Source organism: Muntiacus reevesi, chromosome 8, assembly GCF_963930625.1.
Source record: "Muntiacus reevesi chromosome 8, mMunRee1.1, whole genome shotgun sequence".
NCBI classification, from domain to species: Eukaryota; Metazoa; Chordata; class Mammalia; order Artiodactyla; family Cervidae; genus Muntiacus; species Muntiacus reevesi.
The window spans coordinates 29,856,954-30,433,669 of record NC_089256.1 but is presented as its reverse complement, the minus strand read 5'-3'; the positions used below and the strand labels follow the sequence as shown (position 1 = coordinate 30,433,669).

General features: G+C 45.1%; 2 protein-coding genes and 2 non-coding genes across 10 annotated transcripts; 3 read left to right on the top strand and 1 right to left on the bottom strand.

Annotated features, from left to right (window-relative positions):
- The first annotated feature begins 145,418 nt into the window (after window positions 1–145,418).
- Window positions 145,419–462,946, top strand: ERG (ETS transcription factor ERG). 6 transcript variants are annotated; one of them, XM_065943100.1, is made up of 12 exons: window positions 145,419–145,517; window positions 225,560–225,662; window positions 239,368–239,455; window positions 391,730–391,947; window positions 413,010–413,161; window positions 437,755–437,958; window positions 438,786–438,866; window positions 440,825–440,896; window positions 449,517–449,585; window positions 450,243–450,299; window positions 450,955–451,002; window positions 460,297–462,942. In XM_065943100.1, the coding sequence occupies exons 3-12, from the start codon at window positions 239,417–239,419 to the stop codon at window positions 460,815–460,817; spliced, it is 1,461 nt and encodes a 486-aa protein (XP_065799172.1). In that variant the 5' UTR covers window positions 145,419–145,517; window positions 225,560–225,662; window positions 239,368–239,416; the 3' UTR covers window positions 460,818–462,942. The 6 variants fall into 6 exon arrangements, with proteins under 6 accessions (XP_065799172.1, XP_065799171.1, XP_065799175.1 ...); XM_065943099.1 differs by lacking the exon at window positions 145,419–145,517 and adding an exon at window positions 146,531–146,662; XM_065943103.1 differs by lacking the exons at window positions 145,419–145,517; window positions 440,825–440,896 and adding an exon at window positions 146,531–146,662 and having other exon boundaries at window positions 460,297–462,941.
- Window positions 197,830–197,901, top strand: TRNAC-GCA (transfer RNA cysteine (anticodon GCA)). Its single transcript has one exon. It is a non-coding gene; the product is annotated as a tRNA-Cys (tRNA).
- Window positions 462,947–493,663: 30,717 nt separating the features above from the next.
- On the top strand, window positions 493,664–493,735 carry TRNAC-GCA (transfer RNA cysteine (anticodon GCA)). The gene has a single exon. It is a non-coding gene; the product is annotated as a tRNA-Cys (tRNA).
- A 28,867-nt stretch (window positions 493,736–522,602) lies between these two features.
- KCNJ15 (potassium inwardly rectifying channel subfamily J member 15) lies at window positions 522,603–535,834 on the bottom strand. Of its 2 annotated transcripts, XM_065942697.1 has the most exons (4): window positions 535,659–535,834; window positions 532,963–533,067; window positions 531,460–531,503; window positions 522,603–530,468 (listed from the first exon to the last, which is right to left on the bottom strand). In XM_065942697.1, the coding sequence occupies exon 4, from the start codon at window positions 530,446–530,448 to the stop codon at window positions 529,321–529,323; it is 1,128 nt and encodes a 375-aa protein (XP_065798769.1). In that variant the 5' UTR covers window positions 530,449–530,468; window positions 531,460–531,503; window positions 532,963–533,067; window positions 535,659–535,834; the 3' UTR covers window positions 522,603–529,320. The 2 variants fall into 2 exon arrangements, with proteins under 2 accessions (XP_065798769.1, XP_065798768.1); XM_065942696.1 differs by lacking the exon at window positions 531,460–531,503 and having other exon boundaries at window positions 535,659–535,833.
- Window positions 535,835–576,716: the final 40,882 nt, after the last annotated feature.

Below are 576,716 nucleotides of genomic sequence, written 5' to 3'. Positions count from 1 at the left end.
ATATCCTAATGGCTTCGTTTCTCCAGAAAACCCTGACTACTACATGTATTATTTTGCTTGAGGTACCCAGAGTTGATTTTGCTACTGACAATCCTAGAATTTCAACTAACTTAGACTTTCCCCTCTGCTCGACCACTTAATAGGCAGATGACCCCATTGTTCAGTCACTAAGTGCCCGACTCTGCAGCCCCATGAACTGCAGCATGCCAGGCTTCCCTGTCCTTCACCATCTCCCAGAGTTTGCTCAGACTCGTGTCCCCTGAGTCGGTGATGCCATCCAACCATCTCACCCTCTGTTGTCCCCTTCCCCTCTTGTCCTCAATCTTTCCCAACATCAGGGTCTTTTCCAAAGAGTTGACTCTTTGCATCAGGTGGCCAAAGTACTGGAGCTTCAGCTTCAACATCAGTCCTTCCAATGAATATTTAGGGTTGCTAAGGAACCTAGCCTTTCTGAGCTTTACGTTTCTCATAAGAAGGACAATAATAAAAACAAAATGTAAACATGTTGAGAAGATTAAGTTAGATAACACATATAAGTATATGGAAGATCCTTCCTTATGTCTTTAAAGGGAGCTGTAGTTCAAAACAGCAGAGGAATAATTATTATTATGTAGAATGAGCACCATGATTCTAAGCTAGATTTCATGTTGAGTATCAACAAAAATAGCTGTCTGTACTTTCCTTCAGAATTGCCAGAAAGGAGAGACGACAACTTCTCCTGACATTAATTTGAGGAATTCACAACTTTTCTTCCTAGAAGCTAGATCATGTAACCCTCTTGTTATGACCTAATTCTCAAGAAAAACAAAGCAGTTAGTCACTGCTCCTACTGAGTCAAAATCCTGAATATATTTGAATACATGGGGAAAAAGTCCTTGTCTTCCTACGCTTGTTGCCGGGTTCTTTTTAAACTTCCCCTATGGGTTTCAGCCTGATGCTGCCATCTTTGTTAGCTATTCTCTTTGTATCAGTTGTCATAACCGTATTTGTTAGAACTTGATGGGAGGGGAATTCTGCTTCAGAATGTCACAGTTTATTAATAGGGTGATTCCTGTTGCTAGAACTGCTTTCTATATAATTGGTATTACTTTTCCTGTTAGTGTTGTTCCGGTGTTATTTCTAGCAGTTCCTTAGGTTTCTTAAAAAAAAAAGAAAAGAAACCCAAACAACAGCAATAATTTGTTTTCTAACAATTCTGAAGGCCAGAAGTCCAACATCAACGTGTTGGCAAGTTTGGTGTTTCCTGAGGTTGCCCTCCTTGGCTGGGAAATAGTTGTCTTCTTTCTGTATCTTCACCTGGTCACCTTTTCGGCTATGTGTCTGTGTACTAATCCCCTGTTCTTAAAAGGACACCAGCCAAGAAAATTACACTATATAAAATATAGATTTTATACATTATACACTTTCTGTGTAAAGTAATAAGCAGTATAGTGTGATCTGTCTGGACAACTTTTCCCAGGATAATTGTAAGTCAGCCGTACCGTAAGGTTTGGTTGACCTACTTAGAAATTCTGTTCTTCTAAACATGCATTAAACTTGCAAACTAAGTTAAGAAGGAAAAAGGACACCGGCCAAATTGAATTAAGGACCACCCTTATTTCCCTATTTTTAACTTTATTTTCAGTTGGAGGATAATCGCTTTACAGTGTCGTGTAATAGTTTGTTTCTGCTGTACAACAGTGTGAATCAGCCATGAGGATACATACACCCCCTCCCTCTTGAACCTCCAACTCTCTGCGACCCCGTAGACTGCAGCACGCCAGGCCTCCCTGTCCATCAGCAACTCCCAGACTTAACTCAAACTCAAGTTGGTGAATGTCCATCAAGTCGGAGATTCCATCCAACCACCTCATCCTCTGTTGTCCCCTTCTCCTCCTGCCTTCAATCTTTCCCAGCATCAGGGTCTTTTAAAAAATAATGACTCAGTTTTAACCCAATTACCTCTTTAAAGAATCTGTCTCCAAAATGAGGTACTAGAGGTTAGGGTTTCAACATATGAATTTAGAGGGACACAATTCAGCCCAGAGAGATGACCAGAAATTCCTTGCCATTTCTCCCAACCAGAGGTAGGGTCTGTGTCCCTTCCAGTGAATCTGGGAGGTCTCTGGGGCTGCTTTGAGCCACAGAATATGGCTGAGGTGGTGCTGTGCCAGATTCCAGGTCTGAATCTTAGACTGACAGCTTTCCTCCTCCTGGATCATTCTTTTCAGGAATCCTCAATCCATTTGAATTAGTCCAGACATCCCTAGAGTACTGTGTGACAGACGCCACATGTGGACACACCAGTCTCACCCTGAGCCTACACAGCCCTCTCAAGATGCAAAACATGTGAGGGAGGCTGTCTTGGACCCTCCAGATAAGTCCGTTTACCACCTGAATATCACCAGTTACCTCAGTCAACACTTAGGGGAGCAAAAGAGTCATCTAGCTGAAAGTTGCCCAAATTCATGACCCACAAACTCATGAGAGGAAATATAATGATTGCTGTTTTAAGCGACTAAATTTTTTTCAGTGCAGCAATAGATAACCAAATCAAAAGGTCAAAGAAGAAATCATAATGAAAGTTAGAAAATATTTGCAACTGAATGATGAGGAATATACTAAATATTAAAATATTGGGGATGCAGCTAAAGCAGAAGTTAGAAGTACAGTCATAGCTTTGGATGCTCGTATTTGAGGGGGGGGAAAGGCTGAAAATGAATGAATTAAATATCTATCTTAATATACAAGAGGAAAAACAGCAACATAAATAAACTTGGGATCCCAGTTGGCAGGTTAGATCTTAAAAGAAATCAGTGGGACCCCTGACATTGCAAAATTTTGTGTGCACATGGGAGAGAGTCCACATATCTCAACAGGTTCACAAATTTTCTCTGGCTGGTCACACAGATTTTTCAACTTTATTTAGTTTCCTTAATTGCTGCAGCCACTGTGGCTGTGACTATAGGGGTTACTGTTGCTTCTTTTATATTTGTCTGTGTTTTATTCATGTATATTTTGCAGTAAGACTGTTAATCTAATCATTAAAGTAATGTAGGAAGCCCATGGGGCTGCTCATTTTTCTCAGGTCTGTTCCCCAGTATGGGTTCTTGAACCTGGCCCTTCTTGGCCACCACTATTACCCAAGTCCCTAAAGGACCCTAATGACATGTCCTGGCCACGTTGTCCTTAAAACTCATCTAACCCTGGCTACCTGGCTTTGACTACCATCCTGACTTTGAGCATGCTCCAGGATCTGCCCCCCATCCACATTTGCCTGCTGCATTCAGGACACACCTGGACAGCTCAAATACTTGCCATTTTTTCCTTCCAGTCCTGCCCTGTGCATGACTCATGAGTTCCTCCCACGGTAATCTATCTCTTGTGTACTGATAAGAAAGAGTCTCAGGGGAGTGGAAGGGCAGGGGCCTTAGACTCAGGCTGATCCAATTTTAAATTACGGCCTTACGTCTTACTGGTGTGTCACCTTGGGCACGTGATCATACCTATTTCCAATTCTTCATATTGCCATTTGGAGAAGGCACTGGTGACCCACTCCAGTACTCTTGCCTGGAAAATCCTGTGGACGGGGGAGCCTGGTAGGCTACAGTCCATGGGGTCGCTAAGAGTCAGACACGACCGAGCGACTTCACTTTCACTTTTCACTTTCATACATTAGAGAAGGAAATGGCAACCCACCCCAGTGTTCTTGCCTGGAGAATCCCAGAGACGGGGGAGCCTGGTGGGCTGCCATCTATGGGGTCTCACAGAGTCAGACATGACTGACGCGATTTAGCAGCAACAGTAGCAGCATATTACTATTGTGAAGATGAAAGGCATCATTCTTCAAATGGTTAAATAAAGAGTTACTGTATTAACCAGCAATTCCACTCTTAGGCATGGACCCAGAGAAATGAAAATGTACGTCCACACAGAGACATGAACATGAATGTTTATAGCAACTTTACTCATCATAGTCAGAAGATGAAAACAACCCAAATGTCCATTAACAGATGATAAACAGATTGTGATGTATACACACAATGGAACATCATTCAGTCATAAAAAGGAATGAAGTACTACAATGTAGATGAACCTTGGAAATATTATGTTAAGTGAAAGAACCCGTTAATAAAGATCCCATACTGCATGATTTTATTTATATGAAATGTCCAGAATAGGCAATTGTATAGAGGCAGAATATAGACTAGTGGTTGCTTAAGACTGGGGGGACTGGAGGGATAATGAGGTGACAAATAATAGGAACCAAGTTTTGCTGAGGTGATGAAAATATAGTTGACCACTGAACAATGTGGAGAGTTAAAGGGGCTGACCCCCTGTGGACTTGAAAATTAAAGTGTAATTTATAGTTGGCCTTCTGTATGCGATGTTGTTCGTATCTATGTTTCCCTGTTACCCACGTTTCTACATCCATGGATTCAATTGACCAAGGATTTTTGGCACTCTCGTATTTATGATTGGAAAAAAACTTTTGGTATAATTGGACCTGCACAGTTCAAACCCATGTAGTTTTTATTGTAAAAGAGAAGCCAGACACAAAAGGTCACATATTGTATGATTTCATTCCTATGAAATGTCTAGAAGTAGCGAATGCAGAGAGAAAGAGAGCAATCAGTGGTTACTGGGTGGTGCGGGGAGGGGTGAAGGGGGAGTTATCATTTGATGGGGTATTTTTCTGGGGTGATGAGAAAGACTTGAAACTAGAGACAGGTGGTGGTAGCTCAACATTTAGTGAATGTATTCAACGCCACTGTGTTGTAGACTAAAATGGCTAATGTATGTTATGTGAATATCAAGTCACTTTTTTTAAAGATGAAAGGAACCGACGGTACATGATAAGTGGTGATTATTATTAATAATCATAGTTATTATTACAAGTCCTTATTCTGTTAGTCATGCTGTTATTCCTTTCTGCCCCATAACTAACAGATCTTTTTTTTGTTTGTTTTCTTTTACATTTATCTTTATTTTTTGTTAAAGTATACTTGATTTTCAGGTGCTCAGCAAAGTGATTCAGTTACATACACATACATACACACAACATATATGTATGTATTTATACATATATTCTTTTTCAGATTCTTTTCCATTATAGGCTATTATAAGGTATTGAATATAGTTCCCTGTGCCATACAGTAGGTCCTTGTTTATCTATCAGCAGACCTGTTTTAACAGTCTCCCTCCCTTTTGAAGAAACTGCAGTGCATTATATCATATGCTTTAAAATGCACCTATTTCCCATCTTAAATGTTTCTTGAATGTAAAATAACTTGAGAAGAATTTTTTAAAATAACACTACTTTCAAAATGAGTTGGCTACAAGTAGCTAATTTAATCTATTGTGCATACTTAAGAATTCTGGTAAACTGAGAAAATCAACCTTACAAATTGTTTTAAACATAGTGGAATTTGTACCTATTTAAAATTCAACAATTGGTGAATTGAGATAGATTACAGTTTGCAGTCGTTCAACAAAGACATTTTGATTTCCTAATTTGTCATCCAGGCTTTCAAACATTTTCACAGGCCCCTGTAAAAGTTATGGGCTAAATGTTCAAGCTCCAGATGCCTAGTGGATAAATCAGTCCTAGAGCCAAGTTCCCTATGGTTTCTGTTCTATTCTTTGCAAATAATCCTGACAGAGTCCAAGTGGTGTTTTTGATGGGTAAGGTCCAGTTTGGATGTCTACAAAGTTTTGGAGGTTTGGCAGGTATTTCAACCTGGGAGGAAGCTTCATTATGAAATAGGATCAGGAAATAATGGCTTAGGGTGAATATGAATGGCAAGATGAGGGTTTTAAAACAGGATACTCAAAAGAGCCTTGGAGAATAAATAATCATTGATACTATCTATTAAAGAGTTGAATAGTTTGATGTTTATTTAAATGGATTTTTCTGGGAAGCTCCAGATAAAGTTAGTAACTTTTACTTTCTAGGATACAATGGGATGGTATAGTCCTGTTAGGGAGGGCAGAAAAACATGTATCCATTCTCCCTCACACGCCCCTCTGATCCAGGCTGCCACGTATCATTGAACAGAGGCCAGTATGTTATACAGTAGGTCCTTGTTGGTTATCCATTTTAAATATAGCAGCATGTACATGTCCATCCCAAACTCCCTAAATATCTCCTCCCCCTGCCCCCTCCCTGGCAAGCATAAGCTCATTCTCTAAGTCTGCGAGTCTCTGAAAGAATTTAAATTTTATTTGAATGAAAACGACAGGACCAGAACTTGTACCGGAGGGTCAACATAGCTGCAGGTTGGATTGGAGACAAGGTCAAAGGCCAAGTGACTGCCGAGGTGGATGGTGAAATAGTTCAGGCGGGAGGGCATGAGAACTTCCTAGAGACTCTATAGCCTTTCTTATATATGTTGTCATCCACCCAGAAAACCCTGGGTTTCATTTGTGCGAAGGCCCTGTTCTCCACGCAGGGGTCCTTGGAGACCAGTACAGGCAAGGACCTGTTTTTGTGGTGCTTACAGAGACCTCCTGCGAGGTACATATGTAGGATAATGATGTCATACCTTCCAAGTCCAAGCCTCTGATTGTTTTCCAGGTTAAAGTGTCACCAGCCTCAGATTTAAAGTCCTGTGTATCCATTTCCTACAGCTAGTGTAAAAAATTACTGCAAAGTAAGTGGTTCAAAACAACACACATCTATTCTTTCACAGTTCCAGAGGTCAGAAGACCTAAAATCGAGGTGTCTGCAGGGCTGCCTTCCGAGTGGAGGCTTGAGCAGAGAATCTATCTCTTGGTTTTTTTTTTTCAGCTTCTATATGTTACCCACATTCCCTGGCTAGTGGCCCCTCCCCTGTTTTCAAGCAGAACACCTTGAATTCTCTTTCTCTGACCTGTCTCTTGCTATGATATGCCCTTCTCTGAGTCAGAGATTCCTGCCTACCTCTTACAAAGACTTCTGTGATTGCATTTAGATTCCACCTGGTTAATCTAGCATAATCTCTCCATTTCAAGGTCTTTAACTTAATCACTTTTATAAGAGTCCCTTTTGTAAGGTAGCATTCATAATTTTGGGGATTAGGACTTGGACACCCTTGAAGACATTACTTTGCTGACAAAGGTCCGTATAGTCAGGCTATGGTTTTTCCAGCCATCATGTATGGACGTGAGAGTTGGACCATAAAGAAGGCTGAGTGCCAAAGAATTTATGCTTTTGAACTGTGGTGCTGGAAAAGACTCTTGAGAGTCCCATGGACTACAAGGAGATCAAACCAGTCAATCCTTAAGGAAATCAATCCTGAATATTCAGTGGAGGGACTGATGCTAAAACTGAAGCTCCAATATTTTGGCCACCTGGTATGAGGAGCCAGCTTATTGGAAAAGACCCTGATGCTGGGAAAGATTGACAGCGGGAGGAGAAGGGGACGACAAAGGATGAGATGTTTGGATGGCATCACCAACTCAATGGACATGAGTTTGAGCAAGCTCTGGGAGATGGTGAAGGACAGGGAAGCCTGGCATGCTGTAGTCCATGGGGTCACAAAGAGTTAGACACAAATGAGCAACTGAACTACAACAATCCTTGGGAGGGCCATTTTTCTACCAACCACACCTTCCAAGACCAGATCTCATTTTTCTTTCCCTTGAGCCTCTTCCCTGCTAGTCCCCAATGCAAGTTTCCACTCCAGCTGAGCTGGGGTTCTCATAATCTCACCCCATGCTTACCCTGGCCTCCAAATTTTCTCATAACTTCCTTACCTATCTCTTGACTTTTCCATGTTTTCACCATCTTTTAGGGCCTCTGGAAGACCGCCTCTTTGGGGAAGGAGATTGTACCCCAACTCTTCTTCCCCATGAGTGGGGAGATCCCTCCCACTTATTGTTAACATAACGATGTTGCTGTTGTTCAGTCACTAAGTTGTGTCCAACTCTTTGTGACCCCATGGATTATAGCACACCAAGCTTCCCTGTCCTCCACTCTGTCCTGGAGTTTGTTAAAATTCATGTCCATTAAGTCGGTGATTCTATCTAACCATCTCATCCTCTGTCAACCCCTTCTCCTCCTGCCCTCAGTCTTTCCCAACATCAGGCTCTTTTCCAATGAGTCAGCTCTTCTCATTAGGTGGCCAAAGTTTTGGAGCTTCAGTTTCAGCATCAGTCCTTCCAATGAATATTCAGAGCTGAAAGAGGAGAGTGAAAAACCTGCTTAAAACTCGACATTCAGGAAACTAAGATCATGGCACCGGGTCCCATCACTTCATGGCAAACAGAAGGGGACAAAGTAGAAGCAGTGTCAGTAAGCATAATAAGACCCTGTCAGCTCTTTTATGCCCGTGTCTTATCTCCTTGAGGGCAGAGACTGAGGTTCAATCATTGGCTGGTTGGATTCAATAAATTTCAGACCAACACATTATTTTACCTAATGAGGAAGGAGCCACGAGGCATTCATGTGATGTCAGTAAGCAAAGAAATGAAGACATATAGTGTGGAAACTGACCAACAGGCTATCCCTCATTGAACAGAATGAATGGGAACAAGGCATGGCTGCCAAGAGGCTTGGGTTGGCTCTTAAAATGAACCCCTTGGTCCCCGAGTTTTGAGTCACCGAATTACTAGGGTGGGCTGTGGACTCTCAGGCTTGGCTTTCTTTAAGACTAGGTTAACAGACTGCCCCTCAAGGGTGACCAGGGTGTAGCTGTGCTTAGAATCAGGGAATGAACTGAATGACCCTTTTGTTCTAGGAATTTATGTGAATTGGGTCTGGAGTAAGCACCACCTCACTCCTTTCACTTCCCATTCTCTTCCTCTTCCCATATGGAATCCTTTGGGAATGAGTTGAACCACACGCCTGATCAGGAAAAAATCTAAAAAAGAAGTTACTTATAAGCACACTGCTTGGCAGCATCTATCTATGCTTCCTAGACCTAGATGCAAGCATCAGGATAATAAATGCTCTTAATGAATGCTAGCTGCTGCAAGCGTCTCCAAACCTCAGTGTCTTAACATCATAAAGATCTCTTTTCCCTCCTCCACAGTCAGATGCCACCTGCGAAGCTCTCCTGGGAGCTGCCTCGAAGTGGGAGCCCAGGGATCCAGTCTCCTTACATCCTGTGAAGCCAGCATCTTCACGCCTTACCTCCAGGGTCATGATGGAAAAGGAGTGTGCATCAGAGACCACGCAGGGAGTGTTATGGCCAAGCCCACAGGTAACTCCCAGACCTTCTGCCCACCTTCTGCTGGCCAGAACCTAGTAGAATGGCCAACCTGACTTCACAGGTGGCCGGGAAATGTGTCCTCCTGAGGACATGGATGTGAACGTCTCGCCTGGTCCATTCCTACTACAGCACGTCTGCACAGATCAGGCAGCACCTGTGGCCACATCTGAATGTTTGACTAGTATGACAGTTTATCCCAATACTCACAGATGTCTGGGGACAAGGAGACCAAACCTATAGGCCACTGACTGGTGATGGTACTGTATCAACACAGTAAAGATGTTCCTGCAACTCCCAACAATCTGTCCAGCCTGTGCACACAATCTAGAGGTAATTTTCTATAAATAATAATGCCTGGGCAAAGACCTAAGTAGACATTTCTCTAAAGAAGACATAGATAGCCAACAGACACACAAAAAGATGCTCAACATCATTAATTATCAGAGAATTACAAATCAAAAGTACAGTGAGGTATCACCTCACCCTGGTCAGAATGGCCATCATTCATAAGTTGACAAACAATAAACGCTGGAGAAGGTGTGGAGAAGAGGGAACCCTCCTACAATGTCAGTGGGAATCTAAATTGGTGCAGTCTCTATGAAAATAGAACTTAAAATAGAACCACCATAGGATCCAATAATCCTACTCTTGGGCATAGACCTGAACAAAATTCATTGCAGCACAACTGGAAATAGCCAAGGTATGAAAGCAACCTAACTGCCCATTGATAGAGGAATGGATAAAGAGAATGTGGTACATAGAAACAATGGAGGGTTTCCCAGGTGCCCCCAGTGGTGAAGAACCCGCTTGCCAATGCAGGAGACATGAAACATGGGTTCAGTCCCTGGGTCAGGAAGATCCCCTGGAGGAGGACATGGCAACCCACTCCAGCATTCTTGCCTGGAGAATCCCACGGACAGAGGAATCTGGTAGGCTACAGTCCGTACAGTCACAAAGAGTGAGACATACATATCCTAAGTATATGCGAGTTAGGATGGGTATACAATGGAGTGTTATAAATACAACGGAATATTACTCAGCCATAAAAAGAATAAAATAATGCCATTTGCAGCAACATGGATGGGCCTAGAGATTATCATACTAAGTAAGGTAAGTCAGAAAGAGAAACATGCCTCAGTTCAACTGAGTCACATTTGGTCTTTTTATTACTGAGTAATATTCCACTCTACATACGTACCACAACTTCTTTATCCATTCATAGGAAGGAGACTCAAGAGGGAAGATATATATATGTCTCATGGTTGATTCTGTTGTTGTATAGCAGAAACCAAGACAAGTTTATATAGAAATTATCCTCCAATTAAAAATAAATTAAAAAGACAAATATATGATATTACTTATAGGTGAAATCTAAAATATGATATAAATAAACTTGTATACAAAAGAAAAACAGGCTCACAGACATAGAAAGCAAACTTATGGTTACCAAAATGGAAGGAAGGGATGGATAACTTAAGAGTTTGGGACTGACATTTTACACATTACTATATATGAAATACATGACCAACAAGGACCTACTGTATAAAACAGGGAACTATATTCAATACCCTATAATAAGATGTAGTGGAAAAGAATCTGAAAAAGAATATCCATACCTACTAACTGGGACTTTGTTTTGTCTTTCTTTCCTTACAGTTTAACTAAGAACCAAGTTCCAGGTCATTTGGTTCCATGACAAAGGAAAAAAAGTGGGCCTTTTCTACCTTAAACCTCAGTCAGTCAGTGTGACCACACCTGAATGAGGTCAGCAAGGCTGCCAGACCCTCAAGGCACCAACCCTCCCTCCTGTGTCCACTGACTGGGCAGGGAGGGGATTGCCAAAGATGACCCGTGGGCAGCTTTCCAGGCAGTTTCACCCCCCGGCCCTCCCATCTCAGTGCTCAGTCCCCTACAAAGCAGTCACAGCTTCCTTCGGGGGGCGGGGGCGGGGGGGAGAGCTCCAAAGGCAACGATCTTTGCCACATGCTCCTGGAAGAAAGGGAAACTCCTTTGCAGAGTCCGATAGCATTTTTTTTTTAACCATATAAAGGGTAGTATGGTCAAAACCCACACTTGTCTCCATCTCTAATTCCTTCAGAGTCTTAAATGCTTTACTGCATCACTCACATTCAGCAAGGGAATGAATGCATGTGAAAATGCTTCCTAGCACCATGCCGGACACGCAAAAAATGTGAATTGCTCTATTTATAAATGACCTTTTCTGCCTGGTTTCAGTTGTCTTGACAGGCTCACTGAGACCATTCCTTCCCCACTGAAATGGGAATTTCTGTATCGGTGTCCCGATCTCGGGTTCTTGCTGAGAGAGAAGAGGCAGGCCTCTTCCCAGGGAGGACTGTGGTCCTATGGCTGCTCTGACTTCAGAAACCTAACTTCTTCCCCCACGGACATCAGCACGACTGACCCCCAAATTCCCAATGACTTATTCCCAATGCCTCCCGCTTAGTGCTCCCTGAAATAACACTCTGGGGCAGTCGGCGTCCAGGAGGCCTCTGGAATGTTCTTCAAGTAAATGAACGAATACCATGAGAATGTGTAAGAACTTACCAAGACACGGGCTATTGGACGCTGGTCTTGACTGTATGCTGTTCACACGTCTATTTCCATGGCACAGGACATAAGATTCTCTCTTCCATTCCTTTGCTGTCATAGATTCACCTATTGGGGGAAAGCAGATGGAAGCCAAGATGCCTTTGAACTTAACCGTTTTATGTGTTTTCTTAACATTTTGGGCTAGAACATCTGTCTTTGCTTAAAAGCACATCTATTTATATCAACAACCATTTACATTGAGTCCCGGGAGGCTGATTCACACAGATGTTGTATAATGTGGGTTTTTAAATACAATTCACTTTGGAAAAATGTGGCATTCATTTCTACTCCACTCCTTCCCCCAGTCAAGTTGAAGCCAAGAAATCTACAAACCTTAGCTTTCTGGGTAGGCAACGTACAACGTACGTCCTTTGGGCTTGCGTAATACGTGACTGGGGTTATTGCGTGATGGATGAATGGATGAATCAGTTTTGTAGGAGGAGGCCCGGAGGACAGTGCTTCTGGGGGAGCTGTCTTGCTTAGAAGACTGGAAACGGGATGACTCATTCAAACAGAGACCAGCGCGGAGGCTGGGAGCTGCACACCCAGTGATGTTTACACAGCCACTGCCCTGGCACGGAGCACGGGGCCTGGGCGGCTTGGAAGTGGGTGGGAAAGGCTGAGGCTGAGGGCAACAATGCCAAGTCAGAGGCTGATGGGGATCTGCAGGAGAGAACCAGGGTGAAACCACACTCCGCTCATTTGAAAGTTGTGCTCAGGCAGTGAGATTTCTTAGGCATAGTGAATTCTTCTGTCTCTTCTCCACAGGGCTGTGCGGGCTTCAGGAGGGGGGGCGGGGTGGGTGGGCGGTGGCGGGCAGTGGGGGCTGGGAGGGTGATTCCAGCTTTCAGGGGCATCAGGAGGTCTGCATTGCCTTTAGGGGAGCAGATTCACTAACAGAACCCTGTTCTGTTTGTCTATTTGATTCTCCTTCTTGCTGCCTTCTCTCTCTCTCTTTTCTTTTTAAAAGTATTTATTTATTTATTTTGTTGCACTCGGTCTTAGTTGTGGCATGCAAACTCTGGGCTGCAGCATGTGGGGTCTAGCTTCCTGACCGGGGATCAAACTCAGCCCCCTCCTGCATTAGGAGCCCAGAGTCTTAGCCACTGGACTACCAGGGAAGTCCATCCCTGCCTTCTCTTTATCTTGCCCCATATCCATCACATTCATCAGTGGCACACAGGAAATTTCATCCTATTCAACTCATATTTGCCTTGAATTTGTGCCTGCAGAGAGTTCTTACTGATGGGATAGAATTTGTGAAGCCATTTCTTCCTTATTCTGTGAAGTGAAATGTGTGAGCTTATATACATAATGGCTTCTTTTATTGAAGGATACTTTCTGCTGATTCAAGGCCACTTAAAATGAACTTAGGATGATGAACATAATTTCATAAAACCAATGGAAAAAAAGTGACAACTGGGACATCTGGACATTGAAAATAAAACTTTAGGGACTTCCCTGGAAGTCCAGTGGTTAAGACTTTCCCTGCAGGAGCTTGGGTTTGATCCCTGGCCAGGGAACTAAGAATCTGCAGCTGTGCAGTGCAGACTTTAAAAATATGATGAAAATAAATATTTGGGGTTTTTTTTTATTAATGCATTTTAAATTATAATTGCAGCACCAGCCTTCACTGCAGACGGGACGATTCTAGCAGTTCCTCAGTCATGGTCTTTCACATCAGGAAACCTGTTATTCCAGGCACGGTCTGAAGTTCCACTTTGTCATTGATTTGCATCGTTTTTGCACGTTGTTTTCCAATGGTTTCGCTGTTTGTCTGTTTATGAGACTGATGTAGACATTAGCCCAACTGTCTGCAATTAAGCCTGGAGTTGGGTGTGGAGGGGTTTGAGTGTCAGCTCCTTCTCTAAGTGGTGGGTCCTTTAGAGAATATTTAAGAAGTGTGGTTATTTTGGCCTTGCTATGCAATATTGTTATAAGTTCAGAAGGAATATCCTGATAAAAAGACCCCTCTTTTATACATACTAGTCTTTATTATGAGCAAGGCACTTTATTCCCATTAATTCATCTGAACCTCATAATGATTCAATAAGTTAACTGTGACTGTTAACTGTTGCATCCATTTTATAGATGCAAAAATCAGAGGCTCAGAGAGGTTAAGTAGTGTGCCTGATGTCACACAGTAGATACCGGAGGAGCGGAGATCCAAAATCAAGTGTGTCTGATTTCAACACAGGTGGTCCCAACCCCTCCGCACCCTTCATCCAGGTCAACCGTGCTGGGTGGCCAAACATCTAAGGGTCAAATCCACCCACCCACAGTAACCAGCCATCATTTTTCCAAATCTCTGACCTGGATTAAAAGGAACTCTCCCAATTCAATTGAAAGGTACAACCAGTGGCAGAAGCTGGGTTAAGCCAAACCTGAAACAGGACATCATCTTAATCCAATGGGTCTCTGTTATGAGTCACTCCAATCCTCTCACTGTCATGGAGCATCTGTCTGTACTTCAGAGCATCAGAAACACATTCCCACAAGGAATAACAGTTCAAGGACAACAGAAACCCTGCCTGGCAGTGACTGTCTCTATAGATCATGTACATCTTGTTGCTGAATTTGAGCAAGTTGATATCCCAAGTGGCACTAGTGGTAAAGAACTCACCTTCCAATGCAGAAGACATATGAGACGCAGGTTCAATCCCCTGAATTGGGAAGATCCCCTGGAGGAAAGCATGGCAACCCACTCCAGTGTTCTTGCCTGCAGAATTCTACGGACAGAGGAGCCTGGCGGGCTATAGTCCATAGAGTTGCAAAGAATCGGACATGACTAAAGCTACTTAGCATATATAGCTGAAGAAGGCACTGCAGGACCCTCATGGTTAGGATGGTTTTCTGGTGAACTTTCCAACAATATTTTTAAATTTTTTTTTATTTTTAATTGAAAGATACTTACTTTGCAATATTGTGTTGGTTTCTGCCATACATCAACATGAGTCAGCCAGAGGTATACCTATGTTCCCTCCCTCTTGAACCTCCCTCCCACCCTTCACCCCATCTCACCCCTCTAGGTTGACTAGAGCCCCAGTTTAAGTTCCCTGTGTCATATAGCAAATTCCCTCTGACTCTCTATTTTACATATGGTAGTGTATATTCCCAACCCACTCCAGTGTTCTTGCCTACAGAACCCTGTGGACGGAGGAGCCTGGTGGGCTGCCTTCTATGGGGTCGCACAGAGTCGGACAAGACTGAAGCGACTTAGCAGCAGCAGCAGTGTATATTCCAATGGTATTTTTGCAGAGTCTTTGCTGGGAACCAAGGGAACAGGCAGTCAGCAACCCGACACTGATGATTTATACTTGCTCTTACTGCGCTCTGGAAAAGACTCTGGTGAAAATGTCAGATCCTCCGTAGACGCTGAATGGATAACTCTGACTCTGGCAGGTGGAGGGGAGCTGAGTCATCTCACCGGGTGTTTGTTATGGTGGCCCCTGATTGGCTGCTGCGCTGGGGGCCCCGCCCACTGGGAGTGATGCTGAGTGAGGTGATGGTTCATAGCGCGGAGAGCAGGTCTCCAGGACAAATCGCATCTTTGCAGGTGAGCTCTCCAAGTAGTTGAACCTAACAGGCCAATGGGAGGAGATTTTGTGCTGGCTAAATCACCGTTCCCCTCTTTTGTTTCCTCACTTCTAACACGTTAAAAAAAAAAAAAAAAGCAACACCAGGGTTGATCCTGGAAATATTCTGAAATCAGATGAGATTTAAATGGATAAAGTTTGTGAGTGTGTTGTTAGCTGGAAAAGGTCGGTTTCTAGAGAAGGGCTGAAGAAGAGCGATCGCACTTTGTACAGAAAGTTAATTTTTTTTTCATTTAAGATTAGTGCTTGTTTAATGATAATATCATATTTGCCATGTTTGAAGACACTGTTTTGGAAGAAGACATCTGGGCATTCAAATCCAGAGAAAATCAAAACCAGCACATTTCAACGTAGCTCTTCAAGGAAACAAAGCTTGTGTGAACTTGACAACTGAGAATTGAACTTCTGAGGCTGATGCTAGACTGTATCCTAAACGACTCTCATAAACAACGCTCTCAGCATCATAGTTACCAGAAAGGTCATTTATATGATACATTTAAGTTTGAGATACAACCACCATCCCATTGCCAACCCCCATGTAATGAACTAGATTCCAGTCCCTGTTAATCATTTGTGTAGGGTGTATATTTGGATGTGATGTATCTGCAATTAGGCTTAATTAAAACCACCCACTTCGGGCATGCTGAAAGACCAGCATTTAAAAATAGGAGCTGAATAATTAGGGTCGTTAATAGGAACTGATTATTTAGTTTATGAGAGCTTAAACGTAAATAGAGATCAGCAGCCTTCTCATTTCTGATGGAAACACAGAGGGCAGAACAAAGCTACTTGGGAGGGAATCCCTGGTGATACGCTCAGGGATCTTTCTTGTCCTGCATTTTGCTCCACAGCATCTTAATCAGGCTGTACAAAGTCAAAACTGCACCCTGTGAAGTTAGAGGAAAATCCTGCTTCCTGGGGCCGAAGGAGGCCAGCCAGGTGGGGGCTGGAGTCAGGTTCCCTTGACCCCTGGACGGAGCCTTTGAGCTGGGTCTGCGTTCACCCCCCAGCCCTCATTCCTGCAGAGGCCTCGTGGAACTAATTCTCCCTCATCTGTGATACTGCGGTTACTGCATGGATGTCTCCAAGGCCACTGTGAACCTATAGATGAAACTCCTGGCTCACCCACAGTCTGTTACTCCCTGCCCTAAAGTAAACAGTTTATGTACACGACGGTGTGGCTGTCTGAGACATGCACATTCTTTTGCCTCGCTGGTGGGAGCTTCAGATGGCTTACTAAGACAATGGGGACTTGGAAAGTGGGTGTGAGGCAAGGAGATACTCAGCCTGCACCAGTGCCCAGAGTGACCTCAGGAGTACAAAATCCAGAGCTGAGCCTGGGTGGGGTGGGGGTGGAGTGGTAACAAGTTAAACTCACGCAGGGCACCAGAGACTCGTACCAGTTGGCTGGTACTCAGGGGAAACGGGAAGATTTTTTTTTTTCCTTGATTTTGTGGACTTTATTCACAGAAATCCGGAATAAGTGGGGTGTGTGTGTGTGTGTGTGTGTGTGTGTGTGTGTGTGTGTGTGTTGTTAAACTATCAACCACAGAATAAGCCAAGTTTCTCTTCCTTCCCTTTACTATGAAAATAAGTTTAAACCTTGTTGTCCAGGCTTGGAGAGTAGTTTCAAACTATGAGTAGGTTTATTGTGAGGGACCCAGATCAGCTTCATGAGAATCGGCCCTTCCCTCCTGTGTCTGAAGTCATGTCTGGCTTGTCTAGAAGTCTTGTTCTGTGTTTTGGGTATCACTGTTTAACTTTACTTCATAGTTTTTCAAGGGAGTATATCTCATTCAAAATTTTCATTCCAGCTTTTTTTGGGGGGAAGTTCAGTAGTTAAATTGAGATTGGTTTAGATTCACAAGAAAATCATATTGTTTTTGATGTGTTTTGAAATGAACATGTTTTTGATGTGTTTATGAATTTGGTTGAGTAGGATTTTATACCCATTATAAAACAAAAAGCAATCCCTTTAGAAAAAGTGTAACACAGGGCTTGTCCATCTCATCGGTTCTGACATTTTAGGCTGGGTGGTTTTTCATTGTTGGCGGCTGCCCTGTACTTTGGGGAATATTGAACAGCATCCCTGGCCTCCACCCATTAATACCAGTAGCACTGCCCGCCACCCCCACCCCAGGGTGACAGTCAGAGCTGTTTCCAGGGCTCCCCTCGTAGTTCAGTGGTAAAGAATCCACCTGCCAATGCAGGACTCACAGGTTCAATCCCTGGTCAGGGACGATCCCACAGGCCTCAGAGCTACTAAGCCCGTGTACCACAGCTACAGATCCTGAGTGCTAGAGTCCAGAAACTGCAACCACTGACCCACATGTCCTAGAGCCTGTCCTCTACAACAGGCCGCTGCAACAGAGGCCACTGCAGGGAGAAGCTGGCACACCCAAACAAGAGATGAGCCCGCACCCCCAACCACAACTAGGGAAAAGCTGGCGCAGCAGCAAAGACCCAGCACCATCAAACTTAAATAATTCTTTTTAAAGTTCTTTCCAGGCATTGCCACATGTCCCCTGGGGGCAGGGGGGCAAAATGCCCTAATTGAGAACCTAATATAATGTGATTTATCAGGATGAGTGAAGTTGCTCCGTCGTGTCCAACTCTTTGCAACCCATGAATTGTAGCCTACTGGGTCCTCCATCCACGGGATTTTCCAGGGAGGAGTACTGGAGTGGGTTGCCATTTCCTTCTCCAGGGGATTTATCAGGGTAGGGAAAATTCATTCCACCCTTCTCAATGTCTAAACTATCTTGAACTTTGTTTTTCTGTGGTGCTCAAGGAATTACTGAATCTCAAGATTGTTCATCTTCCTCAAGAAGATAACATCTTCTCCTTTCTTGAGGACTTTTTTGGGGTCCTGTATTTTTGTGCTTTTGCACTGTACTCTCCAGCTTTTTAAGATTTAGGGATGAAATTGTACATAAACTGTCCTTGCACTATGTAAGTTAGGTCTACCTTCTACTTGACCCAAGATTAAACACATATATGATTTCCCATGGCTTTTCCACTCCTTTCTATATACTGACAAAATGTCTAACCATCCATAACTGTTGACTCTTTCAGGAGCATCACTGGAGATCACTTTTTCCCAGCCATGGAAGAAAAGTGTGGCAGAAAGCCTTAGGGTTAACACTGGCTGGTGAATCTTTTTCCGCTTTTCCTCTTGATCGCCTTCAAATCTCTCTCCCCAGAATTTGTGATGTGCACACTCACGTGCTTCAGCTTACACCCACAGAGACACGTGGCATATTTCCTCAAGGCCCATCGTAGATTTATAATCACCCAGATATCTGACAGAGGTCCCCCAACCCCAATGCACAGTTCCTTTCTCAGATAAATCTCTCTTTACTCCTGTGGGAAGGTGAAGACAGCCTAGCAACCAGTGAAAAAGGAAGTTGTCAGATGCTGTGCTTTAAAAATAAAATGAAATGAAACAAACAGTGTGACAGTATGTCTGTATGGGCAAGGGAGATTCTTCCCTTGGGCAAATTCAACACATGTTATAGATGGTAGTTCCCAGGGAGGACAGGTTTGGGGAGAGAAAATCAAGGCAGAGGCGCTTCCGTTTTGACTTTATATACGCCTATGTAATCTTCGTGTTTTGAGTCACCATGCATTGACTTTACGACTGAAATCAGTGAAACACTTTCTCTTTCACTAGACAGGTGGCACTTTTGTGTTTTCACTTCTGGCCTTTGTTTCCTCAGTTATGATGTAATCTTTCAGTTGCCTTTGAGCATTTACACTCAGCCGCTCAGTCGTCTCTGACTCTTTGAGACCCCCCTGGGCTGTAGCCCGCCAGGCTCCTCCGTCCATGAGATTTTCCAAGCAAGAATACTGGAGCGGGTTGCCGTTTCCTCTTCCAGGAGATCCTCCTGACCCAAAGATCGAATCTGCGTTTCCTGCGTTGCAGGCGAGTTCTTTACCACTGAGCCCCCTGGGAAGCCCCGTTTTGAGTCAGGACATCATTTGTCATCAGCCAAGGATATCAGTCAAGGATACTGTACAGCCCAGGACATCATCAGTGAGCAGTTCCCTGGCCTTAGCTTACCCCGCCTGTGTAACGGCGTGCTGGGGATAGAATTTGCCATCATTTTCTAAATATGTCCAACGTGCCTTTGACACAGCAGCAGAGGCGTTGGGCTCAGCAGGTTTGGCAAGCCCTCCCTGCCACTTCCTTCCTGGCCCCCAGGACTCATGATCTTCAGAGCTAGAGACCCACAGTTAGATGGGTTAGATTGCCGTAGTTAGAGACCCCTGCAGAGCGCAGGTGGGCAGAGACAACTGACTAAAGCAAGTGGGGGTGTTTCTGCTGATGCTGAGTGAATGCACAAACACTCCCAATCAACTGGGCCTGAAAGCAGTTACGTTTCCTAAGATCAGCCTAAATAAGGGCAAGGAAAAAAAGCTGGAGTTGTAGCAGCAGCTAAACCTGAGCCTTACCGTTGTGACTTGGATACCGTACAAGTGTCCTGGTGCCGCAGTAACAAGCTTCCACAGACCAGGAATCTTAAACAACAGAAAGCTATTCTCAAAGTTTCAGAGGCCATCAATGAGTCAGCAGGGCCATGAGTAGTGCAAGTTGCTCAGTCGTGTCCGACTCTTTGTGACCCCATGGACTAAACAGTCCATGGAATTCTCCAGGCCAGAATAATGGAGTGGGTAGCCATTCCCTTCTCCAAGGAACGTTCCCAACGTTTCTATCCCAAGGGATAGAACCCAGGTCTCCTGCACTGTAGGTGGATTCTTTATCAGCTGAGCTACCGGGAAAGCCCAAGAATACTGGAGTGGGTAGCCTGCCTCTTCTCAAGGGGATCTTCTCGGCCCAGGAATCGAACCAGGGTCTCCAGCATTGCATGTGGATTCTTTACCAGCTGAGCCACCAGTGAAACCCCAGCAGGGGCCACGCTCCCTCTGAAACCTGTAGTAGAGGATCCTGCCTTGTGTCTTCTGCTTCTGATGATTTCTAGAAATCCTTCCCACTTCTTGGCTTGTACACACATCTCTTCAATCTCTGCCTCTGTCTTCACTCAGCCTTCTCCCCACATCTCCATCTTCGAACCTTCTCTCTTTAATAGGGATAGCAGTCCCATGGGATTAGGGAGGAGTCCACCCTAATCCAGTATGATCACACCTAAATTTAATTATAACTGCAAATCATCAGATCAGGTCATGGTCTAGGGCCAGGGTCCCCAACCTCTGGGATCTAATGCCTGATGATCTGAGGTGGAGCTGATGCAATAATAAAAGAAAGAAAGTGAAGTCGCTCACTTGTGTCTGACTCTTTGCAACCCCATGGACCCTACCAGGTTCCTCTGTCCATGGGATTTTCCAGGCACGAGTACTGGAGTGGGTTGCCATTTCCTTCTCTAGGAATGCAATCATAATAAAATGCATAATAAATGCAATGCGTTTGAATCATTCTAAAACCATCCCTCTCCTCCACCCCACTGCTCCATGCAGTCTGTGGGAAAATTGTCTTCCACGAGATTGGTCCCTGGTGCCAAAAAGTTTGGGGAATGCTGTTCTAGGGCACCAGGGGTTATGACTTCAGTACATTCTGGGGGGACAAAATTCAACCCATAACAGAGTCCTCCACAGGCTTTGTTTTTTGGACCAGGGTGGTTACCACATCCTCCTGATCAGACCTGGGTGTGGGAGTTGGGGAGGGTTCTGCATTCGTTTGCAAGTTTCCTTTCTGCTGGCATTTCACAGCCCCCTTCCTGGTCCCTGCTCAGCGCCTGAGCCGTCTTCTCCCACACCTTCCTCTGGTCCCGCAGAAGTGACACTGAGCCCATGACTCGCCTGCCGTACACTTGGGTTCCCACTTGGCCTCCTTGAGTTTCTCCAGAAGAAATATGAGGATGTTGGTCTAGAGAGTCTCCCACTTACCTTCCTGGATTTGTTAACAAGGGTGATTAATAGAAAAGCCTGCAATCCCTACCGATTATCTCTGGAAGCAGTTTAGCTATGAAGTGCCCTAGAGACGGCATTTCAACTGAAGAGGACAGAGAATCTGATACAACACCAGTCACGTATGATTTCAATTACGTGAAACGTTCCCAACAGACAAATTTAGAGACCCAGCAAGGAGATTAAGGGTTGTATAACTCAGTCACTATATTAAAAAACATACTTTAAAAGGATGCATTTTATGGTAAGTGGGTTATATCTCAACGAAAAAAAAAATCCTGGGAGAAACAGACTATGCCTACTGTTAACATCTTTAGAGAGATGAGAACATTTTCAACTATGAATCAAGAAAAGTAAAAGTGAAACTTAAACATAGCCTGCCAGGCTCCTATGTCTATGCAAGAATACTGCAGTGGGTAGTCATTCCCTTCTCCAGGGGATCTTCCTAATCCAGGGATGGAACCTGAGTCTCCTGCACTGCAGGCAGATTCTTTACCATCTGTGATACTATTAAAAAAAAAAAAAAAGTTCACCCAACATTTAAGAAACAACATCCCAAGGTGCTTTGGGAAAGTCACAACATGATGGCAGACATGGAAGCCCCAGGGGATGGATTGGAAAGTGTGGCTGAGAAACTCTATCAGAAAGGAGAGCAAAATGACCAAAAGTGAAGAAGGGGAGAAAATACAAGAAGCTGGAGGTCTGGTCGAGGAGGTACAGTATCCAGAAAGAAGGAATCCTAGGAGGGAACAGAGAAGATGTTGAGGAGTCTTTAAAACACACATTAAGAAACTTCTCCAGGAATGAAGGATGCCAGCCTGCAGGTTGAAAAGGCCCAGTGTGGTGGGAATAATTAGATCCACACTAAGACCGATTGCTGTGAAATTTCAGAACAACCAAGGCAAAAGAAGATCCTGCAAGCTTCCAGAGAGTGGAAAAAAAAAAAAAGGCACCCTATAAAGAATCGAGACTCAGAATGGCTTTAGCTTTCCCAGAAGCAACTCTGGAAATGAGAGATCATAGAATGTTCTGGAGGAAGGTGACTTTCAAGCTGGAATTCCATATCCATAGAAACTATCATTCAAGTGCAAAGGCAAAATAAAGTTACTTTCAGAAATTCGGGGCAGCAATTACAATTAATAAGTTAGATATTCATTCTGCCACAATGACTGAGCTTAAAAATAGTCCTAAGGGAAAAGAGTCAGAAACAGTGGGGTAAATAACACCAGGGCTTACAGAAAACACAGTGGCCACCCTGCAGATGGCTGGCAAAAGGGAAGCCTGGGGTGGCGCTGTGGTGTCTTCTTGAGACCGCTCTCCTTGGCCTGTGGATGGCTCTCTTCTTCCTGTGTCCACCCATGGTCTACCCTCTGTGTGCATCTGTATCCTCAGCTCTTCTTCCTATAAGGACACCAGTCATCTTGAATCAGGACCCACCCTGATGGCCACATTTTAACTTTTTCACATCTTTAATATAAACCCTATCTCCAGATAAAGTCCCATTCTAAGATACCAGGGCTTCCGTGGTGGCTCAGATGGTAAAGAATCTGCCTGCCATGCGGGAGACCCAGGCTCGATCCCTGGGTCAGGAAGATCCCCTGGAGAAGGGAATGGCAACCACTCCAGTGTTCCTGCCTGGAGAATTCCATGGACAGAGGAGTCTGGTGGGCTATAGTTCATGGATCACAAAGATTTAGTCATGACTGAGGGACTAGCACATACTGAGATACCAGGGGCTGGGGCTTCAGTGCACGAATTTGGGGAGATACATTTTAGGCCATAGCAGCTGGACAGACACCCTTCAGACATACAGTGTCCCCACCTCTAACATATACAGAATAACAGGGTCAAGCTCCTCAAGGTACCGGGGAATCTGCTGGATAAAGTGTGTAAGAGTACATTGTTCAGAGTTCAAGCAGCAAACACACCTCAATAATTATTTCTGCAGGTCAAGGACCCATGTTTACATGATGTTTAATCTTACCAAAGACAAGTTGCTAGAACTGTTCCTCTCTTGTCATCAGAAACCGCATTTGCGGGGTTTTATCTTAAAATGTTTTTCCATCATGTCATCTCATGGTTTGTTGCTTTGATCTGATAGAGACCCATCACTGGGATGGACAGTTTCTCTCTTGTCATTGGCTGGGAACTGAGCAAATCCAGCACAGGGTCAGAAGACGAAGATTGTCCCCACAGGTCTCATTACCTGCCTAAGAGTCTTTAGCTCCAGAAACGTGGGCTCTTTCTTTAGTATAAGCAGAAGCACAAATAAAGGTTTGAGGCTTTTTTGCAGTTTGGAAATAAGGCTCTTATTTATGTTTTTGCAAAACTTGGCATCTTCCTGTGGATGGTGAAGGGGCCCCTTTCTTCTCAGAAGCGAGGCGTCTTTGCTGCCTGGCCTCTAGGGCCTCCTGTGGAACACGGTGTTTAACGATGAGTTATGGGAGTCAGAAGCTTTTGTGGGACTGTGTGGGTGGAAATCGCCTTCTAATGAGAATAGAGTCCAAGTTTGTTGGCATTGCTGTGGGAGCTGTTTACATGCAAACCTGAAACCCAACCAAACTGACAGAGCGAAACCTTCCAGGTCCTAAAATGTCATTTTATAGCATCCAGCAAATACGAGATAAACACGAACAGCTGTAGGAAAGCCCCAGAGACTACCAGTCAGGCAGACAGAGGCTCCCAAACGGTATGTGTCATGTGTTATGGGGAGAGTGCTCCAGAAAATTCCAGAAACTTCCAGAAATTGCTAGTGGGTCAGGTTAAATGAACGGAAAATTCCTGAAAAGATTTTCTTTGGTTTAACAAAATTGTATCAATCACACCTAAGTGCTGTGTTAGGCCTTGTGGACATTCAAATGTGAGACAGATTCTGTTACTGTTGTCAATGGGTTGCCAATGCATGTGTGTGTGCACGTGCGCGTGCGCGTGCCTGTGTGTAGCATCAAGGACAAAGCACCGTAAAGTTGGCCCTTCTGATCATAAAACGGGGTAAGATGAAATCTATAATTCTGCTAAACATAATACTTCCCACCCCTTCCTCCTGGTCAGTCCTTATCAGGAAAGATTTGCTTTACCCTGTTATATTTTTCTGCAGAGCATATGAAACATGATGTGACCTTACACATTCATTTGTTTACCGTATTGGGTGTCTCCTTCCCTCCCCAGGCTGTTAATTCCACCAGGGCATGCACTTTCCTTTATTTCTACCACTTGGAACTACGCCCGACATATTTAGGTGCAATAAATTTGTGTTGAGTGAACACCTGCAAACCAGAAGGGCAAGCACAAGGTGAGAGGGAGGGACTGACTCCCTCTGAAGTCAGGGGACACAAATTTCGAGAGTTCTACCCCTACAAACATAGGGAAACTAAGGTTTCTAGTTCCACTAAATGGTGGAAAGCCTGGGCTAAGAAGTTGAAACTGTGTGCATCTTTATATCACTCTATAATAGATAGAACAGTGTATTATCCAAAGGTTGTTTTCCAAATCTTTCTTGGGTAAGTGATACAAGCACACAAAAACATATGTTGTTCATTCACTAAGTTGGGTCCAACTCACTGCAACCCCATGGACTGCAGTATGCCAGGCTTCCTTGTCTTTCACTGTCTCCTGGAGTCTGCTCAAAAGAAGAAATGAAACTAGTACCTAGTTTATGAGAAATAGTCCCCCTAGCAATTGAGGAAATGGAAATGTAAGGAAAAATCCCATTTTCAACCTATGAAATTCACAAGAAAACACATAAAATGTCATGCGATTCTCCTGTACTACCAAGGATAGGGTAGACAAAATATTCAAAGTTAGATAAGTTAATGTTGGTTGCTTTCTGATGGTGGAATTATTGGAAGTATTTCCCTTTGCTTAGCCTTTTAAAATTGTTTCATCTTATAGGCACACGCACATATTCACGAACACATACAGCTTATCACTGCCTTACAGGAAGTCTGATTTGGGCTATGGCAGGACTGAAGGTCTGCTCCCCACACCGGTGAACATAAATGCTTTACAGGAATTATGCTTTACAGGCACAAAAACATCAGAAACCTTCCTGACAACTTCAATCTCCTCCAAAGAAATGTGGTTAAGGGAAGGCAATGAAAGAATAAGACAGAAGATTTCTGTGGCTTGTGGAATCTGTCATTATTTTGTGGGAACTCTTGGGACATGTGCTTCTTAAATGTGTTCATGTACTTGTCAGAACATTCATGAAGAGAGATGTTATCACACCATGAAGAAAGACACCAAGAGAGCGCTTCCTGACAGTAACCTGGGCCTTAGGGAAAGCAGCGTGATGCCTATAAAAGCAGATAAAATGGTTAAAGGAGATCAGATCGTAAGAACAGAGCAGAAGAAGGCAGGCAGGGGGCAGGGAGGATGATGCACAGTGCTCACGTTTCTGGGTATTTGGGGAAATCTGTTTTCAGATTGGCCCCCAATTTGGAAGTAATTTTTTTTTTAAGCCCAAAGGGTGGACTCGACCACCTCCCTCCTGTTACTGAACTGTGAGAGAGATGAGGCTCAGAAGTCATCAACTGAAGGAGAAGCCCTTTCTCTCACTTGGTATTGAAAAGAACAAAGTTTTGTGAATGGAATTGATGAAGACTTCATCTTTGGAGTGAATTGCAAGCAATTATATTCAGTTCAGTTCAGTGGCTCAGTTGTGTCCGACTCTTTGCGACCCCATGAATCGCAGCATGCCAGGCCTCCCTGTCCAACCACCAACTCCTGGAGTTTACTCAAACCCATGTCCATCGAGTCAGTGATGCCATTCAACCATCTTATCCTCTGTCGACCCCTTCTCCTCGTGCCCCCAAACCCTCCCAGCATCAGGGTCTTTTCCAATGAGTCAACTCTTCGCATGAGGTGGCCAAAGTATTGGAGTTTCAGCATCAGTCCTTCCAATGAACACCCAGGACTAATCTCCTTTAGGATGGACTGGTTGGATCTCCTTGCAGTCCAAGGGAATCTCAAGAGTCTTCTCCCATACCACAGTTCAAAAGCATCAATTCTTCGGTGCTCAGCTTTCTTATTACCACAGTCTAAAAACAATCTATTAATAGTCAAGGCCCTAAAATAGAAATGTGAGCAATGGCATGCAGAGCAGAATGTGGAGGAAACAGGATAAAGCCAAAAAAGATAGAAATAGAGATCTTTATCACCTTGGAAAAAGCAGGATCTCAATTGGGCCAATTCTAGAACATTCTCATAATCTCACTAATGAAGAGTTCTTGTGAGTTCCTTAGAGAGCAGAACCTTGCAGGGTCTGCTTCAATCCAACAGTACGGCTTCACAGTTTTTGTACGTACTTATCTTCAAGTTGATGAACAGGAAAATGGACATAATTCTTACTTCCTAACATGGATTCTATCACTGACACATTCTTTGGCCACTAAAACAAGCATGCTTGCACACACACACAGGGCTTAAGTGTAAGGTAGGAATTTTTCTATTTTAACAGCTGACTAGGTAATTCAGGAAAGTCAGAAATTTTAGTGAAAATAATTTAAAATTTTTTCTTCCATTGACAGAGCAATGGATAAAGAAGATATGACACATAAACACAGTGGACTATTACTCAGCCACGAAAGGATGAAATAATGCCCTTTGCAGCAGCATGGAAGAACCTAGATATTGTTGCACTGAGTAATGTAGGTCAGACAGAGAATGACAAATATCATTTGTATTGCTTATATGTGGAATCTTAAAGAATGGTACACATGAACTTAAGTACAAAACAGAAATAAGAGTCAGAGATGTAGAACACAATCTTATGGTTGCTAGATGGGAGGAGGGATAAATTGGAAGACTAGGATTGACATACACATGCTGCTGCTGCTGCTGCTGCTGCTTCTAAGTCACATCAGTCGTGTCCAACTCTGTGCGCCCCCATAGACGGCAGCCCACCAGGCTCTCCCGTCCCTGGGATTCTCCAGGCAAGAATACTGGAGTGGGCTGCCATTTCCTTCTCCAATGCATGAAAGTGAAAAGTGAAAGTGAGGTCACTCAGTCGTGTTGGACTCTTCGAGATCCCATGGACGGTAGCCTACCAGGCTCCTCCAGCCATGGGATTTTCCAGGCAGGAGTACTGGAGTGGGGTGCCATTGTCTTCTCCATACACATGCTACTATACATAAAATTGACAACTGACAAGGACCAACTGTATAGCACAGGGAACTCTACCCAATGTTCTGTAACGATCTATGTAGAAAAGAATCTAAGAAAGAGAGGATGTGTGTGTATGTGTAATTGATTCACTTTACTGTGCCACAGAAAGTAACACAGCATTTTAAATCAGCTATATTCCAATAAAAATTTCTTTAAAATTCCCTGATATATATTTCTTGGAATTTCCTAATAAATAAAAGGACTAATACATCTGAAAAAACAATTTTTTTCTTGAGAGCATCAAAAAGTCAACAACTAAACAAAAACAAAAGCCAATAACCAAAAAAAAAAAAAAAAAGTAAAGACATACCCAGGCAGGATGCAAGGGAGGACAAAATTCGAAAATGGTAGTCTGGCTCTTAAGCTGATTTTTCTTCTGATTCCTGAAAAGGCAGCAGAAAGGTAGAGAGGATGAGCTTTATGGGGATGAAACTATGAAAGCCAGGGTTTGTCAAGAAAGGAAAGGAAATAGTAAAGATAAGGGCAGGAATGAATGAATCATAGCTCTATGTAACAGGCACTTAACAGAGCTAATTAGCAAAGCTAAATAAAATTAATTTCTTCTGAAAGATTCAAGAAATTTATAAATCTCTGGCAAGACAGATTAAGGGGAAAGAAAAGACAGAAGACACAAATAATCAGTACTAAGAATTAAAAGCAAGATAAAATTGCAATTTCTATGGTAACTGGGTATAATGGCTACCTTTGTGGCAAATCATTTAAAGCATTAAGATGATAACTGACAATTTCCTAGAAAAATTACAGCCTACCAAAGGAATGGACTTCCCTAGTAACTCAGATGTTAAAGCATCCGTTTGCAATGCAGGAGACTGGGATTTGATCCCTGGGTTGAGAAGATCCCCTGGAGAAAGAAATGGCAACCCACTCCAGTATTCTTGCCTGAAGAATTTCATGGGCAAAGGAGCCTGGCAGGCTATACAGTCCGTGGGTTCACAAAGAGTCAGACGTGACTGAGCAACTAACACACACACACCCCAAAGTAATATTTAAAGGAAAAATTAGAATAGTTCTACAACTATTAAGACAATTGAATCCACAATTTAACACTGGCTATTTAACCCTACCCCACCCCCCCACCAACCACAAACAGACAAATCTTTGGGATCAGAGGGGGCCTCACTGGCAAATCTAGCAAATATTTAAGGAAGGAATGCCACTAAAATTATACAGACTGCTCCACAGAGTAGAAAAAGGAGCCACTTCTCAACCGTTTATAAGAACATATCTCTGATACAAAAACCTGACAAAGACATCACAGGAAAGAAAAATTACAGGCCAGTCCTATGAATGCAATATAGATGAAAAAATCTGAAACCAAATCTTAACCGATCTAATCCAATGACATAGAAAATAGCACACAATGACCAAGTTGAGTTTAATCCCAAAATACAAGATGGGAAACATTTGGGGGGGAAAAATCATTGAAAATTTGCCATATTAACAGAATGAAAGAGAAAATAACAAGGTCTTCTCTGTAGGTGCAGGGAAAGCATCCTATAAAATTCAACATCCATGCATGAAAAAAAGTCTTAGCATATGAGGAATGGGTAGGAATTGGCTTGATTTGTCAACTGATATCTACAGGAAGCCTATAAAGAAATAGCATCCATTATGGTACAGTGTTGAAATGAGCAAAAAGGCAAGAACATTGAGCATTGTTACTTCTATTTTCCACTGCACTGGAGATCTTAGCCAGTGCAGTAAGACAAGAAAAAGGAATAAAAATAAGTGTGGTACATATATACAGAATTTAGAAAGATGGTAACGATGGCCCTACATGCAGGGCAGAAGAAGAGACGCAGAAGTACAGAACAGACTTTTGAACTCTGTGGGAGAAGGTGAGGGTGGGATGTTTCAAAAGAACAGCATGTATATTATCTGTGGTGAAACAGACCACCAGCCCAGGTGGGAAGCATGAGTCAAGTGCTCGGGCCTGGTGGGCTGGGAAGACCCAGAGGAATCGGGTGGAGAGGGAGGTGGGATGGGGGACCGGGAAGGGGAATACGTGTAACTCTATGGCTGATTCATATCAATGTAAGACAAAACCCACTGAAATAAATAAATAAATAAATAAGTGTGGTAAGACAAGAAACAGAAACACAGATATAAGGTTTGCAAAGGAATAAATAAAACGGTCGGTATTCCCAAATGATTTAATTATGCATATAGAGAACAAAAAAAAATGAGTTAGGATTCAGGTTAATTAGTCATATTAATAAGAAAGATTAGCAAGACTCTTTGTTATGAGGTGTATATACAAAACTTAAGTTATCCAATATCCTGAAGATGCTTGGCCAGGAAGGATATTCAAATGACTGATAAATATAGGGAAAGATGCTCAACTTCATTAATAATAGAAAAAAAATGCAGATTAAAAACACACGGAGATTCTACAACACATTCACCAGAGTAGCTAAAATTAAAGGGAGTGTCCACAATGAGGAGTGGTGAGGTGGGGAGCAATGGAAACTTTACCATGCACTGCAGTGCTAATAACTGATGGAAATAGCTTGGTGTGAGCTACTAAAGAGAATATGTGCATGCCTTCTTTCTTAGTAGTTGAACTCCTAGGTAGACACACAGAAAAAAGCGTGTCTGTGTTTCCCAAGGGGCGTCCCTAATGGCGTGACTGGTAAAGACTCCACCTGCAATGCAGAAGACACAAGAGATGTGGGTTCAATCCCTGGGCTGGGAAGATCTTATGGAGGAAGAAATTGGCAGCCCACTCCAGTAGTCTTGCCTGAAAAATCCTATGGACAGAGGAGCCTGGAGGGTGTTTACCAAGAGACTTAACAAGAATCTTCACAGCAGCATTATTTGTAGCATCTTTATACTGGACGCAACCTACCTGTCTATCAACAATGGAATCAACTTATGAAAATGTTTTCATATAATAAACTGCTCTACAGCAGTGAAAATAATTGAACTCTAGTCACATGAACATGAATGGCTCTCAAACATAATAATGAGCAAAAGAAGCCAGATACTCAAAAAAGTCCATGGTAGAACTCCATTGACACAGAGTTTTTAAAAAACAGTCAGAAGTTAATGGTGTTAAAGGGGCCCTGCTTAGGAGGTAAAACTATAGGAAAGCAAGAAAATGTTTAGCAAGAGTCAGGAAAGTGGTTTCCCTGGTGGCTTAGAAGGTAAGGAATCTGCCTGCAATGTGGGAGACCCTGGTTCAATCCCTGGGTTGGGACGATCCTCTGCAGAAGGGCTCGGTGACCCACTCCAGTGTTCTGACCTGGAAAGTTCCACAGACAGAGGAATCTGGTGGGCTACAGTCCCGGGGGTCACAAAAGAGTCCAACACGACTGAGTGACTGACACACACAGGAAAGTGTAATTTTATCTTTGGAGGTGGGAGGCTATAGTACCAGGAGGGTACACTAGGAGTCCCGGGTGCTCCCAGTGTTCTTTATCTTGACCTGCAGCACTATTACACCTCTGTGTGTGTGTGTGTGTGTGTGTGTGTGTGTGTGTGTGTGTGTGTGACAGAATGTTATTCATTGACCTCTTCATTTCTCTCTTGCACACTTTTCTGCATGTGATGTATACGTAACACAAGAAGTCATAGCACAACCTCTCTACACTTAAAAAAATACATAAAGTTACTTGGGTTTATCAATGATGTTTAGATGTTCATAGTGAGGAAAATCAGATAATCTATACTAGGGTGCCTTGATGAGTCTCGAGTCCACCTGTGTGTCTTAAAATTTACATAGCCAAGGTATGAAACACCACATTGGTCAGAATGGGGGAGAACACTAATCATTATGATTCTTACATATGCACAGCACTTCTGGGGGTATTAAATGGGAAAGGAAGGTCAGAGATAAATTTTTTTTCAACATGCTTTAAAATTTCACCCGGTCTAAGGAAAAAGCAGTGCCACTGAGAAAATAGGACGACAGCTGAGGGGGCCCGTGTGAGAACGTTTCGAGTTGTTGCCAAGGCTAGCACACAAAAGGCGCACATCACCTGAGTCACAGAATCCACACAGCAGGAGCCCAGCATACAACCACTGCGGCATACGGCGAGTCTAGATTCAAAGTAAATCTACACGGGGTTTTCTTGCACGTGGGAGGTCAACAGATCCCAGGAGAAAAAGTGCTCCTATTGCAGTTTTGGGGACGATAGATCACAATGACCAAGTTGACAAAAAGTGTAACCAGTGCAGTCCTCTGCCTCACAGGAGTCATGGGCCAAATGGTTCGTTAGGATAAGCTTTCATAAGAATAAGCTATGTGTGCGGTGCTTTGTAGTCTACAAAAGTTGTCTGTGTACATCAGTTTCATTTTCTTTTTAACTCTACAGAGTAGGAAACCAAGACTTGCAGAAATCACATGAGTTTGCTCAGGATTCCATAGCACATAATAGGATGAAGTCTTCAGCATTTCAACTTAACACTTGCCCCGTTGCCTCAGTGATTCGCTTAGGGATGGCCTTTGGAGTGACTCCTAGGAGTTCAGAAATCCATAACGGTGATAAAATAATAACTCATACACATATGCCATCGTTTTTTACATCTGTGTATTTATTGTGTGTGATAAAAAGACAAAATCTTTCAAGGCTGCTGATGAATTCACAGTTTTGTCATTAGAGTTCTTGGTTAATTAAGTAGCTCTACAAGCATTTATTGAGCACCTACTATGTGTCAGATGCTTTTCTAGAAACTGGGGATACAGAAGTGTACAAGACAGAAAAATTTCCTGTTTCCTTGAAGTTTATTTTCTTGTCAGGAAAGAAAGACCGTGCAAGAGTCACGGTCTTAATATAATATAAGTCACTTAATACTTGAGAGAGTATTAAGTGTTATGAAGAAAATAAAGCAGCTTAAGGGGAGAGTATGATTGTGGTAGATGTGAGATGGTGGGGGGGAGCGGAATACTCCCCTCCAGAAAGCTGAGAATACTCCAAAGTACAAAGTGAAGTCGCTCAGTCATGTCCGATTCTTTCTGATCCCATGGACCATAGCCAACCAGGTTCCTCTGTCCATGGAATTTTCCAGGCAAGTGTACTGGAATGGGTTGCCATTTCCTTCTCCAGGCGATCTTTCCAACCCAGGGATTAAACCTGGGTCTCCCACATTGCAGGCAGAGGCTTTATCATCTGAGCTACCAGGGAATACCCCAGTCCTCCACAAAGTCTGCTCCATCAGCATAGGATGCAGGAAGATCATTTTATAAAGTCAACATCCACTCATGAGATGTTGGACCTCTACAAGTACTGGCCGGCAGGAGGGAGGGGTCACTAGGGAAACAATTTTGTTAAAAGAAAGTGATTTTTAAAAAGCTACAAAAAGTATTTCTGTCCTTTGAGGGAACTGGAACATTTTTATAGCTTGAAGAGATTGGGGGCAAAGAAGGGGCAGTTTATGGCATAACATCACAATGCTTTTAAATCATAGAAGGCTCTCAGAAAGAATTAGCTTGGATGCTGTTAACGATGACTGATTTTAGGGACAAAATGTCATGGTTCTAAATTTAAGACTCTGCATGTGTTTTTTAAAAAAACAACCTACTTAACAAAACATCAGCACTTAAGATATCTGACTCTCTTGCCCAAGAAACTCTCACTTGGCCATCATCGTGATTATGCGTGTGACGCCCAACTTGGCAAGTTTCACATGGCAGGCTAAAAGAGGAACTATCTTCCACCAAGATATCATTGAAGCAATAGATACGTTTTCATTTTAAGAACAGTTAAGGACAGATCGTCTTGGCTTTCAGCTAAAGATTCCTCCTAGCCAGAATTTTCTCCAATTACAAGATAAATAACGGATGGCTCATACTTCAGATTATTTCCACATTTGTTGTACAAGCTATAGCTTGCTTTCAAACGTAAAGCACATTCATCTGTAAACTGGGAATGGAATGTTCTTAAGACTTGGAAACACTGTGTACTTTGCTTTCTTCTTTTTTTTTAAATATTATAGAGCTTGTATAAACAAATTTAGACCAGACTTTAACCAAACCTAGTTAGGACACGAAATGATAAGGTAGGTAAAACATTAAAAAGATTTGAGAAGGAGAGAGTCAAAGGGATGAGATAATATATTTATTGGAATATAGTTGGTTTACCATGTTGTGCCAGTTTCTGCTGTATAGCAAAGTAAATATAAAAAGAAAAAAAAGCAAAGTGAATATTATATATACATACATTTATCCACTCTTTTTTTCTGCTTTATTGACTATGCCAAAGCCTATGGTTGTGTGGACCACAACAAACTCTGGAAAATTCTTCAAGAGATGGAAATACCAGACCACCTGATCTGCCTCTTGAGAAACCTGTATGCAGGTCAGGAAGCAACAGTTAGAACTGGACATGGAGCAACAGACTGGTTCCAAATAGGAAAAGGAGTACATCAAGGCTGTATATTATCACCTTGCTTATTTAACTTATATGCAGAGTACATCGTGAGAAACATTGGGCTGGAAGAAGCACAAGCTGGAATCAAGATTGCTGGGAGAAATATCAATAATATCAGATATGCAGATGACATCACCCTTATGGCAGAAAGTGAAGAAGAACTAAGGAGACTCTTGATGAAAGTGAAAGAGGAGAGTGGAAAAGTTGGCTTAAAGCTCAACATTCAGAAAACTAAGATCATGACATCTGATCCCACCACTTCATGACAAATAGATGGGGAAACAGTGGAAACAGTGACAGACTTGATGTTCTTGGGCTCCAAAATCATTGCAGATGGTGATTGCAGCCATGAAATTAAAAGACGCTTGCTCCTTGGAAGAAAGGTTATGACCAACCTAGACAGCATATTAAAAAGCAGAGACATTATTTTGCCAACAAAGGGCCGTCTAGTCAAAGCTATGGTTTTTCCAGTGGTCTTGTATGGATGTGAGAGTTGGACTATAAAAAAAGCTGAGCGCCAAAGAATTGATGCTCTTGAACTGTGGTGTTGGAGAAGACTCTCAAGAGTCCCTTGGACTGCAAGGAGATCCAACCAGTCCATCCTAAAGGAGATTAGTCCTGGGTGTTCATTGGAAGGACTGATGCTGAAGCTGAAGCTCCAATATTTTGGCCACCTGATGGGAAGAGCTGACTCAATTGAAAAGACCCTGATGCTGGGAAAGATTGAAGGTGGGAGGAGAAAGGGATGACAGAGGATGAGATGGTTGGATGGACATGAGTTTGGGTAAACTCCAGGAGTTGGTGATGGACAGGGAGGCCTGGCATGCTGCAGTCCATGGGGTCACAAAGAGTCAGACACGACTGAGCTGAACCAAACTGAACTGTTTATTAGATTCTTTTTCCCTATAGGTCAGATTGCTGAGTAGCGTTCCCTGTAGTATACAGTAGGTTCTTATTGAAAAGTTTAAAGTGAGTGAAATGAAAGTGAAAGTCACTCAGTCTTGGACTCCTTGAGACACCACGAACTGTAGCCCGCCAGGCTCCTCTGTCCATGGGATTCTCCAGGCCAGAACACTGGAGTGGGTAGCCGTTCCCTTCTCCAAGGCATCTTCACAACTCAAGGATCAAACCCAGGCCTTCCACACTGCAGGCGGAGTCTTTACCATCTGAGCCATCAGGGAAGCCACAGGAAGAGTAATAGTTTCTTATTAGTGATCTATTTTAAGCCTAGTTGTGTATATATATTAATCTCAATCTCCCAGTTTATACCTCCCCTTCTTTCCCCCCGGCAACTGTTAGTTTTCTATATCAGTGACTCTATTTCTGTTTTGTAAAGAAGTTCATTTATATCATATTTTCCAGGTTCCACTCATAAACGATATCAGGTGTTGTTTGTCTTTCTCTGTCTGACTGACATCACTCAGCATGACTATGTCTAGGTCCAGCCATGTTACTGCAAGATATTACATCTTTTAGGAAAATCAACCTGATTTTTCCCACCAGAGCTTTCAGAAACTGTCAATGGCAGCAGAGGCAGAAACGAATAAGTCACCATCTCCGTTTCCTGAAGATGTGGCTGAGCTGCCTGTGTGACTGTGGGCTGCGGGCCCACCTCTCACCCACTTGCTCTCCACCCTCACTAGAGTACCACTGCCTGTCTCACTGCCATCAGCTTTTTCAAAAACGAATTCCACCCCCCCCCCCCCAAGAGACAGAAGCAGCAGAATAGCTGTAGGAAGCACCACCACATGGTGAGTTTTGCACGGTTTTCCGTTTTGCCCCTGTGGCCAGGTTGTCACTGGGGCCTCTGAGAAAGTGACTCCTCATCTGGAAGGTGGAGGTTTGCCCAGGCCCTGATCTCATGGCCACCTGATGCAAAAAGCTGACTCTTTTGAAAAGGCCCTGATGTTGGGAAAGATTGAAGGCAGGAGGAGAAGGGGACGACAGAGGATGAGATGGTTGGATGGCATCACCGACACAATGGACATGCGTTTGGGTAAACTCCGGGAGTTGGTGATGGACAGGGAGGCCTGGTGTGCTGCAGTTCATGGGGTCACAAAGAGTTGGACACAACTGAGCAACTGAACTGAACTGAACTGATCTCATGGATCAGCAGTGTCCTGTACTAGGAAATAGGGCCGATCTGTCCTTTCAGTCTTACTGGGGTGACAGCGGGGACCCAGAGGAGATGGTCCTGGAAGTAAGAAGGGGCACCTGGTGGAAGGTGCTTTTCCCTGCTGGCACCGGCCGGGGGGCTGGGAGGGCGTTCATCTGTGCAATACAGGAGGAAGCCCACCTAGGTTCTGTGGCAGGGGTGGGGCCGATGTGGCCTCCTGACTCCCGGGAGAGGTAGGAGATCCCAAAGAGGCTGTCAGTCCAAAGTCCTTGGGTCACTTACTCATGTGATGTCCTTTCCCCCTCCCTGTGACCCCACCACTGGGTCCAGCCACTGGAAGGTGTTGGAAAAGGCAAGTTCCAATCCTTCTCACCTTCCCTAAATACCCTTCTTTGGCTTGGTGGGGTCCGAAGTGGCTCACAACGGAGCACCTTTCTCTCCCCGACAAGAAAGGAGGCTGGAAATGCAAAGAACATGGCAACTTGATTCCTGCCAGGTGGTCAAATCTGGGAGCTTTCTCCCCAAGAGTCATTTTCAGGGATGCCTGAACAGGATGGAGAGATGCCTTTCTGTTCATGCGCAGGGCAGGGCTCAGTGGGGAGCAGGGGAAGCAGGCGCAGAGAGAACCTTGAGAGGCCAGGGGCACTGTCGGCTCCCACCTGCAACACACGGCCCTTCTCCGCCTGATCCTTGGGCACTGACTTTTGTTCTGAGACTTGGTCCAGGGAGGGATGCTGTGGGATGAGACGCCCATGTCCTGGAGGAGGCAGAAAAGCATGGTGTCTTTGTCCTGCCACTTCCACAGGTGAAAACTCCCTTCCTTGGCTTGTGTCTCCGTGGGTGTGCATTAGTGTCCAGACCTCCTTTGGGTCTTGCTGCTGCTGCTAAGTGGCTTCAGTCATGTTCGACTCTGGGACCCTATGGACAGCAGCCCACCAGGCTCCTCTGTCCACAGGATTCTCCAGGCAAGAGTGCTGGAGTGGGCTGCCATTTCCTTCTCCTTCGGGTCTTACAGTGGTTCCTTCCAGGGTCGGGGAGGGGTGTGAAGAGAAGGCATGAGAGGACATGACCGAGTAGAACTGAGTTTGGTTAACTGGAGGGAACTTGGAAAAGTGCAACAGAGCAAAGCAAGCTCCTAGTTCTAGGGTTCCCTCACCTGGTTCTTACCCATCCGGGGATCCCACCCTGCACTGAGTTCCTGTGCTTGTTAAGTCAGCAGATACAGAAGCTCACCATGTCCAATTGGCTCCTATAGGCACATGTTCTTGGACTCATTGCTCCATTGGTGCCCTTGTGGTTCCTCTGGGGGTTTGGGGGTCTGTCGGTCCTGTGTGATTCTGAGAGTCTTCCTTGGGGGTCCATCCAATGTTCTGTAAACAAGAGTTCCTGTTTTTTAACTCCCTGCTGTGTGACTCACCTACAGTAGTTCCTGACCCGAGCATCCAAGCACTCCATGTTCTTAGAGTGAATCTAATGTATTCTCCTCCGTGATGGGCTGGATCAGAGCCTCCCCTGCTCCCCACCCCCACCCACATGGTGAAGCTCTCACCTCCAGGCCAAGTATGACTGTATTTAGAGGCAAGTTCTTTAAAGAGGTACATGAGGTCATTACAGTGGGTCTGATCCAGTCTTCATAAAAAGAAGAGATGGAACAAATATGACTGTATTTAGAGGCAAGTTCTTTAAAGAGGTGCTTGAGGTCATTACAGTGGGTCTGATCCAGTCCTCATAAAAAGAAGAGATGGAACACACACACACACACACACACACACACACACACACACACACAGGAAAGACCATGTGAAGACACAGGAAGAAGAGACCATCTAAAAACCAATGCTGTGTGTATGCTAATCTCTCAGTCATGTCCGGCTCTTTGCAACCCCATGACTATAGCCTGTCGGGCTCCTCTCTCCAGGGGATTCTCCAAGCAAGGATACTGGAGTGGATTCCCATTCCCTTCTCCAGGGGATCCTCCCAACACAAGGACTGAACCCAGGTCTCCTGCATTGCAGGCAGGTTCTATACTGGCTAAGCCACCACGGAAGCCCATAGGGCCTCAAGGAAACCAATTCTGATGACATCTCGACCTGGGATTTCCAGCCACCATAGCTGTGAGAAGATAAATGTCTGCCGGGTAAGTCTCCCAGCTTGTGCTACCTGGACTGTTGAGACAGCCCCAGAGGACTAACGCAGCCACCTTCAGTTTGCCTCAGCTCCACTGGCTTCTTCGAGGCTCCACAGACAGAGGCAAGCACCTGCCTCAGGACCTTTGCACTGGCTGTTCTCTCTGCCTGGAATGCCCAGCCCCCAGACTCCTCACAGCTCACCTGCTTCAGGTCCCCTCAGAGGCCACCTTCCTTGACCTCTCTAATGAAAACTGGAAGCCCCCGCCTCTCCTGATGCCTTCCCCACTAACTTCTTTCCTTAGCACTGAGCACCCTAGCATGGTATCTCATCTTCTTCTCCTGCTTGTCCTCTGTCTCCCTAAGCAGAAGGAGGCTCCCTGAGGGCAGGGGGCTGCTATGTGCATTTCTCATATGAACGAATGTATTGCACATTCTCCGTGTGCCACATAGTAACTCCATCCTCACAAACAGCCCCTGTGTTTAGTCGTTCAGTCGTGTCTGACTCTTTGCAACCCCATGGACTGTAGCCCGCCAGGCTCCTCTGTCCATGGGGATTCTCCAAGCAAGAATACTGGAGTGGATTGCCTTGCCCTCTTCCAGGGGATCTTCCCAACCCAGAGATCGAACTCAGGCCTCTGGCATCAAAGGCGGGTTTTTTACCATCTGAGCCACCAGGGAAGACCAAACAGCCCCTAGAAGTAGGCTATTTGTCATCTTCAACTGAGAGCGTAAAGGTTAAGGGACACACCTGAGGTTGCATTCTGTGTCGGAAGGAGAATGGGGATGTGAACCCAGGCAGCCTGGCTCCAGTGTCTTGGACTTGAAACTTTTTGGCCTTAGACCAAATGTTGACTGCCCTGTGCAGAAGCACAGCTGGGGTCAGGGTGTGTGTTTGTCAGGGGGTGGGGGGTCCCAAGGGTGGAGCTGGAAATGCAGATCCAGGGCCTGGGTGCCGGGACCCATTTGGGACCATTTACAAATGAGTGATGTTTGAATCCCAGATCCAGGGTGAGACAAAACCATGTCGAGGTCTCGAGTTGTCCTTTTTTAAAGCCGGAGACCCCTGCCTACATCAAATCATACATTTTTTTTTCATTACTTTTTTTTTTTAATTTTTGGATTTTATTTTATTTATTTATTTATTTATTTTATTAGTTGGAGGCTAATTACTTCACAACATTGCAGTGGGTTTTGTCATACATTGACATGAATCAGCCATGGAGTTACATGTATTCCCCATCCCGATCCCCCCTCCCCCCTCCCTCTCCACCCGATTCCTCTGGGTCCTCCCAGTGCACCAGGCCCGAGCACTTGTCTCATGCATCCCACCTGGGCTGGTGATCTGTTTCACTATAGATAATATACAAGCTGTTCTCTCGAAACATCCCCCCCTCGCCTTCTCCCACAGAATCCAAAAGTCTGTTCTGTACATCTGTGTCTCTTTTTCTGTTTTGCATATAGGGTTATCATTACCATCTTTCTAAATTCCATATATATGTTTTAGTATGCTGTAATGTTCTTTATCTTTCTGGCTTACTTCACTCTGTATAATGGGCTCCAGTTTCATCCATCTCATTAGAACTGGTTCAAATGAATTCTTTTTAATGGCTGAGTAATATTCCATGATGTATATGTACCACAGCTTCCTTATCCATTCGTCTGCTGATGGGCATCTAGGTTGCTTCCTTGTCCTGGCTATTATAAACAGTGCTGCGATGAACACTGGGGTGCACGTGTCTCTTTCAGATCTGGTTTCCTCAGTGTGTATGCCCAGAAGTGGGATTGCTGGGTCATATGGCAGTTCTATTTCAAGTTTTTTAAGAAATCTCCACACTGTTCTCCATAGCGACTGTACTAGTTTGCATTCCCACCAACAGTGTAAGAGGGTTCCCTTTTCTCCACACCCTCTCCAGCATTTATTGCTTGTAGACTTTTGGATAGCAGCCATCCTGACTGGTGTGTAATGGTACCTCATTGTGGTTTTGATTTGCATTTCTCTGATAATGAGTGATGTTGAGCATCTTTTCATGTGTTTGTTAGCCATCTGTATGTCTTCTTTGGAGAAATGTCTGTTTAGTTCTTTGGCCCGTTTTTTGATTGGGTCATTTTTTTTCTGGAATTGAGCTTCAGGAGTTGCTTGTATATTTTTGAGATTAATCCTTTGTCTGTTGCTTCATTTGCTATTATTTTCTCCCAATCTGAGGGCTGTCTTTTCACCTTACTTATAGTTTCCTTTGTTGTGCAAAAGCTTTTAAGTTTAATTAGGTCCCATTTGTTTATTTTTGCTTTTATTTCCAATATTCTGGGAGGTAGGTCATAGAGGATCCTGCTGTGATTCATGTCGGAAAGTCATACATTTTAAAATGCAGTCACATCTCGATTCGCATACATATGCACTTGGCTATAAAACAGTTTGAAAGATTTTTTTATACATTTATTTTAAAAAATGAGTTGTTTTATGACTCATTGGAAAAGACCCTGATGCTGGGAAAGATTAAAGGCAGGAGGAGAAGGGGACGACAGATGATGCGATGGCTAGATTGCATCACCGACTCGATGGGCATGAGTTTGAGTAAACTCCAGGAATTGGTGATGGACAGGGAGGCCTGGAGTGCTGTGATTCATGGGGTCGCAAAGAGTTGGACATGACTGAGCAACTGAACTGAACTGAAGATGTCTAGGCAATCACTCTGTGTAGTTAGGGAAGCTTTCAAGTCATAAAATCAAACCTACACTTAAAAAAATACAATGTACTTTTTGAAAAGCAAATTTAGTTATTTTTAAAGTTGATAAATGCTGTGTTGTGTGCACAGTTAATTACGTGGATTGATTTTGGAAGAGGAGAGGGAGTGGAGTCAGGGGTAGGGGATTGGAGAGGGGTACCACAAGGGAGGAGATGTAGAAGGAAGAGCTTATGATACAGTGAGGATCTCTTCTGAAGATGGGACACAGTCCGAGGCGCACTGACAAGTGAAAACAACAAGGATGTGAAGAGTGTAGGAGGAACATGCTTTCATATAGCGCTGTGGTCCATTTGGGAAGAAATGAACCACTTCATGTGTATAGACATTTAACACATACAGCATTTGCACATTCCTTCAGGACCAGAAAAAACAATCACACACTTTAAAAAGCAATCTTAATAATCAACGGGGAGGATTTCAATTGTCCAATTTTGAACGATTTTATCAGCAATTAAAAGTTGTCTTAATATCAGTTATAAATATATAGGGAAACAAAAAATCGTGCAACTAATGTTTATTTCATGCATTGTAAACATCAGAAGCATGGAGAATCAGTGTGTTTTCTTTGTAAAGAACTCATGGAGAGTAGTTTGAATAGTACTTGTCTTCTCACCATAGAGTCTAGGATATTGAATGAGCAGCGTCCTTTTGCCTTGGAAAATTGCCATGTTCCATTCTAAATTTGGATCAGCTTCCCAGATTTTAGCTTTTGTGCTTTCGATGTTGTGAAATATCTATGGGTTCCTTCAATGACAAGATGTTTACTTCCTCTGGGACATCATCATCCTTTATACCACAACCACTTAGCTCATTCATGTCATTCAGCACCTTTCACTCGGTTCCTCTGGCTGCATGTTAGAAGTTTCTGGAACAGGGGCAGTGTTGACAGTCCACGATCAGCTCTTTCTTCGATAACTCCATGAACATTTAATTCAAATTTAACTTCAACATTGTTGATTTTCTTTTCCCTCTGATGTACCCTTTTGGGGCCAATTCCCTTTTTCAATTGTCCATTTTTGTAACATGTCATGTGAGCTTATCAGTGGGATACAAGGAAACAACACAGCTTCACACTTTGCTGCCTGTGTGTGAGCCGAATCACAGATGTGCAGTGACCAGTCAACAACAGACTGAAAGAAGTGACAGTATTATTATTTGGGCAGTGATTCGGGCTTCCCTGGTGGCTCAGATGGTAAAGACTGCCTGCAATGTGAGTCAGGAAGACCCACTGGAGAAGGGAATTGCAACCCACTTCAGTATTCTTACCTGGAGAATTCCATGGATAGAGGAGCCTGGTGGGCTACAGTCCATACGGTCACAAAGAGTCGGACACAACTGAGCAACTAACACATAATTGGGATGCTCCAAGGACCTAACATGTAAACTTCAGAAGGAAGCCTCATATGTTTAGGGTAGGGAGACTCAAGGGTCAAGATCAGGGTGTCTACCCATTTGTCGCTATTTCCCTGTTCCCTGTGAATGCTCAGTCATGTCATGTCCAGCTTGAGGAGTAAAGGGCCAGCATCAAGGTTTGTACTTTATGCAATTACTCATGGTTGCTGTACCCTGGAAGCCAAAATTTCAACCATGATGAGTGAAATTTGTATGAGACCACAGGCTTTAATTTTCTAACACCAATGACTCTGCTTTCTGAAATGTGATTTACTGGGGCTCCCAGGGCTGTTTCCTTGCCCTGGAGATTACCTTTCTTTTCTGCTGAAGATGATCTAGGTTCTGCAATGTGCTTCTGGAGTGAGGGATTTGTGCCCAGGTTACTTGTTGGCTGTATGACTGTGGTATGCCACCCAAACCCTCTGTGCTCTACACCCTCTGAGGGGATGGAATTAGTGACACCTCTGGGTGTGTGTGTGTGTGTGTGTGTGTGTGTGCATGATCAGTTGTGTCTGACTCTTTGCAAACCCATGGACTGTATCCTGTCATGTTCCTCTGTCCATGGGATTTTCCAGACAAGAATACTGGAGTAGGTTACCATTTCCTCCTCCAGGGGATCCCCCAACCTAGGGATCAAACCTGCATCTTCTGTGTCTCCTGAATCCCACGGAGCCACTAGGGAAGCCCTTAGTGACACCCATTTGCAAAGGGTCACAAAGAGACACAACTGAGCAAATGAGCAACTCACAAGGTAATTTTGAGGGTTAAAAAAGGTAACATGCATAAAACAATGACAACAGAACCCAGATCATACTATGAGTGTGAATTATTATTTTTATTCTTTAAAATGGCTAACACAGGGTCATTTCCTTAGTTCGGACGCAATGCTAAAAAAACCATGGGTATCGCCTTCTCACATCCCCATAATAGTACAGAAAGAAGGTTCCAGAATGCCCATTTTACAGATGAGGAGACTGAGGTTTTGAGAGATAATAACATTTTCATGGCCACATTGGACTCAAACTGTCCAACTCCAAAAGCAAAACTTATAGTCACTTTGTTATATCTCTTCAATCGTCAAAACTGTGATGATATCTGGTTCATGGCCTTTCTCATATACACAGTTAACATACACACACATTAAGTCAGTGTAGTGATCTAGTTTATTTATCAGTAAGGTCATATCCATACATGTACTTATCTTGTTATCAGGGTCACAAGGACTCTCTGTATCCTAAAAAATAGATTTCTGCCTGTTGGCTTATTCTTCAAGTTTTACATAAATTTAGGTCCTGGAATAGATCTACTTAGCCCGAAATTTGGGGCTCACCAACTAAAATGATGGAAATAACTTAGTTTTGTAATAATTTCCGGGCAACTTCAGATTAAATTTCTTTCAATCTACTTAGAGGTGTAAATATTTCTCCTGGGGAACAATTGGTTTTGGTTTTCTAATTTGATTCAGAAAAAAAGGAAGTGAAATCTCTCTGTTTTGCAGAGAGCAAGACATTTCAGTGCATTTGGGAGATGTTCAGATATCCGTGTAGGTGTTTTTAATAAGTTAGTTCACCTAATTGTATTTCCTCTCTACTAAAGAAGAAGCATCCTATCCTAATGGGTCTAATCTTCCTAAATTATTTTCTGGTTTTAATTGTGCTCTTTCCCACAAGCACCTAATTTCATTATAAGATTGTAATGCTTTGCTGTGAAAAGCTTGCTTACACATTAGGAATGCTGGGATTCAAATGTTTACAGGGGGATAAAAATGCAGACTTAATCACTTTCTCAAGAGGGAGCAGTAAAGTGCTTGAATACCCACCTGCCCCAGTCCTTGGGGTCTTTGGGAGGTGTGGAATGGGAGCGACCTGACTCGCTCAGAGGCTGAGAAAGATGCCCAACTTGTCTCAAGACAAGCTGGGTTGTCACTAAAGACTCACACTCAAAAGTCTGGGCTGATGGTCCACAGCCAGGAAGAACTTCACTTCTAAACCCATTTATAGATTTCCCTGGTGGTCCAGTGGCCCGAACTTTGCCTTCCAATTCCAGTGGGGGTCAGGGGGGAGGGCGGGGCATGTGGGTTCAACTCCTGGCTGTAGAGCTAGCATCCCACCTGCTTCACAGCCAAAAAGCCAAAACATAAAATAGAAGCGATACTGTAACAAACTCAGTACAGACTTTTAAGCAAAATCAAAAAACCATCTGCTTTCACTGAGATAGCAAAGTGACTACTGACCTATAGACTGACCTATAACCCAGCCAGGGGCTCAGAAAGTACATCTCAATGAAGAATTTGTGCCTGGAGTGAGAGTGAGCAGTTATCTCTGTAACATTGTTTTGAAAAATGTTAGGCCCCATGCCAAATAAAGGAAGAAGCAGAGGAGAAGGAAGCACCTTTTTGCAGGTGGGAGAATGCTGCATTTTATGAGCGCAAAGTCTTCAGCTGTAGGCTTTTCGTTTGTGAGATGCTGAATTGGCCCTATATTTGCAAAATCTATGAGTCCCCTTCCCAGCTTTATCTTCCCCCAAGGGCAGCAGGGTCCAGAAGGTTGTCCTCCTGCCCCAACACTCCAACTGTGAGCTTGAAAGAAACTGCCTAAGTTGCTCAAAGCTCAGATGAATTCTGGAGCCAGAGACAGGCTGGGGAGCAAAGCAGGTGATTAAGAGGGTACCCGTGGTGGCCAGCAGTGGCTGGCACTCTGGCCAATGCCCACCATGGGTCAAGAGTGAGAGAGCCACCCAGAGGAGATGGACACAAGGCCCCTTACTGATTCTGCCCCAGCGATTCCTACAGGTCTTGAGCCACTGAAGCAGCAGTGTGGAGCCAAGTACCCAGACACCAGTTCTATTTTTTTGGTAAACTACCTGCTATGCTGGAAGAAGGGGAAGAAGGAAGGATTATTTATAAATGTGGGATGTCAACCCTGCTGCTTTAATTGGGAAATTAATGGCCTAACAGCCCAGCCAAGGACAGGGATTGAACCCCATTCTGAGTTCAAAGCCCTGGCCTTTGCCTGGACCACAGAGCCTGTTAGAGACTAAGTGACGCCCCGCCCCCTTCCTGACTCCTATGTTGAAGTCCTGACCCTGATGTGACTGTTTTCAGAGATGGGGCCTTGAAAGTGGCAATTAAGATGAAATGAGGTCACAGGGGACCGGTGTCCTTAAAGGAAGAAGAAAAGACAAGAGGGAGATTTCTCTCTGCACCTTCAGAAGAAAGAATCTGTAAAGAATTTGCTGGCACCTTGATCTCAGACGTCTGGTCTCTAGAACCGTGAGTGAATAAATGCCTGCTGGTTAAGTCACTCTTCAGTTCAGTTCAGTTCAGTCGCTCAGTCGTGTCCGACTCTTCGAGATCCCATGGACTGTAGCACACCCAGCCTCCCTGTCCATCACCAACTCCCGGAGTTTACTCAAACTCATGTCCATTGAGTCGGTGACGCCATCCAACCACCTCATCCTCTGTCATCCCCTTCTCCTCCCGCTTTCAATCTTTCCCAGCATCAGAGTCTTTTCCAATGAATTGGTTCTTTGCATCAGATGGCCAAAGTATTGGAGTTTCAGCTTCAATATCAGTCCTTCCAATGAACACCCAGGACTGATTTCCTTTAGGATGGACTGGTTGGATCTCCTTGCAGTCCAAGGGACTCTCAAGAGTCTTCTCCAACACCACAGTTCAAAAGCATCAATTCTTCAGCACTCAGCTTTCTTTATAGTCCAACTCTCACATCCATACATGACTACTGGAAAAACCATAGACTTGACTGGACGGACCTTTCTTGGTAAAGTAATGTCTCTGCTTCTTAATATGCTATCTAGGTTGGTCATAACTTTCCTTCCAAGAAGTAAGCATCTTTTAGTTTCATGGCTGCAAACACCATCTGCAGTGGTTTTGGAGTCCAAAAACAATAAAGTCTGACACTGTTTCCACTGTTTCCCCATCTATTTACCATGAAGTCATGGGACCGGATGCCATGATCTTAGTTTTCTGAATGTTGAGCTTTAAGCCAACCTTTTCACTCTCCTCTTTCACTTTCATCAAGAGGCTCTTTAGTTCCTCTTCACTTTCTCCCATAAGGGTGGTGGTGTCATCTGCATATCTGAGGTTATTGATATTTCTCCCAGCAGTCTTGATTCCAGCTTATGCTTCTTCCAGCCCAGCATTTCTCATGATGTACTCTGCATATAAGTTAAATAAGCAGGGTGATAATACACAGCTTTGATGTACTCCTTTTCCTATTTGGAACCAGTCTGTTGTTCCATGTCTAGTTCTAACTGTTGCTTCCTGACCTGCATACAGGTTTCTCAAGAGGCAGATCAGGTGGTCTGGTATTCCCATCTCTTTCAGAATTTTCCACATTTTATTGTGATCCATGCAGTCAAAAGCTTTGGTGCAGTCAATGAAGCAGATGTTTTTCTGAAACTCTCTTGCTTTCTCAATGATCCAATGGATGTTGGCAATTTGATCTCTGGTTCCTCTGCCTTTTCTAAGCCAGTCAGTCTGTGGTATTTGGTTACGGTAGTCAAGGTACAGCTGGTCTTTAGGAACCGAGGGTCCATGGGGAAAGGCCCGGGTAGCTAAGAGATGAGGGGAGGGGCCAGGCGTGGCCATGTGCTTAGCTGCTCAGTTCATGTCCTCCTCTTTGTAACCTCCATGGACTGTAGCCCACCAGACTCCTCTGTCCGTGGGAGTCTCCAGGCAAGAATACTGGAGTGGGTTGCCATGTCCTTCTCCAGGGGATCTTCCTGACCCAGTGATCAAACCCACGTCTCTTTTGTCTCCTCCAATGGCAGGCAGATTCTTTACCACTGTACCACCTGGGAAGCATGGCCACTGGAGCCCCTTAAGGATAGTCCTGGAGAGAGAGGAATGACTAGCAAGGGAGGAAGTCCAGGAACCATGTTAAATGCCTCTTCCTTTAGTTATAAAGGGAAGAAGAGTCAAAAATCCTGTAAGGAAAGCCCAGGTAGATGAAAAATCATTGATTTCTGGCCATGATTGAGGAAGGAAAGTGGCGGAAGCCAGCACCACAGTCTCAAAACAATTCATCTCTTTGTGCTTCTGATTTCAACTGTAAGATGAGCTAGGGAGTGTACCCCAGTGGGATGTTATGAATCTTAATCAAGTTGGTATCTGTAAAGAGCTTTTAAAAATGTGCGTTTCTACAAACTCATAGACACAGAGAACAAACTTGTGGTTGCCAAGGGTGGATGAGGGTGGGACAGACTGGAGTTTTGGGTTTAGCAGATAGCACGCTATTATATATAGAATGGATAACTGAATCACTTTGCTGTATACCACACTAACACAATATTGTAAATCAACCATACCTCATTGTTACATAAAAATGTGTTTATGAAATAAAATAAGATACAATGCAATAAAATAGACAGGAGCTAGCATTTATTGAACATTTACTAGGTGTGGGCACCATGCAAGGCATTTTAGAAACCATGTCTCATTCAACAGTGTTAGGAAACTAACATTTCAGAGTTCCTGGTACAAGCTGTGACATATTTCAATTACATGCATGAAAAAGCACAGCTACAAGGTTGTAATATTAGCTTTATTTGTTAGCTTCGTTGCTAAAGACTTTCTCCCATAACAGCTCGAGGCCAAGGAGGTACATATTGAACAGATGTAAACACAAATCATATACATATTGATTCCACCAATAAAAGCCAATCAACACTTTTGGTTTCATAGAATTAAGAGAGATATACTGATATTGTCCATTTGGCTTTTCTAAGCAGTACAATTAGTCATCAAATCTCAAATCAGGAAAAATCAAGAGGCTTTGTTTCAGTTCAGTTCAGTTCTCAGTTGTGTCTGACTCTTTCTGGACTTCCAATGGACTACAGCACGCTTCCCTATCCATCACCAACTTCCGGAGTTTACTCAAACTCATGTCCATTGAGTCAGTGATGCCATTCAACCATTTCATCCTCTGTCGTCCCCTTCTCTCTCTGCCCTCAGTCTTTCCCAGCATCAGGGTCTTTTCAAATGAGTCAGCTCTTCAAATCAGATGGCCAAAGTACTGGAGTTTCAGCTTCAGCATCAGTCCTTCCAATGAATATTCAGGACTGATTTTCTTTAGGATGGACTGGTTGGATCTCCTTACTATCCCTGGGACTCTCAAGAGTCTTCTCCAACACCACTGGGAATACATATCTCAATCATCTCTCAACATCATCCATGGCTGTGACTTAGAAACCCCAAGGGATGCCTTCCTGGAGATGCAAAGGTCTTGATGTCATGATTTTTGTGGTTTAGAGAAATGCAAAGCAAAACTATAGTGAGGTACCAGCTCACACCGGTCTGAATGGTCATAACTAAAAGGACTATAAATAAATTATGGGAATAGTGTGGAGAAAATGGAATCCTGCTACACTGCTGGTGGGAATGTAATTGCTACAACCACTATGGAGCACAGTATGGAAGTTCTTTTAAAAAACTAAAAATAGAGCTACCAAATGATCCAGCAATCCCACTCCTGGACAATTATCTGGAGAAAACTAGAATTCAAAAAGGTATATGCACCAGATACATGTATATGTTTAGCTGATTCATCTTGCTGTGCAGTAGAAACTAACACAATATCATAAAGCAACTATATTCCAAGAAAAATTAATTTTAAAAAAGGTACATACACGCCAGTGTTCCTTGCTGTTGTTACTGTTGTTTTTCAGTTGCTAAGTCATGTCTGACTCTTTACGACCCCATGGACTGCAGTATGCCAGGCTTCCCTGTCTTTCACCATCTCCAGGAGTTTGCTTAAATTCATGTCCATTGAGTCAGCGATGCTAATCGTGCCTATGCTCATAGAGGCATGATTTACAATAGCCAAAGCAACCTAAATGAAAACAATCTAAATGTCCACTGACAGATGGATGGATAAAGAAGATGTGGTACGTGTACACAATGGAATGCAACTCAACTGTTTAAAAAATGATGAAATAATGCTGTTTGCAGCAACATGGATGACAGTAGGGATTATCAAACTAAGTGAAGTAAGTCAGACAGAGAAAGGCAAATACCATACAACATCACTTTTATGCAGAATCTAAAGAACAAAAAAACACAAATGAAATTACTTGCAAGATAGAAACAGACTCACAGACGTAGAACACAACCTTATTGTTACCAAATGTGAAAGAGGATGGAAGAGGGATAAATTGGGAGTTTGGTATTAGCAGATACAAAATATTATGTACAAAGTAGACTAACAACAAGGCACAGCACAAGGAACTATATTCAATATCCTGCAATAAACCACAGTGGAAAAGAATATGAAAGTATATATATATATATACACATATGTAGGTGTGTGCTTGCATATGCAAATCACTGAATCACCTTGCTATACACCAGAAACTAACACAACACTTTTAAAAAAGATTTATTTATTCATTTATGGCTATTCTGGGTCTTCCTTGCTGCTTGTGGGCCTTCTTCAGGTGTGGTGAGCAGGGGCTGCTCTCCAGTTGCAGTGCATGGGCCTCTCATGGTAGTGGTTTCTTCTGTTGTGGAACATGGGCTCTAGGTGCCTGGGCTTCAGGAGTTATTGCATGTGGGCCCACTAGTTGCAGCTCAAGGACTCTAGAGCACTGGCTCAGTAGTTGAGGACTGAGTGGTCCCACAATATGTGGCATCTTCCTGGACCAGGAATCAAACCCATGTCCTCTGCATTGGCAGAGGGGTCCTCTACCACTGAGCCACCAGGGAAGTTCCACTAACACAACATTTTAAATCAACATAGTTCAACAAAAAAGAAAAGAAAGGCAGAAGAAAAAGAAATGCCAAAATCTTAACTGTGATGGGATTACAATTTTTTTCTCTGAATTTTATAATTCTAAAATAAATTTTAATGATGATAGCCATGCATCATTGCGTATTGGCATGGGGGAGAGAGAGAGAGGATATATATAACAGAAAGATGGCTGTTTTGACTGATGATGATATTCTTAGTTGAAGTAAATTTTAGGCAGAGCAATTTCCTAAGAGAAAAAAAGCACAAGATACAAGAATGAATTCTGGGATCTTCCATAGCAGGTGAAAAAACCTGGGCAACATCATAGTTTTGCTATTTTTTCCTTAAAGCAGTGTTCTTGAGAACTTCCTAAAGGGTCTGTTCTTTAGGACAATTGTCTCAAGATGTGTTCCATGAAAAAGAAAAACAAAAGATTCCAGGGTTAGATGACTTCAGGAAGCAACTGTCTGTTGGCAAATTCTCTATTTACTTATTTAATATATATTTGTTGAGATCTTACTATGTTCGAGACATTGTCCAAGACACAGAATATTTAAGAAGACTCAGTCTTTGCCTTCCTGGTGCTTATACTGTAGACAAAGAAGGAGAGAGGGTACTCAGGGGTATGGCCAATGTAGCTGCTATTGACACAGACAGACACCCATTCCCGAGGTGCTAGATACAGGACTCTGACCCATTCTGTAGTCAAGAAGTATACTTCATTTCTCTTCATTCCATCTTGCCAAACTTTTCTGCATAACATGGTTTGGCATCTCTCTGAATATCCACAGCCCACACCTGGGGAAATTCTGCCCTTTAATAAACCCAATGATTCAGCTGAAGTTGACCTCCAACTTCTCTAAAATGACTACAAGGAAGCTCTTGTAATTGGACTGTTAGGGACCACAGTGGTTTTGCTTTTTTTTTTTTGCATAAATGAGGTAGAGCAGCTGGGGAAGCCATCCTATTTTCTCTTGGTCCCCCTTCCTTCCTCAGATGACTAGGATCTTGAACATTTATTGCAGAGACCAAACCTTCCTGTGCTACAGTGAAAAATAAGACATAAAGAACAAGTTGCAAATGTGACTGAGATACAAGCAATGTGAAATACATTCACCATATGAGTGGGAGATACTGGAAGTGGCACAGAGGGTGCATCTTTGTCTAGGGAAAAGGAGATGGATATGGTAGTAGGAGCGGGGTGCTGGGAGCCTCAGAGTTTGCAGATGGAAGTTGCACTAGACTTGCTTGCATGTGGTTGATGTTTGCACTCAGAACAAAACCCACACTGGCTGTGCACTGTCCAAGGCCATGCAGGAACTGACCCTTCCTCTCTCAGGATGTCATCCTGTGTTCATTCCGGCTAAGCTCCAACTGCACTGACCTTTCTAGTCTGGGACTTACAAGAAAGGCTCTCTGCGGCCTTGGCCATGCACCCTTACCCCTCAAGGTGGCTCCTTCACTCCCTCAGTCTCCTCCTTAATGTCCCCTCCCTGTAAGGTACCCCCTTTCATTTCCCCTAAGAGCACTCCCCTTTTCCTTCTTGGAACCAGGAGGATATGGAGCAATCTATGAGTCTGCATGCTCCCCCATTTCCTGTGCAATTCCTTCTTCAGAGTCACCTCATTGGGAGAACATTCTGCTTTGTTCCCACTGGACACTAAAGCTTCACAGGTCCAGCCACAGAAGACTAGGCTCTGAAATATTTGTTGGATGAATGAATGGCTCATTGACTTTCATCTGGTTGCTGGAAGGATGGAAGGATTGGCATATAATAGGTAGTATGAAATGTTTGGTCACTCATTCTCACTGTTGTTGTTCAGTCACTTGGTCGTGTACAACTCTTTGCAACCCCATGGACTGCAGCACACCAGGCTTTCTTGTCCTTCACCATCTACCATCACCATTTGAGTTTGCTCAAACTCACATCCATTGAGTCAGTCATGCCATCCAACCATCTTGTCCTCTGTCATACCCTTCTCCTCCTGCCTTCAATTTTCCCAGCATCAGGGTCTTTGCTAATGAATTGGCTCTTCTCATCAGGTGGACAAAATATTGGAATTTCAGCTTCAGCATCAGTCCTTCCATTGAATATTCAAAGTTGATTTCCTTGAAGATTGACTGGTTTGATCTCCTTGCAGTCCAAGGGAGTCACTTGGAGTCCCACTGGAGAAGAATCTTCTCCAATATCACAGTTAAAAGTATGAATTCTTCAGCATTCAGCTTTCTTTATGGTCCAACTCTCACATCCACATATGACTACTGGAAAAACCATAGCCTTGACTAGATGGACCTTTGTCAGCAATATTCAGTTCAGTTCAGTCACTCTGACTCTTTGCAACCCTATGGACTGCAGCATGCCAGGCTTCCCTGTCCATCACCAACTCCTGGAGCCTCCTCAAACTCATGCCCATCCAATTAGTGATGCCATCCAACCATCTCATCCTTTGCCATCCCCTTCTCTTCCTGCCCTCAATCTTTCCCAGCATCAGGGTCTTTTCAAATGAGTCAGCTCTTCGCACCAGGTGGCCAAAGTATTGGAGCTTCAGCTTCAGCATCAGTCCTCCCAATGACTATTCAGGACTGATTTCCTTTACGATGGACTGGTTGGACCTCCTTGCAGTCAAAGGGACTCCCAAGAGTCTTCTCCAACACCACAGTTCAAAAACATCTTCTTCAGTGCTCAGCTTCGTTTATAGTCCAACTCTCACATCCATACATGACTACTGGAAAAACCATAGCTTTGACTAGATGAACCTTTGTTGAGCTTTGACTAGATGAACCTTTGTTGACAAAGTAATGTCTTTGATTTTTAATATGCTGAAGCTTTTCTTTCAAGTATTTTAATTTCATGGCTGCAGTCACCATCTGCAGTGATTTTGGAGCCCAAGAAAATAAATTCTGACACTGGTTCCATTGTTTCCCCATCTATTTGCCATGAAGTGATGGGACCAGATGCCACGATTTTTGTTTTTGGAATGTTGAGTTTTAAGCCAGCTTTTTCACTCTCTTCTTTCACTTTCATCAGGAGGTTCTTCAGTTCCTCTTTGCTTTCTGCCATAAGGGTGATGTCACCTGCATATCTGAGGTTATTGATATTTCTCCTGGCAATCTTGATTCCAGCTTGTGCTTCATCCAACCAGGTATTTTGTATGATGTACTCTCCATATAAGTTAAATAAGCAGGGTGACAATATACAGCCTTGATGTACTCCTTTACCAATTTGGAACCAGTCTGTTGTTCCATGTCTGGTTTAACTGTTGCTTCTTGTCCTGCATACAGATTTCTCACGAGGTAGGTCAGGTGGTCTGGTATTCCTGTCTCTTTCAGAATTTTCCACAGTTTGTTGTTATCCACATAGTCAAAAGCTTTGGCATAGTCAATAAAGCAGAAATAGATGTTTTTCTCGAACTCCCTTGCTTTTTCTATGATCCAGTGGATGTTGGCAACTTGATTTCTGGTTCCTCTGCCTTTTCTAAATCCAGCTTGAACATCTGGAAGTTCTCAGTTCACAGACTGTTTAATCCTCACATGGAGAATTGTGAGCATTACTTTGCTAGCATGTGAGATGAGTGCAATTGTGCAGTAGTTTGAATATTTTTTGACATTGCCTTTCTTTGGGATTGGAATGAAAACTGACCTTTGCTGGTCCTGTGACCACTGCTGGGTTTTCCACATTGGCTGGCATATTGAGTGCAGCACTTTCACAGCATCATCTTTTAGGATTTGAAATAGCTTAGCTGGAATTCCATCGCCTTCACTAGCTTTGTTCGTAGTGATGCTTCCTAAGGCCCACTTGATTTTGGACTCCAGGATGTCTGGCTCTAGATGAGTTATCTGGGTTAATACCGTCATGGTTATCTGGGTCATTAAGATCTTTTTTGTATAGTTCTTCTGTGTATTCTTGCCACCTCTTCTTAATTTCTGCTTCTGTTAGGCCCGTATCATCTCTGTTCTTTATTGTGCCCATCTTTGCATGAAATGTTCCCTTGGTATCTCTAATTTTCTTGAAGAGATCTCTAGTCTTTCCCATTCTATTGTTTTCTTCAGCAATATTAGGTTCTTTGTATTCTTGTCTGGGACTCTAAGAGGATGCTGGAAAACCCCAAAAGAAGAGTCAGTGTTGGTGACGGCTGGTGGCTTCCAGTCCCACCCCTCAGGAGGGTAAGTTTGGCTCAAGCGTGATCAAGAAAAGCCCTGAGCAGAGACACCCAGAGAGTCCTTTAGAATCTGGTGGGGTGAGAAGGAGGAAGGTCTTCCACAGAGCCCAGTAAACTCCATGGAGAAAAATCATTTCACTGTCTCCTTGCATTTTACCATTCTTAGAACCACAATGTGAAAATAAGGAGGAGCCTTGGAGGGACTCTGGTTCAATCTCTCTTTTATTTCAGGTATGGAAACAAAGGCTTGAGAGGTGAAGGGTCCTCCTCCTTACCACCCGAGTTCAGGACCATGAACTTCCTTGAACCCTGAGATTCCAGGTCCCAGGGACACACCAGGGACACACTCTTTGCTTCTTGGGGTCTAGACACATCTAAAAGTTCTTTCTTAGACACAAATTGTGCTCAAACCTGTTGCAATATGTCAGTTTCAGTGTTATATCTTAAAAATAAAGAAAGACTTTTTCACATCTCATGACAACCACTTTTGATCTGCCAAACAGGAATATTTTAGAATTTAGGGGCCATTTCCTGGGCAGATCTCCATGTGCATACAGAGACATGAAGTTGTTCTATTTTCATATTTCCTGGTAAGACTGGGGGACAAAAGCCACCCCTTAGTTTAATTCTAAAGGCTAGAAGGAAGTCAGTTTTAAGGGTAAGAAATCTTCTTTGATTAACAGAAATGGAATGAACTCCAGTGGTTTCCTTTTAGAAATCACGATATTATGCAATTGTAGGATGGCCAGTGTAATTTGATTAAACAAACAGTAAAACAAAACAAAACAAAAAAAAAGGGAAAGCCAGGAGGACATGGTTTTATGCCAAATTTGAGTCAATGAGGGTGTGTCCTGCTTTAAAGTCTTATACAGTGTTTCAATTCTCCAAAGTTCACCGCTTCAATGATGCTGCTTGTTTTAGGTTTACTACTGGCTCATTGATGAATAAAGCTTTCCACGAACCTTTCATTAGTTCTGTTGCTTGTTTCCAACTTCCAGCATCATTCAAGCCCTTGTCTGCCGTTTTCATCATCTACCAACACACCTTCAAGGAGAAGTCTTTATGTTCACTTCTTTGAAAGGAAGCCTTGTCCAGAGTTGACAATGGATAGTTCAGCATATTCTTCATGTTTTGTTTCCTGAGATCCAAATGTCTGTAATTCTCTTCTTAACCTCAAACTCCTGGGCTGAGCAGGCATCTCAGAAGGATTTGCCAACTCTTCTAAATCTTAGAAATGTGGTTGGCACAATAGAAGATAGTCAATAAATATCTGTTGAGTGAAAACATTTGAATGTCAGTTAATGAGGTGAATGACCTTGGTCATTGTAATCTGCCACCTCCCATAATACTAGGATCTTGAATCCACAATTCTTTTTTTAAAGCTTCCCTTAAGATATTAAATTGAATGTATTTTTAAATGAAGAAGAAATATCTTCTTTTTAACTTTCACATTCAATTCTTTACCTTGATCCTCATGGAGGATACAAAACAAAATAAACATGGAATTTTGTGGAGGTTTATGATTCCATAATAAGTGGAAGTCAGTTTTTAGTTCCTGCTCACTCTGTAATTCTCTTTTCCAGATCCAAGTTGCAGAAAAATATTCTAAGATATCTCCAATTCAAATATGCTTCTAAAAACATGTGTTTTTTTAAAATAATACAGTAGTTATGTGTTTTTTTAGAGGAGAAATTTGAATTTGTATTTCTAGAAGTTACTTTCAACAAAGATATTGGAAAGAAATAACATTTTAGAAAAATCAAAACAACTCACACAAGTTTAGTATTTTTCAGATACTATTATATTTTGGACTGTATAAAGACCAAATCCATAATCTATATGAAGAATGTTTTGTAAACACCATATTTTGTTAAGATTTACTTTCTTATAAATAAAATTCTTTAAAAATGATCTCTTCCTCCTGATTTTCAAGTGATGAATACTGAAGAAGACAGGTAACTTGATTGTGTAGAGCACTGTGGAGTCAGAAGCCTGCTTTAGAATTCTGGCGTCCCCATTTAGTAGGAAGGAGTGTAGCCACAAGCAGTTTGTTTTATTCTGAGTATCCCTTGCTTTTTTCGCATCTGTAAAGTGGGACCAACAGTCCATCTAAGTAAAAAATTGTTGAGAGTAAATGACTTAATATACATTAAACACTTAGAGATGTACTTTGCACAAAGTAAGTGCTCATTTAACTTGGTGAAATTTTGGCAAATCTGAAAGAAACCCAGTGGAAAAAATAAAGCCACTCATTTTCCACCACTCACAGAACCAACTAAATAGCATTTGACTTTCAGTCCTTCCCTATCCATTTTATAACCTGTTTGAAAGTATACAATTCATGAAAATTCTCATGCCTTTGTTCCACTTAATGTGTCACCATCACTTATTTATACTATTTAAATTATTTGTAAGCATTTTGTGTCCCTTCCATAATTTTCTTAATTATTTCCTTATTGTTGAGTACTTAGGATGTTTCCCCTAAGTATTCCCCTAATATCAAAACACATTGAAGAAAAAAAAAAAAAACTTGAACTTAATTTTATTCTTATTATATAGAGCTATCTTTAAACTATAGAGCCGTTTAATGCTTTCTGTTAGTAAAGTAACATGCATTTTTGAAAATCTTACAAAACATGATGTATTAGACACAGGATTACTGAGACATGATGGAAATGAAGCCTTTTATCTCTGTGTTGGGAAATACATGTTTCCTATGAGAAATAGCAGTAGAGTAAAATTTATTGAGCACCTTAATATGTTCTTGCCCCAGAACCTATCTCAAATGCTTTACATGTATTAACTTGAACCTTGTAGCTATCTTAAGAATGGTGGTTATTTCCATTTAGCAGATGAAAACATGGAGGCATTGGAAGTTTAAATCACTTGTCTATGGGCACCACTCTAACAATCTGCAGACATGGAATTCCAATCCAGGAAATCTACCTCCAGAAATTGCATTCCCAGCCACTTAATCTTTTAATGTAGGGGTTTTATTCTGGATATTTAATCAAGAACTCTACTGCTGTTTCCCTTCCATTATTCTTTACCAGGAAGAAAAATAGGTCAAGGATATTTTGGTAAACTGATACTTTTTCTGAATATAGGGACCAAAGCTTAGACAAGCTTTCACATAATGAATTATTTAGGCATTTGGTTTTCTGAACTCTAATTTAGTACTGGATCAAAATATCAGTGGTTTCTTCCCATCTTACTTTAAATTGGGTTATGGTATAACTTTGAGAAAATGACTACATTGTTTTCAAATAAGCATTTCTCTTTTTTTACTGACCATGATCTTGTATTTCACAGAAGTGTACATCTCCTGTAAGGAATGTGTGCAGCTGGGAAAAACAGAGATTGGAGTGTCTTTTCTGTGCAGTCCTTATCCAATCAGCCACCCGGAAAATTTTGAACAACACATTTTCCATTTTTCTGTCTCCTCCAAATTGCACAATGAATAGCTCATAACCCAACATCTGCATACACTCTTGGGGGTTATACGAGAGTTGTTTGGGGAGAGAAACCACACGTACAGATATATTCAAAGGGTGTTTCCTGGGGGAAAGGAGTCTGCTTTTCATTCTTAGTTTTTCATATAGGGCTTGACTCCTCCCAGAACAGAGAGCCCTTGTGGATTTGAAAATAAAGTCACAGAGAATTTTCAAAAGACAAAATGAAACAGAAAACTAGGAAATGACACTGCAGAGGATCTTGTTCTCTTCTTTTACTGCGAAGTCTTTCTTGAACTTGAGTGTTTCTGGGTGAAGTATATGATATTCTACTCAATTTGCTTCATGATTCAGCCTCATAAAACGTGGTTCTTGCCCTAGAGGATGCTGGCTTTTTCTCGTTCTTTTCATTATTCTTCCGATTGCACCATTTTGAGCCACAGGGCTCTCTCTTTGTCCTTCCCCAAATTTTCAAGGAATGGAATGACAGACGTTCTTACAACTATGACTCCAATTAAAGATTATTTAGAATTTAGAAAGGAATCCAAATGAATATCTCCAGATACTTTATTTTATTCTTATAAAGGGCATATGTTTTGTTTATTGAAAAGACTAGAAAATGCTGGGCCATTTCATTTTAGAAGTCATCTCTTGAAAAAATGTGCAGACTTAAGCTAAATGTACAGTCCTAGCTTTTAGGAGCACTTCCTTCCTCAAATTGAACTTTTTGCCTATGTGCTCCAATTGTATTTTTTTAGGTTTGTTTAAATAGACAAGAATCACCCATACTTAAACAGCGATCTGAAGGACAGATCTTGTTACCGTACCTACAAAAGGCAGTCATAATTTTGCAAGGTAATAAGATACGGGGTAAAAACAATCACTTTGAATTCATTTGCAAGTGAAAGGAGAACAAACTGACTTGACAAGTCCTCGCATGACATCCGAAAAGCGGAAATGAGGGTTAATTCTGAAATGCTGAATCCCAGCAAGGCTCTCTAAGATTTGGTTTCGGTTCCTCACTGTTCCCTGCACAGCCCGGTTTAGGATGCATACCGGCCGAAGCTGCTGGGTACTGAAGATACCACGCCAAGCGACCTGTTCCTCGCACGGGAGGGCCTGGGGTTCCCGCCGCCGAGCGGCAGGGGTTTCCACACAATTCGTTTCTGTTCGCAGAGCTACACCAGGTGCTGCGAGGGGTCCAGGCTACTCCGGCGTCTCCCCTTACCCAGTGGCCAGATCTCCCTTTAGGCTTCCCCACGCCTTTTAGGTCTTTTTCTTCCGCTTTATGCAGAGCCATGTCTTCTGGGCACGGTTTCCAGACGCTTATCCCATTCACCCCAAAGCGATGTTTCCGACCATCTCCAGTCCACGCTCCGACGGTCACGTTTGGAAAGCACTTTCAGGATTAGCGCTTCCGGGCCAATTGAGAAGCACCGTTTGCCTCGAGCGTCACCACCTGGTAGAAATGGGAACGACCTCTGCTTGTTGCTGAGGATCAAAATGGAAAAGGACTGAGGTGGCATTTCTTGTTTCTGTATTCTAAACGTGGAAAATAAACCAAGATCATGGCACCTGGTCCCATCACTTCATGGCAAGTAGAAGGGGAAAATGTAGAAGCAGTGACAGATTCACTGCTGACAATGACTGCAGCCATGAAATTAAAAGACGTTTACTTCTTGGAAGGAAAGCTATGACAAACCCAGACAGCGTATTAAAAAGCAGAGCCATCACTTTGCCTATAAAGGTTCATGTAGTCAAAGCTATGGCTTTTCCAGGAGTCATGTATGGATGTGAGAATTGCACTGTTAAGAAGGCTGAGCACCAAAAAATTTGCTTTCAAACTGTGGTGTTAGAGAAGACTCTTGAGAGTCCCGTGGACTGCAAGACTGTATCAATCCATCCAAAAGGAAATCAACCCTGAATAGTCATCAGAACGACTGATGCTGAAGCTGAAGCTTCAAACCTTTGGACAGCTGATGTGAAGAGCCAGGTCTTTGGAAAAAACGCTGATGCTGGGAAAGATTGAAGGCAGAAGGAGAAGGAGATGACAGAGGATGAGATGGTTGGATGACATCATCAATCCAATGGACATGAACTTGAGCAAGCTCCAGGAGATAGTGAAGGACAGGGAAGCCTGACATGCTGCAGTCCATGGGGTCACAAAAAGTTAGACACGACTAAGCAACTGAACAACAACAAATTTACACGATATTAAGAGTGCAAGTTAAGAAATGATTTACTGGAGACTTCTCTGGTGGTTCAGTGGTTGAAAATACATCTTTCCATTGAAGAGGGCATAGGGTTGACTGCTAAGATCTAAGATCCCGCATGCTGCATGTCACGGCCAAAAAAGAAAGGAATGTTTTACTGATAGAAGTTTGTGACCAAAATGCATTTAAATGTCTAAAAAGATGCATTAAACTTAGGGACGTTCTCAACATTAGTCCTAATTGGCATTGTAAGGCAACATAATAGATATCCAGGCAGTTGGAGTGGGGACAGGCCTGCAGAAAATCTAGCTGGGCTCTCTCTCTGGGTGGAGGACTAGGACTGGATTAGACTCAGGGGGAGAGTTCTAAACCTGCCTCTGACAGCCTCATTATGAAACCTGGGTAAATCATTTTACATCCGTGAGCTTTCTCCTTTGCTTAACAAATGTATAAAGAGACTCAGCTAAGTGCTGGACACCAGATGGGGTAGTGTGTTGAGATAATAGGTGACAGGAGGTTGAGCTTATCTTGAGGGGTTCACAGTCAAGGCTGACTTTTGAAAAATTACATGAAATTTCAAAATAAAAGTATAAGCAAATTTAAAAGGAAAAGATCTAAAACACCTAAAAGAAGATGAATTATAGAGGCCTCTTAAGCTCTTGAAGACCCTGCATCTGCTCATAGAAGTTTAGTGCCCTCTAAGCAGATGATCCTTACCAATTGAAAAAAAAAATTAGAATGGAGAAAGCACTCCTTTGAAAAGACACATGCACCTGAATATTCATAGCAGCACTGTTTTTAGCGACCAAGATGCGGAAGCAGCCTAAGTGCCCACTGACAGATGAATGGATAAAGATGTGGTGTGTATACACACACACACAGACACACACACACACACACAATGGAATATTACTCAACCATAAAAAAGAATGCATGTGCTTAGTCACTTCAGCCAGGTCTGACTCTTTGCGACCCTGTAGACTGTGGTCCATCAGGCTCCTCTGTCCATGGGATTCTCCAGGCAAGACTACTGAAGTGAGTTGCTGTGTCCTCCTCCATAGAATCTTCCCAACCCAGGAATCAAACCTGTGTCTCTTATGTCTCCTGCATTGGCAGGCATGTTCTTTACCACTGGTCCCATCTGGGGAGCCCTAAAAAAAAGGTGACATAATGCTAGTTTCAGCACCATGGATGGACCTAGAGATTATCATACTAAGTGAAGTAAGTCAGACAGAGAAAGACAAATACCACATGAAACCACTTATGTGTGGAATCTAAAATGAATGAACAGACACGAATGAACAGAGACAGACTCACAGACATAGAAAGCAAACTTATGGTTATCAAAGGAGAAAGAGGGTGAAGAGAGATAAAGTTAGAGTTAGGGATAATGAAAATGTTAGTTGCTCACTCTTTGAGACCCCATGGACTGTAACCTACCACACGCCTCTCTCCAAGGGATTTCCTGGCAAGAATACTGGAGTGGGTAGCCATTCCCTTCCCCAGGAGTCTTCCCAACCCAGGGATTGAGCCTGGGTTTACTGCATTGCAGACAGATTTTTTACTGTCTGAGCCGTCAGGGAAGGCCAAGATACACACTACTATACTCTTTGTTGTTCAGTCGCTAAGTCGTGTCCAACTCTTTGCAATCCCATGGACTTCAGGGTGCCAGACTTCCCTGTCCTTCACTGTCTCCTGGAGTTTGCTCAAACTCGTGTCCATTGAGTTGGGGATGATATCCAACCATCTCATCCTCTGTGGCCCCCTTCTCTTCCTGCCTTCAATCTTTCTCAGCATCAGAGTGATTTCATGACTGCAGTCTCCAACACTATTATATATAAAACAGGCAAACAACAAGGGCCTGCTGTTTGCTACAGAAAACCATACTCCTCCTTATCTGGCAATAATCTGGAAGAGAATGTAAAAAAAATAATATACATACATATGCTATAAGTATATATAAAACTGAATTACATTGTTATATACTTGAAACTAACACAACATCATAAATTAACTATACTTCAATAAAAATAAAATAGTAACACACAGAGAGAAGTGAGAAACTTGTATATTAAATCTGCATTATATCTGTCTTTGAATATATCTGTTTTTCCCAAATTGGATGGAGAAAACAAAATTAAAGATCCAAGGGCTGAATTGCCACTTTTCAAAGATCGTTTTTGATATGTGTTAGGATAAAGAAACCAGAAACTCCAGTTTTAAAAGGAGAAGTGGGAACATTTTAATATGCAGCCCTGGCCTTGGAATGGGGATATAAATTCTTTTTCAAGTGACAGCTTTGACTGAACTCTGAAACTCGTATGATCCCACCAATGTGACCTAAAGCACTGTAGGTGACAGAAATCTTGTCTTGTTTTAGGAGAACGGCAAAAGACAAAGCCTTATGTTTTTCCTTTACCTATGACTTGCTGACAGCTGTCAAATTTATTATTATTTTTACTCTAGATTTGGAAATAGAGGCTTCCCTTTGAACAGCTTGAGGCCAGGACATTTTATTGGTGTTGGATCTTGTCTGCCGTGAATAGCAAATTCCTCCTCGCATGGGTCATTTGGTGACTGTGTGGGTGAGGGAGATCATAATTCGACCATGATTTGGAAATGTTCTGGCAGTTTCCAAGAGGTGTAGTTTCTGGAATCACTGAAGATGCAGAGTGTTATTTGCTTTGCAAGAGAGTCTGTGTGTGGTCAAAAGTTGAGGGATGGAGGGGGTAACATCCCAGGCTGGGGAATCTCTGCTTGGTAGGTATCACCTGGTTCTTGGTCTACCTTCTCCTATTTTTGAGGAGATGCTGTTTGTTGTTCCTACAATCTGCTGGAGAAGGAAATGACAACCCACTGCAGTATTTTTGCATGGAGGATTCCACGGACAAAGGAGCCTGGCAGGCTACAGTCTATGCAGTTGCAAAGAGTCAGACGCAACTGAGTGACTAACGCTTTTTCTCTTGGGCAAGGCACCCAGCTGAACTGGGCCCTCTTTCGTCATCTGTAAAATCTGAGTTCGGTTGCATTGGGAGGGCAGCATGATTGAGCCAAGAAACCTCTAGCAAAGGGTGTTGGGGTTTTATCTGTGCTGGTGGGAATGAATATTAGTCAGGCCTCTTGGGATCACCATTTGGAAGTAAGCCTTGTTAGCCACATCCACGCTTTCTGACCCAGCAGTCTTGAGTTCTTAGTCTTGACCAGTCTAAGAATTGGTCCTAAGGAAATAGTCCAGTGATGGACACAGAGACTCAAGGACACACTCATTCACTACCCAAATTTTAAGACAGGCTGAATGTGTAAGAGTAAGGGCATTTCTAAATGGGCATTTCTAAATAAATTAAGGCAATTTGTTTAAATGGAACACTGTGTAGACATTACACATTACATTTTCAAAGCATATGAGTGCAACAAATGTTCATTGTATAATATTAGATTGAGAGATTGTGATTGATACATATATATTATTGATTCTATATAGAAAATAGATAACTAATGAGAACATACTTTATAGCACAAAGAACTCTACCTAGTACTCTGTGGTGACCTAAATGGGGGTGTGTGTGTGTATGTGTGTGTGCATGTGTGTGTGCATGTGTGTCTGTGTGTATATGTGTGTCTCTGTGTGTATGTGTCTCTGTGTGTATATGTGCGTGTGCGTGTGTGTGTATGTGTGTGCGTGTGTGTGTCTCTGTGTGTGTCTGTGTGTCTGTATGTCTGTGTGCGCACGTGCATGTGCATGTGTGTGTGCACGTATGTGTGTGTGTCTGTATGTCTGTGTGCCGTGTCTGTGTGTGTGTGTGTGTCTCTGTGTGTGTCTGTGTGTCTGTGTGTGTGTGTGTCTCTGTGTGTATCTGTGTGTCTGTATGTGTGTCTGTGTGTGTGTCTGTGTGTGTGCGTGTGTGTGTCTCTGTGTGTGTGTGTGCACGTGCATGCATGTGTGTGTGTGTGTGTGTGTGTGTGTGTGTGTACTAGTCACTCTAATACTGTTTGTGACCCCATGGACTGTAGCCCACAAGGGTCCTCTGTCCACGGGATTCTCCAGGCAAGAACACTGGAGCGGGCTCCCATGTCCTTCTCCAGGGGTCCTCCTGACCCGAGGATGGAGCCCAGGCCTCCTGCCCTGCAGGCAGATTCTGTACTGTCTGAGCCCCCAAGGAAGCCCCGCGTGAACGGGAAGGAAGCCCCAAGAGGAGGGTTATGTATACGTACAGCTGACTCATTTTGCTCTATAGCAGAAACTAACAGAGCATCATAAAGCAACTATACTCCAGTAAAAAAATAACTTTAAACAAGATTGTAGAAAGCAAGGCAGAAGGGTGAATTTCATGATACTCATTTCACGTCAAATCTTTGAGACATGCATTGGCCTGAAAAAAGTCTGGGATAAAAACAACTGCATGTCAACAGTGCTCTTCGGTGATTTAATAGTCTAATTTCCCCCCCTGGATTTCCAATTTTTCTTCAATATGTGTCTTTTTATAATTGGAAAAAAACTAAAATTCCAAGCTCAAGCCAACATGGAGTTTGTGCTCCGATCATTTTTGTGACTAGTGTGATTATGGACGTTTCTGGGACTCAAAGGGAGAGCTGCAAAGGGCTGTAGACCATAGACTGTGGAACCAGACTACTTGGGTTTGAATCCTGGCTGCTCTTCATCTTGTTTGCATGGCTGGTGATCCCCTTAGCCTCTCTGTGTCTTGGTTTCATCAACTGTGAAGTGAGGATAGCCCTAGTACCTACCTGGAGAGAGTTAAAGGTCAGCATAAATAAATCTCTGGCCCATCTCAAGCACTCAGTGAGGGCTAGCTATTAGCGCTGCGTACATGCGTGCTCAGTACTCAGTCACTTCCCTCATGTCTGACTCTTTGCAACCCCATGGACTGTAGCCCACCAGGGTCCTCTGTCCATGGGATTCTCCAGGCAAGAATACTGGAGTGGGTTGCCATGCCCTCCTCCAGGGGCTCTTCCCAACCCAGGGATCAAACTTGTGTCTCTTGTATCGCAGGCAGATTCTTTACCCACTGAGTCACTTGGATGCCCAGCTGTTATCATTAACATCTGTAAAATGGAAAAACTAACATTAATTCAGTAAGTGCTTAATGAGCACCTACTCTGTGCCTGACACTGTCCTAGGTGCTGGGCATGCCGCCGTCCAGGAGTGATCAATGTTAGCAATGACTCTGCTCTCAAGGAGTTGTGTTTTAGTGGAAGACAGACAGCAAGAGATAAACAGGGCAGATAAAGAATGGGAGAGGTGTGCTTGTCAAGGAGGCGCTGGATAAAGTAACATTGGAGTAGAGACGTGAGTGAGCATGGGGTGAACCAATCAGGTATATGGAGGAAGAGCACTAAGGCGGAGTAAATGTCAGCGCAAGGTCCTGAGGTGTGCTTGGATTGTTTAAAGAACAGCAAGGAAATACTATGGGCTTCCCAGGTGTCACTCGTGGTAAAGAATCCACCTGCCAATGCAGGAGACGTGAGAGTTGCAGGTTCAATCCCAGGGTCAGGAAGATCCCCTGGAGGAGGGTATGACAACCCACTCCAGGATTCCTGCCTGAGAAATTCCATGGACAGAGGAGCCTGCCAAGCTACAGTCCATGGGGTCCTAAACAGTCAGACACGCCAAAGCAACTTAGCACACTCAAGCACACGGATAATGAAGCTATATAACCAGACTTGGAGACAAGGATTCGGGTGCAAGTAAACTGCTTGGAAAGTGATCCCAGAAAGTTTGGGTGGACAAGTGGGGAAGGGAGGGAGGGAAGGAAGGGACATGAATGAGCCGTCCCTGGGGACAGCTGCCCAGGACAACAGAGGGTGATGTCTCATCTGAGGCAGGAGGAAACAGGGCTACTGAGCCTCCAAATCCAGTGGGGCTGTTTTCCATCACGGCGGTTTTCTGTGAGTACAGGTCCCTTATACCAGGGAAAGCACTGGAGCAGAGACTGGCAGCTTCTTAGAGCAGGAAGTCATCACCTAGCTGAGGAGCTGTGAGTACTGAGGGATGGGTGCTGGGTGCTGCCAGGATCTGCCACAAAAGGCAACAGAGCTAGAGTGGAACCAGCAAGGGGACTGCGGCAGGAGTTCCCATTCCGAGAGGGCAGGGGCAGGGGTGTGGCTCCCTCAGGACGCTGCAGGCCATTGGAAGGAATTTCACTCCAAGTGATACGAGAGTCACCGTGAAGTTGTGAGCAAGAGAAAGGCATGCTCTGACTCATTCCAGGAGGAACTTTGGGTGCTGCTTGGAGAACAGTGTGTTGGAGGGCAGATCCAGGAGCAGGAAACATCAGTCAGGGGGCAGCAGTCAAAGCCCAGGTCAGTGAGGACTGGGACTTGGAGCTGGGTGGTCGGCATGAGATACACTTTTGGGTTCTGTTAAACAGAGTCAGGTGAATCTGCTGATGAATTGGATGAGAAGCAAAAAGAAGACAGGAATCAAGAAAACTCTAACATTTCAACCTGAGTAACTGGTAGAACATCATAGTTGTTTCTCAAGATGGTGAGGGTGCTGAGAGGTGGCAATGATGCAAGGGCAAAAGTAGGAGGGAGAAGTTGGTTCCCGTTTATTAAATTAAAGGCATCTATTAGGACTCAGGGGCTTCCTTCATAGCTCAGCTAGTAAAAAATCTGCCTGAGATGCAGGAGACCGCGGTTTGATTCCTGGGTCCGGAAGATTCACTGGAGAAGGGATAGGCTTCCCACTGCAGTATTCTTGGGCTTCCCTTGTGACTCACCTGGTAAAGAATCTGCCTGCAATGCAGGAGACCTGGGTTCAATCCCTGGGTTGGGAAGATCCCCTGGAGAAGAATAAGGCTATTCTGGCCTGGAGAATTCCATGTACTAAGCCCATGGGGTCACAAAGAGTCGGACACGACCAAGTGACTTTCACTTCACTTCACTTTATTAGGACTCTATCTCATCTTGATTTTTTTCTGGGAATTAAGAGCTGTGAGCTCTTGGTATTATTTCCCTACTCTAGTCACTTGCCCAAAGCTGTTTACAGCTTACGTTTTGTACAGGTGTCCTATGGGCACAATAAAGTGTCACAAACAAAAAGTTCCAACCTCGTACCACAAACAATGTTATTTTGCATCTTGTGTCTGAGGATCAGATGGTCTAATCAAGGCTCACCTGACTCTGGCAGGGCTTGCATCTAGACAGCGACTGGAGGTCAGTTGATCTGGGCTCAGTTCTTTCCCTGTGACCCTCATCCTCCTATGGGACCCGCAAGCTAGCCTGGGCTTATTTTCTTTAAAAGGCAAGTGGAATACATGGGGCCTCAGGAAGGCTGGGTTCATACCTATACCTTAGCACTTCCGTATTCGTTCTGTTGACCGAAGCAGGCCACCTGGCTATCCCAGAAGCCAAGAGACAGCAAAACATATTCTGCCTTTGTGTGTGTGTGTGTGTGTGTGTGTGTGTGTCTGTGTCTGTGTATCTGTGTAGGTCATGGTGGTGGAAAGTGAATATTTATGAACAATAATCTAACTTATAATCACCCTTTTGCTCATGACAATTACCCTTCGGCATGCAACATAGGTAAACCCTTATTCAAAGGTCCCCAAAGTTTCATCCACTCATGGTCAAGACTTGAAGGTCAAGATCTTATGATACACATCAGGGTCAGCTGTAATTCCTTGTTACTGAAGGCTTTGAAGAACAAGTTGATCCTTCCTCTCTACACATATACAAAATAATACAGTGAAAGAGATGGGATTGGAGAAGGAAATGGCAATCCACTCCAGTATGCTTGCCTGGAGAATCCCTTGGACAGTGGAGCCTGGCAGGCCACAGTCATGGGGTCGCAAGAGTCGGACATGACTTGGCAACTAAACCACGAAATGACGAGAGACGGGATACGCATAGTAAACATGTTCATCTAAAAGAGGGAAGAATGGAGTCATTGGCTCATGGCAATTCTAAAGTCTCGCTTGGCAAATATTTCCAGGTCCTCTGAGATGGTGAATTTTCCCGCATTAACACCACGTTCAGTTCACTGGGGGCTTCCCTGGGGGCTCAGATGGTAAGGAATCTGCCTACTGTGGTTCCTCATTCAGTTGTTCACTACAGCTCATGGCTATGTTCTCTGAGCAGTCTTCTCTTTTTCTCCCCTTTTCTGGGACACTTCTGAAGAGGACTTTGGGATAATATGCTATTCTTGGTGGCTCTTAAAGAAACTTTAAGCTGAAGACTGAGATGATTAATTTTATAAGTCAACTTGTCTAGGTCTCAGTATCCAGTTGTTGTTGTTGAAGTTGCTCAGTTGTGTCCAACTCTTTGCGACTTTATGGACTGTAATCTGCCAGGCTCCTCTGTCCATGGGATTTCCCAGGCAAGAATACTGGAATAGGTTGCCATTTCCTAATCCGGGGGATCTTCCTGACCTGGGGATCGAACTCACGTCTCTCAGTTGACAGGTGGATTCTTTATTGCTGATCCACCTGGGAAGCCCCTCTCTGTACCCAGTATTTGGTCAAACATTATTCTAGTTTTTGTGAAGATATTCATTAGACGAGATTAATATTTAAACAAGCAGACTTTGAGTAAAGCATATTGCCCTACATAAAGTGGGTAGGATTCATCCAATTAGTTCCTTAATAGAAAAAAGACAGACTTTCTCCAGAGAAGAGCCTTCAGACTCTAACTAAAACACCAGTTCTTTCCTGTTTCCAACTTGCTAGTTGATCATGCAAATTTTGGACTTGCTAGCTTCCCTAATCGTGTGAGCCAGTTTCTCAAAATTTTTGTTGTTGTTGTTGTTTGTTTTTTGAGCAATTTCTTTTACTCTGGCTGCCAACACTTTGCCTGTATGGCAGTATCAAAAATGTTCTCTGCCTTATATACATTTGGTTCCAAACTACTCCATGTACTGAAACCACACACACAGTTCATTTTGAGATATTCATCTCTCAGTGTACTTACTGGTATTATAGGCACATCAGGCTGACCTTGCACCCCTCCCTTAAGCTTTCTAAATGTCTTTTTATCCAACTAAAAAAGTATATCAGACTTCACCTTAGTTCTTACAAAATTAGTGACAACAGTCTTACAGCCATCTGCCTAATTTGGTCTTTACTCTGAGGTCAAGTCTTTCTGGAGGTGTCATGGGATTAATCATTATTGCCAGGCTGTATGCTGATTTGAAAATGTTTGGCTATCCAGAAAAGATGGTGAACAAGAAACACTTTTATTTTCTAACTCAGCGAGTTCTGAATTCCTGTGTTCCCTCCCAATTCTGCTTGTAGACTGGCCAGTTCTTTTCTGATCCCGTCTCGTCATTGAAGTAACTCATCATATGTGCTAAAAGCAACCAGCTCACATTTTTGGTATTTTGCCTGGGGATTCCTTTGTACAGGTTCACAAGTTCATCAGGTGCATTTTCCATGTTTTACTCCCATCATCAGTTCAGTTCAGTTCCTCAGTTGTGGCCGACTCTTTGCGACCCCATGGACTGCTGCACGCCAGGCCTCCCTGTCTATGACCAACTCCCAGAGCTTACTCAAGCTCATGTCCATTGAGTCGGTGATGCCATCCAACCATCCCATCCTCTGTCATCCCCTTCTCCTCCCACCTGCAATCTTTCCCAGCATCAGGGTCATTTCAGATAAGTCAGTTCTTCCCATCATGTGGCCAAAGTATTGGAGTTTCAGCTTCAGCGTCAGTCCTTCCAATGAACACCCAGGACTGATCTCCTTTAGGATGGACTGGTTGGATCTCCTTGCAGTCCAAGGGACTCTCAAGAGCCTTCTCCAACACCACAGTTCAAAAGCATCAATTCCTCAGTGTTCAGCTTTTTTTATAGTCCAAATTTTACATCTGTACATGACTATTGGAAAAACCATAGCTTTGACTAGATGACCTTTGTTGGTAAAGTAATGTCTCTGCTTTTTAATATGCTGTCCAGCTTGGTCATAGCTTTTCTTCCAAGGAGCAAGCGTCTTTTAATTTCATGGCTGCAGTCACCACCTGCACTGATTTTGGAACCCCCCAAAATAAAATCTGTCACTGTTTCCATTGTTTCCCCATCTATTTCCTATGAAGTGATGGGACCAGATGTCATGATCTTAGTTTTCTGAATGTTGAGTTTTAAGCCAGCTTTTTCACTCTCCTCTTTCACTTTCATCAAGCGGCTCTTTAGTTCTTCTTCACTTTCTGCCATAAGGGTGGTGTCATCTGCATATCTGAGATTATTGATATTTCTCCCAGTAATCTTGATTCCAGCTGTGCTCCCTCCCGCCCAGCATTTCTCATGATGTACTCTGCATATAGGTTAAATAAGCCTTGTACTCCTTTCCCTATTTGGAACCAGTCTGTTGTTCCATGTCCAGTTCTAACTGTTGCTTCTTGACCTGCATACAGATTTCCCAGGAGGCAGGTAAGGTGGTCTGGTATTCCCATCTCTTTCAGAATTTCCCACAGTTTGTTGTGATCCACACAGTCAAAGGTATAGTCAATAAAGCAGAAGATGTTTTTCTGGAACTCTCTTGCTTTTCCAATGATTCAGTGGATGTTGGCAATTTGATCTGTGGTTCCTCTGCCTTTTCAAAAGCCAGATTGAACAACTGGAAGTTCATGGTTCATGTATGGTTCATGGAGAATTTTGAGCATTATTTTGCTAGCATGTGAGATGAGTACAATTGTGTGGTAGTTGAGCATTCTTTGGCATTGCCTTTCTTTGGGATTGGAATGAAAACTGACCTTTTCTAGTCTTGTGACCATTGCTGAGTTTTCCAAATTGGCTGGCATATTGACTGCAGCACTTTCACAGCATCATCTTTTAGGATTTGAAACAGCTCAACTGGAATTCCATTGCCTCCACTAGCTTTATTTGTAGTAATGCTTCCTAAGGCCCACTTGACTTTGCATTCCAAGATGTTTTAGGTGAGTGATCATATCATCGTGATTATCTGGGTCATGAAGATCTCTTTTATACAGTTCTTCTATGTATTGTTGCCACTTCTTCTTAATATCTTCTGCTTCTGTTAAGCCCATACCATTTCTGTCCTTTATTGAGCCCATCTTGCATGAACTGTTCCCTTGGTATCTCTCATTTTCTTGAAGAGATCTCTCATCTTTCCTATTCTATTGTTTTCTTTTATTTCTTTGCACTGATCACTGAGGAAGGCTTTCTTATCTCTCCTTGCTATTTGGAACTCTGCATTAAATGGGTTTATCTTTCCTTTTCTCCTTTGCCTTTCTCATCTTTTCTTTTCTCTTCTCAGCTATTTGTAAGGCCTCCTCAGACAACCATTTTGCCTTTTGGCATTTCTTTTTCTTAGGGAATAGTCTTGATCACTGCCTCCTGTACAACGTCACAAACTTCCATCCATAGTTCATCAGGCACTCTATCTATCAGATATAGTCCCTTAAATCTATTTCTCACTTCCACTGTATAGTCATAAGGGATTTGATTTAGGTCATACCTGAATGGTCTAGTGGTTTTCCCTAGTTCCTTAAATTTAAGTCCGAATTTGGCAATAAGGAGTTCATGATCTTAGCCACAGTCAGCTCCCAGTCTTGTTTTTGCTGACTGTATAGAGCTTCTCCATCTTTGGCTGCAAAGAATATAATCGGTCTGATTTCTGTATTGACCATCTGTATTATCACAATTTCAGCCCCTATAAATGTCTCCTCACCATTTTCTCAGCTCCTTTAAGTTTCTCAACATCTTGACATTCATCTCCCAAACCAATTCAACATACCTTCATTAGAACAGCACTCCAATCCTGGTACCAATTTTATTTCTGGTTCCGTGTGGCCAGGGATGCTGTAAGACATAACCACAACATCTCCATAGCCTTCAACAGTAAGCATTTACTTAACTCATTCATCTTGGAGTCAGCCAGGGGTCAGTTAATCTAGACTGGGTTTGTCCAGGCAGGTTTGATCATTTTGTTCAGATTTACTCACAGGTGATGCTAGAGGTAAAGAACCTGCCTGCCAATGCAAGAGATGTAAGAGATGTTTGATCCCTGAGTCTGAAAGATTCCCAGAAGCATCTTTGGCAGGAAATGGCAACCTGCTCCAGTATTCTTGCCTGAAAAATTCCATGGACAGGGGAGCCTGGGAGGTTGCAGTCAATGGGGCCACCAAAAGTTGGACACGACTGAGCAAGGGAGCTCAGTCAAACGGCTGGGAGTCATCCTGTGATGAGCTGACCTGTGTCTGGTCCATCTGGGGGCAGTTCAGTTCTGCTCCACGTGTCTCTCATCCTCCCCCTCTGCCAACAGTCCAGCCTAGCAGTCTAGTCTCCTGAAGGTGGCGGAAGTAAAGGAGGGTGAGTTGAAATACATAAAATCTCTTAAGGCTGAGGCTCTCACTGTGCTCATTTCTCCTGGTTCCTGGAGAAGGAAATGGCAACCCACTCCAGTATTCTGGCCTAGACAATCCTGTGGACGGAGGAGCCTGGTGGGCTGCCGTCTATGGAGTCACACAGAGTCGGACACGACTGAAGCGACTTAGCAGCAGCAGCAGCAGCAGCTCCTGGTTCCATTGATGAAAGGCACATGAATAAACTTAAAGCCGAGGGATAGGAAATATAATCCACCCTCTAGGAGAAGGGTGGAGAGTGACTACTTCTGATCAATAATCTGACCTTCCCACTCTCCTATCCTCCCAGCAATGCTGTGTTTCTATACGATGTTTCACCAGAACCTCCAAGTTGAATGAAACTAAGTGGATCTGAGAGAGTGAACCAGGAAAAAAAAATGTGTGTGACATTTGAAAGGCAGTGAAGCAGTGGCCCTTACTCTCTGAAGTCTTTGGAGCATCTGGACGTGGGGTTGGGTAGACACAGAGTCTGGAGGGGGTTGGGTCATCTTCTCCTTTCTTTGCTCCCCACTGCTCTGAATCCTGACTTGGGGCTTTCTCAGGCTGCAGACCCTCAGAGGTGATAGCCACCTTCTCCTCAGATCTACCTTTGCTTCTCACATTAGCAGCTTGAAATGGTTGACTTTCAAGTTGATGGACTGAAAGTGATGGGCTGGGGGTCTTCCAGCACTGAGCCTCTCCCCGTCCTTGTGTACATCTGCTTCCTCAGTTTCTCCCACAGTCGTGGAAGGTCTGATTCCCGCAATTCCTCTATCCTGTGACACTCACCGTGACCTTGCTCCTCGACTTGAGCCCCACGCAACTGAAATGGCCCCCAAGGTGTCCTCAGCCCTACACCCCTTTCAGCCCCATGACTCAGCCTTGGACCCCAAATCCTTGTTCTGCCTCTGAATTGCCCAACAGCTCAATGCCTAAGTCCGAAATGCTCCCTCCTTGCCTGAAACAATCCTCCTTAGCATCCCTTTATCTTTTTAAATTAAATTAAAGAATATTTATTGAAGTATAGTGGATTTACAATGCTGTATTCATTTCAGATGTACAGCAAAGTGATTCAGTTATACATATATATATGTGTGTGTGTGTATATATATGTATATGTATATATATATATGTGTATATATATATGTGTGTGTGTGTGTGTATATATATGTGTGTGTATATATATATATATATATATTTCAGATTCTTTTCCCTTATAGGTTATTATAAAATATTGAGTACATTCCCCTGAGCTATACAGTGGGTTCTTGTTGGTTATCTCTTTTACATATGGCCAAAGTACTGGAGCTTCAGCTTCAGCATCAGTCTTTCCAACGAATATTCAGGGGTGATTTCCTGTAGGGATTGACTGGTTTGATCTCCAATATATGTCCATCCCAAACTTCTAATTTATCCCCTGCCCCCCTGCCCCAAGTCCCTCTAAATAGGCTCCTGCTTTCTCCTCCCCACGGTTCACCTAACCGAGATAATACCCAGATCCCATGGGTTTCAAAGTGTTCCCAAGTCACGTCATCATTTTGCATCTGTATCTTTCAGCCGGACCTCTGGGTACCATGACAACCCAGAGCAGTGACAGTATAAGTTTCAGGCTCTGTGAGTCACTGGAAAGCTACTCAGGCACCAGCTAGAAACTTGCAGAGTCCCCTCAGGACAAGTGGGTCTTGGTTCCTCAGAAACTGGGTTGGAGCTGAATTACACCCACTCTCTTGTTTCTTTGCCTAAATAAGTTTTGCTTTTCCTTTGAATAGCAGGGAAATTCCCTTGTGACCTCCTTCATCACAGATGTGTGGGGTTATATAATCCAGGCACTTTAAAAACACATCAACGTATTACAACTTAAACTTCTAAATACAAGCAGAGCTTTTAGAAGTAGCTACCTTGTAAGCTTACATACTTACTCATAGGAAGTCTTTCAGCAGGTCTCAATACCTTTTTGTAGGCCTAGTTCACTCCAGTACTCTTGCCTGGAAAATCCCATGGATGGAGGAGCCTGGTAGGCTGCAGTCCATGGGGTCAGTAAGAGTCACACAGGACTGAGTGACTTCACTTTCACTTTTCACTTTCATGCACTGGAGAAGGAAATGGCAACCCACTCCAGGGTTCTTGCCTGGAGAATTCCAGGGACTGGGGAGCCTGGTGGGCTGCCATCTATGAGGTCACATAGTCAGACACGACTGAAGTGACTTAGCAGCAGCAGCAGCAGCAGCAGCAGCAATTCAGATTCTATGAATAATACCATTAATAATAAGAGGTAGCAACTGATTCCACCTAAAGATGAGCTCAGTCTTTTGAAGCAACCAGAAGTTGATTAGTGATTGACTTGATGAATAAAGGGAGTTGTCAAGGCCAGTGCAATTATTAATATAAAAAATTAATTAAAAAGTGGTGGTTCAGTGGTTAAAACTCCACACATCCAGTGTGGGGGGCATGGCTTCGATCTCTGGTTGGAAAATTAAGATCCTACGTGCTGTGAGCACAGCCAAAAAAAAGAACAAAAAAGGTGGTTCTAAAAAGCCACAGCAAAGAGGTTCTTGACGTCAAAGAGGTTAACCCTTGTAAAAGGTCACAGGCTTCCAAAGAGATGTCTTTGAAGATGGATGATTGAATTTAGAGGTTACATCTTGGTACTTAAAATCATTTGGGTTTTCTCAAGCCTAACACCTCTATTGTCTTTTTATTACTGGCTCTTGTTAATTAAACATTATTGGAAATTCTTATATATAAAACTAATACTCCTTTCATTTCTGAGCTAACGCTCTGCTCCTAATGGATTCTGTTTCCTTTCCTAGCAGAGTTTAAACAAGGCGATATATCCTAGAAGGAATTAAAGGATATTAGCACACAATATCCTAAACAAATTAGCACACACTCAACTGAAAATGGATGGTTTTGCCTCTTCCGACTTCAGAAGTGACTTGCATCTTTATTGGCCAATCTCTCCAGCAGGCAGATTTTTTTTTTTTTTTTTTTTTTTTTTTTTTTTTTTGCAGATGAGCTCAATCAGTGCATCACTGGGAGCCCCATCATCAAAACAGAAGTTAGAAACTGCCTTTGCAGGTACAGAATGGACCAACACTGGTTATTTAATTGGTTAACCTAATATTTCCATTAGTTTCCTGCCAGTGATCCCCAGGCAAACCCAGATGGAACACATGGGTAGGGGAGACCAACCTGCAGGGCTGAGCAGGAGAAGGGGGCTGAGGGTCCGCTTAGAGGCAGGAAACTTGGGAGAAATGTCCAGAGCATCTAGGACAGATGAAGACCATCTAGGCTTCGACAAGAAGAGCTTCTCCTATGACGGGACCACAGTCTGGTCAAAGCACTGTGGCAGGTAGATTTTAGCTCTTATCCCCTCCACCTGTCCAAAAAGCCATTTCTCTAAGTCCTGGTGGCTGCAGGCGTTGGAATAGCAGGTCCATTGGGACCACATGACTCTGGGGAGCAGAGAACTATGTGGACATAGCGGTAGGGGTGGACCTTTTGTTATCCTCATACCAGCCTGCAGAGGTTTGACATCCCAAGTATAATTTACATCTTTTTTATGTCTCAGTTGTATGATCGAGGAGCTGTTTACAAAGTGTGATTTGAGGACGTCCTACGGGTTGAACTGTGTCCACCAATTCAATCCATAGTGAAGCTCTAACCTCCACCCCACCCCGCTACCTGTGAGATTTACCTGATTCAGCAACAGGGTCTTGGCAGATGTCTTCACATTAAGATGAGGCTGTACTGGGTTGAGATGGGTACTAATCCAATAACTGGTGTTCCTAAAAGAAGAAAATTTAGACACAGGGAGACACAGGCTCCCAGGAGACGCCTTGTGACGACAGAGGCCCAGATGTGCGTGATGTGTCTGCAAACTAAGACCACCGAGGACCGCTGGCAGGCCGCCGGGAGCTGGAAGAGGCAGAAGGGACCCTCCCCTGGATTCCTCAGAGAGAGCCCAGTCCTGCCGATACCTGATGTTGGACTTCTGGCCCCCAGAACTGGAGGGACCACATCTCTGTTGTTTTGAGCCCCTAATCTTCAACCATTTGTTACAGTGGCCCTGGCGGGATGGGGCTCATCCTGGAGGCATCCAACCGAGGTGGCTGTCTGCGAGAATTGATATGTGGGTAATTTTGGGCTTGCCTATCTGTCTCCAGATTCGTCCTTCTGCTCCTCTCCTCTGGGGTCACCCATGTCTGAAACAAGTGCTACCAACACAGCTTTCCATTCCAGAGTACAGATGGCAGGCTCATCAAAAGTTTCCCATGGTGAGAAAAACTCCACAGGGAAGAAATACTTCAACTTTACACCCCAAAGAACTGAAAACAGGTACCCAATCAAGTTCACGGACACATATGTTCATAGCAGCATTATTCCCAGTAGTCAAAAGGTGGAAACAACCCACACATCCATCTGTAAATGAATGCGGTATATCTATGCAATGTAAATGGAGGAGAAAATGGCAACCCCCTCTAGTACTCTTGCCTGGAAAATGCCATGGGCAGGGGAGCCCGGTAGGCTATAGTCCATGGGATCGCAAAGAGTCAGACACGACTGAGCAACTTCATACACATACAATGTAATATTACTCAGCCATAAAAAGGAATGGAATACAGACACATGCTTCAACATGGATGAACCTCATAAACTTACTAAACGAGAGAATCCAGACACTAAAGGACACATACTGTATGATTCCATTTTTTAATGTAATATCCAGAAAAGAAATAAAACACACAGAGGTGGTTGCTCACATTTGGAGGCAAGGGAGAATGGAGGAGAAACTGGTTAATGTGTACAGGGTTTTATTTTGGAGTGACTGTTGTTTAGTCACTAAGTCATGTCTTACTCTTTGGGACACCATGGAATGCAGCCCACCAGGCTTCCCTGTCCATCACCATCTCTTAGAGTTTGCTCAAACTCATGTCCATTGAGTCAGTGATGCCATCCAACCATCTCATCCTCTGTCATCTCCTTCTCCTCCTGCCCTCAATCTCTCCCATCATCAGGGTCTTTTCCAATGAGCTGCCTCTTCACTTCAGGTGGCCAAAGTACTGGAGCTTTAGCATCAGTCCTTCCGATGAATATTCAGTGTTGATTTCCTTTAAGACTGACTGGTTTAATTTCCTTGCTGTCCGAGGGATTCTCAAGAGTCTTCTCCAGTCCACAGTTTGAAAGCATCAATTCTTCAGCACTCAGCCTTCGTCATGGTCCAACTCTCACATCTGTACATGACTACCGGAAAAACCACAGCTTTGACGATACAGACCTTCATAATGGGAGGGTTTTGGTATGAGATGGTGTCTGTAAAACACTGTGAAGGTACTGAATGCCCCTGAATAGTTCCCTTTGAAATATGCTGTGTGAATTTCATCTGAATAAATCAAAAAGAAAAGAAAAGAAAAAAGCTCCACAGGGTATTTTAAAGAAAGACAAGAAAAGGAATGTTTCCTTTTCTCCTATTTTCGACTCCTGACTGGATTTTGAGCAAGAGGAGGAATAGGAAAGTGTCCTTCTTTTGTTCCTCTCTCCCTTCCTCCCTTCATTGCTTCCTTCCTGCCTTTTGTAAACTTCCTCCTTTGTGTGTGCATGTTCTGTGCTCAGTTGTGTCCAACTCTGCAACCTCATGCACGGTGGCCCGCCAGGCTCCTCTGTCCTTGGGATTCCCCAGTTAAGAATACTGGAGTGGGTTGCCATTTCCTCCTCCAGGGTATCTTCCTGATCCAGGCACTGAACCCACATCTTCTGCACCTCCTGCATTGGCAGGCAGATTCTTTACCACCAAACTTCCTCTCTTTCCTGTATGTTATTTGTCAACAGAGGTGTTAGACAGACATTAGGAAGCAGGTTGTTCAGGCCTGGCTTGATCCTTAAACCTTTAAGGGTTTATGGTATATGTGCCTTCGGGGAGTAGGAAAGCACACCGCAATCCCCTTTCCTTCCTTTTGGAATGTGTCTCTGTTACTTTATGACAGAGTGTTCTAGCTGGGCTGGGCTGATTTTATGCTCCTTTCAACACTCTGCAAAAAATGTGAAGAATGGATGGGAACTGAGCCCCAGCTGGTCTGAATTATTGGCTGTCCTTCTCTCTTCTTCTGAAAGCTGCTGTTGGACATCTTTACAGAAAGCAACACCTAGGTCTTTCTGTGTAGCTCTGTCTTCCACGTGTATCTCTCGAGGGCCATCGGGCCACGTGAAGGAAAACCCACTCCAAATTAGCCAAGACTGGATGGAGTAGAAGCCGGTTGGTCTCAGCCAGCACTCCTCAAGGGGGCGCTTCCGCGTGGGGACTAAGGCACTTCTTACTGGTACCTCATCTCAAGTATGTTCTCAGCCAGTAAATACAGGTGAAAGTGAAAGTGTCCGTCACTCAACGCGTGTCCGACTCTTTGCGACCCTATGGACTGCAGCCGGTAGCCCACCAGACTCCTTTGTCCATGGGATTCACCAGGCAAAATACTGGAGCAGACAGCCATTCGCTTCTCCAGGGGATATTCCTGACCCAGGGATCGAGCTCCGTTCTCCTGCATTGTAGGCAGATTCTTTACTATCTGAGGCACCAGGGAAGCCCAAATACAGGTAGGCACCCCCCATGATTGTGGCAAGCAAAATCCACAGCCTACATGCACCCTTATCCTCAAAAGTTGTTTGTCACAGATGTTGGGTGTCCTTGGATGTCATCTATGACACAGACGACTCCTGAGTGTGAACACGTGAGACTTCCCACCTGCAGGCTTGTTGCCAGATGACCACTGGGCACACTCAGATGTGTAGAAGAGCCAGAAACCATGGAGTGTTCACCCTACTCATCGTGGAACTTACACTCAAAGATGCAGCAGTGAGTGTGGGAAAGGCCAATAAAATGTCAACTACACCATCTTTTCTTTCTTCTCTTTCACTCCCTTCCCAAGCGTGCTGCATGTGGGTCAATGCAAATATAACATAGGACGGTGGAGCAGGTTTTAGGGAATACTCAGTGAATGCGTTTATTTCACAGATTGCAAAACTGCGTGCTCAGTTGCTTCAGTCATGTCTGACTCTTTGCAACCCCATGGACTGTAGCCTGCCAGGCTCCTCTGTCCATGGGATTTTCCAGGCAAGAATACTGGAATGGGTTGCCATTTCCTCCTCCAGGGGGTCTTCCTGACCCAGGGATCGAACCCAAGTCTCCTGTGTCTCCTGCACTGCAGATGGATTCTTCACCTGCTGAGCCACTGGGGAAGCCCCAACAAAAGCCAGGAATTGCTGTTGGCTATACACCAGCATTGTCAGAGTCTTTCTGAGAATATCTGTCTCCTGATTCTAGATCCTGGGACCTGTCCACCACCGTCTGACCTCTTTCAGACTGCAACCTTTTGTAGCGTAGGTCAATTTTGTATTAAGATGGATACAATTCGGATGATAGTGATAGTTATGTCTCTGTTGGTAATTCACATTTGTTTGTGTTTATTTGTTTGCTTTTACCCCTACCTCCAACGCACTTCTGTGGTAGCGTCCACACACAGGTAATATGGTATAGAAGCAAATTGAAATGTGCATTCAGCAGACCACACAAAAGATAGTCAGGGTGCCTTGTATTATTGATGTGATGGCTCATTTCATACGGCACTCAGGAAATGTGGCTTTTATTATGACGATGATGGCAGTGGTGATGATTAACAATAAGTGACATTAACAAGAAACATGTCTTACAACTTCAAAAACTGCAGTCCATTAGATATTCATGTGGGGGATGGAGAACCTCCTTTGGAACCCTTAGATGATCAGATTTTTTCCCAAGAAGTAACACCAGGAAATAGAGATCCGTTCCCTCCTTGCATCATTTATAATATGCATTGCAAATTCACAAAGAAGAGTTGTGAGAGGAAAGTTACTCCTGCCTCTGAAAGATACCAGTTAGAGTTAGATCAACTGTAAATCAATTCAGTATTTCTTAGTTCTATGTAGACTTCTCTCCTATCTTGAGTGTTTTCTGGAGTGTCCACTATTTGGTTATCTCCTTTAGGTCACTCAGTGAAAGCGGAGGTAACTCAGATGGTAAAGAATCTGCCTGCAATGCAGCAGACCCGGGTTCAATCCCTGGGTCGGGAAGATCCCCTGGAGAAGGAGATGGCAGTCATCTCCAATATTCTTACCTGGGACATCCCAAGGACAGAGGAGCCTGGCAGGATATAGCCATGGGGTCACAACAAGTCGACACAGCTGAGCAACTAACTTTAGGCCACTCATTGTCTCACTCTTAATTTTAGGTGAGACTTTTAGCCAGCTGTTTTTCTTGAACTGCCTTCTTTGAAACAAAAATAAAAATAGAAACCAAAAGCAGAAACGTCTTTCCATTCAGCCTCTTTGAAACAACCCCAACCCTGGGGATGGGGCTGAGAGAGTGTGAGACCGTGGGAACACACACTTTTGGCTGGCTGTGTGAATGCACAGGACCATTGACAAATGATGGCTGGAAGTCAGTTTCCCCGCTCCTTTGCCGATGACAAACACCACTGTAGGCAGAGAGCTTTGCCCCCTGAGCTGGTAGAGTGAAGGTGTGCAGAGATCAGCCCATCGGACCTTGGTCTGGACCTGGGATGTTGATGTGGTGGGGAAGGCAGGTGACCAAGGAGAAAACTATGTAATTTTGATCCTATTTCCCTTCCGTTTTATTATCTTCAGTTTGGTTGAACATAAAACACGTAAATGCAAGAGAATATTTTCTTTTTTCTTTTTTTGTATTTACTTCTAGGCCAGTTGCAGCCCAACATAGGAAGAGAGAATATGAACAAAGTACATTGTTTAATGTAACAGGACAATTATGCTTGGAAAGAGAGGTCTGGGAACCTAGAAATCTTTAGGCCCTGGAGGGATTTTTTTGTTATCTTTTTATTTTATTCATTTATTTATTTATTTTGGGCTGTGCTGCGTCTTTGTTGCTTCATGAACTTTTCTCTGGCTGTGGTGAGTAGGGGCTACTCTTCAGCTGTGGGGCATAAGCTTCTCATTGTTCTGACTTCTTGTGTTGTCAAGCATTAGCTCAGTAGCTGTGATGCACAGGCTTAGTTGCCCTGTGGCATGTGGGACTGCCCGGATCAGGGATCAAACCCTTGTCTCCTGTACTGGCAGGCGGATTCTTACCACTGAGCTACCAGGGAAGCCCCAGGCCTTAGAGTTTGAATCTTTAAAATGAAAAAGTTGATCAGGGATGTCTCTCAGCTCAGCCTTTTAGAATTCGTTGGCATAGGTCCCTGTGTTACCACTGTCAGAATCTTCTGCCTCAGGTGATGCTAAATTGGTGGCTCAGTGGGAAAGAGTCTGCCTGCCAGTGCCGGAGATGCAAGAAGCTTGGGTTTGATCCCTGGGTCGGGAAGATCCCTTGAAGGAGGAAAAGGCAATCTGTTCCAGTGTTTTTACTGGGAGAATCCCACGGACAGAAGGAGCCTGGTGGGCTGTAGTTCATGGGGTTGCAAAGAGTTGAACGTGACTGAATGCTTGACCACACATGACCAACAAATACCCTCAAGGTAGCTCACTGGGCGGTGATGGAGAGGACCAGTTGTCTAGAAGGGATGGACCCTCCCACCTGTATCCAACGGTCATACAGCATTCGACACCTGTTTTTATTTGTCAGTGTGGCCACCACTGAGAAATGAAGTCATTGGCAGGTTTGACATATAGAGACCTTATCCTGCTTAACCTTTCGTATCTATAATTCCTAAGACAGAAGAGGAATCGTGGAAAAGAAAAAACACTTGGAAATGGCCATGTTCTCATGAAGCAAGCTTTGTTGAGTTTACTTAAAGATGGTGCATATTTTGTTTAGTTTTTATGCTGTTAAAATGTTCAGTAAAGCAAGAAAGAACCATTTAAGAAATGCCTGTCAGAATTCCATGCTACAATGGAGAAACCATTCAGAAAGACAAAGTGGTCCTTCTAGGTGAGTCAAAATTACAGGGACAAGGACAGGAGTCTTGGGTCTGTATTTTGGGGCTTCTTTAAGAAGCCATGACATGTGCATGCCTGTGTACACACATACACTCACACACATACACAGACTCACATACACACGAACAAGTCAGGGTGTGGCACATCAAAGATACAAATTGTTTCTCCTGGTAAAAGACAAGGAGCAGAGCAGTGGGTTAAGGGTGATTTCACCGCTCTGCGCTGATGGGCTGCTGAGGACTCAGTGAACCCGCAGGCCCCGGGGGGCTTTGTCTGCATCTCTGCAGGCTTGTCTGTGAGACAGATGAGGGGCATCTCCGGAACTGAAGAAAGGAGAGCCTAACACAAGGAAACAGGATAACTGGAAACAAGAAAACTGGGTCGGGTGGGTGAGAGTTAGCCAGTATCTAAGAGTTTGTACTCATTCTGAGAAAGACTGGGACCCAGGGCCTGGGACCGTTTGCTGTAGCCCTTGAAAGTGAAAGTGTTAGTCACTCAGTTGGGTCTGACTCTGTAACCCGCCAGACTCCTCTGTCCATGAAATTTTCCAGGTCAGAGTACTGGAGTGGGTAGCCTTTCCCTTTTCCAGGGGATCTTCCCAACCCAGGGATCGAACCTGGGTCTCCCACATTGCAAGCAGATTCTTTACCAGCTGAGCTACCAGGGAAACCCAGGTCTCCTGGAGCAACAAAATACCAAAAAAAAAAAAAAATTATAAGGGACTAAAAAAAAAAAACTTCCATGCACAAGTGATTGCAAATTATGAACAAGACAGAAAAAGATATATATATATATATATATATCTCCTGCCACTTCTTAAGAAGCAGGAGCGAAAACAGGGTGTCCGGAGCAAGAGCAGGGTATTGTGCATGCCCCCTGCACTCAACACTACCAAAGGGGTGGGCAAACCACCTAAATCACCCCTCCAGTCCAACCTTTGGACACATCCCTACAAAAGGAACAAGCTGTCCCCCACCTGCCAACATCGGTGAGTAGGCAAAGGAATCTGTTACTTGCTTTTGCTCCCCGCTGTTGTAGCCGGGGTCCCAATAAAGCCTTTCCTGAACCTCTGTTAGTTTCCATCAACTGGGGAAGGCAAAAAACCCTGCTTGGTAACAATTCTACCACTTGCTATAAAATAATTTGAAAGAAGAGACTAAAAATTAAATGTTTCAGATCACCAGCCCAGGCTGGATGCATGAGACAAGTGCTCGGGCCTGGTGCACTGGGAAGACCCAGAGGAATTGGGTGGAGAGGGAGGTGGGATGGGGGATCGGGATGGGAAATACATGTAAATCCATGGCTGATTCATGTCAATGTATGACAAAAACCACTACAATATTGTAAAGTAATTAGCCTCCAACTAATAAAAATAAATGGAAAGAAAACCTAAAAAAAAAAATTCAATGTTTCAATAAGGAGGATTCTGGATAGTATGCTTGTGTATATTTGCAGCAGGTAATACCAGCAGCTCACCCAAAATCCATTCTCTTTCTTACTAACAGAACCTTCATATGGCTTGGAAATTCAACCACTAGCTAAGGGAAAGTCTTTTCCCCAGCCTTCTTTTCTGTTGAGGAATCCGTGGGTATGACTTGTGGCATAGAGAAGTAGCTGCTGGCCTCTTCCCGATTCAGAAGGAGTCACTTTTTTGCCTTTCACCTGGTTACCCTTTTTTCTTTTTCCCACTTGATGAAGATTGTGTGAATTTTGAGTGAAGCCGCTTTTTTGTAAGAAGCACAATTTGTTGAAGAAACATGGCAAATGTGTTTCGATGCCATGGATTGAAAAAGGAACAGTGGTTTTCAATGAGGCAGAGTCATATGGAGATCGCCTTGAAAATGCATACATTGGTTTGTGATCCAGCTGCCTGTCACGTGGTTAACCTATGTAGCACGGGCTAAGGTGATTATCAACAATTTTATTTATTTAGTGGTAGTTAATACTTCTAAGAACTCCTGGGAAGGCTGGCTGATATTTCACATATAATTAGAAAGAAGCTTATAGTGGTGGTGTACAAAAGATAAGACTGTGACTATTGGCTAACCCAACATTTATTTTCAAACTCCCTTCACTGTTGCCCACCTCCATTATAGAAGCTGCAATAACCAATCATTTTTTCCAACCTCTTGAGTGTCATAGTTCAATGAGACAGAAGCATGAATCTTCATGGGAAGGTTTGGGGAAGGAGCAGGTATGGCTGCCTTGTCCTTCTCCCTTTCTTCCTGTCTTGAATGAAGATGTGTTGTTGGACCTGGGGCAGCCATCTTACCACCATGAGTATGAGGCTATGAGATTGGCAGACATGCTGTCATTGACACTATTGAGCTGCTGAACCAATAATGATAGGCATTTTCTGCAGAATTCTAAAGAAAAACTCTATTTGTTTCCATTATTGTAAATCAAATTTTTCTCTTATTTGCACTTCTGAATATTCCTGATTCAGGTCAGTTCAGTTCAGTCGCTCAGTCATGTCTGACTCTTTGTGACCCCATGGACTGCAGCACGCCAGGCCTCCCCGTCCATCACCTACTCCCAGAGTTTACATCACCGGAGTCAGTGATGCCGTCCAGCCATCTCATCCTCTGTCATCCCCTTCTCCTCCTGCCTTCAATCTTTCCCAGCATCAGGGTCTTTTCTAGTGAGTCAGTTCTTTGCATCAGGTGGCCAAAGTATTGGAGTTTCAGCTTCAGCATCAATCCTTCCAATGAACACCCAGGACTGATCTCCTTTAGGATGGACTGGTTGAATCTCCTTGCAGTCCAAGGGACTCTCAAGAGTCTTCTCCAACACCACAGTTCAAAAGCATCAATTCTTTGGCACTCAGTTTTCTTTATAGCCCAACTCTCACATCCATACATGACTACTGGAAAAACCATAGCCTTGACTAGACGGACCTTTGTCGGCAAAGTAATGTCTCTGCTTTTTAACATGCTGTCTAGGTTGGTCGCAGCTTTCCTTCCAAGCAGCGAGCGTCCTTTAATGTCATGGCTGCAGTCACCGTACACTGTGCATGGTAGTGTGCATATGTCAGTGCGACTCTCCCAGGCTGTCCCAGCCTCTCCTTCCCTGACTGTGTCCCCAAGTCCATTCCCTCTGTGTTGAGCTCCATTTTGACACCAGGATTTCTATCCTGCATGGGTGAAGCTTACACCCAGTGAGAGTCACAACTGAAGTTCCCTGTAACTGCAAAAGAGACCAAGGAGAGACACTTGTTTTCTGTCCAGACAGGAAAATGGTGAGGGAGGCAGCTGCGAGCTGCATAGATTATACACACTCTAAATGCTTTTTTATACAAATCCATCTACCCATGTCTATAACATAACCAATATGCAAAAACGAACATCTATTTTTTGAGCTAGATATCAAATCAATCATTGTTAAAGGAAAATAAACTACCTTAAATTATTTAGGCCTCCATCAGAGGCTTTGGAAGAATGTGGGGACTGATGTACTACAGAAGACCCGTAGACTCGCGTTTGTGTAAATGATGGATGGAATTAACTCAAGTGGCCATATTTGCATTAATTTCCATTCTCTCCATGTACCTGGGGTGCTACAGCTAAACTTTTCATTCTGGAAATTAACTTGTCCTTTACAGATAAGTGTGACTGGAAAGACTGTGGGTTAGAATATTCTTTTCTTGCCCCCCAGAATTCTATTTTTATTTGATTCTTGATTAGTTGTTATTGGAGTACAGCTGATTTATAATGTTGTGTTAGTTTCTGCCTTATCGCAAAATGAATCAGTGGTAATTAATACGTATACATATATCCACTCTCTTTTAGTAGAATATTCTTAAATAATGTCATGGATAAGAAAAGGGTGCTTAAACTGCAATGGACAATATAATACTATCTAACTCTATTCTGTGCCCTGTTGGCCTAAATGGGAAGGCAAGCCAAAAAAGAGGGGATATGTATATATTTACAAATAATGAATTCGCTTCTCTGTACTGCAGAAACACAACATTGTAAAGCAACTACACTCCAATAAAAATTAATTTTAAAAAGAATTGAGGTTCTACCAAAAAAGAAATGTAATATTATCTAATTTGTTTTTGTTGGTTTTGACTGCATGGTGCATCCTGTGAGATGCTAACTCTCCAAGCAAGGATTGAACCTGTGCCCCTAGTGAAAGCTAGGAGTCTCGACCACTAGACTGCCAGGGAAGTCCCAATGTTATCTGACTTTTAAGAAAGATGACCATACATGCCAAAGTGTGAAGCAACAGTGATGAAGTCTTTGCTGGTCATGAGCAATAGTTAGCAGGGTTCTTTAAAACTGAACCATACATGATGGGAAGCTGGCAAATTCCTTCTAAAAGTAGTATCTTCTGTGCATCAAGTTTGCATGCCCCAGCCCGCCACTTCCAGCATGAGCTTGGGCTCCTGGACCCCACACTTGCCCTAATCAACTAGGGGGCTCCTCTCTCTCAGCAGATGCCAATGCAGAGCAAATTCAGAGACATTAGAAGCGGGCGAGGATATATTATATTTCGTTATGGACTGCTGCCTGACTTTCATTCGGCTCACTCAGATTTATTTTATACTCTGGACACTTGAGTTAGTGCTTATTTTTAAGTTGTCAAGGGATACCTCCAGAAATGAAAAATAATACGGCCTATTTACAGAGACCTTTTCGTTCTCTATTCCCTTTGAGTTCCTTTCCCCCTGTTTATAATTTATGGCTTTTTAAGTATCCTTTAAGTAGCAGATGTTTAAACACTTTTTAATCGGGGAAACTGCAAAGTGTAATTGCTGGGTTTGGCAGACGGCCGTCTGGGAGCCCCCGGCCGGCTGATAAACGTGTTCTGGATGCAGCGCCATCTCCCCACAGAAGCAGGGAGACCTTATCACAGCTTCCAAGCAACTTTCATCAGGTTTGGGAAGAGTTCTTCAATTCATCAGCTAAATTGGCTGAACTTGAAGGGATGTGACAGGGAAACCTCAGCTCCCACTGTCATGGGGGCTAAGGTGGAAGACAAGACATGCTCCCCGAGCTAAAATAAAGACCCTCTGCTTTCTAGGGGCAGGGGGCTCAGTTGCTCAGTCTTGTCTGACTCTTTGGGACCCCATGGACTGTAGCCCACCAGGCTCCTCTGTCCATGGGAATCTCCAGGCAAGAATACTGGAGTGAGTTGCCAGGTCCTTCTCCAGGGGATCTTCCAAACTCAGGGATCAAACCCACATCTCTTGTTTTGCAGGTGGATTCTTTACCCCTGAGCCACCTGGGGGTGGCGGGGGGGGGGGGGTGGGCAAGGGAACTAGAAGCTAAACAGGGTGTTTGTCTGTTGGGCTGATTGAAGAAGCAAAGATGGAATCAAATAAGGCGCCAAACCACGCGTCCAGCGGAGAAGTGTCATGCGCGTTTCTGGTTCGCTGCATTCCCTATGTGAGCCCGCCCACGGCCGGCCAGGGAAGCGGCGTGCAGGAAAATAAATGCCGATTCTCTGCTCTGGTCATCTCTCTGTTCCCTGCAGAGTCTGAGCGAAGAGTGGGTATTTCACAATCAACACATGTGGGTGTTCTTCTTTCAGAACGATAATCCAAGGGGAAAACGTCTTGATTCGGTCTCAGGGACTCACTCGCATTTGGTGTTCTTCTGCTCTCTGCCTTGGTCCCTAACTGTGTATGCTGGTACTTACACCTCTGTCCCTGGACGGATGTACCGCAGCGTGCCTGGATGTGGTCCAGCAGGACCTCCTTCCAGGAGGTTCCTCTGAGCAAGCTTTAAGATCCGCTGTGTCTCCATCATGGCCCACACCTGACCCGTGGGAAACAGCCACGGGTCCCACCAGTGGGGGTGACCTCACGCCCCACCCCCGTGTCCCGTCTGCCTTTCTGCACTGCTGCTGCCACAGACCCTCAGCCCACAGCCTCTCATCCTTGGCTTCTTCGCACAGATGTCAGACAGCCCATCAGGCCTCCCAGCGTCCAGGGCCCAGAGGGTGCCATCTCCAGCCCACCTTACCGAAGCCGGTCTCCCAGTCTGAAACAGACGAAGGCGCACACACCACCCTAACGGGGGGTGTCCTGCAGTTTTTTCCAAGGAAATCCTTTTCACAAACCGTCTGTCTCCCAAGCCTGATCTCTTTATAACCTTGGTGTGGATGAGTTCTTGAATTAGTTCTTGACTCTTTATAGTATTTACATTGAGGTTGATTCCACCATTGGCTTGTAATCTGAGACCCACTACTCCAGGTTGCCTTGGGAAAAAATGTTCCGTGTAACAATATCCCATACAATATCTGTCCGGGCAGTACTTTGGCAGCGCCTCCCAGGGAGACGGTGAACTGGCCACAGAGTTAAGGGTGGGATCTGGGCCCCAGGGCAGTTCCTCACGGGAGAAAGGGTATCAGAGTTCTAGTCTGATGACCGCAGTCATTAGATCCCATGACTCGCTCTAATGGCTGAGGTTTCAGGCTGGTCAAACTGCCTTCCAGTCATCTAATAATTTGTCTTCTTGCGTGTATCTGCCTGAGTTAGGGAGAGGGGAAAGGCTCTACTCAACCACTTGACGGTGATGCTCCTCCTTGCAATTACTGCATCAACATTATGCCATGCTTTCACCCAACAAACCTCTAGAAAGAGCTGGAAACCTATGTCTCGTGGCTTAGTAAGGGCCACACTCCCACCAAGAGGCTCCTTTTTACCTCCCAGCCCCAGCCAGCAAGCATCCAGCTTTGCAAACTTGTCGTAACATGCTGCCTCCATTTCTTGGGATGTCTTTCCTTCTCCTCTACCCCAAGCAGTCCCCGCTTATCAAAAGTTTTCTGGTCTCTGTCACTAGATCATCAGAGACTCAGTGCTGCAAAAGGCACTTTGTCAGACTCAACGTGGTTCTAGGACCGCTCAGAGCTCAGGCTGGGGCTTATTTCAAATCACGACTTAGTTCAGATGGGGGCTTAGTTTAGACTGGGGCTTATCAACATGTGCTGAGAAGAGTCAGGTTGGGGACCTCCCTGGTGGTCAAGAATCCTCTTGCCAATGCAGGGGATGCAAGTTCGATTCCTGGTCCGGGAAGATTTCACATGTCGCAGGGCGGCTACGCCCAGGCGCCGCAACTACGGCAGCCCACATGCCTAGAGCCCTTGCTCAGCAGCAGGAGCAGCCACCACACTGAAAATCCCACGTGCCACCACTAGAGAAAGCCTGTGTGCAGTGACAAAGACCCAGTGTGGCCAAAAATAAAGGTAAATGAAGTTAAAGAAACAAGAAGAATAAAGTTGGATGTTTCCAGTAGTTCTGAACATGAGAAATATCCTCGGAAGGGCAGAAGCAGTACACAATTCGACTTTATCTGGTTTTACTTTATAAGCTAGATGGCAATTAAAAATCAGAGACATCACTTTGCTGACAAAGGCGCATAGAATCCAAGCTATGGTTTTTCCAGTAGTGACATACGGATGCGAGAGTTGGACCATAAAGAAGACTGTGCCTGCACACTCTGTCACGTCCGACTCTTTACGACCCCATAGTCTGCAGCCTGCCAGGCTCCTCTGTCCATGAGATTTTCCAGCCAAGAATACTGGAGTGGTTGCCATTCCCTTCTCCAGGGATCTTTCCGACCCAGGGATCAAACCCAGGTCTCCTGCATTGCAGGCAGATTCTTTACCGTCAGAACCACCAGGGAAGCCCCAAGGAAAGAATCCTCAGGTTAAGCCAGAACTGGCCTATGCTCTGTCAGAATCCTGCCTCTTGTGGTTCCAACCAGTGTTTTTCAAAGAAGGCTGAGCACAAAAGTATTGATGGTCTTGAACTGTGGTGCTGGAGAAGACTCTCGAGAGTTCCTTGAACAGAAAGCAGATCAAACTGGTAAACCCCAAAATAAATCAACCCTGAACATTCATTGGAAGAACTGTTGCTGAAGCTGATGCTCTAATACTTTTTCTACCTGATGCAAAGAGCTGACTCTTTGGAAAAGACCCTGATGCTGGGAAAGATTGAGGGCAAGAGAAGGGGGTGACAGAGGATGAGACAGTTGGATGGCATCACTGACACAATAGGCATGACTTTGAGCAAACTCCAGGAGATAGTGAAGGACTGAGAAGCCTGGCGTGCTGCAGTCCGTGGGGTCACCAAGAGTCAGACATGACTGAGCTACTGAACAACAACAGCTGTGTTGGGTCAGGCAAGACCTGAACACCATCCATGAATTTGCAGTTCCTCTCTGCCAAGAGATCTAGGCAGTGGGTACTCTCATCGGGGACCCCCTGCACAGATGGAGGTCTGGTGATGTTAGGATCTTTCTCAAGGTCACCCAGATCTAGAGTGGTGGGGCTGAAATTTAAACCGAAAGTCCTATTCCTGAGTCCATCCTACAGCACAAATCACCATATTGTATTTCAATGGCTTTGCTGCCTGAGAGCTGCAGAACAAACCCTGTTCCTGCTACTCGCTAGCTCTGTTATTTGGGCCCGAGGATTCGATATATTTGAGTCTCTTGTTTCCAAACTGCAAATGAGCACGAGGCTCAGTTGACTGTTAAGGTGAAATGAGAGAGAAGGACCAGCTGCTGGAAGAGACTCTATCCCACACTCTGCCCTCCGCCCCGCCACACACACGGTGGTGTCTCGTTCACACTGGTCAAGGATAAGGCGAGATGGACTGGGGTGTGTTGGGGGTGAGGCCCCAGGTTGAAGATGCATCAGCATGACATGAGGCTGCATCTTCCAGAAAAGGAACGTCATCTGAAGAGACCCCTCATGTGTGTAACTGGGAGCTGGGGGTCCAGGGCAGATGAGTGCCTGCCCTTGGTAGGCGCGCCGGGGGACAGCGGTGGGGCTCCCCGAGGGGGCTCCCTGCGGTCTTCCACATCCACTACATCACGTTCACCTTTCAATTGCATCCCCTCCTTCTCACTGACTGCTGTACTTTTCCCCCTTAAAAATAGCATTTTATTGATTTTTCTTCTTTAAAAAGGGACTTGGGCTCATGAGGGAACTTTTTGAAAGCAGAAGTAAGCAAAAGTGAAAACCTTAAAGTCACATACGGGTTCGCCTTGCATTTACCAGGACTGTTTTCCCCCAGCCACCCTCCTTGCCTCTAGCCTTACTCTCCTTGGACAAATGCCTTCTCTGCGCTGAAGCTGCTGATCCTTTTAAAACACAACAAGTTTCTACTATAGCGCATAGGGAACTGTATGGAACATCCTGTGACAAATCACAGCAGAAAAGGATATAAAAAAGAATGTGTGTATTCAATACATGTGTGTAACTGGGTCACTTTGCCGTATGGCAATAATTAACATTGTAAATCAACTATACTCCAATAAAAATTTTAAATAAGTGAATAAATAAAATGTAAAGCTGATCCCTTCACTCTCCCACCAAAAGCCATCCGTCGTGCCCCTGTGCCCGAAGGATGAAGTTCAAAATCAAAGCCCTGCCTCCAGGCCTTGACCTTGGACCCACAGGTCTCTGAACTTCTGTCTCTGACCTTTGTCTCTGCTCATTTTGCCTGGAAAACCACTCTTTCCACTCTTGGCCCCCCACCTGTAGGTAAGCCTCACCAACCTGCAGGTCTCAGAGTGCACACCACTTTCATGACCCCACTGTTTGATGTTGGGGGGTTCTGCTCTGCACCCCAAGTCCCCAAACCCTCTCCCCTCAATATAACACAGTTCATGCACGCTCTGCATAATGCCCGCAATGTCTCTGTGCACACTGTCTCTGGGCTGAGGTTTTTTTTTTTTTAATTAATTTTTTAATCAGAGGAAAATTGCTTTACAGTCTTGTGTTGGTTTCTGCCCTAAGAGGGGATCCTGGCGGCTCTTAGAGCAAGACTCAGACTCAGGGCTTCTCCTGACTTTGACCTCTAAGTGCTGAAATGCCTGGAATCCCATCTGAGGCCTCATGTCTTCCTCATCAACACTCTCGTCCTGGGTAATATTATCCTTTTTTATAGCTTTAATGACATTGGGGTGACCAACGATCGTGGTTTCTTCGGGACCAAGAGGTTTCACGGAATGTGGGAGTTTGAGCGCTGAAAACCAGTGAAGTCCAAGACAAACTGGGACGAGCTGGTCGCCCTAAGTCCCACCCAGTGCTGGAAACTCCGCAAATTCATACCTGCCGCCCCAGTCTCTCCCCTGAGCTCCAGATCTGAGGTTTCTGATTCTAATTCCACCCTGACATGTCACCAGATTATCCAAGCTGAGGTGCTCCAGTCAAGGCTCCCTGTGGCCTAGATTCAGCCCCAGGTCCCGTCACACCTCACCCCACACCCACCCTGACTCACTGGACTCCATGCATCCTCAAACACTCTGATAACTTCCCACCCCAGGACCTTTGCACCTGCTGTTTCTCCTGCAGGGGACACCCTCCCCTCCTCTTCTCTGCTACCTGCTGCTCCTCCCTCCAGTTTCTCCCTAACACTTACTCCCTCCTGGAGCCCTTTCCAGATCGACAGAAGGCCCTTCCTTATCATTTTCTGCATCATATCACCTGGCCTATGTCTCTCCTGACGCCACATCTGAAAGCACCTTACTCACAGCACTGCTCCTGTTTACTGCCATTCTCCCTCCATCCTCCTGCCTGCTCTCACTCAAATGTAAACCCTTGAAGGTGGGGATTGTGTCCTGTTTATCTACAACAGTGCAGGACACATAATAGGCTCAAAACTTTTGATGAATGAAAGAATTAATCCATGTATTAGAGTAAGAATGTGCTGGAGAGGCAGAACAGAACAATTTTCCTAAAATAGGTTTGATGTCAGAGTGTATTATTCACAAACTATTATCACTTTTCCATCATTTTACTTAATTATGTGTCCTCTCTCCCCATATTTTGATAAAAGCAGTTGATGGTGCATGGTAAGTCAATTCAGTCGTGTCTGACTCTTTGCACCTCTATGGACTGTAGCCCGCCATGCTCCTCCATCCATGGGATTTTCCAGGCAAGAATACTGGAGTGGGTTGCCATTTCCTTCTCCAGGGGAATCTTACCAACCCAGGGATCAAACCCACATCTCTTATTTCTCCTGCATTGGCAAGCGCGTTCTTTACCACTAGTTCCACCACACAACATTTCCTACTGAGTGTTAATGCAGAGAGAAAATTGGGAGAAAAACCTGTCATTAGCCCTGGAAGGTATCATTTAACCTTTTACTTGATGACTTGATTCATTAGTTTTTTTTTTTAAAGACAATTTTTGCGTTCATAGCAAAATTGAGGGGAAAGTGCAGAAAGTTCACATGTGCCCCCTACTTCCACATATGGTCAACATTCCCCTCCTCCCCTCTGGGGAGGGGGCATTTGTCATAATTGATAAACCTGCATTGATGCATCATCATCACTTATCCAGAGTTTACACTAGGCTCACTCTTGTGCTTCACACCCCATGGGTTTGGACAAATGTGTGGCGACAGGGGTCCATCCTTAAAGTGTCACGCAGAGCGTTTTCATCGCCCACCCCAAGTTCCTTGAGCTCTGCCTCACCTCCCCCGCACCCCCAGCAACACTGACCTTTTCACTGCCTCCGTATTTTTGCCTTTGGAGAGTGTTGTGTAGGTGGAGTCATACAGTCTGTAGTGTTTTCAAACTGGCTTCATTCACTTAGCCATATGCATTTAGGGTTCTTATACATCTTCCCACAGCTTGATAACTCATTTCTCTTTAGCAGTGATTGCTGGCCCATGGTCTGGATGTACCACAGTTTATCCTCACCTACAAAGTTTTCTATTCTCACTAGCATTGAATGGGAATTGCTGTTGCCCCACATCATTGTCAGCATTTAGTGTCAGCGTTGCAGATTTCGGTCATTCTAATAGGTGTTGTAGGTTCCTTAACGTTTAAAATAAGAAAAGCATAAAATGCAAAGAACAACAAAACATTTTCTATAATGTTTCCAGACATGGATACCATTGTTAAAGTTTAGCAGTTACTCTTCAGGCTTTTTTCTTCTGCTAATACAGGCAGCCCTCGTTTTATTGTGCCTTGAAGATACTGTGTTTTTTGTCTTTGTTTTTTACAGAAGTGAGGGTTTGTGGCAACCCTGCATCAAGCAAGTGTGTTGGCACCATTTTTTAAACGTTTGCTCGCTTGGCGTCTCTGTGTCACATTTGCTCACAATACTGCAAACATTTTCATCATTATATCTGCTATGGTGATCTGTGATGTTCACGTTGTAATTGTTTTGGGACCACACAAACCATACCCATGTAAGACACATCATCAGTAAATGATTAAGTGAGCTGAATCAGCAAATGTTCTGTCTGTTCTGACTGCTTCACAGACTGGCTGTTCCCAATCTCTCTCCCTCTCCCTGGGCGCCTCTATTTCCTGAGACACAACAAAATTGATGTTAAGTCACTTCATAACCCTACAATGGCCTCTGAGTGTTCAAGTGAAAGAGTCAATGAATGCAGTAAACTTCACTATGTTTTGGTTTTTTTTTTTTTCATTTATTTTTATTAGTTGGAGGCTAATTACTTCACAACATTGCAGTGGGTTTTGTCATACATTGACATGAATCAGCCATGGAATTACATGTATTCCCTGTCCTGATCCCCCCTCCCACCTCCCTCTCCACCCGATTCCTCTGGGTCTTCCCAGTGCACCAGGCCCGAGCCTTTGTCTCATGTATCCCACCTGGGCTGGTGATCTGTTTCACTATAGATAATATACAAGCTGTTCTCTCGAAACATCCCACCCTTGCCTTCTCCCACAGAGTCCAAAAGTCTGTTCTGTACATCTGTGTCTCTTTTTCTGTTTTGCATATAGGGTTATCATTACCATCTTTCTAAATTCCATATATATGTGTTAGTACGTTGTAATGTTCTTTATCTTTCTGGCTTACTTCACTCTGTATAATGGGCTCCAGTTTCATCCATCTCGTTAGAACTGATTCAAATGAATTCTTTTTAATGGCTGAGTAATATTCCATGGTGTATATGTACCATAGCTTCCTTATCCATTCGTCTGCTGATGGGCATCTAGGTTGCTTCCATGTCCTGGCTATTGTAAACAGTGCTGCGATGAACATTGGGGTGCATGTGTCTCTTTCAGATCTGGTTTCCTCAGTGTGTATGCCCAGAAGTGGTTAGTAGAAGGAAAGAAATCTTAAAAATTAGGGCAGAAATAAATGCAAAAGAAACTAAAGAGACCATAGCAAAAATCAACAAAGCTAAAAGCTGGGTTTTTTTTGAAAAAATAAACAAAATCGACAAACCATTAGCAAGACTCATTAAGAAACAAAGAGAGAAGAACAAAATTAACAAAGTTAGAAATGAAAATGGAGAGATCACGACAGACAACACTGAAATACAAAGGATCATAAGAGACTACTACCAGCAGCTCTATGGCAATAAAATGGACAACTTGGAAGTAATGGACAAATTCTTAGAAAAGTATAACTTTCCAAAACTGAACCAGGAAGAAATAGAAGATCTTAACAGAGCCATCACAAGCAAGGAAATCAAAACTGTAATCAGAAATCTTCCAACAAACAAAAGCCCAGGGCCAGATGGCTTCACAGCTGAATTCTACCAAAAATTTAGAGAAGAGCTAACACCTATCTTATTCAAACTCTTCCAGAAAATTGCAGAAGAAGGTAAACTTCCAAACTCATTCTATGAGGCCACCATCACCCTAATTCCAAAACCAGACAAAGATGCCACAAAAAAAGAAAACTACAGGCTAATATCACTGATGAACATAGATGCAAAAATCCTTAACAAAATTCTAGCAAACAGAATCCAACAACATATTAAAAAAATCATACACCATGACCAAGTGGGCTTTATCCCAGGAATGCAAGGATTCTTTAATATCTGCAAATCAATCAATGTAATACATCACATTAACAAATTGCATCACATTAACAAATTGAAAGATAAAAACCATATGATTATCTCAATAGATGCAGAGAAAGCCTTTGACAAAATTCAACACCCATTTATGATTAAAACTCTCCAGAAAGCAGGAATAGAAGGAACATACCTCAACATAATAAAAGCTATATATGACAAACCCATAGCAAGCATTACCCTCAATGGTGAAAAATTGAAAGCATTTCCCCTAAAATTAGGAACACTATGTTTTATTTTGGATAATTGGCATGGCCACCCCAACCTTCCCCACCTCGTTCTGACCAGTCAGCAGCCACCAAAAACAAGGCAAGAACCTCCACCGGCAGAAAGATCACAACTCCTGAAGGCTCAGAGGATGGGTGGCATGCAGTACTTTTAAATTAAGATGTGTATGTACATTGTTTTTTTAGACATAATGCCATTACACACTTAACAGGCTTTAGGACAGTGTAAGTGTAACTTTTATATGCACTGGGAAACCAGCTCTGCTTTACCAAACCAGGGCTGGACCCAAACCTCTACCATCTCTGCAATTACCTCCAGATATGTTCTGATTTCTTTATTCTTTTTTTTAAGCAAAACTGATGTAATAATGCTTTTTTTGGTAGCTGGTTAAACTTTTACTTGATGATACGCCATGACAATATTTATACATCACTTTTAATAATTACATGAGATTCCATTATGTATATGTCTTCATTTTATTGAACTGATTCCCTATTGTTGGAAAATGAGATTACTTCCAAATTTTTACTATTTCAAAAAAAATTGAGGCAAACATGCCAGTAAATATATCTCTGCCTAGGATTTTTTTGTTGTAGCTGTTGTTAATCCCTCTGAATAAATTCCTTGAAGTGAAATTAGGGAGCTACAAAGTTTTAACAATTTTTTAATATTTGCAACCAAACGGCTCTATGGAAAGATTAAACAACGTCGTATTTCCCAGCCTAGGAGAATATGCTCAAACTTCACCAATATCAATTTGGTGAGTTTCTTTTTTTTTTAATCTTTGCCAATTTGAATTATACTTTAAAGTGAAAAGGGAAGTTGCTTAGTCGTGTCTGACTTTTTGCGACCCCATGGACTATAGCCTACAAGGGTCCTCTGTCCATGGAATTCTCCAGGCAAGAATACTGGAGTGGGTTGCCATTTCCTTCTCCAGGAGATCTCCCAGACCCAGGGATTGAATCTGGGTCTCCTGCATTGCAGGCATGATGCTTTACCGTCTGAGCCACCAGGGAAGTCCAAATTTTGCTGTGATGAGGATGAGAAACATGGTTGTTGGCATTACCTTCTGGAAGACGATGACTTTCCTGGTAGCTCGGATGGTAAAGCATCTATCTACAATGCGGGAGACCTGAGTTCGATCCCTGGGTCAGGAAGATCCCCTGGAGAAGGAAATGGCAATCCACTCTAGTACTATTGCCTGGAAAATCCCACGGACAGAGGAGCCTGGTAGGCTACAGTCCATGGGGTAGAAAAGAGTCAGACATGACTGAGAGATTTCACTTTTCTTTCTTTCTGGAAGACAGAGCAGGAATTTTTTTTCCCCCTCTAGACTCTCCTAGGGGTCAAGAGGGAGGAAGCATCCTGGGTGCAGGGGGTGTATGGGATGGGGCGGAGTCTGGGGGACCGCCAATGCTGAAGGCGGTCACCTGAAAGAGGGCAGGACCACTGCTCCTTAAGTTCAAGAAAGTGGGGCGGAGATGATATCCCAGAGAAAGGTGTCTTTCATCCCAATTTTTAGCATCATCCATCACACCTTGCCCAACACTTGGCGTGGGTATCCTGCTCTTGTGGCTAAGCCTTTGCGGCAGGATAGTTTCTCTGAATCCTTGAGGACTTAGCACAGGCACAAAGATCTCAAGGTCACCCCTGAGTTCAGACTGGATGGAGATCCATAGGGCCAAGTTCAGCCAGAGCTTTGCAAAAACAGATCAGTTTGTTTACTATCTGCATCTCCAGCTTCAGAAGGTAGACAAGGACTTCCCACTGGTGCTTTCCTTAGGGGGTGCACCAGGTGGACTGAGTTTGACAGCGGTGGGGGAGCCCCCTGGGGGGCGGGCTGAGCCTCCTCTAGGGTGAGGACCCAGAGGAGAGGGCTCTCTGCCTGCTGGCAACAGTGAACACAAACCTCCTCATCATTACTCGATGCTTTGGCCGCCGAGAAGCTTGCCAGAGGCGCCCTGTGGTTAAATCTAAAAGCTGTGCCTTGAAACTGTGCTGACTGCCATTCTGCGAGGTCCCAGGGTTCTCTGAGGCTCCGGTGTGGTCCTCTGTAGGACACCCTGTGTGCGTGTATGCTGTCTCTTCAGTCATGTCTGAATGTTTGCGACCCCATTGACTGCAGCCTGCCAGGCTCCTCTGTCCATGGGATTTTCCAGCCAAAAAACTGGAGTGGATTGCCATGTCCTCCTCCAGGGTATCTTCCCAACCCAGGGATCGAACCTGTATCTCTTATGTCCCCTGCGTAAGCAGGCGGGTGCTTTATCACTAGCACCACCTGGGAAGCCCATCAGACACCCAGTACCTTTGCAAAGAGAACCAACATTTGTTATGGTCTAGTCTAAAAAAAAAAAAAAAAAAAGGAAAGAAAGGAGAACAATTCTGCAATTCTGAAAATGTTTTTCTTTGGAATTTTCACAAGCTTCCAATGTTTTGTCTAATTTGAATTGTCCGTTGTTCTTCTTGGTTTGAAATTATGGGAGGTGCATGGAAATGCAGTCCAATGGACTCTCTCAAAACTGGACTTTCCAAATGTTTAATGCTTAATATGGCCAAATGGCTTGCACACCCAGAATCTATTTCCAGAGCTGTGGAGAGATTCATTCCTCCTTCCCTGTTTGTCTGGGCGTGGACACCTGGCGAGTGGTGGTGGGTGGTGTTCACCCCAAGAGCAAATTTTCTGAGTAAGCCAGTCACCAGTACAGCCCAGAGGAGCATTTGGGTCCTCTTATTTTTTATTGTTCATCCTCACTGATTTCTAAAATCACAGGTGATGGGTATTTGGTGCTCCAAACAGAAGCAGGAGGGCCAGCAACCTTTCTGGAAAGGCGTTTTTACGCAGGTATGCTGAATGAATATGCAGGTAGGCAATAGCACATTTGATCTGGAGATGTCAAAGCTCCGCTTTTACTAAGATCTTCTTGTACCAGCAGAGTGTTGAACTATGTGTATTTTGTGTACCAGGCAAAGGGCAGAAAGCACTTTCCTTCATGCTCACTGACAACGGTTCAGTGTAAACGAATTCTAATCTTCCTGGATTTTAGACACTTCATCTCCTCAAAAGGAAGTGGGGAATCCTTGGAGGGGGTAGCACACTCCACTGTCACTTTTCCAGATGATTAATACTTTCATTCAGTTATTTATTCTCCAAATATTTATTTAACACCATCCATGCACAGGGTTATTGTTAAAGAAAAGATGAAAAGGGAGAAGTCAAATGGAAATGCGGAGACAAGATGGGCTCTTTTGAAGACTAAAAGGCGGACGTCTTCGTGGAGGAGATGACCCAAAGTGTTTTTATTGAAGTATCGTTGGTTTATAATATTGTATAAGTTTCAGATGTACAGCAAAGTAAGTCAGATACTGAAGGAAGCTCCCTGTGCTATCTAGTAGGTCCTTGCTCTTTATCTATTTTATATATAGTAGTGTGTAACTGCTAATCCCAAGCTCCTAGTTTATTCCTCCCTTTCACCTTACTCTTTGGGGATCGTAAGTTTGTTTTCTATGTCTGTGAGTCTATTTCTGTTTCGTAAATAAGTTTATTTGTATCATTTTTTTTTTAAAGATCCCACACATAAGTGATATCATATGATATTTATCTTTCTTTTTCTGAATTACTTCACTGAGTATGATCATCTCTAGATCCATCTATGCGGCTGCTAAAGGGCGTGACTTTGGAATGGGGTCTTGAAGGAGGCATTGAAGTACCGCAGTACTTGATGTAGGACTGAGGAATGCTTCCTGCATAAGCATCACACTCAGCTTTTAACAAATTTTCTTCAGTCCAAGTTTTGTTTGTTTGTTCTTAGCTGAAGCATAGTTGATGTGGGAATTCCCAAGTGGTGCAGTGGTAAAGAATTCGCCTGCTAGGCACGAGACCGGGGCTCATGCAAGTCTGATCCCTGGATCAGGAAGATCTCCTGGAGAAGGAAATGGCAACCCACTCCAGTATGCTTGCCTGGGAAATCCCACGGACAGAGGGGCCTGTAGGGCTGCCGTCCATGGGGTTCTCAAAGAGCTGGACACTACTTAAGTCACTCAACAGCAGCAATGAATAGTTGATGTACTTTCCTCAGTGACTTTTTTCAATGTATTATTTTAAAAAATAATTTTTATTTACCCATTTATTTTTATTTTCGGCTGTACTGGATCTCTGTTGCTGCTTGGGCTTTTCTCCAGCAGGCCTACCCTCCAGCGGTGGGGCAAGGGCTTTCTCCTTGCAGCGGCTCCTCTTGCTGCGGAGCTCCAGGCGGGCGGGCTTCAGTAGCTGCGGCTCCCCTGGGCTCCATTGCTCCACAGCAAGTGGGATCGTGGTGGACCAGGGATCGAAGCCTGGTCTCCTGCATTGGCAGGCAGATTCTTTACCACCGAGTCACCAGTGTAGCCCTCGGTGTATTCTTGACTCCATGGCTAGAGTTAATAAACCTGGTCACACCATCCTGTATTTTCTTTTTTTTTTTTTGGCCATGTCGTGTAGCTTATGGGGTCTTCAAGGGTCTGAACCAGTGTCCCCTGCAGGGGAATTGTGGAGTCCTAACCACTGGACCACCAGGGAAGTCCCCTCCTATTCAGCTTTTTAAAAAGGTTATTCCTCAAGAAGATGTTTTCAATGTGCGCTGTTGATGTTCTCCTTAGTGGAAAAAAGTGGATGACTGGAGAAAACACATGGCACTTCCCATGACCCTAATCAGACGGCCAGGAAGTAGTAAAACATGTGTCCATTCCAATAGTGTTGTGAGTATCCACTCTTTGCTTTTATCCATCACCAACTCTTATTCTGTTTCTCTCTAAAAGTAATTAATATATTTTTTTAGATAGCATATATACTGTTTTAATTTTTCTCTTGAAATGTTTCTTCACTTTGAGTTTTTAAAGGAAGAACATTTAGCAATGACAGTAACAGAAGTAATAATAGACCTTTATAAAATCTGTGCGATTAAAATGTATAGTTGCACTTTAAAGGATAATTTTAAAATATTCTAGATATCTTGGGACTTCCTTCCTGGCTTAGTGGTAAAGAATCTGCCTGCAATGCAGGAGACTCGGGTTCGATCTCTGGGTCAGGAAGATCCCCTGGAGAAGGAAATGGCAACCCTCTCCAGTATTCTTGCCTGAGAATCCTACAGTCCATGGGGTCACCAAGAGTTGGACCTGACTGAGCAACAACTCAACAGAGGTGTCATGTCCCCTCTAGTAGGGGTCACAGAGATAAACAGTGGGGTCAGATCGTTCGTGGTATAATGGGAAGCCTCTGGGGGTTCTGATAGGAGGAGGGATTTGATTTTATTTACATTTTAAGAGGAGCGCAGAGGAAGAGATCAGAGGCTCTTCCAGTGGTTCAGGATGTGCTCAGATTCAGGACGTGTTGTTAAGCTGAGGGTAACAGGATTCGCTGACCGAGTGTTACCAGGCAGGGTTCTTGGCCTCCTGAGTCAACAGAAATTGACTGGAGGCCAGACAAGCACTTCATCCAGGACTTCGTTGGGGTCCCTGCTGCAGCAGGGTGCCGAGAACAAGCAACAGATTCCCTTGCTGGCTGGCTCCCCAGCAGGGGGCGAGCTTGTTCCTTAGGGAGGGGGTGAGGGTAGGAGTGTGTCCAAGGGTCAGGCCAGAGGGGTGACAGGTTCTTTGCCCATCCCTTAGTTGCTATTGGGTGCAAGGAGCAAGTACCTGCTTTTGCTCCAGGCTCTTAAAGCTCAACATTCAGAAAACTAAGGTCATGGCATCCGGTCCCATCACTTCATGGCAAATAGATGGGGAAACAGTGGAAACAATGGCAGACTTTATTTGGGGGGTGGGGGCTTCGAAATCACTGCAGATAGTGGCTGCAGCCATGAAATTAAAAGACACTTACTCCTTGGAAGGAAAGTTATGACCAACCTAGATAGCATATTAAAAAGCAGAGACATTACTTTGCCAACAAAGGTGCATCTAGTCAAGGCTATTGTTATTCCAGTAGTCATGTATGGTTGTAAGAGTTGGACTATAAAGAAAGTTGAGTGCCAAAGAATTGATGCTTTTGAACTGTGGTGCTTGAGAGTCCCTTGGACTGCAAGGAGATTCAACCAGTCCATCCTAAAGCAGATCAGTCCTGAGTGTTCATTGGAAGGACAGATGCTGAAGCTGAAACTCCAATACTTTGGCCACCTGATGAGAACTGACTCATTTGAAAAGACCCTGATGCTGGGAAAGATTGAGGGCAGGAGGAGAAGGGGATGACAGAGGATGATGAAATGGTTGGATGGCATCACCGACTCAATGAATATGAGTTTGAGTGAGCTCCGAGAGTTGGTGATGGATAGGGAGGCCTGGCGTGCTGCAGTCCGTGGGGTCACAAGGAGTCAGACAGAACTGAACTGAACTGAACTTCAAAAGTAGCAGCTGGATTTTTGTTTGTTTGTTTGTTTCTTTGTATCTTTCGTCCAGAATTTTCCCAGTTGTGCATGTGCAGTTTTGGTGTTCTGTTTTATTTTTAGTCCCTTATAGTTACTTCATATTCTGTTGCTCCAGGAGAGGTATGTCCAGGTGCAAGCATTGCAAACACTGGGGCAAAGGGTCCCAGGTCTCAGCCTGTCTCAGCTGGATCTAGAACATGAGAAGAAGAAAGGGAACAGGGATAAAGTCTAGGTTTCTGCACTGAGCAACGGGTCAAAGGTGTCGTTTGGGGCCGTGAAGAGGATTCAGGGGTCATAGGAGACACGTGGGAGGAGTTGGTCAGTAGCACAACAGTTTGGGCTGTAAAGTGGGAAATGCTTTTCTTAGATTGGGGTTCCTGAAAGCGGGGCCTGAGCTGGGGATTCTTGGGCAAGTGATTTATGGAGAAGGAGCTCTCCAGAGAACGTGGTGGAGGATAAGGCAGGAGAACCAGCTGGGCAAAGATGTGGTTGCAGCCGGACTCTCTTCTCAGCCTGATCCCACACTGGGACTCTGGGCTGTGAAAGGCACCATGGAATTGTCTCTCTTGGATACAAGGAGGCTGGGATTCTGTGACAGCCAGTCATTGGCTAGGATCCCCGTTCACCCCTCCTAGGGTATGATCTTCCCAACATCTCTGGGTGAGGAGTTTTGTATTTTCTTTTTATCATCTTGAGCATCTTTGATCAGCCAAGGCACAGCTCCAGAAAGGCTGCAGCTGGGTGCTAGTACCAGCCAACAGCCCCTGCGTGAGGAACACACTGGCCTGATGAAGGTCTAGGACCCCACCTAGCAAGGCCACCCAGGAGAAGTGCAGAGCGAGCAGCTGGGGATGCATAGTCAGGGGATTGGCGGTGTGTACTGTGATGATTAAAGCCGTGAAACCAGCCGAGGTCAAGTCAGGAGGTAATGTGGATAAAGATGAGAAGAGCCTCAAGAACTGAGGCCTTGGGACGCCTCAACTTTAGGGCTTGGAAGAGGAGGCAGAGGAGGAAGAAGCTAGGGAGATAGGAGGTCAGCCCGAGCAGTGGGGTTCTCAGAATACACTGGAAAGAGGGTGGCCGAGTAAGAGGACTGAGAAAGGACCACACGGAGAGTCCTGAATGAGAACACTCAGATGGCTGATGGGAACCGAAGCCAGGTCAGAGGGGACTCCCCAGAGAACGCTTCTGAAATAGCAGAGCAGGTTGCAAGCACCGGAGAAGGTCTGCTCTTGCTGGAATGAAGTGTGCAAGGGGGCAGCGGTGAATGACAGTGTTGATGGGCAGAGGGGCAGAGGGGCTGGAGCTAGCTCATCAAAGTCTTTTGGGTGCCATGCCAAAAAAAGCTGGGATTTTAGGCACTGGGAAGGAAACTCTGAAGGCTTTCAAGGTGAGGACAAATGTGGCAGGATTTGTATCTTGTTCTGGAAACATTTTATGCCCTTGTTTGTGCCCTAGACTGTACACCCTTTGTAAATCTACGGGAAATCTTCACAAATGTGTGTCTCTGTAACCATGGTTCCGTTGTATTTTCCTACAATTCCAAAGAGGTTTTGCCATTCAAAGTCTCCAGCCAGTTTGGAAGCCCACTTTCAATTTCTTTCAACTTTTTTTTTTTTTTTTTTTTTGAGCTAACGATGCTAGAAAATGATGCATCAATGAAAAAAATTGGAAAATTATTAAAAATATGCCACATGAGCTTTAAAATTTTCATCAGCATGTTCTTCCTGATGTATCCAAGAAGATTTTTCTTTGCAAAATAGGTTAAGCATAGTTGTCAGATAGCCCTGAGAATTTGACATGTACAATTTTACCCAGATTTGGGCTAGCTGAGTTCAAAACAAGAACCATAATTTCCTGGAAACATCTGGCTCTCTAACCACCATCTGGCATCATCTTGGTAACTCTTAACTGTTATTTTGTGCCATTTTATCGACCTTTATTTATTTTACATTATTCATTCATCTTGGAAACGAGTCCTTAACGCTTATCAGAAAACCCTTCTTTCTAGTCTCCTTCCTTTTAAAAACAGTTCAGCTAACTCTTACTTTTGCTCTATAAAGCAAAAAATGTGCGATACTTAAGCTTTCAGGCCATAATGACAGGGCAGAGAAGAGTTTTCTTTAGTATATATGTATCGCCTGAGGGAGCACTAGAATTTTTTGTTAACCAAATCTTGTTAACTTTCTGACTGCTGGTGGGAATATAAATTTGTGCAACTGCTTTGGAGAGTTACTTGGCTGGACCTATTAATACTAAATCTGACAATCCACAGACCCTATAACCTAGCAATTTCATTCCAACGTGCGTGCCAAACAGGAATGCCTACATATGTTTGCAAATAGACAAATACAAGAATCTTCATGGTAGTACAGCTCATAACAGCCCCAAAGAGGAACCTATCCAAATGCTCTTCAGCTGTAGAATGGATACACTGGTATATGCATGCCACAAAATATTACACAGCAATGAGGATGAGTAAAATACAAGTAGTACACTCATATGCCGCAGTATTATTGAGTCTGTTGAGCATGATGTTGGGCAAGGTCTATACTATAAGATTCTATTTATATTGTTGTTGCTGTTCAGTTGCTGAGTCATGTCCAGCTCTTTGCGACCCTATGGATCGCAACACACCCAGCTTCCCTGTCCTTCACTGTCTCTTGGAGTTTGCTCAAACTCATGTCCATCAAGTCAGTGATGCCACCCAACCTCTGTCTCCCACAAAGTTCAAGAATAGGCAAAATGCATCTATGGAGTTAGAAGTTGTGTTCATGTTTTACCTTTGGGGAGAGTTAGTGGCTAGAAATGTCCCAAAAAGGAAATTCTTAGATGATGGTCACATTTAGCTTCTTGATATGAGTGCTGGTTCCTCAGGTGCATTCACTCTATGAAAACCCTTCAAATGTACATTTTTGATTTGTTAATTTTTCTGTGCTTATACTTTAATGAAAGGTCCAGAAAAAAACCCAGAAATATACAAAGAAATTTAAAAATTCTAAACATCTCAGTAAAATAAATGAGATAAATTTAGCCATGAAAGGAAAACACTGAAAAAAACAAAAACAGATGATTGTGTCTATATGTCAGGCAAAGCCAGACTTTCTTACTGACGTCATGCCAACTCAAAAGATGCTAGATTTCTCAACCCTGGTCATATTCTCATCTTTGGTTTAGGTCCAAAACATAGGACACTCAGACCCCCTTTTCCTTTTTGAAGATAGCTTCTTTAAGAGATGTGTCAGAGAAATGGTTCACATCAGTTATCACCTTTGAACATTGATCAGCTTGTCTCCTACATGATGTCTTCCCAGACTTCTCAGATGTCACTGGTTGCCATCTTTTTCTTGACTCTCAGTGGACCAGGCCCACTCCTCATGACTTGTCTCTTTGCATCCTTGCTCTGTGCCTGTCCATTCCACTTGGCTCCAGGGATTCTGTCAGTGCAGCTCCTGCCTAAGAGGGAAAACTCCTGGAGGACCAGAGTCATTGCTCCTTCATCTGTGTAGGCATGGGCCCCACAGCCAAAGTCTTCATGGACGCTTGGTAAATGGTTTTTTGATGGGATTCCCTGGTGGATTGTTGAATGATATTCCCTGAGTGGCAGTGTTGTGGACCACACTATTGAATGATCTATTGAATGATCACACATCATAGCTCTTCTTGAGAGCATCTTTCTTAACAGCATCTTTCTAAAACAGAATCTATGCCACCTGAATACATGTTACTTTGATGAGTTCTACCCATAAACAAGTCAGCTTCGTTTAAGGATTGGTTTCCGAGTATTTTAAAAAATTGTGTCACTTGATTACCTGGAGACCTTCCCTCTGTGGAGAACTGTGCATGCTGCTCAGGCACTGAGAGCTGCCCCTTGATCGGAGCCACAGGGATAGGATTTGGATGAGGATACGTGCCCTGGACTACTTTACCTACAGGGGAGGAGAGTCATGCCAGATGCCTTTTCTTTTTAACCATCAAACTCTCAATTACTCATGACAAAAGTGCCGTGTTCTCAATTGCCACCCTAATTAGACCATCTCAGATTTTCTCAGTTCTCATTTTGAGCTTCATTTTCCTTCTAGAATCCAGTTTTTTGGAACATTAGCTCTAATAAACTCACAATAGGCTACATATTCAGCATATTAATCCTATTGTTATCAAGCTTTCTGAAGACTGAATCATTTTCTGACTTAGATAAGATTTTCTTTCTTCCCCCCATTGTGCTACATAATTTGACAGACTTCCTTGTGAATGTCAGAGGGTCCAGAGTTCACATTTGGCATGATTATGCTTCATCCAGGAGAAATTTTCCAGATGGTTTAGAAGGCTGAGGGGCAATATTTGGAGACTAGAAAAACCTCCCAGCACAAAATTGATTGGAAATGCCTGCTCAGTCCTTTATTTTTGTGAACCAATATCCTTTTTTTTTTTTAAACTTTCACCTTTGTTCCCTTTTGCATTTTCTGAAGCTTCCCTTCATGGGGTCTAAATCCCTGTCTCTTATAAGCAAGTTTTAGCACTTTTTAGTAGCAGAGGGACAGTATTTCTAAGACAGGTTGAATATTAGATAGAACCATGAAACTGGCATGTTTTGGTAGGCCAAAAATCATCAAATATGAGCAATTTCACGTGGCTTAATCTAAATATCCGTACTTGTTATTGTATCCATTCATCAAATAATTGTTCACCACGTATTATACATGTGTCCGACACAGCGCTAGATGGGGAAGATACAGCAGGGAATAGGAGTCCTTACCTTCTGAGACCCTGCTGAGGAGCAGCTCTACAGAGAGTTAATAACAGCAGGGGCTCCATGGTGGGACACTGAGGCCGGTGCTGGGGCAACCCCCAGAGAAAGCAGTGACCCTTTAAAATAAGCGGAAGTTGGCCAACTGAGGGAGGAATAGGAATGGTAAGAATAGCACTTCCGTTCTGGAATGTTCCTAGGCCTGGGGTGGCTTACGGGGAACAGAACATACTGGGCTATGGTGGAGATAGTGTAATAGGGCTTTTGAGGAGTTCTGAGGCCATGAAGATGGGTAGGGGTGTGTAAATTTCAATATGGCTTTGGAAATCATTCCAGGAATAACAAGGAAGAGAGTTTTAAACTGAAGCATGGTTTATGCCTGGGTTCTCTGGTGGCTCAGACGGTCAAGAACATGACTGCAATGCAGGAGACCCAGGTTCGATCCCTGGGTCAGGAAGATCCCCTGGAGAAGGAAATGGTTACCTACTCTAATATTCTTGCCTGGAGAATCCCATGGCAGAGGAGCCTGGAGTCCTACAATCCCTGGGGCAGTGAAGAGTGGGACACGATTGAGCGACTAGCGCTTTTACTTCACAGTTTATGCCTTTCTGTATCCAGGTTGAGGGCTAGAAGGAGGGATAACAGTAGTCCCAGGGAGGGCCACGGGAACGGAGACCTGGGTGCACGTTTCCTTTGTTCTGTTGTTCGTTCTTGGCTGGGGGGGGGGGGGGTCCCTGTATTAAATTTTTGTGCGAAGGCAGAAGAAAAGGAAATCTGATCATGTACAAGAGACAGTTCAGGAAGGGGAGTTGTTCTAGGGCAGTTGTGGGTGAAAAAGGAAGAAGAAATGGCCTCAGAGCTGCAAGTGACCCAGTGCACCGCCTGGGCAGAAAGCCAGCCAGAGCGGGCAGGAAGGAGGGCCTCAGACAGGCAGCCCGGCTTCTTGGAGCAGCTCTGTAAGGCAGTGGTGGGGCAGCCTGTCTAGCCACCAGCCAAGGCAGAGGGCAGATGTTCTGAGCATTGCAAGGATGGCAAGCCCTTTCCTCGAGCTTGGAAGCCACACAAAAATACCAAGACACACGCCAGCATCCCCAAGGCGAAGTCCCCCTTAATTATATAAAGGAACCATAGAAATACACAGAAACACAAAGGGGAGAGGATTACATGTGAGTGTAGCAGAACATCCTATACTTGAAAATTGTCCCCACCTTTTTCTGAAGAGGGGAGGAATAGGACACAGAGAGACCTGCTTAAACGCTTAGCCTGACCGTTGCTTTCACTTATAATTTAATATTAAAATTTGAGTCTCTAAACACATAAATTTATCTGATCCTGTACAGTGCTTTGGCTCCCTCCCCAAGCCCCCTGTTATTTTTCCAAGCTGGTCTAAATTTTCCAGGTTGTTGGAAACGCTGGTTATCCTGTGGCCTTCAAGAACATCTTACATTAAAGCCAGTCACACTGAGTTATGGTTTTTCCATCAACTAAACCTTTTCACCAAATTGCCCACGGCTGAAACTATTTTCTGATAGATAAATATTTTCAAAGTTCCACTGTCAAACCCAGTTTAAAAATGTCAAGTTTGTAATAAGTGTACCCACTTCTGTCTCTTCTTTCTTATGGTGCTTTTTTTCTTTTTCTTTTTTTTCAGAGCAACAGATCTGGGGGGAAAAGTGTAGAGATCCACATATTAAAATGATATTAGCGAAGAAAGAAACAATGACTTCTTTGTGATAATTTACAGTTATTCAGAGGAGAAAGAGCTTCATACCCTTATTTTTAAAATCACACCTACTCTTGTGCTCAGACTCAGCTCTGACATGAATGTTATGACTTATTACGAACAATACAGGGCAGGAGGAGATACTGTGGAAACTGCAGGAAAGGGGAGTGTAGTCTAAAAAAATCTGAGGACATCACTTGTGAAAACTGGAAGATATTCATCCTGTTTGGCAAAGGTTAAAGAAGCGATAAGGACAGACTTTCTATCTGAAACGATAAGCCATATTATTTCAGGACCGGTATAAAGTTGAGCATAAATGAAAAGCGGTGTATTCTCAATGTGGGATGTATCACACAACATTTTCTTATTTCTTTGTGGGTGTATTTGTCTGTTCCCTGCCCCAGGGAGGTACCTCCCTGTGGGGCCGCTGATTGCTCACCGCTATAATCCAGCACCTGCTATGTAGAAACTTCAGCAAACAGGCGTTAAAGAAACAAACAAACAATCATGTGAATGAACGGAGAATAAAAGAGGTCCAGGAAAGTGCTTGTTGTCTGTAACTGTCAGGGACAGAGCAGTTGTGTTTCTCACCACCCTGCCTGCTCCCGTTCTTGTGTTAAAGCCCCAATTCCCAACGTGGCAGCGTTTGGCCTTGGGACACTGAAGAAAGCTGTTGTGTTGTTCAGTTGCCAAGTTGTGTCCGACTCTTGGCCGTCCCATGGACTGCAGCACGCCAGGCCTCCCCTTCCCTCACCATCTCCCAGAGTTTGCCCAAGTTCACGTCCATCGAGTTGGCAGGGCCATCTGACCATCTCATCCTCTGTCACCCTCTTTTCTCCCTGCTTTCAATCTTTCCCAGCATCAGAGAACGTAATTAAGGTTCATTTAAGTTCAGTTCAGTTGCTCAGTCATGTCCAACGCTTTGCAACCCCATGAACTGCAGCATGCCCGGCCTCCCTGTCCATCACCAACTCCCAGAGTTTACTCAAACTCATGTCCATTGAGTCGGTGATGCCATCCAACCATCTCATCCTCTGTCGTCCCCTTTTCCTCCTGCCCCCAATCCCTCCCAGCATCAGGGTCTTTTCCAATGAGTCAACTCTTTGTATCAGGTGGCCAAAATATTGGAGTTTCAGCTTCAGCATCAGTCCTTCCAATGAACACCCAGGACTGATCTCATTGAGGATGGACTGGTTGGATCTCCTTGCAGTCCAAGGGACTCTCGAGAGTCTTCTCCAACACCACAGTTTCAAAGCATCAATTCTTCGGTGCTCAGCTTTCTTTATAGTCCAACTCTCACATCCATACATGTCTACTGGAAAAATCATAGCCTTGACTAGATGGCCGTTTGTTAATTAAGGTTAAATGAGGTCAAAGGGTGGGCCCTGATGCCATAGAATTAAGGTCCTTACAAGAAGAGATGCTGGAGAGCTCACTCCCTGTCTCCCTGCAAGGGAAGTCCGTGAGAAGACACAGCAAGAAGGTAGCCACATGCGAGGAGGAAAAGAGCCCTCACCAGGAGCCCAGCCCTGCTGGAATCTTGATCTAGACTCTGCTCTCTCCGGACCTGTGAGACAGTACATTTCCATTGTGTAAGCCTCCCTGTCTATGGTGTTTTGCAGCCCAAGCAGACTGTACACAGCCTAGAATTCAGTTGGAATGTGGACTCTAGAACTGCTCTCCTTGGCCTCTGTCAGAGGGATGACTTGGCCCTGGTGAGAACTCTTCAGTACATTTTATTCATGAATGATGAGAACTTCTCTCTTATGGACAAAGCTGATGTGTCAGGCAGCAGAGGACTGTGGTCTCAGGGCTGGAGGTAGAAGGGCCATGCCCTTCCCTTAGATTAAGTCAAGCTCAGGGCCAGAAAACTGCCAGGTAAATTGGGAAAACTAAAATTTCCTTTTAGTCCTTGGAATCAAAACAAAACCATTTCACACAATGCTCTTGAGGGTGGGGGGTGCTGAACTCCATGTTCACATGCTGAGCAGTTTAATATTCTGGCAACAGCAACAATGAAGATCGTTCATATTTTAAAAATTAAAGAAGTCAGAGGTGAGGATGGGTCTGCCTTGTGAAAATGGCGAGAACAACAATTATATTCTCAGAATGAAAATATCGCCTCGTGAATTTGTGTTTGTTTTGCCAGTCCGTACAGCTTGTATTTTGACAAGTCCCTCTTGGCCTGTGTGTCCGGTGGAAGGGCTCTGACCCACGCTGACCTGCCTGGGCCCTTCTCACTTGAGGGCTGCTGATGGCGGAGACGGCCTCAGGTGCCCAGAGGACAGGGAGGTGTCAGAGTCCCACGGGTCACATCAGCTTCCTGCAGCCCCTTGCTGCCACTCCTGTCTCTGGGGTCTGGCTGCTCGTGGTGACCTCCCACCGCAGAGCTCTGCGGAAACTCAGTGCTTCCAAGCCAGCTCAGCTTATGTCCCAGCGTGGGAGAGGGGCAGAGCAGGGACGGGCAACCCCCAGGTGTCTGCGTGATGCTGTGCACCCTGGACACAGGGAGAACAAAGGAGCATTTCATAGTCGCGTTCAGAGGACTTGGGCCACTCTAGAACCTGTGACCTAGTGGAGAAAGTTGCTATTCAATCACAAAATCATCCAGGGAACTCGAGAGAACAAACAGATGAGGTGTGAAGCTGCCAGCAAGTCATTCAGAGGTTTGCCCAGGACCTGTGGCCCAGACAGGCCCCGAGGGAGCTACAAACACCTGCCCTGGGAAGTTGCCAAACTTGGTTCCCATGCAAGGAGAGTTTCCCTCCCGAATCACGGCATCTGCTACAATCTGCTGACCCGGGCGCCCCAAGCAAGTTCTCTAGCCCACAGCCCTTGCCCTCAAAGATTTTGCAATCTGAGACGGAGCTGACATGATGACCTGTCTCAGGTCTGAGCCGACATCCCAGGTCTGAGCAGAGTCCAGCAGTGTCCGCTGCTCACTGGACTTGGTACAAGGGGAAAACATCCCATGGATAGGTCCTCATTTTTCAAATATGAAGAGCATGTGAGTGTGATGAACGCACAACTAACACCATGATTTAAGATGAACAAGACAAAGCAAATGTTAACATCCAAACCAAAGATTCTAGTGCTATTTGAAAATTCCTTGTCATGGGACACATCACAAATACAATCTCCTTAACAAGGGTTTCATGAGGACTTATACTTCCTCTGAAAAGCAGTTGCCCTTGCATGTGTATTTACCAGAGGTGCACTTGCTGATGAGTTAATTACCATGAGGATGAAAAATAAGATCCCCAGTCTCTGCCTTTATAGCCTACAAATCCGAGCCACTAGTCCACACCAGAGAGATTTCCATAACTGTTCTCCTTCAAGCAGAGGACTGGATTTGCCTTCAGCACAAAGCAGAAGGGAACCTGTGGTTCAGGAAATGGTTCTCGCAATAAAGTGGTAACATCACACTATGTGTTTTCAATCCCAGTTTCAGCAACATGGGCTTCCCTGGTGGCTCAGATGGTAAAGCATCTGCCTGCAATGTGGGAGATGCAGGTTCGATCCCTGGGTCAGGAAGATCCCCTGGAGAAGGAAATGGCAACCCACTCCAGTATTCTTGCCTGAAAAATTCCATGGACAGTGGAACCTGGTAGGCTATGCTACAGTCCATGGGGTCGCAAAGAGCTGGACACAACTGAGTTAATTCACTTTCACTTTCAGCAACATTCACTGGTATCTCAGTGGTGAAGAACCCACCTGTCAATGCAGGAGATGCAGGTTTGATCTCTGGATTGGGAAGATCCCCTGAAGGAAATGGAAACCCAATCCAGTTTTCTTTCTGCAGAATCCCACGGACAGAGAAGCCTGATGGGCTACAGTCCATGGGGTTGCAAGAGTCAGACATGACTTAGCAATGGAACTCATCTCCTCTGGCCACGTTCAGAGACAGCTCATTGGCTAGAGCTCTACTAGGCCAGCAAATCAGAGACATGACACGGAGCCTGAAACAGCTAAAGAGAGATGGCAGGGCTGCTGCTGGAAAGGCGCTAGAGGAGGTGGGGGGACAGGAGGCTGTTTAACAGGAGGTGTTTTGGTCTTCTATCCTGGCTCCTAGGAGAGCTGTTCTTAGCTCCTCTTAAAGCGGAAAAAAATAAAAAATAAAAAACCCTGTCTACAACAAGTGGCTTCAACTCTCACCACCACCCCTGAGCCAGAGCAAGGAAAAGTCCTGATCCTAAAGGAGACTGATGAAGGAAAGCCAAGACCTGGAGGCTGTCTTCTCTCAGAATGCAATTGAAGCAATGCTTTTCTGGAAATCAGTTGGCAAAGATGCAGGGCTGTGTTTGGACAAGTGGATCAATATGGACCAAGGGTTGGAGAAGACGTTTGAGAGGCCCTTGGGCTGCAAGGAGATCCAACCGGTCCATCCTAAAGGAAATCAGTCCTGAATATCCATTGGAAAGACTGATGCTGAAGCTGAAACTCCAATACTTTGGCCACCTGATGCGAAGAACTGACTCATTGGAAAAGACTCTGACGCTGGGAAAGATTAAAGGCAGGAGAAGGGGACGACAGAGGATGAGATGTTTGGATGGCATCACCGACTCAATGGACATGAGTTTGAGTCAACTCTGGGAGTTGGTGGTGGACAGGGAGGCCTAGTGTGCTGCAGTCCATGGGGTCGCAAAGAGTCGGACACAACTGAGCGACTGAACTGAACTGAACTGAGGACCTCAAAGGGAGAGACAAACATAAGGTGAAGATGACTGTGGTTCACCAGAAACAAAACAGGATGACCCATTAAGACTCCTGGCCAAGTCCCATTAAAACCTCTGGCCAAGTCCAATCACTGCAGTCTTGAAGGGCTTGTGACCTCAGGAGGGGCTGATATTGTCAAATGGTTGGAAGAGAACCAGATGAGAAATCTGACACATGCAGAAGGTATACAAGTCAAATGTCAGGATTTATTAAACCATGTTTTATTGAAACACAGGTCTACTCAGTCATTTGCATAGAGCTGCTCTCACAGGACAGCAACAGAGTAGAAAAGCTGTGACAAGACAGAATGCCCCATGAAGCCTAGAATATTTGCTACCTGACCCTTTCTAGGAGAAGTTTGCTGACTCCTAGTCCAGAGCATTACCAAAGATAACATGGATGACACTAGTCCACTGCAGCGTTTTTATAAGATGTTCTTGTTCAGTCACTCAGTCTTCTCTTTGGACATGATCAAACCAGTCCATCCTAAGGAAATCAGTCCTAAATATTCATTGGAAGAACTGATGCTGAAACTGAAGCTCCAATATTTTGGCCACCTAATTTGAAGATCCAACTCATTGGAAAAGACCCTGATGCTGGGAAAAATTGAAGACAGGAGGAGAAGGGGACAACAGAGGATAAAATGGTTGGATGGCATCACCGACTCAATGGACTTGAGTTTGAGCAAACTTCAGGAGATAATGAAGAACAGGGAAGCCTGGTTTGCTGCGGTCCATGGGGTCCCAAAGAGTCGGACATGACTGAGCAACTGAACAACAGCAAGAACAAAAAAGAAACAGTCCCCAGAGTGTGATCTGCAGTCTCTTTGGAGTCTGGTTTTGGAGCAACCTAGACGTTCTGAAGAGTGTAAAAGGGAAGAACAAACTTGATTCCATACTAGACCTGCTTCTTTTACTTTAACCTTTGCATTTCACTGCTTTGGCTACAAATTAAGAATGTTGCTGATAGCCTGGCAAATACAAGAGAACCCATTCTCAAGACTGACTTTAAAGGTGTAACACTTTCCTATGCGTATACATGTGGAATATTCTTAAAGAGATGGGAATACCAGACCACCTGGCCTGCCTCTTGAGAAACCTGTATACAGGTCAGGAAGCAACAGTTAGAACTGGACATGGAACAACAGACTGGTTCCAAATAGGAAAAGGAGTACGTCAAGGCTGTATATTGTCACCCTGCTTATTTAACTTATACGCAGAGTACATCATGAGAAACGCTGGGCTGGATGAAGCACAAGCTGGAATCAAAATTACTGGGACAAATATCAATAACCTCAGATATGCAGATAACACCATCCTTATGGCAGAAAGTGAAGAAGAAGCCTCTTGATGAAAGTGAAAGAGGAGAGTGAAAATTTGGCTTAAAGCTCAACATTCAGAAAACTAAGATCATGGCATCTGGCCCATCACTTCATGGCAAATAGATGGGGAAAGAGTGGAAAGAGTGAAAGACTTTATTTGGAGGGGGGGGGGGCTCCAAAATCACTGCAGACAGTGACTATAGCCATAAAATTAAAAGATGCTTACTCCTTGGAAGAAAAGTTATGACCAACCTAGACAGCATATTAAAAAGCAGAGACATTACTTTGCTAACAAAGATCAGTCTAGTCAAAGCTATAATTTTTCCAACAGTCATGTACGGATGAGAGAGTTGGACCATAAAGAAAGCTAGTGCCGAAGAACTTACTTACCTTACTTGGACTTTTTATCTGTAACGAACTTTCTAACTGTGGGGCTGGAGAAGACTCTTGAGTGTCCCTTGGACTGCAAGGAGATCCAACCAGCCCATCCTAAAGGAAATCAGTCCTGAATACCCATTGGAAGGACTGATGCTGAAGCTGAGACTCCAGTACTTTGGCCACCTGATTCGAAGAACTGACTCATTGGAAAAGACCCTGATGTTGGGAAAGATTGAAGGCGGGAGAAGGGGACGACAGAGGATGAGATGGTTGGATGGCATCACTGACTCGATGGACATGAGTTTGGGTGAACTCTGGGAGCTGGTGATGGACAGGGAGGCCTGGCGTGCTGCAGTTCATGGGATCGCAAAGAGTCAGACACGACTGAGTGACTGAACTGACTGACTGACTGATGCATGTACAGATAAAAAGTTGCAGGCAAAGAAAAACACTTATCTTGTTGGAGTTTATAGGAACATCCTTACCTACACGGACAGCTGTAAGGACAAAGGATTCTGATATCAAGAAGAGTCTGCAACCACCAAACACGGACCTCCCTCACCTTGCATTTAAAAATACTTAGTGGAAACCCTTTGGGGAGTTTGGCATTTTGGGGAGCATAAGCCACTGACTCTCATTGCACGGACCTGTAATAAGCCCTGCTCTACTCCAAACCCTGAGGTTTCGGTATTGCTTGGCCTCACTATGCGCTGGGCACACGAACTTGCCTTTGGTAGCAGGAGGAGTACCTGGTCTCTGATTATTGGTGTTTGCAGCGTGCTGGTCAGGGAGCAGCACCTCTTCCAGAATTTGGTGTTGGCTTTCCTCTCTCTTCATCTATGTGGGGGATAAATGTGGTAGCAGAGAGCCTTGAGGGATTAGATAGATATTAAATGTCTGAGAAATCCTAGTTTATGCTGACATTGCAACATCACAGAGACATTCAGTTCTTACTTGGACTTTTTATCTGTAACGAACTGAATTGTGGTCCCTCTCCTTCCCACCCCGAATTTATACAGTCAAGTCCTGACCCCAGTACCCCAGATTCTGGCCTTTTTAAGAGACAGAGCCCTTACAGAGGTAACTGAGTTTGCTGTTGTTCAGTCGCTAGGTCATGTCTGACTCTGCGACCCCGTGGACTGCAGCATGCCAGGTCCACACAGTCAAAGACTTTAGTGTAGTCAATGAAGCAGAAATAGATGTTTTCCTGGAACTCCCTTGCTTTCTCCATGATCCAATGAATGTTGGCAGTTTGATCTCTGGTTCCTTTGCCTCTTCAAAACCTAGCTTGTATATCTGGAAGTTTTTGGTTCATGTGCTGTTGAATCTTTGCTTAAAAGGATTTTGAGCATAACCTTACTGACATGCGAAATGAGCACAGATGTATGGTAGTTTGAGCATTCTTTGGGATTGCCTTTCTTTGGGACTGGAATGAAAACTGACCTTTTCCGGTCCTGTGGCCACTGCTGAGTTTTCCAAATTTGCTGGCATATTGAATACAGTATATTAATAGCATTATCTCTCAGGATTTGAAATAGCTCAGCTGGAATTCCATCACCTCCACTAGCTTTGTTTGTAGTGATGCTTCCTAAGGCCCACTTGACATCGCACTCTAGGATGTCCAGCAGTAGGTGAGTGACCACACCATTGTGGTTATCTGGGTCATTAAAACCTTTCTTGCATAGCTCCTCTGTGTATCCTTGCCCCCTCTTCTTAATCTCTTCTGCTTCTGTTAGATCCTTACCATTTCTGTCCTTTATCATGCCCATCTTTGCATGAAGTGTTCCCTTGGTATCTCTAATTTTCTTGAGGAGATCTCTAGTCTTTCCCATTCTATTGTTTCCCTCTATTTCTTTGCATTGTTCATGGAAGAAGGCCTTCTTATCTCTGCTTGCTATTCTCTGGAACTCTGCCTTCAGCTGGGTATGTCTTTCCCTTTCTCCTTTGCCTTTTGTTTCTCTTCTCCCCTCATTTATTTGTAAGGCCTCCTCAGATAATCACTTTGCCTTCTTTGATTTCTTTTTCCTTGAGATGGTTTTGGTCACTGTCTCCTCTACAATGTTACAATCCTCTGTCCATAGTTCTTCAGGCACTCTATCTACCAGGTATCATCCCTTCAATCTTTTCGTCACTTCCACTGTATATAAGGGATTTGATATAGGTCATACCTGAATGACCTCATGGTTTTCCCCACTTTGTTCAATTTAAGCCTGAATTTTATAATAAATTCCTGATCTGAGCCACAGTCAGCTCCAGGTCTTGTCTTTGGTGGCTGTATAGCGCATCTCTATCTTTGGCTACAAAGAGCATAATCAATATGATTTCACTGTTGATCATCTGGTGATGTGCACATATAGAGTCGTCTCTTGTGTTGTTGGAAAAGGGTGTTTTCTATGAGTAGCATGTTCTCTTGACAAAACTCTGTTAGCCTTTGCCCTGCTTCATTCTGTACTCCAAGGCCAAACTTGCCTGTTACTCAAGGTATCCCTTGACTGCCCACTTTTGCATTCCAGTTCCCTATGATGAAAATGATATCCTTTTTTTTGGTGTCAGTTCTAGAAGGTCTTATAGGTCTTCATATAACTGGTCAACTTTAGCTTCTTTAGCATCAGCAGTTGTGCATAGACTTGGATGACTATGATGCTGAAAGATTTGCCTTAGAAACGAACAGAGATCATTCTGTTGCTTTTGAGGTGCACCCGCACACTGTATTCCAGACTCTTTTGTTGACTATGATGGCTACTGCATTTCTTCTAAGGGATTCTTGCCCACAGTAGTAGATATAGTCAATTAAATTTTCCCATTCTCATCCATCTTAGTTCATCAATTCCTAATATGTTGGTATTTAGACTTAACCTTAATCCTGCTTGACCACGTCCAATTTACCTTGACTCATGGACCTAACATTCCAGGTTCCTATGCAATACTGTCCTTTGTAGCATCAGACTTTACTTTTACCACCAACACATCCATATCCGAGTGCCATTTCCACTTTAGCCCACCCTCTTCATTCTTTTTGGAGTTGTTCGTATTAATAACTGTTCTCTGCTCTTCCCCAGGAGCATACTGGACACCTTCTGACCTGGGTGGCTCAACTTCTGGGGTCATATCTTTTTGCCTTTTCATACAGTCCATAGGGTTCTCCAGGCAAGAATACTGGAGGAGGTTGCCATTTCCTCCTCCAGTGGACCACGTTTCATCAGAACTCTGCTCTATGACCCATCAGTCTTGGGTAGCCCTGCATGGCATGGCTCATAGCTTCATTGAGTTATGCAAGCCCCTTCACCACTACAAGGCTGTGATCCATGAAGGGGAAAATTATTACGTTAGAATGAGGTAATTCGGGTGGGCACTGATCCAGTAGGGCTGGTGTCCTTCTCAGAAGAGAGATTTGGGCACATGCAGAGGGGAGATGGTATGAAGACCTGGAGAGAAGACACCACTACAAGCTAACACCTTGACCTTGGGCTTCTGACCTCTTCAACAGTGAGAAGATAAGTTTCTGCTGTTTTACACTCCCCCTGCCCCCGATCTGTGACCTGTGGTATTTGCTATGGCAGCTTTAGCAAACAAATACACCAGCTCATTCTTTGTTAGAGTGAAATTCTCCTTTTAATATGCAAGCATCTCTTCACGAATCATGTCACGCTTCTTGTCTAATTATTCACAGATTTTGTATAAATGATGATGCATATTTGAAGTGAAGGAAATTGCACTGATAAAGGACAGATTTTCTAAAGTCATCTCAACTGGTGGCTGGAGTATTTTGAGTAATTTATTGCACTAGAGACACTATGAAAGTTGGGCAGCTGTTTTGCTTTAAACATTAGTTTCTTCCATAGGGAGTGGAAAATTACTCCAAGAAGTGATTCTAAAATGTTGTTTCTTGTTCTTTGGCCAAGTTCTCCAATAGAAGTTACAAAAAAGATTGTCTTTATCTGGGGGAATTTTTTTGAACCGCTGCCTCCTTGCTGGCTCAATTCTGCCCATTTATGTCTCCACCCCCACCTTATCCTATTGGATACTCGTTAAACAAATAACATACACACCCAGGGTTGGATTTATGATTTTTATGCCGATAGTCAAAAATAGCGCAACTGTGGGCAGAGCAATGACCACGGGAAGTGATTCACTTCCTCTGGTCAGTTTAACTGACACCTACCAAGACCAGAGAAGTACAAATAATGGGAGAATTCATGTTGGAGAGTCACAGCCCCATCTCTTGATTTCTATCTCTGCCAGTGACTAACCCAATTGAGGATGCGTTTCTACTTGCCACCTGGGCTGTGTGTCTTTGAAGTCCTGGATCATGCTTCATGTCCACTCCATGAACCTGATTCTTCCCTCTAACCCATCTGTTGATAGAAATGGACTTTAACTGCAGCAGAGACACGTTCCCCTTTGCTCCTGGGGAGACAGTGGGGGCTGCTGTTGCTGGTGTGAGGCCCATCAGTGGGCCTCAGTCTGTTCCAGTCCAGCTCCGGTAGACCTTTCACAGTGGTCCGAACCATTTTACCTGGTATTGGTCATAGACTGCATTTGTTTCTCTTAGATGATGGTATGACCAGACGAGTACAATCATGACCATCTTGAGCCTTGTCTGGTGTTTATAGACTGTGTTTTCTTCAATATGGTCTTGTTAGTGTGAACCAGTTATGGAAGGTCATCGGTGATTTGATATCTGGGCGATGGATAAGGGTTCAAAGACCTTCACTGGATTTGATATCTGGGTAATGAAATAGGGTTCAAAGAGCCATGGGCTGACAGTGAACCTTCCCCAAGAACCATGCACCCTGAGAAGTAGGGGAACACGGCTTTATCCAGGGCATTAAAAGTATGTAAGCTGTAGATGGACTCTTAAGGGATGGGTCTGGGCCCTTGGAAGCATTCAGTTCCCCTGAAAGTCATACACAGTTGTTCTACTAAATCTTTAAGCCTCGAGAGAAGAATAGTTTTGTTCTTTATTTATTTTTTTTGTTGTGGTTCTTCTTCTTTTTTTTTTTTTTTTGTTCTTTATTTTTTAATTGAAGGATAATTACAATACTGTGTTGGTTTCTGCCATACATCATCGTGGATCAGCCGTAGGTAGGCATATGGCCCCTCCGTCTTGAGCCTCCCTCCCACCTGCCACCTCCCACTCCATCCCACTCCTCTAGGTTGTCAGAGTCCCGGTTTGAGTTCCCTGAACCAGTCATAGCAAATTCTCCCTGGCTCTCTATTTTATGTATGTTACTGTATATGTTTCCATGCCACTCTCTCCATTTGTCTCACCTTCTCCTTCCTACCCTCCACCCATGTTCATAAGTCTGTTCTCTATGTCTGCGTCTCTGTTGCTGCCTTGCAAATAGGTTCATCAACACCATCCTTCTAGATTCCATATATATGCATTAATACACAGCATTTGTTTTTCTCTTTCTGACTGAGTGAAGAATAGTTTTTTGAAAGATGTAAATATAGATTTTAAAAAATCACCTGATGAAGATTTTGAAAAAGATAGTTTAAAAATAGACAGGCAGTCAAATCACAATAGTTTTAAAAAAAAATCCATCAAGAGTCCTTAGGGGGGAAAGCCTCTTAAATCACTGAAGGTGTTCTGGGAAAATAATCTTTAAAAGTTAAAATAATACAAGCATTGTTTTTAATCCAGGATACAAAAATGATATTTTCATCCCACATTCTGGTTAGTAAAGAGTTTAGGGGAGGAAGATAAAAGGGAAAAAAGGGAGAGAATTGGAGAGGGTGATGGTGGGAGAGATATAGAACGGAAGAACTGCGGAATGCAGAAGAACGTAGAGACAAGCTGGGCGACTGTTCCACAGCAGGGCCGCAGGATCCGTAGGTTAAGTCAGAGAAGCATAACATAAGGAGTGCGGTGGAACTAGAAGTCCAGGAACTTTCTGAAAGGCTTGCAAATCGTTCTTCTTGCAGGCTGGTCCCTGGCCCTGCAGAAAGCAAAGAGGAATTAAAGAGCTTCTTGATGAAGGTGAAAGACGAGAGTGAAAAAAACCTGGCTTAAAACTCAACATTCGAAAAATGAAGATCATGGCATCCAGTCCCATCACTTCACTTCTCACTCCATGAGAGTTGGACAATAAAAGAAAAGCCTGAGTGCTAAAGAATTGATGCTTTTGAACTGTGGTGTTGGAGAAGACTCTTGAGAATCCTTTGGACAGCAAGGAGATCTGACCAGACAATCCTAAAGGAAATCAACCCTGAATATTCACTGGAAGGACTGAAGCTGAAGCTGAAGCTCCAATACTTTGGCCACCTAACTTAAAGATCTAACTCATTGGGAAAGACCCTGATGCTGGGAAAGATTGAAAGTGGGAGGAGAAGGGGGCGACAGAGGATGAGATGGTTGGATGGCATCACCAACTCAATGGACATGAGTTTGAGCAAACTCCAGGAGATGATGAAGGACAGGGAGGCCTGGCCTGCTGCAGTTCATGGGGTTGCAAAGAGTCGGACAGGACTGAGTGGCTGAACAACAACCATGGCCCACAGGCCTTCCCTGACTCCATTCTTTGCGTGTGATGGCCGTCTGAAATGCAGATTGGCTGGTCACCCTGACGTTTGGAAGTTTTCCTTGGCTCTTATCCACGAGCCAGCCATTTGAAACTGGCATTTGCAATGGATGGTTTCAGACATCACAGAGGATCCAGTGGGCAGAGCAATAACCTTCAAGGTTTGGAAGAAGAGGGACAGAAAGACTGCGGGCCCTTCGGTGTGCAGGTACCCCAAGGCGGTGTGAAGTGAAAATGTCTCTGCTGTACAATACACAAGAAGTGTCATAGCCCTCAGTGATTTCTGGCTTCCAAATGTGAAGGAGGGCTCCTAAAACTGGGATCTGCAGATGCTACCACCCCCTAGAGTGATTGCTGAGGAGCTGCAGGAAGGCAAGAAGCAGTCATCCCACCACTTCTGAGAGGTGAACAAGGAAACAGGATTGGCCCCAGATAGCTGAGGTGCATATGAAAGGAATGAATTCAGTGAGCCCAGAGGCTTGCATCTCCCCCTGCATAGAATGCTAAATTCCTCAACTTGCTATCTGATCTTTGATGTTGAAACTGCCTGCTCCCTGAGTTGCAAACTTGCATATAGCCTGACTTCCCTTTCTGTCTCCCTTGGAGGGGTTTTCTCCCAGCTACTGAGATTCTGTCTCCAGGGCTTGGAGTCCTAAACACTCCCTCCAAATAAAATAAGTCTCTCCTGTCAGGCTATGACTATAGTCTTTAGCTGACGGCAGCATGTTAGAGGTTCTTAAGCTATACAAACCCCCAGACACAATCTCCCCAGTGGTAAGGGTTCAGGTACTGAGTGTCTTCCTGGGAGAGGAGGCCTCTCTTCTGCAAAGACTCACTGTGTCAGACTTTGCCCAGGGAATGTGGGGCTGCCCAGCAACGAGACAAGGCTCCTTCCAGCGGTAAGAGAAGCAGGGAATAATCCCAAAGCAGATTCACTGCCATACCAATCGTCACTTCCAACTCTAAGACCTCTGATTCTCACAGAACGATCAAGTCACAATTGTTAAAAAAAAAATTTCACCAAGGACCGTTAGAGGAAAAAAACTCGTAAGTCACCAAAGATGTTTTGGGAAAATGATTTTTTAAAGTTAAGAAACCACAAGCATTGCTTTTAAATCCCATATACAAAAATCAGTGTTTTCATCCCACATTCTGGTTCGTGAAGAGACTTAAAAATAATTCACAACCTAAAAGCAGAGTTATGTCTTATTCGACGGTAAGTTTTAGGACATCCAGCCCAGAGGCAGCATCTCAAGTAGCCCTGAGAGACCTGCTTTGGGGAGGCGAGCGGAAGACTTGGGTCAGATAGGAGTTTGACCGCAAAGGGCGAGTAGTCGGAACATCGAGAGATGATTGTTAATTAAAGAAAATCCGATACCCCAAGTCAAGGAATTTAGTGCTTTTCTACGCAAGGGAAGATCTAAGAGTCTGGGCCTACTAAAGCATTCCTTCCCTACACGTCTCAGCTATCGGGGGGGCCAGCATCTTGGGTTTTTCACATCCTGAGCTCCCTCGGGGCTCACCTGGGGAGTGGCCTCAGTCTGATGGATGCCAAATGCTAAATGGCAGGGATTCCTCTCCTTCTTGAGTCCCCTAGGGATCTGGACCTCACATTGGAGGGCTGCAATCACCGATAAACTGTGACATCCTTATTTACCGACAAGCAGGAAATATTCCACTTCTCAGTCTCAATAGCTATCATCAAAAAAATTTTTTTAATTATAAAATTCAAACATGTAAAGAAAGCTACCAATTCAGAAGATGTGTAAAGAAGAGAGGAAAGTACCATCTTTAATCTCATTCCTGGATGGATAATCACAGTTCAATGTTTCGGATGTATCCATTCATCTCCCCATGTTAAAAACATGCATAGTTAAACATGTGAAAAATACCACCATAAATATAGATGGTGTCTTCTGTGGGCAACTCATTAATTTTTTATTTGCCATTTCATGGCAAATAGTGGATACATTGTCATGTCAGTACTTAACATCGATTTCATTCTTTTTTATTTTCTTTCTTTTTTTGATTTGAAATTATGGCCCCTCAGGTGGCTCGGTGAGTAAAGAATCTGCCTGCAATGCAGGAGACACGGGTTCAGTCCCTGGGTTGGGAAGATCCCCTGGAGGATGGCATGACAACCCACTCCAGTATTCTTGCCTGGAGAATCCCATGGACAGAGGAGCCTGGCGGATTATGGGCCATAGAGTCGCAAAGAGTCAGACACGACTGAAGCAAGTGAGCATGCACGCATGCACGCCACTGGAATTGAAAAAGCACACGAACAACCCTGATTGGTCCTAAGAGTTCAGCCTCGTTCAGGTGTGCTGAGCCACTGTCAGGGCCCAGAGAGAGCGCTGCTGGGTTATCTGCAGTTAGGCCCACCAGCGTCCCCCTGGCCAGCTTGGACTTCTCAGCAGACGTCTGAAAGTGCAACCCTGGGGCGGTCGCTCAAGCTGCCGGGGCTGTGTTCTCCGAGGCACCATGTCAACTCAGCAGAGCCGACAGCCTGTTTCCGTGATGCTCTTGCCTCTCCTGCCCAAGACCCCGAGTGATCCCATCTCTGACACTCTTGGACGTGAAAATCTGCTTGTGGGAAAGGCCTGGAATGTCGCCCCACTCCCGCCGTGTCTGCCTGTAAGTGACAGCCGTGGAAACCCAAGTTCTGGCTCTTGGACAGCACACGTCAGGATGGATCGCAGGGAGTGAATTTTCCATCATCATCACAAAAGCTGCTCTTGAGGTACTTCTACTGCCATCCTGGAGTTTTACTTCTTATCACCTCTGATTTTCAGAACCCCTAGGAGGAGGGTATGGCTATATCCATTTTATGGAAAAGGAGAATCAAGCGCAGAGAGCTGAAGGAACTGGCCCCACGTTGCACAGCTTCACGGTAGGGGCAGAATTCTGTTTGGGGGTCTCCCTGTGCCCTTCACACTGCACCCTGCTAACCTGGTGAAGGGGACAGTCATTGCCCTCTGTGTGGCCTTAAGGCAGCTGTCTGGCTAGAGCCAAGCTTGCCAGTGGTCACTTAGAAAGTGGAGCCTCCAGCTGGGGTAGGAGGCTGGAGGTCTGTGTTCAAGGGGTCATGACCTCTGAAACCATCCTGGACACACTCGCTAGCCCACTGGACCTCTGGTCTTGAAATAAAAACATTTACTCATTGAAGTCTTAAACGCTTGGGCCCTGAGTTTGGCATCTAAGGCAGGGTTTTGGTGTGAGAATCTTCTGATAACCTGGCTTGTCTATTGAACGTCTCACTGTAAGTGTCTTTCACTGTCAACAATTACAAACTTTCTTCAAACATCAAAGTGAAGTCGCTCACTCGTGTCTGACTCTTTGTGACCCCATGGACTGTAACTTACCAGGCTCCTACGTCCATGGGATTTTCCAGGCAACAATGCTGGTGTGGGTTGCCCTTTCCTTCTCCAGGGGATCTTCCCAACCCAGCGATCGAACCCAGGTCTCCTGCATTGCAGGCGGATTCTTTACCGTCTGAGCCACCAGGAAGCCCTACTCTACAGGGGTGTAGGAAAATTGGACAGAATTCAGAAAAGAGCAGAAGTAATGACTCTGAGGATGAAAACCAGGGCTCCTAGGACAGGGGATTAAGGAAATTATTTGTTTCCTGGAGGGAAGTGGAGGGGTGATGATCAGTGTTAGGGTCCTGGTTGGATTCTGACCACTGGCTGGCAGTTCCTAACTCCAGAGACAAACAGTCGCCAAGTCCTCCTAGGGGGCCCTTTGGCCAGATGTGGCTAGCACTCACTGGTCCAGGCTCTTGGCACCCTTCAGAGTCCTCTGGGTTTTTGGAATTGCCTTGTGAGGGAGGGCGAGGATGGTCTCAGCTCTGCCGCTTACTCTTTTACCAGACATGACTGAATCTCATGAACTTTCTGTGCTTCCCATTCCGTACCAGCAACATGAAGATGTTAATTGTATCTATCTGGTAATTAGCTGCATTCATCTATGCAGATATTCAGAACAGTGCTGGTCACATTGCAAAGATGATGCAAGTGTTGAAATTGGAAACAGAAAACCAGGGGAGCTCAGAGCCTTGTAGAAGGCTTGGTCTAGATTTATAGTTAAGTTCCATACGTAGGAACCTTTGAGTTGCTAACTTTGAAAGATGTGAATGTACCCCTGAATGCCGCTGTACTGTACCCTGTACTTTTCAAGTTACTGAACTGTAAGATTAAAAATGCTTTATTTTTTCTGTTCGTTTGTTTTTAGTGTATTACTTGTGTTGTGTGAGGGTCTCCCAGGGGGTCCTGGTGGTAAAGAACCCGCTTGCCAATGCAGGAGGCATAAGAGTCGTGGGTTCTATCCCTGGGTGGGGAAGATACCCTGCAGGAGGGCATAGCAACCCACTCCAGTGTTCTTGCCTGGAGAATCCCATGGACAGAGGAGCTTGGTGGGCTCTGGTCCATGGGTTCACAAAGAGTCAGTGACTGAAGTGATTTAGCACGCATGCTTGCGTTGTGTCAGAAGTATTGTAGGCCTATTCCAGTACTCTACTGTATAGTGGATTCTGTTAGTTGGGCACCTAGCCTAACTGTGTTGGACTTATGAACAAACTGGACTTAGAGACTGGCTTTTGGAATGAAACTCGGTGTGTTGGGGACTTACTGTAATTTTTTTAATTAATCACTTTGCTACTTATTAGTGGCTAGTGGAGCATGATTTATATAGACAAAAATGAAGTTTGCCCAGCTGGATGAATTTTGACCGTTCAGCACCAGTGGGTACCAGCCCCACCCCTGTGTGTTTCTGGAGACGGCATCCTGTGTGGTCAACGAGAGGAGTCTCCCCACTGTACCAGACAGTCCTTACTGAAGGGCACATGGACCCGAACTGTAGAAGGGGCTCCTCATCTTCGGTACTCTGCTGTTGCCGCCACCACCATCGCCCCTGGGTCCTGGTGGATAGCAGAGTCAGCCCCGAATCAGAATCAGAGAGGTGTCACTAGACCCTCCTTCTTCTGGTCCAGACTCACCAACTCCACCAGCAGCCTCCTTCTTGGTGTACCACCTGCTCCCCAAAGTCCCTGGGGAGCCTTCTGCACCGTGATCCAGTCCCAGAGCCCAGAGGCCCTGGCACCTGGACCACCCTTGCTGGCTCCCTGTCGTTCTCCAAACCTGCCACACGTGATACCCCCCTCAAATATCTCCCTGCTACCCTCCCTCCCTTCCTTCCTTCAGCATCTGTGCAACAGTTCCTTGACCCAAGGCATCCCAGATCCCTGCCCCTGTGTGGCTTTGCTACTCCTCACCCACCTCACTCAGCATCCATCACTGCCCACTCCTCCACACGAGTTTATCACTCTGCAGTCTGTCTTCCCTCTGCCCACTGTGGAAGGCATGCTCCTCAAGAGCCAAGACTTATTCTCTTCTTTGCTGGTTACTAGCGGGGAAAGAGGGGCAATAAATTAGGAATTTGGGATGAACAGATACACACTACTATGTACAAAACAATCAACAAGGACCTACTGCATATCACTCTGCCGCTCAGTCACTTGGTTGTGTTGGACTCTTTGCGACCCCATGGACTGCAGCCCTCCAGGCTCCTCTGTCCATGGGATCCTCCAGGCAAGAATACGAGAGTGGGTGCCCATTTCCTCCTCCAGGGGATCTTTGCAACCCAGGGACCGACTGCATCGCAGGCAGATTCTTTCGTGCTGAACCACTGGGGATGCCCGCAGGAAACTAGATTTAATATCATGTAATCGCTTAAGATGGAAAAGAAGTACATGTATATGGATGACTGAACCACCTTGCGTACGCCTGAAACACTGTAAACCAGCAAGACTTCCAGCAGAAAAAAAACAAAGAAAGCTGTCCAAGCCTGAAAGTGAGGGTGTCCCCCTGGGCCTCCAGGCGAGGCTGTTGGGCATGTGTTGTCCCCTCCTGGAGGAGTCAGAGTGGGGCTATTGCTCCAAGGATTTTTAGAAGAGCTCTCCTAAGGCTTGATGCGTAGCTTGATGTTGGTGAACTTGGGTGAGAAAAAAAACAATAGTCCCCATTTCCTCAGTGGCTTCAATGATATTTAACATTTTGTTGACTTATGCATGAAGTGAACTCTCCCCCTGATTAGTAGCAGGACTTTTGATTTTGTCAATTCACACATTTTCATGACACATTATCATTGTTGCAGATGTCTTGGGGTCTGTTTTTGGCTCAAAATGACATGGATATTATAACTGTAAGAGGCGGCAATAGGTCATTTTATTTAATGTATTAATAAAGAAACACGTAGACCACAGATTTATTTTTGTGATATTTTGTTGAAGCTGAAACTCTAATACTTTGGCCACCTGATGCGAAGAGCTGACTCATTTGAAAAGACCCTGATGCTGGGAAAGATTGAGGGCAGGAGGAGAAGGGGATGACAGAGGATGAGATGGTTGGATGGCATCATTGACTCAAAGGACATGAGTTTGAGTAAACTCCAGGAGTTGGTGAGGGACAAGGAGGCCTGGTGTGCTGCGGTCCATGGGATAGCAAAAAGTCAGACACGACTGAGCGACTGAACTAAACTGAACTGATATCAATATCATTGGTTTGCTTTGAGATCCTTTGTATTCTGTTTGATGAATTTAGAAACATTTCTTGAGAAGCAGTCTCCATGGGCTCCTCAGAGAGCCCAGGCGACCCATGGCATACAGAAGAAGAAGAGGGTCTTGTCTATGGGGTTGAGGGTCCCACTGAGGAAGAAGATGGAATCTTGGTGTGTGAGCAGAAGTCCTCCTACAGACCAGGAGCCCCGGCCCCTCCTACCCAACCTCGCTCCAGGTAGGGCCCGGGGCCTGGGCCAAGGTTGACCTTGGCTTTGGCATGAGGGAGGTAAACTGTCTCCATATCCAGGCCCCTCTGTCAGCTCTCCAGTCCCTCGTCTCTAGTTCTGCTTCCTTTTCAGCTCCAACTTTTCCCACTAAACCCCATGAAAGTCCTTTTATCCTCCCAGGACTTGCCGCTCTCATAGAGGGAGACACGTGGCCTTGATCTTCCCTGGCTGTCAAGGAGGGGACACCCGTGTGCAAGACGTTGTGAAGGCAGGTGCCACTCCTGGGCCCCCAAGTTCCCTAGTCTAGATAGAGCCTTCCTATTTTGGACAAACCGTAAGTTCATAAGGACAGATGATCCAGTCTTCCTATCATGTTCAAACAGAACATCGAACTGTAGCGACAAATGAGTTTCGACATTCAAAGCTAAGATTTGCAGAGAGAATGCGAGTGGGCAGGAGAAAATTGTAGAAAGAGTGAACATAAGTTATACAATTTGGCAGATCACGTGTCCTGTTATTCCCCTGAAATCCCTTCATCTGTCCAGTTTCCTTCTGGAAGGCTGGAGAACGTGAAGGAAACTATAGTGAGTGACAGTCACTCAGTCGTGTCCGGCTCTCTGCGACCCCGTGGACTGTAGCCCGCCAGGCTCCTCTGTCCATGGAGTTCTCCAGGCAAGAATACTGGAGTGGGGTGCCATTTCCTATTGGAATTACTTTAGTTTTGTCTTAACCATAAAGGCCACTGTGAGAACTTGGGCAGGTCACTAAAACATTCCTATTTTATAGACTGGTCATTTTTCTCTCTGTCCCTCCCTTTTTCTCTGTGTCTCCATCTGTGTTCCTCTGTCTCTCTGTGTCTCTGACTGCCTTTCTTTCACACACACATGCACACACGCACCATTAGTTAAGGATAGGGTGTACATCCCTCCCCACCCTTTTTCATTTCCCTGCATCAAGAGATTCCATGGCATGAAGGCCTGCACACAGCACCCTCTGCAGATTCAGCTCCTGGCTGCAGCCCCATCTCCTTTATCAGGTCCCAGGAATATTATGTGACCAAGTGTTAATATCTGAAAAATGCTTTGAAGTCTTGGGAAAATACACTATATTAAAAGGATTCTTAAAAAAAGAAAAAAATCCTACTCCTGCCTAAAATGTAGAACCAGGCCCAACCAGAAAGCTGTGATTGAGGGAGCAGGCCAAGCTAATGATTTAGAAGTTATCACTGTAACAACACATCAACTCAAACCATAAATTAGATCCTAAAATAAGCCTTTGGACCTCAGAGTCTTCATCTTACTCTTGGGCAAGCCTTTATGATAGAAATGTGTCTGATTTCATCATCACACATATAACCTACTTTCACGTCTAGATATGCTTCATGGAATGCGACCATTTGTCAAATTTAGAACATGCTAAACTTTTTTTTTGGAGATCTGACACAGATCCTGATGTCCCTGAAAAAAAAAATCACATTGCAAAATGCGAGGAGTAAGATATCCCATGTCCAGAATATATACTACTGGTTCAGCCGCCCCAGCCCAAAGCGCCATCTGAGCATCTATTTTCCCAAGCAGTTGAGAGAAGCGATGTGTACATTTTTCACGTGTAATTAGGCAGTGTAAGGCGATCCCCACCGCCGAAGGGCTGCTGTTGCCCTCGCTGGGTGAATGGCTTCCAGATTTCACCCCCATCTCTTCTGTCTAGACTCTACGTTGCTACTTTTTTTTTTTCCTCCTCGCTTAAAACAGACTCCAATATAAAATGCCAAAAACAGAAGTTTTGTCCCTCTTTCTCATAAAGATGTGGGACACAGCTCTCTCTGCCAGACAAGCAGGGGCCCCAGACTTTCATAAGACACGTGTCGTCTGAAGCTGGCATTAAAGATTGTCCAGGCATTTCAGCGGGTCAGGCAGACGGTTTTTTTTTTTTTTTTTAAATATGGTTTTCATTAAAAAAGCGAGTATTTCTAGAGAGGTGTGGTTCAGTTCAGAGGCGAGGCAGGGAAGGCTGCCTCCTGCATTTTCCAACAACGCTGTTATTGATGCCGCTTTTGAAATGTACATTGTCTTCTAAAATGGCTTTGGGGAGAGAAAAAATTATCTCATTCTATTACCAGGGGCATAGCTTGTTGAGTGTGCTAGTAATTCAGGTTAGAGGCTAGTCACTTAATAAAAGAAGATGGTGAAATTCTTATGACACTAATGTCATTTATTAATTGCAAGAATTTTTATATATCCTGTTCTTGCAGGGAGGTGGGTAAGAAGTCAGGTTTTAAAAACTTAGATTTTAAAAAAACCACTATTACTACTGAGTTTGTTTAATAAGATGAGAGGCTAGGAAGATGAGACACGAAGTTGAAGGTCCACATGATGTGACCAACAAGGGCTGGGGGAGATTCAGGTTTTGGTTGTTTAAAGCCACTTTATTGGTTGTGTCGTTGTTGTTCAGATGCCAAGTCTTGTCTGACTCTCTGCGACCCCATGGGCTGCAGCACGCCAGGCTTCCCTATCCTCCACGCTCTCCTGGAGTTTGCTCAAACTCATGTCCATTGAGTCAGTGATGTTGTCTAACCATGTCACCCTCTACCACCCTCTTCTCCTGCCCTCGATCTTTCCCAGCATCAGGGTCTTTTCCAGTGACTCAACTCTTCACATCAGGTGACCAAAGTACTGGAACTTCAGCTTCAGCTGCCTTGTTTAATTTCATCCATAACGTCCACAGTTTCTATGGAGATGAAGCTCATAGCCTGTTTACCAAGTTGCTTCCATATGTGGTTAATAAAGATAATAATATAGAAATTTCATTTTTAAAGAAAAAGGAGAATAAAATGGTGCTGTTAACTGACCATCAAAAACAAAATAATATTTTCTCAGAAAGCTGAAAATGGGTTTCAATTTTCACTGAAACAAAGCGAAACAGAAGTGGGTGAACACTCAGTACAAAAAATAAGCTTCAAATAAGCAAATGGTAAGAAAATTCAAATACTTCTGTATATTTTATCTTTCTGTCTCCCTCTCTAGTAGCCCATTTCAAAGTATAGCCTACAAGGTGGTACACATGGGCCTGTTAACTAGAGGTTTAAAACCTGAGAACCTAGTAGCAGTTTGAATTTATAATCTCTTTAGGGGTCACTGCTAGCTTTTGACGAAAAATATGCAAAATCTTCCTTTATTATAGAGTTGGGGTAGAATTTTCAGCTGCTTGGGATTGGTTAATTTGCTGCCCAACTTTTTTAAATAAATGGTTTTATTTACTGGTTTCTGGCTGCGCTGGGTCTTGATTCCTGATTGTGAAGGACGGGGCTCCTCTCCAGCTGCCGTGCCCCGGCTTCTGACTGCGGTGGCTTCTCCTGATTCAGGGCATGGGCTCTGGGGCGCTCAGGCTTTGGTGGTCCTCAGGTTTTGGTAGTCAGGCTCAATAGTGGTGGCTCACAATCTCAGTTGCTCCACAGCATGTCGGATCTTCCTGGATCAGGGGTCGAACCTGTGTCTCCTGCATCGGCAGGAAGATTCTTAACCCCTGAATCACCAGGGAAGTCTTTGCTGACAATTTCAAACAATCGACTCTATACACTGGTACTATTCTTTACCAGCTGAGCCACAGGGAAACCCAGGAGTACTGGAGAGGGTAGCTTATCCCTTCTTCAGGGGACCTTCCCGACCCAGGAATCGAACCAGGGTCTCCTGCATTGGGCAGTTTCTTTACCAACTGAGCTATCAGGGAAGCATAGAAAATCAATGATATCTTAATTGTTTCATAGGAGATTCAGCAACAACTGAATTGAAACAAATGATTCCACAATACTGTTAAAAATTCCTGCGTTTAAAGTCAAATCGAATTCCTGTAATTGAAATTCTCAGAAGAGTCAAGAGCTGGAAAAAGAGGGAAAATTGACTGGATTTTGAAAAGCCCTCAACCTCAGTGAAAAGACCAGGAGTCCTTAGAGCTGAGAAATGATTCATGTAGGAAGGTAATAAAACGCAGGTTGTAGGAGGCAGAAAGAGACAGGGGGTAAGAGAAGAAGGGGGTCTCTGACACCTTGAATAAGAGATGTTTTGTGGGCCAAGGTCCGCGAAGGCTACACAACATAATTCACTTTTGAATTTATAACTGATTTTCTTAATGGTGTTAGTCAGACCCCGGCAGTAAATGTCTCCTTAAAAACATCATAAACTCTAGGAGGCGTTGCTAGCCTTTGACGGAAGATATGCAAAGTCATGCTTAGATTATAGAAGTAGGGTTGAATTACCCAGTCTTGAATCAATAAGCTCAACAAGTATCCAAATGTGTGCCAAATGCCCAATTTAAAAATGTGTATGTTTGGAGTTTATCTTATTAGGATAACCATATGTCTACAAAGCAGGGTTTAACTTTAATCTATGGAATTTGTATACCAAAGTTTATCTTTGAATCCTGCTCATTCACACAGTGGTTTTATTTGTAATTTTTGGGTCAGTGGGCATTTGCCTTGCTGTGACTTTGCTTGGGCATTTAAGTACAGCTTTCTGGACCGATATAGCCTGCGTCTGCTGAAAATTTCTGTATCTGTATTGCATTTGGGCTGACCTGAGTGACTTGTGAACTGAGTCAGTTTCTCTCTCATTACACTTATCTCAGCCCTCTGCAAGGATGAGTTTGCATACCCCTCTCCCCCATCAGATCATGAGTTCCTGGGGGGCAGAAGGCATATCATCTTTTCATCCTCAGTGCCTGGCATGATGCATACACTAAGTGCTCAATGTGTGCGCACTGAATGCATTAATGGATGCGTGCTTCTCTAGCCGGTGCCTGATCCACTTTCAGGAGAATGAAGAAAGTACAGAGGAAACACATTCTTGCTTGAACCGCTTACAAGAAGACCACCTTGGTTTCTGGGGTCAGGAAGGATTTTGCCTGCAGCTGAACTCTGTAATGGTCCTCTGTTCACTTCTTACAGCCATCGTTTTACATATCCTTTATGTAGATTCTTGTGTAGGGATCATAACTTCCTCATAAGGAAGCGAACTTGGAAAAACTGAGATCTTTTCATTCTACATCTTCGTACCTTGTATGGCCCCAGGCACAGGAAAGCATGTGTTGTGGGTGAGGAGTAATAATTTCTCAGATCTCTCCGTTACGACTGTCAAGGGCCTCATGAGCGGATGAGAGGCCGGTCATCTCGTTCAGTGTTTCTCTCTGAGTACCTGAAGAAGGACATGGCAACCCACTCCAGTGTTCTTGCCTGGAGAATCCCATGGACAGAGGAGCCTGGTGGGCTGAAGCTCATGGGGGTCACAAAAAAATGAGACGTGACTGAGCAACTAAACAGCAACAACAGCTGTGCTCAGGGCCCAGGGAGAAAGGAGGTTTCTCCGAGATGGTTTTGGATTTCTCAGCTTTAGGTTTCTGAAGTATCCAAATGCTCTATTCCGTCTTTACACGTCTTTGCCTGTTGGATGACCACCACGGCTTCTTCTGGAAGTGAGAGGGCATTTTGACCAGAGGCTGAGCCACCTGGCTCCTTGCTGTCTCTCAGACTCTGATGTATGCATTTAAGAGGACGAGAAATGCAACCCCAGGGAAATCTGATGAGGGATTTAACCGTAATAGAATTTAGAGACCTCTGCACAGCAAAACTAGAGGTCCAGTTTGCCAAAGGGCGGGCGTGGAGCCCTTCACGGTGCCAGTCATGGAAACACTTCTGCCAAGACAGGAACAACAGCCCATGGTGCAAAGCGTGCCATCTGCATGGGCTCAAATTCTGCACGTTGGTGCATAAATTTTTTCTTTATTTTTTCTGTTCACATCGGAGAACACAGGGTTGGAGTTGTTTTCAGAAGACTTAGTAGCTCTCATTTAAATTATTCAAAAGTTGTGTTTGGCTGAATGTTGAGTTTCATTCCTTCTTAAACTGGGATCATTTCCAAGGATTGTTAAAAAAAAAAAAAAATCCCAGTGACTTTAGCAGTGAAAGAATGTAACTACTCTGGTGATAGACCCCATAGAAACAGACAGCTAACTCAACAGACACGGTCTGGTCTGGGGCGAGGTGGACCGCCTTGGGACTTCGGGGCTGGCAGGCTCTGCTGGAGCTCATGAAAGGGGTTCAGTCCCTGGAGTGGCCACAGAGGCGGTGGGAAATGACAGGGGTGGGGAGCAGCAGCGTTGCCATGGGGGACTTATACGGGGTGGTGGTGGGGGGGCGCGGATCATAAAACGTATGTAACTTTACTCCCAATTGCCAAGAGTAAACGGACAGCTGAGGCTGTCTATTCATTAGCAGACTGGCTCTCCTGTGCACCCAGGGACAATAGGCACACGGAAAACCACTCTCTAGAACCGGATGCTTTGGAGATAAAGCTCGTACTCTCTTTTCTTTGAAACTGGACTATGACGCCTTGGGTTCTGAGGCTATGTTTCCACAGTGATGACTTGGAATCCTCTGTTGAGCCTCGCCATCAATGAGCGGAGCTCTGAACCTGGTTGATTAGTGGAGTGAACACGGATTGGTTGGCCTCAACTTGGACCCATTTGGAAGACAGCGTGTGTGTGTGTTTTCACATAAGTGTATATTCTTTACCTATCTGTCATCTCTTATCTATCAATCAGCTATCTTTTATCTATCTATTCTATTACTTATTCTATCTGGTCTATCATGTATTCTATCTCTCATGTATTACCAATCAATCATCTGTTATCTCTCTGTCAGTCAATCACCTATGTATCTCTCATCTATTTCTCGACCAACTCACACAAATCACATGACGCTTTGTTCTTTGCTCCAGTGTATTTTAATCCAAGCCAAAGCAGATCCAATTTAATCCCTTTCAAACTGATTTAAAAACATTTATTCAGTATCTGCCATATGCCAGGCTCTGAGAGCACCAAGATAAACAGGACACGACCAGCTGTTAGGGGGCCGGCGGTCTGGTGGGAGACAGGGGAGACGGCAGCCGCGTCCGGGGCTGAGTTCCACCGCAGACGAGCCTGTGAGGCAGGATGGACTCAGCGAAAGCGGGGCCATGGGAGGAACAGTGTGAGGAACAGCCAGCACTGCCCCGGGGGTGCTCTCCGGCGTCCACAGGGAGCGGAGCGCCTGTATCCTCAGCGCGGCGGGTCTGCAGGGCCCGATGAGTTGTGATCTGTGCTGAGTCAGGCTGGCTTCTTCTGACGCCACGGGCCGTGTGATCCTGGCCACCCCTGGGCGAAGCAGGTGATGCCGTGTGTGTTTTGCTGACTTTCTGGGACTTCTTTCTGAGCAAGGGGAAGGTTGTGCTGTTTGCCTTGGTGGTCATGGTTGGCAGGGTGAGTTTCTCCTGGAGAACAAGGAGCTTGGGGCATCTTTAGACAGAGGCAGAGCTGTCAGCTTCTTCGCCACCAGCTGCCTCACCAGTCCCATTGCAGGAGGCGGGTCCCCAAATCTCTCTGGGTCTCTTTCTCCGCCGAGGTCTCCTTCTAGCTCATCCTGGGTTCTAGAGCCTCCTGCTGGCCATAGCACCTGGGCCTTAATCCTTCCCTGGACCGGGTCCGTGGGGCCACTCTGCACTGCAAAGGCAGGGTGCACATGGACAACAAATGGCTCCTTGATGATGAGAATGGTGTTCCGTACGGTTCCCGTCAGAAGTAGACTTGAGACAGGGGTTGGGTTCAAGAAGCTTATCTGGTGAGTGATCCCAGAAAGAGAGAAGGCGAGAGTGGGGGGAGATGGATGGGGGCACAAACCAGCGGAAAGGATGCTTTCTGGAGATGGTTACTGCGCCCAGGGGCGGCTGGGGCCCAGGTCCACGGACACGGTCTGGGGAGCTGTGTGGAATGTGCTTCAGAGCTGGGTCCCTGTGTCTCTGAGCTGGGACACTGGCCCAGCACCTGCTGCCCCCGGGGTTGAGGGGTGGGTCTTCCTGTCTCCCGGTACTCCTGGGCCGCCGTGCACAAGGGCTAAGCCTGCTCTGGGCACCCCAGAGAAGGCTTCTCCGAGCAGCCAGAGATGCTCAGACAGAAACTGGGGGTGCAGGAGGAAATGGCCCGCTGCACTGTGGGTGAGCTCGAGGGCCGGTGGGGTCCAGGGCAAGGCGTTGCCTGCGTTGTTTGGATTTAGGTACCAGGAGGTGGGTTAAGTCACAACTATGTGAGATTCAGGATGTGATGCTAAGGGTTTGTGAATCTATAGGTGCTTGTCAGATAGACTGTCTTTCCAATTCTGTGACTGATGCTACGAAAATGAAAATGGCAGGCTGTGTACAGTGAGCCGGGGTCTGAGCAAACTCCAGGAGATGGTGATGGAAAGGGAAACCTGGTGTGGCGCAGTCCATGGGGCTGCAAAAGAGTCGGACATGACTGAGCAACCAAACAACAGTGTATGGTTCAAAAGGAGAGGGGAGGAAGCTGGGTATATCGAGAGATTCATGTAAGAAAATATTGGGTGTAAAATCAAAGAAAACCTGGACCCAAATTGTGGGCCAATATCTATATAAAATATATCCCTCTGTCCAGGAGTCACAAATCTCAGTTCACACCACAATTTATATGTGCAGAGAAAGGAGATTTCATCAGCACTCTGAGCTTCCTCCTCTGTCCCACCTGCTGGTTGGTAGGAAAAATATCCGCTTTATGAGCTGCTCTGGCTTAGAACTTTTAGTCTGACCCAAATCAATTACACTGTTTTTCTAGACAGAGCAAGGTCTCCCTGGTTTTCCCCAAATGCCATCCAGGTAGGTAGGCTTGGGAAGGTCTATGGCAGCATTTCTCTAACTCTCCATAGTTAAACACAAGTTTCAGTTTATCTCATTACAAAAATTTTCAATATGTTGGTAGTGTATATTTCAGTTCAGTTCAGTTGCTCTGTCGTGTCCGACTCTTTGCAACCCCACGGACTGCAGCACGCCAGGCCTCCCTGTCCATCACCAACTCCCGGAGTTTATGCAAACTCATGTCCATCGAGTCAGTGATGCCATCCAACCATCTCATCCTCTGTCGTCACCTTCCCCATTTGGCAACACATAAAAATAAGTTACTAGGAAAATGACAAGAATGACATCAAATGAAATGAAAGGAAGACATCAAATCTAAGTTCAAATCTTTCTAATTAGATTGAGCAGGTGTAAAATTGCTACAGAAGCTCAGATGTACTCACAGTCAATATCTGGACCTATTGTGATGGTCAGAAAGCTCAGGAACCGGTACCCATCCTGGGGGTACCCATCCTGGGGGCCACTTGGACTAGCACTGTCTTCTGGAAGAGATGAGGCATCCCCAGGATTTTATCTGGGGGGGGTCCCTCATTCTCCTGATTGCCACTCACCCTGCTGGCAGCCTTGAGACCTGAGCCTGCAGCTGGTGGGACCCATGGTCCAGACCTGCTCTGGGCACCTCTGAGGCTCAGCAGCCTGTGAGCCCTGAGTTTGACTTCCAGTGGTGACAGTGATCTTACCTCACTGCTCCAGTTCCTGGGATCTCAGCTCAGGGTCCACAGCACGGGGGGACACATGGGTCCCACTCTTCACCCTAGGTTCTGAGACATGGGAGCTTCCACATCACTCATCAGGAATTGGGGGCCAGAACCCACTTTCCCCATGCTTGGCCTCATCTCCCTGCATCTTTGTGCAGAAGGCACTGGGGACCCAGACTTTCTTATCTATGACTCCTCCGTTGTCTCCTGTTAATCAGAGAAGGCCTCAGAAGGGAGGTATGCTTTCCCTTATATTATGCTTTGCCCTTCTTAAACCAAGTATGTATTAGCTGTTCAATAGTGTCTAGCTCTTTGTGACCCCATAGACTGTAGCCCACCAGGCTCCTCTGTCCATGGGATTCTCCAGGCAAGAATACGGGAGGGGGTTGCCATTCCCTTCTCCAGGGGATCTTCCTGACCCAGGGATTCCTGACCCTTGTCTCCTGCATTGCAGGTGGATTCTTTACCACTGAGCCACCAGAGAAGCCCCCAGAACCCAAATGCCCTGTTAAGTCTTGATGGCAAATAGGACTCTAACCTCTGACGCCACGGGAGGACTCCCAGGAGGGACGCTCCAGGCCTGTGCAGTGCACAAAAGTGCTGAGAGTCTTAGAAAAGACTTGGAGACTAGAAAAGACTTCTAAGACTTTAGAAAAGACATAGAATAGACTTCAAAGAGACTCTTGTCCTGCTCCTTAAGCTCACTTGCAAGTTGGAATCTTCCACGTTTAGTTTCTTCTGCAGTAAATCCTAGTCTCCCTTCTCTCCATGCAAGTAGGTAGATATGGAGGTGAAGAGCTTGCCCTTCATCAGGTGTGTTTGTGATTTTCGAATTCTCACCTGGAGCCGGTGACACCTCGAAATGCACCTGGAATCTACCCAGTGGGCAGGTCGGGCTCCTGAAACTTCCTGAAGCCGGCTGTGGTATGAGGAGGTGAAGGCTCTTTGGCTAGATGGTTCTCGGTATAGTGCCAGGGAATGGATCAATGGTTAGGAAAGAGCCCTGGTGGCCAGATGCTATAAAAACTCGAGTGAGAGGCCTGGACCCTGGGCACAGACAAAGCCCATGTCCATGGAAGCTGTGGTGACTCAGAGTGGCCCATGATGACTATTTAGCTTCGGGCCAAGTGATGGGGCAGGTTCAACGATCAACTCTTCTTAAGTATTTCTTACTGAGTTTCAATGTGTGAATGATGCAATTACAAGAAATTGGTGCCGCCCCAGGGTTGGGAAGGCCTGCCGGAGGGGAAGAATTAGATAAGGCTCAGGTCTAGCCAAGACGAATCCAAAAGGAGACTTTGAATAGAGAATGGTGATAAGCAGGTCACAGCGTGAAAGCTCCCAAGGTCTGGGTCTGAGTCTTGACTCACTTTGGAGTCCTCTGAACTTGGAGTGTCTCCAGACTTATTACTACTACCCACGTGACTGAAGGTATGTGCATAATAAACATGTCTGTAAGAGCTTAGTAATGGTAGACTGCAGTGAAGACGGGAAGGACATTCCAGGAAAAGGGGACAAAATGAGGAAGAAATCGCAATGTTCCTGGATTTGGGGTCTGAGTGAAGATTGACACTCAACAGAGACAGGTCAGTCTGGCCAGGCAACTGTCCCGGGGACAAACTTCATCTTTGAAGTGTGTTTTCTAGAATTATTTCAGTAGAGTGAGATTCTGGACTTCCTGCCTTATTCGTGGAAAGACTGTCATTTCAACAGCTGTCATCGTCAACCCGGGAGGTCCAGGCCAACAACCTGGGGTGACTCAAACATCTGTCTCAGTCCACAGACCTCCCTGTCGTCCGAAATTCTAATTTCCCCGGTCTGAGCTGGGGTCTGGAGGATGGAGTTATTTTTGAAGCTGCCAGGTGAGTTTGACAGGGCTCTGATCACTGCTGTAGAGACTTCATTTCCCGCCCACACCAGGACTCACCATCAAGGAAACCTCTGCCCAGAAGGTGAGACTCACGGGTGCATTGGAGAGAAGGAGGTGTGTGCACAGGGTTTAATGGAGAGAGGTGTGATTTCTAATAGGTGTCTTCAATCAATCAATTAATTAGTCTCAATGCTTTTGAACTGTGGTGCTGGAGAAGACTCTTGAGAGTCCCTTGGACTGCAGGGAGATCCAACCAGTCTATCCTAAAAGAAATCAAACTTGACCATCCTTTGGAAGGATGGATGCTGAAGATGAAGCTCCAGTACTTTGGCCACCTAATGAGAAGAGCCGACTCATTGGAAAAGACCGTGATGCTGGGAAAGATTGAAGGCAGGGGGAAAAGGGGACGACAGAGGATGAGATGGATGAATGGCATCACTGACTCATGGACATGGGTTTGTTCAAATTCCAGGAGATAGTGAAGGACAGGGAAGTCTGGCGTGCTGCAACCCTTGGTTGCAAAGAGTCAGACATGACTTAGCAACTGACCAACAGCTGAAGCAATATTAAAAAGCAGGGAAATAAAAACGAATAACCCAGATTCTTCCCTCGGAGGTCCTGTGTTTAGCCTATTTGGGATCATCCACTCCAATAGCCTCCATTAATAGATAAGAAAATTTGAGGCTTCAATCAAAAGACCATGACTTGCCCAAGGTCATAAAGCTGACAAGTGCTGGATTCCTGTTCTCCCACATTTGTTATCAATTGTCTGTGCATTTTATCTGAAATAGACTGTACACCCATTTAAATTATATCAGGTCACCCATAACCATAAATAATAGGTTACTATTCTGGAATACAAAGGAAAGTCATTAAGATAATGATTCTATTTGCATTGAGGCATTGTTATGCCAAGGTCTTTTTTGTTGTTATTGTTCAGTCACTAAGTCGTGTCCGATTCTTTGCGACCCCATGGACTGCAGCACGCCAGGCTTCCCTCACTATCTCCCAGAGTTTGCCAAGTTCATGTCCATTGAATCGGTGATGCCATCCAACCATCTCATTCTCCGTCGCCCTCTTCTCCTTTGGTCTTTATCAATATACAGAAAAATCACCGAGATACTGTATGGCACATGGAACTCTGCTCAACGTTATGTGGTGGGCTGGATGGGAGGGGAGCTTGGGGGAGAAGGGATACATGTATTGGAGAAGGAAACTGCAGCCCACTCCAGTATTCTTGCCTGGGAAATCTCATGGACAGAGGAGCCTGGCGGGCGACAGTCCACGGCATCGCAAAGAGTCAGACACGACTTAGCAACTCAATCACAACAAGGGTGCATGTATTTGTATGGCTGAGTCCCTTTGCGGGTCTCCTGAAACTAGGACAACACTGTTAATCAGCTATAACCCAATCCAAAATAAAAAGTTTAAAAACAAGCGAACAAAAAATAAACGATTCCCTGGATCCTCAAAAAAAAAAAAAAAAAAAAAAATCCCTGAGAAGAAGTTATGTCCATTTTCTAAACATACAACTATCTTCACACCCATGAGTCGATCACATTGATGAAAACGTACATGACAAAAGCATTCACTGATGGAATGAGTGCCATGGCAGGTACGTGAAGCTCACAAGCAGGTCAATATAATCATCAGAAGAGCCGCGGCAGATCTCCTGATGAGTCTATGTAATTCCATTGAAGAAATGCAAATACAGCGTCCTGATCCATTTCGTATAACCTTTGTCACCAGGGCTCACTGACAGATGTACAATGTGTTTCGCATCAAGTCCTCGTGTGCATTATGCAAGTTGATAGGAATTATGCATTATGCAATTTTACGGAGCAGTTTGTGGTCACCACGTGTGATTAAGAACTGCTGCGCTCACTGCAGACTCTAACTGCATCTGACAGCGATCGAAAAAGCGCTTCGGAGGGTAAGACTGTTGTATGAGATTCGTTCATCCGGAAGGGCCAAGGACGCGTGAAACTGACTGCTTAGCGGCTGATGATAAAAGATCATGATGAGGATGGGCGTGCTTCTGTGGTGGGTTGAAGACTCTCTCAAGAGAATCTCCACCTCTGTCTTTCCATGTTCACTTACGATCAACGAGGGGAGTCCAGGAATGGGATGAGGACCGTGGTGGGGAGAGGGGCCAGGGGAAGCTACGTGTAGAACCCCAACTCTAGAGTTCTTACCCCTGTTCTCCTCCCTGCCTTGGCTCAGACTGGCTCCAGGGAATGAGTGGAGCCCCATCCGACCCACCTCCAGGATGAACAGGAGGTCCCGGTTGATCCAGAGGAAGCTGTGGGAGAGGGGTTCAGGGCAGCCCGAGAAACACTGAAGAGGCTCAGGGCATGAACAACCACGCGGTGGCCGGGAGCTGAAGCATGCGTGCTGTGTCCTCTCCCAAACGGAGGCTGTCCTTCAGATGGGCTTCCTGCCGGGTCTGAGCTCACCCCAGGTGTGGGAAGTGTCAGGGCAGGGGAACCTCCCTCCAGGACCTCCTTTAAAACCGAATCTGAGACTTCCTCCCCTGTGAGCCTTTCCAGAGGAGAAGCACCCTCCCCTTTCCACATATAACGCGCAGAACTGCTAAGCCATAAAGTGAGCTCAAAGACGCTCCCTGCAAGGACTACAAAAACCAGACCTACAAAATGATAACCAGGGGTTTATAACTCATAACTCCATGCACGTGATCTTGAACGGGGAAGGCTTTTTGAACTGCAACCTTTACACCCCAATCCAATAGTTCTTTTCGCTTTGAAATGTCCACAATCTGAATTTTATAGGGATTACTTTTTATTATAGGTAGAGCAATTAAATCTCCATATTGGAGGATGTAAACCTTTTAAGGCCCTTCTCCGAATATCAAAAGAAAAGGAGGCTTATATTTAACAGGTGTGACAACGCAATGCAAGACATTTCGTTGACCAAGAGCTTGACGTTCTCCAGTAACAAATACTTAAATTAATCTGAAACATCTTTTGGATAAAAGAGATTTCAGAAAGAATTAAGTCGACCACAAAACTTTATACAGAAAGATCATCTCATGTATGAAATACTTAAAAATGCTAATTCTTGAGGAATGTGTCAGGGGGTGTTTTTTATAAAATCTTTCTTTTTAACTTATATTTTATGAACTTTAAATGATCGTATTTCCTATCCGTCCCATAGCATAGATAGTGAATGCGTCTTCATTACTTGTGTTGGCCTCTCAAATTAATTAATTTAACTGGTGGAAATTGCCCTTGACCTTGATTATGGACCAGAGTGAAGGGAATGCTCTGGTAGAGGGTGAAGATTAGATTATATGAGAGAAAAAAAATTTCCTAACTGCAACTGCAAGATACAATCAGTTGGAGGAGATGGTGTCCTAACTTTGCAAAACTCTGAGATTCTTGGTTCTAAGATTTTCCACCGTTAATAGACTCAGCTTTGAAAGTGGTCTCAGCCACGAGATTTTGTTTTTTACAAAACAATTCTCTCCCCCTTCTCCTCCCCACCCCCCCCTCTGGAAAATGTGTGAGGGGTGGGCATGCTTGTGATGCCTCTCTCTGTGGGGTGTATTTTTGAGGAAGGGGAGAAAAGTATCAAAAGGGAGCCACAGATGACATTGGTTCAAATATTGTGTCTTTTCTGAACTCATATTTTTTTTGTTCTCCACAGTGGTAATCTGGATTGTTGAAGTCATGCTCGGCTATTAAAGTACAGTTCTTTATTCATAAAGCAGGCTCCTCTGTTAGCATATTACTAACATACTAACATAGTATATTACTAACATATTAACATAGTATATTACTTCCAGTATCGTTCTATATCATCAGAGTACTTGGTCCTAGTGATGATGTTGAAGAAACTTGCTAGGGTAACGTTGTATTATGAAGCAGAGTCATTGCTGTGGACTCCTGATGTCAGTGGTCGGGGAAGGGGGGGGAGAAACGATTTACTTTAAAGCACTCCTCTAAATCATAAAGGTGGCTTCCCCGGTGACTCAGCGGTGAAGATCCACCAGCAACGCAGATGGGGGTTCGAACCCTGGGTCAGGAAGATCCCTTAGAGAAGGAAATGGCAATCCATCCCAGCATGCTTGACTGGGAAACCCCATGACAGAAGGGAGTCCATGGGGTCTTGAAGAACTGGACGTGACTTAACCACCAAACAACAAAATCATAAAAGGCTCCCTGTGGCATGTTTTGGATATGAGTGGCTAAGAGGAAGATTGCAAAATACAATCAGGTTACCTGGATCCAGGGCTTCTTTGGAGAATAGCTCTAAAGAAAAGAAACCAAAATATGCAATTAAGGGGGAAGGCAGGTTGGCTATTTTTTTTAAGATCTTGTGAATGGCAGTGAGACTTCTGTTTTCATACTGTTCTGTGTTACTACTACCGACAGAGCAGTTCAAAGGAGTCAGTCAATTTTGCAAATGACAATTCTAGCACAGATTGTAAAAACTGATATGGTCCTATTACTAAAATGCATCTTTCAATATACATTCTGCTTTTTGTACCAGAACCTCAGAGGAAAAAGGACTGCATGCTTCTCAGAAACTTAATCTGTTTTCAATATTTCCTCTTCATTGGTATCTTCTGCCCACCTATGGAGAGGTGGGCTTGGGTCCCATGTGCAGTGGTGTGCCTGTTTGTTTAAGAAATTTCCTAGGAATGCATTTGTAGCTTGTGAGGCTTGTCCGTTTAAAAGAGAAACACTTCCTCGGAGAGGGCAGAATGGCAGATTTTTATATCAAAATCTCATTTTGGCATCGATAGGGTTAAAGAACCTCTCAGAATCTATAGGTCCTAGAGAAGGCAGTTTCTAAACTCAGCTGCTTAGACTCATCCTATTTCCCCCCCCAGCAAACAGGAAATAAAGCACTAAAGGGCTTTTTTTAAAAATTGGAAAGTGTGTAGGGAGGGGGTATACTCTTGAGCCTGACCCAGACTTGGGGGTCTCCGTGTGTTTTTTCTTCCCCCTCTCTCTCTCTCTTTTTTTTTTTCCCTATTATTTTGGCAGACTTTTTGGAATGTCTGGGAGCTAAGGGCTTTGCTTCATGGAGCAGAATTCTGAAGCAAGAGAAAGAGAAAGTTATAGACTAAACCACAGAAATGTAAACACGTCTGCAGCTAAAATAACTCCACTTTCATTGAAAACACTCCTCCTTCACAATCAGACTTCTGTGTCCTATGGTCAATAAAACGGCATGTTAATAGCGACCAATTAATAGATTATGTTGCCCGGCCTTAAAAGTTGAGGGAGTTTTAATTATTATTTTTCAAATTAAAGGAGTGCTTATTTCGCTCCCTTCCCTTGGGGTTGCGGCGCGGGTGGGGGGGGGGGCGCGACTTAACTTTCTTTCTGGCTGTTTGCTGAAATTCTTGGCTGTTAAAAACTTTGGAGAGAGAGAGACACGAGTAGTTTTCACTTGGTTGGAAGGGGAGAGCCTGGAAGGGAAGGGTCTGGGATGGGTTCCTAGCGATCCGCTGGACAGTCGTGACGGTGCCCGCGGGACATGGTGAAGAGAGCAAGCACCCAGGTAAGCGCGGTTTTGAAGTCAGAATTCCCTTAAAAACGGTTAACATCTGGAGGGCTTCAGGGCCGCCGGACCGGAGGAGCCAAACCTCGCGCGCGGCTCCCCCTTTCGGAGGCGGCGTCTTGGGGACACCCTGCTGCCCAGAGCTGCCGTCCCTGCGTCTGTCCGGCCCGCCCGGCGGCCTCCCGGACGGCTCGGCATCCCAGCGGCCGCGCCCCGCGCCTGCGGAGCCCCTCCACCCCCTCCCCAGGCTCTCAGGACGCGCACCGGGTCACACTCCAGGTGTGGCACCCGGCATCGCCGTCTCTTAATTTGAGGGCGGCGTTTAGGTCAGTTCCCGTCAGCATCCGAGGCAGCCCCAGCGGTCATTTTCACCTTCTTCCGACACAACCGGTTTGAACTTTGATTATTTGTAATGTGTGTAACGGCTGAGGCGGGGGGAAAATCACTTCTAAGTTCCGGGGAGGAAGCACTTCCGTGGCATCTCCCCACCGCTCGGCCCTCGCCGGCCCCAGCCCGTGCTCGGCTTTTCGCTCCTCTACGCTCCTGGACGCGCGTCCTGGGTTCTCCTCCCGCCGCCGCTCTGGCCGGGACTCCAGCTCTCCGGTCCCAGGCTCCGCTCCTCCCCTTTCTCCCCCTCCTCCTCCTCTTCCTCCTCGGAGCCGCCCGCCGCGTCCCCAAAGCCCGGCAGGGTCCGGACCTGCCCGCGCCGCCGCGCTCCCCGGCCCGAGGGCGCGCCCCCCGGACACGCGCGCTGGCCTACCCACGCGCGACCCCGGACACGCGCGCGCGCAGCATCCACGTGCCTCTGGACACGCGCGCGCGCGGATACCCAGGCGCACCTGGACACGCGCGCTCGCACCCCGCGCGCCCCTACGTCCCCCGCCCCGCCCCGCCCCCGGCGCGCACTCCCGGATCTGGAGCCGAGCGTCGGGGCGCCAGCACTGCTCGGCGATTGGCGGGAGCCGGGGCCTCCGGGAGGCCGGCGCCCACACCATGGGCTGAGCCCGTCGGCGCGCAGGGACTCAGTGCCGCCCGGCTCGGCGGCGGCCCCAGTTAGGCACGCGCGCCGGCACACGCGGGCGCGGACACGCGGGGACACCCACGTGCGCAGCGCGCCCTCCCCCGACGGCGGCGCTCGCCTCTCGGTAAGTCCCGCGCTCCGCGCGCCCTACCCGGCTCCCGCGGCGGGGACGGTGGCGGCCGGGTGACCCGGCTCTTCCGACGGCGCCGGGACGGATGGGGTGTGTGACGCCGGGAGGCGCCCCGGATGGATAGAGAGGGGTGCAGACCTCCACTGCCCGCGAGGGCTGGGGAAACCGAGCGCGGGGGCTTCGATTGGGCTCGCAGCGAGCGATGATTTGTTGTCTGGAATGGAAGTAAGGCTTGAATGAAGGCCCACGCTCGGCTGAGAGTCGAGACCAGGTGTGGGCTTGGCTGTCGCTGCCCGCTCAGTCCTTTCGTGGGTGGAATCGCCCTCCGACGGCGCCCGCACCGCGCTCTGCTGGACCTTGGCTTCCTCTCTTTTCTCTGCATCTTGGACTTCTCCCCTTCTGACACCTCGGCCTGCAGCTGTTACATTTATGTGCCTCCCCTTTACCGCTTACTGGGGACACTTGGCATGTTTAAAAATTATACGTGTATCTATCAGCTAGCCTTGTTGGTTTCTGTCTGAAATACGACGTCCTTGTATCACAGTTATATATTATCTAGATATTTTACAAAAGGTACCGCATAGAATTATTTTTTAACATTTTAAAGGATTTAGATGCTATTGTTAACAGCAGACTACACTGCCTCATAAAATGGATAAACAGTTTTAATGCTGGTGTGAACGTAATGCAGTTCTTCCTTGGGATGATGGTAATTTCGTTATCTTTCCGTATTCCTAAGTGCCACAGCTTTCCCACCGTGCGTGTTTCTGGAGCTTCTGTAGTTCAGAAAACTTTCACTGTGACTTAAAAAACAATTTTAGTCTTCCCCTAGTGACATAAGTGGCGCATAGAGTTTATTTACCATTGAGATTATTTTTTCAGTATTTTCAGTTCTCTGCAAATAGCTTAGAGCCCTTGACTGGTTGTCACCGGGAGAACTGTCACATTCCTGGGCTTAACCCTTGCAGTGCTGGCTGCACCTGGCACTGGCTGTCTCAGTGGGAAGAGTGGGCAATAGAAGTTATGGGAAAACCCTAACCAGATGATTTAATTAATTTTGTGTCAAATTATGAATGAACTAATCATGCTATTGAAATGGCGATTCTAGGGGAAACAGGATGAGCTGTGCAAACATGTGGCTACTACTGCGAAGTTTTCTAATTCTGAAGAAAGGCTTTGTGAGTGCTGGACACATCACAGATCCTCTTGTGGTCTGGTAACCCAAGTTTCCATTTGAATCAATAACTTGGATAGTACACTAAATTAGCAAATGAGTATTACATTTCTTTGAGTTATTTGTTTAAGGATATATAATTCCAGTTGCACTTAAAATTTTGGTTTCTCTTCTGTCACTGTATAGTTACTTTATTTTCCTGTTAAAAATGTGGGGTAGCCTTGTGATATTTTGTTTTCCATGTATCTGTTCTCTCATGATGAGTTCTTGGTGGTTTAGTCTGAAGTGTCTTCTTTAGGTAAATTTTTGAAAATTCTTGTCGCCATTTGATTATGTAACGGGGCTGCATGTACACGTGTTTATAAGCTTTGCCCCCAGCCACTTCTTAGGTTTTGTTTTGATATTAAAAATCTTATTGCGTTTCTAATTTCATAAGATCAGCTCTTTATTTGTGGTAGAGGCTGAGACCCCAGTGGGGTGCCAGATATATAAATAAGAAGTAAAGCCTGTTTGAAAGATGTCAACCTTGATTTTGAACTTACGTACTGTTCTAAAATTTTATGCATTGTGCATGTATGGAATATATCATTTTATAAGTAGGTAATAGGAGACTTTAAACTTTTTTTCTAACATTAATATCAGGTCTAGTTTTTCCTTGTTATCTGTCCTTAAACAACAACAAAAATAAATAAAAGGAGGGTTCATTTCTTCACAAGACAGAGGAACAACAAAAATAAATAAAAGGAGGGTTCATTTCTTCACCTTCCAAAGATCTTTTCCTATTCCCCAGTGAAAAACCGGAGCAGGTCAGCGCCAGTCATATGATACGGAGGGTGGGAAGACAGTGTCACGTTGAATAAATGTTGGTGCCGCCTGCTCTTTCATAGAGCTCGGTTCAGGAGATGTCAACAGAGAGACCCCCCCCACCCCCTCCAAGGAGCCTGCTGGGGCCTGGGACGTGAGATGTGGTCCCCGTAACTGAGATCAGAGGGCAGTCATTATGAGCAGAGTCCTGGCCTTGTGGCGCTGAGAGGCAGGTCTGTATTTCAGTTGGGGGCTGGTCTCTCTAAATGCAGCTCTTTTTCCATCTCCTGACTTGGTCACCCTTTGCATCCCAGGGCCAAGCTTTTCCACGCGAGGATGAGAATTCCATTTTCTTTCCCCAAAGGGTAAGGACACATGGGCATTCCCAGGATATATCATCCTTCAAAATAGAACTTTTCTTTTATCATCTGCCTGCACCTTGAATTTGAAACTCTTCAAACCTTTGGAGTTGCCAAGGTTCAAGTATTTGGGGATGTAAGAGGGATTCAAGTATTTTGGACACGGTTGCGGCAGGTTTGATACCTGGTGGGAGCAGTGGATGTTCGATTTGGTAGCAGTGTCTGTTAAAGTCGCTGGGGGGACTTCAGAAGTCCCTGAAGTAGCTGGTGACACTTACCCACGGGGTCTCCCAGACGCCCCTGTGTTGTTGACGTCATGAGGGCATCCTCCTTGCTCCTGTTTGTGCCCTCACTTGGCTCAGGAGCAGCTCATTGGCTGGATGTTGTGCATGGTCAATATACATCTTCTCACATTTATAGATTCAAGGCAGTTAATTCTGTGGATAAAAACAACAGAAGTCTGCAGTGGTTGGGCTATCATCCACTCCAGTTTTTCAGAATAGCCAGGGGGAAGTGTTGCCCTCTTCACTTTTCACCTTTTCTGCTTTCAAACATTTGAGTATTTAAAAGACAGAGGATTTGGTGCTTTGCGTTTGCAATGCTGCAGATCCAGTGAAGGTAGTGAAGTGATCTAAAGGCGAGTGGTCTAAAATTACTTTGCTAAATTTAAGTGTAAGTGAGATGTCGACAGCACCAAGTAATTAAAGGGTGCATCTAAAAACGGAGCACTGGGCCTGAGTTTTCGATTTAAAGTAACTTTTAAGTTCTTCTATTTTGACAGTGGCATGTCATCATCTGGAAGACCCTGACTGCGTATGAGAAACCGTAATTTAACAATGAAAGTAGGGGGTTCAGTTATCTTGACTCGGTGCATGATCAGAAGCCTGAGCAAAGGAAGTTGAGTTCTGTGCCTTTTTTTCTGATTCAGAATGACCATGAGTGAAGCTGGTTCAGGAGATGTCAATAGTGTGTAAAATAGACCTCTTGAGTTAATTTATCACTTCTGAAAATCATAACCCTGGAGAACTTGATGGGAGATCCGATCTAGCATAAACTGTTAGCATGTCCGAGGGTTTTGAAAAACCTAGCTTTGTAGCTGCCTCCTGTTTCAGCATACCATCTAAATTTGAACTGTTTTAGTGGGAATGAGATGTTCACACATCGGTGTCTCACATGGGATTCCTTTTAGTGCTACTGTTATTTCAATAGGAAAACCTACTCTGGGACAGAAAAGCAGCCCTCTAACCACTAGGAAGGAAAACATAAATTATAAAAAAGAAAAAGAAAACCTAAAGAATGGTTAAAAAAAAAGGAGGGGGGGGAGAAAAACAGGCATATTTACAGTGATTTTTCAAAACCAAGAAACCCTTACTTTCGCTTGATGAAGGGCTTGGCAGAGGTTCCCAGACCTTCATTTAAAAGTGAAGAAGGGTTTTTGCCCCCGCGGTCTGAGTGCAGGGGTACCCAGGGGCTCAGCCTGGCGCTGGGATGAATGCACGTTGTCATATTTCCACCTAGCGGTTCTGTGTTCCCGGTGGGGAGATTCGTCCTCTCCGTGACGGAGTGGAAATGTGGGTTATGGATTGTTTGGGAGCTTTACAAAAGTAGTCAAGTTGGGAAGTAAAAGACGTGTGTGCATGTTTTTCCTGTGCTCTGGGCTGGGAGGTTTGTGTTAACCACCTTTGAGGCAGGAGCAGTTTTGTGCAGTCATCAGCAGCCTTGCGGAGGTGGATTCGGGTCGTGGGGTGTGCCCTTCTGTGTGAACTAAGCTGCATGTCAGGCTGTGTCTGTTCTGAACCGCGGGGGAAACCCGGGATCTTACAATGTCTGTTAACGACCTGTTGCCTCCGTGGAATCGATGGACTGGACCGGGCAATGGAAAAGCGCTGCTGCCTTCCCTCTGCGCTGCCGATGCTGGGAGTTCTGTGCCTGCCGGAGCCAGTAGAATCCTCAGGCTTTTGAGAAGAGATTGAAAAAAGCTGTAATGAGGAGCCTGGAGGGAGGGAGGGGACCTCGGCAGTACCTTGGGACCCTGGGAGTGAACAAGGACGATTTCAGGATTCTTACATGGAACCTACAAGGAACTGAGCTGGATGTAAATAATAGTTAAAGTGTGTGCTAGTAATGTGAAATGTTTGGGAACAAACCATGTGCACTTACTGTCTCAACATAAAACCTGATATTAAATGTTAGAAAGTTGAGATTTCTTTTATTGGGAAACAAGGTAAAAAAAAAAAGCATTTCGAAAAGATACCAGTGGGCGACTTAGGAACATTTTAAGAAGACCTCATTTGAAGAAGAATGGAGTCTCATTAAAATCACATGCAACCTCACAAAGCTGATGCGAGCCCTCTGCAGGATGTACAAATTTGAGTCTATAATTGCCCCAAATTCAAACGTGTCTTGTGCAAGGCTGGCTCTTTTTGGAGCGCAAGTTACTGCAGCAAGAAGACAGAATAAGCAAAAATGGAGGAAAAAAATTTGCTTCTTCAGGATCCAAAAGTACTTCCTAGTCTGTTTGATCCTGGCAGGAAAATTTACTTCACTCCAGGGTTTTAAAATAGAAATAATGACAATGAGGATCAGACCCAGGGAATATGGTAAGTCTTTTCTAGAGAAAGGGGTGTTAGGTCTGCATATTACCTGTGTTTAAGTTCTGAAACTCCACCCCAAACCCTGCCATTCAAACAGAGAAAAGTGATTGTTGCTTGCTGCTTTCTGGGTCAAACAGAGAGGGTTTTAACAGCTGGAATGGGATCAGGTCTGAAAGCAGTTTATAATCCTATGTCATGATAGACTTTGAGGGATTTTTGCAGCTTTGTAAGACTTGTAAATATAGGTGATTAAACAGAACACCCTTAAGAACAATTTCTCCTATGTAATCTATACCCAAATTGAAAACTGGAGGTAAGTCCAGAAAATCACCCTATAAGCATGTAGAAGCCATAGTAAACTACCAGGAGACAGAAGGGGGTTACATCTGTGTAAATGCTAAGATTGCATTTGCAATTAGGTTTTGCAATTAAGTTTTTCTCTGCAAACCTAAAGTATTATACCATGTTGAATTTTCTTTATTTCATTTAAACAACCTGGAAACACATTTCCCCATCAGAATTCATTGATTACCTATTAAAGTCCTAAAAGAGATGGGAACGTGGATTACAGAGAGACTGTTAAGGCACTGGACATACCTACAGATTAGAAAAACAACTGCAAATGTAATGGAAAAGCCACAACATTCCAGAGCTGGCCTGTCCGCCGACGCTGACTGTTAGTGTCCTGCCTGGGTTATTCTTTGCTCAACTAGTTGTACGGACAACATGTGAACAAAATTGTAGCCCCTGTCACTCCAAACAGCTAATGGCATTCACCCTGAATGCAGCATCCTTGGGATAAATGTCCACAGGTGGAAATGCACACAAGAGAGTCAGGAAGTGCCGAGAGGGCAGACACATGTTTGAGGTCAGATTTGACCTAGGCTTGGAAGGTTCAGGATTCTGGCAGAGGAGGGGCGTTCTGAGTCAGAGCAAGGCCAGTGCCAGGAGGAGACGAGGAGGGCAGGCTGACCTTTCAGTGCAAAGCCCTGTGGGGAAGCCTCAGGTCAGGCCTTCAGGAGCTGAAATCTGCAAAGGGAGTGAGTGCACGCGCTATGGAATCTAGAAGGGGTATGAAAACTCAGGCCAGGGTATCTAGAAAGAGGTGGACGCACAGCCATAGACTCTGCAAAGGGGCTGAATGCACAGGCCGTGGGGTCTAGAAAGGGGTGAGTGCACAGGCCGATGAAAGCGTCGCTTCAGCAGTGCCGCCTGCTTGATCCAGACCAGTGTGACAGTGAGCCAGGGTCCTGGGCTCCACAGGGTGGGGGGCAGTGGTCCCTAGGAGATGCTCACGTGCTCTGTGGGCCCCATGAGAGGCCACCCTCACACCTGCTGTGGGTCAGTGTTGGGGAAGTTGTATCTCATCCACAGGTCCTTCTCTCTCACAGCCTTCGGGGAGAGCTTCGGTTTTCGTCTCAGCCTCAGGGGCAGTTGTGTGAGCCGGGTGCCGTCCAGCGTGGCGGCCTGCGTGCGCCCAGCTCGGGCCTGGGTGCAGGACCCCGTGCCCGCATGGTGGACGGCTGAGTTATGAGCTCCTTCCTGTTCCTTCCCTTGATTCCCTTTAGTCTCAGCTTTGCTCTTTATTTTGCATCTACTTCAGGATTTAAAGCAAAACAAAACAAAACAAATCCTTGTCATATTGCGTATATCCTTGTGGATCGCTTTCAGTCCTTTTACGGGACAGGGTGGGGTGTGAATAAAATAACCCACTTCATTGAACTTCGATAATCAAAAAATAATCTCCACTGTGCCAGGGGAAGATCAGAAAATGCTTCCCGAAGGTCACTGCCCTGGGGCTGCACCAGGGCAGATCCTGGCCATGGCGGGCTGGATGGGGGCTCCCCCTGACCCTCCCATCATGGGTGCCCGCCTGGGGGTGGTGCTTGGGATGTGGGACGTGCCACCTGCGAGCTGGGTGACGTGGGTGGGTGCTGGAACGGCCCGACCTCTGGCATTGGGAGGACCGATATAGACGCCTATGTCAGGAACCCAAGTGTGAAGTTCAAAGGTAGGGAGTAGGACTTCCCAGGTGGCCCAGTGGTTGAGAATTGCCTGCCAGTGCAGGGGACACCAGGTTGATCCCGGATCTGGGAGGACCCCACCTGCTGCTGAGCAACTGCGCCCAAGAGCCTCAGCTGCTGAGCCTGAGCCCACGTGCTGTGACCGCCACGTGCTGTGACCGCCCGGGGCTGTGACCGCCGCGCGCTGTGATCGCCGCGCGCTGTGGCCGCCAGGCGCTGTGACCGCCGCGCGCTGTGACCGCCGCGCGCTGTGGCCGCCAGGCGCTGTGACCGTTGCGCGCTGTGGCCGCCAGGCGCTGTGGCCGCCGCGCGCTCCAGCCACGTGCCCCCAGAGCCTGTGCTCTGCACCCAAAGACGCCGCCGCGGTGAGCAGCCCACGCACTGCGGTGAAGAGTCGCCCCCGCTCACTGCCTCGAGAGAACCTGTGTGCGGCAACCGGTGCAACCAAAAATAAATAAATCTTAACAAAAAGTAGGGAGTGAAGGAATCTTGCCAAAGGGGAGGGAGATGAGATGTTTGTTTGGAGCACGCTCGCTAACCTGGATTCCCACCAGACGGTGCGGTGCAGACGTGGGAGCCCTGCTGCCCCGGGGGTGTCCTCGCCACGGCTCTGGGAGGGCGGAGGCTTTATTGCCCCTGTTTTCCAGAGTAGCAAAGTGAGGCTCCCGAGTGACCGGCGTGGCCAGAGTTACCCAGATGGTCAGAGGCAGAGCAGAGGCAGAACCCAGCTCGGGGGTCGGCTGTGGGTCTCCGGTGCTGCCAGGAGTTCTCTGGGTCAGAGCGGAGGGTCCATTTACAGAAGTGAGGACAGGAGGAAGGAGGTCAGAGGGTGCCGGACGGGGAGAGTAGAATGCGAGTCTCACGTGTAGCTTGTAGCTTTCAGCTTTCTAGTGACCACATTATAAAAGGAGAAAGAGACAGATGAAATTCATCCTAATAATCTCTTTTATGTAACGCGGTGTGTCCACAATATTATCACTTCAAGCGTCGTCTATATAAAACTGTGGATGAACTCTTTTACCTTTTTTCCTATATTAAATTTCAAAATCCGGTGTTTCGTTTACATAGGTGGTGGTGGTTTTAGTTGCTGAGTCGTATCTGACTATTTTTCGACCCCCTTGGACTGTAGCCTGCCAAGCTCCTCTGTCCATGGCGGTTTCCCAGGCAAGAATGTTGGGTTACCATTTCCTTCTCCAGGGGATCTTCCTGACCCAGGGATCAAATCCTCATCTCCTGTATCTCCTGCTTTGCGGGCTGTCTCTTTACCCAACTGAGCCACCGGGGAAGCCGAGTTTACATATAGCACATCTCGGTTTTGGACTGGCCGTATCTCACATACTTAATAGCCACATGAGAGGCTCCTGTATTGGACTGTGCAGGTCAGGAATATTCAGCGGCGGAATTCAGATTTAATGTAATTAGTGGCCGTGAAGTCTATTGTATTACTTGATCACAGGAATAGAATTTTTGTGACTTCATGTCCCTCTTGTCAGTATCACCCAGTAGCTCATGCTGGAGCCAGAAATGATAGCAATTAAAAAGGGAACACTAGCACGGTATGTACAGTATCAGATCTGCAGTTTTCAAGTTGGAGGGATCACGAATATATGATTTCTTGTCAACTCGCTTCACGCTTTTCAAAGGCAAAACCAAATATCTGCTTTCACACTGAACTTTGTATGCCTGGTGGCAAATAGCGCTCCTTTTGTTGGAATCGTCTCCTGACAACCTTAGGCGTAAACATCTTGAGTATTTCCTGTTTAAGGGTGATGTCGGCAGGGTGACATAGGTCATTTTTTGCACGCAGACAGTGTCTTGAGAATAATGCAATTGATCATTTTGAAGAATAGCATCCTTGAGGTGCTGGAGCCCCAGAGAAAGAAAAGATAACCGTCAGATGGATTGCTACAGAATTAGCTTCTGAGACCACACGGTCATGGATTCCATGAAGGCAGAGCGCATCCAGTGCGGGCCTTTCTGCTGTGCTGAGCGCTGAGGTTCACGGCACGTCTTAACAAAGTCAGTCGCCCCGCTCACATGATGCTTGTGACTACCGGTGGACCTTGTGTAATGTACTCATTGAGCAATTCAGCCCTTTTACCGTATGAATGATTTTGTTGTTGTTCAGTCATGTCCGACTCTTTTCGACCCCGTGGACTGTAGCACGCCAGCCTCTCCTGCCCTTCACTGTCTCCCAGAGTTTCCCCTGAATAAGAAGTTCGTGTACAATTCAGGACCTGGTCTGCAGCAGAATCCTTGTCTGCGCATCCTTCTAGGTAGTTCTGTGTCCATTCCCACCCGTGCCGGAGGGAATGTAACTCCGCTGTTCTGTTTTATTTGTCCTGATGGGCATTGCTTACCACAAACAAAGCAAAACTCTGTTAAATAAAACGTGGGCCTTTTCTCAACTCTAATTTGCTGCACAGAATCTTAACACCTAATTCAGGGCAACTGAACACAGAGAGAAAGGATATTGTGATTTATTAAAAGAAAAACAAAACAAAACAAAACACAGAACTCCCAAACGGGGCTGTGTGTGCTGGTCTGCATGTGACCCATCTCTTACTGTCCGATGCTTCATTGTGGCTCGGCCAAGGATAAGCTAGAACGTGAGAACATTTGTGGTCTGTGAGGCGTGTGGTGGGGCTCTCCTGCATTCAAAGGCGGGCAACACATTTAAACCTTGTAGCTCAGTCCTGATTCATTCGACCCGGGGCATCGGCTGTCAGGTGAGAAGCTGTCGGGGTACCTGCAGTTCTGTTCCGAGACCTCCTGCTCGTCCACGGGACGCCCTACGGCTGGCTCAGCACTCTTTTCCCCCACGGGAGTGCAAATTCAATTTAAAGTCTAAATGGTATTTGAGAAGTCTGAAGCACATTAAGCCTTCTTAAATAATTCACTCGGGGTTACGTTCAGTGAACATGTGTAAATACGAGAACGTGCGAGGCGAGTGGTCTAAACACAGAGGGAATGTGAGACCAAAGTGATGGGAGCCACGTGTGTGTAAGGCCTCAGAGGAAAAACCGTGTCATCGCTGGCGCCCTGCCTCCCGGATGGGCAGCGTGGCTCGGAAGGGGAGACTGAGGTCCGGTTGCTTCCACCCAGGGTCCTTACAGTTGACCTCTTCTTGAGTAAGACCCTGGAGACAAACTGCTGAGTGACTGATGGCTTGTGGCAGCAGCTCTGGGCTGGGGCAGCTCTGGTGATGGGGACCCCCACCCCCGCCCCGTGTGGATTCCCCACCGGCTTCTCCAGCCGGGTGTTTGCAGATGTGCGATGGCTGAAGCGTGCTCTTGCACACTACTCTGTTTACAAACTTGGATTGAGCATGTCAGCTCTGGAGGCTCCAGGCTCAACAGCTATCAGAGGCTATAGGGATGTGTGGGTGGGTTCAATGACAGGGCCAGTCACACCCAGCAGAGTCACCTCGTAAAGGCTATGCTAAGCGTTTCCATGTCCCGCTGACCTCTGGACTCACAGATCGCCTGTCTCTGCCGCCAGAGCCCCTGTCACTCCTGCAAGGGGTCTTATTTCCTTAAGTACCCAGACAGCATGGCTGGGCAAAGTGTCAGCAAAGTGTCACCTGCAGTGAGCACACATAGGGGCTAATAGAACCACGCCAGCGCGTCTAATGAAACCAGGCTGTAGAAGTGGGGCGATTGTGGAATATCTTGCCCCTGGTTGCTGTCCCGTGTCTGGTTTTCATGGAAATTTGTGTCTGGGAATGAGGGGGAATCGGAATGGATTTGCTGGAGGCAGGTGCCTGCGTTCTTTGGCCGCGGCCGTCAGGACTCTGGTCCAGGATCTCCGAGGAGGGGAGGGAGTCAGAGCCACTGGAGATTCGATGAGCACCGTGCAATCTTTTCAAGACACAGAGGGTTTTCACGGACTTCCTGATTTTTGAAAATTATTCATAAAAGTCTGCCCCAGTCCGGGAATTTTAGGGCAGAAAACGTCCCCCACTTACTGTTCTATAAATTTACCCTTTGAGGTCATCGCCAAGTTCCTTCTGTATTCTGTGATGCTGGTGTATGTAATCTTTGAAGTTGTGAGTAAAAAGGACTCTCTTTCTCTCTCCAGCAAGGGCACGGCCAGTTCAGGTCAGAAAATAAGGTCGCATGGTAGATGGCCCTGTTAGACATAGAGGGCACCTCTCCAAAAGGCTGGGAATAAACTCTGACCCAGCCAACCCAGGTGAAAGAAGATTGAACAAGTGGATATGAGGATGAGAATCTGTTACATGGCCCTGGCGAAGGAAGCAGGATTAAATGCTGTTTCTCGGCTTTTGCTCCAAGCAAGTAAAAATAAGAATGGCACATCTTGTATTTGAGAAAGTTGAATGCATTCTTCCTGTTTGGAATAAGCAAGATTCTTAGTAGACTAAGGCAGGAAGACGTTGTTTGCTCTGTTGAATACTTAATACAGAATGAAAAGATACTCTGGGAGATCTTTAAAGTTTGTAACATTAAAAAAATAATAGGTCATTGTTTTCAAATAAGTACAGTCATCTGCTTCATTTGCATCAGAGTCTCAGCTCTTTGTCTCTTTCCATTTCTATATTTTGGTTTGTCTTTGGTTTTGTTTCTTGTGCTCAATACCCACTGACTTCTAAAACGTAAGAGGAGGCGTAAGAGGAGACCTGTAGGTGAATTGTTGGGTAGAGTATCTCCTTAAGACCCTGCTGCTGGGAAAGATTGAGGGCAGGAGGAGAAGGGGACGACAGAGGATGAGATGGTTGGATGGCATCACTGACTCAGTGGACATGAGTATGAGCAAACTCCGGGAGTTGGCGATGGGCAGGGAGGCCTGGCGTGCTGCAGTCCCGTGATTGAGGGACTGAACAACAACAACATACTATAACTCTTTCAGTTTCCAATTTACAAAGAAATAATTTTGAGGACTCCTAAACAGACTGGAGTAAATGCAGATAGGATGTATTTATCACTGAAGCACCTGTGCTCAATGTATCAAGAAGTAAAGCTATTTTGTGATGCAGTTAACCCTTTGGCTTAAATGAGTCTTTTTCAACCTTTTCTAAAGAGTCTTTCCAACCTTTTCAAGATCCTTTTCATACATTTTTCCCTCTAATCACTCCTCTCCCACATGAATATTTAATGCCACGGATATATAGCATATTGGTTTAGGAATTTTACATTAGACCTATACATGTATAAGTGCATTTGCATGTATCTGTGCCTTATGCATGAAAGAGTAAGACATTTTTTCATCCTCCAAGAACAGATTTTAGACCCTTTGGGAACACATGGCTTCACTTGGAGAGATGCTGATTGTTTAAGAGAAAAGATGACAGATACTAGTCCATGATCTTAGTCAGGACTGAAAGAGGGCAGGCGCTCCGGAGAGTCAGGATGTTTTGCTGGGGGATTATGTTAGCCCTTGAGTCCACAGTGGTCTGAAACTCACAATAGTAAAGCAAAGGCCACTTTTAATTGTATTTTTTATTGAAGTATGTAGTTGATTTACAATGCTGTGTTAATTTCAAAGGCAAAGGCAGGCGGCAGCTCCAAGGGCTTCATTGACCATATACTACTACTGCTGACTGCATGCTGTCCGCAGGAGAACAGGTGGTGGGGTGTTTATCAGACTTAGGGTGTGTGTGATCAGTCGGTCTGCAGAAACTCCTGAGTTGCAAAAGCAAGACCCCCAGGAATAGGAATCGTAAGACCTCCTAGAGACCAGGAACCGTTTTCATGTAAAGGCACCAGAGAGGGTGCCTGGGCAGGATCAGCCCCGCTTGGCTTCTGCAGACAGCGCGTCCCTGTCGTCGTGAATGTAGAAACAGGTCGTGCACCCGATGGATACAGCTGGAACCCATTGGCACTAACTTTGTTTCCCCTCCAGTAAAAATGGAAATACATTAAACAACAAACAACCCCAAAGACACTCTAAGCTGAAACCAAAATTCAATCAGAAAGAGAAAAACACTTGGGTCGGTGTCAAGAGAAACAAAACCACGCCAGCACAGACTTTTATGAAAATGATCACCGAATAGTATTTCCATGAACAGGCAGCTGACTCAGAGGTGGAGGGTGAGTGTTCTGAGCGCTGTCTGAGCGGCCCGCCCACGCCTGGAGCTGCCGGGACGCTTACTCCAAGGGACCCGGGGATGCCGAAAATAGGAAAAACTGCACGAAGGAAAAAAAAAAACAGATTCTTAGGAAGGGAGGGGTGGGCGTGCTTTGAAACCAGAGGGGTTTGGGAAGAAGCTCAGAGTGTTTGAGTTTCCCCTCGTCACCAGCAGTCCTGACAGATCTCTAGTTCTCACAGCCAGTGTGAGTATCCAGCGTCCCTTCTCCTCTAGAAAAATCAAACGATGAATACATCTCTGTGAGTGCTGAAGGCCCAGAGGTGAAGTTTTGTTTTTTTCTTCTTCAGCTAGGACAGTTTGAAAGAGACAGTTCATTGTGCATGTGACATTCGGCCACAACTGAGAACAGAATCGGTTCATCCAGGGCAAAGGACCCAAAGGACTGTTTTGATGCGAGAAGGTGGGTCTCTCAAAGGGGTTGAGGTGATCAGCATGGGCATCGATGTTTCAGATCCAGCGAGACAGATTCCAGATGGCAGGCTTGCGGTCCAGCAGTCCGTGCCTGCGCCCCCGGCCTGTGGCTCCTCTTGTTTCTGCTCCTGTGGCTTCCCTGGGTGCGCAGGGCTCCTGGGACCCCTCCCTGCCTCATCTTTCGTCTTCTGAGCTTCAGCCTGCACTTTCGCTTCTTTGCCTTCGCTCTTTCAGCGCGGAGGTGTCTCAGAAGATGGTGCTAGGGCCAGGAGGAGGCGAGGTGGTTTCCAGTACTTCCCTTCAGCTCGTGGTGTTAGGAGGAGTCATGATCTTTTCTGGGAGTCTGCTTCTTTCTGGAACATCCCTGGGAGATGTGCTTCACTTGAGATAGGAGGTCCAGGTGGGTACCTGCTCCCGGGCCTCTCCGACCCTGTGACGTGATGCAGAGTCTGGCTGTTCATTCTGCCCCGCCTCTGATATGCTGTTGGTGCCGTGCGTGTGGAAGGTAGAAGGTGCACTTCCCTGGATTCTTTCTGTCGTCTGCATTTTAAGAGATGATTCACTCCAAGCTTCCCTTCCCTGCTGGCTCAGATGGTAAAGAATCTGCCTGCAATGCAGGAGACCCGGGTTTGATCCCTGGCTCAGAAAGATCCCCTGGAGAAGGAGATGGCAACCCCCTCCCCTGTTCTTGCCTGGAGAATCCCATGGACAGAGGAGCCTTGCAGGCTACAGACTGTGGGGCCACAAAGAGTTGGACATGACTGAATGACTGACACTTTCACTTTAACTCCAGGCAGGGCTTCCCAGGTGGCACTAGTGGTAAAGAACCACCTGCCAAGGCAGGAGACATAAGAGCTGCTGCTGCTAAGTTGCTTCAGTCATGTCCGACTCTGTGCGACCCCATAGACGGCAGCCCACCAGGCTCTGAAGTCCCTGGGATTCTCCAGGCAAGAACACTGGAGTGGGTTGCCATTTCCTTCTCCAATGCATGACAGTAAAAAGTGAAAGTGAAGTCGCTCAGTCGTGTCCGACTCTCCGCAACCCCATGGACTGCAGCCTACCAGGCTCCTCCATCCATGGGATTTTCCAGGCAAGAGTACTGGAGTGGGGTGCCATTGCCTTCCCCAAGAGACATAAGAGACTTGGGCTCAATCCGTGGGTCGGGAAGATCCTCTGGAGAAGGGCATGGCAACCCACTCCAGGTATTCTTGCCTGGAGAATCCCATGGACAGAGGAGCCTGGTGGGCTTCAGTCCATGGAGTCACAGAGTTGGACGTGACTGAAGCAACTTAGGGTAGCATAGCATAACTGCCAGCAAGTTAGCGTTTAGTTACGGAAGCGCCCTGTCCTCGGCGTTCCTCCTCCTCTTCTTTACATGGGACTTCTTTTTAATTCCTTACAGATAAACGTTAGTTTGAGTCAGCGGTGATACACAGTTGGGATTTTGAAAACCAAACATGAGAACTGACCAAATGCTATGTTGTGGTTGCGTGAAGACCAGATCTGGGTGCCCTTAAAAATCACCCAGAATGGCTCTCCAGACTGTGACTGCTCTCACAATGGCAAAATCATATCATTATTGACTTTTTTTTTCGGTAGTAGGACCCGATTAGATGACACACCAGAATGTATGCCTATAAACACTTATTTATATTTCAAGCTCTATACCCCATCTTCCTCGGCTCGAGTTGACACTTCATTTTGCCTTTTCTGGGGAATTTCTTTTGAACTTACTAATCAAGAGTGCTGACTATGAAACACATGTGTGTGCGCGTGCTAAGTCGCCTCAGTCATGTCCAACTCTTTGCGACCCCATGAACTGTAGCCCGCCAGGCTCCTCTGTCCATGGGATTCTCCAGGCAAGAATACTGGAGTGGGTTGCTGTGCCCTCCTCCAGAGGATCTTCCCAACCCAGGGATCCAACCTGTGTCTCCTGCTTTGAAGGCAGACTTTTTATAGCTAAGCCGCCAGGGAAGGCCACATATATATAAAATCTAGTATGTAGATTTTATGCATACTGTATGTATAATCTATTACAGAGATTACAGTGGTGTGATAATCCTGTCAGTATTGTGATAACCCTTCACCCAGAGCCTAGAATTCAGGATAAGCTGTCTCTTCTTAGACCACACTCAGAGAAGTCCCTGGAAGACCTCAGTCTTACCGACTCTCACTCTATTGCCAGTTATTCAGGTAGAAAATGACTGTGTTCAGTGTGATCTCCTCTGGGGCTCCTGTAGGCTGAGGGACTTATAGCTCATGTAGGGGAAGGCTGCACACCTAAACAGAAGCCGTCCCAAGACCAGCGGGACCAGCAGGACCTGACGTTGGCGAGTTGAATCCCCTTGCGTTTAGTCGCTCAGTCGTGTCCGACTCCTTCCGACTCTGCACTGTAGCCTTCCAGGCTCCTCGGTCCATGGGGATTCTCCAGGTAAGGATCCTGGAGTGGGCTACCATGCCGTCCTCCAGGGCATCTCCCAGACCCAAGAACTGAACCTGTGTCTCTTATGTCTCCTGCGTTGGTAGGCGGGTCCTTTATCACTGCCACCCCCTGGGAAGCCCCATTTTTCAGGAGAGGGCTGGTCACATGGGTCCTTTTGTTTTTGCAGAACCACCTGCTCCAACACCACAGTTCAAAAGCATCAATTCTTTGGTGCTCAGCTTTCTTTATAGTCCAACTCACACACCCATACATGGCTACTGGAAAAACCATGGCCTTGACTAGATGGACCTTTGTTGGCAAAGTAATGTCTCTGCTTCTTAATGTGCTGTCTAGGTTGGTCATAGCTTTTCTTCTGAGTTTCTGTGTGGCCTGAAGACCTGTTCTACCACAAGAAAGCGTTTTGCCCCTTAAATAAAGGGACCGGAGACTATCGTACTCTTGACTCTGGGATGTGTCGGGGTTAGAAGGAGGTGGAACTGTGTCTCGGCTGTGTCCCCACTGCAGACTTGCAGGCTCGGGACTGTTAGGTGGGAGGGTCGTGGAGTGCATGCGGGCTGACTAGGTATGTCCAGAAAGATGTTTTTGTTTCCCCACTTGGGGTTTTAGTCCTGAGACTGCCAGTTAAACCATCCCATAAATCCTCCGTTACAGGTAGTAAAACCTAATTTTAGATTTCCTGCTTGCTCTGGTGTCCTCCGTGATCGCTACTTGCCGGCAAAAGGCTGGCCCAGGCGGTAGGCACTTAGTTCACGCTCCACCACGTGTTCAAGCCTTTTTCTCACATCTTTGGGGTTGGGTCTGAATTCACTGACTGCTTTTATCTTGAGTTTCAAGACCTTCTGAGGATCGTGATTTGCAGAACTCTGCGCTTACTTGGTTTCTTTTCGTGAACAACTTTCCTGCAGAGAATGAGGGCAAGGGGCACCAAGAAGGGGGTGGATGTCGGGGGGGACCCCATGAAGGGTGAGGGCCTTTGCGGTTTTTGTTCAGAATATGAGGATCCCAGCAGGTCGTTCATGCTCCGTGATCTGTAACTCAGACCCTTCCTACTGCTGGAAACTTCTCAGGAAGACACATGGGAACGCCTATTAGAACCTGTTCTTCCTAAATCTCCCAACACCTTCCACCAATTATCCTGAATGGTACTGAGTCCAAGCTCGCACTGCCAGTCTCATGACAGGCTAACAAACCGAGAGTCAAGTTGTTGCGAAAAGGAATATGGATTTTATTCGGAATTCCAGAGACTGAGAAGTGGTGGACTAGTGTCCCAAAGAACCATCTTCCCGGAGTTAGAATTCAGGCTTTTTTTACAACTAAAAAGGAGCTTTCCTGGTGGCTCAGTCAGTGAAGAATCCCCGGTAGTTCAGGAGATCCAGGTTCGATCCCTGCGTTTGGGAAGATCCCCTGGAGGAGGAAATGGTAACCCACTCGTGGATTCTTGCCTGAGAAATCCCATGGACAGAGGAGCCTGGCGGCCTATGTATGGTCCATGGGGTCACAAGAGTTGAACAAGACTTAGTTGACTAAATCACCATCACCACCACACACTAAACAGGGGTGGGGGGGTGTTGGTTGTTGCAAACTTCTTGGTGGCAGATCCTTTGTTCTTGAAGCTGTCCATGTAGGTCTGATCAGGATGTTCCTGTAAACTTCCAGCAAGACTAATGGTATCTTTTGTTCTGCACCTTTGTCTCTGTGTGAATGGAAAAGTGTTACACCTTTAAAGGTTAGAGCTTTGAGAAGGGGCTCTCCTGTATATTTCAGGCTAGAGGCAACATTCTTGTAGCAAAAGCAATAGAAGGCAAGGTTAAAGTAAAAGAAACAGATCTGATATGGAGTCAGATTTGTTCTTTGTTAGGCTGATGATTTAGGGAAGCTGAAAACTGGTTGGTTGGGAGACAGGCTTGTGACTTCCCATTGTCTTCCTCAGAGTCACAAATCTAGTCTTTGGTTTCTTGGTATTATGACAGTAATAACAGCTCCTCTCTCATCCCTTAAGTTTATAAGTGGGTGTAAGGAAGTTAACAAGGATATTCTGGATTTTGAGGCAGCCAAAATTTATTGCCTGCGAAGGAGAGGTGAAACTCATGGGAACGTTGTTCTCTCACCCTGGAGACTTGGCAGGGAGCAGTGCGCCCCGAAAGACTCGCCTGAGACGTTTGGTGAGTGAGTGTACATAGATTTATTGGTTCGGGCACTGGTGGGATGTGAAGTGAAATCTATGTGAACAGTGTTAAAACGTTCAAAACTTACTTGTTTTGAACTTGTCTAAGCATTTTTGAACTTTGGAAGGCGGTATGTGTAACAGTTCAGTCGCTCAGTCCTGTCCGACTCTTTGCGACCCCTTGAACTGGAGCACGTCAGGCCTCCCTGTCCATCACCAACTCACAGAGTCCACCCAAACCCATGCCCAAGGAGTCGGTGATGCCATCCAACCATCTCATCCTCTGTCGTCCCCTTTTTCTCCTGCCCCTAATCCCTCCCAGCATCAGAGTCTTTTCCAGTGAGTCAGCTCTTTGCATCAGGTGGCCAAAGTATTGGAGTTTCAGCTTCAGCATCAGTCCTTCCAATGAACACCCAGGACTGATCTCCTTTAGGATGGACTGGTTGGATCTCCTTGCAGTCCAAGGGACTCTCAAGTATCTTCTCCAACACCACAGTTCAAAAGCAGCAATTCTACAGTGCTCAGTTTCTTTATAGTCCAACTCACACATCCATACAAGACTACAGGAAAAACCATAGCCTTGACTAGACGGCAAAGTAATGTCTCTGCTTCTTAATATGCTATCTAGGTTGGTCATAACTTTCCTTCCAAGGAGTAAGCGTCTTTTAATTTCATTGCTGCAATCACCATCTGCAGTAATTTTGGAGCCCAGAAAAATAAAGTCAGCCACTGTTTCCACATCTGTTTGCCATGAGGTGATGGGACCGGATGCCATGATCTTCTGAATGTTGAGCTTTAAGCCAACTTTTTCACTCTCCTCTTTCATTTTCATCAGGAGGCTCTTTAGTTCTTCTATAAGGATGGTGTCATCTGCATATCTTAGGTTATTGATATTTCTCCCGGAAATCTTGATTCCAGCTTGTGCTTCCTCCAGCCCAGCACTTCTCATGATGTACTCTGCATATAAGTTAAATAAGCAGGGTGACAATATACAACCTTGACCTACTCATTTTCCTATTTGGAACCAGTCTGTTCTATGCCCAGTTCTAACTGTTGCTTCCTGACCTGCAATTAGGTTTCTCAAGATGCAGGTCAGGTGGTCTGGTATTCCCATCTCTTTCAGAATTTTCCACAGTTTATTGTGATCCACACAGTCAAAGGCTTTGGCCTAGTCAATAAAGCAGAAATAGATGTTTTTCTGGAATTCTCTTGCTTTTTCAATGATCCAGCAGATGTTGACAATTTGATCTCTGGTTCCTCTGCCTTTTCTAAAACCAGCTTGAACATCTGGAAGTTCATGGTTCACGTATTGCTGAAGCCTGGCTTGGAGAATTTTAAGCATTACTTTACTAGCGTGAGAGATGAGTGAAATTGTGCAGTAGTTTGAGCATTCTTTGGGATTGCCTTTCTTAGAGATTGGAATGAAAACTGACCTTTTCCAGTCCTGTGGCCACTGCTGAGTTTTCCAAATTTGCTGGCATATGGAGTGCAGCACTTTCACAGCATCTTCTTTCAGGATTTGAAATAGCTCAACTGGAATTCCATCACATCCACTAGCTTTGTTCGTAGTGATGCTTTCTAAGGCCCGCTTGACTTCACATTCCAGGATGTCTGGGTGTAGGTCTGTGATCACACCATTGTGATTATCTGGGTCATGAAGATCTTTTTTGTACAGTTCTTCTGTGTTTTCTTGCCACCTCTTCTTAATATCTTCTGCTTCTGTTAGGTCCCTACCACTTCTGTCCTTTATCGATCCCATATTTGCATGAAATGTTCCCTTGGTATCTCTAATTTTCTTGAAGAGATTGCTAGTCTTTCCCATTCTGTGTTTTCCTCTGTTTCTTTGCATTGACCGCTGAGGAAGGCTTTCTTATCTCTCCTTGCTATTCTTTGGAACTCTGCATTCAGATGGGAATATCTTTCCCTTGCTCCTTTGCTTTTTGCTTCTCTTCTTTTCACAGCTATTTGTAAGGTCTCCTCAGACAGACATTTTTCATTTTTGCATTTCTTTTTCTTGGGAATGTTTTTGATTCCTGGCTCCTGTACAGTGTCACGAACCTCTGTCCTTAGTTCATCAGTCACTCTGTCCATCAGATCTAGTCCCTTAAATCTATTTCTCAGTTCCACTGTATAGTCATAAGGGATTTTATTTAGGTCATACCTGAATGGTCTGATGATTTTCTCCACTTTCTTCAATTTCAGTCTGAATTCGGCAATAAGGAGTTCATTATCCAAGCCACAGTCAGCTCCCGGTCTTGTTTTTGCTGACTGTATAGAGCTTCTCCATCTTTGGCTGCAAAGAATATAATCAATCTGATTTAGTGTTGGCCATCTGGTGATGTCCATGTGTAGAGTCTTCTCTTGTGTTGTTGGAAGACGGTGTTTGCCATGACCAGTGCGTTCTCTTGGCTGAACTCTATTAGCCTTTGCCCTGCTTCTTTCTGTACTCCAAGGCCAAATTTGCCTGTTACTCCAGGTATTTCTTGACTTCCTACTTTTGCTCTCCAGTCCCCTATAATGAAAAGGAGTTTCTTCCAATTTTGGAAATATTAGTACATACAGATAGACAAAATATTTAAATTTAATCTTTTCACACTTATTGTCAGTCTGGCTGCTGACAGTGTTGCATTTAACTCCAGAAGATTGGCAGTATTTTTTTTCTATACACGTTTTTTCCTGTAAGCAGATCACATCACACACACACACATAAATATGTATATATGTATATGTATTATATATTTAAAGAAGTCAGGTTTTATTTATTTTTATTTTAATTTTTTTGATGTGGACCATTTTTAAAGTCTTTATTGAATTCATTACAATATTGCTTCTATTTTATGTTTTGGTGTTTTGGCCACCAGGAGTGTAGGATTTTAGCTTCCCCTTCAGGGATGGATCCTGCTCACAGTCTCAACCACTGGCTCACCAAGGGGAGTCCCCACATATATTTTAGAACCTGTGTTTTTACTTAACATTGTAAGTGTCTGTCCATGTCAGTAAATATGCTTCATGAAACATCTTTTTTTTTCTGCCACATTATTTTAAGGCTGAAATGGCAACCCACTCCAGCATTCTTGCCTGGAAAACCCCATGGGGTCGCAAAGAGTCGGACGGGACTGAGCGATGAACACACACAAAGAGGACTCATTCAGGCCTCTCTGTTTGAGTATTTAGGCTGTTTCCAGTTTTCTTTATTACAAACCAAGAATTCCCCATCCTGGCTGCCCAATACGGATGCCCAGGTCCCCTCACAGACCAAGTAAGTCGGGCTGTCTTGGGGGGCAAGACCCAGGAATCAGTATGCTGATATCCTTTTAGGGTCAGCTTCCCAGCAGGACTGGCATCTCCTGCCGGGGTGGGACGATGCGTTCGGTAATCTCTCAGGATTTTGCCAGGAGGCAAGAGGATGCCTTGGAGAGCCCCGTGTTCCCAGGTTCCCGCTGAATCAGCCGCTCCCAGGCACGGGGATCCCTTGTGCTAGGCTCCCCATCCCTCTATTTTCTCATCCTTCTCCTTCTCAGGGTAGCCCTCAACTTGGACATTTGGCCAGGCATTCAGTTCTGTTTAAAAAGCGTTTTCTTCATGATTTTGAATGTGATGCTTCATTGACTCTTGTTTCCTGTTTCCTTTTTCTTTTTTATTGAAGTAGAGTTGATGTACAAAGTCATATATGTTACAGGTGCACAGTCAGTGAATCACAATTTTTAAAGGTTATATATATGGTTCCTGTTTATTCTCTCTGAATGCTTCCAGATTTTTCTGCGTGTTCTTGGTGTCCTGAATTTTCACAGTGATGTACCTCAGTGAAACTTCTCTTCCTTTTATTTTATGAGGTGCTCAAGGGGGCCCTTTCTGTCTAGAGATTCATGCCTTTCTATATTTAGGAAACTTTCCTGTATTACTACTTTTATAATTTTCCTTGTGTTTTAAACTTGTGGTCTTTCCTTAGAACTCTTATTAATTAGGGATTGACTCTGATTTGTTATTTTAGCATTTTTTTTTAATGGAGGCTGCGTGTGTTCTTACCTCTGAACATCTTAACGATGGTTTTGTAAGTTATTTTTTTTTTCTGCTTCCTGTCATCTCTTTTCGCTTTGCGCCTTTTTGTTTATCTCTGTTTGTTGGTTTCTGGTTGCTGCCTGTCGCATTGGAGGCTTTTCTCCCGTCTGGTGGCGCCTGGATGCTTGTTCTGATGAAGAGCCAGCCTCCAGGACGGTGCCCGTGAGCCTGGGGTGGGAGTGTTGGCTGTCGGGTGTGCCGCGGTGGTGGGGGTGGGGGGTGCTGGCCTCGGCCTTGGGGAACAGGTGGCTGTCTCGGGGCTTTTCCTTTAGGGCTGGTGGTATCTCCACAGAGGATCCTGCAGACTTCCTTGTCGGGGAGGGCAGTGGAGTGAGGCCTGGGGTTGCGAGAGCCTGGCTGTAGAACGCTGAGGGTCCAGCAGAGAGAAGGTCCTTGGAGGGGAGGGTCTCACCCTTCGCTTCGTTCTCCACGTCCCCACACTCTGAAGGGCCTGGGATCCCACCCATCTCCGGAGAGGGACCTCCCGTTACCTGCCAGGGCACGCATCAACACTCACCTGGCCTCAGTTCCCTTCCTTCAGCCGCTCAGTCGTGTCTGACTCTTTGTGTGCGACCCTACGGACCGCAGCACTCCAGGCCTCCCTGTCCATCACCAACTCCCGGAGGTTACTCAGACTCATGCCCATCGAATCAGTGACACCATCCAGCCATCCCATCCTCTGTTGTCCCCTTCTGCTCCCGCCCTCAATCCCTCGCAGCATCAGGGCCTCAGGGAGCTGGGAGCGGGGGTGGGGTGGGAGTCCTTGACTCACTCCTTGCGCCAAGTTTCACACACTCACACTTTGGCCACTCCCATCCCCTTGCACCACGTGCGGGGCCCTCAGCCGCCTGAACCTCTCTGAGGTTCCCTGGCAGAAATCGTCTTTCGTTTCCCTGGCCTCCTCCTCCATGGGCACAGAAGTTCCTCCGTCAGCTTCCACTTAACCACTTGCTTCTTGTCTGCTTGACTTTGTAGGAATCTCCCATAGGCTCTGACCGTGGCTCAGACAGTAAAGCGTCTGCCTGCCATGTGGGAGACCCGGGTTCGATCCCTGGGTCAGGAAGATCCCCTGGAGAAGGAAATGGCAACCCACTCCAGTACTCTTGCCTGGAAAATCCCATGGATGGAGGAGCCTGGTAGGCTACAGTCCACGGGGTCACAAAGAGTCGGACATGACTGAGCGACTTCACTTTCACTTTTCCATAGTTGGCAGGTCTTGAACGGGGCTTGAGAGGCTGCTTCTCTTTCATTTACTTAGGCTGTGCTGGGTCTTCCCTGCTGCTCAGATTGTCTCTGGTTGCAGGGAGGGGGCTACTCTCCAGTTGTGGTGCGGGGTCTTCTCATCACAGGGGCGTCTCTCGTTGTGGGGTGTGGGCCCTGGAGCACAGGCTCAGCAGTCGTGTTTCTCGGGCTTGGTTGCTCCCTGGCATGTGGGATCACCCCGGGTCGGGGGTCGAACCCATGTCTCCAGCGTTGGCAGGCGGACTCTTCACTGCTGAGCCGTCGGGGGAACCCCTTGTGCTGTTTTAAGAAGGGACCCGCTACGTTTAAGGGGTGAAGTAGGCTGCAGATGTTCATGGATGATGGCGGCGTTTTATCCCGGACCGCCGCAGCTGTGTGTGGCGAGTATTCAATCCGTGGAAAAAGAATTCATGATTCTCATAAAGCCCACATTTAGAAAGTGCTGATTGCAGCAGGTGTCACCCGAATGAGCTCACCCTCAATCCTTACATCCCAGTGGTGGAAGACCTGGTCTCCCTGGCTCACAGAGGAGGACCTTGGAACTTGAAGTCTCTGGGTGACTTGCCCAGGGTTCCTTGGGGAGAGGTGTCTGAGCTGGGTGTCAGACCGCGGCTGCTTCATCCAGGGACTGAGACCTGGAGCTCTGTGTCCTTAGGGAGGAGGGTGTTTCCTGCAGCCTCTCCAAACCCTCCCCACACTGGGGACAGTCTCAGCTTCCACACGAGCCTCTCTCTCTGACGAGTCCCACGAGCCACGGCCCCTCCCCTGGACACATATGCCCTGTCCCATCCCTTGGCATTTAGACCTTGGTTTTCTCTGATCTGCCCAGTCAGTGTGTTCGTGATATGGAGGTCATGAGAATGTTCCTGGCCTTGAATTCACTCAGCTGATATTTTTCCAGGACTGAACGCCTTGTTTTTATTATTATACAGATTCCAGGGGAAAACTCTTAAAGGCAAAGTGGGAATCCTGTTGAAACACTTCTGTGTGTATATACACACAAACACACACTCACAGACACATCAAACCCCTGAAAGGACCTAGCATAAAGCTGACAAATAACACCACATATTAAAACAAGACAGGCAGAGTATACAGCTGAGCACAAGTCAGTATGATATTATATTAGGTTGATAGTACAGTAAGTTAAAAACAGTGGAGATAAAAAAAAAAAAAAAAATAAAAATAAAAAAAAAAAAAAAAAAAAAAAAAAAAAACAGTGGAGATATTTAAGAATCTGTATTATTATTAATAACTTTTAACATTAAAGTCATTAATAGTAGCAAAATGGTAGCTGCTACTTCTTGGGTCCCTGTATATACTAGCCTGTTGTCCCGACAGCCTTGAAAGATGGACATTTTAATCCTCGTTCAGAATTGAGTCACTGAAGCTCAGAGATGTTAAATCACTTCCTGCAGATGTCTAATTAGTCGTGCAGGGTCTGTTCCAGTGTGGGGGTGCTTTCCACTACCCTATGGTATCCTTCAAAACATTGAGTCCAAATAAAGACCGTTTTGAATGTTCAAGTTGGACTGCAGTGAGAAATCCAAATGGTTGTTTTGTAAGTTCTCAATCAAGTATTTCCTCATTCAGTTGGGTTGCATTTGCCAATTTGCGGGTGAGTGGTTTTCTTTCATGAGCTTCCACAGAAAGGCACACAGATGTGCAAGGACAGGCACACAGATGTGAATGCGTAGACACACATATACACCTTTCAGGAGACTGTGATGTCCAGGAAGGCAAAACACTTGAGATGCTTTTCAAACGCAGAGGGGCTGGATGGAGCCTGAGCAGAGGGATCTTTATCTAGATCTCTGCTTGGAAGAGATCACCACGGGCAGGACCAGCTTCGGATCCCAGGTCTGCCTTCTTTTTATATAACATTTCACAGCAGTTTTCTCCTCTGTGGCTTTATTTCCTTCCTCATTTAAAATCTCTTAAGACTTAAAAGAGTTCATGATTCTCATATGTAAACGATGATGGGTGTTTGTCTCTTTTCCTTTTTGATTTTTGTCTTATTATTTAAGAAATCCTTTGGAATAAACAGTGGCTTCTGTCTAAGTGGGCTTTCCAGGTGGTGCAGTGGTAAAGAACCTGCCTACCAATACAAGAGATGCAGGAGGCCAGGGTTCGATCTCTGGGTCAGGAAGATCCCCTGGAGAAGGAAATGGCAACCCACTCCAGTATTCTTGCCTGGGAAATCCCATGGAGACAGGAGCCTGGTGATCTATGGTTCACAGGGTCTCAAAGAATTGGACTCAACTGAGCACGCGTGCCCTCTAAGTAGGTCGAACATTCAGATAATACTCACTTGTTCCTCCAGTGTTTCAGGTAGAATCTTCCTCCCTTTAGGCCATTGGAATGGGAGAGGGACTCTTTGGATAGCATCCTGCAGAGCTGCAGCAGCGGGCCAAGGTGGGAGATGAGATACTGGATGGCTTTATAGGAGCCAAAGTACATTCTGCCTTCGCTAATCCCCATCGAAATGAAAAAAGTGGCCCCCTCGAGTGTTTATATTTCCAGCTTTCATCTGCTCCTCACCCACAGGTGCTTCGCTCCTTGGCGTGAGCAGATACCTTCAGGGAAAAGGAACCAGATGTCTCTTTTAATTTTTTTTTTAATAGCGGAGGAGGCTTTTGTTCAAATAAAATTGTACACAAAAGCTCAGTAAGTAAAACCCGCCCCAAGAGAGTGGAACTCTTGCTGGAAGACAGTCCCCTCTTGCCCCTTTCAACCCTGCTACCTCCCAATCCACTCAGATCTTCTTCTGCTGGAGACCAGTTGTCCAAAACTGCTGACTGTGGTCTGTTCATGCCGTCTTCTTTTTGAAAATAGTTTTTATTTATTTATTTATTTTTGGTTGCACTGCATGGCATGCGGGCTCTTCATTCCCCAATCAGGGATCAAACCTGCGCCACTGCAGTGAAAGTGCTGAGTCTTAACCACTGGATCGCCAGGGAAGTCTCTCGTGTGAGAAAGGAGACACCTGTCATAGTCGGTTGCCGGTTATTGCAGAACTAGTGATCGGCAAGGTGGGGTCCCTGCCCAGTGTCTTATTTCCTGCATCTCATTGCACTCTTAGGCATGCTGGGGTCAACCACGATGGAACGTGTGTGGTCACAGCCAGAGGGGGTCTCTGTTCACTTGACCCCAAGCATGTATGGCTCAACCTTGAGGTATTTAGCTGGCCTCACCTAGACACAGAAAGTTATTGCAAAGCTGTGTGTTGTCGTTTGCATTCTATACTGAAATTGTGTGCACGCGCATGCCCAGTTGTGTCCAACTCTTTGTGACTCTGTGGACTGTAGCCCGCCAGGCTCCTCTGTCCATGGGATTCTCCAGGCAAGAACACTGGAGTGGGTTGCCATTTCCTCTTCCAGGGGATCTTCCCGACCCAGGGATCAAACCTGTATCTATTTGCCCCCTTCATTGGCAGATGGGTTCTTTACCACTAGCCCCCCCTTCAGGCTCCTCCACCATGTCTTTCTGTAGCTTGATAGCTCATTTCTTTTTTTATTGCTGAATGATATTCCACAGCATGGATATACCATGGCTGGTTTATCCATTCACCTATTGAAGGGCATCTTGATTGCTTCCAGGTTTTAGTAGATACTTTCTTGATTGTTTTCAAAATTGGAATAAAATTTACAAGGAAAGGATTCTACCTCTAGGTGGACTGTTGTGCTATTGTAATTTACATTGAGGTTTTAATAATGAGTCATCAGTCCTCATCCAGGCTTCCTAGGTGGTACAGTGGTAAAGAACCCACCTGCCAATCCAGGAGAGAGGAGACACAGGTTCAATCCATGGATTGGGAAGATGCCCTGAAGGAAGAAATGGCAGCCTGTTCCAAGATTCTTGCCTGGGAAATTCCATGGACAGAGGAGCCTGGGGTCGCAAAGAGTCAGACACAGCTGAGTACACACACACATACACACAATATGCACCCATGCAAAGAGACATGGATACATTTGATATAATACATGTTGCAGACTTAGTCTAGAGACCTAGACTAAGGTCTAGGTCATTTTAGCTCCCTGATCAGATTGTCACTGGGAATGAGTAGTGAAGTTCTTTGAAGGATTCTATCCCGAGGTCCCTCTGAATGTACCTGCAGTCTCCCCACTCAGCGTGTTTTACAACTGGACTTCACAGAGTTTCCGGTTGGAGGGGAGGTAGATTTTTACCCTTCGCTATGTTTGTTTAGAATCTAGTGTAGAAGTTTCTTCACATTCTTATTGCCCATATTGCCTCTGCCTGCATAGTCCCCGGGATGGGGAACTCACTCCTCCAGCAAGTCACTTTTCCCTTTGCAGGACTTCTCTGGTGACTCAGATGTAAAGAATCTGCCTGCAATGCAGTAGACCTGGGTTTGCTCCTGGGGTCAGGAATATCTCCTGGAGAAAGGAATGGCTACCCACTCCAGTATTCTTGCCTGGAGAATTCCATGGACAGAGGAGCCTGATGGACTGCAATCCATGGGATCGCAAAGAGCCAGACACAACTGAGCAACTAACACATTGCAAGACAGCGGTTTATCAGTACATGCTTCCTCAGACTGCCCTCAGGTTTTCTCCTTCACGCTGCCTACTTTTACCTTCTAGAATAGCATAGCACACAGGCTGTTTCTGCTCACGATTGGTGCCATTAACACCTAGCACAGAGCCTGATTCTTAAAAATCTTACAATAAATATTTACCAGATGGCCTCAAAACTAAACAAGTGAACGCCTGATCGTTGGACTGACCTTCATATATTTCAAATAGCTATTTCCTTAAACTTCTCTTTTTCAAATAAAAGACAAGTAATTTTTTCAACCTCTATTTCATATAATGGATTTCCCTGATAGATCAGATGGTAAGGAATCTGCTTGCAATGTGGGAGACCCAGTTTTGATACGTGACTTGGGAACATTCCCTGGAGAAGGGAATGACAACTCACTCCAGTAATCTTGTCCGGAAAACACCATGGACAGAGTAGCCTGGTGGGGCTACAGCCCATGGGCTCACAAAGAGTCAGGCAGGACTGAGCCACTAACACACACATTTCATATACTACACTTTTTAGAGATATCATATATTGGTTTTATTTTTCTGGATATATTATTTTTTTAAATAAATGTTCTTAGAAATTCATGCCCAGAATTGTTGTTTGGTCCACTAAGTTGTGTCTGATTCCTTGTGACCCCATGGACTTGTAGCCTGTCAGATTCCTCCATCCGTGGGATTTCCCAGACAAGAATAGTGGAGTGGGTTGCCATTTCCTGCTCCAGGGGATCTTTCTGACACAGGGATTGATCCCGAGTCTCTTGCTTGCAGGAGTTCAGTTGGTAAAGAATCTGCCTGCAGTGCAGGAGACCCCTGTTCTATCCCTGGGTTGGCAACATCCCCTGAAGAAGGGAATGGCTACCCCCTCCACGATTCTTGCCTGGAAAATTCCATGGACAGAGAAGACTGGCAGGTTAGAGAGTCCATGGGGTGGAAAAGACTTGGCAGGACTGAGCAACTTCCGGTTTCTTTCATTCCTGCTTGCAGGGAGACTCTTTACCAGTGAGCCACTTGGGAAGCTCTAGTAGTCCTGAGAAATCTGAGACCATTATATTTTGTGATCTAGGCTTTGTGCTTCTAATCTGTGTTCATTCTTGGTCAGTCCCATCCTAGTGCCTTTGCAAACAACCATGTCTCTTTTTGATCAGTTGCTGCCAAGTTCAACAGTAAATAGGAAAGCCGTCAATAAGTCTAAGCAAATAAAATAATCCAAACTTAAAATTATATCTTATGAAATTGAAAAACTGGCGATTAATTTTTTCTTAAAAATTGGTATCATACTTTTTAATTATCCTAATAAAGAATAATTTTAAAATAGAATGTGTAAAGCTTCTAAAATAGCTGGCATTTAGAATGCCATACATGATATGGGAAACTGGGAAGATGGAGAGAAGTAAGAAAACAAAACCCCAAACAAATAAAAAGATGCCATACCAAACCTGAAATGATTTACATACATGGATGTAGTGTGGAACAAAATGAATGGATTTGTTGATGAAGATGACATTTACGAAACATTCAGTCTGTGGCGTTCAGTGTTCTAAAATTCACATGAGTGAACTGATTTCATCCATCCGACCGCCCTATGGGGAGGCACATTTTTAATGATAATTGTTTCGTCTCTGTGGTTAAAAAAAACACATAAAAATGAAATTTGCCATTTTAACTATTTTTAAGTCTACAGTCCATTGTTGTTTAGTCTCCCAGTCCTGTCTGACTCTCTGTGACCTCATGGATGGTAGCCCACACCAGGCTCCTCTGTCCATGGGATTTCCTTGGCAAGAACAGTGGGGTGGGTTTCTGTTTCCTTCCCCAGAGGAATCTTCCCCACCCAGGGATCGAACCTGAGTCTCTTGGATTGTCGGCAGAATCTTCACCGCTGAGCCAGAGGGCAGTCAGTAGGGTTGGGTGTGCTCGCGTTGTTTCAGAGCACATCTGCAGGACTGTGTCATCTCTCACATCTGTAACTCTGTCCCCATTAAGCCCTTACTCCCCATTCTGCTTCCCATTCCTGGTAACCACTGTTCATACTACACACCTGCTGTAAATCCTCAAATAAGTGGAGTCATGCAGTATTTATCCTCCTGTGACTAACTTATTTCACCAAGCTTAATGTCCACAAGGGCTTCCCTGGTGGCTCAGCTGGTAGAGGATCTGCATGCAATGCGGGAGACCTGGGTTCCATCCCTGGGTTGGGAAGATCCCCTGGAGAAGGGAAAGGAACACTCCAGTGTTCTGGCCTGGAGAAGTTCATGGGGTGGCAAAGAGTTGGACATGGCTGAGTGACTTTCACTTTCAAGGTCCACAAGTTTTGTCTCTGTTACAGCCTGTGACACCATTTCCTCCTTTTTAAAGGCTGACTAATATTCCATTGTGTGTGTGTCGACCACATTTTCTCTATGCATTCGTCTGTCGATGGACACTGGGTTGTTTCTAGCTCTTGGCCAATGATAAAGGCTGCTATGAACATGACTGCTGATACCTCTTTCAGACTCAGAAGGGAGTCTTGTGTTCTTTTGAGTAAATAACCCAGAGGTGGAATCACTAGATCATATGGGTTTTTATTTTTATATTTAATTGTTTCAGGAACCTCCATAATGTTTTCCAGAGCAGTTGCACCATTTAAAACTCCCACCAACAGTGTGCAAGGGTTCCAGTTTCTCTGTATACTGGTCAACCCGTGTTCTTCTCTTTTCTTTCTTCATAGTAGTCATCCTGATGGGTATGCAGCTGGATCTCATGTGGTTTTTTGATTTACATTTTTCTGATGACTGGTGATACTGAGCATCTTTCTGTGTGCTTGCTGGCCATTTGTGTGTGGGGAGTCATCTTTAGTACCCCCATCATCAGAATAAGAGAGTGGAGGCAATGAAAGTTTAGCCAGCTTGTTCAAAGGCATATAGATAGTAAATTATGGAATTAGAATTTGAATCTGAACAGGCAGCCAGAGTCTTAACTTTCATCCACTGTGTTATATCCTTCCATTGAGGGGAGAATGCGACTCTTTCAAGTAATTTTTTCTGACAGTCTTTCTTATATTGGGCTCATGCCAGGACTTTGAGCTGGAGGAGGAGAGAGTCGTCCACTCCATCTCTCCTTCCATCCTTCCCTTCCTTCCTTTCTTCCAGTAGGTAGCAACTTGTATTCCAAAGAGTCTGCTTGCATGCGCAAAGAGTCGGACACACCTGAGCGACCGAACTGATACCGATCCTTGTATTCCACCTGGGTCAGCGGCTGGATGAAGGGGCGCTCCTTGGAGAAGGGAAAGGTTCCCAGACTCTCTCCTATGATCAAGAAAGTGACACGTACATCGGAGAGATTGGTTGCGTGTCCATACAATTTTTCTTCCAAACTCAAAGTGAAAGAAAATGCAATGAGTAATTATATTGATGGGCTTCCCTGGTGGCTCAGTGGTAAAGAATCCGCCTGGCAGTGCAGGAGACGTGGGTTCCATTCCTCATGCGGGAATATTTCATCTGCTATGGAGCCACTAAGCCCGCGTGCACCACAACTGCTCAGCCAAAAACAAATAAATAAATACATAAAATTGTTTTTAAAAAATGGTTATATTGACAACAGGCTGAACTTGAATTGCCTTGGGCAAATGAGAGTGTGTGATTCCCTTGGAGATAAGACAGATAGGATATAAGTCATAATATGAGATGGATCATAAATGCTCAGAATAAAAGGGAAGGGTTAAAGCCTTATGAAACTCAGGAGTTGAATTTCTGTAGTGGCGATGGTGATGGAGTGATGATTCAAGCAGAAGCCATGGAAGCTGGGTTTCTGCAGCCAAGCACACCCTCTGGAACTGTCTGTGGGATTTTGTTTGCCGGCCTTGGGTCTGAATCGCTTCCTGCTTGAATGGTGGCAGGAGACAGGTAATACCAGGAGGGCTGAGTAGGGATAAGTGCTGTGGCTGCCAGCACAGGGGTAATGGGGGGCTTTTGACCTCTCTATAGAGACAGATCTCTTCCAAAACAGGGGCTGGAAAAGGTGTGGGAATCAGGTGTGCATACAGTCACCCTGAGTTGTCCTAGTATTACAGAGGATTTACGTGGATTTTGTCCAAAGGAAAGGAAAGTAGTGAGGCAGGGTCAAAACTGGGACGGTGCCATCCCTTAAAAAGGATGAGAAGGCTATAAACGCCTTCCCAGGCTGCTAGTTATTTCATCTCTTCTGAAAATGACATATATAGCAGCAACAGAATGTTAGGTTACCACTAAAAGCGAAATTTCCCCCAATGCGCTTTAAAGAGACGAGACGTGTAGGCGTTTAGTGTTACTGATTCTTCCTGATGCCATTTTTTTTTTTCCTGAAACCAAATTTTCTATGACTCATAAGAACTCTCATTCTCTCTCTCTCAACTGTGCGAATATGTGAAACCCTGTACTTGGCCTCCGAAATGTTCAACCAGAGACAGCCTCGATGGGAAGCAAAGTGTGGGGGAGGGGCGGCTGGAAGGCGCTGAACCTGTTTCCCCGGAGGGCAGGAGGCGTCAGAGTTGAGGGAGGTGGTGCCCTGGAGATGGTGCATGTTTGATGCCCACCTGAAATGGCACAGATGTGCCAGCGGGTGTTTCCTGGTCTCTGCCAAAGCTGCATGCAGCCCAGGTTATAAGAGCTTTTCTTTGAATTCAGTGATTGCAGGTGCTTCACGTTCTACAAAATGGAAGGGGTAGCCCCTTAGCTTCAGCTTTTGTTTTTACTTCTCTTTTCTCTTTCTCCTTCCCTCCCTCCCTGCCTTCTCTCTCTCCCCCTCCATCCCTCTTTTCTTTATTGCATTTGTTTACTTTTTTTTTTTTTTGCTTTCTTTCTTCTAATTGCTTCTCAGTCTAACTGTACTTATTCCTTGGAGTACATGGTGAATAACAGTTTTTGGATTGCACATCCTTATAAGGGTCCAGATTCCTTGTGTGTTGCCAAGTGAGCTTACTGAAGAAGGAAGTCCTATTTCTTCATAGTACTTCACAGCTGTTTCTTAAAGCTCTCCCTTGCCGTGTGTGATCCGAGGAAATCTTGAAGATTTGCAGCTTTGTGCCAAAAAAACATTTACAAGGTGATTTTCAACTTGTGCAGAGATGGCTTGTGGTCAGTCCTAATCTTTCCCTTCTTCCTCAGTAACAGAACTCCTGAATGTTAGCTGAGAAGATGCATGCCCAGCATGAAGGTCACATTTCCCAGCTTCCGTTGCAGCTGAGTGCAGTCATGTGACTGCAGTTTGGACAATAGCATACGAGCCAAAGGGCTGTGTGCCACTTACAGGAAGTTGACCTTCCAGGTGGAATCCTTAAAGGGCAAGGTGTGCCCTTCTCCTTTGCTTTCTTCACTGTAGTTGCTGGACTGCTGATATGATGACTGGAGTTGGAGCAACTGTCTTGCTATAAGAAGTAAGCCATGCATTGAGGTAATAGAACCTCAAAACAGAAGGAATTGGATCCATGATACACATAACCGCCTGTATCTGTCTGTTTTGATATTATTTAAGTATTGACCATTTGAAGACTCTTGAGAATCCTTTGGACTGCAAAGAAATCAAACCAGTAAATCCTAAAGGAAATCAACCCTGAATATTCATTGGAAGGGCTGGATGCTGGAGCTGAGGCTCCAATACTTTGGCCACTTGATGCAAAGAGCTGACTCATTGGAAAAGACCCTGATGCTGGAAAAGATTGAGGGCAGGAGGAGAAAGGGGTGACAGAGGATGAGATGGTTGGATGGCATCATTGACTCAATGGACGATGAGTTTGGGCAAACGCCGGGAGATAGTAAAGGACCGGGAAGCCTGGCATTGTGCAGTTGATGGGGTTGCAAGGAGTCAGACACGACTGAGCGGCTGAACAACAAGCCACTATTAAAAAAAAAACTGTGTAGCAAAACCCACCATGGTCACCATTTTTAAGTGTGCAATGCAGTGGTATGAGGTATATTCACACTGGTGTGTGACCACTACCACCGTGCATTTCCAGAACCTTTTGTATCATCATGAATAGAAACTCTGTACCCATTAAACTAACTCCCTTAGCTCACCTGTGAGAAAATCATAGGCTGTATGGCTTAAGCAACATATATTTCTTACAGTTCTGGGGTCTGGGCCGTCCAACATCAGGGTCCCAGCAGGGTCAGGTTCTGGTGAGATCCCCCTTCCTGCTTGAGACAGCTGCCCTCCTGCTATGCTGTAACAAGGCAGAAACAGAGAGAAACTTTCTCTTGTCTCTTATAAGGGTGCTAACCCAGTCATTGAAGGTGGCTCCTCCTGACCTCCGAAAGGCCCTATCTCCAAATACCATCACATTGGCAGTAAGGGCTTCAACATACGAATTTTAGGTGAACACGAACATTCAGTCCATAATACACCTCATTCCTCCATGTCCCCAGCCCCTGGAGACCTCTGTCCTATTTCTTGTCTTTATGAATTTGACTACTTTAGGGGTTGCTCAGTCCTGTCTGACTCTGCCATCCCTTGAACTGTAGCCTGCCAGGAATTCCTCTGTCCATGGGATTTCCCAGGCAAGAATACTGGAGCGGATTGCCATTCCCTCTTCCAGGGGATCTTCTCAACCGAGGAATCGAACCTAGGTCTCCTGCATTGCATGCAGGTTCTTTACCATCTGGGGCACTTGGAAGGCCCTTATATAAGTGGAATAATACAATATTTGTCTGTGTCTGGCCTCTTTCATTTAGCATAAAGTCTTCAAGACTCATCCATATTGCAGCATGTTCCAGAATTTATTTTTTTTTAAGGCTGAATAATACAGAATTTTATTTACACTTAACTTTTTGAGGAACTGCCATATAAACTCTTTCACAGGAGCTGCAGTATATATTTGCATCAGTGAAAAAGTTGGCTTAAAGCTCAACATTCAGAAAACTAAGATCATGGCATCCAGTCCCATCACTTCATGGCAAGTGGATGGGGAAACAGTGGCTGATTTTATTTTTCTGGGCTCCAAAATCACTGCAGATGGTGATTGCAGCCATGAAATTAAAAGACGTTTACTCCTTGGAAGGAAAGTTATGACCAACCTAGATAGCATATTAAAAAGGAGAGACATTACTTTGTCAAAAAAGGTCTGTCTAGTCAGGGCTATGGTTTTTCCAGTGGTCATGTATGGGTGTGAGAGTTGGACTATAAAGAAAGCTGAGTGCCGAAGAATTGATGCTTTTGAACTGTGGTGTTGGAGAAAACTCTTGAGAGTCCCTTGGACTGCAAGGAGATCCAACCAGTCCATCCTAAAGGAGATCAATCCTGGGTATTCATTGGAAGAACTGATGCTGAAGCTGAAACTCCAGTATTTTGGCTGACTCATTGGAAAAGACCCTGATGCTGGGAAAGATTGAGGACGGGAGGAGAAGGGGATGACAGAGGATGAGATGGTTAGATGGCATCATCGACTCGATGCACATGGGTTTGGGTGGACTCCGGGAGTTGGTGATGGACAGGGAGGCCTGGCGTGCTGCGGTTCACGGGGTCGCAAAGAGTCAGACACAACTGAGTGACTGAACTGTACTGAACTGAACTGAACTGAATGCCCAAGAATTCCAACTTCTTCACGATCTCACCAACTCTATCTTCTGTTATTTTGATAGGAGCCATCCTAATGGCTGTGAAGTGGTATGTCGGTGTGGTCTGGATTTACAGTCTGTTAATGATTGGTGTTGTTGAACACCTCTTCATGAGCTTATTGACCAGTCTGCATCTCTTATTGGAGAACTGTCTGTTCAAGTCCTTTTCCCATTTTTAAATTGAGTTGCTTTTTTTTGGAAAAGTCATTGTTTTCCTTCGTGTTACCTCTGCCGCTTACAACTAAGACAGATCGTACCTGCTACGCTGATCTGTTTCTCTGCTTGTGTTGAGCACGTCCTAGGAGGGGAGGTAACGGGGTCCCGACGTACCAGTCCTGGAGGTCAGTTACCATGGCCTCTGGTCCAGGGCTGAGAGAACGGGTGCTTTGCCTCAGTACTCCCCCCAGGGATGGGGGGACTTAGGTTTCCTTTCTTCTGTTCCAAAGGTTTACATCTCACTGTCTCCCTGGAGGGGTCCACAAGCAGGCCTCTCTGAGCTGCATATCCTTGGCTCAGGGCTGCAGGACACTGTGAACTGTGCAGTCAGCATGGGGGCCTTCACTCGTTAAGAGTAAATGTTATCCTGCCTAAGAGCAGACCATGTCTCAGCATCAGTAACAACAGCGGCACGTGCTCTGATAATCAGCTGTGTCTGACTCTGTGGCCCTGTGGACCCCGCCAGGCTCCTCTATCCACGGCATTCCCGAGGCAGGAATATTGGAATGGGTTGCTATTTCCTCCTCCAGGGGATCTTCCAGACCCAGGTATTGAACCTACCACATCTCCTTCATTGGCAGGCAGATTCTTTACCACTAGCACCACCTGGGAAACCCAGTAATAGTAATATAAATCACAATAATATTACTGATAATATTAGTTAGTTTAGGATGTTTTTGTGGAATGGGGGGACACTTTGGAGGACCCTAGTTATTTATAAGCAAAAGCTATGTCTTGCTGGTTTCTTTATCTTTTGATAAAATAGAAAACAGTTAATAATGTAGTTATCATGAGCAGTGATTTTTATGAGAAATTGTGTAAAAATGCTCGCCTTACATTTTTCACAGAACTAGGACAAAAAAATCTCACAATTCATGTGGAAGACCGAGAGCAGTCAAACCAAACCAAAATTGAAAAAGACACATGTAACCCAGTGTTCATTGCTGCACTGTTTACAATAGCTAGAACGTGGAAGCAGCATAGATGTCCACTAACAAATGAATGGATAAAGAAACTGTAGTAATTTATACAATGGAATACTACTCAGCCCTAGAAAGGAACATGTTTGAATCAGTTCTAACGAAGTGGACTAACCTAGAGCCGATCATACACAGTGAAGTCAGTCAGAAAGAGAAAGAGAAATTTTGTACACTGACGTGTATGTATGGAATCTAGAAAAATGGCACTGATGAATCTATTTTCAGGGCAGCAGTGGAGAAACAGACATAGAGAACAGACTTATGGACATGGGGAGAGGGAGGAGAGGGTGAAGGCACTCTGTGACCACCTAGAAGGGTGGGATGGGGAGGGAGATGAGAGGGAGGTTCAGCAGGGAGGAGACATGGGTGTACCTATGGCTGATTCTTGTTAATGTTTGACAGAAAACCACAAAATTCTATAAAGCAATTATTCTTCAATTAAAAAATAAAGTGGCAAAAAAAAAAAAATGCTTGCTTTCTTTAACCTGATTGGCTCTGAGATCTCGGAGCCGGTGGGTGGAAGAGGTGGAAGGTTTGATGGGAAGGGAAGGGGGGCAGGGGAGTGGAGCTGCTGTGCCCCCAACCCTGAGAGGGCCCTGCTTCCATGGGGAGCAAGGCCCTGGGAAGGAGGCCGCCAGGTAAACTGCTAAGCTGCCCGACTGGAAGCCTCGACTCTGTTCCCAGTTCTGTTGTGATGGACCCGTGGTGGGAATGGATGCGCTGACATGCTTTGTCCAGTAACTGGAGGTAGAAAAGTGGTGTGTTTTAACTGACTTTTTCTCAAACTCAGGCTGAGGTCATCACATCCATACTTGATGTGTTTGTGGTTTGGGTATTGTGTGGGGCCCAGTAATGATTGACAGCTCACAGGATCCCTTAGATAAGAAGAGTCTTGAAGGTGTTTTTACATGGCTGAGCTCATGTCAACCTCTTATGACCCTGTGGTCTTTGGTTCTTATGGCGTGAGTATCATTCAGTGTTAAGTTGCTCAGTCGTGTCTGACTCTTTGCAACCCTATGGACTGCGGTACGCCAGGCTTCCCTGTCCATCACCAACTCCTGAACCTTATAATTCAGCATAGAAAAAGATTTTAAATACCGATAATCAAAAGGAAGGAAAACTCCCTGTAATGTCCCTGTAGAGTTATCCACTATTGTTATTCTCTTTTATATAGTTCCAGACTCTTCTATGTATATTTGTATAAAGATATAAAATACATTGTAAAAAACATTGCATCCCTTCTTTGCTCAGGAATATTATGATATTTATGGGCTTCTCAGGTGGCTCAGTGGTAAAGAATCTGCCTGCCAATGCAGGAAATGAAGAGACCTGGGTTCAATTCCTAGGTCAGAAAACTCCCCTGGAGGAGGAAATGGAAACCCACTCCAGTATTCTTGCCTGGAGAATCCCATGGACAGAGGAGCCTGGTGGGCTACAGTCCATGGGGTCACAAAGAGCTGGACACGACTGAGCATGCATATCTCTCCAAATGACTTAAATATTTTTAGCCATTCTCCATTGATTATGGCTCTGAAACTGAATGTGTTTGACCTACAAGCCGTCATCCAATGTCACATAACTGGCTGCTGGCAGAACTCAGATTCAAACCCAGGTTGTCACACGAAGATGGAGGGAGACAGGTGCTCCAGGAGGACCCGTGGAGGTGCTGTTTTACCACGACTGTCCGGGGGTCAAGGATGGCAGCTCAGAAGAGCCGGTGCGTGCATGATGTCTCAAGGGCCGACACAAGTCAGCTGGATTGAGGAGGGAGGAAGTTTCCAGGAAGCGTGCCAAAGCATGCCTCCTGGTGCTCCTCTGGAGATGATCAGCGGTTCACCGAGGCTGGACCTCAGGATGTACGGCGAGGAATGGCCAGAGGTGACCCAGAAGGTGGGAGTGAGAACCTGCAAGTCCCATGGTTGGCTTAGCTCAGAGCTTTGCTCTATCTAAGTCTTCAAACATAGCCTGAAGGATGAAGCAAGCTGAGATTATTTATTAAATAGTTATGCTCTTCAAAATGAAAAGCATCTCAAGAATGTTTTTATTTGATACGTGATGACTGTGACTCTTCAGAGCTTTAAAACTTCTGTGGTGAAAAAATTTGCTAGGGGATAAATGGCTCACTTGAACTGTATTTTAGCCTGGAGCCCGTATGTCCTTTTAAGAAATGGAAACGCCGAGTGTTAGGAATTGCCTCGTTTCGTTATGGAAAGTTGTGTGTGTGTCACAGTCAGAGGGGCCCAACTGTACAGACTCCTCCCGGACAGATGGTAGCCTGCACCTTAGTTATAGGGTTGCTGCCAGTGAAAAGCAACACAGGTGCTTCATTTGTGTGGGGAGGATCACATCAGCGTCTGGGACCTTCCTTTTCTGCTGCAGTGATGCATAAAACAAGCTCACATGTGTGAAAACTCTGTTGCACTGTGATGCTACAAAACATGCTTACATTGTACAGGTGATGAATCCCCAGACGCTACCGGACAGGTGAAGAGATAAGTGAAATCATATTTTGAGTGTGACGAAGATTTCAGAGATAATGTATAAGGATCTTGCATTTGTCTGGTTTTCTGTAAGCTTTGAATCTAATCTGCATTGCGAGAAAGATTACTCAGCATTTTTTTATTTGCTTTCTCTTTACTTCATGCAAGCTGTGTGTGTGTGTGTGTATATGTATGTGTGTGTTTGTGTGTGTGTTTGTGTATGTGAGCTATTTGATACTGAAAGCGACCTAGGAAGCCTTTCACTCGGGAAAGGCAGAGTCTCATTCTCCTAGACGTCATCCAGCCTTCGGTCTCCTCCACTGAGTTGGTGAATGCAAAGAGGAATGCTCTTTGGTGAGTTGCATTGACTGTGGAGAGTGAAAAGCCCAGACAGATTAGGGTCAGAGTGAGAGCATATCCTAGCTTCCCTGGTAGCTCAGCGGGTTAAGAATCCACCTGGAATGCAGGAGACCCTGGTTGGACCCCTGGGTCGGCAGGATCTCCTGGAGAAGGGATAGGCTGCCCACTGCAGTGTTCTTGGGCTTCCTGGGTGGCCCAGATGGTAAAGAATTCACTTGCAATGCGGGAGACCTGGGCTCGATCCTGGGGTTGGGAAGATGCCCTGGAGATGGGAAAGGCTACTCACTCCAGTATTCTTGCCTGGAGAATCCCATGGACAGAGGAATCTGGCGGGCTGCAGTCCGTGGGGTCACAAAGAGCTGGCCATGACCGACCGACTAACCACAGCACAGCACGAGGGCGTATCCAGCGCCCCTCCTGAACAGAAGGCCTGCGACGGGTGTCCCCGGGTACAGTGGACCTGAGGTGGTGACAGCCGGGGGCTCCCCACCCTTCCTGCGGGTGGCTCGGCACATCTGGGGGCTGCACCTGAGCAGTGCCTGTGACCCAGAGCCCTGCGGGCCAGGCTGCCTTCCAGAGCAGTCGCTTACTTGTCTACCCGCAGATTCAAGGTGGCCTGTGACCTCTGTGCGTTTGAAAGTTTGCTGCTGTGAACCGTGAACGATGCCGGGATTCTTGGCCTTCCCAGGAGAAGAATTCGATCCGGGGCCAGTGACGAGGCTTAATCACTCAGAGCTTTTGTGTGATAAAGTTTTCTTAAAGTATAAAAGAGATAGAGACAGCTTCTGACACAGACATCAGAAGGGGGCAGAAAGAGTGCCCTCCTGCTAACCTTTAGCCAGATGTTATATATCCAATTTCATGGACTGTATAGTCCATGTGGTCACAAAGAGTCAGGACTGAGCAATTTTCACTTCACTTCACTTATATACCTATCAGAAAGCTGTTAATTAGAGAAAGGAGATGTCTCAAAACTCAGAGAGTGGCATCAGGCCCCTTACCCACAGCATGCATCTTGAGATAACATCGGCGCCAGGTGAGTCATCCCGGGCCATAAAACGATTGACATGAACCTTGAAGAAAGGCAGATTTTCAGGCAAATACATAGTCTCATTAACATAGGTTAAGAGAACATGTCTGTGAGTAAATTACACTGGTTTGCTGAGCCATTATTTGTCTGAACTGACTTTAAGAAAGACAGAGTCTAAGGTAAATACATAGTTCATTAACAGAGCTTTAAAACATTTCCATAAGAAAAAAATGCATTGGTTAGCTCAAAGTTTGAGAAAAGTTAAGTTCAGGTGGAAGCAGGTGTCATCATGCAACACAGAATTTTAAAAGAAAGAGAAGTTGCTCAGTCATGTCCTACTCTTTTGAGACTCCATGAACTATGTAGCCCACCAGGCTCCTCCATCCATGGGATTTTCCAAGCAAGAGTACTGGAGTGGGTGGACATTTCCTTCTCCAGGGGATCTTCGTGACCCAGGGATTGAACCCAGGTCTCCCGCATTGCAGGCAGATGCTTTGCCATCTGAGCCACCTCCTTCTAATTTGGTATAGAGAAGGGGGAAAAAAAAAGTCTGACACTTATGGTTGTTTCCTTCTGCCAATTAAGAGAGAAGAAAAGAAGTCTGATACTTGAAGCCTGTTTCCTCTGCTTGGGGACCGCTCGCCTTCCTGCCTGTTACCCTCTCATTCCCCCCTTTGCTTTTAGGAGAATTGTGTTGCCTAGGGAAAGGGGTGTAGTTCTCCTTCTGTAACTGCTTCTGCTGATAAGGGGTGTTGTCCCGAAGTTGGTGAGGCAACGTATTCTCCTAAGGCCATCCTGCCTGTTACCCTCTCAGATTCCCCAGTCTTCTGTACTCAATGAGCAGACTGGACGTCAGCCCACCAAAGGCCTCGGTTGTCTCGTGTTCATCGTCGTACGTAAGCAGCTCTGCTGGCTCATAAATCTTGTAATTGTCTGTTGAACTGAGCTGCCACGGTGACTCATGTCAGAACCTTTCTTCAGGGCAGGTTTTCCCTTCCCGGGAGAGAGGCACCAGTGGGGAGTGGGTGGAAAGAACCCAAGGGACGTCTGGAAGTTCCGATGGTACACGTGGACCACTTCATCGTCTGTCCTTGTGCTGGCCTTGCACAGCTCCATGGAACAGTCTCAGGCTTGGGGGCCTGGCATCTGTGAGGCAGAATGATGCTTTTGAATTGGGGTGCTGGTGAAGACTCTTGAGAGTCCCTTGGACTGCACACAGATCCAACCAGTCTATGCTAAATATTCATTAGAAGGTTTGATGCTAAAGCTGAGGCTCTAGTACTGTGAGCCCCCTGGTGCAAAGAGATGACTCATTGGAAAAGACCCTGATGCTGGCAAAGATGGGAGCAAAAGGAGAAGACAGTAGCGGAGGATGTGATGGTTAGATAGCACCACCAACTCAATGGACATGAACTTGGAGCAAACTCTGGGAGATAGTGGAGGACAGAGTGACCTGGCATACTGTAGTCCATGGGGTTGCAAAGAGATGTAACTTAATAACTGAACAAAATCAACAACCCTACTCATGTTCCAGTGACTCCCAAACATCCCCATCCCTATTGAGTGTAGGATCCCCCTACACTCAAATTCCTATATCCAGCTCTTGGCTTGGCATCTTACTCAAGTACCTAGTGGACATCTTTAAAATTGTTCCTGCAGTAGTCTGTGCTCTTTGTTTATTTTTATTTTTTTAAGAAAAGTTTTTTCTTTTCTCTTTTTTAACAGTGAATTTATTTATTTGTTTGTGTGTGGCTGTGATGGGTCTTCATTGCTGTGCGGGCTTTTCTCGAGCCGTGCTGAGAGCGCCTGTGGTGCAGAGACTTCACATTGTGGCGGCATCTCTTGTTATGGAGCATGGGCTCTACGGTGTGTAGACTTCCTTGGCTGCAGCACGCGGGCTGTAGAGCCCCGGCTTGAAAGTGGTGGCCCACGGGCTTAGATGCTCAGCAGCATGTGGGATCTTCCTGGACCGGGGGTCAAACCTGTGTCTCCCACCCTGGCAGGTGGATTCTTGACCACTGAGCCACCAGAGAAGCCCTGTTCTCTTTTATTAAATGGTGCAAACCCTTGGCGTTATCCTCCGCTCTCTCCCTGGAGGCCAGGGGTGAAGTGTGTTAGATGGTATCTAAGGTCCTTCCTTGCTTTGGAACTGTGGTGTTGGAGAAGACTCTTGAAAGTCCCTTGGACTGCAAGGAGATCCACTCAGTCCTTCCTAAAGGAGATCAGTCCTGGATGTTTTATTGGAAGGACCGATGTTGAAGCTGAAGCTCCAATACTTTGGCCACCTCATGCGAAGAGCTGACTCATTTGACAAGACCCTGATGCTGGGAAAGATTGAAGGTGGGAGGAGAAGGGGATGACAGAGGATGAGATGGTTGGATGGCATCACTGACTCAATGGACATGAGTTTGGGTAAACTCCGGGAGTTGGTGATGGACAGGGAGGCCTGGCGTGCTGCAGTCCATGGGGTTGCAAAGAGTCGGACGCGACTGAGCAACTGAGCTGAAGGTCCGTCCACCTGGAGAAATCTGTGTGCTGGTGAGTGTGTGGGAATGGCTTCTAAGGGACTTCTACTTTCCAAGCTTCTCAGACCAGATGTACCAGCCTGTTGCTGCCCACCACCTGCATACCCCCCTGCTGAGCCACATCTACAGAGGGAAACTCCATTTAGCTCTGGACTGAGGGGCAGGTAAAGTCCTGTCCTTGGATAAAAGTTAATGGTGGCACTCATATTCGAATCCACATTTTTCTGTTTCCTGAATCCATGCTTTTTCCACCACACAGATGTCGTTGAGAAAGTCTGCTGCTGCGGCATTCTTAAAATCTTAGTGATGGGAACATTTTCATGGCTCAGAATCTCTTTATTTTTTAACTTTTTTGAAAAACGTCTGTTCCTGACGCATGAAACAATGTAACCTGTGTTTGAAAAATAAATAAAACCAGTGTCCTCTTTCGTGGGTCATTTTCAAATTCCGGTATTGTTCTTCCCTTAGCCAGCAGGCTGGCTGCAGGGCTGCAGAAGGCACTGGGGATTTTGTGGCCAGAAGTCAGAGGTTCGTCTGGCTATTCCACATGGCCAGGAGAGTCGACTTGGCATGACTCTGGGTCCTTGGAGTAATGATGGGGAACAAAAGAACAGGTCATAGCTTTTCAGCTGCACAGCCTCTCCAACCCACAAACCAAATGAAACCCACAACCGACCACATAAAACCCGACTAGCCCAAACAGCCAAATAACAGAAGATCCTTGCTGAAGACACCAGATCATGTGGAAGGAGTATAATCCTGATTTATGGAGTCGCTTTATCTAACGCTTAAAATGCTGATTTGGAGAGGGAACCCAGCCCGGATACCTCGGCAGAACGAGGCTCTACTGCTTGGCGGGCGTCCTGCGGGTTGTCAGTGGTCTCTTCGTCACGTATTTTCCCATTCAAGTGTAAAGCTTTTTGAGCTGAAATAATACTAAGCACATTCAAAAAATCATGCACAGACTGCAAACTTTTATCAAGTATCTCCTTTCCTTTTGGGATTGATTCAGGCAATTAGACCGTAACCTACATATTTTTCTTCCTCTTTTGTTTATGTTGGTCTTCTCATAATAGCTGAGATGAATTACGTCCCAGGGTAAAATTAATGCTCACAGTACTGGGAGGCGGTGGTAATGATGCTACGCAAAGCCAGCGTACTGTAAATTCGTGGCTTCGACAGAGCGCTGAGAGGGGGCGATGGCTTGACGTGCTAATTTATGAAGCCATAAGGCTGGTGATAAATTCTGGCCCCATAGACTATGTCGTGTAGATTGAAATATAATAGATTCACCTAGTGCATGGTGTGGGGGAGCCTCCTGCTCTGTCCCCATGAGCTAGAATCTCGGAGAAGTGAGGCTCTGAGGTTGGCTAGGAGAGTGCGTGTGCCGTTTTGTTCCTTTCCATGGAAGACTGAGGACCACCGTGGTAATGAACTGTGAGGCCGGGGGATGCGGTGCAAGGACTGCAGGGAGGCTGAGTGGCAGAGGGAGAGAAATGGGGAAAAAAGGAGGAGAAGGGGGAGGTGGAGAAGGAGGACATACCACGTCTCGGAGGAGACATGGTGACGTGCCCGAGGCTCCTCGCTGGTTCTCTGGATCCCTTGGACCACAGTTCCAGACCTCGCTGGCTCATGAAGCGGGCGTCCTTGAAATACTGTCAACTCAGTTTCCGGACCGCCTCGTGTTTGAGGGAGAGAGAGGGTCTACCGCTGGAGTCGGTCACTGGTGCTATCTTGGTTAATTCAGCGGATGGACGGCAGTGGCGCCCAGCGGGTCTGGTTGGATTGGAGAGACCTGGTGGACACGATCGTCTTCCCACTTGACCCGGTTTCACATGACCCTTTTCCATGACTTCTGCTTAATGTTTCTGGTTCCTCTTCAGTCCGTCCCTTAGTCACTGGCTTTGATGTATTAAGTAAATTTTCAGAACTGGGTTCCAATCTCTTCACACAGAGCCACTCACTTTGTGATCCCCACAGTCCAGGGGGCTTGGGGTACCTTTATTCTCCTCCCATCAGCTGGTGAAACTGGGGCGCAGAGTGGTGAGCTGATCAGTGCCACACTGCTAACGAGTGCTGGAGGGAGCTGGGACACGCCTCAGCGGCGTTGTCCTTGCATGCTCTGTCCCCCGTCTCGGGGGCGACAGGAGGCACTGCTGACTGGTCCTGAATGTCCCCACGCTGCGGGGGAGATGGAGCCGTTACCGTGTTCTGGTGACAGAACTGTGCCACCAGCAGACATGGCCTTTGTCCAGAGGAGTCTTCTGAAGGGCTCAGGATGACCTGTTTTTATTGGAGTTATGATGTTTTAAAGTTTAAAAACATTTTAATTCATTTCCTTTTTCTTCCCCCCTAAGTAAGGTAATTTGATCATTTGTGCTAACCTTTCGGCGATTTAAAATGTTGCCAACCAAGCTTCTGGCTTTTGGGGCCAAAGAATGTCTTTGAGTTTCAACTTGATCTTAGTTAGTTTATGATGATCACTCTGTTACTTTTTCGTTGGCAATTGTGTTTTCTAAGGGGACTGTATATAAATGTCTACAATTTAGATATTCTGATGTTTGCTCTTTCCATTCCTGTCACCTCCTGCATGAGTCTGTTTATTGTAAGCTGCTCTTTCAGCCCTGGTTTTGCACAGGTTCCAAGGCCACTTTCCCTCTTGAAAGCGTCTTACATGATGGAGCCTTATTGCAGCAGGGCTTCTGGCTTCTTCGGGGCTGGGAGCTGGGTTGTTGCAGGTGGTTCTGCCAGTTTCCCACCGATGGCTTTGCCGATGTCTGTGTCCTCTAGCTTTCTAATCCGACTGCTGGTGGTCTGGGAGCCCCCCACCCCACCCCATCCTCCCATAACATGAGCAGAGCTTGTGCCTGGCACATGTGGCCTCACCCCACGCCTCCTTTATCCCTTCAACCACTGCTCCAGGCTGTCCCCCCTCCCAGGTGCTGCCCTAGGCTGCCCCCTCCCCTTGCAGCTGCTGCTGGCTGACTCAGGGCCACCACGTGCTCCCCTCTCTGCCTGCTGTCCCCTGTGAGAGCCTCTCTACCAGGTAAATAGGGTCTTCCTTGCCTCTCTGCTCTGAAGACGGATTCCTCCTGGGGCTTCGTCAGCAGCAGACTCTCAGCAAACCATTTGGGAAATAAAGGACATTCAGTTTCAATCGGAACATGTCACATCAAGTGTTTATGGTCAAATGGAAATCATACAGAAACTGAAGGAAATCTCCATACCACCTCCATGAAAACAGAAACATTATGATATCGTGAGTGGCCGTGTGGAACAGAAATGAGTTCGGAACTGAATGCTGTCTCGCCTGATCAGTGAATACTGACATGAGCTGAAGAGGCTAGGAAGGAACTGAGTCAGACAGCATGCCCCATGCTTATTTCTTCCTTAAAAACTCCATCAAGGCCATTTAAAACAAAGCCAGAGGGATATCTTGCAAGACAGCTCTAAATCTGTTCAATAAAGTGTTCTCGTAAATGTCAGTGGTGGCTGATGGTCTTTGGAGAGCTCACTGCCTTGGGCAGGCGATCCACCTGCCCTTTCCGTCCGGCTTGGAGCGAGGGGAGAGGCTGAACGCCGGGCTGTTGGCAGGTCTGCTGTGGTTGGAAGAAGGGGCTGGGAGGGAACAGGTGCTCTGTGCCTGAGGTGTGTTCCTGAGTTTCCCCACGAACGGCTCTTTGCCGAGGAATTTTTCATTAAATCTCTCTGTTTAAGACATATTTACGGTTAACACTGAGTCTTAGAATTGGAAGAACCTTGAAGCCATCTCTGCCAGAATCCAAGAGGGGAAAAGACGACATTTACCCAGCACACAGCGGTGTTATTAAATGCGACTCTCTTATCCCCAAGTACAGTCCATTTGGAAGCCAGGTTTGTGTAAGCAGAATGTGATGGAACTGCTTAAGCCTCTTTGCTAGAAATCTAGGCAGGTAATTTGATGATCTGCTGTCTCTCTTCAGTATATTCTGATGGATGGATCAGCCTTGGGTTTGTCCATCTCTCTTTGTTTCCTATGGGACTCTCCTGGAAATTTCTTGATTTTCTGAATCTTTTGGCTCCCAGAACATTCCAGAAATCAATATATATGTTGATATGAATGTAGACGCACAGAGGCGGTGGAAAAGTGCTGTCCTTACTCAGAATGGCCCAGAACTGACTGTGGACAGCAATCCAAGATCTTAAACATCTCCCTTCCCTGATCTGATATTCATCAAAACATTTTTTTTTCCCCTGAGTCCCAGTTCAGATGTATGCCAGATGATTAAGAGGTGGAAAATAGCGGAGGGCCTGAATGTGCGTGAGCTTTCCAGGTGGCTCAGTGGTAGAGACTCTGCCTGCTAGTGCAGGAGACCCAGGAGGCACAGGTTTAATCCCTGGGTTGGGAAGAGCCCCTGGAGGAGAAAATGACATCGTACTTGAGTTTTCTTGCCTGGAAGATTCCATGGACAGAGGGGCCTGGCGGGCTACAGTCCGTGGGCTCACCGAGAGTCAGACACGACTGAGCGCGCACGCACACGGAAGATGATTATCAACTTTCAGTTGATTCACTTAATGTCTCTTTGTACCCACGTGCCAGCTCTTCTGCTACAGACTTGGGAATCCACAGTGAACAACAGGCATCACTCTGGGGCTGGACCAGTGGCGAGCTGATGCCGGCGGGCTCTTACCATCCTGAGATCTCGCTAACAGTATGCTTATCTTCCCAAGTCTGCTCACTGACATCACGTTGGTAGCTGGAAGTTGGCCCCAGTGGGAGTATTTGCACTGTGGGAATTGGTAATGACTACCAATTGGGGCTCTTTTCCCTAAGAAACAAACAACACTTTGACCAGCACATCCCTGCCTCGAACTTACATCCTGGTGATCAACCATCGTGTGTTATGAGTATTATTACAAGCAGACCTCATTTTATTGCACTTTGTTATTTTTTTCTTCTGTGCTTCGAACATATTGTGGTTTTTTTTTTTTCCAAATTGAATGTTTGTGGCAACCCCGCATTGACCAAGTCTGTTGGGATAATTTTTTTCAACAGCATTTGTTCACGTCATATCTCTGTGTCGTGTTTTGGTAGTTCTCACAACATTGTGGGCTTTTTTTTATTGTGATATTTGTCATGGTGATCAGTGATCTTTGCTGTTCCCCTTGAAAACTGCTTAAGAGCCACAGGAACTGCTCATATAGGATGGTGACCTTAGTAAAGGTGTGTGTTCTGACTGCTCCATGGATCTGCTCTTCTTCTGTCGCTTTCCCACTCCCCAGCCTCCCTGTTCCTTGAGACACAATAATATAACAGTGTTGAAATGAAGCTACTCCAGTGGCGGTAGTGGTAAAGAATTTGCTGCCTGCTGGTGCAGGAGACGTGAGACCCGGGTTCAGTCCCTGGGTCGGGAAGATCCCTGGAGAAGGAAATGGCAACCCACTCCAGTATTCTTGCCTGGGACATTCCATGGACAGAGGAGCCTAGCGGGTTGTAGTCCATGGGGTCGCAGAGTTGGAGACGCTGAAGTGACCTAGCACCCACAATAACCCCACAGTGGGTTCTTAAGCGTTCAAGCAAAATGAAGGGACTGTGAGATCAGTTCAAGTGATCTGTCAGCAGCCATGAACACTGAGGCAAGACCTTCCACCAACAAAAATTTAATGACCCCACGAATACTAATATGTAGCATTTTTAGCAATAAATATTTTTAAATGAAGGTGTATGCATTTTTTAGGTATCATGCTATTGCACACTTCAAAGACCACAGTCTCATGTGAACATAACTTTTATACACAGAGTGACCCCAACATTCGTGTAACCCACTTTATTGTGGTGTCTGAAACCAAACTCGCAATCTCTCTGAGGTATGCCTGTATTTAATACCATTATTATTATTTATATATATAAGCCATTTATTTTACCTGGTTGTCTGTGTGCCGGATGCCTTACTGGCCTTGTCTCAATATCTTTACGACTACCTGTGAGATGGTTTCTGTAGAAAACTGAGGCTTGGGAACGTTAGGAGTTTAACTGTGTGTGTGTGTGCACGTGCGTGTGCTGAGGCGTGTCTGACTCTTGGTGACCCCATGAACTGTAGCCCACCAGGCTCCTCTGTCCATGGAATTTTCCAGGCAAGAATACTGCAGTGGGTGGTCTCAGGTCCCACTGATACAGTAAGTCCCCTGCATAGAAATGAGTTCTATCCCAAGAGTGTGTTTTTAAGTTCAGTTTTTTCATAAGTCCAACATAGTTAGCCTAGGTACTCAACTAATACATTCAGCTATGTAGTATTACATTGTAATAAGTTGATAATATTCACACAAATAGTACTTAAAAAACAAACAAAACATTTTTAATATTACAGTAGAATACCTTGAAAAGTACAGTAGTGCAATACAACAGCTGATGCTTCTTAGCAATCCCCCCTGTATCCCTGCTGCTTTTTTGCTTGCTTCCAGGCGTCCTGGGCTTGAAATAAAGACACATGCTGCTGTGCTGTCTGCATTCCCAGAGCGCACAGAAGCACAGCCGCTTGTAGACAAGTGAACTGAGCTACATGATTGGACATGAGAACATGTGTTTGCATCTTTGAAAGTTCGCAACGTGAAGGTTTGTATGTTGGGGGCTTACTGTAGTAAACCCCAGACTCTGAATCTTGAGCTTGACCTCAAAGCCCCCAACTGTGCTCTGCCACCTCCTTCCAGAGACCTTTCCAAAGAACCACATGGGCCTTTTAACAGGTGCCATCCTCACAGGCAGTGTCTTCACCTTGGCATAGGAACAGGGGGACTTCTAGCCTTCACGTCATTTCAGTTTGGACATTCTGTTCAGTTAATTGTTTTAATCAGCCAGATGGCGGGCTTCCCTTCAAAGCTCAGTTGGTAAAGAATCCGCCTGCAATGCAGGAGACCCTGGTTCAATTCCTGGGTTGGGAAGATCCGCTGGAGAAGGGATAGGCTACCCAATCCTGTATTCTTGGGCTTCCCTTATGGCTCAACTGGTAAAGAATCCACCTGCAATGCAGGAGACCTGGGTTCATTTCCTGGGTCAGGAAGATTCTCTGGAGAAGGGATTGGCTACCCACTCCAGTATTCTGGCCTGGAGAATGCCGTGGACTGTATAGCCCTTGGGGTCTCAAAGGGTTAGACATGACTGAGCGAATTTTCCTTTCACTTTTCAGCTGATGATTTAGCACTTCTCAGGTTTTGTTTGTATCACCCAGCATTTTATCTCGTGGTGAGCTAGCGGCAGGTTATGTGAATAGCACTGGTATTTCCCATTAAATTCTGCAGGCAGTTGGTTTGCATCAGTAAAATGCAGAATTAACCAGGAATCCTGGATTTCATGGCGCCTCTCTGCTCCCTAATGGAAGGGATGGAGCATCACCCTCGCTGTTTCACCCGCATGGTGGTCTGTCTGCTGGTGAGGGGCTTGGTGGGAATGGATTGAAGGAGAAAGAGGAAGGGAAGAGGCGCTGGGCCTTGCCTGTCCCCGCGGGGAACAGTGAAGAGCCTGGTCTGCACATGTGTTGGCTGCTGCTCTTTGCCGACGGCAGCGCTTTGGGACGGTGTGTGTGGGACAGCATTCTTCTGTTCTCGTGATGATGATGGACCGTCCACTGCTACGGGGAACAGAGGAAAGCGGTGTTCTCCGTGAGGACCGTGTTTCATCTTCATTGGAAGGTGGTCATGTGTGCGTTAGTGACTTGGCTTCGTGAATCCACCCAGCAACTCTGATGAGAGTGCGATCGTCAGATTTTATAGTTTAGTCACTGCTTAGAGAACACACATCAGCAATAGTTGATAGGCAATAGGCTGCTTGTGCTAGTTTTTATTTTGGAAACTAAGTCTGACTAGGAGCTTCCCTGGTAGCTCAGCTGGTAAAGAATCGCCTGCAATGCGGTAGACCCTGGTTCCATTCCTGGGTCCGGAAGTTCCCCTGGAGAAGTGATAGGCTACCCACTTCAGTATTCTGGCCTGGAGAATTCCATGGACAGAGGTGTCTGGCGGGCTACAGCCCATGGGGTCACAAACAGTCAGACACAACTGAGCAACTAACATTTTTCACTTTCACTTTTCATAGGAGCTTTGGGTCCCTGGTGGCTCAGTTGGTAGAGAATCCGCCTGCAATGCGGGAGACCTGGGTTCGATCCCCGGGTTGGGAAGATCCCCTGGAGAAGGGAAAGGCTACCCACTCCAGTATTCTGGCTTGGAGAATCCCAAGGACAGAGGGAGCCTGGCAGGCTACAGTCCATGGGGTCCAAAGAGTCGGACACACCTGAGCAGCTTTCACAAGTGTGGCTAGAGGCTGGGGATTTTTAAACTCATGGCAGTTTAGCATCTTGAATTCATTTGTGAGTTTACTAATCGTCTTAAATAAGATGACCCATGTGTCCCTGACTGCCCTGGGTGGACACCCCTGCTACACCAATTCTGTTGTGTGCTTGAAATAAAGTTGGCGAGGGGAATATTTTGTTCATGCAGATAAGAACCAGTGAGAAAAGCGAGGTAAATTTGAGGGTTCTCCTTGTTCAGATTTGTACATCTTTTACAGATAGTTGACATGGTTTGTAGATATAATCTGCTGCTCATTTTTTAAAAGATTTTTTTTTTTTTTTTAATGTGGATCATTTTTAAAGTCTTTATTGTTACAGTGTTGCTTCTGTTTTATATTTTGGCTTTTTGGCCATGAGGCATGTGGGATCCTAGCTCCCTAATGAGGGATCAGACCTGTTCCTCTTGTCTTGGAAGGTGAATTCTTAACCACTGGACCACCAGGGAAGTCCCTAATCTGTTGCTTAGAAATATCAAAGCAAATAACTATAATGGTACCTAGTGGCTGTGTTTTATTTCTTCCACTTTTTATTCATCAGGATTTAAATAATTCTCTAGTTGAAATGGAGGGTGGAGGAAGGCAAGGGACAATTTCTTAAAAGAACATATAGGATTTAATATGTGCAAATGCTCTTGATGTAAAAGGCATCTGTTGATGACACTTGGTTTTAGCCTTATGAAAAATAAACATTCTATAAAGAAGGCACCGTGTATAGTGATAGAGAACTGAAAACATTTTATAACCAAATAAAATATCGATGTTTTACTAACATGCTTTAACCAAAATACTACTCCTATTATGTTATTTCTAAAAAAAAGAAAACGAAAAGAGAAATTAATTCCAGTCAATCATGTTTTCAAGAAATTATTTTTGAGAAAAATCTTAAGGTCCCACTTAAATAGTATTTTCAGCTTTTCTAAACATTTTATGACTGATTTTGTGAAGTGGAATTCTGCAATGTAGGACCCTCAGGACGGTTTATGTGTTTTTTATTTGCTGCATTTGCTGCAATTTTGGGAACGTCACCCACATTCTTCCTGTTCATAAGCTGGAGTACATATAACTGACTTGACAAAACGGATTTAAAATGTCTCTTGACTAAATTTAGTTTATGTAAAAATCAAAGGCAGTAACATTTTGACTCAGGAAAGAAGGATTACATAGAGCGCTTTTATTTTTTTTTTTTTCCTGCTTCACATGAATTTCATAAACTAGAAAATAGAAGCCTGCACTCCCCTCCTCTACTATTTTGTAACAGACTCACCACATAATTCAGTTCACAGATATTCGTTGCTCACGACCTATATACCAGGCCCTATTCTAGGTGCCGAGGACACAGCCCAGACCAAAGCTGCCTTAGGGAGTATTCATCCTCCCCCCTGGGGAGACAGTAAGAAAAGTAGAGATAACCAGCAAAATGCCTGATTGGGTAGAAATTAGTGCTAAGGAGAAAAAGCAGGGACAAGGGAATCCAGAATGTTGAGGGTTAGGATTTTTAAAAAATTATTTTGTTTTTAATTGGAGGATAATTACTTTATAATACTGTGATGTTTGGGCTTTGCCGGTGACTCGTTGGTAAAGAATCTGCCTGCAATACAGGAGACGTGTGTTCCATCCCTGGATTGGGAAGATCTCCTGGAGGAGGAAATGGCAACCCACTCCAGTATTCTTGCCTGGAGAATCCCATGGACAGAAGAGCCTGGCGGGCTCCAGTCCACGGGTTGGCAGGGTCATACATAACTGAGCGACTAAACGACGACAATATTATGATGGTTTCTGCCACGTTCAACATGCATCAGCCATATGTATCTGTGTAAATGTCAGTCGCTTCAGTCGTGTCTGACTCTTTGTGACCAGACAGACTGTAGCCCACCAGGCTCCTCCGTCCATGGGATTTCCCAGGCAAGAATACTGGAGTGGGTACCCATTCCCTTCCCCAGGGGATCTTCTTGACCCAGGGATCGAACCCGGGTCTCCTGCATTGCAGGCAGATTCTTTACCGTCTGAGCCGCCAGGAAGCAGTCAGAGGTACACCTATGCCCCCTCCCTGCCACCTGCCTCCCCATCCCACTCCTCAAGGTGGTCACAGAGCACGGGCTTGGGTCCCCCGCATCATTCAACGGATTCCCACCGGCTCTCTATTGAACGCATGGTAATATGTGTTTCATGCAGTGACCAGCAATGGAAGGAATGATGTTGGAGTGACTGGCCTGCAGGAGGGGTGGGGGTCAGCGTCAACCACCCGGTGAGGAATATTCCAGATGGAGGGAGGGACCGCTGCCATGTGAGTCTAAGGAGCAGCGAGGAGGCCAGTGTGGGGGGAACAGAAGGCTGGGAAGGAGTGGAGGTGAGGTCAGAGACGCGAGGAGGACGGCTGCGGATGCAGGATGCTGACCGGCCGCCGTAAGGACATGAGTCTTCGGTTTTCTAATCTGTGTGTGATGGGAGCCCCGCCTGGAGGGTTTTGAGTGACAGGAGTGACATACACTCGTGTGTGTTTTTACGAGATCATGCTGGTTGCTCTGTGGACAGTAGGTTTCTGGCTTGAAGCATGAAACACGGGAAGCTCTGGGAATAATCCAGATGAGAAATGATAGTGCTTTGACGCACGGTCGTTTCCCTGGCCATCAGGGGTGGGGTGGGGGGGCGGGTGGGTCACTTTGGGGTTGTGGCTTGGGTGCAAGAGGAAGCGAGGATGAAGCTGATGTTTTGGGGGTCTCAGCTGCTGGCGGGGGTTGGGAGGTTTCACGTCTGTGTCCCACCTTGTGTTGTCTCAGTGGTTCTTGGGCAAGAGGAGGTTTTGGGGGCAGCGCAGTGGGGAACGGCGCGTGCTTGTGTTTCTTCCATCGTGTCTGACTCTTTGCAACCCCGTGGACTCTAGCCCGCCAGGCTCCTCCGTCCATGGGGAACGGTGCGGGGGGCTTTTTCTTTGAGCCATCTTACACTGAAGCTTCTCTCCCTCTTGTGAAGTGCTTCCGTCCCCCTTCAGCCTCTCCATGGAGCTCCCCCTGCTCATCCCTGCTTTGTGCTCAGGACCCACTGAGGGCCTGGGAGAGGCTGCCCGGATGTGCCTCGCTTGCTGTGTGGTCACGGGAAGGCGGGTGTCATTCCTGAGGTTTCCTTTCTGACACCGCAGAGCGGAATGATTGCTCGGATCAGAAGTTCACTGTCCTGAAGCGCCAGTATAATTGCAATTCAATATCTCCTGCCTTAGTCTGCATGCTGTGCTTATTGGAAACTTCGAGGAATCCAGCCCCCTCCCGCCGGCGCTCACACTGACTGCGGGGATCCGGTATATGACAGGGATGGGGAAGGTGGAAGGTGGAGATGCAGGTCAGCCTGGTGCAGAAGGGAGTCCCCGAAGCGCGGACTGGCTGCTTTTGAGTTGTTGACCTTTGTCCTGTGAAAGAAGGAGGCCTGGTCGGGAGCTGCCAGCAGCTTTGAAGCTGTATCCCTCACCTCGCCAGGATCTGAACGTGGAGCCCATTTGTCAGAACATTTCAGTTCTCATTCCTTCCCGGAAGCTTTGCTTTTGTGGCTGGGGGAAAACCTGGTTGGGGAACTAAGATCCCACATGCCTCATGGCGTGGCTAAAAAAAAAAAAAAAGATAATTCTGTAGCAATGTTAAAAAGAAATTAAAAAATTTTACCTTGTCCCAATTACACCATTCTTATGCAACGGTTTTTCCTTTTGCATTTTATATCATGCTTGTGTATTATCTTTCTTTTGTTGTTGTTCAGTCACTAACTCTTTGTGACCCCATAGACTGCAGCACACCAGGCTTCCCTGTCCTTCACTATGTCCTGCTCAAACTCGTGTCCATCGAGTCGGTGATGCCATCCATCCATCTCATCCTCTGTCACCCCCTTCTCCTGCCCTCAGTCTTGCCCAGCATCAGGGTCTTATCCAATGAGTTTAGCTCTTCACATCAGGTTATAATCATTCTGTATATGGTAGTTTTGTTTTGTGTTTTCTTCCGTTTATTTTGTGATAGATGTTTTCAGGTATCTGATTAAAAACTTTCATAATGTTGTAGACATTTTAGAGTGGAAACTTGCAAGTAAGACATGGGACTAGTAAAATAAAAAAGAAAGGGAATCAGGGTTTCCAATTTGTTTTTTTGTCAAGTAAGGAAGCGAAAAACAGGAAGGAAAAACCAAGAAAAATAATCCTATTGTGTGGTTTCACAGCATTTCTAAAGGACAATTTTAACACGGAGGGGAAAAAGGATATTATCTCACTGGAAATGCCTCCGTTATTTTAGTTTAGCTTTATGAATAAAATTTCTCTTTTTCCACTTTCCCCCCTGTTTCTCCAAAGATGCTTGAAAACCTCATGAGGGGACTTCCTGATCCAAAAACAGGGTTAAAGATTTCCTGGACCTGGTTAGTGACTGGAGGATCTTACTTATGTCTGTGTTTGTGACTTTGCTTGCAAAATAGCTGATTGATTCAGTGAAAACCAGTGAGAAAGCTGGGTATTTCAAGTGGCTGACCCCAAATCCATCGCTTTTCACATGGGTGAAAGTGAAAGTCATGCTAAATCGTGTCGGACTCTTTTGTAACCCCGTGGATGGGATTCTCCAGGCAAGAATCCTGGAGTGGGTTGCCATTCCCCTCTCCAGGAGATCTTCCCCACCCAGGGATCGAAACCAGGTCTCCTGAATGGCAGGCAGATTCTTTACCATCTGAGCCATCAGGGAAAAAGCCACACAGGTGGAACCTCTCAAAAGTCCCAGAACAGAGAGCCCCAGAAGATGGCTCTGATATTTGTCTATTTTAGTGCAATCTTGTCTGAAAATCTTGAAAACTGTTCAGTTAAGAGAACATTGACATTAGAGACCCTGACATTTTTATGTGCATTTTTGGTGAGGAGGATCAGATCTGGACATGTTTCAGATCTCTTCCCGTGGCAGAAGTAGCTGCTCAAAGAAAAGCTTTTTAGGTAATTCGCGTATAACTTAAAAGTGTAATGCTAGACTCTGATGCTGGGAAAGATTGAGGGCAGGCAGAGAAGAGAACGAGAGAGGATGAGATGGTTGGATGGCATCACCGACTTGATGGACATGGGTTTGGGTAAACTCTGGGAGTTGGTGATGGACAGGGAGGCCTGGCGTGCTGTGATTCATGGGGTCGCAAAGAGTCAGACATGACTGAGCGACTGAACTGAACTGAATAGAACGCCGTTGAACTGGCTCAGTTTGACACGAGTGCATGTTCCTGGTGTCCTGGGCTGGATAGGTTTTCAGTGTCACCTGGCCTGTGCTCCTTCCTGAAATAAACCTGAGTCCCCTGCCTCCACGGCGCAGTTGGGCTCCTGCTCCGGCCACGGCCAAGCTCACCCGTTCTCAGCAGAGACAGAAAGCGCTTCAGTACCTTTTTTTTTTTTTTTTTTTTTTGATGTGGTTTATCTTTCACTTCTCAGGAGGAAATTCCTTCCAACTGGATCATAATTTTCTGAGGACTTTCACCAGATCATAGAGTTTCAGGAATGAAAGGCTCATGTGTTTTATTCAGGAAACTTCCAGTTGCTGAAAGGACTTGAATGTTGAGTATCAGATCCCTGTGAGGTGTGCAAGGATACTCTTCAAAAGGGCTTGAGAGAAAAAGGACAAAGCCCACACACATCAACGTCTTATTAAGCATCATTTTCAGTGGTGGTATTCTGTGCTGCTAGTGACAGAATGCAGAAAGATTTTTGACCATAATTTTGTATAATATATGATAATTTAATGAAACATTCTAATGATAAGGGTGGATTTAAATTACTATAAATATATGGGTTGCTGCCTTTTCAGTCCCCACCACCTCTCCCCCCTGTTTTAAGTCAATATTTATCAAAAATTGTTTGATTTTCAAATATCTGATGTTTGCACAGCTGTTTTGCTTTCCTTTTTTTTTTCCTGAAGTTCCTACATTTGCAATGAAAGTGTCAAAAGTTAAAGGCCGAAATGAAATCAAGAAGTAGGAGGTTTATGCCCAGCACAAATAACAGGATGCAGTGCAATCAGGAAAGACAATGAGAATGGCTCTGAAGACCTTCAAAGTCTTCCCAAGTTCAAAACACTCTTCATGAAATAGCTTCCTTTTTCAGAAGTGCTCGTGAGGCTTTGACTTCTGCTTATTTTAATTTTTTTATGCCTGTGAATTTATTTTAAAGTCGCTTCTATTATTATTCTAGAAGAAGACTGTTACCGTCTCTCCTTAAGGTGGTGACTGGAAGTGCTCACAGAAATAAGAGGGTCAGTAAAAATAGAAACGGGAGTCGAATGCTCATGGCAGCAGGTCAGGGGGGCGAGAAACTTGGGGAGCCAGGTCACCTAAGAACAGAAGTGGGAGGAGTTCCTCTGCTAGGAATGGGGTCAATGTTTAGTCGTTATTCTCATCTCCCCCCAACTGCTGTAACCGTCCCAAGTTTTCTGGTTAGCCTTTGGCAGTTTAAACTGAAAACAATATGGATATCTAACTGTCTAGCGTTTGTGTCTGTCTGTCTATCTCTGTGTCTTTCTTTCTACTGTGTATTTATCAATCATCCATCTACCTTCCTATTATCTATCTTTCCATCTCTCTGTCTGTCTCTCTGATTTTCTCTTCTGATGCATGACTAGTACAATCGTTCCATAAACTAACTTAGAGATTTGCTTTGATTTCCTTCAGGCTTTACCAGACTTGGTAAACCTTTCGGGACCACACTACCTTCATAACCTAGCCTTCCCTTCTCTCGCGTTCCTTAAATATTAGTTTGGATTTCCGCCTCGTACGGCTGTTGTGTTTTAGGCTCTGTCATCTGAATCGGTGGGAGTGGGGCGTGAGGGGTGGGAATCCCGGGACCAATTGTGGAATCCAGTGATTCTCTGAATCATGGGACATCCATCAGTTTCAGTAACACAAGCTGATGAACCCTGTGTCCTTTGGGTAGAGATGATGCTTCTGGTAGTTTCTTGTTCCCCTGTAGACCTGATTGTTGTAGCCAGAAATGAGGGAAAAAAATATTAGTGAAAATGTGGGCATCTCAGAGCCAAGGATTTCCAGGTGCCACTAGACACATGAACACATCGGAATTGGAGAGTCGCCTTTCATTTTCCATGAACTCTATCAGAGATTAAAGATTGCCTGAAGTCTCAAGCTGTTATCTTGTGTCTCACCTATAGAAGATACTCAATGTTAGTTTTTGGTTGTCTGGAAAAACTAAAACATAAACCAAAGAACAAAACTAAAACCTCTTGGCATATTTCAACAGGAAATGTCTCTTAGTTGTTTAGTTCTGTTTTTGACTAGTAGTGTGATTTCATGCTTATTAAGATTTCTTATTATTGCGTTTCTTGGTCAAATCAAATGGAACTTCTCATCCCTGTCCTTCACTCCTCTCAAGAGCAGGCAGGGTGGCTGGGAGGATTGATGAAGGCCTAGAGGCCGGGCATCAGACGGGCTGCCTCCTGGGCTGGGGTCACTGAGAGCCCCCTCTGGGCCCTGCATTGCTCCATTCTGCGCTGCCTTCTGTGGAGTGGGGAAGGGGGTTCCTGGGACACTGCCCTGGAGCTGTTCTGAGTCCTGTCTTTGGGGGGACACGTTCTGTCTCACCCACCCTCCCTGTGGGGACATGCAAACCCAACTGTGAACTTTATGTTTTTACTTTTTAATTAATTAATTAGTTTTCGTGTTTTTCTTAGAAGTTTTCTACTTTTTTAAATTGAAGTATAAAGAGTGAAATCCCTTATGGTTATACAGTGGAAGTGACAAATAGATTCAAGGGATTAGCTCAGATACAGTACGTGAAGAACTACAGATGGATGTTCCTAACGTTGTACAGGAAGGAGGCGGTGATCAAAACCATTTCAAGGGAAAGAAATGCAAAAAGGTACAATGGCTGTCTGAAGAGGCCTTACAAATAGCTGAGAAAAGAAGAGAAGCGAAGGGAAAATAGAAAAGGAAAGATACACCCATCTGAATGCAGAGTTCCCGAAAATAGCAAGGAGAGATAAAAAATCCTTTTTAAGTGAACAATGCAAAGAAATAGATGAAAACAATAGAATAGAAAAGACTAGAAATCTCTTCAAGAAAGTTAGAAATACCAAGGGAACATTTCACGCAAGTTCAGTTCAGTTCAACTCAGTCGCTCAGTCGTGTCCGACTCTTTGCGACCCTATGGACCGCAGCACGGCAGGCCTCCCTGTCCATCACCAACTCCCGGAGTTTACTCAAACTCATGTCCATTGAGTCGGTGATGCCATCCAGCCATCTCATCCTCTGTCGTCCCCTTCTCCTCCCACCTTCAATCTTTCCAAGATCAGGATCTTTTCAAATGAGTCAGCTCTTCACATCAGGTGGCCAAAGTATTAGAGTTTCAGCTTCAACATCAGTCCTTCCAATAAAACACCCAGGACTGATTTCCTTTAGGCTGGACTGGTTGGATCTCCTTGCAGTCCAAGGGACTCTCAAGAGTCTTCTCCAACACCACAGTTCAAAAGCATCAATTCTTCGGTGTTCAACCTTCTTTACAGTCCAACTCTCACATCCACACATGACCACTGGAAAAACCATAGCCGTGACTAGACGGACCTTTGTTGGCAAAGTAATGTCTCTGCTTCTTAATATGCTATCTAGGTTGGTCATAACTTTCCTTCCAAGGAGTAAGCATCTTTTAGTTTCATGGCTGCAATCACCACCTGCAGTGATTTTGGAGCCCCAAAACAATAAAGTCTGACACTATTTCCACTGTTTCCCCATCTATTTACCATGAAGTCATGGGACCGGATGCCATGATCTTAGTTTTCTGAATGTTGAGCTTTAAGCCAACCTTTTCACTCTCCTCTTTCACTTTCATCAAGAGGCTCTTTAGTTCTTCTTCACTTTCTGCCATAAGGGTCATCTGCATATCTGAGGTGGTTGATATTTCTCCTGGCAATCTTGATTCCAGCTTGTGCTTCTTCCAGCCCAGCATTTCTCATGATGTACTCTGCATATAAGTTAAATAAGCAGGGTGATAATATACAGCTTTGATGTACTCCTTTTCCTATTTGCAACCAGTCTGTTGTTCCACGTCCAGTTCTAACTGTTGCTTCCTGACCTGCATACAGGTTTCTCAAGAGGCAGATCAGGTGGTCTGGTATTCCCATCTCTTTCAGAATTTTCCACAGCTTATTGTGATCCACACAGTCAAAGGCTTTGGCATAGTCAATAAAGCAGAAATAGATGTTTTTCTGGAACTCTCTTGCTTTTTTCGATGATCCAGCAGATGTTGGCAATTTGATCTCTGGATCCTCTGACTTTGCTAAAACTAGCTTGAACATCTGGAAGTTCATGGTTCATGTATTGCTGAAGCCTGACTTGGAGAATTTTGAGCATTATTTTGCTAGCATGTGAGATGAGTACCATTGTGCGGTAGTTTGAGCATTCTTTGGCATTGCCTTTCTTTGGGGTTGGAATGAAAACTGACCTTTTCCAGTCCCGTGGCCACTGCTGAGTTTTCCAAATTTGCTGGCATATTGAGTGCAGCACTTTGACAGCATCGTCTTTTAGGATTTGAAATAGCTCAACTGAAATTCCATCACCTCCACTAGCTTTGTTTATAGTGATGCTTCCTAAGGCCCGCTTGACTTCATATTCCAGGATGTCTGGCTGTAGGTCTGTGATCACACCATTGTGATTCTCTGGGTCATGAAGATCTTTTTTGTACAGTTCTTCTGTGTTTTCTTGTCACCTCTTAATATTTTGTGCTTCTGTTAGGTCCATATCATTTCTGTCCTTTATTGAGCCCATCTTTTCATGAAATGTTCCCTTGGTATCTCTAATTTTCTTGAAGAGATCTCTAGTCTTTCCCATTCTATTGTTTTCCTCTATTTCTTTGCATTGATCACTGAGGAAGGCTTTCTTGTCCCTCCTTGCTATTCTGTGGAACTCTGCATTCAAATGGGTATATCTTTGCTTTTTCCCTTTGCTTTTCACAGCTCTTTGTAAGGCCTCCTCAGACAGCCATTTTGGTTTGTTGTATTTCTTTTTCTTGGGGATGGTCTTGATCCCTGTCTCCTGACAGTGTCTCCAACCTCCATCCATAGTTCATCAGTCACTCTGTCTATCAGATCTAGTCCCTTAAATCTATTTCTAACTTCTACTGTATAATCATAAGGGATTTGATTTAGGTCATACCTGAATGGTCTAGTGGTTTTCCCCACTTTCTTCAATTTAAGTTTGAATTTGGCAATAAGGAGTTCATGATCTGAACCACAGTCAGCTCCCAGTCTTGTTTTTGCTGACTGTATAGAGCTTCTCCATCTTTGGCTGCAAATCATATAAGCAATCTGATTTCAGTGTTGGCCATGGTGATGCCTATGTGTAGAGTTTTATCTTGTGTTGGTCTTCTCTTCTCTGTCTAGGTTGGTCATTGCTTTTCTTCCGAGGAACAGTGTCTTTTAATTTCATGACTACAGTCACTGTCTGCAGTTATTTTGGAGTGCAATCAAATAAAGTCTATCACTGTTTCCATTGTTTCCCCATCTATTTGCTGTGAAGTAATGGAACAGGATGCCATGGTCTTTCTTTTTTGAAATGTTGAGTTTTAAGCCAGCTTTTTCACTCTCCTTTTCCACCTTCAAGAAGCTCTTTAGTTCTTCTTTATTTTCTGCCATAAGGATGGTGTCATCTGCATATCTGAGGTTATTGATATTTCTCCCAGCAATCTTGATTCTAGCTTATACTTCTTCCACCCTGGCATTTCGCATGATGTACTCTGCATATAAGTTACAAGCAGGGTGGCAATATACAGTGTTGACGTACTCCTTTCCCAATTTGAAACAAGTACATTGTTCCATGTGGGTTTCTAACTGTTGCTTCTTGACCCGTGAACAGGTTTCACAGGAGGCAGGTAAGGTGGTCTGGTATTCCCACCTATTTAAGAATTTTCCACAGTTTGTAGTGATCCACACAGTCAAAGACTTTAGTTTAGTCAATGAAGCAGAAGTAGATGTTTTTCTGGAGCTTTTGCTTTTTTGATGATCCAACTGATGTTCGCAATTTGATCTCTGGTTATTCTGCCTTTTCTAAATCCAGCTTGAACATCTGGAAGTTCTCGGTTCATGTACTGTTCAAGCCTTGCTTGGAGAATTTTGAGCATTTCTTTGCTAGCATGTGAGATGAGTGCAATTGTGTGGTAGTTTGACCATCCTTTGGCATTGCCCTTCTTTAGGATTGGAGTGAAAACTGACCTTTTCCAGTCCAGTGGCCACTGCTTAGTTTTCCAAATTTGCTGACATATTGAGTGCAGCACTTTCACAGCATCATCTTTTAGAATTTGAAAGAGCTCAACTGGAATTCCATGACCTCCACTAGCTTTGTTCAAGGTGGTGCTTCCTAACGCTGGCTTGACTTCACACTCCAAGATGTCTGGCTCTAGATGAGTGATCACACCATTGTGGTTATCTGTGTTATTAAGATGATTTTTGTGTAGTTCTTCTGTGTATTCTTGCCACCTGTTCTTAACATCTTCTGTTAAGTCCAGTTGAGCTACTTCAAATCCTACTTGATTTGAAATAGTTGATTTGTAATGTTTCAACTATACAACAAAGTGATGCATACATATATTTTCTTTTTCATATTCTATTCCATTGTTTGTTGTTGTTCAGTCACTAAGTCCTGTTCAACCCCTTGCAACCCAATGGACTGGGCATGCCAGGCTTCCCTGTCTTTCACTGTCTCCTGGAGTTTGCTTAGATTGATGTCTGTTGAGTCAGTATGCTATCTAATGATCTCACCCTATATCGCCAGCTTTGCCTGCAGTTTTTCCCATTATCAGGGTCTTTTCCAATGAGTTGCCTCTTCGCATCAGGTGGCCAAAGTATTGGAGTTTCAGCTTCAACATCAGTCCTTCCAATGAATATTCAGAACTGATTTCCTTTAGGATGGACTGGTTGGATCTCCTTACAATCCAAGTGACTCTCTCAGGAGTCTTCTCCAGCACCACGATTCAAGCATCAATTCTTGGGCGCTCAGCCTTTTTTATGATCTATCCCATTACAGGTTATTACAAGATACTGATTGTAATTCTCTGTGCTATACAGCAGGACCTTGTTTATCTATTTTATACACAGTAGTGTGTATCTGTTAATCCCAAATTCCCAATTTACCCTCCCACACCATTTTCCCTTTGGCGACCCTAAGTTTGTTTTCTGTGTCTCTGAATCTCTTTCTGTTTTATAAATAAGTTCGTTTGTGTCATTTTTAGATTCTGCGTCCCAGTGATATCATATGGTGTTTGTTTTTCTCTAAACCTCAGGGTGGGAGGAGCGGGATGTCTCTTCCGGCCCCTGTTCCAGGCAGGTGCTTCTGATTGTGTGTGGTCAGAACTTCAAGGCACAGCTGTCCTTCCCGTCAGGTGTTTCCACTCATTGCTTTGCAGTCGCAGGTGAGCCAAAGCTAGGGCTGTGTGGAGGGGTGGGGCTTGGAGCATGGGTCTTTCACCAGCCTGAGCCCCTCTAGATCCTTCTGCCTCTTGGTGTTTATCCAGGGGTCCATCGATGGGTTTTGTTCCTGTGCCCAAGCTCAGCCCCCACCACCCTCCCGATTCCGTGTCTTTCTGTCTCTCCATTTCTTGCACATTCCGGATGGGCTGTTGCTCACTCTTGGCTCACGTGCCTGATCCCACCTGATTTGGCTCAAGGTTTTTCCTCCTGTGGCCTCAGCCACACCTGTGAGAAGCTGGGCACCTGTGTTTCACAGGTGCTGGGCTGAATGGAAGGCATTGCAGGATAAAGTTTATTCCCCCCAAGTTCACGGTTCAAGTCTGCCTGTGTCTTCCTCACGCTAGTCTGTTTCCCCAGGACTTCTAGGAACTCAGGAGCAGTCTAATTCTCAAGTACTAAGAAACCCAGATTAATCTAATCAATGCAAGTCTGTCTTTCAGTCCATTTAAAGATCCTTTGCACGTTCAGCCTGTCACAGAATCAGGAAGTCCAGGGCCCGTGGGCGGTCCCTGTCCCAACTCTGCTGTTCCTCTCCTCCTCCCCCTCTGCCTCTGCCCTCCAGGACCGCAGCAGGAGCGGAAGGTGGCCAGGGCCTGTTGGAAGCCCTCTTCCCAGGGCACTGTGCTTTGTGAGGCTCTCAGCACTGGCAGCAAGGAGATTCAACCAGTCGGTCCTAAAGGAGATCAGTCCTGAATATTCATTGGAAGGACTGATGCTGAAGCTGAAACTCCAGTACTTTGGCCACCAGATGCAAAGAGCTGACTCATTGGAAAAGCCCCTGATGCTGGGAAAGATTGATGGCAGGAGGAGAAGGGGATGACAGAGGATGAGATGGTTGGATGGCATCACCGACTCAATGGACATGAATTTGAGTAAACTCTGGTAGTTGGTGATGGACAGGGAGGCCTGGCATGCTGCAGTTCATGGGGTTGCAAAGAGTTGGACACGACTGAGCGACTGAACTGAACTGAACTGAAGCACTGGTTCAGTTCTTGGGGCAAATTGGGAGATTCTCAGGGCTTTAAAGGGACCACAGTCCTCCATGGTGTGGTGATGCCCCCAGGTTTTTCTGCTCCTGACTTCCTCCTCCTCATTTCTCTGCCCCTGGGACACTCCGGGACACCTGCAGCTGCCTTCTCTCAGGTTTGACTCGGTCCTGAAGGCCAGCATCCAAACTTGCAGAGGATGCTCAGGCCATTGCCAGCAGCTCTGCGTGCCCCCACCAGGCCTCCTGCCTGTCTGCTCTTGGGTGGCTCCAGGCTGCCCCTATTGAGAGATTCTTCCTCTGGAAGTCAGTCCCTAGACCCTGGCCGCTTGGAACCTGGGGGCCCTGTGAGGCTTTCCAAATGGTTCTTCTGAAACTTCACTTACCTGCTTTGAGCAGTGTGTGTGCTTGTGCAGGTAAGTGATATCATTTCATATTTATCTTTATCTGTCTGACCTATTTCAGTCTGTAAGATAAGAATCCCTAGGTCTGATGTTCCAGTCTTGATTCTGGAATTTGCAGGGCAGGCTGGCAGGCGGGACACTCAGACAGGGTTTCTGTGTTACATTTGGAGGCAGAATCCTCTCCTCCTTCCAAGCCTAGTCTTTTTATTTTCTCTCTTAAAGCCGTCAAGGGATTGGGTGAGGCCCACCACATTAGGGAGGGTAATCTGCTGTACTTCAAGTCAAGTGATTGTAGATATTGACCATGTTGGCACAATGCCATCACAACAGAGCCGAAGCCTAGACTGGTGTTTGATCAAACAGCTGGGCGCCAGCTTAGCCAAGACTTAAGCACACAACAGGGCTTACAGGCCTGGCCCCTTGCCCTTGCCCCCCAACTCTGAAGGGCCAGATCAGTGGCAGAGTACCCCAGGGGTGGCCTGAGACCTTTCTTAGGGCTTCCTCACAGCTCATCTTTCCTCCCCGCACAGGCCTGCTTCCTCACCCTGCATCCACGAAGGCTGATTCCAAAAGCACACGCTGTCAAATGCCCTAGACCTTTATCTCTGACTCAAGTTCTGCTTCCTCGAGAACCCATCCTGCAGAACCCCTTAGTTGGCAAAGCTGAGGTCAGGAGTGCATACCCTGGGTGCATAATCCACACTCCCTGGAAGCACTCACCTTTGACTGACCTCTATGCAGTGTGCTGAGTCGCTCAGTCGTGTCCGACTCTGCGATCCCATGGACTGTAGCCTGCCAGGCTCCTCTGTCAGTGGGATTCTCCAGGTAAGAATACCAGAGTGGATTTCTGAGTCCTCCTCCAGGGGATCTTCCCAACCGAGGGACCGAACCCATGTCTCTTATGTCTCCTGCATCGGCAGGTGGGTTCTTTACCACTGGTGCCACCTGGGAAGCCCAACTGACCTCTAAGAGGTAATTATTAGGGTGACTCCAGTGGACCGAGTATTTAAAATTCACAGGTAATCCCCTCCAAGCTTCTTGGAACTTCTCCATAAACCATTTTATTCAACGAATCCAATAGTTCGTGTTTACTGAGCACTTGCTATATCACAAGAACTCTTGGAAGTTCTTTAAATATATTAGCTCCTTTAATTCTCCCAACAGACTTATGTTGTTGTTTAGGGGGAAGTTCTCTGTGTCTCAGATGGTAAAGCGTCTGCCTACAGTGCGGGAGACCTGGGTTCGATCCCTGGGTTGGGAAGATCCCCTGGAGAAGGAAATGGCAACCCACTCCAGTACTTTTGCCTGGAAAAATTCCGTGAACAGAGGAGCTTTGTAGGCTACAGTCCAAGGGGTCACAAAGAGTCGGACATGACTGAGCGACTGAACTGAACAGCTTTGCTCTGCAAGGGCCTCAAGGCGTTTTTGACTGACTGCCGTGCGTTTTTGGTAAACGTGGATGGACACGACGGGGTGGAGAGTGGGTGGTGTGACGTCTGCGTCCACAGCACGTCTGAAGCACCGGTGAGGGAAACTCCTCATGGGAGGGTCCACACGACCTGGCCCCATCTGAAATGACACTCTTGACCCTTCCCAGGAAGGCCACAGTGGCCGGCTGAGATTTTAGGATGTTAATTCGGAGACTGGATCGCCAGAACTTAGCATTTCGGAGATGTCTAGTAAGCTCAGGGAGTCTTCAGAGAAGACTGGGAGGGCTTTAAGCAAAGATTGACTTGTGTGTGCCCATCTGAGTAGAGTTTTGCCTTTGAGGTATGAGTTGGTTCTGAGTGATCAGTGTAAACGACTTTCAGCTCTTTAAGGCAGGGGTCCCCAACCTCTAGGCCACAGACCGGTTATCTGTCCGTGGTCTGTTAGAAATTGGGCTGCATAGGAGGTGAGCTGTAGATGAAAACAAAACCACTCCCCTCCCGCCGCCTATCCACGGAGAAACTGTCTTCCATGTGGCCAGCCCCTGGTGCCAAAAAGGTTGTGCACCACTACCCTAAGGGACATCTTTTCACTCATCCTCTTGTTGTTCAGTTGCTCACTTGTGTCCGACTCTTTGTGACCCCATGAACTGGGGCACACCTGGCCTCCCTGTCCATCACGAACTCCCGGAGCTTACTCAGACTCATGCCCATTGAGTCAGTGATGCCATCCAACTGTCTCATCCTCTGTTGCCTCCTTCTCCTCCTGCCCTCAATCTTTCCCAGCATCAGGGTCTTTTCTAGTGAGTAAGCTCTTCATGTCAAGTGGCCAGAGTATTGGAGCTTCAGTTTCAGTATCAGTCCTTCCAATGAATATTCAGGACTGATTTCCTCTAGGATTGACTGGTTTTATCTCCTTGCAGTCCAAAGGACTGTCAAGAGTCTTCTCCAACACCACAGTTCAAAAGCATCCGTTCTTCGGCGCCCAGCCTTCTCTATGGTCCAGTTCTCACATCCATACCTGACTCCTGGAAAAACCATAGCTTTGACTAGATGGACCTTTGTTGGCCAAGTGGTGTCTCTGGTTTTTCACACTCATCCTGGACTTTAACCGAAAGAGGACCGTGGCTCTCAGGAGGGGGCCCTGCGGTGGAGATGACACAGAAAGGGTTCAGGGAAGCTCACCTCCCACTTGTCTTCTCTGCTCTTGAACCAGCGTGTGACTTTTCTTCCACAGAAAAGGCGGCAAGGTTCACAGAATAGATGGAGCTTTGGTTTGAATCCTGAGTTCCAATCCCTGCGCATCCACTTATCAGATCTGTGACCTTCCCAGGCCTCCGCTTCTTTATCAGAGAAGTGAGGAGCATGATAATCACCTCCTGGGTGCTCAGTGACCCAGTCCGTGTTTAATGCCACTGTTTGGATGGTGCCCGAGGTTGTTCCCACCACTTAGGGAAACTGCAGCAGCCTTGCCGGGTTAACTGGCTTCTAATGCATTTTTTAAATTTGAAGATGAAGATATTCTATCTGCCATAAAGCCAGAGGGAAAAGGGACCCATCTTCTTTTTAGACGGAGGAGCCCGCCCAGAAGATCTCATTTCCCTGTTTCCAAACCTGGTCGCATTTCAGAAGGTTAGGCTGGCAAAGGGGAGTCCAGGTATGTGATGACTCTTTTTCGCAGCCAGAGGAAGCAGAGTGCTGAGGGAACGTCATCCTCATATCGAGTGAGCCCGGCCAACAGAAAACTCAGCAGATCTCAGGTGCTGACCCCCCTGGATGGAGCAGAGCGCGAGTTCAGCAGGATCGAGTGTGGGGAGGCCGAGGGTCGGGCTCAGCTCCCCGGAAGGGCGGGGAGCCCTTCCCTGCAGCCCCTCTCCCGGCCCTTGTCTTGGCCCCCACCCCAGGGAACTCTCTGCAGCACTCTGGGGCTCCGTCCGAGAAGCCCTAGACCCAGCCCTGGAGCTCCGGTCCATCGCGCCCAGTTCCACCGCTTGGGGCCTGAAGATGCTGTTGGTCATCCCTGGACTGAATCAGGATGCCCCGTCTTCACCTAGAGCCCACCTCCCCATGTGCCATCCCCTCTTCTCTCTCCCGAGGAACTTTCTTCTTGGCATGTCCTCTCCCCTCCGCCCTACTCCTGGCGGCTGCCTTGCCTTCACTTCCAGCTAGACCACTCTGGCAGCTCACTCTCTGCGGTCAGCCGCCTCGGGAATCTTCCCTGAAGCCTCCATGGGATGCTCCCCTCTACAGAGGCGCAAACATCCCCCGTTGCTGTTTGCAGAGCAAGGGTCTCACTTTGCATCCTGTCCTTCTGGGCCCTCCCTCTGGCTCCGTCTGGCCGTCTGCCATCTGCACAAGCCTTCCTGCCGGTCCAGCCAGGTGTCCACCAGCCCACCGCGGGCTCTGTTACTTCTCCACTTTTCTAGAACGTGTGAGGAACTGAGCCGGCTTCTCTCCACAAACCTCTATCTGGGCCCATTGCTCTGCCTTGAAAAGTCCTCCCTGACTGCTGCTGCTAAGTCACTTAAGTTGTGTTCGACTCTGTGTGACCCCATAGACGGCAGCCCACCAGGCTCCCCTGTCCCTGGGATTCTCCGGGCAAGAACACTGGAGTGGGTTGCCAGTTCCTTCTCCAATGCATGAAAGTGAAAAGTGAAAGAGAAGTCGCTCAGTCGTGTCCGACTCTTAGCAACCCCATGGACTGCAGCCTACCAGGTACCTCTGTCCATGGGATTTTCCAGGCAAGAGTACTGGAGTGGGGTGCCATTGCACCATTCTCCCTTGACTGCCGCAGGGGAGGGCAAAGATTATTTAGATGTTGTCATGCTGTTGGCGGCTTCTCTAGTGGCTCAGTCAGTAGAGAATCCGCTGGCAATGCGGGAGGCCAGCGTTCAATCCCTGGGTCGGGAAGATCCACTTTAGAAGGAAATGGCAACCCCCTCCAGTATTCTTGCCTGGAGAATCCAATGGTCAGAGGAGCCTGGTGGGCTACAGTCCATGGGGTTGCTGAAAGTTGGACACGACTGAGTCGCTAAACCACCACCAGGATGCTGTTGGCAGAGGCTTTTATTCACATGTGGAAGTGACTGTGTTCTGTCTCCTTTGTAGACATGTTTTCCGAAGTCTTGTACCACTTGAATGGCTGCATCACTTACTCGAGCTGCCTAGACTGCCCTCCTCCTTCAGATCTATGTACATTCTTCCTGTTTTTCATCATCTAATGTAAATCCGACTACCCAAAGCTGAAGCTGTCTCTTCCTCATCCCTGAGCTGTCCCAGTGCTTCTTATCTTAGTTGCTACGTTGCCCTCTGGGCCTTCCTGATGACTCAGACAGTGAAGAAGAAGTTGCCTGCCCTGCGGGAGACCCAGGTTCAATCCCTGGGTCAGGAAGTTCCCCTGGAGAAGGGAATGACAACCCACTCCAGTATTCTTGCCTGGAGTATTCGATGGACCGAGGAGCCTGGCGGGCTACAGTCCATGGGGGTCGCAAAGAGTCAGACAGGACTGAGCAACTAACACACACGCAGTGCCCTTTATTCTGTATCATGAAACATGAGGCCACAGGCTAAGTAACTCTCCCTCAAGGCATGAGGGACACACCGAGGAACTGCTTTCTGGCTTCACCCCTGTGCATGGCTCTCTGCGTGATGTCCTCAGTTCGCACTTACTGAAGAACTGATGCTTGTGAACTGTGGTGTTGGAGAAGACTCTTGAGAGTCCCTTGGACTGCAAGGAGATCCAACCAGTCCATCCTGAAGGAGATCAGTCCTGGGTGTTCATTGGAAGGACTGATGTTGCAGCTGAAACTCCAGTAATTTGGCCACCTGATGTGAAGAGCTGACTCATTGGAAAAGACCCTGATACTGGGAAAGATTGAAGGTGGGAGGAGAAGGGGACGACAGGATGAGATGGTTGGATGGCATCACCGACTCGATGGACATGGGTTTGAGCAAGCTCTGGGCATTGGTGTTGGACAGGGAGGCCTGGCGTGCTGCAGTCCATGGGGTCACAAAGGGTCGGACATGACTGAGGGACTGAACTGAATGGAACTGCAGGGCTCCCTGATGCTGGATTTCCTGGAGTGATCTGGGGGAGGGAGTGCACCGCTGTGCAGTCAGAGGCGCGTTGCAAACCTCACGTCCTGAGTGTCAGCGCAGGGCATTTGTGGTGAGGCTCACAATTTCTGTTTAAATACATAAGAAGGTTTAACGATCTTTCTTTCCAAAGTGTGTCCAGTACATATGAGGCAATTTGAATGCAGTTCTCTTAAATGAGTCAAAAGTCAAGCAGAAACGGAAAAGCTGGCTTCCGTGCTCCTGGTGGTGAAAATGCCATCACCTGGGAGCCAGGGTGTCTCAGCCAAGCCGGCGGGCATAGACCGACCTTCAGGACGAGTTCAGGGTTCTTTGAATTTCCTCCCTCTTACAGAGCACAAGGAAAGATTCCCGCTTGTTACTCTTTAAGCATTTGGCGATCTGTTTGTTTTTTAACAGTGGAGCAGTAAAGACAGCTAGTTAATGAATTATCTGCATTATTAGAAAGTCTCAATGTTTTTTTCTTTCTGCCTTTATCAAGTTGATTTTTCTTAGGAAAAACTTCTCACTCTCCTGATCTGTCTCTTTAAACTCTATTCAAAATAATGACATCTGAGGGTGCTGATAAGGATTTCATCTGAAAATGTTGCTCTCTATTGTCCTTTGGGTCCCTTACATGCAATCTCTCTATTAATGTAATTTACTTTCCCTTTGCTCTGTTGCAAATCCTCTTGCCACTCAGGAAGTTCACATTTCTCAGTTATGATACTGAGATGTTAATTACAATAGCAATGAACTTGGCAATTAGTTATTTTATATGCTACCTCTAAGGTAGTTATGCACTGTTGTTATTTAGCTGCTATAAGTAGTATCCGACTTTTTGTGACCCCATGGACTGTAGCCTGCCAGACTCCTCTGTCCATGGGATTTCCCAGGCAAGAATACTGGAGTGGGAAAAAAAAATACTGGAGTGGGTTGCCATTTCTTTTTCCAGGGGATCTTCCTGACCCAGGGATCAAACCCACGTCTCCTACATTGACAAGCAGATTCTTTGCCTCTGAGTCACCAGGGAAGCCCAGTTATACGTTAATAATGTTCTAATTTTTTTTTCTGCCCAGTGTTGTTAGTTTAAAAATATGACACAAACAAATCATGAAATAAAAATGTGAAACAGACCTCATTGTTCACAAAGATGGCTATCGATACACTTGCTATCTCTTAAGATGTGACCTTGTGATTACATCAAGACAAAATTCATTTTGAAGGCCAAAATTTGCTTCTAAAACAGACTTCAGGATTCTGTTCCCAAAGATATATTTTGTTTGATGGACTTTCTTAGAAATACATCGTGTTCCTTTAATCTGTGGCCCACTTGTCAGTTGTCTGCCGTTATGAAATGACTAAATATTTATGTTTTTCCAGTTGAGCTTCGGGGGAAAAAAAACCCGACTCTGTTAAATGTGTTTCCTTTAACAGAAGGCTCAGTGTGAAATGGGGGAGAAGTAGTATTTATAGTTGTTTTCCCTCTTCTTGATGTCACCCGCCTTTCCAATCTAGCCTGTTTTCCTTCAGATGCCTCATTTTTCCTGGGGACCTCAAGGCCGACCATGGCCCCCAGGCCGAGGGGCCAGGGAGCTGTCTCGAGGCTGTGTGTTTCGTCTCGGCGGGAGGGGGCAGCCTCTGCTCCCTCTCCGCAGTCAGCTTGATCAGTTGGAAGCTCTCAGGTGCCCATGACAGGGCCTAGGGGAGAGAAAGACCCAGTGTTGACTCCTCCTAGAATATCACGGGCTCCAAAGGAACATTACTGTCTAGATTTGTTGTGTTCTCTTCTCAGGAATAATAATTAAAAAAAAAAACAAGGAGAGGCAGGTGTGGGATGAAATGGGAGATTGGAATTGACATGCATATGTATATATACTACGGGCTTTCCTGGTGGCTCAGAGAGTAAAGAATTTGCCTGCAGTGTGGGATGCCTGGGCTCGGTCCCTGGGTTGCGAGGATCCCCTGGAGAGAGGAACGGCAACCCACTCCAGTATTCTTGCCTGGAGAATCCCACGGACAGAGGAGCGAGGGGCTACAGTCCACGGGGTTGCAAAGAGCTGGGCACGACTGAGCGATTAAGCAACAACAGCAAACGATGTGGACCCCGGGTGGGTTCAGGAAGCAGCAGAGTGGATGCAGATGCTGTTTGAGAGCGCTGCCGCGTCTGTGAACTCTGCAGCCCCATGTCTCAAGTGTCTGCCCTGCCCGCAGCGACGGGTCACAGGGGCTCAGCTGCTGGCAGAGCTGCCGTCTGGCTGATCTTCACAGATTTCCTTGCCGTCACCTTGTGTCTTCCCAGTAGCATCAGGGCCCTCCATCTCTGCTGGGCTTCTGGTGCACCATGACTGGTGGTGCCTGCAGACTTGCTGGAAGGATGGCCTGTGTCTCTGTTCATCTCTGCACCTGGGAATTCTGTTAGTTTTCTGAATTTGCCCGTGATAGAAATAGTTACTTCGTGTGTGTGTGCATGCTCAGTTGCTGAGTGTGCCTGACTCTTTTGCCACCCCCAAGGACTGTAACCTGCCAGGCTCCTGCTTTTATGCCTTTTCCTCCATCCTACCTGTAAATACACCCTTTTCTCATCCTTAACAAACCAGCCAGACAAACGAGATAAACCTTCTTCTAATTAGACTGTCATCTAATCTAGGGCAGGACTGAGTCTTGTGCACTCTAGCTGTTGGCCGTTTCTTTTCTTTCTAATGATTATTTTACTTTATTATATTTTTTCACCATGATGTGTGGCATGAGGGATCTCAGTTCACCAGCCAGGGACTGAACCCTCGCCCCCTGTAGTGGAAGCTCGGGGTCTGAACCATGGGACCAACCCTGGCTGCTGGCTATTTCTCACACGCAGTAGGCATGCAACAAATGTTGAATTGGTGAACACAGTGGTGCTTCTTCCCTTGAACACTCTCCCGATTTCTCCATGTCCATCAGCGTCTTTGCTGAATAGCCTGTGTTGACCTTCACATATCCTCGCAACGTTCTGCTAGTGAACCTTTGGAAACTGGCCACATGTCACCCAGAGGTTGTTGACTTGTCACATCTAGTACCGTTTATTCAACTTGAGTGGTTGGTTGATTGACTTGCTCATTTTTACTCAGCTTTCTGCAGATGGATGATGTGAACTGTTTCTGCCTCACTGAAGGTCCTTCCTTGGCATCCAGGGCCAGGACCTTTTCTGACATTCTCCTAATTCTCTGACTGCTCCTAGCCCTGTGCTTGGCTGTCCAGCTCCCATCCATCAGTCTCTCAAGTAGTTCAGATGCTGTGCTCAATTGGATCCCGCCTGCATAGCTCCCTTGTGGGAGTTTTTCTGCAGCTGGAGGGTCAAGCAAGGTGTTGGGGGTGCTGGTGTTTGTGATTGTGCCTTTACACCCTTGTGTTTCCCACTCGGCCCTGAACTCACGGCAAAGCCCACCTCTAGTGAGTGCTTAGTTCAGTGACTAAACTTGGAGGAAATTGACTTAGTGTATGTTGATAAATGGATGGATGATGCATAATGGATGGTGGATGGATGGATGGATGGATGGATGGATGGATGGATGGATGGAGGACTTGAATGAATGAATGAATTTGAAGGGCAGGTTGAGCTTAGATTGTGGAAAGAGACACACACCAATGTAATTTCTTAATTTTAGGAGTAAGTCACTCAACATCTCTGCACTGTGCTCGGTAGCCGAAGAGCCTCTCCAGTGTTCCTCCCTTTCGCGTTCATACTTCTGCTCATCTGTCTCCTCTACCTTATGTATCTTCCTCCCATTCCCACCTGTGGAATACCAAGCGCCCATAACATGTCACCCCTTGGAAGAGGCATCGCCATTCCCTGATGCTAGATGGAATTGCTGCCTTTTCTGTACTCCTCTCCGGAGAAGGCAATGACACCCCACTCCAGTACTCTTGCCTCAAACAGTGTCTGTTTGAGTTGCGTACAGATAATCAAGGAGAGGAAGGTGGTTCTTTTGTACATCGACACTGCTGTATTCCTGGCAGAGACTTTTGAACATAGACACCAGGCACCGATGCCTTGTGCCTTCAGGACTGACTCATCCTGTTCTGCATCCTAAGCAGAATCCCAAGGTTTGCCTTCACCTTTTCCCAGATGTCACGGTGTATGGTTTTATCCTGAGATGGCTCAGGGGTCATACAGACAGGACAGTTGCAGATGTAGGCCAGGAGATTTTCTCCAGAAGTCTTCCTGTCACTTCCCCCGGGGTTGAATTGGCCCAAATGATATCACATGCTCCCTTTTAAGTCAACCAGTGGCAAGAGGAATGGGTGCCCAGAGATAGGAGTTGCCCCTGAAGTTGGGGCAGGGTCAGCCCTCCCCAGGGTGTTTTGGGGGTTGGGCTACACACCCAAGTGGCATTGGGTTTCCTCTGCTAGGAGAAGCGGGTGCCACGGTGTCTGCTGCCCTTGCCATTTATGGGGAAAGTGAAAGTGTTAGTCGCTCAGTTGTGTCTGACTCTTTGTGACCCCATGGACTGTAGCCCACCAGGCTCTTCTGTCCATGGGATTCTCCAGGCAAGAATACTGGAGAGGGCCGCCATTCCCTTCTCCAGGGGGTCTTCACACCCAGGGATCGAATCCGGGTCTCCTGCATTGCAGGCGGATTCTTTACCATCTGAGCCACCTGGGAACCTCACCTATGGGGACGGGGCTGTAATCGGATGAGTGGGGTCCTCTGTGACCATTCACCATCACCGTCCTTGGTGTTGCTGGTGGGCATGGCGCCTTCTCACCAGTGACGGCTATTGTTCAATCAAGGTCCAGGGTTTTTTCTGGTGAGAAGGCAACTCTCTGGGACAGCTGGTTGTCCATCTTCCCAGAGGTTAAGTTTGTGATGCCTTCACTGTTGCTGACACAGGTGGCCAGGAAAATCTCTGTGCGTAGGAAGCGACCTCTGGTCCAGCGTGTTTGGGGAACGGGAAGGTTGCACTTCTCTGAACACGAGGCGCTTGTGTCTGTCTGCATGGCACGGCCACAAACGCTGTCCATTGCAGACGGGCCGTCTGCTGACTGCTGGCGGTCAGAACCAAGCTGGCTCCTGGCGGTCAGAACCAAGCTGGCTTCAAGCCTGGGTCTCTCTGTGCCCTGTGACTGCTTTGCAGATTAAACTTTGCCCTTGAGATGCTCAGTCGTGACCACTTCCGAGGGGACTTTTTCACCGATCACGATCACGTGTGTTCCTCTACCTGTCACTGTGCAGGACGCCGGGCTCACCCCTTCTGGGAGGTACTGGGGTTCCAGCCACTTGCCCTTGACAGGGTTGGGCGCCATGCCTCTTGTCATCTGCTCTCTGTGGACCCAGGGGCTCTGTTCAGCTGGCTCGAGCAGTTTGCTCTCATAGCAGAGTTCTCAAATGGCTATGTTTTTTGAGTTCCTGAGTCTGGTTTGCATAATTGTCTGACGTTTCTGCTTTGATTGGGCCGGCTGTTAACCTCACGCGGCTGGTAGCGTGCCTTTCTCTGGCAAAGCCTCTCTCTCCCCAGACTTCGTGACATCTTCTTGGATCCTTGGAGGCCGCTCAGCTGGCTTACGGATAATTTACTTTGTCAGATAAAGTGCCCTCTGGGTGGATGAGATTTTAACAACATTATCATGCTAATTGAAAAATACCCATTGCACAGAGAATCGTCTCTGGCCTTTGCTCTTGTCTTTAAGTCGAGCCCACTAATATTCCATCGGAAATCAAGTGTTTCTCTTGGCAGAGAAGAGGTTTGGGCACCAAAGTGTACTATAGGATGCCACAGTAGAGGGAATTGGAGCCCAGGCTTTTAAAACTTGTGTTGCCTTTGCAGTGATTGGAAACTAAATACTATTTTAACCCCTTGTCCGTGGAAAGCATTCAACCAAGAAATAATCAATATCGACTTTTAGGTTTAAAGAGGAGGAGATTTGGAGACACCTTAAATTAACTCAAGATCTGTGCTGCCAGGCAAAGCGTGGCCTAATTCAGGCTGCCCTCCGCCACCACCCCCCCTTCCTGCAGAGCAGCCTGTCACCCAGGAGGGAGGCCCTGGGTTCCATGGGTAGATGGCTCTCTCCCATCACTGTGAAGACAGCGCGTTGCAGATGCGTTTAGGATTATCCACTGACCACTATGTAGCTCTTCTGTGACTATCAAGATGAGTATTCTTGATTCTGAAATTTGGCAAATAGCCATGATTCGAAGGGAGAAAGTAAGACTCCCTGTAGTTCATGCTGGAAAGCTGAGGACCACTTCCGGCTTTGATTTTAAACTCTGGGAGTTGGCGATGGACAGGGAGGCCTGGTGTGCTGCCGTCCACGGGGTCGCAGAGTCGGACACGACTGAGTGGATGAACTGAACTGAACTGAACCTCCTGAGAGCCCTCTTCCTCCTCCCCTTTCTCCCCTCTTGGTTTTTTTTTTTGGGGGGGGGGTATAGTTGATTTACAGGGTCACTTTCTGCTGTACAGTAAAGTGAGTCAGTGATGCATAGACGTATATCCCCTCTTTCTTTTTTTTAGATTATTTTCCTATATAGGGCATTGCAGAGTATTGAATAGAGTTCGCTGTGCTAGGCAGCAGGTTCTTATTAGTTTTCTGCTTTATGTAGTAGACATATGTGTATGTGTCAGTCCCAATTTCCCAGTGTATCCCCCCACACCCCTCATCCCTTGTAACCATAGACTTGTTTTCTACATCTGTGACTCTACCTCTGTTTTGTCATTAAGTTCGTTTGTACGTCTTTCCCCCTCATGCATTTCACTCATTTTATTTTCTTTTTATATAATACTGGAGTTTGGTTCAGTTCAGTTCAGTCACTCAGTCGTGTCCGACTCTTTGTGACCCCATGAACCACAGCACGCCAGACCTCCCTGTCCATCGTCAACTCCTGGAGTTTACCCAAACCCATGTCTACTGAGTTGGTGATGCCATCCAGCCATCTCATCCTCTGTCGTCCTCTTCTCCTCCTGCCTTCAATCCCTCCCAGCATCAGGGTCTTTTCCAATGAGTCAGCTCTTCGCATCAGGTGGCCAAAGTATTGGAATTTCAGCTTCAGCATCAGTCCCTCCAGTGAACACCCAGGACTGATCTCCTTTAGGATGGACTGGTTGGATCTCCTTGCAGTCCAAAGGGCTCTGAAGAGTCTTCTCCAACACTTATATAATATTGGAATCAGACTCTCTATATATGGTTTTGTATCCTAATTTTCCCAATTTCCCCCCAAGAATTTGCATTTTCCGTGTCCTCCCAAACCCTTTGCCCCACCAGTTGGGCCATTTGCATTCTGTGTCTCAATGCACAGGCCCAAGCCTCCAGGTGGAGCTGGCTCGGGGCCCCTGGGGTGGAGTGGGAGGCTTGGCTGGCCTGTGAAACCATCTATAAATAATATCGCCCATTGCAAATATTGATTTTGATGCACTACTTAAGGCATTTTCTAATTTGAAAATATTTTCAACTGAAAAAGCTGTCATTTGCAATTCGTCATGTTATGAGGATCCTGTTAAATGTGCTAAATATTTTGGGATTGGTTATTTGACTTGGAAAGTTGCAGAAGCACAGAAATTCCTGTATCTCCAAAAAATAAGAGAATGGATTTTAGAGCCGCTCTGACAGGCATATTCTAAGAAAGACATTTTTTTTTTTTTTTAGTATTGCTCTCATCTTAAAAGTTTTTCTTAATAGTGCTCTATGCTGGCAAAAAATACAGATCCTTGTGGCATCTACACATGTGACTGAAAAAGTGGTCTAATTACAGTTCTCAGGATGTTGAATAAAGCCCATCACTGTTTGTTTGGAGCAGAGAGCAGTGCTGAAATACTCATCTGGGGAAACTATTATTACTAAAGCTGGGAGCTGGGAGGAAAGGACAAGATTTTCAAAATATTTTCTTTGCAAAAGTATACGTGGATGTCAGTATGTCCGCTACAGCTTGGCCTTTATCTCATTCCTAGTTTTTGCTTTATGATGCTGAACTTTATTTGGAGAAATGCTGCCCCAACTCTGCCCCCTTACTTTTTTTTAGAAGAAAGAATTTTAAGTTCATCCCTCTTTTAAGACACTTTAAAATAATATTTTAGCAGTAGGTTTTGTCACTAAATGTACAGTTGATCCTTGGTTTTAGTATTTGGGGAAAAAACCCAAGGTTTACTATATTGAAATACTCTTTCAGGTTGTTCCAAGATCTTTGAAGGTCCAAGAAGAAGCCGTGTTGACCAAAAGCAAGACAAATGACTCATAGAGGAAAAGGATGGGGGAGCCAAGGGCGATTCAAGGTAAAACAAAAAGCCCCAGAAAAGTCCTGCCTTTCTAGAGGTTTTAGAAAAATGTGAATGTAAAGATTTTGTATTTTTAGTATTTGGTATTTGGGGGTCCCAAACCTCTAAAGACCTTTTTTGGGGTCCTTTAATGTACTTTGAGGAACCTAGGTTGGTTCCCTAGATTCTACCCCCCCACCCCCCCACCACATAAAATGCCCTTGACCCAGTCCCACCTGCTCCTGCCTTCCACACTGGGGAGTTTTTAAAGTCACCACTTGGTAAGTTCTGTAGTCAACACAACTCCTCCTTTCTCTACTACCTTCTGCTTTCTTCTGCTCCATCCAGAAGAAACAAAGAGCCAAGAATTGTGTCTACAGAGCTGTACTTTTAAAAAATTTTTTTGCTTGCCCTCTTTCTTTATTCAAGCTATTTTTTGACATGGAAATTGTTAGTTCATGAGGATCCCTTCATGGCACAGTACACTGTGAAGATAAGCAGCAATTCTTACGTTGAGTGAGGAGGTAGAAGGGTTCTGTCTTGGGCTGATAATTTATGTGATTCTCTGCTCAGTTCCTATTTTCTGAATAATTATGTAAAACCTTATTTTAGGATTATCCACCTATATACACAGGAGAGTTTGTGTTTCTGAGTTTCCAGTGGCATCAGTGTAATAAGCAAAAATGAGAAATCTATTTTTTAATTTATTTTTAATTAAAGGATAATTGCAGTATTGATTTGAGAAATCTATTTTTAAAGGAGCAGGATACTTTGGAAGAAAAAGTTCCTCAGGGTAGAACAATTTCCCAATAAAGTGATACGGCAACTGTGTTGTGTTTTACTCCTTAAGTTGTATCCGACTCCTTGCAAGGAGCCAGTGGACTGTAGCCCACCAGGCTCCTCTGTCCATGGGATTCCCCAGGCAAGAATGCTGGAGTGAGTTGCCATTTCCTCCTCCAGGGCATCTTTCCGACCCAGGGATTGAACCCGAGTCTCTTACGCCTCCTGCATTGGCAGGCAGATTCTTTACCACTGTGCCACCTGAGAAGCCCACTGCAATTCTAGAAGAATATATTATAAATATGTATTCTACTGAACTATTTTATTCAATAGATAGTTTTAATATTGAATATATTTCCAAGATCTTTAAGTACTATTTTAACAGGTCGTATTATATAGTATAAAATTATAGGAAACAATGCTTTTGAAGAATTGTGATAAGAACAGAAACTAAGTAGTAAAACATTGTATCTGTTACTGAAGGGATGCAAATCAATATAATACCTTCTTGAATGTGCTTTTATGCTAGCTATATTTTTTTGTCCTATTACCAGGTTTGGTTAGCTGTTATTTTACCTGAATTCAATTGCAACCTCATTTTGAGAGGCCCACACAGGGATTGAGTCTTTGCCTTCATTAACCTATGCAAAAAAATAAAAATAAACGTGGAGAATTTCAGCACTTTATCTACAAAACACGCCCCTTCTTTCTTCAGGTCTGTCAGGCTTTTCTCAAATAAAAGCATTCCAGCGGTCGAAGAGATTATGGTGGGGCTGGTGTAACACTGACTTATGCCTTGAACTTAAAAGTCTCTCCTCTCCTGATGTTAAGGCGGGAGTGATGAGTAGATGGTTCAACAGGGCATGTGCCTAGGCCGGGCTTTGAGCAGAGCTTGGGTCCAGGAAGAAACTGCGCAGTTAATTGGACATGGTTCCTGAGGCCACGCCCCCATCAGGGCCTGTACTCCTCATCAGTTAAACGATGTGAAATAAAGATGGGTCCATTTGCAGGGATGCTGGGACAAAGTACCACAGACTAGGGAGGCTTAGACAGCGGAAACTTGTTCTCTCCCAGCTCCAGGGTTCAGGGTGAGGACAGGGCTGGTTCCTCCTGTCTGTCCATCTCTGTGGCTTATAGATGTCATTGTCTCCCTATGTCTTCACACTGTCTTCTCTTTATGCAAATCTGTTTCGAAATTTTCTTATTTTTTTAAACTAAGGGCACCAGTCATATTGGGTTAGGGCCTACCCTAATGACCCCCACTTTAGCTTCATTACCTTCAGAAAGACTCTGTCTCCTAATAAGGTCACTTTCTCAGATGCTGGGGGTTTGGGCACTGAAGAATTGATGCTTTCGAATTGTGGTGCAAGAGAAGATGCTGGAGAAGACTCTTGAGAGTCCCTTGGACAGCAAGGAGATCAAACCTGTCCATCCTAAAGGAAATCAGTCCTGAATATTCACTGGAAGGACTGATGCTGAAGCTGATATTCCAGTTCTTTGGTCACCTGATGCAAAGAGCTGACGCACTAGAAAAGATCCTGATGTTGGGAAAGGTTGAAGGCAGAGGAGAAGGGGATGACAGAGGTTGAGATGGTTAGATGGCATCACTGACTCCTTGGACATGAGTTTGAGTAAACTCCGGGAGTTGGTGATGGACAGGGAAGCCTGGTATGCTGTGGTCCATGGGGTCACAAAAAGTCGGACTCGACTGAGCACCTGAGCAACACCACCATGAAGGGTTGTGTGATGGAAACAGTTCAACCTACTGCAGTAGTTGTTTATATTTGATGGAAAGATAAAGCCTTATCTTACTGAAGGAGTTCAGTTTCTTATTTATAGACGAACGTAGAGGTACATTAGGTTTCTCATATTTCCACCTCCCACTGATCTCCTTTGCTTACTTTGGGGAGAGCAGGCGCCAGGGCTGGGGCCAGGGGGAGCCGAGGGAAGCACCAGTTTCAAGGAGATGCTCCCTCTTGGGTGCTGACTCTGCACCTGTAGGAGCTGAGAAGGGGGTGCCTCCTGAAATCGTGGGCCCTGGGTGGACGTCTCGCTGACTTCCTGCTCCATTTAAGAGACCACTGCCCAGGGGAGAGTCAGATCTGTGCAGTTCTTAGGGTAAGTTTTGCCATTAATAGTAAGAACCCGACGTACCTAATGTCCACTCATCTGGAATCAGTGAACCTCGCAACCAGCTCTTTCAGTGAATGGATCCGTTATATGAGTTTGCTCAGAGTCATTTTACTTAATGTGCCTGGACTTAATGACTAGTTAGCCTAAAATTAAAAATTCCATTTTAAAATTAAGGACAAAGGACCCTTATGAAAAGTGAGCAGCTTATTTCTTGGGAATTATTTTTCACAAAGTTGCAGGATTTTATACAGTATCGGCCTGCTTGCTTTCTTTCCAGTATTCAGTTCAGTTCAGTTCAGTCGCTCAGTCGTGTCCGACTCTTTGCGACTGCATGTATTTCCAGTATTGATGGCCACTTATCAAGTGCTTGAAAGAAAAATGAGTGTTAGTCACTCAGTGAGTAGTCTGATTCTTGTGATGCCATGAAGCCTGCCAGGCTCCTCTGTCCATGAGATTCTTCAGGCAAGAAGACTGGAGTAGGTTGCCTCTACCTTCTCCAGGGGATCTTCCTGACCCAGAGGTTGAACCTGAGTCTCCCAAATTGCAGGTAGATTATTTACTGTCTGAGCCACCAGAAGCCCTATGAAGTGCTTACTCTGTGCCTAGCCCTTTGAGGGGTTTCAGGAGCATGATTCAATCTAAGACTCCCAAAGGCCTTTGGTAGCATGCAGGGGAGATTCACCAAATAGTGCTTCTACTCGGGGACTAACCAGTTGAATAGATATCGGCCAAATTTTGTGTCACACCTGTGTGAATTCAGTTCCATTCAGTCGCTCAGTTGTGTCTGATTCTTTATGACCCCACGGACGGCCATGCTTCCCTGTCTATCACCAACTCCCAGAGCTTGCTCAAACTCATGTCTATCAAGTTGGTGATGCTATCCAGCCATTTCTTCCTCTATTGTCCCCTTCTCCTCCTGCCTTCAATCTTTCCCACGATCAGGGTCTTTTCCAATGAGTCAGTTCTTCACAACAGGTGGCCAAAGTATTGGAGTTTCAGCTTCAGCATCAGTCCTTCCAATGACTATCCAGGACTGATTTCCTTTAGGATTGACTGGTTTGATCTCCTTGCAGTCCAAGGGACTCTCAAGAGTCTTCTCCAACACCACAGTTCAAAAGCTTCAATTCTTCGGCACTCAGCTTTCTTTACAGTCCAACTCTCACATCCATACATGACTACTGGAAAAATCTTAGCTTTGACTAGATGGACCTTTGTTGGCAAAGTAATGTCTCTGCTTTTTAATATGTTGTCATAGCTTGTCTTCCAAGGTGCAAGTGTCTTTTATTTTCATGTGTGAATTGCAGAGCATCAATTTGGAGGTGGTAATTGAGGGTCTTTTTTCCTCCTGCTATCAAATAGGTGGTGTCTTTTCCAACTCCATCAGCCATTTCTCCAGCTCTCCAATACCAACTGAGCATCCTACAATTTGATTTAATTCTGAGACTTCCCGGAGTTAGTACCAGACACCACAGGCTAAAGGCTCAGGCCCACAAGACTGCCCCCCCCCCAACTGCAGAGACCGGTGAAGAGCATCAGGTCCCCAGGTTACCCATCCTTCTGTCCAGCGGGGCTACAGTTGGGGGTTCCCACAGCCTCTGTCCAGGATTCAGTAATTTATTTTTAAATTAGAGGATAATTACTTAACAATGTTGTGCTGGTTTCTGCCATCCATCAGCATGAATCAGCCATGGGTATGCATATGTCCCCTTCCTCTTGAACCCCTCTCCCATCTCCCTCCCCATCCCACCCCTCTGGGTTGTCAAAATCCCACTACTGGGCATATACTCTGAGGAAACCAGAATTGAAAAAGTCCATGTACCCCAGAGTTCACTGCAGCACTATTCACAATCGCTAGGACATGGAGGCAACCTGTGTGTCCCTCAATAAATGAACGGACAAGGAAGGTATGGTACATAGACACAGTGGAACATTACTCAGCCATAAAGAGGAGCACATTTAACTCACTTCTAATGAGGTGGATGAACCCAGAGCCTATTACACAGAGTGAAGTAAGTCAGAAAGAGGAAGACAGATGCTGTATATTAGCACATATATATGGAATCTAGGAAAATGGTATTGATGAAGCTATTTGCAGGGCAGCAAAGGAGACACAGGTGGCTTTGCTGGTGGCTCAGATGGTAGAGAATCTGCCTGCAGTGTGGGAGACCTGGGTTCCATCCCTGGGTTGGGACAATCCCCTGGAGCAGGAAATGGCAGCCCACTCCAGTATTCTTGCCTGGAGAATCCTCTGGACAGAGGAGCCTGGCGGGCTCTAGTCCCTGGGGTCGCAAAGAGTCAGATAGGACTGAGTGACTTAACACTTTCCCCTTCAAAGGAGCCACAGACATAGAGAACAGAATTGTAGACACAGTGGGGGCAGACAAGGATGGGATGATTTGAGAGAAGAGCCTTGAAACATACACATTACATATGTGAAATGCATAGCCAGGGGGACTTTACTTTATGACGCAGGATTCATTGATTCGATAGAAGGAACCACAGAAGTCAGGACAGTGCTGTACTTCCTATGACACTTTTTAACAAAGGGCACAGGTGAATGGATGGATGGGAGCTTATAGGATGGAGATCCAGAAGGGTACCGAGCATAGGGGCCTCCTCAAGGAGTTGGGGGACATGGGGATTGCTCACCAACTAGGAACCTCTCTGCATCCTGTCATTTAGGGGTTTTATGAACTCTTCATCATGTAGACAGGATCGGTTATGAATTCAGTCTCTAGCTCTTCCTCTCTCTCGAGAGGGTCAGAGTGGGGCTGAACGTTCCAGGTCTCCCATCAAGGCTGGGAAGTTCTGAGACCAGCCTGAAGCCATCAAGAGGCCCATCACAAGTCACTTCATTAGAACTAAACATGGTCCTGGGACTCCTGGTGGTTCAGTGTTTGGGGCTCCTTGCTCCCAATATGGAGGGCTGAGGTTCCCTGGTGGGAAAACTGGATCCTGCGTGCCACAGCTGAGACCTGCCACAGACCCCTCCAAGAAAAGACAAAGAACCATGATCCTGTTACCCTTGCGTGTATGTGCTCAGTCACCTCAGTCGTGCTGGACTCTTTGCAGCCCCATGGACTGTAACCCACCAGGCTCTTCTGTCCATGGAATACTCCCGGCAAGAACACTGGAGTGGGTTGCCATGCCCTCCTCCAGGGGATCTTCCTGAGTCAGTGATTGAACCCACATCTCCTGCATCTCCTGCTTTGCAGGTGGATTTGTTACCCACTGAGCCACCTGGGAAGCCACCCCTCCCCTCCATCACCCTTAAAACTCAGGAAATTTAAGAGCTGTCTGCTAGGAGCTGGTACAAAGACTAAGGATGCTTTCATTTTACAGTTGTGTAAATAAAGGCAGTAGAGGATAGGGCGACCTTTTCAGAAAACTAAGATCATGGCATCTGGTGCCATCATTTCACGGCAAATAGATGGGGAAACAGTGAAAGTGGTGACAGACTATTTTTGGGGGGCTCCAAAATCACTGCAGATGGTGACTGCTGCCTTGAAATTAAAAGATGCTTGCTCCTTGGAATAAAAGTTATGACCAACCAAGACAGCACACTAAAAAGCAGAGACATTACTTTGCCAACAAAGATCCGTCTGGTCAAGGCTATGGTTTTTCCAGTGGTCATGTATGGATGTGAGAGTTGGACTATAAAGAAAGCTGAGTGCCGAAGAATTGATGCTTTTGAACTGTGGTGTTGGAAAAGACTCTTGAGAGTCCCTTGGACTGCAAGGAGATCCAACCAATTCATCCTAAAGGAGATCAGTCCTGGGTGTTCATTGGAAGGACTGATGCTGAAGCTGAAACTCCAATACTTTGGCCACCTGATGTGAAGAACTGACTCGTTGGAAAAGACCCTGATGGTGGGAAAGATTGAGGGCAGGAGGAGAAGCAGACGACAGAGGATGAGATGAATGGATGGCATCACTGACTCGATGGACATGAGCTTGGGTGGACTCCGGGAGTTGGTGATGGACAGGGAGGCCTGGCGTGCTGCAGTTCATGGAGTCGCAAAGAGTCGGACATGACTGAGTGACTGAATTGAACTGAACTGAGGCAGAAAATCGAATATGGCTTCCATCCTTCATCTGACCCTGTACCTCTTCTCAGATGCACTACCATCTGCAGGGGTCCTGCCCCCATGCCTTCTAGGACCTTCTCTTGCCTATCCCCCAGTGCACACCACACTTGCAGTGCCTGGGAGCCCAGAGCTCCTGCCCAAACTGTCCTGAGCATCTTTGGGGCCAACACAGGCTCCTTCCTTGAGATCCATCCCCTTGGCAGGTCCTGTGTGTGCCTCTCTAGGCCTGACAGACAGAGATCACGGCCGTGTAGATTGGAATGTCCCCATGATTGTGTGGGGGCCTTGCAAACAGGCCAGAGCCGGGTTGGGAAGGGAAGCATGGAGGAAGTGTCCATTTTCTATTCTGGTCCCAGCCCTGCTGATATCCAGGTCTTCTCTTAACCATTTGACAGCCTTGCCTCCCTAATTACAATTTTAATTTATTTTTTTACAATTTTACAATTTTATTTTAATTTATTTAATTACAATTTTATTTTAATTAAAATAAAAATCCTTATTTTCCTTTTGGCCCTGTGTGCCAGTCCGCACCTGATGCAGTTTTATCTAAAGCAACCCAAATCAAATATTTGTTTTTGTGTAGTAAGCATTGGCGTTTTCAAAACAGGAATGAAGAAGGGATCGTTTCAGTTTTCAAGGTACCCAATAATAAAAGAACATTGAGTCGTGAAATCCAAAGTCATAAACATATACATTACCCAAAGAATTTATTGCAAGAAGTATGTAGTGGAGAAAGGGTTTTTAGACAACACAGATTCAAGTTTTGCAAGGGTTCAAGGGCAAGTAAAAGAGAAAATAAAAGGCTCCTACGGGGATATAAAAGCATCACGTCATTCATCAACGACTAAGTGTTTGAGAATTGCTCATTGGAAACACAAAAGTGAATTAGAAGAGCTTTTAAAAAAATCCGTGATACCATCTCAAATGGCAGGAAGAACAGACGCCAGATGACTGTAAAGACAGTTGAGGGTGTCTGTGGAGGGAAGAGACAGTGGGGAAGGAGAGCTGTCACCATTCTGGGCTTTGGGGGTGTTGCTTCTCAGCTGATCTGGTTTGGAGGATGACACCACCATTCACATTGTTATGTAGTTGCTAAGTTGTGTTGTGTCTAAGTTGTGTCTTGACTCTGGGACCCCGTGGACTTCAGCACACCAGGCTTCTTTGTCCTCCACTGTCTCCCCGAGTTTGCTCAGATTTGTGTCCATTGAGTTGGTGGTGGTACCCAACCATCTCATCCTCTGCTGCCCACTTCTCCTCCTGCCTCCCGTCTTTTCCAGCAAAAGGGTCTTTTCCTGTGAGTCAGCTCTTCACATCAGGTGGCTGAAATATTGGCGCTTCAGCTCCATCAGTCCTTCCAATGAATATTCAGGACTGATTTCCTTTAGGATGGACTGGTTGGACCTCCTTGCAGTCCAAGGGACTCTCAAGGGTCTTCTCCAACACTACAGTTCAGAAGCGTCAGTTCTTTGGCGCTCATTGACCTTGAGTGGTTCATCAGTTCCTCGAGTTGATGATGGTCCTCGTGGTGGTGGTGGTGATTAGGATCATATACCCTGACCCCTAAGGTTGGGGGATGGGAGGAGCGTTGGTCCCCCGCCTCCCTGCCTTCCTGCTGGTCCGCATGCCTCTCGCTCTTCAAGGCTTCGTGGTGGCGCCTCCTTGGTTCTCCCTTCTCTGGGTACTCTCCATGCCTTCATCAGGCAAGCGCCCCTGGCTGCCCGCTCTCAGGACTGAACTCTGGGTATCTGTATCAATTGTTTCCCCTTCTCCATCCCTGGAAGGGCGTGGCCATATCACATCTGGAATCTATATATCCCCTTCCCCACAGCTTCATCCTTATGCCTTGAAAGTACCCCAGACCTCCCTGTTAAAGACATGAGACATAAACAGTCGTTATTAAGTTTATGTCTTGCTGGGTTACAGATCAAATGGCCTTTGTGACTTGTGTGATGCGTCTGTGGTCTTGGATATCCAGAATGTTGATCCTGTTTCACTGTAGTTAGAAACCCCAGGAGGCTGGCAGGGTCCCATCGTGGGAAGTGAGAATTCAGCTCGGAGGGAAGGGCTCCGAGAATCCCAGAGTCTTCTGGTTGAAGCTTCTCGGTTCCTCCTCAGTTTCCCAGCTCGTTTTGAGGGCGGGTCAGAGTTTGAGATCATGTCTGGTAGCTCAGACAGACTGTAAAGAATCTGCCTGCAATGCAGGAGACCTGGACTCGATCCCTGGGTTGGGACGATCCCCTGGAGAAGGGACTGGCAACCCACTCCAGTCTTCTTGCCTGGAGAATTCCCTGGATAGAAGAGCCTGGCAGGCTATAGTCCATGGGGTCATAAAGAGTCGGACATGGCTGAGTGACTAACACTTTCACTCTTTTTTTTTTTTTCACTTTCACTCTTAGATGAATGGAAATGATTTACTTGTGGGTTGAGATGAAGCCAATTTCTTTTGAAATTCCTATTGGAGGCACCTTTTATTTCTTTAGTTGGGAAGGTCTTCGGGGGCATCTAGGTAACCCGGTTGTTAAAAGCATATTGTGTAAGTTGGTAATTGCCACAGAAATGCCACACAACAATATATCTCCAGTCTCGGGGGTTTAAAACAAGTAGCGTTTGTTCCTCTCGTGAGCCTGTGGGTCTGCCATTCATGTTAACCTTCCTGAACAGTTTTGGTTTTGTAGTTTCCCTCACGTGCCCCGGGTTTGATGGTCTCTCCGAAGGATGATCAGTGGTCTTGGCTGGAGAGATTGGATGATTGGGCTTTCTCCACATGCCTCTAGTCTACAAAACGCTAGCCTGGGGAGGTTCCCATGGGGCTAGAGAGTTACAAGTGGAAATGCGTGGTATCTCTTGAGACCTGGGCTGTCCTTCTGCTGTGTTCTGTTGGATGAAAGCAAGGCCCAGGGGCCGCCCAAGAACCAGGCTTGGGGAAGTAGACCCTACTCAGCGAGAGGAACCGCTGTCACGGGCGGAAGGCACAGACCCAGAGAGGCGTGGAGAACCGACCCCCTCTTTTAACCCGCCACAGCACGACAGGAAAATGGGAGCCAGCTAGTCTCCGCCTTCTCTGTATCTGCAGCACATGCAGGGTACTTTGGTTGTCTACGTGGGCCGTAAAGCCAGTCCCACGCTGAGCAGCCTCAAACAACGACCCACTTGCGTTTTCCTGTAATCCTGTACCAGGCTGGACCGTTCTCCTCTCTCGATGCTGCCAGGGACTGCGGTCATCTGAGGAATGACCACGCTGGAGTGTCCAGGGTGGCTCCTTTGTGGGCCTGGCACATGGGCCTGGTGTCAGCCGTGTACCTGCCTCGGGCTCCCGCCACGTTGCTGTGCCGCCCTGGGGCTTGGGGACCTGGTTCCCACAGGCAGGAAGGAAGAGCTGCACGCAGGGCCCCCCAAAGCCGCCTCCTGCAGTGTTTCAGGATCAGAGGCAGTTGCTAAGTCTCTGGGCTTTGAGGGTAGGGGACAAGGCTTGTGGTATGTGTGTGCAGGGAGCAGGGGTGGTGTGGGGTGAGCTCCCTAGGGGAGATGCTGAAGCCTACAGAAAGAGCCCTTGCTCCTGAGCATGGGGTCCTGCAGTGGTTGGGTGGGTGGGGGCTTCCTATTGTCCGGAAGCCCTGAGGAGGCCATCCTGGGGGAGTCGAAGGAATCCCCCCGGCACCAGGGGAGCCAGTTCGGAGAGACCTCTAGCCAGGCCCCTGTTCTCTGTCCTACCCCTAGTTTGCCAAGAACCTGGGTTACCTTCAACTGCTCCCCTAGTCAATTTCAGGACAGTGCTTCATTGCTTTTGCATGTTTAGCAACTATTATCCCCCAGAGGACTTACTTTTGACTTGAAGGGGGAATTGCATATCTCCCAGGATCAAGAAATTTGACTTTAGGAAAAAATAATGTCTGAGGAACAAACTGTTCCAAGTTTGTCATCTTCTTGGACAACCAAACTCCCCCTGTTCTTGGGACTTGCAGCCACCTGGGGGATGGACTCCACCCCACCCACCCCACCCCCAAGCATTAGGGCTTCCCCGGTGGCTCAGAGGTAAAGACTCCACCTACCAAGGCATTGAGACCCAGGAGACACGAGTGTAATCCCTGGGTCTGGAAGATCCCCTGAAGAAGGAAACGGCAGCCCATCCTAATATTCTTGCTTGGGAAATCCTGTAGACAGAAGAGCCTGGCGGGCTGCAGTCCATGGGGTCACAAAGAGCCAGACATGACTGAGTGACTCACGCACCCCCAAGCATGCAGACCTGAGGATGAAGGCATCCCACGAGAGGCTGAGCTGTGTCGAAAGTGGGTGTGTTTGTACCTCAAGAGGGTCAGAAAGCCTGGATGACAGATGTACTCCTGTGAGAGCCCCGGCAGCCCCCCAGAGTGATGTGTCTGAAAGCAGAGTTGGAAGTTCGCTTTTGTGTGTCTTCCTGTCATCAAGCTGCTTGTTTTCATTCTGAAGTTTGCTACTGCTCAGAGGCAGAGGCTTGATTTACGAAAAAGGAAACACACAACATTTAAGAATTAATCAAAGAGTGATGCCACCTAAAAACATAAATTAGAAAAAGTTGTTTTCAGTGCCAGAAAAGAACCGATAGACCTACAGAGAGCCTGGGGCTGATTGGGGAAATGGTGCGTGGAGCCCTGGGGAAGGGTCCCAAGGATGGGAGAGGTCCCTCTTGGGATCAGCTATGTGACCAGGAATGGAGGAGGCCTCGGTGGCTGCTGGGAAGAAGTAGCACTGCCCTTCTCTCCTCCCGCCCCCTGAGCTCCAGATGATGTCTCGTTGGTCGGACTTGATTGGGCCCAGAAGGCAAGGGCACCCAGCTGAGGTCATCCATAGGGGTCAACCCTGGGGAACACTGGCAGGGTGGAGTGGTGGAGTGGAGAGTGGTTCTGGTGTGGGAGGGCAGAAAAGAACCACAACACGCTGGTTTGTAATCTGAAGAAAGGAATATCCTGGGCGAAGTATTTATCCCTAGGATATTGGTATCTTAAAACTTAATTCATTTTTAGTACGTTAAGTTATCTTCACAATACAGGGTGAAACCTGTTAATTATGTCAAACCGAAGATCCTGTTGGGTCTTGGTGTCAGGCCAGTCTGACCTGAATCCTGGCGCTGTTTCTTATTAAGCACGTGATCTTGGAGAAGTTAGTGACTTCCCTGGGTGTCCACGGGCTTCACCGGTGGCACAGTGGTAAAGAATCTGCCTGCCAGTGCAGGAGATGCAGGAGAGAAGGGGTTTGATCTCTGGTTTGGGAGGATCCCCTGGAGGAGAGCATGAAAACCCACTCCGGTATTCTTGCCTGGAGAATCTCATGGACAGAGCTACCTGGCGGGATACAGTCCGTGAGGTCTCAAAGAGTCAGACATGACTGAGCATGCACGTACACACTGGGTGTCCACATTCCCGACTGGCTGATGAGAATGTGCTCACTCAGAGGGGTGGTTAGGGTTCAGTGAGGCAATGGCCCTGGAGCCCTGAGCCCTAAAGTCTCGGCGGCTTATGCATTCAGTGACCAGTAGCTGTGCTTTTTATTAGGTGCCTAATTATGAAGATTTGGAGAAGAACTGACACCCCACTCCAATATTCTTGCTGGGAAAATCCCATGGACAGAGGAGCCTGGTCGGCTGCAGTCTGTCCATAGAGTTTCGAAGAGTCAGACATGTCTGAGCACTTGAGCAGTTACGAAGCTTACAGATGTGTTTCTGTTCAGTTGCTCAGGTACGTCTGACTCTTTGTGACTCCATGGACTGCAGCACGCCAGGCTTCCCTGTCCTTCACCATCTTCCGGAATTTGCTTAAACTCAGGCCTATTGAGTCAGTGATGCCATCCAACCATCTCATCCTCTGTCACCCCCTCCTCCTCCTGCCTTAAATCTTTCCCAGCATCAGGGTCTTTTCTAGTGAGTTGGGTCTTTGCATTAGGTGGCCAAAGTACAGGTGTGTAGATGGTATTAGTTTGGGTAGAAACATCAGAGTCCAATTCTGTCAATATAATAGAAAATACCATTTTGGGGATCTCATTTCTTCCTTCACGCATAGACACTGCTCATGTAAAATGATGTATATCAACTGAATTTGACTCGGATTTTGGGGAGCTTGACGTCTTAGGGTTATGGGGATTAAAACTAAGTGATATTCCCAACATAAGAGAAGTCGGGTTCCTAGTCACTTCATCCACTGTTCACATCTAAAGGCAAACATCCAAGGAGACCTTCACTGATCACCTGAAACTGTCACAACATTGTTCATCTTCGCGTGTGCCCGGTCATGTCCAACTCTTTGCGACCCCGTGGACCTTAGCCTGCCAGGCTCCTCTATGGGATTATCCCGGCAAGAATACTGGAGTGGGAAGCCATTTCCTCCTCCACGGGACCTTTCTGACCCAGGGATCGAACGAACTTATGTCTCCTGCGTCTCGAGAGTCTTCACCACCTGGGAAGGCCCGTTACTCAGCTATTGGTGTTGTTGTTGAGTTGCTTAGTCATGTCCTACTCTTTGCGATCCTGTGGACTGCAGCACACCAGGCTTCACTGTCCTTCCTCATTGGCTATACCCCAATACAAAAGAAAGGTTGTTTTTGTTCTGGTTTTTCTTTAATAAAAGCAAACGTTTAATGCAGAGCCAGGATTTCTTCACTGTTGTGTGTGTGCCGTGTTCAGTCCTGATGGAAAACGGAACACCAATACATGGTCGCTTACTGCTGTCTGTGTCTGCCCTTTGTGTCTCCTAGGTGCCTCGGATGCTGAGTGAATGGTAGCCGCTCTGGCCTCCTGAAGGTCATGATTCAGACTGTCCCAGACCCAGCAGCTCATATCAAGGTAGGTTCCAACCTGGCCACGAAACTGCCCTGACTTCCTCGTTATATTTTCACAGACCTCTGCCCACCTCTCAGTGAGTGCCAGAGTCCGCCGTCCACAGCTGTGAGCCAAACCCAGTCCACTGTCTGTTTTTCCACAGCTCGGGAGCGAAGAAAACGCCTTTCACATTTTTAAATGGTTGAAAAAAAAAATCAAAAGAATATTTCACAGTGCATGTAAATGACAGGAAATTTAGGTCTCATTGTGCAGAAGGAGTGTTCTCCTGGGCTCTAGCCACGCTCATTTCCATGCTGTCGGGGGCTGCTTCCACGCTGTCATGGCAGAGTTGAGTCCTTCCAACTTGGAGACCATATGGGCTGCAAAGCTGACAGTATTTACTATCTGGTTCTTTGCAGGGAAGGAGAGCTGACCTCTGAGTTAACATCGAAAACCACATCCAAAATTCTCTGACTTCTGTTCTAATTCCATCTCCTTGACGCTTCCTGGGGTTACCTAGGGAGAGACGGGAGGGGCGGGGGTGCCTGGGTTTCCAGCGCTCAGCCTCCGTGTTATCGGGGCGCCCCGACACTTCAGCAGCTCGTCACGCACGCCTGCCCCCCTCCTCTGCCCACTGACAGCTCTTCCGAGGGCTCTGGAGGTGAGAGAACTGGGGGGCTGAGACTCGAGCCAAGGCAAGTCCCTGTGAGGAAGCCGGCCCATTCCTTTCAGGGCTCCGCGTCCACATGCTTGCAGCCACCGGGAGGAAATGAAGTGATGGTTTTCATATACTTGACCCAAATAAAAGTTACAGAGAATGTTGGGGCTTGAGCTACATCAGCCAGATAGGCTGTCTGCACCTGCGCTGGTTGGTTCAGCTGTCTGCATTGGCCCAGCTCGCTCACTGCCTTGCCAGTTCTTGACTTTCCCTATATAAATTCATTTCCCCAAGTGGCCTGGTCGGGTTTTTTTTTTTTTTTTTTAATACTAATTTTTACTTTTTACCTGAAACACTTATTGAAAATTGAAAGTGGCTTATAAAGGAGAAAGTTTATGGTATTGAACAATTTTACCATTTTGGGGTGGAGTTGATAAAATATAAAACACCCTCCGAAGTGGCATGTACACACACACATTTACATATACATGTGCATTTTAAAAGCAGTATATTTGGAAAAGTGTTGTGTACCATGTGCAACTCATATTCACACACATTTGATTTCTTTGAAAGTGGAATTAGAAGTAATGAGTTTTAAGTGTGTTTTTTTTTAATGGCTTTGTGGGTGTTCTTTCAAGAGTGAGAAATATGGGGAGTCCGAAGGGTGTGGAGGATGCTAGATTTCACCCAGGGACTGAGAGGACCGGCCCTTCTGGCAGACTGTATCGTTTGATTTCTGTGTGATGGTTTATTGGGGCATGGCCGCTATGTCTGCAGAAACACAAGTGGGAAAACTCTTGTGGCTGTGATAAGGTTTCTTCAGAAATATCTGGAATGTGTTTGGTGAGTGTGTTCATGCTACCTACAGATTGGGGAGGGGATTTCTTGTAGTCTCTGTTAATCATGAAGCCACAGGTTGCAAAGAGAAGCTCTCAGAGAAGGAAGGTGATACAAGAAATATCTCCTGAAGCTCAGAGTATGAGCAGCAACAACTGAAATTCATTTTGACTGGTGTTTTATTCGTAACCAACCAGAAGGAAAAGAAGAGATGAGCAAGAAATTATTGCAGATTTTTAAAGTTAATTTATCCAGTCCAAACAGACAACTCTGAGAAACATGATCCCTGTAAATGTGTTCAGGAGAAACGTTCTGTATTTGGTCTCAGAAATGAGCTGTGTTTTCAGCTCTGATTTACCTTATTATCCTCATATTGGTTAATGTAAATGTAAGTGAAGGATAATTCTGAGAAATGGTAACCTTGAGAGTTTCTTGAAAACAAATTTCAACTCAAATTGCTTCTGTGTCTTTGAAGATGAACTGGCAATTTAGAGCGGTAGATAGTAATAGTCGGTGTTGGCTCTGAGGTAGAGAGAATTCTATTAAAGCCATTTGCTTCTTTTGTAAATCTATCAAATTCCACCTACTGAAACTTTAATAATTATTCCTGGACTTCGTTTTTCTTCCCGTATATGGAATTGGTGTCCTTGACAACAGTCAGGAAAATAAGACTGCTTTCTACTGTTCCCTAAAATACCCAATTTGGGGAGTTTACTCAGTAAAGTTTTCTGTGCTGAGATGTTTCTGGTTCTGGACTGAGGGACACAGCTCTTATTTCTCGGAGAGGAAGTTCTTATAAATGACACATGACAAGGGTCACTTGATATGTTAATGCAGAGAGTGGAAGAGTTTGCTTTTGGCTCACTGCTCCAGAAATGTTTTTCTCATCTGAAAAGTACTTGAATTCTCCGCAGAATTGACTTCACATGGCAGTTGTGCAGGGAGACAGCCATAAAGACTTTATGTGTCCTTCGTACCCCTGCATAGGCTGATCTGGAGGAGAGAAATGATCCTTTTGTATTTAGGAAATGTATCCCACATAGCTTCCTATAGTTCTTGCCTGCCAGAGCAAATTACTCTTATCCTTTCGTATATTGAAAGAGCTGGAAATGATTTTACAAAGGAGGGATGGTAAATAACTATGAAATGTTAGTCTTGACTTACATAATGGGACGGTTGTGGCAGTTGGTTTACAAGGAAAGTGAACTGAACTTTAAATTATTTTTAGCCTATTCTTCATTGATGAGAATAGTAAGTTATTAAGCACATTTTATTTGTCTTTCTTTGTCGGCCCTTCCAAGCACTTTTTTGGAGAAGGAAATGGCAACCCACTCCAGTGTTCTTGCCTGGAGAATCCCAGGGACGGAGGAGCCTGGTGGGCTGCCGTCTATGGGGTCGCACAGAATCGGACATGGCTGAAGTGACTTAGCAGCAGCAGCAGCCAAGCATGTTTTATTTATTTATTTAAGTCTGCGCTGGGTCTTCATTGCTGCGAGCAGGCTTTCTCTAGGTGCACAGTCTTCACTGCAGCGCGGAGGCCTCTCCTCGCCGTGGTTTTTTTGTTGTTGTTGCAGAGCACAGGCTCTAGAGCTCTGACTCAGCAGTTGTGACACATGGACTTGGGCTTAATTGTCTTTCAGCATGTGGGATCTTTGCGGACTAGGGATAGAGCCTGTGTCCCCTGCATTGGCAGGTCGATTCTTAACCACTGGACCACCAGGGAACGCTCAAGCACTTTCTTGTGATAAAAATTACGGTGTCACAACAGTACGCACTTAGCTGGTTAGGTCATGTGATCGTTCTGTTGCTCTGCCAATGGGTAGCACCTTTTACCACCGAAGATGGATCCAGACTCATCCCTGTTACCGCAGCCAAACTTGTACTGCTTGCTGGATGACAGCCTAATACATTCAGAGAGAAGTTGTGAGTTGTTGGAGCAAGTATTAGTGCTTTAATTCAGAAATTAAAAGATGCTTACTCCTTGGAAGGAAAGTTATGACCAACCTAGATGGCATATTAAAAAGCAGAGACATGACTTTGTCAACAAAGGTCCGTCTAGTCAAGGCTATGATTTTTCCAGTGGTCATGTATGGATGTGAGAGTTGGATTATAAAGAAAGCTGAGTGCCGAAGAATTGATGCTTTTGAACTGTGGTGTTGGAAAAGACTCTTGAGAGTCCCTTGGAGTGCAAGGAGATTCAACCAGTTCATTCTAAAGGAGATCAGTCCTGGGTGTTCATTGGAAGGACTGATGCTGAAGCTGAAACACCAATCCTTTGACCACCTGATGGGAAGAGTTGATTCATTAGAAAAGACCCTGATGCTGGGAAAGATTGAGGGCAGGAGGAGAGGGGGACGACAGAGGATGAGATAGTTGGATGGCATCACCGACTCGATGGACATGGGTTTGAGTAAACTCCAGGAGTTGGTGATGGACAGGGAGGCCTGGTGTGCCGTGGTTCATGGGGTCGCAGAGAGTCTGACACAACTGAGCGACTGAACTGAATTCAGAAAGCCAGCAGACTGAGAAGATTGTGGACTAGTGTCCCAAAGAATTCAGGCCTCTTTTTTCCTAAAAAAAAAAGAAAAAAAGAAGGGGGGTGAGGCTCCTTGTTGTAAACTTCTTGGTGCAGGAATCCTTTCTTCTTGCAGCTGTCTGTGTAGGTCTTGTCACAATGCTTCTATAAATCTCCAATAAGACAATTCGTTACTTTCTGCTCTGCAACTTTTTTATCTCCAAGGATGGAAAAGTGCTGCACCTTTAAAGGTCAGAGGCTTGAGAATGGGCTGTATATTTCAGGCTGTAGGCAACATTTTTACAAAGGTGCTTGGCCAGCATGACTAAGCACAGACCGCAGAGTCCAATGTGGAGTATGTTTTCTGTTATATCCTGAGCAGGGAAAAAAGACCAGAAAATCCATTTTATTAGGATTTGGCAAAGATTCTGGTGATGAATTCTCATCCTGATAAAGGAGTTCTCCATTTATGTCATTGCATTTCCTCCTAAGAGCTCTGCTTTAATATTTTCGTTTACTAACATTGGATGAAAAGGATGGGCAGAGTAGTGAAGTTTATGACTTTCAAGAGACATCTATTGGTACCTTTTGTAATCGTTCCCTTTGCTGTTGACCAGCTGCCCACTTGGAATACTGTACATTTTTTAATGTACTGGTCAAATGAGGATGGGGCTGAGAGGGGAAGGGTCTGAATTTTAGTTCCACCCTGTGGCTCACAGGTGTTGTGACCTAGTGATGCTGGTTCCTGAAACTTCCTGAACTTTCTTGGCAAAGTTCACTACATGGGTCCTGGCATCCTAGGACCTGATTCAATTCCCGCTGTATCATTGGTAACTCGGTGATGTGTACAACTTCTTTCATCTCTCTGTGCCTTGGTTTCCTCTTTTCTGAAGCAGAAGTGCCTACTTTGGGGATTAGTGTGAGGATTTCGTGATCAGTTATTACAGGTAACGCACCTAGACCCCACCAGGAGCTCTTATGGTCTGTAAAATGAGGGTGCCGTATCCATGTTGAAGAAGACACAGTGTCATCATGTCTGATTTATACAGAGCCACATGGATACCTCTTAGAAAATACTGAGGAAAAAAAAAACCTAAAACAGGATGTGCTCAGTGGCACAGTATTATTTACATAGAGGAAGGCATGCATACTTCCCAAACAACATCATGTGCTTTTCATGGATATGTATGGATCTGAAACTTATCATGACCACATCCAAGGGAATGAGTGCATGTATGGGGCATGTTGGCTAGTAACTAGTTGGCCAGTTACTCTGAGAGGTGGTTGAGGGATAAGGAATATGATAGTAATGGTATATATATAATGTCAGTCACTGGCATGGAGGTTTGGAAGTGGTACAGAAAGGCTTTTCGTCCACACTGGTGGCAAGCTGGTATAATACCAACTGTACTTTATTACTAGTTTGGCATTGTCTACTTAAGCTAATCATGCTCCAGCAGGTTCGCCCTAGTATATACCCTATCGCACAGAAGTGCCAGGAAACACGCATAAGCAAAAACCTAGAACGACCCAAACGCCCACCAGGAGAAAGGATAAATAAATTGTGGTCTTCCCCCCGCCCAGTGGAATACTACACAGCAGTGAAGAATAAACTACAAGCATCTAACCTGTGTCTGTGTACCCGTGTGTGTGATTGTCAAAGTTGGGTGGAAAAAAAAAGTCACAGCAGAATAAATAGAGTATGAATCCGCATATAAAGATCAAAAAGAGGAAAAGCTACAAAACATATGTTGTTCAGAGACACACACATATGTGGCAAAAAGAAGAACAAAGGCGCAATATGCATATAATAATTCAGGACAGAAAAAAATGTCTTATCAGGGAGGGAAAGGCTTGGGGGAGGGACTGGGGTCGGGCGGGGGGGTGTTTCTGAGGTCGTGGTGTTGCCTCTGTCGGCTGAGTTCAGGCGGGAACATTTGCTCCTTATTCCTTAACTTGCACAGTGTCACTTGTCCTGTTCGTGTTAAGAGTGATATTTACAGTAAAGAAGGGACAATGCTGAAAGAGGAGGACGAGAAGATGGAGGTGGGTGGCTCAGGATGGCATCACGTTCGGGAAGATGCTTTCTAATTGTCAACCCTTGATGGTCACCGTGGCAGAGAGAGACTGCTTGGTCCATCGCTGGTCTAGCTGCTGAGGAGGGTGTGAGCCCGCTCTGGTTACGTGACGTCTGGGCAGGGGACTGTGGTGACGGGCTGTGCCTGCCCCGGACCTGAGCTTGGGGCTCTCTGGGTTCTTTGCTCTGCCCTTTTGTTTTTAAATTAGATGATAGTTGATTTGCAGGATTACGTTAATCTCTGCTGTAGGGCAGCGTGATTCAGTTATACAGACATACACATTCTTTTCTCGCTTTTTTCCCAGTATGGTTTATCAGTATGGTATCCAGTATGGTCCTTGAATAGAGTTCCCTGTGCTATACAGTGGGACTTTGCAGTTTACCCATTCTCTGTGTAACAGTTTGCATCTGCTAACCCCAGACTCCCAATGCACCCCTCCTTCAGCCGCACCCCCCACTGCCCCTGGTAGCCACGTGTCTGTTCAATCCGTTGGTCATTTCCCAAGTTGAGAGAGTCCACCCACCTTTAGCTCTTTGAGTGACTTCATTGAATCCTTTTGCAACAAGGAAGCTCTCTCTGATTCACTCGTTCATTCATTCAAACATTTTTTATCAAAGCCTTCCGTGTACTTGAAACGGGTTGGGAGTGTAGGTATTGGTCGCTCAGTCCTGTCTGACTCTTTGTGACCCTGTGACTGTAGCCCACCAGGATTCTCCAGGCAAGAATACTGGAGCAGGTTGCCACGCCCTTCTCCAGGGGATCTTCCCGACCCAGGGCTTGCATCCGGGTCTCCTGCATGGCAGGCGGATTCTTTACCATCTGAGCCACCGGGGAAGCCCGGGTGTGGGAATAAGAGACCATAAAAGCATAGCATCTGCAGTCCGGGGCAGAGGACACGTGTTCCCCAAACACACGTTCTGGGACACGGCGCAGGGCGGAGGCTGGACCTCCCCATCCCCACCTCGCCCGTCCCAGCTGGTCCTGAGACAAGCCCCGTGCTGGGCCAGCGTGGCTTTTGCCTGGGGACAGACAGCCTGGCAGTCTTCTGGGGGGTCCCACCGTGCTGGACCAGGGGGAGCGTCGGGGGCTTCAGATGTGCCCCACCGCCCCGATGGCTCTCAGGTCCGGCCCACGAGCGGCCTCCTCTAGAAACGCCTGGAGCCTGTTGCTGCTCTGCGGCCCGGAGGAGCGCGCTGGGCTCAGGCCTGGGGTCCACGGCCAGCGAACCTCCAGCTCCTGCTCCCGAGGTTTCGTGTGAGGATCAGGGAGACAGCGGACCACAGGGTCAGCAGTTCCTCTGCTCTGCTCCCTAGTTGCTTCCACATGTGGAGAAGGACTGAAAAGTCAACTTTCTCAGGATTTGTTTCTAATTATGATTTTTTTTCCCCTTCCTGTTCCTTTCCCCTTTAACGTTTGTATATTTTTTGGCCCATTTTTTAGAAGTAGGTTGGGGCCAGATGGTCTAGGTTTGAAGCCTGGCATTATTATTTGTCATAAAGAAGGCTGAGCACCGAAGAATTGATGCTTTAGAACTGTGGTGTTGGAGAAGACTCTTGAGAGCTCCTTGGACTGCTAAGAGATCCAACCAGTCCATCCTAAAGGAGATGAGTCCTGGGTGTTCATTGGAAGGACTGATGCTGAAGCTGAAACTCCAGTACTTTGGCCACCTGATGTGAAGAGCTGACTTACTGGAAAAGACCCTGATGCTGGGAAAGATTGAAGGCAGGAGGAGAAGGGGACGACAGAGGATGAGATGGTTGGATGGCATCACCGACTTGATGGATGTGAGTTTGAGGAAGCTCCAGGAGATGGTGAAGGACAGGGAAGCCTGGCGTGCTGCAGTAAATGGGGTTGCAAAGAGTTGGACACGACTGACGACTGAACAACAGACAGCCACTTCTTACCAGTTGCCACAGCTGTAACTTGGGGACAGATAGTGTACGTACCTCATAGGATCATGAGGATTGCATTAGTTAATGTTAATGCTTTTCAAGCACTCAGAACACTGCTTGGCTCCCATTAAACACTTATTAGGGCTTCCCTGGTGACTCAGCTGGTAAAGAATCCGCCTGCAATGTGGGAGACCTGGGTTCAATCCCTGGGTTGCGAAGATCCCCTGGAGAAGGGAAAGGCTACCCACTTCAGTATTCTGGCCTGGAGAATTCCATGGACTGTATAGTCCATGGAGTGGCAAAGAGTCGGACACGACTGAGCGACTTTCACTTTCATAACATCACACATTATTATCAATATATTGTAATATCATTAATATCCTTAATTATATAATGTTTTATTGATATATGATGCAGTATATTATATATTGTTGAATTTTATAGTAATTTTATAATATATTATGTTGTTTATATATGTTACTGATAAGCTTGATAATATATTATTAACACTTTATTACCCAAGTGGCACAGTGATAAAGAATCTGCCTATAATGCAGAAGATACAAAAGACATGGGTTCGATCTCTGGGTTGGGAAGATCCACTGGAGAAAGAAACGGCAACCCACTCCAGTATTCTTGCCTGGGAAATCCCGTGGACAGAGGAACCTGGTGGGCTACAGTCCACGGGGTTGGAAAGAGTTGGACACAATTGAGTGACTGAGCACACACATATATAACTAATATGTTATTAATGTGTTATACATTAATATATTAACTGTTGCCAATAATACCACACTATATTTTTATTAAAAACTAAAGCAGTTGAATATTATTATATTATTAATGTGTAATATTATAAATATATTAGCATATGCTTACAGAGTGATAGTAGGAGGGGAGAATGAAGAAGAGGGAATATTCTGGAAATAGCTGTAAAGATAACAGGGTCAGTAGTTGCCAGGAAGTCCACTGCTGGACTCCCTTCTTTCCCAGATGACTCCATGGCTGCCTCTCTGGAAGCAATGCTAAATATTTCTGACCATAAAAGATGCTAAACTTAAACCCTGTTTGTATTTCATAGAAGGAAGGGTCTGAAAGAGATTTAAGAAGTAGCCAGCATTGAGCACAAGGTCACTGGGAGGCCTGAGAACCCAGCCGATGAGCAGGATGCTTTTAAAGTAACACGAAGCAGATGCAAGAAGTGCCCGGCTCTGTATCTGAGTGAGCGACTGGATGCCTTCTGTGACTTGTCCCGTCACCCTGGAGAAGAGACACGGGCTCCTGGGTGGGAGTGCCCTACTCAGCTCCTGCCTGACCCATGGAGGACCCCCTGAACCGTGAGCCTTTTGCACTTCTTTGCAAATCGATTTGTAGTGACTTTGCTTCCCAGGAGGGTAGACTGCTTATCTGTTCGATGACATACTCAACAGAGGCCTAGAGCTTTCCTCCCTGAATCTGTGTCCTGGGAAGATGATGCAAGCCTTCAACACGCTGCCTGTTTTTTACTCAGTAAATCAGCTTTGGTCACGTGCCGATGGGGTCATTTAGCACATCCCTCGACAAGCCGGGAGACCCTGGCTATATTTACGCTGCAAGGTCATTGTTCTGCGCTTTCATTTTTCTCTGGGACGGTGGCACTTAATGAAACATAGAAGAGCAAATCTGTGAATATTCCCACAATGAATGGAGATGATTTGTGTAACCAGAAGGTAACACTGTTTAAAAATATCAAGATATTTGATATGGCAAAACTGTAGAGACTTTAACATCCAAAGTCTTACCTGCAGGTGTTCTGGGTGAGGTTCGCTGGAGCAGGGCTGGACTTGGTCTCCTGCTGCTGACTTCCTGCTCTTCTTGGGGCTGAACCCCATCTCTTGGTGGGGGCTGTGCTTAGGGGACGTGCCGGGGGACTTAAGGGCGTGCTGTCCCCCAAACTGGCAACTTCCTGTTAAGATTCAGCGACCCTGACTTTCAGGGAGGCCTCCAGCTTTACCAGCATTGTAAACGGGGGTTGGAGGACATTCAGATCATTTCTCTGGAGAATGATTCGTGCATTGTTCCTGCGAGGTTTCTCGCAGAGGTGGTTCTCAGAAGATAGCTTGGAAATCTAATCAAAATGCAGATTCCTGGGTGCTCTGAGAAAGCTCCATCTCCAGTAAGTTTGGGCTGGACTCAGAGATCTGCGTTTTAACAAGCACCTGAGGTGTTTCTGTGGACCTTGCTTAGATGACGAATAATTATTAATGATTAACCTAGTCTTCCTGGAGAAGGAAATGGTAACCCACTCCAGTATTCTTGCCTGGAGAATCCCATGGATGGAGGAGCCTGGTGGGCTACAGTTCACGGGATCGCAAAGAGTCGGACACGACTGAGCGACTTAACTAACTAACCTAGTCTTACGGGGCTACGCTGGTGGCTCAGATGGTAGAGAATCTGCCTGCAATGGGGGAGACCCAGTGTCAAGATCAGGAAGATTCCCTGGAGAAGGGAACGGCAACCCACTTCAGTATTCTTACCTGGAGAATCCCATGGACGGAGGAGCCTGGTGGCCCACCTTCATGGGGTTGCAAAGAGTCGAACATGACTCAGAGTAACACTCACTTTTTCAGACTAGTATGATGATAAACATTTATCAGAGCAACTGATTTTTTTTTCTCTTTCTGTTTACACTGGTGGCTTCATTGTTTTGCACCACTGCTCTGAATATCCTAATCACGTGTATAAGGGTTTCAGTTCGGTTCAGTCCCTCAGTCGTGTCCGACTCTACGATTCCATGAACTGCAGCACATCAGGCGTCCCTGTCCATTACCAACTCCCGGAGCTTACTCAAACTCATGTCCATTGAGTCTGTGATGTCATCCAACTGTCTCATCCTCTTTCTCCTCCCGCCTTCAATCTTTCCCAGCATCAGGGTCTTTTCCAATGAGTTGGCTCTTCACACCAGGTGGCCAAAGTATTGGAGTTTCAGCTTCAGCATAAGTCCTTCCAATAAAACACCCAGGACTGATTTCCTTTAGGCTGAACTGGTTGGATCTCCTTGCAGTCCAAGGGACTCTCAAGAGTCTTCTCCAACACCACAGTTCAAAAGCATCAATTCTTTGGCGCTTAGCCCGCTCATTGTCCAGCTCTCACATCCATACATGACTACTGGAAAAACCATAGCCTTGACTACATAGACCTTTGTTGGCAAATTAATGTCTTTGTTTTTTAATATGCTATGCAGGTTGGCTATAGCTTTTCTTCCAAGGAGCATGCATATTTTAATTTCATGGCTGCAGTCACCATCTGCAGTGATTTCAGAGCCCCCCAAAATAAAGTCTGTCACTGTTTCTACTGTTTCCCCATCTCTTTGCCGTGAAGAGATGATCTTAGTTTTCTGAATATTGAGCTTTAAGCCAACTTTTTCACTCTCATCTTTCACTTTCATCAAGAGGCTCTTCAGTTCCTCTTCAATTTCTGCCATAAGGGTGGTGTCATATGCATATCTGAGGTTATTGATATTTCTCCCAGCAATCTTGATTCCAGCTTGTGCTTCATCCAGCCCAGCGTTTCTCATGATGTACTCTGCATATAAGTTAAATAAGCAGGGTGACAATATATAGCCTTGATGTACTCCTTTTCCTATTTGGAACCAGTCTGTTGTTCCATGTCCAGTTCTAACTGTTGTTTCCTGACCTGCATTCAGGTTTCTCAAGAGGCAGGTCAGGTGGTCTGGTATTCCCATCACTTTCAGAATTTTCCACAGTGTATTGTGATCCACACAGTCGTAGGCTTTGGCATAGTCAATAAAGCAGAAATAGATGTTTTTCTGGAACTCTCTTAGTTTTTTGGTGATCCAGTGGATGTTGGCAATTTGATCTCTGGTTCCTCTGCCTTTTCTAAATCCAACTTGAATATCTAGAAGTTCATGGTTCACATATTGCTGAAGCCTGACTTAGAGAATTTTGAGCATTATTTTACCAGCATGTGAAATGAGTGCAATTGTGTAATAATTAGAGCATTCTTTGGCATTGCCTTTCTTTGGGATTGGAATAAAAACTGACCTTTTCCAGTCCTGTGGCCACTGCTGAGTTTTTCAAATTTGCTGGCATATTGAGTGCAACACTTTCACAGCATCATCTTTCAGGATTTGAGGTAGCTCATCTGGAATTCCATCACCTCTGCTAGTTTTGTTCGTAGTGATGCTTTCTAAGGCCCACTTGACTTCACATTCCAGGATGTCTGACTCTAGGTGAGTGATCACACCATCATGGTTATCTGGGTCATGGAGATCTTTTTTGTATGGTTCTTCTGTGTATTCTTGCCACCTCTTCTAAATGTCTTCTGTTTCTGTTAGGTCCATACCATTTCTGTCCTTTATTGAGCCCATCTGTGCATGAAATGTTCCCTTGGTATCTCTAATTTTCTTGAAGCGATCTCTAATCTTTCCATTCTATTGTTTTCCTCTTTTGCTTTGCATTGATCAGTGAGGAAGGCTTTCATATCTCTCCTTGCTATTCTTTGGAACTCTGCATTTAAATGGGTGTATCTTTCCCTTTCTCCTTTGCCTTTAGCTTCTCTTCTTTTCATAGCTGTTTGTTAGGCCTCCTTAGACAGCCATTTCACCTTTTTGCATTTCTTTTTCTTGGGGATGGTCTTGATCCCTGCCTCCTGTTCAGTGTTAGGAACCTCTGTCCATAGTTCTTCAGGTACCCTGTCTATCAGATCTACCAAAACCTTGTGCGCACCAGGACCCAGGAGAAAGGAGCAGTGACACCAGAAGAGTCTGTCCCAGACTTGCCGTGAGTGTCCAGGAGTCTCTGGTGGAGGCGTGCCCACACGTGACCATCACCAGATGGTCAACACTGAAATCAGCGGTGGCCTGCTGCAGGGTCAGGGGCCCTGAGTGTGGCAGTGCAGAGGACCTTTTGAAGGAGGTCACCATTATTTTCGTTATATCCACCATAGTTTAGCCTCAGGTCAAACAACAGGGAGGGAACACAGCCCCACTCATCAACAGAAAATTGGATTAAAGATTTCCTGAGCATGGCCCTGCCCATGAGAACAAGACCCAGTTTCCCCTCAGTCAGTCTCTCCCATCAGAAAGCTTTCATAAGCCTCTCATCCTTCTCCATCAGAGGGCAGACAGATTGAAAACCACAGTCACAGAAAACTAACCAATCTAATCACATGGACCACAGCCTTGTCTAACTCAATGAAACTATGAGCCATGCCATGGAGGGCCACCCAAGACAGATGGGTCAAGGTGGAGAGGTCTGACAAAACGTGGTCCACTGGAGAGGGGAATGGTAAACCACTTCAGTATTCTTGCCTTGAGAACCCCATGGACAGTATAAAAAGGCAAAAATACAGGACACTGAAAGATGAACTCCCCAGGTCAGTAGGTGCCCAAAATGCTACTGGAGATCAGTGGAGAAATAACCCCAGAAAGAATGAAGAGACGGAACCAAAGCAAAAACAGCACCCAGCTGAGGATGTGACTGGTGATGGAAGCAAGGTCCGATGCTGTAAAGAGCAATATCACATAGGAACCTGGAATGTTAGGTCCTTGAATCAAGGTGAATTGGAAGTGATCAAACAGGAGATGGCAAGAGTGAATGTTGACATTTTAGTAGTCAGTGAGCTAAAATAGACTGGAATGGGTGAATTTAACTCAGATGATCATTATATCTACTGCTGTGGGCAAGACTCCCTTAGAAGAAATGGAATAGCCATCATAGTCAACAAAAGAGTCTGAAATGAAGTACTTGGATGCAATCTCAAAAACAACAGAATGATCTCTGTTCATTTCCAAGGCAAACCATTCAATTTCACAGTAATCCAAGTCTATGCCCCAACCAATAATGCTGAAGAAGCTGAATGATTGTATGAAGACCTACAAGACCTTCTAGAACTCACACCCTCAAAAGATGCCCTTTTTCATTATCGGGGACTGGATTGCAAATGTAGGAAGTCAAGAGATACCTGGAGTAATAGGCAAATTTGGCCTTGGAGTACAGAATGAAGCAGGGCAAAGGCTAACAGAGTTTTGCCAAGAGAACGCACTGGTCATAGCAAACACCCTCTTCCAACAACACGAGAAGACTCTACACATGGGCATCACCAGATGGTCAACACTGAAATCAGATTGATTATATTCTTTGCAGCCGAAGATGGAGAAACTCTGTACAGTCAGCAAAAACAAGACTGGGAGCTGACTGTGGCTCAGATCATGAACTCCTTATTTCAAAATTCAGATTTAAATTGAAGAAAGTAAGGAAGACCACTAGACCATTCAGGTATGACCTAAATCAAATCCCTTACGATTATACAGTGGAAGTATAAAGGTTTGGACTCAAAAGTATGCTGTTTGGACTTGGGCTTCAAGATGCCAGTATGATTCCTGGGCTCCTTCTTGAGGTGTAACAGGAGTCCAGGAGAGAAGAGTCCTTCTGCCTTATGGGAAATTAACTAATCCAGAATTTGAATCAAGAATGTTTCAAGTCAGCCCCCCATCAATTGAGTGTATCAGAATCATCAGCATGGCTGATTCTGATGTAGCCTGTGGCTCTTTTTGCGCATGTGGAGTTGTTTGAGCATCATTATTTTTATTTTTTTTAAATACTTATTTGGCGTGTTGGGTCTTAAGTGTGGCATGCAGGATCTTTAGTCATGGTGCGAGGGCTCTTCCTTGTGGCACGTGACCTTCGCTCTAGATGTGGCACGCGGGCTCCTGAGTTGCACAGTGTCGGCTTCGTTGCCCCAAGGCACGTGGGATCTTAGTCCCCTGACCACAGATCAAACCCACGTCCCCCACATTAGGCAGGTGGATTCCCAACCACCGGACCACCAGAACGTCCCTGAGCTTCATTATCCTTGTTGCACGACCCAGTGTTGGGACCACTGATGTGCGGGAGGCGTGGGCTAGAGGCGAGCTCAGAGATAGTGAGTTCACGATGAGAGAGGTGTGTTTCCCAGTGAGAGCTCTTACTAATGAGTGGGGGCAAGATTGACCTTACGGGTCCTCCATGGTTTACTTTCACCCTCTCTTTTGCCTCTCACACCTTCTTTCCCTTCTGATCTCGAAGTCTCATGACTTCGGTTGTCACCTTCACACAGGGGACTCTGTCATCTCTGGCTCTGGTTTCTCTCCCGAGTTCCAGTCTCACATTTACAGGAGTGGTGCGGACACCTCACCTGGATGTGGGTACACGTACCTTCAGCAGCCAACCAGAGGAGCCATACTTCTGCTGAATGATAGCTGCACATCTTGGGAACATCTTCATATATTCTGGTGCATTGAATGCAGAGCTTAGGTCACAGAGAGTCCAGCCTCCTTTGAGGCCAGATTCATCATTGTGTAGCATCATGGCATTTCTGGTGAACCACTTCCCTTTGTCCCATTTCTGTAGTGTAGTGGTTATCACGTTCGCCTCACATGTGAAAGGTCCCCGGTTTTAAACCAGGCAGAAACAGATTTCCTGGCTTGCCCTGGTGGCTCAGACGGTAAAAGCATTTGCCTGCAGTGTGGGAGACTAGGGTTCGATCCCTGGGTTGGGAAGATCCCCTGGAGAAGCCCACTCCAGTACTCTTGCCTGGAAAATTCCATGGATAGAGGATAGGCTGCTATCCATGGGGTCACAAAGAGTCGGACATGACTGAGCAACTTCACTTTACTTATTTACACTTCCCTTTGGGACAAGGCGGTTCCAGAGTAATGGTTGAGCAAACAGGCTAGAAAGCCATACTTCTTCCTTTATACTCCCTGGCGTGGCATTTCATGTTTGGCTTTGGACAAGGCCCCCTCTGGGCCTTGGTTCTTTTATCAGCAAAATGAGGAAAGTGGTGTCCACTGCCTAGTATTGTAGGGAGATCAGGTGGGGTGATTCATGTGAAGGTCTTAAAATTGTCTGGTAAGTAGGAATGATTATCCATCATCAGCGTCATCACCAGCAGCCCTGTCATCATTTAAAAATTTTTGCTAATCCCTCTTTTCCTTTTTCCATCATGGCCACTTCTCCCAGTGACCAGGCTTAAAACTTAGGGCTTATCTCTAACACTTTTCTCTCCTTCACTTTCCACTTTGTGTGGGATTCGTGGCTGACCTGCGCTGTCTCTGGACTGTAACTGTTCATCTGCCTGCAGCTTTTCCTGCCCAGCCTTCCTTATCTGCTTCTTATCTCTGCTGCCTGGTTAACTTCCCTACAAGATCACTTTCTTCAGTTCCTCCCTGATCAGAAAAATGAGAGTGAAAAGTGAAAGTCACTCAGTCGTGTCTGACTCTTCACAACCCCATGACTACACAGTTGGAATTCTCCAGGCCAGAATACTGGAGTGGGTAGCCTATCCCTTCTCCAGGGGATCTTCCCGACCCAGGAATTGAACTGGGGTCTCCTGCATTGCAGGCAGGTTCTTTACCACCTGAGCTATCAGGGAAGGCCCTCCCCTGATCAGAAACCTTGATTAATTCAAATACTATCAATATTTTTGAGGCTTTGGATAACAATATCTCCCCACCCAATTATGCGCTTCTGTACTTCTCCAAGGAGTATCTGAAAATGTAATTTTATCACATTTGTTGTGATTTTTAACCTATGCTGATTTGATGAGTGGAAAGTGGAGTTTTTATCAGCATTATTTTGTTTGAAAGCTTGTGGCAGTGATTATTTCCTCACGTACTTATCATCAAGTTGTGCTTTCTCTTTTGTAATTTTTGGGACCCATACCCACAAAACCAGTCAACATTGCTGGGGATATAGCATGAACCAAACAGGTAAGATCCCTGCTTGCATGAAGCTTACATTCTAGGGGTTGAGAGAGATTAGGCAGAAATATTTACATATATAGTATATTGCCAGCATTACAACACATATGTATGTATAGATATCAATATATGAATTTTAATGCTGGTTGGTGTTCTACAAAATTAAAGTAAGGTAATCAAGTGACTGAACTGAACTGAACTGAATCAAGAGGTCATCAGGAGAGTGATGGAGGGAAAGGTGGCATTTTGCCCGGGAGATTAGCGAAGGATTTTGGGAACAGCTGAATTGGTAAAGAATCCACCGGAAGACTCAGGCGACCCAGGTTCGATCCCTGGGTCGGGAAGATCCCCTGGAGGAGGGCATGGCCACCCACTCCAGTGTTCTTGCCTGGAGACTCCCATGGACAGAGGACAGACCACACAGGCCATGGTGTCACAGAGAGCAGACATGACTCAGAGACTGAGTTCAGAGAGGCACCTGAAGGAAGTGATGTTCCGATGCAGGAATTGTGTCTGCAGAAGAGAGGACAGCACGGGCAAAGGCCATTAGGCTGGAGCCTGCTTGGCTTGTCCAAGGAACTGCAGGTGATGGGGGCTGGTGTGGAGTAAGGGTGAGGCCATATGGAAAGTTCTGATCTGCAAAGACCGGGACTTGTATGTTTTATTTTGCATGTCAGGGGGCAGGGGACTATTGGGGGGTTTAAGCAGAATGGGTAACATGATCTAATCGAAGCTTTGATTTTTGTAAACAGCTTCATGATGCATATTGGATGGGTTATTTACATGGTGAGTCATCGCCCTGCATTTGAGGCTTGGTGACTGATGAACTCACCTGGGAACTGAGTTACAGAAGAGCTTTAGGAATGAGCTTTGAGTCCCTACAACACGTGGAGTTTGGGAAGAGGAGGAGGAGCCCACAGAGGTTGAGAGGAAGAGCTGGCGGGTCCAGGAAGCCAGAGGGAGTGCCAGACCCATGGAGGGGAAGACTGTCAGTTCTGACAGCATGAAAGACATTCAGTTTAATCGCTCAGTCATGTCCGACTCTCTGCAACCCCAGGGACTGCAGCATGCCAGGCCTCGCTGTCCATCACCAGCTCCTGGAGTTTACCCAAACTCATGTCCATAGAGTTGGTGATGCCATCCAGCCATCTCATCCTCTGTCGTCCCCTTCTCCACCTGCCTTCCATCTTTCCCAGCATTGAGAAAATAAAAATAGAAAAGTTAGAAATACATTGACAGCCTTGGATAGAGGAATTTGCACGAAGTGGACAAAAGCCTCCTTGGAGTGGGTTCAAACCCGAAAGGGAGAATGAGTAAGTGTAGACAGCTCATGTGGGCAACTCTTTGCAGTTGGCATTTAGAAGTTTTGGTGTTTTTCTCAACAACTTGTATCCGTGATACTTCAATGATACCCATCCTGAGTTGTGTTGCCGTAATTGTCATACAGGTTGGTTTTGATGTTCATTCTGCCTTTTAATTTTTACCCCCATGACATAAATATTGTTATTTTCTTGCCCCTCTTGATGTTCTTCTTTACTCTCTTTCCCTTGCCTTTTCACTTTGAAAGGGCCTATTTTTCTTGCTTTTACTTGTGTGCATTCCCCACTTTTCTGTATAACTTGTTTAATGGAAAAAAAATGTGCATTATTTTGAAAATCACCAAGAAAGTCATTCAGTGTTCACAGAAGACACACAGAACTGCTGCCAGCATCAAGCCCAGGTTTGTCTGTTTGTTTTAATGGCTCATTCAGTTTTTTAAAAATATGTGTTTATTTGGCTGCACTGGGTTTAGTGCAGCATGTGGCATCATCAGCCCCCACCGAGGCACGTGGCTCTTTAGATGCAGCCTGAAAGAAAGTGCTAGTCGCTCAGTCTTGTCCGACTCTTTGCAACCAACGGTGGCCCACCAGGCTCCTCTGTTCCTGGGATTTCCCAGGCGAGAATACTGGAATGGGTTGCCATTTCCTTCTCCAGGGGATCTTCTGACCCCTGCATCAAACCTGGGTCTCCCGCATGGCAGGCAGATTCTTTACTGTCTGAACCACCAGGGAAGCTCTTCGTTGCAGCATGTAGGATCTTAGTTCTCTGAGCAGGAGTTGAACCCAGGCCCTTTGCATTGGGGGCGTGGAGTCTTAGCCACTGGCCCACCAGGAAAGTCCCAAACCCACGGTCTTGAGTTATGGGTTCTGTGCACAATGAACTCAGCCTAACTTTGCAGCAGTTTCTCTCCTGCTCATTTCTCCCGAAGGGTAGATAACCAAGGTGCTGACAACCAGCATGGACACACCAGTCGGAATGGGGCAAACAAACTGGAAGAGATCATGTTTGGAAACAAGTTGGTGCCTCTGCCATAGCGTTTCTACCCTTCCTCGGAGCGCCCACTCACCCGGGGCCTGACTCCCTTCCTCCAGGCTCTTCTGACCTCTTGCTTCTGTTTTCCATCCCCCAAATCTTGACATTTGTTCCCTGCCATTTGGAGGGAGGGACAGGTATTCACCTTATGCTGATTATTTTTGCGTCCGTTTTCTCTGCTTGCTAGATTGTACATTACCTAAAGTGACCTTATTATAATCAGTCACCTGTGTGTGTCTCCCGGAACCCTAAGTCTACCAGGTCCTTAACAGAGAGGTGTGGATGGAATTGAGTAAGTGGTCACAGTGAAGCAACAGTGACCCAGGAACTTTGTTTTGGGAATGACGGCCCAGTTCATTGTTCATCCTTCTCTCTCCTCCTTTGAAGGTTGTAACCACACAGCCCTTTTGCAGAAGAGACAATATGTTCTCAAGGGCACTCAGTTCAGTTCAGTCGCTCAGTCGTGTCCGACTCTGTGACCCCATGGACTGCAGCACGCCAGGCCTCCCTGTCCTTCACCATCTCCCTGATTTGCTCAAACTCACGTCCATTGAGGCGGTGATGCCATCCCACCATCTCATCTTCTAACGTCCCCTTCTCCTGCCTTCAATCTTTCCCAGCATCAGGGTCTTTTCCAATGAGACAGTTCTTCACATCAGGTGGCCAAAGTATTGGAGTCTCAGCTTCAACATCAGTCCTTCCAATGAATATTCAGGACTGATTTCCTTTAGGATGGACTGGCTGGATCTCCTTGCAGTCCAAGGGACTCTCAAGAGTCTTCTCCAACACTACAGTTGAAAAGCATCTGTATATAGTTTCTGATGTGCTTTTATGTATATAGTTTTATTTATGTTTTTTGAAAATAACGGTTAGGGTTAGGGTTGAAAATAGTTTTAGGTTCACAGCAAAACTGATCAAAAGAGAGATGCTTCACATATACTCTCTCCCCACACACCCACAGCCTCTCCCACTATCAGCCTCTCCCATTGTCGTGGCGCATTTGTGAACAATTGATGAACCTGCCTTGACATGTCCGTGAACAATTGATGAACCTGCCTTGACATGTCCGCATCACCCCGAGCCCCTAGTTTACATTCGGGTTCACTCTGGGTGCTGTGTGTTTTGTGGCCTTGGACCAGCATATAGCGACTGGTTTCTGTAACTCTGTGTTCTGCCTGTTCATTCCTTCTCTGCTCCTCCATCCCCTCCCCGCCCCTGGCTACCACTGTTACTCTTTCTGTAGTTTTGCGGATTCCAGACTGTCACAGCGTTGGAAGCATATAGCATATAGCCTTTTCACATTGGCTTCTTTTCACTTAGTGATATGCATTTATGTTTCCTTTGTGTCTTTTCATAGCCTGCTAGCCCACCTTTTTTAAGTCTTGGAACTCCTATCACTTTTTCTGGTTTTGGTTGCACCGTGTGGCATGCGCGCTCTTAGCTCCCGGGCCGGGGATTGGACCCCTGCCGCTGCAGCGGCAGTGTGGAGTCTTAACCACCGGACCACCAGGGAAGGGCCCAAATCTTAGAACTCTTTAAGAATTCAGTTCAGTTCAGTTCAGTCGCTCAGTCGTGTCCAACTCTTTGAGACCCCGTGGACTGCAGCACGCCAGGCCTCCCTGCCTGTCACCAACTCCCGGGGTTTTCTCAAACTCATGTCCATTGAGTTGGTGATGCCATCCAGCCATCTCATCCTCTGTCACTGCCTTCTCCTCCTGCCCTCAATCTTTCCCAGTATCAGGGTCTTTTCCAATGAGTCAGCTCTTCGCATCAGGTGGCCAGAGTATTGGAGTTTCAGCTTCAACATCAGTGCTTCCAATGAATATTCAGGACTGATTTCCTTTAGAATCTGATAAATGCTCTATATTCCCCCCTGCCCCCGCCACCCAGAATGAGTACACACATACACACTCTTATATGCTCACAGATCTGTTGCAACCAGTTCTGCGCCCCCACACCCCAGCCCCTGGGAGGGCCTGGTATCCCAGGTTAGGAGCCCTGTGCCGGTAATGGAAGCCCTATGGGGTGCAGTTGATAAAACAGAAAATAAATTTTCACTTGCACCTAACTCTCCTGCCAGAAAGACGTGTTGCCTCTTGAAGTCAGTGGAATGACAGAGCTCCTTTGAACAACGCTGGTTTTGAGGCACGTTCTTTGTCTAAATTCAGTTCAGATGACAGATCCTATCCTGGAGTATCGTGTTCTAGAGCAAAGCTGCTCAAAGGTGAATGGGCACACGAGTCACCTGGAGACTGGCATCGATGGGCCTTGGGATTCTTTCTGCCCCTCAGACAAGGGTCCCGCTGGTGCTGGCCTGAGGACCGGTGTTTTTCACAGCATGGCCTGGAAGCCCTGGTTTTCAAACTGCAGGTCACGACCCATTTGTGGACGTGAGTCAAAGCTGGTATTGACAAAAGGAAATGGAATGAGGTGGGAAAGGGTGGAAATGTTCAGGGTGCATCGCATATAGCAAGGAAAAGTACTCTTTTGGAAGGTCTTTTCGTTACACACGTGTAGGTGTATACACCGGCTTTTTGTTACGTAATATGATTTCTTACCCTGGATCCATTTGGTAAACAGTCCTCAAAATTTCTGTGGAGTAAGAAATGAGGAAGAAGCACCTCCCCAGTCGTTTTACCCGAAAAAACAGTGGGTTTGCAGGCATAAAATTGCACATGTGTCTCTGTGGATTTTGCTGCTGACTCTGGTATCCAGATGTTGGGATTTTTCCCAAAGCAGGAACTGTAAATAGCAGAGAAAGGTTTTTTTTTTTTTTTTTTTTTTAATTTCAAAGATCAGATTCCAGGGTTAAATGAAAATCCTGCTTGTGTTTGCTTTAATTGAGAGAGTACATGTTACTTCTGCGAATGTGCTTTAAAAAAGTAAACAAACTGAACCAAAGCCTGCTGTTAATTTTTTAGTGATTCTTTGTGGATTTTCTGAAAAGTATCTTTCATTCTCATGAACTGCTAATAGGCTGCTATTATCAATATCCAAAAATAAACAATAATACCAATTTATATGGACCTCCAGATTAGCCCCATAAAAGTTTACGATAATGGTATTATTGCGCCAACTGAGTTTGAGGCTGACGGAAATATAGAACTCTAAGCATGTGATTCTCATATCCTTTGTTTTAAAATCCAAGTTTAATCTGTTTTTATGTTGAAGTTTATCATCACAAATTAAAAGGGTATGCCTAAAGTAACAGTCAGAAATCAAATTTTTGTGACTTAATCGTTGTCTGAAGAGTCTGCAATTCAAATTTTTACTTTCCATTATTATTTGAAAAAAAAAACAAGTTTATGTAAATGTACCTATTTTGTTACACATTACAAAAAGGATCTAGAAGCTGACAGTGAGACAAGAGGTGATGGGGGGGTTTCCTGTTGGGCTTTCAGAGGAGGGTCGTCCTAGAAGAATTAGACAGAAAATAGGCAACGGCCATGAGTTTGAGTAAACTCCGGGAGCTGGTGATGGACAGGGAGGCCTGGCATGCTGCAGTCCATGGGGTCGCAGAGTCGGACACGACTGAGTGACTGAGCTGAACTGAAAGGCAATATTAGCCATGAACAAAAGCATCAAGAAAGAAAACAGACCCAAAGAGAGAAGATATTTTTCTCTTTTGAATAATTTAAACAGCATGCTGTTGTTCTTACTCCTTGCTGTTTAGGAATGGAAAATTCACACATATTCAGTAAAAGGACTGAAAAGCCCCTTCAATTTATTCCTCAAAAGTGAAATTAGAAAAAAAATTTAAAAAACCACAAAGATTTGCTGTATAGCTCAGGGAGCTATATTCAATATTTTGTAATAACCTTTGATGGAAAAGAACCTAAAGAAAATCTGTATAACTGAACCACTTTGTTGTATACTTGAAACTAACACTCTTGTAAATCAATTACACTTCAAATTTTTTTTTTTAAATTAGAGCAGTGCTCTGTTGCTACTTAGTTTATCAGATTTACAGTCATTTTTTTAAAAGTTTATAGTCATTTTTGCACATTTATTTTGCAAATTTTGACAGGGGGCTGTTGAAATGCACTGATAATTAATAAAAACAAGACAAAAGAAAACACCTTAGATGACATAAGGCATGCCTGGTGAAGAGCTGTGGCTATGAATAAGAAAAAAATGACACGAGATTTTTGTGTGCTGGTTTTTCTCCCCAGCTTTATTGAGGTTGAGTTGGTATGTGACATCGTTTAAGGTTATAAGGTGAGGATTTGCTCCATGTATGTTGTGAAGTGATGGCTATAGTAGGGTGCGATAGTGTCTCCATCACCTCACATAATTATCTTTTCTTTTTTTTCCCTTTGGAATGAGAGCATTTCAGATCTTAGGAACCTTCCAGTATACAATACAGGATTGTTAACTACAGTCATGCTGTCCGTTCAATCCCAGAATTTATTCATCTTGTGACTGGAAATTTATACTCTTTGCCCAATATCTTCCCATTTCCCTTACCCTGAGCCCCTGGCCACCTCATGCGAAGAGTTAACTCATTGGAAAAGACCCTGATGCTGGGAGGGATTGGGGGCAGGAGGAGAAGGGGATGACAGAGGATGAGATGGCCGGATGGCATCACCGACTCGATGGGCATGAGTTTGAGTAAACTCCGGGAGTTTGTGACGGACAGGGAGGCCTGGCATGCTGTGATACATGGGGTCGCAAAGAGTTGGACACAACTGAGCGACTGAACTGAACTGAACTGAACTGAGCCCCTGGCAACCACCACTTCACTCTCAATTTCTATGAGTTGGCTTTTTTTAGATTCCACATTTAAGTGAAATTACACAGTATTTGTCTTTCTCTGTCTGATTGATTTCACTTCGCATAATATCCTGCCAGGTTTTTTCTCCTAAAACACACTCATTAAAATGTATATATCTTAGAAAACCTTTTGATTGATATGATATAAATCACTTGAGTGATTAAGTATCTGCTGTTATTTTTGCATCACATAAAATTATTTAGATTTACCCCAAAATATGAATAGTAGCATGCTATATACAGTCCTAATTATTTTGTGTCATCATGACAATAAAGACATTTCAATCCTTGGTTCACTCACTGACAGTTCAAGTTTAGATGCCTGTTTATTCCCTTTGATATGGCCCAATAACATGGTTAATTGGAATTGCATGAAATTCAGTTTTTTGGTATGAAATAATTTTTTTAAAATCAGCGTATAGTTGATTTACAGTGTTGTGTTAATTTCTGCTGTCCAGCAAAGTGATTCACTTGTATGTACATTTTTTTTCGTGTTCTTTTCCATTATCGTTTATCCCACGAGACTGGATATAGCTCCCTGCGCTATACAGAAGAACCTTGTTGTTTGTCCATTGTATGTGCGGTATCTAGTTCGCAGCCGTCTTAAGTTCTGGAGCGCTGATCTTCAGACTGGAGTGTGGAAAGTCACTTCGCACTAGCACAGCACTGGTTTTTGGAGCGCTGTGTTAGTTGGGTTCCCTGGGAAGCAGATGTTGGAACAGAATTAGGAATGCAGGAGGATTATTTGCGGGGGAGGGGTCCTCCCGTGAAAGATACGACCAGGATGCTGCAGGCATTGGCAGGGATAGCTGCAGCCAGATGCAGATGGGACCTTTCAACCGGCCAGCGGGGAGCCCTGGAGTAGACGGTGCCTCTGGAGTGGTCCAGCGACGGGCAGAAGTGGCCAGGTGCTTGCGCCCTGCTGGGTTCCGTTATGAGTCTTAGACAGGCGGAGGGGCTGTGAGCATCTGGAGGCTCGGTTCAGGTGAACGCTGGACTCTCTCGTGAAGGGAGACCTGAGGGGCCCATCTCTGGAGCTGTCAGGGGTGTCTGCAGAGACAAGAACAGCAAGTAGCCACCTCCTGGGAACAGCCCGACAGGGCCATTCCTTGCTGGACATTGTTACTCTGTCCTTTATTAAGAGGGGGTTGCAAATTTACCACCTGTAGGACTGTCTTCTGCTGAATAGAAAGTGCCCTTGCTGACAAAGTGAGTGAGTGCGTGAAAGTCGCTCAGTTGTGTCCGACATTTTGCCATCCCATGGACTGTAGCCCACCAGGCTCTCCTCTGTCCCTGGGGTGCTCCAGGCAAGAATCCTGGAGTGGGTAGCCATTCCCTTCTCCAGGGGATCTTCCCAAACCAGAGATCGAACCCAACTCCCCTGTTTTATCTTCTTTTAGTTTTGCTTCTTTTTGGTCTTTACCCTCCTGGGGTCTTTGGGAACTGTGCATATGGGTAAGAGCATCTACCATACCTCTTCATTTTCGCTTAGGCTGGATTTGGAGAGTCAGAACAGAAAAACACTTAAGGAGACCTGAGAGTCTCACGGAGAAATAAATCAGAGCTGCTGTTTCTTTTAGCTTTGCTTTCCTGTTTTCTATTGTTTATTTTTTTAAAATGTAATCTCTCCTTCTGTCAACCTTCATCATTTCATACTGTAAGAAAGTGAAATCACTAAAGGCAGATAACCTTATGAATCTGCTGAGTGTGAACAGAGAAAAGGCCATGGTATAGATGACTGGATTAGGAGGGAGACACCTAACTAGGGGTTTACAGTTGGAAGAAACTCAGGCTTTGTTGTACAATAAGTATTATGATGTGATACACAATGACTGGGGACTGATTGCTTGCATTGACACAAGCATAAGCGATCCTTCAAAATCAAGGATAGATGTAACAAGAGAAAAGTCAATATGGAAAAATTCAGAAATGTCCAACGATTGCTATTTGTTGGGTGAAGCTCTACTGATCAGTAGTTGGGTTCCCCAACAAAATGTGAGAACAAGAGAATTTTAGAAAGCAGCAGTTTTAAAGAAATGCAAGCTATGCAAAATGCACTGCCGTCCTTCATTGTGTAGTTCATAAGCATGAAAAAAAGAATTCTAGGTTGTTAATTAATTCATAATTCTGGAAAATGTTTTTCCATGCAGTGAATGTATAACATTAGTCGTTACACAGTCTCCCTGTCTTTATGAGAGACCCTTATCACCAAGTCTTCCCTGGAGAGGCTCTGGGCCACCATTTGCTTCCAGTTGCTTCACAAGCCACTTTTAACCCACCCCTGGAAACTATGTATAAAATCATTTAATGTGTGCTAATGATACGAGCATTTACACATCTAACCAGTATATATTTTACCAAGATAATCCTTTAAACCATGATCATATGAGAAAGTAACATCACATCAATACTACAGACAACTGTTTTTCCCATGAACTACAATTTCCCCAACAGGGTTAGCCTCTTTTCCTTACTACTTAGATTGGGGACCTTCACTGTTGAGAATTTCCACCATTTATCCAGTACCACCATGATGGAAAATCAGAATCCTTAAAAAAAATCCTTTTAGATTATTGATGCTACTGTTTGGATATTTCTTGGTTTTAGACCTCTGGATATACAATTTTTTTTTTTTTACTCTATTTGCTATATTGCCTCGTCAGTTACAATTTTTTTTTACTCTATTTGCTATATTGCCTCTTCAGTTACAATTCAGAACTCACAGTAAATTTCTCTTTCAGCTTTTGATTAAGGCTTTATTGGTTCCTCAGATTTCAGGTCTAAACACCCAAATCATGTTGGTCATTCCATCAACGCTTGCCCAGCATTTATGTCCAGTAGTGGGGCTTTATTTGAATGCTACCTTGGGCCTGGGTTGCCCAACTGTGATCTTTAGTGCTTGAAATGACATGAGATTCAGGGAGAGGGAATTGATTTCCTATCAGATATGGTGCTAGAAAGCAGAAAGCCCCCTCCTGTGTGCAGAAAAGGGAACCTTCCTACACTGTTAGTGGGAATGTAAATTAGTACAGCCACTATGGAGAACATTATGGATGTTCCTTAAAAAATGAAAACTAGAGTTGCCATATGATCCAGCAACCCCAGTCCCACTCCTGGATATGTATCCAGAGAAAACTGTAATACATAAAGATGCATTCACAGCAGCACCAATAAGTAAGACATGGAAAGGAGTTAAATGTCCATCACAGATAAACGGATAAAGAAGATAGGAGATACACATAATGGGATACTACTCAGCTATAAAAAAAGATTAAAATAGTGACATTTGCAGCAACATGGATAGGTCTAGAGATTATCATAGGAGGTGAAGTAAATCAGAGGACAAATATCATATGATATCACTTACATGTGAAATCTAAAAAAAAAAAAGATGCAAATGAATTTATTTACAAAACAGAAATAGACTCACAGATGTAGAAAACAAATTTACGGCTGTCAAAGGGGAAAGAGGGGAGGGATAAATTAGGAGTTTGGAATTAACATATATTTACTGCTATATATAAAATGGGCTTTCCAGGTGACTTAGTGGTAAAGAATCCGCCTGCCAATATAGGGGATGTGGGTTTGATCCCTGGATGGGGCAGATCCCCTGGAGGAGAAAATGGCAACCCACTCCAGTATTCTTGCTGGGAAAATCCCATAGACTGAGGAGCCATGGGATTGCAAAGAGTGGGACATGGCTGAGCGCCTGAGCATATATACACATATATAAAATAGATAACCAACAAAGACCTACTGCATAGCACAAAGAATTATATTCAACAATTTGTAATAACCTATAAGGGAAATGAATAGGAAAAAGAATATATCTATATGTTTGTGTGTATTTATATAGATACATATATACACACACACACACACACACATATATAGTTAAACCACTGTGCTGTATGCCTGAAATTAACATGATATTGTGACTCAGCTATTCTTCAATTAAAAAGAAAAGAAAGGTCCTCTCACATGTGGGTCACCAGGAGGCAACTCCACCCATGCTTCAGCCATGCTTCTGCTCCAACCTTTTTCTTCTATCAGATTTGGGGATTTTTGGACCAGAAAAAACTGAGGGAGGGTACTCTCATGGGTTTCTTGTTCTACTTGGGATATGTCCACACTAGGCTCCTTCTAGGCTTCCTCAAGCAGGAGGGTCTGTGGCTTCAATGCTGGGCAAAGCTTGCTCTCCACTGTGGGGCTCAATAGACAGTGTTCCTCCATGTGACACTTCTTCAGTTTGTCCCGTATCCACAAAGGAGACTGAATCTTGATTTCACTTGTCCTTCTTGACTCTCTGATATTGTCTTTACATTATGATTATCTGGTCAGTGCCTTCCTTTGACGTTATTTTACATGCTCCCTTCCATGTTGATGAACGCCCTTGTCCATTTCACACCTTTCCTGGTATTGATGGTTCAACTGTTTACAAATTCTGCCATCATGACCTCATTTCTTTTTAAATGTGTCTTCATGTTTTTAGTTTATTCCTTGGAGTTGTTTATTTTCCCCTTCATCTTGCAGTGCAGTTTTTGTCACCTCTGTGTGTGGTAAGTATACCTGGCAGGTTTCTTCACGTCTTCCTTTTGGGTGACTTAAAGCCACTTTCTTTATTGATACAGGATGGAAAGAAAGCTCCCAAAGAAGCAGCTATTCCGGGCTGTGGAATGTGGGGGCGACATTAAACAGCACTTGTATTTCCATGCCATCACTATTTACCGTTTGAGGAGTTGGAGAGGGATGGAAAATGATGTCTTGTTTGAAGCACACTCGCAGTAATCTTTTCCTTTGGATGAGAAGTTTTTAACGTGTTTAGAAAAATAGAATGCCTCATGGGACCCGATAGGATTATGATTTACTCTCTCTGGAAGACTGAAATTTAAAACTGGTACCAACATGAATTTTACAAAATTGTCCTTATTTCATGGACTGCCAGCATACATGTACGTAACCGTTTTACTGAATGAGCTGGACTTAGTCAAGTGCACCTAAAACCTTACTTTCCTCACGGCTTCTTCATACCTGCTTAAGACCGAATGTCTTCTTCATCTCTCAAACAGCATCTCAGCTCCATCGAGAGTTGTTTATGGTCACTTAAAATTAATGTACAGTTTTATTTTCATGTGCTCAGAAGCCCAGTTAATTATTTTCTTTTAAAAACTATTTATTTACTTAAATTTGATTGCACTGGGTCTTTGTTGAGGTGTGCGGGCTTTCTCTAGTTGGGGCAAGTGGGGGCTTGTCTCTAGGTGTGACGTGGGGGCTTCTCATGGTGGGGGCTTCTCTTTGTGGAGTATGGGCTCTAGGGTGCTCAGGCTTCAGTAGCTGCAGCACACGGACTCAGTAGTTGTGGCTCCCGGGCTCTGAGCAGAGGCTAAATAGCTGTGATGCACCGGCTTCGTTGCTCCAAGGCGTGTGGGATCTTCCCGGATCAGGGATCAAACCCATGACCCCTGCATTGGCAGGTGGATTCTTAACCCACTAGACCACCAGGGAAGTCTTCAATCACCAGTTCAGTCTTAGGTTTGTTTGCCCCCCACTGTACTGACCTGTTTCAGGGTGAAAAACTTCAGAGTGGGAGGAGAGTGGTGTGGCTAGCCCCCTCTTGTCACATCTAACTTGCCCATTTTCCCTTTCGTCTCCTTCCTTCTCCTGTGCCCTTGAAATCAATGCTGGGCTGAGTTCACCAGACCAGGTTTAGGGCAACTCTTAAACATGTTCTACCTCAGTAGTCTGGTCCCTACCTTTAGAATGAGGACCTCTGCTGAAAGTCTGAGCCCCAAAGCCTTAAGTTCTGCCAAGAATTTAAAATGTCCTGTTCCAGTTAAAAGAAAAAGTGGTAAAATTAAATATAAAATGCCAGTTGCCCACAGCATGTGTTAAACAATAAAATACTTCCAAGTCAGAGAGGATTTTTAAAAATTTCATTCAGTTGCTGACACACAAGGAAAACTGCCTACGTCTCCCCAATTTCAGTTATTTCTGTATCTTTACGCGCAGAGAACAAAGGTAAATATGCAGATGGTGCGGAGGTGTGCGTCTTTACGGAACAGTCACTCCAAAGACATACTTGAGAACATTCTGAGAGTCCTCTGAGGAAACAAGGGAAATTGCCCACAACACATACTGTTTTCTTTGTGTGGTTAGGTTTTAATCCGCACCTTGAAGAGATGTAAAAGAGCTCTGTTCACTCTGTTGGTCTGGTTAGTTGAAGCCCCAAGACTTCTAAGGTGTTCAAGATTTAACCCGTCTTGTTTTAAAATATATTAACTTCTTCTTCAGATAATAAATCTTTGCTCTTTGATGTTCATAGATCCCTAAAACCCCCAGAGCAGCCCTAGAAATCTGGGAGATGTCTCTTACTAGCACATGGCACAAAGTCCTGCTTAATCCACTTATAACTTGCAACCTGGAGGCGCACATCACAGTGAAAAACAGTGAGGATTATATAACTTTGCAGCTCTTTATGTACCGGATCTTTTAATTTTATTCTCAAACAGCATATTGCACTATTGAAATTCAATATGGAAATATTTCTTTTGGTTTTAAATTAAGTTTTCAGAAATGCATATGTTAGCAACTAAAAATAAAGTCCCGAATTTCTCATTTTCTTGTAGTTAGTGGAGAGAGTTAACACTTTTCTTGGCACTCTAAGGAATGTCATCGATGATCTCATGGGTACCAGGTCACAGCAACAGAACTTTCTTTTCATGAGTACCTGTAGCTTTAAGTGGTTGAATACATGTGCTTGTGAGTGTCTAAGAGCAGAGTCTCATGAAGTATGGGGTGGGGTCCTGGGGCAGATACCGGAAGATCCCGTAATTCCAAGTTGCTCTAAGTGGGCTGCTCTGCTGGGGTGCTGGCTAGGAGTGAGGGGCTACTTCACGGTTAATCAGGGAAGACTAAAATCTCTTTGTGGTTGTTTAGTCGCTAAGTCACGTCCAGCTCTTTTGCAACCCTGTGGACTGTAGCCGGCCTGGCTCCGCTGTCCATGGGATTCTCCAGGCAAGAATAGTGGAGTGGGTTGCCATTCCCTTCTCCAGGGGATCTTCCCGATGCAGGGATCGAACCCATGTCTCCTGCACTGGCAGATGGTGGATTCTTTACCACAGGGGAAGCCCACTAATAGCTCTGACGAACCACCGAATTTCAGGGGGTCAACAAAATAAGTTTATTTTTCACCCAGTTCAAGGCAGGGATTCCTGGTGTGGTGGTTCTCCCGGTGTCTTTCTTGTAGGCAGTGACTCGGGAATCCAGTCTTCTTCCCACTCAGTCTCTGCCTGGACTTTGCTGTTCTCCATGTCTTCAGAAGCCTTTCCATTCTCAGCCACTGGGTGGGAAAAAGAATGGGTAACTGGAGTATACAAGTGTTTCATAGACCATCATGGCTTCCACCCACTTTCCATTGGCCAGAATTCAGTCACATGACTGTACTGACCGCAAGGGGTGCTGGGAAGTGTAGTCTCCCTGGGTACCTAGGAGGAAAAGGACATCATCAAAGACTTATTTAGCCAGTTCTCCTGTGCCCACAGAGTACTGTGGAAGCCTGACGGAGTCACAGAGGAGCTGCAGGTCCGTCATTTCACATTCCTCTCTCTCTGACTTTTTCCCTCTGTCTCCTTCTATGACTACAAAATAAATGTCTTTTTGTTCTTTTCTCTAATGAAAAAGCTCTATATGTCATTGTGAACAACTTAATGAGAATTAAAATCATTATGTAAAACCTCACCGACTCAGATACCCACAATCAGTGCTTTGATGGACATCGTTCCAGTCTATGCTTTCATGAACAAAATGACGTATAATTGCTTTTGCCAAAAAGGAGCATTTCGTAAACATTTTTGAAACTGCCCTTGTATCATCGATAAATATTACGTTGATGTTTTCCCATGTCCTGAACACTGTTTAGTCACCCCATGGAATTGCGTTCTATATATATTTCATAAATTTTGAACTAAATATTTATTGATGCATTTTTAGGTGACTTCAAATTTTGGCTGTAACGTGCTGTGTTGAATAATCTTTGCTTCGACCTATGGCAACTTTTTAAATTTATAATCATAGAAGTGGAATTGCTATGTCAAAAAATAGGCAAAATTCTAATATGTGAATTTCCAAGTTTCCATTTGAAGACTTGTACCAACTTAAGCATGCATCAGTATATGGATACTTCCCCCCCCCCCCCCCAACTGCTTGCCAATATTTATTGTTATATGTTTCTGGCTGGACAGTGTAAATGGCAAAAAATTGATATGTCATTTTATTTGCACTTCCTTGAATATTAATTTTTCTAAAAAGTTTGTTAGCTATTCATACTTTTTTCATATTCTTTGCCCATTTTCCATGTAGACTTGAATATGTTTTATGCAATTTCTCAAAAATGTCTTGCCAGTGTGAGACACAGTACTTAGTATGCTATAGCCAATGAACATTTATTAAAAAACAGAGGAAAATGGGAAGGTTTCTTATTTTATGTTAAGGATGTTAAAATTCTGTTTAAAGGTAGTTCAAATGTTTTCTCCAGATGTTTGAAGTTTTTCTATTTTTTTTTTACAAAGAATATATATATTTTTTGTCATTGAGAATGAACAAACTATTTGCTTTTTAATTTTGCTTAGATTCTTTTTTTTTTTTTTTTAACATATAGAGTATCTTAATTATTTTAAATGTAGCTGAGTCTATCAGTATTTTCCTTTATGGACTCTTAGTTCACCGTGCCAGAGGCTGTACTGTGCTAAATTATGCAAATATATATCTTTGAAATTTTTCTTTATGGCTTAGTTTTTAATATTTACACCTCTCATCAATTTGGATTTTTTAGATATATGATAGCTTTTTAAAAACATAAATGCTGTGTATTGAATAACTCACTTTAACATAGCAGGTGTGAAAATGTGCCCTTTCTTCCTGAATTATGTATACAGAGGTATGTCTCGAGATTGTCTAGCCTGCTTCATCAAACTGTTAGTGTTCTGTTGCTTCTGGCTGGCTGCCCTTGCTGATTCATCTGCCTCCTATTTCTTGCGCCCCAAGCCTTGTGCGAGATTGAGCCCCACTTCCATCGGCCCGTCTGTGGCCAGCGGTAGTTACGGTCTCTGCTCAATTCTGGGAGTCCGCCGCTCATACGGTAGCCGTGGATCAGAGTTTGAGGGTGAGGACCTCCATGGCCTCCCTGCCCCCTCTCTCCCAGACCCTCGGCTCCTCGCCCTCCTCCGCGGCCGAGTCCCTGACCGACTCCTCCACCTTCCCCTGCCCGGGCCAGCCGCTTTCTGCCCCACTCGTCCCACCCTACCTGCCTGTGGCCGCCAACCAGACAGGAGGGCTTGCGGATTCTCTTGCCACGTCTGCCCTTGGATGAGGCGCCCCGCACCGGCCTTAGCATCTGACTCTGGGAGCGGTCACCTCTGGGGCCGGACGGCATCACGCAGCGCGCAGGGTGAATTCTGATCAGTGACCCAGAGGACTCAGGAATAACACGGGCAGCTGAGGTCCCTCTTCTCCCTGTCTCCCATGGGCTGCGGTGAGGCGAGGCTTCTGCAGCCTTCTGGAAGGCGTCTGCGGGTCTCCGTAGAGAGCCGCCTCTCCATCTGTGGCTTGTCCTGGAGCGGCAGCGTGCAGGCTTGCTCCCCAGGCCTCCCTCCTTGCCTCCCTTACCCTCACTCTCACCTGCCTGGGTTTGCATCTCTCAAACAAAGAAGCGGCTCTTGGGCTTAGCATCAGGATAAGCCTTCTAAGAAACCCAGGTTGAGACACCCCATATGAGCCAAGGTTATTGCTGGCGTGTTGTGTCTCAATTCTTTCTTTTTTCCACGCAAATAAATACATGCATACAAACTAGCCTTTGTTTTGCCAACATTATCTCCCGTGACAGGATCCTGTTATGCAGCTAAAGAAGTTGCGAGTGTGAAACGATTCCCAGCAGACCCTCCACTGTGCTTTTACTGTGTGTGTGTGTGAGAGAGAGAGAGAGATTCTTTTTTACATTTTACTTATTTTGGCTGTGCTGGGTCTTCGTTGCCACGTGGTCTTTTCTCTGGCTGCGGTGAGCAAGGCCACTCTCGTTGCGATGCTTGGGCTTCTCATCCCCGTGGCTTTCCTTGTTGTGGAGCGCGGCCCCGACGCGTGCGGCCCCGACGCACAGTTGCAGCATGTGAGCTCAGTGCTTGTGGCTCCCGGGGTCTGGAGCATAGGCTCGATAAATGTGACCTGCGAGCTTGGCTGCTATGTGGGACGTGAGACCTTCCCGGAGCAGAGATGGAACCTGCGTCTCTTGCACTGGCAGATGGATTCCTTACGACTGAGTCACTAGGAAAGTCCTGAGAGAAACCTCCCTGTCGGCAGATCACAGAAAAGCAGGTTGGACACCTAGGCTAGGGGAGCCTGAGCTTTCCTAGATAGACACTTCCAGTTGTAGATTTTTGTGGAGTGGCTAAACTAGCTGCTTGGATACGTCGCTGTGTTGTCTGCACAGTTGGGTGGTGTCAGGATGTGCAACAGAGCGCCATCTTAATTGAGAGCTTCTCTAATCCTCTAAGCAGCTGGCGCATGATGCTTTTAACACATTGGTTGACAACCTGTGATACCTACGAATCATCCAGGGGGCATTAAAAAATGCCTGTGTCTTGTCCTCACCCGCCATAGATTCTAATTTAATTGATAACAGATTGGCTTGTATATTGTTTAAAAAAAATGCCTCCAGGTAATTCTAATGTGCTTCCAGAAGTTTACACACAACTGTTGTAAACGATAACAGAAAATACTACCCGAAAGTCAGGGTATGTAGAGTTTTTAAAAATTATCACTTAGTCTCCTTTTAAAAAAATCATAAGAGAATGGTCCCTGTTCATGGTGCGTGTTCAGTCATGGCTGACTCTTTGCAACAGTTTGGACTATAGCTGGCCAGGCTCCTCTGTCCATGGAGTTCTCCAGGCTAGAACACTGGAGTGGGTAGCCATTCCCTTCTCCAGGGGATCTTCCTCACGCAGGGATCGAACCTGGATCTTCTACGTTGTAGGTGGATTCTTTTCTTTCCAAGCCACCAGAAGATGGTCCCTGTTCAGGGGAAGCATTGGAGGATCTCATAATGGTTGCCTGTATTGGTTTAAGAGGCTTTTTTTTTTTTTTTAACATAATTTTAAAAATTTAATGGATAATGAATAACTATCAATTTATGTATGGTGCCACAATTTTTATTTTTTAAGATGTTTTTGATGTGGACCATTTTTAGTCTTTATGAATTTGTTAGAATATTGTTTCTGTCTTTTTTTTTTTTTGGCTGTGAGGCATGTGGCATTTTAGCTTCCTGACAAGGGAGCAAACCCACACCACCCCACATTGGAAGGTGAAATCTTAACCACTGGCCCACCAGGAAATTGTGTCTTCACAATTTTTAAAATAAGCAATCGTAAGTCTCTTTGTTGCTTGAGTCCAAAACCTGGTTCTTGGGGTGGGCACTGTTCCTGACTCAGATAATCAAAGGTTGCAGAGGGAGACAGGAGGGGCATCTTTTGCTAGTTTTTGCTTTTGCTGAGTTGCTAAGAGGTGAGATTTGTGTCTCTGTGGCTCTTTCCCTTTTTTAGACCTTATAGGGCTAAAGGAGGACCTGAAGAATGATATGGTAATTTTTTTTTTTGGAGAAAAATATCATTGTTTAGAGTGAAAGTGGTAATTGCTCAAAGCGAAAGTGATAGTTTTGCGTTTGTGTCTGACTCTTTGCTACCCATGGGCTGTAGCCCACGGGCTCCTCTGTCCATGGGATTTCTCCAGGCAAGAATACTGGAGTGAGTTGCCATTTCCTTCTCCAGGGGATCTTCCTGACCCAGGGGTCGAACTCGGGTCCTGAATGGCAGGCAGATTTTTTACCATCTGAGCCACCAGGGGGGCACTCAAATATCATCATACATCTCACCAAAGTTTTTTTGATGCAAAACAGTGATGCTTATGTAATTTTTGGTATTTTAGCTACTTTTCTGCTTAGCATCTATGTGTTAAATTAGACAGGAAGGAAAGGATTATGTTATGTTTTATGCATTTTGTACTTTTTATTGCATGTGATTATACCTTACACTTTAAATATTGCCTCAAATTAAATAACAATGATGCAGTTTTACAGAAGATGCTAGCTGGGGTAGCAAAGGTTCTGGTGTTGGGCTGTTCCTCGACTATTAGATTCATGGAAGTATTAACATTTCAGGGGCCAAGAGTGTTCCCGAACGGGCCCAGGGTGCTGTCTTATCTTACCTTTGTAGACGTTGGTGGTGACGTGCTGTATACTTACTTGCTCAGTCATGTCAGACTCTTTTCAACCGCCTGGACTGTATAACCCACCAGGCTCCTCTGTCCATGGAATTCTCCGGGCAAGAATACTGGAGTGGGTTGTCATCCCCTTCCCTGGAGTATCTTTCTGACCCAGAAATCAAACCTGGGTCTCCTGCATTGCAAGCAGATTCTTTACTGTCTGAGTCACCAGTTTTACCTGTGGAAGGCAAATCAGTTTCCACAGAGTAAATAAAACAAAGCAAAATGAAAAACATTCACGAGCCAGCATCATCTGAGTGGTATTTTGGTCCTAAGGGCAGGTGTCAACTGGGGCCTGGCTGCTGCCTTTTCAGAGCTAAGTGCTCCCTGCTCTCCTTACCTTCTTTCTTGTGTGCTCTTAGGAGAATCACTTCCAGAGGCCTTCCTTTTTTTTTTTTTTTTTTTTAAAGTTTGATACTGTCTTCATTTTAATGCATTGAGAATGGGGTCTGTAAACGTCACTTGCAAACACATACCCAGGGTCAGCCAGGCTGGTCCTGCTGTGGGTACCCTCTTCCATCACTAACTCAATTCCAAATATTTTAGCAAGAATAAACCAATGGTCACGTACAACGGAAGCTGGACGTTAAATCCAAATTAGGACATTAAGGGTGAAGAAGGTGGCAGAAAATCCACCTCTCTTCACTTAACTGTGTGAACTGGCTTGCAGGTTATCCAGCACAGACTCGACCAAGCAGATGGGAGATGCCCTGGGTCTCTGTTAGGTTCTTCCTTCTCACATCCTAGCTCTCATCCCAACTCAATGGAAATGACGAAAACCAGTTCTCCAGACAGGCAGACCCTAGGCAGACAGGTGCAATCCCCTTCAAGGCTTAGGAGAGGAATATTATTCCTAATGCTTGTCAGTTGGGTTGAGAACCACTTCAGTGGCCGCGAAAACAAGAAGTAAATGATTATCGATTCATTTTGCTTGGCACTTAGGAGTGTTGGATTGATCTGGACACTTTTTTTTTCTTTTAATTCTTTTTTGCTGCACTGCATGGCGAATTGGATCTTAGTTTCCCTGCCAAAGGGGCTTCCCTGTGGCTCAAATGGTGAATAATCTGTCTGCAATGCAGGAGACCTGGGTTGCATCCCCTGGTCGGGAAGATCCCCTGGAGAAGGGAATGGCGACCCGCTCCAGTATTCTTGCCTGGGAAATCTCATGGACAGAGGAGCCTGGTGGCAATAGTCCATGGGGTCACAAAGAGTTGGACACGACTGAGCGCCTCCTCCTCCTCCCCCCTGACCAGGGATCAAACCTATGCCCCCTTTGCAGTAGAAGCATGGAGTCTTAAACCCTGGGCTGCTAAAGAAGTCCCTAACCTGAACACCTTTCTTATTCTGAAGAAATGTCCAGCTGAGGGAGGAACTTGACAAGGAGACATAACCAAGGTCAGCGGGTAACTTGACCTTGGCGTTCTGCCCTGTCCACTCTGAAGTTTCCCCAGTAGACGTGCAGTGATTTCTGGAAGTCGAGGCCAGGGATGAACATCTTCCCGGCATCTCTCTGGCGGCTGTGGGCTGTGGGCTGGACCAGGCTGTGTCTCAGCACTACCCCCTCTAGCTTCCTGTTGGTTGTGTTTCTTTTGATGAGGACACATAGATTAGGAGGAAAAAGGCCTTGGGCCTGGAGTAGAGCTTGACCACTGTATAACATAAAAGGAAACATGTGTTCTCTTGGGGTGTGGGCACTTGTGCCCAATGCCTTTAAATGAGCTTGTATCACACTATTGTGATGGTGGCAAAGATGGGCTGCATAGTAAGTGGTGACTGAGATGCTCTCACACAGGCCCACCTGAGTAAGGACATGTAAAGCCAAGACTGGAGGATGCTTCTGACGGCCCCTATGCTCGTGGGTGTGTGGTGGGTGGAAAAGGAACCAGAACAGGGCACCTGTAATCAGAGCACTTCTGTGTAAGTGAAGGAGGGCTAAACATAGCATCTCTCTCTCTCTTTAGTCGCTCAGTCATATCCGACTCTTGAAACCCCATGGACTGTAGCCTGCCAGGCTCCTCTGTCCGTGGGATTCTCCAGGCAAGAATACTGGAGTGGGTTGCCATCTCCTTCTCCAGGGGATCTTCCTGACTCAGGGATTGAACCCAGGTCTCCAGAACTGCAGGCAGATTCTTTACCAACTGAGCTACCAGGGAAGCTAGTTCTAATATGTGTGGATGGGTAACAGGAAAAAAATTAAAACTTCTATGGGATTTTAAGCAGGAGGGTTGCCACTCACATCTGGGGTAGAGAAAGGCTTTGGTGATTAAGGGACAAGATGTGGGCATGGAGGATGGAGTTGGGTGTTGGCGATGAGGTGTTCCGTGCAGAGCTTGTTGTTGTTATTTAGTCGCTGAGTCATGCCCAACTCTTTTGCAGCGCCATGGACTGTACCCAACCAGGCTCCTCTGTCCATGGGATTCTCCAGGCACGAATACTGGGGTGGGTTGCCGTTTCCTTCTCCAGGGGAGTCTTCCTGACCCATGAATCGAAACAGGGTCCCCTGCATTTCAGGCAGATTCTTTACTGTCTGAACCACCAGAAAAGCGAAGGAAGGAGTTAAGGATGACTAGAGGCTGGACTTGGAGGCCCAGGAGACAGGGAGGCCATTTCTAGGGATGGGAAGGTTCATGAGGAAAGAAGAATGTAGTTGGATGGAAGAGACAGGGGAGGAGAACTTTGGAGAATTTTGTTTCTGACCTTTGGCTTGCAAGAGTTGATTGGAGCTGCTGGGCAGGAAGTGGAATGGAGCTGAGACAGCTCAGAGCTGGAGGGTTTTGAACACGGATGAGGAGGGAGATTCCCTCTTGGGAATGGGTTTGGTTACCCCACAGAAGATCTCTCGGTGGAGCTCACCCACAGTCATCTCACAAGTAAGTACAGAGAAAGCGGGCAGAACGCAAGGAGTGCTGACTCTTCTTTCTTTTGAAAAATACAGGGGCGAAGGCCAGAATCCCATCATGTTTGTCTTTGTGTCTGAGAACCATAGCGCTTTCCTGGCTTAATTAGCTTTTGTTGAAACAAGGGAAAGTGAGATATTGAATGTTGACTTAAGTGGAATCAAGAGATGCTTTGGATTATTTGTTTTAGGATAGAAGAAATTTCTCTTGCACAGAGAAAGTATCCATCGCAGAAAGAAAGATGGAAGATACAAAAAGGAATAGACAGCCAGTAAGACTGCAAGCTGCCAAACCTTGGCAGGTCCTTCAAGGGTACAGAAGGAGGGGTTGAATTGGGAAAGGCACAAGGGAGATTTTTTCTTTCTCTGCGTCAGGAAAAAAGGAGATGGGTGAAGCTCCTGAGAAGCCCTGAGAGTGAGAACCTCTTAATGAAAGCACTTACTTTATGTGGCTTCATTCTTCTCAACAAAATAAAAAAGCAGGATCATCTCTGAGTGACTTGAGGGCAGGTTTGGGTTAGTGAAGTGAAAGTCGCTCGGTCGTGTCTGACTCTTTGCGACACCATGGACTATACAGTCCATGGAATTCTTCAGGACAGAATACGGGAGTGGCTAGCCTTTCCCTTCTCCAGAGGATCTTCCCAACCCAAGGATCGAACCCAGGTCTCCTGCATTGCAGGCAGATTCTTTGCCAGCTGAGCTAGCAGGGAAGCCCTTAGGTTTGGGTTGAGAGACAGAAAAATAGAGGGCTTCCCTGCTGGCTCAGTGGGTAAAATATCCACCTGCAGTACAGGAGAAACAGGAGACGTGGGTTTGATCCCTGGGTTGGCTAGATCTCCTGTAGAAGAGAATGGCAACCCACTTCAGTATTCTTACCTAGGAAATCCCATGGTCAGAGAGGAGCCTGGCGGGCTACAGTTTAAAGTGCTGCAAAGAGATGGACATGACTGAGCAATTGAGAACAATGCAGACAAATAGAAGGCATTCAATAGCTATGTTGGGTATGACATAGAAAGTGAATTAGAAATGAAAAAAAAAGTTAAGGAGCAGTAGTAAATTTCCAAATGAACTTTAAAAAGTTATAGAATTTGTGGTAGACCCATCCAATATAGTTGCATGGTTTCTCCAGCAATGCTTGGTGTCTGGAATCGGGGTGAAGAAAGAAGAGGGGGCACCCAGCCTCTTGGTTAGTAAGGAGATGAGAGGTTTCAAGGGACCAGGAGGGTAATCATGAGCTGACCACGAGGAGATTAAGTGAAGCTGGGAGCTGATAAGGAATCTGGGAAAACTGAGACCAGACCCAGGAGGGGAAGTTAACAATGGGCGTTTCAGAAAGAGGGAGGGTGGAGGAAGGATGCAAAGAGAGGAGGCTTTGGCTCGTGGGCGGCATTCGGTTAGAGATGCTCTTGCCCTCGCCCACGTGGGCTGTGTCCCTCATGTAATCATTTTCATCATGCTGGCTGGCTCGCCGAAAGGGTCTCAGTGTCTGTGAGAATCGGATACCCTGGGAAAGGAAACGTAAAATCGCCTCTCTCTTCTGCCACGGGGAGACCACATTGGGAGTGTGGGGTTTAGTTCCAGCACTCCTTTTCACTGTGTCTGCTCCACGATTCCTGTCGTCTGAACCCTGGAAAGCCAGGACAGGACCGCTTCTCTGTTGCCGGTTTGGGTCGCCGTCATCTTGTGCCTGGACCGTGACTTGACTCTCCTTCCCGGTCAGTCTCTTCTTCTGCTCTGACCTGCCCTGGGTCTGTCCTCCAGGCAGCTAAAGTGACCTGTTGAAACACTGCATGGACCAGGTCACTCTGTGGCTGCAGACCTGGCGTCTGCCTGAGAGTAAAGGCCCCCGTCTTCATGCAGGTCCACGAGCCACTGCACCCTCTGTCCTCGTCTTCTAGGACCTGACCTTTGGTTCCCTCCACTCCAGCCACACTGGCTTCCCGGGTGTTTCTTGAGCATCCCAGGCATGCGCCTACCCCAGGGCCTTTGCAGATGCTGCTCCTACAGTCTGCAAGGGTCTGCCCCCATGGAATGGCATATCCCCTCACTTACTTTAGTGTTAGTCACTCAGTCATGTTTGACTCCTTGCAACCCCTTGGACTGCAGCCCGCCAGGCTCCTCTGTCCATGGGATTCTCCAGGCAAGAATACTGGAGTGGGTTGCCATTTCCTTCTCCAGGGGATCGTCCCAACCTAGGAATTGAACCTGAGTTTCCTGCATTGCAGGCAAATTCTTTACCATCTGAGTTAATGAGGAAGCCCTCACTTCCTTTAGGTCTTTATCACCTTCATAGAAAGGTCTTCCCTGCCCATCCTATCACTTCACCCCTACTATCCTTCTCAATTTTATGTCACCTGCGAACATGCTGTTAATTTTACTTTCTTTTTTTTTTTTTTTTGAACTGCGTGTCTCCTTCAGGGAGAAGTAAGTTCACAAGGGCAGAGGTTTTCATTTAACTTGTTTGTGGCTGTATCCTCACTTCAAGGAACAGTTCCTGGCACATGATGGGTGCACAGTAATGATCATTGAATGAGTATTGAATTCATTGGTTGCAGAAATAACATATAACAAATGCCCTTGGTAGAAGGTTGAGAAAACACAGAAAAGCATAAAGAAGAAAATAAGAGCCCATAATTCTGTATAGAAATAATCTGCACTCATACTTTGGTGTAATCTCTCTTTGTGAAACCTATTCATATGTAGTTGATATATTAATAGAGACATTGGTAAATAGAGTGCAATGACAGGAATCTGACCAGGAGTCTGAAGATCTGAAATCAAATCATCTGAAGGATGGTGAGCGATGGAGGGATGTTTGTTCTGGCGATTACAGAAGGCCTTGGGGAACAGGAATGCTTTAGGTATTATGATGCCTAAGATTGATTATACTTACTCTGTGTAGAGCTAGACTGGGCAGAACCTGATTTCATGGTGAAATCTGTAGAAAGGGTGATTTCAGCTCCATAGAAAGATCAATTCTGTCTAATTTGGTCACACACCAGTAGGACTAAATTCCGAAAGATAAACCTTTTCATTGCTGGAAGTTCAGATAGAAAGTCTGTGGCCACAGGCTTGCTGTGTTCTACTTGAGAGCTGTCACCTGAAGAATCTTCACTTCACTTCACTTCAGTCACTCAGGCGTGTCCAACTCTTTCCGACCCCATGAATCGCAGCAAGCCAGGCCTCCCTGTCTATCACCAACTCCCGGAGTTTACTCAAACTCATGTCCATCATGTCAGTGATGCCATCCAGCCATCTCATCCTCTGTCGTCCCCTTCTCCTCCTGCCCCCAATCCCTCCCAGCATCAGGGTCTTTTCAAATGAGTCAGCTCTTCACATCAGGTGGCCAAAGTATTGGAGTTTCAGCTTCAGCATCAGTCTGTCCAATGAACACCCAGGACTGATCTCCTTTAGGATGGACTGGTTGGATCTCCCTGCAGTCTAAGGGACTCTCAAGAGTCTTCTCCAACACCACAGTTCAAAAGCGTCAATTCTTTGGTGCTCGGCTTTCTTCACAGTCCAACTCTCACATCCATACATGACCACTGGAAAAACCATAGCCTTGACCAGACGGATCTTTGTTGGCAAAGTAATGTCTCTGCTTTTTAGTATGCTGTCTAGGTTGGTCATAACTTCCCTTCCAAGAAGAATCTTAGGTAGCTGCAAAACAAATTAAAAAAGCTTAGCTCTAAACTGGTAGCATAAGTTTTCATGCAGTAATAGGACATTTCTTATACTTCTATGAATATTTTTCCCTTTCTATAAAATATCTCTAGTTATTTCTTACAAAATAATGACTTGTATGAAACGCCTACTTAATGTTTATTTATTTATTTATTTTTCTGTGTTAGACCTCTCTGTATTCACATTTTAAATGTCACATTATCTGTAATGAATAGGAATTAGTTCTTCATAAGGTAGATTAATTGATTTCCTTTTGACAAGACTCTCCCTTGATTTTTAGAAATCTATTATTCCAGAAACATCAGGGACACATTAAGCTGCATAACAACTGTGATTTTAAAGCCATGTTTTGAAGACCCTCTAGACCAATTGGTATAAACTCCGTTAAGCTTGTCATGGTGATGATGTCATTTGTCCTGTAAACATCTTTTAGCCTTCGGGAATCATAGCAAACCAATCAGTAGAATTCATAAACAAACCAAAATACATACAAAGAAAAGTCAGTGATTTGAATAATTTAATTGGAAAATTCACAGGGCATCGTGGTGGATTTATAAATGAGGTGGTAGAACTCACAGTATGTAGTATTTTTCCTTTGAGGCTGTTGATATTTTCAGATTATCTATTTTTGAGAACGATGACATGATTTCTACTTGAGTCACTCTGGTTAGTACATTGCAGATATGTGTGTTTTATTCGATATAGATCTTAAGTCAGTTTGAAATAAAACTTTTTTGCAGTAAAACTGATGGCATTTTCATCTCAGTCATTCACAAAACAAGTTTTCAGCTAGTTTGATTCTGTTTAAGCCTGACGTATTGCCTTAAAAATGCATAAGTGGTTGCTTTTCTCAGTTAATGTTAGTGATCGATCAGCCCTGTAAGGCCTGTTTACTGCTACTGCAAGCAGCAATCTATGGTGTAAAATAAGTCCTTCCTTAAGTTATTATAAATGAAGTGTAATTAAGTGTGTTATAATAATGCAAAGTGAAATGGAAGACAAAGCTTTTCTTTTTTTTTTTTAGCCAGAGCTATCCAGGCAGCCCACCTTCATGCTCTGAATTTATTTGGATTACCAGGATGATTGAGGGGATTTTTACTCAGGTCTTTGTGGCTGGGTAATCTCGACTTTTCTTCAGATTTCATTTGAATGAAGCGCCTTAAACAGAAACATCTGGGCACGTAAAAGCCAGCATCAGAATGCTTACAAGGCAATAAGAAGAGGAATAAGAATTTATAATTGGATGACATCTTTCATCCAGATGGGTTCGGCAGCATTTTTAAAACCCTCGTTCAGAAAAGCAGGACAGATACATGGTGGTGTGCTCAGCACTTGCAGTTGTGGTCCAACTCGGCGGACCTTGAATCGTACACACGCTCCATCCTGGCCCCAGACCTCTTAGAAGCGCTGCAGTGCTGAAGGGTCAGCTAAAGAAAGGGCCTCTAGCCTGGGGGCCTTGACAGCCAGCCTTCCTTTGTGAATTCTGGATTGGGAGACAGGTCCGGGCATGGCTTCCATCGTCCCTCCCAGCATGTCCTCCACCCCTGTCATCACCAAGATCTCCCTTAGGTCTTAGAGTTTGGCTTGTCAGCTGGCACGTGGCAGATATTTTAATGGGGGCCGACTGAGACATTTCAACACCCGGGAGAGCCTGATTCCTTGAAGGATTAGGTGGAGAGGACAGGGGACGTTGGGAAAATCCCCAAGGCAAAGTCTGAGGCCTGCCGGTGTGTTGATGGGTCATGGGGTCCTGGGGACCTGACCCCTGGCTGGACCTTGCTCCGTGGAGGGGGTTTCATTCCTGTGAAGTTGGGGAGATCGAGATGTTCATTCTTGTCCGAGTCTTCCATTGCATTCTAGGCAACTTACTTCGTGTCAGGATGTTGAGAGATACTAGATGATTCACTCACCGTGGGCTTGCGGTTTATTGATCATCTAAGTAAAATTGTTAGCTTCCCGTGCTTAAGGGCAGATTCAGTTGCTTAAGGGCAGATCAGTTGTGCTCAGAACAGTAGGGCTGGAGGGAGGAAACAGGGAGCAGGTGTCCTTCGGGGGTGATGCAGATGCTTTGGAACCGGATGGAATTTGTGGCTGCACATGTTATGAATATATTTGATGCCGCTGAGTTGTTTAAAATGGTTAATTTCACGGGATGTGAGTTTTGCTTCAATTTAAAAAATGGCAAGAGAAAACAAAGTATTTTCTTTAAGTTAAACAATACATTTATTTTTTTGTTTATTTTTGGCTGCGCTCGGGCTTTCCTTAGTTGCCGTGAGCAGGGGCTACCCTCTAGTTGAGACGTGCGGGCTTCTCACTGCGGTGGCTTTTCTTGTCGCAGAGCACGAACTTGAAGGCACACAGGCGTCAGTGATTGTGGCACGCGGGCTCGGGAGTTGTGATGCCTGGGCTTAAGTTGCCCCACGGCACGTGGGATCTTCCTGGACCGGGGATCGAACCCATGTCCCCTGCCCTGGACCACAAGGGAAGTCTGAGACACAAAAACAGTTCTGAACGATGTTAAAAAATCAGGTGATGCAGGCTCTGGTTTTGCACATCAGACCTGGAGTCAGAGAAGAACTGGACAAGTGCTGCTCCCTGTGATACCCGCTGGGATTAGAGTTGTGCCTGACTTCCTGGGTGACCATGCTTCCTGCACGTATGGAAGGTCCTAGGATTGTTCTTGCTTGAGTCTGTGTGTACATGAGTTGGACTCCTTAGCAAAAAGGAAGCTGGGGAGGGAGGAAGTCAGGCAGTTAGTGCTCTAGTGGTCAGGAATAAGCTCGAAAATTACTGCTTCAAAAAATATAGTCGTGATTGCTAAATGTCTCTGATTTTCAACCCTTTGGTTTTATTCATTGACTTCTTTCTATCCTCTCATGCTTAAAAATAACTCAAAAGTTATATTTACCAATCTGAAAGTGAAAGTGAAGTCACTCAGTTGTGTCCGACTCTCCACGACCCCATGGACTGTAGCCTACTATGCTCTTCCATCCATGGGATTTCCCAGGCAAGAATACAGGAGTGGGTCGCCATTTCCTTCTCCAGAGGATCTTCCCCACCCAGGGATTGAACCCGGGCCTCCCACATTGTAGGCAGACGCTTTACCGTCCAAGCCACCAGGGAAGGTGTTTATCAGTCTAGAGCAGTGCTCTCCAACAGAAGTAAGAATGCGAGCCTTGTGTGTAATTTTCCATTTGCCAGTAGCCAAAGTAATAACAAATAATAAAAGTAGAAGTAAAAAGAAACAGGTGAAATGAATTTTAATCACATATTTTCTTTAAATACTTTCCTTCAATACTGTGTCAGTATCTGCCTTGAGGGACTTCCCAGGTGGCTCAGTGGTAAAGAATTTGCCTGCGAAAGCAGGAGATGCAGGAGACTCGGATTCAATCCCTGGGTCCAAAAGATCCCCTGGAGGAGGAAACGGCAACCCACTCCAGTATTCTTGCCTAGAGAATCCCATGGACAGAGGAGCCTGGTGGGCTGCAGTCCATGGGGTCACAAAGAGTCAGACACGACTGAGTGGCTTTCACTTTATACTTACAGCGAGTCTCAGTCTGGACTGTCTACTTTCAAGTGCTACAAAGCCACACATGGCTCGTGGCCGCCTTAGGAGGCACAGATTTAGAAGTTACTATTTTTGTTGGGTTCTCTGGGCTCCAGACATGCTTGGCAGGTGAAGATGACCATCACTCTGCACGTTAGAGCTTCAACATCATTGTCATTCAAATGCCTTGATGGATAGGGCAGCTTCTGACTTCACATTTTTGTGAGTGAAGTGAAAGAAGCATTATTCTTTTCCATTTTGTATGTAGGTGAGAAACCTGGGATTCTGAGGTCTTAAGGAAGCCCGTTTCCTCCTTCCCAGGAAGACTTAACAGCCATTATGGCTTTCTAGCAGTCCTGGATAGACTCCAGGAAGTCTCTGTTCCTGGGGATAAAGGATTTATGCCACCATGAAAGACACCCAGTCTCGTTTTCCTAGAGGTTGAATCTCGGAGAAGTAGAGGAGCTGTGCTGGTGGTCAGAGGAGAGTCCACAGTGGACCTTGAACAAGAACCACGTGGAGAGTTCCTTGGACTTGCAGGTTACATCCAGCAACCCGGGGCACTTCCTGTCCCTGACTCCTGGTCAGCGCCAGTCACGCTTGACCATGTGGCTGACAGCAAAGGGCCTTGGTACATTGTGAAATGGCCCTGCTCTGTTGAAACCATGGAAACCAGCAGAGTACCTCACTGACTTAGCGGCTTAGCCCTAGGACAAGTTCTGGCCAGACACCAGTTCCAGAAATCTGGAATTGCCCCCTAGCCAGTTGGGGGAAGTAAAGGTGGGTAGTAAAGTGGTTAGTGCCTTGACGGGAACCCAGTTCTCATTAGATCCCTTCCTCGTGTTGGATGTATTTCTGTCTCTGTGGTCCAGGAGTTGTGAAGGAAGGAGGACCTACTGGGTCCAGGAACACTTAAGGACACATTTAACTCTGTTTTTCTTCCACAGCGCTAACTCCTGAGATTTGATTGGCTCCAAAAAAACCGTGCTTCTGTTAAATGTATCAAGAAAAACCTTTTTTTGTGGGGGAGGGGGGTGGTTAAGCTAAGACTTCCCTTGCAAAAAGAAATTTGGGGGTTGAAATACTTTGAAGCAGCCGAGTTAGGCATTTCTAAGTACAGACGGATCATGGATGACTTTCAGCGGGTGTGTTGAACTAGGAGTACTGATGTTCTTCCTGTGTCTTCATGTGTTCAAGCATCCTTTTATCCACATGCATAGAGTCTCAGGCCCTGTGTTGGACTCTGGACATTCAAATGTGTGGTCTGTTCCCTGCAAATGTAGTAGTGGCCACAGCTATACAGACAGAAGTTTGACAGAGGATGTACAAAGTGCTTGCCTGGAGAATCCCTTGGATTGAGGAGCCTGGCGGGCTGCAGTCCATGGGGTCGCTAAGAGTTGGACACGACTGAGCACAGTACAGAACAAAAAGACAAAATGCTGGGGACACAGAAAAGGGGGCGATGTTTCAGGAGAAGGCTTCACCTCGGAGGAAAGGCTCGATCGGGTCCGGAAGGATGGCGAGGAGTTCTCAAGGTAGATTAAAAAGAAGAAAGAGAATTTTAGATCTGGGAGTGAATGTCTGTTCTGTTATTGAGTTGCTAACTGGTGTCTGACTCTTTGTGACCCCATGGACTATAGCACGCCAGGCTTCCCTGTTCTTCGCCATCTCCCGGAGTTTGCTCAAATTCATGTTCACCGAGTTGGTGATGGCATCTAACCATCTCACCCTCTGTTGCCCCCTTTTCTTTTTGCCTTTGATCTTTCCCAGCATCAGGGCCTTTTCCAGTGAGTTGGTTCTTGGCCTCAGGTGACCAAAGTACTGGAGCTTCAGCTTCGACTTCAGCCCCAGAAACCACAGTTATCTGGTGTGGGCCCAGCCAGCTTTCCAGTTTGTGCCCTGGATAGAGCTGTTACTACAGCTCTGGCGGCTCCCAGAACCCTGTGTATAGGTTGGTTTTGGTGGGAGATGACCTCAGTGTCTACCTGGAGGGTTCAGTTTCCAGGGTAACTTACCAACAGGATATTTAACCCCCGTCTGGTGGAGGGCCTCATGTGAGCTCCATTCCTAGGGGTGCAGAGGGACTGATGGCTCTTGGTCTGTGTAAGCTTGTCATCAGGTAAGCTGCTGCTGCTGCTGCTGCTGCTAAGTCACTTCAGTCGTGTCTGACTCTCTGCGACCCCATAGATGGCAGCCCACCAGGCTCCTCCGTCCCTGGGATTCTCCAGGCAAGAACACTGGAGTGGGTTGCCATTTCCTTCTCTAGTGCAGGAAACTGAAAAGTGAAAGTGAAGTTGCTCAGTCATGTCCAACTCTTCGCGACCCCATGGACTGCAGCCTTCCAGGCTCCTCCTTCCGTGGGAGTTTCCAGGCAAGAGTACTGGAGTGGTGTGCCATTGCCTTCTCCAGTGATCTGGTATAATCACCTAGAACTGGGTCTAGAGACAGCTTGTGTAATCAGGGCAGGGCAGCTGAGAGGATGAGATGGAAAAAGCACCAAGATGATGGTGCTGATTTTGTTGTTGTTTAGTGGCTAAGTTGTGTCCGACTCTTTTCGACCCCACAGACAGCAGCCTGCCAGCCTCCTCCATCCATGGCATTTTCTAACCAAGAATACTGGAGTGGGTTGCCAGTTCCCACTCCAGGGGATCTTACTGACCCAGGGATCGAACCTGTGTCTCCTGATTGGCAGGCAGATTCTTTACCACTGAGCCACCAGGGAAGCCCATTGATTAAAAGAGTCCAAAACAATTGTGTGTTTCCCAGTGGTTGAAAACATGGATTTAATGGGAAGTTCCTTCTACCCCTGGAATCCTTTAGCATTTTTTTTTAAATTATTTTTTATTAGTTGGAGGCTAATTACTTCACAACACCTTTAGCATTTTATCTCTATCCTTCCAATGAAAAGGGAAGTTGTGTCAAAATTGAGTACATTAGTTTTAAAAAGTAGTGGACTTATGGGGCCAATGTGGCAGAATATTTGAAATTGCTATCAAATTGGAAAAAATCTAGGAAACACAGCAGCTTTCAGTACTGAAGGTGTTCTAACTTGTATTTATGTCCCTGTAGTATCTTGAAATGTAGGTCACACTCCTGATTCATCTTTGGGTCTCTCAGGTTGAATAGTGATAGATGTATATATTGTGAGTTATCTAATACCAGATATGCGCAGGAAGGAATGCGTGTCTGGGGAGAGGTGCCCTGAAAATCATGAAATGGTTATCAGTGATAGAAATCAAATGGTCTTTGTCCACAGTAGGTGCTGAAGAATCTTTGTTACTTTCAATTTTAGTAAAATATGCGCAACAGGATTTACCACCTTAAGCATTTTTAATTGTACATTTTAGCACTATAAAGAATATTCATATGGGTGTTCAGTTCAGTTGCTCAGTCATGTCTGACTCTTTGCGACCCCTTGGACCACAGCACGCCAGGCCTCCCTGTCCATCACCAACTCCCAGAGTCTACCCAAACTCATGTCCATCGAGTCGGTGATGCCATCCAACCATCTCATCCTCTGTCGTCCCCTTCTCCTCCTGCCTTCAGTCTTTCCCAGCATCAGGGTCTCTTTTCTGCAGCCGATCTTTAGAACTTTTCATCTGATAAAACTGAAACTCTGTGCACATTAACAGCAACTTACCATTTGCTACTCTGTTGAGCCCCTGGCAACTGCCAATTCTGCATTCTGTTTCTGTGAATTTGGTTATTCTAGTCAAATAGACTAGCCTCGTATTAACAGTATCTGCCGTTTTGTGCCTGATTCATTTCACTGAGCATAATGCCTTCAGGATCCATCCATGTTGGAGTAGGTGTCAGAATTTGCTTCTTTTTTAAGGCTGAGTAATATTCCATTATATGGATATAGCACATTTGTTTATTCATCTGTTGATGGACCTTTGGGTTCCTTCTAGCCTTTGACTGTTGTGAATGATGATGCAGTGAACATTCATGTACAAATATCTCTTGAAGATCTTGCTTTCAGTTCTTTTGGGTATGTATCCTGAAGTGGAATTGCTGGATCATAGGGTAATTCTATTTTTAAGTTTTGGAGGACCTGCCATACTGTTTTCCATGGCAGCTGTACCATATTACACTTCCATGTACAGTGCCCCGAGGGTTCAAATTTCTCCACATCCTTGCCAGTGCCTGCTATTTTTCGCTTTTGTTTTTGTTTTCATAGTAGCCATCCTTATGTGTATGAGGTGCAGAACTCTTCTTTTAAGATCAATAAATGAAGCTGTTGAGTGCCACCTGCTTTTCTTCCATCAGTCAGTGCCTTTTAAGAAATTATTCTTCAAAGGAGATGATGTTTTGAAGTTGTAGGCTTCCTATGTGTGACTTCTGAGAACTGTTTGAGTCAAGTGTTGTTTTGGCAGTGGTAACCTTGATGAAACATTCAAAACAACCTCTTCTCCCCAACCTTTAAGGATGGTAGAAGTTGTTTTTGAAAAATCTTAACTTGGTCTTCTGTCAACAGTGATTTTCAGGTCCCTCCATAGCTTAAGGGCTTCCCAGGTGGCGCTAGTGGTAAAGAACCCGTTACCAGTGCAGGTAGACAGAGACACAGGTTCGATCCCCGGGTCGGGAAGATGCCCTGGAGGATGGCACGGCAGCCCACTCCAGCATTCTTGCCTGGAGAATCCTAAGGACAGAGAGGAGCCTGGTGGGCTGCAGTCCTTGGGGTCACAAAGAGTCAGGCACAACTGAAGCAACTCAGCATGCACACCAAAGCTTCAGATTAGTAGATGAGTCATTCCAGGATTGAACACAGAGGATGGAGATCCGAGTGGACCCTCTGGTATTGTCTGTCTTAGGAAATTCGTGGGTGAAGGAGCTGTCCAGCAAGAGAGAGGCAAGTTATAAAGGTTTTATTTGCACAGAATGTACTACAACTTTTTGTTACACTGCTAGAAGTGAAATGTTTGGATGTGTTCTTGTGTGAGCGTCCGTGTGTGTGTATGTGTGTGTGTATGTGTGTGTGTTTGTGTGTGTGTGTGGCCAGGGAAGAGGGGGCATTTCTTGTGTAGGAAAGAAAATAGCTCTGTTTACTCCTTAACCTCCCCTTGCTTACTATATGAGAAAAAACATATACTTGCCGGAGGCAGGCGGTTTTAAGAGCATGAATCCCGTGACATCATCTGGCAGGGTGAAATATCAGTGGAGCGGCTGGTGTTAAGAGCAGTTTGCTGTGAGTAACGAGGCTCTGAAACTTTCCGAGTGAGTTTACGTACACTCTCTGTGGTGCGATATGAAGACTTTCGTTTAGCTGAAGTGTTTGTTTTAATGAGGTATTGCCATGTAGCACGCACAAATGAAAAACACATGATGTACCCCAGGCAAGAGCGAAGCAATAACTCTACAGATTTTTGAAGAAGACTAGTCATACCACAGGCTACCATTATAACAGAAAAAATAACAGGAATTTTAATATAGTTGTCTGGCCAAATATATTAATTTAAACTGAATGCCTTTTAAAAAATATTATAGCTGTGAGGCAGGACGTTCCATTGGCAAGCATCTTCAAAACCTTCATTTCAGAGGATTCATTGAAAATTATTGAAGGGGGGCAGCCCTCACCCGTCTGCGTATTTGGAGGAACCACTGAAAAGGCTTTGATCATTTATATGAGGCTTCTTTGAGTTTGACACAAAGACGCTCAAATAAGAAGAGACTCATTTTTAAGCGGATTGACTTCTTTGCATTTACGTGAGGGCATGGCCAGTGTACTGATAGCAGACACGCGATGGAGAAGTCTGTTGTAGCAACACGGCCTTGTGCTTTGCAGGTCCCTATTCCATTGCCTGGACCACCTGCAGCTTGAGTTCACATTCAGTCCTTGGTCAGATTTCCATGTCTGGAAATTTAGAAAAAATTAGTAGGGCAGTTTTCAAAGAAAGGTGTTCTAGTAACCTCGCTTGGGTATTATTCCTGGGTTCTAATAATCCTTGTCTGGAAAAAATAATTTTTTTTTGTATATGCCCTTTAATTTAGAAATCTGAAATCTCAAAGTGCTCTACTACATTTTCATACAAAAAGCATTTTGCTGACTTTCAGGTTCGGGAAACACAGACAAAAATGAAATAGTGCCCTGTAGCTCTGTAGCTTACTAAGCAGTTAATTTTTTACCAGAAGTCTCTGAAGTCAGTTGATGACCGCTCCAGCACTGGGAAGCTTGTTGGGTCAAATGATGTAATTTTCTTATTTGATTTCTTTATATTCCTTTGGAGTCTGTTGTTTACAGTCACTTAAGTCATGTCCAACTCTTATGCGACCCTATGGGCTGTAGCCTGCCAGGATCCTCTGTCCATGGAATTTTCCAGGCAAGAATACTGGAGTGGTTTGCCATTTCCTCCTCCAGGAGATCTTCCTGACCCAGAGATTGAACCGCAGTCTCTTGCATCTCCCGTATTGGTAGGCAGATTCTTTACCATTGTGCCACCTGGGAATCCCTCACACAAAAACACCAGTGAGAATGTCCGGGTGATCATGCCTTCTATCGATCTGTGCTAAGTCGCTTTAGTCGTGTCCGGCTCTTTGCGACCCTGAGGACTGCAGCCCGCCAGGCTCCTCTGTCCATGGGCATTTCCAGGCAACAATACTGGAGTGGGTTGCCATGCCCCCCTCCAGGGGAATCTTCCCGATGTAGGGATTGAACCCGTGTCTCCTCTGTCTCCTGCATTGGCAGGTGGGTTCTTTACCACTAGCACCACCTGGAATCCTGACTTAGGGGAGTTAGTGGGGGGTAGCTGAGAGTGTGTGTTGAAGACGATGTCATCACAGCTTCCTTTTCATCAGAATAATGTGAGATGACAAATGGTCTGTTCTCATTTTTGAACACACCCTAACGTCAGAACTAACTTCAGAAATCTTTGCTTTCAGCTGTTTTCCTCACTTTAGTCCCTGAAGCTCCTCTTAATCCTCATAGCCTTTTCCATGAAACTCCTCTACAAAGAGTCACCTTTTCTGAACTAGAATTGCTCCAGATGAGGAGAGAGCCCAGGTGTGGAGGCTGCTTTCAGTTCTGTGAAATAACCCCTTAGAAGTGACTTCAGGAACTATGTCGCATCAGTTGGAATGGAAGCCCACAGACCTGTTTCCCTCGTACATACTCTTTTCATCTCCAGTTACTGGATCCTTATTATGTGGAAAAAAAAAAAAAATCGATGCTTTTTTCCCCCTGCAGCTCAAAAGAAGCTAGAAATAAACACCTTTGACTCACCCATTAACAGTTCCATCTTGTCAAAACTTTCATGCGTCCAGTTAGCATCTGTCTGTGTCTGTGATTAATGGGAGGATGTCTCCCCATTTGTTAGCTTGCCTGGGCAACGCTTGAGCTTTCTCATGCTTCTTCTCTTTGCTCCTTACTATTGTTTTAAAAGCACCCAAGAAAATACAGAATATTAGTTCTTACACTGACGCGCCTAAGGCTGGCTTTCTATTGAGAGGAGAAAGAGAGAAATCATATAATAATATTTTTCTTCTTTCTTTTTTTTTTTTTTTAACATGTTTTTCTCTTTAATGGACCGAAGTGTCTATGTGGTTGTTTCAAATCAAAGAGTGACTCTGGGAATCTTTCTCTGGATCAGGTTCTGCTTAACACCCTGCACGTTGGTTCTGTCTGAACATGTGTAATTGAAAACATGCAGACTCACAGCGGCCCTTCGCTCTGAAGACTGGGGACGGACATTTTCCCCAGCTTTATTCATTCTCGTTTTGTCCTTGTGCCATGATTTTTTTTTTAATTGAATTCAAATTTGCAGCTTTTAAAAGCAAACCACAAGAACATGTTTTTTAATCCCTTGAGATTTGTTTGCCCCTGTTCTACATATAAAATAGCAATTGTCTTAATATAGCCATGCCAGACTTCTAGAACAATTAAAAATGGCATCTCTTTATTCATTTAGGTTTTTATTTTTATTTTTTTGAATCTTTTACCGAATGAAAACAGAGGCTTTCCCTCTGGCCCGTCCAAGGAGCGAGGGTAGCTTTTCACATGGATCCTTCTTCAAAAGTGTCAAGGAAGGGTCAATCCTTGCTTTAAGTGGTGATTTTAGCCGGCCACCAGATTCCAGCCTTGGGAGGGGGGCCGTCCTGGAAAAACCGTGTGGCCACATGTCGAGTGATGTCACCGGGCGGGGGAGGGTACCCAGAGAAAATGGAGAATCTTATGGCTTATTTTATTTGTGAACTGTTTCTGATTATCCCAACTCGTTTCGGGGCGGTGGCGGTGGGGGAGTCACTTTGAATAATGACGCCTTGACATCCCTTCCCCTGGGGAATCCACACCACTGGGCACCAGATGTGTTAGGGCAGATGCTTCAGACTTTCCGACCCATCCTGTTCAGATAGAACGCTCCATTTACCTCTGTTGAGGGAAAGTCAAATCTGAAGCCCACTCTCCTGCGCAATTAAAGAAAGTTCTGGTTTATGATGGTTTATTAATATTAACACATATTTATTAATATTAGTATGTCTCAGGCTCAGTCATTGCTCTTTGGGCATGACTGTAGCTCTGTGGCTGCCCACATAGGACTCTCTAGGTCCTGTTGTGTGTGTGTGTGTGTGTGTGTGTGTGCGCGCGAGCATGTGTGTGCGTGTGTGTGTATGTGTGTACGTGTGTGCGTGTGCACTCAGTAACCCCATGGACTCATTAGCCCCATGGACTGCAGGCCACCTAGCTCCTCTGCCCGTGGGATTTTCCAGGCAAGAATACCGGAGTGGGTTGTCATTTCCTATTCCAGGATATCTTCCTGACCCAAAGATCTAACCTGTGTCTCCTGCATCGGCAGATGGGTTCTTTACTGCTGAACCACCTGGCAAGCAAGGTCCTATTGAACCAAATATTAAACACTACGAGCATTTTCTGATGCACAGATTTTTATGTTTGGTGCATGCATGCATGTGTGTTCAGTCATGTCTGACTCTTTGCAACCCCGTGGACTATAGCCCACCAGGCTCCCCTGTCCAGGGAATTTTCCAGGCAAGAACACTGGAGTGGGTTGTCGTTTTCTTCACCAGGGAGTCTTCCCGACCCGGGGACTGGACTCGAGTCTCCTGCATTGCAGGCGGAGGCTTTACCGCTGAGCCATCAGGGTAGCCTTTATGTTTAGCTGTAACTACAAAGTCCTAGTTTGTAAACCTTTCAAGATCACTGTGCTTGCAGGTCTTTACACGTTGAATTTTTCTGTTCGAATCTTGAAAACTAGAAAATGATGTCTGTTGAAGTCAGATTCATTAGCTAGAAAAAGCTTGCTTTCTAGCCACTGTCATTGCCATTGGGAAAAGCCATGTGCTACTTGAATATGTAACTGTCCCTGTATGAGAAATGCAGGGAAATGAAGATGTCTTTTCCAAGAAACCTGATGATGTGGACCCTGGATTGAGAGAAATTTAGATCTGTACCTGACCATCCCTTACCCAGAGGAGGAATCTCCCCTACAGATTCGTGAAAAGCGGTCTGCCACCTTTTCTTCCCTTTTGGGAAAGTTCATCTCTTGTTCTTACGTACCCTCTATAACTACTCAAACCGAAACAGTAAGGGAATCCCTTTTCCAAATGCAACCTTTCCAGATATTTGAGGACAACACACTTAATGTCTTCCTCTGATCCTTGTTTATTTTCTTTCTTTTCCAACACAGTGCCACTGGTTTCCTCCTCTGTTCTCTCCTACATTTTTTTTTTAATATATATATATTGTTTTGGCTGTATTGGGTGTTAGTTGCAGCCCATGAGATCCTTTGTTGCAATGTGGGCTCTCTAGTTGTGGCACATGGACCCAGTTGCTCCTTGGCATGTGGGATCTTATTTCCCTGACCAGGAATTGAACTCATGTTCCCAGCATGACAGCACAGATTCTTAAATGCTGGACCACCAGAGTAGTCCCTCTCCCATGGATTTTATTTCCTGTAACATCCTGGCTGTTCTCTCGTGTTTCCTATACTAGCATCACCTTGTAAAATTCACTTTTTTGTGTGCTGGTCAGACTACAACTAAACAGTAAAATCTCAAAGTAAATGAGATAGTTCCAATTTGATCCAAGTAGCAGGGTTTCTTAAACAGTGACGTGCTCTCTCTGAGTGATCTGCAATGTGTCGCAAGAGCCTCTTGCTTCCTGTCAAAGTTAAGGTGTTACCTGCACAGTCAAGGCTGACTCTTTGCGACTCCATGGACTGTAGTCCGTCAAGTTCCTCTGTCCATGGAATTTTCCAGGTGAGAATACTGGAATGGGTTGCTATTCCTTTCTCCAGGGGATTGTCCCAACCCAGGGGTCAAACTCGGGTCTCCTGCATTGCAGGCAGATTCTTTGCTGTCTGAGCCACCATGGAGTACTTCTTGCTCCTTATTCTGATATTATTGTCTTTGTTTTCCATATGAGAACAGCTTTATTGGAAAACTTCATTACGCTTGCATGTGTGAAGTTATATAAATAATTATCTGCTCATTTAAAAAGTGCAGATAATTCACAAAGATGTAAAGTTGAAAAGCACAGTCTAGAATCCCATCCTCCTGAAATAAGAATGATAGAATATGCCATTCAAAACGAAAACACCATGTAGGGTTGTGGGATGCATATATGTAAAATTATATATGAGTGTATTTTTATGTTTCAAGAGAGGTGTGAAAGGATGGGCCCAAAATGTGGATGATGATTTGATGATCATGGTAAAGAACCCACCTGCCAATGCAGGAGACATAAGAGACACAGGTTCCATCCCTGGGTTGGGAAGATCCTCTGGAGGAGGAAATGGAAACCCACTCCAGTATTCTTGCCTGGGAAATTCCATGGACAGAGGAGCCTGGAGGGCTGTGGTCCATAAGGTTGCAAAGAGTCAGATACAGCTGACGGGACTTAGCACAGCCCACATAACAGAAGTTCAGTTCAGTTCATTTCAGTAAAATCGCTCAGTCGTGTCTGACTCTTTTGGACCCCATGGACTGCAGCACGCCAGGCCTCCCTGTCCATCACCAACTCCCGGAGTTTACCCAAACTCATGTCCATCGAGTCGGTGATGACATCCAACCATCTCATCCTCTGTCGTCCCCTTCTCCTCCTGCCTTCAGTCATTCCCAGCATCAGGGTCTTTTCAAATGAGTCAGTTCTTCCTATCAGGTGGCGTAAGTATTGGAGCTTCAGCTTCAGAATCGGTCATTAAAATGAATATTCAGGACTGATTTCCTTTAGGATGGGCTGGTTGTATCTGCTTACAGTCCAAGGGACTCTCAAGAGTCTTCTCCAGCACCACAGTTCAAAAGTGTAGCATAGCACAGATGTATCTGTATATCTAAATCAGCTGATCTAAAAAGACCAAATACGTAAGCAAGGTGGTGAGATGTATATTGACAGAGGGGATAAAGATGCCCATCAGGACCTTGGGCTTCCCTTGTGGCTCAGTGGTAAAGAATCCGCCTGCAATGTAGGAGACCCGGGTTTGATCCCTGGGTTGGGAAGATCCCCTGGAGGAGGGAATGGCGACCCACTCCAGTATTCTTGCCTGGAAAAGCTTATGGACAGAGGACCCTGGTGGGCTGCAGTCCATGGGGTCACAAAAGAGATGGACATGACTTAGCAACCCAGTAGCTTAACCTGACAAACTTTCACACAGTCCTCAAGCTGATGGAAGTTTCACCATCTTGTGACTTGGTCATATCAACACATGGCTTCTAGGGCCATCGTAGCAGGGAAAAGAGACACTTAGAACTTATAACAGTCCTGTGTGATACCTGGAGCACTGGTGACATTCTTCACTTGTGTTTACATTCCAGTGGCCTGAGTCTCTCACATAGCCCCAATAACTGCAAGGGCTGGGAATCTTCCAGACTGTCCTGGAAATTACTATGAAATTCATTAAACTAAAGGACTTTTAGAAAAGCTAATAGTAAGAAATATGAAGATGGCTGAGCTGAACAATAACAGAAGAAAAGCATTTTCTTTGTAATATCACATTACCAAAGATGAATCATCTTTGTACAGTTTTAGGCAACACACCCACATAAATGCTGGAAGATGAGATTGATGAGGTCCCATCTATAAAGTAGGGGAAAATCTAGTTTGGACACAAACTGTAAATTTTGGATATGCTTGGTCCTGGTAACTCCAGTGCACTGGCATCATTTTGACAAATTAGTTTGGATAAATTTACAGTTTATATGTAAACCATGTTTAATGCATAGAATTTATATAGTTAGTATATAGACCCCCTCCAAATGACTTGCATATTAATTTGTTTATCAGTACACCTGAAAGGATGTGCACAAAATTTCATTAATAGTAGATACCATAGACAGGGATCCCCTGGTGACTCTGATGGTAAAGAATTTACCTGAAATGCAGGAGACCTGGGTTTGATCCCTGGGTTGGGAAGATCCCCCACAGAAGGAGATGGCAACCCACTCCAGGATTCTTGTCTGGAGAATTCCATGGATAGAGGAGCCTGGCAAGCTACAGTCCATGGGGTTTCAAAGAGTCAGACACAACTGAGTGACCTTAACTTTCATTTTCCACCATAGACAGGGGTAGCATAATTAGAGGAGGAAAAAGAGCATACAAGAAGTAAATAGTATGTCAATCAAATCTCCCAATTCATCCTACCCCCCCGCCCCACTTTTTCCCCCCTTGGTCCATACACTTGTTATCTACATCTTTGTATCTCTTTCTGCTTTGCAGACAGGTTTCATCTGTACCATTTTTCTAGATGCCACGTATATGCATTATTATATGATACTTGTTTTTCTCTCTTTGCCTTACTTCCCTCTGTATGACAGCCTCTGAGTCCATCCATGTCTCTGTAAATGACATTATTTCATTTGTTTTTATGGCTGAGTAATATTCCATTGTATGTATGTCCAAATCTTCTTTAGCCATTCCTCAGCCGATGGACATCTAGGGTATTTCCATGTCTGGCTATTGCAAATAGTGCTGCAGTGAACACTAGGGTTCATGCATCCTTTCAAATCATGGTTTTCTCCAGATATATGCCCAGGAATGGGATTGCTGGGTCATATGGTAGCTCTTGTTTTAGTTTTTTAAAGGAAACTCTGTACTATTCTCTGATTTACTTTCGTACCGATAGCATAGGAGTATCCCTTTTTCTCTATACCGTCTCCAGCATTTACTGTTTGTAGGTTTTTTGATGATGGCCATTCTGACCAGTGTGAGGGGATACCAAGGTGTAATTTTGATTTGCATTTCTCTGATAATTAGTGATGTTGAGTATTTTTTCATGTATCTGATGGTCATCTGTATGTCTTCTTTGAAGAAATGCCTCTTTACATTTTTTGATCGGGTTTTTTGGTTTTTATTTTTTATTATTTATATTGAGCTTCATGAACTGTTTGTGTATTTGGGAGATTAATTCCTTGCTTCATTTGGAAGTCTTAGCCTTGCAAATGAAGTTGCTTCATTTGCAAATATTTTCTCCCACCCTGAGGGCTGTCTTTTCGTTTTGTTTATGGTTTCCTTTTCTATGCAAAAGCTTTTAAGTTTAATTAGGTCTTGTTCATTTGTTATTATTTTCATTACGCTAGGTAGTTGGTCAATAAAAGATCTTGCTGAGATTTATGTCAAAGAATGTTTTGCCTGTATTTTCCTCTTAAGAGTTTTATAGTACCCAGCCTTACCTTTAGGTCTTTAATTCCTTTTGAGTTTATTTTTGTGTGTGGTATTAGAGAGTGTTCTAATTTCTTTATTTTTTTTTTTTTTCACATGTAGCTGTCCAGTTTTCCCAGCACTACTTATTGAAGAGACTGTCTTTTCTCAGTTGTATGTTCTTGCCTCCTTTGTCATAGATTAGGTGGACCTGGGTGGGTGGGTTTATCTCTGGACTCTCTTTCCTGTTCCATTCATTTGTATTCCTGTTGCTGTTCTTCCAGCACCATACTCTTCATTTCCTGTAGCTTTGTAGTATGGTCTGAAGTCAGGGAGCCCGTCTGACTCTGTCCTTCATTCTCAATATTGCTTTTGCTACTTGAGGTCTTTTGTGTTTCCATACAGAGTGTAAATTTTTTTGTTCTAATTCTGTGAAAAATGCCCTTGGTAATTTGAGAGGGATTCTGTTGAATCTGTAGATTGCTTTGCATAGTATAGTCATTTTCACAATAATTGATTCTTCCCATCCATGAACGTGGTATTTCTCTTTTTGTGTTATCTTGGATTTCCTTCATCAGTATCTCACAGTTTTCTGAGTACAGGTCTTTTGCCTCATTAGGTAAGTTTATTCCTAAGTATTTTATTCTTTTTGATGCAGTTGTCAGCAGGATTGTTTCCTTAATCTCTCTTTGTTTCTTATTGTTAGTGTATAGGAATGCAAGGGATTTCTGCATTAATTAATTTGCAACTTTTAATTAATTGCAACTTTTAATTAATATTAATTTGCAACTTGACCAGCTTCATTGATGAGCTCTAGTAGTTTTCTGGTAGCTTTAGAATTTCCTATGTATAGCATCATGTCATCTGCAAACAGTGACAGTTTTAGTTCTCCTTTGCCAATTTGAACTCCTTTTATTTCTTTTTCTTCTCTGATAGCTGTGGCTAGGACTTCCAAAACTATGCTGAATAAAAGTGGTGAGCTTGGACATCATTGTCTTGTTCCTGATCTTAAAGGAAATGGTTTTCAGCTTTTCACCATTGAGTATAATATTAGCAGTAGGTTTGTCATATGGCCTTTATTATGTTGAGACAGGTTCCCACTACGCCCACTTTCTGGAGAATTTTTGTCATAAATGGATGTTGAATTTTTGTCATAAATGGATGTTGAACTTTGAATAGATGTCTAGCTTTTAGACATCTATTTTCTACATCTATTGATATGATTGATATGCATCTTTTTCTGCATCTATTGATATGATCGTATTCTTCCATTTGTTAATGTGGTAGGTCACATTGGTTGATTTGTATACAGTGAAGAATTTTGGCATTCTTGGGATAAATCCCACTTGATCAGGGCATATGATTCTTTTAATGTGTTACTGGATTTGGTTTTTAGTGTTTGTTGAGGTTTTCTGTGTCTATGTTCATCAGTGATATTGGCTTGTAGTTTTCTTTTTTTGTGATATGTTTGTCCCTGTTGGTATCAGGGTGATGTTATCCTTGTAGACTGAGCTTGGGAGTGTTCCATTCTCTGCAACTTTTTGGAAGAGCAATCCTTTTAAAAAAGATAATAATAGTAAATAAATAAATGGTAAAAAAAAGATTACTGAAGAAATTCATTTAAGCTTAAAAACTTTAACAAAAGACAGTAGTAAAAAATAAAAGATTACTAAAAAATTTGCTAAGCTTAAAATGTTTTTTAAATAAAATAAGTGGTATTAAAGGTTATTAAGAAATTAATTAAAATTCTTAGTAACTTCCTACAAGTAGCTTATTTCCTAAATAAACACTTGAATGACTGAAGGTTTTAGTGCTAATCTCTGAATTGAGATCTGAATGCTAGCCAGCGACACTGATTTATCTATACATAGGATGAACAAAGGCTCCACAACCACAGGATTCCAGTTGTGACCTAGTCTTGCCTCTGTTGACATGATGTGTGATTAATTATATTAAGCTCAACAAAGATTCCTGGAAAAATTTTTTTTCAGTTCAGAACTTCTAAAGCATGTAACTTGGGTTGGCCCCAAATATTGTAAAAAGGTTTAAATCCTTGGACATCATTCCCATAGGGTGGGTCGAATCCATGTTACTGTAATAAAAATGTTTGCTTCTGGAAACTGAATGTTAGGTCCATTCTTCTGTTGCATTAAAACTCAACATCTGATTTCTCAGTGAATCAGATGAATCTCTGATAACAGTGTCTCAGTGACGCATCTAAACTCAAGAATGGATAGATTTTTAGGATGAATTATTATATCATTAAATACTGTTAGATTATAGGGGTGATTTAAACATGGTCATGTATCTGAAAATAGTTTATAAATTGTAAACCTGGTAGTACAATGTCAGGTATGCCTTTGGCACCATTTTAGAAATTTTCTAAATGTCTGTATCTTTGACTTAATCTCTAGAGTTTTTTCATAAGTGAATGCAGTTTTAAAAATAATCTTGTTCTTAATACTGAAATGTTGGAAGCGACCTAATTTTCTACTACTAAGGTGGTGGTTCAGTCATTCAGTGGTTTTTTCTTTAAGTCTGTGCTATATGCTGAGCAATATAGCACATATAACCAAACCCAAAGGATGAAATCACTCTTCTAAGAGAGCAGTCATTCTGGTGGGGAAGACATTTTACAGGGTATTTAAGTAAAATAGGTAGCAGGGGATAAGTAAGTTGGAAAAAAACAAATGAAGAAGAACAGGAGGTCTTGGGGAAAGCGAACTGGATGGGGCTTGATAGTCTAAGGAGTGCAGTAGGGAGTCACTCCTCGGTGATCACGTAGTACCATCCCTTTATAAGCGAGCAGGAGGTTGTCTACCACACGGGTTTTCAAACTGGAGGATGTGTTAAAACGATTTCCTGGCTGACCTCAAAGATGCTAACTTGGGAGCCTGCAGAGGGCCTCCTGCCTTTCTTTTCCATCCAGCCCCAAGTGACGAGCCCCTTGGTCTCCCAGGACTGGACCGTGTCCTTGTCCCGGGTCCAGGGGGAGTTTTCGTCTCACAACCTCACTTGAATCTTACGCCCTTGAATTTCACCAAGACCCAGTGTGGGACAGACCATGCTTGTGGTGTCTGTGGCCATTTCAGAGAAGTCCTCTCAAGGATTTTGCTCATTTTGTGTCTGGGTGTCCCTCGTGGAAAATTACCTTCAAGTCTGACAGTGCAGCTAAATCAACTCTCTTTTTGTAAACTGTTGGACTTCTTAGTAGATAGCAAAATTAAGAGTTTGGGGTTAAAATATACACACTACTAAATATAAAATAGATAACCAACAAGGGCCTACTATATAGCATGGGGAACTATACTCAATATGTTGTTACAACTTATAATGGAGAGGAATCAAAAAAATATGTGTGTGTGTATATATATATATATATGTGTGTGTGTATATATATATATATATATATGTATAATGAATCATTTAGCTGTTCATCTGAAACTACCAGTCCATCCTAAAGGAAATCAGTCCTGGGTGTTCATTGGAAGGACTGATGCTGAAACTAAGGCTCCAATACTCTGACTGCCTAATTCGAAGAGCCGCCTCATTTGAAAAGACCCTGATGCTGGGAAAAATTGAAGGCAGGAGGAGAAGGGGATGACAGAGGATGAGATGGTTGGATGGCATCACTGACTCAATGGACATGAGTCTGAGTAACCTCTGGGAGTTGGTGATGGACAGGGAGGCCTGGTGTGCTGCAGTCTATGGGGTGGCAAAGAGTTGGACACAATTGAGTGACTGAACTGAACTGAAATTAACACAATATTGTAAATCAACTATATTTCAATTTAAAATATTCTGTAAGTCATCCTGTTTCTCTCATTACTTGTCTTATTAGATGCTCAGAATTAGGATTATTCTCAACTGCTGCAGCTTCACTCTGAATTCCTAACATAATTTTCCAATTCTTATGATAATTTTTTGTGCTGCTTGATTTCATTTTTTCATGTTCTAATAATATTTGTATAACTGTACCTCTTATTCTTTTCTTGAAAAAGTAACATTTGTTACAGAGTTAATAATGGTGGATAGTTTAGTAAGCCCAGTTAGTAAAACTTTCCTAGCCCCATTACTCAGAAATAATATCTATTCTTTTTCAGTAATAGTCTTCTAGTTAATAGATAAAAGCATTTTTATTAAATTCTATGTATTTATATTAGAATATAACAAATTTATTTTAAAAAATAAAATTCAAATGATTTAGATTATTGCAATTAAAAATATTTAAGAGTTTTATTAATTGCTCTCCCAGGTGGCACTTGGTGGCAAAGAACCCGCCTGCCAGTGCAGGAGATATAAGAGACGAGGATTCAGTCCCTGGGTTGGCAGATCCCCTGGAGGAGGAAATGAAGGCTCACTCCAATATTCTTGCCTGGATAATCCCATGGACAGAGGAGTTTATCGGGCTGCAGTCCACAGGATCACAAAGAGTTGGACATGACTGAAGGACTTAGCAGGCACGCGCTGTTTATCAGTAAAATCTTAAGTATCAACTCCTGTTGTGACATAGTCTCCTATGACATAGTAAACTATTTAAAAGGGTTAGTTGCTCAGTTGTGTCCAATTCTTTTGTGACCCCGTGGACTGTAGCCCATCAGGCTCCTCTGTCCATGGGATTCTCCAGGCAAGAATACTGGAGTGGGTTGTCATTTCCTTCTCCCGGGGATCTTCCTGACTCAGGGATTGAACTCAGGTCTTCTGCATTGGCAGGCAGATTCTTTACCACTGAGCCACCTGGCAAGCCATCGTAAAGACTCCCATATATTCTTAAGAGTCCACCTTTGACTCTTCTAGGTAATTTCTGGTTTTTCACTATCACAGACAAAATTGTGGTTAATATTACGAAGAAAAGGGAAAGTATCAGTAGCTCAATTGTGTCCAACTCTTTGCGACCCCACGGACTGTATCCTGCCAGGCTCCTCTGTCCATGGGATTTCCCAGGCAAGATTACTGGAGTGGGTTGCCACTTCCTCCTCCAGGGAATCTTCCTGACCCAGGGATCAAACCCCGGTCTCCCCACATTGCAGGCGGATCCTTTACTGTCTGAGCCTTAATGTTACAGTAATTACATCTAGTTCATTTAGTATAAGATTCTAGAAGTGGATTAATTTGATGGGAGGGGGAGAAGGCAAGAAAGCAAGAAGAGAAAGAAAGAGACACAGAGACAGAGACTGAGGGATGTAGAGCGGAGCTCACATTTTTTTCCTGCTCTGGTTCTGGCTTCCTGCTTCCAGTGAGTTTGCTCCATTCATGGATTATTTTACTTTCCTTGACACTCAATCCCTGTCCTCTCACCCTGCCCCGGAGGAGACAGTTCCTTTCCTTGAGTTCCCCAGCGTCTTCCTCAGGCACAGCATCCGTGTGTTTACCAGACCACCTCTTCCTCTTTAAGACTCCTTTATACAATTCCACTCTTCTTTAAACTCATACCTCCCCACCCTAGAGTTACCATTCCCGCACAGTAATCGAAACAGCATTCTAATTTTTTTTTTAACGGGTTCCTTGGGTATCCCTGTTCATGTTCTTGCCTTACAGGAAAAATAAGCTTGAGGTTTCGCTCAGCCCCTCGTCGACTCACTTGGCTTCCAGCTGACTTTTGCAAGCCCACACACCCCTGTCGCAACCGCAAGTGTGGTTGCTACAGACAGGTGAAGACGGCGATTTCAGACTTGCTTTCTCCCTGCCTTCTGTGGGTTCTGGGATCTGACGGGAGATGTGCAGGGATCTGTTTTCCCACTGATGTAAATATGCCTCTCCTCCCCTATAGGAAGCTGTCCTGGCTGAAGTCAGTTAAATAGCAGCACGTAGGAGGAGGTGCAGTCAGTGGGATCTTAGGGGTGGATTGGACGATGCGGAGGACGCAGAGTGATGGCTCTCCAGTGGCCCCTGTGTCTTGGTTTGGGGGGGGGCCAGGAGGGAGGAGGAACATGGGAGGAGGAGCACCAAGGAGACCCCTGCACTTAATGGGGATCCAGTTTCATTGAAGGGCTCGTGTTCATCCGGGTGAGGCTCTGGCAGGCCTGTGGATGTTCAGATCCTCATGGAGAGCAGGGCAGAGCTCGGGTAGCTGCGAAGGCGTTGGTCTAAGAGGAGGGTGTGGACTTGGCCTTTCACAGAGGACGTGGGCAGGGTCCTGGGGGAGGACTAATGCCCAGTGGAGGCGGTGGAGCAGGAGCCAGGAAGGAGACGTGAGTGGTGTCACCGTCTCCTCCGCCCTGGTCATCACACCACACCGGCAGAGGTGGGACTTGGGACTTCTCTCAAGTTGGCTTGACTCGTTTTCTTGGAATATCCAAAATTCCCCTTTTCCTTTTGTAAGTTCATTTGCTGATCTGTTTCTATGATTGCGAATGCTGTGAATTCCCGCATCGGTCTCCGCCCCTTCCAGCAGTGTTTTCGGGTAGAAAGCAGCTTCTGTGATGGACTGATCCTTGGTTTGTGACCATTGGTCTCATTGTTTGGAATTTGCCTGAGTTTTGTGTTTGGTATTAATTCTGTACTTTCTTTGGGAAGAATTTCAAATAGAGGAGTCTTGCAGAAGCAATTTCAGAAGTGCTCAGGTTGAACTGGGCGATCACTCTTTAGACTTTTAAATGTTTCCCAAGTAGAGGATGCTAATTTCTGGTTTTGGAATTTCTTGCTTTGGGGACTTACACAGAGAAGCGTTTCCTGTCTTCTCCACTTCACTAAAGAAAGCCTAAGCTCTTTTCACTTCCTCTGTATTTTGGAGTTTCTCGTAACAGAATATTCTGTTATCAAGGATCCTTTTGTGCATTAAATTCTAAATGTGCAATGATGTTTCTAAAACTGGGCTGAAAGAGAGCAGGAAGAGTCATCAGCAGCTTTGTTCAGGCTCTGCCAGTGTGAACGGCTAAGGCTGAGGGATTTCAGGGCTGTAGCTCGTGTAGTTTTGCCCTGGTTCTGTTGATTAGTCATTTGAAATGATCAGCCAGCAGTCATGTATATGAAGACGTTGCCTCTGTTTCCAGCCAGCAGTGGTTGCAAAGTCTTCCTGGTCCAGTGGTCACCGAGTTGCTTCGTGACATAGTGAAATTTATTCTTTGTTTATAGAAGCCCAAGCCAGAAAGACTCACAGTTTTGGCCGCTGATGAAAGCCACTTAAGGTAGATTTTTGACACTATAATTAAATCTGAGCACAAGTCAAATAACGCTGCCATATTCCTGACAGTGGGGAGGGCCCCCCAGTTGGCAGAGGGTCCCTGTCTAGGTTGGGTTAGGTCTCCCGGATTCCAAAGAAAGCTTTGATTTGTAAATGGTTGGGCTGAACAGGGCCTTCCAAAATATATCTTTTAGAGGTATGAACTAAGAAAATAAATGAAAGAAAATTGGATTAATTTTAATAATTCTGCTGCTTTGATTCCAAATCCTTGAACACCTACAAAAACAGAATGCCCCTTAAAAGCACAGCTTTGCCTTTGGAGACTGTGTCTCTGTGTTTCTGTTTATGAGCGGGCGGAGCCAGACATGTATTTTTAGATGGATGGAGACATCCAAAGGGGAGTGAAGGTAGCTAAGAAGCCCTTCCAGGGTGCTGCTCGGAGCTCACTGGGCTCCTTGGAGCTTTCGGAGTGAATTCCTTTCAAATTATGTTTTTGAAACTGGATCCAGGTCCTTTCTGTTATTGATTGTTTTCATATGAAATAACATTGAAATGCAGTAGCAAACTGGGGCTAGATGTGGATGAGTATTCCACATGGGTAACGGGGATGTCATTGATAATTAGGATAATGAATGGAGTGAGACTCGGATGCAGAACATTATCTGGGGTGGAAGCCCAGAGGAGCAGGTCAGGACAGCCACCAGTTCCGTGGTCAGAGAGTGCTTCGTTGCAGTTCTGATCCTGCCTCTTACTTTCTGAACCTTGGAGAAAGGACTTAACCCTGTCTAAGCCTTCATTTCTTCACCTGTGAAATGGGACGAATAGCATCTCATTCATAGGACTATGGTTAAGAATTAGTAACTTATGATTAATGTGCGTAAAACATTTATAGGGGATCGTGGCATGTGATAAATTAGTGTTTGTCTTTTTTTTTTTTTTTTTAAATAGCCAGTACTACTGTTTAGATGAAATAGGAAAGAGATGTTTATCCTAGAAATTTTTTTCTGAGTATTTTTGGGGAGATGTCAGTGACAGGTACTCGTTAGAATGCTTGTTATAAATACAAACTTGGTGTTACATAAGGTATGGCAACAATAACAGTACTATGGATTCTATGAAAAGTTACAGGGAGAAGGTAATAATGGACTGTATGTCTACAATAGACAGCCATGGATAGGATATAAGCTTTCACCCTCTGCCCCTATTATTTTTCCTCTGCCCACTCTGCCACCTGTGTGTGTTTCTTAAGAACTATAAGCCCTATTTCAGGAGGTAACCTGGAAGCCTGGGATCCAGTGGCGTTTTTTGAAATGGTTTTGAGTGGACAACTCGGCTCCCCCGAACACAAAGCCTCCTTTGATAAAACCACTTTGTGAAGCCAAAGTTGCTCCCACGTAAGAAATAAGGGCCCTAGCTCATGGAACAACTCATTTCTTCCCTAAACACATTTCATGTCCAAGAAAAATAGTCTAATAGAGCTTATACCTTCTTTTTTTTTTTTAAACTTTATTTCCATCATATCGTATCTAAACAGATGGTCAAAGCAAGATCGCCCAGATTTTTACTGGAAATTCACATTAGAATAACAACTCTTGTCTTTGGGATTGGCTTGGAAAATACTGAAACAAACAAGAATTTGCTTTTTCATGTTGTCTAGTCTGAAATTGATTTATGAGACAGGACTGCTATTGAACTTTGATAAATACCTTGGAAATACCTAATTGAACTTTCACAGTGTAGAATGAAGCCACATATAGATAATTGCTTGATTAAAATGAAATATTTTGATATGCTTATCTGCACTATACACTGATAATTAAAATAGTTGAGATGTTTTTGAACATTGCTGTAAGAATACTTATGGCCAAATCCACTTTCTAACATTCAGGCAGCGTTTATTGATTGTGACTTTACATGATCATTTGTCATATTGCAAATAAGAGAATACAGTTCATATATAGAGTTTTAATTTATGATATCCTCTTCTTGGGATGCCAGTATAATCCATCTTTTCAAATGCTAGTAAGTCAAGACAAAACCTTTTATTAGTAAATTTATAGATACTAAGAAAAAGGAAACCAAAAGTGCCTATTTTGTAAAGCCCATTACTTCAGAAGTAAATCTTTCAGTTGAGAAAAAGTCCATACCTTATTTTACATCTTTTATCTTAATTAACTATATTTTAACAAAATTTATATATGAAGCAGGCCATACTTATACCACTTCCTAAAAAGAAAACCTTCCCCCCACTCCACTGCTTATCCTTAGGGAGGGAACCACATATTATGAAAAATTATTAATGCTACTCTAGGTTTATATTTAAGCAATTCTTTCCATAATAGAAAACTCTCCATTTTCATACAGTAATACTTGTAGTTGTGTACAAAACACGAACTATATATAACTCTTCATACTGAGAACTTTTACCCAGAAATAATTGAATTTCATTCACATTGTACTTTTAATATTCATCACAAATTGCAAATATCTAATCAAAAACATCTGCAAATAAGGGAGGCTGGATCTGAAAATGTACCCCCAGAGCAAATTTTCTGATCATAATGGCCAAGTTGAGTCCATTTATTTGTAACTCCAGGTATTCTTACTCAGCGGGTTCTGAAGAAGTTTGTCATCATTGTGTTCATTTTGAGCTACAAATGCCTAAAACCTTGCTTAAGTGGCTCCCCATTTTATCTCAGCTTCCAAAATTCAAACCCTGAGTTAGGGCTTTGTGCAAACAAATTCAGTGAACTTCATTCCCATCATTTTCTTCTCTCATTTTATCCATCACACTGTGATGAACCATATTGCATTTCTGTGGAGGAATACCTTTCCAAGAGCCCTGAATATCGTTCTTTTTTAATGTTAAGTATTGTGGTTCTTTCTTTCTTGCTGTGTGCAGGTTTTCTCTAGTTGCCTCTACTCTAGTCCGCAGGGCACGTTCCTTAACGCCTCTTGCTGTCTGCACCTTCATCTGTAAAATTCAGCTAAGAACGGACACGCCTAGTGAGGTTCTGTGATGCCGGGCTCCGGCTTGGCTCCTTTCATTCACTCGGAGCTGCTGAGTATTGCCTCAGAAGATGCACAGTACTGTGCTGGCAGCTCTCACTCAGCATTTGTGACCACAAATCTCCGACGGGCACTTGAGGCTTCGTGGAAACTCTCCTGCACTGCCCTGAGTCATAGGCTGGCTCTTTTTTTCTCTGCTCAGCATCTAAGTGATGGACAGCCCCAAGGCTCGGCTTTAATCCCTTTGTCTACACGTACCTCCCTGTTAAAAATATGGTCACCATTAAAAATATTAAAATCACATGGTTTGACTCCCCTCCCCCACCACTAATTTCAGTGATTCCCAATCTTACCTCCTTGTTTATAAGCATCTCTTAATTGATATCTCGACATGCATATCCATGCACAACTTTGACTTTTAAGTACAAATCCTGATCTGTCTTCCCCAGATCTTGTATTCCCCCAGGCCCCCCAGCTCTGTAAAGTGGAAACCCTGTCCTCCCGGTTGCTAAGGCCACGCAAGGTAAACAAAACAACATCCAGAAACTGCCAATCGTCTCTGATTCTTTTCTTTCCTCTCTGCCTCCCGTGTATCAGCCAGTCCTGTCAGCGCTTCCTCCAGGGGCTCCTACTCCGTCATCCTTCACCCGGGTTCTCCCAGCTTCCCTTCCTGCATGCTGACAGTCCTTTATTCAGCATCGAGAGATGCTTTAGAGCATGTGTGTCAGATCATACCATGTCTGTTTCATCTCCAGCCCCAGGGGCTTCCTGCCACGTTGGGAATACGGCCACCCTCCTCAGTATGAATTGGGTCTCGCCCGCTTTACGGACGGTGGATGCAATTACTTGGTCTGGCTCATGACGTTCCAGTATTCTCTCTGCTTCTCTGATTTGCCAAACAGCCTGGCTCGGGAACGTGGAGTGGCTGCATCCCTGCTTCCATTCAGTTCAGCTGCTCAGTCACGTCCGACTCTTTGCGACCCCGTGGACCGCAGCACGCCAGGCCCTCCTGTCCATCACCAACTCCCGGACATTACTCAAATGCATGTCCATCAAGTCGGTGATGCCATCCAACCATCTCATCCTCTGTCGTCCCCGTTTCCTCCCGCCTTCAATCTTTCCCAGTATCAGGAGCTTTTCAAATGCTGCTTCTGTAAATGGCTCCTATTGGTTGTGTCGACTTTAACTTAATGCCACCTGTTACATGAGGGTCCCTTGTCCCTGGGGGCCAGTCCCTCTCAGCAGAGTGTGCCCCCCATGGAGGAGTTTTGAGGGTCAGAAGAAGTGTTCATGATGCTTCACATTACTGATCTCCACTTCCTTGCACCTGGACAAGAAGAATTGGCATGTTACCGCAGGTCACCATCATCCCCTTCTCACTGCTGAACCCCATATTTCATCAGGCTGCCGGTAAAAGCATTCTATGCGTGACAGCTTTTGATGTGCCGACCTGAGAAGAAGAGGTAGCCCTGGAGGTTTCTCCCTCCATCCCTTCCTCCTTTCTTTCTTCTTGAGGGGGAATTATGCAAAACGACTTTGAAATAAATGGTTTTCTGTGACCGGCCTGAGCTACCCTTATGAGTGAGTGCCATGCACTCAGCCATGTCTGACTGAGGTGACCCCATGGATTGTAGCCCGCTAGGCTCCTCTGTCCGTGGGGTTTCCCAGGCAAGGATACTGGAGTCGGGTACCATTCCCTCCTCCAGGGGATCTTCCCGACCCAGGGATCGAACCCACATCTCCTGTGTCTCCTGCACTACAGATGGATTCTTTACCTGCTGAGTCATCAGGGAAGCCCTTCTCTTATTTGGAAACTAATTGGGTGGCAAGGTGCTTCTCAGTTGCCCCTTTCTCCCAGCTCAGGGTTTCTGCCCTCAATTACATCTTACCCTTGTGTGGATAGCTGTTATAAGTCCAGGCTTATACTACTCACCACAAGACAGGCCAAGAACAATTTGTTGGGGCAAGAAACAGCAACTTTATTTAGAAAGACAGCCAACTGAGAGGATAGTGGACTGGTGTCCCGAATATTCATCTTCCCCAAGTTAGAATTCACGCTTCTTTTACACTAAAGGAGTGTGGGGTGGAGTCCTGGTTCTAGCCAGACTCCAGAGGTGTTCATTTCTTCTTGCCTGCAGCCATTCATAGGTGGGCCTGGCCAGCTTGTTTCCTGTGAGTTAAACAAAGGTATTTTAGTTATTTTCACATTGATGTTTTGTTGGTTTTATTTTTTTACAGTTTCAACTTTATATTTTATATTGAAATGTAGCCAATTAACAATGTTATGATAGTTTCAGGAGGACAGCAGATGGACTCAGTCATACATATACGGAGCATCCCTGGTGGTTCAGATGGTAAAGAATCCACCCACAATGCAGGAGACATGGGTTCGATCGCTGGGTTGGGAAGATACCCTGGAGCAGGGATAGGCTACCCACTCCAGTATTCTTGGGCTTCCCTGGTGGCTGATCTGGTAAAGAATCCACCCGCAATGCAGGAGACACGGGTTCGATCGCTGGGTCGGGAAGATCCCCTGGAGAAGGGATAGGCTACCCACTCCAGTATTCTTGCTTGGAGAATTCCATGGACAGAGGAGCCTAGCGGGCTACAGTCCACGGGGTTGCCAACAGTCAGCCATGACTGAGCCACTTTCATACATATACATGTATCCATTCTCCCCTAAACTCTGCTCCCATCCAGGCTGCCATGTAAGCTAGAGTAGAGTTCTTTGTGCTGTGTGGTAGGACCTTGTTGGCTAGCCGTTTTAAATATAGCAGTGTGTTTAAAACAAAGGTATTTTAGCTTAATGCTCATTACCTAGGAGGCAGAATTCCCAGAGATGGGCCATTAGTGTATAATTTTAAGTTTATAGGCAACATCCCTTTAGTGATTAACTTGTAATAGAATACAAATGTTCTGCCTTATTACATAGCCCAGTACAGTGTTTAACTGAAACAACCAGAGAGTGCATTCCTAACATCTAACATTTCATGATTACCCGCACCTTTTTAGTAAAGGTAAAATGTGCCCCGTGATTAATTGGAATAGCAGAAACAGCCCCCTCGTGCGTGCTACCATGAGCCTGAGGACTGGATTGCCTTCCCCTCCCTTCTGGACCGCAGGTTCATCCTCTAGTTTTCACTCGGTTCTGCCTTTGTCTTTGTAAGTTTCTTCATGAAACGCTCTTTAGGTATCTACTCTGACTATGCTGTTTCCTATAGGAACTCTGACTCATAAATCATTTCCAAACACTGGCTGTGTGTGACTCTTCTTGTTTCTCCGCATCTAGGCTCAAAGTGTTGTCATTTCTCATGTTCTCGACATCCTGATATGTGTTATCTCAGTGTTATTTTATGTTATATTATGTTATGTTATATTATGTGTTATCTCAGTGTAGCTTTCATTAGCATTTCCTGGGTTACTAATAAGATTGAAGAGTTTTTCCTATATTCAGTGGACATTTGATAGCCTCTTTTATGAATGCTTGTCCAACATCTCTGTTTTTTTACATTGAATTGCATGTCTTCTTATTGATTTATAGGGGTTCTTTACATTTCTGGATATGAATAGTAGGTTAGATGTGTTAAAAATATTCTCATCTACTCCATGACTTGGCTCCTTAATTCTTTTAATAGTATCTTTTGATAGTAGTATCTTAATAATATCAAGAAAGTCTTGATATTTTCTTAATTTTGATATAGTTATCAACTTATCAGTATGTCATTTTATATTTTAATGTTTTTGTGCCTTATTTACAAAATCTTCCCCATTGCGAAATTATGAAGATACTGTGATTCAGAAATTTTACTCTTTTGCCTCTCACATTTATATCTGCAGTTCACCTGGAATTGATTTTTGTAATGGTGTGAATTAGTCAGTTTTCTTTTTCCTGTATGCATATTACATTTCTTTAGCACCATTTTCTAAGAATTCTTTCTTCAACTGCTCTGCGCAGCACCCTTTAAAAAAATCAAGTGTGTGCATATATGCATGAATCAGTGTCTGGGCTTTCTTTTCTTTTCCATCATTTTGTTTGTTTATACCTGCATGAATATCACTGTAAAGCAAATTGTCTTACCTCATTCTTCTTTTTTTTGTTTCGGTTGTGCCACTTGTTATGTGGGGTCTTAATTCCCCACCAGGCAGGGATCAAACCCTCACCCTCTGTGTTGGAAGTGTGGAGTCTTAACCTCTGGACCATTGAGGAAGTCCCCTCACCTCATTCTTCTTTAAGAGTGTCTTGTCTGTTTTTGACCTTTGCATGTTCATACATGTTTTAGAAACGTTTTGTCAAGTTCTACAGAAATCTTGTTGCAGTTTTGATTGGATCTGCATTGAATCTGTTGATTAACTTGAAGAGAATGGCCATCTTGTTAAGTCTTTCAGTCCATGAATGTGGTATAGCTATCCATTTATTTAGGTCTTCTTTCAATAATACTTTGTAGTTTTCTGTGTAAAGATCCTGCACATCTTATATAAAGTTATTCCTGTATTTTTAAGATTTTTTGATGCTAATGAAAATGTATCATTTAAAGTTTTTGTTTTCTGTTGATACTGATACATAGAAATAAAATTGAGTGTTCTATATTGATGTAACTAGCAAAGTTCCCAAACTTATTAATTCTAATGATTCACTTCTAAATTCTCTTGGTTATCCTATGTAATAAACGATTATCATCTGCAGATAGTTAAAGTTTTATCTATTTTCTCCCAATTCCTTGACATTTTATTTCATTTTCTTGCTTATATAATGACTAGGACCCCTAACACAGTTTATGATGTGTTGTGATAGTAAGCCTCTTCATCTTTTTTCCCAGCTTAAAAAAAGTTAGATTTCAGTGTTTCACCATTAAAGTATGAAGTTTACTGTAGGTTTGACAGGTGCCCTTTTTGATTGTTAATGTTACTTTTTATTTCTAATTTGCTAAGAATTTTTATCATGAATGGATAATGAATCTCATCAAATGCCTTGTCCTCTTTTATTTTATTTTATTCTTTACAATGTAAATTTGATAGTTGATATTGGTTGAAGTAACCTTACATTCTTAGGATAAACTCAACTTGATCATAGTACATACTATTCTGTTTTATATACTGTTGATTTGGTTTCTGGGATATTTCTTCAAGCTTTTTGCATATGCATTTATGTGTGAGATCAGTCTATAGTTTTCCTTTCTTATAATGTCCTAGACACATTGATATCAAGTTTTCCTTTTGTTTTAATTATCTGGACAAGTTTGTATAAGACTGACATTAATTCCTGTTTAGTCTGAATGTGCTGATAAATCATTCTGGGTTTGGAAGTTTGCTTCATTTTTCTGAAGTTTTCTTTTAAGAAGGTTTTAATCCATGTCTTTAATCACTACAGGAGTTCACGTTTGTATTTCTCTGAAAATTTTGATAAATTACATTTTTAAGAATTTTATCAATTTCAGCTAAATTTTCACATTTATTGATAGTAAATTGTTTGTAATGTGCTGTTATAATTTTCCTAATGTCTGTAGGATCTATAGTAATGTCTCCCTTTTCATTCTTGACTTTATTTCAATCTTTCCTCTTTTCTCCTTATTTATACTTATCAAGGATTTGTAAATAATATAATCTTACCAAAGAACTAGACTGGGTTTTAATTTTCTCAGCTGTTCATTTTCTGTTTCACAGATTTTATCCTTATCAGTTTTATTTTTCTCCTTTTTTCTTTTTTTTCCTACCTTCTTAAGATTAGTAACTTTACCCACTTCCCATGAGAGCTTAAGGGCAGAAACAGAAACACTGTTGTCTGAATCCATTTCACATTTACTCTTCTTTGTTTACAGAACCTAACCTACCTCAAGTTAGAGTTAGGATATAAATAATCTCTACAGCCTTCACTCCATATCATGTTTTAAAATTTGTTTTAATTAGAAGCATTTTATGTCACACATCCTTTAAATTATTCTTGTCAATTCTCGTTGCCCAAATGAGTCAATAACAACTGTCTGTAGATGCCAAGATATTTCCTTATTTTGATACATTTCTCAGAATTATCTTACCTGCACATTCTCTGTTCCTTTCATGTTGAATCAACTCCTTTACCAGAGTTTTGAAATTTCTTTTTTTTTTTTTTAAACATTTTGACGTTTTCCTCCCATAATCTGAACACATTCTAATCTTGTAGGACTCAACTAAAATTTCATTTTCCCCAAATGTCTTGTATTAATGAGTCTCACATCATTCTACCAACATTAATTTAATAAAGCTAGATGCTCAAATATTTCTGGGATAAGTGAATAAACTTGTACTTTTTCGTATCTATATGAACATGCATTATTTATGTTATATATGTATTTTATGAACTGCAATCTGTAGCCTATTATGTTTTTACTAGTAAATTTATTAATACACTTAAATTTTGTGACATTTTAATATTTCTATGCCAGAATATGCTTTGCATTTTTTCTGATTACATAAACAGCATGTGTTTTTTTTTTTTTTAATTTTTATTAGTTGGAGGTTAATTACTTCACAACATTTCAGTGGGTTTTGTCATACATTGATATGAATCAGCCATAGAGTTACACATATTCCCCATCCTGATCCCCCCTCCCACCTCCCTCTCCACCCGATTCCTCTGGGTCTTCCCAGTGCACCAGGCCTGAGCACTTGACTCATGCTAAACAGCACGTGTTATAGCTCAACTTTCCCCAAATGTTTGACTTAAAAAAAGAGGGAGTTATCTCACATCCCAACCGCTATACTGAGTTTTATACCTCAAGATGTTTTCTCTGCATTTACTAAAATTTATCTGGTTATTTTTAAAACTTACGATGCCTTGAACATTTTCTATGCAGTGAATTTAAATCTCTATAGTCTATTTAGTCTCTGATAGAATTCAACTTATTTTCTTTTTTTATGATAAATAAAAGGTTATCATTCTTGTACCTGTCTTTGGATTTGTCAGATGGAAATTGCTGAGTCAAAGGAAAAAGTTACTTTCTGATACAGTATTAATCTATATTCCTAATAAATGAGCATGAGAGTGCTCTTTCCTCCACATTCTTGCAATGTTGCAAAAATTAAAGGTTTTTTCACTTTTGAAAATATTAAATATGGATAAGCCCAAAATACTAGTTTTTTATTTTCTTTAATTTCTTCCTCATTATGATTTTTTTAAAATTTCATGTATAGTGAAATATTATGATAGCAACTTACCTCATTCATGTTATTTAACTTTATTAATTGAAAATCTTTATTGCCTACATCTGTATAACTGACATATAACAATGTATTATAACAATTATATAACTGACATATAGCAATGTATTAGTCTTAGATGTATGGCATAATGATTTGAAACAGTTATCACAGTAAGTCTAGTTAACATCCATCACCTCACCATTTTCTTGTAATGAGAACTTTTAAAATTCACTTTCTTAGCAACTTTCCAATATTCAACATCGTACTATACTTGTAGTCATCATGCTGTACATTACCTTCCCAGGGCTTAAGATAAATATTTTGTATTTGGGTTCTTTGCCTTTTGATCACCTTCACCCACCCCTCTCCTCCTGCCTCTGGCAATCAACAATCTGTTCTCGGTTTTCATGAATTTCCTCTTCTTATTACTATTACTCCACTTATGAGCCCATGCAGTGTTTGTCTTTTTCTGTATCACTTACTTTACTTAGCATAATGCCCTCAAGGTTCATCCGTGCTGTTGAAAATGGCATAATTTTATTCTTTTTTATAACCAATATTCCATTTTATATATAAACCACACTTTCTTTATCCATTCATCCGTTGATGGGCACTTAGCTTGTTTCCATGTCTTGACTATTGTTATTAATAATAATGCTGCAGTGGACAGGAAAGTGCAGATATCTTTTTGAGATAGTGATTTCATTTCCTTGGGATAAATATCCATAAGTAGAATTGCTGGTTCATATAGCAGTTGTATTTTTATTTTTTGAGGAACTTCCATACTGTTTTTCATGGTGCCTGCACCAATTTACATTCCTACCAACAGGGTGGAAACGTTTCTTTTTCTCCATATCGTCGCCAACACTTGCTATTCTCCTTTTTGTTTTTGATGATAGCAGTTCTAACAGGTATGAGGTGACATTTCACTATGGTTGTAATTTGCGTTTCCCTACTGATTGGAAGGACTGATGGTGAAGCTGAAACTCCAATACTTTGACCACCTGATGTGAAGAGTTGACTCATTGGAAAAGACCCTGATGCTGGGAAAGATTGAGGGCAGGAGGAGAAGGGGGCGGCAGAAGATGAGATAGTTGGATGGCATCACCGACTCAATAGACGTGGGTTTGGGTGGACTCCGGGAGTTGGTGATGGACAGGGAGGCCTGGTGTGCTGCGGTTCATGGTGTCGCAGGAAGTCGGACACGACTGAACGACTGAACTGAACTGACCTGATTGGTGATCCTGAGCACTTCTCAAAGCTGTTTATATCCCATTGGTTTGGCTGGCCAGCAGGCACTTTTATCCACGCACCAACTGTTTGCTTATGTAATGCTTTTTAGGTCAATACATCTCATCTAACAATATACTACCATTGACTTTCCCATTTGTCATTATACTGTGAAGCTGATCAAACTGAATTGCTCAGTCCCAGTGTTTTCCGGCTGGGATGATCTTGCCTCCACTCGCAGGTATATTTGACAGTGTCTGAAGATGGTTTTCGTTGTCATAATGGAGGGTAGGAAAGATGCCACTAGCATCTCGTGGGTGGAGACCACGTATGCTAACATCCTCCAATGCCCAGGACAGCCTCCCAACGACAAAAAGTTATTCAGTCCCAGAGTGCTGTTAGTGTTAAGGTTGAGAAACCCTATGGTCTGTTCGAATAACAATTTAGTGCATTCATGATTTGTTTTTCTGTCAGTATACCACATTACATCTGTGCTAAGGCACTTACTGGTTTTCAGAAGTTGGGATGTGTCTACAATTGATGGATAAGGAAGTTTTGTGGCTAATTTTGTTGGGCCAAGTGATTCTTTTCTTTCCTAGTGATATATTAAGTCATGGGGTGCTTTCCATCTTACCATCCACAGTCTTATGTTGATGAAATATGTTTATGACTCAGTCTTTTCCTTTCTTTTATGTATACATATGCATCAATCTAATTTTAGCATAGGACTAGAAGTCCTACTCAGCATGACAATGTAATTGCCATAGTTATAGGCATTAAAAATCAATCTGTGTCTAGCCTTGTATCTATAGTCATTCTACTCTGTGCCTGCTTTAAGGTAAAATGCAATATTCAATGTCTGAAACAATTTTATGTTTGATTTTGTATTAAAATAGCTCCTCTTGGATTTAGTAAATAGACAATATTGATAGAATGCTCAAATTTGGTGCAGATGATGGATTTCTCCATTTGGGGGGTTCTGAATTATTCCAGTTTCTATTGATTTTTCTCCTTCACTTATATCCATTACTGTTAAAATTCAGGCAGATGATTGGGAATTCAAATGATTTCCACATTAGGTGGGAACATTTTAGATTGCTAGATTTTTCACCTTAAACCTCTCTGCTTTCTTAAATTTACAAGCACTTTGACTTATTCAAGGAACTCCACACCTAACGAATCTTGGGAAAAGGTAACAAAAGAAATATCTCGTTTTCAGGATAAATTCTTTCAGATCATGTTTTGTGAAAAGTGTTGATCACTAAACTGGAACCTCGTCAGATAACAGCAGCACAGTTTAGGGGAGCGAGCTTTTATTCTGGGCTCTTACTGAAGGAAATCTGTATGTGTTCAGAGGGAAATGGATTTTAATGTGTAACTGTCAGTTCTTTTTTGCATTTATAAGTGAGAAAAAAAAAAACTAAGATAGTTAAAGGGTGGCAGTTTTGAGTTATTAAGAATGATTTGGATTAGCCTCAACTTCTTTGGGTCAGTACAAGGTAGCCGCTGATATTTCACATCTGGTTTTGGTTTGCAGTAAGGAACAAAGAAGCCCAAGGTATGTGTAGCCCCATTGTTAGGGGTCTCTGCGCTCTCTTAAAGACAAAGGGCTTCCCGCTCCAAAGGTCCTGAAATACTTTTAACTCCAATTTACAGATTAGGCGAAACCTCTTAGGTTAAGGGTCATTTAAGGCAGTTGAACAATTTCTTTGTGAACTTCCCAGTTTTCTGACTGTTAAAAGAAAATAATAAAAGAAAAAGAGCTTGCCCAGTACAAGAATTCCATAAAACGGAGAGAGACGTGTGAGACACATTAATGGTTTCCATTCCTGATGAAAAGCTCGAAACAGCTTTAAGTAACATGGAATCAAATATCTCAAACCCTAGCTCAGTCTGGGAGGTGAAGTTTGGGTGCTCCGGCTGTCCAGGAGGGGAACAGTGACCCTTCATCTACAAGAAGCATTTGGGGGTTTAAAAGCAGAATAGCTGACCTTTGAAAAATGAAATCTCAGACCTTCCGGGAGAATTCCACTCAAACTGCACTTTTTTCTTGTCCACTTTTGGGGATGAGTGCACACGACTGTGGTTTTTGGAAACAGAGACCTACTGTGTGTCTCTTCGCCCACCCTAAAGCTCTCATCTGGTGCGTGGCCAGAATCCATCATTGCCTCCTTCCAGACGGCTCTCATTACAGTCAAAACTTGACCGATGGCAGCCCCCAAGGCGTGCTGGAAATCTTTGAGACAGCCATAAGGACACAGAGCTCCTGATTTCTAGGAGCTAATGTTTCAGGAAAAATAATAACAACACCTTTTAAACACTAGGGCTTTTCTTTTTCGTAACTCGAGGTAATGAATCCTCTCCTTCTGCTTCTCATGTCTCAGCGCCCCGCCTTTTCTGTGAAGTCGCAGAGGGGGAAATTAAGGTTTCCCACGTCTCCATGGGAGAGTCATCTCGGGTTGATGGGCAGAGAAGTTTCTAGAAAACGGAAGCGGGGGGCACCAGCAGTGTGAAGCCTGGGGATCCCCTGGCATTGGGTGTAGACTGAGGGTGAAGGTCAGGAGTGGAGCAGCAGGGGTTCCACCTGGGTGGGGTCCAGGGACCCCGAGGCACTTAGGCGTTTAATGAGCAGAGGGCAGAAGAAAAGCCCTTAAATTCACATCTTTTGTCCCTTCTCTTGTTGAGATACTGTTGTGATTTTGCCTTCTTTCTGTCTCCAGCTAATATGGGAGTCTTCTGGTTTGTTTGTTTGGCTGAGGACCTCTTGTCTTCTTTTCTGCATCTTCAGTGGCTGACACAAAGCTGAGTGTATAATGGGTGCCAGCAAAGATTTGATGAGTGGATAAATAATCACGTAGAAAAAAGGTGGTTCTGCTGTAACAACGTGGCAAAAAAGTAAAAGCTCTTCTGATGCCCTCCTCCTTCGTCACTGAGGCTGACAAGTCACTTTAAAACTTAGTGGCTTCAAATCATAATGATCATCTGATCATTGATCACAGCGATCATGTGGTCATTGTGATCTGATATTACTACTCCTCATGGTTCCAGTATTTTTGCCTGGAGAATCCCATGGACGGAGGAGCCTGGTGGGTCCATGGGGTCGCAAAGAGTCGGACACGACTGAGCGACCTCACTTTCAGTTTCACTTTCATGGTTCCAGGGCTGGGAGGGGCAGTTTTCACTCGGGGTCTCTCAGGTGGTTGCAGTAAGGGGGCAGCTGGGGCTGGGGTCATCTTGAACGTTGCCTCACTTGCACCTCTGAGGGTTGGTGCTGCCTTCGGGCCAGGCTGATCGCCCACAAACGGCCTCTCCGTGGGCCTTGGGCTTCCTCTCAGGGTCCCTGGCTGTTGAGACGTAAGGGAGGCTGCTCCCCAGGAAGCCAGGTGGAAGCTGTATCACCTTCATGGGTCACCTCGGAAGTCGCCTCACTGAACTTACCCTGAAGACACCAGCCCCCCAGCTTGGACGGGAGCAGTGTCAACGTCACCCTGTAAGATGGGCTCGTGTGGCAGGACATCTGACTGGAGCATCTCGGGAAATCTGATTGTCATGGGTGAGACTGCAAATGCATAGAAATGCAGTGAATCTGTCCTTCAGTGCCCATGAAGCCGACCCGGTTGCTGAGATAGTTTAGCTGGAAATAATTTTCATCACGGTTCCCTTTGGACAATGACCAGGGCCGTGGGGTGTAGGAATGACAGACTTTATTTTATTTTGTGACTCGGGGAAGTCTGCTGTAAATGCAGCGTGATGCAGGTGCGATAAAAGGCATGTACTCATTCACTTGTTGTCTTTTTTTTTTTTCCTGTTTAGTCATTCCGTGTTTATTTCTGATTGACTCTCCATTCCCTGCCAGGTACTGTGGGTCAGTTATTGAGATGGGAATCCCATAATGTACAGAGCAGAAGATCTCTTAGGGACCACTTGCCTCCTTCACTTCTCAGCACCTTGATCTGGGGGGGGACTTGCTCAAGAAAGTCACCTCTGAAGTTAGCCCGGGCAGCTGGCCTGGATGCTTGGGAGAGGGGTTGGCAGACTGCTGGGAGAGCGGGCATCACGGTGGGTGGGGGCAGAGAGGCCGTCTCTTTATTCTTCTCTGGATCTCTGCATTAGTATGCTGTCTGCCTGTCATCCGTCTTCATCATTATCATTATCGTGTGTGTGTGTGTGAGAGAGAGAGAGAGAGAGAGAGAAGGAGAAAGGGGAAGGAACTGTGAAGGCTTTGGATGGCTCACAATTTAAGCAGCAGCTTTCATCTTCATTTCGAGTGAAAATCTTGGGACTCATCCACCAAGCCGTTGAAAACCAGCTGAAGAGCACAGATGCTGGGCACAGTCCCTTCAGACTTGAGGGAAGAGATAGTGGTCTAGCCACGCCGCTTCAAGGCTTCCCTCATAGCTTAGTTGGTGAAGAATCTGCCTGCAGTGCAGGAGACCCAGGTTCGATTCCTGGGGAAGATCCGCTGGAGAAGGAAATGGCAACCCACTCCAGTATTCTGGCCTGGAGAATCCCAAGGACAGGGGAGCCTGGCAGGTTACAGTCCATGGGGCCACAAGAGCCGGACGTGACTTAGGGACGAAACCACCACACCACCGCTCTTCAGGGATGCCACCACGGCTGGACGTGTGACAGCTCTGACTGTCACTCTCACCACCCACCCCCGTAGGGCCTCAAGTTCACGTTGAACTGTGCTCCCCTCAAGGCCCCTCCCCGGCTGCCCATTGGCACAGCGCATGCTGCCTTTCCCAGGGCTCCTGGACGTTTTCATTCATTCAGTCTTCACTTGCTCATTCATTCCTTCTGCATTTGCTGGCTGAGCACCAGCCCTGTGACGGAGCCCTGGGGGCCCCTGGGGACCACTCTTCTCAGTCTCTGGGTGCGGCAAGAGTGGCCCAGAGCAGCGTGTGCAATGCCTGCTAATCCCTCCTTTGAACAAGCCTGCAGACATACTAACGGATGGGTAGGTGGACGTCTGCCCAGGTGAGTTAGACAACTCGTTCAGTCCCCACGCAGGTGAGGACAAGGCTAGCCCTAGAGCCCACTGCCCTGAGCCAAGGCCCCTGAGATCGGGGTGCCCTGGGCTCCCCCTGCAGCCTGGGCTTGTTGATATCACCTGTGGCCCTCGGCGGCGGCCCTGCGCTCACAGCCTCAGTTTCCCACAGAACCAGCTTAGAGTAGGCAGTCAGGGTTGTGGCTGGGCTTCCCTGTGGCTCAGCTGGTAAGGAATCTGCCTGCAATGCGGGAGACCAGGGTTCCACCCCTGGGTTGGGAAGATCCCCTGGAGAAGGGAAAGGCTACCCATTCCAGCATCCTTGCCTGGAGAATCCCATGAACAGGGGAACCTGGCATCCATGGGGCCGCAGAGTTGGACACGAATGAGTGACTGACACATACACAGGGTTGTATATGTCTTTTGGCTGGACTGTCTGTTGCAGACGACGTCCTTTGTCTAGAGCCGGATCAGGGAGAAGCTGGCCGAGGAGTCCCCTGCTCTTAATGGTTTCCAGCGCCTCATGCTACGCACTACTCTGTGCCATTTGCGTGCCCAAGTCAAGCTTGTTTCCCTTTAGAAATCACAGACGGACAGATGAAATGCTGCCTTAATTTTCCTTCTGTAGAATACGCTGCACACGAACCTCTGCTCCACTGGCAGATGGAGGGGAAAATCCGTCGTCAACCACAGTTACCCGGGGGCCCCTCAGATGTCGGTGAGAGCACCCCATCTGACAGCCAGAAGCACAAACAGCCCTCACCCACTGACCTCACTCTTCCTTGGTACATGAACCGAAGTGAAAGGAAAACAGTGAAATACACAGATATATTCAAGTACAAGTGAAGACAAAAAAGAGAAAAGTTGCAAAATCAAAACTTTTGGGGTTTTGCATATATTTCCAAGACACTGAATTTTGCTCTAAGTGTGTAGCCTGTTGATGACTATCAAAGTCTGTCTAATTGCATAATAGGATTATTCTCAAGAAAACTCTTGTATTTAGTTTTAAGGCTCATTTTATTCAACTCTATTTATGTATACCTCCATATTGTGTATCATTTTGACGTGTTGCATTGTAAGCAATTGAGATACTACAGGCTTTAAAAAAATTTTTTTTTTTTTAATAAAGGAAGAGACCACAAAGTCTCTTTCACATTTTACAGTATAATCCATATCCCACAGTTCTCAAGTCTGAAAAGGATATCTGACTTTAGGCAAGGTGCTATCCCTGAAACCAGAAAATAAATGCATTCAGAATTTACCACTTATTTGATGGCACTTGCTCTGGGGGCTTACTGAACCCTTTAGAATTATTGTGAAATAGAATATTTTTCAGAGGCTGAAATTATTCACAGTGATGTAGAACAATTATACAATTTCTATGGTCAGATCTCACCCAGAAGAATGAATTAGTCTTAGGTGCAGGTCTGTTTATATTTATTTTTTATTATTTATATTTATGTCCCATGATGTTGAAAGCATTTTAATTTTCAAAGAATTCCTACATTTTGAATGTTGAACTGTGATTTTAATGGATTAAAATGCGATAACTTCATATTGTTATAATGCCAATTCAAGAAATGTAAAAGCCAAGAATTAGGCATACTCATCTCCCTTCTAAAGACCTTTTAGAGGGACATTTAGCGCCCTCTAGTGACCACAGCCCCAGCCGTTCAAAAGGAAATTCCCTGCAAAGCCTCTGGTTTCCAGCTAGCAAACAAACCAAGCGGTGTAGTTCTTTGGACAATAGGCGGTTGCTTCCTAAAATTCTTGAGGCAGGATTCTTTTTGTAGCTGTTGTAAAGGGTAAAAGAGTATCCACTAGGCAAACTGGCAGCTTCTCTGGCCGCTCACTGACGATACATTCAGAAGGAACATTTCCACTTGTCCTTTCCCAGATGATGGGCTGATGTGTTGGGGTCGGATGCAAACTATGAATTCATCTACCTCCTAGTTACCAATCAGCTCAGTGCATTTAAGTAGAATTAAGCAAGTTTTCTTTTCGTGAGGGTGAAGTAGGAAAAAAAAAAATAGCCTGTGCTCTCTACCTCCCAAAAGAGAAAGGTTCTTTACTTCTCTTTGCAGAGGGAGAGGGTGTGGTCCAGAGAGGGTGCACGTGGAGAGGATGCCCTGCAGAGGAGGGGCATGATGCAGAGAGGGTGCAGCGTAGGGGGAATACAGCCTGGCAGGGCTGCCGGAGGGGAACAGACGCTGTTTGCCTCCCCTGTCTTCAAGTGTGGGCCTAGGTCTCAGTTAAGTCAGCAGGTTGCCTGATTACACCCATGCAAATCTAAATGCACTATTTATGGCACAGCGCGTGGTTCTGTGGCTTCCTTTCTGATTCCATTTGCGATAGAAATAAATCAGCAAAAGCATAAACAAATTGTTGTTGTTGTTCATTTGCCAAGTTGTATCCGGCTCTTTGCGACCCCGTGGACTACAGCACGCCAGGCTCCCCTGTCCCTCACTATCTCCCAGAGATTGCTCAGATTCCTGGCCTTTGAATCGGTGATGCTATCTAACCATCTCGAGCTCTGTCTCCCCCCTTCTCCTTTTACCTTCAATCTTTCCGAGCATCAGTCTTTTCCAATGAGTCGGCTCTTCGCATTAATTAAGTGGCTAAAGTGTTGGAGCTTCAGCATCAGTCCTTCCAGTGAATAGTCAGGGTTGATTTCCTTTAGGATGGACTGGTTTGATCTCCTTGCACTCCGAGGAACTCTCAAGAGACTTCTCTAGCACCACAGTTTGAAAGCATCAATTCTTTGGTGCTCAGCCTTCTTTATGGTCCAGCTCTCACATCAAAATTGAGTGACGTGGAAAGAAAAGTCGTCTCAGTCTGAGACTGAAACAGCCTTTATAAGCAAGGGGAGCAGTTGTGGACAGCAGGCTTCTCTGTAAATTTCCATTAACTGAGTGGCATTATGGTGCAGTGTGAGTGATCTTTCTTTGGGCCATAGTGTATCATTTCTTTAAGGGATAATTTACAAAATTATTATACATTAAGACAAAAATAAATGCTAATGTTTAGTATCTTACAAGTGAGACTGACAAATTTAAAAAAAAATTTAGAAGTATAACAAGTGTTCAAAATCGAAGTTAATTGCAGCAGCCCCAGATAACTTCTTGGGGTGGCTGGGGGGAATGACTGAGGACAGTGACTCAGACATAGAACCCTAGATCTGAGTAGCCGGTGGAGGGGCAGGACAGCCTTAAGGTGGATGGCCACATACCTTTTCGAGCCCTCCAGTTATAGGGTATGGATGCTGGACTATCTGTGGTGACCAGTGGCAATCTGATGACTATAACTTTTATACTCGTTTATGCCCCAGTTACATGAATGAAGACCTTGAAATGCGCTTAATGGTTCATAAATTATATATAGAAGCATGATCTTTTAAATAGGAAATTTTAATGCTCCTTACTAAATGATTGTGGCAAAAATAATTATTCCTGTTTCTTTTGTTTTTGCTTTTTAATTAAAAAAATGTGTCATTTCTTGTTAGATTGCGCATGTAGGGGGTATCTTACAAACCTACTGTACGGCACAGGAACCTCTGCTCCATGTCGTGTGGCAGCCTGGAAGGCAGGGAGTCTGGGGGAGGATGGATACGTGTCTATGGATGGCTGAGTCGCTCTGCTGTGCCCCTGAAACTGTCATAACCTTGTCAGTCGGCTACACGCCAATGTAAAATAAAAAGTTAAAAACTTTTTTTTTCAGCCTTAAGTATTAAATTGACATACTTAGGGTTCCTGATACGGGTTTTAATACTCCGGCATTTTTAGAACCATTGGGTAAGAGGCAGAGTTGGCAAAACTTGAGGATATAGGTGATGCTTATGAAATCATGTCCACTGAAATCATTGCTCCATCTGGGCCTAAAGAACTGAACTTGACACATGGCTTCAAAATGAAGGAAATTGCAGCCTGGTGTTGAGAAGTTGAGGATTTACTGTGTGATAACAATTTCCTTGGTTTAGATTAGTTCAAATCCACCGAGACGCTAAAGAATGTATTAACCACTTAGAGAAGCTGTTGAAACATTAGTTATTTAAATGGAAATTGGATTATTTCTTCACGTGTGGCTGGAGGGCATGCCACACACCGTCTTACCTAGTGAAACGGTACTCGTGAAGTCTGCTTCAAATGGAAACGTCGGAAAGGTGGTCCTTACTGAGTAGACGCTGGTGACCTTGGGGCTAAGAGTGCCTTATGTGGCTGTGTTCTCAGGCAAATCCTCCAATTGATAGAGACGGAAAAGTTCCACTGAGTGATGTAGTTTTCCATTGTGGGGGCCGCTTCAGAGGCCTGATCCTTATCTACAATCTCAGGCATGTCCCTGCCAAAAGTCCGTGGGACATCCTTCTTGCCGGGCTCTCTTGAATAATCCAAATATTATACGTTTTAAGGTTCATGTGTCATCCTAGGAACAATAAATATTCGGCACTTTTGTCCTATTGTTTTGTCCACAAAGAGTCTGTTTTATGGACTGATCCCAAGCTCTGTGTGTGAGGAATCTTGAGTCGCCGAACAGAGGCTTCCTGAACGCTGAGAACCCAGGCGCTGGACCAAGTCCTGCCATCTTTGTTCCTTAGTGCCCACCGGAGTGCCAGGCGTGGACAAGGCACTCATTGACCGTGGCGGGGGGGGGTGGGTAAAGCTGGAGAGATGGCCATCACAATGCACGGAAGTGTCTTATTGGGTTTCCTTACTGAAATTAACCAGAAAGCTACTTTATACTTGCTGTAGCCGTTGTTTTTTAGTGCTAAGTCGTGTCTGATTCTTTTGCGACCCATGGACTATAGCCCACCAGTATCCTCTGTCCCTGGGATTTCCCAGACGAGAGTACTAGAGTGGATAGCCTTTCCCTTCTCCAGGGGGATCGAACCCAGATCTCCCAACTTGCAGGCGGATTTTTTACCAGCTGATCCGTGTAGTGTTAGTCACTCAGCCGTGTCTGACTCTTTGCGACCCCATGGACTGTAGCCCACCAGGCTCTTCTGACCATGAGGATTTTCCAGACAAGGATACTAAAGTGGGTTACCGTTTCCTTCTCCAGGGTCTCTTTGTGACCCGGGGAGTGAACCCAGGACTCCTATATTGCAGATGGTTTCTTTACCATCTGAGCTACCTGGGAAGCCCTACCCTATTTTTGTGGAAGTTTATAAAATACTTTTGGTCCACACACATATAGAGGTTGACAAACGGATATCCTATGCTGCATGTTCTACAGATATTTACAAAAGAAATTGAACATTGCATGTTGCTTATGTAGCTTTTATTCTACAGTGTAACTTATGTTTATTGTAACTTTTTAAAAGAAAGAAATCTATTAGAACTTTTTATTTAACACTATATTATAAAAATTTTATAACTCAAAGAATAGAGTGAACAATACAATGAACACTCATATAAGCTATGATTGAGGTTTGGCGATTATATAATTTTGTCATATTCACATTGTTATTTTTCATGAATTATTTTAAATAAGTTGCATAAGTTATTGACTTTTTATCTTCAGTACTTCAGAATACAGCTGTAAATAGGCAGTTTTTCTACAAAGCATTATTAAAGCTTTTAATGTAAATAGTTAACAATAAATCTGTAATATGATGCAACAATTGTCATATATTCAAATTTCTCTGGCAGCTCCAGAAAAGTCTTTGATGTCAAACTTGTTGATACTAATATCTAATTGTAGACCAGAATTTAGATTTGGGCTTTGGGTTTCTTAAGTTCCACTTAATGTACAACTTTTCTCTCCTGCTCCTCACCTGTTTTTTTTCATGGTACTGACTTGCTAAATATACAAAGCAATATATTCTGCATTTTTGTAGAATTTTAAAGCATATTTCATTCTGTTTTATTATTTACTTGTTTATCTATTTATTTTTATTGAAATTATTATAACTGTTTTGAAAATATAGGTGAACCAAGAGGGAAAGGAAGAAAAACAAAAAAGCAAAGATCCTCTGTTACTATTATAGTATGTGGCCTATTAATGTTTCTACTTTGCCTTTTTATTTTTAACAAAATGAGTCTGTGGTATAATTCTTCATTATAACCTGACTTTTAACTTACCAGATACTGTACTGTAATTTTCCGTATCACTAAGTATGCATCTTCTGCATCGATTTCCTGCAGAATTTCCAGTAATGGTAAGTCTGTCATGGTATGGATGTCGAATACAGGGATCAAGCTGTCAGTCATGAGTGAGTCTTCTGTTAGGTCTCCAACTACGATTCTGGCTCGTTACCGCCTTGCTACGCATAGACGTCATTTTCAACTGTGTTGCCCTCTCTCCAAGTGTTCTCAACCCTCGACCTTCCTGTGAGATCCCATGCGGAGAAGTTTGTAGAACAAGGATGAGAATTTGTTGACTCTTTAGAAAATGGGAAGATGTGGTTTTAGGATAGTAAATGACAGTGCTCCTTTCGTAGTTACAGTGATTGTAGGTTCTGTTTTACACTCTTTCCTTTTTCATTTGGAGTAAGATATGAATGGGCTTCCCAGGTGGCCAGGTGGTGAAGAATCCTCCTGCCAATGTAGGAGATGCAGGAAACGTGGGTTCCACCCCTGGGTCGGGAAGATCCCCTGGAGTAGGAAGTGGCAACGCACTCTAGTGTTCTTGCCTGGGGAAACCCATGGACAGAGGAGCCTGGTGGGCTACAGTCCATGGGGTTGCAAAGAGTCCAGACACGCAGGATACAGACAGGCTGATGAAGAGTTTTGGTAACTCTATGGTCAGTGGGTCCATGACGGATAAATACAGAGTGGAAGTGTGCAGTTTATTCACAGATGCTACACCATGACACCATGGTCTTTACTGTGGACCAAGGAGGGCAGAAAATGATCCTGGCTTGAGAGATTCACAGAAGGATGACCCATACGGAAGGTCTCTAAGATTGTCCCTGAAACAGACCCACACAGTGACCTCAGGATGCCTTTCTCAAAGAAGCGGTGGTGTCTCATTGAAAGGTGGCTCAGTCCTTACGCTGCTGAGTCTGTTTGGTGGCAGAGGCTTGGGTGGGGGTGATGGGAGCGCCCAGTGATATTTCTGTCTTTAGATGACTTCCGCCTAGAATAATGTTTGGGAAATGGTTTCTGCATTACTGTATTCTAATTAATAGATATGCCTTATGCTGTCAAAAGTCAATTGAAGTTCCCTTTTTTCCCCCCCTAAGAATTTTCATTAAATAGAGAATCCTGGGCTGAGATGCTATTATGCTGCTGTTCTAGACATCCAGAACAATTCTCTTAGAAGATGGCAGAAATCAGTCAACATTTGTCATTAGAAATGAGGAAGACCTGCTGTTTTCATTTTGTAACCAAATTTATAGCTCATGATCTCAAAATGGAACTTTTGTTTCATCATTTTCTATAGTATATGCATTTTTAAAATAAGACAGAAGGAAACTTATGGGTGGAATCTTCAGGAAATAGATCAAAGAGTATCATCGGGTTTTCTGTATGAAAGTTCCAAGCAAATACATTAGTCTAATAAAATTTTATTAAGTAATAAAATTTGTATGTATATATATGCAAGAGAGGGAGAGGGCAAAGCAGATGTAAATTACTGAAGCTGGAGGAACTGGTAAAAAGGATATTAGAAGTTCTTTGAGTTATCCTGTAGCTTTTCTATAAGTTTGACAGTATTTCTTCTTCTTAAAATGTCATGGGTGTAGAGTTGATTTATGATGTTGTGTTCATTTCTGCTGTCCAACAAAGTGACTTGGTTTTACATAGACAGATGCTTTTTCGTATTCTTTTCCATGATGGTTTATCACAGGGCAGTGAGTATAGTTCCCGGTGCGACACAGTAGGACCTTATTGTTTATCCATTTTTATATATAATAGTTTGCAAGTTTGCATTTGCTAACTCCAAACACCCACCATCCCTCTCCCACCCCGACCCACCCCCTTGGCAACCACAGATCTCTTCTGTATGCCTGTAGGTCTGTTTCTGTTTCCTCAATAGCTTCATTTGTGTCATATTTTATTTTTTTTTTTAAAATTCAAGTGATCATTTAAACAAAATTTATGGGTGTGTCATATTTTATATTTCTCACATGCATGATATCCTGTGGCATTTGAAGTTTGACATTATTTCTGAATGAAGAGTTAAACATTTTCACTGTGCACTCTTTGATTGAGTTAGACAAGAACCTAGGAGTTCAGGGCAAGACCCCTCAAGGAAGAATTAAATCTCCATAAAAATGCTGCTGCTTTCCTGCTGCGGGGAACAAGGGCTGGGCTAGAACCCAGGCCGCAGTGGTGCAGGGGTGACGTGGGGCCAGGCAGAACTTTCTTCCCTGGCTTTTTTGTTTTTTTTTTACAGTGGTTACCCTACTTAAGGATGCTCTTTGGAAAATCCAGAATAGAATTCTGCTGATTAGGGTGCCACCGTTCACATTTAAAAAATGGATGCTTCTTAGCAGAGTTAAAAACAAGGAATCTCAGTGGAGCCGAAAGAGCGTTTTTTCCCCCCCCAGCTCTCCTGAATCCTCATGGAAGCTGCCCAGATAAAACAACTCAGTACTTTGAAATTTTAGGGGAAACACAATTTTAATCAGCCTGCCATCTCATTTATTGTTTGGAGATGAAAAGAGCGGAAATCAGCGTCCCCTCAAAATGCAGATACTGAGCACTGGTCAGGGTCTGATTTTTACACAGAATGGGAATGAGACTTCTTACATGTTCTCTTTGGTCCTTCTTTGTTTCTTTTCCTTCGTTCTTTCTTGCTTCCCCTTCTCTCTTTTTCTTTCTTCCTTGCGTTCTCTCTTCCTTCTCCTTTTTCTCCCCATCCCTCCCTCTTTCTTTCTCTCCTTCTCCCTCCTCCCATCCCTCCTCCCATCCCTCCTCCCATCCCTCCTCCTCCTCAGGTTTCCTTCTCCTGCTGTTCTAAGCCAGGGGGGAAATCGTGGGATCAGTAAAATCTGTGGACACGCGGGCTCATTTCTGGAGCTCTGACACAGGCAGACCTGAAGTCTGTGTGAAGTCAGCTCAGTGACCGTCCACCTCTGAGACCGCGCGCTGCGGGATGACTCAGGGTTGGGTCTATTGTGTTCTGCAGGTCCCCTCTGGAGACCACACCTCTTTACTGGCCCAGCTTTCGTGTGTGGGTCCATTCAAAGCAAAATGTTATTTCTTCCAGAGAACAAGTAATTTCCTGCAAGTGAGTAATTAAAAGGCCTGAAACCCTCTAAGGAATGTTCAGGCCTGTGTTAGCTGCACTTCCTCCAAGTGGAAAACATACTTGTGGCCCTGAACTTGCAGGTCGGATTTTAAAACACTTAATGAGGATATGGCATCCCTGTGTAGCCAGGAGTTTTCGCAGGGTCTGCTGTCTACAGCCTGGACACTTGTCAGAGTGGGGTCAACTTGATGTTTTCAGCTGAAAAAACGTGTGTAGTTGTTTAAGTTCCTTAGGTCTTAAGCAAACATTTGAAAACAAGTATTTGACAGGTTTATTTTCCTCTTTATATCTCTTGGTCACTTTCATCCTAGAGTCTTTGGATTTTTAACTGGTTTCTTGTGTTCCACTGTGTCTGACTCTTTGTGACCCCATGGACTGTAGCCCGCCAGGCTCCTCTGTCCATGGGAGTCTCCAGGCAAGAATGCTGGAGTGGGTTGCCATGCCCTCCTCCAGGGGGATCTTCCCGACCCAGGGCTTGAACCTGCATTTCCTATATCTCCTGCATCGGCAGGCGGGTGCTTGACTTCTGAGCCACCAGGGAAGTCTGGTTTATTGTGGAGCCGATAGCAATTGCGTATGTTTGGAAGGAGAAAACGAAACTGTTCTGGAACATTCGCGTTGAGATGCTGAACCAACGAAGGTTAAAAATCAGCAGGCGAAAGAATGACTGCCATTAAGCATCCTATTATTAAACATCCTCTCCTATCAGCAAGAAATAAGCACCACCTGCAGAGTTGCCCCTGGAGAGGATGGAGCAGGGAGTGTGACGCCAGGGGCCGCAGGTCCCGCATCCTGAGCGTGTGGCGGATCCGGGGAGACGCGGGCCCAGGAGGCCTGCCCCCCAGCTTCAGGGCACTCTCCACGCCCAGGGGCCCCGGGTGCTCGCCGCCCACGTGAAGGCACGCGGAGTCCCGCCACATCTGTATCCTGCCCCCCCCAGGCGGCGTGTCACACGGCGGCACACGGGGTCACACCTGCTGTGGCCATCCCAGGCCCAGGCAATTGATGTCTTTTTTTTTTTTTTTAATTAAAAAAAAATCTCCTGGCTGCATATCATCAAGAAAAACAACATTGTTTTCAGGGTCTCTTATCTCTCCACTCCCAAATATCCTGTTTCTTCGGGCTGGGCGGCCAGGACCAATAGAAACCTCTTCCTGCCATTGGCTGACTTCATTTCCCAGACTTAGCACAATCTCATCCGCTCTAAACAACCTCATCAAAACTACTTTCTGGTCAGAGAGAAGCAATAATTATTATTAACATTTATTAACGATCAATAAACTTGATTGCATTATGGCCAGCACTATTAAGGTAAGCAGAGGGGTCCTTTTCATTTGACCAAATCTTGTGCTTGCTCTTTTTTTCTTTGGTTTCCTTTATCAAGGCAGATAAGTTAGCATTGGGCAACACCCCCACTGCCACAATAGAGGACAACAAGATTTCCTTTGCACTGCCTAGTAAATTTCCTTTTTCCTACTCCAACCATCCGCAAGGCTTAAAAACTTCAAACTCAGAAAAAAGTTGGGGTTTCTAAATTCACGGTTGAGGGCTGTGGATGACTTTTGCAAAAGCTTTTCAGCGCGCGTCCGAATTTTCCTTTTCTTTTAACTGTCTCTAGCGGTGCCTGGAGGTGCCTCCGCGCTGGAAGGCAATGGACTTGGCGAGGTTGGAGGGCAGGGTCGGAGGCAAAGATGGGCTTGGAAATGTTGAACTTGCGGATGTTCTCGAAGGCCTCCGTAGCATCAGGGATGCCAGCCGGTCCCTCTGGAGGTGAAGCAAGTGGCTGTCTGTCGGTCATGGGACTTGCCAGTGTTACCTTGATTTTGTGGAACCTTCAGGCTGAGCACGGGGCGTTCTCATAACTGGCATGGTGGTAATTCGTTGTGTTCGGTTATGTATTTATCTCTAATAAAGTACCTACTTCTTGGAGCACTGTGAGTAGACTTTCTTCCCCGTGATGGTTGCCTTGTGGGAACTGCCTGTCTGTTCTCTGATGCGTTGTTTTTCTTGCAGACGTTTCTGGTAAGTAGCATAGAGAGATGAAGGTGGAGGTGAATCCATGGAGGTGAAAATGCAAATGTGGCCTCATTTTTGGTGGTGAAGCCAGTTGGACGCTTAGTCAGCAGCATGAGTCCATGAAGTGGCCTGTTAACAATATTTTCAAGCCCAGATTGGTGACATTTGTAGAAACGAGAAAAAATGAGCAGCAAAATTAGATATTGAAAAGAGAAAAAAGAAAGTTTTCTTGGTCGCGTGTCTTTAGTTTTGCTGCATGAAGGTGAAAAACATTTGACTGTGTTTCATCAAGGGTTATAGTTAATTGGAAAGCTCATGAATATGGATGGAAGCTGCTCAGAATTGGACCATGACAGTGTTTAAAAATCCTTCTTGATTTGGAATTTGAAATGGTTGTGTGAGAGGATTTAATTAATACTTACTGTATACACTGTGTTTCAGAAGTTCTGTTAAGTCTTTTATTTCTCAAGATATGTTTTGTTTTACAAGATATGGTCAATAATATATAAAAAATAATCATCAAGGTATGATTCACAGACTTTAGTCTTACAGAGATTTTTCTTTCTTCAGCTATAAGGATTGAAAGTCTCCTGAAATATAATGATGTAGAAAGAAATTTTAAAATCTAGTGTTTCACATACTCTACTTTCAGCAATATAAGCAGAAATTGTTTGATTTTATAACCCCAAATGCTGCCTTTTTAATTCTTATTTTCACCCTTTTTCATGTCCATATTTCTTAGCAGCTGAATCTAATGTTCTCTGTAAATTTTGAATAGGTCGGGTACAGTTATGTGTGTTTGTTCCAAAAAATCAGTGTATCAAAGGACATTGAAGTAACAGGCCATCTTTTAGAGTGTGGGGTGTTTTGCATACAATACACATGTGTCATTGTTTAATTTAAAGTATACATTTCTAAGAGATGAAGATATTTTCAAAGCTTCAATGTCTTGTGATTTTTCAGAATGAATTTTGGCAACAGTTACACTTATCCAGGATATTCTGCTTATTTTAACGTTTGGTTGCACTGCATTCTCTGTATATTGTCTATAGCTTAAGTAAACTTTCAAAATGACTTCGAGTGGACCCTTTTTAATCTTCTGTTAAAATAAAATAGACCCTCTTTATAGGTAACTTCCTTCAAGACATGTTCTGCTAGGTTTCCTGGGTAAAGTAATGAAATGATTTTACAGACTTGTTTATAGAGTGGAAAAAAGGCGGCCCGAGTCTGTTGACTGCAGTTTTAATTATGTTAGCGCAAAGCTTAAATTAGCATCGGGAACATTATGACCATGGCTGCCTGTTGGAATTAGGAAACAGTTTGTCATATGGGCAATTGCCAGTCCCAAATGCACTCTGCTTTTTGTTGTTTCAGTAAATAAATCAATTAGTTGATCAGGTATCAGATGCACAGAATTGAAGTTGTTCCTCTGTGTCTGAGTGGATTTCTTTCTTTCTTTGTTAATTTTTTTCGGCTTGAATAAGACCCTATGAGGCATTTTGAAAAGCTCAATGTTTCTATCCTGTCTTTGTGATTCTCACCCTCACTTTCCCTTCATATTTTGGAAATGGGAACAAAGTGTTCCCATGGGAATTTTAAAAAAATTTTGGGAGCTTATGTGAATGTGTCCATCTCTCCTTAAAGGTTCGGGAATTTTAAGATCAGATTAAGAGCTCTAATAGAAGCCTATAGAAGCATCATAAGTGATGCCCTTACATGCAATTCCTGAGTCGGTTTTGGTGCTTCCAGGCCTTCTGAGCCACCTGACAATACTGGGGGGTCCTTAACACCCTTCTCCTGCCTTCTCTACAAAACCACACTGCCTTTGCTTACTGACTCCAAGGAGCTAGCTGTTAGCCTTGGAATTTGATTTTGCTTCAGTTAGGATTTTTTAATCCAGTCTCCCAGAGACTTCGCTGATCCTTTGTTATGCCTTAGGCCACTGGGGAGTCTAATGAAGGCTGCAGTCGCTTCTCAGAATAATGCTTTTAAGGGCAGGAAAAGCCAATTGCAGAGTGACAGGGGAAGCTAATTCTATTGTAATCCACTTCTGTCCTTGGGTGGTCCTGGGAGCCACAGGTTACAGTCCCTGATCCTAGAGGGTAAAGGTCTTTAGTCTTTCAGATGGAGTTGTGGGGATTTTGGGGGCAACTAGAGGCCCAGTTTGCAGCTGTTAGTGGAGAGCCTCTTAGAACCAGACAGGAGATGGAAAGTTCCTAATAAGGCTTGTGGAAGGAGAATGCGACTCCTATTTCAGTGAGTTGTTTCTAGAAGTTCCTTTCTTTGATTTGACAGAAGTTGGGGGTTTTGATGATCCCTGTGATATCACTTGCATGTGGACACTAAAGAATGCAACAAGCTAGTGAAGGTAGCCACAGCAACAAACAAGAAAGCAAACTCGCAGATGGGGAGAAGAAACTCATGGTTCCCAGTGGGGAGAGGGGAGGGGAGGGGTAACAGAGAGGTGAGCGGTGAAGCGAACGAACTATTCCATATAAAATAAGCTATAAGGACACACTGTGCACCCCTAGGATTATAGCCCGTATTTTCTAATAACTGGAAACGAAGTTGTTGCTCAGTCATGTCTGGTTTCTTTTGAGACCCATCCCTGTCCATGGGATTCTCCAGGCAAGAATACTGGAGTGGGTTGTCATTCTCTTCTCGAGGGGATCTTCCCAACCCAGGGACTGATCTCGAGTCTTCTACATTGGCAGGCAGATTCTTTACCACTGAGCCACCTGGGAAGCCCTGGAAATGGAGTAGAACCTTTAAAAATTGGGAATCACTATATTGTATTCCAGTAACTTACAATAGTGTACATCGACTGTACTTCAGTTAAAAAGAAGATAAAAAAAAAAGTTTAAAAACATGACACTTCTATGTATTTCGTGCCTTGCACATAGCAGGCACTTGCTGAGTATTTGCTATCAGGTGTGAATCCAACGTGTGTAAAAATCTCAGGAGGCTCATCTCCTTCATATATAGTATTTTGAGGGATATGACAAATGAGTTGAACAGCCCTGGGGCATATGGGTTTTCAGCAGTTCATTGGCTTCAGTGAAATTTGAATTGTTTCGCCTCCGGTTACTTTAGGAGTCAGTGGCAGTGGAAGGATTAGAAAGTAAAATACTGCTGTCCCACTGAGTCACGGCTGTGTTACCAGAGCGCTGGCCTGAAAGTAGAATTACCCCCCGTGATCTTAAAAAGAGCTGGTTGGATGGCATCACCGACGCAATGGACGTGCGTCTCAACAAACTCCAGGAAGAGGTAAAGAACAGGGAAGCCTGGCATGCTGCAGTCCGTGGGGTCACCAAGAGTCAGACATGACTCAGTGGCTGAACAATCTTAAAATGACTTGTGTTCCTGTCCGTGGGTGGCCCTGGACACAGTTTGCCCTCCTGGGCATGCTGCCTCAGTGGCCATGGGATAGGGAATTGGAAAAGATAGGATTTGGGGGGTTATTTTTATCATGATCCCCTTTATAAGGGCCTGAAGTGCTCTCGGAGAATATTCTGGAAGTCTGCACCATTTCTTTATTCTTGTTCAGTCTCTTGAACCATTCGTTAATTATCTATCTTTTCTTTAAAGTGATTATTTCATTATTTTTTTTTTTTCACAAAACAGATCTTTGTTTAAATCTCTGCCCCTCCTCCCCACACATACATACACTTATTAATGTCTCGTGAAAAACCATGTGTGTGCGTTAGTTGCTCAGTCATGTCTGACTGCTTGTGACCCCGTGGACTGTACCCCCACCAGGCTTCTCTGTCCATGGGGATTCTCTGGGCAAGAATACTGGAGTGGGTTGCCATTCTTTTCTCCAGGGGATCTTCCCAACCCAGGGATTGAACCAGGGTCTCCTACATTGCAGGCAGGTTCTTTACCATCTGAGCCACCAGGGAAGTTGAAAAACTGTTTGTACAAATAAGAATAAAATAAATAAGTGAAACAGCTATCCCTGATGCTTTCAGGAAAAGATGACTTCTGTATTTAGACCTGCAGGCTAAGGCTCCCTATGTGGGAAGGGGAGACCCAGAGCTGCACTCCCGGACCCCTTGGCACCCGGCTAATTTGGCAGATGCACTGATCTAACCAGCTAGGACAGAAGAGCGTCAAGGTACAGGAGGCCGTGGGAAAGCCTAGAGGAGAGCTTCTCTGCGTGTAAGACCTGCTGAGAAGAGGGCCTGACCGAGAGTGTCTCCAGGCCTTCCCAGTGGTGGTGGCATGTCTGCTCCCGTGGGATCCTTTCTCAGGCTGAGGGACGGCCTCAAATGCATCAGGGGACCCCAAATGCGTGGAGGAGAGCTCTTCTCTTCCCTGGGGCCTCTGTCAGATGGCCCTGAGGTTTCTGATGCTTTGTGGCCACAGACACCCCTGCCTTTGAGTCCTTCCCAGTCCCATGACCCTGGGCCAGGGTCCTGAGCTCCACTTCCCCCGCCCCCTGTAAGGTGGAATTATAAGGTGGGATCCTAATGCCTGTTCTGATGTGAGTCCAGGACAGCAGAGCTCCGGGAACTGTTCAGGTGAACGGCAGATGCCACGAGACGATGCGCATCTCAGCTTTGCTGGCGAACTTGCCTTGTCTTTCTGGCGCTGCTCTGAAGTCTGTGTGCCCCATTGCCGGCTCCAGTTGTGAACTCCAGGGGCCCACCAAGACAAGGAGAAGGGCGGGTCGCTTCCACAGGTCACTGTTGCGGCCTCCCAGGCAGGGAAGGGCACGCGGGAGCCAGGAGGGGTCAGGCCAGGGGGGCTCTAGGAGTCCCTGGATAATATAAGGGTGCAGCTAGGCAGGAGCCAAACACCCGGGCAGGCAGAACGTCCAGGGTTCCCTCACGGACCGGCTGTTCAGAGGCTTGCTTCAGTCCTGCTCTGAGGGTGGAGGCTGTTTGCTCCGTGGCTGGCGGAGGGCGGAGGCCTGAAGAGCCTCTCGCTCCTGCCTGTTGCATCCTTCCACTGTTGTTTCTCTTAATTATTTGCATTTATTTTGAAAAATGCATATCTTGTTTTGTGCAAATTACGGTCATAAAACATCCTCACTATAGAGGAGATGAAAAAAAGGAATCATTGCAAAAAGTCAGTATACATTGCTCCCGGGCTCAGCCAGCCAGAGAAGAGCATCAGCGTTCCGTGTGTCTTCCTACTGTGTGTTTCTGTCTGTCCTTCCGCCTCCCTGACCATCCGGCTGGTCTCAGTGAACACTGTTTGACGCATGTTTCCCCACGTCACAGACATCTTTTGGAAAGTGTAATTTTTATGCTTAGTTATAATCCATCTAAAATGAGTATTGTGGTTTACGTAACCAGTATCCTAGTGTGTGCTGTGCGCTGGTAGCTCACTTGTGCTCAGCTCTCTGTGACCCCATGCACTGCAGCCCACCGGGCTCCTCTGTCTGTGGGGATTCTCCAGGCAAGAGTACTGGCGTGGGTTGTCTTGACCTCCTTCAGGGGATCTTCCCAACCCAGGGATCGAACCCAGGTGTCCTGCTTCGCAGATGGATTATTTACTGTCTGGCCACCAGGCAAGCCTGAGAATACTGGAGTAGGCAGCCTATTCCTTCTCCAGGGGAATTGCCTGACCCATCCTATTGTAGGAAATAATATTGCTTTCAATTTTTCACTAATTACATTGCAATGCACCCTCTATATAATTTTTTAAAATTTATTTTATTAGTCTTAGTGCTTAGGAAAGGAAATATTGGATCAAGTGGTATGTGTGTGTATGTGTATTTATATGTGTATGTGTGTGTGTGTGTGTGTGTATATATATATATATATTTTTTTTTAAGTCTCTGCCACAGTTTTTAAAAAAATGACCACTTTATTCTCTAAAAGGGTTGTGCCAGTTCCGACTTATGGTCATATATGAGACTTATTTCCACTGCACTCATAACAACTCTGAATATTTCACTCTTTGAAGCTTTGCCATTGGGACGGGCGAAAATGGAATCTCATTTTTATTTCATTAATTAGAGTGTTTCATTACACTCTTTTTTTTGCTGTAAACCTATTTCAAACAGTAGCCACTGTGACCTCTGGATCTTTTTCTCGTTCACACTTTCCTTCCCTGTTTGATCAGACTTATTTCCCTATTGCACTTGGCTGAGGCATGCTGTATAAAATCTAAGATCACTCCTCATTCTGTCTCCTCTCTCTTGCCTCGTTTTCTCTCTCGTCAGCGCGGCTCTCAGCTCTGCTTGCATTTGGGCGTGTGATTCTGTGTCTACCTATGTAAACCACAGAACCTGTTTTTTTGTGATCAGTCTGTCCATCTCTTTTTTTGTAGGGGTTCAGTCAATGTTTGTTGAAAAAAATAAATGTTGATTAAAATCCTTTAAGGTCATAAAGAGAAAGTTAAGATATCAGGAAGATAATCATTGTTGCAGATTTTAAATAGATGTATTACTATAGAAATATTTCTCCTGGTTTAAATACAAATTAAATAGAGCTGCTGTTGAAAAAAGCATAGGAAAGACACTTAAGTTATGCTTATCAGGGGAGAAGAATGGGGGAAGGGATAGCTAGAGAGTGTGGGGTGGATATGTACCCACTTCTGTATTACGGATAGCCAGCAAGGATCTCCTGTGTAGCACAGGGAACTCTGTTCAGTGGTATGTGGCAGCCTGGATGGGAGCGGGGTGTGGGGAGAAGGGATACATGTATGTGTATGACTGAGTCCCTCCACGTCCTTCTGAAACTACAACATTCTTAATCAGCTGTTCTCTGATATAAAAAAAGAGTTTAAAAAAAGTTTTTCAAGGGTAGGTGTTGTATCTGGAATTCATAATCCAGTTTAATATCATCCTTACAATGGCTTGTTCCATGCCAGGCTCTGTGCTGGGTGCTCACATTATCTCTTGAGATGCTTACTGTAGCCTGCATCCTGGTGCTTTTTGTCCAGATAAGGAAGGAGGATTAGAGAGAGGCTGGGAAACGTGCTCCAGGGACACAAATCTGTTTCTCCTCTATTTAGCACCATATGATCTTTTTTTCCCTTGGTATTTGCCTTAGCTCTTAATGTTAAATTACTATGCAGGGAGAAAAAAAAAACACCACCACAATATATTAAAGGATATAGTGATATGTCTCCTGTAAATGTATCACACTTTCATAAGTTAAAAATAAAAAAGAGAAAAAAGGATATATGTTAAATAATGAAAATTGCCATAATTAGCTCATTTATGTTACCACTCTTGAGGGAGAAAACCCTATAGGCGACAGTTATTATGGTCTTGTTGGCTGATTAAGATAAAGGACTAGAAAATTCAAGAACTCTAAAACTCTAGTACCCAGTTCCGTGCTTGGTGACAAGAATTCTTTCCATATTTGGCCACATCCAAGGGCCCGTGGTTCCAGATTCCAGATCGGCGGCTGATACCAGTTTCCTCACCCGAAGTATCAACTTCCTCGCCTGCGTCTCCCGAGTTTTCCATCAGGCCTTCCCAAGTCTTTCCGTAGGGGTGTTCATGGAACTAGACTCTGGGAAGAAAAACCGTAATCTGCTGTTCACCACAGATAAGTGCTGAGACATTTAGAAAAGAAATGCCAAGGCCAAGTGAAATTATTTATTTTTAAAGTCACATCATAATCCAATCATAACATTAACATCAGGACTGTTACTTCAAATGACTTTGTTCAAGACAATGCCTGTCAGTTTCTGGAGTGTAAAACAAAGAGCATTTCTAGTACATCCTGCAAAGAGTTTGCACTCCTGAATCTTAACACAATGGCCTTTAAATCATTCAACCTTGAAGATTTAACATCTCTCCTCCTGTTATAACACTATAGGATAGCACATTGATTTTTTTTTCCATTGAACAAGTACAGAAATAGAGTCCAACCACCGAAGAGAAGTTTTCCCTCCCAACCACCCCCCTCCGCAGGCCCCCAAGTTCATTAATTCAAATCGTCAGCCAGTAGCAGCTTCACTGTCCTAGTCCCTCTGAACCCCGTTGGGCCCTGTTGAGTTTTATTTTTTTAAAGTTTAACTGCAGGCGGGCGATGCTCACCTTTGAGGAAGAGGAAGCTGTTGAAACAACACTCTAGAATTTGTCAACATAATTAGTTTGTGTCTCAATGTGAGGTAGATTTCCCAAGACGTTGCTCCAAGTTAAAACAAAAAACAAATATATATATATATATATATACAAATTACTACGTGGTTTTATACTGCAAGTCCCCCTGGGAGCTGCGTTGTCTGGAGGTGTCACCTTCTGTTCACGGAGCGTCAGCGGGGTGAAGGTGATTGGAGCCGGCCCGAGCTTATCTTATGCCCAGGGAGGCCCCTGATACACTCATTTCTTCATTCTTAAAATAGACCCTGTGGGGAAAGGATTGGTCTTATCGCTCGGACAAGGAAAGGGAGGCGTCGCCGTGAAGGCGAGGGAAGTGGAGAGAGGCCGGCCTGGGCGGGTGGCCGGGCCTTCAGCGGGCGCTGCGGGGCCTCCGCGGGGGAAGGCGCCTGGCCCGGCGTCCGCCCCTTCTTGGGAGCGCAGGAGTGGGCTCCGGGCCTTTCACCCTGGGCAGGTCCCTCCCCTCACCTCCTCTGGGCGTCTCCCTCCGTCAGAGGGAGCCGCATGCTTTCCACTTCACAGAGCTCCCGGGCAGATGAACCAAGCTGGAATGTTCTCTGAGGCCCTTAATGCTTGTTAGCTAATTTTATTCTTCACTTGAGTCACATCAGTTTTCCTTCTAGGACCAAACTCAGGAAATCCATAAAGTTTTTTTCCAATTTATAACAGGTAGTGAATTCTTTTTTTTCTGAAGGTGGCCAGTTTTCCTTTGATGCATGTGTTCTTTTCATTTGATGAAGAAATAAAGACTCTTCCAGGATAGTGAGCACTCAGTTATTCCCAGTACTTTGCCTTGGAGCGAGACCTAAAACGATGCCAGGAGGCGCTTGCTGTGGAGGCAGCCAGAGCCTCTGTGCAGCTGGCCCTGGAGACCCCTGCTCGGGGGTCTGGCCACCCTCTGCTTCTCTCAGTCCATCTCATGCCCACATTCTTTCCATCCTCTTTCTTCCTCTCTGCTCTCGTTGACAACCCAACAGGAGCTTTTTAAAACATAAAGCAGTAACCATGGAGAAGATCCCCCCTCCCCAAACACTTCCAGTGCTCAGGGGTTCTCCCTGGACCTGCTTCCATCTACCCAGTCACGTCTGTCGTCCCAGGAAGCCTGGGACAGTGAGGCTCTCAAGATTTTCATCGGGGTAAAGAAATAGAGACAAGGTTGACCAGGTAGTCCAAAGCAGCAGCTGTGTGTCCACATTTGAGTTCTGTCTTTAACTTCTTCTTATGTGACCTCCTAGGGCGAGAAGCATATTCATATCCTCGTATCAAATAAGAGCTGCCCAGGTGGCACTAGTGGTGAAAACCTGCCTACCAAAGCAGGAGACAAGAGACGTGGATTTGATCGCTGGGTTGGGACGATCCCCTGCAGGAGGAAATGGCAACCCTCTCCAGTTTTCTTGTCTGGAGCATCCCATGGACAGAGGACCCCGGTGGGCTACAGTCCATGGGGCTGCAGAGTCAGACACGACCGAAGCAACTTAGCATGCATATAAAATAAGAATGTGGCCCAAGATCAAATACAAGTGACATGTTTATTTTTGAAGATGTTATGTCTGTCATCCTGTTTTTATTGGTGCATTATTGCTTGACGATGGTGTGTAAGTTTCTGTGTAAAGCAAAATGAATCAGCAGTGAAAGGGTTAGTGAAAGTGTTAATCGCTCAGTCGTGTCTGCCTCTTTGTGACCCCGTGGACTGTAGTCCACCAGGCTCCTCTGTCCATGGAACTTTCCAGGCAAGAATCAGCTATAAATTTACATATATCTTCTCTTCTCTTGAGCCTCCCTCCCACCTCATCCCCTGTTCCAAGCCTCTAGGTCATCACAGAGCCCCAAGCTCAGCTCCCTGCACTATAAAGCAGAGTTCCTACTAGTTACCTGTTTTACACATGACTTTATAGGTTATCCATTCTGCCAGTTTGAGTTAACATGGAAAGTCTTTGTTGATTTTACCTGTTCAGCCAAAAACCCTGACTCTCTTCAGCCTGTGTTAAGCCTGGAAGAAGAGAAATAAAATCAACTTTGCTAGAGTAGCACCTCAGGGAAGAAAACCAGGCTATGTTTTGGGGGCCTCCCTGAGAGTGAAGCTTCTGTTCCACCCCCAAGGCTGTTCCCACTGACGCCCTCGGTCTTGGGAGCACAGTCATATTGTTGGCGGTTTTGATAAGAAGCTGGTTATGAAATAAGCACACACATATATATTTTTTTAAGCCTTGTTCTTTGGAGATGGAAAACATCTTTTTTTAGATCGCATGTTTACTGCTTTGGTAAACAGTAAAATGCTGCTGTGGCAATTACCTTGAGGATAAAGGGTTTGTAGACAGATACTTCCTGCGTCCACTTCCTACACAGATAGCCAGCCCGACCAGAGGCTCAGCGACGCAGGAAGAGCTCCGGATGGAAACTGCCTCTGCGAAGGCGTGGTTTGTTGTACATTCTCTCTCCTCCACAGGGGGGTGAGACAAATCTTGCTACAGATTTGTCAGCAGAATTCACTGTCGTGAAGTGGGCGACAATGTGATGTTTCCAAAGTAATGGCTTTAGACCCTTGTTCTCCTCCTTGGTCGTGTCTGTTGCCTGGGTTTTACAAAGAGGAGTGTAACTAGTTAGACATTGCTAGGAGTAGGACTCCTGCTCCGTGAACTCTTTGATCCCCTTGAAATCGTGGGTTGTGATGCATGAGTCTTTTTTTTTTTAAACCTTTCATTTTGTATTGGAGTACAGCCAATTAACAATGTCATGATGACTTCAGGTGATCAGCAAGGGCCTCAGTCATCCATGTGTATCCCTTCTCCCCCCAGACTCTCATCCCATCCGGGCTGCCACATAACAGTGAGCAGAGTTCCCTGCGCTGTACAGTAGGTCCTTGTTGGTGATCCACTTGAAAAATAGCAGTGTGTCCATGTCCATCCCAAACCCTCTAACGATGCCTACCCCCCAGCAACTGTAAATTCGTCCTCTGGGTCTGTGAGTCCATGAATCTGTTTTTGTATGTGTTAACAAATAAGCCTCCTTGAGATTTCACTTGGAGGTTTTCTTTTGGGTGGTTTTCTTAGATTCCGCTTGCTTTAGTCAAGCAGAGCTCACCCGATTTGGGTACAGAAGAAGTCTCAGCGCACAGATTGTTCTCTGTGCTGAAGTTATTAAATTCCAGTGAATGCATTGTTTAGGTCCTTTGAACCAAAGCAAATAAAACCACAACAGACAAACACTGAACAATAGGGAATCATCAATTTTCCACCTACAGGATATGTCCTTACCCATTGGCCCCTTTGTGGGGGAAAAAATATATCAAGTCAACAAACAGTAACACTGAACAATAAACTAAACAAAATAAACAACACCTGAAAGCCACTCAACTCGAGCCTTGGCAAAACCCCAAAGAGTGCTGTTTACGTACTCAAAGCTTGGAATCCCACAGCTCCACCCTGATCTCCTGTGGGTCTCCCAAGTAATCAGAAGACTGAGCCGCTGTTAACTGTAGGTCCCTTCATGCTGCAGTGCCTCCTTGGATGATCAGAAGGTACCTGTGAGCTCTGAGTTGAAATGGACAAGAGGACAGTGTCCACTAGAGTCTGTCCAGTGTGTATTCCGTAGATGTTCGTGTCCATCCAGGGGAAGGCAGAGACTTTGTCTGGCGACCTCGAGAAGCTGCCAGACGTGGTTACATGTAGTCCAGTTTCATGAAGATGCCAGTATGTGAACATCAGTTCAGTTCAGTCGCTCAGTCGTGTCTGACTCTTTGTGACCCCATGGACTGCAGCACACCAGGCCTCCCTGCCCATCACCAACTCCTGGAGTTTACACAAACTCATGTCCATTGAGTTTGTGATGCCATCCAACCATCTCATCTTCTGTCATCCCCTTTTCCTGCCACCTTCAATCTTCCCCAGCATCAGGGTCTTTTCCAATGAGTCAGTTCTTAATATCAGCAAAGTATTGGAGTTTCAGCCTCAGCATTAGTCCTTCCAATGAATATTCAGGACTGATTTCCTTTAGGATGGACTATTTGGATCTCCTTCCAGTCCAGGGGACTCTTAAGAATCTTCAACACCGCAGTTCAGTGCTCCGCACACTCCAGTAATTTTATTCACACGGTCACTCAGTACACATATTTTGGTGGGACTGACATTAAATTGCCCCCAGTGATGTTTTTCTTTTTGAGACCCCTTTGTTTAGATGCTTTTGCTCATCTTGTTAGAAGACATGGTTATCGTCTCAGGAACCTCTTGTTTGAATGAAGATATTTCTTCCTCTGCACTTGGCCTCCTCCATCCTCACTGTGAAGTTTTGTTGCCTTTTGGTGAAACTCTGAGATGCATCTCCCAACGTGTTTCCTTCCAGCTGCTGCCTCCCTGCCACTTCTGCTTATTTTTTATGAAATGACTTCTCGGAGCTCCTGAGTCTGTGTTGGTTCCGGCGCCATGGGAATCATGGTTGTGTGCTGCTGTCGCAGGGCTGGTAGACTCATCTTTGACCTCCTCTCTGAAAATCACCACTGCATGCCTGACGGTGGCGATTGGTTCTGTTTTGTTTTTTCAGCCTGAAAACAGGTGTACTAAACCCTGAATACTAAACCTGAATACAGGTGTAAGAGACCCACTGGATAGCATATCTTTTAAACAACACAATAATGATAAAAACTTTGTTCTCTTTCTCCATTTTCAAAACAATCACAGGAGGAGTCTAAAAAATAATTTAGAAAAGGGAGTTAAATCCACAGTCGCTTCAGTTGTGTCCAACTCCATGCGACCCCAGGGACTGTAGCCCACCAGGCTCCTCTGTCCATGGGATTCTCCAGGCAGGAATACTGGAGCAGGTTGCCATTTCTTCCTCCAGACAAATCTTCCTGACCCAGGAATCGAACCTGGGTTTCCCCATTGCAGGCAGATTCTTTACTGTCTGAGCCACTAAGGAAGACCTGATATTACACCATCAGGGGTCTTTTGAAGATTTTCTTTTTTTTTTTTTTTTTTTTCCTGTTTTGTCTTCTTTTGTCTTTTTTCCATGCACGCAGACATATTCTTCAGTAACGAATTGGAGAAATTAAACTCATTTAAATAGGCCTTCCCCCCCGCCCCTTCTCCAGGTTAGTGAAGAAAGAGGACTAGCGGCTGAATGTTTATGATCTCCTCCTAGAGATTAAAGCCCCATATCCCTTCCGGAGGACCCAATGTTTTATTGCAGAGCAGAACCAGATGGCCAGGGGCAGGCCCTTGTTCCAACATGCCATAGCAAGGGCACACCCCTTTTCTGTGCCTCAGTTTCCTTATCTGTAGAGTGGATTCAGCAGTGCTGAAAACACCCTTCTTGGTGCTGGTGGAAGGATGCAACAGCTTAATACAGTCATGTTTCCCAGGTGGTGCTAGGGGTCAAGAACACGCCTGCCACTGTTGGAGACTAAGAGATGTGGGTTCGATCCCTGAGTCAGGAAGATATCCTGGAGGAGGACGTGGCAACTGACTCCAGTATTCTTGCCTGGAGAATCCCTATGGACAGAGGGGCCTGGCAGACTACAGTCCATGGGGTCGTAAAGAGTCATACATGACTGCAGCAGCTTAGCACATGTTTGAAGAGTAGTGCGTTTTTGTGTGCAAATCGGTGTGAGCTCTTTCTGGTTATTAATCCTAGTCTCATTCTTGTTATTTAATGTACTGTCACATCTTGCTCGCTTTGTTTGAAGTCATCAGTTCTTGATTATGTTTGTTTATGCTGTTCATCTTTGAATGGCTTCCTCCAGTAGACTTCAGATATTTGTAGCTTCTTCTCAAGAGGTGAAAGTACTTCCCTCCCTCTTTCTGGTTTCTTTCTCATACCATTCCTTTGAGGATAGTAGAATAAATATAAGAGTCACTGTTGTCAGTCCACTTAGGAGTTCAAGCAATGTATGAACCAATCTTTCGGCAGCTGAACTCAGAAATTCAGTAGTTTTGAGGCTCCAGAGAGAAAACCAGGCTGGAGGGCTATAAGATGCTACTGTCTCCTCTCTCTCCTTTCCTCTGAATGAAAAAATGACTGACTGAATGAATGTGTTTCTGCAGTGAGGAGCCACAGCTGGTCTCTGGAGTGGTCCTAGTGTGAAAGAAGTCCAGTGCTCTTTCAAACCGACTACTTTGGCTCACACATTCTTTAGAGGAGAGCAGACATCTACTGAATTGCCAGTTGGTGTTCATGATTAGGAATCTATGGAACCTCATTGAAGAACAGAAACTCTCACACTCTGCTTGTTAAAGTTCGGCCCTCTATACCCTGAGTTACAAGGCTGGTGCCGTATGATCTTTTATCTGTGCAGACCATGCCTGGTAATAATGTCTGCTGAATAAGTAAATGAATATCTGCCTGGATGATAAATGCATGAATGAGTGCATTAATTAGTGAAGTGATAACACCATAGAGGATTAATTCATTTAATTCAGTGAGCAATTATTGGCTTCCCTGGTGGCTCAGTTGTAAAGAGTTGGCTGGCCAGTGCAGGAGATGTAGGAGATGAGGGTTTGATCCCTGGGTTGGGAAGATCCCCTGAAGAAGGAAATGGCAACCCACTGCAGTATTCTTGCCTAGGAAACCCCGTGAACAGAGGAACCTAGCAGGCTACAGTCCACAGGGTCCCAAAGAGTCTGACCCGAATACAAAGCATTGTGTTAATTGCCTCCGAGAGGTTAGGAGACAAGTTGTACCTCTTGATCAGAAGACAAAGTTATTACTATGTCTTGGGACCAATGCCTTGCATGCTCCTGTGTCCAGCTTGAATGCCTGATGTCAGACAATAAGCATGTGTTATCTTAGAGAACCTTCTTGGGCTTGGGAAGGTGGGATGATTGTGCGGGTTGCCCAGGACATAATGGAATTTTGAATATTTGTGAGCACGTGCCCTATAAATGCTTATGTCTGTTCTGGGGCATGGTTGGAGGTGCTTCCAAGTGAAAACTGGAAGCAGAAATACAGTTCCCAGAGCCTGCATTTTGTTACATGACGCTGGCCTAGTTGAGGCAAAACCAAGCAGCAATTTCACTTTTGCTGAGTAGCAGCACCTACTGGTGTTTCTCCAAGGTTTGCACCGGCTCATCGAAATGTTCAGCTCATACAATCTACTGGGCAAATACCCCTCCTGGGCACACAGTCATAGAAAGTTGTGTTTAATGGATTAGGATGGGTGCCATTTGATTTTCTTCTTCTGTTAATTGCAGTTACTCTTTAGAAATTTCCTTGAAGCTGTAACTTGATCCCTTGAACACATGTGCTGATATCCTGTGTATGGTTCACGCTAAGGGTTTCCATATTCATTGATGAGTCAGGTAGCCCTTCCAGTACTGTGATTATTATATAGTTGACCTGTACCATGGATATGATGTGGGGAACATTTTCATAAATAGCTAAGTTATTTGTGTCCAATTGCAAGATAATCTGCTTTACAAGAAAGATTAACTTTAATGCCAATTAACAACCAGTTTATCTAAGCCAGGTAATAAAGTTGGATTCCATACTGAAATTTCAAGTTTAGCTCATGTATTCTTAATGTAATGAGCTTTACTGGTTCAAGTATTATATGTAAGCCAAGGAAAATGTGATCTTTCCTAAAACGTACAGAATTTGGTTATCTTGGTAAGATTTTTAAAATGAACTTCCAACCGAGTAATTTTTCCATCTTAAGAATTTGGCTCACTGCCGTTTCTCCACTGTCTAGTACATAAAATAGAGACTCATAAATATTTGCTGAATGAATGAACACAAGAATAGATGACCAAGGGGGTACTGAAATCTTTCCCAGCAGCATGTCTTTGGCAGTTTACATGATTAGAAGAGGTCTAACTTGGTCTCTGTCCTAGCCACCACTACAGTCTAGGTTTTAAAGAGTTGAAGAGAAGGAAACAGCTTTTATTTTGGAGTTTAAAATGTTGGAAGAAACTTGATTGACCATTGAGGAGTCCAGTGTTTCTCAACCCAGTTATCCATTGGGTCAGGAAATTCTTCATTGTCTTTAGGATAATTAAAAGGAATGCCCAAGATAACTAGGATTTTGTTTGTGAAAGAGTATATATGAGGTGGCTTCCCAGGTGGCTCAGTGGTAAAGAATTCGCCTGCCAATGCAGGAGACACAGGAGGCACAGGTTTGATCCCTGGGTTGGGAAGATGCCCTGGAGGAGGAAATGACAACCCACTCCAGTATTCTTGCCTGTAGAATCCCACGGACAGAGGAGCCTGTCAGGCTACAGTCTGTAAGTCACAAAGGGTCAGACATGTCTGAGCGACTAAGCATAGCACAGCACGTATAAAATAGATAAACAGCAAAGATAAACAACCAAGATCTACTCTGTTGCACGGGTAACTATATTCAATATCTTGTAATGGAAAAGAATCTGAAAAAGAATAGGTGTATGTATATATGCATAACTGACACTAGCACCGAATTGGAAATCACTCTACTTCAATCTTAACTTGACAAATTCGCCCATAAATGTTGGCTGGAAAAACATACTAAAGAAATTAGGTTTTAATTTACCTAATTAAATTAAAATTTTTCTGGCTTTTTTATTCAACATGTAACATTCTTTTCAAACAAATGTTGAGAGATCTAAAGATGTTTGTTAACCACCCCCCACATCATCAAGACTTGAATTAAAATGTAAATCAGACAGTTTTCCCCAAGTGGTACAAGAGACACATTTTCCCAAGCAGAAAAATCAGGGCATGGTCAGACAAAGGAGTTTATATGAAAAATTTTGCAGAATTAATTTTGTTCTGAAAAATTTCAGCTGTCTGGTTGCTGCAAGCTGGGAGTTAACATTCAAGCCCTTTTGGAGGCTTTCCTAACCCTGTAAGGCAATTAATGGGCCACGTAACACCTTGGAATGGCAAAAAGTTTGTTGAAAAACAGTATCTACCTGTAGTCTGTTAGTGTTCTAGGGCTTCCATGAAAATAACCACAAACTATGGGTTTAAAATACAGAAATGTGTTGTCTTGGAGTTTAGGAGACCTGAAGCCTAAAATCAAGATGTCCCAGGGTTGGTTCTGAGAACTCTGAAAGAATCCATTCCATGCCTCCAATCCGGCTCTGGGCGGCCGTCCACAGTCCTTACCTTCCTGGAAATACAGCTACATCATATTCATCCCTGCCTCTGTCTTCATGTCACCTTATTTGAGTCTCTGTCTGCCCTTCTTGGTCCCTTAAAAAGATATTCTCCTTGGATTTAGGGTCTTTGCTAATCTAGTCCAATCTCTTCTATATCTTTAATTACATCTGCAAAAATCCTATTTCCAAATAAGGTCACATTATGAAGTTCCAGGTTGGTTTGGGGACAACTCTTTAGGTAGGAAGGAGACAAATCAGGTTTCAAGATGGATCTTCTCTTCTGCATGTTGCCTGCCTACTAGAAGAGGTTTCAGTTCAGTTCAGTGCAGTTCAGTCGTTCAGTCGTGTCCGATTCTTTGCGACCCCGTGAATCGCAGCATGCCAGGCCTCCCTGTCCATCACCAACTCCTGGAGTTTACTCAAACTCATGTCCATCAAGTCAGTGATGCTGTCCAGCCATCTCATCCTGTCGTCCCCTTCTCCTCCTGCCCCCAATCCCTCCCAGCATCTTTTCCAATGAGTCAACTCTTCGCCTGAGGTGGCCAAAGTACTGGAGTTTCAGCTTCAACATCAGTCCTTCCAATGAACACTCAGGACTGATCTCCTTTAGGATGGACTGGTTGGATCTCCTTGCAGTCCAAGGGACTCTCAAGAGTCTTCTCCAACAACACAGTTCAAAAGCATCAATTCTTCGATGCTCAGCTTTCTTTATAATCCGACTCTCACATCCATACATGACCACTGAAAGAGGTTTACTCAGTGGTAAAGCCTACAACTAAAGTGCTAATACTGAGATTCTTACATTCATGCTTAGATAGAAATCAGACAGATGTCCATACCAATTTGGAATGGGTAAATGCAATTTGTTTCACTGAAAAAAATATACGACTTCACAGCATGGATGTCAACTGCCCCGTGGTTCAATCAAGTATGATGATCAAAACAAAAATCACTGTCGGGCAAAGTGTTTACTCTGCAACTGTTTCAGTTTCACAAGATACGGGGTTTGAAGTTGTGGTTTCCCTGATCTCATCGTTGTACTTGGTAAATGTCGAGAAATGTGACAAGGTTAGGGCAGCCCACGCCAGTCATCAGAGTCACGTGGGCACTGAGTTAGCCAGCCCCCCTCATCCTGCCTACCCAGTCTAGACTAATGGATGAGTGTGCTGTTTGCATCTTATAAAAAAGATTCCTGTGGCTTTTGTCATTTGTCCTTGAGTTGAACCTGCCCTCCTCTAGGACATAAGATGGCATCATAAACTGACTCTCAGGTGCTATGGTTTCTTTTCTGTCTTCTGTCTGTTTATCATACTGAGGTTATATACATAAAGAATTTGGAACCATAAGCAAGATCTACCCCTGAATATCCTGCTGTTACATCATATGAAACAGATCTGACTCTAAGTGAAGTTGAGCTTCATCTTATCAGGGACATTGAAGGCTCTGCAAGATTTTCTTGGGAAAGAAATTGGAATTTAAATCAAGACCAATCGGGGGACTTTGGTCATGCTGTTAGTGTGTGACCTGGCCTCCTTCAAGTACACACAGTGGTTACTCCAGGCTGAAAAGCTGACCAGTTCAAGCGACTGTAGCTGTAGCCCATCTCCACCTTCCCTAAAAGCTCCCAGGGTGACTGGGAGAATTGGACCATGGGATCCCTTGCTGGCATCAACGTTGCTGCAAAAGATGGTCTGCGTCCCTGTGATGCAGGAGTTGGTCTGTTTACTTTCCTCTCACTCCTCCTGCCCACTCATGGCAGGAGGAGAAGTGTGTGATGCAAGTAAGTGCAAAGCCTGAAGGCAAGACCCTGAGGCCAGGACATTTTGTCCTTGCAGTAACGTCCCTGTATGACGTGTACCCTCTACTGTGTCCCTCTCTCATGCTGTTCCTAGAGATCAGCGTGAGTGAGATACTGGAGATCCAGCCTTGCTGGGTATGTGCAGACCCAGCCCTGAGGACTGGCACTTGTGACTTACCTTCTGGAAGAAGATAAACTTCGTTCAAAGGAGAGATAGGACGCCCTGTTAGGGTGAGCTACTCTGAAAGCTGTCTTTGGTCATCATGAAGACTGGATGACAATCTTGGGGGAGATAAGTTTACTTAGAACATGCTAAATGAATCTTTTCCTTTTTCACTTTTTAAAAAATCTGAGTTACAGCCACACTGGTAGAGAGGATGGGCTTCCCAGGTGGCGCTAGTGGTAAAGAAGCCACCTGCCAGTGCAGGAGATGTAAGAGACCTGGGTCCAGATCCTGGGTCGGGAAGATCCCCTGGAGGAGGGCATGGCAACCCACTCCAGTGTGCTTGCCTGGAGAATTGCCTGGACAGAGGAGCCTGGCGGGCTACAGTCCGTAAGGTCAAAAAGAGACATGGCTGAGATAACTTAGCACAGTGGAGAAGTTAGTTCCATAGAACATCCATCCTTCCTATTACTTAGCATATGCACTTAAATATTTTCCTTCTTTAGATGTCGTATGTGGGGTATATGGTGCACCCACGTTGCTTTGTCATCAGTTGTAAGGTTGAGAGAGCTTCACCTTTGTCTAGTCATTGTTATTATCTTAGATATAGATAACCCAATGGCTCTGTATAAACTGATGCTAAAGAGGGCTATGGGCTGAGCAATAAGTTAAATGACCTCAGAGTGTGTCTTGAAAGTGTGAAAGTTATTTTCAGTTGTAGGTGGTTCATGTCGACTGTTTGTGAGCCCATGGACTATAGCCCGCCAGGCTCCTCTGTCCTTGGGGTTCTCCAGGCAAGAATATTGGAGTGGGTGGCCACTCCCTTCTCCAGGGGATCTTTCCCAAGACAGGGATTGAAACCAGGACTCCTGCATTGGTAGGTGGATTTTTTTTTTTTTTTTTACCACCTGAGTCACCCTAACCACTCATGAATTTACGTGGGGCGGCTTGGTTAACTCAATCGGTTACAGCATTAACTGATAAAGGCAAGATCACAGGTTTGCTCCACATGAAAGCTAATATCTTCTCAGAGATAAAAAGAAAAATCTCCTTTCAGTGACCACAAGCTGCCTCTCTCATGCAAGTGCCCGCCGTGGTTGGAAGAGAGGAACCGACTGTGCACCTACCGCTCTTGTTGGATAAAAGAAATAGAAAAGGGTTGGGGGGGGCACACTCAAGTTGTGTTTTCTCCTAGCAGCCTGTGTGTTCCTGCATGAAATCAACTCTCTCCAACTTCCCTCGAGCTAGTAATTTTATTGAAAATTGTCCCAAATGATGTTTCACGCCAATAACCTCCATTTGAGCAGACCAAAGCCAAAGTTAATTACCTGAGTTATCAGCACAGCCATGACCCACCTGCCCCCCTCGACTTCGTCATCCCCACACATCTGCAGAAAAGAGGCCGTTTACGTGGAATTCAAATCTGGTTGTTTAGTCTACGAGGAGGGGGGAAGGTCTCTGTCTCTTTAATGTTTATAACGGTTGGACAGAGCTTGCCGGGTGAAGGTTAATAGCTCTCCAGTTGAAGCAGTTGTGTGCCCAGATGGGTTATCAGGGCTGAACACTCGTTACAAGATTAATCTCATTTCCGACAAGACTTCCCTTTCCTTCAACTGATTTTTGCCCAGCCATTGGAGCTGTCATCGGCCGTTAAAAGAAGGGTGGATTACCCTGGGATATTCGTGCTGGTATGCAGCTAAACAATGCAGAGCGGTGTCCTATCTCAGGGAACATCTTTAGGAGAACGAGTTTCGGGGGTGTTACGAAGGCCAAGCGCTCAGAAACAGTGGGGACTGTCGGACCCCTTATGCTGATGAAAAGGTGCAAAGCCCTTGCAGCTGTTCCCTCCCGGCAGGCCCTTACTCCTAAGATGCCCAGTGACACTTAGGGCTTTGTTCACTGCCAGAGAGGTAAAAAACAATGGTGTAGCGATCACAACTGCATTCTTAAGCCCCCACCTAAGCCATGAGGAGTTCTGTTTGCTGCGTCCACGCTGAATTCTCTGGCGCTGGACACTTTAATCCCCGTGCACATTTCAAGCTTCTGTTTAATTTCCGGGAGTCCGCAGGTACCGTCCTCACGTATGTGCCTAAAAGCAGTAGGCAGTTTTTTGTTTTATTATGACAAGTAGCTTCAGGGCGTTTGATTTGTCTGGAGAGATTCCACCAAGAGCATGGCAAGAGGACATAGTCTTCTTCTTATCCCTTTGGGTTTGGCTCGTGGGAATCAACTCTTCCGTGTATCCTGATGAGCCGCTGAGCTGTGGACTGTGGATGCTGGGGGTGTGGGAGGCAGGGTGGGCAGGCTCACACGGAGTTCTCTGTCCAACGGGGGCCTGGGGGGGGGGGGGTCTTGCAGCTAGGACGCTGCGGAACAGTGATGGTGCGACTGGAGAGGGGAGGGAGAAGCTTGCTGGTGGGGGCTGGGGGGCTCCAGTCTGGACGTGATGTTGGGGGAGGCTGTCGGGCAGAGATCTGAAGGCAATGCGAGGGCAAGGCTGGCTGCCCCAGGGAAGGGTTGTGGGCTGAGCGTGGGTGAAGACCCTGGGGCAGAGACAGGCTTGGCGCTCTTGAAGGTCGCGCCCCTTCTTGTGCAGCTAGGGGCAGAGAGCCTTGTACTCACAGCGGTTGGTGCTCCCTGGGGTGAGCCATGGAAAGGCTGGCTCTTTTCTTGTGATTTCTCAAGGAAGAGGAGCATTCTACCTAAAGGAGAGGTCCACCTGCTTCAGCTGAGGTCAGGTTCAGTCTTGTCCCAGGTCCTTCTGTGTTAGGTGTGAAGAGATGGGAGTGCCTTGGCCGTGGTGTGAAAGTCGCTCAGTTGTGTCCGACTCTTGACGACCCCCTGGACTATATACAGTCTGTAGCATTCTCCAGGCCAGAGTCCTAGAGTGGAGCCTTTCTCTTCTCCAGGGGATCTTCTCAACCCAAGGATCAAACCCAAGTCTCTTGCATTTGCAGGCAGATTCTTTACCCGTTGAGCCACAGGGGAAACCCTCCTTGGCCACGGGGTACCAGTGAAATGGGGGATGATGCCCTTTGCAGGAGTCCAGAGTTAACGGTATGGAGAGAAAGTTAAATGATGTAGGTTACTTCCCTTCTGAACATCGCATCTCTGATACACTGGCTCTTTTCACGGGCTGGGTTGGTTTTTAATACTCTTTCATTGCATTTCAAGATGCCTTTGAAGCTACTTCAGTTCTAGGTGGTTTGATTGAGTGTGTTCAGTGGTCAAACCCGTGCCCTTTGGATCCAGCAGCTGGGTTAGATTTCTGGTGTTTACTGGCAGTAGGCTCCAGGCAGCTTATTTCATTAGCTGAGCCTCAGTTTCTGCATCTTTAAAATGGGATTGTGATAGCTCCTACCTGAAAGGTTAACATGTAGGTTAGACGCATGAATCCACACAGGCACCTGCTGTAAGTGATAGTCACCTTCTGATCTTGCCATTCAGGTTGTTAAGATCCTACATTGCCTGTTTGTTGTTCAGTCACGTCCGGCTCTTTGCAACACCCATGGACTGCAGCACGCCAGGCTTCCCTGTCCTTCGCCATCTCCTGGCGCTTGCTCAATAGTATTTACCAATACATTGCCTGTACTCTTTACCTGACTTAAAGCCATTCATTTCACTGAGAAAAGAGGGCATAAATTATCATTGTCTACAGATATTTTTGTTGGTTGGAGACTTCTTGTCACAAAGTTTTCTCCAGAAAAATAACAAAAACTGTTGAGCTAAGTTTTTCATTTCACCCGGTTTTAATTTTTATTATGAAAATAAGGGCTGCATATTTAGCACCTTCCCCGCAGGCAGGAATCTCATTGTTTTTCAGTGATCCTTTCAGGGTAGGTGCTTTATCTGCCCCACAAAGCACCACGTGGCTTAAAGAGATTTTTCAACCCACAAGAAGCACATGGTTTTCAGGGCGAAAAGCTGAGGCAGAGAAGAGATGGAAGTTTGAGTTGTTGGTGCAGTGTCTCTTTGGGGCCTCTGACCTGATCAACTGCAGGGCAGGGGCCAGAGCCCCCAGGGACCCAGCAGGCTCTGATGCTGAAGGTCACCTGATAAAAACAGAAGATACAGTATCCAGAGATGCTTGGCCAGTGCGCCTGCCCTCTCTGAACACCCAGGAAGGTCGCACTAAAGTGGAATTCAAGGTTGTGTGTGCTGTCCTATTTCTTGGCCTTTCCTCCTGAGAAATTCTTCATTTTCCCTTCGAGAGTTCTTCTCAGGAGTACACGGGGCGTCCCCTGATAGCTCAGTTGGTTAAGAATCTGCCTGCAATGCAGGAGACCCCAGTTCGATTCCGGGGTCGGGCACACCGCTCGATTCCTGTGTCAAATATGCGAGTGGTGAGTGCCTGGGCAGAGGTGGGGTTGAGCAGACTGACAGGAAATTCTCAGGCATGACCATTTTTGTGAGTGAATTCCAGGACCAAAAATGGGGCTTAGCTGTTACAGTTAATCCGTGGATGACTCATACATGGGCAAGAATTGTCCCTCCCAGGATTCTCTGCTGTTTATCGGAAGGAAATACTCAAAAGACAGATTTGCTCATGAGTAAACTTTTAGCCATTTTTCTTTAGCTCCACACTCATGTCAGTCTGAGAAAAAAACAATCACTGGGTTTATTTTTTCCAACTTATTTCCTCCTTTGATGTCGTATGTATATATGAGTATTCGTTGTTGTTGATTTGCTAAGTCATGTCCAATTCTTTGCAACCCCGTGGTCTGTAGCCTGCCAGGCTCTTCTGTCCATGGGATTTCCCAGGCAAGAATACCTGGAGTGGGTTGCCATTTCCTTCTCCAGGGGATCTTCCCGACCCAGGGATCAATCATACGTCTCCTGCATTGATGGACGGATTCTCTATAGTCTGAGCCACCAGGGAAGCCTGTATATATGAGTATGTTGTTGTTCAGTCACTCAGTCGTGTCCAACTCTTTGCGACCTCATGGGCTACAGCACGCCAGGCCTCCCTGTCCATCACCAACTCCTGGAGTTTACTGAGACTCATGTCCATCGAGTCGGTGATGCCATCCAACCATCTCGTCCTCTGTCGTCCCCTTCTCCTGCCTTCAGTCTTTCCCAGCATCAGGGTCTTTTCTATATATGAGTATAAATAAGCATAAGTAAAATATTTATACCTGTTTAGATCCAAACTCATTCACTTTACTACATGGAATGTAAATGAACTTTAAAATAGTATCTGTACCATACATTTAAATATGTCATTTCAGAAAGTAATAATATTCCCAAACCACATCTCCCTCACCTGTCTTATTTTCTCACACCCACAAAGTGAGAGATATTTCCTCCTTGGCATTTGTAAATGCTCCTGAATTTTTGGCACTCCCAAACTTAAGCCAGTTTCCCATATGTCAAGATAGGATTAAGCTTCAATCATTACAATTTCACTACTCTCTGGTCTCTGAAATAATTGTTTTCTTATTTAAAATACTCTTTGCAAAAAGAGAGAACAATTTATATATGTAGAATTAAGTGTAGTAGGATCATGTTTAAAAAAAAAAAAAAAAGGGCTCAGTGTCCCAAAGGACAGTGAACAAGATAAACCAAGCGCTTTACTAAAGAAAAATGACCTCACTCAACCCTCTACCTGCCTGGACAGTTGAGTGATACCAAGATGAGGTTGAAGTGATAGGAAGTCAGATTCGGGAAGTTTCTCAAGGTGGCCGAATTCAGTACAGCGTGTGCTCATGGGCTCTGGGCTTGTGGTAATGAAGATTGAGTCACGAACTTAACATTTTAAAGGTGAGCAGAACCTCCTTACTCACCCTGAGCAGCCTGGGGTGCATGCAGAGGGAGGAAATTCAGCTTCCCAGAGGTGTGAGAGCATGGGCTCAGAGCTCCCCCTAAAATGGCTGCAGTTAAGTTCCAGGATCAGGACCTCCGTCCTTCCCACTGAGAGAGGGTCCAAGACCTGCATCTTCCACGACTGCTCCTGGAAATTCACGGTGGGGCCCACAGCCGGTCCTCCCGGACCCTCACGGTGGGGCCCACAGCCAGTCCTCCCGGACCCTCACTGTGGGGCCCGCAGCCGGTCCTGCTGGACCCTCACGGTGGGGCCCACAGCCGGTCCTCCCGGACCCTCACGGTGGGGCCCGCAGCCGGTCCTCCCGGACCCTCACGGTGGGGCCCGCAGCCGGTCCTCCCGGACCCTCACGGTGGGGCCCGCAGCCGGTCCTCCCGGACCCTCACTGTGGGGCCCGCAGCCGGTCCTGCTGGACCCTCACGGTGGGGCCCACAGCCGGTCCTCCCGGACCCTCACGGTGGGGCCCGCAGCCGGTCCTCCCGGACCCTCACGGTGGGGCCCGCAGCCGGTCCTCCCGGACCCTCACGGTGGGGCCCGCAGCCGGTCCTCCCGGACCCTCACTGTGGGGCCCGCAGCCGGTCCTCCCGGACCCTCACGGTGGGGCCCGCAGCCGGTCCTCCCGGACCCTCACTGTGGGGCCCACAGCCGGTCCTCCCGGACCCTCACGGTGGGGCCCGCAGCCGGTCCTGCTGGACCCTCACGGTGGGGCCCACAGCCGGTCCTCCCGGACCCTCACGGTGGGGTCCGCAGCTGGTCCTGCTGGACCCTCACGGTGGGGCCCACAGCCGGTCCTCCCGGACCCTCACGATGGGGTCCGCAGCTGGTCCTGCTGGACCCTCACGGTGGGGCCCACAGCCGGTCCTCCTGGTTCACAGGCATGGCAGGCGTCCTGCAGTGGATCCACCTGCCCTTTTGGTGTCGTCTTTCTGAAACACAGACTTGGGTACTCACCTGTAGGAGATCCTTCCCCAGCTCCCCATCACACGTGACAAAGGCCACGCTGCTCAGCAGGGCAGATGGGTCCATTGCAGTCTCAGCCCCAGGTGCCCCGCCACCGGCTACCCTGGGGCCATGGTTAGGATGCTCCAACGTGGTGGGGACTTCTCCCCGGCTTTGCTCACCTGTGCTGACGAAGACCTCCACGTCCTCCCAGGCCATCCTCCCAGCTCCGAGGTTGTTTCACTGTGAGGTTTCTGCTTTATTCGTAACAGACCTGCCTAAGACCGTGCTTAAAGAAAGGATCCTGTGACTATAGGATGGTCTTAATGCCACCATCAGAGGAGGAGCAGCACCCAAGTGGTTATGAACTCCAGTCCTGTTGTCTTATTCATATGCTGTGGCAAAGCACTTCTCAGCTTTATTAGGAGGGATCTGGATGGAAGACGGGGGACTCGTTCAGTTTGTTATTCTGGGTTCTTGAAAATAGCACTATGACCTGGTTTTAATGGGATCTGTCCAGCCATTAAATTAAAAAAAATTATTTTTGTTGATCTGCAATGTGTTCATTTCTGCAGCACAGCAAAGTAATTTAGTCATATATATATATATATATATATATATATTCTTTTCCATGATGGTTTATCACAAGATATTCAATAGATCCCTGTGGTGTATAGAAGGATTTTGTTGTGTATCCATCCTAGATATAACAGTTTTCATCTTCTAATCCCAAACTCCCAACCCTTCCCTCTTCCCAACTCCCACCAACCCACCTTGGCTACCACAAATCCGTTTTCTATGTCTGTGAGTCTGATTCTATTTTATAGACAGATCCATGTCATATTTTATAGTCCACATATAAGTGGTATCTCATAGTGTTTATCTTTGTCATTCTGACTCACTTTATTTAGTGTGATTATCTCTAGGTCCATTCATGTTGTTGCCAATGTCATTATTTCATTCCCCAGGACCCATTTTTGTATGAGAGTTGTATTGGAATATTTGTTTAGTCACTAAGTTGTGTCCGACTCTTCACGGACTGTAGTCCATCAGTCAGGCTCCTCTGTCCATGAGATTTTCGAGGCAAGAATACTGGAGTGAGCTGCCATTTCCTTCTCCAGGGAATCTTCCTGACACAGGGATCAAACCTGTGTCTCCTGCATTGGCAAGCAGGTTCTTTACTGCTGAGGCACCAGGAAAGCCCTAAGCACAGGTTAAAAGGAGTGGTATTATTTAAATATAACCATGCCCATTTGCTGCTGTGTTGTCTTAGACCAGTTTTGCACTTCAGAGGCAGGTGTAAGTAGTTTCAAAGTTGAGCACATGGCCTAAAAGGAGAAAGCTTTTACTATTTGCTTCTTTATAGAAAAAAATTACCACCTCCTGCTTTTAAATAAACAACACACTTTATTCATGTTCTACCAATTTACATGGACTGCAGCACACCAGGCCACCCTGTCTTCCACCAACTCCCAGCGCCTGCTCAAACTCATGTCCATTGCATCGGTGATGCCATCCAACCAGCTCATCCTCTGTCATCCCCTTCTCCTCCTGCCCTCTATCTTTCCCAGCATCAGAGTCTTTTCCTATGACTCAAGTCTTCACATCAGGTGGCCAGCATACTGGGGCTTCAGCTTCAGCATCAGTCCTTCCAATGAATGTTCAGGGTACATTTCCTTTAAGATGGACTAGTTTTATCTCTTTGCTGTCCAAGGGACTCTCAAGAGTCTTATCCAAACACTGCAGTTTGAAAGCATCAGTTCTTCAGTGTTCAGCCTTCTTTATGGTCTAACTCTCACATCCGTACATGACTACTGGAAAAACCATAGAGGTATTTGGCAGAATGGCTCTCTGACAAATGAAGGTTTGTCATGCCAAAGCAGAGGTAGTAGATTCTTAGGAAGAAAATACTGCAGAGGTGATGCACCCGTCTCACGGCATCGTAGCATGGCATTGTTGTGTCTTCTTGCTGGTGGTGTTGACCTGGATCCTGTGGTGAAGGTGGTGTCTGCCAGTGTTCATCACTACAAGGACACTGCTTTCCCCTTTTCTATGCTTTATTTCTTAGAACCGAGTAACCAAGTACAAATCAAATCCCTTACAATTAGACAGTGGAAGTGAGAAATAGATTCCAGGGATTAGATCTGATAGAGTGCCTGAAGAACTATGGACAGAAGTTCATGACATTGTACAGGAAGCAGGGATCAAGACCATCCCCAAGAAAAAGAAATGCAAAAAGGCAAAATGGTTGCCTGAGGAGGCCTTACAAATAGCTGGGAAAAGAAGAGAAGCAAAAGGCAAAGGAGAAAAAGAAAGATACACCCATCTGAATGCAGAGTTCCAGAGAATAGCAAGGAGAGATAAGAAAGCTTCCTCAGTGATAAATACAAAGATACAGAGGAAAACAATAGAATGGGAAAGACTAGAGATCTCTTCAAGAAAATTAGAGATACCAAGGGAACATTTCTTGCAAAGATGGGCTCAATAAAGGACAGAAATGGTATGGAACTAACAGAAGCAGAAGGTATTAAGAAGAGGTGGCAAGAATACACAGAATAACTAAACAAAAAAGATCTTCACGACCCAGATAATCACGATGGTGTGATCAGTCACCTAGAGCCAGACATCCTGGAATGTGAAGTCAAGTGGGCCTTAGGAAGCATTACTATGAACAAAGCTAGTGGAGGTGATGGAATTCCAGTTGAGCTATTTCAAATCCTAAAAGATGATGCTGTGAAAGTGCTGCACTCAATATGCCAGCAAATTTGGAAAATTCAGCAGTGGCCACAGGACTGGAAAAGGTCAGTTTTCATTCCAATCCCAAAGAAAGGCAATGCCAAAGATTGCTCAAACTACTGCACAATTGCACTCATTTCGCATGCTAGCAAAGTAATGCTCAAAATTCTCCAAGCCAGACTTCAACAATATGTGAACTGTGAACTTCCAGATGTTCAAGCTGGATTTAGAAAAGGCAGAGGAACCAGAAATTAAATTGTCAACATCCATTGGATCATCAAAAAAGCAAGAGAGTTTCAAAAGAACATCTACTTCTGCTTTATTGACTAAGCCAAAGCCTTTGACTGTGTGGATCACAACAAACTGTGGAAAATTCTGAAAGAGATGGGAATACCAGACCACCTGACCTGCTTCCTGAGAAATCTAGATGCAGGTCAAGAAGCAACAGTTAGAACTAGACATGGAACAACAGACTGGTTCCAAATCGGGAAAGGAGTACGTCAAGGCTGTGTATTGTCACCCTGCTTATTTAACTTATATGCAGAGTACATCACGTGAAATGCTGGGCTGGGTGAAGCACAAGTTAGAATCAAGGTTGCCAGGAGAAATATCAATAACCTCAGATATGCAGATGACACCATCCTTAAGGCAAAAAGTGAAGAGGAACTAAAGAGCCTCGAGGAAAGTGAAAGAGGAGGGTGAAAAAGTTGGCTTAAAGCTCAACATTCAGAAAACTAAGATCATGGCATGTGGTCCCATCTCTTCATGGCAAACAGATGGGGAAACAATGGAAACAATGACAACTTTCTTTTCTTGGTCTCCAGAAATCACTGCAGGTGGTGACTGCAGTCATGAAAGTAAAAAACGCTTTTTCCTTGGAAGAAAAGCTATGACCAACCTGGACAGCATATTAAAAAGCAGAGACATTACTTTGCCGACAAAGGTCTGTCTAGTCAAAGCTATGGTTTTTCCAGTGGTCATGTGTGGATGTGAGAGTTGGACTATGAAGAAAGCTGAGCACTGAAGAATTGATGCTTTTGAACTGTGGTGTTGGAGGAGACTCTTGAGAGTCCCTTGGACTGCAAGGAGATCCAACCAGTCCATCCTAAAGGAGATCAGTCCTGGGTATTCATTGGAAGGACTGATGTTGAAGCTGAAACTCCAATACTTTGGCCACCTGATGCGAAGAGCTGACTCATTGGAAAAGACCCTGATGCTGGGAAAGATTGAAGGTGGGAGGAGAAGGGGTCGATGGAGGATGAGATGGTTGGATGGCATCACCGACTCAAAGGACATGAGTTTGCGTAAACTCCAGGAGTTGGTGATGGACAGGGAGGCCTGTCGTGCTGCAGTCCATGGGGTTGCCAACACTTGGCAACTGAACCACTAAACTGAACTGAACTAAGTACAGTCCATACTCAAGGGGAAGGGAATTAAGCTCCACCTCGTGGAGGGGAAGGTACCAAAGTTTGTGTGGCCATAAGAACAATTACTCATAAGTTATTTTGAAGGAGCTCCTTTGAGGGCATTTGAATATCCTGTTTCTCCTTAAAGTGGTTGTTGTTCTGTCACTGAGTCGTGTCTGACTCTTTGCAACCCCACGGCCTGCAGCACTCCAGGCTCCCCTGTCCTCCACTATCTCCTGGAATTTGCTGTAACTCCTGTCCACTAAGTCGATGATGCCATCCCACCATCTCATCCTTTGTCATCCCCTTCTTCTTAAAGTATGGCCCACGAATTAGAGCTCCATCAGTACGTCTTGTCCACAGCAATTAAGACTATGGGATTCTGAGGGTGAGTTTCTGTTTTCCCTCCCTCCTTCTGCATTTAGTATTTGGGATTCTTCTGTGAAGTGAAGTTTTTTTGCCCATATAGTCTCTTATTTCCATCCCTTATTTATATCAGTATAGGCATTTGATATTTGTCAGATTCTTTAGGTTTATAAACCTCCACTCTCATTATATATTTTGGTGCTGAACTTGTCCAAGCTTTGGCTTTTGGAAACCTAATCCCCTCCTTCTCTCTGTCTTTCTCTCTCAATGTGAGTGTGTTCGTTCCTCTGTCGTTTTGACATATCTCGGTCTCTTTCTTTTTACTTGGCTGAGAACTTCTTTGCTTTGCTTTGCAGTCCATTTTGTAGACCGTCCTATGTTCTGGAAACACACAACACTTCAGGGGCCCACCTCGGAAAGGAGGAGACAGATGTGCAGGTCCTGGGCAAGCCCGTCTTCTGTGGCCGCTGCCCGCCTCACGCTGGGTCTGCAGGCAGGGCGCTGAGGGTCAGCACGAGGAGCCAAGTGCAAGGGTGAAGATACAGGTGCAGAGCATTCCCTTTGAGCTCTAGTGAAAGCGAAAGTGAAAGTCACTCAGCCGTGTCCGACTCTTAGCGACCCCACGGACTATATAGTCCATGGAATTCTCTAGGTCAGAACACCGGAGTGGGTAGCCTTTCCCTTCTCCAGGGGATCTTCTCAACCCAGGGATGGAGCCCAGGTCTCCTGCATTGCAGGTGGATTCTTTACCAGCTGGGCCACCAGGGAAGCCCAAGAATACTGAAGTGGGTAGCCTATCGCTTCTCCAGTGGATCGAGCTTTAGGGAGTTCTTCAAAATGGAAGCCCAGTCAGCACTAAGACCCAGCAGAGAAGCTTATACCAGATTGCGGGCCAGAGTTTAAAACTGGCCCATGGGCAGTCATTTCCTTTTCCATGAAAAAAAGAATCAAACTTAGGAGCTGTGACTTATTTCCTCCCCCTCCCACTGTGATTTAGGAATGCCTTTTTGCAGATACATATCTTCTTTCTTTTCCCTCCTGAGTCTCAGAGCTCCATCGCCTGCATCTTAGGACTCCTCTTCTCTGAGGAACCTGCCGTCTGCTCAGCTCAGGGCAGGTACCAGACGGCAGCATCTGATTGTGGGCGCCTCACCAAACTGACATCTCTATGGGCGGGTCAGAGCTTTAGAAGCTCACAGATAACAATGTATGTTGCTTGCTCAGTCGTGTCGAACTCTTTGCAATTCCATGGACTGTGGCCCGCCAGGCTTCTCTGTCCATGGGATTCTCCAGGCAAGAATACTGGAGCAGGTTGCCATTTCCTTCTCCAGGGGCTCTTCCTGACCCAGGGATCAAAGGCTCGTCTCTGGTGTCTCCTGCATTGCAGGTGGATTCTTTACCACTGAGCCACCTGAAAAGCCCTGCACATAACAGACTCACAAACAGACTTTTGCAACACCACCAACCACCCATGTATTTATCTCTGCAACTGGATATCATAAAATCTTCTGGTGGCTCAGACAGTAAAGTGTCTGTCTACAATGCAGGAGACCTGGGTTTGATCCCTGGGTCGGGGAGATCTCCTGGAGGAGGAAATGGCAACCCACTCCAGTATTCTTGCCTGGAAAATCCCATGGACGGAGGAGCCTGGTAGGCTACAGTCCATGGGGTCACATAGAGTTGGACACGACTGAGCAACTTCCCTTTCTCTCTTCCCTGCCAAATGGGGAGTGGTTGAGAGGATTGAAGGGGCTTCCCTGGTAGCTCAGCAGTAAAGAATCCACTTGTAATGCAGGAGCCACAAGGGGATGCGGTTCAATCCCTGGGTCAGGAAGATCCCCTGGAGGAGGGCATGACAACCCACTCCAGTATACTTGGCTGGAGAATTGCATGGACAGTGGAACCCGGCAGGCTACAGTCCATGGGGTCCCAAAGTGTCAGACATGACTGAAGCGACTTAGCGTACACACACACACACACAGGATCAAATGAGATGATGATCAAAATGTGTTTATGAAATTGTCAAGCTGTCAGCATATAATCCAGTAAGTGATTGTGCATAATGGCTAATTCATTTTATAACTCGTTAGAGCATCACGTGTTACATGAGCTCCTGAAGGTGGCCTGTGACAGTACCTCATGCCATTCATTCCTTCATTCTACAAGTGTTCAGTGCCTGCCATTTGCTGAGAGTTACTCAGATTCTGGGGACACCAGTCTCTGCTCTCCTGGGTTTTACCTTCTTATGTGTCTGGTGTTTCAGATGAAATCAAATGCATACATGCACATTATACACTAATCATGCATGCCGTGCAATCAAAGAAGGTGGGCAAAAGAGACAGATGGGGAGAAGTGGGGTTTTGGAAGAAGAATCGGGTGATCTGTTCTGAGCCTGTTAGGTCCTTTTTCTTTTCTTTTTTTTCCACTTTGTCTTTTTTTAAACTGGAGTATAGTTGATTTACAATGTTGTATTAGTTGCAGTTGTCCTCACAGTGGCTCGTTTTCAAATTCTTTTCTCTCTTAAGATTTCATAAAATGTTGAATATAGTTCCCTGTGCTTTACCATAGAGCATATAAATGAAACTAATTAAAAAAGATGTGTGCACCTCAGTGTTCATAGCAGCCTATTTACAATAGCCAAGACATGGAAGCAACCTAATGTCCATCAGCAGATGACTGCGTACAGAAGATGTGATTCACACACACACACACACACTGAAAAATATACTCAGCCATAAAAAAGAATGAAATAATGCCATTTGCAGCAACATAAATGTACCTAGAGATGATCATACTGAGTGAAGGAAGCCAGACAGAGAAAGACAAATATCATATGATACTGCTTTTATGAGGTGCTTTTTAGACATTCAAAAGATGTAGTCCAATCCCTGTTTTCCCTAATAGGTTTATTGAATGCTGTGGTTTTCATTGGGTAATCAGAAAAGGAATTGCTTTTCTTCATTAACAGATAGATGGGACTCTGAATTATGTTCACTCTTTTAGGCTAATGAATTCTCAGACATTTTTACTCTTAACGTTTCAAATTCAGGAAAGGGAGGAATTAAATATACTATGATGCTGAGCTCTTTTTTTAACTTGTAGAATAATTATCGTTTGGTCATCGAGTAATTTCATTATCAGCTTAGGATCATTTAATTAGGTTTAATACTCATGATGAATGTGTGGCCAGTTTACTTAAAGATTACAAATGCAATAACCATAAATGCTTAAGTGATTGGTTATATCCACAAAGAATGAGACTTTGGTCTCTAATGGTTCAGAAATTTGTCATCCTTTGATGAGCTCTCTAGGTCTTGCCCTTCTTGACAAGGGCAAGAGGCATCTTTGGAATTTGGGGCCAGTAGTCTTCTCTGATTATGTAGAACTAAACCATATTGTGAAGATGTCCTTGGCTCTGCCCACTGATGGCCACATGATCCCTCCCAGTCCTGCCAGCCCCGAAGGCCCCATGTAATCCCAAACCCCTCCTGCCTGGCCGTCAAGAGCCATTTGCCTTTAGTTGAAAAACCAAGATGCAAACATTTCTGTAAGAGCTTTCTTGGCTTTTCCTTATTCTAATATTTAAATTATGTGACAGAACCGTGTACCCGCTTTCATCACTGAATTTCAGAATCTAATTTTAGTCTTTGTACAAATTAACATTTTTAAAGGTCTCCAATTTTTATGTATCGTTCACTGGCATCCACCATGGTAAACTAAGCTACAATATATAAAGCAGAACATACAAACTGATTATAAGTTTATAATATATACCCTGAATACATAAAGCAGAGAGCTGATGCAGTATAGACTACATGGAGGAGAGAGAAGCAGCAGGTCTGTCAATAGCATCATCTCGACTCTTCCTTCCTTAGCTTACAGTCCAGTCTTATGAAAAACGTTGCAAAGTGTTTTCCATGTTGGTTTGTTGGTACTTGGTGTACACTCAGCGAGCACAATGATTACTCCGTTGTCTACTATCACTGTGGGGGACTTTAACAGACCCTTAGAAAAAGAAATGAATAGAATTTGGTGGTGCCAAAGTTGATTATAATGTTCATTTTCCTTTTTCATGTTCTGAAGGCTGAGTTTATTTTATTTGGTTCCTGGTACAAGGTTTTGCTTAGGAAGCTTTTGGACACGTGTAATTATGAGGTATAAACACCCCTGCAGAGTGAGACCAGGTTTTACTTTTCCTGGATCCCCTCAGCTGCCCAGCGTGCCCAGTGTATATTGGGTAAGTGTGAAAGTGCAAGTCGCTCAGTCGTGTCTGACTCTTTGCGACCCCATGCATTGCACAGTCCATGGAATTCTCCAGGCCAGAATCCTGGAGTTGGGTAGCCTTTCCCTACTCCAGAGGATCTTCCCAACCCAGGGATCGAACCCAGGTCTCCCACATTGCAGGCAGATTCTTTACCAGCTGAGCCACAAGGGAAGCCCAAAAATACTGGAGTGGGATCTTCCTGACCCAGGAATCGAACCGGGATCTCCTCCATTGCAGGTGGATTCTTTACCAACTGAGCTACGAGGGAAGCCCAGTGTATTGAGTAAATTCATTGGAATTAAGACAGGAAAAGACATATGGGTAATCCTTACAACTAAATTTTTGTTTTTTTTACTGTATGAATGGAGATAATTTTGAAAAAAAAAATCCTACAGCTTTGTCTGGGAAAATTACTGGGGAAATTTTTGTGACAAATATCTCAAGTGTTAACATTCACAATGTATAAAGATTATATTGGCTCCAAATGAGGTTGTGGATGTGTTCGTACTCTGCACAGCAGGAGGCAATATGAGGAGTTATAATTCCTACTGCAGTGTTGCCTTATTAACACAGACGTAAGGGCTTCCGAGGTGTCTCAGTGGTAAAGAATCTGCCTGTGATGCAGGAGACCCAGGTTCAATCCCTGGGTCAGGAAGATCCCCTGGAGAAGGAAATGGCAACCCACTCCAGTATTCTTGCCTGGGAAATGCCATGGACGGGGGAGCCTGGTTGGGTACAGTCCATGGGCTTGCAAGGAGTCAGACATGACTAAGCAACTAAAAAAAACAAAAACAAATAAAACATAAGCCTATACACTTATTTCTTTTCCTTTGTAAAAGCAAAACACACAGGCTGCCTGTAAATTCAGTTTTTCACTCAGTTTATTTGAAAGTAAAAATGAAAACAATTTGTCGTAGCATGTGTCTGTTACAAATTAACTTTACCTAAGAGAAAACAAAAGGAAACATTTTCAGTATATCCTAAGAAGAAAGAGAATAGCTCAAAGCAATAAAATAAAATTATTCTAGGGAGAGGATGCAATTAATTGTGTCCTTATGATTCATTCATTTTTCTAAGAAGCAGTATCTTCCAAAGCAATAGAGCCTGGCTCACGGAGATGATGTGTATGAGCATTTATGGCTGATTTTTGAATCAGATAATGAGAGAACCATCAGATCTTCTCGTAAGAGATGCTGATATTGTATCACAGTGCATGGTACAATGTCATGAGTCAATATATGACGAGTGACTCAATGAGTTCATGATTGATAAGTATAATATAAAAACAAGTATGTCCAAAGTCTGAAAAAGTTAAACTTCAGCACAGATTTCTCAGGTTCTCTGACCAAAACTGTTCTTGGTATAAATGCTTCTATAATGGAAACTTTAGTCTCTATGGGCTTCCCTGATATCTCAGTTGGTAAAGAATCCACCTGCAATGCAGGAGACCCTGGTTTGATTCCTGGGTCAGGAAGATCCCACTCCAGTATTCTTGGGCTTCCCTTGTGGCTCAGCTGGTAAAGAATCCGCCTGCAATGTGGGAGGCCTGGGTTCGATCCCTGGGTTGGGAAGAGCCCCTGGAGAAGGAAATGGTTCCCACTCCAGGATTCTGGCCTGGAGAATTCCATGGATTGTATAGTCCATGGGGTCACAAAGAGCTGGACACAACTGAGCAACTATCACTTCACTTTTAGTTCCTCCAGGGAACCCCCTCCAGGGGTCTCAGGAGCTACCATCTAATTGGACAAGAGGCTGGGGGCCTGGTCTTCAGGTCACATTTTCTCTGTGAGGACACATTTGTCCAGATTGCTGGTTTATTTGGGGTGAGTGCATGGGATGTAGTGTGAACTCTGCAAGGCTCCCTTTGAGTTGCAGTTGTCAAAGGGTAATTTAGAATGTTGTATTCCAGTCTCTGCTGTGGCATACGTTTTAGCATCATTAACTGTGCTGAGTAGGCAGCCAGAATTTCAGTTATTCCATGATTCTTGTAAAAAAAAAATCTTTAGGAACTGAGGCCAATGCTATAGGAACTTTACAAACCTTTACTTGTCTCAAGTTTAATTTTTGCTTTTTGTTGTTGTTCAGTCACTAAGGCATGTCTAACTCTTCGTGAGAGAGCCTGCAGCATGCCAGGCTTCCCTGTCCTTCACTATCTCCTGAAGTTTTCTGAAATTCATGTCCATTGAGTTGGTGATGGCATCCAACCATCTCATCCTCTGTTGTCCCCTTCTCCTGCCTTCAATCTTTCCCAGCATCAGGGTATTTTCCAGTGAGTCAGCTCTTCGCATCAGATGGCCAAGTTGGAGCTTCAGCTTTAGCATCAGTCCTTCCAGTGAATATTCAGGACTGATTTCCTTTAGGATGGATTGGTTGGATCTCCTTGCTGTCCAAGGGACTCTCAAGAGTCTTCTTCAGCTCCACAATGTTTGTTTTAGGAAGCAAGTTCACAGTATACTTGCCATTTTAACCCCAACATCCTCCTCCCTCCATATCCATGGAAGCAGGTGGGCCATCCCAGCTAGGATAGAAGTACTGTTGATGAACTGACCTCTGGGGGATGAGGGAGGTACAGATCCCTGTAAAGCATGAATCTCATCCACACACAGGCTTTCCCTGACTCTCTGCCACAAACCTTTCCCCCAGAGCGCTAATAAATCCTGATGTGGATAGAGAGGAATTTCACCTTTTCTCCCTTTCCTCACCCAGCTGCAGATCATTGGCTGATGGCCAGTGAGATCTCTGAGGATGGCAGGAAGCTGGCGGGAGGAAGACAATGGTTCCAGTACCTCCCAGAGTGGGTGACAGGCCACGGCCTGACTGACCCCTGTTGAGTGTGCATGTGGCCCAGGGTCACGGATGAAACACTGACACACACACTGCAAGTGTACTTGACGCTTTGTTAACCAGGCTGAATCCACATTATGTGCCAGGAAAGCAAACTTTTTTTGGGTATGCAGATGTCACTTGAAATTGACCAGTTGATCGTGTGAGTCGCATATGTATTGCTTTTCCCGTCTTTTGAACCCTGAGGTGTAACTACTGAATAATTCTTGGAAGCCCCAGTGTCAAGGTGCAAATTAGTGTATTTCTATCTGACCTCAGATCCAAATCCTTTGAAGCTGGCGATTTGATGAGAGCACATTGACAGTTACAACACCCGTTCTCTGTGGGTCTGTTGGTGTCCCTTCTTATTTTCATGCCTCGAATCTCAACACACTTCCTCCTGATCTCCTTTCTCTCCTGCACCTCCAACCACACAGACACACCTGCCCCCGCTGTACCTAACTTGTTAGTACTGATATGATACACTTGTCCTTTGAAAATGTGTGTTTCTGACTTCACACTTTGGTGTCCAGCTGCTTTTCGGGAAATGATATCATGACTGGGGTTCAATCCCTGGGTGGAGGGAGGAGATCCCCCTGGAGAAGGAAATGGCAACCCACTCCAGTATCCTTGCCTGGGAAATCCCATGGACAGAGGAGCCTGGCCGGCCACGGTCCACAGGATCACAAAGAGTTGGACACAGCTGAGCGACTAAACAACAGCAACAGCATCTGTTGAAGGTCCGGGGCCAGATGGGAGGGGAGAGGGTTGTTTGGGGCCATGGAGCAAGAACTCCGTTCAGTCCCTCCAGTGGACACGCCGGGAGTGTTCTAATTTCCTTGGAAACACTTGCAGCACAAGAATCTTACAGGGACGTATTATTGCTCATGAACTTGAACATGAATTTGATTCTGCTTTCATCTGTTGAGTCTTTCTCTGAACTGTTAATACAAAGTGGGACCTCATCCACACAGGGAACAAGGTCCTTAACTCGGTGACTTGAATCCCAGCATTGGATCCTGAATCCCAGCGGCCCGTCCAAATAGTCCTTGAATTAGTAGAGTAGGAGGATTTTCCCGCAAAGTCAAAATGATGTAGGTCATAACTCGCCAGGTTAACCTGCCTCTTCTGGTGGATTGGAAGTTATCTTCACTGTTCAGGTCACTAAGCAGTGGCTGCAGGAATAGATAACAAGAATAACGAGCTCTAGAACCCACTTTGTAGGATTTATGGGTTTCTAGGGGCTGGAACATGTTGGGAAATTGGATTCTCTTTTAGAGTAAGAGAGTGACATGATAGGATTTTCATTTCCATGAAGAAAGGAGAGTATCCCTCCCTCTCTTTCTTCCTTCCTTCTTTCTTTCCTTCCTTCTTTTCTTAGTTCCTTCCTTCTTCCCTCCTTCTTTTCTTCCCTTCCTCCCTCCATCCTCCAAGCAGTAGATAAACTCGGCACTACACAAAGCAGCTGCATACTAAGAGTTCGTGCAGTAGATGTTCCCTGTGTGCATCACGTGAGGACACTTCTCCAGACTCTAAAAACATCACTAAAGAAAACACCCCTGTCCTCAAGGAGCCTGTATCCCCGCCCCCGCCCCGCCCCCAGCGCTGACGAATCTTCCCTTCTTTTTTCCCCAGTGTTTTGTCCTTCTGTCAACGTGATAACAGTCTGTCTAGAATAATAGACTTTGGGGACAGTTCATCTTTATATCATTGCCACCAGCGTGCTCACTCTGGTTACTCTGCACATGGTGGAGGCCAACTGCTTGTCATTTGAATCAGAGGCTTTTGAGAATCGGTTTTAAAATGAGATACCTACATGCCATCCCTAGCAGGGATATTAAAGACAGAGGATATTCCAAGTGCAAGTTATGGGTTTAAAAATGAAAACCATCTGATCATTAAAAATAAGAGAAAGAGATGTTTTTAGCATTAATTGGAGCTGGTGGTAAAGGGTCTGCCTGCCAATTCAGGAGATGCAAGAGATGCAGGTACAATCCCTGGGTCAAGAAAATCCTCTGGAGGAGGGCATGGCAAGCCACTCCAATATCCTTGCCTGGAGAATCCCGTGGACAGAGGAGCCTGGTGGGCTACCGTCTGTGGGGTTACAGAGAGTCAGACACAACTGAGAGTCTGAGCACACAGCAGATAGCCTTAATTGGAGAGTGCCACGTGCCATCCAGAGATGCACGGAGTGAACCAGAATGGACGTGTGGGGTATGAGCAGGGAGTCTGGCCCTGGGCCTTGCAGCCTCTCAGCCCCGGACCAGTTTCTGAAGAGGGCTCAGACCCAGGGCCCAGCCAGCTAAGCAGTGAGTAGGTGGTCTGTAGCCTCTGAACGTTTCCTGCTGGCCTGGGGTCTCCCATGGACCTCTTCTTATTTTGCCAAAAGACAGACAGCTTTCATGAAGGCTCAGCTGGAATAAGAGGCATGTAGGCAGTTTGTGGCTAGCAGGGGTTGGAGGAGTGGGCAGGCCACCTGCTTCTTTAGTAGATCCTGTCCAGTCTTAGGGAGTCTGGGGCCAGCAATCAGCTGAGCAGTTGGGGTGTAAACATTGCCTGTTCACCTGACCCTTGGTGTCTTAAGTTCTTATGTTTCAAATTGAACACATCACTAAGTGCTATCTTGGGAGACTTCAGATTGCCTTTTATTTATTTTTTCTTTCTTAATGAGAACCCTCTGTTGTCAGCCTTAAGGGGATGGCCAACAAACTTGCTGTTTTGTGGCACTTAGCCACTAAAAATATGTTCTTCATAGAGCGTCTTATCACCCTTCGACTGTGGGTTACTTCAGAGAAGACAGGTCAGGTCCTAAGCGTTTATATCCCTAAGCAGTGATCCTCAATCTTGGAGTCTCAGGACCCCGACATCCCTAAAAATGCCTGAGGTCACTAAAGGGAGTGGTGAATATGGGTTATATCTGTTGATGTTTACTGAATGAGAAATAAAAGTTGAGACACTCTTGGAACGTTGATTTATGAATTCATTTAAAAATAATAATAGACCCATTATAGGAGCTTCCCAGTTGGCCCTAGTGATAAAGAATCCACCTGCCAATGCAGGAGACCCAAAACATGCAGATTCGATCCCTGGGTCGGGAAGATCATTTGGAGGAGGGCATGGCAACCCACTCCTGTATTCTTGCCTTGGACAGAGGAGCGTGGCGGATTACAGTCCATGGGGTCATAAAGAATCAGACACGACTGAGTGACTGAACTCCCAAACCCATTATATGTTAATTTAAATAACATCTGTTTATGAAAAATCACTGTATTTTCCAAAAAGATATTTAGTGAGAGGAGTCAGATTCTTTTACATTTTTGCAAGTCCCTTTAATATCTAGCTTAACAGCCAGCCATGGGGTTGCAGAAGAGTCAGACACGACAGAGCATAGCACAGGTACTTAAAAGTAATCTGGGTGTTGCTGTCGGTGGCTGGAGTGAAGTCACAGCCAGAAGCTGGGTTCTCATATCTGCCTCTGCAGCCAGCCCGTTCTGTCACACGTCCTGTGGCCTCTGGAAAACCTTAGCGTACACCTGTCAGAAGATGACTCGGGAAGATGCAAATAACGCCCTAGTGTGTCGTGAAAACCGAAGGGTCTTGGAACCCCAGGGGGTTCTTGGAACACACTTTCAGAACCGCTGCCCCATGGTTCTTATTCTGGTACCTGACGTGGCCGTAGGCAGTGAATTAAACAGACACACTCTCGTGGGATTCCCTGGAGGTCCAGTGTTTAGGATTAGGCATTTTTACTGGCTGGAGTCCTAGGGTTCAATCCCTGATTGGGCAACTAAGATCTTGCAAGCCCCTTCCCCACCCACAAATGAACACATTCTCTGTCCTCTTATGGGTTGAATTGTGTCCCTGTAAATTCATTTATTGGAGTCCCAACCCCCAGAACCTCAGTTTCTGACCCTCTTTATATCAGGTCCTTACAGACGTCATCAAGTTAAGATGAGGACATCAGTTTGCTGACAGAGGTCCATGGGGTCAAAGCTATGGCTATGTTGGTAGTCATGTAAGGATGTGAGAGTTGGACCATAAGGAAGGCTGAGTACCAAAGAACTGGTATTTTCAAATGGTGGTGCTAGAGAACACTCTTGAGAGTCCATTGGACTGCCAGGAGACCCAACCAGTCCATCCTAAAGAAAAGCAGTCCTGAACATTCATTGGAAGGACTGGTGCTGAAGTTGAAACTCCAGTACTTTGGCCACCTGATTGGAGAGTCGAATCATGTGAAAAGATCCTGATGCTGGGAAAGACTGAGGGCAGGAGGAGAAAGGGGAACAGAGGAGAAAATGGTTGGATGGCATCACTGACTCAATAGACAGGAGTCTGAGCAAACTCTGGGAGACAGTGACGGACAGGGAAGCCTGGTGTGTTGCAGTCCATGGAGTTGCAGAGTTGGACACAATAGCAACTCAACAACAACATAAGGTGGAGCCTGAATGCCAAATGGCTGTGTTCTTTAAAAAAATGAACTTCGATGTAGACACAGACATGCATAGAGGAAAGACCTCAGGGCCCTGGAAGATGACAGATGTCTACAAGCCAGGGAGAGGGGGCCTGGAGCAGCCCACGGCCCTCAGGAGGAACCAGCTCTGCACGTGCTTTGATTTTGGATTTCTGGCCTCTAAAACTGTGAAAGAAGGAGCTTCTACTGGTTCAGCCCCCTGATCTGTGGTATTTGGTTTCTCAGCCCTAGGAAACCAATGGAGGTGATATAGTCACTAAGTCGTGTCCGACTATTGCAACCCCATCAACTGTAGCCCGCCAGGCTCCTCTATCCATGGGATTCTCCCGGCAAGAATACTGGAGTGGGTTGCCATTTCCTCCTCCAGGGGATTTTCCCGACCCAGGAATTGAACCTGAGTCTCCTGCATTGTGGGCAGATTCTTTACCGACTGAGCTGAGGGAAGCTATGAGGAAACCAATATGCAGACTGTATGCTGAATGTTGACGTTGGATTCAGAGGCGGCCACAAGGCCCATGTTGACAACATATGGACAGTTCAGCAGCAGTAGGGGACCCGCCCTTTATGAACGAGGAGGCGCATTCCACCAGCTAGAGCTCGGAGAATAAGGGTCCTCCACCCCCAAGCACAATACCCAGTGCTTCTGAATGCCTCCTCCCTAAGGCCAAGCTTATGATTGTGTTTAAAGAGGAAATGGCTGGTCATCTGCATCCTTGCCCCAGCCCTGAAACTTTCATTCCCGCCTGAGGTGGTCAGCATGATGTTCTGGCCTGTCATCTGCCCGTGCTTCCAGAAACTTCGAGCCCCACGCCAGCTGACTTGGGGGTGGGGATCACTTGGGTGCTGTGTTTCCTCTTGATTTCACAGGTAGGTCTCCACAAGGCTGCCCCTTAGAGCTGAGCCTCAGTGGCATATTCCCTATGTGTGCAAAAGCCTTAACAGCGGTCATGGGCATCAACAGGCTCTCTGAATTAAAAGCACCTCTTTTGAATCCCTACAGTTTTCTGTGCACGATGACGAATAGGAGTTTCCATTGTCCCGGGGACAAAGGATGGCTGTAACGTCTTGTGAGGCATGGCTTTTGGTGTCAGCATGGTGTGTGTAATACAGGCATGTAGGTCACGCTGAGCTTTGAAAGTAATCAAACTCAACAGATAGAAAGTATTTTCTGTGCGGAGCCCTTCAGAGGTGGAAAATGTTGATGTGTCTTGGGAAAGAAGCCACTCCCTGGGCTTTGAGCCAAGATGTCCAGAGAGGTCCTATTTCACTCCCAGTACCACCCAGGTCCGGCCACGGCCCCCAGCCTCACGTGGCCCACCTCCTCATCCGGGGCTGGTACTTCCTGTCCCTCCTCTCCTGAGATAACACTTCCTGTGACTGCTGCTGATCGCTGTGTCCCACCCTCCAATCCCGATGCCCACCTCTGGCCTTGTTCTGCTATTGCCTCAGCCTCCTTCAAGTTCTTGGGCTTCCCAGGTGGCTCAGTGGTAAAGAATCTTCCTGCCAGTGCAGGAGACGGGGGTTAAATCCCTGGGTTGGGAAGATCCCCTGGAGAATTCTTCTTGCTTGAAAAATCCCACTGACAGAGGGGTCTGGTGGGCTACAGTCCATAGGGTTGCAGAGGGAAGATCCCCTGGAGAATTCTTCTTGCTTGAAAAATCCCACTGACAGAGGGGTCTGGTGGGCTACAGTCCATAGGGTTGCAGAGAATTGGACGTGACTTAGCAACTAAACAACAACCTTGAAGTTTGCTGAGGCCTCGCCTCCTCCATGCAGACCTCCCTGACCACTCTTAATTAAAAACAGAAGTCTGCTCTCTCCTCCTCCCCCTCCTTACCCAGCCCCGCCTCTTCTTTCTTTGGGAGAACTTACCACTTTCTCACCCAGTTCTCAGCACAATGTGCCTGCCTTCCCCCGTGTGAATCTTGTTAAGTTGGGCTCTAATTCAGTCACTCTGGGGTGGGGCCTGGGCTTCTGTGTATCTGACAAAGTTCCAGGTGATGCTGCGGCAGCTGCGGCTCCAAGGGTCAGACTTTGAAAAGCAAGGTTCTAATTCACAGGTCTTTGTAGACTTTTGTCTTAGTTTTGAAATTACTTTAAAGTGTCTCTGTGCTTACACATAGCGATCGGTGTGAGTCTACCAGACTGAAGGACAGGCAGGCAAGTCATGTTTTGTACTAAGTCATTGCCCTTATGGGCTTCCCAGATGGCTTAGTGGTAAAGAAAATGCCTGCCAATGCAGGAGATATGGGTTTGATCCTGGGTTGTGAAGATCCCTTGGAGGAGGAAATGGCAACTCACTTCAGTTTTCTTGTCTGGAGAATCCCATGGACAGAGGAGCCTGGCGGGCTACAGTCCATGGGATCACAAAGAGTTGGACACGACTGAGCGACTAAACAGCAACAAGTTCCCTTTTTAGGTAGACTTGGCTCCATGTGACCCTGCCCCCTAAGGCGCCTTATGCAAATTAAGTGGGTGGGTGACTTAGGCAACTCCACCGTCTTGGAAAGGAGATAGCTCTACACAGACCTCTCTTTGTGCCGGTACAGTATGCACAGCAATGCACACAATTCTGAGCCCTGGAAACTTCTTTTCTCTCCTGGAAAATGTGGGAAGACATAGACATCCCTGACTCTGCTTCTTCCATGGGGATTTAGCGAAATAAGAGTCCCAATTAAGGAGGCAAGCTAAAAAGCAACACTAAGATCCTTGGATAGACATCCTGAAGATTTTTAGGCCACTAAACTATTCTGCAGGTTAGAGTGATTTTGGTAGGAACGGCTCTACAGATCTTTAAAGAGACCAGTTTACAGAAGGGCTCAGGAGAGCCTCGTTGGGTATGATCTATGTATGCACAGTTTGAAATCGTTGGACAAGTTCACAATGAATAATTCAAACGCGTTAGGTTTTGAGATCAACACTCTCAGAGTCGTAAAAATCCAGTCTCGCTGGCAACCGGCTTGTTGGTGCATGAAAAGTGTTCCCTTGACGGGGTCCTCCCTGGTGCCGTGAGCTAGATCACAGGCGGGGAATGAGCTCAGCGTGGAGCGGGAACAAAGGTCATGATACCCTGGCTCCTTGGTCTCCTTCCTGTGCAGATTTATGCACTGGAAAATGTGGTGCATAGCACAGGCTTGGCCTCCCAGCCCCGGGGACGGACAGAGGCATCATCACTCCCAGAGCCGAAGCGAGAGCTTGGCCGTGACAGGTCTGCACCGTGGGGGAGCCCTTGGCTGTTTCCACAATGGGAGCCGGCGCCTCTGAAAAAGAAAATGAGTTCGTGTTTCTGTCTGTTCTAGCCGTTGTGCTGTGTGACCCTTGGGAATGAGCGTGGAAAGGAAAGGAAGGAATTCCCTGGAACACCTTGGGAAAAGTGGGGCTTCCCACCTAGGCCCCCACTCTGCAACCCCCTCACCCCATCATGAGAGCCTCAGTCTCTGTAAGACATTCTGTTAGCAGAACCGTATTTTAACTGTTACCGATGTGTGATGTGCTTTACGGAGAACGCCAGAGTTCCTGTCCAGGAGCTTAGGTCCTAACTGCGCTTGAAGACGTGAAATGAGCTCTCAGAGTCTGGACTACTTCCCCCCCACGAGCACAGAAGTTATCCTGTTGTTGTTTGGTCACTCAGTCGTGTCCGACTCATTGCGACCCTATGGACCACAGCACACCAGGCTTTCCTGTCCTTCACTAGCTCCCAGAATTTGCTCAGATTCATGTCCCTTGAGTCGGTGATGCTATCTAAACATCTCATCCTCTGTCGCCCCCTTCTCCTCCTGCCTTCAGTCTTTCCCAGCATCAGGGTCTTTTCTGCGCATCAGGTGGCCTGTGTGTTGGAGCTTCAGCATCAGTTCTTCCAATGAATAGTCAGAGGACTTGGCAAATTAAAACCCAGGGCAGCCTGGGAAGCGCCCACAGTTTGCTTTGAACTTGAACTTGCAGGAGCATCTGGCAGCTCCCCAGGGGATGGATTTCCCCCACCCTCAGGCACATATCTGCTGGGCCCTGCGGTTTGGCCCTGGCAGGAAGAGAATGTCAGTAGTTAAATACAATAGATTTCATTTTAGAGCATGTAGGGACCTCAGGAAACATCAGGACGCCAGACCCTCGCTGAACAGATGAGGAGGCTGTGGCCCCAGGGCACGCGGCTGCTTCTCACACTAGTCACTCTGTGTTCCTGCCGCTCCTTTTCAATTCCCACGTGTCCATTGCAGAGTGCATCTGGAGTGATGCAACCATTGGGGGAATGGCATCGCTTATAAAGATTAAGGGCATTATGTGCCCTCCTTTTATGGGAAATCTGGGGTTGGAATTTTGCAGGGGTGGGGTAGGTATCTGATGGAAAGGTGCTGAAGGGGCGACAGGTGTGTGTGTGTGTGGAGGCCAGGACATCTGTGGCCCCTCATGCTTGCCAGCATTTCCCATTGTGCCAGAATTTTCTCATGAATAAAATTCTTGGAATATTCTCGAAAACAATGAATCCATGGTGCCAGAGATTCATGGCTGAGACACATTTCAGATGTGTGGTGTGCTGTGTTTTTAGCGTCTGGGTGTGTGTTTGGAAAAAGCCAAGCCTAGAGCTGCCTGTTTTTATGGAGCTCCTGGGGAGGAGAGGATGAGATGCCTCCCTTGGGACTCAGAGAAGGGCCGCTCCAACAGAGGAGAGCTGTTGAGGACTCTGTCATCCCTGTGGGCGTGGGGTACCCTTCTCAGGGGCCACTGTGCCTCTTAGCACCCGAGGCGCTTGCAGCCTCACGTGGGTGAGTGAGGCTTCAGAAATCAGAAGGGTAGAAGAGTCCCGCGAGCCTCTTCGCAAGACTGCCGTAGAGTTACTTCCTTGTCCGAGTGTGTTAGGAACCCCATGAGGTTTTAGGGAAAGTTAAGATGAAAAGCATCTTGGATGCCACATCCCGGAAGAGAAGAGTTTTGCAGGAAAGTTTGAGGAACATTAGCTGTGTGCCACATGCAGTTCTAGGGAAATTAAGGGAATTATGAGACGTGGTGTATTATTGATTCATTCATCTGTTCATCCATACATCCACTCATTGTACAGAAAACTAAAGTAGTATGCCAGGGCGTGCATGCCTGCCAAGTCAGCCTTTTGCGACCCCATGGACACCATGGACCCCAGGCTCCTCCGTCCATGGGATTTTCCAGGCAAGAGTCCTGGAGTAGGCTGCCATTTCCTCCTCCAGGGGATCTTCCCAACCCAGGGGTCGAGGCCACATCTCCCATGTCTCTTGCAGGGGCAGACGGGGCTTTTGTTTTCGTTTTTTACCACTGGTGCCACCTGGGAAGCCCCAGCCGGTTGTTGAGGCTACAGTTGACAACAGGAAATCTGGATTCCACACCAAACTTATATTTAATTGACATTCAATAAACTAATGTTGAATTGCAACCGAAAACCCACAGAAGAACTGGACCAAGAACCTAAATCACATGCTCTTGACCACAAGAAATGCTAGCTCATCCTTCTCCCCATGTTAGATAAAGATACCTGACCTTTAAAGTTTTTAGGTAACAAAGAATGAGTGACAGATGACATGCAAGAGAGGATGCATTTTTCCTGGTTCCTGGCTTGTCAGATGAATATGACTTGAGACGGATAATCCAAACTATTGTCTTGAATCACATGAAGAATTTGGGTCAATCACATCAACTCTTTTTGGATCATAGTTGAGATGCAATATTAAGGTTTATAAAACTTTCACGTACACTAACTCACCTGGCCCATTGGGAGCCCTGGTTGGGAGCACGATGGCTGTCATCAACATCAGCTTTATAGTTGAAGAAATTGAGAGTCACACAAGGATAAGGCATTGCTTCAGTCATGTCCAATTATTTGTGACCCTGTGGACTGTGTAGCCTGCCAGGCTCCTCTCTGTCCATGGGATTCTCCAGGCAGGAATACCGGAGTGGGTTGCCATTTCCTCCTCCAGGGGATCTTCCCCACCCAGGGATCGAACCTGGGTCTCTTATGACACCTGCAGTGGCAGGGGGCGTCTTTACCATTAGTGCTACCTGGGAAGCCCAAAGGATAAGGCAGTAGGACTCACAGGTGAATATGCAGTCTCCAGGTTCACCTGGGGGTGATGTTATAAAGTGGATTCTGCTTCAGGAGGGCTGGGGTCAACGCAGACTCCGGATCTGCAGTGATCCCACAGTGGTTCACTGTGGGACTAAATTTGGAGCAGGACAGGGTTGTGGAAGTTCCCGGGGTGACCCAGGGATCAAGGGAGCCTGCGGCTGTCAGCATCCCCAACCCCCTTCCACCATGCTGTCTCCAACATTCTGGAGCACCTCCATCATGCATCCTAAACGTGGTGGTCAAAAGTGAAACACAGATCACCTTTTCATCCCAAATGAATTGTTTCAGATTGGACGAAAGTAAGAGGCAGGTTTTTAATGAATGGTCTCTGAGTGTCTCGTGATGACAGTGCTTAGAGAAACACGCACATATACGGTAAGTCAGGAGTGGAATCTACCCCACGCAGAACCAGGAGGGCGTGGAAGGCTCCCAAGGGGTCCGGACCGCGTTCTTTGCACTCATTCGGGTGCAGCCCCCACAAACAGGATGTTTCCACACATGTTTTTACACTTTTTGTTCATCTCTAAAGAAGGAAAGAAGCCTATGGTGGGGAGGGGTGGAGGGAAGAAACCTATGGGGGGGGGTGTTTCTTTGTAGGAGAACAAAGGAGCCGTTAACATCACTTAAACATACTGTTGCCTTTGTTTTTTAAAAGCCAACTTTACCAGGGCCTGATGGATATACTAAAAGCTGCAAGGTATTTAATGTTTACAATGTACTGTGTTTGGAGATAAGCAGCCATAAACATATCCATCACTTCCCAAAGAAAGTTTCCTCCTTTCCTCTTATTTATTTTTCTGTTTGGTGGTAAGAACACTTAGCATAAGATCTCCCCTCTGAGCCAAGTTTGTGCCTGGGGGACACATAGTTTGTTACCCGCGCGTGATGCTGTGCGGTAGGACCCTGGACCGTAACTCACCCTGCACACCCAAACCCTCATACCCTTGGATGACCAGGCCAAGTATGCCCATCTATCCTCCTTTTTCCAGTGTCCCAAACAGCATCTCCACAGAACTGAGAAAGTAAACAGAAACGTTGTTTTAAAATTATTGTTGTGGGGTTTCAAATGTTGGGAGTTCATTTAAGCCCAGCTCTCATTGGGTGGAACCGAACGCTTCTCTGCTTGACGTTTTTCTCCACTGTGCCAGTCTTCTAGGATTTCAGCTGCCCCACAAACTGCTTCTCTTCTTGCTTTGCTAATCTTCATTTTCTAGCAAGTCTTCCTTTTTTCATATGTGGTCTAGCTCCATAGACTCTCTAGTTTAAGCCTCCGCAGATTTCAGTCGAAACCCTGCAAGTAATGTGCTCCAGGATCACATGATGGAGGATATGGTGGCAGTGGCGATCTGTTTCCAAACTCCTGGCCCCTGATTGCACAGTCAGCCTCACAAGTGTGTGTTCCCTTATGTTGATGTGAAAAAAGGTTTTGGACCTACAGATTCATCATGGGGTTTTCGTAAAATTTCATGACTTAGTTCTATGATTAATACAAGTATCAACAGACATGTGATGTTAAGAAGCTATTTGATTGCCAGGCGCGCGCGCGCGCGCACACACACACACACACACACACACACACACACACACACACACACACACACACACACACACACACACACACACACACACACACACACACACACACACACACACACACACACACACACACACACTCCTGCCCTGAAAAGGCCTGTCTCTTAATAAAGGCAGCAGTTGGAGAATATGTGAGCAAAGAGAATCCCCGGGGTTGGCTAGGCGGCTCAGAGCCGAGGAGAAAGCTGGTGAGTTTAGAGTGGGATGGGGAACACATGTAAATCCATGGCTGATTCATGTCAATGTATGGCAAAAACCACTACAATATTGTAAAGTAATTAGCCTCCAACTAATAAAAATAAATGGAAAGAAAAAAATAGAGCGGGGATATTCGTCAGAAGGTCACAGGGAGACTGGTTTCCAGCTCTTTTCTAAAGGACTTTGCTGAGGGGAGAGAAAGTACCTTTGAGTTTGAGAAAGAAACAAATCAAGGTGAAAGGGGAAGAAATCTGGTTCTTTATCCTTTAGGCAACTGTTGCCCCAAAGGGGTGTGCTGACAATAAGGACTGTGGTCAGGTTCTCGACAGTGCTCAATGAGCAAAGATAGTAAGGATGAGAGATAGATGGATATGTGTGTGTGTGTATGTTAGATGCATGTGTATGGAAATATGTGTGCATGTGTGTGCATTAACATGCATGTGTGGATGAACATGCATGTATCTGTGTATGAATGCATGCATGTGTGCACATATGTACGTGAGTATATGTGTGCATGTTTATGTGTGTGTGTGCATGTGCGTATATGAATATGCATGTAGGTGAGTATGAATATATTGCATTGGGCAAAAAAGTCTGTTCAGTTATTGAATAAAGTGTTCAATAAATTTCTTCAAGAAAAATGAAAAATGTGTTATTTTGACTTAAAACCAAACAAACGTTTTGGCCCACCCAATATTTATGTGTATATGTATGGATATGGAAGTGCATGTGTGTGTATGAACATGTATGTGTATGTGCATGAATATGGAGGTATGGATATGTGCGTGTGTGGATATATGTGTGTATGAATATGCGCTGTGTGAATGCATGTATGTGAATGTGTGTATACGAATATATTTGCCTGCACGTATCTCCTCACAGTCCTGGGCCTCATTCTTCTAGCACTAGGCTGGTATTGCAGTTGTAAACGTGCTTGATACGAAGCGATACCACATTGGAGAAATACGCTCTTAAATGGACTTCATTTGCTTACATACATCTTTCCTTTGAGGTTTATCCAAGATTTTTTGTATTTGGGGGGACTAAAATAGCAATGTGTTAAATGAGAAAAACGTGAGCTCAAAGCTAGATGCTGCCTTTAATATATGATTTTAATGTTTCCTCTGCTGAAGAATTAAGGAAAGAAAATAATATCGAGAAGGGGTAAAATGATTCCTACTCATCCTGACGAGGCAACTTGAACTCACAGTGTTTGGCTTTTTTGTTGTAGTTAAAGTGTGTTGTAGTTAAAAGGCACTGGTCAGATGAGGTTTCTCATCTCATGAGATGTTGGCAATATCTGAATGCACAACTGCACATGCTGAGAATAAAATTTTCGGAGGACTGGCCTGTTGTTGGGCAAATGAAGTGGAGGTCTTTCCTAGGTGCATTGTCTGTTTTATTTGTGTTGCTTTTTTCTCCTCTAACTGTGATAAGAGTCAGCTTTCCAGAAGCATCTACTGCATGCACTCTGCTTGAAGAGACGTTATGAAGAACTGTGCTTGAGACAACCCAATCAGTCGTCTTCCAGGATAGCTAGGTCTGCCTCCGTGGGGCTGTCACTGTGTGTTGGTAAGTGTTCCTGCCTGCCCAGTTCTTCCTGTGCAGTATGGATTGCATCCACCTGCAGTGAACACATCCCGATGCATGGCCATCAGTTTGGGTTTGAATTATCTGATTAACCAATGAAAAGAACAGGTTTGTTGATTCAAACTATTAAGTTGTTGTTCAGTCAGTCAGTCATGTCTGACTCTTTGCGACTCCACGGACTGCAGCACATCAGGCTTCCCTGTCCATCACCATCTGCTGGAGCCTACTCAAACTCATGTCCATTGAGTCAGGGATGCCATCCAACCATCTCATCCTCTGTCGTCCCCTTCTCCTCCTGCCTTCAATCTTTCCCAACATCAGGGTCTTCTCCAGTGAGTCGGCTCTTCGCATCAGGTGGCCAAAGTATTGGAGCTTCAACGTCAGCATCAGTCCTTCCAATGAAGGTTCAGGGTTGATTTCCTTTAGGAAAACTAATAAGTAAGAAAAGCTAATTAAGTGTACCTGGGACCTATTGCTGCATAACTTAGGACCATAGGAGAGCTCATTGTATTGAATACTTAGAAGATTCCTTCCCAGTTTCCAGCAGACTTATCTCCTTACTCTCCTGATCCCTTAATTCCATCCTCGGTGCTGGGACTCTGGGCGTTTTTCCCCTCACCCTTCTCCCGGCCCTCCTCTCCACCAGCCTCTCTCTTTCTAGGTGGTTCCATCTCTTGTCTTTGCTGTCTGGGCTGCTCTTTGCTCAGCTGTGATAAGGCCGTGCGCCTGGTCCGTCTCTTCTTTCTGCTTGCCACACCCAGAGCGCGGAGTGTCCATCCATGGACCCCGCAGCTGCCTCATCCGAATGCTGACGTCACTCTTCTTCCCGGCCCCTCCCAGTTCTCATCTGTGGGCAGGAACGATTCCTGATGTCACCGTGCTATCGTCAGCATGGAATGACCAGCGTCATCTCCTTCTTCGCGCTTGCGTGTTCAGTCTGTCCGACTCTTTGCAACCCCATGGACTGTAGCCCAAGTATCCCCTCTGTCCATGGGATTCTCCAGGCAAGAATACTGGAGTGGGATGCCATTTCCTCCTCCAGGGGATCTTCCCCACCCAGGGATCAAACCCGAGTCTCCTGTGGCAAATGCATTGGCAGACAGATTCTTTCACCACTTGGGAAGTCTTGGCATGGGTTACAAAGATGAGCACCTAATTCTGACACTTTATGACCCCATGAACTGCAGCCCTCCCGCCCCCCCCCCCCCCCCCGGCTCCTCTGTCCATGGATTCTCCAGGCAAGAATACTGGAGTGAACTGCCATTTCCTCCTCCAGGGGATCTTCCCAACCCAGGGATTGAACCCATGTCTTCCCGCATTGCAGATAGATTCTTTACTGTCTGAGCCACCAGGGATGACCATAGTTCATAAAATGTAAGATGTCATTGATGATAAAATGAATCATAATTTTGCCAGCCATAAAAGGAGTATAAGTGCTGTCAATAATCCATGACATGCCATCAATGGTGAGATGCATCCAGATTTCAGAGCTGGTAAAATGTGGAAAATGGCATATCCTAAAGAAAAAAATCAACAACAGTGAAATAGAATTTAAAGGGATGCTCCATATGAGTTGCTTACCAGTGTAACCAGGTTTATTAAGTGATGGATCAGCTGTTTATGAGTCAAGAGAACGTATTGATGTCGTAAAGGTGTTGGCTAAAAGATGTCATTTTCATCGCAATGGAAGCTGTTAGGTGATGTACCAGATTCTGGTTGGTTATGCGTGGGAAAAAAGGCAGACTGGATTTTGGATGACCTTGGCTTCCTAAAGTGGACATTGTATTGCGATAGCAAGGACTTCTATAAGAATTTTTTTTTTTTCTGAAGCATGACCATCATCTTAACATGCTTGTTCCACTTGGTTTTCCGTTTGTTTTTCGTAACTGAGGCACGTAAGACTTGAGGAAGCTGAGGGTCGATGGGAATCCCGTCCTCTGGACATCTGGTTCTGGCCATTTTCTGGGTTTTTGAAAACCATGTAAGGATCATTTTCCTCTGTATACTCTCCTGGCTCCAGCTGTGAAAGAGAGCCAACCATTCTTTAAGACTTTCTTAGTTTCAACACTTTACCACGCCCAGATTTTCATGAAAATTTAAGTATGTTGTGTTCTCTGTATTGACATTTCAGTGTTTTTATGAACTATGGGGATCAAAAGTTAGAAGCCAAATTGAGTCCAGACCCTTATTTTATAATTCTTCTGCTGGAACCATAGGAGCCTCTCAAAATATTCATCTGTTACAGAAAAAAATTCATCCGTTACAGGATCTCTGAAATCTTTTGCTGGAAATGTCAGTATGCTTAAATGTGCATTCAACTTTTTTTTTTTTTTAATATAAGCATTGTGGATCCTTTGTTGTACCCAAATCTAGTTACTTAAAAACAGAATCATATTTTGACCTCACGTTTGAAATATAATCTAGCTGAGTTCTCTTCAGTTTCTGGAACTACTGGTCAACTGCTATGACCAAAGTCCAAAGGAATGGTCCTCATATGTTGTTGGTGTATTCAGTATTTAAATAATAATAAATAATAATAAACAGTATATTCTAACACAGCGGTCCCGTTTGTTTGGGGGGCCATTTGCTTAGAATTTATGCGTTTCTGCTTTAAGTTCATAAAAATGGCATTGGTTGCCTGCCACCGGCCACATCAGAATATTCCAGCTTTCTGGAGCTACAGAAAAACACCCCCCACACACCAGCACACACCAATCTAAAGTTCACGTCTTTTTATAGTAACATAGAGGCAGGCGTATTAAATTATTATGCCACGTTTCTGCCAGGTTTGGACTTTTTTTTTTTTTAATTCTCTGTTATAAAGTAACCAAAACAGTTCCTGAGTCCCCAAGGCTGGCCAAAGGTTCTGAGGGAATAAGCCATACATGTTAACTAAGGCATCTGCCCACACCCTTGGCAGGTAGGCAGGTAGGTAGGTGAGATGGCTGCGGATGAGGCGGGAAGCCAGGTGTCAGGGGAGTGTGAGAGCATCCGTCGAGGCCGGGAATAGTCACTTGCAGAGCTGGAGACACGGGCCTCATGTGGTCCTGGTTACCAGCCCCTGAGCAGTGGTCCGTTCTGCTTTCAATCCCACTGGGCTCGGGCTCCTTCCCCAGCTTTGAAGTCCCAGGGCCGCTGGGGCGGGAGAATCCTATGCCTCACCCTTTGTCATTCATCCTGGGACCAAAGGGATGATGAAATCCGCACGTAATAGACAAAGTCAAGTGGGTAAACAAAGGCGTGCTGTTGATGTATGGTGTTCCTTTCCTTCTAAAGAACAGCAGTGAACTTTAGGGAGCCCCCTTGTTTGAAGCAGGTCTCTGAAAGCCACCCTTCAGCTTCTTTTTTACCCCTTCACTGTTCTAGTGTGCTAAATTGGCATGTGTGTGAGTGTGTGTATGTGATTCCATTTATTATGTATTTTTTCCTGACTTGTACTAAATCCTAGATGTTTGGCTGCTTTGACTTACTTAGCATCACTTCGGGGCACGCTCTGTCTTTCCAGAATACGGACCTCATGTCACCCCTTTTGAAATGAAACGTTTTATCCTAAAGCTGTCTCATTTTTAGATAACTTCTCTAGCAAAGAAAAGCAACTTTTGCTGTTCCGAAGGCTATGACCATCCTCATGAAGGATTAACGCAGAGGAGAGTTTTCAGATATGCAGGAAAGCTGTGTGCCCCCCGCCCCCGTATCTCTAGCTTTTTTGTCAATTTCTTCCCCTAAATCGATCTCCATTAACTTTGATTTCTTTCTTTAGGAAACCATGTGGTGAAATAATGCTATGCCAGATGTGAGAATAGGTTCCTCCCGCCCCAAACACACACTGAAGGCTTGTTTCAGTTCTCATAAGCTGGTCCAGTGTCTAAATCCTATGCTGCGTTTATGTATTTGGTCATTGGGTGTGTTTGCCGGAATATCCTGCTTTATCTAGGGGATACACTCCTATTTTAACATCGTTACTCTTTGTGCTGTGAAAGCCTTCTTCTTATTCATTTGTGATGTGAAGTCTGTCCCTCGCATTTAACCCGTTTCTGCCAGTTTATTCGTGTTTTTCTTAAGTCAGTGAGCCAATGCTAACATTACATAGTATGTTATTCCCCTCCGAGGCTTGGTGGGGTCTGCAGGACCAGGCAGGAGAGCCTTGGTTTTTTTTTTTTTGTTCTGAGTGTGTAAAAAGCATTCTCTCCAATGCTGCTATGGGAAGGCAGACTCTGTTTTGCAGACTTTATTGAAGAAGCTCTAATTTTGCCTTTGTGGATTCGCAGGACTGCACTAAGTCCGTGGTGCCGATTTGATTTTTAACCCCGCATCTGTGAGTTGAGACTCCTTGCATCCGCTCACTCCATATGTGACCAGACCAGAGAGCGCCTAGGTTCAGGTTCCCCCCTCAACCTCCCGCCCCCCTCCCCATCTGCCGGGCACGTTTCTCAGATTGCTGCTCTTTGCTGATGTGTTTGCTTTTGCTGGGTAGTCAAGATGCCTTCTTTCTTTTTTTTTCTTTCTTGGGCCTACTCTGGCTCTCTGGTTGGTCCAGCACACTGTTTTGTAGAGTTTGTGTTACTGTTTAAATCCTCAGCTCACTGTTTCCCCAAATATCACAGGACTGTGGCTCTAAGGGATTTTAGCCGTGTCAGTGGTGGGCAGGGGGCTGTTGCCTCCGCACGGACACCTGGCCACCACTCAGATTCAGAGCCTTGAGTTTGTTCCTCGTGATTCTTCCTGCTCACTGATTCATAGTTCAGGGTGCCCGGCTGGCTGTGAAGTTCATGCACTTGGAGAGTGATGAAGAAGTTGGTCCCTGGGTAGGCGGGGAGGAGGTAGAATAGGAGGCGGTACACACTGGATTGGGGGGGTGCTTTGTGAAATTGCGTGTGCGCCCTAAAGATTCAGATACTTCTTTGTATCTGTAGGTAGGGGGGTTTCTCTCTTAGAAAGGCTGCTTGGAAGAGCTTTACTATTAATACTAACAACGGGGTGGAGAAGAGCATCCTGACATAAGTATCAATTCAAACAAGAAATGCTAAGAAATGCTAATGCAGACCCATATCCCAAACCGAGAAATGTTTAAGAAGAACGTCATATGTAGGCTCTGGGGGCAGGAGGGAGCCAATGACAAAACAGTCGTTGGTGTCCTCACGAATTCCCTGCTTGATCTTGGGTTGCTCACTTCTAGGTGAGGTCTGGACCTTTCCGGATCTCAGATTTTCCCCTCTGGGGGATGGGAAGTCCAGACCAGAAGGTTGCCATAGCTTTCCATTTTATAGAAAATATGTGATGCAAACAGCATTTGCTTCTCAAAGGCTCATAGCAGTACCAAGGGTGTTTAAGAAATGAAATAAACATGAATTCCTGTGCGGACTTTATTTTTTTAAACTATGGAAAGCCAAATTGGATTGTATTGTAGTTATTCTGTGTAGCTGCATGAGGTATCATTCAAGCAGCTGAAATTTCCCAATCCTGTTTGCCTTTGTGACTGTGGCTGTACAATGTCAGCCTAGGCATAGGTTAACCACTTGTTTGACTTAAAGCTGCAGAAGGATGCTCCAACACATTGCTCTTTATTTTCAACAAATCATAAAAATGAGGGAAGATAGGAATAGAAAGTAAGGGTGAAAAAGAGCCATTCGGTGATATAGATATTTTAAACATCCTAGAGGCCTCTGGTTAATTCACAGCTTTTTTTTTTTTTTTTTTTTTTGGTTCATTTATCATCCAGATGTTGGCCATCATGGAAGCACCGCTTGAAACTCTATCTCAGCTAATAACTTAGAAATGGAAAAATTCGTATCTTTGTCTGTTTGTCCTTTGGCGCCCCATTTCCCCCACACTCTTCTTCTAAGTAGCTCTTCTTTAAAATCTCCTGGGAATGTGGCAGTTTTGCCAGATGCTTAGGTGTTAGCGGTCACATGTCTGTTTTTTAATCTTCATGACCATGCTGTACCCTGCCTGCTTGAATTATAGATTGCATTTGTCAAATAATGACATGTGCAATTGGATGTCTTCTAAGACCTTTGAAATCCAACTTCCTTAAGTCGAGATTAAAGTGGATATTATCTGCACGGCTGCAGTCAGGCCTGGGATGTTTGGGGACCTGCAGAGAAGTTTTTCTGAGTCTGCCAGTTCCACCTCTTACCTTCTCAGGGAAAGAAAGCCAGCTCCTTTTTTCTTCTGAAAGGTAGAAATGGATACCAGAAAAGGTACCTAGGAAGCAGGTCCCTGTTAGAAATGACTCTAACGTTAGCGACTTTCTGAAGCACAGCTGTTCCTTGGCATGTCCTGAAGGTGTGTTTCTCTGGATGTTTAGGAAGCATTATCGGTCGTCAGCGAGGACCAGTCATTGTTTGAGTGCGCCTACGGCACGCCGCACCTGCCCAAGACGGACATGACCGCGTCCTCCTCCGGCGACTATGGACAGACCTCCAAGATGAGCCCACGCGTCCCTCAGCAGGACTGGCTGTCTCAACCCCCAGCCAGGGTCACCATCAAGATGGAATGTAACCCAAATCAGGTGAACGGCTCAAGGTAAGGAGACCGCCGGCTCGCGTCCTCCTGGCCGCCTGGGTCCCCGGCCCCTGAAAAGGCCGAGTGGAAGTGGATGGCATTGCCCCCAAGACGGCTTCAGAAAGTGAGGCCATTGCACAGGAACCCTGGGCGAGGCTGCGAAAACGTGTTCGCCAGTGGTTTGCGTGGAGGACAGAGGTTGTGAAAAACCAGTAGTGTATTTACCGAGAACTTGCTTTGAAGAGATGTGCAGTTCTAATTTCCCAGGCGTGAGGGTGTCGTGGGAAGGGGAGGCCTTGCCCACATATGGCAGAACTGATCTCGGAGGGTTTTCCTGCCCTGAAAGTAAAACTGTCTCAGGTTTTCACGGCGGGAGAGTGTCAGCCCGTGGGCAGGCGGCAGAGCGCACGTCCGCACCACGTGATGGACCTGCTGTCTCGGCACCCCGCCCCCCCCCATGTCACCGGCTCTGAACGCTTGCTTTCCCCCTTCATCTTTACTTACACTTAAAACCAAGCACCAACATCGCTCAGAAGTGTTAACTCTTCTGAGCGTGTCATGCTGCTGTCACCTAAATTCAGCGGGTTAGCGAATGTATTATCCCAGGCACTCAAAAGCATTTCATCAGATGCCGTTTTGAAAAGTAAAAATGATTTCAATTATGATATAATGGGTGCATGCATGCTAAGTCGCTTCAGCCGTGTCCGACTCTCTGCAATCCTATGGACTCTAGCCCGCCAGGCTCCTCTGACCATGGGAGTCTGCAGGCAAGAGTACTCGAGTGGGTTGCCATGCCCTCCTCCAGGGGATCTTCCCGACCCAGGGATCGAACCTGAGTCTCTTCGTCTCCTGCATTGGCAGGCAGGTTCTTTATATATGGGATCAAAAATCCCATATATATTCAGGAAGAGTCATTTAAAATCCCAGGACACAGAGAATTTCATTTAAATGTGCATAATCTGCCTAGAGTCACAAGAACAGCTCCCCTTTTCTGGCGCTTTACTACATAGAAAGCCCTTCTGTAGGCAGCCAGTGGCCTGCCAGTCCTCTCAGCAGCCCTGAGAGGAACGCTTGTCCCCATCTGATGGATGAGGAAGCTGAGACTCAGGCATTTTCTGGCTAGCCCCGAGCATCACTTCAAGCCACTCAGAAACTGGATCCAAACCAAGGGTGTTTGATTCCACACCCCACTCTGTTGCAGCTAGAGCAGACCCTTTTTGCTACTTACATATTTTAATGGTCAGTGTGTTTTTAAATAAGTGTCGTGTTTTATACATGCTGGAGACCGTCGAGTCAGCTTCTAGTGTGGTGTCGGTGAAGGTGCCAAGTCAGAGTCCCCAGAGGGAACGTCACGTGTGAGGCTGGACGTGCCAGACACAGAGATGGGAGGTGCTAGGGCTTACCTGGGCTCCAGGGAGTCGTTCACTTCCCTCCATCGCGTTTCTTCTCAGAAGTGGGATGCTGCCTTTCTGCTGTGACACTGGTCCTGGAAGTGGATTCTAGCCAAGGTGGGCTCATCCTGGACCTCATCAAGCAAAAGCTCCTAGACTTCTGGGAGGCCCAGGGTGGGAATGCAGTCGTAGAGTCCAGCAGTTTCATAATTACATATAATATGTATAAATACTTCACAGGTAAATCCTGTCCATCAAAGAGAATGTTCCCACCAACCATTCACTGCATTTGTTCCTGAGACTTGCTCTGTTCTGAAGAATGTAGCAGTGTTTATATAGAAGGGCTGTTGTGCCGCCAGCCCTCTAAACAGTGATGGATTCTATTTTGTTGTTGTTGTTTAATTTTTTAAAACTTTGCTTTGTATCAGGGTCCAGCTAGTTAACAGACAGTGTTGTGGTAGGTTTGGGTCAATAGCAAAGGGACTCAGCCATCCATCTAGATGGACCCACTCTCTTCCCAAACTCCCCTCCCATTCAGGCTGCCACGTAGTGCTGAGCAGAGCGGTGGATTCTGTTTTTGATGGAGTCACGTGATCCCATACACGCCAGGATAGTCATGATGGGGTGGGGTGCGTTTCTAAAGAGGTCTTCTTCCAAGGTTCGTTTCTACCTGCGGGAAATACATAAGCATGGGTGTCGTGCATGTGTGTGTGTGTGTGTGTGTGTGCATGTGTGTGAGAGAGGCAGAAACAGAGAAAGACGGAGATGGAGGGGAGAAGGAGAAAGAATCAGAGAAAGCACTTTGGGCAGAGGGCACCAGCGTGGCTTCCAGCTGGCAGTTAGCAGGGGGATTCGTGCCCTGGCCCTTTTTGCCAAGTCTGGCCTTGGGCCCACTCTCGGAGTGCCAGTCTGCATTTAGCAAGGCTCAGAAAGGAGCCTGAGCCAGGAGGTGAGAACGATGTTGCAGATGTAAAACTTTCCTTCTGGCCGGATTTAAATAAATGAATGAACAAATAAGCAAACGGAGGAATAAATAAATAAGGGAGACACGTGAATACCATTTCCACCGATGCAGGTCTGTGCATTTCCTCAGGAGCCCACGTCCACCTGCCCTGCTGGCTGGACCATGGGGGCCACCTCCCCAGCCCAAGGTTGGTCACCCCGGGAATTTGGGATGGGGTGTGGGGGGTGCTCAAGGCAACCTTGAACTTGGCCTTGAGGCGTCAAGTCCCTAAGAAAGACACCACCCATTGGAAGCTACTCCCGTGTTCCTGGCTAACTGGGGAAGTCGCCTTGGTAGTTGCAAAGTGGCGGCCTCCGGCGAGGGTCTCTTCCTGGGAAATGAAACCGTGTGTGGAGGAACTGGACCATTTTCTTGCAGGGAGACAATGGAAGCATCAGTCGTTTCTTCTCCCAGGCTGTCATGGAGCCCTGAGATGCTCAGAGGTGTCCCATCCGAGGCTCGTTAGAGGCGGTTCCAGCTTTGGGAGCAAACTAGGACACACCTTGGTGGCCGCTCCCGAGGGAGGTCACCTTGTCAGCATCTCCGTCTTCTTCCTGGATGCGCGGTGGTGCCCGCCCCCTGGGCACTTCCCGGGACGAGCACACGGCTGATCCGCCTGCCTGTGAGCCAGCGCTGAGCGCGTCCTGGGTGGGAAATGGTGAAGCTGGTGTGGACCAGTGTGGGGCAGGAAGCTCAGCTCGGCGGATCTGAGCTATGACACAGATGTCAACCAGTCCCCCAGTGCCAGCCCTCGCCTCCAGAATGTTTTGGAAACGCAGGAGGGTGGCATCTTCTCTGTGTTGATCCTCTCTGGAGCAGAGGCTTCTGCCCATCCTTCCTGAGCTCAGCGTCCACTGGAATCCAGCGTGGTGGGGCCTGGCCTTGCTGTGCCAGTTGGGTTCTGCAGGGGCACCCACTGAAGAGATTTGTTGTAAGGATGTGGCTCATGCAGTTGCGGAGGCTGTCAAGTCTGACATCTGTTGGGCGTACACTGGCAGGCTGGAAGCTCAAGCAGCCGTGGATGCAACCGTCTTGAGGCGGAATTCCTTCCTCTTCGGGGAAAGTGCAGGTTTTGCTTCTGACCTTCAGCTGATGAGACAAGGCCCACCAGCCTTATCAAGGATAATCGGCTCTCTTTAACATCAAAAGATGATAGATGTTAACCACACCTTTGAAATACCTTCAGACCAACGCCTCGATTGGCCTTGGATTTAAGTCACTGAGTGCAGTAGCCTGGTCAGGAAGGCTCAGAAAACTGACCACACCCGGGGCTCCTGGCCGCTTGACTGGTCAGTGGTCAGTGGAGCTGTTCCTTTCAGATTTCCAGGCTAGCGTTTGCTGGTGTGGCCAGTCCCCTGTCCCTGAGGGACTCAGCTTGGCTGAGTGGGAAATGTTGGAAGGAGGTTCAGATAGCAGATTGATGTCACCAGGTCACCCCAGGACCAGCCTTCAGCTGTGACCAGTGCTATAGTGCAAGGTGGACATGAGGCATAATCTGCTCTGCAGAATATAAGGGGCTCCCCTGAAGGGGAGTGAAAATGTAAGTCTTAATCACTCAGTCGTGTCCGACTCTTTGCGACCTCAAGGCCTGCAGTCCGCCAGGCTCCTCTGTCCTTGGGATTTCCCAGGCAAGAATCCTGGAGTGGGTTGCCATGTCCTCCTCCAGGGGATCCTCCCTATCCAGGGATTGAACCCAGGTCTCCGACATTGCAGGCAGATTTTTTTTGCTGTCTGAACCACCAGAGAAGCCGTGTAGGAAGGGAAAACTCAAAAATCCATCAGTGCAGCTAAGGCCCATTTCCTCTATAGGATTCAAGGAGGCAGCAGGCAGTTAGAGGGACCTCCCAGGATCAGATCCACAGATGCTGCTGACTTGCTGCGTGATCTTTACACGTGTCAGCTCTGGCTCTGTAGACAGGAGTGTGGACATGCGTTGACTCTGCCTTCATTCTGGAAACCTCCAGTGAACACCTGGTTGTTCCAGCCCTGCCCCGTAGTGTCAGGAGACAGAGGCTGAGGTCGTGGAGAGAGGAATCCTCCTGGGAGGGGCTTGTGGCAGGGACACTGTGGAGGAGGCATGGTTCTGCTTCGTCTGAGCACCAAGGACCAGGATGCAGCCCCTGAACGTGCCTCCTCCCTGCGTCTTTTTGGAGAGGGTGGATACGTCACCCATTGCCTGGAAGCCTCAGGCCAGGGGTGGCCGGGAGTCAGGGGTTGCAGCCAGAAATGAAGTACATCTCCAGTTCCTTCTTGCTGTCCTTGCTCTGAGCTCGGGTGCAGTGCACTTCCTTGCAGCACACTTGCCTCTGGAAGTCAAGTTCGGGAGGAATCTACATAAGTCAGAAATTGGACTTGGTCCGGAATGTGTGGGTTGTTACCTTTGTGGCCCCTCCTTGCTCTTTTGCAAACATCCCCTGGGGGACGAGACCGCTCCGTAGCCTGGGCGATGCCAGAACACCACCCTGCTCCTACTGCATGAGGATTCAGTCCCTGAGAATGCAGTGTGCTTCCCTGGTGGCTCAATGGTAAGATATCCACCTGCAATGTGGAAGACTCACAAGACACAGACTCGACCCCTGCTTCAGGAAGATCCCCTGGAGGAGGAAATGGCAACCCACTCCCGTATTATCACCTGGAAAATTCCATGGACAGAGGAGCCTGGTGGGCTACAGTCTCCGGCATCGCCAAACACGACTGAGCATGCACACAGCACACGCGTGGGCCCTGGGAATGGTCCGCGTGGGCCCTGGGAATGGTCCGCTCAGTTCCAATCCACCCGTCACCCTCTGCGGGAAAGAAAAAGGCTGGAGGAGGGAGGGACTGAGTTTCCCAGGCAAGTGATGAAATTCTACAAAACCTCAGCCCCAACGCGCCCACAGGCTCGTGAAATGAAATACAAGTGGCGAAGTGAGATCTGCTTCCATTCTAATGGAGCCCTATAAAAAATAATAAAAGGAAAACAGGAGAGCAAGGCACCTTGAGCCAACAGGGGTGTAATTGTGGGTTTAGCTTGGCAGCTGCAGCATCAGATCACACAGTCCTTGCAGACACGAGCCTCACTGCACGCCGTGTAGACGCCGGACATCTTTTCTCAGCCTCAGTGGCCCCTGGCCCCCGTGCCTTTCCCCTTTCTTCACTCCAGCCTCACATACGAGAAACCCCCAGATGTTCACGCAGTGGAGACATGAGTACAGCCCACCCAGGACAGCCGGTGCTTACAGAGGCCCCTGCTGGGGCTTCAGGGCCACCTGGCCTCCGGGCGAGCCCCCAGCTGACGGCCTTGACTCTGTGTGTGGTTCCTAAGGCACTCGCCGCTGTAGACCCGCAAGATAGGCCAAGAAAGACACATGCGCCGGCACACACAGTCCACAGGGGGTTCGCCTTCCATTACAGGCGGGCAGTATCGTGTGCAAAGCAGGCTGCTTGACTCTGGCTCAGCATCCCTGTCTTGGACACTCAGCATGTCCAGGTTGCACTGAGCATCCTTCATCCTCCTGCAGGCAACGATGCCTCCTCCATGCTGCCCGCCTGGAGGCTCACTGCAGCTGGAGCGGAAGGGCTCTGCGTGCCGCGCTGAGAGTCCGGCTCCCAGCCCACAGCCCAGGCCGCCTGGAGCCATGAACTTATTGTTTGAGTTTGTTGGGCGAGTGGGGACAGGGGGAACATCCCCTGGTGTCCTGGTTCTCAAAGGGGGTGCCCTGAGACCCGCAGCATCCGTACCACCTGGGAACTTGTGAGTGATGTGTGTTCTCGGGCCCCACCCAGACCGGCTGAATCAGGAACTCTGGGGGTGGGGCCTCGCCCTCAATGGTTTAACAAGTCCCCCTCCTCACCAGGGATTCTGATGCTGACTGGTCTAGCCCTGCTGCAGGGTCCAGGGAGATGATAAAAGAGAATCCCCGGAGCTGGCTAGAAGTGATCTATAGAGTGGAGAGTCCTGGAGAAAGGATGTGCAGAGGAGGGTTTGCTCCCAGGAAGTCTGCCTGGATGGAGCAGGAACCCCGCCCCACCCCCAGCCTCCCACTGCAGTAGTTTTTGTCTGCCTGAGTCTTTGCGGTGAGGGACTGAGCCTTGCCTTTCTCTGTGGTCTGGGAGACAGATTCACTGTGTGTTGTGAAGAAATCTAGCTTAGGGTCAGATGGCAGGATGCTTTTGATGTGGTATTTAAAAAGCATGGTGCAGGAGTGTGATTAAGGTGACAGAAAAGGGGGCTTCCTGATGGGTCCATCTTGGTCCCAGACATCCCGGTTATGCCTGCAGTCATTCCTTCACCCACCAAGTATTTATTGAGCACCTACTGTGTGCAGTCACTGTTATAGGTACTGGCCATGCAGTCATGAAACGTACACAAAAGTATTGCCTCTCTAAGTTCACTTTCTAATGGGAAAGACAGCCACTGAACCGGATAGCTTATGAAAGGCTAGCAGGTTAGATCATGATAAATGCTAAGGAGGAAAAAAAAAGCACACCAAGGGTGGTAGTTCTAGAAAGGACAGCCTGAAAACATCACCTCTGAGAAAATGACAACTGAGTAAAGTTCCTAAGTCAGTGAGGGGGGAGGTCTTACGGTTAACCAGCAGAAGAACTTTCCAAGTTAAAGGAGTGGTAAGTGCAAAGGCCCTGAGGTTAGTCTGAAGCATTGGGGGACAACTGTGGCTGATGTTTAGTGACTAAGGGGGAGAGTCATAGGGGTTGAGATGGAGTGATTATGGGGCCAGTGAGGGACTTTGATCTTCACTCTTTGAGTGAGCTAGGAGACTCCTGGGGGCTGTGAGCAAAGGAGGGACGTGATGTCTCTCAAATTTAGCAGGATGTCCTTGGCCTCTGTGTTAAAGCCAGAACTTACTAGGAAGCCCCTGCAGGAATCCAGGTAAGAGATGGTGAGACCTGCATGAGGGTGCTAGCGATGCAGAGGTGGGAGAAGTGGTTACATTCTAGACATATTCTGAAGGTAGAACTGATATGTTTTGCTGGTAGGTGAGAAGGACTTCCCTGATGGCTCAGTGGATAAAGAATCCACCTGCAATGCAGGAGACACAGGAAATGTAGGCTCAATCCCTGGGTCGAGAAGATCCTCTGGGGAAGGAAATGGCAACCCCCTCCAGTATTCTTACCTGGAGAGTCCCATGGAGAGAAGGAGCCTGGTGGCCTATCATCCATGGGGTCACACAGAGTTGGACACAGCTGAGCGACTGAGCACGAACACAAGGAGTGAGGAAGAGGAAGTGAGGCTGAGCCCCAAGTTCGGGGACTACACCCCCAAATGAGGGGTGGACGAGCCAAAGCTGGAAATCCTCCTGAGAAGTGAGCCTTGGCCCCTTCAGCCCGGACACTGGGAAGTGAAAAGTCAATGTGTCAGTCGCTCAGTCATGAGCAACCCCACAGACCATAGTACACCAGGCTTCCCTGTCCTTCACTATCTCCCGGGGTTTGCTCAAACTCTTGTCCATTGAGTCAGTGATGCCATCCAACCGCCTCATCCTCTGTCATCCCCTTCTCCTCCTGCCTTCAATCTTTCCCAGCATCAGAGTCTTTCGCAGTGAGCCGGCTCTTTGCATCAGGTGGCCAAAGTACTGAAGCTTCAGCTTCAGCATCAGTCCTTCCAATGAATATTCAGGGTTGATTTCCTCTAGGATTGATTGGTTGGATCTCCTTGCAGTCCGAGGAACTCTCAAGAGTCTTCTCCAACACCACAGTTCGAAAGCATCTATTCTTCAGCACTTTGCCTTCTTTATGGTACCTTCATGAGGTGATTCCAAACAGAACCACGTTTTTAAAAAATTAGCATGATGAGGAGACCTGCTGTCTGAGCCCAGCAGTGGCTTTTAATAAATACTCAGTGGGCTGAAATTAAAAATAAAAAATTCTCAGTTTTACGATGGTGACTGTTCAAATTCCCTACATGTCATTGTGTGGGAAGAGGTGCTTTGCCCAGCCCTTGCCTACAGAACAAGATCTTGGCTAAAGGTCTTTTAACATCAGGTTTTCTCATTTTATGTGAAACATTTAATATTTGACCTTTGAAAGTGTCTCCCTAGTCTCTCTCACATCTTTCTGCTTTGACACATGGAGACTTGACTCCATGTATGTTTTCTGACATTTTCTCGGAGATTTTATGTCCTCTTTTAGGATAGTGAAATTTGTAGCTCTGGTGACGTTGGTTGCTCTCTGCCTCGGGGTTCTGAATCCGATTGGCATGAAAGATGTCTCCTAGTTAAACTCGGCTGCCTTGCAAACCTTCCAAGCCGTGGGCGGCTCAGTGTCAGAGACTGGAAAACGAGTGGTTTTCCCAACTGTGCGAGTGAAGTCGGGTAGGAATAGCTTGTCCTACTTATGAGGGACCTTGGGTCTTTACAGATGTCAGTTCACTGGGCTGCGGGGCTGGGACATGGACTGAAAGGCCCTTGTTTGGGGAAAAGTTAGTGAGGGAGACGTGTTCTCAGGGGCTCCCGCTGCGTTCCTCATCTCTCCTCTTGGTATCACTCATGACCGTCTTTGCCATCTCTTGGGATGTCAGACAGATGGGCACCATTTTGTGGGAGAGCCGGGGTCTTCCCTGTGATGTAAACGAATCCCATCAGGTCTCTGGATGCTGACATCAGGGGCAAGGGGAAATGCTGGGTATTTTCTCTCCTGTAAAGGAAAATCATCTTGGCTAACCAGAATTTACATAGCCTGTTTGGAAAATAAAACCCTGAAGCACCATCACGGCTATCTGGCTTCATTCTTTCCTCTCTGGAAAAGGGAAAGTGTCTCAAGAAAAAAGAAACTCAGGAGATTGAAGGGATGCCACATCTTGGTCAGGTAAACTCTCTGCAGAGATCTTATTCTACAGAATATGGTACTTCCAAAGGATGAATTCGTCAAGGCTGCATTTCTCCCCGGTTTTCAAGATCTGAGTGCGATGTGGTCTTGCCGATCCCCGTTTTCAGCTGCTAAAAGAAACACACCCTGAAATCATGAAACCTTCTCAGAGAAATGTCAGCCCCCTTTTGGGGACAAAGAGCTAACTGTTGGTAGTGACTCTTTAATTAATTTTGTCTTCAACTGCTTTGGAGAAGGGGGGAAGGGAATGGGCCTGGTGGGAAGAGGCTGACGTTCCAGGTGTAAGAGAATATTTAGTAAGGGTAAAAATAACACGCAGCTGTGAAGACAAACATCTCCAGTTGCAGTCTGAGCCCCGAGCGCTCCATGAATCACAGTCGAGCTCCACCCGCCACTCGGCCGCGGGCTCTCTGAAGCAGCTTTTCCACTGCCTCTGAGTCAGAAATAAAACAGACCCACAAATTACCCCGGAGCGCTCCAGACAATCTCCTCCTTGTCTGGGGTCCTAAAAATACCTTTTGTGGTGACTACCTCCATTCACGGCGCGTAACCCGATTAGGAGCGTGTTGGGTCGATTGGGACTAAGTCTGTGCTTTCAGAGTTCTTAGGAGGAGAACCGCCAGAGGAGGGGGTTGGTTCCGACTCCGGTTTGAGGCCGACTGGGATGAATGCCCAGGCCTGCATCGTTAGGGCCCTCTCGTGGGACTGACCTCTTCGGACTCTTGGAGTGGCCCAAGAAAACCTTTGAGGTCCTCCCAGGCAGTTTCCTCATCAGGTTCTTAACATGAAATCACCTCGTAAACTGAAAAGGACATCCGGGAAGACAGTGCCCTTCGGATGAACCGGGGAATGAGCTGAAGACTGCATTGCCAGTAAACATATGCCTGCTCACCCACAGAAGGGTCAGAGGGGGTGTGGACCGTGGGCTTCAAGGGCAGAATATGTAGGGCTGGGGAGAGGTGCTTCGTTCGCCTCCTTGGACGCAGGCACCATGGAGACGGGCACGGCTGTATCCCCAGCACCTGGGACAGTGCCTGGTGCAGAGACTTGCTCTATAAATGTTTGCTAAATGGATGAAGGGATAAAGAATATATATACACACATATATATATATACATAAATATATATATGCATATATATGTATTGTATGTATACATATACATACAAACAATGGAATGTTCTTCTTCTTGTTCAGTCATTAAGTCTTGTCCAACTCTCTGCGACTCCATGGACTGCAGCACACCAGCCTTCCCTGTCCTTCACTATCTCCTGGAGTTTGCTCAGATTCATGTCCATTGAGTTGGTGATGCTATCTAGCCATCTCATCTTCAGCCACCACCATCTCCTTTTGCCTTCAATTTTCTCCAACATCAAGATCCTTTCCAGTGAGTCAGCTCTCTGCATCAGCTGGCCAAAGGATTGGAGCTTCAGCTTCAGCATCAGTCCTTTCAGTGAACATCCAGGGCTGATTTCCTGCAGGGTTGACTGGTTGGATCTCCTTGCAGTCCAAGGGACTCTCAAGAGTCGTCTCCAGCACCACAGTTTGAAAGCATCAATTCTTTGGTGCTCAGCCTTCTGTATGGTCCAACTCTCACATCCATACATGACTACTGGCAAAACCATAGCTTTGACAATACGGACGTTTGTTGGCAAAGTGAAGTCCTTGCTTTATAATACACCGTCTAGGTTTGTCATAGCTTTTCTTTCAAGAAGTGAGTGTCTTTTAATTTCATGACTGCAGTCACCATCTACAGTGATTTTGGAACCCAAGAAAATGAAATCTGTCACTGTTTCCACTTTTTCCCCATCTACTATATATAAAATAGGTAACTAACGGAGACCTACTGTATGGTACCAGAAGCTCTACTCAATACTCTGTAATAACCAATATGGAAATAGAATCTAAATCAGAGTGGCTATATGTGTATGCATAACTGATTCACTTTGCTATCCTCCTGAAACTAACACAATACTGTACGTCATCTCTACTCCAGTAAAAGATTTTTTAAAATATGCATTTCAGATGTGAACAAAAGTATTCTAGCAGGATGTGATGGAGAACAAGTAAGGCAGGGGACAGCCGTTTCCAAGTGCAAGACAAACTCCAGAACAGGAAGCTGGGTGGACCCTGAAAAATGGGTAGATTTTGAGAAGGTTGACGGGTTTGCCTCCACCCACTGGAAGAAGTTACATCCATTGCTCAACTTCAGTTTCAACCCACTGCAGGGGCTTTCTCAAGCCTGAGGCGCCTCCCCTCAGCATTGTGACGTGAGGGTGGATCCCAGTTTTGACATGGCTGGTGAGCTCGAGGCTGTGGTTTGGGGCTGCATTCAGGGACCTTCCCGCATAAACGAGGTCCCTTCACACTCAGCAAGGGCGCAGTGCGTTCTTTTCAAACTGAGGACCTCGTCTGTGCAGTTTCAAAGAGGGCTCTTTCCGTGATGGAATCTGCCCCGCTGTAAGGAGGTTCTGATTCAAGAAAACCAGTGCCAGATACCAAGTTTTATTTTGTGTTTCAGAAACCAAAGCTCTCATTTTAATTTCTCGGTACATGCTTATAGACATGATGCGTGTGTGTGTGTGCTAAGTCACTCAGTTGTGTCCTATTCTTTGTGACCCCATGGATGGTAGCCCACCAGCCTCCTCTGTCCATGAAGGTCTCCAGGCAAGAATACTGGAGTGGGTTGCCCTGCCTTCCTCCAGGGGATCTTCCCGACCTAGAGATCGAACCTGTGTCTCTTACATTTCCTGCCTTGAAAGGCGGGTCCTTTGCCACTAGAACCACCTGGGAAGTCCTACAGATGTGATAAACCCTTTTCAAAAAGAAGAGATTATGTATGAAAACAGCTAAAAAAAGTTTTTTCTTGGACAGGGCTCATTTTAATCTTTTTTAGAAAGTATTATTTTATTTATTTATTTATTTTGACTGCATGGAGTCTTCGTTTTAACATGTGGGATCTTTAATTGCAGCATGCAAACTCTTAGTTGAAGTATATGGGCTCTAGTTCCCTGACTCTGGCCCCCTGCTTTGGGAATGTGGAGTCCTAGCCACTGGACCCAGAGAAGTCCCTTCCCTGTCCACTTCATCTTAAAACAGTGACATTGCCTACTTTCCTAAAGGTCCAGGTTCTGCCTTGGTCCTCAGGCCTGTCTTCTTAGACCCACAATCTGGGTCACAGTCCTTCCTGCTCTGCTTTCTGAGTCCAGAAATTCTTACCTGACTTCCTCACACTCAGGAATGTTCACCCTCCATTTCTGCAGAGCTTGTACCCTGCTGAGTGCCTCTAGGAGGTTTGGGGGAGGAACAAACGACATTCAACTATAAATCGAGGAGGTCAACTTTTTTTTTTTGTTTGTTTTATAAACCAGACCAGACATCACAATTCGTATCTCTGTCCAAATAAACCCTGCCACACTTAGCGTCTCCCAGGAGGCTCTGCCTTCATCTGCATGGAGCTGCCCCTGTTCAGCTCTCATCGCCTTCTCCTTGACTGACTTCAGAACATGTTTCAGAAAATACCCACCAGTGATGAAGCTGAGTCTTCTGAGGGTCCATCCCATAATGTGTTATGTCTGGGAAAGAGACCACTCATGTGGAATTGCCAGGGGAGGTCCTGTAGCGTGGTGGTCAAGTCCTTGGATTCAGGACCCTAACTGTCTAAGTTCAAATCCCAGCCCCTCCCCTGCTGGTCGTATGAGCTTAGACACAACCTGCACCCCAAGTCTCTGCACATCGCCTGTATCATTGCTGCTGCTTATTGGTGGTTGACCTTGGGGGTGAGATAAATAGCAACAGCTAACACATAACATTTGTTGTGTGTTAGGCACCATTTTGCATGTTTCACCCCTGTATTTACTATAGCATGAATACATAAGAGTTTGGAGCCCTCTCTAGCATGAGTAAGCAGTCCAGTATGGGATAGATGAACCAGATAAGATCTGTAAATGTTTGTTCAACCACCATGCATTAGATCAATTTCCCAGAGGCAAATTTGGATTTAAAACATCTAAGTTAGGACTTCCCTGGTGGTCCAGTGATTAAGAATCTGCCTGCCAGTACAGGTGACATGGGTTTGACCCCTAGTCTGGGAGAATTCCACATGCTGCTGGACAGCTAAGCCCCTGCACCGCAAAGGTAGAAGCCCACACTCCAGAGCGTGTGCTCTGCAAGAAGAGAAGCCTCCGCAGTGAGAAGCCTGCGCACCACATCTGGAGAGTAGCTCTCGCTTGCAGCAACTAGAGAAAGTCAGCATACAGCAGCAAAGACCCAGTGCAGCCATAAATACATAATAAAAAAAATTAAAAATAAAACATAGAAATTAGAAGATGGTGGAAACTGGAATATATGTATATAGCATTCCGACTCTGAAGATCTTTTCATTTTTTAATCATTCATTTCTTATATTTTTGCACTCATTTTTCTGATTCTTTCCAAAACAATGCCAATTGGTTCATCTGTACCATTTTGTACTTAAACTTCACTCTGTAGACAGTCCCTATGTCCATTCACATCTGCAAATGGCACCCTTTTGTTTCCTATAAAGAGCTGAGCAATATTCCATTGTGTGTATATATATGGACCACATCTTCTTTATCTCTTCTTCTGTTGATAGACATTTAGGCTGCTTCCATGTCCTGGCTATTGTAAATAGTGCTGCAGTGAACATAGGAGGCATGTATCTCCAATCAAAGTGCAATGGAAAGTACATAAATAAATTATAACCAAAACAATGTCAAGAGACAGGAAGTGTGGAGCCCTGGCTGAGGACACCCAGCCCCGGGGCTCCTGTACCTGAGGCAGCTGAGAGCTGAGTGCTCCGAGCACCTGCTCTACACGTGGAATGTCCTCAGTTCTGTTAGGGGGCGGTGGGAAGGATTCTGCTTGCTTCACCACCCAGTTGTCTGAAGGAGAAGCCACAGGAGAAACTTCTCTCAAGCTTCAGCTCAGGAAAAGCTTCTCTTCTGCTGAATAACTTGGTTCATGTGTATTTTTTTTTTTTTTTTTTTTTGACATCTTGAATGGTCACAGGATATACTTCCTTTTTTGCTTTGGCGAGTAGAAAGTTCAGAGATAAATTGATGTGCTACCTTGAGCAACTATAAATAGTAAGCTTACTCAATGTGCTGATTTTATCTCTTGATTAATTGCTTTTCTGCCCTTATATAACATTCACTTCCATTCCTTTGATCATTTATGTTATTTTTGTCTACCTCAAATGTCACATAGTTTGAAGAAGAGCAGGAAAATAAAATATATTCAGAGGCACCACACATACACATAAATATCACTCTGGAGTTGCAGATGAAAACAATGGAATCTTCTCCTTAGAAAAATGTTAATAGGAGCTAAACATTTGTTCTTCCAAGTAGCTTCTGAAGAGTCCCTCTTGACTACTCATCAGAACCATATTGTTATTGTTCAGTTGCTAAATAGTGTCCAACTCTTTGCGACCCCATGGACTGCAGCACGCCAGGCCTCCCTGTCCTTCACCAACTCCCAGAGCTTACCCAAACTCATGTCAGCTGAGTCAGTGATGCCATTCAACCATCTCATCCTCTGTTGCCCACTTCTCCTCCTGCCTTCAATCTTTCCCAACATCAGGGTCTTTTCCAGTGAGTCAGCTCTTTGCATCAGGTGGCCAAAGTATTGGAGCTTCAAGAACCCAATCTTGTTTTTTAGTGTGTCTGAGTTTCAACTTAATTTAAGTTGAGTAAACTTTCTCATTTATTTGATATTCTTTGCCATGTTCTTTCACCATTAATTCATAATAATGGTGTGTTTTAGGAAGTCAGTGCTCATGATCTCAACTCACCTTAATTGAGACTCAGGATATTTTAGCCGGCCATGTGTTCCTAGTTATCAGAAGAAGGGCAGCAACACTCCATCTTGTTCATCATGAAGGTTCAAGGATCTTTCTACATTATTTCTATATTTCCTAGAGTGAGCTTCCCTGGTAGCTCAGATGGTAAGGAATCTGCCTGCAGTGCAGGAGACCTGGGTTCGATCCCTGGGTCAGGAAGATCCCCTGGAGAAGGGAATGGCAACCCGCTCCAGTATTCTGGCCTGGAGAATCCCATGGACAGACCATGGGGTCACAAGGAGTTGAACATGATGGAGCCACTAACACTTTGACTTCCAGATTGGCCATAGTTATGCCCAAGTGACATGGAAGTCTGTGAGATTGCTGTAGAGATTAAACTCCTAAAATTGGCCCCCAGGATGTCTCAAGGGACTTGGGGGAGTAACACACCCAACTTTTTGGCCCCCCAGATGTTGTCCACTGCCTTCCTGGCACTCTTCAGTCTGAACCTGCCTCCCCCTGTCAGGGTGACCCCCAAGCCCTTGTGGGATTTCTCCTGCTGCGAGTGGGGGCAACCAGCTGTCTTCCTGCCTCCTCTCTCCTCCCTGCTGCTGCGTGTTGTGTGGGGCTGTGGTTATAAATAGAACTCAGACCTGAAAATGTGAACTCGAGAAAATGGTTAAGACACAATGATTTTTTTTAATGTATTTTATTGTGGTAAGAATACTTAACATGAGATCCAGTTTTAAAAAATTTTAAGATTTTTTTTATGTGGCCAATTTTTAAGCCTGCCTTTAACCTGTTACAATGCTGTTTCTGTTTTCTGTTTTGGTTTTTTGACCACAAAGTATGTGGGATCTTTGTTCCTTGACCAGGGATTGGATCCTGTATGGGAAAGTGAAGTCTTAACCACTGGATTGCCAGGGATGTCTGTAAACAAATTTTTAAGTGTCCGTTACTGTTGAGCAGAGGTACAAGGTTGTACAGCCGATATCCAGAGCTTTCTCATTCTACTTGACTGCAACTTTATGTTTATTGATTAATAACTTCCCATTTTTTCCCTCCTCCAGCTGCTGGCAACCAACACTTCACTCTTTTTCTGAATCTGACTTTTTTAAATAGCTCATATAAGGCGGAATCATGCAGTATTTGTCTTTCTGGGACTGACTTTTCCACTTAGTATTAATATAATGTCCTTGAGATTCATCCATGCTATAATCTATTTCTGATTTCTTTATTTTTAAGGAGAAGAGTATTCTGTTGTATGCATGTACTCCATTTTCTTTATCTACTCATCCATACGTGGACATTTAGGTCCACACCTTCACTATTGTGAATAGTACATAGTGAACATGGAAGTGCTCATGTCTCTCGGAGATTCTGATTTTAATTCTTTCAGATAAATATGCATAAGTGGGATTGTTGGATCATATAGTTGTTCTTTTTCAAACATGTTTCAAGGGACCACCATACCATTTTCCAGTGCAGCTGTACCATTTTGCATTCCCATGAAGAGTATGCAAGGGTTCCAGTTTCTCTGCATCCTCTCCAGCACTTGTTAACTTTTGCTTTTTGTCTTTATCATAGCCATCTTGGCAGGTGTGAGGTGATACCTCATTGTGGTTTGACTTGCATAATAGGTTTTTCATGCCCTTGAAAGATAGAGTCTTTGAGAGAAATATCTTGAACCCGGCTTATATGTGATTAAGAAATTCATGCCTCAAATAATAAGAAATTTCATATTCACCAGTTGATTACCCATTTAGAGCGCTTCTAAAAAATGTCTTAAAACTTTCGTAGGGACTGTCAAAGAGCACATAGGTGAGTATTAAGAATATCATATTTAAAGGGATGCTCTTTACTATGTGCGTTTCAAAGCAAGAATGCCCAAATCCTTACCTTGTTAGAGTAGAAAACATGGGATCCTCTGTTTTAGGCTCAGTGCAGGTGGAATACTAAACTGTCTGTGGGAAGTTTCTTCCTGTGACTCCTAAGAAGTCACCTTAGCATGCTGAAGGTGGAGCTCAACAGCACAGTAAGCATGGAGAGGTTCCCATGTGGATCTTTTCTTAGCCCAGCTGGGTATTGCAGCGCAGAGCTTAAACCAGAGTTACGTGGGGGCTGGGCGTTCTTGATGCCTTTCTGAAATGAAGATCTGTTTCACCGCTTACAAGGCCGTCATCCCAGCCATCTTCCTTTGACCGAGGGGGGACATCTGGAAGCGTAGACAGTGAGTGGAAGCTGCCCAACTTCAAGCCTCAGTTCTACCTCCTCCCAACTCAGACCCGGAGCAAGCGACTTCTCTCTGGTGTTCTCAGTTTACACCGCTGAGAAATGGAGCTGATGCCAGGCTGTCGTGAGGACTGATAGCAGTTAAGCTCTCAGAACGTGATGGCATGTATATATGCTGCTACTTTGCTGTTAAAATTTCCAAGAGAATAGTTAGGGGGAAAGGCTGAACAAGGAGAATGGAACAGCTGAGGCCACTTTAATCAGTGTTACTTGAACACCCATCTTGAGTTCTGTATGTCAGTGGCCCTACTGGGGTGACGCACTTCCCACACTGAGGTTGGGGTTCCCTTAGAGTTATTACAGAAACTATGTGAAATGAACATAAACACGGTCCCCTTCTGTCTTCCTCTGATGCTAAAACAAAATACAATGGGGAAAAAAACATTAAAAATATGTCCTGAATGAACAACTTTTGAAAATAGCATTTCATGTTGCTGATTTTTTTTTTTCTAGTGCTGAAAGCTGGCTGGAAAATCTTAATAAAGTGAATTATGTCTTCTGGTTATAAGGTGAAGACATAAACTAACCTTATTGAAGATTACGCCTATTTTAAATACATACACATATTTTTGTATTGATAAAATGCAATTTATTTGTGGTAAGAGTCACATAATATAAAGCATACTATTTAAACCACTTCTGACTGTATGGTTCAGTGGCCCTAAGTACAGTCACAGTGTTGTCCTTCTCTCACCATTATCCGTCTCCCCAGCTGCTCACTTTCCTAAACTGAAACTCTGTCCCCACTAAACACTAACTCTCCTTTCCGCCTCACCCTGCACCCCTGGCATCAGTCACTGTACTTTCTGACTCTATGGACTTGACTATTCTCGGTATCTCATGTAAGTGGAGTCAAACCGTATTTGTCTGCCCTAGTGTGTTTTGGAATACACAGAACGCATTTTAATAGCTCATCGTATCTCCGGATTTGATGAGGGATCTGTTTTAATGCCATGGGAAAACTGACATGGCCTGTTCCTAGAGCTTTGTCCTCAGAGATGGAAGTTGGACAGTAGGACTGTAAGAAAATGACAGAGTTCGTCTGAAGGGTCCATTGTCCCCAGTGACCCTTCTTCCTGTAATTCTGTACATCTCCTTGACCTTTCACTTTTTAGATGGTTAACTGCCTTGCTGGAGAAGAAAGAATTTTGTAGTGCCTGGTATACAGTGAGCACTGAATTAAAAAAATGATCTAAATGACAAGTGAATGACTGGATCTGAACAGCGCTCATCCTAGAGTAGCAGTCATCACCTACGTAGCATCTAAAGTCTTTTTTCCTAAAAGACCAAACTCCTTTAATTTTCTTCCCTAGTAACTTCTCTCCTTGAGACAAATAGACCAAAACACACACACTCGACTCAACGGATGGAATTTTCCAAGGGGATAGGAAACTTAAGTCTCAAGTGAAGACATCCAGTGTTTTGATATTAGGATGGGTCTTTTAGAGATAAATGTTGGAAGCCAGGAAAAATAGCATCAAGAGGAAATAATGCATGTGTAGGCAGCATCGGAAATATAGAGGGTTCACACCATGGGAACTCTGACCGCTATTATTTTTGAATTTCCTTCATGTTAGTACAGCTGTGCGGATGCCATGAAGCCGGGTTATGTATTTCCCGGCCCACGGTACGGGCTCAGTCTGGGCAACCCCAATGATGACCTCCGTCCACAGAACTACTTGCTCCATCCTCATCGTTAGCCCTGAGCTCCCTCCATCAGCACCAGACCTGTGCAAAGGATGCTGAGAATGAATCTGTAGCTTCAAAGTTCCCAGATGCTGAATGAACGCTTTCCAGGGCCTGTGGTCCGTCCTTCCTGTCCACACCCCTGCCACAACTCTTGGGTCCAGAATGACCTTCTCCATCGCATCTCAGTCCGGCCCCACCCAGAGAGTGCCCTTCTGCTTTGATGCCTCCTTAGACTTGAAGGCCGCATCCACGCCAGGCCTCTAGTTCCAAGATTCTGCAGACTGGCTGCAGAGTTCCAGCTGACATGGTGTGGAGGAGACAAAGGAGGACCCACTGGGGTGGAGCCCACAGTCATCGGGGCCTCAGACATTGGGATGGAAATCTAAAATCCAGTAGGTTGCATAGATTGCCAAGAGTACAAAAAATCCTGTGTTGGGTAATGCTTACGAGGACATTTTCAGAAATCTGCCTCAGATGATGTAACTCAACTCTTGGGATTCTGGAGCTACAGGCATCTTGTGTTAGTGATCTCTGGCTTAACCATCTAAGAAGGCATTCACACGTTCTTCTGTTTCTTGTTCAAGCTAGAGTTTCTGTTTGGAGTTTACCTATTACATATGGGAATGATTGAGGGCAGAAGGAGAAGAGGGTGACAGAGGATAAAGTGGTTGAATGGTGTCACTGATTCAATGGACACGAACTTGGGCAAACTCCTAGAGATGGTGAAGGATAGAGAAACCTGGAGTTCTGCAGTCCATGGGGTCTCGGAGAGTTGGACATGACGACTGAACAACAGCAATTTCATCACATCCGGTAACCTTTGCTGCTGCTGCTGCTAAGTCGCTTCAGTCGTGTCTGACTCTGAGTGACCCCATGGACTGCAGCCTCCTAGGCTCCTCATCCATGGGATTTTCCAAAGAGTACTGGAGTGGGTTGCCAGTGCCTTCTCCCCCAGTAACTTTTAGATCTTACTTAAGAAACAGATATTCTTTTTTTTTTCTCTTTTTCCAGAAAGGTAAGTTTGTCTTTATCCAAGTGTCCATGGCTGCCTTAACTAACAGCGACCCTCTGAGCTGTTCCCCACGGCCCAGCAGCTGACCCCTGGCACACAGCTGGTTTCACTCCCTGACCCCAGTCTTCCAGGGCTGCTGGGGTCCCCTGTTCTGCTGCTTCTGGGGGGCCAGTCCTGCTTCCCTTTCTGCCCTTCCTGCCCACACCTAAGCCAGGTGCACTGGGAGCCTTAAAACTCCATGTCTAAGGATTGGCTGCAGGGATTTGAAAGTGAACACAAAGGTTTCCTTCTGAGGTTTTGAAGAGGCATGTCACTCTGGAATAAACCTGGCAGAGTGTCGCCTCTCACCGTCTGGGTGCGTGGCCTGTTTGCAGTCACACGGGGAGAACAAGTGCCCATTCAGTGTTCCCTGCATGTGTTTCCAATCAGCTGTCACAGATGGGGCTTTGACATGACAGTTGCAGGAGCTGGCTGGAGGGATGGAAACCAGGCGGCAGCTCTGCTTCCCATGTGCCTGTGCTCTGCTTCCGGCAAGCATGGGCACCGTCTTAGTCTCGTAATAAAATGCCATGGGCCAGGGCAGGAATTAAACAGCAGGGATTTTTTTTCTCATGGTTCTAGAGACTGAAGTCCAAGACCAAGGTGCTGGGCTGGTTGGTGGTGGGTGTCTGGTGAGAGTTCTGTCCTTGGCTGGGGACGGCTACCTTCTCACTGTAAGCTCAGTGGCAGAGAGAGAGAAAGAGAGGAGTCTGGTCTCTTCCTCTTCAAGGTCACTAATCCCGTCACAAGGGCCTCAGCCTCGTGACCTCATGTTAACTTCATTCTCTTCCAAAGGCCCCGCCTCCAAATGCCTTCACGTTGGGACTGGGGCTTCTGTATGTGAACCTGGAGGAGGCACGGTCTTCAGCTCATCACAGATGACTGCGTTGTCTTTCCACAGTGTCCGCCTCCTCCCCTCTCCCTCCCCTCCAGCTTTCCCTTCCTGGCTTCTCTCTGTGCATCACGGACAGGCAGGGAGGCAGGCTCTAGGGGGCCGCAGTAATGGAAGGCTGTGTCTTCTTTTCCTCCAGGAACTCCCCTGATGAGTGCAGCATGGCCAAAGGCGGGAAGATGGTGGGCAGCCCGGACACCGTCGGGATGAACTACAGCAGCTACATGGAGGAGAAGCACATGCCACCCCCAAACATGACCACCAACGAGCGCCGCGTCATCGTCCCCGCAGGTCAGAGGCTTGGCCAGCGGCCCGGGCCTTCCTCAGGCTCTGCTCAGCTCTCTCTTCCTGCCCTTGGCATTGGTCACCCTCAGCTGCCTGCACTGGTGGTTGCAGGTGGACCAACAGATACTCGTCCACCGTGGTGAAATGTTCACTGCTATGTGCGTGCACGCATGTGTGTGTGTGAGAGAGAGAGACAGAATCGATGCAGAGTGACCTTTCCAAGGAGGACTTGCCTTTTCTCTGAGCTTATTTGGTGTTAAAAATCCTTCCTTTTATGAAGTGCTACTTAAAATAGAAGGTAGGCTTAACATTTTTTCCTTACGTGGCATAATTTAAAATTGGGAGCCCTGTATTGTTGGTTGTCAAAACTCGAAAATCCAATCCTCACTGGCTTATGAAACAGACTCCAAGAGCCTGAGTCATTCTTTACCAGAAGTAATTCTAAACATAATCCAAAACAATAACTCTGGATTTGAGAACCATGCCAGGGATTTATTTATTTAGCAAAACTAAAGGTAATAGGAAGGATGCCTTAAAACTCCTCAGAGGAAATGTGCTACATAAAACCAAAAATACCCACCACAACAATAGCAGTGGTGACCACCGGCGGGTCCTGACTGAGGTTTTCAGTGAGCGATGCGCATACACTGAATTTTTGTTGTCATGAACCCTCAAGCAATACGTATCATGGTTTGTCACGAGTACCCTGATGAGGACAATGATGCTCGGAGAGGTCAGCCTGCAGTTAGTAAGAGGCGAGTGAGAACTTCCCAGGTGGCACACTCGTAAAGAACCCACCTGCCAATGCAGGAGATGTGAGTTCGATCCCTGGGTTGGGAAGATCCCCTGGAGAAGGAAATGGCAACCCACTCCAGTACTTTTGCCTGGGAAATCCCCTGGACAGAAGAGCCTAGTCGGCTACAGGCCATGGGGTGGCACAGAGTTGGACACTTCTTAGCAACTTAGCATGAGTTAGAACTCAGACAAACTTCCCTGACTCCTTCATTCTCAAGCCCCTTCCCGTAGCCCCTGGGTGCTCCCTCCATCACCCCCTGCAGCCATCTGGGCCCCTTGCCTTCTGCCTCTGGGACTGAACTTGCTGTCTCTGTATCCGGAAACCCTTGGTTCCAGGGAGTTCTGCCCTTCATCAGGGTTCTCTAGCCACCGCATCCAGAGGTGTGCCTCCGCTACTCCACCCAGTGACCCTAACCCCTGCCTGTCTGACTTTCTTTTACTGCATGTATTCCCCTCTGTCACTGCAGTGGACTTTTATGTGGAAGTTCTCTTCTTATCTTCCTCCTTCAGTGGAGTGTAAGACCCACAAAAGCCCTGTGTGGCCAAGTTCAGTGCCTGGAGTCCCCTAGGTTCTCAGCGAATATCAACTGAGGGAAGAATGGACGACCCACTCCAGTACTTTTGCCTGGGAAATCCCCTGGACAGAAGAGCCTAGTCCTGCCCAGGACTCTGCTTATTGCTGGAGTCGTAAGAGATGAGCATGGGTGAAACTGGTGCAGGCTTGATTCTCCCTTGCCCTGGAAGTGGTGTGTGCATGTTCGGTCACTTTAGTCGTCTCTGACTCATTGTGACCCCATGGACTGTAGCCCGCCAGGCTCCCCTGTCCGTGGGGTTCTCCAGGCAGGAATAACTGGATGGGTTGTCATGCTGTCCTCCAGGGGATCTTGCCCACCCAGGGATTGAACCAAGTCTCCTGTGTCTCCTGCATTGCAGGCAGATTCTTTACACTGGGCCACCAGGGAAGCCCTGTTTCCCTGGTAGGGTGACCTGAATCTCAACATCTGTAGGATATTGGTCTTTCCATGATCTTGTATTTACTGGGTTGCTTCAGCTTTCCATCATTCTGGACCACTGAGTGGGAAGTACTAACAGGGCCCCAGGGGCCCCCTTATGCTACAAGCTGCTCTGTATAGTGCAGCAGTTACACAATTTCCCTCCAGAATTGAGACCGGTCCTTCTAGTTGATAATTCTCCTCTGGCAGCTGGGTCAAGGGCCAGGAGAGGTCAAGGGGACCGTCTCCACTGCCAGTTTGGAAGTGAACGTGTTAGTCACTCAGTTGTGTCAGACTCTGTGTGACCCCAAGGACTGTGGCCCACCAGGCTCCCCTGTCCATGGGATTCTCCAGGCAGGAACACTGGAGTGGGTTGCCATTTCCTTCTCCAGCGGATCTTCCTGACCCAGGCATAGAACCCACGTCTCTTACGTCTTCTGCACTGGCAGGCAGGTTCTTTACCACTAGTGCCACCGGGAGTTCACCTCTGTGAGGTGTGATGACCAGTGAGATCAAATCCCCTCCATGGCACAATTCCCACCCCCAGTCCTAAGTCTGCACCAGACCACCTCCAGTGGGCTTCTGTTTCCACCGCCTTCCAAGCAAGAAAGTTCAGAGTGCAAAACACTCGACTCAGCTCATGGACTGGGTTTCTCTTCAGGATGGTCGCTGTGTAGCTTTCAGCAAACTGCATGAAGCTCGTTGGAAGCAGTGAGGTAGGAAAGGACTCATCCATCCCTGATCTTGAAGCACGAATAAGGCCTTTATAGGGGACAGTGGAGTGAGTCTCGTGTGTGCCTCATGAGCAGGACAAAGCTGCTTTTGATGTTTCCGGAAAAGAAGTGGACATTTATGCTGAAGGCATGCCTTTGGTTTGATCATGGCAACTAAGCTACATTCCTGAGAACCATCACTTATTGCTGTGACTTAGAACTGGAGGCATTTCCGGTTGAGTGGGAAAAAAGTGTGGAAAGGCGAATGTCCAAGGGGCCCATCCTGGACGCGTGGTACCTGAAGGGGTTGAGAGCAGCTGTGTGCCTGGGGAGGGGAGGTTCAGGCAGGGGTGTTGTTGCCTTGGACACTGGCTGGAGCGGAATGGGATGAGACGAAACCCAGGGGATGTCTGCCCAAGCCTGTCTCACCCTTTGCCTTTCTCCTTGAGAATGTAATTTCCTCAGTTTAGGTGAAACAAAGCCTTTAGTTCTCTAAGATGAGAGACTCATTCTGAGGAAAGGCTTGAAGTACATTGAAGGTACTTATCTGAGATCTGCATGGAATCACAGACCCAGGAGCTAAGTCTGGTGCCGTGACATCCTTTCATCTGACGGGGTCCTATTTCTGTCATGCCAGACGCAGGCTTTGATGTTGTCAGTATCATTTCTAGTAGGGCCAAACTTGCTTCCTATGTTAAATAAACTGTTTAGAAAACAGGAGAGCCATTTTCATGGGAAAGAGGCAAAGAAGCAATTTAATCAAGTCAGGACATCCACCCTTTGTGATTTGTGTAGTTGTTGTTCAGTCGCTAAGTCATGTCCAGCTCTTTGCAACCCTATGGAGTGCAGCCTGCCAGGCTTCCCTGTCCTTTACCATCTCCTGGAGTTTGCTCATATTTATATCCATAGAGTCGGTGATGCTACCTATCTCATCCTCTGTCACTCCCCTCTCCTCCCGCCTTCAGTCTTTTCCAGCATCAGGGTCTTTTCCAACGAGTTGGCTCTTTGCATCAGGTGGCCAAAGTATTGGAGCTTCAACTTCAGCATCAGCCCTTCCAATGAGTATTCAGAGTTGATTTCCTTTAGGATGGACTGGTTTGTTCTCCTTGCAGCCCAGGGGACTCTCAAGAGTCTTCTCCAACTCCACAGTTCAAAAGCACCAATCCTTCGATGCTCAGCTTTCTTTATAGTCCAACTCTTACATCCACACGTGACCCCTGGAAAAACCATAGCCTTGACTAGACGGACCTTTGTTGGCAAAATGCTGTCTCTGTGTAGTAGGTTCTCATTAAATGTCAGCCGGTCGGCTGGAAGCCTGGTTGCACAGATTGGCTCATATTAAGCTTTTGTGTAAAGGCTGTTTCATCCCCTGAAGAAAGCCCTCTTTCAGCTGTCCCCTCGTTTGGTTGCTTCACGCCGAGGCGAGGGCAGTTATTCAGTTAACCAGGTTTGTAAGAGAGCTCACTGTGGCTGGTTTTGCAAGTTGTGAGTCTTGCAGTTATTGGTCAAGCCTCAGGTGTGTGTGCTCACACGCAGACACACAGATGAACACACAGACACACGGCTATATTGCACAATCCTGAAAACCCCCAGTGTAAAGACAGCAGGACCTGGGCACGGCTGTATCAGCTGCCCCCTCCATACCTTCGGCTCCAACTCCGAGATCCAGGCACCTCACTAGGGCACATTTTGGGTGTAGAGAGTTCTGCACACTTGGCAGAATTCTCCAAACCTGCTTACGACTGGTTCATATAGTTCCTACTATTTAAGCACATTGATTGGCACTTCTAAATGCAAATCAGAAAGACAGCTCCACCCCCCAAATCCATTATTTATTCCTAAGCACTTGCACTATCAATCAACTGCACACTGCCCTTCATGTCCTAGACCTGAAAATGGTCCTGAGAAACACTGACCAAGAAGATTCGTGTGTAGACAGGAGAAGACACAGAAAAAGACATGGTCTTTTGGACTCCTGGCCTGGATTCCTCACTTCTAAAGTCCCTGGTTTTGAGACTCACTGTCTCTAACTCAGGTTTCCCAGCTGGTGCTGGTGGTGAAGAACCCATCTGCCAATGCAGGTTAGACATAAGAGACTTAAGTTCGATCCCTGGGTCGGGAAGATCCCTTGGAGGAGGGCATGGCAACCCACTCTAGTATTCTTGTCTGGAGAATCCCATGGACAGAGGAGCCTGGACGATTGCATCTATAGGGTTGCACAGAGTCGGACATGACTGAAGCAACTCAGCACACACGCTTGCACACGCACACATGTGTCTAACTCAGGAGCTTTATAAAAACTCCTCAAATATCCCTAATGAATAAAAAGACTTTCATTGAATATATTTACACTGTTTCCTTGTTTCAGAATGGATTTAAGAATGATCACACAAATATAAATAAGAGAAAAAGATAGAATCTGTTTTAAAAGTAAATGGATTGAGAACATGGGCTAAAGTAAGAACTTAACAGGCAGTGAAACCGGGGGTGAGGTTTGTATGTTGATATATATATTTGGAGAAGGAAATGGCAGCCCACTCCAGTATTCTTGCCTGGAGAATCCCATGGACACAGGAGCCTGGGGGCTTAAGTACTTGGGGTTGCAAAGAGTTGAACACAACTGAAGCAACTTAGCACATATGTATATATTAACACAAACTTTATACCCTGCATAGTTGCAAACAGTGGGTTTTATTGGGTCCAAGGTGTCAGCAGGCTATGTGAAGGCGATGCCTTAATCAGTACATGCCTCAGTGTCCCCAGGATTAAAAGAAAACATGTGGGAAAGATGGTCCAGCTCTTTATTTTGAGTCTGTAAAAAAATGTGTTTCTTGGTTTGTCATTGAAAGGTAACAGGGAAGTCACATGAAAGCACTCAGCCAGTAGGGCCACCAGACACCCTGAGAAGCCCTGACTTCTACCTGTTGTTCTGGTAATGCCACTGGCTAGGCCTCTCCTTCTCAAGGTGTAGAGATTAGACAATACATCACATGTGCTCTTTCTGTCTACTTTCTGTGCTCTTTCTGTATCTATCATCTGTCATCTGTGTCTGTCTTTCCATCTGTCTATAAATCTATTGTCTATCTACCTCTCATTTATCATGTCTATCTATCATCTGTATCTATCTTTCCAGTTCCCTATTTATCTATCTATCTGCCTCTCATTTGTTCATCATCTATCTCTCTGCCATAGGTATCTATCTATCTTCCCATCTGTCTATTTATCCATCATCTGTCTACCTATTATCTGTCTTATGTGGTGTGAATAGCTGTATATCTAGGTCTGCACCTCATAGGCTTGGGCTCTTTCTTATGTTCATGGTTGCAGGTCAAAGTATCATTCAGTGATGTCGCTCTTAATAAGATGAACCACAGACAGAGGGCCCAGTTCAATTCAGTTCAGAGGGCCCAGCTGAGCTCTTGTTGGCTCAGTTTAATTTGGAGGTTGACTGGGAGATGTTTTTCCGAGTATGATCAGAACCACCTGCATCGGGGTCACCTGGATGTAAAAGTGCCCACCTCCACATTTTCTGAATCCAAGTATGGAGTGGAGGATTCTACATTGTTAGCACATATTTTGGGTGATGTTCCTGCATTGTAGGGTTTGAAGAGCTCTAGACTAGATAGAAGTACTCTTGCCTGGAAAATCCCATGGATGGAGGAGGCTGGTAGGCTGCAGTCCATGGGGTCTCTAAGAGTCAGACACGACTGAGTGACTTCACTTTCACTTTTCACTTTCATGCATTGGAGAAGGAAACGGCAACCCACTCCAGTGTTCTTGCCTGGAGAATCCCAGGGATGGGGGAGCCTGGTGGGCTGCCGTCTTTGGGGTTGCACAGTCAGACACGACTGAAGTGTCTTAGCAGCAGCAGACTAGATAGAAGATACTAAATAAATGTTGAGCTTCCCAGGTGGCGTAATGGTAAAGAATCCACCTGCCAATGCAGGAGATACAGGTTTGATCCCTGGTTTGGGGAGATCCCCTGGAGGAGGACATGGCCACCCACTGCAGTACTCTTGCCTGGAGAATTCTATGGACAGAGAAGCATGGAGGGCTACAGTTCATGGGGTCACAATGAGTTGACACAACTGAGTGACTCAGCACACACACACACAAATAAATGTTGCTTTAATACACTGCCATTATTTGAAATAAAGACATCATTTGGGAAAGGGAGTTGGCAAAAGAAAGAACTGTCCTAAAGCTTTTGCCTCCAGACGTGTTTCAGGAGCTGTGGCTGATACGTGTCATTGGCTGACACGATAAAGCCTGTAAAGGTCTTGTGTCAGGGCATTCACTGAGAAATCCAGGGCCACTCAAGGCACAAAGTGTGATGAGAGAGCTGAGGAGGAATCCCCGAGGCCCTGTTCATTGGTGACAGCCTTGAGCGCCGTTCAGACCAAGCAGGTCAGGCGGTGCTTGCCTGCATTCACTGTGTTCCCGTCAGCGGCATAGACGACTCGGGGACAGCCCGGGAGTCGGACTTCTGGGTGTTTCAGGGAATACAGGTTTTGTGCTGCCTGATGACGCCTCAGCATCAGGGATACGGTGCCGGGTGGCCTTCCACAGTCACCGTGTAGGTCTTGACCGTGTCCTTGGCGACATGCTAATAACCCAGCGGGCTGGCAAAGAGGAAGGCACGGTCTTCACCCACTTTTCTTCAAAATTGCAAAATGCAACAGAACCTCTGGTTTCAGCAACTTACATCATTTTGAGAAGATTTCTTCCTTTTCTTTGTTTTTATTCCCCAAAATGGGTGCTGAGGCATGGGGCTTTTCAAACACTTCTGTTTTCATTGTCTAAATATTCACCTTGGGCACAAATGCTCATGGGGGTCAGAAGTTCTCAGAAATAGGTGCCACATGCGTCTTTGTTTCCCCTGTTTGCTTTTTAAATTTCATTTTTAATTGGCGTATAATTGCTTAACATTATTGTGTCAGCTTCCGCTCTACAACAGTTTGAATCAGCTGTATGTATACATATAGTCCCCTCTGTCTGAAGCCTCCCCACCACCCCATCCCACCCCATCCCACCCCTGTAGGTCATCACAGAGCACCGAGCTGAGTTATTCACCTTTTAACAAAGCTCACTCTCTGTATTCATTCATTTGTTCATTCACTGAGCACTTGGAATATTCCAGTCATGGAGAATAAAAGCTCTTAGGAGATTTAAAGCCCCAGTCCTTGGTCCCCAGGCACACGTGGCCGGAGCTTCTCCTCTCGTGTCGTACTCAGGTCTTCCTTGCGGGGTGACTTCTACTCAACATGTGAGGTATCCTCCGAGTACTTGTTACTCTTGTACTAGTCACAGAGGAAATGACCGAAGCCTGTGAGAAGCAGATAAGACCCGGCCGCATAAAGTTAAGTCATTCGTGACGGGGAGAGCATGATTAAGAGCTCAGATGAGTGATTCAGACACGTGTTTCCAAATAGCTGGGGAACAAGATGACCGTAAGCATGACTAGGGAAGAGCAGCTTCCTTTGTCCCCTCCTGATGGGGTTTCTGAACCCCCTGCCGCCTCCACCATTTTCCTCTGCCCTGTCCTGTCCCCCAGTCACATCTTCCTACTCCTGTGCTGCGTTGTCACCTGAGTCCTCTGCCAGGTGCTTCCCTCCGATGGACTGTCCTTCCGTTCCCCTGCTAACAAGTCCTTCTCACTTTTTCAGGCACCTTTGAAATCCACCCTTTCTAAGAAACCACCCTGGATCTTTAGGCACCTTCACTGCTTCCCTGATGACGTCTAAGCAATTCCTCCATCACACTTTATGTGGTTTCATATTATAGTCTATGCTTCACTGGTGGCTTAGAGGTTAAAGCGTCTGCCTGCAATGCGAGAGACCTGGGTTTGATTCCTGGGTCAGGAAGATCCCCTGGAGAAGGAAATGGCAACCCACTCCAGTATTCTTGCCTGGAGAATCTCATGGGCGGAGGAGCCTGGTGGGCTACAGTCCATGGGGTCGCAAAAAGTCGGACACAATTGAGCGACTCAACTTTCACTTTCACTTTCATGCTAGATATAGTGTTTAATTCCATGAAGGATTTGAGATACCTTGCGGACTAAACTAGTGATCGTCACGTGAGCCAAACTACTAATCAGTTAGAAATTGGGGATTGATACTGAGGCAGTCGGGCTTCTCAGGTGGCTCCGTTTGGTAGTGAATCCACCTGCCAATGCAGAAGACTTGGGTTCAGTCCCTGGGTTGGGAAGATCTCCTGGAGGAGGAAGGAAATGGCAACCCACTCCAGTATTTTGGCCTGGAGAATCCCATGGACAGAGGATCCTGGCAGGCTACAGTCCATGGAGTTGCAAAAGAGCTGGGCCTGACTTAGCAACTCAACAGCCACAACTAAGGCAATTATGAATATTAATGGAAAACCAAGGTCACATGAAGGAATAATGTAGCTCTTTTGGCCACAAGCTTGGCCAAGATGCTGTGGCTTAGTTTCTAGAATGGCATCGAGCTTCCTGGTGGCTAACATAAAAAGATCCACAGGGGAAATAATGTCTTTTTTCAGAAATAAATTTCACAGGGAAGGGAATGTTCTTCCTGGTGCAGAATCTCTGGACATTATATTTGGGCTTAACTCAGGCGTGAGCACCTTCCTTGTGACATCCACTATGGACAGTGTGAGTTATATTAGACAAAAGCTCAGTGCAGACAGAATGCATACGCCCAGTGTGAGTCTTTGCTGGTTTGGTTTCTTAGAAAGTCAGGATTTTGATTTCTCAAAGTGGCAGAAAGTTCCTATGGCCTGCACAAGACCTTTTCTAAAGATGACATCTCCAAACTCAGGTTGAAAGTAGATGAATAACAAGCAATGGAAGCAAATACTCTCCAAGTCTAAATGGCCAATGTTTTATTACAGTGTACTCAGCCATGAAATTAAAAGATGCTTGCTCCTTGGAAGAAAATCCGTGACAAACCTAAACAGTATTAAAAAGAAGAGACGTCACTTTGCCAACAAAGGTCCATATAGTCAAAAGTATGGTTTTTCCAGTAGTCATGTAGAAGTGTGAGAGCTGGACCATAAAGAAGGCTGAGTGCTGAAGAATTAATGCTTTCAAACTGGTGTTGGAGGAGACTCTTGAGAATCCCTTGGATTGCAAGGAGATCAAACCAGTCCATCCTAAAGGAAACCGAGTCTGAATATTCGTTGGAAGGGCTGATGCTGAAGCTGAAGCTCCATTACTTTAGCCACCTGATACAAAGAGCCGACTCATTGGAAAACGCCCTGATGTTGGGAAAGATTGAAGGCAGGAGGAGAAGGGGACGACAGAGGACGGGATACTTGGATGGCATCACTGACTCAGTGGGCATGAGTTTGAACAAACTCTGGGAAATAGTGAAGGACAGGGAAGCCTGGTGTTCTACAGTCCATGGGGTCAGACACAACGTAGCAACTGAACAACAACAATCTTTTTAAAGGTGGTTATTTATAAGCCTATGTGTTCTATTAGATTGAGAGCATCGTGAGTTGGTGATAATGTCTTTTGCGTTCTTCACCACCAGAAAAAGCAGCAAACTCGTGGCCCGTGTGCAGAAGTCACTAAGCATGCATCAGTCGAGTTAATGGAATCTGGCTTAAGTTAGTTGGAATCAGAGGACCACCGGGGATGCATTTGCGAGATTCTTGCTAATCTTCATTCAGCTCTTTATGAGTCAGGGGTCTTCAAAGAAGCAGAACCAGTCTCTCTCTCTTTCTGTCACCCTTTCCTGGCCTTTACTCAGTCGCACAGTGCAAAGGCCAGCATCTTTTGGGAGCATCCTTGCAGATTGGCCCAGAAATAATGTTTAATGAAATATCTAGACACCCTACAATCCAGTCAAGTGGACACACACTTTTAACTATCATTGAAAGTGAAAGTCGCTCAGTCGTGTCCGACTCTTTGTGACCCTGTGGACTATGCAGTCCGTGGAATTCTCCAGGCCAGAATACGGAAATGGGTAGCCTTTCGCTTCTCCAGGGGATCTTCTCAACCCAGGGATTGAATTTATGTCTCCTGCATTGCGGGCAGATTACCAGCTGAGCCACCAGGGAAGCCCAAGAATACTGGGGCGGGTAGCCTGTCCCTTCTCCAGCGGATCTTCCCAACTGGGGAATCAACCTGGGGTCTCCTGCATTCCAGGCGGATTCTTTACCAGCTGAGCCACAAGGGAAGCCCTATCATTAAATCCTTTAAAAATGTATTTATTTATCTATTTTTGGCTGTGCTGGGTCTTTGATGTTGCGTGGGGGCTTTCTCTAATTGCGGCAAGCAGGGGCTACTCTGTAGTTCCAGTATGTGGGCTTCTCATTGGAGTGGCTTCTGTTTGCAGAGCGCAGACTCTAGGCACACAGGTCTCAGTAGTTGTAGCACTTGGGCTCAGTTGCTCTGTGGCATGTGGAATATTCCACGTGGCCCACGGGCTCAGTTGCCCTGTGGCCTGTGGGATAGTCCACGTGGCCAATGGGCTTGGTTGCTCTGCGGCCTGTGGAACATTCCAGGACCAGGGACCAAACCTGTGTCTCCTGCCTTGGCAGGCGGATTCTTTACCACTGAGCCGTGAAGGAAGTCCCACAAAACTCTTAAACGTGAGAAAATTGGACCCTGGGGAAATGAAAGAACTTTCCTGAGGATACATGTACAGATGGTGAGACCAGAGCCAATCCTCAGGCCTGTACTCAGTGATTAAGTATCTGCTGGTGAAGCATTTCTTTCTTAAAATTAAAGTATTACGGGGACCTCCATGGTGGCTCAGATAGTAAGGAATCTGCCTTTCTTGAGGGAGATCTGGGTTTAATCCCAGAGTCGGTAAGATCCCCTGGAGAAGGAAACGGCAACCCACTCCAGTATTCTTGCCTGGGAAATCCCATGGATAGAGGAGCCTGGTGGGCTACAGCCCATGGGGTTGCAAAGAGTCAAGCACGACTGAATGACTAATACTTCGATTTTCTCCTCATTCAGTTTACAATGTTGTGCTAGTTTAGGTATACAGCATAGTGGCTCAGTATTTTTACAGGTTGTGCTCCATGATTAGATTATTATAAGATAATGAGTGTTATTCCCTATGCTACGCATATATTCTTGTTGCTTATCTACTTGTACATAAAAGTTTGTATGTACTAATCCCACACCACTAATTTGTCCCCCCTTTCCCTCTCCCATTTGGTAACCACACATTTGTTTCCAATAAACTACACGTTTCTCTGCTTTACTTTGTCATGCCTCCAAACACTCCCAGAGATCTCTCCCATTATGTCTGCATTATGGAATGTGTTTCTATAAGTTTCTGGTTACAATTTTTTATGCTAAGTCAGGCAACTGAACAACCCAACCAACTAAAACTTAAATCCTAAGGTCCCAGTTAATATATGTTTAAACTGGGAGCTGAATTGAGGCAACTATCATTGGGTTCTATGTGGCTTAAATAATAAAAACAGAAATGGCGACCATCTACTGAGGACACAATGTTGTCAGCCACTTGGCCGTGTTCTTTGTTGAAAAGGTTTTATTTAATGGTGAAGATGACAGGAAAGATGGTAAAAGACAGGGAAGCCTGGCATGCTGCAGTCCATGGGGTTGCTAAGAGTCAGACACGACTGAGCAACTGAACAGCAACAATCTTATCTAAATTCCACAAAAATCCTATGGTGTAGAAACTATTTGTTATTCTCACTATACAGATACAGAAACTCAAACTAGGGAAGTAAGATGGTTGCCCAAGATGTCCCAGCCAATGATGTGGAAAGCCAGAATTCTGGCCCAGTTCTGTCTGAATCCAGAGTCTGAGCTCTTATTCGTATGCTGTTAATACATGATCAAAAGTGTCTAGGAAGAACCCAAGAAAGTAGAATGATGGAGTAAATTTGTTAAATTGTTGTAGATTCTGAAACGGCCTTTTCAAATATGTAAGTAGTAAATCGTGGAGTAAAGTTGATGTTCAAGATTGTCTACGATGTTGCTCAGCTCTTAACCTTTACATTTCCATGATGATAATGATTTATCTGTTTTGTTTTTAAAACCAAGGGGAGAATCTAATTAAAAATAGCTTTGATTTAGCAAAAATAGCTGGGTGGAAGTTCGTAAATGTAGAAAAAATTATTAAGGTAGATGATGCTCCTTGGGTTTCCCAGGTGGTGCTAGTGGTAAAGAATCTGCCTGCCAATGCTGGAGACATGGGTTCGATCCCTAGGTTGGGAACATCCCCAGAAAAAGGAAATGGCAACCCATTCCAGGTTTCTTGCCTGGAAAATCCCATGGACAGAGGAGCCTGGAGGGCTCTAGTCCATGAGGTTGCACAGAGTTGGACATGACTGAGCAACTGAGCATGCACACATGATGTTCGTTTGATTCATCCTGTACTTAAGATACTGATGGGATCCCTACCAGGCAGTTCACTGTGTCCTATAGAGCATAGGGTTAAAATCCTTTATCGAGGATCATACAGTTGAGATCTAAATGGCGCCTTTTCTAGCTCTGGAAAGTCATTTAATCTTACTGAGTCTTAGTTTCTATGCCATCAAAATAAAGATGGTAGTATGGATTAAATAAGATGCATGTGTGACGTGTATAAACAGTGCTTGGGATATGGTAATGCTTCCAAAAACTGCAGCTCTTCTTTTCATATTTCTTCAGGCATTGGGGAGAGAGCCCTACATTCAAGAGATAAGCATTTATTATGGGTTGAATTGTGCCCCTACCAAAAAAAATATATTGACATCCTAACTTCCAGTGCCTTGGAATGTGACCTGATTTGGAAATAGAGTATTTTCAGGTTTGATCAGATTAGGATGAGGTCACATGGTGGGCCTGATAGAATGACCGGTGCCCTTATCTGAAGGGGGCATCTGGACCCAGACATATACGGAGGGAAGATGATGCGAGGATGCAGGGAGAAGGCCATGTAAGGATGGGGGTAGAGAGTAGAAGGGTGCAGCTGTAAGGAACCCTGAGGAATGCCACCCACCCCCAGAAGATGGGACGGGAAAGGAAGGATTCTGTCCAGAGTCCCAGAGGGAGCTCAGTCCTCCTGACAGCTAGATTTCAGACTTCCAGCCCCCAGAACTACAAGGAACCACATTCCTATGGTTTTAAGCCAGTTGATGTGTGGTTCTCTTTGTGGCACCCCTTGAAAACCAACACTGCATACATACTGTAGTTGGAACATGAGAGTCTAGATGGCCAGGGGATGTCTATGGAGTGAGGAGAGTGGAGGACAAAACTCTGGGGATACCAATATTTAAAGAGGAGCAAAGAGAGACCACCCAAGCAGGGAGAAACTTTTAAGTGGAATGGGTCACTCCATTTCTGAAACATGATGAGCATACACAGTGTTGTCATGGAGTACTAACTAAGAGGAGGAAACAGGGGAAAAAAAGAAAAACAAAATCTCCAAGCTAGATAACCCACTTAGGAAGAGCTGAGAATGACTACCCAGTGAAATATTTTGGCATGTCTGAATGTCAAAGATATCTTTAGAGCCCAACAAAAATAATGTAGTCATATATTTTTTGAATAAAATATATGATGGAATTGTTGATTCTCAGTGAGTTGAAAGTAGGAACACTTTGTTTTTTTACAGTTCTTTGTGCTCTTCCCCTGGGTATTGAACAATCCATATATACAGTTAATTTTTGACAATGGATTATTTAATCCGTGAATGAAGTGGAGCATAGTGTGAGCTAGGCTGATGGCTGCAGTGAAAAAGGAAAAGTTTGAAGGTAGATGGGTAAAATTTATGCAGAGAAGACTCTTGGTTCTAGTAAACCGTTAAACTTAAAAGGGCCTCTCGCAGAGTCCCTGGAAATGAGGCATAAAATCTGACAACCTTCTAAATGCACAGCTGAACTGGGAAGAAAGTCAGCAAGTTCCTTAGGGACTAAAGACAAGGCAGAAACTGAGAACAGGGCGGCCTATTCGTCCCATTTGTCTCATGTTATCTTAGGTGCATGGATGGGGGTGGAGTTCTGATGTCTATAATACAGATATTTGGGTTTTAAACATTAATTAGGGACAGGAGATGACATCTTGGACTTGCAAAAGCAGGGGTTGGACCTCCTAACTCATGCACACAGCTGTGTGTTCCAACAGTCTCCAGTCTGAGAAATTGGTCGTTGAAAAGGGGTTATGCGCTAGAAATAAAGACAAAATCTTGCTGGAGAAGCTCACCTTCAATTCAGGCTTGACAGAATTCCTACAGATAAAGACCTATAGAAGATGATGCTGCAACCCAAATTATGAAAACGGGAAAAACCTATCGAGGCCAAGATTCAGCAGAAAGAACAGACAACCTGATTAAAACCCTCAATAATGTTAGGTAATTAAAGTATGATATAGAGAATACAAAGTAAGTAGATTTGAAAAGTGACTAGATACCTAAAGGGCTTCACTGGTGGCTCAGAGGTAGAGAATCCATCTGCCAATGCAACAGACACAGGAGACAGGATTCAATCCCCAGGTTGGGAAGATTCCCCTGGAGAAGGATATGGTAACCCAGTCCAGTATTCTTGCCTGGGAAATCCCATGAACAGAGGAGCCTGGCAGTCTGCAGTCCATGAAGTCACATGAATTGGACACGGCTTAATTTCTAAACAACAGATACATAAAAGAAGGAATAAGCAAAGAAAGGAAAAATATTATGGAAACGAATGGATAATATTGAAGAAGGAAAAGTAGAATGCCTAGAAACACAAGGGTGTATTCAAGATTCAGATCAGAAAATATCAAAAACTCAGTAGATGGATTAAACAGTTGATATGAAAACACTGAGAAGCAAATCAAAGATTGTTCTCAGAGTGCAGCACAGGGACAAAAAGGGGAAATTTAAGGGAAAAAGTCAACCATTGGGAAGGATTCAGGGTAGACTTATTAGAAGTTCTGGAAAAAGGGAATAAAGAGAATGGATGAGATGCAATATTTGAAGAGATAAACAGCTAAGACTTTCCCAAAATTGATGAATAAAGCCATTCTCCAAATATAGGAAACACCGTCTAGAGAAGGATAAAGAAGAATTCATCTTCTCTAATCACGTTATGGTGAGGCTGCAGAACACCAGAGACAAAGGACTTTAGCGCCAACTGATGAAGAGACAGGGACTTTGGCCGTGGTCCCGTGGTTAGGACTCTGCTCTGAGGCTCTGGGTTCCATCCCTGATCAGGGATCTGAGATGCCACACGCCAGTGGGTGTGGCCAAAAAAAAAATCACTAGCAAACTCACTAATTACCCCCCTATAAAAAGAAAGAAGACAGACTATCAGAAAATAATGACAGTTATAAGGGCAGCAAACCTCTCAACAGCAAAACAGGGCGCAGAGGGCAATAGCAGGAAATTTCCAGGAACTGGGAGAAACTGACAAAACTCTAGATCTGTCTAAAACCTAAAACTCTAGGTCTCTTAACATTTTTTTTCCTGCCACAGACTCTAATAATGTTGAATAAAAATATTGACTGACATTATTATATAAGCATAGCGATGCAGGACTAGTGGTAAAGGTTCCCAAATACCTTACGTTCTCTGGGCAAAAGGACATTTGGGGATTAAATTTTGATTTTGCATAAAGATTAAGAAGTGAAGAAATTGGAGTAGAATGTTAAACACCCAACCAGTAGAGAAACAAAGAACAGATACAGCAATAACAAAAAGCGTGAAGTGTTAGAAATCAGATATACCCGTAACAATAAACATAAGTAGATCGAACTCATCATCAAAGACAGAGAATGATAAAGTGGATTTTTAAAAAGTACTACAGAGTTAGTTATGTACTGTTTACAGAAACATCTAACATAGACAAGGAATGCCAGTAAACAGATGGGAAAAGATACACTAGCCAAATTGCAGTCAAAATAAAGCTGACAAGAATGGAAACAGAAAGCATTACTGGAGAAAACTGATAGTTATCACATAATCAAAGAATGTTTACATTTATGAAGAATGTACGATGATAAAGCTGAATATACCTAATAACTTAGCTTCAGAATACATAAAGAACTATATAGAGAGTTAGACCAGTTCACTTTATTGAGAGATTTTAATTTGCCTTTCTCAGCTTTTGATAGATCAATGACATGGAAATTATGTGTGAATTACTAATTTTGATCTAGTGGTTTCTTATAGATACCTGTACTCAACAATTAGAAGCCTTCTTTTTAAGTACTCAAAGGGCATTTGCAGAAACTGACTGTGCCATAGGAGTAACAACGATTGTTCAAAAAATCAGTGTCACATAGACCTCATTCACGGACAAAAGTACAATAAAATTAGAAATCAGTAATTATCAAAACAAAAACTGAACCGCATTCATCGTTCAGAAATGAAAAGATTTATAAGTAACCTTGACTGTAGGCTCTTTACTTGAGCTCAAATTTCAATTTCTTGAAGCTCAAATTTGAGCCAGTTCTCTTATTTAGGCTTCTTTATAAATGTAAAATTTGTTCTGATGAGGCAGCAAAATACTAAATCTTATTTTTGCAGGCTTCTGAGTGTCTAGAACAGTAGACGGGCAGCCTCGCCAGGGTCTGGTTTTATAAACAAAGACCTCATAGGCTTGTGATATGACTTAGAAGTGCAATTTATTTTTGTTGGTATTTTTTCATGACCATGGATGATTTTTCTTTCTGGAAGCCAGTATTTTACATTGATACTATTCAAGAAAAATGACACTCAGGACTTACCACCAATTTGATTCATTCTCGGGTAGGGCAAGTGTCTCAGAAACAGGATGCTCGCCTATAAGAGGTATTTTGTTTCAAGAAGGCGCAGTTTGTCTTCAGCAATGCAGTATCCTTTTGCTTAATTTAAATATCTACTTAATATTTTCCTGGCAGCAGTGGAATTCTACTAAGTCAGAATCCAGTTTCAGGGAAATGTAAAAAAAATTTTCAACCCTAATCCTACCCACTGCCTGTCACCCCCTCACCCCTCACCACTCCCACCTAAACAGTGCAAATCTGCTTTGCTTTTATTTATTGTTTTAATCTCAGTTTACTGAAATAACATTTCTAAAACTTTTGGATATTAACTGTGTAATCTAAAATAAAAGTAAGAGGCTGCAGAGAAAGAGAGATGACTTTGTTTTTTAACCCTGTACCACGGGGATTTACCATTTTGATGTCCACGTGTTGTGGACACAGATGTTTTTAAAACACTTGAACTGGAGGGCTGAAAACAAAACAACTTATCTCTAGCGGCTCGTGGTTCATCTGCCATTAGTACCTCCGAAAGCTTCTTAAAATAAAGTGATAAATCAGACTTTTGTGTTGAAAGGAAGAGACTTCCCCTGTGATAATAGATTGTCTATTTCAATTTAGCAGAGTTTGCAATGCAGAATCCAGTGCGTGGATGCATTATTGCTCTGTAATGTGTTATTGTTGGCAAAGTGCTTCCACATACATTATCTCATTGACTTTTCTCTTCCCTTAACTTTTCACTTAATTACCCATAGAAAAAAGAAAATTCTAGAGAGGTTGACTTTTGCATCTAAGGAATGGTTGAATCAGAGCCCAAATATGAGTGTTCTGGCTCCTGATAAAACCTTTTATTTGATCACCAAGTTTGCTATGCTGGATGTGAATTAAGACATTCTTTGATTCTTCAGATATTTTCAATGACCCTGAAATTCCTAGATCATTAAAGTCCAACCTTCTTAGCAAGATCCTCAAGGTTCTCCTTGAAAGAAAGAGAATGTTAAGTGGCTCAGCCATGCCCAACTCTTTGCAACCCCATGGACTGTAGCCCACCAAGCTCCTCTGCCCCTGGGATTTTCTAGGCAAGAACACTGGAGAGGGTTGCCATTCCCTTCTCCATCTGTCATCCTGCTGCAGTTAAAATCTTTTTTGTTCATGCAGGCTCAAGCCAAACTCTTCTGGTGAAACCTTCCCCCCCCCTTTTTTTTCCTGATTGGGATGAATTGCTGCATCTCTGTACTTCCACGTCCTGCTCAGATGACAAAGATTCCATTCCATTTTGTGGGTCATCTTCATAGCTACCTTGTTCGGTAGATTCTCAGCATCTTTTTCTTGGCTACCTCTGAATCCCTGCAGTACTTGTGTATATCGTAAATGCTTAGTTAAATTCAGCTTAGTCTAAGGACTACTAAGACTGTTGGTCTTAAGACTAAAGTCCTATTGGTCCTTGGAATCTACACATTGTTCCATAAATGTCTATTGACAGTTGACTGGGTAAAGAAGAGTGGTACATATATGCAATGGAATACTATTCAGCCATGAAAAGAACAGAATCATGCCATTTGCAGCAACAGGAATTCAACTAGAGAATTACTATACCAAGTGAAGTAAGAATGATGAACATCATATCATATCACTTACATGTAGAATCTAAAATATGATACAAGGGAACCTATCTAGGCAACAGAAAGAAAGCCAGGGGCAGAGAGAACAGACTGGTGGTTGCCATGGGGAAGGAGGACACGATAGGGATGGATTGGGGGTCCGGAATTAGTGGATGCAAATGGGCATATCCAGAGTGGGTAAACAGTAAGGTCCTACTCTGTAGCACAGGGAACTATATTCAGTATCCTGTGATAAACCATAATGGAAGAGAATATATGTATGTATAACTGAATCACTGTGCTATGCAGCAGAAATTAACATAGCCTTGTAAATCAACTCTACTCCAATTTTAAAAAAATGACACCAAAAGAAAAAAAGAAGCCCCAGGCTCAGTCATGAGATTAGGAGACAGGTTCTGAGCTGCACCACTCCCTGGGGGCAGAGGGTGTGCGATCCATCCCTGAGCGGAGGCAGAGGTGACCCTGGGTTGGGGTTCATCCTGTGACCCATCCCCTTTCTCCTTCATATGCATAGTGGGGGGTCAGGGAAAGAGAAGGCCGGTTGAATCTTGTGGGACCTTGTGAGCTCCCTTCTGTGATGGCAGGGTAGGGCGGAAATAAGAAAACTTTGCTGATCCATCATGGGCCATGGAGGAGACCTGGAAGCCTCTCTCCTGGGTATTCTGTGGAGTTGAAGGGTGAGCTGAGACCCCACACACTGACTTGAACCCTAAAAAAATACCCTTTATAAGAGTGGTATCCATGCCTGGCCCAGGGAGCTTGGGGAAGCCGAGGGTGGACCCTCCCACTGGGGTGGGGACAGAGCCCCCTGTCTTGTCATCACTTCCCTGCCCAGGGAGTGATTATCAGCTCCTCAACCTCAAGAATGTGGAGGACAGATACCCAAAGGAGGTGGCGAGTGTAAGTGAGGGTGCAGGAAAGGTGAGTCTTCAACCAGCGGGTGGTGTGTGGGCACAGACGGGGTGTGGGTTCGGGAGATGACAGCTGGGTGTGTGGGGATGGAAGGTCCAGGGTGGAGGAAAACCTGGGAATGATGCTTAGGAAAACCATGGGGCCTGGAAACCTGGGACCATGTGCTTCAGACTGAAGAGTCCAGACTTGATCCTTGCAAACTGTTCTCTGTAGAACACCCATAGAGGTGGTCTAGAATAACAGCGCCCCACAGGTTGGAAAGGCACGTCCTCATTTACTGTACCAAGTGGTCATATTTTCATGTTTTGTTTTTAGTATTCTTTGCTTCTAAGTGTATAGGGTAGAGGTGTGGAGATCAAATTCCAAAAGGATACAGTAGTAATCTGGCTTGGTGTAGTTTTATTCTTTTCCAATGAAACAACTCCCATGAATGAACTGGATATAAAAAGTAATATTAAAATTTTATGAAAATGTAATAAAAACATTTTAGCAAATGTACATGTGCAGTCCTTTATAGGACCTTGTTTTGATTTTGAAACACAGAGAATATATATATATACTTATAAATAACTTTAATCAAAGTATCACATGTTCATTGTAGAAAAAAAAGAGAAGATAAAGTTGAGTGAAAAGGAAAAAATTTTAAATCTCCATTGCCTTTTGCTCAGATACAATAATTGCCGTTTCAATGCATATCTCTTGAAAATTCTTTCCATGGGTATATTTGTATTTCTTTGAAGAATATAATTGTACTACCATAATGTTTTCAAAACTTTTAATCTATTTTGAACATTTTTCATATCAGTGACTACATTCAGCAGTGTAATTTTAGTCTCTAAATATCACAAGGATGTTCCTAAATGTACAGCAACTTAACTAGTTCTCTTGTTTTGTGGGACATTTAGGGTGTTTCCAATGTTTGGGTATTATAAACAACACTACAAAGAACATCCTTGAAAATAAATCATTGCGCACTTCCTCCATGATTTCCTAAGGATAAATTTCTAGAAGTGGAATTTTTAGTTCAGAGACTATCCACAAAGTTTTTCAAAGGCATCTGACAAGTATTGCCGAATTGCCGATTGGGAAGGTCGTAGGAATTTATGCTCATGCCAGCAGGACAAGAGAAGGGCCATTTGACCAATCCGAAGCAAGAATTTAGCGCTCATAGTGTAGAGCAAAGAGAAATTGGCCTCCGGGGTCTTGCACGAGAGTCCCTTAAAGGAAAACTGAAAGAGCCATCACAACCTTGAGCCTAGCTAGGGAAACCAATTAACAGGCACACCAAGGGGTGCTGGAGAGAGACTGGCCTCCTTCTGGCTGTCTTCCTAAGGTGTCACTTGGTCATGTTAGCATGAACCCAGCAACTTTCCGGAAGATATTTATCTATCATTTTTAGAATATGTTTCCACCATTAAGAGAAGAAAATGCCTTCCCAGAATGAACTGATTTCTAGGAAGTAGTTACACCAAAACATAGTCCTTCCATGTTGTTTATACCTAGTGGTGAAATTTACAGGAAATGACTTGGGGACCCTGTGGAAAGGAAGGCCTTCTTTCCAAGAAGGCTATTTCATTGACCTCTGCACAGAACTAAGGAAAGAGGACTTGAATTCAGGGCATCCTGAGGCCAATATATGATTTGTTCCTATATGATGAGGAGTCATGACGTACCATGAGAAAAAGGGGGGAAAAAAAACTTTCTATGGAAACAGTCTGAAGTTTCGAACGTTTTCTCCGTGAAAGCAGAGTTCTGACCTCATGGCGGAGAGCCATCCGAACTTCAATGACTTGGATGGAGCTAACATTCAGTTTTCACAGGCTTACAAAATGTTTCCATGTGGTTGGATTACAAAGGCATAGGCGTACCTTTCTGTCAACGCTGCCATTTGAGCTTTTGTAGATATTCTATGCTTTCTAGCAGAACCAGAGATCTTAGTTAGGCATGGGTCCTGTGACCACTGATTCTGCATGGAGGTACTCACCTAGGCCAGCACTTCCACAGGCTTTGTGTGGACATGGGTCAGCTGACAATCCTATGAAAAAACAGACTCAGATTCAGCAGCCTGCATGGCACCTGGGGATTCTGCATTTCTAATTAGGTCCCAGCGAAGGCGGAGGCTTCCAGGTCCCATGATCACACTCTTAAGGAGTGAAACCTGGGAGTAGATGGTCTGAACCACATTAGAATTACGTGGACAGCTTTTAACAACTGATACCCAGGTTGCCCTCCAGCAGATTTCATTCAGCATCTCTGTGAGTGAGAGCAGGCATCTGTAGTTTTTTTTTTTTTTTTCAACCTCCCCATGACTCTCATGTGGAGTCCAGACTATGGACCAATGCAGATTCCTTCACATATGGGTGGGGAGGGGGACACAGGGGTCTTCATTGATAAGTAAATTGGGTATATTCATGGGGAGGGAGTGCGTAAGAGCTGCTTAAATGATGAACTCTACCTCCATGGATGGACTTGGACACATCCTGAAAATACAGTGCTGAACACCAAAAGCAAATTAGGTGCCGTTTATATTAACTTGAAAGGCATACAACAGTATATATAGTGGATACAGCAAGAGTATTCAGATATATACAGGGGTGATGCATGTAACGTTTCAGGATGCTGGTTCTTCCTGGGTATCCGGGAGGGCAGTGGGCTGGGGATGAATTCTGTTGGAGTCAAAATGATTCCTTTCTACTAAGAAAGATGTGAAACGGTAGGGAAGAAACAAAAGCAGGGAGGGAGGGGGAGACAGAAGCAGAGTGAGAAAGAAAAGGAAAGGAGGGAAGGCGGAAGGGAGGAAGGAGAATTCTGGTGGCACGTGACTGTCTGGCTGTGTCTCGCCATTTCTCTGTTCTTTCTGGAATAGAGCCTGTATTCCAACAGCACATCGGATGCCCATGCTCGAGCTGCCTAAAGTGTTAGTGGGAGCAAACGGGATTCCAGAACCATTAAGCTCGAAAACGATAGAAGGGTGGTCTATTCCCACAGCAGATGTTTCCACTTGTGATGATCTGAGCCTCGTGGCATGGCTGCCCTCTCGCAGCCTGTCCAGAGACCCCCCCAGACCCAGGTTTCCATTCCACATGGGAAACAGATGCAGAGGACAGAAGCGGTCTCCGGGGGTCACGGCCTTGAGAGTCCCGGGAGATAGAAGAACTCTGGCCTCTTGCTCTTGGTCCCGATGTCTTCTAGTGCTCAGGGACCCCAGGGAGGAGCCCCATCTGCCAGCGAGGTGTCCTGGGTACCCTCCACCCAGGCTGGTTGCGTGGGGTGGTCTCAGCTTGTGTTTCCGTTGAGGGGCTTCCCTGCCCCTTCTCCCCAGGGCCCTGCCCTCCTGGTCCTACGGGGGTCGCCTTCCGTACTTGGCGGCCGAGCGTGATGCCGCCGCCTGCTTCCTGCGGGTGTTTGTGCCACGGTTGTGGAATGTGAACGCCCCCAGCCAGCTTGCCTCCTGCAGGTGTGAGTGAGTCGCCAGACCAGCTTCTCTGCAGGAAAAGCGTATAACTGATGCCTCTCGCCTAGAAACACTCGCTCCTGGGAGGTGCTAGGGTTCAGGCTGACCTCCATGTCACTTCCAATTCTGTGGTCAATACTTTCCAGTATTTCATACAAATATTGTATGGGATTTTTTTTTATTAGTATGTAATTAGCATCTTCCTGATACGTGTTGCTCTTTTTTTTCCATATAAAGATACCAGTATTTTTTGAAGGAAATTTTTCATTAATTCTTATTCATTTTTTCTCATTGTTTCTTAAATTTTATTTTTTAAATTTTATTTACTTTGTGGCTGTGCCATGCAGCATGTGAGATCTTAGTTGCCCGATCAGGTATCAAACCCAGGTCCCCTGCACTAGAAGCAGAGAGTCTTAACCACTTGACTGCCAGGGAAGTCCCTCCCATTTTTTTTTTTTTTTAAATTGAAGTTTGGTTGATTTTCAGTGTTAGGTTAGTCTTAGTGTAGAGCAAAGTGATTCAGATGTTCTTTATTCAGATGAATAAATGAAAAAGTAAAATGAAAAGAAACGACTAAGGAAAACCATATCGCTCCAGGAAACGTTAGGTTAATTGAGCAACAAAGAAGCAAGTGGTCTGATGAATCCTAAACTTTCAGGATAATTCCCTTTAACCTTTTTCAATATCTGGTCTTAGCATTGACATCAGTGTTGTTTTTGATTGACCGGCATCCATTCCATCCCTTTGTAGCAACTCCTTGCTGTTTCCTGGAGCCTCCTCTCTTCGTTGTCGGTTCATGTGGCTCAGTCTGGCTTAACCTTCAGTTTCCTGGGTGGACGTGTAATTCAGACCCGATGTATTGGCACAGCCCCCATCCTTGACCACAGTGATTGGTTCAGGAATGGCCTTGTGATTCAAGTGGGTACAGTGATTCTCAACCCTAAGCATTTTAGTGAACTGTGGAGAAGAGGCTCAGAACCTCTTTACGGAAGTTGTTTAGCTCTGTAGGATGGAAAACTCAAACCAACAGGGCCCAACATACAAAAGGAACCAGTCAGAGAATGAAGCCAGTACAGAGGAAAGAGAGGCAAACCCTGGAGAGACTTGAGTCCTCATGACAGTGTTTGTGCTCCTGGACCAAACCATGCCTGAAGCTAGTATATCCCCTGGACTTCTCAGTTATGTGAATCAATAAGTACCCTTCTTTGCTTAAACAAAAACAAAAAAACTTACTTTAAAGACAGTAGTCTCCGAGTATAAGTCAGTTGCTCTTCCTTGGACGTTCTCCTTGGACTGGTCCCTGAGCCTGGCTTGAAAATTCTGGAAGAGTGGCAGGTGATGCTCTGGAAAGCTGAGGCTAGTGGGAGATCCCACGTGGGATATGTCTCTGCCTCAGGAGTTTGTCTTCAGGCGTTGATTAAATATTCTTCCGTCCCCTTTCAGATCCCACACTATGGAGTACAGACCATGTCCGGCAGTGGCTGGAGTGGGCAGTCAAAGAATATGGGCTTCCAGACGTTGACATCTTATTATTCCAGAATATCGACGGGAAGGAGCTGTGCAAGATGACCAAAGATGACTTCCAGAGGCTCACCCCAAGCTACAACGCTGACATCCTTCTGTCACACCTGCACTACCTCAGAGAGAGTAAGGTGGTCCCCTCTCCCACGAAGAGCACTGTCTGAGGTCCTTCTTAACCTCAGATGCAGAGGGTTCAGCCCTGTTACTGCCCTAACCCGATTCCCATTAGGATCTGAGAGAATGCTCAGAAGGTGATGACTTAGCCAGATGCAGAGTGAAAAGTGGCTCTTTTATAAGAAGCAGCAAAGTCACCTCTAGCATTCAGTTGCTCCTCCAGGGTTCCCCTGACCGAGATAATCACATATCAGAGGGAAACAGAGCTTTACCTGGCCACACGTTATTTCATCTCCACGATGTCCAAACGGAAGGAGAAGCATTACAGAATGGCTCCTACTTGATGGGAAGTATGGCATTTATCTTCCCGAAAGCCAAACCAAACTCCCTTGCATATCCCACTGCAACACAAAATGAGGAGCGTTTTCGCTTGGTATCTTGAGATGTGGCTTAGCCTGTCAGAATGGGGATGGCATCTTGGCAATGAGAGGCATGAATCTACAGAATTTGCTGCAAGCTTTAGTATTTCTGAAAGGTCAAGTACGATCAGGAGGAGCTAGTCGAGATAGTGCAACAGTGGGTGGTGTGAACTCTTTGGTGTAAATGCTTTGCCTGGCATCCCTGAATTCAATATAGGCCCCCATCTAGGTTTTACCATGCTAACTTGTAGCAGAGCCATGGAGAGATTTCCAAGCAGCCCATGATATTTAGGGTGGGGAGTGTTGGGGGCAGGGGGGAGGGGCAGATATTTTCTTTCTTCTTCTTTTTTTTGTTTTTCAAGGAAGGTAATTCTCTCTCTCTTTTTCATTTGGATGTTGCCTTTTTGTTTTGTTTTGTAGCACCTCTTCCACATTTGACTTCAGATGATGTTGATAAAGCCTTACAAAACTCTCCACGGTTAATGCATGCTAGAAACACAGGTAATGCTGGCCCCACCCCTTGCCCCCAGGACAAGCGTAGGCTTTTGTTTACAGGTCGCATGCTTTCCAGGTGGAACATGGGACAGCCAGTGCATCAGGAAGGCAGAAGGCAGAGGTGGATGGTGGAGGGGTCCTTGGTAAATCTGGTCTCTGTGTTGGCGCTACTGCAGCCTCTTTGGTCTCTGAGTACGCCCCTGCTTTCCTTGCCAGTCAGAGGATTTCTTTCAACCAGGAGATGTGCAGGATTAGCTTCTAGCCATAGCCTTAGCTCACTTTGCTGGGTTACTGTCTGCTGCTCTGAGTGCTCCAATATGACCTGTGCTGACTATAGAAACTAAAAGCATGTCCTGTATAAAGGAGCCCTTCGCGTCCTCGTTTATCTCCTTTGAAAATTAAAGGCTGATAAATCAACACTTAAAAAAATTTTTTTTTTTTAAATTCTTAAAGGAGTATTTACTAGGACCAGCAGGGATTATACTTTTCCCTTCTGGGTGAAGTTTTAGGCCATTTGACTTGACTTGTATCTTCTTGCACAGACCTTGTACATTTGCAAAAGGCAGTAGGAGGGAATGTTGGTTACCTATGGGGAGCTTTTGTTGCAAGGGAGGCTATGTTATGATTTTGGAAGATTTGAAGTTAGTGACTAACCAAATACCTGCTATTCCATGTCTTAGCTATTGATTCTATATCTTATTAATATTTATTTATCTATGTTTTTTGGCCTGAGCCTGATAGAGTTTAACTGATGCTTCTTCCTGGCTAACCCCTCTCCCTCCCGTCCCAGTAGAGGCTGAGAGTAGAGTCTGGGCGTTCTGTGGATGAATGTGGTCCTGGTGGCATCCCTTTTCTCCATTGTGATGGAGACACTGTGTAAGCCTGACCACAGGCTGCTAACCCCACTGTATCGTTTTGCCGGGACCCTCTGCCACCCCCAGGCTAGGGAGAAAACCATCGAGTGTTGGAAGGACCAAGTAACCCCCCATAAGCGAGCCAGCCAATTCATGGTCAACCCGCACAGAGAAATGCAGCCATTTCCCAAATGTTTGCCATGTTATTTTTAAACATGTAATATGAGTGAGTGCAAACTTGAGTATAGCAGAGATTGCTAGTTGATCTCTTGAGCTGGCCCTCAGTGTTCAGAACATTATGTTTTTAATCTGAAGTTAAAAAAATTGCTTTGAACTGATCGTACACTTTTCTGATGTAGGTTACACAATCAGCTTTTTAAGAACTTCGTGGCCAGAAATAGCAAGCACCTTAGACAAAGTAATTCCCCTCCCTTAGGAAATGCTTTGAAAATACACTCACTTTCAGATAACTTCATAGTCATTTAAGAATTCTTTTTAGCAGGGAATGAAAGTGTCAAGGAAGCTCTGATTTCATTATTTTTGTCCTTGCTAAACATAGAAGCAATCGAAAAGCAGGGTAGCACATTCCAAATGGACTGAGCTGGAAAAAAGGAAATTTTGTCCGTTAACAAGTGGAGCATTGATTGAGAGAGAGAACGGGAAGACAGGCCTCTGAACAGAGATGTGAATTCATTTTTAATTAGATCCATATACTCTTTGGCAAAATAGTTATAATTCCTTGGTACCACTTTCCAAGGGCTCTGTAAAAATGTTTTATGGATTTTTGTGCAATTTGAAAATGAAAACACCCAGCATAGAATTGTTCTCATAAAGCAAGCTTGTGGGAGGATGGAGAAACACAGGAAGGGGCTTCAGGAGGAAACTGAATAATCCAAACCCAAGACCCTGTGTGCCAAGTGGAGCATCCCTTCCAGCTCCAGCATCGGTTTCTGACCCACGTCCTTGTCCCTGCTCCCCAGGTCAGGCGTGGCTGGTTCCAGGAGGCCGCCTCCCTTGGTTGTCAGGGGGAAAGTAGGCTAGGCACTGTTGCTGAGATGGACAACCACAGCAGCAAGACCTTCACTGTTCTGTCTTTCCTTTTGTCTGCAGGGGGTGCAGCTTTTATTTTCCCAAATACTTCAGTATATCCCGAAGCTACGCAAAGAATTACAACTAGGCCAGGTACGAAAACACCCCTGTGTCATCTGTTTTTGTTTTTTTTTTTTTTGAGAGACATCCCAGGATGTCCCGTGAGATGTGTGACCTACGTCACGTGACATAGCTGATCTTGGATGGGAAGCCCTAAACAGCCTGACTCTGCCTCTGAGGATCTGGAGCCTAGCATCAGTCAGACCTTTCCGCTCAGAGATCACAGGGACAGTTCCTCCCTGAACATCAGGCTGAAAAGCAGTTTAGCCCGTTCACCAGCTGCTTTCAGACACAGACAGGCTGGTCATTCCCTACAGCTGTCCAATTTCAAGTTTACAGAAGGACATAGTATCATCCATCCATCCTAATCGCATAGCTCAGAACCAGCAGTGTCTCCCTAACACAAGTGGCCAGTTCCTAGCTGTAACGAGAGCCAGCCTTTCAGAGCAGAAGTGTGTAATCGATCATATTTACACCTGAATCTTTATGTCTTTCCTGATGACTTAATTAACTTACTAATTTATGTGTCATTCATGAAAAAATATATATCAGTAGTTATCAAGGGCCTGTTTGTGCCAAGCACGATATTAGATGCTGGGGATCTAAAGATTAGCAAAACTTCAGAGAGCTCCCTGCCTGCAGAAAGCTGACCTGGCCTTTCCCTAGGTGGCCACCCACCCTCCTGAGTGCCAGCCATGGCGTGCAGTGGGGAATGAGCCCACGGGACACAGGCTAAAGCTCTAGATGTTTCAATAAAGTCACCTAGAGCCAGAACAGACTCACATGCATAATATTTAACCATTTAAGAGTGAGGTGCCTGGAGCCGGAGGGACAGAAATGGATGTTTAACCTAAAGCACTGATCTTGCAGTAGAAGCACCACCTCTGACAATAGCGGCTGTGGGAGTAGGAAGGGAGAAGGATTCTTCCCTAAATTCCTTCCTCCAGGAAAGGGATGGGACTTGTGCGCTGCAATGGAAAGGCCATGTGTCAGAGGAAGGTGGAGTGTTGCCAGGTGAAGAAGTGCAGGGGGTGGCCTTGGGCAAGCGTCGTTCCCACATCTAAGCCCTCACTGGTATGCACAACCCCGTGAGCTGGATGCCGTGAGCAAGTCTCATAGCTGAGGAATGGTGACTCAGGGCTGTGGGATGGCTTCTGCCTGTCCACACGTGGATCTGGAACTCCCATCTTCCTTCCTAGACCCAAGCTGTCGCTCTTCAGCTTCTGTCGTCTGTCCAGGCTGCCCAAGTCCCCATGTGAGCTGGTCCCATGCACCAAGCTTGTGGTTGCTGTTTCTCCCCATCAAAAAAGATGGGGGACCAGAGAGCTGACTAGCAGAGGGGAAGATGCTTCTCCGGGTGAGGACCGCTCTGGTACTGCGACGGAGCCGGCAATTTTCTGTCCTCTGACCTGTCCCTCCCCTGTCCCTCCTGAAAAGCACAGTGGAAAAGCTTGGCCAACATGCTTAGTTATCTCTGACGCAGGCCACGTAATCATGGACAAGACTCAGGGTCTGCAGTGATCTAGACTGGCTCCAAAGGAACCCACGACCTGTACTGGAAAAGGAACATCAACGCACACGTGTCATGCTAGGTCTAGACGTGCCTGAGCTTACTGCCAGTAAATGCACCTTTAGGGGGACGCAGGACATATAGGAAAATCATACTGATTTTGTAAGTGTTTTCCTCACAGAAGCATAAGCTGCCTGTAAACCTTTGGCCAGGGGTTGCTCATTTGTTTGTCTGAAGAGATTTCGTGGATGTGTCTGAGTCTCAAAAGCCAGGAATTGTGAGCTGGTGTTGGGGTCGTGGGGCCATGAGAGTTGGTTTAGTGTGACGGCCAGGACTACATGTTGCTTCACAGACAGAACAGTAGGTCTTTTGACTTCCCTGAGGGTCTGGTGTTCAGACTCTGCGCTTCCAGTGCAGGGGGCAGAGGTCTGATCCCTGACTGGGGAGCTAAGACCCCACATGCTGCTTGACTCAAAAAGAAAAAAACAGTGGGTCCTAGAGCTTCTTTTTACCCTCTTTGAGGATGTGGTGGATTTGGAAGAGGTCCTTTTCTTAATATTATAAAGTTTTATTCATACTTTTATATCCTCTTTTTAAATTTGTTTTTAATTGGAGGATGATCGCTTTGCACTAATGTGTTGGTGTCTGCCGTGCATCAGCATGAATCAGCCATGGGTATACACGTGCCCCTCCCTCCTGAAGCTCCCTCCGACCTCCCACCCCCTCCCAGCCCCTAGGTTGTCACAGAGCCCCGGGTTCTGACTCCCTGCGTCATGCAGCGAATCCCCACTGGCTGTCTGGGTTGCACGTAGTGATGCGTCTGTTTCAGCGCTGCTGTCTCAGTCCGTCCCACCCTCTGCTTCCCCCATCCGTGTCCACACATCTCTTCTCCGTGTCTGAGTCTCCACTGCTGCCCTGCCCGTAGATTCATCAGCACCCTCTGGAGCGTTTGAACTTAGGGAGAATTGACTTGTCTGTACACTTGGGGTGGGCCTGTGATCAGCCTTGCAGGGACGGCCTTGTAGTGGTGCAGTTGGAGAAGTTTGCGATGGCTTGAGAGGGGGCGGGGAGGGGCAGATGGGTGGTGCAGGGGTCTTTGGGAGAGGGGGGTCCCTGGGAATCTGACCGTGTGCCTGTGGTCACTGGGTTTCTTTCAGAAGAGGTGGTTGCTGACTGTTTGCTGGGGAGAGGTCGTTGGGGACAGAGGCCCGAGTTCCCGTTCCCCTGCACCCTTGGTTTGCAGTGTCTGTTCACGTCTCTGATCTCACACCCACGGAGACAGGGGACTCCTTCCTCCCATTCATCTGTCCTCCCGAGTCCAACGTCCTGGTGCTCCCTCCAGCTCCTTCATTTCCTTCCTTCTCCAGCACCCAGCCCTGGGCTACCTGCCCCCTCCTCCCATTCTTCTTCCCATGGTCCATTGAGCCTGTGTTCCAGAGTTCCCTTGCGGCCTGCCCTGTCCAGAGGCTGCATCCTTTCTGTTTCCCCCACAATCAGCCGGGACCGCCCAGGGATCTTACAAGAAAGGGCACGATGGACAGCATACTCCTTGTTCATGCCGCAGCCCCCTGCCTTCCTGTGCTCGTTCCTATTTATTTTTCCCAAACTGTCCTGATTCAGAATGCACCCTGTTTTCATGATCCCTTTGTTGAACCAGCATTTAGATGAGTCTGTCCACTCCTCTTAGAAAATGCTAGCACACGGGCAGATCCGTTTACATTCTTTTTTTATGATCGCATTCTGTGGTATCACATGTGTTTCTCTGGGAGTCAGTTATTATTACCAGAAGTCCTTTTCCCATCCTCCCCAGAGGCACCCTCCTCTTTTTTTGCTGCATTCATGTCTTTTGGGGACGATGGCCCCTTGAGGCCTCAAGGGGCACAGAGGCAAGTCTGACTCGGGGAAACTTGCAGGCTGGTATTTGACGTCGTGATGTAAGCCCCTGCCTGATATCTTGGGAGCGGTGTAGTGTGAAAGCGCTGGTGTGAGCCCAAGACGATCTGTGACCCCACACTGTCCTCCTCCATCACCATGGCAACCCCACCATGACCCACATCTAGGACGTTGTTGAAAGAGGCTAGAGTCTTGGGTCTGCAAGTGCAGCCTTGACTTTGGCTTTCCAGCTGGTGCTCCTCAACCGTTTCGTGGGATCTGCAGTGATTCCTCCCTCAGGGTTTGCAGCGCAGGGCCAGTCAGCCTCTCCAGTCACAGCAAGACCGCATAGCTAGTGCCCTGTCTCCTCAGTTAAGCCTCCATCACGGCACGTGGCTGAAAATACATTCTTGCCTTTGCCCTGACTCTGCTATAACCACAGAACCTGCAAACCTGGCTGAGAAGGGAAGGTGAAATACCCCGCCTGCCGGATCCCCATGCCTTTGACAGAGGAGTTTAGAAGACTATAGGGAGAGCTGGAGGAGAACGGGAGAGGGTAATTTAATCACGGTAGTTAGACTTGACTCTAAAAATTCCGTGCATTAAGTAGGAGTTTAGAGATTGGTTTTGGGCCATAGCTATTGGTCTTTGTGTCTTTGCCGTTAGCATCCAAGCTCATTGAGAGCTGGCAGAATCCATCCTTTCACATCCAGCACAGCCAGGGACCTCCAGAGTTGCTTTGTACATGTGGCATGGGTCCTGCAGAGGGAGGGTAAGCCCTCTCACAATCCAAGTTCTGGTCCTTTAAAGTGGCGGGTAGACTTGAAGAGGGCCAGCAGGGCTGTTCGGTGATCCTGATGAAAAGAGAGTATAAAACTTGGTGAACCTGATCTTGCAAGAAGGACAGCAAGGACGCTGTCTTACATCACTGATGTCTGGAGGAGGGAGAAGTGCGGGGGAGGAGTCTCATTCAGAATCAGGAACGGATCTTGTTGCTGTTTAGTTGCTAAGTCATGTCCGACTCTTCGCGACCCCATGAACTGCTGCACGCCAGGCTCCTTCATCCTCCACTATCTCCTGGAGTTTGCTGAAATACATGTGCATTGAGTCGGTGATGCCGTCCAACCATCTCATCCTCTGCTGACCACTTCTCCTCTTGCCTTCAGTCTTTCCCAGCATCAGGGTCTTTTCCAGTGAGTCAGTTCTTCACATCAGGTGACTAAAGTGTTGGGGCTTCAGCTTCACTTTCATCATCAGTTCTTGCAATGAGTGTTCAGGGTCAATTTCCTTTAGTCTTGACTGGTTGGATCTCCTTGCAGTCCAAGGGACTCTCAAGAGTCTGCTCCAACACCACAGTTATCTTAACTCCAAGGACATAAGCAAAGGTGCTGGGGTGAGGGAGCCAGCAACAGTCACAATCCTTCTTTGTAGTTTCATGGGTTTTGGTCTAAATCATGGCAGAGAGCATACTTCTTTGGTACCTTCAGCTGCCTCTGGAATGGTTCTTATAAAACTCAGTTTTAAAACAGTCTGTTAAAGAAATAAAAAAAGCAAAACCCATGCCAGAAAGCAGCCTTCCCTGGCACAGACCTTCTGCCAAGTTTATGAGTTAATGGCCTTGAAGATCAAAATGGAAGAGAAATGAAGGGTGGGTTGAAATGACCACCAAGAAGTGACATGTAAACTGTGTTCTTACTCGAAGTCTTATGATCTACTCATCCATCAGGGGCCAATAGCAAATGTACATGGTGTCATAATTTTTCAAGCAGCCAAGGAGCAGAACTGCTCAAAACTGGCTCTGCTTCGAGGTGGTGTAGCTGCTGGCGAGGTCACTGAAATGGTCGTCTCTCAGCGAGGCTTGGTTCAACATTTCCCAATGTCACATCCCACAGGAGGGGGCTCGGGGCCCCCACGGCACATGATCAGTAGCTGATAAGACAGCCCTGGGGCAGAATTTCATGAACAAAAACAAAACTCCACTTATCTTCCATGGCAGTATGTTCATGAGCACATTAATCATTGTTCATGTAAACATCTCAAGTTCTTGGCTAAGAGTCAGGCTTGGAGTTGTTTAGGTCCTGACTGATTTTCGAGGCAGGATGGGACACGGTTATGTACTCTACGAAGGACTTCATGAAGAAAGAGTTTTAGAATATTTTTCTATTAGTAGCTTGGTGCTTAATTTCTTCCAGGTACCTTTCACGGGCAGTCTTCTTATGTTTAAGGTAGTAGCAGACTCACCAACTGACCCTGGCTATTAATTTCATTCGTGTTCTCATACTTCAGGCGAAAGCATTCCATCTAGAACCCTGTCCTCTCATTTATTGGCATTCACAGACTCAGACAGCATTTCTGAAATAATTATCTGTAGGAACACAGATTTGTAGAAAAGAAAAATGGAAATTGTCTAGAACAGGCTTTCTCAAACTTCAGTGTACAGCCAAGTCAAGTGAGATCTTGTTTTGAAATGGAAGTATAGTTGATTTACAATGTCATGATATTTTCTGGTGTACAGAAAAGTGATTCAGTTATATATATGTGTGTGTGTGTGTGTGTGTGTATACATATATATACCTGCACATATATTCTTTTTCTGATTCTTTTCTCCTATAGGTTTTTATGAAATATTGAGTATAGTTCCCTGTGCTATACAGTAGGTCCTTGTTGATTCTGTTTTATTTTTAGTAGTGTGTATATGTTAATCTGATTTATCCCTCCCCCACCTTAGGAAACCATAAGCTTGTTTTCTATGTCTGTGGGTCTAATTCTATTTTGTATATAAGCTCCTTTGTATCATTCTTTTTTTTAAGATTCCACATGTAAGTGATATCATATATGTGTCTTTCTCTCTCTACTGCTAAGTCGGTTCAGCCGTGTCTGACTCTGTGTGACCCCATAGACACAGCCCACCAGGCTCCCCTGCCACTGGGATTCTCTGTCTGGCTTACTTCAATAGAGTGATAATCGCTAGGCCCATCTGTGTTACTGCAAATGGCATAATTTAATTCTTTTCTAATGGCTGAGTAATATTCCATTGTGTGGTTTCTCTGGCGGTTCAATGGTACAGAACCCATCTGCCAGTGCAGGAGATGCAGGTTTGATCCCTGGGTCAGAAAGATTCCCCTGGAGAAGAAAATGGAAACCCACTCCAGTATTCTTGCCTGGGAAATCCCATGGACAGAGGAGCCTGGCGGGCTATGGTCTACAGGGTCGCAAAAGAGTCAGAGATGACTCAGCAGCTAAACACCAATATTCCTTTGCGTGTGTCCCGCATCTTCTTTATCCATTGGTAGTCAGTGGGCATTCAGGTTGCTCCCATGCCTTGGCTGTTGTGAGCAGTGCTGCTATGAAGAGTGGGGTGCACGCGTCTTCTCTAATTATGGTTCTCTCCAGACATATCCCCAGGAGTGGGATTGCAGGGTCGTATGGTAGCTCTATTTTTTTTTTTAACACGAATCTGGTAAAATGCAGATTCTAATTCAGTAGACCTAGAGTGAGATTCTGCATTTATAACAAGCTCCCAGATGTTACCAGTATTGCTGGTCCCTGGAGAAACGAGGATCTGGAGCATATTTCTGGATTGTCTTGCTTTTTTACTCTGTAGATAAAAACCCTGTGGTCGGTGTGACTGTCTGCTCCTGTAGTGGGCTAACATACTCTTACAATTGCCCTCCTAGATGTTTCTTTGTGACACAGTTCTCAAATTGAAACTCTGGCTAGCCATTTTCTAGCCAAAAGGCAACTAGATGAGAATCCGTGTGCAAATGCCCCCAGCGACCTAAGTTGAAATTTAGTGGTAAATTGATAGCAGCTGCAGATTTAACTCCCCTGTGTAATCCCAACATCAGAAAAATGAGACTCCGAGGGACTGGGTGGGAAACGCTTCCAGTCCCAACATACAAAAGTGCCCATGGAGAGGGAGTGGTACGCAGCAGCAGAGAAAGTGATCAAACTCAACCGAAGCTCTGGAGAGTAGGATTTCACAGACCACACCAGTCGAGATGGTCGTAGCCAAACAGACCAAATAAATTAGGGCAATTCTGTGTTGGATTTCACGTTGCATTTCATTGCTTGTCTCTCTGGGATAGGAAAATGGAAAGAGACATGTCTTTTGCAACATAAGTCAAGCTTTTTGAAGACAGACCCACCAAATGGCCAACTTTAAACCAAGTTTAAAACCTCTCCACGTGAGAGTGTATAGCCATCTCCAGGTGTCTGGCAGCAGGGCACCTGCTGTGGAACCTGGGTACGGCTTTCAGCTGGCCCAGTGACACACGGCGTTGAACCTACCGATCCAAGAAGACGTAGATGTGAAATGGCTCTGTCATAAAACCACATGTACCAATAGCTTTACATAGGCACAGTCAGTAAGAGCATGCATAATAACATTTCTGGAATATATTTTAAAGGAAACTTGAAACAACTTAGAGTCATAATCATAATAGAACTTGCACTGAGGGTGCCGAAATATAATTATTCAGTTTGCATATGCGAAGTGTGATGAAGGTTTATGGGACAAGTGACAATACATTATAAATACCAAAAAAAAATCATTGACATATACTTCAGCTCTATGATCACTGCTAATATGTTGCGGAGGCAATACTATTTCAGTCTTACCGATGACTTCATGAGATTCCTTTTAGGGAAATCCTAAATTCATTTGGAGCAGGAGAAAAAGTAGACATTTGCACAGAGAAAGAGCTAGTCCCTTAAAACTGATTTAATAAAAGTGGATGAAGGGGAATGAGGGGTGGCTGAGAGAGGCAGGTGGCAAATAAAGAAGGCAGTCCTCTTTTCCAAGAAGAGGAAGGAACATGAATGCCATTTGGTGGATTTAGGGTCAGGCCTTGAGCAGGATCCGTTAATTCATCAGTACCGCAGGCTGTGTTTCAGACAGGTCATACACATAATAAAGGGGTAATGGGCTTCAGTCAGCTCAAGCTGGAAGCAAAACAAACAGATTGTAAGAAACTTGATATGGCCTTGACCTGTGATTGCAGTAAATTATTCTAGGGGAGTCCGCCAGCTCCCAGAGAATCTGTCCATGGGAGTTTTCAGATTAATGGGTGAAAATGGGTTAGATCAATAAAAGATACAAAGTTATCTTTTGTAAATAAAACATAAATCTCATGAAACCCAGATTGAATGTTTCTTTGGATCACTGGGTCTTCTCACTTATTCTAATAAACACAAACTTTAAAAAGCATACAAAGTAGCTATTATCAAGCTACATCATTGATCTTTTAGTCATTTTATTTGTCTTTACAGATTTACCTTATGAACCACCCAGGAGATCCGCCTGGACCAGCCACGGCCACCCCGCCCCCCAGTCGAAAGGTACGGTGTTGGTTCCCGCTGCCTTGAACCCTCTCATCACCAGGCAGTGGGTGATGGAGTAAATGATCATCTCTTTAGCCAGTTTGTGCTTTTTCAACATACAACATGTGTGTCCCTTTGGCCCCAAAGTGCAACTGATCTTTAAATGCAATGATTGATTCTCTTTGGGGATTAGACATATTTCTCTAACAGAAAGAAGTGAACAATGTGATGTATTTCCACATGAACAAATACATGTTTCATGGGATGCTTTGAGTATGGATTAAACGCCAGGTCATTTCCCAATCTTGGCCATGTTTAAAGTATTCCTTGCTTTATTTTACTTTCCTAGTAATTTCCCTTTATCTATTTATTTTAGAGGGCAATTCATTTTAATTTGTTTTGTAAACCATCTCAAATTTTCTTTTTAGTTTTGGAAAAAATGGGGCACAAATAACATTTTAAAATAAGTTAGAAGGCCTTTGTTTTGCTACTGTGTTTGCATTTGATTTTGTTAAAAAGGAAAAATTTTCCTTATCCTAAGATGCTTCTTATCATAAGAGTAGGACTCTTGTGTTCATAACTGAGATAATTGGAGGGATGATGAACAGCAGCACCAAAATCTAGTAGTCAAGCACAAGTTATGGCTAATCGTCTCTTTCATTTTTGGATTTTCAGCTGCTCAGCCATCTCCTTCCACAGTGCCCAAAACTGAAGACCAGCGTCCTCAGCTTGGTATGTTTCAGGGAACCTCTTGATGGTCATAAGAGAAGAAATGGGCCTAGCAGCACCTTTCTAAGATGTGTCACTTTCTAAATGAAATTAATGTTCCTTTGTCTTCTTTAGGACTGTTCCATATGTAAAATGGGCACCAAATTACCAGTCTACTCAATTGGAAATGATTGAGTTTTTGCTAAACCATTTACAAAATCTATGCAATAAATATGGAAAATACATTCCATCTGCACCCAGCTTCTTTGTGTCCTGGGAATTATTTGACTTTACCTTCCAGGCCACAGACAACAACATCAGCCCAGAAATGCAGTGGAAGGTTGCTTCTTCCAGCGAGCTGAGCAACGCAGCCAGTATTGTCCTGGGGACCGTGGGGCACTGAGGACATTTGCCCTGTTTATGTTCTGGGATGGAGAGAGCCCTGGACTGGATGTCAGGAACCCCAGGCCAAATCTGAGCTCAACCACCAGCTCGAGATCTTTCCCTCCAAGCTTGTCTCAGATACACGTGACACCTTCTCTAACACAGGAAGTGGTGCTGGGGGACTTTGGTGTGGGAGGCATTTTCAGCTCTGAAATCTGGAAGCACCAGCAGGTCAGCATCATTCTTGCCGTTACATCCCACCTGCTCAAAACCGTGTCTTTTATTTTTGCTGCAGATCCTTACCAGATTCTTGGACCCACAAGTAGCCGCCTTGCAAATCCAGGTGAGACACTGCTGATGGTTTTGCTCTTACAAAATTATCTTTTGGGCAGGAGCTATTTTGAACATTGAACCTGTATAGGCAAAGAAATCCCTTCCACTGAACAAACTTAAGTGGTGGGTTTCACTGGACTACTTGCCTAAATGGAAAATAAAATGGTTGGGTTATAAACTTAACATTTAGCTTCAGTGAAGAGCATCCTTACCAAATCCAAGCTGTTTCAGCTTCCTAGGGCTGCTCTGCCAAAGTACTACAGGCTGGGGACTTAGATATCAGACATTTATTGTCTCCTGGTTCTAGAGGCATGCGTGTGTGCTAAGTCTCTTTAGTTGTGTCTGACTGTCTGCGACCCACCAGGCTCCTCTGTCCGTGGGGATTCTCCAGGCAAGAATACTGGGGTGGGTTGCCATGCCCTCCTCCAGGGGATCTTCTCAACCTAGGGATCGAACCCAAGTCTTGTACGTCTCCTGCATCGGCGGGCAGATTCTTTACTACTAGCACCACCTGGGAAGTACTAGAGGCCTGAAGTCCAAAATCAAGTTGTCAGGGTTCTTTCCCTCTGCGGGCCATGTAGAAGAATCTGTCTAAGACCTCTCCTTGGTTTGCAGATGGCCATCTTTGCCTGCATTTCTTTACTTCTGTATGTTATCTCTGTGCCCAAACTCCCATTTCTACCAGGACCCCAGTCAAACTGGATTAGAGCCCGTGCAAATGACATTACTTTAACTTGATTACGCCTCTAAAGATCCTTTTCCCAATGAAGTCACATTCCAAGGTACTGGGTAAACCCAACATATGAATTGGGGATGGGGGGAGGGCCACACTTCAGCCCATCACACAGCAGATAAAATGATATCTTTAAAAAAAAAAAGAACCTAATGACAACCATAAGACCAAACTGAGGCTCGTCATCAATGAATGGCCTGTGTCTGAACTCAGATGCCAGAGGAAAGCACAGCTTCTTAATCGGCCATTTGTAGCCTGTCCCTTGCCAAGGATTGTCACCTGTCACCACGCCTCGGTGCCAGCCAGATTGTTTGATTTGTTTGTGTTTGGGTCAGAACCAGCTGTGCTGGCATCCACTTCAGAAATGCACAGCGTCTGCTGCATATTCTCAACAGCAACTTCAGATGCCAAGATGTCACAGGCATGTTGCAAATCCCAGCTGGAATGTGTATTTCCTAAACGTTGAGGCCAAAATGGGGTTAGAAACGGGAAAATGTAGAGTCTGTGTAAATCCCCACAAGGGAATCTATACTTTGGAAAATGGAAAATATCATTGTTATTGGGAGTTCTGCATCTTTGATGCTGAAGTTTAGTTAATGGTAACTAGTGCAGTAAATGTTTTTAAACAGCAGAGAATTGAAAGGGTCAGTTTTGTTTATTGCATTAAATCCAGGCATAGATCAGGTGCTCAAAAATTATTTGCCAAATAAATGAATGCAAGGAGTAACAAGATACTCTCCTTGACTCTCAAGAAGCTTCCACAGACACAGGTTTCCTCGGCATCCACCTGGTGACTACGTCCCCTGGGCCCATTCTTATGCCTGTGCTCAGCTTCCCATTTGCAACTGCCTCCATTGTTGTTCAGTCACTCAGTCTTGTCTGACTCTTCAACCCCATGGACTGTAGCACACGAGGCTTCCTTGTTCTTCACTGACTCCCGGAGTTTGCTCAAACTCATGTCCACTGAGTCAGTGATGCCATCCAACCAACTCATCCTCTGTTGTCCCCTTCTCTTCCCACCTTCAATCTTTCCCAGCATCAGGGTCTTTTCCAATGAGTCAGTTCTTCCCATCGGGTGGTCAGAGTATTGGAACTTCAGCTTTAGCATCAGTCCTTCCAATGAATATTCAGGGTTGATCTCCTTTAGGATGGACTGGTTTGATCTCCTTGCTGTCCAAGGGACTCTCAGCAGTCTTTTCTAGTGCAATTCGAAAGCATCAGTTCTTTGGCGCTCAGCCTTTTTTATGGTCCAACTCTCACATCCATACATGACTACTGGAAAAACCATAGCTTTGACTACACAGACCTTTGTCAGCAAAATGATGCCCCTGCTTTTTAATATGCTATCTAGGTTTATCGTAGCTTTACTTCCAAAGAGCAAACATCTTTTAATTTCATGGCTGCAGTCACCGCCTGCAGTGATTTTGGAGCCCAAGAAAAGAAAGTCCATCACTGTTTCCATTGTTTCCCCATCTATTTGCCATGAAGTGATGGGACTGGATGCCATGATCGTAGCTTTTTGAGTGTTGCATTTTAAGCCAGCTTTTCCACTCTCCTCTCCCACCTTCATCCATAACCAGTCCCATAAAAATCATTCCTGTGTTTTGACATGATGATTATCAGTCAGGCTTCAGGAAGACTGATCTGGCAGGAGCGTTCAGGAGAGATTAGAGAGGGGGAAAGGGCGGAAGCTGGAACGCTCTGGGAACGTTCATACAATAATATGAAATAACAATCCAGTAGCTCCCCTCCCCCACCCCCGGCCATATCATGCCTGGGCAAATGCTTGTCTCAGAACACCACGATCTTCCTCCTGCAGAAGGAGAGTCAGAGGTCCCAATGAATGAGCTAACTTCTCCTGGGTCACGCGGCCCACCAGAAGAGAGGCCAGATTTGAACCCTGACTCTCTGCCTCCAAAATCTGCTTTAATATTTTCCGGCCCCACCAGTGCCACTGAACGAGCGTGGGAAGAGGGAGCTCTTGGAGAATGAGGACCCAGAGAATAGAAAGGAAGGATTGCCATTCAGACAGCTGCTTCGGTGCTTGGGATGGGGCTACAGTCAAGGATGGAGAGCAGGAACCTGTCCAGCAGCACCAAACCAAACCAGACTGGCCCTTTCACCCACCCACCTGGGTTAAGTGAAATATATACAGTTCTGTGCCCATGTTGTCACAGATAAAGGTGTGGCTTGGTTGGTTACTTGGGGCCCAAGAGAGCTGTGTGCCCTTAGCAGAGGGTTTAGTACCTGGGGATGCCCACAGTGGATAGAGGAACTTGGGGGCAGAGCAAGGACCACTCACTGGCCTGGGGAAATGGAAGATGTCTTGGTACCCAATAGCAGTGCTGGCATCGTAAGCCAAGGCCACACTTTATTCCACTAAGACCGTGTCCGCTGGGTCCGGGGAAAGTGGCCACATCCAGCTTTTTTTTTTAATGTGGGCCATTGTAAAGTCTTTTTTGAATGTGTTACAATATTGCTTCTGTTTTATGTTTTGGGTTTTTGTTTTTGTTTTTGTTTTTTTTGCCTCGAAGCATGTAGAGTCTTAGCTCCCTGACCAGGGATTGAACCTGCAGTCTCCCTGCATTAGAAGGCGAAATCTTAACCACCAGACTGCTAGGGAAATCCCAACCTCCAACTTCTGACCTGAAGCTAAAGACTTCTCTTACTTAGTTTATAATGAAGTGGGTTTCCCTGGTGGCTCAGATGATAAGGAAGCAGCCTGCAATGCAGGTGACTTGCAGGAAACCCAGGTTTGATCCCTGGGTGGGGAAGATCCCACGGAGAAGGGAATGGCAACCCACTGCAGTGTTCTTGCCCGGGAAATCCCATGCGCAGAGGAGCCTGGTGGGCTACAGTCCATGGGGTCGCACAGACTCGGACACAACTGAACGACTAACACTTTCACTTTCTCCATCCCTCCTTAGGCTGTGTGGCAGTTACATTCATGGGGCCTCCCCCTCCTAAGAGGAGAATGTCTTTTATCCTGCTGTTAATGAGAATGCCTCTTCCTGTTTGGTTCTGGTTGCCCGGTCTCTGATAAATAAATCCTTCACCACTTGAAACCGCTGCCTTTGCTCTCCACACGATGCAAACTTTAAAAACCATTTCAAATGAAAAGATGACCTCACGTGATGTGAATGCCCAAAATGATAACAGCATTTCCGCATCTCCCTCCCAAATATGCATTTGGTGTGCAGTGGGGACCACATGTCTCCTGCTGAGACGAGTGTGTCCTTGCATTATGAAGTTCTGAATCAGACACTAGCGACATCGCCCCCTTTGTATCCCATCAGAGTGGCTAAGTGTTTATCATGGCTCCTGTGATGAACAGAAATTGCCTCTCCGGGAAGCAGTTCTTTCTTGGGAACAGGAGATCACTGCCTCCCTTGGGGCTCACTGGGGAGGCTTTAATGATGAGCGTGAAAGTGGAACCTGCTCCAGGCATGGCCAGAGACCAGTGTTAGGGATGCTTTGGCATTGGACAGAAGGTGGGAGTGTCCAGTCTTCTACTGAGACTTACCAACCGCAGATCCAGGGAGGGGACAAAGGACCTGAAGGGCCTGTGGAGGCGTGTGTAGAACCCAGGCCTGGAAGCAGGCCTGGAGTCCAGGTTCCAACCCTTGCTGACCTCCGGCAAGATCAGCCACTCTGCCTCTTGGGCTCTGATTCCTCATCCCTGCAGTGGGCTGTCACGTAGTTCTGGGGAGCGAGGGATTAAACAAACACATGGAACATCTTCAGAATGATGCCTGGTACTAGTTAGCTTCCAGTGACACTGGCCAGCCCTGAGAACATCACCATTCCCGGCTTCTGTCCCGCCAGCCTGCGATTTCTGGGGAGGAAGGAGGGTGGCTGATTTCCTTTGGTGTCTCCTGTTTGTAGGCAAGGGAGGTACCTTTCGTTAAATTCTAGTTTCCAGCTCAGACAGATCATGATCCGAGCACTCATGCACTGAATTTGTCTTCATGGAGATCCTGCAAGGTAGTATGTTAATACCACCATGCTGATAGGTATTACATCACCCCATTCTGCAGACAGGAACACTGAGGCATAGACAGCCGGGCAAGCCACCCCAAGTCCCGTCAAGAGGCAGAGCCAGGATTCAGCTGAGACAGTGCCGACTCAAAGGGGTGCTTCCAGCCCTCATGCTTCCCTGTCCCCCCCACCCACCCCCCACTAGTCCTGTCTGAGCCACCCTGAGCCCTGGCAAAGCCTTCCATCTGGGACACACGCCTGCTCCCTTGATCTTGACGTGGTGGCGGGGGGTCCAGGCTGTGCACTTGAGTTTTTCTGCAGCATCTCTAGCTACTGCAGAAAGTTCAACCATTGACCCCACAGTGCCCGCTAGGCCCACTCTGCTTTATTTACGGCTCTCTCCCTCCATCAGCTGGGGGCCGAGGGTCCTCCTTGGGACGCCCCCTCCTGCCTGCCCCATGGCTGCTGAGTCACTCCCAGCTGTGCTTTTCTCTGTGGTTTATAAACCGTTTAGCTGTTTTGCCCTTTTTTGTTGCCAGGTTTGTACCTCTGTGCTACAGTGTTTCTCTTTTCTTTCTTTTTAATTCATTTTTTTATTGAAGGATAGCTGCTTTGCAGAATTTTGTTGTTTTCTGCCAAACCTCAACATGAATCAGCCAGAGGTATACATATATCCGCTCCCTTTTGAACCTCTCTCTTCTTTTCTTTGAATCGGAGATGATGATCCTCCCCCAGAATTAAAGGCTTACCTTTTATCTTCTTTGAAGCCATGCCCCAGGCCCCTTCATCCCACGGGGCCTTCCTGTAGGTGGGCAGCCAATAGGCTTGGATTCCCCCTATCCCCAATCTTGCCTTTTTAGTTAATTACCCTGGACAAACCTAGGACAAAAGTAGCTACTCTTTACTGATGTCTCAAAGGAGGTTATCAGGATAGAGGAGAAGAGAGATGTAAAGAGTGTTTTTGTTTTTTTTTTTTTTTTCCAAAGAAGGTGATTCTTGAGGTGCAGGTGATGAGGCTGTTGGATGGACAATAAGTCTTAAACGGGCCTCTGTTTTTACTTGTTGGTTTGGCTGGTGAGACACCCACTCTTAGACTACCTAAATCTTAGGTATTCATGTTTTGGAATCTCTATTCTATATTATAATACACACCTTTAATGCACAGTGTTACTGTTTTGACAGTAAAAGAAGGATTTAATAAATGGCTTTTGAAATGCTATAGCCATGAATAACTCAATTAATTTACCACCAACTATAACTCCTCAGCAAATATTGTGCCCCCTTAAGAATTCAAGCAGAACAAGAAGATCTGCTATAGACTGTGAAGGCAGTGGGTGTTGTTATTATCACACTGAACAGTTAATGAGCTTGACATAATGTTGCATTTGATAGCATCTGCTTAAACAATGGGGCTTCCTGCTGGCTCAGTGGTGAAGAATTCACCTACCAATTCAGGAGACAGGGATTCGATCCCTGGTCCACAAAGATCCCTGGAGAAGGAAATGGCAACCCACTCCAGTATTCTTGCCTGGGAAATCTCTTGGATAGAGGAGCCTGGAAGGTTGCAGTCCATGAGGTCACGAAAAGCCAGACATGAGTTAGTGACTAAACAACAACAACTTAAACATTAATCAGTTTACACTTATGGCTTTTTTTGGTAAGAAAGCAGATGAATTTTGTTTTACAGATGTCTTATTCCCATATAACCTTGAAAGGTTCAGAAGTCCAAGCCCCTGTGTCTTAAAGGCTGATGGTAAAATAGTCAAAGGAGAAATTCCTCATCCATCCCTTGACCTTCCGGTTTCTAATCCTGAACTTAGGTCCCCGACTTACTAGTTAGAAACAGGAGAGATGAGAAAACACTTTTCTCTGCTGTTTTTCTCTTACACACGCTTATAAAAGAAGTGAGTGAGGGACAGATTCCCCAGAGACCATGCCAAGGTTTGAAGAGATGACAAGTGTAATTTTGGCTGTTTAGGAAAATCTGTGTATTTTATACAAAATCTATGGGATTGTTGTCTCTGTGGGAGGAGGTTGACAATGAGTATCTATTTTCAAACAACTCTGTGTGCTCATATTGAAACATATGTTAGATTGTTTAAATCAAAAATCCATGTTTTTCCCTATTCCCAAGTCATATATGGAATTTTTTTTTCAAGTAGTAATCCTTTAGTTACAATATGTATACTAAAACCATATGGTTTTCTCAAACTGCTCTTTGTATTTTTTAAAATGCATATTAATGAAATGTTGGGGGCAGCAAAAATTGATTGAGAACAGTTCGAATATGTGGCCCCCCAAAAGTGAAGACTTTACATTGCGATGAACTACAAGCTGTTAATACATTTCAAATGTGTTGCTAGAGTGAAAAAATGCTAATTTTCCAGAACGTATTCAGAAAAGACTGACCTTTCTCACGATGCTATCCTATGGATAGATTCACAAACATGTCCACTGCATACAGCCAATGTGGAAACAAAGATTTATGAGCTGGGCTGTTTATGTGGGGAGCTTGTGGACAGGATTTAGAGAAAACAAATTTATAATTGATTTTTACATTTCATCAATTCCCTGAAGAATTGGCAGAGTTCCTTTAATCATTTTATCATGTCTATTGGTATTTACTCATAGTGTAACAAAAGGTCATCTCCTTGGTAACAAACCCAAGATGGTATCTGGGAGTTTGGGAGCAAAGACCTGCCTCTTACCTGTTTTCAAAGCTTCTAAAACCTGCTTAAAGCGTCTTAGCTTCTCCTGGTCACAGTCTGACTGTGGGTATTTGCATGCCTCTCTCTTTAAGGGAGCCATCAATCATCCTAAAGTTTTGTAGCATAGAGGCTAGAATGATGTGCCTGGATGTTTCTCTGAATTTAATAAAACCTAAAAGCCACATCGCTAGACCCCCAGTGGGATCAAGAGAACTGTGTGGACACCCAGTCAAATGAAATCGCATTAACTCAGTTGGAGCCTCATTCCACTCCCAAGAGGACTTGCAATCACTCATGGTTGCAGTGTTTTCATCTGAAAACTCTGCTTAACCCAACTGGCGTTGCAACGCAGGGGCAGCACATGGATTTCCGTTATGATGCATTTGCCTAAATACTGGAAATGGGTGATCTGGTTTGAGACATAGCCAACTTTTTTTTCTAAACTTCCTCATTTTGAGTGGGTTAATTCTGTTCTAGGAAAAGTTTTGACAGAATGGCTTTCTGCGTGCCAGCCCCATGTTATGTTAGAAATAACGGTGTTTACTTCCATTCTCTATTTTTTCCATAAACTTTTCGACGTTCATTTCCTAAATCTGACTTTTATTATTCAACTTGACCTAGCCAACATAAATGGTACTAAGTCATTATTGCCAGCCACATAATGGTGCTTTCTGTCTCACAAAAGAGGAAAATTAAGTCTTCCCACCCCCAAAGCACAAAGTTAACCTGGCTGCTCTTCTAAGGAAGACAGAAATGAAGGAAACCGACTTGAACTCTGCCCTGTGGGAATTCTTTGCATTCCCGAAAGGACTTGGACCAGCCTCTATATCTGTCTGGTCGTCACCAAGGATCATCATCTTAGGCCAGGTTCCTCAGATGCAGAGCTTGGGCTGAGCATACTTGGGCAAGCGATTCACGAAGGGTATGTTCTCGAGGGAGAGGATGCCGGAGACGGCAGGGGAGAGATTAAGGAAGCTTGTGGGCTTAGCTGGGCTTCCCAGGTGGTACTAGTGGTAAAGAGCCCACCTGCCAATGGAGGAGACATGAGAGATGTGGGATTGATTCCTGGGTCGGGAAAATCCCCTGGAGGAGGGCATGGCAACCCAGTCCAGTATTCTCGCCTGGAGAATCCCCTGGACAGAGGAACCTGGCGGGCTGCAGTCCATGGGGTCACAGAGAGTCGGAGATGACTGAGCCACTGCATGTGCATGCATGTGACCTTAGCGGGAACCTTGCTTCAGTCTGACCCCATCCATGCTAAGTCCCGGGCAGGACCAGCATCACAGAATTGGTCCTTCTTTGAGGGCAGGGGGCTGACCTCTGGATTTCTTTGTCAGTCCATCAGGTCATGGGCTACTTGGTTGGGGGGCAGGCGGGGGTTGAGGCAGCTCCAGTTTGGCCAAGGGCAGTTCTCTGGAGAAAGGGGGTTGGTGCTGGGGGACAAGAGCCGCCAATGCCCCCAGCCCAGAGGGATGGGCACACAGCCTGCTAAAGGAACTCTGCATGGGGCTTTCCAGGTGGCACTAGTGGTAAAGAATCCCTCTGTCGGTGCAGGAGACACAAGGGATGCTGCTTCGATCCCTGGGTCAGGAAGATCCCCTGGGGAAGGGATAGGCTACCCACTGCAGTATTCTTGGGCTTTCCTGGTGGCTCAGATGGTCTAAAGAATCTGCCTGCAATGTGGGAGACCTAGGTTCAGAACTCTGGGTTGGGAAGATGCCCTGGAAGAGGAGGGCATGGCAACCTCACTCCAGTATTCTTGCCTGGAGAATCCCGTGGACAGAGGGGCCCCGGCGGGTTGCAGTCCACGGGGCCACAGAGAGTCGGACATGGCTTTGCACACCGGTGTTCTCACGAATGTTGTTTCCTTTCCCCACCTCCTCAGGGAGCGGGCAGATCCAGCTGTGGCAGTTCCTGCTGGAGCTTCTGTCTGACAGCTCGAATTCCAACTGTATCACCTGGGAGGGCACCAACGGGGAGTTCAAGATGACCGACCCGGACGAGGTGGCGCGGCGCTGGGGGGAGCGGAAGAGCAAGCCCAACATGAACTATGACAAGCTCAGCCGGGCCCTCCGCTACTACTACGACAAGAACATCATGACCAAGGTCCACGGGAAGCGCTACGCCTACAAGTTCGACTTCCACGGGATCGCCCAGGCCCTCCAGCCCCACCCCCCGGAGTCCTCTCTGTATAAGTACCCCTCGGACCTCCCTTACATGGGCTCCTATCACGCCCACCCGCAGAAGATGAACTTTGTGGCCCCCCACCCTCCGGCCCTCCCCGTGACGTCGTCCAGTTTTTTCGCCGCCCCGAACCCGTACTGGAATTCACCCACGGGGGGCATCTACCCCAGCACCAGGCTCCCAGCCAGCCATATGCCTTCGCATCTGGGCACTTATTACTAACGCCCCCGGGAGAGGCCTTTCCCAGCACCTGTGTAGACACCCATCCATTGCTACAAACTCTTATCCGAGACCACGAATCAGAAGTGCCTCAAGGGAAACGCGATCGCTCGACTGGGGCAGGGGGAGAGATCCAGAGACTCTGAGCGGGAGGGACTTACTAAACCATGACTACAAAGATCAAGAGGATGCTACCGGTGTACGCGGACAGGTAATCTGTGGACCGACCTTGTAAAAGACATTGTAAGTAGAAGCGTGACGTCATAAGGACAAAGTGCCAAAGAAAACGTTCTGAAGACGTGTATAAACCTTAATAGAGTAGTCCTTGGGAATCCTGCTAGTGCATTAAGCAGGGATTAAACTCAAGCAATAGATACCACACAGTCTGGACCTAACATGCCATTTCTAACATCATTGGAAGGAAAACTACCTGTATTTAAAAAGAGAAACATATCAAACACAGAAAAGAGAGGAGAGGGAGGCTCCGGTGGCCCACCGATAGACACTGTTAACGGAACTCATCGGCATCTGCTGTCTTGGGTGAAATCAGATTCTTGCCATTGGATGTGAAGAACAACCCGAGGCTTCCAACTCCTTGACGATAAGACGGGAACTCTGAGCCACAGGGTGGGACTGAGCAAGTGTGTGGAGAGAGAGCAAGTGGGTGTGGGTGGAAGAGGCGGGAGAGGAAGACACGTGAAGGAGGAGGGAAGGACTGGGAAGGGAGCTCCTCGAGCCGTGCAGACTGGACTCGGGGTGGTGTCGGTTCTGCGGAGAACTGCGTCGTGGAGGCTTGAGGCTTCGTGCGGCCAGTGTTGTACCAAATCCAGTGTTAGGAGGAAGGACACAGCGTGACGGGGGCAGGGCACGTACAGTAGGAGAACGCGGAAACAAAACCATGCATCTCTTCTTTGTTTTGTTTGTTTGTTTATCAAAGGAAAACCCGTAACTGGAATTGTCTGATATTTAAAAAGAAACATTCAGGACCTCATCCTTAGGCGGGGGGGCTCTGCTCTCCACGGGGTCAGGTAAGCGCCAGCCTTCTCGGCTACCCCAGTCTGAAACCGCCTGGGTGTCGGGGCGAGGCGGCCTCCAGTTTTGCTTTTGAGTCGCGAACGCTGTGCGTTTGTCAGAATGAAGTATGCAAGTCAGTGGTTTGTTTTTTTGTTTTTGTTTTTTTTCCTTTTTATATAATAATTATATAACTTATGCATTTATACACTACGAGTTGATCTCGGCCAGCCAAAGATACACGACACAAGAGACAATCAATGATCTAATGTGGCCTTGAACTTTAACTCTGTATGCTTAATGTTTACAATATGAAGTTACTAGTTCTTAGAATGCAGAATGTATGTAATAAAATAAGCTTGGCCTAGCATGGCAAATCAGATTTACACAGGAGTCTGCCTTTGCACTTTTTTTTTTTTTAAAGTGACTCAAGTTGTTTAATAGAAACTTATGCTGTGTGGAGGTGGGTTTGGTGTTAGAGGTTTTGTTTGTCCGGGAACTCATGCAAGGGAGTGCCAAGGACTTAGCGCATTTGGCACCTGAATCGTGTGGGCCTCTCCGGGGCCTTCTTGCCAGCTCACCCTGTCTAGGGCAAGAAGACCAAAGGTTTAGCCTGGGAGCCTCCAGGCTTAGGCCCAGAGTGGAAAGAGGCCTCTAAAGCTGGGGTGGTCATTGATAGATTCCAGATCCCCATCCAGTCACAAATCACCCTTCCTTCCTGCATGAAAGCGTCTATTGCATGGTGAACACACGCTTGTTCTCGACGCAAACTATGTTACTGTTGGTAAATAAAACATCACAGACAGCGGCAGTGTCTCACTTGAACGAGACCAGGGACGGCTTCTAAATTCACCATCTGGCTTCTGCATCAGAGGCTCTCAGCAGGTAGCCTGTGGCCTTGACCTTCCCACACCAGGATAATCTGGGTACCCTGGTTTGGGATTGAACAGTCCTGAGCCTGACATGTGTTCAGACACTGTTTATTTCTCTGATCCGAAGTCCGTCCCCCTTGACTCCTTCCTTTTCTCTCCTGTGTGCCGCGGAGGATGGAACCTCAGCCAGGGTGAAAGCGGTTAGGCGAAGCCTCAGCCAGGGTGAAGGCGGTTAGGCGAAGCCTCAGCCAGGGTGAAGGAGAGCGGGGATGCAGGGCCATGTGAGAGGGAGCAAGCCTGAGCAGTTCCCCAGCCCCAGTCAGTTTCTGAATTGGCCCATCTCCGAGCTGTCTGGGGGCTTATTTTGCACTCTGTAATCCTTTCGCGATGATTAAATGACATTGCCAAACCTCTGTGCTCTGAATATTTTGGCAGTGGGCTCTAACGCTGCTAGGATCCGATTACCAAAGCTGCAGACACTCGGCATTACTTGAATTAAAAGAAATCCAACTATCCATCAATTACGGCAGCTTGGGAAAGGCCTGCAAAGTGCCTGCGCCTCCTTGGGGAAGATAAATAAATAAGTAAAAGCATAAAAGCTGGCAGCCGGGGGTGACCCACACTGTTTTAATGGAAAAGATCACTCATTTTTATGTTGGAATGCAAAGTCGAAGCACACCTACATTCTGCATATAAATAGCCATTTACTCCCATAATCACTCAGTTCCTCTCTTTCAGGATTGTGTCATGAGCAAAATAATAAAAACAAGGCAAGCTTCTCATACTTAATTTTAACAGATGTTCTCAGTTATGATTCCCCCACCTCACTCTCCCACCCGCCCCCCATCCAAATTATTAGCAAACTTTATGACCAGCATGAGCAACTGGGATCATTTTAGATAACATGATGATGCTGAGTTCTCCCCAATAATTCCTCAGTGATATCCTAAAATAACATTCACTCTCTGCTCCTGTAGAACTGAGATCCAAAGTAGTCTCCCATTGGTGTTCACGATGACATCAAGAGCGTTTTCCCTCTGCTTCCCCCATCTCTCCATTTGCCCTGAGGTACACACACGATTGCTATAGAATTTCCCTTCTGTTGGCAAGAGATGGGACCCTTGTTGCCTGTTTTAAATGTCAGTCTTTTGGGATTTGTGTATGATGGAATCTCTGCGGATTCCCAAATCTCAGTCAAGACTTCATTTCTGCTCCCAGTTGGATGTCCTTACCAAGTGTCAGAGGGGTTCACGATGAAGCAATTTGTCAGAACTGGTACAGGTAGAGTGCCTTCCCCTCTTTCACAGCTCCTTGGCACTGCTACGGCTTCTGCCACCTGGGTCCAAGAGTCTGGAGCAGCGTCACATGAACGGATGATGCTGCAGGGACCGCTAACACCTGGGAGGTGGGCAGTGATTGCAGATAGGGAAAACATGGAGTTCTCATGGGCCACTGCATTGACCTTTAACCTGTGTTTAAAGGAAGCACCATCACTTTTACCTGTCTTCCACCATGCCACCCAAATAGAGGTTCTGAGATGACTACTCGGAGAGTGAAAAGCGCTTTGGATTACTCAAAGGTATCATCACATTTCCATTCCTTCTTTTTATCTTAATCTGGGTTTGAAAAATATTGGTGAAATGTTTTCATGTCAAATGGGGAAATGGTTGGCTATAGAAATCAAGTATTAAAAATAACTAGAATGTCTTCATCTTAGCATAGAGCAGTGGTGCTCTAAGTGGGGTCCCAGGAGGCTGCAGGAGCCTCACCTGGAACTTGTTAAAAAAGCAAATTTTCAGGCCCCACTGCAGACATGCTGGATCAGAAACTCTTGTGGTGGGGCTCAGCCATCAGGTCTAACACACCTTACAGGTAATTTGGAAGCATGTTGAAGTTTGGGAGTCACTGCAACAGAAAAAGATAATCTGTGTCTATGTGTGAGATGGTCAGTGTGAAATCTCAATGCCATAACTTTTTTTTTTTCCCCTGTGGCCACATGAAAAGCAACCATCAGGGAAACTTCAGTTTACTCTGGAAGTGCCATCCAGAGTTATGCTCCCTCTGAACAACTCTCCTCCCTATTGTTAATTCGCCCTTGTGTATTAGTTATCTACTTCTGAGTAACATAGTACTGCAAACTCAGCAGTTTGAAATAACACACGTCTGTTATCTTCACAGATTTTCCATGGGTCAGGCATGCAAGCACAGCCTAGCTGGGTCTTCCACTCAGGGTCTCAACAGGTTGAAATCAAGGAGTCAGCCTGGACTGTGATCTTCTCTGGGGGTGGGGTCCTTTTCCAAGTTCACTGGTTGCTAGCAGAATTTAGTTCCTTGTGGTTGTAGGACTAAAGTCCCGTTTCCTTACTGGCCATCACCAGGGACCACTCTTGAGTTTTATAGACCACTTGAGGTCCTTGCTGCATGGCCCTCTCTGCAAGGCAGTTGCTTCTTCAAGGCCAGCAGGAAAACCTCTCTCACTTCAAAGCTCTCTGGCTTTTAAGTGCTCACCTTGACTAGATCAGGCCCACCCAAGAGAATCTCTTTTTTTATTAACTCCAAGTCTACTGATCAGGGGTCTTAGTTATATCTGCAAAACCCCTTTTGCCATAGAATGTAACCTAATCAAGGGAGTGATAACTCGTCATGTTCATAGGTCCTGCTCACATTCAAATAGAGCGGATTCTACAAGGCGTATATACCGGGAATTGGGAATCTTAGGAGCTGCCTTAGGATTCTGCTTAAAACCATAGATAGTCTGTCTATCTTCTAGCATTTTCTAAAACCCTTTGGCCAATCAAACCTCTCAAAAACACGCATTGCTCAAAAGGCCGGCCTCCTCTCAGCAGCACTCTACCTGAAGCCACGGGCACTGTGGCAGCCTCTCCCACTGGCGATACAGACTTCTTGGAATAAGGCTGTAGACCTCAATCTGGCCAGTCTGAAAACATTTATGTTGAAAATGTAGGGGCATATACTAATTTTTTCATAGTATTTACATATTCTTTTGATTCTATTGAAAAAGCAGCCCAATACCATCCTGTATGGAAATCACTGTGCAAGCTCTTCTAACTTATCATTTTTATCTTAAATTAATTTCATAAAATGAAATGGCTTCATCTGTTTTCTTATAAAAGATTTTAACAAATATTATGTTTTTTAAAGCAGGTCCTAATATTAATTGATTATCATTTGTGTCAGAACTTGTTGAATTAAAAGACCTACCTGCAGGAAACTTGTTAAATGTAAGAACTTTATGGAAAAAAAATAGTTTTTCATGACTCATGGATAGATACACATAGCATGTTGTCTGAAGAAAATAATACAAAAGTGGTAGCTAGGATTTCATTAGGAAAGGACATCAGAAAACAGTTTTAAGGTTTTACAAGGTCATGACTGGTTGAGCACATTCAAAGAGTAATGATTAAAAGATCAATACCCATCTGGAAGATAGGTCATGAGGACAGGCTTTAGGCCTCTGCCCTTGACCTTATTCATACCTTATTAAGGTGAAGATATAGGAGGTACACCAAGGACAATTCCAAATGCCATAGGCCAAAAGAAAAATAGGTTGCATGACAATTTCAGGATCCAAAAGAGCTGACTGAAGGGATGGGCCAAGTTTAACAGATTTCGTGTGCGTATATGCTCAGCCATGTTCATGACCCCATGAACTGTGGCCCACCAGGCTTCTCTGTCCATGGGATTTTCCAGGCAAGAATACTGGAGTGGGTTGCCATTTCCTCCTCCAGGGAATCTTCCCCACCAGGGATTAAGCCCACATCTCCTGCATTGGCAGGCAGATTCTTTATCATTGGGCCACCAGGGAAACCCATAATAGACTTACTGGAGCTTAATGATATTAGGAGCTGCATCATTCAAACACCTGAGAGTTGGACTGAACAAAAGCACATGTGAGAAACATCCTGGTTTTGAAGATGATGGCAATGACGTGTGGGATATACAATATTTAGTGAGCTAAGCGGCAGGGGCAGACACTGCACTGAGCACTTCAAAATCATTGTCTCATTACCCCTTCCAGTTGTCCTCATGATAACAATTAAAAATAAAAAATCCTGACACTTAGACCAAGCAGTTTATCCAGCTTACCCAAGGTAAGAGCATGAACTGATGCTGTCCCAGTACTGACTCCCAAACCTCTATTAATGATAAGATATGTTGTCCATGTTGACAGTACATAGGAAAGAGACACGACTATCCAAATGTAGGTTGCTTTTTTTCAAAAAGATTGTGAAAGATAACTTATGTATACTGTTCTGAACTGACTCCAACATCAATTCTGGATATAATCTTGCAGAGGCACATAGGCCAGCTAGAGCAAACCTAATAGAGAAGAGGAGGGGGGGAACCCAAGATTATGGCATGGAAGAATAGCTGAAGGGGATGTCCAGTGTTTCTGCTGGAAGCAGGATCACATTCACTGTCAATCCAGACCCAACATGGTGAATGGCAGCATTCAGCTGTGAGTAAATGTCTTCAGCTGTGAGGACGAATGTGTGCATGCATGCTAAGTCGCTTCAGTAGTGCCCGACTCTTTGTGATGCTATGGACTGTAGCCCACCAGGCTCCTCTGTCCATGGGATTCTCTAAGCAAGAATACTGGAGTGGGCTGCCATTTCCTTCTCCAGGCGATCTTCCTAACCTGGGGATCTAACCCATGTCCCCTGGGGCTCCTGAATTGGCAAGCAGATTCCTTACCCCTGAGCCACCTGGGAAGCCTGTGAGTATGAGTGAACATCCAAAAAGATAACTGTTTGGACTAAACGTGGACTCAGTATGGATGCCCATTGGCCAGACTCAATGAAGAACTCTTTAACAGAGGTGCTCTGTATGGAATGGCCAATCCTTTGCCCAGCAGTTGCTGAATGTTGGATACTCAGGTATAGACCATGTGATTATTCACCAGATATTTAGCAGCAGTCAGTAGGTGGACTACTTAGCTATTTAGATCTTTTTCCAGTTCTTTGCAATCTGGGTTTTGCAAAATGATGAACTGTCATACAGATGTACCTAGAAGATCAGGCAAAAGGATCTGAAATGCACAGATGGCTTGAAAGCCTCACTTTTGATCAGTATCACTCAGTTCCAAGGGTAGGAACTCATTTTGGGGTTAAAAATTTAGATGCTAGAATCCCCCCAAATTTGCTTGTCCTGTGTCTTTGATCTCCAGATTGACTTGAGCCCACTTTGCTCAGAGGTTAAAATGCATTGTGTCTATTCCACAGACACGATGGGTTCTGGGGACTGGGAAGAGGCCACTGGCTGGTGGGACTGTTGGAGATCCCTCCACATTTTCTTACTTAAGAGGAAGACCACCCCACTGCAACACTCTTCCATAAAGGCATGCATCATGGAGGTTGTTGGTCACAGCCTGCTCAGCATTAGTCATGGCTCAGCTGAAAGAGTATAGGGAAGCCCCAGTGAGCCTCAACCCAACCTAGCTCCAGACTAAAACAGCTCCCACCTCCCAGCAGGCATCAGAGGCTGGGAGAAGGCTGGCTTTCCACTTCAGGTGCTAAGGGGGGATGGGAGCAGAGGTTAAACAGAAAGGTACGAGGAGATTGAGAGCATGAGGAAAAGGGGGCGGCAGAGGATGAGATGGTTGGATGGCATCACTGACTCAATGGACATGAGTTTGAGCAAGCTCTGGGAGATGGTGAAGGACAGGGAAGCCCGGCGTGCTGCAGTCCATGGGGTCGCAGAGTCAGACTTGACCAAGCGACTGAACAGCCACAACCACAATGTAAGAAAGAGTTTGGGCTAGAAGTTATGAAGCCATTTGGTAAGGCCTCTTGTTTAGAAGGCCAGGATATTCCAACAAGTTGGCAGAAAGTGAGCAGAGATCAAAGCAAACTGCCTTCTTCACAAAAGGTGATACCCAGGGATAGAACAATCTGAATCATTTTCCAGCAGGGTAAGTCCCACCTCTTCTTGTGGGAGAGACTGGAAGGGGTGGGGAGAGAGCAAGAGTGACTTTGGGGAAGGCCCTCACATGGAAACGTGTAGTGGGGAATAATGGTTCCTCCCTAACAATGGGACTTGTCTTAGATTGGTCAATATGACAGTTCTCCTTACAAGAAATCCTTGCTCTCATCATATTTCTTAGCCTGAGATTTTGCATCCAGTTACGCTCCTTCCGTTCACAATTATATGGCATATTCTGAAGTGGGATTGCACAGTGGTCATTGGGTTTCAAACCCACACTGTCTGGTCCATGCTCAGCATAGCAGCCTTATTCCAATTAAGAAGGAAACGCTAACAGATGTTCTGTATCATTCACTCAATGAAGACTGGACACTTGTTAAGGTCATTTTATCCAAGTTCATGTTGCTATTTAAGTGGCAGGGACAGGATTTGAATTAGAGTCGAACTCCAGAGTTTCTATGTCTAGCCACTATGCTGTTCTACCTCTTGGAGAAAACTGAATTAAGAGTAAGACCATAGGATGGGTAAATAAATTATTATTCATATGATGGCAGGAATATGGGTGAGACAGGAAGAAACTAGTAGGAGGGGAAGACAGTTGGAAAAACGCTGAACTGTATGTTAGCATGCGATGCCCAGGTATGTATCTGTGGGAGAGGAGGGGCAGGGTAGTCAGCAAGAGACTGGACAAACAGTGATTACTGGAGGCAAACACGTATGAGTCATTTGTTTAAAAATCTTCATTTATAGGCTAATTAGCCAAATCTCAGCACATTTAAAGGATTACAATGACACAGTCCCTTCTCTGACCCAATGCAATGCTAGAATTCAAAAGTAAAGCAAAAAAAATTGTATTCAAGAAGCATACTAGCATTTTCAAATAAATTATGATTGAAGCTACAACATGTCTGCAAGGAGATCAAACCAGTCAATCCTAAAGGAAATTAGTCCTGAATATTCACTGGAAGGACTGATGCTGAAGCTGAAACTCCAATCCTTTGGCCACCTGATGTGAAGAACTGACTCATCAGAAAAGACCCTGATGTTGAGAAAGATTGAGGGCAGGAGGAGACGGGGATGACAGAGGATGAGATGGTTGGATGGCATCACCGACTTGATGGACATGAGTTTGGGTAAACTCCGGGAGCTAGTGATGGACAGGGAGGCCTGGCATGCTGTAGTCCATGGGGTTGCAAAAAGTTGGACAGGACTGAGCGACTGAACTGAGCTGACTGGCAACATATTTATGACTTAGCAAAATAAGGAGGCTGGCAAGCTACAGTCCAAAGGGCTGCAAAGAGTCAGACAAGACTGAGTGACTGATGACACACAGGAAATAACAATACATACCAAAATTTGTGACATATAGTTAGAACAGAGAGCAAAGTTTGTGATCTTAAATGTTTATATTGAAATAGAAAAACGAATAGAAGTTAGTGAAAGTGAAAAAGTGAAGTTGCTCAGTCTCAGTCCAACTCTTTGAGACCCGTGGACTATAGCGCATCAGGTTCCTACGTCCATGGGATTCTCCAGGCAAGAATACTGGAGTGGGTTGCCATTTCCTTCTCCAGGGGATCTTCCCAACCCAGAGACTGAACCCAGGTCTCCCGCATTGCAGGCAGATGCTTTAACCTCTGAGCCACCAGGAAAGCCCACAGTAAATGCTATTTTTTAAAAATTGTACAAGAACAGCAAAACAAGCAAAAAAGGAAAGGTCAAAGTGGGACATTATAAACATGAAAGCAGAAATCAGTGAATTGAAAAGTAGATTTAAAATATAAAGAATTAACAAAAGAAGTTGGTTCTCTGAAAAGATTAATAAGATTGATAAATCTCTAGTAAAATTGGTAAAAAAGGAGAGAGGAGCCACAAAAAAATAATAAGAAGAATGAAAACAGGGATAAAACTATGGTTGCAGAGAATTTTTTTTTAAATTAGAAGTTACTGCAAACCAATTTATGCTGATTCATTTGAAGATTAAGTTGACAAATACTTGTGCAATATAAAACTGATCACATATGACTCAAGAAGAAATAGAAAACTCAAATAGTCTACAGTCATTAAAGAAACTGAATAAGTAGTAAAAAAAAAAAATCTTCCCACAAAGTCAGATGGCTTCTACTACAAGTCAGATGGCTTCTACTACAAGACAGGTAGCTTCATTGGTGAAAATGAAAGTCACTCAGTCGTGTCCAACTCTTTGTGACCCCAGGGACTATACAGTCCATGGAATTCTCCAGGTCAGAATCCTGGAGTGGGTAGCCTTTCCCTTCTCCAGGGGATCTTCCCAACCCAGGGATCGAACCCCTGTCTCCCGCATCGCAGGTAGATTATTTACCAGCTGAGCCACAAGGGAAGCCCAACCAACTTTGTCAGTGAGATCAACCAAATATTCAAGATATGAACAGTCCCACAGTTACCCAAAGTACTGTGGAGAATGGGCTTCCCAGGCGGCACTAGTGGTAAAGAACCCACCTGCCAATGCAGGAGACATAGAGATGTGGGCTGATTGCTGGGTTGGGAAGATCCCCTGGAGGAGGGAATGACAACCCACTCCGGTATTCTTGCTTGGGGAATCCGATGTTCAGCAGAGCCTGGCAGACTACAGTCCATGGATTCACAAAGTGTTGGATACAACTGAGGCGACTTAGCACTCACACAAGCACTGTGGAGAATTTAAAAAGAAGAAACACTCCCCAGTACATTCTGTAATGGTAGCATAACAAATTGTACGAAATAGCAAAAGCTAACAAAGGTAGTACAAAAAGGACAATTACACTTATGACTGTGAGATGCAAATATATTAAACAAAATATTAGCTAACAGGATTTAGCCATGTATAAGAAAGCACTTATAACCAGGTTGGACTTATCAAAATAATGCAAAGTTGGGTTAATATTGGAAAATCAATTAGTGTAACTCCCACATGAGCATACTATAGAAGCAAAACATGATCATCTGATAGACACAAAATTTATTTAATATAATAAAACAGGTATATATTATTAAGTATTGGCAGATTAAGAATAGAAAGCATATCTATTAAAGTTTATCTGTAAAATCATATAGCAAATGTCAGACTGAAAGGTTTAAAGTTGAAAGCCTTTTCTTGATGTCAAAAATAAGATAAAGATGCCTACAATTACCATTTATATTCAACATAATTTTGGGTTCTCACTAGAACCAAACTAGAAAAAAGAAATAAAAGTTGTAATATTGCAAAGAAAAAAAACAAGTATTTCATTCATCACAAAAAATATGGCTGTTTATGTAGAAAATCCAAATGAATCCTAAAGGTTAATTTTTTGACTTTATGAAAGTCTTAGCAAAACTGTTGAAATAAAAAAGTTCATGGCATTCTACATACTAACAATTACACTTAGAAAAATAAACATTAAAATATTTTTTACAATAACATGAAATATGTGTATCTAAGAATGAATCTACTAAAGATATGCAAAATCACTATAGGAAAGTAATAATGCTTTACTGAGAGATATCAAAGATCTAAATAAATAAAGAGATGAATCATATTCATGGGGTTGTTATGATTTAGCATTATAAATGTCTGTTAATTTGCAAAATCTGGAAATTCACTGCACTCTCTATCAAAAACTCCCAAGTTTTTTTTCCTTTTAATTGTACAAGCTGATTTTAGAATTTATGTAGAAGGCCTGATTAACAAAGACACTCTTGAAGAAAAACAGTCTATGTTTTGTGGTTTTCATCCATCCAGATACTAAATCTTATAAAGTATAGTTAATTAAAAACCACAGTGTGAGCTGGTTCAAAAAGAGACAAATAGATCAATGGAATAGAAGTCCATGAACAAATTCAACATATATGAATATCTGAAATAATCATAAATGATACTGAAGATCAGTGCAGAAAGTATAGACTTTTTAATAAATGAAGCTAAAACAATTAGAAATCTATATTGGGAAAAATATGATAGAGTGTCATATAATACCACAGAAAAATCAATGAAATGTGGTTAAGGACTAACTAAGCTTTAAAATTCAAAAGCATAAAGATTTTCAGAGATCCTCCAGAAAAATACCTTCATGACCTTGAAGTACAAAACAATTTTTAAATACAACCAAAGAAAGCTACAAGAACTAAAGAAATATTGATAAAGTTTTATATTAAGAACTTTTTCATAATAGACATCATTAAAGAAAGTGAAAAGACAAACTACACTCTGGAAGAAGACACCTGCAAATTATTAGTATCTAGATTGTATAACTATTGTAAATCAATAAGAAAAAAGCAATAGAATAATATGTAAAAAGATTGAATAGCTCACTTCTTAAGAGTGGGAATTTGATGAACAATAAATGTATGGACAGTGATCAAGCTCATGGTAATCAAGGACATGCAAATTAAAACCAAAATGATATCCGTTTCATATCCACCATATTGGCCAACATTAAAAAGCCCAATCAAGAACGTGACGGTTATGACATAAAACAAAGGGAGCTCTCACGCACTACTACTGGTAGGAGCAGAGACTGGTACAATTTCATTGGAAAACAGTTTGGCCTTCTTTGGCATTCACGGTAGAACAGATAAAGTGTATACCCAAAACCCTGCTAGGGAAATTCCAAGGGAAACCAGGAGGCCTCCACAAGTCCCCTGGGATACATGAACCACAGTGTCCCTACAAATATGCTTGTAATAATAACAACCAGAAACAACCCAGGAATTCATCCACGTTAGAGTAGATAAGCCAGTTTTAGTACCTGTGCATCATGGAAATACAGACGACCATGAATGAAACTCATAAACTTAATATTGAGCCAAAGAAATAAATATCAGGAAAACATATACAATGTGGTTTCATTTATTTAGATTTCAAAAGCAGGCAAGGACAAACAATATATTGTTCAAAAGTCATGCAAAAGTGTTCCAAAGTAGGAACAAAAGCAAGGGGCTGATTATTTTAGAGCCAATAGAGTGATTACCTCTCAATGGGGAGAAGAGAGATGGGGTCAAGGAGGGATGCTCAGGTGTTTTAAGGACATGTTCTTTTTTCCCATCGTGGGAGCTGTTTCTTTTCTTGTCCTGTGTGTTCATGTCACAGACTCTTCTGTACCTATGGTGTATCTTCCAATGCAAATGTCCTTTAAGGGCTATGGATAAACACATAGGAAGCCCCAGTTCCCCGCTGTTAAGGGCTTTGGATAAACACACAGGAAGCCACGGTTCCCCGCTCGCCAGCAGCATGCTGTGGGGGCAGCAAAGCGTGCTGCCCTCCGACCGCTCCCTGCAAGGATGCTCTGTTTCCTCTTCCAGGGGCAATGAGAGTTCACCTTTGGTCCAGCAGGTTTCGGTATTCCCCAGGTTTGACTTCCTCTGCCAAAGGCTCTCTGATGGTTAGTTATTGTTGAATGTCTCCGCATCCCTCTACCTGTCACTCACACGCATCTCCTGTGGGCCCTCTCCTTTCAAGAGATAGTGTTTAATTACCCACCCTCTGAGTGTAGGCTGACCTGCTAATCAATAGAAAGTTGCAGAGTGTGTTTTCTGAGGTTAGGTGGTAAAAGGCCTGCTGACCTTCTCCTTGTCTTCTCCCTGGAATAACTCAATCCAGGGAAAGCCAACTGCACGCCAGAAAGACACCCAAATGACCCAATGGTAAGGCCGTGGGGTGAGGAATTGAGGACTCCCACCCATAGCCAATCCTCCAGCCTCAATCAAGCCATCAGATGAGCTCATTCCCAGTCAACATTTTGCCCGAAATCTCACGCGAGACCCTGTCTCAGAACCACCCAGCTAAGCCGCTTCTGAATTCCTGACCCACACAAACTGTGAAGTATAAAAATGTGTGTTGTTGTAAGCCACCATGTTTCAGGGAAATTGATTACACTGCAATAGATAATGAATGCAACTTGTGGCTCAGATGGTAAAGAGCCTGCCTGCAACGCAGGAGACCCAGATTCGATCTCTGTGTCAGGAAGATCCCCTGGAGAAGGGAATGGCAACCCACTCCAGCATTCCTGCCTGGAGAATCCCATGGACAGAGGATCCTGGTGGGCTACAGTCCATGGGGTCGCAAAGAGTTAGACACGACTGAGCGACTAACAGTTTGACTTTCTCAGCATTGCTGCCTGTGGATTCTGTCTGACCTACCATCTCGCCTTAGACTGTGAGAATGGTTGAGCTTATTTAGTCCAAGCTGACCTCAGATCTAGTGACCTCTCTGCTTCTAAAATATCTTTGGCTCATTCTTCTGTCACTCAGTTGACAAATTATGGGTCCCCTCTTAGGCTTTCTGGATTAAATAATATCACTTAAAGAAATACTTTCCCCACAGATACAAAAGGGATATTTGTTGTTGTTCAGTCGCTCAGTTGTGTCCATCTCTTTGTGACCCCATGGATGGCAGCACGCCAGGCTCCCCTGTCCTTCGCTATCTCCCTGAGTTTGCTCAAACTTCTGCCCACTGAGTTGGTGATGCCTTCTAACCCTCTCATCTTCTGTCACCCGTTTCTCCTTTCTCCTTCTTTATGGCCCAACTCTCACATCTGTACATGACTACTGGAAAAACCATAGCTTAGCACCTAGACACTTAAAAGTCTGGGTTTTGCAGATTGTAGTTGAAATAGAGAGGGTTTCCAGCTCCCTGGGCATACACTGAGTCCTACTGTTTCCTGACTGTTTGAACTTGGTTATAGAATTTAGTGTCTCAGAAGTTGTCCTTCCTTCTCTGTTGGTTAAATAAAAGTCACTTATAATTAAGTTTGACTATAGGAGAAGAAAAACAATGGTTTAACCAAAGAAGTTTGTGTCTCCTCCATGTCAAACTCCAAAGGCGAGGAGATAGTCTGGGGCTGGTGTGGCATCCACAGTATCAGGAAATTCAGCATCCTTGTCTCATGTTGTTCCACTACGTGAGGTTATTCTGGTCAAGGGGAGATGCTCTGACTCCAGAATATTCACTGCAAAGCAACATTGGACTTGGGCTATGAATCAGTTAGGATTCTTCCAGAAAACAGAATTAGAATGTACCAATGGCCCTTGAGCCAAAGCAAGTGCAATGTCAACAGGGTGGGGAGAGCTTACTCTGCACATGGGAGGCAGGTAAGCCCAGAAAGGAAACTCCTGGGACTATAAAGGGACAATACACAATCTACCATCTCTCCAAACCCATCTCCCTATTTCTAGTCTCCCCGCCTCGCTGCAATTTCGTGCTTAACTCAGTGGCTAGAAAAGTCCTTTTAAAACCTTTATCCAGTCACATCGCTCTTCTGTTCAAATCTCCCGATGCTGCCTGGTCCTCTTGGAGTAAGAGTGAAAACCAGCCCCCTCATAGTGACCAGCAGGGCCCCTGGAGAACCTGACCGCCAGCCTCTGATCGCTTCCGAGACTTCCTCACCCACCACCCGCTGGTTCACTCCACTCCAGGGAAACTGACCACCCTGCCGATCCTCAGAACCCACCCTCGCCTCGGGGCCTTTGAACGTGCTGTTCTCTGCCCGAGTATCTACAAGGCTCCAGTCCCTCCCTTCCTTGAGGCACTCCTCAAATACCAGCTCCTTCAGGTCCCTCCTGCTAAAACCGGCACCCGCCCCCCCACCCCTGACCCCACAACCTGCTGCGTTGCCCCGTCCATCGCACATGTCACCTTCACCGCGTTTACTTGTTTGCGTGTTTACCGTGTCTCCCTTGCCAGAAGGGAAGCGCAGCCAGGGAAGAGACTCTCTGGCTTGCTATTCCCGCCTGACAGGAGGCCCAGAGCAAGTTTCAGACGTGCCTCCTCCCTTGATTTCTTCTCTTGTTTAATTCGTCTTATCTCAACTTTTGCATAAGTAACAGGATCTCATGTTTGGCATTTGAAAATACCAAATAGCACACAATATTGCTCCCTCTGGTCTCCTCCTGCCCAGCCTCCCCTCAACATATAATGACTATTGTTCAACTGTGTATCTTTCCACAGTTTTAAAAACGCATATGTAAGACAACATGAATAGAAACACCTACCTTCTTCTCTTTCGATGGGAATGCTGGCAGAGTACGTTCCCTGCGCACTGCTGTGTGCCTTGCTTTTTTCTCTTAAAAATGTACCCTGGAGACGTTCCACATCGTTTCAGAGAAAGCTTCCTGGTTCCTCATAGCTGCATGGTGGTTTCTGTTGCTTGGATGTGCCATTTATATTTGACTTGTTCCCTGTTGTAGGAATTATGATTGTTTTCAACCTATTTTCATGCAAATAACAGTGGCTGAGCAATCACAGACACACAGAGGAGAATTGACAGAAGCCAGAGGTGGTCAACGGACTCATTTAAAAGGAATAGTTTTAAAAATATCTGGAAGAGCAAGTTGTACCCTAGATGCAAATGAAATCAACTCAGAGCATCTAAAAATGAGTGCTGGCGAGACCTAACTTCCAGAAATTCAGGTTTCACTCATCTGATGAGGGGACCGGGGGTTGGCACTTTAAGAAGGTTTTTCCTTTGTAATTTTACTGACGTATGATTGCTTTACAATGTTGTGTTAATTTCTGATGTAGAGCAAAAGGACTCAGTCATAGGTGCATTGAACGGGCAGCAGGAGTGGGAACCATGAGCGTAAGCGGGGAGTGCTTAGAAAGGGCAATAATATTTTTGGAGGCGTTTTTCAGGGACAGAAGCAGGGCTGAAGAGAGAGGAGCTGTTTGGGACGGCTGCCCCCCGCCCGGGATGTCCGCAAGGTAAGTGAGTAAGCTCAGTCGGTTGGTTTGTTTTAGTAATTTCAGCACTCTTGTGTTTTCTGTGGCTCTGCCTTGCCACCTCCCTTCTAATGCAGTCAGTAAAGACCCACCTGTGAATTTTCAAAGAGCGTGGATTCAACTCCAGGTCTTTTGGATGGATCACCATGAAGGACGACTCTAAAAGGAGAAGCCACTTTTCTTCAGGTAAACACTACTGTTGACCCGTCGGGTCTCCATCACGAGGCTCCCGCAGTCAGAATCTTCACTTGATGGTTGAGGAAGCTGTGGCTCAGAGAGGTGAAGTGGTTCTGCCTAAGGCCACACAGCTCAGAGGTCCTGAGATTCACACCCCAGGCTGGAGAGCTGAGGTTTCCTGCCAGGAGGGAGCCCGATTTCCTCCCCTGCAGCTGCCAGGACTGCAGCCATTTGGCTCTTTCTGCCTGTTTGTTTGTTTTCCTTCCTCGTCTCTAAACCCTCCAGCCCTGGCAGCTTGTAACTTAACTTTACTTTGGCTCCCGCAGGGTGGCCTGTGTGTCTCGGGAGCACAGATCATCACTGACTTTCTCTCTTTCTCCCCAGGGAAGGTGCTGGGAGCCTCTGAGTTGTGTTATCAGTTCCTGATTCACCAACCTTCCCCAGGGAAGTCTCCACCACCTGACGGGTCCACCGACCCGGACAGAGGGCAGGTGGTGGGTGACCCGAGCCCCGGGCTGTCGGTCACCCTGGTGAGGGCCGGCGATCAGGGCGTGTAGAGGGTGAACGATCACTGCCTTGCCCCCACCCCAGGATTCCTGGCTTGTTCCATTGTTCCCTGGGAGGCCCAGACCTGCGTTCTTATCTGGGGTGGGCAGAAAATGAGACTTAAAAGAAGAAAACACACAACAGGGGCAGGACCTTGATTAGGTAGCTTTGACCACCGGGGTCACTGGTTGGACGGTGCCTCCTCACACTGGGGTGGACGGGATCCCAGGGGCGTGTGCTGCAGGCGGGCGGGGTGCAGAGCCCTGGGGGCCTGAAGCCTTGAGCGCAGGGTCCTTTTGAATGTCTGTGCCTCTGCGTGTTGTTGTGTGTGTGTGTCTCTGTGTGTGTGTGAGTCTGGGTGTGTGTGTCCGTGTGTGTGTGTGAGTCTGGGGGTGTGTGTGTCCGTGTGTGTGTGTCTGTGTGTGTGTCCCCCTGTGTGTGTGTGTGTGTGTCTGTGTGTGTGTGAGTCTGGGTGTGTGTGTCCGTGTGTGTGTGTGAGTCTGGGTGTGTGTGTGTCCGTGTGTGTGTGTCTGTGTGTGTGTCCCCCTGTGTGTGTGTGTGTGTCTCTGTGTGTGTGTGAGTCTGGGTGTGTGTGTCCGTGTGTGTGTGTGAGTCTGGGGGTGTGTGTGTCCGTGTGTGTGTGTCTGTGTGTGTGTCCCCCTGTGTGTGTGTGTGTGTCTCTGTGTGTGTGTCTGTGTGTGTGTCCCCCTGTGTGTGTCTGTGTCTGTGTGTGTGTCTGTGTCTGTGTGTCTGTGTGTGTGTGTGTGTCTGTGTGTGTGTGTCCCTGTGTGTGTGTGTGTGTCTCTGTGTGTGTGTCTGTGTGTGTGTCCCCCTGTGTGTGTCTGTGTCTGTGTGTGTGTCTGTGTCTGTGTGTCTGTGTGTGTGTGTGTGTCTGTGTCTGTGTGTCTGTGTGTGTGTGTCCCTGTGTCTGTGTGTCCCTGTGTGTGTGTCCCTGTGTCTGTGTGTCCATGTGTGTGTGTCCCTGTGTGTGTCTGTGTGTGTGTGTCCCTGTATGTGTGTGTGTTTGTGTATGTGTCTGTGTGTCTGTGTCTGTGTGTGTGTCTGTGTGTGTGTCTGTGTGTGTGTCTGTGTGTCTGTGTGTCCCCGTGTGTGTGTGTGTCCCTGTGTGTGTCTGTGTGTGTGTCTGTGTGTCTGTGTGTCCCCGTGTGTGTCTGTGTCCGTGTGTGTGTGTCTGTGTGTGTGTCCCCCTGTGTGTGTCTGTGTCTGTGTGTGTCCCTGTGTCCGTGTGTCTGTGTCTGTGTGTGTGTCCCTGTGTGTGTCTGTGTGTGTGTCCCCCTGTGTGTGTCTGTGTCTGTGTGTGTGTCTGTGTCTGTGTGTCTGTGTCCGTGTGTGTGTCTGTGTCTGTCTGTGTCTGTGTCTGTGTGTGTCCCTGTGTCCGTGTGTCTGTGTCTGTGTGTGTGTCCCTGTGTGTGTCTGTGTGTGTGTCTGTGTCTGTGTGTCTGTGTCCGTGTGTGTGTGTCTGTGTGTGTGTCCCTGTGTGTGTCTGTGTGTGTCCCTGTGTGTGTCTGTGTGTGTGTCTGTGTGTGTGTGTCTGTGTGTGTGTGTCCATGTGTGTGTGTGTGCCCGTGTGTGTGTCTGTGTGTCTGTGTGTCCCTGTGTTTGTCTGTGTGTGTGTGTCTGTGTGTGTGTCTGTGTGTGTGTGTCCATGTGTGTGTGTGTGCCCGTGTGTGTGCCCGTGTGTGTGTCTGTGTGTCTGTGTGTCCCCGTGTGTGTGTGTGTCCCTGTGTGTATGTCCCCCTGTGTGTGAGTCTGTGTGTGTGTCTGTGTGTCCCCGTGTGTGTGTGTGTCCGTGTGTGTGTCTGTGTGTGTGTCCCTGTGTGTATGTCCCCCTGTGTGTGAGTCTGTGTGTGTGTCTGTGTGTCCCTGTGTGTGTCTGCGTGTGTCCTTGCATGTGTGCGCCGTGCACGCTGTCGTCTCAGAGCTCCGATCCCTCCTTTCTGTGAGTTCACAGCGATGTGGAGCAGCTTTTGCAGCCGCGCCCCTCGTGACTGGAGGGGCCCCGAAGGAGAGCCAGTGCAGAAGTGTTTCTGGAGCACGCCGCGCGGTCACCACGCCTGGGGAACCCGGGGCCAAGAGGGCCTCCGGCAGGGCAGGCTGGGCGGGAAGTCCGGGAGGCTCAGCGAAAGCGCCGGAAGCCTCCCGTGCGTCCACGAGGTGGCGCTCGGCGACCAGGAACGCGACACCCAGGTTCTGCCCCGGGGTTCGCCTTCTGCACCTCCATCCCCGCGGCCCTCAAGCCTCTCTGCTCTCTAGAGGAGTCAGAGGTCAGCTGTGAGGTCAGCTCCACCGTGCTTCGAGCCGGTTCTCCCCGGCGAGCCTGGGAAGGGCTCGGGGAGAGAGCTCGAGATTGAATCAAGTCGGCACATACTTCTTTTAAAAGTCCTCGCGCAAAATAAATAAATAAATAAAGTCCTCGTGCACGTGCGTGTGTGTGTGCATGTGCGTGTGTGCATGTGCGTGTGTGTGTGTGTGCTCTGCGGGCTGCATACTCAGCGCTCTTGCCTCGTCCGCTCATTCCATCAGTGCCTCCTGATGGGGAGAACGCTGGGGTCGGTCCCCCAGAGAAGAGCCAGCGTTGGAAGGTTCGGGTCAGCAGAGCTACTGAAGACTCTCGGGTGAGGGAACATCAGAGTCAACCTCCCCTGGGGCCTCCTGCAGACTCTGCCCTGGCTCTGACTTCCAAAACCTGGGCATGCTCCTCTTGGGAGCCTCGGAACCCCTTCAAGCAACCCTGGGTTCCACAGCATCTCAGGGCGAGGGGTCAGCTGCCAAGGGAAGAGGCAGCCGGGCCAGGGGTGTGGGTGAGGGCTGCAGTCATGTTCTCCAGTGAAAACAGAGCCGCCTCCCCTCCATGAACCTTCCGTAAGAGCGCGGACACGCTCCCCTCCCCGCCCCACTGAAACTGCCTGCAAGTCCTTCACAAAAAGCAAGGTGTTTGCAACTCAGCGACACACACCCGGGAAGGGAGGCTTTGCTGTTTCCTCCTCTCTGTCTGATGTCCTTAAGTTAAAGATGTGTTTGGTGGTTCCTGCACCAGGGAAAGAGCATCCCTTTGTAGAAAAGCATCATTAAATTCCGAGCCAGAAGCCTTGCTATTCTCACCAATAATCTGTTTTTATATGTGTCCTGAGAGACTCATTTATTATTTCATCTACTTTCCAGATAACGTTCATAAAAACAGCTCAGCTCTAAGAGGGAGCATGTGTTCACATGTGTTCTATTTTTTTTTAATTTTTCTAAAATATATTTTGTTTACTTATTTTGGCCATGTGGCATGTGGGATCTTAGTTCCCAGACCAGGGATCGAACCCTTGCCCACGTGCAGGGTGAATGGGGGAATCCTAACCACTGAGCCGTCAGGGAAGTCCGCTTCTGTGTGTTCTGAATGGAGAATACAAAGGGCAGACTCAGACTTTAAAGGGCTCTGAGACGCCCTGTTGTTTTAACTCAGTGTCCAGCCGGTCTGGCATTTGTTCATTCCAAAACCAGCTGCAGGAGAGATGGAGAAGGAAGCCGCCGTGAGCAGAGCGTTTCCGGGGGGGTCGGGTGCGCACTCTACACAGGTGTGTGTCGGGGGCGGGGCGGGGTGGGGAGGCCGATGATGGAGCGGTCACTGCCTGGGGCTCAGGTGAGTACGGCTGGCAGACCACCTGCATGGGCGTCCCCGTGTCTGCGCGCTAACGATGTCTGGCCCAGACATAATCTGCTCGCGCACACGCACTGCAGAATCACTGGCCCGGTGGTAAACTCACATCCCAGTGTGATAAATACTGCAAGAATAGCCCTGAAACCAAGGTTGGCAAACACCCAGCTCCTTACCATCATGGACCAGTCCTAAAGTAGCGCTTCGGGTATTAACTCACTTAATGCTAGAACAGGCATTCCAGGTGGTTTCTGCAATCCGCCTCATGTTCCACACAAGGGTCGGAGGCACAGAGAGGGTCAGTAAGTGGCCCAAGGTCATGGGACAGAGGTCTGAGCCGGGGTGGGGGTCTAACACTGCCTAATGCTGGCAGTCCAGAGGCAGAGCCTGCAATTGGAGCTGCGATGCCCCACTGCCTCTGCTAAGATGTAAGCAGGAAGGCTCTCTGTGTTGAGAGGATAAACCTAATCCTCTTAGAGAATTCTTTCTTTGAAGGTTTGGACTGATGTATAAATTTCGGAACTAGGATGGCAACTTGGAGATTCCAATCAAAGGTCCGGTGAAACGAGAGCAAAAGAAATGTTGGGATGGAAGAAAGGAGAATAAAGATATGCAAGATTCTTCCTAAGAAATAATGAAGAACGTGTCTCTGGGAAGAAGCCCTGGGGTTCTAATTAGAAACCAAAGTTGAGGGAATGAAAAGGACTCGCCAAACCTACAAGACTCCTGAGGGTCCCTTGGACTGCAAGGAGATCCAACCAGTCCATCCTAAAATAAATCAGTCCTGAGTGTTCATTGGAAGGACTGATGCTGAAGCTGAAGCTCCAATATTTTGGCCACCTGATGGGAAGAACTGACTCGTTGGAAAAGACCCTGATGCTGGGAAAGATTGAAGGCGGGAGGAGAAGGGGATGACAGAGGATGAGATGGTTGGATGGCATCACTGACTCGATGGACATGAGTTTGAGAAAACTCCGGGAGTTGGTGATGGACAGGGAGGCCTGGCGTGTTGCAGTCCACAGGGTCGCAAAGAGTCAAGACCCGACTGAACGGCTGGACTGAACTGAACTGAACCCCAACAGGAACTCGCGCCAATCCCGCCCTCGGCCAGCAGATGGCGTAGGTGCTTCGTAAAAGAGACCCAGCGCATCTCCTCTGCTTTTCATGCAAGGCTCCCCCTTCTGTCTGCAGGCTCCCCTTTTGTCTTGTTGCTTCAAAACAAGGGAGACCTTGACTGGGATTCCCCACGGTGGGAAGCACCCGGCTCTGCTGGTGTTAGCCAGACCACAGTCAGCAGGTCCTAATGAAAGCTTTCTCAGCTTCATGCAGGACCGTGATGCCGCGGGGCCAGCCCAGGGCTCCCCTCTGTGTTGGACCAGGGCTGCTCTATGCAGGGATGAAGGCAGGGAGCCCAGTCCTGGCGGGGAGGGGATGAAGGGTATGAAGAATAGATATCCACTTTTAAAGTATTGACAGTATGTACAGTGCTCTCGATAACAGCAAATATTAGTGAGGTGATTTTCATGAAAAAGTCCTGATGCTGGGAATGATTGAAGGTGGGAGGAGAAGGGGACGACAGAGGATGACATGGTTGGATGGCATCACCGACTCGATGGACATGAGTTTGGGTAAACTTCGGGAGTTGGTGATGGACAGGGAGGCCTGATGCTGCAGTCCATGGGGTCGCAAAGAGTCGGACATGACTGAGCGACTGAACTCAACTGAACTGAACTGAATTTTCACGGTTTGGTTGTCTAGCTTAAATTTGAAACGTGGCTTATTTTACACACGTAGTTGAGGTACAGTGTTTCTAATTATTTATATATGTATCTGTGCCTGCTAAGTCGCTTTAGTTGTGTCTGACTCTTTGTGACCCCATGGGCTGTAGCCTGCCAGGCTCCTCTGTCCATGAGAGTCTATAAGGCAAGAATACTGGAGTGGGTTGCCATGCGCTCCTCTAGGGGATCTTCCCGACCCCGGGATCGACCCCACGTCTCTTGCATCTCCTGCATTGGCAAGCGAGTTCTTTGACACCAGCACCACCTGGGAAGCATGTATATATGGCTCAGTAATAAAGGATCTGCCTGCAATGCGGGGGACTCGGGTTCAATGATCCCCGGGTCGGGAAGATCCCTTGGAAGAGGAAATGGCAGTCTACTCCAGGATTCTTTCTTGGTTTTAAATTTTTTATTGGAGGATAGTTGCTTTACAATGTTGTGTTGGTTTCTGCCATACATCAACATGAATCAGCCATAGGTATACCTATGACCCCTCCCTCCTGAACCTCCCTCCCCCCCACCCCCTCCCACCCCTCTAGGTGGTCACAGAGCCCCAGTTTGGACTCCCTCCCACCCCCCACCCCCTCCCACTCCTCTAGGTGGTCACAGAGCCCCAGTTTGGGCTCCCTGAGCCACACAGCAAATTCCCACTGGCTGTCTTCTTACCTGGGAAATCCCATGGACAGAGGAGCCTGGCTGGCTACAGTCCATGGAGTCACAAAGAATCAGATGTAACTCAGCCACACACACACACACACATTTAAAAAAAGACAGAGAACTTATTCCTATTGAGGCGTTGCCAGGTAAGCAGTCCCACAAGCTCCTAATCCCCTGGACAATGACCCCGCTGAGTCAGTTTTTAAAATGTTTAATCTCCAAAGCACAGGCCACGAACCCGAGCCTCGGGGAGCCGAGTTAACTCGCCAAGCTGATGCAGCCTGTGCAGGGTGGTGCCGGGATGCCAACCCTGCTTCTCTGCCAACTCCCTCCCAGCCACCGCGTCTCAGAGGATGACGGGTGCGGCTGGTGCCTGTCTGTGCAGAGAGTCACCCCTTTGAGTGTTACAAGAAGGAAGGCTTAATCCCAGGTGCCGCTTTGTTTTCCCAGTATTTGCTTTTCTCTTAAAGGTGGAAGCTAATCCGATTAATTGAGGGTTTCAATTAGCTATGTGCAGACAAGCTCCGGGTTTAATGTACTTCCTGCTCCAGATGGCTGTGTGATGAATCAACCATAATCCACATGGTTTAATATCTCTTACAGGAATGGGGACCAAAACCTCCCTTATTAGGAGAGGAAGGCAAGAAGAGGTTAGACAAGCTCTTTGATTTCACCGTTCTTAAAATCCTCACCGTCTGGTCCTACTCAGCACCAACAGAGCTCACATGAGGAAAAATAAAGGTGTGTCCTGCAGCTGGACTGATGTTAAGAGGCCGGCTCTAATGATATCACTGACTCAAGGGCCCCTAGAGTCAAAGCTATGGTTTATTCCAGTAGTCAGTCATGTATGGATGTGAGAAGTGAAAGTCGCTCAGTCGTGTCCCACTCTTTGTGACCCCCATGGACTGTAGTCCATGGAGCTCTCCAGGCCAGAATACTGGAGTGGGTACCCTTTCCCTTCTCCAGGGGATCTTCCCAACCCAGGGAGCGAACTCAGGTCTCCCGCATTATGGGCAGATTCTTTACCTGCTGAGCCACAGGGAAGCCCAATGAATGTGAGTGTTGAACCATAATGAGGACTGAGTGACGAAGACTTGATGCTTTTGAACTGTAGTTCTGGTTAAGATGCTTGAGAGTCCCTTGGGCAGCAAGGAGACCAAACCAGTCCATCCTAAAGGAAAACAACCCTGAATATTCATGGGAAGGACTGATGTTGAAGCTAAAACTCCAATACTTTGGCCACCTGATGCAAAGAGCTGACTCATTTGAAAAGACCCTGATGCTGAGAAAGATTGAAGGTGGGAGGAGAAGGGGACGACAGAGGATGAGATGGTTGGATGGCATCACTGACTCAATGGAGATGAGTTTGAGCAAGCTCCAGGGGTTGGTGATGGACAGGGAAGCCTAGGGTGCTGCAGTCCGTGGGGTCACAAAGAGTTGGACACAAATTAGTGACTGAGCAGCAACAAATGACTCTAAACCTCTCTCTCCCTTCCTTCATGTCTCATCTCTCTATTCATCCCTCCCAAACACTCGGTCTCTTCCCTCCCTCCCTCCCCTCCTTTCCTTCTTTTTTTCTCTCCTTCCCCTCTCTCTCACCTCCCTTCTCCTTCTCTTCTTTCTTTATCTTAGGTAGGGGCTGGGGGAGAGGAATGTACAGACAGCAGAGGAAGCAGAAACCAGAGCTTCTCAGATTCCGATATGCACACAGCACAGATACATCACTTCAGGATCTTGTGAAAATACAGACTTCGAGTCCTGGGTCAAGGGTGAGCCCAAGATTGTCCGTTTCCAATAGAATCTCAGCATGAGTGTGGGTCAGTGTGAAGTCACTCAGTTGTGTCCAACTCTGTGACCCCATGGACTATAGCCCACCAGGCTCCTCTGTCCATGGAATTTTTCAAGCAAGAGTAGTGGAGTGGGTTGCCATTTCCTTCTCCAGGGGATCTTCCCGACCCAGGGATTGAACCCAGGTCTCCCGCATTGTGGGCAGATGCTTTACCGTCTAAGCCACCATGGAAGCTCAGAAGCCTCTCCTGAATAATGCTCTGGACAGCAAGGCGTGAGGAGGTGTCAAAATTTAACGTCCCCATTCCCTAGCCAAGTCTCAAAGCTCTGATGAAGGCCAGTGAGGGCTGCTGACAGAGGGTGATGAGGTCTGACCAGCGTGAAGCACGTGGTAGCAGCTGAACCGCAGCCCCTGGGCCATCTCAGGCCAGCTGCTCTGAAATCTGTAGCCTCTTGTTTGGGCTCTTGGGATCTTCTGAGCTCAACATGCTCTCTTCCCATCCTGGGGAGATGGACTAGATGGAAAAAGAGAGCCCCAGAAGTTGTGGCCTCTTGGAGGGGGTCCCCTCTCTAGAGACTGGGGGGTGGGCCCCTTAGAGGCTGGACACCATCTCAGCCCCTCTGGGCTTCAGATTCCCTGCAATACTCCAGACGTGAGATGAGAGTTTCACACAGTGTTGTGCAGTGGGAAAGGAACTTCAAATTGCTGTTGTCATTCAATCACTCAGTTGTGTCCGACTCTGTGACCCCGTGGACTGTAGCACACCAGGCCTCCCTGTCCTTCACTGTCTCCTGGAGCTTGCTCAAACCCATATCCATTGAGTCGGTGATGCCATCCAACCATCTCAGCCTCTGTCGTCCCCTTCTCCTCCCACCTTCAATCTTTCCCAGCATCAGGGGCTTTTCGGCTCTTTGCATCAGGTGGCTGAAGGATTGAGCTTCAGCTTTAGCATCAGTCCTTCCAATGAATGTTCAGGGTTGATTTCCTTTAGAATGGACTGGTTTGACCTCCTGGCAGGCCAAGGGGCTCTCAAGAGTCTTCTCCAGCACCACAATTTGAAAGCATCAGCTCTCGGGTGCTCAGCTTTCTTTTTGGTCCAACTCACATCTGTACATGACTACTGGAAAAACCATTCCTTTGACTGTACAGACCTTTGCTGTGACTATACAAAGTGGTATCTCTGCTTTTTAAATACACTGTCCAGGTTTTTCACAGTTTTCCTTCCAGGGATGGCTGACTGATCTCTTAACACATCACCCAGGTGATTCTGAACTGTGCTCAAGTTTGAGAACCAGCATCACCAAGGTCACCCCTGGCTCTGAAACTTTCTCTTTGCCTAGCCAGTCAAGCTCTCCACCCTACAGTGTCTCCACTGGCTCACAGGAGAGGCTTCTGTACGGAAGGCTGGGATTCCTCCCATCTCTTGCCCTCACTTTGGAGGAACTGATGACTGGATACATTACATCTTGGTGGCCCAGGTGCCAAATGCAGAGCCAGGACTAAGTCCAGGGCTGTGCATCCCTGGTCTAAAGCCATCCTCCCTCACTCAGAGTCACCTCTTCTTTCCCTCCGCCCATGATACTCCCCTTGGCTCCTCACTGCTTCTCTCTGGGACTCCTGCTCTGGCCCATCTCTGATCCCTGTATTTCTCATCCACCTCTTTAGTCCTTTGCACTGACAGCAGACTGCACTTTCTCCCCAGATCCTTAATTTTCCTGCTCCTACTCACACATTTTCTGTGGTTCCCAGCTGCTACCAAAAAAATTTAAAAATCCAAACTTCAATCTACTGTGTCTTGTTATCCACTCATTTGTCACCATCTTCATCTGCCACTTCATCCGGCATCTTCAGGTGTGGATGAAGAATGTCACCTACCTTATCAGTAAACAAGGAATGTTGCAGCCGTCAAGCCATCAGCTGATGAAACCACCCCCAGCTGTGCACCCTGAGGGGATTCCGGAAGGTGAAAAAGGATCCTGGCCCCAGATAGTTAGGATGCACCTCTGAGGAAGGAGTGCAGTGGGCCCAGACTCTTGCCCCTTCCCATATATAGAAGAGCACTCAATTCTCCACCTTGAGATGATGTCTGGATTTCTTTAATTAACAGCAATCTTTTGGTGTTTCGATGACCTGGTTTTTGTTGTAAAAACTCCTGTAAATCCTGGCTTCTCCCTGATGTCTTCAGAAGCAGTCCATCAGAGCCATCTGAGAAGCCGTCTCCTGGGCTAACGTCTTTAGCAAGTTGGCCAAATAAAACATTCTCAAGTTTTAGGTTGTGACTTTTTATTTTTCAGTCGACACTGGCAACCGGCAGTTTGATCACTCAGTTTTTCTCATTTCTTCCTTCCTTAGTTTGCTCAAACTTGGAAAACCGTCTACCTACAGCCTCTTAAAAGCCCTTTCTTTCTCCCTGCCCAAATCCTTCCCACCCTTGTAGACCAACAGCGACCCTCTCCCTCTCTGGGGATGTCCCTGAGAAGTAACCATGCCCTCCCCTGGCTCCCCATGGTGTTAGGATGTTGCTGTGTCCCTGAAAAGTTCTTTGTATTCACGGGGGAGTCAGGATTCTGCAGGTACGGACCACGTGTTGATAGGCTGAGGGAATGGATGAATTCTTGAACAAATGACCACATATAAATGACTGAGCTGGCATGTGAGCTCCATGATCTAGAAATTTAGGACCTTTCACTGATTACTGGAGATAGTTAGGTAGAATTTTTGAATCCTTAACTCCAAATGTAAGATCAAGTGTAACACAACTTTAGTTTATCTTTCCCTAAATAGTGGGTAATAGACACATGACACCATGAAGGGTAACCACAAAGATACACCAAAGAGAAAGAACTAATTCTGATGGCCAAGCAACCAAAATCATCTGCTCTTTAGAATTGTTATTATTATTTATCTTATTGAGTCAGAGCAGTGGAAACTGTTCATGTAAGCCGATAAGGGAGGGGGTTCCTGAAGAAAGAAAACTAGGCATGTCTTTCTTGACATAAGAGAAGGCATTTTTGGCTTAAGCTGTTTTATCTCAGGCTGGCCACAGTGTTTGCCCTTGGACAGGTCTCAGAAGTTAATGACCTGAAGGGAACAAAGTAAGAAGGAACAGAGAAAAGGCAGTCAGACAATAGTGCGATGAAAAAGCAGAGTCCTAGTTCCTCCTCAAGGTATTTAGTATATGAGTTTAGGATACTAAACTCAAGGAATTTAGTATATGCATAATAGTATGTCTTTGAGAATCTTCCTAGGTGGCTCAGTAGTAAAGAATCCAATGCAGGAGACACAGGAGATGTGGGTTCAATCTCTGGGTCTGGAAGATCCCCTGGAGGAGGGAATGGCAACCCACTCCAGTGTTCTTACCTGGGAAATCCCACGGACAGAGGAGCCCGGTGGGCTACAGTGCATGGGGTCACAGAAAGTCAGACACAACTTAGCAAATCAACCACAACACGTCTTTGAGTTCTGTAGGAACTAAGGCTCCCACCTGGGTGGAGGATTGTAGAATGTTTACCCTCCTGACGTCAATCAACTAAAGCTTGGACTCTGTCAGCTTTTGCCCCAATTCAACTTGAATTCTCCTCTGCTCAAGCCCTTTCATGAGTAGGCATATACCCTTAGCTTAAAACATCCCCCAAAATTGTGGTGTTGGGGCACACAATGCTTTGGGAAGGATCCTTAGTATTCTCCTTACTTGTTGCAAATAACACTAAGTCCTTCCTTCTTCTCATCTCTGGCTTGGTTATGTCTGTTGGCTTGATACCCACCAAGAGGTTAACCCAGCTTTTGGGTAACATTCATGCATTTATACTGTGGGCTGTAATTGCCTAAAACTATCTTCAAGGTCAAGTCAAACAGTTTAGATTTTGGTTAATGTGTCATAAACTGACATTAAAAGAACATGAAAATGGGTCCTCTGAGGTTCCTGAAGGGGAGACGTCAGAGACCTGAGCTGCGCCTTCTCTGGGGAGTGTGGACCACAAATCACATGAAGTAGATTCTCTTATTCCATTTCGCAGTCTAGCCAGGCTCCAGAAATCAGAAGCTTCTTGTCCTCCACTTAAATAAGTAAACACACATTCTGGCTACAGAATTTTCTGGGCAACTGACACAGAAGATGCTTTCCTGGGTCCTACCTCCGTCAGTGGCCCATCCCGCTCACGTCCCCAGGTGATTTTCGCCTACTGTCTTGTGTTGCTTCCTATAGCTGCAACCAGCGGTGCTCAGGGCTGAGGAGAGAGTCATTATTTCCATAACTATCCACGAGCAATTTTCGTACTTAAACCACATCTCTCCGACCCTCCTCTTAGAAAACAACCCAAACCGAGTATGTGTTTTCTTAGCAAACCTCAGTCAAATATCTTGGCTGGTTTGCCATTTTCTTTTAGTAGATTCCAGGAAACAAGGATGTACGGGTGCCTTCTGAAGCCCCAGCTTTTGAGATTCCAGACATGACCCTCCCATCCTGGGAAAGGGTACCTAGGGGTCAGGTGCACTTTTTCTTTCTCCTTCTTCTTCCCCTCCTCTTCCTCTCCTTCCTTCCCTTTCCTCTTCTTCATACACATGAAAGTAGTTTAGTCTTTTTTGCTTGTTTTTCTTTTCTCTTAAGAAAACTATTGTCTTTTATTAAAAAAAAAATAAAACTGTGCTCACACGATTTTCTCCTCTCTTTTAGTGTCGATGGCAATAATTGCTGGGAAACTTAGCTACTTATTTCTAACGCAAACAGTGACAGAATCTCAAGGCATCTCAGGCAAAGGCACCGCCTGTTTTCCCTGTGGGTTGCTGGTGCCAGAGAAGAAGGCAAGAGCTGTCTGTGAAAGTCACCCTTTCCACAAGAATTCCTGTCTCCAAATCAGGCATGACTGTGCCCCACAAGTGTTCATACAGAGACCTCTCCCCCTCAGGATCTGCAGTACCTAGGAACCCTCTTTCCTCCAAACATCTGTGAATTCAAGGTCTAAAGGGCTGTTCAGTCGCTAAGTCATGTCTGACTCTTCACAACCTCATGGACTGCAGCATGCTAGGCCTCCCTGTCCTTCACCAACTCCTAGAGCTTGCTCAAACTCATGTCCACTGAGTCGGTGATGTCATCTCATCCTCTGTCGTCCCCTTCTCCTGCCTTCAATCTTTCCCAGCATCAGGGTCTTCTCCAATGAATCAGCTCTTTGCATGAAGTGGCCAAACTATTGAAACTTAGCTGCCTCATTCCCTGTCCTACCCTTGGGTGAAGGGCAGCAGTCTTGTGTCCTGAGTGACTATAGAGTGTGTAGTTCAGTTGCCTGTTTTGCAATCCCCCCACGAGAGGCCGCGGCTCGTGGGACCCACCACCTTCTGAGTCAGGTTGTGTTTTGGGAGGCCTCAGTGAAGAAAGCCCCCAAGCGGAGGCAAGCCACCACTTTTGCCTGTATCTCAAGAAGAGGCTCGTCAAGGGTCACAGAGAGTGCAGGCATTTTCTTTTCCTTGAAACCAACCATGAGAAAAAGAGAAGGATTTATTACAGAGAGGATGGCTCCATCCATCACTCACGTGTAAAAATCCTACCTTTAGATTTCCAAGTCTTCAGATAAACTGCTTTTCCTGTCCCCTCCCTCTTGCCCTCACTGAGCAAGCTTCATAGGTGGGGCTTCCTTCTCATGCCAGGAAACAAATGGCAAGCATTTCTGCAGCTGAATAGGAACAAAACGTCTTTGAGATGACGAGGTGTTTCGGCACTGTCCTCATAATTCACAACCACGCTCCGTGCAAGACAGGCCTCAGGATGAAAAGAGTAAGGATGGGAGTAATTGGGGGGAGGGGTTCCTATGGTTCCAGGATTCAAGCTCTGTTGAGTGACCATCCACCATGACTTCCGCCAGAGATCATAATTGTTACCACTACTTGGCCGCTGTGTGTCAGCTCCCGGTCTCTCTGTTTTGTTGTTCAGTCATCCAGTTGTGTCTGACTCCTTATGACTTCTTGGACGGCAGCACGCTAGGCTCCCCTATCCTTCACTATCTCCTGGAGTTCACCCAAACTCATGTCCATTGAGTCGGTGATGCCATCTAACCATCTCATCCTCTGTCGTCCCCTTCTCCTCCCGCCCTCAATCCTTCCCAGCATCAGGGGCTTTTCCAACGAGTCGGCTCTTCACATCAGGTGGCCAAAGTATTGGAGCTTCAACTTCAGCATCAGTCCTTCCAATGAATTTTCAGGGTTGATTTCCTTTAAGATGGACTGGTTTAATCTCCTTGCCATCCAAGGGACTCTCAAGGGTCTTCTTCAGCACCCAGTTCGAAGGCATTGATTCTTTCTATGTCTCACATATATTTTCTCATTGCATTCTCCCAGTAACCATATCTTACAGATAGAAAACCTGAACTTTAGAGAGATTAATGAATTGTGCAAAGACATAATCTCAAGTTCAAGAATGATGGAACCTAGAATATATGTTGAAGCCCTAAGTCCCCAGAGTGACTGTGCAGACGTATGGCCTTTGGAGTGGGGGGTGATTAAGGTTGAATGAGGTCTAAGGGGAAAGCCCTAATCCGATAGGACTTGTGTCCTTATAATAAGAGGAAAGGACAGTAGAGGTTTTCTTCTTTCCATGATGCACACAGAGAAAAGGCCACTTGAGGACACATTGAGGAGACAGCCATCTACGAGCCAGAAAGAGAGGCCTCACCGGAAACTGACCATGAAGTCACCCTCGTCTTGGGCTGTTAGCTTCCAACACTGTCAGAAAGCACATATTTATCGTTTAAGCCACCTGATCTTTGGTATTTTGTCATGGCTGGCTGAGGGCTTCCCAGTGGTAGCCCTGGGTGGCCCAGTGGTAAAGAATCCACCCGCCAATATAGGAGATTCCAGTTCAATCTCTGAATAAGGAAGATCCTCTGGAGTAGAATATGGAAACCCACTCTAGTTTTCTTGCCTGGAAAATCCCATGGGCAGAGGAGCCTGGTGAGTTGCAGTTCAGTCAGTCAGTGAATCAGTTGTCACTCAACTATGTCCTGATCTTTTCGGCCCCATGGACTGCAGCACGCCAGGCTTCCCTGTCCATCACCAACTCCCGGAGCTTGTTCAAACTCATGTCCATCGAGTCGGTGATGCCATCCAACCATCTCATCCTCTTTCATCCCCTTCTCCTCCCACCTTCAATCTTTCCCAGCATCAGGGTCTTTTCCAGTGAGTCAGCTCTTTGCATCAGGTGGCCAAAGTAGTGGAGTTTCAGCTTCAGCATCAGTCCTCTCATTGAATATTCAGGACTGATTTCCTTTAGAATGGAATGGTTTGATCTCCATGAGTTCATGGGACTCTCCAGAGTCTTCTCCAACACCACAGTTCAAAAGCATCAATTCTTCAGCACTCAGCTTGGATGGAAGTTCATGAAATTGTAGAGGAGGCAGTGATCGAGACCATCCCCAAGAGAAAGAAATGCAAAAAGGCAAAATGGTTGTCTGAGGAGGCCTTACAAATAGCTGAGAAAAGAAGAGAAGTGAAAGGAAAAGGAGGAAAGGAGAAACATACCCATTTGAATACAGTTTCAAAGAATAGCAAGGAGAGTTGCAGTTTATGGGGTTGCAAAGAGCCAGATATGGCTGAGTGATTGAGAATGCACACACATGTGGCTGGCTGAACAGACTGTTTTTACAGCATCTGACTTAAAATCTATGCTCCTTAAAAGAAGTCATTTTTTTAAAATAAATAAACTTAGTTAAAGGTTTCCCTGGTGGCTCAGTTGGTAAAGAATCTGCCTGCAATGCAGAAGACCTAGGTTCGATCCCTGGGTTGGGAAGATCCCCTGGAGAAGGGATCAGGCTACCCACTCCAGTTTTCTGGCCTGGAGAACTCCATGGACTATAAGAGTCAGACATGAGTAAGCGACTTTCACTTTCACTTTTCAAAGCCACACAGATGACAATCTGTGCTCTTAACCATCCCTCACACTTGCCTGTCCTCATGGTAGATGCTTTTTGCTTTATAGGACGTTTGGTGTTGATTTCCCAGACTGAAGTGGAGGGATGGGGGACTTGCTGGCCTCTGGAAAGAGACTTTAAGGGAGGTAGTGGCACTTCCCCTGTGTGCTCACGAGGTATATTGTGTTAACAAGTGCAGGTACCAGATGGATCAGAACCAAGTAGAAAGAGCTGCAGTCTCCTGGGAGGACAGAACAATGTCTCCTTCCAAGAATTCAATACAACCCAATATGTCCCCAAGGCATCTCGGTTCTCTCCAGATCCAAGTCGACTCATGCTGTCTGCAGCCCCCTGCCCCGGCCAGGAAACATGTGACCCTAGTTCTCTTCCAGGGCCCACATCTCAGTGAGTGGTACCCCTCTCTTGCTTCCACCCCAGCATTAACCCTGAGGCCATCTCCCTCACATTCAATGACCAATTTACAACAAATTCTGCCTTGTCTTTTAATCTTCTACATATCTTCAGAAATGCATCCATTCCTTCCCAGCTTCACTACTACCACCTAAATTAGGTTACTGAAATAACCAACCATCTGGTCTACCCCTAGTATAGCATTGTGTAGTTGTCAAGTGTATGGTTTTTCAGCTATACAGCTTGGTTGAGATCCTGGTTATTTTTTCTGGTCTTTAGTTTCTTCCTAGTTAAAATGAGGATCACCAGAGTACCTGTCTTACTGGGTGCCTGTACTTCATTGAAACTTAAAACTGTGCCAGGCACATACTAACTCAAACAGTACAAGCTGTCATTAATATTATCTATTCCTTCCTCCCTCCCATCTTTCATTCCTTCTGCAGCCTGAGTAATCATCTGATTGTTTTACTTAGAGCCCATCCATGGCTCCCTGTTACATTTAAAACAAAGACGATGGCCTTTAATTGACCTGCCAGCCATTGATCACTGTGGCCCTCACCTGCCTCTGTAACCCTCTCCAGCCCCCACTCCCCTGACTCTCCAGGTGTCACCCTCAAGCTTTCCAGGCCTTGTTTTCACTGATCACAAGTGAACACGGGGACCTCTTTGCACTTGCATTTTTTCAGATTTCGGAATCGCCTTCCCTTCCTCTTTATTGACATAAATCCTACCCATCATACATTTCTCAGTTCAGGCATCACTTCCTTGGGGAGGCCTTCTCTGACTGCTCTTACTTGGCTCATTTCCCTGTGGGAGGTTTTACTTCTTTGTGGGATGTTTTTAGGGATTTTTAATCAATGTGCATGACCCCCCCCCCCCCCATTGTGAGCCCCTTGAAGACAGGGACTGGCATGATGCTTGTTATGTAGCAGGCACTCAAGGTTACCTGTTGTATGAGGGTTTATGAGACATGTTCTGTTTTCCATTACTTCTGGCTCTTAACTCTTCCCTGCAATCTCTCCACCAGCCTGCAGACAGAAGAGTCAAGTAGAAACTCTTCCTTTCAGGCTACTGTTTTCAAGCTACCACTGGCTCTCCAAGTTTTGGTTGAAGGGGAGAGATGTGGTCAGTAGCAGATGGCATTTTACCATTTTATGGCTTCCTGTTCATATCCATTATCTTCATAGACCCTCACGAAGAATCAGCTCTCAGGTAGCATCATTGGTCTCACCATTTGCCAATGAGCAAACAGGGCCCCTGGCAGGCTGATTTATCTAAGATCACACAAGTAGTGACTGGCCGAGCTCAGACGAGAAGGAGGCCCTAGGATCCTAACTCCTGTATCCTTACCACTCTGCCTTGGCATCTTGTCCCAGCAGAAACCCAGGCCAGGAAAAGTGATGGCAGTATGAAAGAAAGCACACTAGTCTTTTGTCTTTTCATTCTCACTCTTTGTCTTGGGGAATTTCATCTGTTCTATTTCCTAGTTGCCACACATTGGGTCCCCAGGGGCAGACTCTGAAATGGAGTTTCAAGTATAGGGTGTTTATTAAAGAGTGCCCTTGGAGAGTGACACCTGTCAAGGGAGAAGAAACGCATGCGTGGGATGATGGAAGACAGCATCAGTTGACCCTATGGGGATGCTGGGGGTTAAAATGGCCAAACGCTAGGTTTCTGTATTCCCTCCTCCACCTGTCATTGGTGGTGGGTACCCTGGTTAGGCCTCTCTCTGCATCTGAGACCACCCAAGAAGGGGCTGGTGGCCCTCCTGGCAGCGGGGGCAAAGTGTCCTTCATTAGGAGAAGTGTGGGCAGGCAGCATTGTGTCTGCCAAGCTCTTCTGGGGCTCCTGCGTTCCTTGCCTAGCTGATGATGGTTCCTCCCTTGCACCTACCTCTTCCCTGCTTATTAGATCATGGGGCTTAGTTGCTCAGTCATGTCTGACTCTTTTGTGACCCCATGGACTGCAGCCCTCCAGGCTCCTCTGTCTATGTGATTTCCCAGGCAAGAATACCGAGTGGGTTGCCATTTCCTCCTCCAGGGAATCTTCCCAATTCAGGGATTGAATCTGCATCTCCTGCGTCTCCTGCCTTGGCAGGTGGATTCTTTACTGCCGACCCACCTAGGTCACTGAGCAGTCAGGAAAGACTTTTCCTAAATGTGTCTCTGGTGTTATGTAGCTAAATGATCCAGAAGAGCTGTGCATTTGAGGGTGTGAAATTCTTCATCCATGATACCTTTTGGCATTAGAGTGATTGTGGGGTCTAAGTAATTAAAAATCAAAAGCAAAGGTCAAAGGAATTGCCTCAGGCTTTTCCACCAGAATCATTCTTCTTCCAACCTACAGGTCCTATTCCATTAAGTCTCATTTCACACAGCTGAATGACGACATAATGCAAATCCTTGCAAAAGACCCAGCAGTGATAGGAACCACACCCCCAGGGGCCTGGCTTCTGTTCTGCACGTTGTCCTTCTCAGAGGGCTTCCCCACCTGCTTGAGCTCCCCTATCAGGGTGGGCTCAGCAGCTAGCAAGACCTTCCTGGACCTAAGAGGATGCACAGAGGTCAGGGTCTTGCTTAAGGCCATGGTGCCAACTCACCGCAGAGCCGGAGGAAAACACAAACTTCTCAACACCCAGGTCTTTTTACTCCTCTGGTTTTTAAGGTCAGTCACAAGGAGAATCTCCTTTGGTGTGATGGCTTAATCTTGGTGCATGTATCTAAGTTCTCTTCATGGTCTAATTAGATTACTCAGGCTGTAAAATTCAAGATAATTTGCTTTCTTTCTGGGGTCAGAAGGGGCAAGAATCTATTTTTGCCATATCGTTTCTGTGAACCTCAAGGAAGTATCAGCATGAGCAGAAGTGAGCAAATAGCTCAGTGGATGTTCATTTAATGTACTATCCTTATAATAATAACAATAATTATGATCATGATCACCATTATTATTATTATTTGCTGCTCTGGAAAGATGGGCTCTCATCTTAACAGGGACTTCCTGGGTGGCTTAGTGGTAAAGACTCTGCTTGCCAATGCAGGTGACCCGGGTTCAATCCCTGGGTCAGGAAGATGCCCTGGAGGAGGAAATGGCAACCCAGTATTCTTGCCTGGAAAATTCCATGGGCAGAGGAGCCTTGTGGGGCTACAGTCCATGGGGTCACAAGGGTCGGATATGACTGAATGACTAAACATCAAGCAACAGCAACAACAAGAGTCTCAACTGGGTGAAGCTTTAAATTGACTCCTGTTTTTACTCCACTTCTCTCTGATCTCCTGGGCTCCCCATCTGAAAGGTTGAATATATCTCCACGCCCCAGTCTATGGTTTTCAGACATTCAGAAGATTATGTCAATTGGACTCAAGACTGAACTCAAAAAGACTTTAATTTTCTGCAAATAGATGCAGCTCCCGTCAGCTGGGCACCCTGGCAGCCTCTGTGACTCTGGCTCTTCTCTGAGCTTGACTTTCCTGCCAGCAGGCTCCTAATCTCCCCTGTAATCAGGGTTCAGTCTCTTGCTGGGGGACCTGCACCAGTGGACACCACTCAACCACAGTGACCCTGAGACGGACTCAGCATAAACAGGGCTGAGTCCAGCTCCTGGGAGAAGCGAGCCGGGGCTGGGCTGAAAACCGGAAGTGGGTATTGTTTCAGAACCGCCACCTGCTCTTCAGCATGCTCTGGAGCCCGGAGCTGGCGGGGTTGTGGAGTGTGTGCCGGGTCCAGAACTACACAGAGGCCAACTGCTTATCAACACTCACCAGCCAAGTAAACACTTGATTCACTGACTTTTTCCTGGCTTCGCTCTACTTGATAACACAGCAGAGGAAGTGTGCTGGGGAGACAGGGTCACTGCAGTGTCAGCAGAAATCACCGCTCTAGCATCAGGGGTGGTAGGTTTCCAGTCTGCTCCTGGGTTTGCCTGCATAGACAATGGGATAGGGCATTGCTAACCTGAGTCGATGGCGGCCTTTGCCTCATGTGAATTTTCGAGTTTGACTTCATGGAGGCTGAGGACTATTTGATTGTTATGAAGTGGGAAAGCCTGAACAAAATGATTCTCTCACAGTCCCAGTTATTGAGGCCGTCAGATGAAAGGCACTGCTTCTTTCAGCTTCACACCATCTCTGCCATCCTCAGAAGACCTACTTCTCTCTAGCCTACTGTGAGGCTTTGGGGGCATTTGTATGGTCAGCATCTTGGAAGAAAATGCAAGACCAAAACTCTATAGTTATACATAAGATTATGAATATATTATGTTGACAGCCTGGGTGGTTCAGAGACCTTCTATTTTTAAAATTTGGGCTAGAGCTGCCTTGGGCTTCCCAATGGCTCAGCGGGTGAAGAATCTGCCTATAATGCAAGAGTCACTGGAGATGCAGGTTTGAACCCTGGGTCGGGAAGATCCCCTGGAGAAGGAAGTGGCAACCCATTGGGTGAAGCTGTAATTTGGCTTCACCAAATTTGACCCATCTCAGGGTGACTTTGGTTGGGTGGTGTCCACTGGTGCAGGTCCCCCAGCAAGAGACTGAACCCTGATTACAGGAGAGATCAGGAGCCTGCTGGCAGGAAAACCGAGACTCACAGAAGAGCCCGAGTCACAGAGGTTGCCAGGGTGCCTAGCTGATGGGAGCTGCATCTATTTGTGGAAAATGAAGATCAGTCTCGAGTCCAGTTGACATAATCCTCTGTCTGAAAACCATGGACTGGGTCGTGGGGCGTATACTTAGCCTTTCAGACGAGGAGCCCAGGAGAGCAGAAAGGAGTGGAGTAAAAACAAGAGCCAATTTAAAGCTTTACCCAGTGGAAATTCCCTGGAGAAGAAAGTGAAAATCCCATTGTCAGAGGAGCCTGGAGGGCTACAGTTCAAAGGTCACAGAGTTGAACACAACTGAGCAATTAAGTACACACAGAGATGCTTTACAATGTTGCGTTAGTTTCTGCAGAGCCCTTTTCATCCTCAATTATGGTTCTATTCTACGATCGTTTCGGGGAAGTGAGGAAGATGAAGGGAGAGAAATGAAAAGGAATTTGAGCAGATGGTTGCGGAGGTATTTTTTGCTCCTTACCAGCTTCGGGTTTCCAGGGCTGAACCTCTCCCCGTATTCTTGTTCACACTTGGAAATCAACTGGCGAAGATACTAGAAAATCTCCCACCTGTGTGCTACAAGTGGATACGAGAGAGTGAGTTGGTTAATGAGTAGCATACTCAGAGACCCAACTCTTGGTGGTAAAGAGTTGAAGTTATCTCCTTGGGTGAAGACCTGGCACCATTTGCTCTTGGAGATATTCTGAGGCTGGCTTGTCAGAATGTAGGGGGCAGTTAGAAAGAAAAATTTCAGTTCAGTCACTCAGTTGTGCCCTACTCTTTGAGACCCCATGGACTGCAGCATTCCAGGCCTCCCTGTCCATCACCAACTCCCAGAGTTTACTCAAACTCATGTCCATTGAGTCAGTGTTGCCATCCAACCATCTTCCTCCCACCTTCAATCTTTCCCAGCATCAGGGTCTTTTCCAATGAGTCAGTTCTTCACATCAGGTGGCCAAAGTATTGGAGTTTCAGCTTCAGCATCAGTCCTTTCAGTGAATATTCAGGACTGATTTCCTTTAGGATGGACTGGTTGGATCTTCTTGCATTCCAAGGAACTCTCAAGAGTCTTCTCCAACACCACAGGTCAAAGGATGAATATAAGATCATCCTTTCATGAACCTAGTAGAAATAGGTTCACCTAATGGAGTGTGGGATTTTCTAATCCTTCTGGTCTACCTGACCTTGAAAAGAGTCTTCTCTTAGGAGCATTGGAGAGCACAAGTGCCTGGGATAAAAGGTAATATAGAGGAGTTAGATGAAGGTGACCACCTTATCCTGTTCCGGTGGTGATGAAGTCCTGCAAAGAAATCTCTGCAAACTCTGAAAAGTTAGAACAAAAGGGGTCATCATCAATGATTCCTTATGTTTGATGGAGTAAAAGTGATAAATGCCCTTTCAAATCAGACTGATCATTCATTCTATCAGTATTTGTGTAGATATCAACAGTGTGAGCTATGCATCAGGGATAAAAGAGGGATGTCCCCGCCCTCACTGAGTTAAAATGCTATTCCCTGGAACAACATGGCAGAAATGAATTGAAGACATGGCTACCACAGACAATGGTATGCATTTTCCTAGAACCCTATCAGGCTTCATTCCTTTTGATGTAGAACATATGAGATCTCAGCATCAAATGTCTCATGCTTCACTATTTGTATAACCTCAAGGATCAAGATACATGGATGAAGACTCAACAGAGAAAATGTCCATTTAAGCCTCCTGACTTCTCCAAGGCTGAGACACTTGATTTTGCTGTATCAAGGGAGTGAGAACTCTTGGTCCCCCCAGAGATAGCACAGGTTCTACCAGGGGTGTGTCTGGAGCCACAGCAGTCACTGGAGATGACTTCACATCTCTGTTTTTGCCTGGGGCTTGTTGTCTTTGGCCCTCGCTCTAGGCTCTCCCCACATGTGTCTTCTGGCTGAAGTTCTGATGATCACACGAGGGACTTTTCTCTGAGGCAAAAACAGGGTTGTTGGTTAGTTAAGAAAGTGGGCTGATGGCCCACAGGCAAGGATGCTGGTTGTGACTCAGAGGCACCAGGAGTGGGCAAGGAAAACCCTCCTTTATGAAAACTGATAGGATCCTTGGGGGAAAAGAATGGAGACTTGTGGTGGGGAATCTGCAACTCTGGGCAAAAATAGACCTGGAAGGAAAGCGAAGGCGTAACTGCCAGGAACCAGGTCTGCTGGGAACTGCCAGGGAAAGGGCCAGCCAGGAGCACCTGGCCAGGAAGTCAAGGACACTGCAGCCTCTCTGCTTCGAGGCTCTGTATGTTGCGCAAGAAGGTGCATATTTCCATGCTCCTCCCCCAAAGAGGACAAGTCATCTGACAGCCCTACACACTAATCTAAGGATAACAGATCAGAGTATTGGGATCTGGAGTCTACCCAGAAAATCTAAATTATGTGGCTGTCATGTCTGGGGGGAGGTGAGGCTTCTTCTCTGCCCCATGTGGAGGGATATTCATTACACAATTTGGCCTCCTATTTGTCTTTATTTACTAAAGGCTTGACAACATGGACAACTATGAGTGGTATTATTTTTTTCTACTGATAGTTACATTTTATATTGTTCATATACATCTCCAAAAAAGGATGAGAAATATATCTACTCCAAGTATGTGTTTTGTAAGTTAGCATCTAAACGTTTTCATCATAGACTTGAAAAAGTCTATTTCTTGGTAATAAATAAGAATATACAATATTCTATATGATGAAGTTAGGTGTTGATGGATGGTGATTAGAATAAATGTGATGTGACTTGATAAGTGTTAACTGTTTTATTGAGTAAAACACACAAACTCTAAAAGGAATCTCATAAAAATTTTATATGCACACTTTGCATACTGTATCTTGAGGAATTCAACATTCACAAAGCATTCTGTTTACATTATAAGAACAAGTAACAAGGACCTAAACCACTTTGACTCTTCTATATCCAAAATATCACAATATAGGTCCAGATACACTATTTCTAATACCAAGATTCATCAGGTAACAGGAAATTCCATCAGATAGGGAAAGACAGGAAGCCCATGGTTCAATGCCTCTGTTTAACCAAAGAAATAGGCTTTTTGTGCAATGTGGGAGACCAGGGTTCAATCCCTGGGTTGGGAAGATCCCCTGGAGAAGAAAATAGCAACCCACTCCATTATTCTTGCCTGGAGAATCCCATGGACAGAGGAGCCTGGTGGGCTACAGTCCAGGGGGTCGCAAAGAGTTGGTTAACATATGTGTGTTAACATATGTGTGTGTGTGTTTGTGTGTGTGTTTGTGTGTGTGTGTGTGTGTGTGTGTGTGTAGAGAGAGAGAGAGAGGAGGTAGGTAATTAGGTCATGAGAGTGTAGCCTTCAGGAATGGAATTACTGCCCTTGTAACAGAGACTTCATATTGCTCTCAGCACTTTTCCACCATCTGGGGGCACAGAGAGAAGGTACTGGGCATCTGCAACCTGGAGGAGGATTCTCATCAGAACCTGACCATTTGGCAACCTTGTCTTGGACTTTCAACCTCCATAAGTGTGAGAAATTAATTTCCATTGTTTATAAATCACCTAGTCTAAGGCTTTCTGTTATTGTTGCTGTTCAATCACTCACTTGTGTCTGCCTCTTTGAGACCTCATGGACGGTAACATACCACTCTTTTCTGTCCTTCACCATCTCCCAGAGTTTGCTCTAACTCATGTCCATCGAGTCAGTGATGCCATTCAACCATCTCATTCTCTGTTGACCACTTCTCCTCCTGCCCTCATTCTTTCCCAGCCTCAGGGTCTTTCTCAGTATGTTGGATCTTCTCATCCGGTGGCCAAAGTGTTGAGCTTCAGCATCAGTTATTCCTATGCATATTCAGGGTTTGTTTCCTTTAGGATTGACTGGTTTGATCTCCCTGCAGTCCAAGGGACTCTCAAGAGTCTTCTCCAGCACCAAAGATTGAAAGCATCAATTCTTTGGTGCTCAGGCTTCTTTATGGTCCAGGTCTCACATCTGTACATGACTACTGGAAAAACCATAGCTTTGACTCTATGGACCTTTGTCAGCAAAGTGATGTCTCTGTTTTTTAATATGCTGTCTAAGTTTGTCATATCTCAAATGGACTAAGACCGTCATTACCCCTTGCGCTGTCCAGATCTACTTTCTTCTTACAGTAGGTTTGCCCAGTGTGGAAAGAACTTTCATAGGCTTCCATGTGTGCCTGTTTCCTGGGCAATTACATGAGAAGCACTTTTAGAACCATTATCACTTCTGCTGCTTCGGTTGGTCTTGAACTCAGACTTCTCATCTCCCTTATCAACTATCCTGTATTGATTACCTTATCCTTGGCCCATCTCTGCAGGGATGGTCAGTCTGATAGGCTGATTCAAACTCTCATCTGTGAGGAATCTGAGTCTCTGTTTCCAATACCCTTTTAAGCTATGATTATTTTCATTGTTTGATTTGGGCATGAGAGAATGACGAGCTGCCCGAGCCTTTTCCCAAGTGTCAAACCTATTCTATCCTGTGTCCTTGGTGTAATAGCAGCTTGACCACCTTCCAAAGATCAAGTCACTCACCACTGACAGCGTGGCCACCCCTTTCCTCACCCACAAGTCTCTTGGGCATAAGGAGCCTGAAGTTACTGGAAGACAGCCGTTGCATAAATTCCAATGAGACTCGATCTTTCCCCCTGGGAGAAGCACTTCCCCACTCTGGGAACTAGGAACTTCTAGAGTTGCTTGCCCCTTGGAAGAAAGGCTATGACAGACCTAGACAGCATATGGACTGACGAACTTGGTGGGCTACGGTCCATAGAGTCGCAGAGTCAGACATGACTGAGGCGGCTGAGCATGCATGCACGCATACCAAACACATCATCTAAAATCTATTCCCAATCACACACTGTCTTAAGAGACTATACAGCATGAAATTTGCATATGTAGATATCTCCAAGTATTGGAAACCATACCCTGAGTGCTGCCTGCTGAATAGATTTTAAATCCCAGGACCATTAAAGGCTGGTATTAACTCAGGGCTCTTGGTGCACAAGCACATAGTTTGGGAGAGGGAGGGTAGGGGCAGACTGAACTCAAAGATCTCAGTTGTCCGCTCTTTTAACCAGAAACCCCTATCTTCACACCGCACTGTATGCCAGTGAGATGGAGGAGGCACTAAAGAAAAAGATTGGGCTGATACTTTCCTAACCCTCTTTCTAGAAGTAAAAAGAAGGTGAGATTCTGGCTTCATGGGTTCCTGGCTGTGCATTCTTGAGCAATATTCCTGTTAACCACCCCAAGACCCTGTTACTGTCTCTTTAAAGTATGGATTGTAAGACTACAAATAGTAATAATGGCCGTATAGTCAAAGCTGTGGTTTTTGCAGTAGTCTTGTACAAATGTGAACACTAGACCATAAAGAAGGCTGAGCGCTGAAGAACTGATGCTTTGAATTGTGGTGATTGAGAAGACCCTTGAGAGTCCCTTGGACAGCAAGGAGATCAAACTAGTCAATCCTAAAGGAAATCAACACTGAATATTCATTGGAAGGATGCTGAAGCTGAAGCTTCAATCCTTTGGCCACCTGCTGTGAAGATCTGACTCACTGGAAAAGACCCTGATGTTGGGAAAGAGTGAAGGCAGGAGGAGAAGGGGACAGCAGAGGATGAGATGGTTGGATGGCATCACTGACTCGATGGATGTGAATTTGAGCAAACTCTGGGAGATAATGAAGGACAAGGGAGCCTGGTGTGCTGCAGTCCATGGGGTCACAAAGAGTCAAGCACAGCTTAATGACTGAACAGCAACAAGTGATAACTATTCCCATCAGAAGGGCCCCAAATAGCCTAGCCTTTGCTTCTAGTTCCTTTTGAAAGTTGCTGCTGCAGGTAAGGTCCCCTAGCCAAGCAATCCTCCTTATCAAACAGGCCAAGGTCGGTTCTTGCTCATCCCTGGCTAGTGGGTTTTATTTGGTTCCCTGCCAGCCTACAGAATTATTCAAGCAGGCTGATGACATCCTCAGGCCTATAGGAACCAGGGGTTACCCTACCCTGTTGTTACTACAAAGCCAGCTTGCTCCTTCTGTGCCCCAGCTCAAGCCCTATCTTCCTCCACTGGGACATAATGAAGGACAGGGGATGAGTGTATATGTTCGATAAACTGCCGTTGGTCTCATTTGCCTATTGTTGGATTTTCTGTGTGTGGCCATTCCCATAACTCTAGGGTAGGATCCCTCCCTTAACATCTTTTTTGTCCATTCATCTATTGATGGACACTTAGGTAGTTTTCATATCTTGGCTGATGTATATGTTACTTCAATAAACATGGAGGCGCATATATCTCCATGTGACAATATGGATGCACCTCAAGGACATAGGCTAACTAAAATAAGTCATACAGAGAAAGACAAATATTATATGATATCCATTACATGTGAAATTAAAAAAACCAAACAAACAAGAAAATAAGCTCATAGGTACAGAGAAGAGACTGATGGTTGCCAGAGGTGGGGATGGGGAGGTGAGAGAAATGGAGGAAGGAGATTGAAAGGTAAAAAGTAAAAATAAAAAGAAGTTGATGCAAAACAGACATAGAAATTTTGAATCATATTCAAAATTGTTATATATATGTATATTAAGAACAAAAACAAATGGAAATTATAAGTGAATGGACAAATGAATAGAGGGATAGATGAATAAATAAAGCAAAACCTTTTTTCAACAATCTATTAAATTCTCCAGCTACTCAGATCCCTCTCTACTCTTCTTTATAGCATAATTTGTTGAAAGTGTTGTCTAAAATCATTAGTCCCATTTCCTAGCCTGAAATTTCTACTCAACCCACCCCACCCGTCAATTTCTTCATCAGCAGAGTTCTCCCATGATCCTCAGTAAATTTTGTAGCAGTGAATTCGAAGGGCACATTTTTTCCTCATTTTCCTAGTTTTTTTTTCAGTTCCACTTGCTAACCCTGATCTTGGTTTCTGTGACATTCACTGTATTTTATTCTCCTCTTGGTGTCCAAAATAAAATTTAAAAAATTAATAAAAGTCCTTTTTAAGTTAGAGTAAAGCTGTGACTCGGTGGGGATGTCGTACTTCACCCAGAAGTCACGCCCAGATAAGAAGGAAGTTGACCCCTCCCCTGGCTCCCTACCTGTATGTTTCTGGCAGGCTGCCGTGACATGTTCAGCTTGACCACACTCTCCAGCCTTCTCCGGTGGCTGCTTTCTATGGATGATGAAGCAAGAAGTATGTCGTCTGCTTCCTAAAACATCACCAGCCTGAGACTCTGTGGCTTGACTGAGCCTTCATCTCTGATCATTGCTCTGCCTGTTGGCATAGGTCCCACTGTGGGCTTAGCCGTGAATTGGACTGGACCCTGACAGACCTTTATAGACATTCACACAACCATTTCCTCAGGGTGCAAGCCTGTCATCACTGTGGCAGGGATGGACATTTCTAGAATCAGAAACCTAACAAATCTTGAATCCCCACCACCCTCTAGTTTTCCATGGTACTGACTCATCCAATAAATTAAAGAAAATTATTCAGCAAGGAGCTTATTGTATAAGCATATAACACTTTTATAGACACTATGGAAACAGGAGAAAAAAATAATCCCAGGCCTCAGAGCCAATATTTACAGTGCTATTGACATTTCCTGAAATTTGGCTTAAATCAAGATCCACTTCATCTGCCTACTGTGTCTTATATGGAGGGAAGAGTTTCTTTCTTTTCTATTCTACCCTATTTTATCCTATTGTTGTTGTTCAGTTGCTGAGTTGTGTCTGACTCTGTGTAACCCCATGGACTGCAGCACAGCAGGCTTCCCTGCCCTTTACCATCTCCTGGAATTTGCTCAAACTCATGTCCATTGAGTCAATGATGCCATCTAACCATCTCATCCTCTTTCTCCTTTCTCCTCTAGCTCTCAATCTTTCCTGGGGTCAATGTCTTTTCCATTGAGTTGGCTCTTCTCATCGGGCTGGCCAAAGTATTGGAGCTCCAGCTTCAGCGTCAGTCCTTCCAGTGAATATTCAGGGTTGATTTCCTTTAGAATGGACTAGTTGGATGTCTTTGCAGTCCAAGGGACTCTCAAGAGTCTTCTCCAGCACCACAGTTCAACAACATCAATTCTTTGGTGCTCAGCCTTCTTTATGGTCCAACTCCTATTCTTCTATGCAAATGCCCAGAGTGAGTACCAGCAATTGGCATGCTGTGCCACCTGGGCAAACCAGGAGGTCAGCAGGTGGTGGTTACATCAGAGGAGGATGCTGCATCTCCACCTACACAACCAGGGCCCCTGTTTCATGAGGAGAAGTTTACTCTGCATCATGTAGAATATCCCCTGTGACTTACTGCAGTAAATGACCAGGGAAGCAGGAAGGCTTTCATGCTCTCCTTGCCATCTCAGTATGCAGCCTCAGGACAGGGGTCTGGTCCACTTAGTTTTAATAGAACAGGTTAGGCTCCTTTTATTCATTCATGAGACCAGGGAGCATTGTAAGAACAGAGCAATTATATCATTACACTCCATCAGCCTGCTCTATGATGGATCATTGAAACCCCTCTTCCCAATCTTAGGTGTAATCAATCATTCCATCCCCATCAGATTCCTACAAGCCTGTTCTGGAATAATAGTGTATGTGTCATTTGAAATGCATCCATAAATTCTATGACACTCTCTTGAAGGTCTATTCCCCTTCTCTTGAATTTAGTGACTTATAAATAATGAACAGGGGGAAAAAAACGTAAAAGTGACAGAGTGCAACATCAGAGGCTAAGCAAGAGAAGGCACAGTGGATTCCTGCTTGCTTTCTTTCTTGGATCACTCTCTCTGGAAGATTCTGGCTTTCATATCATGAGAATGACTATGGAGAGGCCCATGTGGTGAAGACTGAAAACTCCAGCCAATAACCAGTGAGAAATCAAGTCTTCCTATTATCAATGGATCCTCCAGCCCCAAACAAGCCTTCAAATGACTAAAGCTCCTGCCAACACCTTGCTTGCATACCATAAAGATGCTGAGTCAGAATCACCCAACTAAGCCACTCGTACATTCCTGACCTTCAAAACACTAAGATAAGAAATGCTTGTTGCTATAAAATAGCACCTTTCAAGGTCATTTGTTATGCAGCAGTAAGAAAACTAATACAAGGTACCACTACAGTCTCAAAAACTTCTAAGAGTCTAGCCTAAAATCATCAGTTTTATTACTATCAGAGCATCACAATGATGTGTCTTAAATCAGCAACTCAAAGTGTACAGAGTGTGTTAATTGGGCTGGTTACCACCAGCTAGCATAATAAACAAGCTTCCCTCCACCCACAAATCCCAGCTGCTTAACAGAGGTTTAGTTCTTATTTGAACTCTATTGGCCAGAATCAATCACACACCCTCAGCCTAACTACAAAGGAGACTGGGCAATGTCAAGTGTCCAAGGAATGTTGATCATTGCTATTGTCCCTGTTCCTACAATGGCCCTACTTCAGTTTTCTACTTTCAAAGCCAGAAATTTTTATCAAAATTAACAGTTAAATCAGTAGTTCTAAAGAGATGTGTAGTCTATGTTTGCTCTTTGTACATCAGCCTGGGGATTAAAATGGAGACTATACTAATCATAATAAACCCTATTCTGTTATTGCTTCCTGCATAAACTTCCCGCTACAAATTGTTTTCCTGGGAATTCCCAGGGTATGTCTCCTAGGCACCTGAGACAAACTTGATCAGATTCCCAAAGAGTCCACCATTTCCTTCTTTTCTCCTGCTGGGCAGTGTCCACTGCTCCACTAACTCCCCATCCCACTCTACACAGAAGTGGGGCCATTAGGGTTGAGGCGTTTTGTGCTTCCTGGACAAGGCAAACAGACTGTCCCAGGGTTGGGGACAACTGCTGCTTTCCTGTTTGTGTCTCACTTTGTCCCCTGGAACCTCAAGATGACCTTTAAGTGAAAACGGTTCTTTGGAACTCACAAATGAATCTGTGTTCTGAGCCACATCTCCGAAACAAAGATGGCCCCGAGGGTCCCCCCACCCCATACACACCTACCTCCTGTGACACATTTCTTCTACCTTCTCTGATCATTAAGCATTCCACAGCAACTCCTTTATCATACGTCTTATAAAAAGTAGAGATACTTGGAAAAAGATGGAGATCCATGCTGGCAGATGATCCTAGGATGCTATAATTTCCCCCCACGTTCCAATGGCTACTAGAGTTCCTCTGCCTGAGAGAGATGAGAAGATCTGGACCATGTATTTAAAACGATGTTGTATGTTCCAGATTTCTCCTGAGTCTATCCTTATTGAAAGGACCCATCTTTCCCTCACTTTTCAAGAGATTTACAAATACATTCCTTTAGTACATTTTTGACTGCATACCTCATATGTATGTAATTCTGGGCCCTAGAACCCACATTTTCTGGCATATACAATTTTCAACCTTCTCCATTGTTTCCTTTCCCTAAATGAAAAAGATTGAAAAAAGTTATAAAATATTTCTTACACTTCCAGGGAATTGCATTAAACAACTTGATAAGTGAGGTGTAAAGAAGTTGAAATATGCAGATCAAATTCCCTTTAAAGAAGCTGAAGCCTCATACAAATGAGGGGACATGTGCTTTGCAGAACACTGGTTTTGGATTTTCTGAACCAAAAGTACTTGAAAAAAAAAAGTTGGAGACTTTCAGCAATTCCAAACTGTGGCTGGGCTCACCCATCCCTAATTTCAAGGGAAATTAAATTCATGTGTTTCTCATTCATTTACACTCAGCTCATCAAAATGCGATTCGGTAAGAGCAATGGGCTGCCCAGGAAGCTGCCCCGGCTGTTTTCAGCTGTGTTGTCCTCAGTTGGGAAGTGGGCTTGGCCACTTCCCATCAGCTTCCCATCAGCTTCGCGGGTGGTTGATCTTCAACATGAAACCCACAGAGTCCTGACCGACTGGACACTGCTTGCGGTAGGTTTATAGACATGTGCGGGCTGAGAGGTCAAAGGTCCAGTCCCTGCCTCGGGGCAGGTCTGCGTTGAGAGCCCTGTTTAGCTCTGTTTTCTTTGCTAATCCATTCTTGTCATCAACAACCCTTCCTTTCAGGAAGTGCCTCCTTCTAGCTGCCCTGGAAGGCTTGTGGACTGTGCCGGACACTATTAATGCACTACTCAGAGATCCTGGGACGTCTTTTTTTAAACTGAAGTACAGTTCATTCACAATATTGTGTTAGTTTCAAGAGTACAGCAAAGTGATTCAGTTACACAACCCCCCCCCTCACACACACACATACACTGGGCTTCCCAGGTGGTGCTAGTGGTCAGAACCTGCCTGCCAATGCAAGAGACATAAGAGGTGCGGGTTCAATCCCTGGGTTGGGAAGACCCCCCCTGGAGGAAGGCATGGAAACCCACTTCAATATTCTTTCTTGGAGAATCCTAAGGACAGAGGAGTCTGGCAGGCTACAGTCCATGGGGTCGCAAAGACTCAGACATGACTGAAGTGACTTAGCATAGCACATATGTACACCTACATACATACACTGCAGGTCCTTGTTTATCTATTTTACATATATGGATATGTACCTGTTAATCCCAAACTCCTAATTTACCGCTTCCTCCTTCCCCTTTGGTAACCATAGATTTATTTTATGTCTATGAGCTTATTTGTCTTATAAGTTGACTTGTATAGTTTTTTGTTTTTTTTAGATTCCTCATAGAAGTGATATCATACAATATTTGTCTTTTTTTGTCTGACTTAATTTACTTAATATGATCATCTCTGGCTCCATCCACATTGCTGAAAATTTCATTATTTCATTATTATTTTTATGGCTGAGTAATGTTCCTTTGTGTACATATACAGTACACCTTCTTTATCCATTCATCTGTGGATGGACATTTAGGTTGCTTTCATGTCTTGGCTATTGTGAATCGTGCCGCTGTGAACATTTCGGTGCATGTATCTATTTGAATTAGAGTTTTTGCCTTTTCTGAACATATGCCCAGTGGGACTGATGGATCACATGGTAGCTCTATTTTTAGTTTTTTTAAGAAACCTCCATGCTGTTTTCCAGAGTGGCTGCACCAATTTACATTTCTACCAACACTATAGTATGGTTCACTTTTCTCTGAAGCCTCTCTAGCATTTATTATTTGGAAAATTTTTGATGATGGCCATTCTGATTGGTATGTGTTGGTATCTCCTTTTACTTACCATTTCTCTAACAATTTGTGATGTCGAGCATCTTTTTACACGCCTATTTTTTGGATATCTTTTTTACCAGCTTTCTGTCCTCATCTCCCAACTTGGGTAAACGTTTCTGCCAGAGACTCCCCCAGGGGTCCTGAAAGTTTCTTACCCTAAGCTTAGGAGAGGAATCATGTACTGTAAGGAACAATTATGTTACTGATTTTTTTTTTTAATGACCAGTCTGGTATGGGCAGGAATAACACCACAGAGAAGCATATGGAAATGAAAATGACTTGTTATATTCTCAGGTCCTAGAGGAGGGAGGCACAACTTGGCATGCAGGGGCCTTAGGGGCAGAGCACCCAGGGAGTGGGCTCAACCAGGCAGGTGGGAAAGAGTGAGGGAGGACCCCTGGGCCAATGCCTTTACGGGGGTCAGGGGGAATACACAAGCAAAAGGCATGAAGGGGTTTCACTGGTGTGTTTGAATGTCACCAGGTCACTATCAGGGGAGGGCAAGGAGGGAGTGTGTGTCAGGGGCAAACCTTATCATACTGGTACACCTGGTCACCTGGATGGGATGCTCACAGCCTGTTTTCATGGGGATGCTGAGGCCACTGGAAAACAGGAAGATTTAAACTTTACCCTACCAGTCAGCGTCCTCTTGGAGGATGGATGGTGAACCCAGGGAACCAGCTGTCTCCCCAGAGACGGACTGATGGGAATGTTTGACGTGCCAATAGGACAGAATGCCAGAGTCATCTCTGCCCTACATTTAAGAGTCTCAGTGAATTTCTGCAAGTTGCAGGGATATCTGAACAATACTCCCTTCCTTTGGGAGCCAGAGATTGAAATGGCAGCCCAAGTCTCCAGAGGCTCATGGCATACATCGCTCATGGTGGGGGTTCTCTGGTTTGAGGAGACACCAGGGCAAAGTGTGGGGCTGGTTCTGCTGGAACAGGACACCTCACAGAGGAGGGTGTAGCAAGCACCAGTCCACATTCTTGATAAACAGACACTGCTTGGATGCTGGGACAGGTGGCTCAAACGGTAAAGAATCTGCCTGCAAAGAGGGAGACCTGGGTTCGATCCCTGATTTGGGAAGATCCCCTGGAGGAAGGCATGGCAACCCACTGTGGAATTCTTGCCTGGAGAATCCCCATGGACAGAGGAGCCTGGTGGGCTACAGTCCGTGGAGTCACAAAGAGTTGGACACAACTGAGTGACTAAGCACACGGCACAGAATGCAATCAGGAGAACGTACAAAGAGCTGGCCCATCTTGTGGACACGGCCTGATACCAGGCAAGTGCTGAGTACATACTAGATGTTGAAACAGTCAAGTCCTCCATAAAGAACAGCAAAGTTGGAAGATTCTTGGACGCAGATTAGTGGTTCTGAATTCGGGGCCAGAACCCGCCACATTTGGAACATGACGATTGCTCTGAGGAGAAGCCAAAGAGCACAGTGGTTAAGTGTGTGATGGTTGGGACTGAATCTGCCTCTTCTTAGTTTCAATCATGACCTCGGGCAAGTCCTTTACATCTTCTGTGCTTTGGTTTTTGACATTTGCTAAAATAGTAGGGATAAATAGTACTACCTGCCTTTGCATTGAGGATTAAATGAATAAATTCATATGCAGCTGTGAGAACAATGTCCAACACTCATGTGTGTTTAATAAATACCAGATGTGATGGTTATCATCCTTAGAAGTCTCGTGGCTGAATAATGCTGTAGAGGAAGATGTGGGGCATGACACAACTCTATAAGAATGAGAACAGTGACGCTAATCACACATGGAGAGAGAATTTAGAAAATGCTCTTTGGCTCTATCTTATCTAGATTGAATAGTTTAGTCTCAGGCTCCTTTAAGTGTGGAACTTAGACCATCTCTTGGGTATCACTGGAAGCTTGTACAAAATACAGAATCTTAAGGGGTATCCCAAATTTAATGAATCAGACCCTTCATTTTAAATAGCTCCTTGGTCTGTTTCTTCATTTGCTATTATTTTCTCCCATTCTGAAGGCTGTCCACTCCTGGGCATACACACCGAGGAAACCAGATCTGAAAGAGACACGTGCACCCCAGTGTTTATCACAGCACTGTTTATAATAGCCAGGACATGGAAACAACCTAGATGCCCATCAGGAGACGAATGGATAAGGAAGCTGTGCTACATATACACCATGGAATATTACTCAGCCATTAAAAAGAATACATTTGAATCAGTTCTAATGAGATCAATGAAATTGGACCCCTTATACAGAGTGAAGTAAGCCAGAAAGATAAAGACCAATACAGTATACTAACGCATATATATGGAATTTAAAAAGATGGTAACGATAACCCTATATGCAAAACAGAAAAAGAGACACAGATGTACAGAACAGACTTTTGGATTCTGTGGGAGAAGGCGAGGGTGGGATGTTCTGAGAGAACAGCATTGAAACAAGTATACTATCAAGGGTGAAACAGATCACCAGCCCAGGTTGGATGCATGAGACAAGTGCTCAGGGCTGGTGCACTGGGAAGACCCAGAGGTATGGGATGCGGAGGGAGGCGGGAGGGGGGATTGGGATGGGGAACACATGTAAATCCGTGGCTGGCTCACGTCAATGTATGGCAAAAACCACTACAATATTGTAAAAGAATTAGCCTCCAACTAATAAAAATAAATGGAAAAATAAATAAATAAATAAATAGCTCCTTGGTGATTACCACTTATGTCAATCATTTAATCCAATTTTATTATACTATATTAAGAAATAATAACTGTGTGTTTAGATGATCCTGACTGATTTATGTTTAGCTTATTGAAGCATAATTGACATACAAAAATGGCACACATATTAATGTACACATCTTGATAAGTATACTTATTAAAAATGCTATCACCACAACCAAGTACTAAAGTTACCCATCACTTCCAAAATGTCCTTATGTTCTATTGTGTGATTGTGCAGTGTATGTTTGGAAGACCTGGCATGAGATGTATCCTCTTAATGTAGTTGAAAGTGCACAGTACTGTATTGTTAACTATGGTTACCCAGGTCTCCCGCATTGCAGGCGGATTCTTTACCAGCTGAGCCACCATGGAAGCCCAAGAATACTGGAGTGGGTAGCCTATCCCTTCTCCAGTGGATCTTCCCAACCCAGAATTGAACCAGGGTCTCCTGCATTGCAGATGGATTCTTTACCAACTGAGCTATCAGGGAAGTCCATATCATAGAGCAGACCTCTAGAATTCGGTTTTGTGATGTATAGACCTATGAGCCATCATCATCATAAAAATTAACAAGATCTCCAATTGCTTTGATTCCAGGAAAGATTGAGGACAGGAGAAGAAGAGGGCAAGAGAGGATGAGGTGGTTGGATGACATCACCAACTCACTGGACATGAATTTCAGCAAACTCCAGGAGATACTAAAAGACAGAGAAGCCTGTCTATGGGGTTGCAAAGAGTCGGACATGACTTAGCAACTGAACAACAACCATCACTCTCAAGAGATTTCTCATGCCTTTTTGTGGTCCATTTCTCTTTCCATCCCTGAATCCAGTAAACTGATGATTAGTTTACTGTTACTGTAGATTACTTAGAATATTTTAGAATTTTCTATGAATGAAATCATGCGGTATGCACTCTTTTAGTTTAGCTTCTTTTGTTTATATTTTTTGTTTGCTTGTTTTAAGATTCACCTGCATTGTCTTCATTAACTAATAGTATATCATTAATTTTTATTTATTCCATTGTATGAGTAAATCTGCTGTCTGTTGTAACCCTGTTTGCTTAATTTATACACTGAGCACATCATGAGAAATGCCCCACTGGATGAGTTACAAGCTGGAAGAAATATAGGTGGGAGAAACATCAACAACCTCAGATATGTGGATGATATCACTCTACTGGCAGAAAGTGAAGAGGAACTAAAGAACTTCTTGATGAGGGTGATGGAGGAGAGTGAAAAAGCTGGCTTAAAACTCAATATTTAAAAAATTAAGATCATGGCATCCGGCCCCATTACTTCATGGCAAATAGAAAGGAAGAAGGTGGAAGTAGTGACAGATTTCCTCTTCTTGGGCTCTAAAATCACTGCAGATGGTGACTGCAGCCATAAAATCAGAAGATGATTGCTTCTTGGAAGGAAAACTATGACAAACCTAGACACAGTGTGTTGAAAAGCAGAGACATCACTCTGCCAACAAAGGTTCAAAGAGTCAAGGCTATGGTCTTCCCAGTGGTCATATATGGCTGTGAAAGCTGGACCGTAAAGAAGGCAGAGCCCCAGTGAATTGATGCCCTTGAACTTGATCCTGGAGAAAACTCTTGAGAGTCCTTTGAACAGCGAGGAGATCAAACCAGTCAATCTTAAAGGAAATCAACCCTGAATACTCATTGGAAGGACTGATGCTGAAGCTGAAACTCCAGTATTTTGGTCACCTGATACGAACAGCTGACTCATTGGAAAAGTCTCTGATGCTGGGAAAGATTGAGGGCAGAAGAAGAGGGTGTCAGAAGATGAGATGACTGGGTAGCATCATTGACACAATAGACATGAACTTGGGCAAACGCCGGGAGATGTGAGGGACAGAGAAGCCTGTCGTGCTGTAGTCCATGGGGTCTCAGAGAGTCAGACTTGACTGGGTAATTGAATGACAGAAACAATGGGTAGATCACATTTTCTTATCCATTCACCTACTGATGAACATTTTGACTATTCACAGATTTTCTGGCTATTACAAATCAAACTTCCATGAACAATTAAGAATAAGCCTTTGAGTGGATATATGTTTTCATTTCACTTGGATAATTCCTAAGAATGGAATGTCTGTTTCTCAGCTTAATTGTGCATTAGATATTTGAGATTATCCTGCAGATCCCTGGGACTTATTACCTTTTTGAAGTCTTTTTTCTTTTTCTTCTTTAGTTTGGATAACTAAATGTATATTCAAGATCACTCACCCTTTCCTTTTCATATCCATTCTCCTATTCAACCTATCTAGTGAATTTTTAAATTTCAGATATTTCATTTTTCAGTTCCAAAATTTCAACTCAGTCCTTATTTATATATTACATACCTGTAATAAGGTTTACCTTTTTTTTTTTTTTCATTCATTGTTGTATTTTCTCTATCTCACTGACCATAGTTTTAGTGATTATTACCTTAGGGTTGGCCTCTGTTAATTGTCTTTTCTCTTGAGACTAGGTCACATTTTCTTGGCTCTTCATATGTCATTTAATTTGGAAATGAATCCTAAACATTATCTAAATCATGTTGTAGATCATCTGAATTCAGTTCTCTTCTTACACAGTGTGCTAACGTTTCTTTCTTTGAGCAGGCAATCAACTTGGTCAGAGTTAAAATTCAAACTTGATTTCACCTGTGGTTATATAGTAGCTGTGTTCTCAACTTAGACTTTGCAGTCTGCCCCACATGTGTATGGTTCAGTGGTCACCCACAGACTTTTCTGGAGTTTAAGTACGGACTTAGGATTCACAATATGTGCTCTTTTCTTTCTTGGATTGCTCCCATCCTCCAGTAGCTCTGGTTGCCCTGGGCACCTTCCCTTTTCTCCTGAGCCAGAAACTTGCCAACTTTCCATTGGCGTTTTAGTTGATCCACGACGCACCACAATTGCAATTTTCCTTCGGGCAAGGCTGGAAAGATGGGGCTATCCCCCCTGCTCGCTGCTTCCTATGAGTTTCAAGTCTCCTCAAATGTTTCCTTGCCTTTGTTCGCTCCAAAGAGCTGAGTAGTTGATTTAATGTGTTCCCCACCCCCGTCCACCACACACACATCCAGTGCATACAGCTGTTATCTGTGAAGGATAAGATTGTGACCAGAAGCAAAACTGCTATATATGGACTTTTCTATTTCATTGTTCTTTATAATTCATTTTGAATTCAGTGTTTTGTTTTGTTTTTTTACTTCTTGAAGCTAGAGCTTAAATCATTGACTTTTAGGACAGGTGACTTTCATTTTGAAGGATAAGGTTTTGAGTGAGGAAATCATATAATTGGATTTTAATATGATGAATTTTAGCATGGGCACAGTGTGATGGAGTGGGAGGGAGAAAGACTAGAGGTGGTACAGCCAGTGTAAAACTTTTCAAAGACACAGGTAAGAGAGGATGGTGGCCTGATTAGAATGAAAGCAAAGAAACTGATTTGAGAGCCATTTCAGGAGTGGTAAAGACAGGGGTGGGTGATGCTTTAGATACTGGTGATGAGGGAGCAGAAGACAAGTGAGGGTCTCAGGTTTCCTGCGCTGGAGGAGGAGATGCTTTGGGCAATATAACAGGGTATAAGATCATTGTTCCCTGAATGACGTGGTGCTATCTGATTCAGCAGCATGATGCAAGCACGGGCGCCCACCAGGATACTACAGCATGTGGACTGGCAATGGCTACAGAGCCACCTCCAAGAAACATGTCTTGGTTGAAGGAAGGGATTTTAGTAACCTCTGCAGGAGGAGACATGAAGTGACCCAAAATGACAGACACAGAATTATGAAATGCATTTAAAATCAAGTACTTTCATGTCTTGGGAAATCGGCAAACTCTTGGTGGATAGCACTTAGAAGAGGAAGCCCAGTGTATGATTAACTTGTGGAGGCTAAAACTAGCCTCTGACTATTTGAAAACTAGGGTTAAAAAGTCTTCCTGTGTACAGAAATAGTGGACAGAACATCCGAGGAAGAAGACACTTTGTTCTCTACACTGAGAACGGAAAGCCCTCTCAGCAGTATCTAAAAGCATCCACGGGCATAGTTTTAACAACAGACCGTCTGCTGGAAGTTTGCTTCGTCTGTCCATTCTGAAAAACTGGGAAACCAAGGACAGTCACCATCACCAGAGGGACCCTTCATCTCTTCCAGGGAGAACAAAAGAAGGGTTAGCATAACCAAGCTGGTGAGGAAGTAGAAAGGGAAGAAAAGTGTTATAGGTTGAATTGTGTGCCCTCAAAGAAACATGAGGAAGTCCTAATTCCCAGTGCCTTGGAATGGGACCTTATTTGGAAATAAGTTTCTTACAAAGATAAAATGAACTCATTGAGTGGTCTCTCATCTAACTTTCATCCTTATAAAAAAAGGAGAAAATTTGAACACAGAGACAGACACACACACAGAGAGAGAGCAGACAGTGTGAAGACACAGGGAAAAGACCATGGGAGCATGGAGGCAGAGGTCATAGTGATGCTGCCTCAAGCTAAGGAGCTTCTGGGTCTACCAGAAGCTGGAGGAGGCCAGGAAAGTCCTACCCTAAAGGTCTCAGAGGGCCACAACCCTGCCTATGATGACTTCAGACTTCTTGCCTCCAGAACTTTAAGATAACAAATTTCCACTATTTTAAATCATCAAGTTTGTAATCTGTCTCAGCGCCCTAGGGAAAGAATACAAATAGCATGGCCCTCCCAGGAATCTGCTTTTATCCCCTAATGCAATAACAGTGACTGCAACCATGAAATTTAATGAGGCTTGCTCCTTGGAAGGAAAACTATGATAAACCTAGACAGCATATTAAAAAGCAGAGATATCCCTTAGCCAACAAAGGTCTATAGAGTGAAAGCTATGGTTTATCAAGTAGTCATGTACCGATGTGACAGTTAGACCATAAGGAAGGCTGAGCACCAAAGAATTGATGCTTTTGAATTGTGGTGCTGGAGCAGACTCTGGAGAATCCCTCAGACAACAAGATCAGATCAGTCAATCCTAAAGGAAATCGACCCTGAATCTTCCTTGGAAGAACTGATTCTGATGCTGAAGCTCCAATACTTTGGCCACCTGATGAGAAGAGCTGATTCATTGGAAAAGACCCTGATGCTGGGAAAGATTGAGAGCAAGAGGAGAAGGGGGCAGCAGAGGATGAGGTGGTTGAATAACATCTTCGCTACAATAGACGTGAATTTGAGCAAACTTCAGGAGATAGTAGAGGACAGAGGAGGCTGGCATGTCAATGGGGTCGCAAAATGTCAGACATAACTGAGTGAACAACACCTGCTGTGGTCAGTCTTTTTATGCCTGACTTCCAGCCTTAGATTTTAGACCCAGAAACAAGGTTTTGCTTGTTTCCTTTCTTCACTGACTCCTCCTGGGAGTAGGGTCCTGCCTCTGATTTGGCTGCCATGGGTTTGGGCCCTGAAGTTCACTCCTTTGATCTCCACCCTCTGTGGTGGGTTCATTCACTATGTCTCTCTCATTTGTCCCTCTCTTTACCCACCTGCCTGTGAAATGGGGAGATTTTCAGCTTGGTCTTCCTGGGCATCAGGATGTTTCTGTCAGAGCCTCACTCCACAGTCAGCTCCCCTGGTGTGTTTGCCCTGTGTTTCTAGCTTTTCTTGGTGTCTGGGTCCTGAGCCTTCCTGCTTAGCCCTGGTCATTATGGTAGCAGTGACTGCATCTTCCAGGGCCACTCACTTGTTTCCACTAGGTCCCCTACACCCAGGGTCAAATTCTAGGTTGCTCTATTGGTTCTGTAGTGATTGCTCATCTCTACACAGCACTCTTTGTCTCTCCATCAGCCAAGATCTTAGAATGATCTTCAAATCTCTCTTGGAGGTTCTCTGAAGAGCCCAGTATAAATTCTTGCAAGTCAGGTTTTCAGAACTCAGCAAAATAACCCCTTGGAAACTTACCACTCCAACTGCATTGGCAGCACTTGACCAAATCCCTTACTATTTGCCTTGCTATTCTTCAGTATTAATTTAGCTTCCAGGGGTCAGGTTTGTGGCAACATAGCAACTCAACTGTGGTTTGCTTTCACTTGACAAGAAAACATGAAAGCTGAACAATAGCTTCTTTGTTCCAAGAACATCAACTACCAAATCCTCCAGGCTCCTTTGTTCCAAGAATATCAACCACCAAATCCTCCAGGCTCCTTTGTAGGAAAAGAGCTTGGGAAGGAAGACCGACTTTCACTTTGGTCAGTCCTCGGTTTTCCCCCCAGCTCTGTCACTTCTTAGCTATGTGACTTTAGCCAAGTTGCTTAACTTCTCTGAACCTCATTTTATCATCTGTAAAATGAGGATGCTATCACGCTTGCTTCCCTGGTGGCTCAACGGTAAAGAATCTGCCTACTAATGCAGGAGATGTGGGTTCAATCCCCGGGTAAGGAAGATACCCAGGAGAAGGAAATGGCAACCCGCTCCACTATTCTCGCCTGGGGAATCCCATGGACCGAGGAGCCTGACGGGCTAGAGTCCATGGAGTCATGAAAGAGTCAGACACGGTTTAGTGACGTGGAACAGCAACAACAATGCTTACCTGCTTTAAGGAGATACGGCTCAATCATAATGAATGTAAGGAACTTAGAAGCAAGCTAAATACATAGACTTGGCCAACAAGATCTTCCTCTGGGATTTCTTAATTCTGGTCTCCATCAATTTTTTTGGCCAACTCTCATCCCTACTTAGATAAACAGTCGGTTTGTTGGCTTTGTTTAAATCTTGGTGAGTGGCATTCATATTCTTCTGCTCTTTCCTTTCACCTGACAGATGAATATCATTTCCACCTTCTGAATATTTATCTCATGTGCTCAGCCCCTGAGTAACAGACCCCTGGTAGCATGCAGGGCCTCCATATAATTATTCCAGGCTCCCAGATTCATACTTTCCCTGGGTGATCTATTCTATCACCACCAAGCTCTGGCTTTGACCCATCACATGCAGAAACCAGCTTCATGGTGAAATTCCCATGTTGTAAATATAGGGGATGGAATATTAGACCAAGAAGAGAGAGACCTACACCACTGCACTGGTTTGTTGGGTGACACTGGATGAGACATTGAACCTCAGTTAGCTGTAGGGTCTCTGTAACATAAAGAAACTAGACATGCTATACCTCCTTCATCGGCTATAAAATGGACCATTAAGTGTGTTGAAGAACTAAGAACCTATGCTGCTGCTGCTGCTGCTGCTGAGTTGCTTCAGTCATGTCCGACTCTGTGCAACCCCATAGATGGCAGCCCACCAGGCTCCTCCATCCCTAGGATTTTCCAGGCAAGAGTAGAGTGTGTGTATTATTTGCTCTGTGCAAATCCAAGCTGGGACCAAAAGGCTTGGGACTTGCATGCATATGTGTGTGTGTGTGTGTGTGTGTGTGTGTATGTGTGTCTTATATGAGTAGAAGAGGTATGTTGCAATAGAACACACTACAACATGCTTCCCATGTACCAGGTCAACCCAATTGATAGTGGGAATGAGGGTTAGGAAAAGCACATGTTATTCTGTGTTGGTACAGAATGGAGTGTCTGTTGTTTCTAGCAGACTTACGGTAGATCTTTAAATCACATGCAGATCTTCAAACCACATATAAACTGAGATCTGACAGACTCAATAGAGGTAAACCAGGAAAGATACGGAAAACAGCTCTAGAGACTGGTGTGAACACATGTGGGACCTTCAGATAGGAGCTTCTCTGGTGGTTCAGTAAGAATCTGCCTGCCAATAGAGACACAGGTTTGATCCCTGGGTTGAGAAGATCCCCTGAAGAAAGAAATGGCAACCCCCTCCAGTATTCTTGCCTGGAAAATCCCATGGACAGCGGAGGCTGGTGGGCTACATAGTCCATGGGGTCACAAAGAGTCAGATGTAACTTTAGCAACTGACCAAGAGCATGAAGTACTATAGTGAAAGTGTAAAATTCAAGTTAAGGGATAGAAAATTTGAGGACTAAAACCTCAAATGAGGTAGAAGTTTCTGGAAAGAACATGGACTTTTCCATGAAAAATTAAACCACAAAACTTGTTTATCTGACTTTTTGAAGGCAGGTGGATGAAATCAAGGATTTCTGAAAAGAGAAATTATGGCTGTCAAGATGCTGTGTTTCCAGCCCAGAGCAAAGCTACCATGCTGCTGTGACAAAGTCCCATACATTCACCACCCCCAAAGACATGGTATGGTGGAGGCAAAGCTCTTTCATGTCTTGGACATGGACAGCTCAGTTCTTGGCAAAGGTCATCCCACAAGGACAAGCAGATGCTTGAGATAATAGAGTAGAAGATGGTATGTGTCTGAGAAATTTCATGCAAATTGAAATTAATAAAATGTATCCCAACTGATAAGCCTTACTACTTACTGTGTTCCAGATTACTGTGCACTTTCTGGAAAAAAAATTTTTTTTTTTTTGCCCAAACAGCATCCTCCAATGTGACTTCCTACCATATGCAGCAGCCTTTTATATTTCCACATGTCACATGCTCACTAAAAGAACCATATCTTGCCATCACTGAAAATGTCACAATGAATCAGCCAAGATTTCAAAAGAGCAGGTTCCAAAAGAAACACCTGTAGAAAGTTTGGAGCTGTGGCAGCCACTTTGTTGTGTGTGTGTATGATTTCCCCATAGGAGGACCACGGCTGTTTCTTGGGTACAAATCTCTACAGCGTGGATTTTAAACAGCTGTGTTGCTCTGCACTCACACCCATACTGATGCCTTTAAGGCTTATATAAGTATGGGTTTTCTTTCTTTTTACCCATAAAAGTAAAATGGCAATAGAGTGCAAGAAACTTAGTAAGAAATTAGGTGCAGAAAGGATGTTGTTAAATTGTTAACTTGATCTTTAATCATTGACTAAAATAAAACGAGCAAGTAGAACATCATGGCAAAAGAAAGACATGAAGTAGAAATTTCATTTTCTTTTCTTTGATTAGAAAAGAAACAAAATACATTACTTTAGGCACTGGCAGAAAATACCATCTTAACAAGTACCTTAGTCATCCCCAAATAATTATAATTACCATCATCAGAAAAAGATGTTTCAAATAAGAATTTTCTTCTGAGCTCTCTAAGAAAATATTAAATCCCTGTCCATCAGAGCATGAACTGTAACATCATAACCCTTCCCATAAAATGAGAAGTAACTCAAGATTTCAAAATTAGCTTTATTGTATTTGCTATTATTTTACAGATGAGAGAGATTCCACATATATAATAAAAGAAAGGTGATAGAGTTACATATGAAAACAAGAAATGGTTTGATAAATAGAGGTATGAATTCATAGAACATAAAAAGACATATTTAAAGCTGATTAGTCATTGGGTTCAGTGGTGACTGACTACACACATGTTAGTTTGAGATTTCTAAAATGTACCAAATAGTAGCTCAACCTTGAGAAGCAGGAGTCACTGTTATGCTAAGACAAATTTAAGACTAGTTAAAAATCAGAAGAAAGCAAGGACATGCATCTTGCCGCATGGTATAGTGATCAGATCAGATGGAGTGCTATATATAGCAAGAGAGCATGGTGTGACGGAGATTTTGGTGAATGCACACTGCCAGGATTTGCAAAAAGTAGGACTGTTCTCTTGTAAAGTCTGCATGTCATTTGGGATTTCCATCTTCATAACATTCCCGTGAATTTCATTAAGTGGTATTTTGGAGTGAGTTCTTTTGGAATGGAGAGGACTGTTTACCAAAGCATTCTTTTTTGTAACTTACAATTCCATGACACTCTACAGAAATAATTCTTCAAAAATAGATCCAAGTTGGCTGTCATCCTGCCTTCCTCTCCTGACTGCTGTTAAATACTTTCTGTCAGCACACAAACACAGCTTCCTCTTGTGATCAGAAGTTTGTTTTTGTAAAAAGTCCCTGATATCGTCATACTTCCTGTAATGATTTTATTTCATACAACATCCTTAGTCTTAAGATTTGATTGCCGATGAAAGAATATGGTTACCTTATAGCAAAGGGTCAAAAAAAAAGTCATTCCTTTGAACTCACATCCAATCATGCTCTTGGAACTCTTTACTTTTTCAGCAATATTAAAGGTATTAGCAATAATAACAATCATAAGAATAATAAGCTAAAAGGTTATATTTCTTAGCTGAAAATCAACAGCCTCTGATTTTTTTCTAAGAGAATGGGTACTATGTAATCAATTGTAGTAGCTCCCTTGGAGTCTAATTTTGAGTAGGTTCTACGTCTAACATGAATATTTTTGAGGGGTGAAATTAGGTATCTTAGGTTGTTGTGAAGGCATGGATAGTAGATAAGATTTAGCCTTGAGGAAAGATGAGATCATAGCTAAGTACATCACAAGGTTGGAGCTGCTAAACAAAAAATGTGGTAACGGGCTTTTAGACGGATGCCTTTATCTTTGGTTTTACCCATCTAGCGGTGGTTAGTAACACAAAATGATGAGCCCACTGTTCCCAGCCTTTCTGTGACAAAGAACATGCCCAGAATTTACCAAAGGCCCCTGTGTTTGGCTGAAATTATCTTTACTAGGGATCTCTCTAGGTGGCACAGTGGTAAAGAATCTGCCTACCAATGCAGGAGACGTGCGTACAATTCCTGAGTCGTGAAGATCTCCTGAAGGAGGAAATGCAACCCACTCCAGTATTCTTGTCTGGAGAATCCCATGGACAGAGGAGGGCGGTGGGCCATAGTCCTTGGGGTCGCAAAGAGTCAGACATTACTGAGCAAGTGTACACTGTACTCCCTTTACTAGTTATGTGGCCCTTTATCTACATGTATGACACCTTGGGCATTTATGCTCATGTATCCATTATGTCTTATGACTTCCATAATCAATTCTTGGAATTTTATTAGGAATTAACTATCCACTCCAATCAGCAGCTTTTTCTCTGTCTTCCATTTTAACATACCAGCAACGTACTCAATGAAAGATGAGAGTTTCTATCCCCAGTTTTTAGGCATCTAAATGTCCACAAGTTATTACTACTAATTTGGATTGATTATTTTTAACCCATGGGTTTATTTGGCTTGCTAGAATGGCTGGCAAAGATGAGGCATAATCAACCAAGCACATGGGGAGCTGGGAGGAAACTGACTCAGGAGAACTGACAGAGGATGAAGATGAAGTGAAATGCCTGGAGCTTTATTTTTGCCTTGTGTTTCTCTCTCATTATGTGTCTAGTGGAAAGTTTTTGGGAAAAAAGTTGGACTTAATTCATCAGTGTTTCTTAAGAGTTAGGAAAATTGCTACTCCTGGGAAGCCAGAGGATATGATGATGATTTGTTGTAATGTGAGACTGAATGACCAATATTTTCTCTGAAGTTTTTTTCACTGGTAGAAGTCTGTTTACATGGAAGCCTAGCTGGTCAACTATTAACTTTTATCTTTTTATACCTTTCTCACTGCCTTCCTTACTCTGAGGACAAAGACACTGTTTCCGATTTCTTTTAAAAAATCAAAACAACAGAACAGCAATTTAAAAAAGTCTACAAGAGAATATACAAATGCCTCGAGAAGTTAAGTAACTGCTTTATTTTTTTAATCTAATTCTAATTCTATAATTAAATTCCAATTATACTTTTTCACTGGCAATTCTTACTCTGGAGACTCAAACTCTTCTTACAAGGCACCTTACCCTGAGAGCAGAAGCCACTCTTGGCTGCCCAGAGACCCAAAGACTGGTGGGTAGGACATTCTGATTAAAGATAAACTGAAATTCACAAAAGGCAAAGTATATGTATTAATAGTTAATCAATTAGAAGTGAAATGTTAAGCTTTAGACCTTCAGGGAGGGGTAAGTCTCCCTAAGGGAAGAAAATGAAGTGCACCTTGGACTTATGCAGGGTCAAATGCTGAAATATGCACAATGAAGAACTTGGAACTTAAGACTTGAAATGCCACTACCTTTCACTTGGAAAAAAGTCCCTTCCAGAAGGCTATGGTAAAATAGCCTGCATTCAAAACTAGCTTTTTCAAATGTTTAACAGAACAAAATACATAGCAGGCATGAAAGCCAAGAGTAAGAGGCTGGAAGGCTTTGCTATTGTCACGCTGTCCGATGTCTAACTCTTTGACCAGAGACCGGGTTCAGAACCATGCCTGAAGACGAGGCTGCTCCTCTACTGAGCTACCAGAGCAGAGGCTTCCACTCTTCCTGACTTTGCTTTTTTCTTTTCTTCTTTCTCCAGATGATGTCTGAATCCTGAAGGTTCAAAAAGGAAGAAAGAGTCATCCTGCAGTAGAAGTGTCCCTTTTTAAAAAAATTGTCTTATTTAATCAACCCTGAATATTCAGCAGAAGGATTGATGCTGGAGCTCCAATACTTTGACCACCTGATACGAAAAGCTGACTCCTTGGAAAAAACCCTGATGCTGGGAAAGATTGAGGTCAGGAGGAGAAGGGGGCAACAGAAGATGAGATGGTTGGATGGCATCACTGATTCAATGGACATGAGTTTGAGCAAACTCCAGGAGACAGCAAAGGATAGGGAAGCCTGGCATGCTGCAGTCCTTGGGGTCACAAGGAGTCAAACATGACTGAGAGACTGAATAACTACAACAAAATTTACATTTTTATGGGATTAAAATCAGTGAATTCAGAGAAAAATCAGACAAAATAATTGTCTAAATATCTAGTCCACTAATGCATGACATTTTTTACTTTTAACCAGGTCTTTTAGGTTTCTGGAGTCATTTCTGGGCTGTAATTTCCTGATAAGTAAGAAAGAAAACCAAAGATGGTTTGTCTTGATCACTGAGTGAATCTCTACTAGGCTGTTTCATGCAATGCCTACTGGGTGCCCCGTCAGTACAATGCTGTTGCTGTTTAGTTTCAAAGTTGTGTCTGACTCTTTGGCCACCCCATGAACTGTAGCCTGTCAGGTTTCTCTATCCATAGCAAGAATACTGGAGTGGGTTACCATCACAATGTATTTTATCACATAAATAAGACACGGCTTGCAGATTACACTGACTTGATGCTGTTTACATTCTGATTTCTCAAATGGAACAGAATCGTTTTGAACAATTGCACTGAGAAGGCTTGATGCACTGGAAATCTTTCACAATGCAAAAACCCTTTTTTATGGGTCAAAACGCTCTATTAGTTTGACTGTTCTTAGTTGGATGTTGAGTATGAGTCTGTTTCAGTCAGATTCATGTCCAGGTATAATCAAATAATTTTGCCACCTGAATCCTTTTGTGAGCATGTTAGCACAAAAGGATTTTGTACAAAGTAATAATCAGTAAGTGTGCTTAGAAAATACTAAGTTTCAAATCAGACACAACTTTAGTGCTATTTATTGAATAGTTTGTTATAACATGATTTATTGACTGGTACAAATATCGGGTTCTGAGAAACTACACATTTATTTTGTGTGTATTGCAATAGATCAGATGATCAAGTCTTCCAAATTTGGCCAAAATAGATACGCAAAATGAACATAAAGAAAGACTTTTCAATCTTATGCTATATCATTGTACCATGTACAATATAAGTATGTAAGATTCCCAATCTTGATCACACTTAAATTAGCACTGATGTAAATCTGTGAAAAACCTTTATGGTACAAGCAAAAAGTTGTAAACATGCCGAGGCATTATCTTCCTGAGATTTCACTACATTATACAATTAAAAATTTAATAATTGAAAGTTAGATATTAATCTAACTACACTAATGTGACTTTTTAAAGAGAATGAAGATCTAAAACAAACTGCCATAAAATGATCAACAGAACTAAACAAAAAAACTTCCTGAATAACTGAAGACAATAACTTCTTGTGCACTAGGATTGTTTCTTAAAGTTTCACAACTTCAACTCCATTGTTTTTATACCTGTGTTAAATGTTCAGTTCTGGGTCAGAGGTTTCAGGCACATTTTCTGTTTAATGGAAGGAGACTTGGGATTATGGTAACATCATGATATGACACCATTTCACAGATATCCAGAATCCAGATTACATGCACTGTTTGCTCTGAATTCCAGCGCTCCCATTCTTAAAGAACAAAATAAACATGAGCACATTTGTGGAAGACTTGCTGTCTTCATCACAAATGTCTTTGCGGATAATTTCCACAACCATGATGGAAGAGCCAGGAGGAGCATGCCTGTGTGTGTGTGTGTGTTCAGGTCTATGTGTGTGCAGGTCAGCGTATGCATACACATGGGGTCACGTGCACATCCATTCTTCATTTGAACAATGAATGTTCAAACCTGTCCTGCTCTGAATGATATGAGAGTTCACCTTTTGTACATTTAGCCAATCCTAGCGCATTGATTCTCCACCCCCAAAGAAACGCTCTAAATCCTGCCAAAATCCAAACGTTACTCTGGAACACTGACTTGTATGAGATTTATTTCCATACTGAGGGCACTCTTTTTTACATGCTATCGGGGTATCAAGCTTTGTTCATGCTTCAAGGAGTCATCTGCATTTGAACTCCTTTGCCTTGGCTCCTCCTGTTCTTCACAGCCCCAGCCAATCTCCTGGACTTCAACATAGGAGCAAATTTTTGATTATTATGCGACTGAAATTTTCTCTTGTGCTGATTGTAATCAGCAAGCATGTACTTGACTTGAGAGAGACAACCATTACTATGAAGAGTGTTATTTTGCTCTTGAAATGTCCATGGCAGTTCCTCTGTGGATAAGGTATTTTAATAGATAAGGAAGGAAACCGCTGAAAGGAATATCAGTCCACAAAAAAGAACAGGGGATGAGGGATGAGCAGAGTCCCCTGGCTTCAGAAAGTTACTTCGAAAACTCTGTCGGGAGTGAAGCTTTGCAAACTTTCATTTTTGCATGAATCACTTGGCAATCCTGTTAAGATACAGACTATGATAGATTAAGCCCATATGGGGCTAAGTTACTAATAAAGCTCCTGGATGATGCTGATGAGTGCTACTGACCTGTGAACGTCAGTTTAAACAGAAAGGGGCTAGTACATTTCAACAAAAAATTTAATGTGAGCAATTACATCATCTCCATTTGTATGTTTTTACAACAGTTCATTCCTAATTTGATCAATTTCACTCTGTTCAACAACATGCACTGAAAAAAGTAAAAACGGAATTATTATATTTTGTGAATACAGAGTCCCTTTGCCCCAGTTTATGTATGACCAGATAGCCTCCATTATAAATACTGTTTTCTCTGCTTGAAAAAATGAGTGTGTTTTAAAGCAATGATGTAAGTGGATACCGAACCACATTTCAGCTCTCGGTTGTGATGTCTTTCAATCTTGGACTGAATAAATACCTTATATTATAGCTGACGTCCTTGTATAAGAAGTGCATTCCTTTCAGTATCAGCATCCTGAAATGTCTGTCCGCTCAGTAGGACATAGTTCCCATAGCCCTTCACCAACTTTTTTTAAATACAGCCCCCTTTTGGAAAATTTGAATTTGGGGAGTTTGCTTCAGACAGAGCATTGAAGAAAGGAACCCTCTCAGAGGTGGCAAAGATTGTTTAAAGCCATCAGATCAGAGGAACAGGTCTGTAAGTCTGTGTAGTGTTTCAGGGCACGTCCACACATTTTCAGTTTCCTGGTGATCTCTGCATTGGAAGGTAGCTCAGATGCGAAAGTCGCTCGGAGATAAGTCGAGGTAACACCACTGCCGTCAGACATTGCTCTGCTGCAGCAAAAGCGTTCTCAGCTCTCTTTCCCTCTGATCCTCCTGCCTGTACTTCTCTTCGAGTTTCTGCTTCTCAGCATCCGCGCAGTAAAAGGTACAATCCGGGCTCTTCCGGATCTGTTCAAACTGACTGAAGTCAGCCACGTACTTGCCAGTTTTCGAGAGAGAAACGACAGGCACAAACTCGAAGCCCCAGTAGATCTCCTCCGGGATATAAGACGTGCGGCTCTGGCAGACGGCGCTGGTGGACTCCACGGTGGCATTGAGGAGGACCACCAGCTCAAACTCCTTCTCCTTCAGGTTCTGGGGGGTGAGATCCCGCAGGGGGCTTGTCTCGTCCAGCACGTGGTAGAACGTCATGGGCAGGATGAGGAAGGGGCTCTCAGAAGAGGAGTCCACGTGGAACTTGACGGTGGCCTGGTTCAGGAGGATCTGCTCGCCCTCCTTGGTGACGTGGGTCTGCAGGAGCTTCCCCGAGAGCTGGCACTGGATCAGGAGACTCTTCCTCATGTTGGCCACCTGGATCACCAAGCACAGCTTCCCGTTCTGCTTGGTGATGACAGCGCAGTGGCTGAACTTGATGGTCTCCGCCCGCTTTTTGGGTCTGGCGATTTTGGCCAGGAAGGTGCCCGTGATGAAGATCTCAATCAAGGTTGTGATGACCAGCTGGGCCACCAAGAGGAAGATGGCGTGAGGGCATTCCTCGGTGATAGAACGGACTCCATAGCCGATGGTGGTCTGTGATTCCAGGGAAAACAGGAATGCCCCAGTGAGGGAGTCCACTCTCATGATGCATGGGGTGTGATTGGAAGGGGGCTCATTGGGCTCCAGGTCCCCGTGGATAAAGGCAATGGCGTAGTAGATCACCCCGAACAGAAACCAGGTCATCACAAATGTGGCGGCAAACAGGGTGAGCTTGTATCTCCACTTCATGTCGATGACGGTGGTCCACAAGTCTTGGAGGTAGAGCAAGTATATGCCATCCACTTTGTCAATTCTCACGTTGCTGTGCCCGCTCTTGGACATGACTCGGGGTCTGCTGGCCTTGAGGCCAGCGCCAGCGGTGTGCTTCACCAGGGGCGCACTGGCCATGCTGATGTGAATCGGGTCCATGGTCCAGCTCACAGGGCCACCTAAGGAAACGACAAAGAAAGACGTCCCCTTACTGCCATATGTCCAGATGGTAGAAACAGGATACTCCTGCGAGATGAAAGTGAACGTACACGAAAGTTCACGAGAAAGGTGAAGACCGAAGGCCAAATTCATCGATGTGTACCTGAGGATGGTGGTAGGATAGAGTACAGAGCATAGACTGGAGACCAGGAGACTGGAGTTAAATTCTGACTCTCCAACTTATTCACTGTGTGACCTGGGGCAAGGTATTTAACCTCTCTGGACCCCAGCTACCTAATCTGTGAACTAGGAATACAGTCTACTTCTCAGAGTTTTTGTGATGGTTGAATGAGACAACGGCTGTAAAGTGTCAAAACAGAACTTCACACTCAAAAAATGATGCTAATCTTCTCTTTCTGATATCATACTCACAAGCATCCATCCCACAGAGTATTATGAATATTTATGTATATTCAGCTCTCAAAGGTTTTCAAGTATAGAAAATTTAAAAATAAGTTGACTTAGCATAGGGCCAGTACTGATATAACTGAAATGCACCATCCATAAGATACTTATTGATATAGCAATGGAATATGTTAGCACAAATTTTAAAACCTTGGGTAGTAGTCATTAAATTTTTAAAAGCTATTCTTTTGCATGATATAGCAATAGCCGTTAATAGTCATTCATTTCCCCTCAGAGTCTGATGAATTATTTGGAATCCTTGATCTGTTCCAGTTCTTGATTACAGTGGGAAAGATCAAGCTACTCAACAACCAAAAACAAACTTAGAGCAAATAATCAAGCTTTATTAATGGCTTGATCAATAGGCTGGTTATGCTGAGATACAAGTTATCAATATAGAATATTAGGTGTGGCATTTAGGCATGGCACAAAAATTCTGCCTTACTTCTTTTGAGCTAAGTAGAATCAGCCTAAGAGTCTATTTTAAAGAGCTAGTGAACAAGTACATAAGTACAGACATCTGACATTGTAGCAGAACAGACTCACCTGGAAGAGGTGCTAGGCTGCCACGCTGTGCCGCAGAGAATGCCCTGCATTTACAGACAGGGAAAAGCTGGGGTGAGGCCACACAGCATCTCATAATGCCTGCCTCATGACTGAGATAAGTTACCCCGACATTCCTTGGAAAAGATAATGTGAGTGATTACAGGGTAACTACCTGGTTGGCATGATTTTCCATCTCAGTGGCATTTTAAGAATAATAACAATAAAAAAAATTCTCCCTTTAAAAAGACACTGGTATACAGTGGTCTGTGATTCATGCCGTAATCTGTGCTGTTGGAGTAATGTTTTCTCAGTAGACACTTCTGAAATAATCCTCTGGGCAAATCCCTTCAAGGAATCTGAAACTGTATCCATTAAAGGCTAATACCTGTTGAGGATGTGGTAAATCTGTCGAACTTTTTAATTTTCCTCTTGCACTGTTAAGAGTGTGCCATTTACTGCCTGCCCCTTGAGATGATCTTTTTCTTTTCCCTCAGAAAGGGGAGTCTCTTTTTCATTTTCCTTGCAAAGAAGGGTCCTATGTTATCCAGAATTTATTTTTCTTGTTGAGCCTTTTCCACTAATTTGGGGACCAGTCTAGATGAAAAGTAGACTTCCCTGGTGATCTAGACAGTAAAGAATCTTCCTGCAATGCAGGACACTCAGATTCGAGCCCTGGGTTGGGAAGCACCCCTGGAGAAGGCCATGGCAATCCACTCCAGTATTCTGGCCTGGAGAATCCCCATGGACAGAGAAACCTTGTGGAGTACAGTCCATGGGTTGACAAATAGTTGGACATGACTAAGTGATGAACACTTAGATGAAAAGTACAGGATATAAATTTAGCGTGGACTTTGTCAGACCCTCAGCAGCCCCTCTCAGGAATCAAGAGGAAAGCGACCACAGTGGAAGTTTGGAAACATAATGCCAGCCTGGCATGCCCAGGTGCCTAGTCAAGCTCAGAACATGGGCGCTGGCAAAGACAAACTCAGCTTATGGACAAGTAATTGCATGCGCTTAAAATAAAATGAAACTCTTAGGGGAAAGTGCATGCCATTCAACCCACTGAAGTGAAAACAGAGGCTTAAGTTTTCTTGTGTGCAAGACACACAAGTGTCCTGCGGCACAAATGAAGCTCCCGGCTCAGCCTTCTGCCAGATGCTGGGAGACTTGGCCCTGTTTTCACGAAGGCAGGGCCACGACGCTTCTGTTTTAGTCTCTCTTTCAAAGGGGCAGAGGGCCAGGTGAGGGATGAGCTGACTCTGTCTCCTCTTTCTCCCCAAAGCTCTTGTGCTGCAATTTTCCACAACTGTTGTTGGAATCAATGACCCCGAAGGCCATCAGAGGATGGGGGTCATACACAGGGAAGAAAACCTAGATGGATGGGGATGAGGGCCTTGGGATCAGCCTCTCACTGTGGAAAAGAGGGGCTGGTGGACAGCAACCCAAGGCTAAGCACTCACTCCCTCCCTCCCGACACCCCACGCCCCCAGAACCGCGTGCTACCTGGGGGCTCACTCGGCCGGCGGGTCAGATGGCGTCTTCTCCAAGGCAGGTGGATCGTCCTCACTCCCCTTCGCCCACCTGGCTACCATGGGACTCTGCTACTTCCTGAAAGAAAGAGGGCCACGTGGAGCTCACAGGTGTTTACTAAGAAACTGACCCGGTGAAACTGACCCTCAGCGTTCACCTTCCACCCCCGCCCCCCCTGGCGATCTGGCAGGGTGCCTGGAATAGATCAAGGCTCAAGGAGTGTTTCAGGAATGAAACTGAAGCCCCAGCCACAACCCTCACTGTAGAATTCCCACCCTCTGGAGGGAGCTCGGTAGTAAAACACCCTGGAAAGAGTGGGTTAACTCACCCCCACCGAAGCCCACTATCGACTGACCGGCAAACAGGGAGGCAGGAAGGGGAAGTGCAGAGGAAGTAAACAGTGAGAATTGGAAGGGAAGAGTCTAGAATATTTTTACCGCCTGTGGAAATGCATTATTACTGTTGAGTCATAGAACATTAGAGTTTAAAAGAATGTCAGAACCAAGGCATCTGACACATGGTTTTCAAATGAGGAGACCTGGGAGGTTGCAGTGACTTGTCTTGCCCATGGCAGAAAGAACAAGTCTTTGGGAGCTAGATCAGAGTTCTTGTCAGCACACAAACCCTCTTAAATCTCCGAAGTTGAATGCAATCTGTTCTGATGTCACTAGGCTCTTTGGCATGCTCCTTTTCTGAAATACTTCTTACTAAACTATACATACATATATATACTGTAAGAATGGAAGATCAAAGAAATTAACTACTGTGAGCTGGAGCACACCATCCCATCAGAGAGAAACCAACCTGTAAATGGACAGAGAGACCCTGACCAATTAGGAGAAATACATATGCAAACACTAAGCAGGAACAGAGGAAGGACGGAGCCAGAAATGGTCCAAAGTGGGACGTGTTAGTCACAGTCATATCTGACTGTGTGATTCCATGGACTGTAGACTCTGTCCGTGGAATTCTCCTGGCAAGAATACTGGAGTGGGTTGCCATTCCCTTCTCCAGGGGCTCTTCCTGGCCCAGGGATCAAATTTAGGCCTCCCGCATTGTGGGCAGGTTGTTTACCATCTAAGCCATCAGGGAAGCCCAGCCCAAAGTGGGAAAGGTACAGAAAATAAAAGGACAGTAATAAAGATTCAGGTGAGTGAGAACAACACTAAAGCTTCAGATCACCAATTACAGTCCTCATCATCATAAACAGATAACACGAGAGCCAGGGACCAGCCACTCTTCTAGGTGCTTTTCACGGGTGGCCATAATTAGCCCTCAGAGCATCCCACAAGGAGGAAACGGGGCCACAGAGAATCCAAGCTCTCAGCAGCGGGCACCCGGCGGGAGGGTCCCTGTGAAGTCCCTGTGCCCACACTCTTGACCACCCTGGCGAAGACGCTCAGACCCTAAGTGCATGAGAACCTCCCGGCAGGCTTGGCGTTTCTGATTCAGTAGGTTTGGGGTAGAGTCCAAAAAACTGCAGGTCTAAGGAGTTCCCAGATGCTGCTGCTCCAGAAACACACTTTAAGAACCAGCACACTGGATACAGAAGCTGAATCATATCAACATCTTAACAGCTCTCCCCTGCTTGGTGAATATCCTATTTCTCACTCACCCTCAGAGTTCTAAAGTAACACTATCGCATACAGACGTGGAGAACATCTGTTTATTACTTCTCAGAAATGCCCAGTCTCCACCATCCTTATAAATAAATGAAAGCCAGTGACCCGGTGGCTCAAGGCTAAGTACTAATTCTTTAAAGGAGCAGAAGGGCTTCCCTGGTGGTTCAGTGCTAAAGAATCTGCTTGCCAATGCAGGAGACCCGGGTTCGATCCCTGATTAGGGCAGATCCTGCGTGTCACAGAGCAGCTGAGCCCGGGCACCACAGCCTGTGGACCTGCAACTACTGGAGCCGGCGTGTCTAGGGCCTGTGTCCACAGCCAGAGAAGCCGCCACAGTGCGGGGCCTGCATACCGCAACTGGAGAGTCGCCTCCACTCTTCACAGCTAGAGTAGAGCTTGCTCAGCAACAAAGACCCAGCGCAGCCAAAAATAAGACAGATAAATAAGTAAAATTATTTTTTAAAGGAGCAATATATGAAGAATCTGGTCAAAACTATAACACGTTATCTATATTTTCATATAAATATTATGTTACAGAATACGTAAGCATTATATGCAATAAAATTTGTGTCCTATAATATTTACAGTAAGCATATATAGATATTTATATTACATTAAATATGTTATGTAATATAAATAATGCTAGTAGAAATATTAACCAACATTAAGCACAGGCTTTCATTTCCACAATAGACTTTCACCCACCACTTTTACTAACTAACCTGTCTTTACAGGGTATTTGACTCTCAAAAATGGGATAACTGTGCTAACTTTCACATAATGCTTGGCTGGGAAAAGAAACTATGGTTTAAGAATGATTTTTCCTTCCTCGTAGTACAACACTGTAAACTTCTAAGAATTTAGAACTCTGCTGAGTCAAATTTTGGAAATTTTCAGTTTTCCCATCCTGGGAAAAAGTTCTGTGTTCCATGGTGGGCTAACAGAATGCATGCACTTGCAGAAAAAAATAATTTAAAAATGGGGAGACAGTGGCTCCCTAAACCTGGAGCTTCTCAATCACGCCTCCAGTGATCTCATTCTACATACCTTCAAACGGGGTGGCGAGGTTTAGAGTGAAATTCACATCCAACCATAACTTCCCGACTTCCAGACTAGAATTGGAATCTGAGGGACTCTGACTTGAGAACTCTGGCAAAACAGCTGCCTGTCTGTAAGAAAAGTTGCTTAAAAAGCTTTCTCAGGTGTCAAATATTTCTGACAAAGCAATCTTTTGATGATCTCTCTCTTTGCTAGGAATTTGAAACACCTGGCTGATATTTCACTTGAAGGGTACATGGGTTTAAATATTAAGTGCTGATTTTTTTTTTTTTTTTTTAAGAGTGCTTGACAAGAATGTAGTTGGGGTTCACTGCACTCCAAAGGTTTAAAAGTAATGGAAAATAAACTCAGCGAGGCTTAGCTATCCTGTCTCTGAGTCCTGTGACTGTGGTCACATAAACACATGCGCGGGGGCCTTCGGCGCTGGCCTCCCGCCACCTTCCCCCCGCTCTTCGGAGCAGCGGCGGCCTCGCTCCAGCGGCGGCGCCTCCCGCCCTGCATCCGCTTCTTGGCTTCCTCCGTGGCAGCTGAGGGCACGGACGGCTTTGCCCAGGTGGCCTCAGAACTGGGCGTGCTCATTAAGGAGAACAAGGTGCCTCGAGTGGCCCCTCAACAGGTTCCCAAGGCGGGGCCCTTTGGTTGTTATCTGCCGGGGAAATGACTCTTTCCTCCTGCAAACCCTTCTGCGGAGTAAGGGTGGCTGGGAGGACTAGCAAGTTTGAGAGGCTGTGGAGTTGGACTTCGTTCTCCATGAGGAATATGGGGGTCTGGTTAAGGTTACGGCAAATTCATCACCCGGTGTCCTGTATCTTAATGAGTTGTCTTTGAAAATAGGAACTTGCAACCTCGTTGGGGGAGCCACGGTCACTTTTCCTTGTGGTTGTTGTGGCTTCCAGCCTCTGGGGAGCCCATCATCCATCCATGAGCCTCCTTCCCTGGTCGATCCCTGCTGTGGGATGTGTGTTCACCCTCTGGGTCACATGTGGTCATGTGACCGCCTCGGCCAATGGCATGTCTGCTGCAGTGACCCAAGCCTCACCTGAATTCAGTAAGGATGGCTCAGTTCTGGTTCTGCTCCTGCTGTCACAGGAGGCTAGGGGTGGATCATTTCCTCCTCTGGACAGCGATGGGGGCTGGGGTGGGGTAAGGGAGACCCTTGGAAGTGAGCTGTAGCTGCACCCAGGCTGACTTGTAACACGGGAGAGCAAAGAGTCCTGTGACCTTGTTGAGTTCTTGGACTTGTCTGATACTATAATTGTAAGTGTTAGTCGCTCAGCCGTGCCCAACTCTTTGTGAACCAATGGACTGCATCCCACCAGGCTCTTCTATCCATGAGATTTTCCAGGCAAGGATACTGGAGTGGGTCGCCATTTCCTTCTCCAGGGGATCTTCCCAACCCAGGGATCGAACCCAGGTCTCCTGCACTGCAGGCAGATGCTTTACTGACTGGGCTACAAGTGAAGCCCCTTGTCTGATACTGAGACACATCCTAGTGAGTCTGACCACAGTGAAGCTCTTACTACATATTTTTGTATTTTAGGACTAAGTGTCTGATCTAAAAGGTACTGTATTTAAAGAAAAGAGGTGAAGTCTTGAAATAGCCCTCAGTGTGAACTTTGAATGTTGGTCTATGGCTAAACACGGAATAGGAAAAGAATATACATACTACCACGTGTAAAATAGATAGCTGGGGAGAAGTAGCTATACAACACAGGGAGCCCAGCCTGGCTGGCTGTGATGACCTAGAGGGATGATGGGGGGTGGGAGGGAAGCTCAAGAGGGAGGGGACACATGTATACTTATGGCTGATTTTCATTGTAGTAATGTAGAGACCAATATAACATGGTAATTTTCCTCCAATTAAAAAATAAAGAAAAGAAATATAAACTTCATAAGATTTCAATGGGAGGAAAGATTTGCCTGATCCCTAAGGACAGCATAGAAAAAGCGAAAAATTCTTCTCATTCCATTACTTTGAAATCTTTACTTAAATTTCTCAGGAAAAAGCAAGTTTTTCAGGGTAAGATATAAGAGCCTCAGATCCCGTTGTTCTTATTTCTGTGGAGCAAGAAGCCCTTGTTTAAGGATCGTGTAGCATTGTGATCTGTGATGACCAGCACACCAGGCCTTATGTCGTTGATAGCCTTCATGTGGGCTGGGGGCTGCTTAAAAAGGGACTGGGCCCTTTTCAAACCCTGGTGGCTCAGACGGTAAGGAATGTGCCTGCAGTATGGGCGACCCAGGTTCCATCCCTGGGTTGGGAAGATCCCCTGGAGAAGGAAATGGCAACCCACTCCAACATCCTTGCCTGGAGAATTCCATGGACAGAGGAGCCTGGCGGGCTATAGTCCTTGGGGTCACAAAGAGCTGGACATGACTGAGAAACTAACATATACACACTGATAGTATTTTATTTAATCCTTCTCTTTACCTTGTGAAAAAAAATGTTTTCTTGATTTTCTAAATGAGGAAACTAAACTTTGAGAGATTCGATCATTTATACGTGTTCATAAAGTTAAAGGACCCCATTGGCAAGCCAGACCTGTCTTCACGCCTGTGCTCCTGTCTAACCAAAACTAACTGTCCTCAAAACTAACCTCTGTCCTCAAAACTAACTCATAGAGGACATCTCTCACTGTTGAGGAATGCTGTGTAGCACTTTGTAAAATGAGTTCTGGCTCATTACATGTTAATAGCCCTTAGAGAATCAACAGCTATAATTGATTTATTGCTTATCCTGTGCACATCTTATTTAAGGAGCTGTATATTAACTTAACTCTCACTTAGATTCAGAAAGGATTAATACCATTATTCCCGGCTTCCAGGTAAAGAAATAGATCCAGCACAAGGTCTGTTTGAGTCTTTAATCCCTGTTTCTCATCTCTGTAACATGAGTTCTAGAACTTCAGCAAGTGTCAGAATTACCCGAAGGTCTTGAAATACACATGGCTCTGCCCAGTAGGTTTAGAGTGATTCAGTAGATTTAGAGTACTCAATCACTCAGTCGTGTCTGACTCTTTGTGACTCTATGGACTGTGGCCCTCCAGGCTTGTCTGCCCATGGAATTTCCCAGGCAAGAATACTGGAGTGAATTGCCATTTCCTCCTCCATGGGATCTTTCTGACCCAGGGATGGAACCCGTGTCTCCTGCATCTCCTGCCTTGGCAGGCAGACTCTTTACCACTGAGCCACCTGGGAAGCCCCTCAGATTAAAGGAGAGCCTAGAAATCTGCATTTCTAGTGAGCTCCCAGGTGATGCTGAGGCTGCTCATCTAGAGACGATACTTTGAGATTAGAGTTATATAGAATCTGCAGGAAATTCACAAGCACATAATGTAGGTTGCCTAAAAGTTCAGTCTTGTTGCTTTCAAGCAAAAGAGCGGGCCCTTGGGTGTGAGAAGGAATAGCAAGTTAAAGGGGCTAAGAATACAAATATATGATAGCTGTTGGGTGGCATTTTCAGTTAGCCAAAAAAGGGCCTCCTAGGGCTTATAAGTTCAGATGCATTGTCTTGAGGGGGAAAATGAGAATTTGGGGGAAAAGGCAAGCAACTGGTTTAAAATTTCTCCAAGCTTTCTTTCTAGGATGATGGATACCATCTTACAGTAGATTTGAGGGTTCACTAGTTAAGAACATCAGAGGCTGGAGGAAAGATCGTGGAGCTTAGGACTGAGACAGCTGAAGCTAGAAGGACCTTAGCAGTCCTCTTGCTCAGGCTTCCCTTAAGTGTGTGGTTCAGAAGGTAAAGAATCCGCCTTCAACACAAGAGACATGGGTTCGATCCCTGGGAAGATCCCCTGGAGTGGGAATACCCACTCCAGTATTCTTGCCTGGAGAATCCCATAGACAGAGGAACTTGGCAGGCTACTGTCAATGGGGTCAAAAAAACCAGACAGGACTAAGCGATTAACACAAATAAGTGATAGAGGTGTTCCACAAATAAAGTGATTCATGGTTGGGTAATTTGGGGATGTCTTGCATCCTGAACCCTCAAGTACCCCACTCTCTCCACCTACTCTAGACTCACGCTGCACATTTGTATATTACAGGGTCTGAGAATTCTATAGCAAAGAAACATGCTTAACTCTAAATTTGCCACTTGCACAACATTTGAGAGCACCCTGAGGAGGGCCGATCTGGTTTAAACTTTGCACTTTGTATCCAGGGAAAAAGAGGATCACAAAGGTTGAGTGATTTATTCAAGGTCATTGAGTCAGTGGCAGGAATAGGGCTGGAAACAAGGCTTTGTGAGTCTTAGTTGATTTGATGGAGAGATGTCTAGCTGTCTTTGTGGACATGAAATATCCTGAGATGAGCTATCCGTCACCCTGGACCCTGAAGACAGGGCAGCATATAAAAGAAGGTCTGAAGCACCAGCATCACTTGGAAATGTTCATCAGAAGCACCAGCTAAAGTGGTCCTGCCCTTGGGCCGCTAAATCAGAACCAGTGTCTTAAAAATACCCGACTTCCGAAAGGATTATGTGGCTAGAGGTTCTCGCTTGGAGAACTGGCAAAGTCTTTTGCGCCTTATTGTATGTTGGAAAAGCATCAAGTACTGCTTTAAAGACAAATCCCACATTTGACATTGCATGTGAGCCTCTAATGATCCAATTTGCCTCTGTGGTCACATATTTAGCTTTTTTCCTATGTTTCCATTCCATTATTATTGTTTCAAATTCCATAAGTAACTAAAAAATCCTTTTCCATCTCTCCATGCGGTTTGCATAGTTATGCTCTTTGCCCCTCAGCATAGGCTCTTCTAAAAATTTTTTTCATTCTGTAGAATATCAAGCTTTCTCTGGATAAAGGCAAGTTTAAACAGATACTGAGTTCACTAGCAGACTCATTTTCCATTTTCCATGGCAAAGAATCCAAGCCCTGGAATAAGGTATCATTTGCTGAATATTTTTCTAAAGACAGTTTAATTTCAGGCCCTTTATTTTGGGAGAGAGCTGGCTAACCCAAATAAAACATTATACATCTGTCTGTTGTTACGAGTGACCAACTTCAGCTGAACATCATTACTTAATAATAGTTAACTTTCCTATAGAGTAAAAATGTGCAGCAGCTAAAAAGCAAATGGAAATTTCCTTTGGTTTACCACCCTTGGTCTCTCTATGCTCCAACATGTGAAGAACTTGGGTAATAAGCGTATACTCCCTTCTAATCACAGCATGGTTTGGACATGCATTGTTGTAAGATGACTGGCCAAACAGGAAAATTTATGTCTGAGGGGAAAAAAAAACAGGCCGATTGGGTTGCACTAGACGCCCTAATGTACTTCCCCCAACTTTGTCTTTAGGGAAGAGATTTAACTAGCCCGCGGAATCTTACTTTCTATTCTTGTCTGGATTTATCCAAATGGGCCACAGGGGAGATGGCTCCAAACTTGAGATAAAGAGGTGAAAATGTAGAGTGTTCGGGTGTGTCTGATCGTAACCCATAACCTGGAAATAATTCAGGACAGAAGGTATCTTGTTTTTGTTTTTTTTTTTTCAGATGATACTTGTAGAGAAACAAATATTTTATTTAGTGTATTCTAGTCAATGAAACTTCAAACTGGGTATTGTCAGAGCACCAAAAGAGGAAGAAAAAATGGAAAGCAAAAGCGCAAGTTTGTTTCCTCAAGCCCCCATCTTTGTCCTTCAGAAGTTGCTTGAGGCTAGATCATTGCATTTTTACATTGCATCATTATATAATTTGCAATACCCAGACTGGCTTTTCCCTAAAATCTCTCACTCACTAAGTCATTGAACCCACTGCCTTTAACAATTCATGTCTGTCTGTCTTTGTCTTACATTTGTAATATATTTGTTACTATGATGAAGGCATAGATTTATAGAAATAGTGTGTGCGTGTGTATTCTCAGACACTCAGTCGTGTCCAATTCTTTGCAACCCGTGAGCTGTAGCCCACAGGCTCCTCTGTCTAATAGATTCTCCAGGCAAGAATACAGGAGTGGGTTGCCATTTCCTACTTCAGGGGATCTTCCTGACCCAGGGATCAAACCCATGTCTCTTGCATCTTCTGCGTTGCAAGTGGATTCTCTAACCACTGAGTCACCACTGATAGAAAGAGTATTGTATTATAAATACATGTACTGAATTTGGGCTGGCTTGTTTTTCTGGCTTCATGTTGACTACAGTTTCTTCTGTCCAAAATAAATTTGGACTTCTTGGCCTCGATCAATTGATGATTAATGGGTTTTGGTGTGATTCCCCTGGACGCAAGAGTGAAATTCTCCTCGGTCATGTCTATGCTCTTCATTGTCATGATTGAAATCTCATCCCAGACAAAGGAAATTATGACTATTCCTTGATTTAGAACCAAGGAGTTATTTAACAATAGGATGAGAGTCAAGAGGTTTTGAAATTCAGTTTCACTGTCAGTCTAAACTTTGACCACATTTCTCTGATATAGAAAATGAATTATCATGAGATCTCAAGGAGACACAGTCAAAACTAAAATTCTTGGACGGTGGTAAAGATACTTTAAGGTCTGGCAATATTTCTGAGTTGTCTGCTTTTCCCAAAGTTGAAAACATAGGTATTTGTGATCACTGAGTAATAATAAGAAAATTTCAGACTTCAAAATATTAATAGCATCACATTTAGTCTGAGATTATTGGCAATTAACTAACCTTCATGAGTAAACAGTGTAAGAAAACACGTTCTAATCATCTGTAGCTTATTAGCTGGGGGATATTGGCCCAATTTTAGCGTTTTTAGGGTTTTCAGATAGAATATGAGATGGTGAGTTAAAACTGAATTTCAAATGGACAACAAATGATTTTTAGTTTAAGTATGTTATTCAGTACTTGATATATACTTATTCTCAAAATTAGTCATTGTTTATTTGAAATCCACATATGTGTACCATATAGATAGAGTCCTATATTTTTATTTGCTAAACCAGGGAAATCCAGGTTAGAGCAGATCAATGTTCAAGAGTAGCTCAGAAAGTAGGGGAAAAAAAAAAAAAAAAAAAACTCAGACAAGATTCAAAGTGCAGACAACTTTCTTAGAAGAAGAGCAACCCATACTTTCCTAGAACTGGGAGTCCTGGAAACAACTCGGACATTAATGGGAGGAAAGCTTTATCATGCGTGGTGCACCAGAGGGTGTCAGGAAGTCTAGTAAATCTAGTAAGCTGGCCTCGTTTTTAATATTTCAGCTCAGGGACTCTTTTAAAAATATCTTTTATAGAAGTATAGTGGATTTGCAATGTTGTGTTAATTTCTGCTGCATAGCAAAGTGATTCAGCTACACAGATATATATATATATATATATATATATATATACATATTCTTTTCCATATACTTTTCTATTATGGTTTATCACAGGATATTGAATATGGTTCCCTGTGCTATACAGTTGGATTTTATAGATAAGTTGTTTATCCATTCTGTATATAAGAGTTTACATCTGGTAACCCCAAACCTCCACTTCATTCCTCCCCCTCCCTCATGGCAACCACAATTCTGTTTTCTACATGGCTCAGGGATTTTTAACCTTTTTTGCATTATAGTCCTTTTTGGCAGACAGGTAAGACCTAAGACTGCCTTCCCAGAATGTGTTTACATACATAAAAATAAAAAAAAATATGACTACAAAAGACATAAATAATAATAAAATATTTTAAAAACAAAGTTGTGCTTCTTTTGCAAGTATTCATTAAGAAGAGCTAGTCATATTCAAGGGCTTCCCTGGTAGCTCAGCTGGTAAAGAATCTGCCTGCAATTCAGGAGACCCCGGTTAAATTCCTGGGTCGGGAAGATTCCCTGGAGAAGGGACTGGCTACCCACTCCGGTATTCTTGGGCTTCCCTGGTGGTTCAGCTTGTAAAGAATCTGCCTGCACTGCAGGAGTCCTGGATTCGATCCCTGGGTTAGGCAGATCCCCTGGAGAAGGGAACAGCCACCCACTCCAGTATTCTGGCCTGGAGAATTCCAGGGAAAGTGTGGTGAGCTGAAATGTTATTTCAAGATCTCTGAAGCAACTACGTGTTGAAATACTGTGACTTCCACTATGATGAAATCATACCTGGGACTAAAATGATGGTGGTGTGTTACACATTCATAGTAAAAGAAAAAGTATAGATTTTAGTTACAGGTGAACTTCCCCTGCCCTACCTCATCCCTCCCCAGCATCCCAGGTCACAGACATGCTTGACTGTACCCCTCATTTCTCCAGGTTCCATGGAGCTGGGTGTAAACCTTGCTGTTGGTGAGATAGTAATTCTGATAACGTCAATAATGTCACATCTGATAATGTCAGTGGGGCCAACCTATTGAATCCTTCTTGATTAATTTCCTGTAAACGCTCTCTTGCCATTGATAATGACTAGTCTTTCAGATAGATAGCTTCCCTGGTGGCTCAGACCATAGAGAATCTACCTGCAATGCAGGAGATCCAGGTTCGATCCCTAAGTCAAGAAGATCCCCTGGAGGAGGGAATGGCAATCAACTCCAGTATTCTTGCCTGAGGAATCCTATGGACAGAGGAGCCTGGCAGACTATAGTCCACGGGGTTGCAAAAGAGGCAGTCACAACTGAGTGGCTAACACTTTTTTTCACTTTCTCCTTTTTTCAGATAGATGCTGTTTCTTCTGGAAGAGGAGTTGGGATATTTCACAGCTGAAATCACCATGGACTCCTTTTCCAGTAAGACATGTCTGTGGGCACTAACGTAGGCAGTGACCTTTCCTCTGGTGCTCACATCATTGGAGCAACCATAACCCCCAGGGAGATAGTCCAACACCCCCCCCTTTGGAACTCATGGTGCAGTTTCTTACAGAAGGAAGTAGCATCTCAGGTACACACATGATGCTGTCTTCACAGCATCCTGGGCTGACTTCTCAGAACTGGAAAAGTGAATTTTTACCCTTAAAACACTATTTGGTTGCATGCAACTTTATGCTAGCATGATTTCATCATAATTCTTACCAGGAAAAAAGAAAGCTTACTTATCTAAAAGATAATGTAGACAATAGACGCCTTCATAAATCCTCCAGCAGCCTTTACTGCTAACAGGATAAATCCTGATCACCTTTGCAAAGCAGAAAGCTCTTCTAAGCCCTGACTCTCTACCTTCTTCAGCTTTGTTGCCTCCAGAATGTAGCCTGAATGTGTCCTTGCCTGTTCCTGACCGCTCAGCGCATTCATGACTCCATGACCGGCAGCTGCTCCTTCCTAAGGGTGCTTGTCCTGCTCTCTCCTTCTCTGTCAAACTCTACCTGTTTTTCAAATGGCAGGTTGATTATTGCCTCCTCTGTACTTAAAATAAATACATAAATAAACCCTTCTTCAGAGGCAGCGTAGTGTACAGGTGAAGAGGACAGGGTCCTCTGTCCACACTGCTCTATTTAAAATGCCCAACCAACAAGGACCCACTATATAGCACAGGGCACTCCGCTCAATGGTATGTGGCAGCCTGGATGGGAGGGGAGTTTGGAGGAGAATGGGTACGTGTGCATGTATGACTGAGTCCCTTCGCTGCTCACCTGAAACGATAGCAACATTGTTAACTGACTGCCTCTGAACAGAAAATAAAAAGCTTAAAAAAAGAGAAAACCATATAAAAGAGGTTAGGGTCCTGCTTCTGCTAAAAGTTGCTGTGTGACTTTCAACAACTTAATTAAACCCTCTGAAATTGAGCAACTTAATTAAACCCTCTGAAATTCAGTTTCCTCCTTGCACAGTAGTGCTAATAATCATGCTGGTTTATGCTAGGGTGGTGTGAAGTTAAACATAAAAAGCACCTTAAAACTCCACCTGTTCACACTAAGGATGATATGAGTTAGCTGTTACTGTTATATGTTTGCAATAAACAAAACACCCAAAATGTGACCTACTCAAAGAAAATTTACTACTGAGGACAGAGTTCTTGTAAATCAATAGAAATCCTTTTCCCCAAAATAGTAACAGTTACAAATAAACAATTCCAAATAAATGTACTTGAAGCTATTTCAACAGTTTTTCATTCATTTGGTCACCAAGAGTGTATCGAGTACCTACTATGTGCAGTACTGTGGAGGGGACTGGAGATCCAGCAGGGAAAAAGACTGACTTGGTCCTCACTTTCATGTAGCTTCCAACAGAGCAGGAAAGAAAGTATTAAATAAGTTGTTAGAATAGGGTGTACATGGGGTGTACATGTCCTAGCCTGTGGTTCCAGGAAGACTTCCTTGGGGAGGTGGCATTAAGGTGGAGACATCAAGAAGGATGAACACTTGGCAAGTTAGCAGGCAGGCTGGGAAAAGGATGAGTGTTTGGGCAGAGGGCCACTTGGCATTTGCATCTTCCAGGAAGTGAGTTGGGGAGGTGGAGGGGGTGTGAGAAGGAACTTAGGGCTGAACCACGCCATGCAGGGCTTGGTGGGTGCCTTGAGGACCATCAGCATCTTCCTAGCTGAACAAGAAACATTTCCGGGTTTCATTCGAGGAAGAAAGGATCGGACTTGCTTTCCAAAATCATCAAGAGGCAAGCATAGATGCTGGAAGTCTGGTTATCAGGCACTTTCTATAAACCAAGCTAAAATCACTGGTGTGTGTTCAGACAAGGATGGTGTCAGTGGACCAAGAGGAGCCAGGAGCTCAGAGTCACACATTCCAGGTGGAATCAATAGGCGTCTCTGACAGCTGGGTGTTGGGGCGTGAGTAGAGAGGTAGGCAAGGTTTCAGAGATGACTCCTGACATGAGGAAGAGTGGGTTGGATGTGGGTGAGCTGCTGATTCAGAGGACACAGGATCTTCACCTGTAGCTAAAAATCATTCCTGTGTTATCAGATACCTACGTTGTTAGAAAGTTTTGATATTGATCGATGTGGAGCTGACTCTGGTACAAAATCTCAGTATAGAAACAGGACCCTGATCTGGAGGTGAGGTTTGAGCGGGTGCACTAGGGCAGGCTCTGATGAGAACTGGGGTCTGAGCTGATGGACCTGATATTCAACAGAGAGGGCTGGGCCAGATGGATGCCACTAGTGTTTAAGTCTACAAATAGAGTGAGACATGGAAATGGATGAGATTCTCCTAGACCTAGGGTGTGGAAGAAGTAGTCCCAGACTGAGTCGTGAGCAGCCCAGGGGCCAGGCAGGGGGGAAGGCATTGGCAAATGAGACCAAGAAGGAGCCAGGGATCCAAGAAACACAGCTTTTCACTGATCAAATAATCAGAGATTTTAAAAGATGCATCACAAGTGCTTATCATCCACAAGCGTGCAGAGATAAATGGCTTTGTACACAGCCTCATATTGAGTCATTTGGCATAGCTTTTTTTCTGGCAACAACTTGACAATGCATAACCAAAGTTTAAAACTACTTATTTATAATCTCTGACCCAGTCAATTTACTTCTAAGAATTAATAAAATATGCATCGGGATTATGTACAAGTGTGCTCTCTACATTATTTATAATATTGAAACCTCCAAGCCAACCTGGATTATCAGTAACATGGACCCGATTTTAAATGTATAAAATATTTATAAGCTGAAATACTATGTAGTCTTTAAAAGTCATGGCAAAATGCTAACCAGGTTAAATTTTAGAAAAGCACTTGGTAAAGCTGAAAAGACAGGATACTTTTCTCTGTCACTAGATAAGATTAACATGTTAACAAACAGCAGTTAATCTCTTCAAAGGAAAACAAAATTAGGAAGGTCTTTTTTAAAACCAGACTTTCCATTTTTATGCAGTTAATCTGAAAATTCAATTTTCCTAACCCAGACCATTCCCAAACATTCCAGATTTTACTGTAAATGAGAAGTACTCACTGTGCTCTGCTGAGAAAGTTTCCACATGCTGTCGTGGCCAAACCATACGAAATAATTTACTCTCAGAGCCGTTCTGAATGTACAAACCCAAGAGCCTACTGTTCAGTAAGTGCACGGGGTTATTATTTCACATCAATTTAAATTACCTCATTTAAATGACTGAGTTAGAAGACCTTGTCCTTCACCCAAGAGGAATGCTGATAAAGCAGGTTTCCTGCCTAATGCTTTTGCTCAGCAAGGTCCCTTTACCTCAGACTCCTTCTCTGTGCCCTGTGTCTGACAAACTCCTATGCATGCCTTAAAGCCCAGCTCAAAGGTCAACTCCTCCAGCTTTCAGAGGGAGTTCCTCTTACTTCTCTCCAATGCCTTTTGTAACGTGTCCACACCTGATGGCAATACTTATGTGTTGCCATAATGATCTGTTTTGAAACTTCTTTTTCTCCTTAAACCAGGTTCTGTGGGGTGGGTGGGCAAATTGTCTTATAATCCCGATGTCAACAAAAGACTTGCCACATGGGAAGGACTCACTGTGTGAGGAAGGAAGAGGGCGGGCAGAGATGATGTTCAAGTGAACTTTGAGCCATCCAGATTTAATAACTGATGTAGTTTATCGGTTATGTTCTAGGTCACAGGGAACCTCAGCAAAGCAAGGTACGTTGGAGAAGAGGGGAGAACAAATATGTTATCAACTTGAATGACTGAACTAGAAATAAAGATTCAGACTTCCTATTTTGACTCATAGCCCAAAAAATATCCTATAACATCTTACCTTGAAGAGAAAAATGAGTTTTGCATTTCTCAACTCATGAAATTGATAAACACTAAATATGAATGTGTGAAACGTCTGGTGGCTCAGATGGTAAAGAATCTGCCTACAATGTGGGAGACCTGAGTTCAGTCCCTGGGCTGGGAAGATCCCCTGGAGAAGGAAATGGCAACCCACTCCAGTATTCTTGCCTGGAGAATCCCATGGACAGAAGAGCCTGGCAGGCTCTTCTAGGCAGCCTATACTAGGCTCCATGGGAGTGCAAAGAGTCAGGCATGACTGAGCAACTAACACTTTAACACTTCACTTCACAAATGTAAAGGCATGTGCTGGGCATATGGGTTTACCTACGGGCGGCATAAATATATTCAAATTTAGCCCAACAAATTATTTTCTATGTCTGTTTTGTGTTCCCTGCAGTCTTCAGCACCCTGACCATCATTTATAAAGTGTTCTAAGATTCCTTTCAGCTCTGTGTTTTCTTCCTTAGAACAGGGGTCTCCAAAGTATTGTACCCCAGTAACCTAAGAGGGTACATTAAGAAAGCAATTGAATTATCCAAATTTAGTTTCTGATTTATCCTTTGAAATGTTTGTATTTTGTGCATACTTTAAATAGTACATTATATACTAGTAAGAACAAAAAATTTATATATTGTACATGTATGTCCCAAAGTGTTCATGAGTGAGTGAGTGTGTGTGTGTGTGTGATTGTGCATTTTTGAATCCATTGCCTTGTGTGCTAGGTCACTTCAGTCGTGTCCAACTCTTTGCAACCCCATGGACTATAGCCCTCCAGGCTCCTCTCTCCATGGTATTCCCCGGGCAAGAATACTGGAGTGGGTTGCCATGCCCTCCTTCAGGGGACCTTCCTGACCCAGGGATTGAACTGAATCTCCTTTGTCTCCTGCATGGGCAGGCGAGTATTTACCACTAGTCCCACCTGGGGAGTCCCATCCATTGCTTTAGACCAGTGCATATTAAACTGTAACGTGCAGGCAGATTCCCCGTGGATCGTGTTAAAATGCAGATTCTCACTTAGCAGGTCTGGACTGAGGTCTAGAATTGGCATGTCTAATAAGCTCCCAAGTGATGTGCTGCTGAGGCTGGAGGTAGCTCCATCTGGAGTGGCAGTCAGCCTTTTGCACCCCTAGGTCCTCCTCTGAACTACTCAGCACAGAACACAGGTGGGGGTGCCCGCACTGTCTTCTAGTGACTCCCACGGGGAGCCATAGCTAGCGTCACTTGAGAGCAGAGGAGAGACAGTAACTCATTCTAAGCAGAGGAAGCCCCGGGGCCACGAAGGCTGATTTAGGAGAAAGGAACCTCTGAGAAGCATGCTGGCACATGGCTTTTCAGTTCAGTTCAGTTGCTCAGTCATGTCTGATTCTTTGCAACCTCATAACCACAGCACGCCAGCTCATGGCTTTACCTTCTGGAGAAAGTTCAGGCACTAGCTGACTATGTTGAAAAAGAAAAAAAAAAGCACTGTTTAAAATGACCATCAGTTTTATAAAACAGTCCTGGGGCCAGCATTTCTTGCTCAGTGTTTGGCTTCTATGTGCAACTTCCTTTATGAGAAGCATAGCTGGAAACCAAGGTCTTGACCACTTCTGATGGTCAGAGACCCTGGGGTGCTAACTTAAGTGGCAGAGCACTAAGTAAGTCTGGAGTTTCTGACTAATCAGGGCCACCTCCATATACCCTCACTCAGGGTATTAATCCTGATGTTGAGTCAGCGTGTTACAGACACTCTCCATCCAAAAGAAGAGGAGAAAAATGAGACAGATACACATATAGTCCCCCGATGAATACTTATGAGTGAATATACACACTCACAGGCTTCCCAGGTAAGTGGTAAAGAATCCACCTGCTAATGCAGGAGACGGAGCAGACACGGGTTCAGTGCCTGAGTCAAGAAGATCCCCTGGAAGAGGAAATGGCAACCCACTCCTGTATTCTTGCCTGAAGAATCTCATGGACAGGGGGGCCTGGCAGGTACAGTCCGTAGTGTTGCAAAGAGTCAGACATGACTGAGCAACTGGGCACACACGTGTACACACTCTCACACTCGTGCATACACATTATTCATAAATAATTGATTCCCTTAGTTCGCAAAGTCTACCCAGCAATTCATGTTTGTGTGTCCCATACGATTTTCTTAAGACTACTTCAGTCTAATGTGAACCATATGCCTTAGTTTAATTTCTGAGCTGGTTTACTCTATGCAAAAGTGGTTACAAATACATTTTCGAATGTCTAACATCTCCACTGTGTAACTGGTGTCCACAAAAGGTGATGTATCACTAAATTAGAGAAATGCTTCTTCTGACTAGGTCTGCCATCCATACAAACATAAGACATCCTAACAGGACTCAGCCTCTGACCACATCGACACAAAAGTGTACGTGTTCAAGATTAACCACGAAAATGGAGACACAAGAATGAAGAGGACATTCCAAGGGGCCTTTATGTTGTCCACTTGAGATGAGTTGGGCCCTAAATTCAGACCTGCTTGGCCAATTCTTAATATTTTACTCTGAATCCATCTTCAGTCCTGTTTTCAGCTGAGAGAGCCAATCTTGAGAGCTGACGTTTTAAGGGACCCTGGTTGAAAGACATGGGCATGGCCTTCTTGTTTGTCCTGGCTGACATCTTTTGTTTCCTCTTAATCATTGGTAATAAAATTCATAAAATAAAAAAGGCCAAACCACCTCTCTTTGGGATGTGGGGAGAGACAAGGAGAATACCTTGTACCACAAAGCCAAATGGCTCATGCAGCTTGATATTTAAAAAAAAGCAGCCCAATCAAATAATGGGCAGAAACTCTAAATAGACATTTCTCAAAGGAAGACATACAGAGCAACAAGTACATGAAGAGATGTTTGACATCATTAATTATCAGAGAAATACAAATCAAAACTACAATGAGATATCACCTCACACTGACCATCAGAATGACCATCCTCACAAAATCTACAAACAAGTGCTGGAGTGGGTGTGGGGGAAAGGGAACCATCTTGTACTGTTGGTGGGAGTGTAAATTGGTACAGTCATTACAGAAAATAGTATGGAGTTTCCTTAAAAAGCTAAAACTAGATCTACCACGTGACCCAGCAATCCCATTACTGGGCACATTCCCAGGCAAATCCATAATTCAAAAAAGACACATGCAAGCCAATATTCATTGCAGTTCTATTTACAATAGCCAGGACATAGACACAACCTAAATGTCCATCAACAGAGGAATGGATAAAGAAGATATGGGGTGTGTGTGTGTGTGTGTGTGTGTGTGTGTGTGTAAATATATGTGTATATGTATATATATATATATATATATATGATGGAATATTACTTAGCCATAAAAAGGAATGGAACTGGGTCATTTGTAGAGACACGGATGGACCTAGAGCCTCATACAGAGTGAAGTAAGTCAGAAGGAGAAAGATGAATATCATATAAAGTCACTTTTATGTGGAATCTGAAAAAAGTGGTATAGATGAATGCAGAGTTCCAAAGAAGAGCAAGGAGATATAAGAAAGCCTTCTTAAGTGATCAGTGCAAAGGAATAGAGGAAAACAATAGAATGGGAAAGACTAGAGAACTATTCAAGAACATTAGTGATACCAAGGGAATATTTCACACAAAGTTGGGCACAATAAAGGACAGAAATGGTAGGGACCTAACAGAAGCAGAAAAGATTAAGAAAAGGTGGCAAGAATACACATAAGCACTGTACAAAAAAGTCTCAATGACCCAGATAACCACAATGGTGTGGTCACTTACCTAAAGCCAGACATGCTGGAGTATGAATTCAAGTAGGCCTTAGGAAGCATTACTACAACAAAGCTAGTGGAAGTGATGGAATTCCATCTGAGCTTTCTCAAATCCTAAAAGATGATGCTGTGAAAGTGCTGCACTCAATATGCCAGCAAATTTCGGAAACTCAGTAGTGGCTACAGGACTGGAAAAGGTCAGTTTTCATTCCAATTCCAAAGAAAGGCAATGCCAAAGAAAGCTCAAAGTACCATACAATTGCACTCATTGCACATGCTAGCAAGGTAATGCTCAAAATCCTTCAAGTCAGGCTTCAACAGTATGTGAATTGAGAACTTCCAGTTGTACACGCTGGATTTAGCAAAGGCAGAGGAACCAGAGGTCAAATTGCCAACATCCACTGGATCATAGAAAAAGCAAGGGAATTCCAGAAAAACATCTACTTCTGCTTCAATGACTACACTAAAGCCTTTGACTGCATAGATCACAACAAATGGTGGAAAATTCTTAAAGAGATGGGAATACCAGACCACCTTACCAGACTCCTGCAAAACCTGTATGCAGGTCAAGAAGCAAGAATTAGGACTGGGCATGGAACAACAGACTGGTTCCAAATTGGGAAAGGAATACGTCAAGGCTGTATATTGTCACCCTGCTTATTTAGCTTCTATGCAGAGTACATCATGCAAAATGCCGGGCTGGATGAAGCACAAGCTGGAATCAAGATTGTTAGAGAAGTATCAATAACCTCACAGACACAGGTGACACCACCTTAAAGGCAGAAAGTGAGGAAGAGCAAAGAGGAAGAGGAACTCTGGGCGTAGATGGGTACGTCCTGCCAGATTAGCGGCAGCATTAGATTAGAAAACAGATGCACACAGGGAACTCTGCTCGACGTTATGTGGCAGCCTGGATGGGAGGGGAATTTGGGGCGGAATGGATATATGTATGAGTGAGTCCCTTCGCTGAAAATATGACAACAATTGTTTGTTAATCAGCTATACCTCAATACAAGATAAAAAGGGTTTTTAAAGATACATAAAAGTAACACAGGTATATAAGTTGCAGTCCAGGGGATCTCAAAGAGTACGTCCGACATGACTGAGCGACTGAACTGAACTGATGTGAGTTGTATCCCAACGAGCTTCTATGGGGGAAAAAAATATATATATATGTGTGTATATATATATACATATATATATATTTAGAGAGAGAGAAATAATTCAGTTCAGTTCAGTCAACAGTTTGATATATGTCCTTCCAGAGGCTTTTAAATAAAATGTAATTATACAAAAAGAAAAAATAAAGAGAGAAGGTGACCAATACGTGGAAAGCACTTTGAATCACCCCCCAAAGCATTCCCCGCCACTTCTGGTCCATGGAAAGATTATCCTCCACGAAATCGGTCCCTGATGCCAAAAAGGTTGGGGACTGCTAATGTACAAACCAAAGCCTCAGCTCCCGACCTCATGAACAGGGCATAGGAAACCCTCAGGAATTGGCCCCACCCACGTATGAGCCTGGACACCAGTCAGTTCGCAGTCTGCTCCCTGCTGAATGGCTTTCCGTTGTCCCCATGGGTTGGTGCTCTACTGACAGATTCAGTGCGTTGGATCATACAGGGCCACCTGCTGAAAGCCCCCTTCCTGTCCCCCTCTGCTTTCTCATATGTATTTATTTATAAATTAAAATTTTATTTTAATTGGAAGATAATTGCTTTACAATGTTGTGTTGCTTTCTGCCGTACAACAATGCGAATCAGCCAGAATTATATACATATATATATACATATATATATATATGTATATATATATACACACTCATTGTCTGTGGAGCCTCCCTCCCACAAACCCCTATCCCGCCCCACCCAGGTCATCCCAGAGCACCAGCCTGGGCTCCCCAGAGCAGGTCCCCACTAGCTATTTATTTTCCACATGGTGTATATGTCAATGCTACTCTCTCTATTCATCCCACCTTCTCTTCCCCCAGATGTGTCCACAAGTCTGTTCTCTAAGTATGGCAACAGAACCCTCCTGCATTGTTGGTGGGAATGTAGATCGATACAGGCACTATGGAGAAGGGAATGGAGATTTCTTTAAAAACCAGGAATAAAACTACCATATGGCCCAGCAATCCCACTACTGGGCATGTACCCTGAGAAAACCGCAATTCTAAAAGACACATTCATCCCAGTGTTCATCGCAGCACTATTAACAAGTCACATCTTTTTTTTTTTTTTTTTTTTTTTTGAGACATTGCTGATTCTAGGTAGGTGTTTTCCCTACCTGTTCCCATGGGTTAGGTGCTTACTCTGTGGTTTTGTCTCCCAGAGTATTTATCTCAGTGTAGTGGAACTGCTTACTTATATATGTCTAATTCTGGAGAAGGGAATGGAAACCCACTCCAGTATTCTTGCTTGAAGAATTCCATGGACAGAGGAGCCTGGCTGGCTGTCCCTGGGGTCGCAAAGAGTCAGATATGAAGTCTAATTAGGGCTTTGCAAGTGGCACTAGTGGTAAAGAACCCGCCTCCAATGCAGGAGATGTAAGAGACTCGGGTTCTATCCGTGGATTGGGAAGATCCCCTGGAGAAGGGCACGGCAACCCACTCCAGTATTTTTGCCTGGAGAATCCCATGGACAGAGAAGCTTGGTAGACTACAGTCCATGGGGTGGCAAAGACTTGGACACGGCTGAAGCAACTGAGCATGGACCCATGCATATGTCTAGTTGCAACAATAATTATCAAACTAATAGCTACCAGTAGCGGAGAACATAGGTGTCGGCAGTTCATTTACTTAAACTTCTGAGCAACTCTGGTAAAACTCTGGTCAAAATAAGTAAATGGAGACTCTAGTAAGTTAGAGAGTTTGCCTAAAGTCACACAACTAGTTAGTAGTGGTGACAACATCCAGATCTTGGTCTGTGACTCAAAAGCCAGCTGGCTATCCATCACACCCCACTGCCTCTCCCTGGAATGTGAGCTACTGTATGTTACCTGATTTATGCCAGTGCCTAGGTTCTGGCAGGGGCTTCAGTTCAGTTCAGTTCAGTCACTCTGTCGTGTCTGACTCTTTGCGACCCATGAATCGCAGCACGCCAGGCCTCCCTGTCCATCACCAACTCCTGGAGTTTACTCCAACTCGTGTCCATCGAGTCTGTGATGCCATCCAACCATCTCAACCTCTGTCGTCCCCTTCTCCTCCTGCCCCCAATCCCTCCCAGCATCAGGGTCTTTTCCAATGAGTCAGCTCTTTGCATCAGGTGGCCAAAGTATTGAAGTTTCAGCGTCAGCATCAGTCCTTCCAGTGAACACCCAGGACTGATCTCCTTTTAGGATGGACTGGTTGGATCTCCTTGCAGTCCAAGGGACTCTCAAAAGTCTTCTCCAACACCATAGTTTAAAAGCATCAATTCTTCAGTGTTCAGTTTTCTTCACAGTCCAACTCTCACATCCATACATGACCACTGGAAAAACCATAGCCTTGACTAGATGGACCTTTGTTGGCAAAGTAATGTCTCTGCTTTTTAATATGCTATCTAGCTTGGTCATAACTTTCCTTCCAAGCAGTAAGCGTCTTTTAATTTCATGGCTGCAATCACCATCTGCAGTGATTTTGGAGCTCAAAAAATTAAAGCCTGACACTGTTTCCCCATCTATTTCCCATGAAGTGATGGGACCAGATGCCATGATCTTAGTTTTCTGAGGTTAGTGTTTGCAAATGTATGAATGAGTGAATGCATGAATGGAAATAAAGGGAATTTGGAATCTTCCAGTTCTGGAAAAGCAGCTTGGGGAGGGGGGGGGGGGGTCTAAAAAAAAAAGCTCCTATCTATTGGTTGAATTGATGAGCTAAGTGGAGGGAAAACGACTTTGCCGCAGCCCGCTGTTGCGCAGTCCAGTGTTTACCCTTGGAAGACACGGATGGTGGTGTGCCTACAGAGTCAGTGCTCCCTAAGCCGCATTGCCCCGCCCTGCCGCAACCTCACCTGGAAGGGCTCCTCTCCCTGTGCTGTTTACCTCTGTGAGCGCATCCTCAGACCCCAACCCCGGATGCTGGCGTCTGCCTCCCCGCCCCCTTCCTCCATGGCCACACAGTGTGCTGTTTTTATCTCCTGAGTGATCCCTGATCCCCCCCTCCTGCTCCCCTGCCCTTTCACGGCTTCTCAGCACCCCCGTGGCTCCTCCTGCCGCCTCTCCACGCTGCCTGCCACTCAGAGCCCGCCCCTCTGTAACCACAACTAGAACCTTGCCACAAGAACTTCTCCAAGTCAGTTCCCTGTGCCAGTCCTCAGGCGGTCTTCCGGCCTCACGTGTTAAAGTCTGTAATCTGTTTACCCAGTGTCTGAATCTTCCGGCTACCATGTTGCTCACATCCCTGACTGTTCCCTCTGTGGTCCGGGCTTTGACAATGATGAGTGACTTTCCCTTCTCCCCATGCGGTAAGCCGCCCCACCGTTTTACAGCTGCATCGGCTCCCAATGTCCCTCCTGCCTGCAAAGTCTGTCCTAGAACCAGATCCCTCATTGGTCCCTTGGGTTTTCCCCTTGGCTAACTCCCCTACCGCATCTTCATTTAATATCCCGCTTCTCCTTTACCACTGTAAAGTGTCATATGAATACACTCACCACAGCATCGTGGTTTCCTCTCCGAATTTCTTCTCCCCTTCTACATGCAGGCATGGATTGGACCACAGTCATCGTTTTACCCTCAGTAACACAGCCCCTGGCATATAGCAGATGCTCAAACCAAGAAAAAAATGATAACTCATACTCATGACTCTATAAATGAGTCAATGAATAAATAAGTGGATTAATAGTGTATCCATAAATTACAGGATGAATAAATGTCAAAGACAGGGCCCAGAACATGTGAGCAGTTTTGTCGCATGTATCATGCCATGCGAAGTTTTTTAAATGGCTTCTTTGAAGTGATTTATATTTGCACATTGTTGTAACTTTGTGGGAAATGTTTCCATAGTGTTGAAATCCTCTGGATTAAGAAACATTTCCTTTTATCTGAGTCAGACGCTCCCGGAAGCTGGGCTAACCCTTTCAGCTCACTCAGTCAATGACTCTTGATGCTACAGCTCACTAGCATCCTCAGAGTACATGGATGTTCAGATACGGATTTCTCCCCAAGGATGGTTTACTTCTTAGAGTATGATTAATTACTTGAAGGATTAGAGGTTTCCACTAGAGAAGCACAATGGCTTTCACATGTGCACTGTTTCCTCACTTGTTTAATTCTGTGCCCCACCCCACCTCCAATTAGCCTGAAAATCATTGCAGGGTCCTATTTGTCTTCATTTTGAGTTTTTCCCGTAGTCATGTATGGATGTGAGAGTTGGACTGTAAAGAAGGCTGAGTGCCAAGGAATCAATGCTTTTGAACTGTGGTGTTGGAGAAGACTCTTGAGAGTCCCTTGGACTGCAAGGAGATCCAACCAGTCCATCCCAAAGAAAATCAGTCCTGGGTGTTCACTGGAAGGACTGATGCTGAAGCTCTAATTCTTTGGCCACCTGATGTGAAGAACTGACTCATTGGAAAAGACCCTGATGTTGGGAAAGATTGAAGGCAGGAGAAGGAGGGGACAGCAGAGGATGGGATGGCTGGATGGCATCACCAACTTGATGGACATGATTTTGAGCAAGCTTCAGGAGTTGGCGATGGATAGGGAAGCCTGGCATGCTGCAGTCCATGGGGTCGCAGAGTCAGACACAACTGAGCAACTGAACTGACTGTTTTGAATTCATTCATTCGGTGGCTATTTCTTTTTATTTGGACACTTTTTATTGTCATACTGCATGACATGTGGGATCTTAGCTCTCTGACCAGGGATTGAACCCACAGTCCTTGCATTGGAATCACAGAGTCTTAAACACTGGACAGCCAGGGAAGTCCTTCGTTTGGTGTCCATTTTTAGCAGCTTTCTCAACAACATCTTTAAGAGACCCAAGGACTTAACTTGAAGACCGTAGCAAGGTCAAAAGGGAAGGAGGAATTCTCATGGACCTATAGGCTGGGCAGGTGTTTCTTCCACCCACCTCCACCCCAGTTCTTCCCATTAGCCATCAAATCATCACATTTGATCTCTAGGATTTGCTTATTAAATTCAAAGAGGTTAAGTATTGTTTAGGACAGATCATTACCACATTCTAGTCGTAAGAGAATGGACCTAGTTTCTACTATGCTATTCTTATTACCATTTAAAATAGACTATGGAATGAATCGGAGAAGGCAATGGCAACCCACTCCAGTACTCTTGCCTGGAAAATCCCATGGACAGAGGAGCCTGGTAGGCTGCAGTCCATGGGGTCGCTAAAAGCTAGACACGACTGAGCAACTTCACTTTCACTTTTCGCTTTCATGCATTGGAGAAGGAAATGGCAACCCACTCCAGTGTTCTTGCCTAGAGAATCCCAGGGATGGGAGAGCCTGGTGGGCTGCTGTCTATGGGGTCACACAGAGTCAGACATGACTGAAGCAACTTAGCAGCAGCAGCAGCAGCATGGAATGAATGGTTGAGGGAAATTGCTAAACCCACACATAGCTTAGGACTGAAAATGATGATGTGAGCCTTTGAACTCCTGTGGGACACCCTCCACCCTGGGCAGGCTCTGAACTATGGCACTGTTTTTCTCGAAGCTGCCAGTTTTTCCCAATGACTCCTAATCACTAACATATTATTAATTCACTCATTCACTCACTCAGCAGACATTTACACTATTTTAAGAAAAAAGGTGGTCTTTGAAATACATCTCAAATACATCTTTGGATTACAAAGAAATAAATCAATCCTAGAGGAAATCAACCCTGAATATTCGTCGGAAGCACTGATGCTTAAGCTCCAATAATTTGGTCACCTGATGCAAAGAGTAGACTCATTGGAAAAGACCTTGATGCTGGGAAAGACTGAAGGCAAAAGGAGAAGGAGAGGATGAGATGGTTAGAGAGCATCACCAACACAATGGACATGAATTTGAGCCAACTCCAGGAGACAGTGTAGGACAGGGGAGCCTGGCATGCAACAAGCCATGGAGTCACAAAGAGACACAGCTTCATGACTGAACAACAATAGCAATTTACGTATATGTCATCAGTGTACATTTGAGGGCAAGGATCATGCAACATTTTTTGCACATAAATTGTTAGAGGCCTTTATGCCTAAACACTATCTCACGGACACCTCCATACTTCTATCGTGAAATTTATGATACTTGCTGTTTTATATGTTTCTTGTTTCTTTCATCCCAGAAGATGGGAAGCTGTGAAAAGACAGAGATCTTGTCTTATTCTAACACTACATTTTGGCCTTATCTGATACAGACTCTTCCAGGAAATGTACTAAAGATTTCCAGGAAAAGGATGGACTCCAATGAGAAGAATCACAGAAGTCTTTATGCATTTTCTGTAGGAAGAATAGAGCAAAGAGAATTACCTTCAAGGAGAATTTCCCAGGCAAAATATGGGGTTGTCCTCACTGGATTGGATCAAAAGGTATATCCTGACTGGATTTCTTAATTGCCCTCACTGGATTGAATCAAAAGGTATATCCTGACTACCAACTATCACTGCATGTAAGAAACACATGCGAAATTGTAAAAGGCACTAAAATATTGGGCTCCACCATAGGTCCGTTGAATTAGACTATTTCAGGGAGGTGGGAGTGGGGTGGGGAGATGTGAGTAGGAGCTGCAGTTTGGGTACTTTTTCCAAGCTCCTCATTTGCTCCTAATGTGTGACCATAGTTGAGAACCACTCTAGTACCTATAGAAAGGTAGTATGCAGGCAGATTGAAAGCTATACGGGCCACAGATTTTAAAAGGCCATGGAGATCAAACTGAAAAATTTGATCTTTCAACAGGCAAAAAGAAGCCAGGCGCATCTAGCTAAATAGGTTGAAAAGGAGAGACTAGCTATAAAGAGATTATTTAGGAGGCTGTTGAATTCATTAAGCAATGCACGAATCTGGGGGTATCACCACCTATGTCCGCCAGCAGGTAAGCCTCACACCTCTATTAGATGTGAAGTGGAGGTGGGGACCAAGAGCTGAGATGACTTGAGTTTGGCCCCTGGATGAAGAGGTAGCCCTGCCTGAGAAGCAGAGGGTGTTGGAGGCAACATGACGAGGTTGGCTCTGAGCACGTTTGCTTTGAGGAGTCCATCCCTAGAAATTGGGGGCTGGCAATGGAGACTTGGAGATTACTGTATAAGATATAGACATTGACCACCTGAGAGTCAATGAGCTCTGCAAAAGAAACCAGTACAAGAAAGCAGCTGAGCTTAGATTCTTGGGGACTGCCTGTACTGAAGACAGGGAGAACTTTCTAGCAAAGCAGCTGGAGGAAGAGCACCAGCTGGTGGGACAGTTCTGCAAACTCATCAGAGGGGATGACTAAGGAGGTACAATTTCAAGAATGAAGACGTGATCCAGAGGTCAGAGATTTCAAGGTGAACAAGGAGGCACTGATGCTCCTCGGGGGTTAGGTCTTAGACTGGAGGGGAAGACTACCTGCTTCCCTAAGAGAGGAAGGAAGGGGAAAGGTTACATTCATTACACATGTACATGTCAAGAGCCCTTATTATTTTCCAGACTCACCTAGATGCTGGGGATACAGAGTACAGACAAGATGCTTGTTCCATGAAGCTTCTAGTCCAGGTGTAGAGAAGAAGAAAAAAGATGAGAAAGGTATAAGAATTTTTTGAGCAGTGGAGAATGAAATTTGGGGAATTAAACCCTTAGTCCAAGCACTGATGCTTCAGTTCTTTGGTGTGAGAGGGACAAGGCTGAAAAATGTTGAACATACCTGGACTGCCTCCTGAGAAGCACAGGAGGGAGCAATAAGGACTGAAGAAAGACGTTCAACCAGCCGCAAAGGCCCTAGAAGCTGCCCAAGCATGAGGCTGGCATCTTCCATAACACTTGTGATGACTTTACAACCTGGAGGCATTGGCTGAGGTATGGGAAGAGGTGGGGTGCTCTGAGTTAGGTATTGGAAAGATCTCCAGTGGTGCCTGGGACTCGGGATGACAAATAAACCACGTTAGTAACATAAACATTGGAAACCCGCAGAATGGAAATGCTCAAGGTCACAGCAGACTCATCAGCTCATGGAATCCAGATAGTAATTGAGCACATTAAGAAGCCTACGAACTCTGCTATCGAGTTTTAGGAGAGCTGTAATTTGGTATTGCTAGCTATCAATTAGTCCTGTTTTCCTCATCTGTAAAATGAGAGGTTCGGACGAAATGACCTCAGAGTTCTCTCCCAGCACGGTCAGTGCTGATCCTGAGAGCATATGTGAAGCTCTGAGTTGATTCCCTCCCTTAACGTCTACGTCTGATGTTTAACTGTTAGTGTTCGGAAATGCGGCGGCTGAGCAAACAGGACTCGGTTAGGTCTGGGCACACAAAACCCTTCGTATTATGGGCCATCTTGGCTTTAAGATAAGTTGATCTGTGAAAATACACAACTCAGGAGTGGTGGGAGAAATCTCGAGTGTCATGGGTAGTTGAACAGTGTAATTGGTAGGTTTTTTAAAGGACATTTATAGGACTGACTAGCAAATGATTAGAAATGGATGAGTTCTAATATTTGCAAACCTGGGAAATTGCTTTGTGAGTGATGGGAGAAAAGAGAGAAATATTGGTCAAAAGGTATTGAGAGAGAGAGCGAGAGAGAAGGATCTTTTCAAATATTAGGGTGATAATAGGTAGGAATACTAGATAAAGTGATGCAAATGTGATTTGTCTCTCAGAGCTAAGATTAATTTACAGTAATATCTGTAGGATCTTATTTTAAAGATCTATTTAATTGAAGTATAGTTGATTTACAAGATTGTGTTAATTTTTGCTGTATAGCAAAATGATTCATATATTAACATATATATGTATACACACACACACACACACATTCTTTTCCATACTCTTTTCCACTGTGTTTTATCACCAAATGATGAATATAGTTCCCTGTGCCATATGTAGGACCTTTTTAATCCCTCTCAAAATTTATGAATAAGAGTTAGCCAGACCTTGAGCAAATCTTTAATCTTTAATAATAAATAATAATAATAAATAAAAATAACCAATATTAAAGATAAACCTTTAATAATCTTTATTGATGAAAGTGAAAGAAGAGAGTGAAAATTTGACTAAAAACTCAACATTCAGAAAACTAAGTTCATGGCATCTAGTCCCATCACTTCATGGCAAATAGATGGGAAAATAATGAAAACAGTAATGGACTTTATTTTGGGGGGCTCCAAAATAACTGCAGATGGTGACTGCAGCCATGAAATTAAAAGACACTTGCTCCTCAGAAGAAAAGTTATGACCAACCTAGACAGCATATTAAAACACAGAGACATTACTTTCCCAACAAAGGACTGTCTAGTCAAAGTTATGTTTTTTCCAGGAGTCATGTATGGATGTGAGAGTTGGGCTATAAAGAAAGCTAAGGGCCAAAGAGTTGATGCTTTTGAACTGTGGTGTTGCAGAAGACTCTTGAGAGAGTCCCTTGGACAGCAAGGAGATCCAACCAGTCCATCCTAAAAGAAATCAACCCTGAATATTCATTGGAAGGACTGATGCTGAAGCTGAAACTCCAATACTTTGGCCACCTGATGCAAAGAACTGACTCACTTGAACAGACCCTGATGCTGGGAAGATTGAAGGTGGGAGAAGGGGACAACAGAGGATGAGATGGTTGGATGGCATCACCGACTCAGTGGACATGAATTTGAGTCAACTCCAGGAGTTGGTGATGGACAGGGAGGCCTGGCATGCTGCAGTCCATGGGGTCACAGAGTCAGACACGACTGAGAGACTGAACTGAACTGAGACCTTGAGTGGATTCTGAAAACTTAAAATGTGATCACTAGGGTGCTAGTGAACTATTATCTTTTAATATTTAAAAAAATCTCACTTGATGTGACTTGCAAATAATAATATACATGATCTTGAAAGAAATAAGCCTAAGTATCTGTGCTTTTTCAAACAGTTGCATTTTTATACATCTTGTCACTGAAATCAAGGTCTTTAAGGGTCAAAATTCAACTTTAAGGGTCAAAACTCAAACTAATTTTTCCATAAAGAGCAATTATCTATTAATCCAAATTATTTACTTATAAATTTAATCTGGATTAATAGCTAATTGTTCTTTATGGAAACATGTTCAGTGAAGTACTGTTGAAAGGAGGCTTTGGCCTGACAACTGTATTTTTGTTTTATATACCAAAATCTTTGTTTATGCAAATAAATTGAGATTTCAGTTTTACAATATAGGGTACAAGTCTTAATTGCTAGCTTTTCTAACAAAATGAATATTTTATTTACAGCGTCACAGAGTAGCGCTTGGGCTCCCCAGGTTTCTCAATGGGTAAAGAATCTGCCCACAATGCAGGAGACGCGGGTTTAATCGCTGAATCAGGAAGATGCCCTGGAGGAGGGCATGGCAACCCACTCCAGTATTCTTGCCTGGAAGATCCCGAGGACAGAGGAGTCTGGCGGGCTACAGTCCTTGGGGTTTCAAAGGAGTCAGACATAACTGAAGCTACTGAGCAAGCACGCACAATAGTGCTTATTCATTTTTAAGCCCTGGAAGTTTCCAAAGTGAGAGTTTTCTTCAAATCAGTAAGATATATACAAGTTAAAGAGAGTAAGGGGAAAAACTCGTGCCTGAGGTCCATCACTCTGGTTGGATCTTCCAGAAATCCCCTGGTTCTTTGAGGGTGTTTTATTTTCCCTTCCTTTTCTACTACCCTGGTGATCAGTGGAAAGGCTCTGGGGTCTTACCTGGCGTCTAGGTTCCGGTCTCAGCTCAGCTGAAGATCCCAGCCATCTGGGGAAGTGATGAAGAAGCCTGGCTCTGCAGAGAGGAAGCGTGAGCTGCTGGGAGGCTGGTTTGTGACCCACACCTCTAGGCTTTGTGCTCATGACAGAGTCCAGGGTGTGGCCCGCAAGTGCCCTCCACCCTGGAGGCAGAACCTGGACGTGAAGCAGGGGCCTCTGTCCCCACCCCAGCAGCCCCTGCCCACCTCCAAGGACAGAGCCCTTGGGCCAGGAATGCATCTAGCACAAGGTTTGGTTTGTATGCATAAAATACTGTCCTCTTGCGTCATAAGATAATTGTATCTGATACAGCCCCAGATTTTTTTTAAGCTGAAATACTGAAAGTGTGAGTCACTCAGTCATATCCTACTCTTTGCAGTCCTGTGAACTGTAGCCCACCAGGCTCATCTGTCCATGAAAATTTTCAGATAAGACTACTGGAGTGTGTAGCCATTCCCTTCTCCAGGGGATCTTCCTGACTTGGGGATTGAACCCAGGTCTCTCACATTGCTGGTGGATTCTTTACCATATGAGCCACCAGGGAAGCCCTATTTGACAAAAATAACTGCCGAACAGCACTAGCACCAAGGCCTGGGAGGCAGCACAGGGTTATCTTATTCGTCAGAGGCGCCAGGGGACACCAGGAGTTCTTGCTCTCTCTTGATTTATATCTGGAGGGTTTTGGGACCTTGCGAAATTACTTGGGAAAACCTCACATTTTAGCAGCTCTCAGAGCTGTCCTAGGGCTTCATACTTTCCCTCCTGGGTCTGATCCTGGCACTAAGCCACAGGTCTTGCGGTCGGTTTTTAAAATGTCAGGTAACTAAACAGACGCTTATGGTGGATAAATATTTCAAACAAATGATAACGTGCTAGAAATTTCCCATGATGTTGGCTGGATCTTGTGCACCTTCTTTACTGGGACCTCCCAGTTCATGTCTATAGACGTTTCTTCCCTGCACGGTTCATTCCCACAGTGACCTCAGGACAGGATGTGGACAATCTGCACATGGTAACAATGACCGGGCCATAGCAGCCAGGGCCACGGCACACAGGCTCACCACTTCCTGATTAGAAAAGAGACTAATGTGTCTTATAGTCAAAGCTGTGGTTTTTCCAGTAGTCACGTATGGATGTGAGAGTTGGACCATTAAGAATGCTGAGAGCCGAAGAATTGATGCTTTCAAACTGTGGTGTAGGAGAAGAATTTTGAGAGTCCCTTGGACTGCAAGGAGATCAAACCAGACAATCCTAAAGGAAATCAACCCTGAATATTCATTGGAAGGACTGATGTTGAAGCTGAAGCTCCAATACTCCGGCCATCTGATGCAAAGAACTGACTCATTGGAAAAGATCCTGATGCTGGGAAAGATTGAAGGCAGGAGGAAAAGGAGACAACAGAGGATGAGATGATCGGATGGCATCACCGACTCGACAGACTTGAGTTTGAGAAAAATCCAGTAGATGGTAAAGGACAGGGAAGCCTGGTATGCTGCAGTCCATGGGGTTGCAAGGAGTTGGACACAGCTTAGCAACTGAACAATGACAAAAAAATGTCTATAGGATTTCTGTTCGGAATGAGAGTTCAGAGAAGGACATGTTGACAAATGTCAACAGTTTAGGAAAAGTAGGACTCCTTTATCTTTTTATAGAAAAACTGCAAATATTTAACTGATTTTCTGATTCTTTCCATTCACTCCTCTCCTCTGTTTCCAAATTATAAGACAGTTCAGTTATTTGGCATCCCTCTGAGTTCAGGTTCACCTTTTCCTTTTGGGTTCCTCCTGGGCTAAGGGGATCCCTGGTGACAGGTCTCAGGCTTCATCAGCTCCACTACATGCTGCAAAACCCCAGGTGAGTTGCATGACCCCCCAGGCTTTGGTTTCCTCATCTGTAATAGGACAGGGGTTCACTCTGATTTCTCTGATACCCCTGAAGCTTTAACTTTTCATGAAGTGAATTTTCAAGATTAAGCAAAGAGAGCCTGAACTCCAAACATGAGTTCATTTAAGCAGGTACAGTAGTTTTATAAGAACACTCATCTGGGAAGATGTCCTGCTCAGTTTTGCACTGAGAAAATGTAGAAAGATGGAAGTTCTTGCAGCTAAGACACCTGCTGCTTCTGCTGTTTCCTGGGGCCGCTGGGAAGTTGGCTCCATGAGATGAGAGCCATGCTGCAACTCAGAAGCATCTTCAGCTATTCAAGAAATTGCACTAGAAACATATCTGGTACATTTGAAATTCTTTATGAGGCACGGGGCAGGTATAAGCATAGGTGACTCAGGTGATAAAACAGTCACTCTCTTAAACATTAACATGTTTATAAATTCTTTTAGCCTGTTACTTTAAAGCAAAGAGTCAAGTATTGTCTTGATCCTCTCATAAATATACAGGGAGAATGAGCTATCAAGCCATGCAAAGACACGAAGAAGACTTCAGTGTATATAGTACTAGGTGTAAGAAGCCAATCTGAAAAGGCTGCTTACTGAATGATTCCAACTGCATGACATTCTGAAACAGGAAAAATTATGGAAACAGAAAAAGATCGGTAGTTGCCAGAAATTAGGGAAGGGAAGAATGAATAGGGAAGTATGAAGGATTTTTAAGGCAGTGAAAATACTCTGGTAGTGGTGGTTTAGTCGCTAAGTCATGTCTGACTCTTTGCAACCCCATGGACTGTAGCCCAGTAGGCTTCTCTGTCGGTGGGATTTCCCAGACAAGCATACTGGAGTGGGTAGCCTTTCCCTTCTCTGGAAAACACTCTACATGATATTATAATGATGGATACACACCACTGCACATGTGTCCTAACCCAAGGGTGAGCCCTATGTATAAACACCAAGGATGAGCCCTATGACCATCTATGGATTTGGGATGGTTAGGGTAGATCAGTGTATGTTCATCCTTGGTTAAAAAAAAAGATCTACCATCTGGTGCATGATGTTGATTATGTGGAAGTCTGTGCTTGTGTGGGAGCAGGTGGTGAACGAGAAACCTCTGAACTTCCCTCTCAATTCTGTTGTAAACCTATAGCTGCTCTAAAAAAAGTATCAAGAGGGGAGGGAGGTGGGAGGGGGTTTCAGGATGGGGAACACATGTAAATCCATGACTGGTTCTTATCAATGTATGGCAAAAACCACTACAATATTGTAAAGTAATTAGCCTCCAACTAATATAAATAAATGAAAAAAAAGGTATTGAGAAAATAATATATATACTTTTAGTATTTATATTTTTTAATTTTGTTTTTATATATGTTCATATTATTGTTCAGTCACAAAGTTGTGTCTGACTCTTTGCAACCCCATGGACTGCAGCACGACAGGCTCCTCTGTCCTCCACTATCTCCTGGAGTTTGCTCAAGTTCATGTCCATTGAGCTGGTGACTTCATCCAACCATCTCATCTTCTGCCAGCCCTTTCTCCTTTGCCTTCTATATATGTTTCATACACACACGCATATATATACATACACTCTACATATACACTCTCTCTATATATGTATTTATAACTTTATATAAAGAAAGGTGGAGAGAGGGTGAGGGAATATTACTCCTCTGGTCACATTTCAGGGTTTTGTCATAGTCCCTTAGTTTTGACAAAATGAGATGGATCTTTCATCGCGTATCCGTTTATTATTATTTCATGCTCCGTTTGTCTTGAGCATTCTGTGACAGGGAAGCCACATGATCAAGTGTAAATGTGTAGGCTTGGAGCCACACACAGACCTGGGTTCAAATCTCAGGTCTTCTGGTTACAACAGTGGTGGGGAGGGGCAAGTTACTGAAAGCCGGAGTCGGTGTCAGCCTAACGGGGTCACCTTGGCGAGGAAGTGAGATGCCTTATGAAAAGTGGTTGGGCTGGTGACTTTGAACAAGGGGCTTAGTCTCCTTGATTTTCAGCTTCGTTCTTTAACAAAAGAGAGATGATAAAGTCACCTGGCCTCAGACTGGGATGGCAAACAGTGAGCTGAATGTGCCCAACTCAAGGTGAAAACTGGGACTCTGCAGAGGGTGGTCAGACGGCTGTTACTCAGTCAAGTGTGACGTGACCTCCACGGTCCAGGGGCTGGCAATCTGATGGGGAAAGAGGCAGGAACTGCACCTAACAAATGTCCACATCAGGACATTGACACGTGATTAGTTCTAAGTGGCAGAGACACATTCTTGGTTTGACTCAGCCTCAAGAAAATGAAATTTAGGAAGCATGCAGTGGTCAGGCTCGAGGGGGAAGGGAAAACCTGAGCCTAACAGGCCTTGTAGAGTCTTGAAGGATGGATAATGAAATTCTGATCAAAAAAGGAAAGAAACGAGAGTTTTCAGGGAAGAGACCCTGCAGACAAAGGCAACAAGGTGGGATGAACTAGAAGCCCCAAAACAGGGGCGTGAAGTCAGGTGTTAGAGAACCTGATAAGCAGGTCCTGGAACAGGTAACTGCTGAACACCATAGTAGATGCTTTTGACTACCAGGTCCCACGGAGCCAGTAAAGACTGCTGCTAATTGCGAACATCCCCAACTCCCAAGGCACCTGGTGTTCCTTTGGTGCCAATTCACTCTCTTTTTGGATTTTGGGAGCCTTGCGGTTTCTTTCCATTTCAGCCCATGCAGTATGTAGTCAATTTATAGTTTACAGAGGTTTCTCCCACACCCATACATGTTTTCCACTGAAGTCTGTACTTTTTCCTAGACCCACCCAAATTCCAGAGCATAGTTCAATGGTATGCCACGTTCATAGTCTTTCTCTCTGTCACTCTCCTCTGCTTGTAAAACCTAGGAGAAAGTTACCTTTTGAATGCCTCTATGTATTTTTAAAATAAAAGAATGAAGGACCTCCAAAAAAGTTACAAGAGTAATTTCTGATTCACTTTGCATTGAGAACTACAGTCATTTCTAGAGGGAAGCACAGTAAACTAGTGTTGCCATAAATAACTCTTCTCCATAAAAGTTTGAGTCATTACAGGGGTATAATCCCTTTTAAAAATTAAAAAAAAATTAAAAAGCTGCCCGCAGATTTTGTACAGGGGGTAACCTAGACTGTGGAATTGTGAGTTTCTTTATAAAGCAAGTTTTTCAAAAGCATAATTGTGTAAAAAGAGAATTAGGTCCTCAGGGAGGAACAGGGGGTCACTTTGAGAATGCCAGTTCCCTACTGATTCATAGACCCAGACATGGTTTCCCCACATTTTTACAAAAACCAGCTCATCTGGCTCTCCTGTTTTCTTCTTGTGAGTCGGAATTTCTCCCAGCTTACCGATGAGAAACTAAGAGGTTAGGTAACTTTCAGAGGATGACACAGAGCAGAAGTGCAGACTCCAATGCAGGGATTCCACTTTCAAGTCTAACTTTTATTTATGTATTTTTTCACCAGCTGCCTTAAAGAAAAACCTTGTGCTTCCTTTGGGGTGGGGAGTGATGGTAACGGATGAGTGGAGGAGGGCGGGAGCCAGGAATGGGGGGAGAAGGGACCAGCCTCTGTTGATTGCTTCCCATAGCCGCATTATATACCCTGAGGCTTTGACGGTCAGGCCACCTCACCCACGGGAGTTTGTACACCTGAAATTCACATCCAAGAATGTCAGTACCAAGTTCAAAATCTCTTCCTGAGACCACCTGCCCCTCTTCACAGATGGCCCTGTGCTTCTCAGGTTTCCACCGTTATTTGCCTTGAGGCTTTTCTCATTTCCCTCTGATCATTTTTTCTCTAGGGCTTCAAGAACTCTTCTCAAACACACTCTGGGAGGGAAAAAAAATCTACATTTTCTCACTCCCCTCCCCCACATTTTATGATTTTGAGGTCCTCTTTTACATCTTCATGTTTATGCTTTTACTGTTCAATATAGTTATCAGCTATAACTCAACAAAAAGTTGAAAAAAAGAACAGTTATCAGATATTCATATTCTCTTATCTAGAAGTTTCCAAAAGATTACTCACTTGATTGTTTTCTAAACAAATTAGGACTTTGATTTTTTTAAAAAAATCTACTCACATATTTTTCAAAACTACTATAAAGTAGCATTTTAGGTGTTGCTTAAGTTTTGCTTGGGGTTTCCCTGATGGCTCAGATGGTAAAGAATCTGCCTGCAATATAGGAGACCTGAGTTAGATCCCTGAGTCAGGAAGATTCCCTGGAGAAGGGAATGGCTACTCAGTCCAGTGTTCTTCCCTGGAAAATTCCAAGTACAGAGGAACCTGGCGGGCTACAGCCCATGAAGTCGCAAAGAGTCGGACACGATAGAGTGACTAACACACACAGAAGTTTTACTTAATCCTATTATAGCACCAAAAAAAGTAGAAGATCTGCCCAGCAAAACAAACTTGAAACTGTAAGTTTGAAGCCAGCGGCAAGGACTTGTTCTGAAGGACCTGGCCTTGTTTGCTTGCTCTCTCTGCATCATTAACACTATCTGCCAGGTCCTGAAAGGTTGCTGATCTTACCAAAAAATCAACTTGAAAAGTCTTGCTTTAATCATGGCTGTAATTAGCAAATCTGGACACTGCATTATCTTTCCTATTTTACTGGAAACACATTCAAGAAAGGACTTGTACTTTATCCAGAGTGTCTCAGAAAGCTAAATCACAGAACTTGCAAAGATGAGGTATTCATCCAGTTCCCAGGGACCTTGAGTTGCTGGAATCTTCCTTTGGGAACACATATAACCAACCTCTGAGCTAAGCATAGACTCAGATGGTAAAGAATCTGCCTGCAGTGCAGGAGACCCGAATTCAATTTCTAGGTTGGGAGGATCCCCTGGAGAAGGGCATGACAACCCACTCCAGTATTCTTGCCTGGAGAATCCTGCGGACAGAGGAGCCTGGCGGGAGGGAGGAGCGTAGCAAAGAGTCGGACATGACTGACCAACTAACACACTTTAAAATCATGATGTATGTTAAATTATGGAATAACCTGATTGACTTTAAAAGGAAAGGGAATGGGTTAACCACACTTAAACTGGGAAATAAAGGAAAAGAAACTTGTGCCATTAACAGATTTAGAAGTAGTCACCCTCCAAGCCATAACTCAGTTGGTAAAGAATGCATCTGCAATGCAGGAGACCCCAGTTCAATTGCTGGGTTTGGAAGATCCGCTGGGGAAGGAATAGGTTACCCACTCCAGTATTCTTGGGCTTCCCTTGTGGCTAAACTGGTAAAGAATCTGCCTGCAAATCTGGAGGCCTGGGTTTGATCTCTGGGTTAGGAAGATCTCCTGGAGAAGGGAAAGGCTACCCACTCCAGTATTCTTGCCTGGAGAATTCCATGGACTGTATAGTCCATGGGGTCACAAAGAATCCAACACAGCTGAGCAACTTTCACTCACTCACTCACTCCCTCATCCTCCAAGTCTCTGAGACTCTGATTTACCAGTCAAATGATAATCTCAATTCCTCTGACTTTTTATCTGGAGGGTGAGTTGGGAGGGAGCTACACAGCCCTTCTCCCCATCTTTCCTTCAGACTCTGCGGCTTCTCTCCTTCAGCTTCCAAACGTGTTCTTCTGTCCTCTGACATGTGGGTCAGGGGGGTATCGGTGGCAGTGTCTTCAGAAAGTTCTTTCTACCTGTTGCTACTGGGTCAGAAGATTTTACGGTCTTCCATCGGCTGCCCTGATTATCCACTCACTTTCTGCTTGGTGGACTTTTGTTCTTCCCTTCCCTCCTCCAGTCATATCCCCCAAGGACTTACTTGTATCCTCTTTTATTTCTCTTTATTCTCTCTCAGCATCCTTTGTCTTACTCTCTTGACCATCCCTGGTCCCATTTCTTTACCTGTGGCTCCTCTGAGATTCAGTCCATGTTTCCAACATCCCCTTGTTCACCTCCATCGGAGAACTGCTCAGAACATACTAGTCCAAAACTTCACTCCCACTGTTCTCCATATATCAAACTGCTTCTGATTTTTGGTTCCAAACAATGGTGTCCCCTTCTCCCACCTGTCTGTCCGGACAACCCCTCACTCCTGCCTAATCCAAGGCCAGCCCAGGTGTCTACCTTCGTATTGTATCTCCTGTGTGTCCCTTTCCCTCTCTCCTGCCCCTGCTCTGTCCCAGATCCCCATTCCCTCTCCCAGACTCTCAAAATACCCTTCTGACAAGTCACATGACTTTCCTGCTGGGGTGGTGTTCAAGTGCATCTCAAGCAAAACCTCCAGTGATTCCTCATTGCTTTGTTGTTGTTCAGTCGCTAAGTTGGGTCCAACTCTTTGCAACCCCATGGGCTGCAGCACACCAGGTCTCCCTGTCCATCACCAACTCCCGGAGTTTACTCAAACTGATGCCCATTGAGTCGGTGATGCCATCCAGCCATCTCATCCTCTGTCATCCCCTTCTCCTCCCACCTTCAATCTTTCCCAGAATCAGGGTCTTTTCCAATGAGTCAATTCTTCAGATCAGGTGGCCAAAGTATTGGAGTTTCAGTTTCAGCATCAGTCCTCCCCATGAACATTCAGGACTGAATTCCTTTAGGATAGACTGGTTGGATCTCCTTGCTGTCCAAGGGACTCTCAAGAGTCTTCTCCAACACCATAATTCAAAAGTACCAACTCTTCAGCACTCAGCTTTCTTTATAGTCCAACTCTGACATCCATACATGACTACTAGAAAAACCATAGCCTTGACTAGATGGACCTTTGTTGGCAATGTAATGTCTCTGCTTTTTAATATGCTGTCTAGGTTGGTTATAGCTTTTCTTCCAAGGAGCAAGCATATTTTAATTTCATGGCTGAAGTCACCATCTTCAGTGATTTTGGATCCCACCAAAATAAAATCTGTCACTGTTTCTATTGTTTCCCCATCTATTTGCTATGAACTGATGAGACCAGATGCCATGGTCTTAGTTTTCTGAATGTTGAGCTTTAAGCCAACTTTTTCACTCTCCTCTTTCACTTTCATCAAGAGGCTCTTTAGTTCTTCTTTGCTTTCTGCCTTAAGGGTGGTGTCATCTGCTTGACTGAGGTTATTGAAATTTTTTATGGCAATCTTGATTCCAGCTTGTGCTTCATCCAATCCAGCGTTTCTCATGATGTACTCTGCATATAAGTTAAATAAGCAGGGTTACAACATGTAGCCTTGACATACTCCTTTCCCGATATGGAACCAGTTTGTTGTTCCATGTCCAGTTCTAATATTTGCTTCTTGATCTGCATACAGATTTTGGAGGAGGCAGTTCAGGTGGTCTGGTATTCCCATCTCTTGAAGAATTTTCCACCATTTGTTGTGATCCACACAGTCAAAGGCTTTGGCGTAATCAATAAAGCAGAAATAGATGTTTTTCTGGAACTCTTTCTTTTTTGATGATCCAGAGGATGTTGGCATTTTTATCTCTGGTTCCTCTGCTTTTTCCAAATTCAGCTTGAACATCTGGAAATTCATGGTTCACATACTGTTGAAGCCTGGCTTGGAGAGTTTTGAGCATTACTTTACTAGCGTGTGAGATGAGTGCAACTGTGCAGTAGTTTGAGCATACTTTGCATTGCCTTTCTTAGGAATTGGAATGAAAACTGACCTTTTCCAGTCCTGTAACCACTGCTGAGTTTTCCAAATTTGCTGGCATATTGAGTGCAGCACTTTCACAGCATCTTCTTTTAAGATTTGAAATAGCTCAACTGGAATTCCATCACATCCACTAGCTTTGTTTATCATAGTGATGCTTCCTAAGACTCACTTGACTTCACACTCCAGGATGTCTGACTCTAGGTGAGTGATCATACCATCATGATTATCTGGGTTGTGAAGATCTTTTTGGTATAGTTCTTCTGTGTATTCTTGCCACCTCTTCTTAATGTATGCTGATTCTGTTAGGTCCCTACTATTTCTGTCCTTTGTTGAGCCCATCTTTGCATGAAATGTTTCCTTGGTGTCTCTAATTTTCTTGAAGAGATCTCTAGTCTTTCCCATTCTATTGTTTTCCTCTATTTCTTTGCATTGATCACTGAGGAAGGCTTTCTTTCTTTCTTTTAAATTTTAATTGGAGGATAATTACTTTACAATATTGTGGTGGTTTTTGCCATACATTGACATGAATCAGCCATGGGTGTAAATGTGTTCCCCGTCCTGACCCTCCCTCCCACCTCCTTCTCCATCCCATCCTTCAGAAAGGCTTTCTTATGTCTCCTTGCTATTCATTGGAACACTGCATTCATGGGTGTACCTTTCCTTTTGTCCTTTGCCTTTCACTTCTCTTCTTTTCTCAGCTATCTGTAAGGCCTCTTCAGACAACCATTTTGCTTTTTGGCATTTCTTTTCTTGGGGATGGTCTTGATGCCATGTACAATGTCATGAACCTCCTTCCATAGTTTTTCAGATCTAATCCCTTGAATCTATTTGTCACTTCCACTGTACAATGGTAGGGATTTGATTTAGGTCATACCTGAATGGTTTAGTAGTTTTCCTTACTTTCTTCAATTTAAGTCTGAAATTGACAATAAGGAATTCATGATCTGAGCCACGGTCGGCTCATCCTCTGTCACCCCCTTTTCTTCCAATTCTCAATCTTTCCCAGCATCAGGGTCTTTTCCAATGAGTTGGCTGTTCACATCAGGTGGCCAAAAGATTGGAACTTCAGCATCAGTCCTTCCAATGAATATTCAGCATTGATTTCCTGTAGGATTGACTGGTTTGATCTCCTTACAGTCCAAGGGACTCTCAAGAGTCTTCTCCAGCCCCACAGTTTGAAAGCATCAACTCTTTGGTGCTCGGCCTTCTTTACAGTCCAACTCTCACATCTGTACTTGACTACTAGAAAAACCATAGCTTTAACCCTACAGACCTATTTCTCAAACAAGGTGAGTAAGAAAGCTTCCTGGAGAGCCGGTAGTTATGAGAACTAAGAGGCAACTAGACTGACTCAGCCTTTGGTGAGTGCTCAGAAGTGTCTTCCATCATCAGTATCACCTGGACTCTAGTCATCTCTCCGACTGCCCCCTCCCCATGACAGACTCAACCCCTCTGCCCACTTTGGGCCTCTCCACCCTTCCCTTCAGGTGCACCCCTGTATCTGCCATGCTCCTGACCTCTGAAGGGGGCTCCTCCCCATCCTGACATTAAAGTCCTATTCATTCTCCAGGTTTCTCTCCAATGCCCAAGGCCTTTCCCAGCTCCCCGAATGGACCTAGTCTTTCCTTCTTGGACTCACCTCAGCCCTCTCAGCCGTTTGTTAAGGCCTCACTTATCGCTCATCACATTCTGCCTGGCACCACAGTTGTTTTGAGTATGGATATTATTATATTTTTTTACTATTTTCCCCCTCCATCCCCATCCACATGGCCTCTCAGCAGCGGAATGCAGATTCCCTGAGATCAAAGACAGTCTCCTCCTCCTGCATCATCAGAGACACCCTCACCCAGCCTCCTGCAGAGCGAGTTGCCAGCACATGTGTACTAGGTGGAGAGAACTGAGTGTCAGAGCCTAACCAACCAAAATCCTGATGGGTGTTGGTGAAGAAACTCATTAAATGTATATTTCGACCCACCACAGCGCTGGGAGGTCACGGACCATTTCTTCAGATATTGAAACCAAAGCAAAGTGCTGTGCCAAAGGGCTAGTTAAGAGAGCATCCCCAGGATATTGGACTTTAGACAAGCTAATACCCACAGTTACAAAACATAGGTTTAACTACCCATACCCTCATGTGGACTCTGAAACACCATGTACAGGCATCCACTACTCCCAGTCGGAATGATACGCATTAGATTGTAATCACAGAAAAGTGGCTCTTCTCAATTTCAGTCCTATAATATTTCATCTTTAAAATGGGCAAATCTTAGGAAATTCTCTTCATCTTAAAATTCAAAACACATTGCGAGCCAAATACCCTCATTGCCACAGGTATGCTAACACAGACCGTATCTAAACATAGCATTTGAGGGAGCCTGAAATGATGTGAATTCCCTGTCTCCTGGATGGGTCTCACCACGGATCAAATCACTCTTTCTTCCCTACTAAGATCGCAGTAAATTCTTTCTCTCCTTCCTTTCCATTATTCTCTTCCCCAGGATCAAACTTTCAGCCCACACAGAGCACCGCTGGCTCCATATTTATTTTTTCTGCTTTATTTCAATTTTCTTCTTTCCAAAATACACTGCGTGCATGTTTCCTATTTCCGCTCCATGGATTCACCCCACTGCTGCAACAGCTACTGGCGGCCTGTTCCTTCTCACTCATACAAATACGTTTTCCTCTTTAATGGCCCCCGTTAAGCAACTCTAACAGCCAATCTATCACTTTGCAAATGTCATTAAGGGAGAAAATACCCTAATCAGGAGTTTTCAGAGAAATGTATTTTCAAAACACCTCAGGTACAGGGTTCTGTCCTCTATGTTTGCAGGATGGGGTGGATGTAAATCATGGTTCAACTGAAGGTATAATTACAGCAGAAATCATGCCTTCATGTCAATGCATGTTGATTCAAAAGCATTGCCTGAGGAATTATTTAGACTCAGCTCTGGGAGCACAGAGAAGGAATAAGGTAAAATTTCCACTGATGTTGAGCTTACCGCCTGGTAGGGGAGAGAGACAAATAGACAGACCACTGTAAAGTGGGGCGAAGTGGGATCTGTCAGCTACATTCTGGATGAAGAAAGCTTATAACCTCACATATGGACAGTTAAATCATAGCCCTAATGAGCAACAGGAAAGAAGAAAGAGATCTCAAGAGACAGAATTAATATTGTTAACTATAATTCTTTTAATTATAATTGTCATTATATTTCTTTCAAAAGAATTATAAAACATGGTGTGAGTAAAACTAGATTCAGGGAGAGCCTAATTGATTTCCAGGGTCAAACATGAAACATATTTTAAAACATACATTTAATTCTGAAGCACAAACAAGATTCTGTGATTGTGGGTCTGTGTACATTTAGTTTGTCATTTCTAAAAATAGATGAAAACTCATTTAAGTAAATTATTT

Coding starts and splice junctions, on each gene's coding strand:
- KCNJ15 (XM_065942697.1), bottom strand. CDS start 530,448: ATGGACCCGATTCACATCAGCATGGCCAGTGCGCCCCTGGTGAAGCAC.
- ERG (XM_065943100.1), top strand. CDS start 239,417: ATGATTCAGACTGTCCCAGACCCAGCAGCTCATATCAAG. Junction 239,456..391,729: donor ACCCAGCAGCTCATATCAAG/GTAGGTTCCAAC, acceptor CTGGATGTTTAG/GAAGCATTATCGGTCGTCAG. Junction 449,586..450,242: donor CCCCGCCCCCCAGTCGAAAG/GTACGGTGTTGG, acceptor TTGGATTTTCAG/CTGCTCAGCCATCTCCTTCC.